This window comes from Plodia interpunctella, chromosome 1 (assembly GCF_027563975.2).
Source record: "Plodia interpunctella isolate USDA-ARS_2022_Savannah chromosome 1, ilPloInte3.2, whole genome shotgun sequence".
Taxonomy (NCBI): domain Eukaryota; kingdom Metazoa; phylum Arthropoda; class Insecta; order Lepidoptera; family Pyralidae; genus Plodia; species Plodia interpunctella.
In genome coordinates this window covers 6,899,639-7,442,166 of record NC_071294.1, presented here as the reverse complement: position 1 = coordinate 7,442,166, position 542,528 = coordinate 6,899,639, and the positions used below count along the sequence as shown (strand labels likewise).

General features: G+C 34.6%; 26 protein-coding genes across 61 annotated transcripts; 11 read left to right on the top strand and 15 right to left on the bottom strand.

The window, feature by feature from the left end:
- The first annotated feature begins 62,266 nt into the window (after positions 1-62,266).
- Positions 62,267-68,330, top strand: CSN8 (COP9 signalosome subunit 8). Of its 2 annotated transcripts, none has more exons than XM_053750269.2 (5): positions 62,267-62,445; positions 62,548-62,618; positions 62,702-62,883; positions 63,266-63,516; positions 68,123-68,330. In XM_053750269.2, the coding sequence occupies exons 1-4, from the start codon at positions 62,392-62,394 to the stop codon at positions 63,514-63,516; spliced, it is 558 nt and encodes a 185-aa protein (XP_053606244.1). In that variant the 5' UTR covers positions 62,267-62,391; the 3' UTR covers positions 68,123-68,330. The 2 variants fall into 2 exon arrangements, with proteins under 2 accessions (XP_053606244.1, XP_053606254.1); XM_053750279.1 differs by having other exon boundaries at positions 68,109-68,330.
- Positions 63,768-89,582, bottom strand: kkv (krotzkopf verkehrt). 4 transcript variants are annotated; one of them, XM_053750232.1, is made up of 23 exons: positions 89,410-89,582; positions 82,659-82,761; positions 74,963-75,207; positions 74,611-74,777; positions 74,059-74,386; positions 73,352-73,551; positions 72,029-72,347; positions 71,710-71,930; positions 71,228-71,495; positions 70,583-70,845; positions 70,029-70,239; positions 69,628-69,828; positions 69,123-69,349; positions 68,571-68,738; positions 68,001-68,306; positions 67,586-67,827; positions 67,337-67,493; positions 66,815-66,967; positions 66,337-66,513; positions 65,038-65,205; positions 64,715-64,958; positions 64,454-64,599; positions 63,768-64,222 (listed from the first exon to the last, which is right to left on the bottom strand). In XM_053750232.1, exons 2-23 carry the CDS (start codon positions 82,748-82,750, stop codon positions 64,028-64,030), a joined length of 4,698 nt encoding a protein of 1,565 aa, XP_053606207.1. In that variant the 5' UTR covers positions 82,751-82,761; positions 89,410-89,582; the 3' UTR covers positions 63,768-64,027. The 4 variants fall into 4 exon arrangements, with proteins under 4 accessions (XP_053606207.1, XP_053606198.1, XP_053606189.1 ...); XM_053750223.1 differs by lacking the exon at positions 66,337-66,513 and adding an exon at positions 66,000-66,176; XM_053750214.2 differs by lacking the exons at positions 82,659-82,761; positions 89,410-89,582 and adding an exon at positions 76,669-76,902.
- Positions 89,583-89,905: 323 nt separating this feature from the next.
- On the bottom strand, positions 89,906-104,048 carry LOC128672818 (chitin synthase chs-2-like). The gene is made up of 24 exons (XM_053750243.1): positions 103,898-104,048; positions 102,888-103,005; positions 102,192-102,436; positions 101,726-101,892; positions 101,278-101,611; positions 100,727-100,926; positions 99,894-100,209; positions 99,475-99,695; positions 99,121-99,203; positions 98,827-98,978; positions 98,270-98,532; positions 97,610-97,820; positions 97,077-97,277; positions 96,586-96,812; positions 96,077-96,244; positions 95,563-95,868; positions 95,061-95,290; positions 94,604-94,763; positions 94,196-94,348; positions 93,400-93,576; positions 92,218-92,385; positions 91,459-91,690; positions 90,864-91,000; positions 89,906-90,305 (listed from the first exon to the last, which is right to left on the bottom strand). The coding sequence occupies exons 2-24, from the start codon at positions 102,992-102,994 to the stop codon at positions 90,177-90,179; spliced, it is 4,587 nt and encodes a 1,528-aa protein (XP_053606218.1). The 5' UTR covers positions 102,995-103,005; positions 103,898-104,048; the 3' UTR covers positions 89,906-90,176.
- A 953-nt stretch (positions 104,049-105,001) lies between these two features.
- Positions 105,002-110,794, bottom strand: LOC128672824 (uncharacterized protein). Its single transcript, XM_053750256.2, has 7 exons — positions 110,318-110,794; positions 109,476-109,592; positions 108,833-109,067; positions 108,423-108,516; positions 108,011-108,180; positions 107,392-107,640; positions 105,002-107,215 (listed from the first exon to the last, which is right to left on the bottom strand). The coding sequence occupies exons 1-7, from the start codon at positions 110,504-110,506 to the stop codon at positions 105,603-105,605; spliced, it is 2,667 nt and encodes an 888-aa protein (XP_053606231.1). The 5' UTR covers positions 110,507-110,794; the 3' UTR covers positions 105,002-105,602.
- A 532-nt stretch (positions 110,795-111,326) lies between these two features.
- On the top strand, positions 111,327-113,253 carry RabX6. The gene is made up of 3 exons (XM_053745657.2): positions 111,327-111,655; positions 111,731-111,975; positions 112,061-113,253. Exons 1-3 carry the CDS (start codon positions 111,476-111,478, stop codon positions 112,254-112,256), a joined length of 621 nt encoding a protein of 206 aa, XP_053601632.1. The 5' UTR covers positions 111,327-111,475; the 3' UTR covers positions 112,257-113,253.
- On the bottom strand, positions 112,843-118,495 carry Nfs1 (Nfs1 cysteine desulfurase). Its single transcript, XM_053745631.2, has 8 exons — positions 118,241-118,495; positions 117,918-117,994; positions 117,033-117,287; positions 116,674-116,839; positions 115,794-116,078; positions 114,820-114,993; positions 114,147-114,279; positions 112,843-113,392 (listed from the first exon to the last, which is right to left on the bottom strand). The coding sequence occupies exons 1-8, from the start codon at positions 118,353-118,355 to the stop codon at positions 113,239-113,241; spliced, it is 1,359 nt and encodes a 452-aa protein (XP_053601606.1). The 5' UTR covers positions 118,356-118,495; the 3' UTR covers positions 112,843-113,238.
- An 854-nt stretch (positions 118,496-119,349) lies between these two features.
- LOC128670178 (THAP domain-containing protein 3-like) lies at positions 119,350-122,274 on the top strand. The gene is made up of 5 exons (XM_053745644.2): positions 119,350-119,534; positions 119,791-119,971; positions 120,211-120,336; positions 120,624-120,746; positions 121,073-122,274. Exons 1-5 carry the CDS (start codon positions 119,464-119,466, stop codon positions 121,307-121,309), a joined length of 738 nt encoding a protein of 245 aa, XP_053601619.1. The 5' UTR covers positions 119,350-119,463; the 3' UTR covers positions 121,310-122,274.
- A 1,443-nt stretch (positions 122,275-123,717) lies between these two features.
- LOC128672276 (putative zinc finger protein 56) lies at positions 123,718-126,018 on the top strand. The gene has a single exon (XM_053749318.2). The coding sequence runs from the start codon at positions 123,886-123,888 to the stop codon at positions 124,549-124,551; it is 666 nt and encodes a 221-aa protein (XP_053605293.1). The 5' UTR covers positions 123,718-123,885; the 3' UTR covers positions 124,552-126,018.
- On the bottom strand, positions 124,539-127,625 carry Nelf-E (Negative elongation factor E). The gene is made up of 4 exons (XM_053749286.1): positions 127,256-127,625; positions 127,030-127,183; positions 126,277-126,444; positions 124,539-125,693 (listed from the first exon to the last, which is right to left on the bottom strand). Exons 1-4 carry the CDS (start codon positions 127,521-127,523, stop codon positions 125,492-125,494), a joined length of 792 nt encoding a protein of 263 aa, XP_053605261.1. The 5' UTR covers positions 127,524-127,625; the 3' UTR covers positions 124,539-125,491.
- A 1,912-nt stretch (positions 127,626-129,537) lies between these two features.
- Positions 129,538-131,314, top strand: LOC135309759 (uncharacterized). The gene is made up of 2 exons (XM_064436096.1): positions 129,538-129,812; positions 131,089-131,314. Exons 1-2 carry the CDS (start codon positions 129,638-129,640, stop codon positions 131,229-131,231), a joined length of 318 nt encoding a protein of 105 aa, XP_064292166.1. The 5' UTR covers positions 129,538-129,637; the 3' UTR covers positions 131,232-131,314.
- Positions 130,834-138,424, bottom strand: LOC128672223 (aromatic-L-amino-acid decarboxylase-like). 2 transcript variants are annotated; one of them, XM_053749226.2, is made up of 5 exons: positions 138,146-138,424; positions 133,677-133,797; positions 133,381-133,494; positions 133,027-133,146; positions 130,834-132,871 (listed from the first exon to the last, which is right to left on the bottom strand). In XM_053749226.2, exons 1-5 carry the CDS (start codon positions 138,244-138,246, stop codon positions 131,804-131,806), a joined length of 1,524 nt encoding a protein of 507 aa, XP_053605201.1. In that variant the 5' UTR covers positions 138,247-138,424; the 3' UTR covers positions 130,834-131,803. The 2 variants fall into 2 exon arrangements, with proteins under 2 accessions (XP_053605201.1, XP_053605209.1); XM_053749234.2 differs by lacking the exon at positions 138,146-138,424 and adding an exon at positions 136,286-136,959.
- A 101-nt stretch (positions 138,425-138,525) lies between these two features.
- Positions 138,526-174,662, bottom strand: LOC128672171 (cilia and flagella-associated protein 47-like). 5 transcript variants are annotated; one of them, XM_053749120.2, is made up of 5 exons: positions 144,577-144,887; positions 142,347-144,490; positions 141,214-142,269; positions 139,437-141,007; positions 138,526-139,130 (listed from the first exon to the last, which is right to left on the bottom strand). In XM_053749120.2, exons 1-5 carry the CDS (start codon positions 144,778-144,780, stop codon positions 138,826-138,828), a joined length of 5,280 nt encoding a protein of 1,759 aa, XP_053605095.1. In that variant the 5' UTR covers positions 144,781-144,887; the 3' UTR covers positions 138,526-138,825. The 5 variants fall into 5 exon arrangements, 4 of the variants coding, with proteins under 4 accessions (XP_053605095.1, XP_053605101.1, XP_053605106.1 ...); XM_053749126.1 differs by lacking the exons at positions 141,214-142,269; positions 142,347-144,490; positions 144,577-144,887 and adding an exon at positions 173,856-173,997 and having other exon boundaries at positions 138,558-139,130; positions 139,437-139,657; positions 140,908-141,007; XM_053749131.1 differs by lacking the exons at positions 141,214-142,269; positions 142,347-144,490; positions 144,577-144,887 and adding an exon at positions 144,951-144,969 and having other exon boundaries at positions 138,558-139,130; positions 139,437-139,657; positions 140,908-141,007.
- Positions 145,321-180,049, top strand: Lim3. 3 transcript variants are annotated; one of them, XM_053749247.1, is made up of 8 exons: positions 145,321-145,567; positions 156,559-156,576; positions 173,889-174,063; positions 175,256-175,458; positions 175,771-175,957; positions 178,279-178,433; positions 178,835-179,017; positions 179,127-180,049. In XM_053749247.1, the coding sequence occupies exons 1-8, from the start codon at positions 145,420-145,422 to the stop codon at positions 179,285-179,287; spliced, it is 1,230 nt and encodes a 409-aa protein (XP_053605222.1). In that variant the 5' UTR covers positions 145,321-145,419; the 3' UTR covers positions 179,288-180,049. The 3 variants fall into 3 exon arrangements, with proteins under 3 accessions (XP_053605222.1, XP_053605239.1, XP_053605247.1); XM_053749264.1 differs by lacking the exon at positions 156,559-156,576; XM_053749272.2 differs by lacking the exons at positions 145,321-145,567; positions 156,559-156,576 and adding an exon at positions 170,110-170,343.
- Phlpp (PH domain leucine-rich repeat protein phosphatase) lies at positions 180,045-193,498 on the bottom strand. 8 transcript variants are annotated; one of them, XM_053749188.2, is made up of 8 exons: positions 192,031-193,498; positions 191,760-191,953; positions 189,625-189,863; positions 183,613-183,733; positions 183,130-183,252; positions 182,706-182,877; positions 180,432-182,467; positions 180,045-180,277 (listed from the first exon to the last, which is right to left on the bottom strand). In XM_053749188.2, exons 1-8 carry the CDS (start codon positions 192,554-192,556, stop codon positions 180,221-180,223), a joined length of 3,468 nt encoding a protein of 1,155 aa, XP_053605163.1. In that variant the 5' UTR covers positions 192,557-193,498; the 3' UTR covers positions 180,045-180,220. The 8 variants fall into 8 exon arrangements, with proteins under 8 accessions (XP_053605163.1, XP_053605154.1, XP_053605179.1 ...); XM_053749179.2 differs by having other exon boundaries at positions 180,045-180,273; XM_053749204.2 differs by having other exon boundaries at positions 180,693-182,467.
- A 142-nt stretch (positions 193,499-193,640) lies between these two features.
- LOC128672261 (cysteine-rich venom protein LIO1-like) lies at positions 193,641-200,713 on the bottom strand. Of its 2 annotated transcripts, none has more exons than XM_053749298.1 (6): positions 200,391-200,713; positions 198,114-198,203; positions 197,619-197,752; positions 196,987-197,132; positions 194,841-195,035; positions 193,641-194,442 (listed from the first exon to the last, which is right to left on the bottom strand). In XM_053749298.1, exons 2-6 carry the CDS (start codon positions 198,199-198,201, stop codon positions 194,217-194,219), a joined length of 789 nt encoding a protein of 262 aa, XP_053605273.1. In that variant the 5' UTR covers positions 198,202-198,203; positions 200,391-200,713; the 3' UTR covers positions 193,641-194,216. The 2 variants fall into 2 exon arrangements, with proteins under 2 accessions (XP_053605273.1, XP_053605281.1); XM_053749306.2 differs by lacking the exon at positions 200,391-200,713 and adding an exon at positions 198,934-199,090.
- Positions 200,714-203,725: 3,012 nt separating this feature from the next.
- Positions 203,726-205,384, bottom strand: Dnaaf6 (Dynein axonemal assembly factor 6). The gene is made up of 3 exons (XM_053748129.2): positions 205,111-205,384; positions 204,352-204,554; positions 203,726-204,002 (listed from the first exon to the last, which is right to left on the bottom strand). Exons 1-3 carry the CDS (start codon positions 205,205-205,207, stop codon positions 203,745-203,747), a joined length of 558 nt encoding a protein of 185 aa, XP_053604104.1. The 5' UTR covers positions 205,208-205,384; the 3' UTR covers positions 203,726-203,744.
- A 331-nt stretch (positions 205,385-205,715) lies between these two features.
- Positions 205,716-207,398, bottom strand: Rpn3 (Regulatory particle non-ATPase 3). Its single transcript, XM_053748113.2, has one exon. It carries the CDS (start codon positions 207,294-207,296, stop codon positions 205,809-205,811), a length of 1,488 nt encoding a protein of 495 aa, XP_053604088.1. The 5' UTR covers positions 207,297-207,398; the 3' UTR covers positions 205,716-205,808.
- A 1,251-nt stretch (positions 207,399-208,649) lies between these two features.
- LOC128670464 (uncharacterized protein) lies at positions 208,650-216,656 on the top strand. 2 transcript variants are annotated; one of them, XM_053746130.2, is made up of 4 exons: positions 208,650-209,401; positions 210,626-210,814; positions 211,349-211,561; positions 212,528-216,656. In XM_053746130.2, the coding sequence occupies exons 1-4, from the start codon at positions 208,883-208,885 to the stop codon at positions 213,014-213,016; spliced, it is 1,410 nt and encodes a 469-aa protein (XP_053602105.1). In that variant the 5' UTR covers positions 208,650-208,882; the 3' UTR covers positions 213,017-216,656. The 2 variants fall into 2 exon arrangements, with proteins under 2 accessions (XP_053602105.1, XP_053602095.1); XM_053746120.2 differs by having other exon boundaries at positions 208,651-209,518.
- A 1,389-nt stretch (positions 216,657-218,045) lies between these two features.
- LOC128669761 (lebocin-4-like) lies at positions 218,046-218,998 on the top strand. Its single transcript, XM_053744885.2, has one exon. The coding sequence runs from the start codon at positions 218,146-218,148 to the stop codon at positions 218,725-218,727; it is 582 nt and encodes a 193-aa protein (XP_053600860.1). The 5' UTR covers positions 218,046-218,145; the 3' UTR covers positions 218,728-218,998.
- Positions 218,999-223,419: 4,421 nt separating this feature from the next.
- Positions 223,420-499,256, bottom strand: CadN (Cadherin-N). 12 transcript variants are annotated; one of them, XM_053744061.2, is made up of 22 exons: positions 499,157-499,256; positions 496,104-497,435; positions 450,158-450,169; positions 449,551-449,852; positions 448,452-448,588; positions 447,241-447,457; positions 446,496-446,664; positions 445,123-445,973; positions 444,805-444,996; positions 443,054-443,244; positions 438,671-438,860; positions 438,297-438,479; positions 434,349-434,538; positions 281,215-281,358; positions 242,619-242,734; positions 239,150-239,314; positions 235,542-235,679; positions 231,408-235,204; positions 230,333-230,571; positions 228,805-229,008; positions 227,812-228,033; positions 223,420-227,235 (listed from the first exon to the last, which is right to left on the bottom strand). In XM_053744061.2, exons 2-22 carry the CDS (start codon positions 497,392-497,394, stop codon positions 227,132-227,134), a joined length of 9,054 nt encoding a protein of 3,017 aa, XP_053600036.1. In that variant the 5' UTR covers positions 497,395-497,435; positions 499,157-499,256; the 3' UTR covers positions 223,420-227,131. The 12 variants fall into 12 exon arrangements, with proteins under 12 accessions (XP_053600036.1, XP_053600198.1, XP_053600109.1 ...); XM_053744223.2 differs by lacking the exon at positions 239,150-239,314 and adding an exon at positions 237,630-237,791; XM_053744134.2 differs by lacking the exons at positions 230,333-230,571; positions 443,054-443,244 and adding exons at positions 230,773-231,008; positions 442,762-442,952.
- On the top strand, positions 410,306-411,797 carry LOC135310063 (uncharacterized). Its single transcript, XM_064437055.1, has 4 exons — positions 410,306-410,518; positions 410,781-410,927; positions 411,122-411,268; positions 411,633-411,797. The coding sequence occupies exons 1-4, from the start codon at positions 410,441-410,443 to the stop codon at positions 411,795-411,797; spliced, it is 537 nt and encodes a 178-aa protein (XP_064293125.1). The 5' UTR covers positions 410,306-410,440.
- A 2,126-nt stretch (positions 499,257-501,382) lies between the features above and the next one.
- LOC128672589 (modifier of mdg4-like) lies at positions 501,383-503,004 on the bottom strand. Its single transcript, XM_053749841.2, has 2 exons — positions 502,171-503,004; positions 501,383-501,905 (listed from the first exon to the last, which is right to left on the bottom strand). The coding sequence occupies exons 1-2, from the start codon at positions 502,877-502,879 to the stop codon at positions 501,655-501,657; spliced, it is 960 nt and encodes a 319-aa protein (XP_053605816.1). The 5' UTR covers positions 502,880-503,004; the 3' UTR covers positions 501,383-501,654.
- Positions 503,005-503,733: 729 nt separating this feature from the next.
- On the top strand, positions 503,734-509,275 carry RabGGTa (Rab geranylgeranyltransferase subunit alpha). Its single transcript, XM_053752128.1, has 10 exons — positions 503,734-503,974; positions 504,065-504,175; positions 504,338-504,453; positions 504,720-504,919; positions 505,322-505,483; positions 505,878-505,991; positions 506,441-506,667; positions 507,388-507,571; positions 507,769-508,094; positions 508,758-509,275. Exons 1-10 carry the CDS (start codon positions 503,972-503,974, stop codon positions 508,902-508,904), a joined length of 1,590 nt encoding a protein of 529 aa, XP_053608103.1. The 5' UTR covers positions 503,734-503,971; the 3' UTR covers positions 508,905-509,275.
- Positions 509,276-509,328: 53 nt separating this feature from the next.
- Positions 509,329-512,257, bottom strand: Nbr (Nibbler). The gene has a single exon (XM_053752119.1). The coding sequence runs from the start codon at positions 512,008-512,010 to the stop codon at positions 509,485-509,487; it is 2,526 nt and encodes an 841-aa protein (XP_053608094.1). The 5' UTR covers positions 512,011-512,257; the 3' UTR covers positions 509,329-509,484.
- An 869-nt stretch (positions 512,258-513,126) lies between these two features.
- Rpn7 (Regulatory particle non-ATPase 7) lies at positions 513,127-518,078 on the top strand. The gene is made up of 6 exons (XM_053752143.2): positions 513,127-513,542; positions 514,355-514,529; positions 515,294-515,453; positions 515,871-516,055; positions 516,552-516,727; positions 517,392-518,078. The coding sequence occupies exons 1-6, from the start codon at positions 513,265-513,267 to the stop codon at positions 517,564-517,566; spliced, it is 1,149 nt and encodes a 382-aa protein (XP_053608118.1). The 5' UTR covers positions 513,127-513,264; the 3' UTR covers positions 517,567-518,078.
- Positions 518,079-518,559: 481 nt separating this feature from the next.
- Positions 518,560-540,804, bottom strand: LOC128673914 (homeotic protein spalt-major-like). Of its 5 annotated transcripts, none has more exons than XM_064436235.1 (9): positions 540,593-540,803; positions 532,677-534,440; positions 531,606-531,785; positions 531,228-531,361; positions 522,634-522,729; positions 521,678-521,900; positions 521,102-521,280; positions 520,567-520,734; positions 518,560-520,392 (listed from the first exon to the last, which is right to left on the bottom strand). In XM_064436235.1, the coding sequence occupies exons 1-9, from the start codon at positions 540,633-540,635 to the stop codon at positions 520,024-520,026; spliced, it is 3,156 nt and encodes a 1,051-aa protein (XP_064292305.1). In that variant the 5' UTR covers positions 540,636-540,803; the 3' UTR covers positions 518,560-520,023. The 5 variants fall into 5 exon arrangements, with proteins under 5 accessions (XP_064292305.1, XP_053608076.1, XP_053608068.1 ...); XM_053752101.1 differs by lacking the exon at positions 540,593-540,803 and adding an exon at positions 540,406-540,586; XM_053752093.1 differs by having other exon boundaries at positions 531,606-534,440; positions 540,593-540,804.
- Between the last annotated feature and the right edge of the window lie 1,724 nt (positions 540,805-542,528).

Below are 542,528 nucleotides of genomic sequence, written 5' to 3'. Positions count from 1 at the left end.
CCAATTTATAATTATTTTTTAATTTAAATTTTAAATATCCTAAACTTTAAAAGGTTCCTGCTTTCTTTTCAATGCAAAAGAAGCTTGTACGTAAACAGCTCATGTACATTTTCTGGTAAAATAATTATGCTTAAAAATATTTTTGACATTATTTGGTTTTTACAGAATACAGTTTTTTTCTATCCTATATTTGTGTCCCACTGTTGGGCAAAGGTCGTTCCTTCTTAGGGGTAGGGAAAGACTAACTTGGAAGACTGAAGATGACTTGGATGATTTCCTGGGGGTAGCAGGATACTGCAGTGTGAAGAAGTAAATTAATACAATATGTGCACGACAAACTAAATGGGAGGAATCGAAATTAGAATTTAAAATTTCCTATGAAATAACCAAATGTTTTTGTGGCTGTAATGATAAAAAAGGAATAGGAATAAATGGATTGTCGACATCCAGTTCAGTGGTCAACAATCTCTGTACAGATTGGTGTGATTGCTGACGATAAAGAATCGAAGCGGGCAGCGGAGGTGGCGCGGAGTCGAGGTGAGAAACGTGGCAACAGGGCGTGAGATAGACCGCCCGATAGCCGCGTGGCTCGAGAGACCATCCGCAACAAACACCTTGATGAACTCTGAACCTTTACCAATACACTTTTTTTCTGAAACATTATGAAAGTTAATTTTAACATAATTGAATTCAACTACTGTTAATAACAAGAATATCTCTAAAAGGGAAAAGTAAATTTAAAAAAGTATTTTAAGTCTTACCCGAAATGTGAAAATGAGTTTACAGATTCGTACACTAATTGATTTAATGACTATTATTTGTAACATGTTTCGTTTTTCTGTGGACGATTTTCGAATCGACACTTCATAATTAAAGCACGTCACGCGATCGTGAGACCAGAAATGCTTAATCGATTTACTGTAAGTATACAGGTAGAACGAAACGGCCACTCATTTCTCCCTCAGCGACAGAGCATCAGCCTTCGCGTTGACGTCGCATTTCGCTCAAGTTGTTCTTTCTGGCGGTATTTTTATCACATTACATTTTGAGTTTATCGTATCCTTGCTTTAAATTTTCGGCGACGTGGAATAATTACTGACGGCATCTCGTAACTGTTCACGCGGTAAGCCAGGTACGACAGCTGCGATGGATCACAAATTATAGAGTCTCACATCTTATATCACCTACCACTACTTTACAAATCTTCATTCTATATTAATAAACATTAAAATAATAATACGAAAAATTTGTGTGTATGGAATCTTTGGAACTCAGAAGTTTTCCAGATTTTAGAACCAAAAGAAGCTACGATATTTCTGAGTGACGGGTGTTCTTTTAATATCTAATCCAAAATCTGGATATAAAATTATTATCATACTTATATCTATCCTACGTTTATTCCTACAAATACACATATTTGTAATGAGCTCACCGGATGCGAAAAAAAATAATGAAGGAATCACGAAAGGCATTTTGACAGGCTATTTCACATTTTTATTTTGGTCTTACACTCCGGATATTTTTAAATTAGCCCAATATTCCATACAATACACATTTACTATACAATACACTAATATAAAAACACATTGAATAGATATCGACATAGAAAGTCTTCTGTACTCTAATTATTTTGTGCTTGCATCGCATTGCTTGCGCCTGCGCTTGTGCCGTTGCCACCGCCTATCTGATTCTTCAGCATCAGGATACGGGTCCATGTTTTCGCACATAAGTTTATTTTATTATCAAACTCATCTATCTTAAGATATTTATACGTTGAAAGAATTAATTAAGAAAAAATAATAATGCATTTACAACTGGTTAACAGGCGGCTTCTCTTTTGTTTATAATACCACTGTTCGCCGGCTCTCAAGTAATTGCCAAATGCGATGTTGATTCCTTGCAATTTTACAAATTTTGCATCCAAAATGGTGCCAAGAATTCATTTAATGACGCATATTTTACAGTGACATTGTTAAGGTTATGAAATTATGAGAACTATACAGTTAAAATTCTCCTCAAATTGGCCAATTTGAAGCTCGTACTTTAAAGTTGAAACAATCAATCAGTATTTAATTTTATTTAGTATACAAAAACGATATGTGTGAATTTTACGCCACATCGGGTAAGTAATTGCGGAGTGCAGTGCCGATAATGATATGGCCTCTTAGCAGCGGCGGCTCAGTGAGACGTGTGAGGACTTTGGTACGCTCCAAAAATCAAATTCGTAAAATGATTTTGAAGTGTGATGTGGAATGAAATCATGCTACGTGATTACAGGAGGCGTACCCCTGTCATTACGCTGTCGGTCACTAACGAGCTCTGCCACCTCAGATCATGATCTGTTTCGATTTATGCCACATTCGCCCTCCTGGTTTCGACGCACATTTTGTCGCACTGTACTTTTTACAAATAGAAATTGATAATATAAGTACAAACACTCTACCTTTGTATTTTAAATGTAGGGAACAAATGTATATAATATTGTTATTATCAAGAATCTAATAAATTTCATACTGTCAATATATAATGTTAAATAGTGGAACACGTGACTATCCTCTTCTTACGTGGGCGTCTTGCTAATGTTTTTAATTACCTACGGGAGCAGTATTTTTCAGGATGAATGGTACCTTCCTATGCTTTTCCATACTTCTAACTATGAATAGATAGAGCCTGAAGAAGTAACAAAAAAACTTTCACATTTATAATATTGGATAGCATAGGATGGTTAATGTTTATGTATCAATTTACATATAAAAGAAGCTGACTGATGACTTATTTTATCTATCAATCAAAACATCTAGGCCCAGAACAGAAACTAGAAATTTTGCACAAAATTCTCACATGTGATGTAGAGAGGACAAAATGATGATTGGAAGTTGGATTCCTAAAAGGGTGGAAATTTGAAATAAATTTGCACTGTATAGAACGTTCTGACATTTCTTTTTCTGAATTTGAATTTGTTGGTAGATAGAAGATTATATAGTACCGCATTATTATTGGTCAATCGTTAATCGGTTCAGTTGAAATTAAGCCTGATTTAAATTATTCGGATTTTGTATTTATTTCTGCCACTGCCATCTCAGTAAATGTCAGTTATGTTGTTTACGCAAAATTACGTGTCAACGTGTAAAGCAATTACGAATAACACCTTGGAGCGAGAGGTCAGAAAGAAATTCACTTAAAACTGTAACACGCCCTTCTCGGCCGCAACTCAGGAAATTTATAAAGTGGGGTCATTTTCGAAAACCAGTGTCCGAAAGTGAAACTACCCGCACATTTATTACCAAGTAAAATATGTAGATTGCCGGCGAGATAATAATGATATGTGCTCGTGGTAATGAAATTTCCCGCCGTCAAACGGTGCCAAAGTAATTTGCGTTGCTTGTCTCTGGCAACGAGTGCCCCAAGGGCCGCTTTCGAGGTTGCGCAAGGCGTTAATGAGACTCTGTTAACTTTTGATTGGAGTAACAAAGTAACGCACATCACTGGGGTGGCCCGAGGTTATAGTTTCCGCATTATCACTACATGCTCCTGCGTTATTCTGCCACCAATCATTTCTTGGGTAGATAAGAGTGGGATGGCAATCTTATATGTAAGACAATGCACAATGCACAAATAGTGCATTGTCTTACATATTTACATACATAAATTAATTGAAATTAATTTATTTATTTTTTTCTATAAGTACGTACATTACATAAGTGGTTAAAAATTATTAAAAATACCTAAATTAATATTATCACGACCACAGTTTGAAAATTATATAGAAATAGAATCTTTAGTTTTTTAATATCGAGAAGTACCTACGTCGCCAGTTAGAATTTAGCACATAGCGAAAAAGTAAAAAAATAATGACTGAAAATCGAAATATATATCTCAAACTTTTCAGTGACATTAGACTAATTTGCAGCGACAAAGTAGTTAGAGAGCATTAGGGCCCCATAATGCTCTCTAACTACAAAAAAACCGTTTTCTGGGATTACTACAATTTTCGTGAGGATAGTTACCTACGGTATCTGATACTGAATTATGTGATACATCAGATAAACCTTTTCTTTTTTCAGATATCCGCTTGTAGATTAGTTTTTGCCGCTACATTAGCTACGTACTTATTTACTCTGTATTACTTCTTTGATGATTCTATAAATGTGTTGTTGATGGGGAAAACACTGTCGATGAATATTATTCAAATAATCTTCTTTTCATTTATATTGGATACGGATAATGTTTACACGAATTATCAATTTTCAGGACCTGTTCATTAATTGCTTCGCAGCTATCGCGGACTTTAAGCCTGATTGTATTTACAGACTTTTAAATAATTACACCTTGCAAACCAAATAACATCATAAAACGAGTGGGCAAAAAGATTCTTGTCGTTAATTGAGTCCAACAGCTCAATTCAGAGTCGATAATTAAAGAAATTGGTGCAGCTTTCATTGGGCAGCTAAATTGTTGTTAAGGACCATAACATTACAATTTCACGGAAGAGCCACGCGGCCACCCTGCCAGCTCCGAGCGGGCGATCCGCTCATATTTGTTAAATCATCGGAACCCTGTAATTTTGATCGATATCTTTATTGACGGCACAAATTTATTGATCATTTCTTTGCAAACGTCGTTGCTTGTGAATACAATATGGCGGTCGTCGGCTGTCGCAACGCGAGGCCTTTTTGCGATGCCGTGATTATTGCTATGGTTTCATTTTTCAATAGCCTTCATATATCAGATTGACCCACATCGCTTTGTTTGAGGAAATTGAGTTTCATTCCATATGAATTGCATGGTCATTTATCGCTACCAATAATTTGATAGCTACTTATGTGTGTTGTTATACATAGGAATAATGTATTTACTAGTTGTAGCCCATGGCTCCGCCTGTGCTAAAAAGCTACAACAACATCTACCCCCATACCAATCAGCTGAAACTATATCACCTTGCGTATGCAATGGAGAAGGCAATGGCAAACCACTCCATTAATAGTCCCAGCGAAGTCGTTGTGTGTGTTTCATTCTACGTAATGACTACGACTCTCAGTCATGAGGAATATGACTATTAAGAAGTTCCACACCAAAAATCACTTCAATCCAATGACTTTGCAATCACCATTATCTACCCCTCAGAACCTCCATTTCGAGATTAAAACACTAATAATTAGACAAACTACCTAATAAATAGAAATAAAATATTGCTAATAAAATTTACTTAAATAGTTCTAATGTTCCTCTTGTCAGAATGATAAAGTTACAAGTAAGGTTTGTGAACTCGACCCGTCCTATCTAGGTGTGTGTTGTGTGGTGTGTACCAGCCAAGGAACCCATGTAACTTCAGCGACGCTTATCTCAACTTGTCCCTTTAACAACTGCGATGATTTATTTCCATTTTATCGACTTTCTCCATTCGTGGAAGCCTTGTCGTTAGTGTTTGCGATGGCTATAATCGTTATCATAACATTGCGTGCCTGTTTGCAAAACTTTCAGGTGATTATCTATAATCAATATTTTATCTTTCAATATTTTGTTAATCAATTAGCACAATGTGTTTATGCAACTCATGCCCTCCTATTCATGTATGCCACCAGAGGATGACAGAGAGTATAGAGGTCAACGAATTTTTTTAATACTGCTAGCTTTATTATTAATAACTGAACACATGCGTCTTCAGGTATTTATATTAGTAGTTGTATTATATTGGAGAGCTTATGATAAGTTGCTGGTTTGTTTTGGTTTCTAGTAATGTTAATGTCTTTGATCCTTTACAGAAAAGGGGATGTTGTGTGTCTATTAGAAACTATATTGATTGAATTGAATGATTAATTCAATACAAGGTTTGGATATCACTCTTGTTGCTTGTTTATGTGGGAGAGTTACTTACACAAACAAAATATTGTCTGATGGACGGATATCCATACCAGCTGTTCTGCATTTGAAACTACAAGACATCTACAAAACAAAATATTAGATAAAAGTAAGTTTCACAAACATGTCTCTCTATAAAATACCGCCTACTATTTGCTTAAAAGCTGATAGAAGGCTGAATACCTGTTCTAAAATAGCTTCCCCCACGACGTAGGTGGAATCTACATTAATATGCTTTTTTTATTTCATTTTTTATTCTCAGAATTTTAAGTACATATTATAACGAATTCAATCTGGATTGGTTATATTTAAGGAATTTGATTGACTCGCCTTTTTACCAAAAAATATTTCAATATAACATGAAATCTGAAACTAAGCATTATATTTTAAAAAAATTAGAGAAAAGTACGTAGATTATTGCATTATTTTAATAAATTTACCCACCACCAATCAGCTTTTGCAATCTTAGCGGAAGACAATCATCAAGCCTACAAAAAGTGTATATTATGCAGTCTCAATAAGTACCTGTGGTAACTGTATCGTTGTAAGCGACTTTTTTCTTTTTTGAAGCGGCGTGTAGGTGCAGTCAGATAAAAACAAAGCGATTTCGTGCGAGGTCGCCTTTGTGCGGCCGTCAGCGCCTGCCCATATCGAACAGGAAGGCTGTCAGTCCATTCCACTCCCACTACATCTTCGAATGAGTCCGACGATCTTGTGTTGAGAGTATATCAAAATACAGAGACTTTTATCAAACTCATTGTCAGCTAAATGAGAATTAGGGTCATGGCTGATACTAATCCCTTTTTATTCCCCCGAACAACTTTACATTTGATTCTAGCTAATTGTTGTAGGTACTGAAAATTTGCAACAAATTGTATTTAAGTGAAGCATTTTTTAATTTTTTTCCAGAAAATTATGTATCAAATAAATTATAGTATCAAATATTCGATCTCAGGCCGAAGTGTTTACACTTCGGAGCAGTGCTTTATCATAATGCTATAAAAGCTTCTTGAAAATGCTCTGAGATATGTAAATAATATGGTTCATTATGAAGGAAAATATTACGATATTACTCAATATATACATGGAATAGTTTAGTATAACAAAAATAATAAACACTTTATATAACAAAAATAATGAAATATGAAAATGTACTTAACACATAGTTCATTATAATGAAACAATAGCTATTTATGAAATTAATAGATTAATTTGAAATCTGATTCAGAGTTTTAAATTACAAAATAAATGGTATCATAAATAACTCTACTTCGTACATATTTATAAGCTAAATCGCTTATTGATGTCACTACTACTATACTTAATGCAAATCAGCTCGAAAATAAGAATTTTGCAAAGCTGTACAAATATTGGGATTCGAAGAATGATTACTCTATCAAATTGACTTTTATTATTTAAATAAATGCATACCTGCATTTATCTGGGTGCTTGTATCAGTTGTTCAATAATGAGGCATTTATTTCAGAGTTCAATGCGGTGTAAAGTTCGAAGGAGACAAAAAATGCAAGAGTTCATTATTAATGATTAAAAATCCCTCGATACGTCCATTACATTTTTTCTTGTACGCAATTGAGTGAAACAAAAATGTCAGTTGAATTATGAAAGCGATCGATAATGAAAATGTTGGTGCGCATGCGGCCAGTAGAAAGTGTCTCGGCGACCTGCGCTTTCGTTAAATTGGCAATCGGTCGGGTCAGCCGAATCTTGGGACACATAAATATGTCAGCTCCCTGCCCCCGGCACCACTTTGTTTGTTAATATACTGCCAATTATAATAAAACTACTCGCGACTGCCGTAACGTTAATACTTTTTCATATTTACTTCAACCTTATTTGCCTAATTTTCAATTGAACAAGCACTAGATACTTACTTAAATATTATTACGTGGTCTTCTTCTATTATACTATTTATCTTTAATTAGATTTTAAACTCGTACAGTTTATAGTACAGGTATGTAGTTAAGCTATAATTATTCGAGTCTACACTGTTTCACTCTACATAAATGGAATTCATTGCAATTTTGTTTCGATAGCGTTTTCCGTTGCTTTATTACGGAATCTAGTTTCGTGGTCATTATTATAATAGCGATAGATGCTGATATCTGAAATCGTAAGCGATTGCAAAACTACGATCAAGCCCAAATATTGTTCCCACGGTGCGAGCGGCGCGGGCGGCGCGCTGTCGTCCATCAACATCATTATCTATTAAAAATATCACGTCATATTGTTCACTATTTTGTATAAAGTTACTTTCCGCGTCGAGCCTTGTTGCTATCGCAGCACTATCTTGAAGTGCATATAAATCACCACAATAATAATTATGAAACACCCAGCTCTCACTTGTTCCTTAAACTTGCGAAATACTTAGTCGACGCACACTTTGAACAAATATGGTATTGTTTCGATTTCTAATAGTGTCAGTGTAGATCTTTTAAAATTCAATATATTAGAAATATATACACAGACAAGTTAAACTTGTAACTCCTTATGATGTCGGGGGTAAAAACAAGAATTTTAATTTCGGCACAGCATAACCAACAAATTGCATATCGTCCATTCAAAATTTTAAATATGGAAAATGCAAGTCATAATTGATGTTTATAAAATAACAATACCACATTATTCCTTTTTTATCGATGTATTTAAAATTTACTTTCTACCCCTTTAATCGGGAAGTACCCGACCGCGGGTGGGATTTTCTCATCTCCTGCTCGATATTGTCATCTAATCGAGTATGAGAAATGAAAAATATAAATAATAGACCTACATAACATCAAAATTCTCCAAAGGGCATCTACGTGTTGGATCCATATCCCGACGCAAGCCTCTCAAAGGATATAGTCCGGACTATGTGCCGTGAATCCCAGAGATACAAATAATATAAATAATAATAAATCTTTATTGTCTCACCATAACCACTAAAAAGTTTACAAAACAACTTAAGAATTATTTAAATTATCTTAATATATTACTTATGTAATTACATCTAGTCGCAAGGGAAGCAGCAGACCCTCGGCCCCCGGCAGCAAAGCCCGCTGGTGCAGCAGAGGCACTTGTAATTGCAGGGCTTTTGCCTCGTCCTAGAAAGCTCACCGCACAGCTTCGTTACGGCCCTTACAGTTGATTTATGTCCGCAATAAATATTTTTTGAAAGTTCCAGTGCGATAATAACTCCATTAATTTTGATTAATGACAATTTCTTAAAAGTGAATTCTTAACCTGGTATCACTGGCCGCACGACCTGTCCTTCCTTGGAACGCAGTGATCCGTCTACATTTTAATTAATTAAATTTACTGTTGCAGAATTTGTTCTCGTTTTATTGAAATTTATTAATTTTGAATCGATATTATTACGATATAAATTATAAAAAAAATAATTAATTTAATGAGTTGAAACAAAGATAAGAAAATGGTTTACTTCAGATTTTTGTGGTGTGGCGTGAGACATATCGGACGACAAATTCATATTTTTTTCGTGTTCTCTTTACTTTATATTTTTCATATAATTCTTAATTTTGAAACGGAGTTGTATGATGGTGCAATGTATTTAACATTGTACCAGTGTTTATCTGTGAGCTCCCTCGGGTGGCGAGACATTCAGCGCATTTGCAATGCGAGATATCCCGCATTACCATAAACTGTACAGGCGGAGGGCACGCCGTCTATCGCGGTACGACATATAAATTATTCAAAATAAAGTATCGCTTAACCCGTGACCCGGGCCGCGAGCCACTCTGCGCGGCAGCGCCAGACCTCCAGGTATCACTCACGACGATTCAGATTCAGACAGAGATTTTATACAAAAGTATTATTGACTCTACTATGTGTTGCTTTGTGTCATACACTGCGGTGTTTGCGTACAATAAAATCTTAGATATCCTACAGGATCCTTGGAGACACAGACGAGGCTGACGTGTTACCTACTGAGAGTGAAAACGATCAGTGGCATCATCCCAACTCTTATGAAAATGTGATTACGATGCTATAGAAACATAGATAAATTATATGTCGTCGCATTCATAAGTCAGAGCCTTAAAGTAAAGCAGAAAATAGTGCTCACAATATATGTAACTGTCAAGAAAATAGGAATACACGCTAGTTTTTTTGACAGCTACATATATTTTGACAGTTACATGTACGCACACACATTAACAGTAATAATTTAATTTTAGTAGTACTGTAGTAAGTTAATTCTCATAAAGTTGAAATTCCATTTCAATAAAGATTGTATCATGATACAATTTTAAGTCTTACGCAATATTTAATGTAATACAATAAAACACTGTAAAAGAGATTTAGCATAGTTTTTTGTTGTAATAATACACTCGATTTGTCTATTTTGTCTTACAAATATGTGTTATTCTTGGTAAGACTTTTGACCTAATATATTAAATGCATGACTAAATTAGCAATTATTAAGGATGATAATTAACCTAGTATTATGTGCACTTTTGAGCCGGGTACCATAAGGGGCGGACTTTTAGAATGAAATTTTTGACGAAACTGTTGCGTATGTTGGCGGATTTATTTGTACGTTAATTGACAAAGCGTGTTAAGGATTATTTTTTGTATTATTATTATGTTTTTGTAATAAAATGAATAATTTTGAAATAGTTAATTATTATAACTGGAGATGATTACCTATTACTGAACATTACTATATTTTTATCAAAATATAGCCTCATATATTTAGCTTTGATAATCATTTTTTGTTCCTTTATATATTAAATTACATAACTTGTTTATTAATATAAAAACGAATCTTTTTTACAATTAAGCATTAAGTCAAATACTAAAATCATTACGATAAGTAATTTACATATTTTTTGTTTTATACATAATTTGCACAATTACCAAATAATGCAATAGCTAGTAGTAGTACAAATAACATACTCAAGTGCTTAATTAAAGAAACATGTATTTAAATGGAATTGGTAAATACTCGGGATATGTTCATATTTTCATGTACATATTTGATGTCTCATAAATCCTATTCAGTAAAGTTAACGACTAACTATAATGATGAGTATGATGTATATTGTGAGTAAAGGTTGGAACATCTTACGGACCATCTAACTATACGAAATGGCCGTAAGTTGAGATACAGGATAAACCATAAACTAATCAATTGTATTACTTACTTCCACACACAAGAGGTTATTACTTAAATAAGTTCCGGTCTTATTGTATTCAGTGCGTGAATAAAAATCATGTCCGTTCAGTAAACCGTAAAGGTGTTCCCTCATTTGGAGCCGATCTAGGGTGCACCATCTGGTCATATTTACCACAGTAATACATTTGCATGCAAACTAAATCGACCTGGGAAATGTCAACTCTGTAGGACAAGCGGAAGTAGGTGAAATTTAAGTTGCAAAATTTGATTACGGACAAACATTGGTTTTCTAAATAAAAGGTTTTACCTTGTTGACAACACACATTGCAAGGAATTGCAATGTGTTTAAATACCTAATTTATTATTTACTTCATGTTTTCATAATAGGTTCTCGTCATGGGGATTATTTTATTTCATCAGAGTCAGAATACACATAAGTATGAAAACTAGTACAATTTTAAGATGAGTCAAAAATACTAACGACTTAATTATCTTAGATACCTATTACTTCAGAATAACTTGACGATTGCAATTAAATATTAAACAGAACTGTCATTATCTTTATGAACGCTGTAGTAACGTGTAATTAAAGCAAAAAAAAGCCTGGGATGTTAGGTATAAAGCGAATATACGAAGAATTCCTGTTAGGTATTCTGAAGCGTTAGCGAACACACAATAACGATATCATAGAAACTAGTCAGTTATACAGTTGCGTACTGCGTGTTACCTTGTTAAATTCTACAAAAAATATGTAAAAACTATACTTATCTGTAACATATAATGTAGAAATGTTATTATGAGTGATAAAAGTATGAAATTAGGAAAGACATAATTTTCGTTTGGGAGCGCTTTTCTGTCAATCTGTAGTTGATATTATTAATCATAATCTTTTGTGAAGAGGAAAATAATTATTTATTTTTATTATTCTTTATTGACCTACTTTCATGTAAACTTGTACATATAAACTGATTGTATCTATCCTTGCTATCCATCTATTATGCTTTCGCAGACCGCTGGGCCAACTTTAACTAAACTTTTTTTTTAACAAAATATATTTTAACAAATCTGAGAGGCGCTTGAATGTGATGTGATTTAAAAAAATAAAAAACAAAGCAACAATCCTTTTTATCGCGGGCATGAGCGTACAACTGTCAATGTTATGTAAGATACATCTGAACTCTTGTTATTTGCTGTTGGCGGCGAGGGGCGGGCGGGCGTGCGACACGCGCGTGCACCCGGCGGCGGCCGCGCAGGACTATGCTTATTTACTTAACAGCTTTCGCAAAATGGCCCATTAGGGATAACTGTACTGAATAATTACTGCAATGTGCCTTTCTATTTCTATGCGCGCGCGTGCGCTTCCACCTGCCGCTGATCACAGTAATTATTTTACTATGCATGAGTGTGGCGGGTGTCTAGGACGACGCGGACAAAGAACGGTCACTACAACGGACAGGTTCTGTGTCCACATGGGAGTGCTGCATAGTTATATTAAAACGCGTTCATTAATTCACATTCGCACGAAACGAATTCCTAGACAAAGGCAATATAAAATTTAGTCTACTGTTAATTTATTACATATTTATGGTATGCTAATTGGTTGATGTCTGGTCATTGAATATATTTTATATATACCTACCTAAGCAATTGCAAAGGAATCGATAGATTGAGCATAAACATCATGTTTATCACCACTAGTCATAGACACAATTAAACTTATGCTACGATATCCGCTACGTGTCTCGTACGTGTCTTTCCGAAACTTATCCAGTCCCGTTTCCTACAAATTGTCCCATGTATTTTCCCGCAACGTGCCCAATCCCATTTCCCACTACGTGTTCCAATCCCGCTTCTTTATTCCTTCGTTCGCCAATATAAATAGACCTGAATGTCATCCTGGGGACTGCATAATCAGTTCTAGATCTACGTGATTTATATATCAACAGAAAATGCTCATCAGACTGACCAATTTTTGTTAAGTCGTCGTTTCTATATTTCCTATAGTTTAGCTGGACCATCATGGTACTGCATCAGGTGTTCTAGATCTTCGATCTTTGTATCTCAACAGAAAATGCTCATCAGACTGAACATTTTTTATTAAGGCGTCATTTCTATATTTCCTATAGTTTAGCTGGGCCATCGTAGTTCTCCATCAGGTGTTCCAGTTATCAAAATCATTTACCCTATATGTTGCCCAGGCTTAAAAGCTATATAACAAAAAGTTTCATTCGAATCCGTTCAGTAGTTCCGGAGATTAGCGTGTACAAATAAACAGATTTTTTTTTCAGATTCTTACTTTATTACTATCACTCTATCGCGTCATTTTGTTTTTATGTAAATATATTTAATGTACAGTTTTTTTTCTACTGTTTTTTTATATGTATTGATTAAATTTATCAAGTTTTCTTTAAAATCTTTAAAATTACTGAACCTGTCTTCATCATCATTGACAGCCTTCTTGTTCCCACTGCTGTAACTAAAAGAAAACTTGTTTATGGTATAAAAACTTTACAAATATTTTAATCATAAAATAGAATTAATAATAAAAACACAAAATTATATTAATTTAAACTAAAAACTGTCTGACCTAAAAATAACTTATAAATACTTATAAATTATAAATATCTTATGAAAGCCCCCTAGGCAAGGTGCCCATCACACAGGCAGCATTCCCGCACTGAATTTGATATTTTTTTCATTCATAAATACAACGTTGGCCTGAAAATAAGGCTTGTTAAAATGTTTTTCTCATTAGAGACGTTTTACTCCATCATAGCGCTGAACGATCGGCGAAACATCGATCTTATGCAGTTGACCCACTTGCCCCAAGTTCTTTGAAATGCTATTATGTTTGTACACAATATTATTGTAAATAGGTTTGATTCTTCACTAATCTCTAAATTATTCTAAATTAACTCATTATACACTCACCACATTATAGAAACAGAATGCGTGCAGTGCATTGTGTTAAATTCTCAAGGGGCCCCAGACGTCAGGTAGGTGGCAGGTTTAATTATTAAATCAAAGGGCTTTAACATTTTAAAACTTTAAACTTTTACCTTCATTGGTTTAGTGTTAGCACTTATTATATTTTATGACATATTATTAAATGTATTTTGTCCGATGTTTTTGTTTATACGTTATTATTTAATGAAAATTTAATGTTTTAATTAGCACCTTTATATACCTATATACTATGAATAAATTCACTAAAACAATACAAGACTATCAAAAAGTTAATTGTAGGTAGTTTGCAAAATAAAGTGATAAAATATAGGCTCTAAAGACTAGACTATTTTATGAGTCAATAATAAACAGAAAACTTTTTTATACCTTATTACAAAAGCTATGCACATATAACGTGTTGAAGTACACGCTCGTGTAAGTATGATGTACATGATAGATTTTAAACTAGTCAAATATTTCGTTGATATTCGTTAATAATGGGGGATTGGTGATAAATCACTGCCCCATTATAAATAAGTTGTGATATTAAAGAATATAGAACAATAGCGTTGGCACATCCTGATAGCATCGTGGATCAAGGCCAGCTGCCGTCACGTCTCATTTGACAAGGCTGGGAGATAGGCACGAGGCCGCACCGCAAATAATATGAAAACCAAATTATTGTCTACCAATACAGAGAAGTTTCGACACAATAAACTTTTCGAACTGTGCTGGTTCGATCGCATCGCAAACGCAACCTTTACGGTTTATCTGATGGCTGATCTAACTTCACTTCAGATAAAGGAAATCTTTGGCGTTCTTTCATGACTAACTTTGTATTTGTTAATGACATACACATCACAAATATATTATGTAATTTATATGATTGATAGCTTAGTCTTACTCATTATATATACTAAGCTGTCCTGTAGGTTTTCACAATCTTTGATGGATGAATGGAATTTATAGTAACTATAATAAATCCCATATTACGCTTAAATGATTACTTTATTTGCAATTTTATAAGACTTAATCACATCTAAACCTAGAAAATGTTTATGCTTCGTACACGAGTACGAATTTCTCAAACGAATAAAATATAGATAAAATAAAATATAAATAAAATAAAATATAGCTACACAAAATTGCTCCCACTAAGCACCTTCGAGTTCAAGCGTTGATGTCTTTTACATTAGTATTGTATGATCAACGAAACTTATTGGGATATAAAGAAAACTTAAAAAACGAAATGTACTTATGTGTTTTATTGGAAAATTAAGTTAATCGGAAAGAATACAAATTAAAAAATATATTTATACTCCTTTTTAATGATGAAAAAAATAACTGAGCGAAAAAAAGATGACGATTTTGTTCAGCAAACTTTAAAGTTAAACGCAGCAAATTTTGGTTGACAGTCTCTATAAGCTATTAAAAAATATCATAACATCAACGTAATCAGCAGACTAGACTAGACTGGACCGAAAGCAGTTAACTAACTTCAATGTTGAGTATAGTTTTCTTCCACACAAAAAACTGTTAACAATTAAACAGGTTTAAATTTTCGGCAGTAATATTGGTGTAGTCGTTGACATGCATTCCTGCCGTAACAATCGGAGAGGCAGGCGGCGACGGGCGACGGGCCCGGCAGGCGTGGCAGACAATTGAATTGATAACCGGCTTTCTAGCGGAACATTTGGCTAAATAGATGCGTATTTTAACAGCTAATAGAATATGACTTGTCATTATTCGACAATATGCGCAATATTTAGTTCACTTTTTTACTCGTTATAAATGTATGTATCAAACATAATTATACACTAGGAAGTAGAACACACTATTATTATTGTCAAGTTTACCGTAAATTAGTAGTATCTGGGGGCACGGCAGTGCCCCCACAAGTCAAACAAAAAAAAAGCGGCACGGTCGTACCATCCTTTTCTCGAAACAATTCAGGCCAATATTAAAAATCTTTTAGGTTTTAAATAAATAGATCGAATTGGCCAATGCATGAAAACAATGTATCTTACAAGTAAGTATATTAGATTATTTACCCATTTTTATTTATTAAAAATTTTAATATTGATATGATAATGACTTACATAATAATTTAAGACAGAAGGTCCCTTAAGTAGGGACTAAATAAATTAATCGACTTGGTATTACATGGATCTCACAAGTTTTTACGGTAGAAAAATTGAGCTGCGAGACTTGGGTTATTTACAGCATGTTTTTGATGCCATTACTTTTTAGACCCAAATTATAACTAATACAGATACTAAACACTGGTATTGACATCGGGAACTAAGGCTATACGTAATAAAATGATGCGTTGTTTGCAACGATTATACATTTTTTTGGACTACAACACAATCAAAAAAATAACCTTAACCAACCTCAACCCGAAACCTAGAGGCTAAACGACAATCACAGAAATCAGCGCTTTGTTGGCTGTCATAAAAATAAAAAAAGAAAGTTGATTGTTTAATGACGGATGATTAACTCCATGCACAATTAGTAGTATTAAAGGCGACCTCGGGCGTTAATTCTCGCAAGATTGTTGGAGATTATTGTTTTCCAACTCGAAATGCGCTTTGTGCTGACCAGTTTATGCAATTATAAAATTATGTCCCGAAAATAAGTCTCTCATTACAAGAAGTTATATTGAGTGTTTTGTTTACGAGAAACTTTAAATAAATTAAATTATACAAAAAAAAATTGCAATATTATATTATTACTGCTGTGATGTGATCTAAATAGCAGGCTATTTTTTTATATAATAATTAATAAATTGTATTTTGAAATAGCATATAAATCGATGAAAAACATAATTGTTGATCGTACTAATGTACTAATGTACGCTTTAAACATCAAAAATGAAATGTCGATGCCATGATTGAAATATACATCTAGTTCAAATTAAAATTAACAACTGAACTCGAGTGAACAAGGCAAACACGTCCTCCGAGTCAGAAACAAGTAATCGCAACATGCCGAATCAGACTGACAGCTGATGATTAAAATAATAATGTCGAAACATCCAATATCAAACGAATGATGTTATTAACAACGGCCCGCTCATAAATATTCAATAGGTAGTTTAGTTATTGAAAAAAGTAAAAGTGAATCTCTGTAACGTGCATTAGAGGACTTTTGATTTATGGCCCGGCTACCAGTTCTCCCGTCAAGGAAGTATGAGATTTTTAAAGAATTAATTACAGTTGTTTCTCTCGGCTCCGTTCCTTTAAAGATCGTTGTTTTTTAATGGCTCCGATTTATCACATTCTTCATTTTTTAGTAACGGGTGTATCACAAGTAAGCCACTCGGCTGCAAGGTCACCTGGTATAAAAAACAACGTCGTGTTTTTTTGCTCTATTTTTATTGCAAAGAAAAAGAATATGAGAACACCTATTTGGAAGTGCGGCGCTGAGCTCTCGAGACTGGTCCATGCAGGAAGTCGAACCAATTGGACAACAATAAGATTTATGTGTTTTTCCAAAGCTTTTTAAATAGTCGGACCCGTATCTACCTCCTTATAAATTGTTTTATTTAAATTATTATTTAGATATGAACGGTTAATAACCGACTGCAGCTATGAAAATGTTGTTAACACTTTTATTTCGCGTAATACTAAAAGCGTAGTTTTATTACTCATATGATCATAATATGATTTTATCATAATATGATAATACGGTTTTTCTTGAGTTACAATTTACTCTAGCACATGTTTTAAATAAGAATAACAAATACATTTCATTCTCATTATTATTTTACAAGTTGTTGTTGCCTGTACAATTTATACTTTCCATATTTTTAATTCAGTTTATTTTTAATTTTTTATTTATTTTTAATTATTTTCATTTCATGTTTCTTTATTATTTTCTTTATTTCCAAAATATTAAATTATATTTTACAAGTTTTAGATGAGATGGCCATATAAATTGGCTCGGCGATCTGCCGCCGTCGAAGTTAGTTCGTGCCTCTCTCAATTTATTGTGGGCCATGGGGCATTGTGCTACACAACTTACAAGCGTTATGCAAAATACGAAGCCTTTCGATTTCGAGATATATCTATAAATCTAGAAGACCGATCGTGGGATAGCGCAGGTGAGCGGCGAATTTGATGTGTTATTTTAACGGTATCTATTATAATAAACATATAATAAAACAATCAATATTTATTCTCTTAAATCTGAGTTTTGTTCGTAAAAATAAACTAGCTCCTAGCTTCTCATAATATAGTTTTGTATAATTCATAATGTATATAATTTTTATGTATTAATTATACTTGAACCAATAGATCTATAATTTGGAAAATACGCTTTCGTTTTAGATTTAAACTTATTAACGGATTATAAACGTTTAAATGCATAGGTAAAAATGTAAAATTATTAATAATATTCAATGATTACAATGAAACAACAATAAAATTATTGTACGATGCGCCCATTTGATTATACGTTTAACTTTCTATTGTGTTGAAAATGATTTATCATACGGACTACAATAAAGATATTACTTTCAGAAATCCATTTGCAAAGTCGTAAAAATCCACGATAAGGATCATAGCACGCATTAACCGTTTATGAGCTGCTTTATATTGTGATGAGTTCATATCTTTATATTCTATCTTCAATCGCCAGAACATCCTAATCCGCCCTACCGAGCGAAGATATCATTGCATTATTTATAATAAGATCTTATTCAAGATAATATATTTAGCTATATCAAAACAGAATAGGTAACTACATTCTTCATAACGCCTGAACATGTTTTTGATTGATGGCTACATTTACATTACTTGAGTGTAACAAGAGCCAAACAATAAATGTACCTGTTATCTTGAATCACGTACCTACTAAGCGTTTATATTATATTTACGACGAAATATTTTTTTGTAATTGTTTATATCGAAAACGAAAATGAAGATTTCATCTAATTTAATTTTTAGATCAAGTGTCATTTAAAAGAAAAGATAGGAATAAAAATAAAGTTCTTCGAAACTTTTAAACAATCGGCTATTCTTCTTTCATTTAAGAATTAGCATTTAACAAAGTTTTTCATAGGGTCGACGTGTATTATGTTATGTGGGTGAATAATTTCTTTTAGTTTTTTAATTACAACATATTATCGTTTCTACCGACTATGGGAAAATCACGACACTAGTTGGTATTTATTGATTTCCATAGGTATTCACGTTTAATCTTGCGATCGTAAAAATCGTAAATTAACTAGTTACAGAACCTGTTTGGACTTACTTTCAAGGGTGAACTAAAGTCATTTTATTTACATAATAATGTTTTTATTAATCTATATTATGCAGTTTTATATCTAAATATACTTGAGTTGGCATCATTAAATGTATAAAATGTATGTAAGTCTGAATGCATTGTGTAGATATCTAAACTTACTAACGCGTTGTCAACCTTACTCTGTAGCAGCAATTTATTTAGTAATGTAGTATTATTTTTATAAATTTATTTTATTATAGCTCAGGAGGAGCTCAATGGCGCAGTGGTTAGAGCGCTCAGTAATGGCCCAGACTCCTTATCCATCAGTAAAGAAGGCCAGTGCCCCAGCAGTGGGGACATTTTGGGCTCGGACGGATGTTTAATGGCTGTTGATGAGTTAGTAATAACAGTTATATAATAGCGATATTTCATAAAACTATTGCAATATACAGTCTCTCTCTCTCTCTATCCCTATCATCCTTCCCCGGCTACATTTGGGGCTATAGCGCCATGAGGCCCGTGCGATTTAACTATGAATAAATATGCAACAAACAAGTAAATATAGATTTCATTTATTAGTTTATATTGCCAATCTTTCATAAATAATTAATATATGAATTGAAATGGAAACAAAATAGTCTATCAGTGAGACAAGATAACTAAAACCAGTATTTTATATAAAAAAAACATGATGGCTAAGCTTGTAGTATGATGATACATATTTGGACACGATACGCCAAGTATAAAGTACTTTTAATAGTTGCTAATCTCAAAATTATTCAAATTAAATTCTGTTTTGTCGTCGAATGTAACAATTCGTTGAAGTGAATATGAATTGATTTTAACATTCACAATGCTTTTATACGAGAGACAATATTGTTGGCGGCCCACAGCGGGGTCCCAGATGACATCTCGCAGCGTGCAGTCTTGTCTCTATACTCACGGCGGCCATCTAACAAGGAACATTAAACTTAGATAGCCAGCAAATAAAGCTCAAAATTTTGATTGTTAAAAAAATGATCTTATGACTTCTCGCCGACGTCCTTTAAGTACCTAGTTATAAAGTATATTTCTAAACGGGCTGTAAGTGCTGTAACAGTTATTGAAAATAAAAATGTAGATAAAAAAGAGATAGATAGTTTGTTACGAAATTGAGAAACGAAATGGATTTCGATATCATGATTCACTGTTTCATTCGGGATTTGCTTTACAAGTATTTGAAACTGAAGTTTAAATATTTCATATCTGATCGTCCACGCCGTAGTTTTTAAATTTGTATTAATATCGTATTCTTCTTCGTCGAGTCGACCGTTCTAATTGCAACTTGCCACATGACATACATGTTGCTAGTTTAAATTTATATTGTCTTATATTATTAAAATTTATCATATATATTAAGTAAATGATTTTAATTTAACTTTCATATATTTTTTAGTTTATGATGTTAGTGGTATTGTAAGGTCTACTAATATAATGTGAAGTTATAAAAATAACTTTTACTGAGTGAGATATCCAAGTGGCTATATAAGTTGGGATAACATTTACATCCTTTATGCCATGTTATGTTTTTAAATATCTTGGCATTCCAATTATATAATTTATTTTCTATACGTATATTTACTGTATAAACGATACTCTACTAATATTATTCGTGAACATGTAACAAGACAATAGATACAGAAATGTTATTTTTTGTATGTAAACTTGAACTTAGAATGCTCTACAGATCTTCAATTAACCATATTACAAACTGGTCTTTATATCATGTAGAGTCTTAACTTTTGTAACCTCGTATGAGGTACATGTTCAAAAGGACACCATACAACTTTACTGGAATAATTTTGTATAAAAAAAATATGTTCGAGTAGAGATCTTGAAGACTATTAGGTGGCATGATGTTTGAACTTTTATGATTCGATACTCTCTTGCTTACACATTGCATGATAACTTGGGATGAATTCCATTATAAAGAGACCATTCTGCACAGAAGTATTCCTCTTGGGCCATCAATTTAAAAACAAAAAGGCCCCTGAGATAGTTTACACAAATTGCTCCTGTCAAATATTTCGTTGGAAAATATACTTCAAAAACTATAAAACATTGCTTTTATAGAATGCAGTTTAAATGGTGGTGGAGTGGATGTCTCTGTTTAGACTATATTCCGTGTCGGCGAGCGGCGCCCGCGCAGGGTTATCGCAGTTGGGGCGCCCGTCACGGTTCCCACGCGAAGCGGTATTTTAAATACCTATTTATCTATGTATGGCGACAGGACCGATGCATTCTACTTGAGTAGCCTCTTCTGGATGGGTCAAGGATGCGGTGACTGCAGATCCGCGGACCGAGCGCCCTGGCCTTGTTATGTTGAATCGACATGTTACATTATTCAATTGTAAGCAGAATAACCACAGAGAATAACGAACAAATAAATTAAAATGACCTTTGTGGTTTATATACGTAAGTCAATAACAAATTGAAGTGTGATTGGGAACGGTTTTGTCTATTTTTCTAGTCATAGCGAGGTCGCAATGTTAGAAACAAGTAGTTCTAAATAATTATTGGTAGGCCCATTGCTTGAAGACCACCGCTATGATAAGAGAGAGTAAAAAGTTTATTATTATTGTCAAATATTAAACTTACTTTTGTATTATTGTTAAATATTTTATTATTGTCATATGAAATTAATTCAATTAAATACTTTGCTCAGTGTTACCGTGCTACGGGCATGTATTAGCTTTTGTTAGCCAAAAGACCTCCCATAAAAATCTGCGGGTTTTGACCTAAATATAGTGACCAAAATAACTAGTGACATTATATTTTATGTCTTGCATTAAATCTGTATATTTATACCTAGGTCGTCGTTCAAAAAAAACTTACACGAAAAAATTTAACCTCCAGGATATCTATGCATTTTATGTGAACTAAATGTTGACCTCGAGATTTAAATGAAAACCAATTAATTCATATGCCCATATAGAATCAATACGTAGCAAGTAATTTAAAATAGGTAACGTATTCAACTGCAATAAATAAAATTCAGTTTCTTAATCATTAGGAGATGCATTTTAATTTTTAAATTTTATCTGTTGGACTTGATATGGTCGGTAAATTAGAGGCTAATTAAAGCATGTCCATTCATAATTCTTCTTCTTCTTGACCTTATCCCACTCATGTGGGGTCGGCACAATACGTAAGTTTCTTCCATTTTGTTCTGTCTTTTGCCATATCCATTGATACTCCTTTCCTATTCATACTATCCTTGACACACTCCATCCATTTCTTTTTAGGTCTTCCTCTATTCCTGGAACCCTTTACTTCCATCTTTAATGCCCTTTGAGTAACGTGATTTTCATCTCTTCTTAAAATATGCCCGTACCAGCCTAACCTATAACCATGTCCATTCATAATTCATGTAATTAAATTCAATCTATGCGTATATGTTTAAAATTATTTATATGTACTAATAAAGCGACGTTTTGATTAAATCTTTTTATTTGTCATTATACGAAGAATAGAAATTCGATTATATGAACAGAAGCCTAGCCGACTTATCGACTGATAGCGGTACAGTTAATTTCCTATTGAATCCTTATCTGTAAGTGGATGGCACAGTCATACCGTACTGCAACGTGGGAATACTCAGTGAGCCAGCACGGATTACGGAGATGGTTATCATCATGAAAAATGAATTAATAATAAGACAGTGCCTAACTGATGTAATCACTGTACGTAAGCTACCTACGGAGAGAATACATTGTATTATTTTTATAGTTCTGTACAAAAATAAAAACATGAACCCTCATAGGATCACTCGTGCGCCTGTCTGTCATCCGTTTGTAACCGCCAATTTGTTCCGAATCTACTGGATCAATCAGGTATAATTTGGTAAGATGTAATCCTAGAACCCAAACTCTGAGTAAATAAATATTTTTTTCAAATAAGGGTAATTTTTGAGGGTAAATCAAGATATGTAAAACGTTGCAAATTGTACTATATCATAAATCAAAAGGGCTCGTTATGATGATAAATTAGATAATAGAAATAATAGTAAGAATTAGAAATAGATTGTAAAATAAACAATTCATGAAAAAAGAAGAAAATTGACCATAGACGGCCCGGCCCCCTGATCTCCGAAACTTAAAATTTTTGAAAAATACTAAATATGTAGTTCTAAGTATAGTTGCTTGTAGATATAATTACTTGTACAGAAAAACCTGTAAGAATATTATAAATTAAAAATAAAGTGGTAAAATTGATATATCCGGAAAATATTTCAGTAAAACATCACAAGATAGCTCTAGTAGTAATTAACTCACGTCTTACTGTGAGGATTTTAAATGTTTTATTTTCACCCACATTTCAATAAGAATATTAGACTATGGCCTTGTACGGAACCCTCTTCACGCGAGTTCAACTCGCTCTTGACCGGTTTTGTATAATTTATATTTACGGTGCCGCTATAGCTGCTGCCCAAATGCCGCTATCTTATCTTTTTTTGTTATATAGCTATTAAGCCTGGGCAACACATAGGGTACATAGGGATGGAGAACAATGGAAATGAGCTAAACTATAGGAAATATTGAAATGACGCCTTAACAAAAGTTATTCAGCCTGATGAGAATTTTCTGTTGAGATATAGAAATCGAAGATCTGGTACACCTGAAGTAGACCCATGATGGTGCAGCTAAACTATAGGGAATATAGAAATGACGACTTAACAAAAATTGTTCAGTCTGATGAGCAGTTTCTGCGGAGGTATAGAAATCGAAGATCTGGAACATCTGATGTAGATATATGATGGTACAGCTAAACTATAGAAAAATAGAAATGACGCTCTAATAAAAGTTGTTCAGTCTGATGAGCATTTTCTGTTGAGGTATAAAAATCGAAGACCTGGAACACCTGAAGAAGAGTCATAATAGTTCAGCTAAACTATAGAAAGTATACTTTTTCAGTCTGATTAGCATCTTCTCTATGTATAGGTATACGTTACATTTGCCTGTATAATTAAATTTCTCTAATAGTTTTGACTCCTTACCAAAAATTGTTCGGCCACGCGAACGAAATCGCAGGCATCAGCTAGTGTGTTAATATGTAAATAAGTGATATTTGTAATAAAGATTGCCTATTATGTCCGGATAAGTGTTTCCCTGTTTACTCGCAATGCAGAAATATCAATAAAACTTTAATTTTTTAAACGACACCAATTTAAATACAAAAAATCAATTCATATGACAATTATTTACTTAAGTTGCGGTTGTGTCGGCCGCCCGGACATTGTCCTATATTAAACCTTGATTTTACACGACATCTTGTCTAATAAAACAATTGAATAATTCGGATGTTGTATTTAATATCTCGAACACATTGTCTCGTCGAGCTTATTAAATTTTCTTTATGTAGCAATTATCAACTGTTGACTTCAATTTAAGATATTCATTTATCTACACAAATTGGAACACAAACTAAGGAAGAAATTACTACATGTACATGATTATATTGAGAGTGCTTTAAAATTCTTTAAATAATTACATATAAGGCAAATATTGTAGGTCAGGTCACAGAATAAGGAAATGGCGGAAGAAATTTCACTTAAGTTCATTGTCGCGGATATAAACAGCATACGAGTGATACAGGCGCAAGATATAGTGCATCCGCACGGCCTCGCGCAGAATAAATGCTGTAATTATGTGAAATTATTATAATTTTGTTTGCGAATTAAGTAAATGAACATCATAGTGTCTTGTCATTAAATAAAGAACTGTAAATTAATTTATTATATGAAGCACACGCTTATTATATATAATAATTTATTATATAAGTAAGTATAAAAATATATTCTTGTCTTTTGTGATTTCTTTTTCTCAGAAGAGTCAATTCAATTCTGTTATTTTGACGAATTTTAATTCACGTGAAAACAATTATATTTTATGAATAACAATATAAGTCACGGCTAAAGACATACACGTACATATTTCTCATGTACTCTATAATGTTATCTCTTATTTGGGAAAAGGGGGAAATGCTGATACAACGATCGTGGCCATTAACCACTAACAACCACTGTGCTACATCTACTTGTTGTTGTAGTAGTAGTTGTCTACAGTTTAATGTTAAATGACCCCGAATATCGCCCCGGTCGTTCATTTGCATGTCTAGAATAGGACAAGCGAAATTAAGAGCAAAAGCACCAATTGTATTTGTTATCAGTCCATTATGGCAAACAAATGACACAGCTTAAAGCCTTTTAAGCGGGCGAGAGTCGTGAGTCGTCGCTCGAGTAATTAACCGGCTGGTTGATTGTGTGCACTGACCGGGGCCGGCGCGGGCGCAGACATGCACTTAGTGAGATTATCCGTGGCACTGCCACTACTACTGCAGACTCCACAACTTCATATAAAATTATGCTGAACTATAAAATAGACGAAAATTTATAAGAGACGCTCCAGCACGTGTGGTGCATATACCCGTGCTGGAGCTGCTTTCATTGGTCTATGTAGAAGCCTTTGGGAGAGGCCTATGTCAAGAAGTGGACTTCTTGTAGCGATTCGATGATAATAAATATTCTGAATATTATTGCCCTTGCTATAGATTCTTAACTGACTTTTAGTTGTGTATTTATTTAACAATGTACGTACATGCAGCAACAAGGAAATAACAGAGAATATAAATACGCTGCTTATTCAAATAAATTTCTTCCAGTAGCTCCATTAGAGGACAGTTGAAAAGAAAGGATATCTGCTTTGAATTTTTATGAACACGTAATATATTTTAACGACTATTTTAAAATAGTTACAATAAGGTGACACAGAAAAACATAAAGTAAGCTGGAAGATGTTCATTATCTATATACGTTCACGTTTATCCATTTATATGGGTTAAAATTTTAATTTGCGGCATTTATTCTTGAACAACTGAATACTTAGCCGAAAACGCTGTCGGCTCCGTGACAAATTGCACGATAAGTGCATGAAGACATATTGGTGCACGAGTAGCCCGACAAGGCTCGCCGAATGCACTTTCTTTTCAGATTACTCACGTATTATGCAATGGCTTTTAAATCTTTAAGTGATTCATAATGTTATATCTTTGCACGCTGTTCTAATTAGTTAAATACTACCACGAAGTTTTTAAGTAGTAACTGGTTGTCCTCATTGGCGCGATGCGATGCGACGCAAATAGTTTCGTACGTAAATCCAATTTGTTTGTTTGTAACATCTTTATATATACATATACCTAAAAATAATAAATAGCTTAAATATTAGTAACAAGGGAAGAGTATAAAAGTCATACTTATTAATAAAGCTTCTCTATAAGTATCATGAATTTATTCTCTTTATCTCGCAATCAGGTGTTAATAAGCATATATTCTACAACCTCTTTTTTATATGAAATGAATCCAGCGTTGTTTGTAAGTTACTTCGCCTAGTGATTTCAATTAATTTCGACTTTTGGATGTATTGCAATGGGTTTTTGATACCATATTATATCACGATATGATTGAACTATTAGCTTTATAATTTAGTTTTTACTAAAAGTGTGTCCAAGCTTTCATCATCATGCCAGTGAAAACAACGTTATTATATAGTATTTGAGAATGTAAATAACTTTTTAATGCATTTTAAAAAATAACTAATATGATTGTTAATGACATCAGTCGTAAATATTGTGTGCATTATGTTTAAAAGCTAGAATGAAAAAAATAAAAAGAATAAAAAGAATGAAAAGCAAAGCATAACATAAAAATATCTTTGGGAAGTAATAATTCTGGTGCAACGCAACCTGTATAAAAACATTAAATGTTACGAGACGGGCAAAGAAGGCTAGCTAGCTGTAGCACCTTTCAAATTGTACAGAGTTAATCTTCGTTTTAACACCTGCGAAATTACTAAATATGAATAATTTAAGAATATGTGCTAAATGTAGCTTTAAGTATAAAATGTTATAATTGATCGTAGTAATATATAAAATCCATATATTTGAATGAAAATAGCGTATAATTTAATGAAGTAGATATAATCAAGGCTTAAGTTAATACATTGAAAAGTCTAAAGTCATGTTCATTTAAAATGGCATTTTAAGTGTGTGTACTTTTGCATTGAATATCGTCGTTAATCGGAAGTTGGTATTATCAGCGCACGTCTAGATTCTCCTAATGCCCGGCACGAGGAGGACGTGATGCGATGAACGTGTGCGATACCATTCATTAGGAGCTGCGCTGCGCCCGCGCGTCAAATTAACAGGACCTACGGTTAATTAGACGCGGCCCAGTCTCTTTGACTCTAATATCGATCGAAAGATCTCTTTACAAATAAATCTGACAAGTTAAGAACTTAGTCGTCTAAAAGAAATTTTGATTAAACGAATTAGCAGAAAAGTTTCAGTTTGATTGAGGTATTTCCACGGTGTTTCTAAAATTATAAATCATATGCTTTATTAAAAAATATATAAAATTGTCATAACTACAAGATAAATTTGTAAGTGTCGGATAAGAAAAATATTTCTTTATTATTCCTTACAGTTCAGTTACTACATAAATAACTAGGAGGGCTTAAAAAATACGTAATTGTGTTTAATTAAGGACAATGGTGAGGATCAGCTGCTTGGACCGTTAGGTGCAGCACGCGAGTGGCACGTGAGACGGGTGCGAGCGGCAGGACACTCATCTCTGTGACCCACCTCTGCTCCGTACCTGTCCAACTGCCTTGCATTAACAACACCTCGTACACCGCCATCACTCACACCTACAAGCCATGACAGCATCTTGTATACTTTTAAAACTAGTTGTCTGAAATTGCAACGAACATAATGTTTACTTACATAATGTTGTTCGTGATGTAATTAGTAAATGAGTATTTCTTTTAAAAGATGTTTATACTTCCACATAAAACATTTCCCATCAGGTTTTCACAATTAGGTAATAGGTACTATCTGTGATAATACTTTTTGTGATAAAGCACTAGGTACTACTCAATACGTATATACTATGGGAAAGCGAAATTAGCATAAAGTATATTGTAATTATTTAAATCAAAAAGCCCATGATATAAAGAATTAAAAATAGTACTTACCTAGCTAGTAAGTACTATTCTTTTCCCGTAAATGTCGAATGTAGCAGAAAATTAAAATATTTTTTAAACAAATTAAAAACTACAGACGAATGTTATGTTAATAGTAAAGGGTAAAAAACATTATAATTGCAAAATAAGGAGTTAAAAAATACCGTAAGCTGGGCAGTCGTTTCAGACAAGGCTTTGGCTTATAACTTCATACGTTAGTTCGTTGTTTCACGTGTCTAATTAATTGGAGTCATGGCAAAAACATTGATAATAATACTAGAAATATGTACATGATGGAACAATTAGCGTAATTACAAGAACGGTTTTCAAGAGCAGGTGTAACAAGGACCACTCATAATTCCTAGTAACGGAATTGGCTTAAGGCGATACTAGGGAAACGTGCTAGTAGGCTGCAAAATTACTGGTTCACTGTAATCGATTCTTGTATTCTAAGCACCTTTACGTTACGTTTTATCAGCAAAAATTATACCTTAAACCTATTACAGATAGCACGTAAAGATGATATAATTGGTAGTGCAGTAATTGAAAATTAAGCTATGTAATCAACTAAGAATCTTAAAAGGTAATGAATAGTTTCAAATCATGACTTACCTAAATGATCAAACATTATTACTCACATAAAACATTTAATTAAATTTTCTTTATATGTAGTATAAATTTACAGGTACCAAAAGCTTGATGGTTGATGGCTCGAAAGATTGCGTAGGATCATCGTAGGCAACGTAACAGCGTAATGGCAAGCTTTTTTGACATAAAATAAAAATGTATATGTATCAACAAACTAATAAATAAACAAAGTTAACAAAACATAACAACAAAGGGTTACTTTTTGCCTTAGAGGACCGTATTTTTCTGTTCCTATACAAATTTCGGGAAATTTTCTCTTAGTTAGTGTATGTACTAAGAGATAATTTCCCGAGGAGTGCTCCAAGGTACCAAGATATCGTTACTAAGAATATATATAGCAGAATATATAGATCGATCCCGGTCATGGCTGACAAAGGTTTGCTGAGATTCGGCCGCGAGTCCGAACTCGTGATTCTGAGAGTACACTATTGGCAAAATCTCGCGGCACATAAATTTACCAGGTTCCGTTGTGAAAGCCAATATTCTTTGTGGCGCTGAGCGAGGTTTGTTTCTAACATTAAATAAATTACACCGATATTACAAGAACGAATCGGTAGAACTTGTTTTAGCCGGACGTGTCTGGTCTAGACGTTGCATCGCAAACATCAATTCCGAGTTGCCTTATTTATAGTTATAAAGTCTATTTAGATTTTTATTAGGTTTTAATCGCGATCTCCACTGAAGGCTTGACGTAGGTAGGTGGTTATTTTTCTTTGGTTTACAATTCGCGGACAATCGCCTACATTATTATTAAATCCAATAGAAAAGTTTTTATTCAGTTGGGAAACATAAAATACCTAAATTACTAAAAATAAAACTTTTAATGATATGACTGTGACTTAAATTTAATGAATATAATATATATATATATATGAATATAATATATATATAATATATTAATTATAATGTATGTACTTATATATATATATATATATATATATATATATATATATATATATATATATATATTATATTCATTAAATTTAAGTCACAGTCATATCATTAAAATATATATATATATATATATATATATATATATATATAATGAGACATACTTAGTTATTTTTTAATAATAATGTAGGCGATTGTCCGCGAATTGTAAACCAAAGATATATATATTATATATATATATATATATATATATATATATATATAAGTACATACATTATAATTAAAAAAATCATTTCAAAATAACATCCTCGTCTCGTAGTCTGCAAGACGGAGATGGGTGTTGCTTACTTACAATTAAAAAAAACCTAACTACAAATAAGTAGGTACTATTGCTTGGAAAAACATTTTGATTGTGCAAAGAGTCTACTATTCATGCAAAGAGTTGTTCTACTAGTGATGTGGTTTGGCACGCTTCTGTGCATTACTTACATTACAACTCTATTTGGAATCTGTTTATTACAAACCGAATCGAATTACTGTGTTCCGCAACATCTCGGCTCACAAACATCGTAGATTTCTCTCAGCGATTAGTTAAGTATTCCTCTCAGCCCACGTAGATACTAGGTCTCGGAATGTTCCCAAAGGCTTCGTTCCCAACGGATTTATAACTCAATTGATGAATTATATACGCGTTTATTTCGCGCATTAGCGCCAACTGTGCGCTTCCAATTATTTACGACAAGCCGCGAGCTAGCCCTTTCACAACACTTATGAACGGTCGTCATTATAAAGGCATTGCTCAGTTTTACGTCTTTGCTTACTTATTTGGAATTAATTGGAAATAAAACGGTTTGTAAACGATTCTTACGTTATTTCCAGCGACTTTAGGCGATGAATACACCATTTACTACACAGCTTTAGAACACTGTCGGCTCTTTCAAGTGTTATTTTTAATTACACGTTGTCTGATTGCATACTCTGCTTCTGTAAGTCATAGGAACATGACCAATATACCTAGCACACATGTATCATAACGAACTAGGTATTTTGTTATATTAGTGCATGTAACTATTTTTAGAAGTAACTTTTGTAACTGTGCGGCGTTAAGTGAAGTCATTAATTTTAATGATGAAGTGTGTTACGTTATGTAAGATTTACACAACATTGAAAATTGTGAGTATCATCGTAAAATATATTTGTCAGCTTAAAAAACAATCGATTGATTATAACAGATAAAAATTGGTTTATCAATCATCCTTTCCGCCCATAACACTAGCCATTATCGAGAAGAAACAATACCTTCTTCTAAACTGGCTCGAGGCGATTAGAGCGTACCCACCTACATTAGATTCACAATTTGCTATCAACACACCATTAGTTATAGTTTTGAGTTATCTAACCTATTTACCTACATATAATCATGCTAGTTTTAGACATTTACTTTTAATACCTGATGAAATGTGGTGATACCTAATACCTGGTGAAATTTCACATTTTCTTTTTTTGTGTGATAATTAATTAATTTCAATAGTTTTGTGTAATTTTTATGAACCAAATTTCTTGACATGCATGAATTCGCAATAAATACTTGAAAAATGTAAATTAACTAATATTAAATATTAGTATAGTTGGATAAAAATATACAAAAGCATATAACTTTAATTAGTAGAATTTTGTAACTGCTAGCTAACAATACACTTATGAATACTGTGACAATTTGAGCGATGTTTAATTATCACAGTCTGCGAACAATGCCCATCCATCCAGTCGTCCGATAGCAGGCGCAATTCGTGCCGATGCTAATGAGCCGTCTTGCGTCTCGTAAACCTATCAATTTGAAACCGCAGCGTAAATCTCTAAGCGACATCATTACCTTATTATCGTGCAAGCACTCCCAAACGTCTAATACATATTCTGTAGAACGGTCATAGCGAAAGTATCTATTGATATCTTAAATTGTGTATAATATTAAAATATTTTTGGTACCTGGCTAATAAATATGTAAAGATAATAAAATTAAAGAGAAACAAGAGTAAAAGTATATTGTCTTGCATTGCTTTGTTTTTCATGCTTAATGCATTAGTTTTTGTATAAAAGTAAATAGGTAATTTTATTTGAAAATTAGGTCTATCTAATTTCTCACAGGCAATTTTCCGTGCGAAATTTTATATTATACAGTAAGTAATTACTCAAAAGGTAATAACTACTGGCTTTTCGGAACATTACTGCTGAGGAGAAATACCGAAAGAAAACAGTGTTGGTCAATTTTATTTGAAACAAAAGACTTATTGTCGTTATAATATACTCTGTTTACTCTCATTAATTTTTGCCTATGTAATAAAAGAGAAGATAGCAATTTCTTATTCTGAAAACGATCGCAGCTCCTAATAGAAATTTCATGCCAATGGGAACGTATGTGTATTTTCGTCCTTTTGTGTGTCCCTTTCTTCACATAGAACAATCACTGAAAAAAAAAAATGGTTGCTAGTAGCTAAAAGTTTAGCTGCATATCACCAAAATCGAGTGACTACTAAACTGAGGGCTACAAGTAACTAAAACATGTTTTGTAAACAGAGTTTAGTAATATTATATTAAATTCTTTTAGGTAACTGGTGATAACTTAGTTTTGTTATTTGAACTAAACTGTTTGGCTGTCAATAGTGCTCCGGTAAAGTTGCTTTAGCAAAGTTACTTTGGCTAATTAAAGCTAAAGTGTTAAATAACTAGTAAATCTAACAGTTCAGTAAGAAATATTAAATTATTTGTTTAATAATTAATGTTAAGGTGTGGTTATCTCTTGCTAATCTGTTTCATTACTAGTAGACAAACACTTTATGTGGAGGTAACAGCATTGTTTGTTTACCTGCTCCTGTTGGTTTATTTACCAGTAGCTGGTCCTAGATCTGCTATTGGACCTGGATCTACAGGCCACCTTCAATATTATTGGGATGTACTGGATTGATATGATTAATCATATCAATCCAGTAAATCCCAATAATATTATCAAATGGTGTCCTGCCTTGTGGATGTATATACAGGTCTAACAGCCACCTTAACATAGGGATAACGGGCTAAGTGCAATAATGAACAAAAAAATGTATATTATATAAGTAATTTTTATTTAAAATGTTCAAAAAAATAAAATAACACAATTTAATGTCTTGTCATTCACTCAAGAAAATCCAGATTATTAAATTTAAGTTACATACGCTGTAGTATCTCCATTGTATAATAACTGGTAATCAAACACCAATATATTATAAAACATAAATAGGGCTAATAAAAATAAAGAATAGTTAACCAAATATTAATAAGACATTGCTTAGCCCAAATTAATGTCAAACACATTACTTGAGTTTAAAATTTAACATAACAATCATAGTCTGTTTTCTTCATTTTATATAATTCAGTGCACACCGGGAGAGGCGCGGCGAAGATACTTAGAAGAATTAACTTTCAGGAATTCATTCCGTTTTCTTTGTAGCGCAGAAGTAGTCCTTTTCCTTCATTACATGAACTCAAAGTGTTGTATACTCCCTGAAATTTAAGAAACTATAGAGTGAACTAATAACAGTCCTCTTGTTTTCTTATTATATTGTTGATGCTCTGCCATACCAGGGTAATAAATAATAATAAAAATGGCTAAGTGCTAGTTGGACTCGCCACGAAGGGTTCCATGTCATTATTATTACATATTATCGAGCAAAAAATGGCAAAAAAAGAACATTTATTTTATAGGAGGTGCTCCTTGTTAACCTATATTATTTATTTTTAGTACTTAAATTTATATATTCATTGAAGTAGGTATATATCACACTAATATTATAAATGTGAAAGTGGGTTTGTTTGGATGTTTGTCCGTTAATCACGCTGAAGCTACTGAACGGATTTTGATGAAATTTGGTATACAGACAGGGTATGAGCTAACTTAGGTGATAGGATACTTTTTGTCGAACGGGAACAGGATAAACGGGATGTAGAGCGAAACGAAGTTCGCGGGAAAAGCTAGTACTTAGTAATTAAATTGCAACTGTCTAGCCATTATGGTTCATGAGACACAGCCTAGTAATAGACAGACAGACAGATGGACGAAGCAAGTGAAATCTCAGTAATAAGATCCCGTTTTAATCCGTTTTACCTTAAAAAGTAAAAATGCTTACATTTGTATTTAAGTTTGGTACTTCCTCATTCTGTATATTTGTCCAAGTTCTGTAAGTTTTCAAGTCCTGATTCAGCAATATACTAGTAGGTAATGTATGGTGCTATCAGTAAGGATTGGCAAGTTATTGATACACACAGCATTTGATGATGCGATGATGCAGGGATGCTATCATCATGGATGCTGTAAAAAAATATGAAATTATTATCCACACTATTAATAAAACATACACATCTTCGGGATATTTTATTAGTTAAGATTGGTAAAAACATATTGCTTACATCAGAGGTTAATCATAACAATTATTATCATCTTAACTGCAAACCAAAACTAGACTGATAACAATTGTGAAAAATATCTTAAAAATTCTAAGTCCTCTGGACTGACCCTTTCAGGGCACCCTTGTCTCCAGTAGCAAGCGGCGCGAATGGAACTTTGAATGAAGCGACCCGCCTCGCCCACTGGCGACAAGACACACTACGGGGCTTCCCTGCCGCTTTCGTGCTACCCGCCGATCCGGCAGCCCTCTGCGATACCTACTCTGACCGCGCCAATTAAACTAACACGAACTAAATAAAAATTAAACATTCACATACCTTTGAACAAATTTATGTACATTTCAAGACCCCATAAGCGCAAATAGTCACTCATAGGATCAGCGGAGGTCTCGTCCTGACCGTCTGCCATTGCACTATTTATTACGAAAACACGTTTACTAAGTTTTTTTTATATACATAATGTCGCTACAAATCTCCCGAAAACAATAGGAATGTGAAAATCAATTCGATTTGCCGCCTTCACCAGCCAAGCCACACAATAATGACCGAACGCAGAGAACGAGTTCTAACGTGAATCGCATATAACTTTAATGTACTGACTCGGACGCAGTGCTGCCAACAGTGCCAACTAGTTTTAACAATATTTTAATTAAATATTGTTAAACAGTTTTGTGATAATACTTACATTTTTATTTTAACTTCATACATTCGACATAGGCAAATATTAATCAAATGATGATTTAATGGCTGCTAGAAAAGTTTACTACAAATAAATAAATTGATGAATGTCCAAATAATGACTTTGATTGTGTTATCTATAAATAAATTCATGACAATGTTTTAATCAACATTGTATTAAATTTAAGTACATATGTTCGGTTACCAGCTATGAAACAGTTTGTTCTTGCAGCTAAAGTAGTTTGACTGGTTTATTTTAATAAATAATAGCTAACATTTTGATTACTGATTATCAAGAACTGATTAGCTTATCTGGTTTGGGACATGCAGTTACATTGGTTTAGATAATTACAACCAAAGTTTGGTATCTATTAAAGAAATTTGCAAATAGCAAAACTGGTTCAGCTATTTCTTTTTTTCAGTGATGGCAGTAATTTTTATTCGACTTACGGTAAAGGCAAGGAAGTGAAAATAAAATGCTGGCACTAGAAAATATCATAAGGATCTTCTGAATCACTGTAATTATAGCTCGAAAATAGGTATTAGATGTAGGTAGCCGATTTTATTATATATTAAAAGCTTAGTTACCTACGTCGGTAGTGGTTAAAAGACAGATCGTGGTAACTACCATAAATACGTAAAACGAACGTTCATCAATTACCGCTGAATTAATTTAATAATCCTCACAACAAATTTATACGCAATTTTGCTGTAATAAATCGCTCCCAGTGATCAACATAAATCTTTTTGTGAACGGAACACGAGTACAGCGTATCGGCTCTACCATTTGCACGTTACTGTTAGTAAGGACATTAGATATTTTTTGTTCAAAAAAGGACGACAGATTATGCCGTACGTGAAAAAGCTTATCATTATAATAAACGAAATATAATACATACATACATTATACATACATTACACATAAAAGAAATATCGCCCAAAGTAATAGCAGGAAACTTAATCATAGCTATACTAATAAAAAAAACTTGATTAAAGTGTTCGTCTAATTATAATTGTCTGTTAGCTATGAATAGATTTTTACAGAGAGTTAAATTCAGAAAAACTATCGATCATTTTGTAATTATGGGAAAGTATTATTCGAGCATGTGCACCTGCTTAGTTTTCATGTAATAAACCACAGAATCAATGGCGATAATTGTTAGCGGAACCGACGTTGGTAAACCGAGCTCACGCTCCACTCAGCCCACGCTCAAAACACTCAGGGGGCAGAAGTAAAGTTGTTTACGGCACAAAAAAACGTAGGTAAAAAGTTATGTCAAACTTTATTGCACAAAATTAAAATATGTAAGGATTAAATTATTATGAAAGATCTCGTAGCCTCTTACTGGGAAAAAACAGAGAAACGGCTTCGATGAGGAGTATATGAAAGGGCTTTGCGAGCCAGCTCAAAAAACTTTCTCTATCTCTGTCTCAATTTTCATGAAGTTAAATGAAATAAAAATATATGAACTACAATTGTGGTCTATTACGCTTTGTTCTAACACAGCACACTGTTTTTTTAAATTTTTTGTGGTTTAAGGCACTGAATTACTATCATGAATATTATCATAAAATACCTTTGCAAATATAATTCTATCAAACACATAACCAAGATATATCAAACTCACAATTTATATTTCAAAATCACTATTTACCTTAATTTAAACTATATAAAATTCAAATAAAATCAGTATGTTTACTAAACTCATCTCTAAAGAGTACATTTTACTTTATCTCTTTATTATCTCTATTTTATGGTACACGTGTTTAATAAGCATTAAAATAATCATCCAGTGGTTTTATTTGGAGTTAATTACGATAATAAGAAGGAACGAGGGCTGTCTGCGGCCGGTGACGCTTCAATGCTTCCGGCTAATTTGTGATGTCCTGTACAAAGTGACTACGAGATGTATGACCACTGCGCTTTTTGTTTTTGGTATTTATTTATTTAGGCATATCAACAACATAAAATCTTAAATTACTGTTGATTTTTAAAAAATTGCTCTCGTTTAGATAAATTTATTATGGTGGTAATTAAAAAATAATAATAACGCAATTTGTGTTCATTTAATTTAATAGAAATATGTTATGATTTGCGTGAATGGATAAAACTCAAAAATACTTTATTACTTATTTTTTTTGTCTCATTCAAAACATGAGTAGGATATAAAATCCATCATGAAATCAACAAAGCAAAAATAATTATTTTCTTCTACGATTTAAAATAATTTACATTTAAGATTACGTATAAGCACGTCACTACTTATACGATTAAATATGTTTAAGTGGTTATATAGCTTTCGCAGATACTTAGAAATTAATTTATTTATGGTACTTAATTGAACAGTTTCGAATGCGAAGGTGGGATAGAACTGTAATTGGCATATATTAGTAGGTAAATAGGAGTTGTTCAAGAAAAAAATTATGTGAGTATGAGTATATACTCTACTGAGAGTGATCTTTATTCTTTAGCTATAGAGATATTTTTGAGAATGTACCAATGTCTTTTTATGTATGTTTGTAGACAAATCACGAAAAAATAACCGAACGGATCTGGAAAAAAATTGAAACAAAGATGGAATAGAATAACTTAATAGGTATCTCTTTGTGTTTGTGTTGTTGTGTAAACTGTGCGGTGCCCGGGCGTAGCTTTTCTTTACCACCTAGACAAAATACGTCATCTAGTAACAAATACTAGATAAAATCCGAGCATACGAAGGTGCGGGCAAAAGCTAGATAAATATAAGTGTTTCAGAAATTCGAATCAGAGCACGAGCAGAAATGTATTTGCGCCTGGGCATTATCCTCAGTGCGATATCAAAATGGTGAGTAGCTTAACAATTTTATATTAATCGACAATATATTTCTTTTATCTATGTTAATCGAAAATGTAAGATTAATGCTTAATTTATTTTGCTTAACAATGTACTTCCCTATTAATGGTAAAAAGATCCATCAAGATAAATTCAAATGCTGTTTATTCGTCGCTATAAATTAATAGCCCACCTTTACGTTAAAGACAGCCATATTATGAACAAACTTGTTATGTTTGCATTATCGCCTTTTCTAATCTATAACTTTCTGTGGTTACGTATGGTGTGTACTATTTACCTTGTCGTGTGGTTATTAATAAAGTAATAACTAAACATCTCTTTGCCTTGCAACTGATCATGAACAAAATGAAATGGAAAACATAGTTACCTAAAAGCATTGCTTTGGTCTGCGGCGCGGCGCGACATACCGCCGCGTTTGTTTGAATTCGACGTCCTGTGTCATTTTCTGTGTAACATCCATTCCACATTTTTTTTCTAACCGAAAAAATAAAATATTTCAATGACGAAGTCTTATTTAAATTCTTGCACCACCTTGTGGTAAAGAAAAGTCTGTGTACTACTCTAGACCATAATCTATTTCTGTGTATAATTTCTCCCAGATCTATAATATAATTTTAGATGATACAAAAATATTTTTGAAAATTTTTATGTGTCTGCATGTTATACATAGGTACTTATTTTGTTATAAGTGTATCTATTTAGGTCACAGAGTACAATATCTAATAGGCCTTCGAATTGGAATCTAAATTTATTTTGTAATCTGAAACTGAAATAAATAAATCTGAAAACTTAAGTACTAATAACTTGAATCACTTGTTACTTCTCGTAGATTTTGTGATTACCATGAAAGTGCTTTGAGAAATAAACTACATTGGATATTTGCAAGAAATAATGAAATCCATTATAAACAGAAAGCCGTCGATTTTATCTTCTTTAATAATGCTGGTTCTACTTGTAAAATTATTTCTAGTACGCCTTTAATTACACACATTACTTTCGATCAATATAAGTTATATGAAATAACAAGAAGATTTGTGAATACAATTTCTAAATCTAGTAAGTGAACGGTCAAATTAATACCGCTCTATTTGACTTATTTCTCCCACGCTGACACGAAGGTTAGATTCCATAGTAGAGGTAATCTTTTTACGATCATACACAATTCAGAAGAAATAAGCCTTGTCTGAAAGTAGCCAATTTGCAAATTGTGCAAGGTAATTTTATATCAATTAAGTAAGCAATATGCATAATATCATAATGTCAGATTATGATACAACAAGGTCTTCGATGCAGTGTCTCGTGTGCGCAACAGTCGTTTAATCATCATTTCGGTAATATATCATCAGGCGACCGACGTGTTTTATCCGATGCCGCATAGGAATTTAATTTGGTTTTAACGGCGTCAGTATTCATATTTATGTAATCAATCAGCAGATTGTTATGAAAGTGTGCAATAAGAGACGATTTCTCGGCCGAATTTGCATCATCATCGCAGCGAAGCTACACACAGCTTCACTAAGTGCGACTACTTTTATATTATATCTAGGATTATTGTGCCAAGTTAAACACCAAAAACTTTCAGATACGTTGACAGCTGCAAATTCCTTAGAATGACACACGAGGCGTGCGTTTTCAGTAGCCAAAGTGCGCTTAATAAATACACTCTACCAATTAAGCTCTAGTAATCAAGTACATAATTAAGTACGTCATTACATAACAACGATAGGATACTAAAGCTAGATTGCTTTATAATTTCACTTTTATAACAGTCATCTTCGGTTTCATACTTCCCACCGAGTGATTTATGTGTTCGCTTACAAAGAAACATTGTATAATTCTTTAATAGTCATGTCTCACTACAATTTTAAATTCAAAGTGGTTGAAACGTCTTTATTTAAATTCGTTATGGTACGTACTTATTAATTTCATGCTACTTGATTCGAAGTTATAGCAAGTTAAGTTTATTACTGTGTATTGAATTAAATATATTAACAATTTATGTTAATATTAAATGTTGACTGATCATATTCGGAACATGCTTTAATTTGTGGGGTAAATTTAATATAAGACCGTCCGCTCCGTATCCGCAAGTTACATGGCTTGAAGCACTGTTGTTTTCTTGAGTCGGTGCATGCCCACGTGAATAACCGCAGTTATGATTTGATAAAATATTGTTACTTTGTACTCTTAGCTAGGTATAGATTGTGTTTTACATACAAAGTGTAATAAAAAATAATTATAAATGTGTAGTGCCAGTTTACATTTCTGTTACGTTTACGGTCTGAAATGTTTATCACATCTCGAATTTACATTGAGGTGATAACTTCAAAATTTCGTCATCATTTTCCCATGGCCAAGTCTCATTTCTCCGAACAATCTGAGTTAATATAGACAGTTATCTCAATAAATGAGCCATTATTCGGCGTGTCTAGTTCGTTTAGTCGCAGCTGATCTATTACATATTGTCCTACGCATCAGTCATTCATTCGCAATCTTATCTGACCATCGTGAGAGCAGCCCTCGATATTAATACAAAGAACAACTACCAGCTAATGCAGTGTGCACCTTATTACATATTCATATCACTGTATCCTATGTTGAATGTGATTATAGGTAAGGATGTTGTATTTTGATAGTTAAATGAGAGAACATAAAATTATAAACACTTATATTTGTACTTTTTAGAAACATTTTATAATGGTATTATAACTACGAACGTATAATTAGTTTTATACATTTAAAATGATTAGACATACACTTTATTGACAAGTCACTTGAAAAATGCCTTCCACATAAATTATTTACATATAACTGAGAAAAGATAATAACGTGGCGTTTCGCCATTGATCTTCTTTTCACTTCAATTACTATTACTATTAAATCTATATAAGTTATTATTACCAACAGCGGTGTACGGCATGCAAGCACACATTTCGTGCGTATAAATCATACGGAATGATCTGTGAAGTTGGCTGTTGTGGCAGCGACAGCGGCGCGGGCGCAGCCGGTAGCCGTGAGAACTGAGTAATTGATCTGACTAATCTCATCTGCGTCACTCCTCGATAATACTCGTCTAGACCGACCACTTAAATGTGATCTAGATATCTATAAATAAGTAGACGTGCGGTATTAATGTATTAACTGTATTTAAAAACTGCAAGAAAAGCATTAAAGAAAAGCTGCTTAATAAAAACAAATCTTTAAGTAATTATACTTAGCTTTGAAACATCCGAGAATGTAGCATCGATATGTCGTTTGTAATAATCTGTGTCTAAAAAGATATGCGATTGCAAACTGCGATTGGTGATTCAAGTAAAGATTTTATTAGCACTAAGCTGCTAATAAAATCTTTCAAGTCTTTAGTAGATAATTGTCAAATAAATTAATGTTGTAATGCACAATACATATGCAGTGTGCAGTCTTGAACACATATTATATACCCATCAGGCATTGTAATGTGTCCAGCGTGATCCAGCATAATTTTGAACCCTGCAACTTATGGGACACGTTGTGGCATCCAGTTTCGGATGCTGAATTGCAATCTCAAATATGCATATGCACGCAGTGTGTATCCCACCGAAGAGGAGGCGAGGTTTAGATGACTAATTTAAGTTGAGTTGCACCCTCAAATTTGAGGTTGATTTTATCCGGCGGCGTGCCGCTGATATTTAGACAAAATTGTGTAGGTAATTTATGTTTTTCTGTGCACGTTAACGTCAAAGTTAACGGTGCAACCCACCCTTTAAATATAAGACATAGTCAATGACAAAAATACAATCTTTTAAAATTAAAAGTAAACATACCGTTATCCGCAACAAACTTCGTCATTTATATTTATTGTAATAAAATGAACGTAAACAGGGTAGGTTCATCCTGTTTACGTTCCAATATAATTACACTATAACATACCTATTTAGAGGACACGAATTGCTCATTACGCAACATCATAATTTTATAACCATAGTTTTGCATAAATTTAAATTTCAATACATTATTGTGAAATAAGAACATCAATTTGATACCGGTCATTTATAAACGAGATCGTACTCAAGATATGAAACAGTTTTGTAATATTGCATTTTAAATTTCACCGCGGTATTGTACCTGCTTATATTTAAATTAAACTACTAACATGATAGATTACTATTTTGGTAATAAATATGGCATTATATTGAAATTACGACAATGTAAAAAGCATAATGTACCTACAAATTAGATTATTATTCAAGCTTCTACCAGTATCTAAATACTCTTGTGTTTATCTAAAATATAGAGGTACATTACCCATCATTGCCTGCAGTGCTATTAGCAAGGCTTTTCATGTAATTTTGTGCAATATTACAATGTGCATTTATTATTACTTTAAGTGATGATCTTTTAAAAACTTTTCAACAAATAGGTAACTAAGGTGAAAACGTAACAAAAAATTGTATAAAAATTAAACAAAAAGTGGTTTATTTTGCTTAATGAATATAGGGCGTGTTGGTGTAAAAATTACCTACACACGGAAGTCGTCGACCACAAACCCGGCGATTCTAAAAGCCAAAATGACCACACAGACAGGATACCGACCGAGTGCTGGCTGACCTTGTTGCTTTAATGCAGGCTAATTTCACCTCCATGAATGCGCACCAAAAAACTGGCACTTCATCTCACATTATATAGAGTACAGATCTTGGCCTGTATCCGACACTTGCGCGAAAACACTTACGCGAAATGGTATCCTTAAAATCAGAGAATCCGTAGGATATGAAAGTTATAAAAAAATCTTGCTTATCTGAGTTTTTCTGTACTTTTTGTACTTTTTTTTCTGTACTTTCGGGGTTTTATCATGTCTGTTTGCACGACTTGACGATAAATTAATACGCAGCGAGTGCTCCCGTGGCAGCGGCTGCGAGTGAGACACGCACGATCCAGGCGCGGGCGCAGACGTCGGAGATAAAAGTCTTCCTGTCCAAATTGGTGTCTCCGTCGGACAATCACTACACGACATCAAAAAGCACCATCACTGTAACATCCTTCATTCTTTCTCTATGTTCATCAAAAGTGAAAATTTACCAAATTTCATAACTTTAATAAACATATCATTTTTCGTAAAAGAAGTAACAAACATATCCTCACAAGCTTTTGCATTTATATGATTAGTAGGATAATTACATAAGAATGTGAATTTATCTCAAATACAAACATTGTATAAATAGAATGGTGACGTCGTCAAATAAAATGTGATAAAGGTGATAAGGCTAAAAGAGAGACAGAAAATGTGAATTAATCCTACTTAGGTAGTTAAAGTTAAATCGAAAATTAACCGTTTCTTATCAGAATGATATTCTTCTGATTGTCCACGTAGAGCAGTCTGAAGACTGATTAGTAAAAGAGATTGAATCTTGGGCCGAAGGGCAGATCCACGATAAACCGGCAACGTTGGCAGTGCATGCGTAATTAGAGATAACAGAAAATAATTGGCCGCAATCTCGCGCCATAAGCGCAAAATAATGAAAATACAGATTTATTTATCAAATAAGTAGTACTATCTGGCTAGGACTAACTAGCATAATAAAACTAGTAACACGGTAATTTTCTGTTACCTATGTCTGCTTGAAAATTTTCGCTTATTTTATATTGTTTGAAATACTATTTCTGGAAAGACAAAAAATATTTATTTGCGAAAACATGAGTTTACATTATTTACAATATGGTGTTAAAAGACAAAAAATAACCTACATGTTTCACCTACTATGGGTAAGCAAATTTAAATGGAGAGCAACCAACCCACAAAACAAAATTTTATCAATGTTGGTAACTCATAAATCGGACCTTGGTAATATTATTAATCAACAAAGTGACAAACTTTAGCTAAGTTTCATGTCAACAACTTGGGTAATTTATATTTATACCCTAATGGCTAAGTAATAACATATCCACATAATTAATAAAATAATCAGAGTAACATAATTTGGAGCAAGTAAATAATGACAGCTGATATAAATCTAAAGAAGCATCTGACACAGGTAACTCGAATTATGTTATGAAATTCGTAGTTGTAAAAGCAATTTGTACTTACATTAAATTAAAGTAGAGATAGCGGTCCGCTAATCGAATTCCCAGCCCTAGTTCCAACCTTTGCACTTGTCAGGCTATAAACATCCGCGCCGACGGACTAATTGGACTGAGATACGGAAAAACAAATCTGCAGGCAACTGTCTATGTATCAACTGAGATACCGCAACTAAGATACACCCTGTCATCCCAAGCGATCCGTTTAAATGTGGGAAGAAAATCATTTTCCGTGACATTGATAACTTCGTTACGTAACACTTGAATATAGTTCAGTGTAATTTGTAAATATTATCAGGGGCTTCTTCGACAAGATCCTAATGTTAAGAAACTTGTCATCTATTGAAGATATATTAACAACATAAAAAATTACACAGTAATATAACAAATTATACAAAACAGAAACCTGTTCCTAAATATAAGTAGGCAGCAAAAACATGATAAAGATTTAAAATAAAGATTGCATAGAAAAAAAAATATTTTTTTATATAATTTGTATGTACATACAGTGCAGACTAAACCATTTAAACTGTAATATATACATCAATGAATTCCAATTAGGATACATCTGACAATTTGACACCGATATGAATAATTACTTTTTACAAGCTGTGCCTATTAACACAAACACCGCCGTGTTTGCTACAACTTTTTGATTCATTTTGACTATAGTATATTTGTTTTATCTTCTTCTTGTTGTTCCATCCCATTTCAGATGAAGTTAGCCCGTAAAGTTTTCTCTTTCCTCTACTGTTTATCCTACATTTAAAGCTGTTATATGATTCATAACACACTTTTACAACCCCGAATTTCGTTTCTTCGTTTTTTACTATGTTTGTTTCTACCGTTCTACGAAAATAAGAGAGCATCTTTTATACTTCTACTGTTAAGACAGAGTGACGAACGAATATATGTTAGAGGAATGAGACTTGTCTCGTCATACCACACATCCACTATCTGCAATATGCCCGCAGCTATTGTTGGCCAAAATCCAAAGTCGTAGAGTTCAATATAAATATTATGTTTCTCAATTAATCTATGTATAACTATAACATAAAGACGCCATATTTGAATAACATTTGAAATGTACTAATAGCCGGCATAATATGCATCTGCATCTTGTTTGAGAGTTAGTAGTTATTTTGTCCGTAATTAGGCTTAGGATAAATATAGCTAAATCGTAGAATGTTGGGTGATTTTACAATGTATCATTATGATTAGACGTCGTTATCTTTATGGCAATACGTGAGGTGAAGCTCGGTGCCGATTCTCACCTCGCGTCGGAGACGGACGGATTAACGACGCGAAATCGATGTTTGTACACGTCCGACCTCCGCGGTAATAGGACCCGGCGTTCGAGTGCCGGTAAATTCCCAACTAAAGCCATACGATAAAGAAGCAGCTGGATTTCCATACCTATCATTGCGTTCCACTTCTCCTCACAAACACTATCATAATCACACAAAGATATTAATTTCTTGCTCGTTAGAGGCCTGTAGATATGCAATTCAGTACATATGTATGAAACAAATATAACGGACATAATGAAGATAATGCATTCGTTGCATTTAGAAATAAATTCTTCGCATAAGCAACAGGTGAAAACTGCCAGTTCAAGTTGGTCGGATACAAGATGTTTACTTACGTATAAAACTAGTCAAGTTTCACATGCCTGTTAAAAAAACAAATTCCGGACTGCAGTGGTCTGTATGTTCATAATTTTAATAACAGCTTTGGAATAAATTGTGGTGTGCATTTCCAGCAAATGAAGTAATGAATCAATCTCCCCGATGGTTTTCCACAAACATGTCCAAGCACTCAATCCGCGCCCGGCGGCTGCGAGCCCCTTAATTGACATGTGTCAGAATGTGTACGGCTGACCCACAGGTCATGCGTGAACACAGTTTGTGCCATTCCACCATAACTTTCGCCAATACTCCACACCAACAGACCGCACCGCTTAGAAGACGAACTTGTTTTAACGTATTGTAGTGCTGGCCTAGTAACCTCTGAACCGGGTGTTAGCCTATTTTATTGTCAATCACGTCGAGACAGAATCGATACGTTCTCTCCTAATAAAGACCCGTTGTTTCTCTATTCCAAGTATCCTTATTGTGTGTATATTGCTTTATAGCGTCGATGGTTAAAAGGGAGTGCTAGACATGTCGATATAAATAGTGGCTAATCGTGATTTTGCGCAAAGTTTGTACTGTAGCACCTTCACAGGCTGTAACCCACGCCGCGTCCCCGCATTCCTCCCGAGTCCTGAACCGCGCTGAACTTTGCTCTTATTGTCAATTCGTGCTCACCGGTGCGTCGCGTTTATATAAGATACCTATACCTTTTTGACATCCTCCTGCCAGATGACACTTCATGTAATGACACAGACTATTATTGAATGTATTACTATTAACCGTAGCTAGTAAACAGTTACATTTGTAACGACACTTCAACTATTTAAATTAAGTATGTTTTATTAATCATTTTCATTCATGTGCAATTAACTAGGTATGTTGTTAACTTTGGTGTTCATTGTGCTTAAAAATAATTTATTGACTATTTGAACAGCTTTAGTAAGTTTTATGATAGAATAAATGCATAAGTAATGACACAGATATTATATTCTATTGAACTTATACTGATAGGTTACGTTATAAATGATGGGTATAACAGAATTATGGGTCTGCATAATCGTTTCAGTATGCACCTCACGTCTGCTATACTATTATGCCTCAGCATCATATGCTTCAATATTTTGCGCAAGATAAATTATACTATCGTACGTAGGTATACTAATTGGCTATATTATATCAGCAGCGGCGCAATAAATTGTTGTAACAATAGTACAAATTCAATTCATTGAATCTCGAGGCAGACGATTCGTTGACGCAACAGAAAACAATGGGGTTTCGGTTCAGCGACCTTTCGGGATCTGTGACATCGCCGCGAAAATATGGGCACAGCGAGCAGCAAAATAAGGACAGCTGTGGAGTAGTATACAGGATATAAAGATTAACTCATATGAACTCTATCTAGTTAGTTGATCTCGTAACTTGGCTCCGACTACATAGTGTCCACGCCACGTGTACTAGATACTTCAAATAGTTTTCAGCCAAAACAATCGGTAACAAAAATACTACTGATATAATAATTTATATTTTTACAATAATAGTTACTACTTGTATTTGTAAGTAAAATAACATATATAACATATATTTTCCATGCACTGCTTAATTTGTGAAAGCGCAGCATAGCATGAGCATTGCGTAGTTTGCACAGAGTGCCGGTGCGGCTGTGCAGGCCCATGACGCGATGCATGGCGCATAGCTCGTGCCGCGGTCCGCCCCCTAACATTACTGAGCGAAGCTATTGAATATTAAATGAGACTAGATCTACTTGTGTAATTGAAATAGCGTTTAGCATTAGTCACAACATAAATAATAATGCATATAGATTAGGATGTAAAGAATTGCAAAACTCGATGAACGATGCTTGTGTCTCCAAGGTTATAACACTCGCATGTACCCTATCTCTATTACTTTTTATTTTTTATGAAACAAGTGTCAACAAACATGTATGTCCTTTGACTTGAAAACAGTTGATGGTACCAAATATCTGAAATAACGTTAGATTTTATGTAGACATTACAATCTACAGTATATATCTAATCACCTTCACCTCAGGAGAGCTGTCGCTGGCCTACTCGTACAAGATCAAAATATCGAAAACTATTTACGACTCGTTTACAAAATATTTTTAAAACAATTTAATTTAATTTGAATAATTTTATCTCATTATTTCGTAGTCCGAGAGCCCGCAGCAATCCCACCCGATGTTGTTTGTCAAGAGTTCTTTACTTGTTAGAGATTGCTTTAGGCCATTTTAAATTTTCTAACTTATCAGCTAATACAGATTCGATGTAATACTGATCAATTACTGAAGTGAAAAGTTAAAATGAAAATAAGCGTAGGAAGACTATTTTACAGAAGTTATATCTTGTTATTATGTTGATACTGAAATAGCTATCTGTAACTTTGTAAAAATCAAATCAAAGCTAAAACAAATCTCAATTTATCTTGGGTATTTTCTTAGCACGATTTTGAAATAGCGGTTGTGATTTCAAATTCCGTTTAAGACTTTTTCTCGGCTAGTTATGTTAGCTAATTGAATTGGGACTCCCGTATCTTAATTTACAACAAACCTATATATTTTGTTCATAATATTGTACAATTTTTAAGCGACTTTGTATATGTGGTGGAGTTCCATAGATCATAGTTTAGCTAGGTACGGTACATGACGTGCGGCGAAGGCGTACGCCGCGGGCGAGCAGGTAATGCGGGCTCGAGGCATCAATAAGAATAATGCGGCTCTTTACCGCTCGGTGCAACGACGTCTTATTTAACCCCAAACGCGGCTCAAACGCGCCTCAAATTGAGGCCTTTCAGCGCAATTACCTTCGCGAGCCACGGCGCGTTTAGCAGCCAGCTATCAAATCAAGTATGGACTCCTAGTACAAACCTGCAAGTTACGAGCATTATCATGGAATAGCAAGATTCGAAGGCGTACAAATAAGCCGCTTACATAGATCGCAAGTGTATTATTATACTCTCGCTTTGCATTCTATGATTCCAATTCTTCCTGTTTTGCAATTTGTAGCGGTGATTTCAATATTGTGTTCGTTAAATAGAAAGCTGATGTTTGCTGACCATTTTTGTTTATTTTTATATAACTGAACCATTTAACTGATAACAACGATAATAAAAAGAAGGATATTCAATCAATGCATACACTATGTATAATTTTTTTTCTTGATATTTTTACAGCATTGCACAAGTCCCGCAATAAAAGACTTCAACGAGCCTAAACGATTTCTAGAATTTGCCATTGAATTTAAAACCGATAAAAATCAAAACAAAACTGTGTCTAAATAATAAAACGTGGGGATGTTATCAGTGATTTCACAATGGTATTGCCCGAGAGGTCGTCAGACAATGGAACACCAAGCGAGCCAGTTGAGAGAAGTAGGGCGCGCGACGCGGTGCGGTGGTGAAATGCTTTGTGGGCGGCGCCGCGCACGATGCGCCCCGCCCAGCCCTTTCACCGCCCGCCCGCGGCGCCCCGCCCCTCCGCCCTCCTACCCTCACCAACCACCCAACATTGCGTAACCCCAAGCTGCTCCCCAGAATAGCAAAGCCTCAGGGCTTGCCCCATTGAGCTCGTAATGAAATCGTCTTGCAAAATAGGCACTGTGGACTGCACATGCACAGGGCCTGAGCAAAGGGCACTGCGGTTCGAACTAAATCATTTTAGAAGCAAATTAATAGGGCATAAAGGCAGTTGATACCGAATAAGGCATTATTTTCTCAAAGGGTAATCTATTTCAATTAGGCCAACAACAGTCGATTACTGCACAAAACAATGAAGTATGTTGTATGAATGTAACTTTATGCTGTGTGTATAAATGTTTTAATATTAATAACAAAACAAAAGATAAAATCGATGCAACTAAACTCAAAATGCTGACATTCGTTAAATAAATATTTACCTAATACCTAGCCGTAAAAACGAGTGTTCCAAATGCTGTAAATAGGCTACAACTTACTTAGTTATATATATAATAGTTTGAATTAAATAAATAATTTGAAAATTTCATAGCATTTCTCGATTTTCTTGATATGAGTTTTTCACCTATTAATTTTAATGTCAAACACACATGCCTGGTGATAATTTGCAAATAGTGGTTAATAGTTGCAAATTAAGTATATTATTGTGTAGGTACTAACTAATTACAAATAACTATTAGTACCTTTATACTTCATTGCACTTCGAATTTAAACGCTTATTAGGTCATACTCGTTAAATAGTTAAATGTTTATTTGATACCAACTCAAATGGTTATAAACAGATTTCCCTCGTAAAATCATACATTGTACATAGGTATATAAGTAATATAAAAACACTTTGATAATAAACAAGCTCCTTATATGCAACTACATAGTTGCATGAAGATAGGTCCACTGATTGCCCAATCGAGTAGTTGATTACGGATCCGACACGGATATGTTAATCACAACATTCACAACTCATGATATCCGATTAGGAGAGTACATTTACGTTCAACCAGAGAACAATAACAGTATTAAGTATCCACATTATGTTTATTGTTCCTCAATGCTCGAGCCCTACGGAGGAAAGGTTAAAAAGCTCAAATAAGCGTGCATTAGGAAAGAGGTGGCCCGCAGGTCGCGGATAGAATGCAAACTGCCGCCCATACATTAAATCTGCTGCATTGGAATTGCAAAGTCGTGATTTGTCAAAGCATAATCTAAGGAACCTCAATATTCGCACATCGTAATTATTATCTGTGGTAAAATGGCACCCAAATCTTTGTCGGCATCTCACGGCTCGAGCCCGCGCTGATCTCGTGAGCAACGGCATTTTATTGAATGACGACAACTCTAGTGTACATACATCATAACTAACTATACTACCTAAACTATCACAAAAAAATAAAACAAAATAGCTAGCACCAAATAACAAAATAATCATGATAATCGATTTAAAATTAGAGCCTGTCTCTCTACAAGACTAATTTTAATTATTTGATCCAGCTTCTCGTTTATCATCTTTGATGATTAAGAATACTTTGAAAACCAGTGCTTATACCTTTCATCGAAATCCGAGCCGCTGCTTTGGCACAACTGACAAAGATCTATAATTTCGTTATAACAACAAAATCAAATACCAAAATAACCCAATTTCCCGAACATATCGTTAATCTATGGCGATGTTTCGAAGCGGCTCAACTGTGTTTCCGACGCTCTATCGATATCTTCTGAATTATTTCTCTCGTTTCCGATGTAACCGTTACGACGACTAAGTCTGATAACGGTTTGATTTATCACATAGAATATATAATGACAACACACAAACACAATTGGAATATATTTATTTATAAGGCATACAACTTTACGCACTATGCGACACATAAATTCTAATCCCTTTTCCATATAACTGCCTCTAAATGGTATTGTGCGATGTTATGTTGAAGATCCTTTGTATGCAACGAGCGAAATATATAGTACTGGTATTAACATAATATTGTATCGGTTCTAATGATAAATTAGTAGTTTAACTTTAAAAAGGAAAAAGGTGACTCTTATAGGATAACCGCTAGACTGTTGGTTTTTTCTTTATTCATGTACCTATTATAACCCCTATTATTTACCTTATTTAGTAATTCTTTATACCACCGCGTACCAAAGTTAACTTACAGCTTACCTAATTGCAGTTCGAAGTACCTACAGAAATTCATCAAAATAGAGAGTCGTACACATATTTTAGAAAAACGTGGAAGTCAAGTTGGTTTATGGCAAAGTCGTGTAATTACAAAATTAAACAAAAAATAAATATCAAATTACGACCTTGTTATTGTTATCCAATTTGTACAGTTAACAATTACAAATAGCCAGTACAAACAAACAAGTTTACCAACAGGTCGCATAAAACGATTACAATAGTCATTTGAAGCGTGAGAGCGAACTACCCTCGTCGAGCCGTTCGATCGAAATTACAACAGGCACGAAGCACGACCCGAGCATATCGCACGTCGGGCTCTGTGGTCGCTGTTAACAATTTATTGGTCGGACAGACCAACGCGCTCCTTCAATTATTAAGCATTTAATTATAGTCAGAGTAGAGATAAATCGCAGACAATTATTTCTAACTCGTAACGACGGCGCGGCGAGTTGCCTAATGTCGACTTCGCGCTCGCGGCCACAAAGAGCTAATAATTGAATTTCCACAAGAGAACAATTGCCTCGATTACACCGCGCCCGACACCAATCGCAGCCTAATGAATCTTCCCCTGTCTAGTTATTTACAGAGATAAACCCCATGTTTGCTCACTACACGCACGTGATTGCACGACCTAACAATATTTTAGATTTATCAATGTATACGCTTACAATACAATTTTGGTTAATACTTATTATAAAACTTGAAATTAGTAATTATGTTTAAAATCCAGACGTATTACCTAACTACAAGCCAACGTCATCTACTAAAATATTTAAAATAAATCATTTGAGAAAAAAATCGATTAAAATTGCAATAAATAAATCTAATATTATACTTTTTACCGTTATATTTATTTAAATCAAATAGAAACCTTTTTTCAAAGATATTGCATCACTTATTTCCTTTAAAAATTTGCTTAAAAGAAAGTTCACTAAACATATTATTTTAAAATAAAATCGATTTTAATAAAATTGATTGTATTAGCAAAGATTAAATAAGCAAGACTCTAAAATCAATCAAACTTGCGGTGTCTTCATTGCGCTACCATGGCACTACCGTGGATATTGTACCATTAAACATAATAATCTGTTTCGTAACACGAAACAAATCAATATCGGGTATTGACCGACGCACGCGCACGCGGCCGCAGAAATCAATGGGATGCAAGCCCCATTTCACGATTCCAATATATTTTAATGAAATGTCAGCACTTAGTGAAACCTACATTGTGTAAGGTGAACTGCGTTAGTGATTTATCACAATTATTGTGTCTGTTTAAAATACATAAAAAACCATAAATGGTAATATTAAATGTTATCGTCATTTGTCGCATAACGCTAATATTGCAATTATGTATTTCATGTAAAAACATTTTAATGTAGGTAATTAAACAGTTTGGATTGGTGTAAATACATCATGCATAATATTGGGTAATAAACATTGATAACATTGTAACCATTTGATATTTAATTTCTATTGGAGGTTATACATGCCGAGATGTTCCAATCTGGCCCAGTTCTGAGGCTGGTCCGACCAGTTCTCGGGCACCCTTGCGCAACACTGCGCTTGCAAAAATGCATTAAACTGCTACCAAATAATGTACGCCCCTTAAAAGCTTTTCAAGATTCGCGAATAACAGATTACCGTGACGATGCCTCCACTGAGACTCAGATTAAATTCGAACGCATTGCGCAATTTGCACCGATTTTCAACACAGGGAACCCAATATGAAATGTTATTATAAATCATCGAATATAATTACGCATGTCTCCACCACGCCCTAAACGACATGTAATTTTGTTTCGAAAATTACACGGCAATGTCTTATTTATGTAGCTTCTTTTAATGTTTATTTGGAGCAACATCGGGATCCTACTACGGACTGACCTCCTAGCGGTTAGCAGTTACCTTACCTGCTAATAAGTTAGTGAATACAATATCCTCCCAGAAAGTAGCCTTTTCGGGCACAGCCTTGGCATCTGATAGACAACAGAGATTTCCCAAAAAATAACAGAATACCTATTATTATATGGCTGGAAAGCCAAATTGGTGACATAACTCATCTATCATTGCTAATTTGTTTACACTATGCAACTGCTATTAATAATCCAATTTTAAGGTTTTTTTACGCTGTAGGGTTAACTCAATATGAGTGATTTGTCCCTATATTTGTTACACGTCTCCCCGAAAAATTATTCATTTTCGGAGTTCATGTACATACATACATACATGTATCGTACATACATGTATCGTAGATTATTATATTAATGATAGTTTTTTTTTAGTTCGTTATGGCGAAAACCTCAATTATTAATGGGTTGGTATTTCGGACAAATATTTATAAATGTTTTGGTAGATGCCGCAGCAGAAAGAATATCGATCTAGTCTTCGGCATTATCTGCTGATTTCTTTAATTCATAAACCTGATTCAAGGAAATAAAATCTATACCTTTCACAACTTTTTACATACTCATAATCACTCATAACAAATATTGTGTGCAACATATCTTTTTCTGCTCACTTGTCTAGGTAACTATGTATAAGTATTTGTTTTCTACGTATCATCATTCTGCTTTATTGACTTCAATTTTTTAAAACGTCAATCGAGATTTCTAACGAGCTAGCCTTACAATAATTACTTAGATAATGGTTTGCGAGGTAACGATTTTAAAAGTCTCCACTATTCAAATTACTTAAGCAATTAAAATAAGACATTTCGTGATTCTGCCCGACTATAAATTAGTTGAAGATCTCAGCCAGGCGAATATAATTTAACTTTATGGCGATTTCTAAAGCAAAAGCTCGGGGTTTTATAACTTTAACCTAGCTTTACGTAACTGTACTATAGAGATAGATAGATACCGCACAATCAGGCTTTCCCATGCTACTTAGATACTGTAAGACTACACCATGGGTACATGATCTTCGTGATAATTTATTGGTAAGAGCGAGGAAAGCGTGCGCGCAGGCTGTCCTTATTAAATGATGCATGCCACAACGACGACGCCACCGTCTCGCCTCATGCTGCTCTCGTTCAGATTAACGGTAGGTAATGGATGCTTGCAATGATGATATATGTCGCATACTTTGCAGCTTATCTGGGAGAGTATCCATCTGTTTCAGATTATAATTTTATTTTTCATATAGGTACTTAAGGAAGCTCTTTCAGATATTCTTCGTAAGAATTTCTATCAACCAAAAATTTAATTTCCCATACGATACGACTAATATCTTCTGCTTAAGGCCCATTCTTCTAATTAAGGCACACTTTATATGAAATTATAACGCATGCGTTTATACGTGCGCATTTTCTTTTATCCTTCTACGTGCGTAACTATACTCGTGAGTTAAAATTGCAATACAATTTTCCTATAGGTACATGTGTTGGATACGCATTCAATATGCACGGACCTGTGCCACAACTGTGTATTGAAAATGTAAATTAAATTTCAAGACAGGCATGTCTTGGAGCATGGGTCAGATAACTTAATATGTAAAATACGGCAGGACTTTATTTTACATATTACAGCTTACAGATAGCTGATTGTACCACGTGCAGAAGCTGGGACAGTCCATACAATACTCACGATAACTTAACAAAAGTAAAGTAAAAAGTAAAAATATTTGCGACACTAAAATCGTCAGGCGACGCAACGATGTCGCCTTCGTTTTAGTAAGGTACGGTCAATCATCTACGGTAAACGGACTCAAAAGTTGTTATCACATCTATAAACATTAACTGTCCACCAAAGGGTTTAGAATATACTTAATATAATATAATTTGGTGTATCTATAGGTGTTGTGGTTATGAAGGAAATCCCAGTCGAGAGGGTCAGCAGAGCGACTCGTGACCGCGGCGGCGGACACGCGGCTCCATTGCGGCACGACCGCTCTCGTCGTCGCCTCAAATAACACGATATTACTCACTAACTGGCCATTTCACGCCGCTTTCAGCGAAACAAACGCAAAACCGCTAAAGACATTTTCCTTTGAGTCCTTTTATAGGGTAGGTACTAAGTAAAATGAAATGTTAATGTTATGTTTAGAATGTTTCCATAACTGTTATCTCCTGACTTCCGTAACTACATGCATTTATGGCTAAGCATTAAACGTTTACTCAAAACTAAAGTGTTGTACACGCCATGATAATAGTGAAAACCCTACACCCTAAATATTATATATATATATAGATATATATATATATATATATATATATATATATATACATTAGATTATAACTCATCTATCATTGCTAATTTGTTTACACTATGCGACTGCTATTCATATTCCAAAGATTATGTATGATTTTGCAGTACTTACTACAAAATAGAAGTATATGTAAATAAATACAGCTCTCGGAATTGTGTAGATTTTGAATAAATATTCATATATGATTACTGCATTTCGAAGTAACTTTATGAGAAATCATTCACAACTTGCGTTAGATATCATTCAGAAATAACTTTTTACTCTGATACAGTATCTAAGACCAAATAGGTTTCTGATTTTACTCTTTTGTATTATATTAATATTACTGATGGTATTTATAACATTACTGGTGGTCACTGACACCTGATAACTAAATTAGTGGCCAATAGTTTTCGAACACGACAGTCAATTTATAACTTTCTTCTTTTTGCACACCAGGGTCCAATCAAACTATTCTTCATCTTTAACCCATTATGTAGTCAGGGAGGGAAAGTCTCCCGTATAGTTTATCGTGCAGCACGACATTTCGAATTGCTCCCACCTTGAGAATTGTTTATCATTAAGCTGACGCCGAATTACAGGTGCAGTCAATTTTAATCAATGCGAAATTCTTATTTCACATTGCCTGGGACATTTATCGATGGATTGACCTGAATGCACGTAAATAAAGTAAATTTTAATGAGGTAAAAATCATGGAGGAGGAACTACATTTTTACATTTCAACCCAAATGTATAAGTATGTAATTATGTATACATTATATTGATTTTAATTAAATAAATCTTCCAAAATATTCGCTGTGAATTCGAGCGTTAAAAATCTCACCTCGCATGCTAATTATTCTGATATCTAGAATTGAAGCAATAAATCACCAAACTCAAGGTCTTTCCTTGAAATACTTAACCGTGCATACCTGTAGTGAAGACCAAACTGCTTTTAAGCAAGCATAAATATATCAGTTGTTATAATTAGAAGTATGAATATGTCGAATTGATAAAAAGACATTCTGCGGACCCAATTAAAATATATTTTATAGAGATTGAAGATAGCATAGTATAAGACCATTGTTTTATAGTTGTGGCAGCGTAGGAGCCATGGTCGCCGATCGCTCACAAATTGTCAGGTGGTAATGGACAGACAGTACATTTGGTGGAGCCACTCCATCATCCAACCACGATTTTATTAAATGTTTTGTGATAACAAGTCGTCCGAGCGATCTGTGCATGGCCCACGGTTACGACACTTTGTTAGCTGTCGTAAACATGGGCCTCTATTTGGGTTTTTGTCATTATTGTTGATTACCGTTTTATAAAATTACTTTGTAACATCCATCGTTACATCACTTTTTTCTATCGCACTTAGTTGGCAAACAAGTGACAGGCCCTCGATGGTAATTGGCAATTGATATAAGATGGGTCTACAGTGTCACAAGAAAAGCTTACTGTTGATTCAAGGATCTTCTCGAGAATGCATATAGTGTGTGTGCACATGAGTGATATTCGTGTTCTCATTGATAGCTTGGATACTGGATTAAAACATAGGAAAGTTACGGAAGTTTGAAACATTTCTATATTATCGTGTGAGAATTGTAATGCAAGCGTCTCCCAATGTCGAGATACAACCGTATATCATACGGTTGTATCTCGACATTGGGAGACACATGCAGAACATATTTGAATAGATGGACAAACAGATAGAGAATGGATTTCATGGACAGAAATATAAAAAGTAGCTTTAAGATTTTAATGAAAACCACCCAATAAAAATTAAGTGAAATATAATTACAGCGAAAACAGGCATGCCATTTGCATGATTAAGTGGAAATGTTCTGATTAATGGTTTCTTCTTGTTTCTTGCTGAAAAACACGGCGAGTCGTGATTAAGTTTTTATAAATATTCATTATCAATTTTATGTACTGTCCGTAATACCCAGACTGGTCTGTTTTCTCTTTCGACGAAATCGTGCAGTGCAGGACAATAAATCAGAAGTGCAAAGTTGCCTCAATTTACGCTCATTATTTCAGTCTTTACGTGCAATTTGCCGTGGGCTAATTGTATTAATTAAAGACCATTATGTTTCAGACGCGATGATACGCATTTTGTTATACATCCATTTTAATATAATACGCTATAGCTGTAAAATAATTGTATAAAATTATAATCAATATTTTGGCCAAATTGCGCAGAAAAGGTTTATAGGTGCATTTTATAGAATGATCCGATTTGCTTATGCATTTGATTCGAAACGCTACACAAAAACTAAACGAGATATTTTTTCAATTAAATAAGTAAGTACACTTAACGGCACATCAACCTACCCAAATTCATTGCAAACTCGTCGCCATAGAGGTTTATGCGGGGTAATTGGATGTGTGGATTGGATTGGATGTTGACTGTACTAGAGTAGTAATCTTACAAAATGTAAAAAAGTAAGTGTTTATTTTAGTAGTAAGAAGGCAGATATAAAGTGTAGAAATGTAGGTACCCTATGAATGTAGAGATTTCTCTACATTCATAGGGTACCTAAATTTTTACAATTTCCTTAGCAAATTCTATTTTAACTTAGAATGAGATTGAAGTCCAAGAAATTACTTAATTCGTTAATTTACGCGAAACATTATGATCAAGATGCGTAAAGCAAGATCGGGATCGCAATTAGCGATTTTGCACAGCGCTGTCGGCGGCCGAGAGCGGTGGCGTTGGTGATAGAACTCTAAAACAAAATAACGATATTATAAACGAATACCAATCACCGAGCGAAGCTCTATGGCGGAAAAATAACCGGAAAAGCTCTCAAATGCGAGAGAGAGAGAGAGAGCAAGCACACCGGGGTCAACTAATGAGAGCTGTGGCCTTAATATTTAGTAATAGCACTCTTGAACTGATATGGGATATTACAAAAGGACAGCCAGACAACGTAATGCCATGGCATTTTAACTCAATACACTTTCTATGCACACCAGCGCTGTCCGCAGTCTAACGCCTAGCAGAGGTATTGTTGGTTTGTCCCTATCATGCTTATACTAGGGCTTTCCATTATTGTCTTTATGATGGATAAACAAATATAGATAGGTAATTTAATCAGGTGAATGGATTTTTCGTTCTCTAAATTTTTTTTATATTTTTGGACTACTATGAGTACCTTCATACCTACAACTATTTCATTTTGAAAATAATAATAAGTTAAAAATATCTAAATTATTTTAAAATAATGTGTTATATAGATATATAATCTGACCATTTAAACAATTTCATTTTCCATAAAACAATTCTGTAATCTTGTTGTTTTATGCCGTGACCCTTCGCCGCGGGTCACGCTGCCCGTTGAACCGGCTGACCGCATTACACCATATGCAATCTCACTGGAGTATATCGCGCCAATACGACGCTGCATGCTGGCGAATATGAATTAACTATCTCGCAGATAATCTGTAATGTTTACTTTGCTGCCAGGTACTCATACTACCCACGCGTATCGTGCCAGAATAAGCGCTAATACTTTGCTCTGTTAATATAAAATTCTATCTAGATTAGGTACCAACTGTATAAATAATAATCAACCTAAAGTAGATAAGTGCCTAAAATATTTTTTAAATGCAGTCAAATGAATAAATGAAATGAATAGTCAAATGAGTAGTCGGAGAAAATAGGGCATATTACGCAAAGCTCAGCGCAGATGGCGCTACTGGTACAACTAAGGTACACAAAAAATGCTAATGGAGGCAAAAAGCGCCAACTTTCAATATTGTTGTAGACCAAAAATAACTTCTACACAATCGTGGTGTTAGTTTAAAGGAAAAAGGAAGGATTTAGTGAATTATCCTGAAAATAATAACACTATTTTAGGTTATGTTCTGGATTATTTGGTCAACTGTGGTCATAAACTGATATAAAGATCTTACCTGTATGAAGCCCATATTTTAATAAGTCTTCACGTGTAAGTGAAGTGTTCCGAGCTTTTTTCGACCGTTTACGGCTCGAAAATTTTACAGTGTGAGGCGTATACCATAGTTTTCGAAGTTTTTTTCAATATTTCGGCACCCAAATATGCTATATTGTTGTATATTTTCATAAACGAATGCTTACATAATGAAAGGGTTAATAAAGTACTCTAAAATAAACGTTGTAATCGACATAGCAAAAGGCGGCTAAGCTTTTGTGTACCTAACATACACATACAATAACATGCTGTACTCTGGCGGGATGAATGTGCAGTAATACTCCCTATTCTCTAATCCAAGGAGAATATGCTTGCCCATGATTTGACAAAAGGATGACTATATAAGAACACACCATCGAGCTGCTAAATGTAATTCCACCTGTCAGCACTTTTTTCCTAGCTGTATAACTAATTTATTTGTGTAACAAATCAGCTTACGTATTGTAATAAAAGGTATTGTTTAGCTAGCTGGCCAAACAAACTCACGCGCATAATCGAGGCGTGTCGGTAGTAGAGCCTATTGGTTGCCGGCAGACCGTGACAACAGTACCATTGGACAAAGCGCAAGTGAACGTAACTAAATACTTATGTACCTACTACTTTAGAAATTTGAGCATAGTAATTAAATAACGAGTTAAGATCTTTTTCATTGACGCCTAGCTATGTAACTTCATAGCCCTAAAAAAACAAAATGAAGTACCAACTTATCAAAAGAATACTCGTGTGCATAGTTATATAAGGGAAAAGCTTCCAGATATCTCGCACTTGGATCATCAAAAATTTTCCACGACCAGTAGAACTCGGCGATAGAACCACGGGCAACTAAGGATTAAAACCATGCTAACTGTAGCATTTGCAGTTACTGGAATGCCAAGCCATGTTGATAGAAGGACGATAGCTATTTATTTCTATTGTTCAGTTTTCTGCTTTGTTTACCTTACTTTCTGTGTTATTCTTTGCAAGAGAACAAAACTAAAGTCAATAAAGCCATGTTTTTCTAAAAACAAATATGACAAATTTTTTTACAACAAAAAGCATTAATATGCAAATTGGTACACGCATAACGAGAAAATTAGCATTATATTGAAGGGTGACTCAGCGTGTCAGCCCATCAGCTCCGGTTGTATTGTGGTTGACCATAAAACAACGAAGATGTAGAAGAATATGACAAAAGTAGGACAGTGGTACAACCAAGTTCCAATTCTCCTATATATAAGCAACGAAGCTGGAAGAGCATACTACTTCTCGATGAGTCAAACTACAAATTTAGGCATTTTTTGAGCTTGCGTGTAATACCCTAGATATTATCTTTACTTTCCATAAGGCTTGATTGAGATCAAACGCAAAATTTTTAATTAAAACAATATATGTATTTAAAGAATAGTGTAGTGGGATTACCCGCGTTAAAATAATTTTATAATTTTATTATGTTTGTTTTTCCGCGATTTCTTTAATTTAGGAGTATGACGCAATCTAATCAATGGAGTCGACAAGTAGACCAGCCAGCCCGCCCAAACCCTCGATCAATAGCCGTGAAATTCAATTTTAAAATCGGGGTCACCCAACCCAATAGTGTGTTGCAATATTTCTATTTTTAATGCATCGCTAATCACTATTTGAAAAAAAAAAGTTTATAGCAATAATGTTTTTTCATCAATTCAAATAGTTCCCTTGCCACGCAGGTAAAGATATCATGGTTATGAGCAAAATATAAGTTAGTTCGACTGGTTTATTCGATAGGCTGGGTAAACAGAAACCAAAGCCGATATAATTTAGGAGGCGACAAAGATTCAAAGTACCTATATATACCTATAATGGCTCTAATTACGGTATTCTAGTTCACAATTAAACTATAAAATGTTAAAGAAATAAAAAGCTGATTTTGTAAAAACGATACGAGGTCAAATCTTAAAGTTACAATTTCATTTATTGAAGTAGGTACGCGTAAAAACAAACATTCGATATTCGATATCAGTTTTGATCAGAGATATCCGTTGTTAGATTTCAGGCCACGATAAGAGTTCCTACCCACCTCATACAGTCGCTGAAAACCAGAGAACCGAGAAATCCGAGTCAGGATTAAAACCCAGTTTTCATTCACTTTAATTCTACAGAGATTTAAAACAATAACAACGTGGCCGATCTCCTATTTATTATTCCAACGCCCACGATCAATGCTGTGCCGTGAAAGGCGTCTTCGTGGCGCGGTCAAAGGTAAAGTCGATATTGAAAAACCATCGAAATAAAATTCTGACAAATTATATTATATAAATGTATGGGTTTTTACCTAAAATAAATAACTATTATTTGTATCTCCTTTTGGGATTCACGGCACATAGTCCGGTCCTTTGAGAGGCTTGCGTGGGGATATGGATCCAACACGTAGAGGCCCTTTGGAGAATTTTGATGTTATATAGGTCTCCCGCCAAGACCCGCTCCCGGATATACCAATGAAATGATATGCCCATGAGCAGGTCTCGGCGGGAGTGTGAACTATTGCAAAATAATGGATAGAAGTACTGGTCTATAGAATGAAATTTGGATGGACTGAGAATGGGCTATTGCAAAGAGTTCGATCACCTGCCATAATCATGATAACTGACTATTCAGTGGCAGGTGGTGACTCGCCGCTCACTGGATGAGCCCCTCAAATCAGTCGCCGTGATTGGCGACAAAGGGGCAACATTGACGTGGGCGGCTAAGGGTGTAGAGAAGTGAGTCTGCGGGGCGCGAAATCGTGGTGATCCAGTCAGACACCCCCGGCGTTATGACATTTTACACTTCCACCGACCTTGGGGAAGGAAGGCGGAGGTGAGGAACAGGGGTCTCCCTTGGGAGACTCAGGTCCGTGGGATCGCTACTCCCCAACAGCTCGCCACAAGCTGCCCTACGGGCTTATTATTATTGTATTATTATATTGTTAGCAATTTCGTATTGTCTGTAACAACGTAACATACAACATAATGTGCCTTTGTGTGTCGATTGGCAAAAAAAACAACTCTTGTCAACGTCATGTTGTCAGTAGTGACAGTAATTCTCATTACATTGTACCTACCTAGGTACCTTTGTTGTTTGTACTACGACTACTATCTACGTTTTCATTCGTCTGTTTTTTTGTTTATGAATTCGCGAAACGGATTAATAAATAACTAAACATATTTCTTTGCAGTTCATTATGTTATCTAATTTTGACAAACTTTGCGGCGAATTAGAAAAACAGGAATTGGAGGTAAGAATTAATCATTTATAAAGATTAAGGTTATGTATTTTGATGAGATTCTTCTGCCCTATGATAATATTGTAATACTAAAATGCACCACTGTTTTTACAGGCTCCCAATGGTATTGCTTCACCGTCAACTTATGCCCAGCTTTTAGCTATTTATCTGTATCAAAATGACCTGTAAGTATTTCAGATACTTACAATGCAAGTACAGCAATGTAACATTGTGAATACTTCTAAAATTCACTAATTTTTTATTCCAGATGTAATGCAAAGTTTTTGTGGAAAAGGATACCACCAAACATCACCGGTAGCAACCCTGAAATAGCTGCTATCTGGGCAGTTGGTCAGAAATTATGGAAAAAAGACTTAGCAGGAACATACCAAGCTCTTACTGCATACACCTGGACAGAACCTGTGGCAAACATTATAAGGGCACTAGAAGGTAAATCATTTAAAATTATATTGTTAACTATCATGTAATATCTACAGTATAGTTACCGGTCGATAATAATAACTCAATTGAGGGTTTAAACACAGTCCAGATTGTTTTTTGTCTTTACTTTATATACTATACTTTTGAATAGAATATAAATATATATTATTTTAGAATAATTAAAGAGACCAATTACTGGTATAAGGTGTTTATGACTTTAAAAATTATAGTTAGGTATGCAATCATAAAAAAATCTGAGTTCAAATATCTGCCCCAGAGACCAGAAATGAGGGCAAACAGTTTGTAAGACAAATGCACCTTGTTCATTTTGCAACAAACAAAGCTATGTGAAACAGCTAGTAGTTAATAGTCAACCATTTTACAATTTCAGAGAAAATCAGAGATCGTGCCTTCAATCTAATCGGTCAATCATACAGCTCCATATCAATAGACACAGTCATATTGATGACTGGTTTGACTAAGGAAGCAGTATTGCATGCGTGCCGAGATCGCAAATGGGTGGTAGGCGACGATGGCTTCACTGTAAATCCAACACCACCAATGCAGCCTGCTCCTCTACACACATCAAGTGAAGACCAACTCTTCAAACTGACTGAATTTGTTTCCTTCTTAGAGAATTAAGTAAGTCGATTTGTTACCTATTTTCCAACTATTGAGTAGTGTAAAAAAATTTTTATACTTTGAAGGGACATTCATAAAAAAGATTAATTTATTATTCTTTAGCAAAGTACAAATTGATATTATATTATAGAGTAATTGTTTATTTCATATATACATTACATAGTAGTTTTTGTTGCAGTTAATAAATTATACTCAAGTTTTAGAAAAACAATTGTTGTTGCTATCAAATGGTATAAAATAAAATAACAATGTTTCATAATCTTATTTAATAAATTGGCAGTGTACAAAATATACCTATTATATAATAAAGCCGTTTATTCAACTAAAGGTTGCTAGTACATTCTGTACTAAATATGTACAGGTTGTAACAAAACATTGAAATATCACAAACAATATGATGTTTAAAATTTATTTTTAATATTATCTAAAAAAATACAAAATGAGTATCTAAATTCGTTAATGGTAAGCTCTCTATGTTTAACCGTTGTGGCAAACCTGTGAGTGGCACAACTTATTGATATCTGCCCTGAAAGGACACTTGGTTCTGTCTTGGCTGCAGTCTCATGGAATTCGCCTCCTCCTCATCTCCTATTGCAGTTTCGTAGCCGCGGTTTATTTGTCCCCCGTTAGGTTCGGCAAATACATCCTTGACTGAAATATTTGCGTTCGATGTGCGATGACGCGGTACAGCTATATTATTATTTAGCTGAAATAATAAAATGTGGGCCATTTACATATTAGTAGTTAGTAACTACTTTAATAAAATATTTACCAAATATTTGTTATTGAGTAATCATTACAAAGTATAAAAGACTGACAATTTACAAAACATATTTTATCCTAGTGACTATGTACTTGAACAGCACTTTACGAGATCAATGTGACCGTATACCGCCGCATAGAGTTCCATGCGGTTCACTGTACATAAAATAAATACCTTTCCTGTAACACCATATTCATTATTTGCTCCCAGAGTCTGCATTTGCGATTTTCTTCGTTCAGCCATCACAGAGTTCCTCCTTGTCTCTAAAGCTTTCAATGTTTCTCTACGGAGCGTCATTTTCCGATTGAGTACTGGAGTACCTACAAAAATTAAAATCAAATTTAAAGTCCGCACCCGCAGCTGACTCTGTTATCTATATCCTCCTCTCATCCAACTTGAAATATTTTCTCATAATGATATTATAAATTCGCTTACCAGGTCCATCATTAGCATTCATATTAAAGAATCGTTTCTTGAATGCAACGTCCAGCGTGCCAATGTTCCGCTTCTTCTGCCTGGCTTTCTCTAAATTGTGGATGGTTTTTCTTCTACCAACATTATGGGGCCCCGAACTTGAGTCATTGTCATAATCGTCGTCCAGCCCATTTAGTTTTTGCAAGTCTTTGACTATGGCTATAGCATTTTTATCTAGTAATGCATCTTGCGACAAATCTTCAGACTGAAAGTACCATAGTATTTATCGAAATGTTTATATAGAAAGAAATGTTTATTTTTAATAACCAGTTTTAATAACTTACCTTTTTAGTACAGAACCAGTTGAGTTCTGTCGATGCTAATATGTGTGAAAGGGTTCCGAATCGATGGAACAACATAGCCGAAAATTGTATGACCAAGATCAAAGCAAAGAAGAATACAAATACGAGACCGATTGGTTCTAATTGCAAGTATTCTTTTGAAATAATCACCTGTAAATATAAAATGGTTTTAGTTTCATTGCCAGGTTAAAATTTACCAAAAAATATTATTATGTCATGTTACTCCACGACGGTGAATACAAATAGTGCCATCAAACAGGATGTGTATTATTAACTATGAAAATAAAAATTTGGAAACATTTAACAACAAATGTGATCGTGAATTGTGTTGAACTGAACACCTAATGGATGTGCGAACAATGCTATTACAAAAACCTTTACAATCATTTGTAAGTAATAATTTAATAATTTCGATCAAATGGTTTTATGTTTGACATAGCTCACACATACATATTGAAAAGAATGTACGACCATACATAAAAAATATTTTGTTATGTTAAACAAATCACCGCTCCTTTGAAGGTATACAATTTTTATATAATGTATGTACAAGGGAGACCAGTAACCCTGTTACCGTGATAAAATTAATAGAAAAGATTCCGCCACCTTAATAGACAGAACAGAATATTAATTCTTGGTGTTTTGGTTGATCGGAAAATGTGCGATGGATTCTTCAAGGGAGAGTTGTCCTCAGACACAAGCGCACTTTAATCGGTTGAAGGTAAAGGAATGCTATTTGGTAGGTCTGAATTTTATAATTTAAGGTTGGAGGACATCAGAAGGTTCAGGTTTTATTAAAATTGCGTGGAACCATTACAGTGACGCCCAAGTAGTTGAATTCTCCGTGTCTTTAGGAGTCCATGCTGGTGTGCCATCCCAAGACAGACCGGTTAGAAGAAGGTCGTTATTGTGAAGTGACACACATTGGTAACATTTGGCTATACCTCGCCTGTCTCCTCGATGTACGTAATGTTTGTCTTTATTCCCAAAGGCCAATCCACGTGGAGTTGATCTTTGTTCAGTTGTAATAGAAATACTATTAGAATGAATAAAGCATTGAACATGAAAAATGCGAAAACTGACTTATTACGAAGTTCTATCAAATCGCCTGCAATTCGAGCCTGGAAAATTTAACAAAACAAGGAAATTTATTAAAATTGAATCGGCTTTCAAGGGTGACTGGGGTCGTGACTGATGGTGAGGAATCATGAATTGTGGCAGATGTCATAGTCCCTAGTCATCGTTGAACGCCGATCACTGAGTAGTGGATTCTCACGTTACCTCTTGGGAAACCTCATCATAAGTTATGTTAGTTTTAACTCCGAAGGGCCATTTAAAGTGGAGGTTGTCCTTGTTCAATTGCAGCAAGAACACAATGAGCACAAAGAGGGCATTGCACATAAAGAAGGAGAAAACAGATGAATCTCTCAATTCTTTCAGATCTCTGGATATACGTGCCTAAAATTTGGGTAAATTGAAAGAAAAGTTTACAAAAGAACAATAGTGAAATAATGTCCTGAAATGAAAATTGATTAGTATGATTCACACACAATATTCATTTTACAAAATACAGTATCAAGGAGTATATTTCACATTGCGGTTTATCCAATCCATCATTAGCATTGTCATATAACACATGAATTTTCTTTAAGGTGTATTAGGTACATTTGCTACATGTATTACTTTTAGTTTTCTCTCTATTCATGCTGAGAACGACTGAATTATCTATCTTGTAATATGTGGAATGTTTTTATCATACCTGTTCCTCTTTATTGGCATCAATAGGATACAAATATTTGTCAATGAGATCTTTCCAAAATTGTATCTCTGTGGGGCTCAAAAAATCTACTTCTCCTTTTTTCAGATCAGGGTCCTCAATCCAGTATGGGTTAATGAGATCGTCTCTTCTTTCCTATAAAACATAAAATGATCATATAAATCATATCAATATAATGAGTTAATGAGGTCTAATTCGCCCAGGGGCTCGATCTCGGTTTCATTTCAGTTTGAACCATTTTGTTATGCACATATTCGCGCACATGTCACCCATAACACATTATAATAAAAGAGTAATGTACAATATGGTCACTCCGCCCCCACTCGAAACGATTCCTTCCCATTCATATCATACAGTTTCGTTTCACGTACACGAGCATAGCGACTTTCGGTCCTGCCTCTCGGCATAGTAAAAACCTCACGCGACCAGTGGCGCCAACTAGTGAGAAAAATTACGGAAGTCCCTAGTTAGCCTTGTATCATTTCTAGCCATCACAGCACATACCCTGGGAGATGTAGAAAGAGTGTCAGTTTCGGAGTCGGAGCCGTGTTCTTCCTCTGGACCTTCGGCCAGCGCGTCCAGCCCGTGGTCGCCGTTCGTGCTGCCGCGGTGACCCACCGACAGCTTCCTGCCTCTATTTAGCCCGTGCGGATCTATTGACCTGGATAAACGATTTTATATTTTAAGTGGTTAATCACTTTCTAACCAATGTGGCGCTAGTTAGCCGACAGCGCCCTCTTAAAGCTTACGTACCTCTCGACAACATCCAATTTCTTTTCCAATTTATCTAAAGTAGAAGCAATATGCAGTAGCTGGACTTTCTCTTCGTTTCCCTTGGGATGTGTGCACAGCAAGCATTTGAACAGTCCCGCGAACGAGAACTCGATGGAGCCTTCCTCTTCGTTGCTGTTCACTCCTTGCAGGAAACCCAACAAGGACTTCTGTTTGGCTGTCTTCTTTGCTTCCTCTGCCTCTTTCTTTTCTTGTTCTATTTCCTGAATAATAAACAAACCAATCAATCAATCTTCTCCGCTTAAACAATTTCGCTTTATATTAGTATTTCACTTGAACAAAATAATATGGAAATAAATTATCATATACATATATTTTTTAATTTGAATGTCAACAATAAACAATCTTGTGTAAAACACAAAGTACGATCAATTACCTTCTTAGTTTTCTTCGTTTGCACTTCACGCGTACCCCACGTGACAACATTCAAATTGATAATAGAATACAAAATCAGGAGCAAGTACATAGACGGTATAGATAACAGGTAAATAATTCCAGGTACGATGCACCAGAACTCCTGCGGATGCAAGCACGCCGCTATGAAGAAAGAACTGGAGAGGGCTATTAGGAAAATGGCGGACGGAGAGCCGATGCCGTCCTCGCCCAGCTGCAGCGCCGTGCCCACGATCACGGCCATCATTATCATCGCGTATGCTGTCGATAATATTTGTGCCACCAGTAACTGGAATATAATAATTAATTTTTACTTTTTGTTTTATTGGTTTAACCAAAAATATATATAAGATTAGCGTCCATATTTTAATCATATTAAGTCATTTATTTATAGACTATCAATACATTGTTTATAGACGCAAAAGAAAAAAGTATTTAATAAAACTAAGGTACTTCGTTTGTTCACTGGCATAATTAAGAAATGGTTTACTAAAAAACTTTGTGAGCGTGAGTTACTGACCAGCGTCGAAAGAAAAATTGAACTATCCGTTACCTGTATTTCCGATTTCATAGTGAAGCAAACAAACATGAAAAGCATGATCGGATATAAATTGTACTCAAACGAGGTCCAGTTGTCTATTCTGAAGGCTGCCACGAAAGCTCCCACCAACATAAGGAATATAGTGCCAGGACCCAAAATCGTGCCGCCCATCAACATCATCTGAAATGAAACATGGAGTAGGTAAGTATACATCTGTATATCAATGTGGTGGAGGGGATGAGTCGTCCGCCTAAAATTTAAAGATCCCAGGTTCAAATCATCATTACTTGGTATATTAATCTACTCGTAACTAGACTATTAATCTGGTTAGAGAAAACACACTACTAATAAGTGACGGAGAAGACAGAGGAAAACCTCTGCATTACATACCTGTGTAAAAAAATTACGATAAGTACCATTTTACATAAAGACCATTCAGGCTTTATACGTAATACACTATAGGAGGGCATAATTATACAACAACGCCTAATTTTCATAAAGATACTAATGGCAAGAAAATTGTTTCGTCAAAAATTTAATGAAAATTAAGCTTGAGGCATTCACCTGGTAAGCGATGTATGGCGTAGAAATATTGTCGTTGATCTTGATCGTATGCTTGTAGTCCATGAGCAGGTCCATGATGTTGGCGATAGTGGAGGGCACCCATCGACGCCGCTGGTTGTAAAACTCGCTGAACCCTTCGGGACAGTGGGTATAGGCGTCCGAAGCGGCTGAGTATTCAACCCGGTAACCTCGCTGCAGGAGGAGAGTACACAGCCAACGATCTTCTCCTGTTCAAATGTTATATAACGTTCATAAGAAAACAATAGTAGAGTAAATTAATAATATTCATGTTGTTCTCGAATGAAAAGATTTTGAATTTCCACTGCTGGAGTAAAGGCCTCTTCCGATTGGAAATAATTGGCATAGTGGTTTTCTTTCAATCAAATTTTATGGTTATCGTAGTAAAATAAGTTAATTATACTTACTACTTATTACAAATACTTATAGCCAAATTTCCGTAATATTTAAAGTTCCGTAAGTTATTTAAAGTTCCGTAATATTTTACCTTGATCGTATTGCACGTAATGGCGGGCCTCGTCTGAGCGGAGAGTGTATTTCTTCATCACGTTGTCGTCCATGAGCGCCTTCCCCCTGAAGAGGGAGAAGCACCCGGGACTACAGAGCACGCAGCCGATCATGTGTTCGGTCGCCTTTTGCAGCCAATGGCCGATGGCGTATTCGAACATTTGATACCACACCATAGGACCTGAAGTTATGAGATATACTTAAAAATATTGTATATTTACTAATATACAATATTAAGTCAAAATCAATATTTGGTTGACTTCCCGAAAAGTAATGTTTTAGCCAAATCAGCAAGTTTTAATTTAGTAGTAATACAACATGTTACAATTTCATCTAGCAAACTTTGGGTGTAATTAACTTTAAAACCAATTCCACAGTTACCAGAACCAACAGGATGAATACGTCCGCAGGCCGCGCCAAGGTTCTTGTTCTTCTTCATCAAGTCGATGAGCAGCCGGACGGCGTGCGGCTGGAAGTCGATGTCGCCGTCCAGCGTCAGCAGGTACGTGTTCTCCGCCATCACCTCCTTGCGGTCCACGGAGATGGGCAGCTCCATCAGCCGGTGGCCCAGCAGGTAGTACATGTACATCACCTGCAACACCACACTAGGATCTCTAGTCTAGACCATGAACCTATACATAATACTGGAGCTCACTCTGTTTTAGAACTTATTGTGTAAAAAATACATATATTGCTATCTCTTACACTTGTGAGCTAACCTTTCCTTTCTTCTTACATGGTGAAATGTACGTTGTACCTATGTATATTACTGGCAATATATTTACATTGCATCAAGTAATCGAGAGTGCGGTTCCAGTATTATCTATAGCTTCATGGTCTAGACGTCTCATAATCTTTATACTAGTGGGAGCGAGGGAATATAAGATATTCATCTAGCAATGCAATTTATACCTGAACAATTTAAAAAAAATCACCTGAGACCAACGCTTCCTGTGACGAATCTTAGCCTTGTCCTTCAAGTGGCAGATCATTTTGGTCTTTCCCGGTAGAACCCAAGTCAAGCGGCCTCCATAAGGTGCTGGCAGTTTCTTCGGTGGACGAATCCTGATGATCGTTTGGTGCACTTCTGACGCAGCCTCGTCTATCGTGTCGACTAATAGTTTTACAAAACGATTGACTTGAGAATCGTCGTCACTATGATCTGAGATTTCGAATGCGTCGTCCAAAAAGATGTGAGCTGAAAACAAAATATTATCGATCGACTTTAACAAAGGACTGTGCTTTAAGATATTGTGTCCGTAGTGCGACTTTTGCTATTTACATCTCACCATCGAGTCGATTGGCAGTGAGACGCAGTTAACCAATCACAGCGCGCCTTTGTAATGCAACGACAACCACGCCGCAATGTGATTAGTACGTTGCGTCTCACTTCGAATCGAATGGTGAGAATGGTGAGAAGTGAAATGCAAACCCGCACTTCGCCCTCTGATATCTTTGTCCGAATCCAAAATCATATTTCTATTTCGTGTTGTATTCCGCAAATTATGCCAAATCCAATAAATTTGGGGTGGACGTTAACTTTATATTCTCAACAAAATTAAGCATATCTGTATGCTCACTTTCAAATTCGTAATAGTCAGGATCCACCACTCGCAGATATTTCTGAGCCACTCTCCTCGCACACTGGTCTTCATCCAACCTTAGAATAGATTTCAAGAACTCCATCATCTCATCCTTGGTCTCGTGCCACATAGTAGCGCAGGCGTAGATCCTTGTGATTGAGTCTGAAGACTTCACCGTTTTGGGAGAAGAACCAGTGTTGTCCGTGTGTACTGATATAGTTTCGTAATATTCGTCCCCTTTCTCCTTTTCTATTTCGGCAAGGTCCTGGAAATCAACATTGGCTGTTTGTTATATCTTCAATTTCTTCGCTCGCTTTTTATTGAAACGGGCTCGGGTTATCTATTCGCTGTTTTATCGACAATTATAAACCAAAAAATGAATTCCGTTGATTAAATTGGTAAATAATGCAAAAAAGATTGTTTTTATCATAAAATATTAAATCTTAATGGCGAATTTGCCAAAGTTTTTCTACCCTTACCTCAGTCTTGACATCTTTGTGGTCATCTCTCTTCCTGTTCAGCGCCATGCTCTGATCAATCAAAAGCCCGTTATACATGGGTATCACGAACAACTTCTCAGTTGAGGCTAGACGCTCCGTTTTGGGTGTCCATATGTGTATCGTAATCCAGGTCTGTGATAATAGCCACAGTAACCACACCCAGGCCATTTGGCGGGAAATGAAATCGCTGAGAGTGAATACTGAAAGTAAACAAATAAATATTGAAAAGAATAAAATTTTGCACTAAAAGTACATAAGCATCAAAAGTAAAATATGTAGTATACATAAATTCAGTTACCTGGCGGGCTCTCAAAAAAGAGGTAATCAGGAATAGTTCCGTGGAAGAAACACGTGTCTCCGTTTCTCAATCCGCACGCCGCTATCAACATATTGACCACCAACGGTATGACCAAGTTAATCGGGAACGCGTAGCTGAAGCCTTGTATCAGTATCTTGCAGGCAAACTTCCCGAAGATGTAGCAGAAGTAGGCCGCGAACACTTGGATGAGAAGGACGTAGAATGCCGATTTGTGCGCCGCTGCCTGTTCCACTGAATCTCCTGTTAGAGTCGCATTGGCTAAGTCCGGTATGATTGTACCTCCCAATTGGATTTGAACCTGAGACAGAATTTTAATTCTTAGATACATAATTGACTTCTGACTTTAATTTTTAATCGGTACCTACCTATTTTACACAATAAAGATTCTAAGTGTTGACTATAGAATTAAGAATCGGTTATGTGTTATTTTTGACACATTGTTTTGTCATATGTGGAAATGTGAGAAAACTAAGTTTATAAGAAAAGTTATTAGAAAGATCACACGTTTTGTAAATAATTTGAATGTACATGGATACACACTGTCTAGCTGGGCTAAACATTACGCAAGCATCTTCATACATACTTGTAACATTAGCAAGGTGCTAAAGTTTGATGAAACATTCACTAATGGTCCCCACGCTGTCATCAACGACTCGTGACAAGAATATCAATTTATTATGTATTGCGCATCGCCGGCTCTCTCTCATTAATACCGATTACAGCGCAAGTGCATATCTATATATAAGATACATAGTTCTATCATGATTTGCATAGGAAAGGACTTTTGCCTCCATTAATGATATAAGAAATTGAAATCTGAAATTAGCATTACTGCTGCAAGAAAGCAGTTTTAAGTTTTTTATCTAAGTTAAGTTATTTACTCTATCTTATCTAGAACACTTGATACTGGTGTATCGGGCCTTTGTTCAGCCATGCGAACGAATTCGCGGGCATCGGCTAGTAATAAATATGTGATTAAAACAGGTCGAGGAACACATGTTTTCAATAAGAAAAGATTTTAAAATATCATAATAATAATTTAAATTCCTTACTTAGAAAATGTGAGACGTTCAGCGGGTAAAGGTACCCTATGATAAAACTTTATTTCATTAATCTGAAACTTAAAAACTATTAAAATAAAAAACAAAATCACATACAATAATAGCATCTACAAGACACCTTTACCCGTGGAACGTAATATGTGCAAATATAACATAAACTTAATAAAAACAAAATTAAAATAACACTAGTATCTTGGTCACATTTTGTTCAAACAATCTACCTATTGAAAAAATATAATACCTCTTCAACGACTATGTTATGCGGTCCGAAGCCAGCGTTGAACAGCTGGAAGAACATGGCGGGCTCGTCGCCCTCCATCCACAGCGCGAACAGGATACAGATGATGAAGAACATGATCTTCCACACGGAGATGAATCGGTACGTGTAGTACCGCGTCAGTGCCAGCTCTTCCTTCAGTCTTCCTAGACTTTTTATAATGCCTGGAAATATACAGTAATCATTTAACCAATGTCGTACCGATCAATATTGCTTAAAAATAGTCTGAAAAGTAAGGGTGCTGAAGAAAAAGTGTAGAACAAAAATTAGGAAACCGAAGCAAAAGTAACCGGGAAAGCGCTTAGATGAGACAAAGAGATTCAATATAAATAATAGTTAAATATTTCATATTTCCAAGTCCTAATTAATTTAAATTGCAAGGCATATGTTGAGCTATTTCGCTCACTATAACTATGCTTTCTAAATATGTTCAGTTATAAAGAATATATTTTTTGTATCAACATTTATTATATTTTAATTGAGTGTTCAATGTTGAAGACATTGATAATCTCATTAGATTTCAACTTACGTAAACCAGCAGTTGATAATCATAGATACCTTGGCTCTAAACCCCGTAAGGGATTAAGACTACGTGATACGGCATGTGATGTGCAAATACACTTGCGACATATTCAAACACTAATCGAAAGTTAAATGATAAAGTATATTACCTATGGGACTTTGCCTCGTGACGTAGTTCTCCCACCAGCCCAAAGATATGCACAACGCAGCGATGGGCATCAACCACAGCACTGGTTTGTTTTCCAACAGCGGCCATACAATGAACCCGGTCACTTGAGCCACGATGGCGGCCATGTCCACGATGACTTTTACAAATCGTTTGGAGTCCCGGGAACTGCGCGACAGCAGGCCCAGGATAGCGGGGACGATGCAGAGGCAGTTCGTTATCATGGCCCCTTTTACTACGTCCAATTCGGGAAGAATTTTGAAGAAAAGTAGGGCCATTCCGATCGTGTGAAGTGATTCCGCAATAAACACCTAAAAAAATAATTATCATAAATATTGAAATAATGTATCGAAGTATCGATCCACAACGCATAGACTTTCTAAATGTAATATACTTGATTGGATTCTTGAAGTTTAATTAACAGACAGACCTATAAAGACCTTGCTATTTAAACAAAAACTAAGTTATCCAGTTACTAATCCATCATTTCATGGTTGGATAAACCGAATGCATGGAAAATCTATTGTTTACTCACCACAATGAACTGGGCGCTCGTGGGTCGCTTGGACGACTTGAAGAAACATATCCTGACCGAGCGTATGAGCGTGCCTATCTCGGGAATAGCAAAGGCTGCGAGCAAAGCCCACATCCACGCTACTCGCTCTTCGTCTGGCAATGTGACTAAAAATTGTTTATCTCTACCTGGAATAGAATAAATTTTTTATATGTAGTTGTCGCTGAAGAGATATTTAGTTCGTTCGTTAAGAAGAAAAAATATTTAAAACAAAACAACTTAAAACGTGGATTTGGTGCAAAAAAATTATAAGAATCAATATACAAAGCGATATACGTCACGATATACGTCAGGTGATAGAAAAGGAACTTACCTAAATTTCTATTACAAAAGGATAGCCGCTTATCTTTCTTAAGCTGCGAGGTCATGAAGAGGACGGTGCCCTTGGCAATCACGCCGGAGCCAAGTACCACCACGAAAACTACGATGTAGGCCAGCACTTTGAGCATCCGCACTGTGAACTCCAGACATTTCTGACTCTCCATCGACCCACTGTCCTGCTTCGGCGGGAACTCCCGGAACACGTCCCATCCTTTTGTCTCGTGCACGGTTCTTTGGCTGGAAAAATATATTAACAAGGTTTCAGTTTCACTGTGCTAAATGTGACGGTAATCGAGGCTAGTAGGAGTAATAGTTGTAGTACTGTACAGTAAAAATAGCCGTGTTTAGTAGGTAAATAATTAAGATGTTTTCTCGGTTATAAATATAGTATTAAGTTCATAACATCACATTTGTTTTGGCCTCCCAATGCTATTAAAAGCAAGAAAAACAATTTTCACACGGTGCGAATGTGCGACGGAAATCTCAAGCATTGTCACGTCATGTGAACGATATTCTTCCTTCCGATTGCGACTGATATTTGCACATTTCCGACAATGTTCCATAAGTAGCAATAAATGTATATTATTATAATGTGAAGACTTTTTTATCTACAAACTTTGTTTAATGTTTCAATGTACCTAATTAACCTGAAGATGTAAAAAGGCTCTTACCACTAGAACTATACCTGTCGGGCTATCTAGATATACTGAAATTCATACGAACTACTGAATTTCGCACAGTTAAAGTACGTAAATGTTTGGCTCAAAAACCCTACATCCTTCATGTGAGACAGTTGAACTATAATCTACTTACAACTATAATCTACATATATATATATATTGTTCGTAGGTGGAACCACTTATAAATCGAAATTTTGTACACTCGAATTAAGTAATTTCACTGCAGGCATTCTGCGGGCATTCGTTCTCCAATTACTTAACTAGGCGCTAATTCCGCTCATAAATCATTCACACTGTAAAGGTATTGAATTGTTTCGCCACGACCTGCGCCTGCGCTTGGTTTTGCGTACTACAGTTGTGACAGGGGGTTTACGTAAGTTACGGTGGTACAACAGTAACCCAATTAGCCACAACGGCCGTCGAACTTCATAATTTCTAGCCAATAATTTACTACCAGTTATATTTTTCTATTACTTATTCCTTCACATCGATAAAATATAGAAAGCATGTCCTTTATGAAAACCGTGAAAAATGTTTACTCGTATAGCGATACTTTAAGAAATTTCACTGAGCAGCCGAATTATTATATGACTGATATGATGATGGCATAGTCAACTTTCATTTAAATGTTTAAATGCACATAATTATGAAACTTGAAACTTATGTAGTTAACAGCATTTTATTACAATGTAGATAATTTACTATTAAATTAATTCATGTTATTATTGAACAAGGTTTATTTCAGTTTTTTGTTCTTATAAATTGCGCGGTTCTGCTTACTATAAACACAACAACAAATAAGTTATTTGAATTATATTCTAAATGAAATAGGTAGGTTAGAATTTTTAATAAATTTCATGTAATACTTTCATTTGATATGCACGCACGCACAATTTTCACAGTATCGTGATTCAGTAACGCATAAGAACGCGAAGAACATATTGCATTAGGTGATTGATAGATGTGATTTATAGCGAGCGCGTGCAACAATATTTACTTCAGTAGGTAGTCTTATTACCTGTAAATGCTGCAATAGTGTAACGTGCCATTGCTATACAAGGAATTATTGTTTGCTCCATATAAAGCTTCTTCAGCCGGATCTCTTTCATAATGACTTCTGCGATCGTGTTCACTCATTCTTTATTTCAAACTGCACTTAAGATATCGCACTCATCACTGTAAGTAAACAAGGAAGCAAGGGAAAGTTAGGCAGGACACAGACGATGGTAGCCGTATGTCCTGCTTGGGCGAGTATTGTTCAATAACTCGTGTTGTTATGAGGACAGGCAACGGTGCGATCGCAATAGCCCGCGCCGGGGCGGCACGCGTGTCCAATGGACGCCGATTCGTCATTGTCTTCCACAGGACTACATGTGAATATTAATTATTTGAGATATTTTCTTTCACTTTATTGTAATACCGTTGCTTTGATGATAGCTAGATTCATAATAGTAAAATTCTTATCCTTAAATTTCTAATGGAACGTGAGTCTCAGGGTGCAGACAGCGAACTATTTATTTACATGGTTTACACTAAAACTTAGGCACAAAAATATGTACCATTTGCAGGGTGAACTTTTCGGGTTGTCAGATTGTAATTGACTCTTTTGTGAATAAATTGTTATTTTTATATAAATTAATTGATATTATTTTTTGGTGATAACGGCATCGTATGAGAACGTGTCCCGCGGCGACTTGTCCGTTCTGCAGCAGTAAGCATGTGAAATTACATAGCTTGGAATTCTAATTGCTATGTGATCGCGATCGCACTTCTCTAATGAAAGTTACTTTCCTGGTTCAATTTCATTCACAATTACATTTATTTAATGCAATTCTAAGCAGAAACAGCGGTCCTAAAAATATAGCTTTTTATATGGCACTAATAAAATAAAGCTTTTTCTATTCTTTGTCTCTAGATGTCAGCTACCTTGACCTTAAGGCATGATATTGCTGGTTTGACGACAAATATATGTAGAAGTTAATTTATTTAATATTTTACACGTATTATTGAAGATATAGTCGTCCCCGTCCACCCCTTGTCCCAGTTTCTCGGTGTCGGATCTAGTACATTTTTGCTTAGATCCTATCTTATACCTAAAAAAGATATTTCGAAAGCTAATTTAATACGAACAATTAGATACAAAAAATATCCCACCTAATTTAAAAAATACCTAACAACTAATTAACATTTCTCCAAAGCATTTATCATTGAACGTTGAAACCATGGAAACGTATATCTAATCGTCTGACAAGTTATTTCGATTTCGTGGTTGTGATTGTAAGCAATGTAGATATATTGAATCGATAAACTTCACCACATCGTAACATAACAGGCGTTAGCGAGTGTCACGCTCGGCGCCCGCGCCTAACAATAGATCAGTCAATGTCGTTCGGGCGCACGAAACCTTACGAAAGCCTTCGTCTTGTCTTCGTCTTGTCTCACGTCGCTGTTAACTCGTGTCGTGAAGCAAAACTAACTCCTTTACACTTCTACTGACATTCTAATAACTGAGTCTGAAGGCAACTTGATCAAGGTTCACAAGGCTCTTGATAGTTTAAATTTTATCATTAAATACTAGTATATAAAAGTCTGCACCGGATAAATGGATTTGGCCACATTACATTTGGATAAGTACGTTTAAAAAAATAAATATATATTTCTTAATACGCCCAATATACATCCTAGGCTCTGTGTAAAATTAAATGTTAGCTGCTAGCGCACCGAGGATATACCTAACTAATGCTAATAAATAAATGGAAAAGTCAACTTCCCATGCTCACTTAGCTTGTTGCGTGGGCCGCGGTTTGTGGTATACCCAGAGCTGCACGGCCATATCAGTGTATAAGTGTTAGAAATAAAATGTATACCGATGGACAGTTAAGTGCACTACACTACAAAGGTTGTCATTTCAATAAAACCATGCATGCACTGGAAGATGATATTCGGAAATATTTAGGAACCTATTCATTGTCATTGTAATTTATAACAATCGAGGAAATGTCCTCGAACATATCCTATAACATTCGATTTCGAACTGGAGCTGCGCCTACTAATTAAAGAAAGAGCGACTTGTAAATCTAATTTCTCTTATACAGTGAACTGCAGATCAAGTTATCTTGGAGCTTAGTACGAGGGCAGTACAAGTACAGGAGAAGTATGCAATGAATGCTTAAGGTTATATTCCATTATTTCTATGGCAACAGTCCAGTCTGCGCGCTAGAAGACCTTTAAAATCTATGGTCGTATAGATTTTTTACAAGTGATGTCACCAAAAGAAGTTCATTGCTGGAAAATCTACGCCTCTCACCAGTGATGTACACAAAATTTATAGAGACTTAAAACTTGAGAAGAAAGATTCCCTATGTGATTGCACCATAAAGGTGACGTTTGTTATTATAAACCTCGCCTTCAGATTCAAGACCGTTTACCGAATGCCCAGCGCTCGGGGTCGACGACCCTCCCGCGAAGGTAAAGGCTTAAAGCTATCTGCAAAGTTTTGATTCATACATAGAATGTTTATTCCTATAATACCTTAGTTACCGTGCCGACAAGTTAGACTCATATGTATCATAGTAGTATCATATGATACTTGAAATAGGATATAATGTCGAAGATCTATGGGTAACTTATCTTAGATCGGATCGGATATATTTACTCAACGGTTTTCATGAAAAATATTATATTTTTATAAAGACAAGAAAGGACGACGTATTCCTAAGCAGTCAAATATAATTCTGATTTTACGAAAAAAAATATTATATTAATAATGGCTGATAATAAAACGTCTAAAAAATAGATGCCAAAGTAAAATTTACAATAGCAGAATTGACAGATAAATAATACGTGCTCGCTCTAGTAGAAGATATCAACGCGTCAGACATTTTGCGTTTATTTATAAAATTCGAATTAACATCCAAATCACAACTTGCGGACACTAAAAATCACTGATATTAAAGTTACAACCTTTTTTACAAGAAAAGACATCAACGAGCCGGATTTATATTTAGGATTTATTTAAAATTTCAATTTAAGCATGAACAATTTATATGTACGAGTATTGTATGATGACTCATAACTTCGACTCGAGTTTCTTCCTCTCATCTGACCGTTTTCTCGGTTTATTCCTCGGCTATGTCTGAGCCTAGGGCCCGCTTTCCTACTTTTTTTTACTCCATTTCGCAGACTTCGGCACCCTATTTGTCAGACCATTGGCACATATATATCCTTGAACACTCACTCGACTGATACTACAAGACTCAAACTTGTAGTATCAAAATAAATCAAGTTTAAAGTCCGATATAGTGCCGTCCTCATGCAGTGGCGGTCCAACCTCATCCCGTATTCCGAGCACGACTGACCCCGCTCGTCCCGCGGTCACGGCAACCACAGTTTTGCTTTTTATTACCCAAGTATTCTTTACATGCCATTTCACATGTTGATTTGTAAACAATATAATAATAATATTGTTATGCTTATGCCCATATAGTACTAGTTTTAGGTAAGTAGATATTTTATATAAAAAACTATACTAATTAATAAATTTCTCATGAGAACAGAACGGTTTTAATGTGAAATATTTAAAAATGTACCTACGGATCACATTTGATCTCGTCAGAAAAATAAATCTATATTTCTTGACAGCAGAATGGCATTCAAATTGCTTTTAAATGTCAAGTCAATGCTGCTTTGTCAGACAGTATACGATTTATAACATCATCTCTTTTATGGATTAGCAAAAACGTGACATTTATTTTACATTTATGTTGTTATTGACACTGACATGTAAGGAGTACTCCTTCATGGGCCAAAATTGAACTACCTTATGTAAGAGCGTAAATAGGTAACAAATAAACAAACATACTTTCGCATTTATAATATTAGTTAGGATGATAGATTTATATTGTCTATATGACTGTGAGTGTGAGGTCACAGCATGAAGTGGGGCGCAAAAATGTGGCGCAGTCGATTTATCGAAAGTTGTGTCGTCAGAGTTGACAACCTTGGCATTTGAGCGGGTTCCGGACATGCCGTCCACATTGACGATAGAACAGAATTGTCACATTTTATGCCGGCTCCACAATGTCGTGGTCCAGTTCGCCGCACGTTAGGGGATTCGGCATACATTGCTGGTTTTTTCGTTGCGATAAATAAAAGCTCTCATACAAACTACGCAATGTTCATGTATTCATGTCGGCATCTGTGCGATAGTAGTAGCCGGTATTACTGTAAAGAACAGTCAAACTAATGGTGAAACTTTTCATCAGAATCTTTACTTCTATGGTTTCCATATTTTTTCTCAGCATAACCGATCGGCAAATGTGAACCGACCTCAAACAAAGCAAAGCACGAATCCATTCCTTTTTACTTATTTTATGAAGTCTAGGCCTCGGCTAGGACTGGTTGCAGACGCTCTTTGTGGATAGAAATGCAAGTGAAGTGGGTAAATTCCACGAGAAATTCTACATGAAATCGTGAAGCATTCAATGAATTTGCAGATCCTATTGTGGTATTTTAGCTAATTTATTCCATGCAAAGATTACTCACATTTTACTATAATATTGTTATGTGCTTTACTTCAATAACAATAACTATTCTACAGCAAGAAGAACGCTTCATAACTTCTAAGAACTCCTTAACCGTCTGTGGTTTATACCTTATACCTATCCAATGAGCGTGATGCTAAAACATGGCAAAGAGAAAATATAAACTCTAAAAACTCGTAGAAACTCCATCTTATTAACAAGTAAATAACAATATTTGAAATAACAAGGCAAGTAATTAACAATATTTGAAGTCTTATCGGATGTAAGAGTCATCGCAATGATTTTCATATTTGAGTCGTGAGTGAGTCTCCGTAGAAGCGGAACCGACGCGTTGTTATGTGGCCGATTGCTCAAGACCAGAGTAACGCACTATTGCGTGCTCTGATGGGAAAATAATGCACCACATGCCCTGGCCACATTACTAACAACATTGTTATGCGTATAGCTGATGACACAATTAAACAATTTCATAATTATTCCATTAGTAGCAAATATGGCTGAGAATGTATTTTGTATTTCTTTAACAATATTCTTGGTCATGTTTGCTCGGAAAACCTAAAAAACTGTCTTCTTCATTATTACAAAACGTATTAATATTATAATATTAATTTAATATTAATAAATTATACTTTATGCTCACAAATGTTTATTCAGTTTCGGACGAGATGACGTGCAAGTAGCGTTCATTTCTACCATTTCATTTATCTGCCAAAAACCGGTCTTTATTTGCAAATTTCCTCATAGCAAATTTATGATTCATCATTGCATCTCTATAACTCATGTTAAGATCTTATTCACAGTCATTGCAAAATTTTAACGTTATTGTCTGAAGAATGGTTTACAAAAAGTAAAGTGTAGGTATATTTGTAGGTTTGACTATATATTTATGACGTGTACAGCCAAAAACCTGATGACACGTTATGATGTCATGCGCTACAGTCCGCTCGTGAGTTCGTTCCGTCCCCTGACATCTCCACGTAATCAAAACTGTACTCTGCCGCTATTCACACACAAACTCTTAACCCGATGACTAAGAACATCTTTGGTTTTTGAAAGCGATTAGTAAACATTGCCTGACCTTTCAACGTTTCGCTAGCAAGCTCGAATACAAATTGAGTATCGTCTGAACTCCGATATCACTAATTAAACAGATGTAGAAAGTTCGTGTTAATTTGTTTACGGCAGCGCTTCCGTATTGTAATTTTGGGTAATGCATTCTTATCTGATCTTTGCAGAGACATATAAGTTCAGCTTTCTAATAATTGAACGTGAAAAATATCTATATACCAACCCCATTCTATATAAAGTCTTTTTATAGTTGAATATTGATCACGGATCATCAATTTAATGGTTTTTAAGAAAATTACTGTTCCATTAATCAGCTGCATTGAACGAGAAGGTTCAAAAGCTTTTTCTTCAACAATAAGATAGTTTAGTTAGTTTAAGATTGTGTCTTGAGGCTGACCTGCCACCGTAGATCTCGTTCGCCAGCGGGGTGAGCTCGTCATCAGAGTTGTCGCTGCCGTCGTCGCGGCGCTTCCCTCCCGACGCCGCCATCTTTAATTAACCTGAAATATACCAATGTAAATGCTATATTCAAAGGTAAAAAAATATTTACAAATTGTAAGTTACTCAATTATCATGTGAAGTACAATCAACATGTTGTCGAACCTATACACCTACTCTGGTGATCGATCGGAAATGCAAAGATTTTGACTTGATACGTAAGTATTTATAATTTGTCAAAATTTATTTTTCCGTATCACTTTGTTTTTCAGTAGTAGTACATAAGTAATATACTCTATGTAAAATACTGTTAACTGTTTTACTTTACTTTCACGATTTTGTCAAGTCGTGATATAGAAGAAGAATAGCGACAACTTTTGCAATTCATTAATTGGAGAGTCCAACATTCAAAAACAACGTTCCGTTTCACTTCAACTCATAAGGCCAGCCGGCTTATTCCGGTAGGAAATGGAAGCGGTTATAATGTATTGGTTAATATCCTTCACGATTTTCGAAGGAGTTTATTTAATTTAATATGTGGAAATACCAGAGTTTTGGACTACGCTCGTGAATCACCCGCACAAAGCGAATACCTCGGCAAGCTCCGACCTTGCAGGTCATTCATCCCTAAAGGATTTATGGAGGAATTTGAGAGACGTTTTTTATACGAATATTTACTTTTAACATCGTCTAATACATTTATTTTGGCATTAAGCCAACTAAGTATGAATCTAACAAAGAATATGAAATTTGGAGGTTAGAAGATATTGCCGCGACATGACAAGCCGTATTTAAATAAATTATTAGCTTTCGAGTTACCCTAAAATAGAAACGGTTGTCTTTGACTTGCCCCTCCCATAGACTGTTTACTAAGAAGTTCAATAATTTGTTTTCAGTGTTTTTTTTTTTTTATAAACAGGAAACTCTAGTATAATGAAACTTATTGTATAGATACTTAATAAATTAAATATTTTCCGTTCTACAAAAGTTGATACAGTACCGAATTTGTTAGTTTTGTTGAGGCGAGTAGGGCTGGCGGCCGAAGGTCAGCGACTTGCGCCTGCGTCGGCTTACTCGGACCTCGCCTCGCCTTTATACTTTTTGTTTATAGGCTACAGTTCTAGGCAATAACCATTTTAACCTGTTTTCTTGTAAAGTTTCCATGTTCAGATCATGATTGCCCTTATTTTTTACCCTTTTTCAATGAACAAAATATGAAAGACCGCAGATAAACTTGGATATTATTTGAAAATGTTGAGAATACTGACGTAATGACTTACGGTATTTTGAGTAAGTGCTTTTTAAGCTAATCGTTCAAATTCGTTAGCAGTAAATGACGTAATGTTCGTTTTAAAGCCAGTTTTAAATTCGTGTGCGTAATGTTAATGACCATTGTCCAATCAGAACTAAAAATAAGTCACCAACTGGTTTGATTGATTTCTTAATATGTATAAACGCAATAGGTACTTGCGTATTAAGATTTTTAAATCAATATTTTTTTAAATCAAAATCAAAAGTTTCTAAATCAATAATTTTCTAGATTCCATTGTGTTAGAGAGTATTTTTACAGCATTTTATAAACAATGCAATTACCCCACGAAAATTATACTCGTAAAGCAAACAAACTCTTCAAGTGTGTTGCACTAATCTTTGAAAGTCATCGATTTTCCAGTATTAATAGAAGGTCCTGATAGAAAATTCTATTCATACTGGAAAATCGATGATTCCCAAAAAAGTATAATGAAAGACAGAATAAAGAAGACGTATTGATCATGTCCCCAGTTATAGGGCACAGCACTTGGAAACTATATATACATTGATTGTTATAATTGATTATACTTAGTCACACAAGTTGTATTAGAGCATGTTGTTCTCTACAAATTATCTTATTATTATACCTTATAAAGTGTGTGCGATTACGCGATTATTTACGTATGTATGGCCTAGCAATGCTTTTGATACAATTCGTCATGCATTCGCTCTTATTGAGCGCCTTACGACGGCTAAACTAGTTGCTGCCAATGGCCAGTGCAGGCTTACTTTCACTGTTGGGGGCCGCCAGCTCTCCCCTCCCCCCACTAGTTCCGTACTCCCCCCCAAACACCAAGTACGCAACACTGACTTAAATCGCACTATTCATACAGCTGTTCGATGTTAAGAAACTGAACTTAAGTAATAATCTACCAACGGTAGTCTCACGACTTTGATACACTTTGTTTTCTTATTGCCTATTCTGTATATCCATCTGCTCTTTATTTATGTGCCTAAATTAAGGCAGTTCAGGAAAGTTGTCAAAGGACAAGGAATATCTAAGATTCCGAAGGCTTTTTGATTTAGGAAAATATATATAAAAACAGAAATCACTTCAAGTAAAATTTATATGAGTACCTGTGCCATTTATCTTAGTTTAATAATATATTTATAAAACCGTTCCAAATCATTGAACAGCTGAATTAATTTAACGTTAATAATCCTTACTGCGATAACAACGATCATCGCGCCGAAAAATATGGTATAGTAAATGCTTAAAACTAATATTCACACGTTATAATCAGATGCCTGCTATTTCATAGGAATGTCGTAAAAGTATATTAATAATTTTACCATAAACGACACAGAAATGACGAACCTGAGGCACAGGCATCCTAAAAAATCTGAAACGTTTTATCTTATAGTAGAATTAATCCTGATATTGTAAAGATGTAAATTTCAAATTAAATGATGTAAAGATATAAACTGTAGCAAAGTGGCGCCGCGTGCCAGAAAACTCCTGAAGCGTGGTGGCTGCTGGTCAATAAGTCGCGGGCGGCCTCGAAACAAAGAAATCACAGTGTCAAGATAAAATCTATCTTACACACAAGTTATACAGGTCATTTTAAATCACACCCATTGTCGCAAGACTCTTTGGAATCCAACTTACATAATATATTATGCATTTGGCTTGATCGACAAGATACGACAAGATACAAGCTTTACGTGGTAAAGTAAATCTCTCCGGGTTTTCAATAGCCAGTGTCTCAGAAGAAATATCATAATGATCTTGGTTTTCACCAAGATATGTAATCATTATGATGATTGGCTTTCGCCAATCATTATTAACTTATCACTGATTGCATTTTTATCAATGAACTATAATATCCTTATGAAAATGTATTTTCTTGAAGGTAGGTATTGTAATTCTTTGAGAAAACCTTGTCGACGGTCAGATAATGAATGCTGTTGTCTAGCTCCGAGGCCCACTTTCTCTTTTTTGTACAGATTGTCGCGCAGCTTCACTCGACTCTTGCATAGAGTTGATAGCCACTTTGCAAACAATAGCTATAACTATATGTAATAAAAACATTCAATAGGTAAAGAAAATTCTTACGAATTCCCAATCCTACTGCTAGTCTCTGAACATAGTTCTTGTTATGATCATCGGATTGCGATGTGGATCTAAAGTTAAACAAAAAATATTGATACAATTTAAATGGATTTGTAATACATGTCACACAGACGAAAAAAATCTGGAATCGAGCGAGAATTGAACCCGTTCTTCTCATTATTATTTTCAAAAAATGTATTGATACAAGTTATCATTTCAATTCAAGCAGCGGCGTAGAAAAGAGTGCTTCTTGGTTGATATAAACCACCGACCGATGGATAAAATAAGGATTCTTAGACCAACAGGCAGGACGTAGGGTATGTTATCGACTAGCTTTTGTTCGAGAATTTAGGATATTTTTTCTCCTAGCGCCTATGTTTCCCAAGGAACTTACATACCTACCAAATGTTTGCGTCCTATGACTGGAACTTTCGCATGTGTAGTATTGTCTATTAATCAACTGCGGTGATTGGCAATAATGCATTGTGACAACAATTTATAATATGTACAGAAATACTTTTTTCTTAAAATTAAAATGACAATTCTATGACATTCACGCAGTTATTTATTTGGTTAATGAACATAAACGTCACACACAATAATACTCAACATTTTCAGTAATAGATCGTAATATTTTAGCAAAATTAATTTAATCAAAACTCATTTCTATAAATATTAAGTGATAGTAAAGACCGTTATGTTTTTAAGTCCAATGCATATGTGTGTTGAATTTTAAACATAACTGCTACCTTCATATGTTACAAGGTCATATTAATGATATGGAATAAAGCTATAATTATTGTAGTATCAAGTCGATGTATTGTAAAGGAGTATTTGATGTAGCCTTCGCTAGAGATGTGAGGCGACGGCGCCGAGTGAGCGGTGGGCGTGCGTTGAAGTCTTTTATAGAGCACTATAGCTGTTCCGATTGCAAACCAAAATGGTTTGGGTTTAGCCGAGTTACTGACTTGGTATTACTTTATTTTGGATGACCCATAGTATCAAAATGTGATATGATAATAAAGTCATGTTCTTATCATAGACAATAGTCTATGAAATCTTATGTCAATAAAATATCAATAGTGTCACGAATAATATTCGCTTCGGGTCGCCTAGTAATTAGTTCAAGCTCAAATTCATCTGACTGAGATCAGCAATGTCTATTCTAATTAGATAAGAGTACCTTCTACCTACTACTCTCTAATGAAAATAATGTACGTCGGCGTAAGACGTAAAGAGATGAACTAATTCGGCCAATCTGGCGAGGTCTCGATAGCTCAGTGGTTAAGAAAACAGCTCCGTATAGACAAAGGCTTGGGTTCCAATCCCGCTCGATTCCAGGATTTTTTCATCACATTGTTATTTTCAAAATGAATTCTATTCTATAAAGGATAAAGGCATGATTAATCATCACACTCCTTAATTTATTTACAATCATTTGCACTGCCAAATAGTAATACAAAACTGAATAGGAATCGCTCAAGGCGAGTGAGATGTAAGTTGCACTTTTATAACGACAATATTAGACCTCGATTTATTAAATTATATAACCTTTAAATATCGACATACGATAGTTACCAGACTCATGTTGTAATATTCCGTTTTGTTAAACGCTTAGCATGTTTACTAGGTGTGAAGTAAGATAACACCGTATTGATTACAGATTTATGTAAGTAACGGAATGCACGCGGACTCCTCAGAGATAAATAAAAAAACAACAATAAATAAGCGTTAATGAAGTTAAACTGTTTAAAAAAACATTCATATAATTTCTGTCAATGGTTTCGCTCTAGTGTAGATCTTTAGGGCATGGTATCTTTATTGGAAGGGGATAAGACTGCTAGGTATTGATCATATTCATATTCAACTACTATATTATACTTGTATATTATACTTCCGAAAAATATGATAGTCTTATAATAATAACTTCGTTGCACTAAAGTTACTTAACTATATATATCCATAAGGTAAACAATAACATGATATTTTAATAAAAATCTCATGCTCGGTTTCATATCTAGGCCGTTAATGTCATAAGCCTCGTAAACACGAAACATTCCTTAAATGTAATTAAGCTTTGTGTAGCATTGCGCGGATTTGCGCGTGAAACGGGTCGGCGCATGCGCAACACAATCAACTAATTTGCTAATCCAGCTAATTGTGGCTGTCGCGGAAATACGGGTGAGAACGACCCCCGACGGAACCGGATGTGCGCGAGGCCTTAGGGCGGCCACGCTGCGTTAACTTCGAACCTCAATGGTTGGCCAATTAGCTATAATGATGTACGAGTACTACGTAGTGCCACATGGCTGCGCAAAAAAATATCTGTTCACTTTCTTCGAAGACAGGGGAAAATCGATAATGGAAAACTTACGATGATTCGCTTTTATGTGTTACATGAAACACATACTTTTTAAATACATTTAAAATGAAATGAAAATAGGATTTCAGGGGAAAATAACCAGGCTGATAACTCGGTAATGTTTTCGTCTCATTAAATTCTACAGATCATTCACTTTCCTGATGTTTGCTTGTGCTTATCTTAACGACATCAAAAAAATTATTCGTGTTTCATTTGAGTAATATGTTGCAGTTGCAATACTTTTTAAGACATCATGTTAATCGTACCCAGAGCTGTCTCTTGTTTAGAAACATAATAACGTCATATTAACAAAGTAGTGATTGTCCTTAATTATACAATACATACACAATATTCCCCGATACAGATATAATATTTCTTCAAATAACGGTACAGTTACTATGCTTATTTTGTTTATATGACGTCCATTAAATGCATGTTAAATATTCAATGAAGGCGTTATCAAACCTTTATCTATCTACTGTTATTACTGTGTGGTTTGTGATGTTGTTAGAGGTCAAGATATGAGTAGGAATTGACGGCTCTTTGTTTCCCATTCTCACTTCTCCCATACCAATGCCGCCCACATTCACTTTTGTTTACGATTGCTAAAAATAATAGACATAACGCGGAACGAAATTGTATTCATTTTGGCCTTAGAAATTTATCAAAAGCGGCAATAGATGAATACTTTTCTTAGCCATTGCCGTATTATTACGGATTTCACGTTAACATACGATTTCGAAACTTTCGAAAGAGAAATCATGTCACCGTTCTTTACTAACTTACCTTAAGAATTTCAACTTATACTAAGAATTTCATTTAGTACCTAAGTAGAGTGTTCGTATAAAAGAAATAAAGTTAGATATATACATATTATATACATTCTGATACGTACCTGTTACACCCTCACGCACTTTCGCAGCTGATCGCGTACGATTCGACAATCGCGAAAGGTCATCAAGAAAGAAACAAATGTTTACTTACTTAAGAGCAGCTCCAGTAGTGTAGTAGAGGGAAATCCTTAGAATATCAGAATATCACTTCACAATATTGTTGTATGTTGGTGGAATGCACTCGCGGTTTGCGCGTGCGCATGATGCGCGTTCGTGTGGACGGTAAGCTCGCCGCGCGCTCACTGCCGAAAGTGTACTCTGAGTCGCGCGCTTGCGCCTGGCGACTGTCGACATCAGGCTTGGCGACTTGCGACCCCTCACCGCTCTCGATTTCATGCCAACTTGTGATGAGTCGTGTCGTGAGTTCTGGATTTCCCCATGCAGATATCGAATCGATTAACAAACTTTATTATTTCATAAATACGAAACAATTGAGGCTATCGATCCTTGTGTTTTATGGATCGATTCAATGTGACTTTTATATACTTTTGCAATTATATTTAAATAATAATAAAAAATTCTGATAAACGTTAATGTGCGTTTTTCGCATCACATCAAGTTAACAATAAAAAATAAAACACGTAACAGATAATCACGTCATATATTTATTTCATAAAATCGATTTTACTAATATAAGTAATACTAACTTACTTGCTTTAGCGGACCCTAAGCACCAACGCTCTACGACTTCCTGAGCCGTTGAGCGTCGGAGCCCAGATTACCAGGCAAACCCTCAAATGAGAGAGAGAGAGAGAGAGAGAGAGTGATAATACTAACTTATTACTGTCTGATAAAATGAATAAGTTCAAATAGGTTTAACATTCACAGTTTTAATTCAATTTAAATTCAATTCATTTATTACGCGTAATTTTCTCTAAAACGCACGATGCTGTGCCTCGGCGCGTCGTCGTCGTCGCTGTCGACTGCGGGCTCGTACGCATTGTTTACGTACACGCTCGCGCTCGTGTCCCGCCGCGGACGGATGCCCTGAAACCGTACCAATTAGAGTACTTACAGGTACAATTTGGCAAGAAAACTAGCTGATATTGGGCATGCTATTTGGCTATGATAAAAATGCAATCTTCTACTATATTTGCGAGATAATAATAATACAGCAATTAGTAGTTAAACCCTTAAAATAATTTTGTCAAAGATTTATTTTTAAAAGTCAAAATTTATGGATAGAAAAAAGTTTACATACCTATTATAAAGCTTGACTTTTGAATGTTTTTTTTTAATTCAGAAAAATATTTAAGTATGTAACTTTATTTTTAATCCTTCTGTCAGCTTTTTCTTTTGCTCACTAGCACTAATTCCATTTTTAAAATTCTGAATTGAATATAATAAAATTGAGATTATATTTATACTGAAAAAAGCTAGATAAAACAGTTTAATTTGCAGTTTATGATCATTTTATTTACTGCCAAATATCATATTATGTCGTTTTAGCGACATCTTCATAGTTCTATTGAAGGCTTCCCGTAGAGGAACTCCTCCATGCCTGATAGTGGCGACGTGCAATCTGTAAAGCTGTACAACACTCACGGAGGCCCCAGGCGGCTGCCGCAGCGTGGAGCGGCGCCGCTCGGCCAGCACAGAGTCGCGCCGCGTCTGCAGCGCGCGCAGCGTCGCGCGCCGCGCCGACGCGTCGCCGCCCAGCCACGGCATGTGCGCCAACACTTCTGGTGCGGGAGGTAGGTACATCAATATATATTTCTTTATTTATTTTACACTTTTACATCTACCATTGGGTGTTTCTCAGAGCGTTTTTCCCGCTGTGATCGCGCTGTAATGGCAATTTTTCAAATTTTAACTAAGACAAGAATTTAGTTTTGCTATCTTTAAAATAATTAATCTGCTCTGTGGTAATATACATTTTATGATTGATTATGGAAAATATTCCTTCCTTACAAAATTGACAAATCATAGTGACAGCGCGGCCGCAGCGGTCGAAACGCTCTGAGATCCACCCCATTACAGGTTATTAAATGTAACAAATTACAAATACTCCAACCCTTGTAAACACCCGTCTTTAATAATCATATTTACCGAGCTTATGACGAGAGACAAAATAATAAGTTTTTTTTTAATCCCATATTGAAACGATAAATAACACTTATAGAAGCTTATATAGCCTTACTAGGATCAGCGTTTTCCAAAATAGTCATTCGCCTCTTGAAGTTTTCGTCCAAGTTGAAGATATTGGTCTTGGTCACCCGCGCCTTGTCCAGAGCGTGAAGAGTCTTCCTTCGGGAGACGTCCCTGTCGTCGTCTATCCGACCGTCCAGATCACTCATGTCCGCCCTCTGCATGTTTTTCGCCATGTTAACCGCTTCTCTCTCTATCTTTGCATGGTCAGTGGTATCTTCAGGCTAGAAAACATGTACAGTACAATTTAGTTTTATAAAAACACTACAAGCGGAGACAAAAACCACAGCACGGTAGATCAACTACTGTGGCTTATTTACATCTCATCATCGAGTCGATTCGCAGTGAGATGTAAATACCAAAATCGCATTACGTACACTGATGTTAGTGAAATCCAACCACGCACTTCGTACTTTTCGGCAAAGACGTTAGTGTAGTTGAGTTAGTAACCCCCAAGATCATTCTCCAATGCTTTAGGGCAATCTCTGTGATAAAGTGATTTGGTTCCTAACATGCCAGAAGGACGTTTAATACATAAACCTATACATAAACCTGACATGATAGAGACTGTTACAAGAGTAACACTGTTTAAATGAGTATCTTTCGGCATTTCTTCTCAGCAGTGGTGGTTCCGAAATGCTCATAGTTTGTAACTTTGATAAATATCATATAACTTAAAATATAATTGTCTGTGAATTCTAATTTCTGAATAAATGTATATATGATTATATATGATTTTGAAAAGAAATACCTTCTTGGTGAAGAACCAGTTGAGCTGCACGGTAGCCAGCAAATGTGTGAGCGTGCCGAGGCGGTGGAACAACATGGCGGTGAACTGGATCACCATGACGGACCCAAAGAAGATGAGGAACAACGACCCGATTGGCTCCAGCATTAGGTACTCCCGGTTCAGGGTCACCTGACAATCAAAATACATTATCATTTGGCTATCTTTGTTTGTCGACTATTTATTACTTATGCAGATAAAAATACAGAGTAAGCAATAAAAAAGAGAACTGTACTTATCCCAGAAAAAGAATGCAATTATATAAAAGGAAAAAAAAAGGAAAAAAGTAGCATAATGCAATGTGAAAAAGAAGTAATAAACATAAATAGTAATAAATTGGTAATCTAGAATTTATAGTCTATCTTTAAAAAGTAGATAAATAAGTTAGGGCGCTGTGTCGTCTTGGCTGCAACACTGGATGTTCCAATAAATGTTGGTAGTAGTGTAACGCCACGCATTGTGACCTCTTTAATCATATCGCGTGCGCGCTGGCATGATTTTTATTTCTTTAGTGTCTTTAGTCTAAATTCAAAATTTTAAATTATGGTTCCTCTTTATATTTTGAAATCACATTTTGACTCATTCATTACCATAACGATATCGGCACGTACCACAGTACGGTGTAATAATAATAAAATATATATAATAAAATTATTTATAGACCCTTGAAGGGTTTTAATATGTTTCGGAAAAGTGTTCTAAATTTTACAGTGATTTAGTGTTTATGTATTTTTTTATTGTTCACAGGTACACTATTATACACAATATATTATATACAATTATACTATTATACAACTGTCTGCTTTTGCCTATTTCTACTCCAACCTACCCTGAGATTACCCTACCACCTAACAGTAGTATGTAGTTAAACATTCCTTTTCTAGTCTTTATAGAGAGATTGTACTCAAAACGTCAAAATAAAAAAATACATTTATTTCTATACTTGTAAAAAAACTCATCAACACATAGATCGGCCTATACTTAGAAAATTTTCCCTCATACAAAAGCCGAGCAAATGTGATCTATAACTATAACGACTATACCGCTATCTGTAACTATAACGATTTTTTAGAATGGCGCCGATCGAACAGACACATGTTAAATATATTTACAAAATATTATAGATATCAAAGAAATGTAACTCACAATATTCATATCGTCATCGTACGTGATGACGATGGATTCCCCGAGCGGCCAGCGGATGTGCAGCTGGTCCTGGTTGAGCTGCAGCAGGAAGATCGTGAGGATGAAGAGAGAATTCAGCATCAGGAACGCGAACACCATAGTGTTGCGAAGGTTTCTCAGGTCCGTTTTGATGCGTTCCTGTAATATAGCAAAATTTGATGATGTAAAGAAATCACGGATTTATAGTGGTATAATAGGCTAGATGTAAATTTTTACTTTGGTTGTCACCAAAGTAAATTTAAATTCGAAGGATATTATTAGAAACACCAGTGAAAAAAAAACTTTTAACAGTGACGATGCTGTCAAAGTTATGACAAAAATAACATCACACATTTTTGGACTCGTCCAAACGCTCCATACTAAATTATACTCTAATGTGACGTCACGATAGAGTTCTTAACGAAAAAAAGGTATGTTTGTTCGACGATACCCTAATTATTGCGTTTATGGTGATGACTTAAAAGTTGTTTCAAAAGTTGAGTTTATTATTATGGTTGAGTTTAATGCAGATAGAGCATACATTTTTTTTAATTGTCATCTATCTTATTGGATGGTATGTGGTTCCTGCCCTAGAAGACGACCACATAATTTCCGAAAATATCGTACGAGGCGAAGAAGGGAAAAGAACATGTCTACTATATAAATAAAACACGTGATTCTGTATGAACGTAAAATACCTATAGGATTGTCAGATTGAATTGTTCATCAATATAGCAATAAGACTCTCACTGTTTGGTAAATAAAAACTAAAACTTACCTTGTCCTCTTTGTTTTCATCTAAAGGCCTCAAGTAGGTATCAATCAAATCCTTCCAGAATTCAATTTCATGTGTCAACAGAAAATCAACTTCTCCCTTTTGGAGTCCAGGATCTTCAATCCAATATGGGTTGACGAGATCGTCTCTTTCTTCCTATAAAAAATAAAAGTAATACATTAGATTATAATTAATTATATTTCGTTTATAATTTATACGTAATTAAAAGAGGAATAAAAGTAGAGGAAGTGCAAAGAAGAGAAATGGAGCGCGTAGGTAGGTGACAAAAAGTAACAGAACATCAAACAGAAAAAAGTGGAGGAGACTGTCGGTGTTTCAACGTGTTTGTCGGTGTTTTGACACATATCTGTAATTTACTAAAGAAGCAACCGAATGAGACAAATCTATTACCTTCGGGATATCAGTAGAGTCGTCGCTATCAGCATACTCTTGTAGGGCGTTGAGGGAGTCTCGCCGCATGCCGATAGATTCTCTGCGAGCCGTGGACTCGCGGCGGAAGCCTATCGACGAGCGCCGACGAGGGGCTTCCGTATGCTCAACTGTTGCTCCACTGTCAAAAAATTATTAAGAAAAATTATTAAAAATTCACTAAGAAGAAAAAATATAGTTGAACAATTTTTCACATCAGGGCTATAATATATTTCGGCATATCATAACGCGCCACACCTACGATTTTACGATTGCTACGTATAAAAGCATTTAAGAGAGATAACACCAGAAACATTGGTTAGAGCAAACGTCGGATGACTTTGCAGAGACTACTTAAAACATGGTAGTAAAAACGTTACTGTGTACTATCCTATCGTAATATATTATAATCTAAACCTTGAAAACACAGACTACTCACAGAGTATCTAACTTCTTCTCAATCTTGTCAATGGCATGGGATATTTGCAGCAAATGCAAATCGTCCTTATGGTCCTTGGGGTTCGTGCAGCACATGCAGCGGAACAGCCCCGCCACTCCGCACTCCATCGACCCGCTTTCTTCTTCAGATCTCCCCAGCCATTTCATAACTGCGTTACTGTCCATCTTCTTCTTCGCCTCTTCCGCTTCTTTATTCTCTAATTCTAAATCCTAAAACAATGCAAACATTTACAATTTGCGCGAAGGGCAAGAGGATCTTATAACACGAATTTTCTATAACTAGGATAAATTTTCAAACGATTTGATAATATATATTCTTATTATTCTGCTCGCAGTTCGTTCCGTTCGCCGAGCAATTGAAATAAATTAAACAAAATCAAAATAATTCCAAACATTTCTTATATCGTAAATCGTAATTTAATTGTAATATACAGGTTCATAAGAACATAAACGGCCAAACTTGAACGAAAAAGACTACTAACCTTAGCAGACTTTTTCTGGGCGATCTCCCTCGTCCCCCAAGTAACATTGTTCAAATTACACAGCGAGTATATAATCAGCAACATGTACATGCTCGGGATGGTTATGTAGTAGACTCCCAAGTATAGGAGGCACACAATCTCTTGCGGATGCATGGCCGCAGTGAGGAAGAACGAGCTAAAAGTTACCACCGTGAATATACTAGATGGCGCTAGCCAACCGTCCTCTGTTATCTGAAGAGCTATGCCCACGATGACTATCATCATTACCATGGCGTATGCGCAGGTTATAAAGTTAGCCAGCATAATCTGTTGACAAATAATAAATAATTCACTATCCAGTAAATATTTCACACATGTTGTGCTGCAAAATTGGACTTAAAAAAATAATAAAAGACATTTTCATAGGTTTTATTATTAACACTATTTTAATTTCAGTACAAGGCAAAGTAAATGACAAACACAAAAAAAAATGTTTTAACTTTGAACCTAAAATATACAAGAAGTTAGCACATACCTGTATTTCGGATTTGCAAGTCATACACACAGTGACGTAAATGGCGATGGGCACAAGATTCAGAATGAGAGCGTTTATATTACTCATGCCGGTGATGGCGTTCATAGCGCCCACCATCATCAGGAAGATTGTCCCGGGACCGAGCACTGTGCCTATCATCAGAAATACCTGAAATATGAAAATTATTTATACTCATAGATTTACACGGGAATACTTTTATTGTTTAATTTATAGTTTAAGACTGAAGATATGTGAATATTCGTAATATTCACATATCTTCTAGTCTTAATCCCTTTCATTTGGCATCAATTTCGAAACTTTTTCTAATTTAATCCCCAAAAGTAAACCCCAAAATAAAAATTCTATTATTTAAGTTACTTGTCCGTCTTTGGCTCTTAAATTCACATATGCATATAAAATTCAAGTCAATTGGTTTTCACCGAAACTACTGAACCGATAAATCAGACCAACCATTCCTATAACAATGGAAATAAACATGTTATATATACCTGATACATTATATACAGGGTAGATATGTTGTCATTGACTTTGACAGTGTGTTTGTAATCCACGAGCAAGTCCAGGATATTGGCCATAGTCGACGGTACCCAGCGACGACGCTGGTTGTAGAACTCGTCGAATCTCTCAGGGCAATGGGTGTAAGCGTCGGATGCCGCAGAATACTCCACTTTATACCCACGTTGTAGAAGTAGAGTGCAAAGCCAACGGTCTTCGCCTGTTTGGAATATAAATACTCTGTCACTATCGCACTTTGCAAAATTTTACATTGAGAGAACGAGACAAAACATACATACATTAGCATATCATCATTTTTATTTGCAAGATAATCTTAAGAAACAATGCGATATCGTATGTAATGCCTTGCTTCAATACGAAGCGAATTAATAGAAATTACAATTATCCACCATTATTACGGCACTATTAATATTTATTTTATTGTTTATTCATAAGCAGCAACATTTACTTATCAAAAAATTACCTTGATCGTATTGTACATAGTGCCGAGCCTCGTGCGAAGTCAGTGTATATTTCCGCATCACGTTGTCGTCCATGAGCGCCTTCCCCCTGAAGAGGGAGAAGCACCCGGGACTACAGAGCACGCAGCCGATCATGTGTTCGGTCGCCTTTTGCAGCCAATGGCCGATGGCGTACTCGAACATTTGATACCAAGCCATGAAGCCTGCAAGAAAGAAATACATTATTTGTTGTGGGCTGTGCGTACTTAAAGATTTATCTGAAAACCTTATTTGTTTTATCCTTAATAGTTTTATTGGTTCAATTCATTTTTACACAGAACACACAGTAATTTTAATATATCACTTGCTAAGCTCACGTCGAAATCTATCTAGTTCGTGATTTATCAGGTAGTATATGAAATGAAAAAGGCAATGGCATTTACCTATAATATTGCCAAGAAAGTATTTCTCTTTCAAAAAATAAAGACTACGACCTTAACAGCCGTCTCCTTCATGGAGTCTGCTGTAGATAATTTGATTTCAACAAAACCCTTACCCGAGCCTACCGGGTGTATGCGTCCGCAAGCTGCACCCAAATTTCTGTCCTTTTTCATCAAATCAACGAGCAGAGTTACAGCACAGGGCTGGAAGTCGATGTCGCCGTCCAAAGCGAGGAGGTACGTGTTCTCCGCAATCACCTCCTTGCGGTCGATCGAAATCGGCAAGTCCATCAGTCTGTGGCCGAGCAGGTAGTACATGTACATCACCTGGAGTACATTGCACATTGAAAGGTAACTGACTTTTGTTATAACTAAAATTACTACTAGATGGCGGTAAGTAGTCGTAAACGTCTCGTCAGATGCCTTTAGTTTAGGGGACTTGAAAAAATTTGACACAAGTGTTTTGCACACACTCGATAAGAGAAAAATCACTTAAAATTATAATTTTTCTGAAATGACATATTTCTACACGGTCCCGGCAAATTCTAATCGCCCTTAGATTTGTCAATATAACGGAAATAATCTAAAAAATATAATTATAGACGCTTTATTAGGAAGCCTGTGAAAAAATACTACTACTAATAGGGTGTATTATAGTTTGCGTGCTGTAGTACAATTGTTGATGTGTATACACACATACTACAACTGTTTGTTGTTTAAAGATTTACATTCGTTCTTGGAATCCAATTGTGATCTTGATAGATAAAATGTCTCACCTGTGACCATCGCTTCCTATGTCTTATTTTAGCTTTGTCTTTCAGATGGCAAATCAGTTTGTTCTTTCCAGGCAGCGTCCAAATTAGTTGCCCTCCGTAAGGCGTAGGGTACTTCTTAGGAGGCCTCAATCTCACATTTGTAACGTGGACTTCGGACGCCGCCTCGTCTATCGTATTCACGAGGCATTTCACGAACGAATTCACTTGGGACTCCTCAGAACTATGATCGGATATTTCAAATGCGTCATCCATGAAAATATGTGCTAAAATACAGCATTATATGTATTAATAGGAATTTATCTACGTTTAATTAAAATGTACGTCATTGTATTTATCGTTAAATCTTATCTCATAAGAAGCCATTAATAACGGAAACGACGACAGTTCGAAGTAATCAGTTTTTGATTAACTGATATGGCGTAGCTAATCAACACGTCAAACTATTTGTGATTTAAATCGGAAATGCATTTTGTTTTCGATCACTCAATTTGGCAATTAGATTGCAACAGTTATGATAAGTTTATGATTTTGTCAAACGGAAAAAACAATTATCTCACCTTCTAATTCATAATAATCGCTGTTGACGATGCCCCAGTACTTTCGCGCGACTCTTTGTGAACATTGGTCTTCGTCTAATCGGCAGATGGACTTTAAAAACTCAATCATTTCATCTTTCGTTTCATGCCACATCGTCGCGCATATGTATATCCTGAAAGGTATATTTATCAGCATAGGAAAAAATATTGGAAACATACAATTCCACTGAATAATTCATACGATTTTATATATAGATCAATCTATCATAAGACAGTCTAAAAATGTTTTATTAGGCAATATAAATGGTAAAATACCTTGATATGCTGTCAGTAGGTCGAACATCCTTATCCCCATCTTCACTCGTTTCAGAAGGATTTTCCTTTTTTTCCTTTAGTTCCTAAAAATTATTTGTTAAGTTTCATTCAACGCGTACAAACTCAGTAATACACACACAAACACACACAAAGAAAAGTCTTCCCGTAGGCCGAAAGTAAGATGTTTCCAGGTCTACAGTTTTCTATACATTATCATAATACCTATAAATAAATGGCTAACTTATTACTAAAATAATTATCTCTCAGCTAACCATGTACTCTTATGAACACACACTTGAAAATTCAAAAAAATATACGTTGAAATTAATACGTACGCTTTTAACTACTACTTACAGAATAAGATATATCGGTTTCCACATCATGCATCCTGTTCATGAGCAGAGACTGGTCTATGAGAGGCCCGTTGTACCACGGCTTACAAAACAGTCTGTCAGTAGCCGCTAGCCGCTCGCACCTGGGCTGCCACGCGTGGAAGCAAATCCAGGCTTGAGACATTAGCCATAGAATCCACACCCACGCCATGTCGGGACCGACGAAATCTCGAAGTGTGTATACTAAACAATAATTACTTAATAGTATTTTAGTTTTGTACGACAATAAAATAAATAACGTACACTTGTGTGATAGAGAATATACCCGGGTATAAACCCATCTCTTGTAGGATCCCTTTAAGTAATTACTGTGATATTATGTTTATAAAACGCAACGTTTTATACAAATGACTTATCAAAATTATAAAAATCCATACAAACCTGGAGGAATTTCGAAGAATAAATAATCTGGTATAGTTCCATAGAAAGCGCAAGGATCCTTATTTTTTATGCCACAGAATATTATAAGCAAGTTTACAGTCAGGGGGGCGACCAGACTGAGAGAGAAGGCAAAACTGAAACTCTGTATAAGGATCTTGCACGCGAATTTGGCACTTATATAGCAAACATAAGCAGCCAAAATTTGAATCAGAGACACCCAAAGCGATGAATCCCATGAGGATGGAAGAACAAATATTGTGTCTGTTGATTGGAAATTTACGTCTTCAATATTGTGCAAATCTTGAAACACGTGGAACTGAAAAAATATATCAAAATTAAAATTGTATACTTCTATATTCCCTCTATATAAAAATGTATTATAAACAGCCGACATAGATATAAAAGTAGATGTGTTTACCGTAAATAGGCTTAACACCCCATTTTTTTCGAATTTTTCGACTTGCTTATGTTACTTGGTTAATTCTAATTATACCATTTTTTTGCAAATCTACAAAATTCGATGGCGGTGAATCCCAGGGAATCCTTCAGATTAGATAGCATAAATCTAATATACATTATTGATTTATTATCATTATTAAATACTTATCAGCCATAATTTATTTTATTTATTCATTAAATTACATCTATCATTACAGGCTTGGGTTAGCCTAGTCGTGAATTCGATCTACTTAGATCCATGTTTACATATAAAATCATGGTTCAATAATAAACTACCAGGATAAACTTAAGAATATTCAACATAACTTCATCTTTATTTCATCTTCTACCAATCAAAAATAAAATAAAGAAAATAAATATAAATCGCAAATTACCTCATGGGCAGTGTAATTACGTTCACTAAACGCAGTCGTAACAGATGTAAAGAAGGAAAAGGGGTTGTCTTCCTGAAGATGCAGCGATAACATTATACATCCCGCGAAAACAATTATCTTCCACAGTGTGAGGAACCTCTCATTATAGTAGCGACATTTCTTCAGCCCTTCGCGGAGGTCACACAAGTAAATGTAGATCCCTGGAAAGAAACAATATAATAAGTTTACGAAAGAAATTCAGGAATCATTACGAATTTTGTAGGGTGTTTTTTTGTAACAACTTCGATTAATTTTTCGATTTTTCTTTACTCGGCACTAAATGATTTTACTACCCTTAAACTAGGGGATTTAGTTCCTATATCAAAATAAAACCTATCCTATGTCACTCAGGAATAATGGGTTTACATAAGAGAATAAATTGGATATAAAATTGGTGAAGAATTTAGGAAAGCGGTCGAGTGAATCCGATTATCACACCCTACATATTTACCAACATACCTACTACGATAAATACATACTACTTTTAACTACAATTAAAATTTCCAACCAACCTGGTGAATGTTTGTCCGGCACTCCAATAAAGTTCTCCCACCAACCGAGAGATATAAATATACATGCGATGGGCAGACACCACATTATCGGTTTCCCGCTTTGCATGGGCCACAAGACGAACGCTGTCGCTTGAGCAGAAATGGACAGCACGTCCAAGACCAGCTTCATGGAGTACCGAGCATCTGTTCTGTCTCTTGTTACAGCATTCAGGAATCCGGGAATTATGCACAGAGCATTCATTATCATAGCACCTTTCACGACATCCAGTTCTGGCAAAACTATGAGAATCAACACTGCAACTCCTATTGTGTGTAACGTGTCCACGATGAAAGGCTGAAATTAAATTTGATTGTCAATGAATGACGTCATCTTTTCTGAGCGCGAATATCTAAGTCATACCACGATAAGATCAGGTCACAATATCATAAAAATTTCAAAGATACATACGATAAAAAATTGAGTGATTGTAGGTTTTTTAGCAGTCTTGAAAAAACATATTCTAACAGATCTAAGAAATACTCCGATTTCTGGCGCGGCGAACACTATGATTGCTGCCCAGAGCCATGTTAGTCGCTCTTCTAAAGTAAGCGTTGTCATAAATTGTTGATCTAAAGCTGTAAAAAGAAAATATTCAATAGATTTTATACGACAATAATAATTAAATCTTCGTATTTTTTAATTATAAACGGAGTTGAATCATGTGAATTTAGGTACTATTCGGAGATATCACTATCACTCGAGCGTGGAACACGGCCTCAAGAAAAACTATAGCAACCCACTCTTTTTATGCTTACCAGGCAAGCCTAGTTATATTAGCTATATATTATTGTTATTACAATAGTTCCCAATGGTTGTATGGCTTAAATGGAGCTATACAAAATAGTTGAACTCGAAAAATATTATTAAAACTTACCTAAAGCTCGGTTACAGTGTAAAACAGCGCGGCCCTTCTTCAATTGCGACGTAATAAAAAGCAAAGTGCCTTTAGCGATAACTGCACAGCCAAGTACTACAGCAAATATCACTAAGTACGCAAGCAGTTTGAGGACTTTCACACTGAAGTCGACCCATTCCGAAGACGCCATAGAACCACTCTCTTTCTTGACGGGAAGCTCTCGGAACAAGTTCCATCCTTTCGTCTCCTGTACCGTTCTTTGACTGTGAGGGGGACAAAATATGATTACTTAGTTTTGTGTATAAAATTATAATTACTTTGCGTGAGAGTATTTCCATTTTCGTTAGGGAGTCTTATAGGAGAGAATTATATTCCAAATATGATTCACAAAACTAAAACTTTATTGCGCACTTCGACTAATAATAGGTACCTATAGATATCACTTATTAAAGGATTGTTTTAATTGAAACTGATTATGAAATAAGGAAAATAGCAGAAGAATGTAAAAATAGTAGATAAATGGTGTGGGCCAATGAGTGTTGATCGGCCCACACTACACAGAAACAGGTACTTACAACACACCCAGAAATGCAGACAAATATTTGTGATTACAGCTACAAATATTTGCCCGCACTTTAAATCGAACCCAGGACCTCTAGATAGCGGTAACCACCACCATCACGAAGGTCATCAAATAAAATAGTGACGACTCACTCTGGTTCGTCGCCATCATCGTAGAGTGGCACATAATCTTCATCGGACTGATTGCCATCGTCAACAAAACCTGGTGCCCGCGAAAATCCCGATGTCACTGCAGTCATCTCATATGATTCTATAACATTATTTTTAATAATGATTTCGGCGAAACGTTTTTGAACATGAATCAATGATAATAGTTGTTTCTTTGTTATGTATGTATTTTTGTTTGTTATTTACATATGGTACTAGAATGAACAACTAACTTTCGCTCGGGTAAAAGTATAATAAATTATACAACTAAACCTTACTCAGGAACCGCACTATCTATTATAAAAACCGCATCAAAATCCGTTGCGTAGTTTTGAAGATCTAACCATACACAGGGACAGACCGAGGGAAGCGATTTTGTTACTATTAATTTATACTATTATTATAAAGAGGTACTTAAGCGTTTTTTAAGTTTATCTTTGTATGTTTGAGGCGGGTAATCTTCGAAACTACCGAACCGATTTCAAAAATTATCTCACCATTAGTAAGGTGCATTGTCCGAGATTGCTATAGGCTGTATTTTATCTCAAAATTCCCATGGGAGCGAAGCCCCGGGAAACACTTAGTGATATTATAAAAAGCATTATGTAGTAGTCCTTTCTAGAACATGAAAGAATTTGGTCAACGTTTCAGTTGTGTTCTATTTTGTCTATAATGTACAATTGTAATTGACCATATTTCTGTTTGTTATCATCCAAACTTTCGCCATATAAGTAGGTAGGTAAACAATCTCATTTATTCAAATCCAATAATATTTTACAACAAATCATAAAAAATAAAGTAAAATAAGGTAGGTAATATTAGTTGCTTGAAATAGGTAGATCCAAAAGAATGTGAAGATTAGGCGTAGGTTAAAATATACCAGAAAGAGTAGGTACGTTACGTTCGATGAATAATATATATATTTTAAAGTCGATCCATTATTATCATCGATATAACAAACTAAACCACTGTTATTAATCAAGAACAAAACTCACCTGTATTTTATACTGAAATAATGTCATAAAAACCACATCCTGCAGCACTAAAACGGTGAAATAAAGAATAGTACCGCGCGAATCAGATACAAATGCCTTATCCTCTAATTACGAACACAAAATAAAGCAAATTACATTAATAATATTCAAGTACATATATACTAATCTCCATATCAATTGTCGGTGTCGCTTTATCAGCCTGATTACCTACTTATCAGGGATTAGTGCATAGTTCTTGACCGTGATTTAAGCCTTATAGAAAACAGCGACATAGTTATAAGTAGGCAAGATCTATCAAAACTATTTCTTTTTCATTCAATCACATTATTACTGAATACATTACAGTTTAACGCACGCGAAGCTTTTAAATCATTTCAATAAAGGTCTATTATAGGTACCTACTGAGAACTGATAAATAGAAAATTAAAATGATAACCCCAGGGAATACCGCAGTGATAATAAATAAATGCATTTTTATACAAATAATGTGTCCGCGGATCCGAATGTGGGATATCCTTATTATACTGAAATTAGGAACTACCTAGTCTTTTGAATTCGTATTCTTAGACGTGAATATCATAAAACGCATTTGAAATAACACCGAAAAGTAGCATTTTTCACAAATATTGCCAAAATTAAACTTCTTCCATCATAATATACTTCTACATAGAGGTACATTCTAGTTGTTTAGGTACCAGGTACTGTAATGCACAGGAGTCGTTAGAACAATATACATAGGCATTTGTATATGTATATAAAAAGAATCTTTGAAACGATAATTAAAGCTTCGAACACACTCAATAATATTAATATATTTATTAACTCAATAATATTAATACTTGCAATATATAAAGTTTATATCCGGCTCGAAGGACCAAAAGTATGGATACAATAGGCATATATTTATTAGATTGATATTGATGTTACACATCAACAGCGTCCCCTGTGGTGGTGCGTACTTCCCTTTCCTCTACTAACTAAACCCAGAAGTACCACTGGACAACCGGGCTTACAATGTTTCATTTTGTTTAGAAAACACCTCTAAGGATTTTTTTTTTTAATTGCAGAATCTCCATAAAACAGGTCATAATAAAACCTCAAGTAATAAGTAAAAAATATTTAATTGGAATACAATGTCTTATCTTTATAAACGTTAAAAATAAAATAAATTAAATATAAATGCTTCGTCATGCGACTATTAAATTATTAATTAACTACGTAATTATATAAAACGCCGCTAGTTTAGGTTATTCAAGATATTTTATGAGTAAGTTATACCATATTTACACTACGATGATTCAATTGGGAGAAAAAGTACCTTTAAAATGTAATTGAAAAACTATTATGGACAAAACAGTCGAAAATTGTAATACACAAGTGCTCACGTTTTATTTTGTGCAGACTTGCTATCTCGTCTGATCCAGTAGAAACAGCCATTCTAATAATAATATTATTGTATATCACAATACAAATTATAAACTACGTTCTATCTTAGACAATGATGTTAATGAATTGTAATTTTATAAACTCATCAAATACTGACAAATTCGATTAAGAGAACATACTAAATCAGTCTGGAAATAAAACCTGCAATCATTGTTTACATACAACGTACTTAAGATCACATATTCTCTATATTATATGAGGATACTTAACTGTAATTTTACTAAACTGTAAAGCTAATTTTCAAATGTGATTAATTAAACTAATTTTCACTTTCACTCATGTTGCTCTTATTAGTGGTGTAGTCTTGTTCCTTGCTGTAGTCCAAAGATTCGTCGTGCTTTGAGAAATTGCCCATGGCGACCTGGGCTATGGTATCCACAATACTGGATGTATTTAAATACGAATGACTAGACGGCGGCACAGATGCCGCTAGATCTTCAGGCTTGGGCATTTTCAAAGGCTGTCCATAGTCTGACATGTAATCCGGCATTGTAGTCTTCTTTGTTAATTCTAGCATTTGATTCAAAAAAGATTCACCACCTACTCGTGATGGCAGACTGAAGTCTGTCGACATATCCATTGGGTCTGATTTTGTACTTTCACTTTTCGAGCTCATTCCAACATCTGTATGTTTCATCTGATCTAAAGAAGAACTATCTGGTTTACCTTTTCCGACACTTCCGAAATCAGGTGGCAAATAATCTTTGTTACCCTTTAACAAATCATGGGGCGATTTCATCAAAGCGCTTTGATCTAGTCCGACTTTGGCAGAAATAGGACTACTGTTGGTTAAAGGCTTCATTAGAGATTCTTGCATTTTCATCAAAGATGGCGACAAAAACATATTGTTTGCCGCTAAAGTCGATTTAGACATGGGGTCTGGAATGCCCAGTATCCCGGCACTGGAATATTTGCTAGCCGAAAAGAGAGCGTTGGCAATATCCGCTGAACTCATCATAAGGTTTGAAGCTATGCTAGCTGGGATTGGAGTCGCTGAAGAACTACTTGTGGACGTGCTGGTAGATGCTTTATCATAGCTTCCGATACTGCTGGTCAAATTTTGCAATGAAGCAGCATAAGATGGTGGATCAGGTAATTTTGAACCCGATAAACTTGCTGATAAGCTTGAAGGTAATCCCGTCAACATACTGTTTGCGGCGGCTAAATTATCTAAACCACTACCGGTCAAAGGCAAGGGGAGATTCGAAGTCCCCAAACCTAGAGCCATGCTTGTGAGCATATCCAACCCACTCGGGTAACCAGATGGAAGAGATGGAGTAGATGACTTAGAAGATTTAGAAGAAGTAGGCAACACTGGAATGTTGAGTTGAGATGATTCGAATTTATGAGGAGAACCGATCCCAGACGAAACATTAATAGGTGGCACCCCTGCCGGCCGGCTCACCATCTGTTGCAAAGTACTGACAGAAGGGAAATTAGGTACTGATGTACTTTGATTCGGTTTAGAAACAGGTATAGGTTGAGGTACTGCCAATAGCGCATCTAAATCCATTTTATCGTCGTTTTCTGAAGAGCATCCAAGCTCATCGCGGATGAAATGCCATAGCAGCCCGTCACTTTGTTCCCGAGGGAATTTCGCACTTAAAGTACACTTTAACTTATCTAGATATGTGATATCTGGTTTAAAATTGTCTTTAAAGTTAATGAATGTTTCGTCGGCAAATGTGAAATAGTATTTAATACAATTCCGTATTTGCTCCATGGCATGTTTAGACAAGTGACTATCGTGTATCAAGTTATATTGAAGTAGCAAAGGTCTTGGATATTCAGTAGGCCTTTGTTCTGGTGGTGGCATGACCCAAAAGTAAGTGAGAGATGATTCCAACACAGGGCTCTCTGGGTTGTATGGTGCTGAAAAAGGAAACAAAATTATATGACCTGTAAAACTACATCACAACTACCGAGTTTATAGGGCAATAAAAATCAGATATTTAAAAAACGATGAGAGGAAATAAGTCAGCAGTGTGTATGAGGACTCTAAAAGCTACTACAATTTCGACATTTCCCAAAAAACAGACAACACTTACAGCATATAACTCCAATACATGGAATGTAAGATATTTCAGATGGGCCTCGCATTTTTATCTGGTATTCCAGCTGGTTGTCGCAATCTCTCAAACTTGGCATAGCGGGATTGGTGGGATGGGAGTGATACCACCCGAGCAGTGTTAAACCAAGTTTTTCAATCTCCATTTGTATGTCAAGCTCCACCATGACCCTTGGACGGGTGTCGTTCTTACTCACAAGGCAAGGGAATGTATGAGTAATCATTAAGTCTAAAAATAAATAACAGTATTTTAAAGGTAAACAAGATGTGACTTCAATGTAAAAAAAAACACAAGAAGCAAATTTATGTGCTTTGAATATGATTAAATAATATGACACAAACTTTAACTACTTACCACACTCTACTTAACAAAGTCTCTGGCAGATTATACACATTGAATTCTTGCAACATATCTAATTGAGATGATTTTTTCCTGAATTAAATCAATCTAATCTATTGATAACATAGAGTGAAGAGGCTGTTTTCTTAGCAGTGGGACATGTTATATTTTAAAAAATATGGATAATATTCATTTTATTACAACATTACATATTTATAAAGCATCCAATAAATAATCACATAAATATAAAATCACTTACTGTGACTATTGAGATCCCAGGTTCCAGCTAAATATCCATAAACTTCTTCCTTCTTCAAATGGCAGTGTATGTCAAGAATTAAACAAGCATTGGAACTTACAGAGACAAGGAATGGCTGCACTTTACCCACTGAGGAAAATGACACAGCTTCTATCAGCATGTTGGTATCACTGGAAAAAATATATACCCACTATATATCACTGAAAAACTGAATAGAACTAAATAAAATAGATGCAAACAGTTGCATCTATTCAGTAATACATGTTACATATACTCAGTAATACATGAAAAACTGTTGAGCTGGCAAGTAAATTTTGTTTTTCATTATAAAGAAGAAAAAGAAACAAAACCATGGAGAATACTACTATCAGTACTTTTCTTGAAAGATAAGTTTAAGTAAATTCTAACTTACTGTTGCATCATTCTGTTAGGTACAGTGTTGTGTTTCATCACTATCCTTTGTGGTGGTGGTTCAGGAGGATTCTCTACCTCCATTTCTGTCTCCTCTGAAATAAACCAATTAACATTTTTTTTTGCTGTATTTAATATTTACAATGAAATAAGATAAAGGTGAATTTAAATGTTTGCCTGTCTGAAAATAAAAGTTTTGTTGTTTTGCAGGTAAAATACTTAAATAAATAAGTATATTATTATTAATAAATCTAAATAAGTAGTACAATGCCAAGATATAAATACTTGTAATACTAAACTGATTCCTTTATTTGAAGCAAATATTGATATGTAAAAATAAATGTTATATAAATAATATAATTTAAAAAAGTACTTTAATAAAAAAGATACATATAAAAACCAAATACTGACCATCACTATGCATATTTTCACGTTGAAGCTGCTTCTTCCTAAGATAAGTTGCTTTGATAGTGTCCAGTTTCTTTCCTCTGTACTTGACAGAAGCCCAGCCACATCCAGACCGTTTGTCGGGGTTGATTATACGCTTACAATGAATGGCCCAAGCGGATGGAGAGCAGAAAATAGTCTCTGTCTCATGGGATTTTATTTTTCCATCAGATTGTAAATCTCCAACAAATTTTTGTCCCTGAAATATTTAGCTACCTATTGTACCTAATAGATATTTTCTTACATACTAAACCTTATAAACTAATCTTATAAAAATACACAAGTAACAACCTCTCACTGACTTTCCATGGATAAGTCATTAGGAATAAATTTTTGTGTAATTTTTACTGCCCAAAATACAAATGGTGGACTTAATCCTAAAAGCAATATATAACAATTAACTTTTACGTAATACAGAGAATGCTGTATGGGTAATAATTAAGAGATAGAAAATAAGATAAGACAAAGATTTTTCACAAAATATAGTTACAATTTTTAGTTAACTTTGATGTATTATTTTCACTTATTTAAAACAGGAAATAATTTAATATTACATTCTAAGTACTAAAATGAAAATTTGCTTAATACAAATAACAAAATAATATACCAAGTATTCTATAGTCATTGCAGCTGTGCCAGGTTCTAGCATTTTTTCTTCTAACAACATTTGTAATGTAACACCTCGACCTGGCATAGACTTGCTGCCAGCCTGAGCTTCAGCTTCCTGAAATGTTTGATTGATGTTGAATAGTCACATGTTACTGACAAGCTATGTTCTGATACATTGAACATCTCCAGAATTATTGCTTGATATAGACAGATCAACAAAATTCTCCATTTTATTGTTGCGTCTCTTTCCTGTTTCCATGTAATGTTCTATGTAAGTAACTTTATTGATTTACTGATTGATTACTCTTCTTGTTTGCTCTCCACTTACTGTGGCTATGGCTGAAAATCAACGCGTTGCTCCCCGAGGAGCAACATCATCGTTGAGCCATGACCTTTTTGTATTGCTGCAGCACACATACACATTTCTTATGTGTGATTGTTATTTACCCGTTTATTGTGTCAGTTATTTTTTTGTATTAACATTGATGTATGTGTGTGTACTGTGGCTACAAATAAAGTTTTTATCTATCTATCTATCTATGATACCAGTAATCCTCTATTCTAAATGCAACACATTAACACAGCAATTTATAAAATACATAAAGATGCAGGTCAGTGTTTCTATCAAGGGACTGTAACAAGTGAATTAGGTACCAAAGCAAATAAAGTTTTATCAATCAGCAAAGTTGTTTGTGATAAGGTTTAAAAATCCTGGAGTACTGTTGTTATTGTGTATTGAAAGTATGAAATATTATTATATTCAGCCTTGCTGATACAAAAAATGAAAGAAATATTATGAGATACATAACACCAAATCTAGAGACATTTTATACTAAATACCTCATCAGTATATTCCTCTCCACTGGCAATCTCTTCTTTGTCCTCGTCGGATGGTTCTTTAGGGGTTTCATTAGATTGTTCCGACTTATTTCCTTCAGTCACTGCAAGAGCAGGTGCAGCCTCTGGTATCGAATTATACGTAGATCCAGACATTAATGCCGCAGCTAAATGAGAAGTTTGTAAATCCATATTGAATTTGATTTGTTAAAAATATCTCTATGACATACACAAATATTTCCACTTCGAATTTTGCCTAAAAATCCGGTAAGGCGGCAGCTAACTTAGCTGTAATGAACTAACTTTATTGATGAAAGCCAGAATCAGCCACAAACTAAATATGAACCAACATAATACAAGTAATACTTTAATTATAATTGTACAGACACAGCCAGAAAGAACAATAGAACAAGCGTAGGTAGCGTCTTCTTATTTTTCTAAAATAATAAATAATTATGTACTAAATTGACAACAATGTTTGACAATGACAACAGACTTTGACAGATTTAGATTTTTATAGATTTAGAACGGCCACGCGCGCGGCCCCGTAGGTTGGCATTTCTGTTAATAGGTATATTATTGCCATGGTACTAATCAAAGGTCATCCACCACCGAACACAATAATGTTAATATATCAGACTAGCATAGCGAGCCAAACAATTTACAGATAAAATATATTTTATAATAGGTACAATATACAAAAACAATAAACAAAATACAATGTACACAAAAAGCCACGAAACAGGCTTGCCCGCCGTTCGTTGGTTCGACTAAACCGCGGCTTTGTTCGCTCGTGGAGTGGACGCCCATAAGTTTTTTTTTATGTTAACTTCCTTTTCCGTCTTATTTTGCAAAGTTGGTTATATGACCTATATGTCACTGTACTATGTCAATGTCAGTAATGTCAGTTATTTTGTACAAAAACTTTGTGAAACAAATCGAAGTAGGAAAAGTGGAAAACCGCAGCCGCAGTCGGTCGAGCAAGCGGTCTGTCTGATCGAAGTGATCGACTAATCTCACTGTTTTTCTAATAGTATGATACACTTTGTTTTATTTATTCAACGCAATAAATAAAACCAATAACAAACGAATATATGGATCACATAATATAATAATTAGATCGATCAATCACGAGACGCTCACCAAGATACCTACTAAATAATGGCTGTTATGAAAACCCCAGTGCTAAAAGTAATATTATGTGGTGAATATGGAGTTGGGAAAACTTCTTTATTTAGACGTTTTATCAATAACACTTTCCTTCCAAATTCGGACCGGAGATCGACATTGGCATTAGACCATTTTGAAAAAGTATATCATGTTGGAGATAAGGATATCAAGGTTGTTGATTAATTGGATTACTGATGTAGTGAAACTTGATCTTCTTCCTCATTAACTGAATCATTGTTGTTTTAGTTGCAACTATGGGACACTGGAGACATGGAAAGAATTGCTTCAGTTACATCAAGCTACTACAAATTTGCTGAAGCAGCAATTTTGGTTTTTTCTCTAGACAATGCTTCTTCATTCCATGTCTTAAGTCAGCATCTATTGGATATTGTAACATATGCTGAGAATGCTAAAATATTTCTATGTGGGAATAAGTCAGATTTAAAAGGATCAACTGCACAAGTCTCTGATGCAGACATTGAAACATTCTGGTATGATCCCTGTCATAGCATATCATTTTTTAATTCAAAGTGTGTTGACATGTGTAATTTATATAAATTTTAATTATGATTCTAGTGAGCAGTGCCACAACTTAATCAGTACTGCATATAATACATCATGCAAGACTGGAAAAGGAGTTGAGGAGATGTTCTCTGATATTGCAATGCAATTGGTGGAGATCAATTGGTCAAGAATAGAACTGCAGACTCTTGAACAAAACAGTTTCAGGATAACAAACCCTGAGCCAGAAGATCCATCATGTAGCTGTTGACTCTACATTTGCAAATCTCAGATTGGGTTACTTGTAATAGCTTTACTAATTTTAATTTTAAATGTGTTTGTAGTGAAAGATGTGTGTTGTAATTCTGTAGAACTTTGAAGTCTTATAATGTGGCAGCCATGTAGGTAGGACTGCCCAATTTGATGTCATAACAGCTAGATTAGCTTGAAAGTTAGCTAGAAAAGCTCAGGAATTAATGTACTATCCAAATTTTATTTCTATTAAGACTTTCTACAGATATATGAAATATAAAGGTTAAATCAATATATGCATAATCAATACAATATTATAACATACATAATATAGTTTTTAAGACTGGATAGTATAGACAACAAAGTTGTACAGGCAACTTCAGATATACATGTTAAGTTTATAGTGTTTGTATTTAATATAGTGTTAGGCACAAGCTTATAAGTACATTAAGTACAATAACAGAATTCATATTTTTTGTAGATTTATCATTTACTAATATTTTGTTTATTTGTGCTAGGATAGCACTTACACCCAATGTTCATTTTAGTTTATATTGTATATACTGATAGATAAGTGGGATTGTTTGAATAAATTGAATCTCAGATTTACATAAAAGCAGCCTTTATTTATTAACAAAAAATAATATATACGCTCAATAATACATAATCTAATAATATGTATTCATAAATAAATTGAACAGTTTAAAATATTTTGACATAGTTTCATCATTTCACAATTCTACCATGATAATATTATAAACAAAAGACTGCTACACATGTTATCACTTATTTTGTTCAACAATTATCTTTCCTTGCTCAATTTTTTATCACATTGTCATCTTGATTAATATAAATTTTTATTGTCCTATAAAGGGACATGAACAAAATCTCATTATAAGTTATCAATAGTTATATACGTATTCTCACCAGATCCTCTTTAAAATAAGTCATAATTTTTGTTCCTTATTGGATATCTTTTTTTAAAATATTATATTACATTATTAATGCTGTGACCATTGTATTGTTTTAATATCTACACCTTCTTGTACCATCTCCCACAAGGGACTCATTTCCCGAAGCCTCTCCACATGTCTTATTGTTTTTTCAGCTGTGTAGTCTACTTCGTCTTCTGTCGTAAATCTTCCCAAACCAAATCTGTAAAGAACATGCCACAATGTATAAAATACTATAATAATAAATAAAAAACCTGGGTAAATAATAAATAAAAATCTGGGTAACAATTAGAAATAATACAATGTTAAATAGCGGAGTCCTCCTGTTAAGCAAAAAAGGTGCTTGTGCCAGGAGGATTGTTATCCTTAATAATATAAAAATACTAATCCCTAGGATATTAGGTAACTCTCTACAAATTTAATATTATCCAATTATAATTATCTGGAAAGTAGCAAATACTTGTATGGGCAGTTTTATTAGGCAAGATAGAGCTTCCCTCTATTGTGCTTGACCTTGGAGATGGCTGATCCATGTGTCACAATTCGTGAATGGCTGCTGCCAGAGTATTTTGTTTGGTTAATTATATTTATATTTGGTAAGATTATTTTTTTCATCAACACAGAGCCCAGTTTTTGATAGTTTCTTCATCTATACACTATTTGGACTATAACAAATATCTAAATATGTGATGTGAAACATTGATTTGTTTGTGGCAGTTCAATAGATCTAATACAAATAGCAATAAACCTAGAGATCTGTATGTTGATTTTTAAAATAAAATCAATATTTAGATTTTTTTATTACTAAGTATGCTGGGAAATCAACATGTTATATAGTTGGGAATAGCGGAAATAGTTCAGTTTATCCTTCATTCAGGTACCATGAGAATATCCTACATTAAATAATAACTGAATACTTGATATCCCAAATCAGTCTGCTGAATAATTGTACTTACCTGATTGAGCTATGAGCTAAGTCTTCATCAGTTCCTATTGCTCGCAATACGTATGAAGGTTCAAGTGATGCTGATGTACACGCAGATCCACTAGATAATGCCACATCTTTCAATGCCATTAACAATGATTCTCCTAAAACAAAAATTACATTGGTACAGTTCTTGGACTTTAGTTACACCGAAGTACCTGCGTAAAAGTAAAATTTTAGCGAAAATATTTCAGCCAATGATAGCGCGCCGCGTGATTGCGCGTCCCATATTGGCTGATACGTACACGCCATGTTTGGGATTCACTTGAATGTCGTGTTATCACGGGGCGTTACGTAAGTCTGTATTTGTCTGGCTTACGGATACCTGCGTCCATTACTCTACCTACTCTTAGAGTATAAGTCTTTTGAGAGTTATGTTACTTTCGCATTTTAAATATATCTTGACCGATTGCAATTTGCTTTTTATTTCACGGATGATTTTATTCGGCTCAGATCGTGAATAGATTGAGCTAATACACGCCATCGAAAATTGCGGATGCTACTTATAAGTGATAATACTGTACTTATCCTTTATATTGTTCCCACTTTTTTTCACTGAGCAGTAGCTTATCATAGGAAAGTAGAACTAGAAGGAACAACTCATAATATCTAGATATACCTACACTACATATGTTTCCACTCACCTTCAACAAAAGCAAAGGACAGATTTATACAGCCTAAATATGTTTCTTTTGGATCTCCATTTCGTATGACATGTGAAAGTCTAGAGTTTATTTTATCCAAGAATCTCTGGGCTAATTTCTCGATCCAAGCATGATCGTACGCCATTTCACGCTCCGCCAGTTCGCAAGCTGCACCTGTAGACGAGTTTTTATGCGGATAAGAAAATGTTCTACAAAATTTTTGCATAATCCCATACGTTATGTTTTTTAAGCAGGCAAAAAAGCAGGTGACCCACTATGGTATCGATTAACCATTGGTTGCAGACAAGACGAAATATAGAGTTAGGCGATTGAAAATAAAAATAACTATCCCACCAAAAACATTTTCATGTAAAAATGTTGCCAAGACGAGTCTAGTTTGCTTCACAAACTCTACACTTTAGTCAAAATGTATGAAAAAGTGGTCATCTGATTCTCATTTCGTTACTCTAGAAATAAGATAATTTAGGTCTGGTAAAGTTAGGGCACATATATCAATAATCTTGGCTCTACATGAGATCTGACCATTTTTTCATACATATTGACCTCCTTTTTAAGGAGTTAGGGGAAGATTTTTGAAAAAATACCACACACATATTTTTTATTTATTACAAGAAGTATTTATACTAATTTTAAGATATATAGTGCTAGTCTCATACAAACTTCCACCCCCTATACCAAGGGGATGGGTTAGGTTGGGATTTTAATTTTTCTGTTGTCTCTGTACTAATATTAGCTTACATACCAAATTTCAGCTTTCTAAGACTTCAGGAAGCACCCTAACAAATTTGATGATCAGTGACGAAATTATGGATTTTTGGACATCACGAGAGTTCAAAAATACGACGAAACGTTTCGAGAAAAGGTAGGTAGTGCCCTTGCGCTTTGCTTGGCCTATCTTGGCGGGGACACTCCCGTGCCCTAGATTATTATTATGTGAAAATATAATATTTTACCTAATCCAACAACTAGAGGAGTAGGGACTGTACCACTCCTCATGCCTCTTTCTTGCCCTCCTCCACTTTGTATGGGTTCAACTCGCACTCGAGGTCTTCGCCTGATAAACAGCGCGCCGACGCCCTTAGGACCATACAATTTGTGACCAGATATTGACATCAAATCAATATTCATTTTATTTACATCCAGGTGAATTTTTCCAACTGCCTGTGCTGCATCAGTGTGAAAAAATATCTTTTTACTTTTACAGATAGCTCCGATTTCAGCGATTGGTTGTTGTACACCTGTAAGAATAAGGAGAAGTCTCCATTAAAATAACAGTTTTTGTTACTACAAATTTGATTTGATATAAATAAACATGGAAATACTAGTCTCACAGAAATATGACGGGATGAAAAATTACCTATATTGATGAAATTAGGTACACATATAATTAAAGAGCCCTGTTCAAATATAGACTACATTTTTCTTCACAAATCAACCACCAAATGACTATAATGGGGATGATTTGTATAATAAAAGCTTTTAAAAATAATTATTTAATTGGCTACAAAAACTACAAATTTTATTTTTAATTGGGCATAGGACACAAAAAAAAATTATGCTGTCCAAATTAACTATTCTATGCTGATGAAGTAGGATGATTGATGAAGTATGCGGGTTAACAGCTTCAGCTTACATATGACAAGTTATATGAATACTCCAAGTGCTGCAGTTTTATGACTTTGTAATAAATTTTAGGCATGATATGCACTTGGCACATAAATTAGTATCCACTTAGACATTTTACATATGAACAATTGGGGATGAAACGGTTAAAAAGTTAGTTTAAACTGCCTTAAAAACATATCCTATTAGAATTATATGATTTTAACACACCTATTTCATTGTTCACTGTCATAATGGAGACCAGACTTGTTTCAGGTGTCAGTGCATTTTCTAATTCCTTTAGGTCAATTATGCCATTGCTGTGTACAGGTAAGTAAGTTACTTTGAAGCCTTCTCCTTCTAAAGCTCGACATGAGTCCAAAACACATTTATGTTCCTGGAATATAAAACACATTTATAACAAGACAGTCTGCTAATTAGGAATCATGAACTGAGTTTAGGTGAGCATATATTTTCACTAATTATTTTAACATATTGGTTTTCTGGTTCCTATCCTTATCATTTGTAGAACCACATTAAGTTATGTTTTAAATAATATTTAATTAAGAAGAGCATTCAGCTCTACTTACAATTTGTGTGGTGACAACATGCTTCTTCCTTGGTGCATAAAACCGTGCAACACCTTTTACAGATATGTTGTTAGACTCTGTTGCTCCTGAAGTAAATATTATCTCTTTTGGGTCAGCTCCAATCAACTGAGCCACTTGTTCTCTGGCTTTTTCTACTGCTGCCTCACTTTCCCACCCATAAGCATGGGTTCGGGAATGAGGATTTCCATGGTAACTGACTAGGTAGGGAAGCATAGCATCAAGTACTCTAGGATCCTAAAATGTGAAACAAATATTGCATTGGCACTCTGGTATTTATATTTTTATTAAGAAGAAAATAAACACAAAATAGATGATTTTAGTACAGAAGACAGGAGTATAGAACTTCAAAATAAAATTAATTGTAAATTCACAGCCAAATCTTCAAAATTACTAGGCTTTGCAGTATTACAGCCAGCAACATGTAGAAATGAGAGTGAGAGAGAGTACAGAAGCTCAACCAGTGTGGATTCTGCTAACATTAAATTTCTCAATAGTTATCAATTAAAGTCAATGGAGAATAATTTCAATTTCAGGTATTGAAATATCCTGTTCATGTATAGTTTCTATCATCATCTGCAGGCCTATGCGACTCACTGCTGTTTACACCATTTCTGTTTATCAACTGAATATAATTTCAATCAATATGATTATCAATTAATGGTTGAAACCATTTAAGCAAATATTACACTGCAGTGGCATTGTTAGTCAGGGACATAACATTGTAATGTTTATTCTTAAATTAGCTGTTTTCCAACTTATTAAGACACACACACTTGATAATGGAGGTATTTAAATTGTCAATATTATAACCAATCAGACACTGTCCTCTAGAGAAATCTTGACATGTAATATTGAAAGATTTACCATAGGTGTTGTTGCTTGAGCATCAAAATAGAGAGGCCGCCCAATATCTTCATGCTTAAGGGCAAATTTTTCATCAACTGGAAATAAGAACCTATTTTGGTGCATAGAGGTTTTTATTTTTTATAACAATCTAACATCTAACAAAGTAAAAATAGTTGATAATTACGGACTACCAAACTTATCAGAAAGTATTACTCGTTCAGTATAGTTATCTAAATTAAACCATATCAGAGAATCGACACTTGACTATTACAAAATTGTTTCTTTATATTGAAAGCTGTACTATTGTAAATCAAGTTGCGAATGGTAATTTTTTTACTTACTTGTATTAGAAAACAACCTCTGTCCATGTATTACTATGAGCATTTTATTCTGGTGAGAATTGTCTTTCAAAGCACGCGAAAGCGCAGGTGTAACATATTTGGTTAAGCGAAACATTTTTGACTATAAAATTTTTAATTTTATTATGTCTATACAACAAAATTTGTGTAATCACATCAGGTAGGTAAGTAGAACTCCCAAATAAATATTGCGCGTGCAACGAAGACGACACTTCCACTTTAACGATTTGCTAGATCAATGACAACCTTGACATTGACAGATCTTCAGCTCTTCTATGATCGCTCATTCTCGGCTACCTACTAAAATAGAAACAAATGGAGAGGCCGTTATCAACATATACGAATTTTATTTTATCAAGCATAGAATTATATATTGGAGAAATTCGGTAAATAGTGAATCCAATCTTATACTTCAGAAAAGATGTATTAATAAATAAGAAATTGTAATAAAAAAGTATTAGTAAACAATATGTTATCCTATAACAAAACAATAGAATTTAGAAGAGATTTTTATAAATATGATTTATATTTGCTTAGTGAAAATAATTAAACATACAAGTGCATTTATTAATGGTATCAAAGTTTTTTTTTAACCATCTACCAATAGATATTATTAAATCTATTTCTAATTGCCAACAATTTAAATAGAAACTAAAAAAATCCTTTTAGACCTATTCTATGATATAAATGATTATGTTATGATACCAAAAAACAATGAAAAACTCTTAGATTTAAAAAACCATTTATAAAGTCATGTTAATGTAATTTTATTAAGATACTGTATTGATAATTTTGTTATTGAAAAATATTGCATGCCTGAAAGGGAAATCTGCTGAAACTCTCACATAATACCCTTCTTGTATACACGTATATGTACATCTTAGAAATCTATGGAGAGGCCCTTGTTAACATAATACGAATTTAACATTATACATTTATCAAGCATTTATGGAACAGAGCGTATATATATCTTTTTCTCTTTTTCTCCACAGTGTTTTTGCATTTGACGAAAAGGACAAACATATTTTGCTTATTGCTTATTTATGGTAACCTCTGTCAAAAGTTTAGGTACGTGCCATAATCCGCCATATTGTGTTACGTAGCTGTACGTAGTTTTGCTGTCAACAGATTGTCTTTCGAGAAAATTGAGATTTGTCAAAATCTAGGTACTTGAAATTACGTAGGTGAGAAAAACCTACAGTAATATGCCCAAGTGTTCTATAGTGATGTGTGGTGCAAGTAAAAACAAAAAGCGACCTCGACTGACGCTTCATAGGTTAGTAAATTGTTTTCTTTGAAAAAAAAAAACAATTGAAATAATTCCTATTCAATAGTAAAACTGAACAAAACAAAAACGTAAATTTATATATACATAAGTGTTAATGTTTGGTCATATCTTTGTGGTACAGACAATATTTTCATAGATTTCATGTCGTCATTAATTTGTTTACTTACCTACATTCTTAAATTAGGGATTGCTCAATCAAAATAAAGTATAAAATTTTACCCATCTGTTATTATTTTATTTATAGATTTCCGAGAAATGAAACGTTGAAGATAAAATGGTTAGAGGTGATTGGCGAGGAAAATATAAATCCTCGACATAAAGAGTGGGTTGTCTGTTCACTGCATTTTGAAGAAAGCTGTTTTAATAGGACTCTTGATGTTATTAGACTATGTGACGACTCATTACCCACAATATTTCCGTTTCCCGTAAGTATTGGTATAAAAATATGATCAGTGAATTGACCATAATTTATATTTATATAATATTATAAAATGATGACGAATAATTTTAATGAAAATGTGAGATGTCATATGTAGCTGTCTAGCTACCCACTTCATGCAAATTCTGAGTACCAGTAGGTAACACTTCCCTAAATTGAATTCCCACAATCTTGAGAATACAAATTAATGAGTTTGTGTTAATAATTTACATGTTTCTTTTTCAGCTACGGACTAGACATGATATGTCTGTACTGGATGAAAACTGTAATATTAACATTGATGTTGCTAGTACGTCCACTACAAATGTTTCCTTGCCATTACCAGAAGTAGATAATGATGTACTCAAATGGGTTTGTAATATCACATATATTTTATAAATCTAAGTTAACAACATAGCGCATAGCCTTGAATTTCTTTCTATAATAGTATTGACATGAATAGGTAACATAAAAGAACACTAAAATAAGTTGAGAGTGACCATACCCAATAGTCGAACATATTAATTTCCAAGTATTAAGTTACTTCCGGCACACAAATACTAGCCTATGAAAATAATATATACCTTCAATCCCTATAATATGTTATATTTGTACTCATTTTATGACTTGTGTTAATTACTTGCATGTTTCTTTTTCAGCTACCAGCTAGACAGGAATTATCTGTGCTGGGTAAAAAGTGCAATATTAACAATGATGTTGCTAGTATGTCCACTGCTAATGTTTCGTTACCAGTACCATTACTAGATGAAGTACACAAAAGGGTATGTAATAAAATAACACATATCCAAACTAATATTATAATTGCAAAAGTAAGCGTGTTTGTTACCTTTTCATGCGTTATCTACTCAACAAATTTTGCATATTAAGAGTATGGAGAAGGACATACCTTTCAACCCGGTAAAAACTATTGCTCCCGTGGGATTTGCGAAAAACCTATACTCTATTATAAGTAGCGCCAAATATAAAAACACTAGATGGCGCTGTGTATATTTTAAGGTGGTGTTGAATGCACCCCTTTGGATGCATACCCCTTTTGATTTGGTGTACTTTTCAAAATTCAACTATAAAAATTTTCTTCTTATTTCAGGTCATCAAAAGTGAAAAAATTAAAGCTCTCAAACAGAAATGTTTGAACCAGCAAAAAAAAATAAAACGTCTCAATGAAAAACTTAGACGCCAAGCCAAAAAAATTGCCAATATGAAAGATATTATTGAACATCTTCGACAAGCTAACAAAATAAATATGGAACAGGCCATTATCATTGAAGATTTGGCAGGGTCGCATGACTTTATTTTTATAAAGTCATGCGACCCTGCCAAATGAGACAATGCATGAAGTCGAAAGGATTACCTTTATCAAGCAAATGTTCAGAAGATATTAGAAAATTTGCCTTTGTAAGAGCATATTATATGTAAGGCAGAAATATAACACCTGCTTACTACATGCTCATAAATATGAAAAGTGCATTAACACTGTACCAATACTTGGTGGATAAGTCAAAAATGTTACAGTATGTCCCGTTTTACAAAGTCGGCCAGGACCATATTGAACTATTTTTCTTGATCCGTTTTGAAGGGGGGTTCAATAATAACCCCAATGCGATACAGTTCCGCGCTGCATACAAAAAGTTGCTGGTGAGAGCAGAGATACGCAATGACGGAATAGGTAATTGTACTCCGCTAGAACAAATTTATATTCTAACTTGTTCAAGAAAAACCCCATTAGAACTTTAAATGATTTAACAGAAAAAGAAAAATTTGCGGTAATCATAGAAGATCACAGCGACTTATACGATATGGAGATATGTGACTTATGGAGACAATTTTATCCTAATACAGATAGGATATTTATTTAGGTTACGTTACCTAAAAATTGTTAAGCAGTATTAAATGTGACATTTGTACTTCATTATTGTTAGGAGAAGATCAGGACAGCCTCATTTACAAAAAATCTAGAGGAGGCCTGAAATACGCTTTATACAGCGTAATTGAAATAAAAAAGCATAAAAAATTATAAAAATACATTTTACTGAATAACCCCAAGAACTGTATTACTTATACATTTTGAGTTTATGTGCGAATTATGTGATTTTAATAATTATTTTTCTGTTGACATAGATCCTGATCATAGCAGTAATCATAAATTACTACTAATAAAATGTTTTATAAAAATTATCCTCAATATACGATTCAGATATCATGGTAAAGTAAGTAAGTAAAGTACCTCAAAGTCATTTTTAGGTAAATTAATATTGTTCAGAAATGAATAAAAATATAGTATAAAATAAACTTTTATTTTATTTTCATCCTTCATACTAATCATTGAAATCATCGGTGCGTAATGTCCTAGTTGCATCTTGAGATACTAGGCTTCAGTGCCCGGGGTAATCTTTATTTTATACAGAGTAGTAGAGTACATAAAAGAAGTAATAAATCGAACAAACAGGACAGGCTTTTAATTTTATATATTGGTAAATACTAGTTATTGTCTGCGGATCGTCCACGTTAATGTAGTTTTAGGACAAATCCAAATATTATGCTATTTAAAATCGGATCTGCTATAAAATTACCATCAGCAGACAAAAGCAGCAAAGTAAGATTATTACTATGACTATCTACAAATATTTATTAATTTTTTTTCACTGTTTTATTATATATATAGATTTCAATTAAATCCTTAGCGCCGTTTTCGAAAACGCGATCATAAATGTATAAATTGTATAAGATAAGGGTAAAATAATTTAAAAACTAGATGGGTAAATTTTACCTATACTTCTAAATATTACCTATACCCGACGAACTTTGTAGTCGCATCCCTAGCAGTAGCCATTTTTGTCGACGATTGCTGTTTAGTTTAGGTACGTACGCACGGGTTTTTTGTAGGTATTTTCAGTCCTTATATTCATTGCTACTACTAGAGTAATAAGTTTAAGTAGGTAATCTTAGACAATAGCCTTTCTACTCAGCGATCTAGTCGTAGCAGTAGTTAGCACTACTGCTACGACTATATAAATTTATCTCTTTAAAATGTTGCCTGGGGTTTCGCTCCCGTTGGAATTTTGTGAAAAAATATATAGTTATATGAGATAAATTTATAGTTTGGGGTTTCGCTCCCGTTGGAATTTTGTGATAAAATATATAAAAAATATATATTTATTCATTTATTTATTTATAAAACATTATTGTTAAAAGTGAAAATATACTTATAAACAAATGGCGAACTTAATGCTATAAGCATTTTCTCCTAGCTACCATTAGGAGAAACAGAGAAAATTTGTGCGGCGCAAAAAAGGAATATAACATTTATTCTATGGTGAAAGAATTTTTGAAATCCGTTCGGTAATTTCTGAGCTTACTCGCCTCAAATATACAAACTCACAAACGCTTACCTCTTTATAATAATAGTATATAATGTAAGCTAGAAGATAAATAACATATTTGAACAGGTTTTATTTTTCTTTAAAATGTTCTTTCATGTAGCTTAATAAGGAAATTTTGTAAGTTATATTATGATTTCTGAAAAATGCTGGAATGCATACTTGAAAAGTTGTAGGGGCCTAAAAATTTAACGTTTATACTAAATATATATGTAATATTATTATCATTATATAATATATAATAACTTTCAATATCGCCGGAATGAATCAAATGAATTACAAAAGACTTGGCTGCATGGGCTAGTACATTTTGCCTCGTCAATGAAACGAGGGAATAAATAAAAAAAATGACTTGACAGTCTATCACTGTCAACTCAAGTCAATTTGTGTATGAAAGTGAATTAAGTGGAAGAGGAAAGAAATCTAAACAATACTATTCTCTATTTTTATGATAAAACAAAACACTCTACCTACCTACTGATATAAGGCAAAAAAGAAATAGTTTGATAGGTTAACAGCCAAAATGAGCTCAACCATAACAGTGATTCCAGTTGCTGAAGCACCCGTAACTGAAGTTCCCACAACCAAGGATTTAGTTGATGCTCCTGAAAAAGATCCACCTTTCGGAGAGGTTCCCGTGGTAGATACTCCAGTTGAAGAGATCGTAGTTAAATGTGAAGTAATAGAGATATCAGATGAGGAAGATCCACCTGCAAAAAAGAAAAGAAAACGTTATGTGCCCAAAGAGCGACGCCCATGCGACCACTGTGGCAAAACGTTCCAAACTGGTTACGAATTAAAGAAGCATTTACGAACACACACTGGGGAGAGGCCCTATATGTGTACTACCTGTGGGAAGACATACACACAGCTCGGGCATTTGAGTATACACCAATTGTCACATAAAGGGATAAAAAACTTTGTATGCACTACATGTTGTTCTTCATTTTATAGAAAAGCAGATTTAGATCGCCATGAGAAAGTCCACAATGGTATCAAGCCATATGCATGTGAAATATGTGCTAAGACTTTTACACAAAAGACCAATCTAGTAATGCATGTGAAAATGCATATCGGAGATAAGAGATATGAATGTCCTGTGTGTATGAAGAGATTCATGACCAGAAGCAAGATGGTGCTACATTCCAAGAGACATGACAAGGATAAAAAGAAGAATGAGACAGAATGATTTTATATTTTGGTTTTAGTTAAAGAGGTTTTTGTTTTATACTATTCTAGTTGTACAATGGATACCAACTAGTGTGATATAATGTTACTTAAGGGTGTAGCCAGGTTTTAGTATCAGGGAGGGTTCAAGTAAATAAAATAACATATTCATTAGAATATTGAGAAATGGGGGAGTTCTTATTAGAGCAGTGGACAATATAGGCTAAATAAAAAAGCAATGTCATGATAACAGAAGTTGCTTTTTCATTTAACCTATATTTATAACACTTGTGTTATGATTTTAAAAGAAATTGTTAATACAAATCTTAATACAATGGTAAAGATATTGTAATGAAAACTAAGCCAGGTAAAATTTTGAACTACCCATACAAATAATTTGCATGGGGACCTATATTTGTATGAAAAGTAAAAATTCAGAGTTCTTTTCCAGACACATGTTCTATAGTGACAGTTGTCTTGTTGAGAATTCAAACCACATATTTTAGTGTAGGAGTACTATGAATGAGATAAGCAGTCTTTAATTTTATGAATGTCTTAAAATTATATCTTTTCTGGGTTTTGAACCCCCAAAACCCTCCCCCTGGATACGCCTGTCATGTCACTTAAACATCACAATGAATTGAATTTGTATTTATTTTAGTTGAATTTATACATTGTTAGCTAAACATAGCTAGCATGCTGTCAACGAGCATCAATGAGCTGGCAAACTTTGCCAAAAGATGTAGGGTATATAGCTACATCTATGCAAGCTAAGTTTAGCTTATGATGGATGTTCAACACCAAAATACATGTTGAAGGTTCAGCTATAAAGAGTTAAGAGCTTAATAAAGCTTACACCAGTTGTCCAAGCCTTATGTTATCTTGGCCTCTCTGAGGTATATTATTATTTTCAATAGACAAAAACTTACATACAAAACAAAAATTACAGCACATATAATTTTTTATTCAAATATATCATCATATGATACTAAAGTACGCTTAGGGTCTTTAGGTGGCGGAGCGTTACGAGGTGATGCAGATGGGGTCCAAGCGCCGGTGGGCGGCGGTCGGCGTGCTGTGGTCACTCTCCAACCTTCTTCATTTCCATCCAAAGCAGTCTGAGCATGACTGGCAATTTCACCGGAATCAAATGTTAAGAATACCCTGCAAAAACAAATTGAAAACATAAATGGCAGGCAAGCATAACAAGTAAGCAGATTGAAAGTGTATTGCAATAATCAGTAGTGATGGATATTTTGGCATGTGTAGTGTATTCTATTCCAGAACCTTTGTCCAATTGCCATGTGTTCTCCTTTATGTACACATGTGCAGCCAATCATACATGGTCACATTCATATGTACAATAGTATATAGTATTACTATTGCTTTTTGTATTAAAGTCAAGGGATTAAGGATTGGGATACCAGTGCAGTGTATCAAACAGGTGATAGGACAATTAATGTAAGTAATAAAGTCTGTGAGACATAAATAATTGTTCTAATTTTTTAATGACAGAACAACAAGCACATTATTATCATTATCTATTGTCATATATCCTACATCTATTATCATATAAGCCATGAGGCTGGTAGGATAAAATTAAAAAATCAGCCACAAGAAGTCCTGGCTGGCTGGAACTCTTTGGCTTCCGCAAAAGATTACCAATATTCTATGGTTTGAATATACTGTCTAATTACTCTTGAGAAAGCTGCATGAAGTATTTTTTGAAACCCATAAAATTACATACTTGTCATCATCAGGCTCCTGTGTATAAGTAAATGGTTCAAAGGTCTTGAGTCTGCGTCTGATGACTTCCTCGGTTATTTGGCTGCCTGTGACTAACAATGTTGAGCTTCGGGGTCCACTTGTGGCAGCTGCATCACCACCAGCATTAGGCCTTGGGGTCTTCTCCTCTCTAGAAATGTAAATATTTTTTATTATTACATTTTTTACTGTTATATCTTTAGGACAAAAACAAAAAATAAACTTCTAGATATATTCTGAAAATGTATTTCTATTTTGTGTTTGATATACAGAACAGCAACATCTTGAAGAACTGAAAATTGGGGAGCTATGCATTGGTGACATAAATGTCTCAATACCTTCTACTTCATTCCTCCTATCAGTTGTCCATGGCTACCTATTGCATTAATTCATATTGTACAATAGCAATACCAGGTTCTTCTGGTCAAGTACCCCACCACCATCTTGTGACTTATGTTTACATAGACAAATTCACAAATTTATATATAAATAGCGAGAATTTCATCAAATATTGTCAAAACACTTCTCAACTTCATGAATAGAATATAATCTGGGCTTACCATTAGATCATAACTAACTCAGTATGAGTTAATGACTAACACAATATGAGTAAGTGATTAGGTCCTGATCAAGCACTCTTTTCTTATTTTATCCACAAGTATCTAGTGCATATGAAATTTAAAAAATATGAATTTCTCATTTGAAATAATATACATAACTAAACAAGAATACTTACTTATCACGTGCAGTGACAAAGGAGTCATAAAGGTATTTCACACGGGGAGCAGTCTTTTCTTCAGGAGGAGGAGGTTCCTGTGAAGCACTAAATGGCTGATATGATGCCACCCCTCCTGCGGCACCTGCCGATCCACTGAGTTTTCTTTCTCTGCCTGTAGATAATGAGCATAATACTTAATATGATTGTTTAAGAATATTACTTAGGTATAAACAAATGTATGTACCTGCTCGAGGTCTTTTAAAAGTTGCATTTTGTGGTGGTGGCGGTGGACTTTTTATAGCCTGTATAGCGCCACTTTTAATCAATTTGCGAGCTATTTCCCGTGCATCTCTAGCTTCTGTTGGTCTTTTAGGTAGTATTGGCTTTTCAGGCTCTTGTTTTGGAGCTTTCAAGGCCTGTAATGCTTTTTTTTTCTTTTTAAGTTTTTGATACTTCGCTTGTAGCATCAATTCTTCTTCAGTTAGATTCGAAGGAAAATGTAAATAAACCATACTTTCGATTATTTATATGGGATTAGGAAAATTTATTCAGCAGGTAACAAAACAAGGACAACAACCAACTCGTCTAAATAAACGGTACGGTAGGTAGGGTAGGTACCTACCTACTAGAATTGTCATTGTCAGCTTGCTTGACAGTGATAGATTAGGACATTGATGGCAGCTTGATGGCAGTAACAGTTTAGTCATTGCAGTTTAATCTTGATGACAGTGACAGATTCGAACATTGATGGCAGTGTTGCCAGATAGCGTTGACATCGATAGCCTCAATTTGAAAGTCTGAAATCATATCGCTGTATTTATCGCAATAAGAATCTATTTTATCTACTATATATACTATAGATCTTACTATTTCGATATACCGAGATGTAAAAAAAAAAATGGTTGCCTGTAAAGTCGGTTTTACGGGCGAAGATTTTACGTGACAACGTCTTTTTACGCGCGCGGCAGACCGATCATAGTTGAGTGGGAGAGAGACGCAAGGCATTCGGCGGGCCTCTCTCGTTCGGTGACTCATCGTAACGTTACCGGGCGTTACACTTTTTCATAAGTGACTCCCAGCCGCAACCTAATTTAAGACGTTGTCACGTCAAAAACAAGTTTTTATTTAACTTGCAATGTTATTATGTCATCCACTATGACCCTAACCAACCCTATGTCTCGGGCGGAATCTTGCAACTCAATTTGAAACAGATATCTTCAACCGATGGAGCTGAAATTTTACACGTTTAGTTTGGGTTCAAACGCATTCATCGCATTGTAATGCGATGTTGTTCCCGAGAACGGCTCCAAACGTGGGAATACTTCAACGGTTTACTGATGGACGGATGATTTATTTGTCTTATATTGAATACAAAATCTTTGACAATAAAAGCTGCGTCTAAAATTTAATTTTTGTAAAAACCTTATTAACTATTAGTCACGGGCATCAGGCCCGTGACTTCGTTCGCGTGGCCGAATAATTTTTGGTATTAGAGAGAAAATAACATAGGTAAGCCCGAACGCCTATTCTATGCATAAATGGGAGCCAGTTTAGGCAAGTTTTCAGTGATTAAAAAAAATGTAGAGATAAAAATATTTTGTCTAATGGAGAAACCGGGAAAACACTGATGTGAGAAGAAAACTCATGAATTAATCGAATAGGTACCTATAGCCGCACTTTGCCATAACATGCGAGGAGGTATGTACCTTGATTACCATTTATGTTGAATATTCAACAGCGCGAACGTATCAATAGGTCATATGTTTAAATAAGTATGTTCGATTTTATTAACAATAAACCTAAAAAAGCAGGATATAGGTGCATATCTTATATACAGTTGTCTAAAAAAAATCTTTAAAAATCCAGTTGCCTAAAAATGCACCTATACAGTGCCTGCACCAAAAACTTGCATGGCCTTCCTCGTAGAAAACAATCCTCCTCCTAGTAATAAAAGTCCTGGGTAAGATTTATCACGTTAAGTATTCATAAAAAAACATACACTTTAAGCTATTTAATATTTTACATTGATATAGGTAGGTAGAACGAAATTAACCTACTTTACCTTAAAGTAGTTACCTATACTTACTCATAACTTTTTATGAACGTCAGGGTTAGGCCTGTGGAGTTAAAAATATGTTGGTAGGTAACTATGATACAGGTATAAAAAAGACACAAAAATGGTCATCGAACTTACTTAGGTACGCGAGCAGAAACGGTGATACGAAAACGGCTTGAAACGAGTCTTGGGATCTACTTTAGCGTTAATTAATAAATAAGTAGTTCAGCCGTTAGTCAGAATTTAGTCAATTAAATTTGGTTTATCAGGAAAAATATTACTCACATTCACATTAAGTATATGACTTTTCATAGTATACAGAACAATGGTGCAGTCAATAGCACATCAACTTAACAAAGGTGACTCCAAATTCGCTGCTATCACCTTGGCATAAGGTCCATACCGGGTATCATTATATATGTAGGAACTTAGTTATACCTATGTACCTACGTGTTTGTGTTCATTCAGTGAATCATTGCAAAAGCAGTTATACTTTTGACTTCGTTTGTAGCAGTAGACCCCTGGATCTCTTTGAATTAGAAAGATAATAAACAAAGGATTGCTTTTAAAATGGCTGTTAAAGGAACTCTGATAATAATGTTAGTTGTAATCATGTTTATATCACAAAATGTATCTGGTTTTCCTAGAGATGATACTTTTGTGGCCATTGAAGATGTGCAAGGAAATGAAAACTCGTCGCCAAAAATAAAATTGGATGTATCTGCACATGACACTTCCAGTACTGGTAAGTCTTCTTCAAAAATATTTTTCATCTTTAAGCAGATGTGTAGACGTATGGCCTCATGAACACTATGTATTTAAATATTATAAAGAGCATAGATAAAAGAAATATATAATAAAGAGGTACCTATTTGTCACATCGGAGTGTAAGTAGGTAATATTATTTATAAATTGTAAAGTTTATTACACAAAATAGGTACAATGTAAAGTGTGGTAAAGTATCTGGACAGAATTATCTCAAACGATTTCCTTACCTGTAGAAAGCTATAATTTTGGTGAGTAACGTAGGTAAGATAGTTTTGTCCCGTTATTCCTAGCAGGAACGAATGCCTCGGGACATGCTTATACCTACTACGTATTTAAATACCTACGTATTTAAGTATTACGCATAGATATTACGTATATATAAATCAATGCAACGACACATCGATCAATGGGCATTAGGTACTTACTCATCGGATTTTTTGTTCGACATTGCGTGTGAGTAGCTTGTTAATGTGTATGCAGGTAATTTCCCAGGTCATTAATTTAGGATAATTAGATACCTAGTAAATTAGGGACGTTTTTACGCAATATACCTAGGTACTTATTTCCATTAGTAAACACTGAGGTCTGAAATGGTATATTTTATATTATTATATTAGCGCAGCGTAAATTACTCCCAACAACGATAATAGTTTCTGATTTTGTTGAAATTTTGATATGGATGAAGCTCGTTGGTGGAACTTAGACTGTAGAATATGGGTCTAATCACAGAATGTTCTTATATCTATGGTATCATCCGTGCTCCTAGATGAGCAAGTCAGGAATGGCTTATTTGAATACATTTATTATTCATTCATGAATATTGATTTATTAGGTAGGTACCTACATTACAATTGGATTGATAATTACGTTACTTATACAACTACCACTTTAAAATGATAAACGTATTGAATTAAAATATAAATTCGGAACAAGTAGGATGCAAGTAGGTAAGTGATTAAGTGAAAATTTTATCATGATTAAGTAAAACATCATTCGAATTTAGGTACCTAGTTTATTACTAAGTAGGAATAATAAATTTCGGACATACCTACCTACGCCAAGTCTTCTCACAGACACTTCTTTTGTGAGTCGTCGTTGACTAACGGCAAAAGTGTGAAGTACCCAACCTACCTAAATCACATTATACGCATCGTTATTTTTTTATATATTGACCTTAATGTCAACCTATAGAACAGGCAGGGTGATAGCATCACATTAAGTAAAAATTAAAGTATACTTGTATCGAATTCCAGAAATTCCATCACAGGGAATCCATCGTGTGGCGTGTGACAACCAGGATGAAGAACCCATTGAGGATTTTATGTGCCAAGAACACTGTTTGCCCAAAGGATACTCTTATGGACTTTGTGTTAGCAAAACGTGCACTTGCGTATAAAATTGTTAGTCTAGTAATAAAGGTAAAATGATTTTTTAAGTATAATTTAAGGAGACTGGTTGAAAATAAATAAGTTGGTATAATGTTTGTATTTATTTTTTCGTTTAGCTGTTAGGTATCCATATAACAAAAAAGTAGGTAGGTACAGTTTGTAAACAGCTCTCGGCTAAACTTGTATGGACCATAGATTAGATGGGCCCCGCGCACTTTGGTATGGATCATTACGACATAGCTTGAGCCCTGTGATAGCGACAAATAGTATGAAAATAATATATTTGTCGTATGAGTACCTAAGTACTAGTTCCATGGATTGAACCTAAACTTGAAAAATAATTTTCAAGTTTAGTATGTAGTATTAAATTTAAAATGTAGTGTTGTCTCGAACTTACTATGGGGTAATTTAATAAACCTTGAAATTCATTTCTGAACTACATAGGATATTCCGCCTTTCCAAAGGTACTGCTATTTAATGGTGTACCCATAATTTAAATTAAATTATGATATTAATAATTAATAAGTAAGTACCTACATTGCAAACATTTTTTTACTATCTAATAAAATAATACTACAAATTACTTTGATTTCTCGCACACACTTACTGTCTCTTCAAGATTAATTGCAGATATTTGAGTTTTTGTGTGCACATTATGTTTACAAATCTGATCAGCTTCTTCTTTTATCTTACTAAAACTAAACTCGACGTCCTCTGTTGTTGTTAGGCGTGAACAGATTACAAACCGAATGATATATCTGCCTCGATATGTGGCGGCTACCATATAGATCTGCTTTTTCTCTGTAAGATTTTCCAGTAATCTCTTAGTGATGACATCACCATCCTTTAATCTGAAACAAACGAGACCCATCGATGGCTCAGGCTCAACGATAAATCGATCGTCGTTTTGGACCAATTTAGCAAAGTACTGGGCGAGGTTGATTTGGTTACGAATGTGACTCCGTATTCCCTCAGCACCATTTATCCTTAAAACAGTCCATAACTTTAAAGCCCTGAATCTACGGCCCAATGGCATTTGCCAGTGTCTGTAATCTGGTATTTTGATATCTGTTTTGACATCGTCCAAGTAGATGCGCTGGACGTCGAAGGTATTGATAAGATCGTAACCATTTTTCACCCACATAGCCGAACAGTCAAAATGTACTTGCATCCATTTGTGAGCGTTAACATCAAAGGAATCAGCGTACTCTACCCCTCTCATGAGATGTCGGTACTCTGGGCAGATGAAGGCAGTGCCGGCGTAGGCGGCGTCGACGTGAAGCCATACATCAGCTTCATTACATATTGGACCTAATTCATATAATGGATCGAAGGCGCAAGTGCCCGTGGTGCCGAGGTTTGCGACCACATAGCAAGGTATTAAACCCCGGGCTCTGTCGTCTTCTAATGCAGCTTTCAATGTTTCGCCGCGAAGTCGTCCGTCTGCGTCAGCTTTCAATAATCTCATTTTCATAGACCCAAGTAATCCTGCCTTTTCTACTGATGAATTACATTGGTCTGAAGTGTACGCAATCAGCTTAGATTTAATGACACCTTCGTCAAGGCTTGGATTATTTTTCAATAATTTACGGACAGTTTTTTCTTTAGCGACAAGCAATCCAACTAAGGTTGCTTCACTTGCGGATCCCTGTAATGTATAATTAAATATTAATTAGGTCGCCCATAATTCCAGTGTAACATCACATTAAGAAATTTATTGTATGAGAATTGTGATCATATTCAGAATCTCTGATCGGATTTCCTTTATCTGTACCTACAAATGTAATTAGTATAAAGTAATACCTGAATAACTCCGCCGCCCGGGCCCTTGGAGCAGTTGAGGAATTCTTCAGGTAGTCCGAGCAGCTTGCCCAACCAGTTCAGCGTCACCACTTCCAATTCCGTACACGCTGGACTGGACATCTAAGGAAATATATTTGAATTAAAATTATAATATGTAAAATTTCGGACAATAGATAAAGTTAGATAAATTTGGTAAATATTAATTAATTTAGAATATGACGTGACAAAGTTCCTGTGAAGGTTTAGTTTCTGAATAAAAAATTTGATCTAGTTTGCTATAGGTAAGGGCAGTGTGGACAATAGGTACGATGGATTAATTAAAATAGTTTCATTTAACGTCTACGATCTACTTACCCAACTGAAACCAATAACTCCCAGGCCATCGCTGAGGATATTACCCACCAGACTTGGGTATGATGATCCAGTGGGATAAAACGCATGGAATCTTGGAGAATGCCAGTGTGTTACCTGGAAATAATAAAAAAAAAACATGAAAATTATAACTGCAAAGTACTTCTTATAAACTATTGTTAGGCTATATTTGGCAAGTTGTTTAGGGTACCGTAGTCCAAACACGGAATCCCTATAGTAATCTTATAATTTAGTGGCGAATAAACTACCTATTCTATTCTATAACAATACATACTTACGCCAGGTACGATATTTGTGCTAAAATCTTTCAATACGTCTTGCCAATCCTCAGGCTCTTCTGGTGCATCTTCTGGGAGGGCTTTCAGCAGATATCCAGGCTCCACTGAAGGCAAAACATCTCTGAAATAAGAAACTAGTTTTATTTCAAGACTTGATAAAAACAGGCGTAGGTATATTTTTATCCTTCTGCAAGGAACGGGTTAGGTATGTTTTGCGCGTGTCTTGTATGTCAGTATGTAAAATTATATTACCTGGACGAATTTCTATACTAGTATATGTAAATAATATCGTTAGAAACCTGTTAACCGCCAAGTGTTCTTATTATAGGTATGTAAACAAAACACCATGGCGAGAGTGAGATTATATTTTTTCTTTTCGGTGAATGTTTAATTTTATCATACACATTTGGAAAAATACATCATGCTTTTAAAATCACTTTACCTTGAAAAACTACGGAAATATATTTTCAGGCTGTTACTTTTTTATTATACTCGTCTATGTGGCCTTATATATAGGTTATTGATTTTATCATCACGCTTTATTATAACGACATAACTACGCGTACACACACATGTGTCGTATACCTAGTCACAATATTATAAATTTAATTTTAAAAACTCCCTATACCTAATCTAATCACTATCCCTATAATTGAAATAAGAATATCCATAATTTTGATTTTTATAGATCGATTGAGCTGTGCTACTATTCCAATAAAGTATATGAAAACTGTAATTGGTTTATTTCTATACTAGCTGTTGCCCTTAGCAGCTCCGCCCGCGGCAATAAGTAGCCTATGATACTCGCCAGCTCTCTATGTCCATACCAAAATCACCTCAATACGTTGTTCCGTTTGGACGTGAAAGACGGACAAACACACTTTCACATTATTTAGGATGGATTTCAGCAATTGAGAAATTTGAGAAATGTATTGTCGAAAACATTTACCTATTTAGGTACTTAGGTAGGTAAATAACAAATAAGTATGTAGTTAGTCAATGATTTTGAGGTACCATATGGTTAGCAATATGGATTGGACACTTGTTTTGTAATTTGACAAACTTGAAAATTTTCTAAGTACTTTCGAATCGATGACAATTAGTTTTTTCTTTGTTGAAATGATGAGGTATTTGTATATTTGTATTGCTGGCTGCATTAAGGAAACCTAGCGCATTTTGAGATATTGACAAAGGTAAATTTAGCGCAAATGATGTTGTGGGTAAAAGATAATGAGTATCTACAAGATTTTATCGTGTGTGATGTTATGCCGCGACTTGATCGGAAGAAAGTGAGATTGGTCTGCCGATGACGATAAAGTAGATGAAGTTTAATATCTCAACTAAGTATGTAGGTATCGAATGAGCATTGAGTAAATTGACTAGGTACCTAGCGTGTTCGGTACATCGTTGACCCATAGAATGTTAATTTTATTATACCTATGTTAATTAATCAATCACAGAAGTACAATTAAAATCATTCTTTAATAACTACGTTGATGATCGTTACATGACTATTAGGATTTTTTTTTTGATTTTCAATTAGTAAGTACTTATTAGTTTTTTACTTTCAATCCAGCGTATACTAGTCATGAATAAGATTCGTGGCCTTTATATGAAATGTAACACACAACGATTTCCTGGGCAATATTAATGGATTGGATTGCCATTGCTACCATCATTTCACACAATAGTTAATCATCAACTAGAATACAGATTTCTTCAACATGTTCAAACCGATACGAAACGAAAATGAAACCAATCTTATGTAACTAACGAGTAAATTTTTTTGTTAAATAAGCGAATGATGCACCAGACAGAAGAGTCCGGGTTACGAAAATGTCTTGCAGAGAGCTGATAACAACAAACAATAACCATATTTTCATTGTAGGCGCGTGTTTTGCCACTATCGATCCTTCCGCCTTTTCCACTATCCGATACCTTCTGCCACTATCGATCATTTCAAAGTAGATAACTTAAAAAAAATAGTATGAACTAACTATTGCTTCGATAAAAGGCGAGAATACAAAGAAATATCTGAAGTCTTCATTTTAGTACCTACTTATCTGAATACTGTCGTAAAGACAGCTCTTTGTTATAATTATGAGAAAAAATTAACAAAGAAACAATTGCGGTGTTCATTTCATTATAATATTAAATCGGATATTATAAAATAACAAGTAATTTTACATATTTAATTAAAAATGTTTTTGTTGCAAACAATTAACGCAACTGAATTAATAAATGATTGAACAGAACCCGGAATCCCCGGAAGTTTTCTTTAGTCACCAAAAAAATACTTTGTATGGATGCATCAAATCTCTGTTAATAAATTCATTCTTTTTACGTTCCTTTTGTAATATAAATGAGCCCAATAAGTATTCTGTAAATAAATGCACAAGAAATCTACTTAAGATAATCAATAAAAAAATTAAGACAATAACTAATCATACATAAATATTTTCCAACGGCATGAAATTATGGTTAAAATATGTGTGTTATAGCAATGTGATGTGCTATAAAGGGCAATAAAATAATAAACATTTTAATTAGGTAATTATGACTACTTAAATATGTGCACATCTATATACTGGTAGTATGTAAGTACTTACAGTTTTCTAATATTATCCAAATAGTCGGCCACCAGGTCAATAGCTGCCTTTCCGAATTCACGAAACTGCTGAGAATCCATTGTACACACAACACCACTATGTCAACTAAAGTTTAATGTATGATAAATCAAACAGACAGACACAAAGACACTGCAGTGATGCCGTTCAGTGGAGCAATGAAGGCATGATCACACGAGTGGTGGATTTATAGTTGGTCGCTCAGATCGGCTTTCTACCGACTTGGATTCACACGGCCGCTGTTGACTTATCATAAATAGTTAAATTATCCCACGGTTATACGTAGATTATTTATATCTTTATAGTTATAATTGTCAACTATTCCTCCCCTTTTTAATATAAACGTATAAAGAGAGGGAATGCGCTTCAGTTTGGGTCACGTGGAAACAGCGAGCTGAAGTAGCATACTGAAATAATATTTCCGTAGATATTTTGATAAAGAAAATCGAAATAATTTTATTAGGAAAGGATGAGATAAGTACTATATATTCCCAACAAAAAATATATACAGTTAATATTGCTTCTCTCTCTCATCTGAGCACATTTCCGGTTTCTTCCTCAGCCATTAAGTGTCGGAGCCCACTAATAATGCTTCTAAAAATGTAACACTAAAATCATCATATCAATTTATAAAACGGTAAGAAAGCGAAGGAAATGAGATGGAAAACAGTTTAAGTTGCAGCCGTGGAATGTAATAAAATTAAACAAAAGACAAAAGGAAAGTTCCGGAAATGTAATTTTTTTGTTGCACTATTACAAAAAAAAATTGATTTCAATAAAAGAAAAAGTACTACTTATGTATGTGTTACAGACCAAATTATTTATCCAAAAACTTATTTATTTTATTCTTAGTACTGAAATAAATATATAAAAATAAACCTAAAGGTTTCTTTCTATCATCCTCACGCATAGTTGAATAAATAAATACCAAGTCCACACGTGTTCCTGGTTGCATTCGAAGCTGTGACATCGTCAACGTAAAAAATCAATCTCAAACTTTTGAAGATTCAGTTCTACTTTTCAAACAGATGCCTGGCTGACAACAACCCTTTTTGGGTTTAGGTACTATTTTCATCCTGCAATTCTATAGGATAAGTAAAAAAAGTAAAATAGGAAATTTAATTTACTACACTGATAGGTTCTTCAAATAAGAATATTTTTAGTAGGTACTATTTAATCTAATTGAATAATTAAGTATTTAGTATAATCAGTTACAAGGAAATATAACGTGATCATCAAACAAAAACCCTGTAATTAGTTTTAAATTTAACTATGTATGGAGATGGAAAATCCTCTTCCTAAAAGTATGGAATTGGATATATTTATAACAATATGACGACGCTAATTGGTTATAGACGAAGCAAAAATTAATGCATATATAATGGTGTCACTCATCAGCAGACGGCGATTTATTGTTAAGTCTGAGGTACAGGTGTATCTAGTTGGTGTGGATAATATGATATCTTTTAATAATACTATTGTAGTTGTAGGTATATTCTCATAATTATCTAATTATCCTACACTTATCCCACTTCATAGGGAATCGGTAAAGCAGGTCAAACTGGTCAAATCAAATCATTTTATTTGCTTAAATAGTCAGTCTGTAATTCTAGTTTACTCTATATATATGATAATATTTTTTTATGTACAATAGCAGGTAAACAGACATAAGGCTGATGGGGAAGTGGGTACCACAGCCTATGGACGTCCATAGCCACAGGACGTCTGCAACACCAGGGGTGTCACACGCGCGTTGCCGAATTTTTTCCTAACCTGTAGGGTGTGTTGTGGTACAGATCCTACTGTGTATCCACTACATTCTACAAAGTCCAGAGGACGTACTTTTTGCTAATCAAAGCCTGGTCGCGCTCGGCCACGCGCACTCCATGGTCGGTCAAGGCGGAGAGTGGTACGGCTCTCTTCCTAATTCTGATTGATATCATGCTCCGCCGGGTGCGCTGATCGATTGACCTTGCAAGTAGACTTCCATTCCTTCTAAACAGAAAACCCTTTTATTATTACTTGTCTTCGTCCTGCTCCTGGGCAAACCTGGATTCCATCTAACGGATGCCTACTTACCAAAATAGAGACGATAGGATGAAAGAGAGTTATTTTTGTTCTCTCATCTTCATGTTTCCGCTTGCATTAGGGACTGTGATACCTTTTGTGATTTTTTTAATAGGAAGCCTAATAATATACAATTAGAAATGTATATGTATGTATAATATATTAGCATGGGACTAAAATAATAACAAAGACATATTACAACACGTTAAGAATAAGTAAAATTAAAAGATAGTAGTATAATAATATGAATAACAAAGTAATGGAAAAAAAATCATTAAGGAAACTAAAGTAAACAAAATTGATTAGGTATAGAATAAGAAAGTGATTAAATATAAAAAGTAAATTTTGATAGATGATGTTGTAATCCTATGTATTGCGATTATTTAGGACAATCGAATAACAGATTGCTTACAATTTCATTTCAATCGAATAGACATAATACTATGAAAATTCTATTATCCAGACCCTTGATCTGCACTTTCAGAAATGAAGAGAACCTTGTATGTTCTGATATCCATTCCACATTCAGAAGTAAATGTTACCGAGTACTTCTCAGCTTTATCATGTGCAGGTAGGGTGACCAGTAAGGGTAGCATAGCGTCTGTGTGCTGCTGCATGATGACTTGGTCCATCCTGGGCTCCAGCGACCGCGAGGTGATCCGGTACGAGGCCTCGCAGCGCAGGATGTGTCGCACGTCCGACATGTTGGTGCCACCTTCGGCAAACAGCATCCCCAGAATTATCTTTCCCGTTGTGGTTTCTAAAATTGATCACGAATTATTAACATTTTTCACCTGTTGTTCATTTGACATTACATATAATTTTTTTGCTTTGATAATAACACTTTTACAAGTACCTACTTATATAAAATATACATAATTTTAAACAGTTTTATTATATTCGTATAAATAATAAAAACCTCATATATATTAATCAAAATGTGTTAGATTTTTGCCCTACACAGTTCCTACAATAAAAATATTAAATAGAGATTGACTTTCGAGTTTCATAGAGTGATATTAATCACACTGTATACTTTAAAAAACAAATTTACACAAAACCTTACCTATTAATTGGTCGAATACTTGTATCATATTTGACGATGCATGTTCCAGCAGGGCATGTCGTAAAGATTTCACCATTAGCTCATTTCGGTGTGGTATCATAAGAACAGTTGTTCTATAGCATTCGCATGATTCTCCACAAGTGCAAGGATCCATTGGCCAAGAATTTACTTTCGCTTGCAGTGTTTCTATAGCTAAATCCCAACGAGGCTGAGATGACACTCTAATAAAAAATTCACCTATTTCACCTCGGAACCAAATCCAAGAATTTGAAACTTGAGTACTGAGGCATATTATTTGTAAATACAGTTTGTGTTGTGTGACCTCTTGTCCACTTTCTTTTGGTAAACCAGTCAAACTAATCTCTTTATCAATCAGATTGAGTCTCTTAACATAGAATCTACTGCGTTTAAGTTTGGCTTGATTTTCTTCAAATATTACTGGTATTACAGGTTCTTCGTCAGTTAGAGATAGAGAGAACGATGAAGACAACACAAACGGAGAAGAAACTAAAACATCAACTTTAATCGGCCGATAAAGCGGCCCGGTGACTTTAGCTTTTTTCACCGGGTTCAACGCTCCTACGTTGCCTTTAAGTAAAAATATTATATATGTGTCAAATATTCTAGTTTTATTATAACCATGCACGAGAAGTACACATGTCTCTTCACTCACAAAATTTGCTGTGTATTTTACACTTAAAAACATCCTCTTTCCATTTTCAACAGATGGAACTTTTTCAACTAAAAAGTTATGTGGATTGGTGTTTAGTATCATGTAATTAAACATTAAAGTTTCCTGACTGGTCGGCGCTATAGCTACTTGGCGCGTTGAAGTCCTTAGTAATGGAGGATTGAATATGATGGAATCTTTCGGATTAAACATTGGCAATGTAACATATAAATGAATTGACAAAAATAGCATTTGTAAAAATGAAGGTTGTAAAAATTCTTTACTGGTTATCGGGAAATAAAGTCTTAATAAATTCAAAGCTTCTATTACTAAACAAGCATTATTGATAAAGTCAGCTTCTGTAGAATCGTCGTCCATAGCAGAAAAAAAAGTAAAATGATCCGACATAAAAGGACAATAATTTAAAATCGCTGCTGCCATAGCCCTTCCATCTGATAGATCTGTTGTTATGTTTGTAATAATTTTGATTGGTTTGCCTTTAATAGTAAATTTATTACGTTGTAAAGCAATTTGTTCATTGAACCAATCTATTAAAATTTGTATTATATCTCTTGGCATAGAAGTCATACAAACACATTCGAAAAAGCAGCTATCCATGACAAAAACTTTATAACTTTGCAAAATAAAGTCGATCCAGCATTGTTTATTAAGTCTATTGAATAAATCGACATTTTCAATAAGTTCTTTGGTTAATATTATATCGGCATTACGTTTTGGAGTTACATTTTCGGAATATATGACAAACTGCTCATAACTCAAAAGAAATTTAGCTTGCAATACCCATAAATTGGCTCCTCGGTTCCGGATCAGATTTATAACTTCTCTATATGTATCATGAATTTCTTGTACACTTTTCAATGGCTCTTCAACACCGTGCAGTCTGGAGAAAAAAAAACATTATTAAATATTAATTTATATTATCCCATCTAAACAAATAAAAATTTACTTCTTCTAACAAACAAAAATCATTATTATTATTAACATTTTTCTTATAACAAACAAAAAGTCATTATTATTATTATTAAAAAAACAACAAACAAAAATCAAGCCATTCTAGATTTTTCCATATACATGGTACCTACGTACGTTATCTTTCTCACGTGTTTCATCAGAGGCCCAGCAATACGTCGAATAAAATTTAAATATGATACATTGATTCCTTTACTTTTGCCACTACTTTGTTGGGAACACAATGAAGATGAAATAGCATGAAATGAGTCAGGTATAACAGGATATAAATCCCTTCGGAAACCTTGCTGAAACATCCACTTTTCTAAAAAAGTGGAACAGGTTTCCAAGTACTCATAGAGATCTTCTTGTTCTTTTAGAGGGAAATATGGATACGGATTATCTAGCGGCTCAACTAATTCTGTGTGCAATGTCAACTGACAATATGTGAAGACAAAGCTGGTTTCCACTTCACAACCTGAACCACACTCATGAGTAAACATCAATGTTAAATGTCTTGCATACATTGTTTGACAACATACAGTTATCTCCACTTTAACTCGAGTATGGAACATTTCATTAACTGGTATTAGTTCAACATCTAAAAATTTTACTATCATATTTGGCTCTTCTCTGGACACACACGAAAATGAACGTTTATCTGATTCAATCTCAATAGTTAAATATATATTACGGGTTAGCGTTTTTCCTACACGACAAGGTGGAAATATTACACGATGAGTGCTTTGTTTCATTACTGGCGTTTGCCTAGTTCCATAAAATGTTAAGTTGCTGTACGGAATTGTCATATGCTTGTCAAGAAATAAGATAGCGGTTGCGATAAACTTGCCACGTCCCTTTGGGTGAAATATTAAACGAAAACCTGCTTCTTTAGCTCTGTCAAACTCAAATTTTATACATGATTCATTCACTATACACTGACTCTCCTCTGTAATTAACTTGAGAGTAAAATTTGGAACTAGCTTTGCTGTTATTATTGTTACATACAAGAAGTATTTTGATATATTCTTCATTGTGAATTCAAGTATATTATCGTCTGTCGTAGAATAATCAATTTCAAAGTTTTGCTCTGAAAATTCTATCCAAGGGCCAGTTATAACACCAAGTATTCGACAAAAACTTATATCTTTGTTAATAGTTTTTAGTTTCACTTTTGGATTATTTTCATATTGCCTGAAAATAACAAACATATGTATAACTGAAACATAAATTACAAAGCATTGAAAATTAAGTTTGTATTAAGTATTTACTGTTCATAGTCTCCAATATAGTACTGCAGTTCCGTAGAACCAGCATTTTCATCTGGTGGTCCTAATAACCCATTTATTTTAAATGGCATATACATATCGTATTCTCTTCTAAATATGTCATGAACTTTAATAAACATTGTCTTGGATTGCCCTCCTTCAACAGTAAATTCAAAAATTCTCTGTTTGTCGTTTCCATTTGCAGAATATAGATTAAAAATATTTTCATCATCAGTATCTAATACTTCCACAGTCGTTGTTAGTGTGCTAATATTTTGAAAAGTTACTGGAACATAAGTGGTCAGGTGGCAGGGAACACGTGACATGTATATAAGTTTTGGATGAATAATCAATTTTGGCTCTACTACGTTCCCACTAACAGGTAAAATTACATTCTCTTTGTTATTAACCTTTAAATATATATCAAATGCAAATTCCAAAACGCACGCAATTTTTACTATGATATCGAATATCAAAATGGTTTTCGGTCTTATAGTCCCAGTCATGGGTTCTATAGTAAGACCGGGTATAAGTGGTTCTACTATATGAAATATGGCTATTTCGCGTGATGAATTTTCTAATTTTACTCTCTCGATCGTTTCTATGTTCAAAGCAATATCTTTAAATAGAACAGCTTGTTGTAAAAATTTTATCGATATTTTTCTTGTTATGATACTTAATTCAATGGGAATGACTTTTCTCACTTTACTTAATGATATGAAGTCCACTTCGTGTATTTTTGATTTAGAAGGTTTGCAGGTATAAAGAATATCACATATTTTGCAGTCATGACTCGGTATACTTCCAGTACGTGGTATTATTTCAAATGGAACTTCTGACGTCAATTCATCCCATTCAAAATCTACAGAAACATTGAAATAATTGTGAATTCTGACAGGAACAGACGTAACAAATGTTTCTGTTGTTACCATTCCAAATTTTAAGCTTTTTTCCAATATTAATAATGTTGGGTTTCCTACTTGAAGAAAATAAGGATGTTTTCTGTGATACTTATTTTCTATCATATATTCAAATGATCTTTTATGATTTCCTTCGACAAATCCTAAACAAAATATTTTAATTTTCGTTTCAGAGAAAGATTTAATTTTAAGTATTATATCACTATGTTGATCTTCTGTATAAATGATACATTCGTCTTTAAGTAAATTGATACTTATATCATATTTGCTGTTATTTTTTATTGTTAATTCATGTTCTGCATATGTGTTCAAAGCAACTCGACCAAAGTCAATATTAAAAGGAACAAATGTAATATCAGTTAAATCATACGTTGTTACTCTTTTACGTATAGTTTTACAGAACAATTTTGGATTCTTTCTAGGTGGTCCTAAGACTTCAAGGTAACATCTGTCTTTACCACTACAATTTTTTTCCACTATAGGTTTCCGGTAACGTGTCGATTTACTTATCTCCAGGTACTTATCTGCTATTGCTTTTCTTTTAATATGAAGATCTAACTGATCTCCTAGATAGGTATATTCTGGACTTTTTTCATTCAATTTATGTAGTGACTGTATATCAAGTATTTTTGGATTCACAGTGAACTTAGCATTGAGAGAACATTTTATTGTATAGGTTAGAAAATTATCTGCTGTATTATTAGGCAATTCTACTGTTTCATGTGTATGCGAAATAAAGAAAGATAGCTTATTACACACTTTTAAGCACGTAGGTTTAATTGTTATAAGTAGTTTCTTTGACGAATTAGGAGGAATCACAAAATTTTCAGGTGTGACGACAACACTTGTTACTTTGTCGTACCTTACTTTTGCAGTTACCATTTTTGATCTATTTTGAAAACGAACTTTTCTTGAAGCTTTAGTATTAACTTCTACTTCGCCAAAATTTAAAATATTAGGACAATGATTTAGGTTACAATATTCAAACTCTCCACAAATATAGTATCGTCCAATTTCTGCATGGACCTCATCCTCACAGCAGATAATACCATCTATTTTTATCAATCTCAAGTCAAATACAAATCGGTTCCCGGATTGTTTCGTGGTTCTTAATTTGGAAATACTTTCGTTATTAGGTTCAAATGTTATGGCTATAATATGATCATCTATTTGTGTTATTTGAAATGCACGATGTGGTGCAGATATTTCTCGGGCGTTTTCAAATTTCTATAATGAAAAGGATCATAATGTAAATGACTAAAATCAAATTAATTAATTACATAGATAAACGTTTGTATGAATATGAATCTCACCAATAATTGTCCATTGCACGTCGTTTTAAGATATGCAGAATTATTAAGATTTACCTCCACATCAAGGTATTGAGTGGTGGATAAGCCAACAAAAGATATTGGAAACTCCACAACTTTGAATCTTTTGAAAACATTATCTGGTTTATAGAGCTCACATTCAGCTGTATTTATATTTTGAAAAGGAAATGTTGAACAACTAAGCATGGTAGACAAAGAACTAAAATATAAATTACTCTTTATATGACATTGCCGCAATATAGTGACACTTCATTTTTTCTAATTTCGACCGTCGATCAAATCTGTCATAGAAATGTATATAGTTTTTTTAAATAAAACAGGTCTTATTATACAAATACTTATAATTTAATACGAACTATTCATTAGCGAAGTCCTTGAAGGATTCATTGATGCGTCTATAATTTCAGTTCTCCCTTTCTTCACAGCGATACCAGATGAGTAGAAACGAAGTGCCCCCGCGAACGGGATAACGTGCTGGAGTAATATTGTAGATGGATGTAAGCACCGGGGGTGTGTCGTACGACTCTGGCAAATTAGTTCGGGGCGGGGGAGCCCCGCGCAGGGCCAGGGGGTTTATCAGATTCAGGGGGTGAAAAATGACTTCTCAATGGGAGGTGGGAGGGCGGCTGCGGCGGCGAGGGGCGGGCGTGGGCGGCGCCGCCACGTGGGACCGGGCCGGACGTCGCGGCGTCCGGGCTCGGTGCAAGCGACGCGGCGCAACATTCCGGAACTATGACCAGGTGCTCCGGAGACTCTGTTGTTCACGTCGATGCGCTATGTTAGTTCTTGGAGTTGGATATTTGCAGTGTTTTTCATTAGTGGTCGATGTATACAGTGTACGGAGGAGTGATGACCGATTGCGAGGTGCGGCGAGAGAGACCCTTGGATGCGAGTCTTGACGTTTCGCATACGCTGGACCCGCCGCCGCCCGACGTGCTATTGGCGCTTCTGGCTAGGAATAAAGCCTTAGAAGGTAAGTTTATCTAAAGTCAACATTTCCTTATGCTGGCCGATAATATGTAAATTTCCTCGGCGCAGTTACACTTCTCAACTTATTTTAAATATTGGATCAAATAGTATTTAAAAAAAACATTATATTTATTAGAAAATAAACAATCCATAAAACTAAAATAAACATAAATGGTAGAAACAAAACGTAAACAATATGTATGTAATCATTGAGTACTATTTTATACTCCGATATTTTATACTTACTGTATAGATTTTTATTTAGATACTAATAAAATCACGCAAAGGTATAGTGTGAATTAGTGTTATACATATTTCCTCAAAGAATTCCCTATCCAACTTTTAATGTTCGCAAAACGAACAAAGTTAGGGCGTTCCACACTCACGCTACTGTAAAATGTGTGACTTATGTTCATGCAGGTTATAATTATCACGCGGTGTACACGTGCCAGGGTTTTGGTGGAGCACATCGCCACGCGGCCAGTCCGTCCTAGCCTTTATTTTCATAGGGACACCTAGTAGGGCTTCGAGTAATCAAGTTAAGTGCTCTTTCCAAGTGCTCAGTATAGTGATCGGCTCTTTTATTTTTTTAACACGAGACAAGAGCCGACGCCTATTACATCGATAACACTGCACTTAGTAAATTGTCGTACTTATTTTTACACGTCCACCTGTTATACCGATAGTCATCACAAAAGCATGTTTGTTGCGAGAGTATTGTTTTTACATTAAATAATTAATAAGCAACTGGGTAGTTCTTATATACTGGGAATGCTATTGTTGCCTGTCAATTCAAAGCTTTACCTATATCCCTTAATCGCCTCGTACGACACGTGGAAGTCGGATAATTTGTAGTGATATTATTCAAGGGGACAACTACATGCCAAAATTCTATTTACAATTTTATTGTGGTTCGTGTTTATTTGTTGTGTCCTCAACTCATCATGATTTCAGGATATAAATAGACAGTGAAAGTACACTATAAAGCCTTTATGTAATAAAAAAACAAACCATTTGCTATTATAGTTAGCAAGGTCAGTCGGCCAATAAGATACTCATTTTATAAACGTTAAGTATAATGTGATCCATCATCATTTAAAATTAAGCCTTAACTTTTACCGACTTACACCACGTACAGGACCTTGTGTATCATAAATCATAATCATAAACTATGAAATAAGTAAAATTAGTTATTACGCTAAACAACTTTAACCGTTATAGTGTAGCTGGTATCTTTGTGTTTCACATCAGATGTTCCAGATCTTCAATTTTTATACCTCAATAGAAAATGATTTTCAGTCTGAACCACTTTTGGTGTCTTTAGAGTAAGACATAAGCTGTTCCAATTTTATAAAAATATATATACTTACCTTATGTGTTGTACTGTCTTCATAGCTTTACAACAACATAAAAAAATATCCAAATCTGTCTAGTAATTCCGGAGATTAGACATGCGTGTATAAACAGAAAGATATTTTTTTAAATTCTTACTCTATCTTAATCGCCTAAATATTTTTTTTGTAAATATAGTAAATGCACAAAAAATTTTTACTGTATTATTATATGTATCAATTTATTTATTGATTGATAACAATAAATCAATACATATAATAAAACAGTAAACAGTAAATATTACGAAATATTTCTACGGATATCATGTTATCATTAATCGCTAAATAATCACGACTACATGATCAAGTAATACCATTTTCATAAAAGTGGAACCCCTATTATTTCAAAGGTATGATTACGCTTTTAGGGAGTGCTTTGCCGGCGGCGGCGGCGCCGGCCACATGTCTGGTTATTATTCAACTAAACTGTATTACATCGAACAATATTGCTTTGTTATTTTATAACAATCAGAAATATGCGTATCGGCAAACAATCGCAATGGGAATTTGCCACCTACTTGAAGCGTGAGACTGCGGCATGACTTAGGGCAGAATGGACTGCTAAAATACTATGTTCGTTGGTAAATGCACTACTTATTATTGTTGTTTTGTTAAATATACAAAATTGTTACTTATAAATTGATACCATGAAATAAAAATGAGTAATTTTTCCTGGTCTTGCAATTATTTAAATCTAAAATTAAATGAAAATATAAGATGTCGCCTACGGCTTCTTCTGTAAATTGCTTTTACGATAACCTACTACTACACTAGTTCAACCGTTAAACTACTCGGTATACTAGTGGGGATATTATATATGAATATGATAGAGAAAACTATTAGGTATATTCATAAAGTCGGCTAAAATGGTGTGAGAGAACTTAAATTATCAACACGATCGATAACATCATAGTTTCGAGTGCAGTAGTAGGAAGAAGATTGGAGATGTCTCCTATTATGTTACGGTTGGTACCGGAAGTAGGCCGTGTGGCGGCGCGTGCGTGCCGAATCGACTCCTTCCGGTCTCCATTACGTGGCGTGTGAAAAGGCAGGTAAAGCTTTTAATTTACTAATATGAGGACAAATCATATATTTATCACTTTCGAGTGCTACTGTGTAAAACGGTAGTAGATCGTTTCTGTTATCTTGGTAGCTATTGACTGGGTAAGATCCGGGACTAAAACTTTTAACCAAATAAATGACAGCTAGTCAAGGAACTGACCAACTACTGCCATACAGTTTAAGTCGAGTGTAACTGGCAGGAATAAATGGCAATCATAGTAGTTCTTTTATAAATAAATAAAATACCTAAAATATGCTGGTGAAGAGAGAATAGCGATAATTAAGTATTCTACGTATATCAATCGTAAAAACGGCCCGTAGAGGCTCTACAGAAAGTGCTACGACCAAACATATGCTATGCGAGAATAGCATACATACACTTTTCTACTTTTTTGATTTCGGGCATTGCACGTCAATACGTGATACAAATTCGATTATATAAGTTATATATAGTGTTTGCATCAGGCGCAACAATACAAACTTACTCTCAAGGTACGTATTAAATTTCATCATCTTATATATAATTGTTAAAATATTAAAATTAACAGTGTTATTATAAAAAATTAAAGTTTCTTCCTAAACACATTATAAAACACACATTATAAAAAACTGTAGACGTATATTTGTAGATATGACGTTTTTAAGTTACTAGTATTTTTCATTCAGGGTGGATGATGTAATCAAGTTTAACTCATATGCTAATCAGCCCTGAATGGTCTGTATTTTAGACTTAAATAAGGCGGTATAGGTCTACCTATATAGTTTTCTAATTATGAAACAATGTACAGTTAAATAAATGTATTTTATGTTACTTATTAATGATATCAATAACGAAATATCTAACTAGCAGTATAAAACAAATGGCTCAGCGTAGCGGCTACAAGTCGTTACAGTCCGGGAGCTTACGGCTCATCATCCGCTCACCAGGGGGCGCCATCTGTCGACTCTAACCCCTCACAAGTTCTACATTCTACTACTTGTCAAGCTACATCACATTCAATTCTTTACAGATGTAATAAAGGCGATTTTGCTACGAATTTGGTAAGCTTGAAGTGCTTTTGACTGTACATAGCCCACCTGACATTGAGCTACCATATTATTCAGTGCGATTTACTATTTAAATAGAATTCTAATCTCATGGTCATCGAGTTTATAGCTTTATTGATTTAATTACATAAATTTTTTTATAAGATTTTATTGTGTTATTAAAGTACGTATATAAAACGCAGGTTTAAAAATGTGTGATTAAACGTTTATTAATAACTATGATTTGCCGGTATTTTTTCCATTCTGTGGAAGTTGGTAAGTATTTCAAACACATTAGTAGACAGTAGACAAACATATTTTTATGGTATATAAGTACTTTATAAAATAATTTAATTATATGCAACAACCATTATAAAAAAATGCATAGGTACTCTATAAAAACGATTCAAAACGTTTCGACCGCTGCAGCGGCCACCAAACCACCTTGTTAAATTTATTTTAAAGATTAAAATGTACCTAATTTTACCTAATTGAAAGAAAAAAAATATTTTCACTTTCAGCAAAAAATGTGAAACTTCATAACCAGAACTATTGACCATGGAATTAGTAGGTACTCCGTAGTATTTACTAAATCCAAGCCATTGTCATAAATAAAATGACTATTAAAGAAAATAGATACTTTTGTAAAACAAAAAAATACATTTTCTATATAAATAGGACTAATCTACCAACATTTGTCATTACATCACACAAAAAATATTTCATATTAAGTCTTTATATTCTGTTCATGCGCTGAACAATGAAAGTCATAATTTTGTGGGCAATTTTAATAGAGGGTTTCTTTGATTACACGAGAATAAAGGGCTTCTCTCAAAGCTCGGTGATCAGCTTTATCCATTGTTAGTGCTTTAATCAATCAGAGATGCTCGCCGACATTTTACGTTCGCTTGGGGTTGTTATTCGTATTGACAATGCATGAATTTAATAGAAAATAACTATAATAAATATATGAATATAAAAATGAATCTAAAAATCGGATCCAACCTATCTGAATCCGAAACGACTTATATGATGATGACATGAACATGACCAACAAATAATTTCTATAACATGCTTTAATTAAAATATTTACGAGTTTTGTATATTATAACTATACTCACAGCGATTTTAAGTCATTGTACCCCAACAGTGGGGATATTGAAATGGATGATGGTGGTAGTACATATATCATCATTATCATCATAAGGTAAGTCCAGGCGCATAGAAGATATTATATATAGCCCATAGCTACTTAGTGACCGGTAAACTACCCGGCTCAAGCGCACCCTTGTCAAAAGGGCTTAATTTTTTATCTTAATCAGTATTCCCCAATAAATTCATATCAAAACAGTGGGTGCGTCGCGTGGTGCGTGTTTATTGTGGCGCACGGATGCGGAGGTAATTACCTCTACTCGTCCCTTAACTTTTGCTGGCTAATATTTTGATTGCAGTAATTAGGAATTACAGCTGAATGGTATTTGTATGAATTTAAATAAAATACGGAACAAATACCAGAGCATTTAATTATTTCTACTTCTAAGTTGACAAAATTATTTGGCCAAGGGCTGACGATGTCGCTGATATTAAATATATTTGTGAATAAATCACATGGCTTTCGATAGTTTCCAAATTCGGTCTCCGCTCTATTTTAGTATCCTTATTCAGTTATTGAAACCTCTAGCGACTTCGAACTCTAAAGAGCTTAGCTGTTCCTTTCACAATTAATAAAGACAGTTACCTGAATGGGCCGTTAAAGAGCAAATTAAGAAGACCCCGACCCCCGGCTGCTCATTACCCAGGGCTGGTATTAAAAGCGGGCGCCCTTCCGCTAGAATATGTATTTTTACGAGCTCCAGGGCGCAGAATCGTGCATCTTTGATGCGTAAGTACAATCTCGGCCCGGCCGCCGCTGTGCTTGGCCACCTGAGACCAAGTCTCAGTTCAAAACAACTTATTACCTGCTCCATATATTTTTGTATTAGCGTTTCATAACTAAAATTTACTTTATCTTTAATCAATATAACTTTTAAAATTTACAGGAAAACTTATATACAATATTAAAACTGAAAATCACTAATAACTTAAATAACTAAGTACTTAGGTCCAAAAAAATACTGTAATGAAATTAAATGTAATGCGAATTAAAGTGATTTTTTAGCTACAGCTTTAATTTATTACTTAAACAATACTAGCATCAATTACCAACAGATATAAATTTGGGAATATAGATTCGTGCCAAAATACCGAATTTCAGAAGTGGGATACAACTAAATAGTAAATACATTCAAAAGGTGGGTAGTTTTTATCTTTTCTTTTGTTTAACCTATTTATTTCCTTTCCTAAAATTAATAGTGCAAAATATATATTTATTTCATTGTACGAAATGTTTTATCTTCTTTTATAAATTACTTTTTTATTACATACTTTTAATTAATAGATATAAACAAAACGTGTCGACTATTGTCAACTTCCATAAAAGTACATAACAAAAAGTTATATTTCATTGGGGTTCGTTACTGTATGTGCAAGGTAGGTAAGTACAGGGGGTGTGGGGTGGTTCTGTAATCAAGAAGAGTACCCCCCCGTCCCTGACGCGGCCCCTCGCTGAAACCAGCGCAGCCACCTCGAGGGCACTGTCTCAACTCTATTGACTTACAGCTCACTAAAGAAATATTTTTACATTCCCTTTGTTGATGTGAAAAGTCAATACTGCCAGACGAATTCACGTAAAAATATAAAATGGAAAACGAAAATGTACGATGTTTTGTTGATTTATGAAATAAAAAGAGTATACATATATATATATAGTTTTTTTGCTGTATAATATACATTTTTTAAATTGTAGTGTAGATTCTGTATATAAACACAGAATCTATAATTTAAAAAATATGTAAGTAAGTAATAGTCTTTTTCTGTAAATAAGCAGTCATTAGGTATGATATATTTTTCAGTTGGCACTCTGGGTATGAGTGTTATAGGTTCGACTACAAGTGAATGCCTATGATAAACGGATAAATCGATGTTTTTGACAAAGTCCTATTATTCTGCTATTATAGGTGTTTTAAAGGTGACTTAATTGAGATTGTAATCGTGTTTGAAAGAATATAAAAAAATTAATATTGCATTTTGAAACTTAAACGTATTTTTAGCAGCCTCGGAACGTTGTAAACATTGTAAAAACAAAATATTATATTTTTTAATTTACTACTATTGGAGAACATAGTACATATACTTAAAATAATTGCCGGCAAACACAAAATGCTTTGTAATATCGAACATTTGTGCCAACAATTGGCGTGTAATGCTGCTTTTGTAGAACAACAAAAGTTAACCTGTCCGCTCGCCCGGCAGACAAGTTGGAATGATTTTAGGGTTGCCAGAGAAGCAATGACAACCCTACAACGCATTTTCTATACAATCAATCCGATTATTCCGCTCCTATCCATCATTATCAACTTTATTACCAGTTAGTAAAGTCCACGGCTTCAAATTGATGCAAAAATGTTTGTTTGTATTTTAACTTTCCGAAGCACCATGTGCGTAGTGATTCGCTTGCTGTCAGCACCGACGTCATAAAGATATTCACGCGAATTGATTTCTGATTTAAACAATGATTTTTTTTTCTTTTTTTTTTATTGTACTGATATCAACCCAACCCTGTTAAGAGAAACTATTTCGTATTTTCTTCTACTCAATTTTCTTATTCCTTATTGTATATCTCCAGGTATACAGATATTTATTAGTAATTTCTACAAAATAATATTAGTCACTATCAGAATGAAGTGTATGTGTTATTTTTATTACATGTACCTAATCCTTAAAAGAATCGGTAGCCTCGAGGGGTGTGGTCTTTAATCAAAATAGGTAGAAATTATAACAACGTTCGTATTCGTAGAATCATAAAAAACTGTTCCAATTTCATCATATTTGTTCGTCTGTAGTTCTAGCACATGTAAATGAACAAAATTGTTACTTTTCTTTATTGGTAACTTGAAATACGTGTCATAAGAGCTTGCATTAGCTATAAAGTTATGTAGAATTAAATCCGGACTATAAAGTCGCAAATCGAGCGATTAAACGGTCTAATAGCTAATACCATTAAGTGATAAATGCAACGGGCTGTGTATGAATAATTCCACACGACGGATACAATGTACGGCTTTCGCTAAACGACTCCATATTTTCAAAATCCCCATAGAGCAATAATATTCAATGAATCGCATGAAACAGATGCATTGTTGGATGTGAAGAGAGAAAGAGATGGCTATAGGAGGGACATTGGATGGCAAATCCTGGAGATTAGCGCGACGAGAGCGACATGTGGCCTCCCGGCACTTAGCACGCCACCCTCAGAGCACCGACTTGCATGTTTATACATTCTGCATGTTTACCCATTGATATTTATACGGCTATAAAATGAATAAGCACTATCGAGCCAGCAATTTGGCATTAGGTAAACTCTACAGACGTGTGTCTATATTTTAATTCGATGCAGTCATCTGTCTCATTATAAGAAAAATAATGTTAAATAAAAATAAAATATTAAAAATTAGAGTTAAACATTCATTAATTTGCATTCTGCACAAAAAATATGCAGATTGCAGAAGATGCGGGTAAATAAGTATGCAATTTGTAAATGGAATAAATATTAAATTCATTCGGCATCACAAGTGCTCTACCGCTAGCCATGATCGGCACTCAACTTGTCGCATTGAATAAATTGTAACGAATACAAAGAGAGGCGAACAAAGACATTTTCAAAGCTGGTGTCCACTTGAAGTTTGATCGGACCTCTATTTAGGAGCAATGTGACCGTGTGTAAGGCCGTGCGGGTCACTTGGACCCATTCGGTGTCAGCCAGGCGTAACGTCATAGGGTACCGTAGGGTATCCGAGCCATAGTGGAATTGTTGACGACGCCATATGTTGGACGCATTATCGTTCCGTGCTCGCTCTACACTACCCCCTCCAAGATTGATGATAATTCCCTGAATGCTGCATTCAAATGTATTAGGGCATGTAAATGTTATGCGATCACTTAGTCAAATAGCTTGAAAAATCATAGTAAATCTTATTAATATCTATCCAATCGCATTTAATAATATTATACAGCATACCAAGAATTCAGAAATTATGTAATCGCATGAAAGGTATCGCATGATGTTTACTTACATTTGCACTCTTAATTTGGAGAAAAAGTTACATATTAAAAGAATAATGCGCGATTAAGCTGATTCTCACAGACTCATTAAATTACTCCCATCCAGTTAATCGAGATGGTGGCATCGTTGGCGGGTCGTCGAACCTCCATTTGCTTTTCACTTCATTTCATTACATAAAATATTCACTTGCGTGGTGTTTACCTTTATCACTTGTGATTTTGAATAATAACTTGTGATTTAATTAAGAATAAAATGCATCACCTCTTCAGCAGGCAAATTTGAAGAAAAAAAAAGAAGTTATAAGTAACCGATACACAACCTAGGCCTTGTGATATTTTAGGATCGGGTTTAGACGAGCCCTACAAAATATCAATAGGTACACCTGCACCATGTACTTACGTTTATATAATACTAGCTTTTGCCCGCGGCTTCGCCCGCGTTAACATGGAGTTAAGGAAATTTTTCAAGAAGATTGGTTGAGTAGATAGAGCGTGAAGTGGTAACAAACCAAGAAATAAAGAAGCAAACAAACTTACTTTCGTATTTATAATATTAGTTAGGATTAGGATTTTAGTTATTCCCCAGCAAATAACTATAGGTAAATAACTGGACAACAAATGAAGGCATCCTGTATAAAAAATATCCCAGCACGAAACCGAGCCATCTTTATGGCGATAAAAAACGGAGGATGTTGAGAGCTATGGTAGAGAGTGTCATTCGTTTGGCGGGTCGTTTGCACCCTTGTTACGCAGCCAAAACACTCGGCACAAAAAGTGTAATGGAGTTTGGTAATGACCCCCTCCGGCTGAATGTAAATACCAACTGCGCTAAACAGACTTTGTTTTAATACTCTGTGTGTTAAAAATAATTTATTTTGACCTTTTGTAAAATGATATCAAATAAATAATGTACCTATATTTTTATTTGAAAAGATTTATTTATATTTAGACAATTATTATATATATTTAGTTGTTATATGTATATAAAAAATTCCCAAATAAGTCAGCTGATCTGATTATTACAAATCAGCTGACTTATTTGTAATAATCAGATCAGCTGACTTTGGGAAAAGGATCCATGTGTAATGTAAGTAAAACAGAGGCCATGATAAAATTTTATTTCTGTAATACCGTCTGTTCGAGTGTATACGAGTTTTTTTTGTTATTTGCGAAAAAACGGTATTGCCTTACTTATCTGCCTAATTTCACTTTCATTCAGATCAGTCATTTGTTTTCGATGATCGGACTCATGGGTTTTTATTTTTAACTAGATTCTTAATAAATAAGCAGATCAAAAACATGATTTATGTAATCAATACATTGCATTGATTACATAAATCATGTTTTTGATTTACTTTTCACTATCAAAACGTATACACAAATAACAAATATATAAAATGTTTAAACTGGCCTCATTCGAATCAAATGTTACACTAATATGGGCCCGAGGCGAAATGGATCCCCGATTCAATTCACCCTGGGTCCGGCCGGGTTCGGGTGAAAAGTGGGTGAAGTGAAACTGATACTGGTGAGAGATTGTTCTATTGTTTTTTCTCGCGGCTAAAAAGTTATGCACACGCGCCTACGTTTTGACAGGGATGATTGCGATATCAGATTAACAGTTTACACTTTTACTTACCTCGTGTAAATGGTAGCTTATGAAAATGGTGAGAGAAAATGGAAATTCCGCTAACCGCTATATTTTTTTCCGATTATCTTTTTTGCTAATGAATGATAAAGCTGTATTTTGTTGAACACTGATTTAATCAAACAATTTTAATTCAAATCACAGTTGAATAAGTTCTCATTATTCTCAGGCATTCGAGGGTAGTGGCAATGTAATATGTTTCTCCATAAATAAATTCGAGCAGGTGCACACCATACGTGTGTTGGAAGCTCCGTACCTACGTACGGAAAACGAATTGTTTACCAAATTCAATTACCGTCCACCGCAGAGTTCTCGACTGAGATTCCACGATAGACTACTGAATCAACCTCTGGCTTCGCGAAACTTCATTGTTTTCACGTAGCCCCCATAACACATTTTTCTTCTGCGGTATAAGGAAAACCAGGTTTTTGCAGCACATTTGTTGAATACAATTTTCATGGTGTTCAATAACAAAGCGACTGTAGGTTTAGTAATATGATCTCATAAAGAATACGTATTAAAGTTAAACATATCTATGTACTTTTAGATTTTATTCTAAAGTATTCAAAATAGTTTCATCACGAAACAAAAATAGATGTTTTAAATTGGTACTTTCTAATGATAAATGGATTTTTAATGTATAATGAAATTTCTTGATTCCTAAAATTTATTCATTTAATATTGCTTAATCATATTTTTGTCCCAAAGGTCTTATTGATGATAAAGGTATGTCAGTATTTATTTCTTATAGCAAATGAACAATATTGTAGACACTGATGTAGTTTTCATTTGGTTAATGGTGTTTTCAAAGTGTTGATCGATCTTGTGAGTCCATTTTCGTTATGTTCTTTACGATAAAGAACAAAACATATGTGCTTGCTTACTCTAACATTACGTGTAACTCTTACACAACGAAAAAAAACTAGCAAGCCTCTGTAGAAACTGGTCACACATTAGTCTATACTAATAATAAATATATAAATCCTGCCAAAAGATCGATCAATTTTTTTCAGCTGTTTTCATATCCATAACTCATGCGAAATAAGTGTTAGAGTACGGCACCATGGCCGTGTTCCGTTGTTTTGATATCCGTTGACGGACAACGCAGAAATTGTATGGAGAGTTGTATGGAGTTCGATATACGTAGACGCACGTCAATGTCAAAACCTATGGATAACAAAGGAGCACAAAGGAGCAGCACGATGCGAAGCAGCAATGGGGCCTGGCTCTTACAGAAAAAGTCAGTTCGAAATACTTAATAATTTTCTCGAAAAAAACTGCACGTGCTCAAAAAATATAAACATAAAACTAATGCTTCTTATTTGCTTTTATTACGCCAAGTGTCAATCACCCTCGTATTTTGTATTGTTTGTTCCTGTTAAACCCTGTGACGTCAACGCAAAATTTTGACAGTATTCGGTTGTTCATCATTATTTGCTAACAAGCTGTGCTAGAAATATATCTACGTCAAAGATAATTTTGATATAATACCGTTTCAAATGTTATTTTGTACGATTTACTGTGGGTGTTTTTGAAAGCGAAAAACAAATATAATTATGTAAGTGAACTCTCAACAGCTATAATACAAAAAACAATATACCAAAATGTAAAACCAGTATAACCATTAGACAAATAATAGAAAGGTTAAAGGACCACGAATAAGTACTTATTAATATCTATTATGGATTCAACGCAAATGCATATTTTTTTGAAAAATACATATTGTTGTATATAAATAGATACCATATACATTATTGGGCACCTCCTACTTTCGATAACAACATTATTTATTCAGGATGTTTAGATAGAAGATAGGAGTGTGTTTTTACATGTTAAGAAATTATTAGATGTTGAAAGAACAGATTACTGTCACGAATGAACGTGGAAAAATATCATATTTATATAATAGGTACATTGTTCTCTTATTCGTGGAAAATAAGAGAACAATGTACCTATTATAGCTTCAGGTCAGGCTTTATGACGAGATTTTTTAAATTAAAAACACGTAAAATTAAGGATATTTATATCAACAGTAGTCTCTGAATACATTTAATTTTTTAATTGGGAAATGTACGATATATCAACGAGTACATTTTTCATAGCTTTGGATTTCTCAGTTGAAATTCTAGAAAATATTTATTTATTTATAAATCCACAATATTGATTATTTATTACTCACAACATAAAAAATTGTACAACGTAAATATTTAAGTTACTATAGTACTTGAACAGTTTGTCTATTACACATTTTCATTTATGTTTTCTCAGCGTATTTAAAAAGGCGATCCTAAAAAATCTTTTCTTAACAAGGATCTCTGTTATAGAAAGTGACATTAATCTATTATTATCTACCTACTACAATACAAAGTTGCTGTCGATCTAATTACCGGTTTACGTTAATTATAATAGTGACGGCATATGGCTGGTTTAGTTAGCTAACATCAAATCATTTACCGTGTGATGATGCTCCGTGATTACCATTGTTCCTCGTAAAACAATAGGGGGATTGTAGTACACTCAACACTACGTCAATGTATAAAACTTCTCCCTTATTCTAGGTGCATAGAGCTAAATACAAGTTAATATGACGTGCAGTTGACTGTATTCTCTTCTACTTGTTAGGTTGCGCGCTCAACAAGTCAAATGTATAGTATTTAAATTATCTTAACTAAAATTGACCTATCGATTGTAGGTAATTCTAATTGCTTCTTTTTATTGATCTGAAGAATTATTATTTTTTTAAACAATTCATAAACGTTTCGTGATAGGAAACATTTTTTGTTTCTATAATTTATTTAGGTAAGACGCAATATTATATATCATAACATTCAATATACTCATACGTATTTGTTTTTTACCTGAGTCCATAATAAACAGACAACTGTATTTATGAATTAGTAACAAATTGTTCAATCAATCAAATATATTCACAACTAGCTGCATCATGGAGCCTCGCTCTCGTGGGAATTTCGGGATAAAACATACGCTATGTTAACACATAGGTAGGGTTTGTGAGGATGTATGTGTGTATTCGTTTAAAGTATATATACGAATTCATTTTATATACACGAATACACACACGCATCCTCACAAACTTTCGCATTTATAATATTAGTAGGATATACAATACATACCCGATGGAAGTTTTCAATCATTTTCAAATTTTTCAAAGGCGCTTAAGCGCTAAATCAATGATTTAATTTAAAAGTCAATATTAAAAGTTAATTGAAGTGAATCACTTCGCAACGTTGATTATCACCAGAACATTAAACTTACACGATTTTGAATTCCCCAAAAGTGTTGGCGTGTGTGCGATATTATCTAGATGGTCGGGGGCGCCGCCATCTGTCAGACAGATGCGATGACGTCACGCGAAGCCCCGGGCCCTGGCAGGGCTTCAGACACGCGCCCATTCGAATGACCAGCTGACCCATCCTGATTTACAATGGGTTTGAGGTTTGATCCCAAATCGACTATTTTATCACGGAAGCCTGATTCCATGTTAAGGTCCGTTAGGTCTAATGGACGTGGGTGAAGTCGTGGTTCAAATCATAATATACTTAACAGTAATTACATTAATATTTACATACAGGAAACATAGCATACAGGTAAAAGTAAAGCTTTAAATTTATCTTTAAATTTTTTCTGGTTCAAATAAAATAATATTCCGATAAATGATCAATGGCACACAGCATCGCCCGCGTATATAAAGAAGCATAGATATGCAAAAAATAAACAAACACACTTTCGTTGGGATTTTATGGAACAAAAAATGTCTAGTCAGGTAGATCTACAATATACTCCTGTTTTGCTGTATTGTTTACAGCTAATTTTAGGCCTTGAATTACTGACAGTGACACGTAATTCAAGGCCCGGAAATTAAAACCTAGCTCTAGTGGTAATTAAAAAGTCAAGAAATTTACCTTGATGAAAATACAGAAAGCCGTTAAGATTCAAGATCACTGAAGTACGGCAAAAACGTCACTAAAGACGGTAAAAAGAAAAAATAAATACGTAACGAAATATCAAATTAGGGTTGAGTTTCTATTTACTGAACCTAATGCGTAATGCGAGGTGTTAGTATTGTGTAAGTAAGTGCAATGGTGCGCGTGTATGTGCTACGCACTAGTATGCTACGCACTACGCATCAAAATACTACTAGTATGCTACGCACTACACATCAAAATACTACTAGTATGCTACGCACTACGCATCAAAATACCGCCTCTATATCTATCCCATTTTCTTTGTCCGCAATTTTTTTTCTTACCGAGTGTGTTATTTCTAGTGTCCGATTTTTAATCAAGATACTTTAAGCCATCCGCAATGACTAGTAAAATACCAACTACCTTAACCAATTAATCAGGTTTCCTCACGATGTTTGCTACTACATAAATTTAGTAGGATTCGAACTTATGACCTTTCAATCAAAGGCCGGCAGTTTTCTCTGCACCGCCACAGCGTCGTTTTTTTTCGAAGCCTTAAAGCAAAGTGGCATGCTGTGGTGTTTTTTCAATAACAACAATACCCATATATTATCATATCTATCTAATTACTTAGTACTCAAAGCAACCTAATAAAAAATAAATAAATTTTCCATGTAATTTGCAAAAGAACATGGAATCAGCAAATGTGTATGATTATAATGCAATAGAGTTGATTAATGCTACCGTTGATTAGGCTCCTACATTGTTATGTATGAACGTCCGTGACAGTAACTTTGACATGGAAATCTGCGTCCGTCCTAGGCACGTCTTCAATGTTCTAGCTCATGATTTAGCTCAGCTGCTATATGAATATAATAACACACTACTAGCCATTGCGAGTCAGGTTTACAGAAGTGTTCCGTACACTTTCAGCAGAACATTAAACAAATTGATGGTTTTGAAAAAAAATTACAAATACAAGCGTACTATGAAATTTTTTCCTGGAAGTGTCTCAATCGATTTCCTCAGTCAATTTTCTCATGAGCTGTGAACAGAAAAGAAACCACTTCCACTTCTTTCCTACACAATTGCTATCTCGGTAGTAGGTATATAGAAGAACAATTTCAAGATCTTTGTAATACTTGGTTAGCGAATAAATTATATGAATGCTATACTGGCCTAGGACTGAGGAGAGAGGACTGGAGGAGGGAAAAATATATACAAGTTACAGCAAATAGCTGTGTTAACTGTTCACTATTTCAGAATCCCAGTTCCACCAATAAGACCTACACTGGACGACATTTGGATTAAAACCAGTTGTCTGTAAAAAATGAGAATGTTGTAAACATTATTTTTAGTGTTGGACAATAATGTAGAAGGGTTTCGCGAAAAACGTACGAGTATGATTTTTATCTAATGCACAATATTAAATTTGTTACATGTTACATTCTTTGTAATATGAAATCGAAGCTTTAAATCGTGTTAAAACAATGGTATATATAATATTTAAAATATGTATTCGTCAGAGTATACACAGATGATAACTGACATTGTTATAAAAATATCACTTTTAAGAAATAAGACCGTCGCCCAGATAAAAGTGGCTTTCGAGTTGAATACATGGTTTTGTCTACTCCGTAAGGGATAGTCGTCCTGCTCATTTGTGAACTTGCTTATCATGGAAGATAAAACTTGATAGCCTTAGCATAATGAACCACGGCGGGGATGCACGGCGGCGCACGCGACCAAGTGCTGTCATAAGCAGCACAAGGGCATTTTGATTGTTGTCTATTATTATATAATTACCTACTACATAGTGACCACTGCTGCTGACCTTAATAACATCTTCAGTTCTGTTCTATAATATGTTTTTTACAAATTAGTTTTAAAAAATCAACTGGTTCGTTGGATGTCTTACCAAATGTCAATGATGAGGCAAGGCATATTGAAATTTTAATGAATGCAATATACAACATATTTGTATTTGACATTCCCTATTTCATTTCAATACAGATGGACATACTCAGTTACTAAATTAACTGTTTCATCATTCCATCCAGATTTCCTTGAACCTGATCCATTTCCCTGAGTTTAGCCAATCGATAGGGTGGTTCGTAATGAAACTACAACTAAAAATAAAATCAATCAGTATAAAGACATCTGTCTCATTGATGTCACAATTCTTCTTCTATGGGTGCCTCTCCAACTAGTGAAGGTCAGCGATTAGCATGGTGGAGTCCTTCTTGTCCTTAGCTCGGCAGAACAGCTCAGCTGCGCTCGCTATCCCGGTCCATCCTCGGATGTTCCGCAACCTTTCTCTTCGCAGCGACTTTACCCATCATTATTAGTTGTAGAAGGTTGTATTGTTGATACCTAAGAACATGACCCAAATACGAGACTTTACGACGTTTTACAGTGGACATGAGTATGCGTTCTTGGCCAATTTGCTGTAAGACTCTGTCATTGATCACTTTCTCGGTCCAGCTAATAGAGAGCATACGCCTATAAGTCCACATCTCAAACGCTTCAATGCGCCTTCTGAGATCTTCTTTAACGGTCCAAGTCTCACATCTATATAGTACAAGGGGCCAGACATAGCAGTGAAGCAAACGAGTGCGCAAAGTGATGTTAATATTACGACTGCAAAGGACAAAGGATGTCACAATATAGATGTGTCAATCTCTAGACTTCTAAACAAGTGTAGATTGACACATCTTCATTATATTCTCAGCAGAAATTGCTGCTCAGAATCCGGAAGCAACACCAGGTCATGCTACACCGCATTACTTTATTATCGTGAAGTGTATATTTGTGATTTGAATAGACTCATATTTTCATTCTCCATTGTATCTAGCACAAATATTCCACTAATTTATTAACCTTAATTGAGATTGCTGAACAACTTTTTTACTGGTTGCATTCGACATGCTAAATTGAGCAAAAACTACTACTCGATAAACACTTCCTTCATGCATCGCCTTGACTTTGATCGTGAACAACTTGCTTTCTGTTTCTGAGGTATTTATATACCTACATAAATAATATATCGTATTGTTAGATATCTAACTCAGATATGTATGTTGAATAAAGTTTTAGTTTTTGTTTCCTCATGGAAATCCACGAATAAACAAAAACAAAAGACAAATCGTAGGTTCAGTATCAAAATTTAATGCGATAAATGCAAAAATGCGAGCAGTTATTTTGCCAGGGAGCAGAACTAAATGTTAAGCGGAGCGGACGGCATGCACCTGATCTTCAATTACAGCCATACATCGAACACTTTATTCCGATTTTTTGCTTAAAAAATGGCTAACCCAAATTCTACTTTAATGAAATGAGCGAAGAGTTAACATTATGCGTGGCTTATGTTATCGTTTAATGTAAAAGTAATTTAATATAAATTTTGCTCTATTGGATTTAAAGTTGATTTTAGTTTAACCAATATTGCAGAGTCAAAGGTCTCTCACTCTGACCCACAGCCACTGAGGGAATCGCGTCGAGAGCTGCGCTTGCGCCGGGGGCGACGTCACGCTTGCAGCACTTTCTTTTTAAATCACCTCATTAAACCGCAAAAACGTGTTCACAGAAAAATAATAATGGAACTTGAATTCCAAATGAAACCTGATTCTCGGTCCTTACGTCCTTAGTACCAACGACGTCTCGTATCGGGCTTGCTCGCTTTGTTTTGTATTTACCAGAAATTAACTTTTTAATCGCCTTTCACAGTCTTTTTGAATCAAATCTCGAATGAAATCGGACTCCGACTAAACCTGAAACTCGAATCTCAAACCAACCATATAATTATTTATTAATATATTACAAAGATACATAACACTGTTAAATAATTATTATTTCTTATCTAAAAATAATTTCTTGTTAACATTACACAATATGTTTGTCACTGTTATAATTCATAAATATATCATTATAAATTAAAAGGCAAAATACATTTGAGAACGCTCATTGAAAATATTTATTCGGCAAACACTGGACCCTTACACTCGTAAAACCACCCTCGGATAGGGCTGGTAGAGGTAGGTAAATACTAGATCAAAGTCGATAAAACAAATCTCTAAAAAGATTTTCTTCAAGTGGTCACATATTAATTGTAGTATTTTAATCAACAAAGCGTCAGGGTTTGTAGGTAATTATTAGAAGGACCGTGAGATTAAACATATAATTCTTTTGTTTGTTTAATTAATAAACTTTATTTATAACTATCTAATAAAAGCCCTTGTTGTGGTTGATCAAGTATGAGTATTTTCACTCTTGTAGGTACATTTTTTTAAACAATGAGTACCCAATAAAACAGTATCCATCCAAAAACTATTAAAATATATTAATTTGCCTGTATAGGTGTACTTTTATAGTTTAATAACTTATTTATATTCCTAATGATTCGCCAAACTATGGAAAAAAAATCTATCAATTGAATTGTCAGACAGGTAGCTAATTTTCTAGGTAAGTTCATAATTCCGATTTGAATGAAATAAAAAAATAAGTACAATAGAATATTTATATATTTTTGAGAGTAAGTATTGGTGGTAACTTAATTAGGTAGTATTTTAGTTTGGTAGGCGAAACCCGCAAACTTTCCTCCAGCCGGTTTCTGGTTAACTTGTTTGCCAAATATATCATATTGACATAGCGCGATCATTATGGCCGGAGGGCCCACTTATTAATTTTAATAAGTGGGGTGACTTCGGCTTTCAAGGGGACCATGGCGGATACACTGGTTCTGATTTTTATGGTTAAATAAATATAATTTTGTAAATAAATTGACTTGCATATTTTATGCGTTTGCATTTTGGACAGGTGTTCCAAATTTGAACTTACAATTTCCAATATAGTGATTAATTTAGTGAAACGTTATAAGTTGCAGTATCTATCTAAACTACTTCAATCGACTTGAATCGAAAGCTAATTGCTCCATGTTTGATTTGTTATAAATGTCTTTAATTGTTCTCATAGAAACACATAGGTTCATCTAAATAATATATTTAAAAGCTTCATGGACTGAGTCAGACGAACAAACGCCTTCACTGCCAGATTAGCCAAGTCGCCTGGTCACAGCATTAAACAAAACTTTGCTAGGCAAACACATTTAATTCAGTCACGATAGCTGGTCCAATTTTCGGTTCAGTATTCTAAAGTTATTTTTATGTTACGTTCTTAAACAAAATAAGTAGAAGAGCAAGGTCGTTTTGTGACAGTCGTAATATCTCCGGTCTCCGGGGCTACAGCCCCCATCGATGACACCCCATTGTCAGGGCTCCATAAAAGAGTTTCGGCGGAGCCGCGTGCCGCCCGCGGCGCATCTCCAAATTGCGTTTTAACCTAATTACAGAATGATATAATTTTTGGGTTCCGTTATAATCAGATAAGGCTGACATTATCGAATTAAAGCGCCGTTTTCCAGCAGGCGGGATAGCCAACGAGCCAGCATGTAGCGCATCAATGATTCATAATCATTCTGTTAGGTTTAAATTGGGTTTAAACTATAAACTTTGTGATATTGCTGTATTATTTTGTTTCATTGAATATATACAAACTAAAAAAATGTTAATAAAGTTATAGTGTAAAGTAGTAATGGTAGGTACATATACTTGTACACAGTCAATGAACTAAATTAACTTAAAAAAATATTGACACTGTGTTAAAGGGGATTTTTCTATTAAACTCTATTGCATTGGGTAAATCACCATTTCTTTAATGTAGTTATCCGAGCTGTTTTACTAAATATCACAAAATTGGGTTTAATGAGATTGTGATTTTTTTTGCGTTCTTGGGTGCTAATATTATTATAATTTTAAATAATTTTGTACTTTATATTCACAGCAGTAGGATCTATTCACTGGTTTCAATAAGCGTAGACTACATTCAAGTGAATTGTACCAAATCATCCATATAAGAGATTACTTCATGATTACAATTTACAATAGCAAAACGTTTATCAAAGGGCATAGGCCTGGTACTAGGACATCAGTTTCCCATAGTAACCCGACACTGGGGCCCAGCGGCACGCGTCGGGCCTTAGGGAGACCAAATAGTATTGTGGGACAATTTGTATCGCTCAAATGTGAGAACACTGACTTATCATGGAATACTGATAAGGTAAATATTATCTGATTCATAAAATTTTCTTTGATCTACCTGGCCTATCCATTTTCAAATTTGAGTGTTAATGTCAAAAGTACTTGTGAAATTATTTAGCAAAACTCTTATTTGATATTTACAAAATGTTCTTAGATTATAGATGAAAGCTAGTGTACGTTTTGCCTATATTTTTAACTAACTGTTTATCCGCGACGTCGTTAGCGTAGACAGACTTCTACAATCCAAAAATTTTCATACAAATTCAATCATAAAAAGTTATTCTAGTTTGGATCCGTCCGGCATCCGGTCATATACATAATTAAACACAGATAACAAAACTTTACTTCCTTCGAAATGTCATATTATCAGGGTAATTACCTAACAAAAACGAAATCTGATAACTACCTATTTATCACGTGCGGGATTTTTTAACGTGTTACAACGAGTTTCTACTTATTATCATTTGTGTCCAAGTTAACAATAAAATTTCATCGATTTCTTTGAAAACTCCTTTATTATGATAACTCATTGATATTAAGAATTCAAGTGAAATTATGACGTGAAAATCGTAGAGTATAAATAAACCCGAATGTTATTCCTATTGTTGAGTCTGAAATAATATTTCCATACCATGACTATTACAAATAATACTTACTTTTCAAAATTAAAAACTATCGCGTTCGAGCTGTTAAACAATTTCGGTAAGGGATAGTTAGTTAATTTTTTTTTTGTATTGATTCTGATATTTTGTGCATACAAGATAGTTCCAGTAAAAGATCTCATTCTTTATTTTAGACACACAAACAGTATGACTTGATGGACTATCTCAGTTTGTTGTTATATTTTTTTTTTTACTTTATTATCTCGTTCATTCATTCAAGTAGTTACGCCATTATTATTTCTAATTGTGATAAATATCGAATTTAAACTAGTATTTATTTTGGAGTAGGCTTATCCGCGTAAAGTGTGCTTAAGATAAGCTTCTAGTTAGTTTTAAAGACGTCATTTCATTTTTTAAAGTTCACCATTGGTTATAACGATAAGGGTTATCGTGATTGAGAATTCAACTGACGTAAGTTACTTGGAAGTATCTGTCAATATTAACTGAAGATTTTTACATACCTATTATCAAAACTTCAAATGTTGTTCGATAAACTATAGAAAACGGCACTTTGAACCTATTTTGCAAACATCATTATCAATACTGGATAGATGGAGTACTGACGTATTTTCAAAGACGCTTGACATAGAGTCGGGACAAAGTTCGATATAAAAAAAATATATTTTTTTATCACAACTTGGGCTATTGACAGATTTTCTTGAAAATAAATTTCTAAATTTTCAACCGTTATCGTAACCGTATCGACCGTTAATCATCGAAAAGCTAAGGCCTCACGACGGAGAAAAATTTAACGACTTTAATTTTCTAACAAAAATTCTCACGTTCACATGTAATCCTCTTTTTACGCAAGCTGTCTTATCTATAATTATAGATTTATGTGTTCATAGATCAATAAGTATACACCTATAGAACGTAGTGTAATAGGTGCCTATTTAAGTTTTTCTACCTATAGTACCTATATAATTTGAGATGATGCCAGAGTATGAATAAATGGCACAACTATCAAATCGATTATTTTCCAATAAGTCAAATCGAAAACTTATTTCTAATTTCAAAAAAATAAATGAAACTTATATTCAACAGTGATGTAGAAGGAAACATATTGTTTTCGATCGGATTTCTATTTCCTTTCACATAATTTCCAAATGGGTGCTCTCCAATCGCATCCGATCAAGATTTGCGTATGGAAGGAAGCCCCTGAAATGCAGTGTGCTCACTACAACCCTCAATTATGACGGACTCGGCGCACGCGCTTGTGCCCTTGGGAACACGCACGCGACCACCCTTCACTTAGAAAATATAACTTGGCTCAGCGTTTGATCATAATTTTGAGGTTTCATTGATTTTTGGCTAAGGCGTAGGTAGGCGTAATCATGATGGAATTTTAAATTAAAATAAAATTGTTTTATCTCTTCTCATAAAGGTAATATTTTATTTCAAAATTAAATTGAATACGTTAATCACATGACCAATAGGTATATCAAAAAGTGATTAATTTTGGAAGACCTCCACAGTTTAGGTACTTACTCCGCAGCAGTCTTACCATATTGTGGAACTAGCAGTATTGCTGTACCCACATATGTATCAGGGGTCGGTACTTAGAACCGAACTGAAGAATGAAGAAAGACGAATAAGAAATAGAATATGATAGAAAAGGGCTTAGGCTATTATGCATCTAATAGTTACCTATATCAGGTACAAAGTACCTCTCTACCCTCAAATTTGTATTTTATGCAGAATATTTACCTATATCATGAATAAGAAGTGAAGGGAACATTGCCATCTCCTTTCAATTATGAACCATCGTCTCATAAAAATAGCTGACCCAGTGGCCTCTGCCCAGATTGAATCAGACCTAGCACCATAATACGTGGAAACCCGGGGCCCTTGCTTATCCGACGTCCTTATTGAGCGATGGAGTGTTGTACGACGCGATGTGACGCTATGCGTGTGAAAAAGATTACGGCGATATCCTTAACTTGACAACCCGGCCGGAAAATTTTTTAACGTATTTACAGTATCTCAAATTAATACTTAATGGTACTTCTCAGATATCTTATACTAATTCATATACTTATTACTAATAAAAAATTCACAATCAATTGCAAGTCGTTTGTCGAATAATTAATAAGTGGTTAGCAATTATTTTTCTAGGAATTTTAAAGTTACTAAAATATTATAGGTTATACTGTTATACTTATTGTTTCTTTCTAAAATCCATTATGTGTTTTAACTATCCATTATTATTTGTCGTCTATTTTGCATAAGCCCTTCAGAAATTTTGAGCAATAAGGTGGTATACCTATTACTCAAAATGCTATTGCTCTGGCTATTTTTGCGAGTTACAACCGAAACCGTGGTTAGGTCCCATAGCCCTTTTGCGCTTCTTTTTGTGTTCTTTTGGCTGTGCAGTCCTTGAGACTGTCGCCATATTACCTCTAGTTAAGGAGTAAAAATCGAAGTAGCGATCAAATGCCAATAGGCTAAGATAAAAAAATCTCCGTTTGAAAAACAAATGAGTATTTGAGGAACGTAACAGTGGTAATTTACATTATAATTCTGAAGTATTTGTTTACAAATTAGTCTAAATGATTTATTAATTTGAAGCCAATAATACAATGGATTAAAATTTTATTTGTACCTACTAGACTTTCATTATCATCATTCTACAGACCGCGTCACGAAGTATGACAAATAAAATATCTAGTTTTCTTTGTAGGTATGTCCTGTTTTTATCAAAATATACAAGTTTTGTGAAAATTAACCGTTGTCGACAGAGAAATTAAAACGAAAGAGACAGTGCGCAGGGTAGTGCCATCGCAGTCATATTGACATTGGATGCTTTCCAATCTTAGTGGTTTACCGCGTCGCACTATCTTGTCGCACTAATCAGCTTAGCTAGGACGCCGAGTTAGGGTGCTGGTGTCTATCGTGATTTATGGCTCGTAAACTTGCACACACCGGTGCTTGAGCGTTCGCTTGGATAATTTATAGTCGACGGTTATGCTTGGCCACGGCCTAGACCGGCCCTTTGTGTGATATTTATAGAGCTTTAATCTATGTGTGCTTTACCCGAGTATGCAAAACTAGCTGCATGTGCGTATGAAACTGAAAAAAATTGTGAAGAGATAAAATTTTTAAGAGCACCCTTCACTCCTGATAGGAGATCAGATAGAGTCAAATGGGAATTGAGAATGTATAAATATTTACATCCTACATAATTCTTAGGTATATGAAAGTGATTGTTTCATGACTAGGTACTATGCAAACGTACTTACTCCTACCTATTTCATTGCCTGATTTCTTTTTGTTATTTGAGCGTTTTCCCGGTTCCATTCGCAGCCGTAAAGCGTCGAAGCCCAGGGTCCGCTAATTTCATTGATCCTCATATTCCAGAATTCATAAAAAGATGATCTGAGAATTTTAATAAATTAAGCGAAGTTTTCCCCACGTCCTCGGTTATCCTTCTTACATAGTTCGCCTCTCCATTCAGATATGAAAAAAATGCTGAAAGACACAATACTTCGTGTGCGAGCGGTTCGTTCAATATCTCTAGCATTGAAATGTTGCGAAAATTCAGTCGATCGATGGGTGGACCGTGTTTGTGTGGATTGGTCGATGGGCGTGCTGGCTGTTATCATCGAATTGTCGTCGGCCAATAGCTGCGAGGCGACGATAAGAGGGTTGGGGTTGTGCGGCGGGGTGCCGGCAGTGCGCCGGTAGCTGCGGGCCGGGGCGGCCGCACAGGGACCATGCTGGGCACCATGATGTACCCGAGCGAGGACGCAGCCCTGGAGGACATGCGCGTCCCGCCGATACAACTCGAGCACTTACCCGAGGTGTTTCTATGTACGTACGTACGTTTGGTGTCGTGTGCCATGTTGATGTTTGCTGGTGTGTTTGTGAATAGTGCTATGGTTGTGAGTTGGGTTATTTTTGGTTTATGATACACATGAAACTGTTTGGTTCCTACATTAATGTATGCTGTTTATGCGGCCAACCTAGTTAATTTTTTTATGATACGACTTAATCTTATCGGTGTAAGCTAGCGTAGGCTAGCCTAGAATTTAAAAACAAACGGTCAAAAAATATTCTATTTCATCTCGTTGCGTTGCTCCAACTATATAAAAAGTCTAGGCGAGCAGTTATTGAACTAAAAGCTTTTACTAACCCTTAATAGAAGTACCTATCGGTATTTCTTCTTGTTATTTACATAACAAAATAATAAGGGTGGGTAGGATGATAATATCGCGATTCGATCTTTATTTATACTATTTACATTACTGTGATACTTGCAGAACAAATATCCCTTACTTAATCTAAACTCATCACTCTATTATAAATACAATCCATCATTATTTTAAAAATGATTTTAAAGGTAACTACGAATATTAACTGTAAGTACCTATTTATTGGTTTGCCTACAAATGTTACAATACTAGGAACATTCTAGAGGTAAAACTACACATCAAACCTACCTAATTATAAAGACAAATACAGCACGGACAATAAAATATTTGGAATTATTTAGTAGGACAAGAAAGCAAATGAAAATATTACTGCGACCACTGCGAACAATAGATTATTTCTCCTACGCGACGCGGATAAACTATCTCTTCTGTGCCATAGGTACATTTCTTAGCTTTCCTCCACCTCTCTTCTCGACTCGTCAACTCGGTAACGTATATTTGTCGTGTCTTAGGTATCGTCTTTTTATCTTTTTCTGTGGTGGGCGAATGAACATTCAAACTTTCTTAAATTCTTAAAACCCAGAATTTGGATTTCTTAGTAAATGTGCAATATAAATTTACTTCGATCTTCGATCAGAACAATGAGATCCATGTAAATCGCTAAATAGGTCAGGTTTTTATCACGAACGTTCCTATATGTACCTGTCGTATAGGTATGTAAAGGTTTACTTGAAGTTACTTTAGCATAAAATGGATGTTGAATATTTACTTGTTTACTTTATATAGTACCTAAGCTCTTTGTAACTCTATGTATTACTTAATTCCGAATATTGAAGAAAATTTTAATTATAAAAGGATTTCGAATGAGTATATGACTCTAGATTGATGTTCTAGTACCAATTTTTATAAGTTTCTTAGAACATCGTATATTTTTCTTCATCTTTATGATACCTATCTCATAAAGTAGGTAGAGCTGCTTATAGAAAAGCTTAGCAACAAGGCACACTGTTTATAATTAAATATGAATGTCTGGTTCAGCAATATTATGTTTTCATAAGATACATAAGAACCATAATAAAAAATAGATTAATCAATTAATTCAATTTTATTATATGTATTGATAATCGTAAATTATCAATACATATAATAAAATTAAAGAAAGGTCAAATTTGTACATTGGATATTTTTTTTTAATTCTTCATGGAATATAATTAGTTACTGATATAGATGACGAAAATATAGTTTTGGAAATTTTTGTCTGTCTATTTGTCTGTCTGTCTGTCTGAACGCTCATCACTCGAAATCTACTGGACCGATTTGCTTAAAATTTGGTATGTAGGTACCTTATATACCGGGTTAACATCTTAGATACATTTCATCCCGGTAAATGAGGGGGATCCTGTAGGAAAATTAAAATAACAAAACACGGAGCCGATTTACTTTAAATTTTGGTAGAAAGGTGTAAACAAAATATAAACAAGTTGTTCTTATCGATTAAAGTCTGATATAATGGGCGATGAGATATAATGGGCGCAGTATGTATCAATATATCAGTATAAAACTCTTGACTGACTGAATGACTGACTGACTGACAGACAACATACACCCGAAACTGCTGGACGGGAAGCTGAAATTTGGCATGTAGGTGAGCTCTAAGAGAGGATTTTCGGAAATTCTACTCCGAAGGGGGTGAAATGGGTGAAATCTGTAAATATGAAAGTTCTACACCGTTGAAGTTAGTGACTTGAAAATTTGGATTTTGGTTGTTTACAACAATTTGGTTGAACATGTGTTTCAGATTTTTCTGAAATTTAACCCTCAATCCCTTCATAAAGGGGTGAACGATTGTATGGGACTTAATACAATTTTCAAGATAAAAAGCTGAAAATTGGTACACTTACTTTTTATAGCAAATAACAGTAATAGTAAATACAAAAAATGATTAATTTACGTTTGTGGTTAATAAAAAACCGGGACGTAAAACGTCATGGAAAATGGGACGACACGCGTTGCAGAAAGCGGGAGTGGGAGTAGGAGCAGGAAATTGCAAGGAGATATGTAGTGGGAAACAGGACAGGACACATTACAAAAAACATGATGGCACAATATGTAGGAAACGGTACGGGATATCTACTTTAAAATACGTAGCAGTAAGCGGGATTGGACAAGTTTGCGGGACGAGACGCGCAGCGGGAAACAGAAAATTGAAGTAAAGATGAGAAAAAATGCGAATTTGAATCATATATGTTTACCAGTCTTACAGAGTACGGGATAAAAAAAAATACTGAGATTTTGCTATGAAATTCACGCGGGCGAAGCCGCGGGTATAAGCTAGTACCCGCGGCTTCGCCCGCTACTAAATAATTATGATTATTAATGTGTCTTGTTTATTAATACATCATATCGAGTTTTATGGTATAAATTAGATAGGAGCGCTCTGTATAAACTCTATGGCTTCATCACATAATGTTATATGAGGAATTTAAAGCATTTCTCAAGTCCAGGAGGCAAAGAAGGCCACATCATCTATTCTCATCTTTGTGGCTGTTAGAGCAATGGGAACAACTATTCCATCTGAATTACTCAACAACACTACAAAAACACGTTGCGTATGTTACATTCATGATAGATCATCATGACCCTGATATACAGTATAATCCCTAAAGAGATCCAGTAAACTACGATCTCGGGGAAGTCCACACATATATTTTTTTACCTTGGATTTTGCTTATCTAGTTGAGGGAAACAGCTCAGGCTAATACATATCTGACGATAACGTGTGATTTGATATGAAGGTACGGTAAGATTGATAAATACTTCCGACGGTTCTTCACATAAGGATGAAATATTATTCTAATTCCTACTAATATTCTAAATGCGAAAGTTTGTGAGGATGTATTTGTGTATGTATGAGTTTATGTTTGTTACTCTTTCATGCAAAATCTACTGGACCTCAATATTTTTAAGAGCACACACCAATCCTCATCGTTGATATATATGAGGATCCTCAACGTTTTGTCACACATTGAATAAGTCACACATACAATAAGATATTTCTGACAATAATTAAGCTTGTGTCAAAAATGACATTTTTGTAAAAAACTTATGTGATCTAATAAAATAAATACATTTCTATAACACGACTTTTTAATAACGTTTACACCATGTCACCTGGTATCCTATTAATGATGTGGTATGTTGCAGCCAGTATCCCGAAATGCGGCGGCTGTCACGAGATGATCGTGGACCGCTACGTGCTGAAGGTGTCGGACAGGACGTGGCACGCCGGGTGTCTGCGCTGTGTGGAGTGCAGGGCCATGCTGTCGGGGAAATGTTTCGCGAGGAACAACCAGCTGTACTGTACTGACGACTTCTTCAAGTAAGCCTCTAGTGACTATGTTGATAACATTTTTGAGTGTCGTGCCATTTTGTCGGACAGGACGTGCCATGTCAGGTATTTGCGGAATGTGGAGTGCAAGGCCATGGTATCGGGGTAGTCTACGCAAGGAACAACTAGACTGCGCTGATTACTTTTAAGAAAGCCTCTATGGCATCTAGTTTGGGATCGTTTTTTCTTTATAAATGTGCCTATTCGTGGATTGTCATTTCAAAGCTTTGTCAGTCATTATAAGGCGTCATATAAGTCCTATAAAGGCGTACGTAGGTCATATAAAACCAAGAACGTAATGTACCCTAACGATAATATTTTCGCCATGACGGGCGTCGCTTCGGCATCATTCGACACCAGGTATGGGAGTTCTGCCAGTTCTCTCAAAATTTAATCAAAGTTTCATTGAAATACTTCACTAAGTACCATTTTTAAATAAAATATATATTTACTTACCACCTTTATAATCTTCATCAATACAATGTTCATTGTATTCATGTTTGATTTATTTTTTCGTATCTTCTTTGTGTAAATAGTAGATCGTGTTTCATTCATGCACAACACTCACTATAAATGTTGCAGGCATTTTGATTTAATAACTAAATTATACTAACTTTATAGGTAGGTAGTGTGCTAATGATAAAATTGATTAGATACAAACATAGGTATTTACATCGATTTGCAATTTGAAATGAAATTTAATAACATAATACGTAGTACATAGTCTACTATTTTTTATCATCAAAAAAGTTCCCTACTGATTAGGTAAACTGATTAAATAACTTATAAATCCTGAAAAACAATGTACTCATGTCTCATTGTGTTGCTACCTTGGTTTGCATAAGCATCCTATATAGTAGTTTCTTTAAATTTCTTAGATTAATTTCTTCATTATGACTCTTCTTACTACGTAAGTTTTTTTGTGTATCATTATTTATACCTGCAACCAGAGATAAAAAAAATCCATCAACAAAATTACTACAATATAGACATTGCATAACAACATAAGTAAGTACCTATTTGTTATACCGTATTACATTATAATATGATATCATGCCGTATATCACTAATTAGTATTTGATACGAAAGAATAAAAAATATAAATGTGAAATTAACTTTAAAGTGGCTATTTAGGAGCGTTAACACGTTGATAATGTTATTGTTTTTGCGGCTGTTGTCCCAGGCGCTACGGCACAAAGTGTGCGGGCTGCGGGCAGGGCATCCCTCCCACTCAAGTGGTCCGCCGGGCGCAGTCCCATGTCTACCACCTCCGCTGCTTCGCCTGTGCAGCCTGTGCCAGGACCCTGAACACTGGCGACGAGTTCTATCTCATGGAGGATGGGAAGCTTGTGTGTAAACCAGATTACGAAGCTGCCAGAGTCAAAGGTAAGATCTTGCCATTTTTGGAAATAGGATAAGAAGTTCATCGTCATCATTTTCACCCAATACTAAGCAGAGCATGTGAAGTTATGTGCTCGTATACATAATTTTTGTTATCTGTAAAATAAACATCAAGATATTTAACAGTTTCTTTTTGACTAACTTAACTTATAGGTAAATTAGTTTTTAGCCTTAACCTATTAGTTTATATTATAAGTACACCGATGCATTAGAAAAAAAAAATATAATCCACATAATAGTTTCTCTGCAGCATTACTGTAAATGTTCCGATTGTAAATTTAAGTGCAAACGACACAGGCGGCGAAGGTTCATTGGACGGGGACGCGGCGAGCAAGAGGCCGCGGACGACAATCACAGCCAAGCAGCTGGAGACGCTAAAGAGTGCCTACAGTAGCAGCCCCAAGCCAGCAAGGCATGTGAGGGAGCAGCTGGCGCACGACACCGGCCTCGACATGCGCGTCGTACAAGTCTGGTTTCAGAACAGGTCAGTCTAATATTGCGTGAAGGCTCATTTAACGACAGCCATGACCAAGCAGCTGAAGACGCTGAAGAGTGCCTACAGCAGCAGCCTAAAGCGACCAAGACACGTGAGGGAGCAGTTGGTGAAAATCTGGTTCAAAAAAAGGTTAGCAAAACTTGTATTTAGTGAAGGCCAACAATAGAGTGTGTCCATAGGGACATACATCGATCTAAATAGGTAGATAACCTGATCAAGGATTCATCAAAGAAAATGTTTGTATGCATTTTCCCATGTTGCGTTTTAGAGATGTAAAAGAAAACACGATAAACTTAATGAAGTACATATATTTTTTCCCGAGTCTATTTTCATTATTCAAAAGATTTAATAGTTTTAGTGAAATTGAACATTTTAAAGTTTAGGTAAGCTTTTTGTGAGCTTTGGTTTAGGTACGAGTAGGTAAGGATAGGTATATTACAATGTTAACAAATGGGTTATTATGTAAAAGTTCAGAACTTTATCAATATTATAGCATTTGTTTAATAAATTTATGAGGATATTTTGTATACCGTAGAGTCACGGATTTTCTTTAGTCAAGAGTTTTTACAGAAATTGGTCATGCAGCATATAAAAATCAATTCGTACGTTCGTAATCGATTTTGGAGGCGGAAAGAGAGTTAACGTAAATGATTTTGAAACGGTTTGTGCCTTAACAAGACGTTAACTGTGATTAGAATTTTTATGACTATGTTGCGCTACGCTTGAAGATTCTGAGGAAAATATACTACCGAACGCTCCGTGCACATGAGAAAAACAAGGAAAAGCGTAATCTTACGTTTTGTATAAATAATAGGTAAAAATATCAAGGAACGGTTTCATAGAGAAAAATTGCGCATAAAATCAAAATGGATTGTTTTTCTTTATAGACTTTTTCGGTACCAGGGGAAATATACGGGATTTTTAGTAAGTCACAACTTACTAGCATCCCAGATAAAAGTCCTTCTTCTAATTCTGGCCACTACAACCTTAATGCAGTCCATTTTCAGAATGCCAGGAAATTCAGTTGTATGACAATAGAAGCAGTTGTAAGGCTGACCTCAGACTTTGTCGCATTATGTTATCTGGTGTGTGTAGTGGGAACAAGTGAACAATGTTTGTCGCGCGCGAGCAACCGCAGTCACGGCAGCCGTCACGCCCTGCCGTCGGCCGCGCCTCGTAAACCTGCCGATACCGATGCTCGACTTCTCTAGTTTATGTGAAACCAACCTCTATTGTAGTACCTACTTTAATTACATTAGGTAATCGTGTAGATATAGCGTCAGTGCTAATATATTCATTCAACCATCCCCGGTAGATAAACTCTTATTTTCTAATATGAGGTATTTGAAAATAGAGTTTATTACCCGGGTTCTGAGAACTTTCGGTTGAGTTATGTTTACTTTGTAATTTTTAGTACGTCTGTGTGATTATAAAAATGATAGCCCATTTTCATAATCACCGTGTGAAATTAAATTTTCGAATACTTGGGACAATCGATTTTACTTTCGGATTACAAAATGCACCTTGCGATATAAAATTCAATAACATATTCTAAAATGTCGCAGAAAATAAGCGTACCTACTTAGGTACACAAATGTTGGATAATTGAAATTATTGCTCCAAAAATTTTGAAGTTGGAAATGTACATTTAGGTACATTGTAATAATAATCTAAATGCAATACGAATTTTATGTAAAATGAGTTATTCAGGCAATTAAAGAATTCAGATATATTGTTGGTGACTTCATAATGAAGTGCTTCAAAACCAAACATTTGTACGATGTTTAAGTGAGTGCCCACCCTTTTACTGCTCCGATTGATTCCGATTAAAGCAAATAATCATATAATATGAAGTACAAACAGTCAAACAGGACACCCTAGCATGTTTTGCGTGTACTATTAGCGGAGCTGCGGGGTGCCGCTTTCAACGGAGGTTGATTAATTAAAGTGCCTCCACCCGTCCGCCGGGACCGGCGTGCTGCGTTATGGCTCCGGCGGATTATTAAAACAACGCCCTAAATTGCGTCCTTTGGACGAACAAAGGAAAATCGATTGATTACTGAACAATATATAGTTATTTTAAAAAGTTTGAGAGGGAAAACTTATCACTTACAAAACACACGCACCTTTGGCCGCATATTTTACTGATAATTCTCATTGAGTATATAGCTTTGTACGAAGACATCTATATGACGTATAGACATACTTAATTGTGCCTAGGTTATGTTGTGACTATTCACCAAGGTTCATGTACTGGATATAAGTATGACAAAAAATTCTTTATTAATAAAGTCAATACATTTGAGCAGGCGAGCAAAGGAAAAGCGACTGAAAAAGGACGCCGGCCGTACTAGATGGTCCCAATACTTCAGATCGATGAAAAGTGGGAGTGGATCTCCGAGACACGACCGACTACTGGATAAAGATGAATTGAAGATCGACCTGGACTCCTTTAGCCATCACGGTATTTTATTCTTCTCATGGCCATTTCATTCATCAGTATTTGCATTATTCATAGTATAAAATATAAGTCTAACTATGGCAATGTTATTGATGTCAATGGGTTATTGGTGAGGTTTGCATTCACCATTTAACTTTTAACACACTAATTCTTGTTCTTAACTGAAAAACTTGTTCTAACTTGAATTAACTGAGTGAGTTGAATGATTATCAAGCCCGAGTAGGGCTTGATAAAATTTATCAAGCCCTACTCGGGCTTGATAAAATTAATATCGCTCAACTAGTAACTAGAAAATCCAGTCCGGGGAGGTTTTAACCATGGATGGACGTTGTATAACCATTGAAACAACATACACCTTACAAATTTTTAGGCTATATTGTCACGATTATATTTTGGTTTCATAGAGCTGAGTAACGACAGCTACAGCACGGTAGCCCTGGGGGGAGAAGAAGGTTCGCCAGCCGGAGGTGGCGGAGGGGGTGCGGGTGCCCGTTACGCAGCGACACCCCCTTACCTCCGGGCACACTCCCCGCCAGCACCGCATCACTACCACTACCCACCTGATCACCTCGTTTATACCAATATTGGTAAGTATTGATTATTTAAATCTGCTCTAAGTTCGACACCTGTATGAGAACAAATATACCTAGTTCAGGTGTAAGAGTGAGATCTATCGGTTCCTTATTTTGTTTGCAGGGCAAGCGATGAGCGGCGCCGGCATGGGAGGCACCGGTGCCGGCGGCGCGTCAGATCTGAGCAGCTCGTCCTCCCCGGCGGCGGGCGGGTACCCCGACTTCCCGCCGTCCCCCGACTCGTGGCTGGGAGAGCACCACTACTCGCCGCGGGGCTTCCCCTAGCGGCGGCCGCCGCCGGCGCACGCGCAGCCCGCGCCCGTGCCGCCCGCCGCACCCTATGTCCTCCCCGCCCAGCCCCTGGAGCTCGTCGTCAAACGTGAGCTGTGATTCATCACATCAGTATGGAAATATCATCAAACTATGATAATTGATGACACTGTTTAGTATGGAGTTGCCTGACAAACAGATGAACAATTAAAAAATATCTCAACTATTACAAATGCGACCAATTGGAAAATAAAATTAATGTTATAAAGTTACTTATCGATGTTCTCTCTGGTAAACTTTGTTGTGGTGTGGAGTGGTTGAAATGATTTTCGAGTCGATTATAGATTTTTATTCGAGATGTAAATACCTATTGTAAGTTGTTATCATTTAAGTTAAGATTACTTAAGTATGAATGAAGACAATTGTAAATATTTAACTAAAATTAAATGAGTGTGTTTATATATATGTAATATTAAAGCCTTAACAAATCCAGGTACTTTGTGTATAAATATAGAAGTCGAGTACTCATCGTAAAATTGTTTTTATTCAGATAATGAGATGTTACAGAATCCGAAAAGTGAAGTTATATGTTAATTTACTAAATTATAAAAGAAATAGGATTAACAACCAACAAACACTAATTAATTCTGTACATATAATTTATTAATGTGTTTTTAGGTAATTTAGATCATTCTAAGTCTATAGTGACCATTATACTTTGTGCAAAAGAAATCTAGTCGACAGATAAATGGTATATAAATAATACATACGCTAATCTATCTGTAGTTTTATTTACAAAAATATTTTTAATTACATTATATTTTATTTACAGTTCAGTTGTTGCCACTCCCCAGTACTGTTGCATGCGGCCTTCGAGGTCTAGTGAGTCTTGCGACTGCGCAGATTTTTCCTGAATTACAGCGAAATCATATTCTAAATGGTACGGCATCAAGCGTTGAAGTGAACCAAAGTACGCTGCATTCGGGCCTCCGTTCGGCAGTCTTCCTGAACCAAAACGAAGGTCAGGCTTTAAATTGGCTCCAAATGATCGTGCACTCCCAAAATGTTTGGATAAAAATGGTACTTTGTTTTGTTTACCTGATAAATGTAACTGAGGACTACTACCTGAAAGACCTTTAAAATTTCTTAAACTACTTACGTTTGATTTAATTCCTTTGGAAAGGTTGTCCAACTCTTTGTCAAAAAGCATCTGAGTATTTTGTTCTAGCATGTACTCCCAACATTTAAACTGTTCGTCGGAAGTTGAAAGATCATCGTTTTTTTGGTCTTCTTCTTTATCTTCTTCAACGCGAACGCGAATTGCTCGAGCCACGCCACCGCGACAGCTTCTCCTTTCCGAAGCTTTGGCTTGTGAGCGAACGCTGGCATAGTGTTGGTTAACTGAATGTTGATGACTCACAGTTTCGCTTGGAGGACGGTCACTCTGGCCGCTGGGAGACGACCGGTCGCTACACGGTTTAGGCGGAGTGGCAGAATGGCAACAGGCATCGAGGCGGGAACAGCAACAATCAGATCTACAAACAGACTTATTACTGTTTATAGTTTGCCGCAGTTCCCTCATTAGTAAATCTACGCCAGCTCGGGCTAAATCAAATCTAATTATTACAACGGATATACACTCTTCAATTCCATAGCTTTGAGCTAAATCTTGTAATCGTTTTGCTGCTAGAACTGGATTACGTTCCGCTCTTACTTCTGAAACGGCAGTTTCAATGCTGACTGCGTTCCAGAACTTGCCGTTAGCCATAATTAAAAACTCGTCATCTTCCTTAATGATCGTTTGAATAACATCTGGATCGGGAATAGTATTTGGATATTTTGAAGAATAACCTAAACGCTTGTTATTTTCTATTCCTAAACTTAATGGGCCATTTCTTCTACTAAGAACAGCTTTTGTGTCACCTACGTTAGCAAGCCTTAAATTATATCGTTTAGAACTTTGGCCAAATCCATTATCTAGTGGAGTTACTGGTGATAAGTGGCACATAATTAAACAAGCTCCTTTTTTCTGTCCTTGTTCTTTTAGTTCTCTATGAGCTGATAAAACCACATACTTCATGTATTCATTGATGGTCTCTTTTATGGACTTTTCTTCAAGTAACAAACCCGGAAGACATGATTGTAGTATTTTTGGCACTTCTGGATCAGATTCTCCGTCAATTACAGCGAAAAGCCCCTCTTTGTTGCAAAACGCTGGTAATCGAATTTGAGCACAACATAATTGCAAAGATTTGTTAGGACATTCAGTGAACCCTGTCGTCCAAGGAGTTGAACCAGTGAGTTCTTCATGAAACCCACTCTTTTGTGAACACGGCAATGAATTTCTCCCAGATACATCCACTAAACTCAATGGTCTTTGGCACCTGTAAGCGTTAAATTGTGATGGGTCAACTTGTAGTTTGTTATTACAAGATATATCAAGAAACTTTAATTGTTTAGGTGCAAGAAGTCGTAAATCTATACTATCCAGTTCATTATGTGCAAAATCTAAAATTTTAATAGAAGCACTACATGCAAACATAGGTACTGAACGTAATTTATTGGAATGAGCTCGTACAATCTTAATTTTGTTTAACTGTGGTAAATTGTCCGGCAATTTGATTAAAGTGTTTCCTGATATTACAAGTTCTTCTATTTCAGGCCAAAAATTTACACAACTTTCTGGTAAGCTTGATATACAGTTATAGGCTATGTGTAATATCTTCAGCCCACGGAATGCTATGATGACATCTGCAACGCTATCAGTTAAACAGTTGGCTGTCAAGTATAGCCGCTCTAGGCAATGTGATGAGGGGCCTCGGGCTTGTGGAAGACGACTTAATCTGTTATTGGAAAGGTTTAAAACGCAGAGCCTATCACAGACGGAGAAGAAGTTTTCTGGTAGTGATTGTATGCAATTGTCGTGGAGCAGTATTTCCTTCAGAGGAGCTCTTAGTCTTGGCATTGATGGGATAGTGGCAATTTTATTATGTGCTAATCTTAATTTACTAAGGCTGGATAATTCGCTGCAGAACAGATGGTCAGGCAGTGACGTCAGCTGGTTGTTGCTCGCGTACAGAGTGGTGAGGTCGGAACAACCACTGAGCCACTGCGGCAGGGATGACAGCTTGTTGTTCGACACGTCCATCTCTACTAGATTTATCGGCGGTACTGTTGTAGTTAAAGTCTCCAATTCTGAAAATTAATTTATCAAACGTTGAAACGTACTTATTCCATGAATATCATGTTACAAAGCTATATGTTTTAGGCTAATGATATAGATAGATAGGTCCGTGCTACGTAAACGTAAAGTATTACATATAAGGCTTTGAATTTGGCTATTTTTCCTAAACTACTTCCTATACATGTATTGTATGAATTAATATTAACAACTTAACAATTTAGTGACAAACAGATCTGATAAGAAACTTACGGTTATATGGAGCCTTTAGTATCCTAAGCGATGCGCCGTGGATGGCCAGATGCTGCAAGGCGTTGTGAGCGGCGTATAGCTCGCGCAGCCCGCGCAGTGCCGACACCACCAGCACCTCCACGGCATTGTGGGACACATCTAGGGATACCAGGTGCTGGAATACCACAATAACCTACTTCACTTTTTAATTTTATACCTCAATTCTTGCCAATGTCGAGATAACCCTGTTATTTGAGTTAATATAAGATGTATTATCACAAGATTTAGATCTAAGAGATTAAGATCTATTAATATACAAGGTAGAGTATTAACAGATAAGTAACTGCATAGTTTATAACCTCAGTCTAAAAAATATTCTTAGTTGGAACATTCAATTTCCTTTTGAACGCCACTCTAATTAAAAACAAAGTAAGCAGGAACTTACCTCATAGTTGCCAAGAATGATGCTTCCTTTCAGCCGATTGTGTCGAAGGTCTACGCAGGTGAGTGGCGCGCGGTGCTCGCCTTTGTTCTGGTCTTCTAGACCCATTGCACCTGGGTGCTCAGACTGTAAATTTTGTAAATTAAAATATTGAATTAGATAAGATGCAAAAAAAAATATTTTTATGTAATAGGTAAGTACATGACATTTTGCATAAAAATTAATGAGCGCAATCTTCATTTTGTTATTTCTCCTGAATATGATATCGAAATGAATTTAAAACTTAAAAGCAAACTGTTAATGATTTTCTGAACATTAAAGTTTAAAACCATTTTCCTTGAGTATGTAAGATGTAAGTGTACCTATTGAATTTATTGTCGGAACCTAATCCTGTGTCCTTTTCATGATTCAGTCTGAAATCTTATCTATCATATACTTTACAGCAACTATTATATTTTTCATGGTTTAATAGAAAAAAGTACTTACTGAAGTAACACCGAAACTAGTGACAAAATTATGGCTGGCAATGAGACTCCGTAGCCGGGGAAGACTCAGCGCGCAATCTATTGACTTCAATTCGTTTTCGCTTACATTCAGTTCTTCTAGTCTGAAATATTGTATTTAAAAAAATTATAAATAAATAAATATATTAGGACAAATCACATAAATTGAGCTAGCCCCAATGTAAGTTTGAGACTTGTGTTATGAGATACTAACTCAACGATACTGTATTTTATAACAAATCAGACCCGGACCAATCAGAAAGATCATTCTCCATCATGACCCGACCGGGGATCGAACCCGGGACCTCTCGGTTCCGAGGCAAGCACTTTACTGCGCCACCGCCAGGTCGTCAAAATATCATTTTATTATCAAAATTAGGTAGGTACATAGGTTTCGTTATATAAGATCCGTTGGTAGACTTCTCTAGATATAAATTTTATACCTAACGTACAATATTCAATGTCTCATCATGAACGTCATCAAGGAATCTTCGTACCTATATACATAATGCATAAGTATTATGTAGCTTTGCGTATATGAATAAATTCCTTTATCGATTCTTAAAACGCATTTCGACCGAATAACATGGTATTTGTTATATTGTATAAAATTATTACATTAGAAATTATTCCCTTGATTCTAATCATATTTACGAAAGCATCGCTGGGTACTTAAATAACATAGACATTGCGTGATTGCTAAGAATTAGCCACATGAAAATGAATGAGTTCAATCACCTTTACTCGTTCCGACAAAACTATTATCACAGCCAAATCTATTGTATCTAGGAACATAAGACAGTTTACACATACGGTGCAGTTTAAACCAACAGTCACATAGATATCTACTTTAAAAAGGTCACCACGATAGGAGCACCTATCACTGAAATCAGCTTATTTTTTATTCTGTGGCACATATTGAAGATACGCCTACTTCATACATTTCTAATAAGTAATCGATTTTAACGTCAAAACATTATGTACGAAAAATATATATCAAAGACTATCTTTAAATATCCCGCCACACTCAAGCTTAATGTTTCATTGTTGCATAACTCTTTCACACAATAGTGTTTCGTAGAGTTCCTCGCGGTGACTGGCCGTATGTTAATGTGTGATCTACTAACTCATAAACCGTGACAGACGAAATTAAAAGTTTTTTTTCAACAAGAATATTGCCAGTAATTGGTACGGTATGTTACTCCTAAATTTTATCAAACTTGGTCCAGTGGTTTTTGAGTTTATTCATACAAGCAAAAAAAAAAAAAAACAAAAATACAAATCTTTATAATAAAACTATGGATGTGGATTTTAAATGATCTTTCAAGAAAAAACAATCCTCTTTTAAAGTGTCTTATAAAAGAGAATTGGTTTTTCTCAAAATACTTATTATTCTGTGATTTGATTTCCTTTTTAAATCTAGTTGTCTTCAAACCAAAGATTGACGACATCATACATTTTGATATCATCGAAACCCAAGTGATTAAACATACCTTATCTAAATAATCTGTTTTAAAACAGACAGCCTTGCATTTTTTCAAACTAAAAAGCGAAAAGATTACCCAGGTATATTTTAGTGTTTTGGATTGTCACTTTAGTTATCAGTTTTAGTAAATACGACTAGTTATTCGAATTGAATCAAGCACGTAGGTGCTTTTTGATTGCGCTTAAATAGTATTCAGGAAAGGAATAACTTGTTTTACTAGGTTGTAACAAGAATGCACCCTAGGTAACAGGTGATCAACTATTTCACATTAATGATTTCTATTATATTTTGGTTGTTACTTCAAGTTCATGTGACAAGTATCAAAAAAATGCTAATTTAAAGATAAATATTTCTAAAATTTATCAATAACTTACCAGCATCAAAAAAACAGTCAACAGAATATTTGAATTTCCTCATGTTAACTGACGAAAATTGACACTTATTCGATTGGTATGATTATTCAATGTTGTTAGGAATAAAATATACGTTATTTAAAAAAATATAAATAGTTATGTTATAATATACCGGCACTAGTAAAGACGCGTGCGCACACACTGACCACCTTGTTGCCGCGCATGTGTTGTGTTTGTTGGCATGGTCGAGTGACCGCGGGTCGCCAACGCAATCCCGATAAAGTATCGATGTTACATACGCATTGTTGTCCGTATATCTACTAAGAATCTATGCAATTTATAAGGCCAATTGTTTTCTTACCACCAGTTTCCCTTTCGAACTTCTTTCAACATAAATCTGTACACATAAGTCCATATAGGTACAGTATCTATTTGCCTTGTAGCTAGGTATATTCTGTCTAGGTATTTCTAAGTCCTTAAGTGTCACATCATGAAGGGCAGATATATTTTCCCTCGAAAAATTATGAGTAAACTTTTATTATTTTATACTTAATTTTTTTATACAAACACTGTGTAAAGATTATTAGTTATAAAGTATAAGAATCCTATAGGCAACTTGAAGGAGTCATAAGAGTTCGCCAAACAAGACTTAGTTATAAATACTTACAATTCGAGAAGTAACTCCGTGAATTCAACTTGGAAAGATATTTGGTGAGAATTAACAATTCATTTCAAAGAAGTTTCTATTCAATTATTTAAAATTTTTATTCATCAAATTCGTACGCAATCATCACAGAAACACTTCCAACTTGATTTTTATTAGTTTGACTCAAAATACACGACATATAAAATATGAAATCCACATAATTAGATAAATTTGATAGCATTAAATAGCTAACGAATTAAGTGCCTAGTGCAGTAAGCTAGGACTGATTAGTTAATGATTTCCGCACATTATAATGTTTCAAAGAGCAATAAATAACAGTATGTAAATTATCTTTTTTTTATTCCTTCTTTTTTATTCGCAACATCTAAAAACAATGTACTTAATTGTCTAATTATAAAAGAATAAACCCGTCAAGAGCGAGTTGACTCATGCAGCGATTTCCGTACGTGCATGAATTTGTACGTTATAAAATGTGTAAAGTGATGTTTCATTACAAATAAAAAGAAAACAAATTTTCACTTTATCTACATTGTTATTGCTAAATATGTGGTTGAGAAAGAATACAAGAATTATTTAAATTATTAATTTACTTTAATTTAATAAACTCGCTTAATGCGTACTGAAAGGTAGATGATGTGAGTAATTTTTCAAATAAGTTGAGTTGAGCACTATGTTTATTAGATCGTAAACATGTATAAAACGTTCGAATTGATTTTTTTGAATTATTACACGCTCATATTACGTAATTAATTGCAGAATGCAAACACATTACATCAGAGCTACATAATAGCACACATTGATATCAAAAATAATTACTTCCAAATTTCCTATTTATTTTTGGATATTGAACCAAACACCAAGACACAACAAGCGTTATCGAGGCAACATTTTTTCGCCAGTTATACCAACATCAACAAATCGAACGATATCGATAAACCAATTAGAGGAAGAGGTTAGCTAATAGGGGTTGCGGAGCGCGGCACGCTCTGCTGCCCAGATAAAGATATATAAGCCAACTACGCAAGCACTTAGGTACTTCAAAATTAGCACACAACGGAAACCACCCGCTGTCGATCACGGTACCTCTAGTTTTTGTCATGGTGTGCTGCAGACGTTACATTTATGTATAATATTTAATAATTAAGCGTATAATATGAAGTGGTGATGGTGTAATGGTTAAGATTTCCGTTTGTGAACCGAAAGGTTCGAATCCTACTCGTGCCATGTGAGTTTGTATACCTATTTGACTCGTGTATAGTAGTTTTCATCGTCCACCACTTGCTTTCGGAGGAAAACAATGTGAGGTAACCTGCACTCTGGTTGATTACTTATTAACTTGTGTGTGAAATGAAGAAGGCAATGGTAAATCATTCCATTGATATTGCCAAGAAAATCATTGTATGTGTTTCATTCCACTTAACAATCACGACCCCCAGCCCTTAGGAATAGGTACGAATATGAAGATTTAATAACCTATAAAAAAGCAGAAATTTTTTTAAGAGCAGAGATGTTTCACGGTCTTGAAAATAATATGCCCAGTTATGTATCCACCGAACAGCTAAAGCAATATTAGCTGCTTTGCTATATAAGTATGTAACGAATGTACAATACTTGAATTATTTAGAAACCAATTAAATTTTCATTATTTCGGTAGGTACCCAAAGGGAATGTAGAGTTTAAAATTACACAAAATCGGTTTAACTAAGGCCAGGAAAAGGGACTGACTTTAATGGAATTACTAGACAATATATTATATTATATATATATAATCTGAGATAAGGTCATTGTACTAGAGCTCTAAAGTAATATCGTAAGAAAAGTAAAAAGATAGCAAAACGAGGTATATTAAATTGTTTTGAAGTTACATATGAGCTGTAACGGAGCGAAGGCTGCGTCGGAGATGAGAGCGCCACGCTCCGCCAACCGTGCGTTACGCGACTCAGACTATACTAGAAATTAAGGATATCACAGAATTTTACGTTTAAAAAAGAATTGAAAAAAAAAATACAAAATTTCCACTTCTCCAATGCACACTGGATCTGCGTGGTAAGTCTCGTTACCCTTATTCCTTATCCACAAGTGTGTGTCATCGTCATAGATCAACACAAAGCACATATGTTATTCAATACTTCCAGTAACAAAAAACAACAGGTTTACTGTGAGTTGGTTGATTGGCTTGAGTTTATAGGAATTAAATATTATTTATACCTTAGGATACAGAATATATACTCTTTCTAGGTATTAAAAAAACGAAACGTAGATATATGTTTATCCATTTTGTATGTTACGATAATTTGATTAAAAACTCATTAGAAAGAAAAGGTGCTAGAAAACAATACCCAAGAAGGGATACACCAAAGACATGAATTATTTTGCTAAGTGTAGGTACAAGGAGGACTAACAGACGCGGAAAGCGATTTTTTTTAAATATGAGTACTTAACTCTCTAGTTACTTATATTTTAATAATATCGCTTTCCGAGTGAAGCTGGGATTTTTCTCTCGGTTAAAACGATAATAAATTATACACCTAAAAACCTTTTGTGATTTTCACCATACCACCGTACGAAAATCTGCCCGATAGTTCTTGAGTTTATTGAAGAAAAAAGCGTTCAGAGGGACTTCTTTTATATTATGTGTAAGGAAATGTTAATTCTATACCTTTATTATTTATGTGAATGACGTTATACTCGTACGAGATTGTTCCATGATGCAGTCTTTGTTATAATTAATTTCGTCGTAAAACGTCTATAATACCGCCTGAAACTTTCGTGACTCGGGTTTGTTTATCTTATTTGGCAGCCAATGGATAGATCAGAAAAACAATAAGAATTTATTTTGTATTTATTTATTTTTACTTTTGCGCCAGTTGCTTCTCCTTCCGTCCAAATGATTATTCAATAAAAAGCTAACAGAAGATTTTCCTCATAGGCAATGGGCTAAGCAACCTATCAATAAATCTGCTACATTAATGCAAAATCACGGAACCTCTACAATATTTAGATATTGAAGAGGTTCAGAAACTATGTTTTATTATTCTCGAATTATCAAGAGATAAACAAAGCTAGTGTTTTTTATCTCGTAGTATGTAAAATAGAGAATTCGTTTGAAATAAGTAGCACCCTTGTTCCCATTATAATGTAACTAGTTTTTGTCCACAACTTCGTATTTGAGTAAAAAACCGTTTCCCGTGGGCATTTCAGGAAATCCCTTGTAATACTCCCCTACACTGTCCTAGAAATATACACACCAAATTTCAGCTTTCTACGCCCAGGAGTATCCGCTGTGCGTTGTCAGTCAGTCAGACACTCAGTAACGGAAGAGTTTTAAATATATAGATAATTACCTAATATCTATAATATAAGTTTTATATATAATTAAAGAATAAATAGACATAACGAGAAACAAATTCGTTGAAGGAACCCCTCTATTAGTCATCTAACCAATCCGCAATATCTATTCAAAAGATATGGTACCTATAGAATACTTACTGCGTCAACTGACATATTTCTTCAGGCAGCTCAGCTATTCTATTGTCGTTCAAATCCAGGTGTGTCAAGGCGTGTAAGGTCCACAATTGCGGCGGAAGGGTCGGCAAGGAGTTTCCGCGCAGGCGCAGGACGCGGACAGCGAAAGCACTGGAGGCATGTTGAGACAGCGCCGCGCCGAGGGACGACCGTCCACCCCCGCTCAGGTCGAGGATGTTAGGTGGTTGCGTACTATCAATACCCTGAAAAAAATCCTCTTGTTATATTCTGTATTTTTATGAGCGCTTCATTGTCCTGTTATTCTAGTTAATCAAATAAAACATCAGATTGTTCTGAAGGACATAATAATCGCCACTCAGGAAGAACATAATATTCATAAGGGTATCGCCACTCGGGATGGGGTCGCCATTGTGTGTTATGGCCTAGGTATATAAGGAAGGTCTGTGGATATAAATGCCGGGTGATGACGACAGGTAAGAAAAAATATTTTTTAGTTACAAAAAAAAATCTTAAAATATCTCTTTATAAGTACATTGGATAACAACTAGGAAATTACTTATTTTCAATTTGACTTTACCATTACATTTACATATACAGGTAATTGCAAATTTTATCCGAATTTTTATCATGTTATCATAAATTCACTAAAAATTAATTACTAATGCGCGATATTTTGTAAAAGTACAACCAACAACAAGTTCAGTAAAAAATCTTAATTAATACTTATTATTTTGGTTATTTAAAGTTGATAACAAACTATGTACACGCACCGATGTTTCATATTTTTCCTTCAGGACAGTGGGCTCCAAACTGTCAAGGAAATCCTCGTCCTGCTGGCTAAACACATCCAAACTGTCTAACTCCTCATCATCCATAGCCATTGTGTTCCTCTCCACCATCACTCCACAATTCACGATCACACATAACACGAACACATTACACCAAGTGACAAATCAAACTTGACGGCGTCGTGTCGACGAACTTTTTAGCATTGTTATTCCCAAAGACTACGAAACTGCTATTTCATTATTCTGATCACGGATATTGTCGCTTGCATAAGGTTTTTTCGCGTCCTTGATAGCTTATTGTTTTGAGTGGACTATCAAGACGTTTACCGCGGAAAGACTATTTCGAAATCGAGTGAATACACAGAATTTTTGTTTTACTACTGCGGAGAAAATTCTGAATGCAATTGTCTTTTCTCTACCGGCGGTGTCGACTGAATGTCGCGCGCACTGTCGCTGCCTCTACTCACTTTGGGACATCTCGACCGTAACATTTCCTTCAGGGTAGTCTGCACAATTTCTAATTAACATATTTTTTAAGATGAATCATACAAAAATTTAAAATTCCGTCATTTCAATTAAGTATCAACACTTTCATCTCATTAATTAACGTTACGTGAAAGTTAAATTGTTTGTGAATGGTTTTAGATGCTCTATACCAAATTACAAAATAAATAGGTCCTTTCATGTTCACTAGACTCATTCAATTACAACCCTTGATGGTGGTAGGTCGCAAATTCCTAACAATCCTATTTGAACCCAATGTTTATTTTTAAATTTATTGGTTCGTACAATTGGACGATGTCCATAATTTATCCTTGTATGAAGAAATCGCTTTAAAGTCCCATAAAATATTTCAACAAGTTAATTTTTGTACTAAAAACTACATTGGCAGCCCTGTTATTTACGTAATTTATAAACCTAGACGAGTACGAAATTGCACATTGAAATGTCATAAGCTTATAAGCCTCGGGGATTTCTAATGATTTTCTGCCGCCATGATGCGGTTCGTTAGTTTGGGAAGTGTACCGGAATGGATCCTCGATCATCGCTAAGAGTTTGCACATTGCCCCGCAATTTGCGAGATGTAGAGTAAGACTAAATGCATCTATCGTGCAGTTTACTGATGCAGTTTCGCCTATTTACGCATTGTATAGAATATCGTCAAAGAATTTAAAATTCATGACATTTTAGCAGTCAATCAAAAATAAATCTTAAAGTAGAGACCAATAAAATTTTTATCTATCGCGTTTTATTTTTTAAAATGAACAGAAAACTTGATCTAGTGTCATGATCATCATTTCTATATGCTTCCAGTTACTTAGCTATGTTGCTATATGGATTTGCACTAACCTCTTTTATCCAGCTGAACCACATATTGCGTTCCCAAACTGTATTGAATCCAAGAAATAGATGATTCATACCAGCGTCCCCTGGCACCGAGTTTCCTTGACAACGCGGTTTTAAGCAAATCACTAAACGTTGCGCTTTTGGTTGACACATTTCAACAGCTCCACCACTCAACTCTATTTCCTCCCACGATGACCCTGGAAATTTATAAAAATAATATTGAATATGAATTGGACACTTTTAGCAAGTGCATTAGAATTTGAAAATTGCTTACCAAAAATATGTAAACTTGATCCAATTATGTGAGCAGGGCGAGGTTTCCACTGTGGGAACACATGTCCCTTAAGCACGTACAAGGTACCGGATCGCAAGACACCACCAGAGCGAGCCGCTGGTCCTGTGCACCACCGCAGCGAATGTCGCAACTCAGGATCAACAGCAACTCGCAGACGCCTCTCTTCAGACTTCCATCCGTGGACTGCCAAAAACTGCTCCTGAATCCGTAATGGGTATTCATCCTGTTCCAAACGTCTGGTCTTTTCTCCTCCGATTTGAACCCACAGAGTTAATTCCTCCCCGAACCCGAGCTGTTTATTGAGGTCTTCAACAGTGGTGTGAATGGAGACTCTAAGCAGTTTGCTGGGTGCATCAATTACGAAAGGTTCGAGGCCTTCAAAGACACGTATCCAACCGGATTGATTGGCGGGGCGGGGTTTAAAGCCGCGTGTGGAGGCGAGCCGGCGCAGCGATTTCCGTCGATGGTGAGGCGGTGATGCGTGCAGGCCGTCGTCGCAGACCATGGCGCAGCGCAGCAGATGGTCGCAGGCGCGGTGGCCGGCGTCGCAATGCCCGCGCGCCGACCAGCGCCCGCCGCATGCATTACAATTAGGTCGGAATCGTAGTGGGGGTGGGAAGCATGTTGTTCGGTCAATCGGGAACAGCGTGGAATACTGATCGTCCCCATTCCATGAGCGTAATGTTATTGTGTGACAAAGGTCACGGTTGAATACTAATGATAGCACAGTCCCAGCCTGATCTGCATCATTGAATACTTATAGTATAAATTATTTATATAATTACTTTTTGTCCTATGAAAATCTCAAGATTTGTACTTCGACTAACTAAACCGGATGACTACTATGAGGAAAAAAATGCTTCGTATTAGTTGACCGGTCGGTGTTTATTTATCTTGAAACAGTTTTTATTTGGTTTGTATCTAAATAAACTGTTATTATTAATAGAGAGAATAATATAATTACATAACCATTGTGTAAATACAACAACAAAAAGCAAGGAAGTTGTTTTGGTATCGAAATAGGGCAAGGAGCAGTTCGGTTCCGCGCCGTCACACACCCCACCTGCTGACTCACCTGCGTCTGCGCAGGGGCGAGTGCTGTGACCCGAACCAAACGCACACCGTCCAGTTACAGACGCTATAGGTACTTACAGTACAGTTTGTTACCATATGGGGGTAATGAAAATTTATAAATAGTAAAATTACAACCTTCTCTAATTTTCGTTGCTTCAACAATGTTTTTTTCCACTGATCACAATGTAAGTATAACAAAAATATTTTAATCATAATAGGTAAAGCAACTTTTAGCTTAGTTAGTTGTACTTCAAATAGTTATGCGTAAATCGTTATGTCATAATAAAGTATGCTATGTTATGTCATATCAGTCTAGAGCTGTTTCTGGGTTCACCATCAGGTCATACTACTACATACATAATACTTATCAATATCACATAAGTCATTCAAACTAAAAGTGGGTACAAAATTTCAGCTCAATCGCTTGAAGAATCTGCTTGAGTTGCAAGATTCCAACCGAATAGCCACAAGGACATATGATAGTGACATAGTACATTAAATAAAAGCTTGTAAAATATAGCAAACTTGTGTATTTTGCTTTTAAGAATATTAAACTTTTTTTACTAATATTTATAAGAAATTATCTCAACAATAAATCATGGGTATTCGTCCTGAGAATCACTCCGAATTATTTCCTACACCACTTACTATGATAAAAAGTTGTCACATTAAGTGCGAGCAAAGCAGCCACTTCGCCATTAAAATAGCTTTGTTTTGTACCCATTGACAAACCAGACCCCATGCAAGGCAAGATTCCATAAGGATACATTTATTTCCTGCCTTTTCTTTTTGCAATCTTTTAAACCAATCATTACGAGTTTCAAAGACATGCTTGTAAAATCTGATATAGGTTTCAATCTGCGATACGTTGCTCAAAACCCGAGATATTTATAAAAATAAGTTATGAGCCGACGTACGTGATGAACGCGGGTGAAGTCGGGGGCAAAAGCTAGTCCAGTATAAAGAAGGTAGTAATTTAATAAGTAAATGTATAATGTAATTAATAGGTATAGGTAAATGTAATGTTAAGTCTTAAAATAAACTGACAGAATACACCGTACTATGTACACATTTTACACAGAAAGTAAAGTCTACCAAGGATAGTTCTTGTGTATTTTGCCAGTACACATACAAGTGGCGTTACATACGCCTTGCCGACAGGTGTCGGGATATTTCACTAGATCATCGCAGTTGGAAAAGAAGTCTTTCTCGGGACACCAGTTAGTGCAAAGCTTCCCCCCGACGCAGTGGCCGGGACAGTCTGCACAGGGCGAGCCCACTTTGTAAGGATACTGCGTTATAGTATCGAAATTTCCACTGAAAAAGAACATACCTCATCTAAGTTTAACTGACGTAGCCCAATTAGATCAGACTACCGCAAATTATGTACCAAATTACATTTATTATTATTATTAGCTCATTGATGTGTCCCACTGCTGGGCAAAGACCAACCCTTCCTTTTTCAACAAATGTCTGTCGAAGGCAAAACATACGTTTACGTTTTTTATATTCAAATGTCGTTCATACATATGACGAATATGACATTAATAGCAAGTTATATATTTATACGCACTATTTATTTCAGTTTTATCCTATTGTAATTGATTTTATACCATTAAATCAAACTAAATAGATGCGTAAAAAGGATTGAAAAGTTGCGAAAGTTGCGAATTAACTCCGTAACAGGGGCTTTTAATAAATAAAGAAATACTTACGTAGGGCAGTAATGACAAACGTAGTTATAGAAGGAGCCCCAAGGCCCGCCTGCGCAGTGTGCTATACCGCAGCCTACTTTGTGGCTTGTAGACCACACCATCTGGGTGTAGTGGCCTACAGAGTGAATGTCTCGAATCGGCACTCCATACGTGAAGTTTTTGTACTCCAGGAACCAACTCTTTATAGCAAAAAACCTGAAAATATCAACTCACTAGTTTATCCTCATAAAAATATATTAGGTACTTACCGACTAAACTTCTTCCCTTTTTCCTTATTTCTTTAGGTCAAAAATTCGTTAAATTGTCGTACATATTTTTTAATACAGCCGTTATCATTTCACATAAAGCATTGGGAAGGAAGAGTAACATTAATTCGTCTTTATGGATACAAATGCACTCAAATAAGTATGCACTATTAAAAGCGTCTTCTTCTCCTAGTGTGTCGACTCAGCTAAATTCGTGAGGACCAATACAACGCCAACGAAATTAATTTGTTCATACAACGTAACACTTTTCAGCTTTTCAACACCTACCTAAAGAATAAAAATCATTACGACTCTCTTAATTAAGTACCTATATCTTTAAAAAAAATCTTTATTTGAAAACAAGCTGATGACTTCGTTAGCGTGGCCTAATTTAGCTGGAGCATTATGACTCTTCTTCAGGTGTTCCATAGATCTTCGATTTTTATACCTCATCAGGCTGAACAACTTTTGTTAAGGTGTCGTTTCTATATTTCCTATAGTTTAGCTGGACCATCAGAGTTCTCCATCTGGTGTTCCAGTTTTCAAAATAATTTATACCCCATATGTTGCCCAGACTTAATATCTATATAACAAAAATAGTTTCATTCGAATTTGTCCAGTAGTTCCGGAGATTAGCGTGTACAAACAGACAAACTTACATATACTCGTAGACAAAAATATTTTTTTCCAAATTCTTACTTCAAACACTTAATTTGCGTCAGATTTACCTTGAAAATATAGTTTTGAATTCGCGATCGTGAGTAAAACCGTCGTTATTAAGTATTTATTAAGTAACTATTGTTGTTTATTCCGCTTGCGCAGTTAAATTAATTTTCACTTCAAATCTGACACTTTAATACCGCCAATTAACCGCGGAAGAATAGAACACGTAGTTAATTTTGAAAGGGCAAGTTCTACTCACCTTTATTCGCCGTGTAATCAGTGATTATGTATTCACGAATTTACTATTATCCACACGATTTAATCGTGACATGATAGTACCGTCTCAATATAGTCGCGGAAATAAATTGTAACGGCTAACATAGCAGCAAAAAGTTCACAAAACAAGTTCGATAACAAACACGCGCAATATATAAATGGTGATTTGCAAACAGCACGTTTATGAAATAAATCAAAGAAATGAGTAAATGTCCCTTTACAATGTAACGATTCAATTTAACTGATCAACCTATTTTTTATAATAATAATAATCCATCCATATCCACAATTCCATATATGTACCTACATACAAAGTCTTGTCTATCACGCTTTCATGGCAAAGCCGCTGGGCCGATTTTGATGGAACTTTCAATATACATAGTTAATGACCCGAGGTCAAACATAGGATACTGCTGAGGGCAAAAGCTAGTAAGTATATTAAAATAGAATAGGTACGTTAAAATAATGATTCGATAACTCTGCCCACACGACTGATCAAAAAGTAGTTAAGAGTACCTATATTTTCAGGGCATAGATCCTGCATCACTGCTATAAAGTCTGTATACTTACAAGTTTATTTATTCTACCACTATAGTTACCAATTTTAATATTTTATAAATAAAAACATACTTGAATAAATTGGAAACTTATTGCTTATAGCATATCTCCGGGCCATATAATATAGATAATTGTGATAAGGTATCTTTAGAATTCTTAAGTAGGTACACCTACCGGTACATCACCCGCGGTAACAGCCTTTGTGAGGTCATTGTACATTCAATAGTGCGAATTATGTACGTCTCCATAAATTGAAAGTCCAAAAAGTATTTAGACATAGGTATATATGACACCGTGTTGTAGGTAGTTTTCTATATCATAAGTCATTATTTTATGTAGACAGTATCTGACAAAATGTTTGCATCCGTTAGAAATATAAGTTACACAGAATGATATTTACCTACCATGGGGATTTATGCAAGGAAACAAAGAGATTCTGTCCACAGTTACCCAGATGAGGGACTGCATTTTCTTTTGCATCATTGTGTTGAAGAAAAATACACTTCTCTGCGTATCTTTGAGCTAGGCGTGCTGCCTCCGGATGCCACGACTGAAAATTGATTATTTTTTACATTACATAACGTCATTATTGACACAAATTTTATTGTTGACAGGGGTATATTATTGCATTCAATGATATCATGTCCATAGCGTAAACCGTTGAGGAGTTCCCACGTCTGGAGCCGTTCCGTTCATGCTTATCATAATTAATGCATTGCCATCCAAACTAAACGTGTGTACAAAATTTCAGCTCAATCGGTTGAAGATATCTGCTTCATACTTGAGTTGCAAGATTCCACCAGAAATATTGGGACATAACGACACAATATGTACAATGTACATATAGTTACATTGCAAGTTAAATAACAGCTTGTACGAGTATTAACTAGCGTAAATAAATTATTTATCGATATTTTTACAACATTGATTGCATTTCAATGATTAAATATCAATAGTTATTGATCAATGATGATATTACACATATAGCTAAGTCAGTAAGTATGTGAATACTTATTTTAACGAATTTTTAACTCACCATCAGCAACATATTAGACGACTGCGGTCTTACTTTAGTACGGAAAAAATTGTGATAAAGAACTATCTTCCGCCTTACTATTGCTCTTCGCGTGCTTAAAGCATCATTAGGTATTCTGGTATGAGGAAACAATTCTGGAAATAATAAATGACATGTAAAAATTATTACTTATTACTTAAGTAAAGTTCCTACTGCCTATTTATGTATTGTAAACATCTGAAAAAAATACAACTTTTTATTAATACTTTTATTAGTACTTACAATACTACATTCGCAAAAAAGATTGTCGTAAAACCAAAGCTGAATCTTCAAAGTTTAAAGGTTCGAATCTTGGACTTCGGGGCATCATAGCCGTAATGAAACTGGGAAAATTATGAGAGAGACCGCACTTTTTGGCTTAGAGAGATTTGTAGAGAAGCTTATTGGATATTTAAAAAAAAAAAACAAGTTAGCCATGTGGTGAGCCACGAAATTATTTTGGTTAATAATACTCACGTCTTTCTCCTAAAGTTACACTATCCAGCACCACAACGGCGTTTAACACAAGGAGGCAATGAAACCACACATCTCGTCGAAGCCGCATTTCTAAAAAATATAACTTATCATATTGTTACCTATATCTGCATTCTTTGTCATACACTTAAATACGTAAGTACTAACACAATTAGTTTTTAAGATTACTAACACAATGGATTTTTTTTATACACCAAACATTATTAGTTGGTGTTTGTAATTTATATTCAACTTTAATAATTGCCAGTATCGCCACTGATGGTAAGTAAATAAGTATTCTTTATAAAAGATAGACATAATATTCGGAGAAGGTCAAAAATATAAACGACGCAGTACCAATCAATTTTTATTACAATCTCAAGACTGGTCCAAGCTGATTTTAAATTATTGTTATTGGCAATATATGTGCTTTTGACATTATAGAGTTACATATTCGTAAGTTGATGCCCAACTCACTCACCCGCGGACATCTCATCTAGACTCATATTTTTTTAAATCAAGAATTAAATACTGATTAGACTAGCGGATCATCCCGGATTCTATGGGATAAAACCATAATAAATTATTGGTGAAACCCGTACAAAAATCCATTCGGTATTTTTATCGCGTCCATACAGACAGACGCGATATGACTTTTGTTTATAATATGTAAAGATGACGTTAACATGGTTAAGACCTCAACATCTACAACGTCGCGTAAAACGTTAACTAGAAAAACAACCTACATAAGGTTCGTTCTAAGTCACGTTTTCTATATTTATTGATTATAAAAAAAAGTATATTTAAACAAATAAGTACTTACTAATACTTAGTTTTATTAGTTAACATTAAAATATATTTAAAACAAATGGAGATAGTGCCGATAGTGCCGATACTAATTTATCTTGTCTTAACTAACAAAATACGTATATAAGATCGTGTTGACACGTGTAAAAGCAACAACAAGTAACCGATTTATAATAAGTTAGGATTGGCAATGGCACTGTATTCAACCGTGCATAGATTAGTTACGTGCAAATTGTCTAGAACCGTAACCTTAGTTAGAGTATTGGTTACGGTTGTTGAAGTTATATTTATACAAACTGATATTTTTAACACAACATAAAGTTAATAGAAAATCGATAGACGTCAAAACACGCGGCATCACAGCTCCATAGTCGGAATGCACATTCATAAGATAAAATATAAAAATCTACCTATACTGCAGCAATAATACAAATCAATTTCTAAATACTAACGGATCAATTTGTACGCACTAAATATAAATGTGCTTATCTAGGTGGCTACGAGTTAACGATTATTTTTTAAGATTACCGTTCGAGACTAAATATATTATGACTAGCTGCTCCGGGACTTCGCTCCCGTGGAATATTCGGGATTATAAATATTAGCAAATTTAAATTTCAGCTACCATAACGTGCTACACAAACCTGTTAAAATACAGGTTAAAATCATATATTAATGTGTTTTACTTATTTGTTATTTTTCTACTTTTGTACAGACTTATACGTTAACACATAATTTCATACTATTGTAATAAATATATAACAATAAATTTTATTATATATTTGTTGTAATCTCCGTGATGAATTGACAATGCCTGTTTTACCTAATCGTATAGGTTCACAAGTAACAGGCCAGCAAAATTGGCCTGAACATTGTTGACATAAAAAGAGTTTAATTTTGATTACAATAACGAATGTTGTTGACAGAAAATTAATAACTTGCGTCAATTTAATAGGTACTAAAAAATCTGTAATAAGAATTGTTATAACGTTAAAAATAAATGTTTAGTTTTAATCAACGTATTTAAGTCCTTGTTTTGTTTTTTTTTTTAATTAAAAGTTAATACATTTAGGAAGGTATATTTTAAAATACATTCTCCCATTTCCGCTCTACAATTTTTACATTTAAAATATTTATACATGAGTAGAGAGGCCTACTTGTAAAAAAAACTGCACACAGAGCCGAAAACGTAAACTAACATCTTAACTTTCATTTACAAGTTTTGACATAAAACGATACATACTTCGTTAGATAAAAACTTTAGCAATGTTAGCGTAAGTATCTACAATAACGCATGATATCATTTAAGATAGGTGTAACTAAAGACTATGACTGAGAATACCATACCTATTATCAAATGATATTAGTTCCTATGAATATACTCGAATTTTCTTATTTATATCGATTTTGTAAGAATATACTTTTTACTCGTTAACATGCATCACAAACTAAGTTAATTTGACAATCACTCACCTTTTTATTAAGTAGTTTTTCTCAAACTATAAAACACAAATCTATTTGGTTGAAGTCATCTTTAGTCGATGTAACTATATTTTTTTAGAATTAGTTTTGGTCACGACCACATCATACGAGTGTTGAGTTCGCAATAATCATTGGCAACTGACCGTGCAGCACCATACATGCGGTAAATTGATCCTTGATAAATAGGAGCTATTAACATGAATTAAAAAGTGACAATATATTTTCAGAGTGCCGTAGACGTTTTTTCTAAGACTCAGAGCTTTCCAGGGTACTTAGCGTATAAGGCTATTAAAATTACGACTCCGTTTGTAAATTTGGCATCGAAATCTAATCAAACTCAAAACAGTAATTAAACCCCATGACCATTTCTTAAACTTCTTATCATAAACGTGTCAAAAACGGACTTGAAATGAGCAACACTGGAACCAAATGATTAGTAACACGGAAACAAACAGCATAATAATGGCGGTCGTTAAATGTTTTGGGATTAAAAAATAAAAGCTTGTTCAAAAATCAATACCAGTTTTCATTATGCACATTTACCATTATTACTTCGAAGTTGGTTCAGCAGATAGTGGTTGCAACCAATGCTTTTAGGATTTGAAAACTGAAATGTACAAGACATTTCAGTTACAGTGAGTTCAGTCACCTGCGACATATGGAGAAAGAGATTCGGAAACCCAAGCCCCAGCCACCTACCTCTCTAACGCAAATGTTACAGTCGATTCTAAGAGAAGAGGCGAGGACGAAAAAGACACTACCTACCTTATAAGTGTCAACCGTGATGATATCATTACAATTATAGGGTAGATGACAAGGTCAGAAAAATGTAAAAAATCTCTATACCTAAACTCTCTATACCTAAAATACCTAAATTCAACTATTGTAAAAGACGAAGTTTTGTAAAAACTTTTATTAAGAAATGGTGGTCACCAAAAACGCAATATTTAAGGTAGCTGCAGAATAAATATAGCGTTTTTCCCTATAAGGTATATTTCGTACGTGACGTCACGTTAGTGTAATACCTATTACACTAACGTGGCATCACGTTTTAGTGTCATTTAGTATGGATCGTTGGGACGTGTCTAAAAATATATGATTTTGTTTTTGACATAATCTTTGAAAGTATTGTCATTACCACAATATTTTTTCACTGGTGTTTCTGTATAGTATCCAGCGCTTTTGGTAGGTATAGGTACTCTCTAAAATCAGACGATAGCAAATAACCACTTACGTGGCTTAGATCTGCTTTTTAGTGACCTGAGTATCGTGTGAGTGCCCCATTTTTGGCCCACATATTATATCCTGTAGCTAATTCGAAATTAATTATTATCTATTCTAAAAAACTTAAAAGATTCTACCGCTACTAACAAAAAAGCGAGCAAGATCATAATTTGACACTGTAATGGCTGACTACCTACTGGTTTTTGTAAGCCATCTTTGTTTAAGACACAGGTTTAAGATATCCAAATGATGATGGTAATAAAATGCAGCCACTAATTTAAAAAAACTAGGTACCTACTCTAATCGTACTTTATTACCTGATGCGACCTATATATGTATAGACCAAAATGATATAAGTGTATTTTAAAAATAAGTACAGTAGGTATGTGCTATATGTAAACAACCTAGATACCTCAGTTCCACAGATCTAAAAGTGCACACATTACTTTCGTACAACAATCAGCTGACTGACCTTCCTATTCCTTCCTAGGTCGAAAAGTTTTTGTGATTAAAAATGCGATATAACTAGGTATGAAGTAGGTAGGTACTCTGTTACAAATTTACTTAGGAAGAAAATTCAAAAATAATATTGCATACGAATATTTAGTTACCTACCTATTTTACTTGCTTAAAATTACGACATAATTCTGATCTTTAATTTGTTTAAAGATCAGAATTTAAATTCATTTAAAAAACACCTCAGGTCCTTGTTAATTGATAAATGTTATTGTAATTTGAACGATTTTTCTAATGATAGATTTAGATAAAAAAATAGTTAATTTAATTACTTTTATTTATTTGATGTTGTTTTGTGGGATGATAGCATGCTCTCCATTTAAATTTGCATACCTGTGGACGGTGAAACATGTTGGATTAAGTTATCGTTTTAACACCACGTTGTAAAAAAATTTAAACTCATGTTTTTGCAAATAAATAATCTTTGTCTTTGTCTTTATAAATAATCTTTGTCTTTGTCTTTACGACTACTTAAAATTTAGTTTCCTTGTTCTCAGTGTATTTTCGTTTCACTTATCTGCATTAGGTATTATCTACATTGACAATCAAGTTGAATTTTGAATTGCACAAACAAAATATATATACCTAGAAAATTTAAGAAACCGCCTTTTTGTATTTTTTTATATATCAAAAAGAATCGATTTTGGAATTAGTACGATGTACTTACTAAATCCATGGAATCGATACAGATTAAGAGGTAAGTTTGACTTTTATCGTTCATATTTTTTTTAAGAAACGAAGAACAAGTTCCACCTACCTAAGAACATAAGTTCAGGTTAAATCTCAATAGAACTTATTGCGTTTTATTTAATCAAGTACTTACTCCAAATCAATTAGGTATATATAATATAAACCGATTCTTCAATTAAAATCGGCATTGATAGGTATCATGTCTCGTATTAAATTGATGACTTGGTCCCAATTGCCAGTTATTGAAGTTGACAATATTATATTACAGAACACTATCTACTAATTAGAAGTGATGGAGTTCCGTTCTGGGCGTCGATTCTCATGAATCGAAGATCATTACACCAATTTTCTCAAATTTTTTTAGAAGTTTTAACACGGTTTCTTGTTCGGTTGACTTACGAAAAATCTCAATTGGAAGAGTTTAATTCATTGCATTAGTCGATCGATTTTCCCATTGTCAATTTGCTTGAAACTTTCGAAAAAAAAATGAGAAAATAGATGATATGAACTTCGATTGCATGAGAATCGGGCCTCTGCATTGGAATAGGATATTTGATAAGGTCAGAGAATTGTAAAAAATATGTAAAGTCTAGATAAAATAGGTACCCACCTAGATATTATTTAGGATCATTATGTAGGTATTATAAATCATAGGCTGTAACAATGCAGCTGGATCATTAAAGTTGATTGGAAAGTCCATTTTCAAAAAGTATTAAATTATAAAAACAAACTAACCCTAAATAATAACCCTCATAAAAGACTAAAATTTTGTAACAACTTTTAAGAAGTCATTACCATAAAGCCTTCCAATTAAATGGCTGATTTAATCAGATGACTGCGACATGGACATTTTTGGTACCTAAATTGCCGTGGGTAGGTTTCAATAAATTAGGCAATAGTGTGGACACTTCTATTTTAGAAATTAACAAAATCAAATTCTCTGTCTAACTTCAAAGTTAAGACTAACATTTCTTCGGCCGTGTCCCAGTTGGCTTTCGACTGATCAGGGTTTATGGCGTGAGGTAGTGGCAGCTTCAAAGAGTATCGGGAGGAGTCCACAGAGACGCTAGTGGTATCCACAGAAAGATCCACATTTTCTTTCTTGTCTCCGGGCATCTTGATTCTCACTATCAAGTTCTCACAACTTGCCGACATAGGTGTTTTTGGGCCGATCTGCAATTGCAAAAAACGGAAATATAGCAAGTAGAGTAATCTGAATTTTTTTCTGATATACAACTGTGAAAACCTCATCAAATTAAATACAGCTGTTATTGCGTGATACGCGAAAATGTCTAAAAAAATAGTTTTGGCTTCTATTAATCCCATATCTTTAATATCTCCTATGTACAGACATAGCCCACGTATAGTTTAAATAACGTATAGATGACGCTCAGCCGCCAGCGCCATCACAGTGACAAATACGTACGTATATAGGTAGGTAAATAAATTTCATTCTACTTCAGACCAAAAATATTAAGTAACTTTTACTAAAATAGCTAAGACAAAACAAATTAAAGGTAACCTGAAGAAAGACATCTTCTGCCGTCACCGCCTGTTGATAGTTCATGGTGTACTCTGGCAATTTTCGTCCACTTATTCCTGTGCCGACTTGGCCAAGAGACTCGGCTTCCGCAGCCTCCTGCTCTTCAAACTCCTCGATATTCTTGGGAACCTTCTTTTCTTCAGACGGCGGAACTTTATTCCTGGTTGATGATATCTCGTAAGCTAATTTTATGAAGAAAAAATTTAAATTATTAAGTATATATTTTAAAAATTGAATTAAAATTTTAATAATGATTATAATTTATGTATCTAGTAACTTATATTACAATAATTATTAAAAACGTAAGTAACCTTAACTACATACTAAGACAACTGTCGTTTGGTAGGTAGTATACTTTCCTTTTTATTGATCTATGATTTACCTATACCTATATACTTAACAACATTTAAGAATAATAAAAACGCAAGTGTCATTGCAATAGCACAGTAGGTTTATATAGAGTACTAGGTACGTATAGCAAATATAATTCATGCATGACTCACTCATCAAATTTAAAACGCCTTTGAATATAAACAGAGCAATTTTATACTAATTTCTACGCTTGACTTTGCCCAAGAGTGTTCTCTTGGGCAAATGAAACTTGTAAACTTGATGTGTTGCCTTGATTCTTCCTTGCCTCTAATAGCCATTTAATGCCTTAACATCACAAGACTTCAATGAATTTTCCTGGAAGATTATAAACCTTAAACAACCGTGTAGACTAAGTACTTTGCTCACCTGATGGCGCTAAGTCTTCCCCTTGCAATACTTCCGGTTCAGGAGGACGCAGTAGTTCTACTAACTTCTCAATCGTACCAGGTGTAAATTCAACCATATTGTAGTTTATATATTTACGAGATTATTAACAACGAATGACATTTCCTCACAAACAACAATATTTGTTACTATGGAAACTTACAAGTATTGGTATTACGGCAATTTGTACCACATTTTAAGCGAATAAATGTTTGTGTTCCTTGTATACAAGTATACTCATAAATCAAACTTGCTTGGCTTGGTGAGGGCGTCGCTACTGTTAAGAAAAAAAAAATAAAAATCATTTTGGTCGCCAGATCAAGCATCCTTCACAACTCTTATGAAGAATATGAACCTTTTTGGACTCAAGTTTTTTGATAATCAATAAATGTTTATTGTATCTACTTTCCGTACTTTCTACATCGATGAGAAAAATGTATAGTACAGAGTTGTTCATTCAAAAATGACGATGAGGTTATATTGAGAAGATCTGACTAGAATATTTAATATATTAAGTATCAAGTTTCCATCGCTGTTATTTTATGCCATTGTAATACAAGTACTATAATAGTATAGAAATAAAATTATTACATGTTATATAGTAATTTATTTTAAGTATAATGTAAGTATTTTCAAACACTAATACACAAACATTGAATAATAATAAAGCATACAAATATTTATGGGAAACCATCATCATCCTCCTCTGCCATTTCCTTAGCAAGTTCCAAGTCCTGTTGTTCTCTTTCACGGCGTTCCTCTGCACTCTCCAACTCTTTACCGTAAGACTTAGGTGGGTATCTCATAGCCTTCACACTCTGATTATGGAGATCCAAACAGAAAGATATACGCTGATGGAATGCCAACTGAGGCTCTCGGGTGCAGTAAATATCAGAGCTTTCCTTGTTACTCATGTATCCCTTTTCTGGGTCTAGGGTAGCCTCAATAACACCATCTCTAATTGCTTTAGCTACAATGAATTCAGCATCTTCTGCAGAGTCTAAACCAAGCTTTCTAGCAATGTCCTTGGGTGAGATACGGGAATAAGATAGGCCAATAGAACGAATAGCTGTCTTGATGACATTTTGTCTGAGTCGGAGAATCAGAGTGAAGGTATGATCATTGCGAAACTGAGGACCATAGTTCTCAAGTACTTCACCAAACCTTTGTAAATTTCCCAGCCTAACAGCTTGAGTAAGTTGGAAATATGGAGCTAAAGCTTTCCTCAATGGTGCTTGACGGAATATAACTCTTTCAGGTATATCTCCCAAAAGTAACTCCACAACAATAGCCAATTTTTGCACAGTCTGGCGGAATCCAACTGCAGCAGTCTGGGGTGCCTTCCTTAGTGCCTGCACTAAATGCTTGTGTGCATCACTGTATTCTAAACGAGCTGCTTTTATCCTACCCAAGTAATACAAAAATCTTGCCCATTCATTATTACTTGCATTTTCAGGGAAAACAGACTTGCTCACCAATTTATCAGCCTGATCATATAGAGAGTAATGCAAGTAGTTCCGTAAGAGGCAGTTTATGAGCACTGCTTGCCCTTCATAATCATTTCGTAGTGTGGATGTGCGCAGACGAGCATGTAGTAAACCTCTGATAAGATCTAGCTTGTTAGTGAGCTCAAATACTCTTGAATGATAAAAATAACACTTGGCTGCAATTAAATCAAGTGTTCGCCGATTCTGGGATGTTATTTTATTCATTAGCTGCTGAGAACATTCAGTTGCATCTTCAAGTCTATTTGTGTCGAGAAGTCGTAGCAGCACCAACAAATGAATGTAAACATCAACTTCTGGAGCAGGTGTCTTCGGAGCACTTCTAGATCGAGGGGGTTCAATCTCTACAGCTCCAGGCAATGGACTTTCAACAAACGAGAGCAATCCTTCTTTGTCAGGGCTAGATGGATACAATTGATTTATAATAGCACGTAAAACGTTGCCATTCAATTTCCTTCGAGTACTGGGAAGAGATCTCAGTACTCTCATTGCAAACCTCGGTTCCTTTGAAGTCACCGCTTTGTCAATTTGTCTTACATGTTCCCTCAAATCCTGGACGCTTAGCACATCAGCGTCTTTCTTCACCTCGCCTGTTTCCACATCGCTAGCGGCAGCTGGGCTTTCCACATTTTTCATTTCAACATCTTGTTCAACTGGTGCCATTTTTGTAATTTTTTCTGGCCACTTTATTAATGAAAACCCAATTTTGTTGTAACGAAATCAACCACGATCATGAACTGAAATTGAAATGTCATGTCTGTCATTATAATGTCAAAAAATTGCATTGTAACTGAGCGCGTTCCAAACTTTAGCATAATTTTTTTTTTTTTTTAGTATATATATATATATATATATATATATATATATATATATATTAGGACAAATCACACAGATTGAGCTAGCCCCAAAGTAAGTTCGAGACTTGTGTTATGGGATACTAACTCAACCGATACTATATTTTATAACAAATACATATATAGATAAACATCCAAGACCCGGGCCAATCAGAAAAAGATCATTTTCCATCATGACCCGACCGGGGATCGAACCCGGGACCTCTCGGTTCAGTGGCAAGAACCTTACCACTGCGCCACCGAGGTCGCCAAATATTTCCAAATAATAAATTTTTAGATTTTCATTGAATTGAAGCTAATTAAAACTGTGTTCAAAATGAATGTTGTATAATTTAAAGCAGAAAGATGCTTGTTAAAAGTTATAAAGTTAATTATGCATTTATTGTTTGTTGTGGTTTTAGAAATTGTTTTTACAGAAACGTCATTTAATTGTATACAATTTTGTAAAATTGTTCAGAACGTTTATTCCGAATCGTTTCAGAATATTACCCAAAACTCAGCGCAGATGGCGCTACTGGTACAACTAAGGTACACAAACATTGCCAATGATGGCAATAAGCGCCAATTTTCAATATTGTTGTAGATTTACGACCAAAAATACCTTCTACGCAATCGTGGTGCGAGTTTAAAGGAAAAAATAAGGATTTAGTGGATTATCCTGAAAATAATAACACTATTTTAGGTTATTAGGTTATGTTCTGCATTATTTGATCAACTGTGATCATAAACTGATATAAACTTGATTTTGACTGGAGACCTGACCTTACCTGTATGAAGTCCATATTTTAATAAGTCTTTACGTGTGAAGTGTTCCGAGCTTCTTTTCGACCGTTTAATGGCTCGAAAATTTTACAACGTGAGGCGTATCCTATCGTTTTTTTATCTTATGGAAAACGATTTTTTTTCCAATATTGCGGCATCCGAATATGCTACATTATTGTATATTTTCACAAACGAATACTTACATAATGAAAGGATTAATAAAGTACTCTAAAATAAACGTTTTAATCGACATAGCAAAAGGCTGCAAAGCTTTTGTGTACCTAAGAATCAGCGTTGTACTCTAGCGGCATAAATGTGCAGTAATACTCCCTATTATCTATGTCGTCGAACAGATTATTCTTTCGCCACAACAATACCATAGACAAAAAACAAGACAAAAATACTAGCATTGCCATTGCCTGTGCCCGTGTCTATAGTTGCTTAACCAATACACTTGTACTTGGGAAATCAGATAAAAAGCATAAAATCACTAATGTTACAGTCGAATATTTTTGGATTACGACCAATAAAATATCACAAAAAACGTTTGTGCCAAACATCATAAGCTACGGGAGCGCTACGGCTGCAGGGGACCGGTTGATTCTTTACATAAAATTTCAATGTGTTCTGGAAATGGTTTGCAAAGAGGACGTGGTATCATGGTTTAAAGAATTGGAAAGCTATAAACGCATAGACGCAATGTGTACATTGTTAAATATGTGCTTACCATTCGAATTGCGCTTTATTGGCACATACCTAGAAGAGCTCGGTAAGCGGGATTTTCAGGAGTTGCGTGGTGCCGAACTCAGAGCCAATAACCCTACAGACCTGGCTGCAGATATCGGTGGCGCCAACACAGACCCAAGAACGCGACGAAAAATGGCTTTGTATGTGTCGTTGTTACGCTCGTGCAACTTTGCGTGCGCCACAACGCTGTACAATGCCATGGTTAGCTTAGAGCAAAGTGGCCTTTTAAAGGGTCTTTACGGTGATCTTTTGGAGGAAATTCTACTCCTATACACAATGGCTTTACATCATCCAGCATTTACCTTTGATCAAAAGTCACATTTTGGTGAGATATTAGAGAAATTGAAATTGGAAGACCAGAGAATACAATTTCAAGAACAACCAGAACATATAAACGTAGCACCAGTGAGTGTATGCCATACCCAACCTAGTGTCACCCCTAATATGTCTGTCCCACCACCCAGCTTGTCGGGCTTGGGGCCTCCGCCAGGTATCATGTTTGTCAAAACACCCGGGGTGCAGGTCAGTCTCATTGTCATAATTATTCAATGTAATACATACATCCATCAACATTTCCTTTTAATAATTGAACAGATTCACACAGATTCAAGTGGACTCACAAATTCATAGGGTTTCATTTTATTTTTAAATAACATTATCCATTTTCACTTTGTCTTGGTGATTATTAACTAAATGTAGCTCTGTATGTTTTTGTACAACTATATCCACAATTATCTTTCTATTAAAAATAAAATAAGTTAAAATTATTTTTAATCTAATTTGCATAGAATCTCAACTAATATTATAAATGCAAGAGTGAATTTGTTTGTTTTAACTCTTGATGTTTTATCTACTTAACCAGTCATCTTGAAATTTTACATACATATAAATATATATTGTTAGTGGGAGTATGAAGAAGGACTTATACTACCTTTTATTCCATAAAAATGGTCTCACTGGAAAAACTGCACAGGCAACCTTGCAGGCTAATGCTAGTAAAACATAATTCTTAAAGTCAACATTGTTGCAAATTACACAATAAAAAAGTAGCCTTATATTATAACAGGAAAGATTTAAAATAACTAGTAACTCTAAAAATAGCTAAGCGAGCATAAAGAATAGAGCAACAAAAAATGAAGGAACATGTGGCAATGGTGCTTTATTTAACAAATAAATTCAACTTAAAATGAAATTTTAAGACTACTTGTTATTTTTGTCAAGATTATAATACTTGAACAAAAAAAAATGGGTGTAAACTTTTCATCTCAAAATGACTTTAGAAATAAAACTGACAAAGTGATCATGCTTTCTCTAAAATATATTATATCAATAATGCTGGCATGCTGCAAAATTTCTTCTATTGTTTTGGTGAAAAGTTATCAATTGAAATTTGAAAATGAAGATATAATTTAGTTGTCATGCAGGGTTGCATTCCACCAGATCTATAATAATTGTTTTTATTTTAGTTACAATAAGAGAACCTACATCTTTAAAAATGTATTTGGGTAAGAAAAAAATATTTTGGGCGACATTACATTTTTAATGTGTGCTTTTATCATTAAAGCTTAATTATCATTTTTGTTATAATTTTATAAAACAAGCGATATATATTTTTAATGAATGTTTCAGCCTCCGAGTACAGATTCAGTGCCTGAACTAAGTTCCCCACCAGTTTTAACTGGTGCAGGAGGTGTTGTGCCCCTGCTTGGGGAAGTGACACATCCACCACCGGGTTTGCCCATGCCTCAATACAATTTGGGAGAATATATGGGACAACATGCTTGGCCAGGAAACATTATAGTACCACAACCTTTAGAGGTATGTGTATTTTTATATGTTGCTCATGACAACCATTCATATCAATGAATTCTTTTCTAAAACATGATCCAATTGAAGCAATAATTTTGATTACTGCTGTCTTTAAGCTTTTTGCCATTATTTACATAGCTTAGGATGAATAGGTATGACCGATACCACAGACATGTCAATAATATTATAATAATATAATCTTTTATATGTCAATAATATTATAATGCTTTAAAACAACAATTTTTGTGCCAACAATGTAACACAAACAATGTGTTAATGGGACATAACTTACTCTCATACAGCCACACTGGTCAATTTTGCTATTATATATTTAATAGGTATGGTGTTTCCAATTTACAAATGGTATTTTACATGCCCGTGTGATCAATCTGACTGATCAAAAGCATATGGTACTAGGTTTTGATAAAGTATTTAGCCAAGTGTGAAGATATTCATAGCTTTAGCACCAATGTGTTATAATTTTTAAAGTGTGTGTTTCTTTGTTTTATATTAAATTAAATAAGTGAATTGTCAATTTTTCAGGTGTTAAATTACCCAGTGGGCGCGGGAGCAGCTGCAGGCGGCAACCCGCCAGTGGTTGGGGCGCCGTCGTCGCCACTGGTGTCGCCGGGCGACAGTCGCGCAGCGTCGCCTCGCAGTCGCCGGCGACTGTCGCGCGACCGCTCGCCGCCACCACCCATCCCTCCGCACGACCAGGGACTAGCGCTACACTTCGAAACATTAGCTCTTGCCGAGGTACTTGACTTATAATGACAGAAAAATACGAACAAACCAACATAACCATGTACAGTACACCGTCACTTGTAATCACAAAAGAGCACGACCACTCCGCACTGCACCAGACCTAATGTTGAATCATTACAGCGTTCGCACGTTCGTTTATAGCCAGGTAGCCAACACAGGTGGGGTGACAACAGGTGACATTTATGACTCACTTTGCCGACGTGTACTATTTGGTAATACGAGCTGTTTGACCAACAAAACGGTAGCTAAACTGATAATAAAGTTAACACTCTGTCAAATATGTATTTTGAATAAAGCTTAATTGGAATTATTTTTATTTTTCGAGGGACAGCCGGGCAGACTGATTAAAGTAGGTGTGACAAACAGCACATGTTCTATTAGTCGCAAAGAGTAAAAAAATTCCAATCTAGCTCAATGTTATTCATAATTTCCCTTCCTCCAATTTATTTTGATAATTTTTGTGATACTAGTTAGTCATAATGAAGTAACTTATTTTTTCACATACAGTATGAGAGCTAGATTGCGAAATTCACATAGTATTAGAATCGGGGCATATATCCTTCTGCTAGGTGTGACAGCAGGTCTAAAGCAAATTTTACACAAAACGCGATATATGGTTCTTTACTTGTATGAAATCTAAACTGAACTTATATAAACTCTGTTACAAGAAAGTACATCCATTCTTGTAACAGAGTTTATATAAGTGTACTTTCTTGTAACAGAGTTTATCAATGGTATTAGGTTCGAAATTATCATAATGTTGTACTTTTATTTTGTCTGGTAAATATTATACATATATAATATTATCTCAACTATTTCACTACTTCCTAATAGGTAGGTAGAGACTAGGGATTTCAACTTACCCCGATCCTGACAAATTTCACTTGCTTCCTTCATACTAATTACTCTCTTCATGCATGCATTTTGTGTGCCTCTAATATCACTCTTAATCGTCAGATGGAAGGCGTGGAGCGGCTGCAGCGGAGACACCTGGGCGACGAGCGGCTGGGCGCGCACGCGTACCGCTCGCTGGAGAAGCTCAACGGCGTGCGCAAGCGCTCCGGCGCCTTCTGTCCCGCGCGCTCCTCCTCCGACAGCGGCTCCAGCGCCGCCTCCTCCCCGCCCGGCACGCCGGCGCCGCCCCGCCGCGCGCCTCCGCCGCTGCCCTTCGTGCCCTATCCGCGGCCCTACGCCTACCCCGGCCCGCCGCCCGCCTACCGCCCGCCGCCGCCGCCCTTCGCCAACGGCGAGCCGCCGCCGTACCCGGCGCCGCAGTTCACGGGCTTCGTGCCGGTGCTGTACGCGCCGCCCAAGCTGTCGTGCTGGAACTGCGGCGCGGCGGGGCACGCGGGCCACGAGTGCAAGGAGCCCAGCATGGAGGAGATGACGCGCGCGGGCGGCTACCAGCTGGACTTCGGCGGCGCGCCGCCCGACGTCGACAAGTAGCTCCGTCCGCCGGCGCCGAGCGCCGGCCCTGACGTCGTCCATCACGGCCCAGTACCGGCGAGGCGGTCCCGTGCCCGGAAGGAATACGATAAACCTATGAAGTTAATATTATGTGCGCTTTGGGACTAACTTTTTACAGTGATGATTTTTCATTTATTATGTTTAAGAGTAATTGCACTTTCAATTTAAATTCTCCTAAGTTTCACACATTCCAATATATTCCATATGATTCAAATTTGAGCCTGATCATATAGCCATCCCCTAGCTAAGTTGACAGGAAATGAAAGCAGATTGTATTAATAAATATAATAATAATTTTGTAGACAGCAGTTCAAAATTGATATTGGTATATTTCATAGTCAAATTGTGTTTTTATTTTAAAAATATCAATAGACGTAATTTTTGTTCGAAGGTCCTGATTAATTTGTTTTTCCTCATCATGTTTGTAAAAAAAATACTAAAATGTCCGCCTGTGCATTTCCGTAAATAGCCTCTTGCTTTCCTCTTAAATTTCAAATAAAATAAGCAATTATTATTTTGGCCAACATTTTATTTTATACAACAGACGTAAATTCTAGTCAGTGACTATTATTTGATAATTCTTATTTATGCTATAAAACTTCTAACCTGATTTGAAAGTGCAGTTAATTTTAAACATTTGATGGCTGCTAGCTGTTATGTATTAAGAATTTGGAGGGAATTCCATTTTAATTTGACTATGACAGCAGCAGAATTAGCTATAGGCGAAAAGTATACTATCGAAATTATGTAAAGCATGTGCAATTCATAGATTTTAATATTATGAAACCCCTGCATGAAAAAAATAGAATGTGATTAGTTAAGATATTTTTTTGTCAATCACATACAATAGTCATGTAACATATTTTGCAAAAAACTAAAGGAAGTTATTTCCAAGAAAATGATAAAAAAAAAGTTTAATTCATAGGATATAGTTTCACAAACTCATACAATTATATCTCTATTCTAAACTGAAAATGATGAAATCTGTAAAGAAATCCTACATTTGTTATGTTTTAGATATGCTCAGAGAGAAATACATTCATATTTTAAAATTATTGAATCAACCTTTTTGAAATATTTTATTTGGAATTACGAAACGTAACTACCAAAGTATGTGTTTATATGTTTATGTTAATATTAAATATATTCACATTGATATGTATCATCTTTGATCAGTTAGTTACTAAATCGAAAAACGTCAATAATGCATTGAGTTTGTGGATTAGCCAGACTACTGTTATTATTTGTATTGATTTCTAATGTATTTTAAATTAGTTTTTTTAAATGACTCAATTGCCATTATAAGGTTTGAATTTATGATTACTGGGTTTACATTTTAACGAATGTGCCATATTGGAATTAATTAATTGGTAGAAAATTATATCAATCATTTGATACCAAAACCAAATGATTGATGAATATTAAAATATATGTAAAATGTCTCGTAAAAAAACTAAAACCAGTGTTAAGGCCTCACTTAGGGCAGCTTTTTGAGATAAACGTGTAGTACACCCCTTAGTACAAGTTTCAATCTCTATATGTTAAAGAGAACGTTAAGTTAAGCGACATTTGACTTAAATATCATAGGGGAATATTGATTACGATTGAGATTTAGGTAATGTTATGAATGGATTACGAATGTTTGTTTTCTCATGTTGTATTAGTTGTAAAATCAAATATCGTAATATTTCACTCTGCTGCTGTTTGATATATAATATTTATTATCTTCGACTAGTTATATGTGGTGTATTGTGAGTTAACCTATAGCCAGAGCACCAATTGCCATGGGAATGCTCATTGGAATTCCCTAAAATTCTATGTTTCTTTCTTTCTTTCACAACCGACCTTTATACAATTATACCACATACCGTCGAAATCGGACTATTACGAATTTTAGACTAAAAGAGTACTGAATTGTTTCCTTTGATCCAAGACTGATTGCTATGCTAGCTAATGGTTGGGCTTCAGAGATTTGTATCTATATATTTTATTGACCGAATGTCGATGAAGCCTAAACGATTTTAAAACAGGAATGTTTCTCCAGTGGTAAATAAGGGATATTAGGTATTTATTTGACAAAATGTAAAAATATTTAAGAAATTGACAACACATACAGTTTGTATGTTCACACATTAAAACCATTCTATGAATTGAACAAGGGATTATTTTGATCAAGCTCACGAAAACGCAATGCTCTTAAATTAATGTTTATATAGTCATTGTAAATAACGGATATGTAAGAGAGGTTGGTCACGTCTCATGACGTGCCTTATTGTAAATATTCAGTTTATATTAGTTAATATTTAGAGATTGAGTATATTTGTAAATTACTTTGTAATATTTTGAGTGTCCCTATAGAATAATATTCAATTGTTTCTCACGGTCACAAATCACAATTTTTGCATTTTAAACGTCCCAGTTTCGAAAAAGTTCAAATTAGAAAGGTTGTAATAATTGTTTTTGCATAATTATTAAAATGTATGTTTTTATAATCGTGTCAGATGCGTCACACGCGTGGGTGGGTGCTGGGTTGTCGCTGAGGCCGATTGTTCCTAACTTGCCGTCGCCATTGTATCCATTGGTACATGTAATCCCTTCCTAGTAGGTCATGTATTCTCTTTTGAACGCATTTATAATAAGTGACATATATTTGTTTATTCTTGTACTTATATTACAAATATAACACTTGGTTAATTTGAATCTTTAGGAACATTAGTTATCAACATATCACGTGATTAATCTTGCTGAATGTTTGCAATAAACTTCACGAAGAGAATTCATCTCCTGTCTTAAGAGTTAAAAAAATGTTTTTCTTTAAATTTATATAAAGATAGGACTATTGTAAATTACATAAATTTCATCACTCCTTAAGAAGGTTGTAAGTCCTTGTAACGTAATTATTGTGTTATTTATAACTTAACAAGTTATTATGATATTTAAAACAAGTTGAATTTAGATTAAACATAGAAAGAATAACTTATATTGTATGTTTAAGTATGCCTATCCATAGACCGCTGTAGGTACCACTCGTCAAAGTAAGAATAGCATGGTAACTGCATATCATTTTTTAGTATTTATGATTGTGATATGAAGCGGATTTGACACCCTGACATGTGAGTGCGTTGTGGCTTTTACAAAAATTAATAAAGTACATTTTCAGCGAACGAGTAACTATACCAGTGCCTAATTATACCAGTTCCGAGTGAAAACAATACAGCAGAATAGTAAATTAAAATTATCGTTGCCATCTTCATGCATTTTATTTTGAATAGTGGAAGTATGAAGGTATTTTTTTACTTTGTACAGAATGTTATAAATGTGATAAATAATTTTGACATAATTAGAAATGTGATTTAGTAAGGTGTGTAGTTTATGATAAAATAAAAGTTCTTTACTAAATAAATTGTACTATCTTACAGCTATCTATAAAGTTGTTTCTCCACATTTTTATATTTGGGTACTTATGTATTCTAAGCTGTTGTACTACTAATTAAAAAAAGAATTGAAATCGTCAAACGCTTCAGGAAAGATAATGTTTCGGCCCAGTATTGTAAGACCTCTGTATCCCACCAATGCTGTGAATCATTTGCTTCCTGAGAAATAAACAACCAAAACTGCACTGAGTCGTTTGATTTCATCTCGTTCCATCTTATATAGAGCATCTTACCCCGATAAAGAAGGTTACGTTATAAGCGCGGAAAACGAGGAATAATTTGTCTCTTTATGTACCTTTATTTCCCAAAGATCAATTTCTGTGCATGTAGCGCACAGAAATGGATCTAGATCAATTTCATTTAATTATGCTACACAAAAATGGATTTTAAAGTATTTATAGTTTTCCAATACGTATACAATGTAGTTATAATTTACTACACGGACCACCGTTGTGGCAACTATGGCCAATAAAACTATTATCTAGTGTAGCATAATTTGTAAAACTAGTAAGAAAAGGAAATTGATAAAAATGCGCTATAGTGCGGGTTGGTCTGTCATATAAGTCAAGTGTGGGTCATACTTATAAGAGTAAATATCTATCTATACGTATAAGTGTCTAGTTAAGTAGTTAGGTACATTATTATTATATTGGTAGTAGGTACTTACATTTTTGTTAGTTGCAGCTGCTGAGTTTACTTGTAAAAGTTTTCTTCAGCATGGTCCGACAGATACAAACTTTATGTTTAAATCAAACTATCCGCCAAGTACGAGGGCACGTACCGAAAGATCTGGGAAAGAATAACAGCGATATTTTTGTTGAAAATATCGCAGACGCCTTTTAGATTTCCAACTTGCTAGTTTGTTACAGTTAAATGCCTATCCTTATTTTACTGAAAACTTACGGAAGCTAGTCGCATAGGTACGTGTAAAAAACTTATGTACAGTCAACAGCACATCGACTTGCCCAAATTCATTGCAAATTTACCGCCGCATAGAGGTCCATGCTGAGTAACTAGATGTAAGGTTGACTATACGTACAAGAATGATTTTGATAGGCCTCTAAATTGGACTAGTCACTCAGTTTTAACATTATAACCATGACGGTGTGCCGTTGACTGATCTACACTAGTAATTACATTACTTACCTATCTATCTACTGTGTCCCACTGCAGGGCAGAGGCCTCCCTAGCTCCATTCTTTCTTAGGTAGGAAATATTATTATAAAATATGAAGTGTAGTGTACTTGTGTAGAAAGAAAGACTTTATTCGTTAGAAATACACAAATAGAAGTGGCAAATACATAGTTATTAAGTATCTACTTACAAATGACATACGCATGTACAGATGCAGTATTATTCATTTTTTATCCCTTACCAAGTTTTGCTTTGCTTACTATATTATATCTTTGTTTACTATACATATTATCAAGTAGTAGGTACCTATAACTTATCTATCAGGCATACTTATTGTAAACAAAGACATTGCGAAGCGCGGCAGGTTCTTCCCGTGTTCCCGCCAGATTTTAGATAGATACTGTTCTGCGGTAAAGTACCTTATTTTCCTTAAACTGTGGTATATAATACTGAAAACGAGTATTCGCTGTACAGTTTAACAACAGTGGTGAAGTGATACAATTTAAAAAAAGTAACAAGTGGAATACTAAGCAGGATAAAATGTTCAAACTTTTAATTTTCGTATTGGGAGTATTCCTCATGGCAGAATCTTCTTGCCAACGAATTATTTTACCAACATATCGACCTCCTCCAAGGAAACCAGTTATAATACGCGCAATAAGAGCAGCAGATGACGAACCCCTTTGGCTGTATAAGGACGACAACATAAATAGGGCACCGAGCACTGCGGACCATCCTATTTTGCCCAACATCATGGATGACGTAAAGCTGGACCCAAATAGAAGGTACGCACGCAGTTTGGATTCACCCAGTGCCAAGCGTGGTGGTGGAACCCATTCTACGTCAAGTGGAAGTCGAGACACGGGATTTACTCACCCTGGACACAACCGTAGAAACGCAAGAAATATTAGGCTCCCTGAACTCCCTACTGTGAGGCCATTTTTTCCAAAACCAACATACCCATTGCTGGATTCACGCCCGTTTCCGATTTACGCCCGAGTATCTCGCGATATTCAGCTGGGTAAGAAACCCCCACATCGTGACGTCATAATACCAAACTGGAATCCCAACGTGCGCACTAACCCCTGGGACCGCTTTGGTGGCAAGAATCGTCGTAACTAGTGGTGGAGTTAGCCGAATCTCCAAATCAGAGATCTGTAAGAAAATTTTACATATTGTGGGTATGAGTAATAGTCGATGTTTTAACATTTTATTCAGGTACCTACCACCTACTATATATTATTCGGTACGATAATTATTTGTATGTATTATTCTCATGTGAAGTGAATTTGTAATTCATAATGCGTATAAATATCATAATCCTAAGTATATTCAAAATTCTTACGATTAACTCAATTTTATTACTTATTAAAAGGTCTAATATTACCAACAACGCGTTGTCTTTTTGACTAAACGTAAACACTTTACTTATTCACGTTACGCAAATTGCTCAGACGATAATAAAGTAGAATTAAGTATAAATAAGCAATTATACTTACGTAATATGAAGAAAGTAAACAACAGATAGCAGCAAATTGCGGAGCTGTGTGCTCGGCACCACATGCGGCCGTCTTCACAATAAATTAAAAATTTAATTAAACTACGAACCGAGTGGTCGCAACGGCTTGATAAACGCTTTTTACTTGCGTTAGCTATATTCATTAATGGAGAGACTTGTTCCATTTTTTTTTAATTTGTTTAGGGTGTTTTGTAAAACAGTGGGTAACTAGTTTTATTCCTTTATTGTTTACAATAGAGTTAATGAAATTCTCGTAAGTATTTGATTCTTTGAGAAGTACCTAAGTAACATTTACATATACGAGTACTACCTAGGTAATTAATTTTGATTATGATGCTGTATGAATGCTTCTTGAAATTTTGCATACCTACTTATATATACCTATAAGTAGTTTAAAGTACGTAGAAGGACATACTTAAGTAGCTTTCGTCCTGGAAAAATAATGTATTAGAATAATTGTTAGGAAATTCAGGCGGGCGAAACGTTAGTTTGAATATTAAGTGATGAATCACTCGATTTGCCGCCCCTTTTGAAGTGCCGCCCGCGTGCAATGCACGCCTTGCACGCCCGCTTGAGAACGTAACTACCTAATTGAAGTCATGACAAGTGATGTGCCGTTTCCAAATTCCCGTTCTCGGGAACATTCTCTCAAAACTGGGAATGTTTCCAGGACACATTCGTGGGTAAGTACATAATTGACAATTGTCTGTAACTATAATTGGCTAGAAGGTAGTCTTACAAAGAACTAAATTCACTTATCAAGTTTTTTTAATACCTAATACATAATTACATTCCTCACATTCATTTCTTTATTTATTTCCGAATGTATTAATTGCTAACACTAGTGTCAGATTTTATTTAAGTCGCCCAAAGGCATCTGATGAGACTGTAAAATAATGACATCAATATAAACTTAATCTGAGGACTGCAACTATCACTGGCTGATGTCATTTGCGAACGCCGCGTCGCATGTTCAGACTCAGATGCTTGTCTCGAAACTTGAGTATGATTTAGATGTAAACTTCGCGGTTCCTTCCTGAAATAACATAAAGTTAGGTATGCAACGAACTCTCTCATACACTCATACAGTTTTGATATTATTATTGTGAAATAAATAAATATATATAAAATGTATGTTATATAATATTTACTTGCATTTTAAATATATTTCATTTGTATTGGATTTCGAGACTAGATAATATTATTGTATCGCTCATCAATTTAATAACTAAATAAACTTTAGGTACCTATATCAAATAATATTACAAGCTACCTATAATTGTCCAAAGAGGAAAGTTCATGCACAATGATTTAATGAAACCTTTTTAGATATCATCAAGAAACACATGCAGGTTTACGTTTAGCCGTTTTGCCGTGCGACTACGACGTTGACGTATTAAAACAGTTGGTTCTAATAAAAGGAAACAGAGAGGAAATCTTAAGCAGCACCTCTGTAATAGTATTTTCGCTTTAGGCGTAGGTATTAATTTGAGTGGCCTCATTGGAGAACCATCGACCAATTATGATAACAAATTAGGTAGTGAATATTAATCAATTAATTTTAATTAGTCTGAAAATGTAAGTTCAAACATAAAATAATTCACGAAACCTACGTATGGCCATTTACAAAATCACAACTGTGTAATGAAAGTGAATAAAATTGATCAGTGAGAAATGAAAGTTCAGCTTTAGAATGCAGTTAACGTTTTGCTGATAAACTAGTTAGTACATAAAGTAAGTTGTGAAACTTGATATGCATTTGTGCATCTGAGTCGTTCTCGCTTGACTGCTTGCATTTGTGAACAAACACGCAAAGCTAAAAATACGAAAACCGAACATAGCTTTTCATGGGCTAATCTATTGACTATTCGAAAGTATTCCAGCGTAAATTAATGCTTCTATTGTTAGAAACTTATATTTCCGACATCTAACTGTATTTGTTTGTCTAACTGTTCTGTTAAGTGTATTTATACAAACACTATTACTTGGTGTCGTTAGAGTAGATATATGAACTTTAACTGAATTATGGATGTCGAAGACCGTCCAAATAGGAAAAAAAAATCGAGAAGTCACGCCCGTTTAATAAAGAACCTTGGGTCACAGATTTACTCCTACAAAATTTTAACAATTGTGCCTTAGTAGTTTCGAAAATAACTAATAATGATGGTCGAACAAGACAGACAGATGCTTAAAAAAGAAAACATCCTAATGTGGCGTATAGAACTTGACTGATTTATTTACAATCATATGTAGGTATAGAAAATGTATGGGTAAGTAAGTATAGTCACGTGTTATAGAATCCAAATTTTTATTAATCCGAACTGCGTAATAAGACCTCCAGAAGAACTACAACATATAGTCATCGATGAGTTCAGTACAGAATCAGAGAGAAATAAATGCCACTTCCGAATAAAAGCAGGGAAGCTCTACCCCATGTAGCGCGCGTGTGCAATAAATACCCTAGTGCCCTTTTGTAGGAGCGCCTCTTGCTCACGTAGCACCCGTATGAGGTCAAAACCATGGCGCCATCTTCAGTTGATGTGAAAAAATTGAGAGTGGCTTTTCGACGCCCTCAAACGCGCCCGGGTCACCGCACCCGCACATGGAGAAAGATGCTCTAGACTAATACACCGCTTCTTTGGGGCTTTGTAGAGCCAAAACAGTGTTTAAACGTTCTATGACAAATAAATATAACTAGTTTCTGTTCACTTTGGTCATCTCTTATCAGCCCACAAGACGTTAATATGGCTTTTGGATTTAACGAAGATATATTAAATAACATGTGATTTACTCAAATTAATTTTACATCAGCTCTGTCAAATTACATTAACGCCAAATGGACGGAATAAAGTTAACAAAATCTTGCTCTTGATGCGTTAAAAATGAGATATAATGGGCCATTAAGTTTACGGACGCCTTTGTTCGTACATTTAGATTACTGGACAACTTCTAAAAATTTATTTTCCAACTTTTTCTTGCTCAGTGAATCTAGACAACGATGTTTTCATACATTATTGAAATGAAGTAGAAGTGTACCTATGGTCTACGTAATCTCTATAATTTTGTTTGTGAGTTACAAAGTTATTAAGTAATAGGTAATTTGAAAATAATAGCTACTAATTTTATATGGACTCTAGTCTTTACTACAATTTAAATAATTGTTTGTGCTTCAAACAAAGTTTGAACCCCTATACCTACTTACATGAAGCAGTAACATGTCATTACGCTGGCATAAATAAGTAATTCGTCGTAAATTCACAAAATTAATTTGGTACCAACGGGCTTAACCTTAACCTGGAAATCGTCCACCTCGTACATAATCTTATTAAGATACCTATTTACGAAACAAATGGCGTTGGAAATGTTTGTAAATAGTTTTAACCATGGGTTTTACTACGAGGAAGATCGGTCACCACAACCTTTTATATCCCTTGTGATTAAATTGAGCTCAGTCAGACATTTCAACTTTAATGATACTAAAGCTAATTTGCAACTTTACATTCAAAGGCACCTTTTAATGTAAGTTATTTTTAATTCCCGATCACGGAGGGGGTTCGTGATTGTGGGATAATAAGTTACCTATACGAGTCGGTGTGTTAACTTAATGTCACATTTCAATAGTAGTTTGTAGCTTTGGAAAATATCATTTAATTTAGAATGACGTGAAAAAGTGCCTGTGAAGGCCTAATTTCTGAATGAATGATTTGATTTTTTGATTTAGGAATTTATAAGTTTACTAGCTCTTGTCTGCGGCTTCGCCCGCATATGAAATCCTCTCAGGAACAGAGCCTATTTCCTTCTCCACATCTCAATCTATATGTAGGCAAAATTTCAAGAAGACTGGTTGAGTAAATAGGGCGTGAAAAGGTAACAACCAAAAAATTTTTCGCATTTATATTATATTAGTTACGATTTAACGTATCAATTTATTTTTACTAATATTTAGTAGTTTAATTTATTATTATGAGAGTTTAAACCGTCATCTTTGACGTTGACTAAAACGTGCGCAGAAAAATGCAAGGTAGGTATGCCGTTTTATCTAAACTTCATGCAGCCATAACACAAGAAAAAAAAGACTCGTCAAAAACCTAGTTAGTTTAGGTAGAATTACTGTACTGACAGTCCGTATTAGTTACCTAAGATATTAAATTTCTCGAAATACTTAGGTACTTTCCGATTTACATCTACTGTTTCAATAACCTCAACCCTTACCTGGTCCCTATCCACACTCCATTTAACAATATGCAACAGCTGTAGGTGATTTATGTATTTAGGCTTCGAAATAAAACAGAAGAATTTTTCCATATTTTATTCGTTCTTTTACGTAATCGTCAGAGTTGTACAACTAAATAATCACAGTTGAAACAAAACATAACTATAATGTAGGTAATTATAATGTCTAAAAAATACGTGCACCGGCGGTAATGCAGTGCTCTCGCACCATCTTACATTTGTACTGGGTTCTGTGCTCTGCTGTCTAGTTTAGGAAATTATTTTCTTGTGACCAATGAAATTTAACATCATTTTTCTTTAGGTTAATATTTTTGAGGTCGGCGCACATCATGCAGAACAGTAACAGTATATAATACCCGCCCAACAGAAGAATTGCTCATATACCATCGCGATTTTGCCTTATTTAACACATAAAGTAGACAAGTAAGTAGGTACTTACCTACGTAAAAATGTCGCATTTACCACAGCTAAGCATGCAAATATTTTAACGGATTCAGAGGTTTCGCATTCTGGCTTTACGTCTGAAAAGATGAACAATTTCTTCATTTATGAAAATTTCTATTGCAACTCCTGAAATTGAATAAATTATTCTTGACTATTCAAACTGACATTAGGTAAAACAGAGGCTGTGCGGGATTTAGATCTCTCGTAAATCTATTAAGATTTACGAGTATCTGCCATGATGATGTGCGACGACAAAGTTAATTATACTTATTTGTACTTATTATACACAGACATACATCTAGCGAGAGCCCGTAAATGCAATTAAGTCTTACGTAGGTAGTTACTTGGTTTAAAAATTGCTCGAAAAAATTTGCGATTGTGATTGTCATTGATATTGCAAAATGTCTAAATCAATTAATTAAAATGTATTTTGATCACAAACATAAATCATGCTTATCTTGTTTTCTCAGAAGCTATTATTAGAATCTAGCTAGACGTTTGCCTGGTTTCTTGATAACTATTTCATGGCCTAATACAGGAGTCACGGGATGGAACGACTTTAGTGCGCAGTGGTAGAATTTTAGTGCGCAGTTCGTTTTTAAGTGCCTCAGACGTAAATGTTAGTAAAACGACAAAATTCTATGTTTGGATAGTTTCTAGATTTTACAATTTAACAATTAAAACTCGACGTGTTTCGTTGTTCGCAATATAGACAATAGTTGTGTGTTAGTCCGTTTACGAAATACTCGAAACGGCTTCGTTCGCCCAACTAAAGTTAACGAGAGTACAGAAAGATCACTTGCGCATACTGAAATGTGTACCTATATATTTCTCAATGCTCACATACGTGGAACTGATATTCCAGTAGATAAATTAACATCAGCTGGAAGCAACACATAACGTATGCTTCAATTTGAGACGTTCTGGAATGATGTCTACGTGCGCGTTTTCATAAGAACTTACATTACACATTGTCAATTCTGTTTTCTCATTATTTTGTAACCTAGTTCTAATATCCGAACATAAAAGTGCCTCGAGTAAAAGCGCTTGCAGCTGTTGCCCTGGTGGTGCGACCGTTTTTTGTGAAACATACAAGCATAAACAAGTCATATTGGCCACGATATGCAACTAGAAATGGTAGGACAATAAACCAGTTTTGGAAAATAATAGTGTAGAACTTGAAATATAGTCTGCCTGACGTCCTTTGAATTATCGCAGTCATTTTGCAATAGTATTTTAAGGAAAACATAACTAGATTCGATTCCCGCTACTTATTTGAATAAAAAGACTTGAAACGTATAAGAATTGATTCAAGAAATTACGTTCATGTTATTTGTTATAGTTCAGATTGCTCGTTCGTTAGTATGTAAGTAGGTATGTTGCGAAATTTTAGCCTGGATAAAAAACACATCTGGCGTGGGAGGTTTATTTGTCATAAAAGTGTCAACCTTACATGCAGGATCCACATGATAAAAGTGAACATGTGTGTGTGACAAATTACAAATTTATATTTACGACAATTTAGAACGCCCGAGGCATTGAGTTTACAACGGCAAGACGTGGCAGAGCTGACAGTGGAAGATTGGAATCTATTGAGCGGAGTAGTTGTGGATAAATCACGTTATAAAACAGTCCAAAAACTTACTATAAAAAACCTTGTAAAGACTGAAATATAAAATCGGACTGAACCAACTATCGTAATTCTTCTATATGTAGGTATGATACTGGCAGTGTAATGATATTAAAACTTAAATGATAATGAAAACCGTGACTAACTAGATTATGTCTACTTACACGAATAGTAATTAACGAGAATTGCTTTAATATTAATGTATTGAATTGTATTTGTCTTTAGTGCAAACTAGTGGGTGACCTTACGATAAGGTATTCGAAGTCTATAATTAAATAACCGAATCTACAAAATCTTAGGCTTTTAAACGCATAATAAAATCAGTCATTTTAACGCAATTCAGTATATTCTAAAATGTACACTGATCGTAATACGATATCGATGTGAGACAGTTTCCAGAAACTGTATATTATTAAATTATTTTACTATAAATTCTTAAAAGTTAATTTTATAAATTAGTGACTTCTAAAGGTTTCATCAACTATCTCACGTCAATGTCGGTAGGATAATATCTAGCACAACACTCTTAATAAGTTATTGATATTTTCCTAGGTGCGACTAAGTTTATTTTAAACATACGAATAAATAAAGTGCAAACAGTTAAGTCTACCTTCATTAGCTGCGTCATACAATGCTAATAAATTGGCACAGTCCCTCCGTTAATGTTGACGCAATGTCACGAGAGACTTGCGACGCACTCGTCCCAACGAACCACATATATTACGTCCTCCCATCAGCTCACGCACATAAAAATACACATTCAACAAACTCATAATTTTTAAAACGTCCACTCAGTCTTATACATTCAAATTCAACCGTTCGTACCACTCACGATCACAATCAACAGAGAACTGAAATGATTACATTACCTACAGTAAGATGAGTAGACTGTAGCCGTTTTCAGATTATTCTACTTAATTTGCTAGAACTACACTGAGACATTAGGAGAGGAACACCAAGTACTGTACAGTTCGCTTACAATTTAGACTTGAATTATGTCAATAGTTTCATATTTCGGCTAAGGATAATAGGGGTAGCCTTTCATTACCATTGTATTTACATACCCCTTTTACATTTCACATTTCAAATGAGCATTATATTCTCCCTTGTCCAATTGGACAGCTTTATCTAACGTTATTGTTATTTATAAAATATAACATATTCTTTTATACTAGGTAAGTAATAGTGATTTTATGCGGAAGGGCCAACAATTATGTGATATCACGTAAAGCTGTGGACTTACAAAATACTCGTATAAATTATTCACATTTATAGCACACTATCTACAAACACCCACGATTTTAATTCACCTCTGGCCCTCCGGCAGAAATCCGCTTAATTCAGTAACTTCCAATAAAATACTGACTCGTAATACCTATGGCTAAATCGAATAAAAACTTATATCAAGTATTTGGTGAAGATATACGTTCAAACTTTATAAAAACGACGCAATTAAATAGGTATCTTAAACAAGTACTTAAGCTAAACATTTCTACTACAAATAAAGACGTATAAAATTGATAAGAATTACAAGTCGTGTTAGGCGTCCACGTGACACGCCTGGCTAGTTATTTACAAAATTAAACTCCGAGGGTAACGAGGAGTGTCGCTCCCGTGAAAGCAGTTTTACAGGGCATATTGCATAAGAGTGGGAGACAATTGACTAAATTAGCGCTGGATGCGCTAGGTTTGCGGGCAGCCTACAGCTGTTCGTCCATGTCGGGCCCGTACAGGTCGGCTAGCTTGTCGAAGCGCGGGCCCCAAGCGCCCAGGTAGTCGTACTCGTGTGTCTCGTCGTCGGTACCTGCCACAACATTTCATATTAATAATTCATTTTCAACAAAACTGGAGGGACTTCAATTTTTCGCTTCATACATTGTGAATGAATCGTTCCAGAGCGTCGTCGTCGCCGTCATAAATTTTAAAACGAAGTCACGTCTCCAGGATATATCTCGCCAATGCCGGAAGTCAAGGACTTCTCATAAAATACCTGGACGTTAACATATGTTGTAATCGCTTCAGGTGTAGTCATGTAGATCATTCACATACATTGAACAATGTATTATACGAATAAAAAGGAGTAAGGACTTGTTTGGTGTTAGAAGTTGATTTATTGGTAATATATATAAATATTTTCGAAAATCTTGTACACGTGTAAAATTATACAAAACAGAATACAAATTGTAAAACATTAGAACACATACTTATTGTAATTTTTAGAGATAAATAACCACCCCGTAAATACAGAAAACTATAGACATCGTCATATAGCTCATACAAGTCATACCAGAATGATAAAACTTATTAGGACTGCACGAAAAAAAAACGGGACATATTCAGAATGACATTACTTATTGCAATAATCTTTTGGTTTACTCACCAGAAGCAAGCGACGAAAGTGAGCCCGCGGTGCTGCCGCCGCCCTCATAAGCGTAGTTGCGCAGGTCGTCAAAAGGCGGGGCATTGGGATCACTGTCAGCGCGTCTCTTGTGCTCCTCTATGAACATGCCCACGTTGGTCTCCCCTGGCAGAGGCACGCCCACCCCTGGGGCCACACCCACTCCCATTGGACCCACGCCGAGACCCACACCAATCAGAGGGTCTGTTGGCAAAATAGATTGTCTTTAGATACTTTTATTCACTTGCTTGAATGAATACATCTACGTGAAAACCGCACAACAATCGAACATTGTTGATGAAAATACATAAACCAAATGATTATGCTGAAAGTATATCATATAAAATATATTGCAGCACGGTATTGATAATAACATATTGTTTGCACAAAAGATATTTTAACAGTAGGCAATGAAAACAAACGGCAAAGTTGCTCGGTCATCAACGTTTCATTTTCATGTCTTCAGAAGCGCAAGATAAACGTATAGCTTGTTTATTTGTTGTCTTCAAATCCGCACCCACTGACGAGTGATGAGATGAATCTACTCATTTTATACGGCAAATATTTTGATAGCTTCAAGCAACTGTCGTTGCTATGATATCTTTGTTTGTCCTATTAAAATTCATACGTGCGTGGTGAAAAATGTTACTTACATGACATTTTTGTGGGAACACAAAGGATGTTCGATTAGAATATATACAGTACATCTTAACATCTTAATTTTATTAAGAAAAATCTATGATCAGAAAATGAGACATCAGATTCACGAATTTATGACAAACTAACCACGTCCACACTAACACTCAGAGATTGTTTTTCTTCAACTTATTATAACACCACTTAATAGTAGGCATTCACAATATAAGATTTTACTTATACAGCATTTTCACCTATTTTACAAGTACTTCCTATTAGCTCATTAGACAAACATTTACTGATACTAAAAACGTTCTAAAAAGGTAACTAGGTACTTACATGGTAGTTTAGCGGGCGCGTGATCAGGCAAAGGTCCTCCTATCGGTATCTGCAGAGGCGTAATATCGAAGGCTGTCATGTCGTCTTCACCGCCGCCTTCATCATCATAGTTGATGATATTTTCCCGTACGTCATCATCAGGCCCAGGGTATTTGATATGCGCCTCCCGACGTCGGTTGTACACCACGAATACCAGCACCAAGACTATACGCGCAAAGAATGTATGTTACAAACATATAAATTATTCCTTGGAATATGTATTTCAAAAATATATTAAGTAGGTAAGTCTTGACTTTGAACGTTTTCTTAGCTATCTCATGATTTGTTTAATGGTTCCTAGAAAATCGTTTCGACAATAGACAAGTTATGATATATTCGTTTATTCATAGTCCAACATGTTCACGTCAAACTATGCCAGTAATATTTACAGAAAGGGCTAAAAGGCCTTTATAAAAATGCAAAACAGATTTCAGTTCATCAGTTCATGAATTACATTAGAAATTTCTATACCGTTGACATATAGGTTACTTTGTAACTTAATTTTAGAAAGTTAATAGCAGAATCTTCAGTTTAACAACATAGTAGAAAAGCAGCCTTGAACATTTCATAAAGAAAACTACTCTGGTGGAACAATAACATGGATTTTCCATTTGAAAGTAAGTGAAAATCTGAAATGAGATGAATGTCGGAGCTGGCTAATCCAGTTCGACATTCGTTTCCAACTTGTTCAGTTTGAAGTTTTAATCCATCTCTTGGGGTCACATTTTTATCATAATAATTGCAAAACATCATACTTGCCCCCTTTTAAGTTAATTGCGCTACATCTGAATATTTTCCCGCTATAGTAGATTATACGAATATAAACAAGGCATTGTATAAAATTTATTTGAATGAACATGGGCAGGGCTTTGTGTAAAATTTATTTGAATTTATGTTGTAAATATTAAAGAATCCAAAGAAAATTATTGTAAAACGTAAGTACCTACTTTTGACTTTTAAATTGGGAATGTTACATAAATTTATGTTCCGTTATTTATCTAGTGGACGATATTATTGAGAAATATAGGAATAATAGAACTAAAGCTGGGGGTGGCTTTCCGTCATTTCAATTTCCGATAGATATTTAATAAAGGAAGGGACCGGAGGGCCGTTGATTTTGGAATATAGACGCAGAACACTGCTGAATCAATTATTTTCAATTCGTTGACTCGTATTATTAGATTCTAGATAATAAACAAGCTGATTTATTTGTGAATATCCAGCCGGAGTTATTTACGGATAAAATTACGCAGTGAAATGTAAACAGATGTTTATAACTACGTAATTCAAAACTCTTCAAAACTATAATATTTACATTTCACGTCAAAAGTTTAAAGAAATAGATACTAAGAAAATTATATTATATGTAAAAGAACACAAATCTAGAACTAAAAATGAGTTTATGAAAAATTTATGAGTATTTGTAAAATCGTGGTCGGATATTGGTTTAGTGGTAATGGCATGCAAACAAATGGATGGTAGTGCTCACCTAAAAGCAAAAATAAACAGACAATGATAGCTATAATGAAATCTCTTGATGGTGTGATGACTCCTGAGGCCAGGAGTTCGAGCTCGCAGTCATGGCCGGTGTATCCGAAGGCGCAAATGCAGTCGTATCTTCTCGCAGGCTCTCGGTCGAGGCAGGTGCCGCCATTTAAGCACGGGTTCTCTAAACACTCGTTCACGTTGACGCATGTGCCCGCCGCTCGCCTGGAGCCTCCAGGACACCTGCACATTGTGCGCTTTACCTCACTGTCGAGGATACATCCGCGCGCACTGAGCCCCGAAAGCATGCACTACATATACAACTAATACAGCTAGATACACATATACTATAGATGGTGATGAGTGCGAATGTGACAGTGCGATGGGATATAATAACGCTCTAGCGTTATGACACGCGGGAAGCGTGGTTAGGCAAGTGCTCACTCATGATTATAAGAAGGCAGACGAGGATGGCGGCGAGCGCGCCCATGCTGAGCTTGAGCGTGCGGCCTTCTTGCACGAGTTCGCAGTTCTCTCCCCAGAACCCCTCGGGGCAGTGGCAGCGGTAGCCGGGCTCACGGTTCACGCACGAGCCCCCGTTGCGGCACGGGAAGTAGAGACACTCGTTCTTGTCTACGCAACCTTTGCCGTCCGCTGATAATACCAAACCCTCACCGCAACTAGACACCATTCCAAATGCTTTAGTAAGTTATAAGCGTTATATAATAATACTTATTCGTTAATACTTAAATTTATACTATATATCAATAAATAAACGATAAGAAAGCATATATTATAAATAATTATGTATAATATATCAAGTTAACATTCACCTGCATATAAATAAACTTGAAAATAATATAAATAAATAAAACTTCGAAACTCAGTGCGCGTCAAAATAAGAGAATTATGTCAATTTTGAAACATCATTAAATAGAAACATTCTTATTACTTTTGAACAAGACTATAAAATTATCAAGATCTATTGTATGTATTACAGTCTTTAAATTCGGATGAATTCTGAGGCACTAAAAATATAGAAAATTATAGATCATGATTTAATAAATTTTGATACTCACGTGCATTCATATTCATTCCAGAGGTCAACACAAACAAATGGCTCCGTGCAGTGGACGTTGATGCAAGGACTGTTTGACGGGCAGTTGCGATCGAGATTCCTAGCCATAGTGGCTTGACCCCACTGCGTCCCGTTCATCGCTGGTGGCAGCGGCAGATGCTTTCCTTCTAGTCTGATGTCATCGAGACAACCTTTTTGGAAGTCTGCATAAACTTCAAATGTTCTTACACCGGTGTATTCAGCCTTGCCTCCTGCGTATACGCCTTCTTGTTTGTCTACCAATAACCATTGGTGTCCTTCGAAGGTAAAGGTCTCATTGTAACGTCTTCCCTCTCCGCCATCAATTTCAAGAGTGGCTGCACTACCATAACGACTTACGCGCGCTATATGCCATTGACCATCATCGACTGGAACTGAGTAGAGCCACACATCTCGCTCTTCGGTTCGAAGCGAATTAAGGTTGTATCTAAAGTGTAATCGTGAGTCTTTTACCTCCAGAATACCATACTCTCGATTATGTTGATCACTCACTCTAAATAATTCTCCGTGCGGTTCACGAGTTCTAAAGCGTAGCTGAATTTGTGTGCTGAATCTATCGGGCTCGAAGCTCAGCGCAAATTTTACATAACTTTGAGGTCTAAAGCTAGTAGGTGTAGTTGGTAAGTTACAAGAGGGTCCTGTCCAACCTGGTTGGCATTGACACCTAGCTTCTGAAAAGCTTCCCACGCAAGTACCATGTTCCCAACATCTTGAAGTAGTATCAGCTTGATTACAAATCTCTTCTGTTTGCGGGCACCCTGCTACAGAATTTCTTGACAAACCAGGGTGTGCCAAATCATACAGTTTGCTGTTATGGATTAAATTCCGTATGCAACCATCAAAACCTTTACCGATTGGCATGTATTGCCAGTGATAATGAGTTGGGTCAAAATGTTCTATGTATAAACCACCAATTTGTAATGGAGCGTTAACATTCAAATATTCGTTAAAAGGAGGTATTGTTCCAGTAGCTTGGCATGTTGAATCGTCGAATTCTGGAGGTGTTCCATCTTCCATTTCTTGAATATCCGCAGATTTACAGTAGTCAACGACCATTCTGACATTCTCCGTATCCCAAAATATATCTATTCTGTGCCATTCTCCATCATCTAGTGACTTCTTAGTTTTAACTCTCAGTTCTAATGTTCCTGATCCAAAATCAATTAGTAATCTAGGATTTCCTCTTTCTAATTCCACAGATATAAAATCTGATACCATTATTTCTTCAGGTTCAGGTGGTACTATAGGTCCATTATAAAGCAATACACCTTCCGATTTGCGCGTTATGAATTCAAAACTTAAATGTGAATTATCACACATTTCTAAAGCGGGATACCAAGCCCAACCAGTTCCTTTAAAACTTCTTGATGTCTGTTGACACCTTGGCCCAGTATAACCTGGAGGACATGAACAAGTTAATCCATATTTTCCTTCGATACACCTGCCACCATTGTAACACGGAGAATTCCGACAGGTTTCTGCTTGGGTGAAATTTCTAGCTCCACATGTGCATTCTGCAATAACATCTACTCTCACGCCAACTAGAGCTGTTTTGTTCGCATTAACCATATAGGGCAAATTACTGATATCGAGAACATTTGTACAAGAACCTTCACACATTTGATTTTCATAAATACATTCATCGATGCCAACCATAGTTATATTAATTCCGACAGATCTTTCAATTTCTTCTCTATGCATTAATACTATGCCGTTTAATCGGATGGGCTTGTAATAGTGTGCACCATGGGCAGAAAATCTTATATCGGTAACTGGGGGGTGTTTCTTTCTAAGCTGAACGCTGAAAATATCAATATTTTCTCGTTCAGTATTAAGTAAATCTGCTAATTTGTCTTTGAATATATCCAACTTGCTTCTAGACACGCTTAGTGTTTTATAATTCCATACTCTCACAAAGTCTTCATCTGATATACCTGATATTCGTAACGATCCTGAATTTATTATGGCTTCATGTGAAATGTCTTTAACATACACTGTAACATTGGCAGGGACATCTGTTTGCGTATGCTTGCGATCGTATACTTTGAACTTTAGATGATATCGACCTTCTCTAGTTTTGTGTTTCATTTGTATCATACCAGTTTCTTCATTTAATGTGAAGTTAGGGTGTTCTGTACTTTCCCAAAAGAATTTCTTGTCTGGTAGATCCCAATCGTCGAGATCATACACGTAAACTCGTCCAATTTCAGTGTCAGGAGCTTGACCCTGATAGTTATAAACAAGAATTTCCTTAGAACCTGGTTGCATTTTGTTATCATTTACATCACCAATTACAACAGTTAAGGTGCTTGTCCCAGTCATAGCAGGATTTCCATGATCCTTAATAATAATTGGAATAAGATACTCCTTTTGTTGTTCTCTATCAAAAGATCGCAAAGAGGATACAATGGCCATTCCATCTCCATTAGCACCTTTTTGATCTTGCTCGACTTTAAAGGAAGCACGAATAATATCATCTGCGCCAGGGTCCAATCGGAATTGGAATGGGGGTCCATTGCTTTTTGATCTATCATCATCATCTGTGGCTAATATTTCAGCTACTTTTTTGGGAGTAATGTGCTCAGTAAGGACCGGCCTGTAATCTTTTAAGAATGTTGGAGCATTATCATTTATATCTTGTACAATTACTGTTAATGTTGCAGTTGCTGTTCTTGGTGGGACGCCATCATCAATTGCTAAAATTTTAACTTGATGTCTCGGGGTATCTTCTCTGTCTAATGACCTTTGAATGCTCACAGTACCCTCTTGATTAATAGAAAATTGACGTTTTCTATCAGATGATCTGTCAATTGCGTAAGATACTTTACTTTTACCACCCTGGTCTGGATCTGTTGCTTTGAATGTTTCTAAACTTTTACCAACCTCTGCGTTTTCATAAACTGACACCTCTATATTCGCTCTTTCAAATTGTGGTTTATTGTCATTTATATCTCTTAATTTAACTACTACCCACGAATAAGCTACGTGATATTTATCATTGTCGTTATCTTCTCCTTTATCATTAACCTGTATCCTAAATCTGAAGCCATTACTTTGTAATTGGTCTTCATAGTCTAAAGGCTGCACTATTTTTAACGAGCCTGTTCCATCATTATTTCTAACCATAGTAAATTTATCAGCACCATAACCGCTATTTTCAATAACCTTGTATTGAAATTTATTTGTTTCATCCTCATCGTGAACCGTTACAGTAAGAATAGGCATCTCAGGTAAATTAGTGCCATCTGTTTCATCGACTTCGGTGAACCATTCATCTTTTGTGAACTGTGGCGGCATGTCATTAATGTCTTTGACTCGTATGGATGCCGTCCCCGTACCTTTTAATCCTCCCCCATCAGAAGCTACTATCTGAATAGAATAATCTGGTGTTCTTTCGCGATCTAAACAACATACAGCAGTTTTGATCACCCCTGTTTCGGGTTCAATTTCAAAAATGGGTGACCCAGTTTCTTCTTCAATCACATTTTTCTCAATAGAATACCACAACTTCGCGTTATTACTTTCGGCGGGGTCATCATAGTCAATGGCGGTCATTGTCATAACAACCATACCAGCTGTGCCGTTTTCTGTGACATTTCCAAAGTAAACTCCTTGAGGGAAAATGGGCGCATTATCGTTGATGTCTTTAAGATTGACTTGAACATCTGCGTAACCGACGAGACCTTCACCTCCTTCGTCCTGCGCAAATACTGTGAATCTCCACTGAGGCCGACCGTTTGGCTGATCGCGATCTAAGGGCTGCAAAAATATATTTCTTGAAAATACAATATAAAGAAAAAATTAGTTAGTTAACCAGTAGGTACTTAATTTATAAGTAATTAGTATTCTAGGGACATACGAATTTTCTCGTAACAGAGATATCTGTGTTCAGGTTATGACACAAATGGAACGCAATAATGTGTGATTGCATTGTGAATGCAAAGCACGCGCCATCTTGTTGGTTGGCTATCTCTGCTCGGGCTCCATATTTAAAATTACTATAGTTGAGTTTTTATTTTATTGTAAAATATTTACAAAAACTAAAAAATATTTTACAAAGTTTGGACAGAAAGATTAAAGTTGGTTAATTACTTACTTTGAGGACAAATATCTCTCCCGTGGTTCGATTAATGTCGAACTTGCTGTTAGCTGGATTATCAGGATCAATGCCCTGACCGGTGAGGAAATAAACGATATTCTGCTGTCTATCTTTGTCACCGTCCGTTGCCGTCACCTGGTTTATTACATGAATTTATTTTAATATCGAACGGATACTTTGAATTCCAAAACACCTTTATGGACAAGTGAAACTTTGGCTTTGTAAATACGTGTTATTAAAATATAAAGTAAAAGTAACGAAGTTATATCTCTGGTGTTGTATTTACGTAAATTATAAATACCAGAACAGTAATGTAAACGCTAGCTAGTCTCAAAGACCAAGTCTTCGGTTTTTCAAGAAGTATATAAACTTGATAAGTATGCATTTATCTCGCATTTACCATATCTTTATTTTACTTGAATAAACTTCTGAATGGCAGAGCAGGAACCGCAAAACTGACTTAGCCAACAATCACTATTTTATAGTGGCTTAGAGGGTGCGGAAGTTTCCAGAAGTTATGAACCCAGCAACACCGCAGATTGTTTGCACCGGGCGACGGCTCGGCCGGAAGCCCCGGAACTTTGCTCTTTTTAAGGATTCCCACAAAGAAAGCTCTAAAAGTTTTCAAGACAGTATTCGGCGAGTTTAGGATATAAAAACGAACTGAAAAGGGTGTGAAGCTTTAATTTATTTAAGAGATGAAAAGTTTTTTAAAAGGGTATTTTTGAGTTCATTCTTATACAAAATGTTATTGGATCCATTAAGCGATTTAAATTTGAAGTATATATTTTTTAAATTGCATAACTATTTAATTTTATAGACAAAATGTGAACTAGAGTTAGATTTCTGTTACGTGAATATGAGAATGGGATTTTCTAATTACGAGAGGCCACGCAGCCGGGAGGGGCTCACGAAGAGGGTCGACGTTTGCGTAATTACTCGGATCATTTGCAAATCTCACTCCAATTATAAAAAGCTTGTCACTACAAGCGACTAGGGACAAGGGCTATCCTCTCACGGCGAATGGACATTTTTCATAATTGAAAATAAGCCTAGTTACTTTAATTTTGACCGGCCCTTTTTCAAAATTGCTTGCGAAATGAAAAAGTCTTTTACAAATTGTGACGATTTACGTACATAAAATACCGTTATAAATGTTATAATGGAGCATACAAAATAAGTACTTATCAAATTTCTTTATACAATGTAAATTGAACACTCTCTTTTATTAAACGTAAACCATTTTTTTTTAAACATATTAAACTTTTTGTAACGAAAAGAAGCCAAAAAGTTAAATTAGAGCTGTGGATAGTCTCTGATACTTCTGGTTGAATTAATGCGTAGGTATTGATTTTATTATTCGTTCCTATTTGAATCCAGAATCGTTTCTAACGTACTTATTGGTGAATAAAACATTTACATTTACAAAGCCAAATTTTCGATTTATCTTGAAACTGTATTTAGTAAAATACTGGTTGCTTCAAACGTAAAAATAGTAATTTACACACAAACATACAGACCGCCTTATTGAAATATATCAAAGCGTACAAACGAAGCGATGCAAGTTCTACGCGAAATGACATAAAAGCTACATATTCACCAACCTGTTGAATTTAAATAGACTCTGCTGCGCTATTACGCAGTAACGTGATTGTCAACTGGGAGTATTATTCTAAAAACAGTGTGCATTTTGGATCGGGATTTTTATGACAAAAGTAGTACAGAAATAAATAAAAATATACATAACATTTAACAATAACAAAAAATGAATATTAGACAATCATTAGCTTGGATTGCAATTTTTTTATGTAAAAAAATAAAAATAATATCATTTACAGCACCGCGGCTTTACAGAGAGCAATCTAGTTCTGTTGTCAAAGTTTTGCTTTCAGCTTTCATCATAATGCACACAAAACGTGACTTGACCACCGTGCGTAATGAACAAGGTAGACAAGATAGCATAAGATAGCGTCACCAATTTTATTCCCAGACGCTGCAATAATGTGACCGCGTATAGAATTCTATGCCATCGACCTCTACATCGCTCTCATTGAGAAAAAAAGAAATCAAAATAAAAGAAAAAACCTGTATCAAGGAATGGGGATAGGGGCCAGTTTCTTCCAGGGCTTGTGTGACGTACGCGCTGCGAGTGAAGCGAGGGGGTAGGTCGTTGACGTCCAGCACTCTGATCACCACTCGAGTGGAGTTCTCATTCCGGCCGTCAGATGCAACCAGCGTCATCTCGTACTGCGACACCCACACTTTAGCACACTACATGCTCATGCGTAACACACACAAATACATTCTACAAATTACAACATAAAATAGGCGTAAACAAAATATTGTGCATAGAAAATATATGACGAAACTATGCTAAAGTTTTTAAACTAAATTTTAGTGATAGATCACATTATTATTATTCGTCGTCAACATTGTGGTAATTTTATTATCGCTAAAATGGTTATTTACTATTCAGCTTACACATTGAAATGTAACAATTGATGTGGTGCTTTAAAAATATCACCATTGTTCAAATATTACCCGGCTTAAAAACTATATTTGATATATTTTTGCAATAATTTCCCGTGAAATTCTCGTACATTGTCTCTTAATATTTATATGTCCATTTGTTCAACCATACGAACATCGAGCAAGCGAATAACGTCATTGATATAGTAGGTAAACAAAAACGTGATTCCACACAGATAAGTTTCAGCGATTTCATAGCAACGGTTTTAATGGATGTTGCTACTGCGAAATATAAATCACTGATATATTTTATTGGTTAAATTTTATTACATTTTGTTTTAAAATATATCTGGCGTGAATACCTTTGTCAAAGAGGCAAATCAGATAAAACGTAATGAAAAAGTTAATATTAACACAAGGAACTTTTTGAGGTTCAAGCAATAATTGAAAAGTACAAATCTGACCCATCTGCTGAAATTCTCGTCATTATCTTCATGAAAATGGGGAAATCAGAGTCTCGCTTCAACTGTATTCAAAAATACTTCGATCTAGATGGTGGGTAAATAAATATTAAAATCGGTGGGACCTTGTTTAAAGAACATTATCATAGCGGACGTGATATTACGCGATCCAGTGAACTTCGGCCGATTTCTCAAACCACTTCAGGAGCTTTTCGATTGGCAGTTTTATTAAAAAGTTTTCCACGTAGGTATACATTCGGGTCTAAATTAATTTACTTGAGTCTGCTTTTAGTTTAATATTTTATTATAGTTCTATACAATAATACAGCTTCGACATGATCTGAAATCAATGATTTCAAATTAAATCAGTAACTAAAAATCGTTTCCTAACAATCACTAGTCAGAAAATCAATGTTCATTAAAAGCTGTAGAGTTCGGTAGAAACAATTGCAAAATTGTAGTGATAAGCAACAAAAAATTTAATCTAATCTGAAATCTAATTCTGGAACCGCAGAGCGCACCTAATAAATAAACTGGCTGTTGGAAACAACAAGACGAACGCTAGCAACCAAACAAACTACAACGAAACAAAACAATGCTACAATAAAACGAACATGCCATGCAAGTGAAACAAAACTAATATCGACACGATTGGATGTATGGTGGTCTCCGGACCTGTAGCACACGTTTGGGAAGGTTGCGGTCGTCTTCCTCTGTGATCTGTGTGCGGTACGTGGGTCTCTCAAAAACGGGCGGGTTGTCGTTCACGTCTTTCACGTGAATCACCACTGTCGTGTAATTCTCCTTCAGGTTATCCGATGCGGCTAACTTCAACTCGTACTGTCACCGACCAAAATTATACAAACATTAACTAGTTATCTTAATAAATAACATAATATTTCCCCCCAAAAAGATTGCCAGTAGAAAGCGTTCGTAAAGGCGTATAATAAATCTTCCTCAAATGAAAAATATATACGGGGTAAAAGAACTCATCTTACTTTCTTAACTATATCACAGAGTCATTTTAAAAGTGAAAGTTTAATAAAAAGAGTCGAGTGTAATTAACTTTAAGAACATTAAGTATAAAGGATAACAAGAAGTAAAAAGTAAGGAAATTCCATGGTTTGGACACAAATCCTTGAAACAAAAATAATGATGGAGATTGTATTATTTGATGGTTTGAGTTGGACGACTGGAGTTACAAAGTTTTTTTTATTTGTAAACAGATTTTTTTTTTAATTTAACGTGGAAAAGTTTAATTCTCCGGTACATTTTAAATTTGTAAATCTAATTTACGCGTTTAGAAACTTTGTTTTTTATTATGGATACCCTTTCTTTATAAACATATATGTAGTGTATAAATGATGACTAAGTTCCCGAGTTGATTTTCTTTATAAAGTAGAGGCCGCGATGCGAAGGAGATATTGGCATCATCTGTCAGTGTCGCTAAGTAATTTCCTCAGTCAGGCGGGAAATGTCAGTTTCCAAAGTCGTCTCACGCACATGTATGTCGGTGCCTCCGCGACTACGGAGCTAATGTCCCTAATGGCTCATTTACATAACCTAACTTTTTAACACTTGTGAATCCTTTTGATGATACCACAGCAAATTTAATAATTATTATACTAAGATTTATATTGCTTGCGCCATGATGGAACCCTAACTTTAACTTTTTTAACAACCTTTTATGTAACTTTCAATGAATGTATGTACCTATAAGGTAACTATGTTTGTACAGGTGGAATCTTGCGACTCAGTTTTGAAATAGATATCTTCAGCCGATTAAACTGAAATTTTGTACACACGTTTAATTTTAACGACAATACATAAATACGATAAGCATGACCTGATGGTGCACCCAGGAACGGCTCCAAACGTGGCAACTCCTCAACGGTATACGGCGCGGACATATTCTTTTGTCATACGTCAAACAAAACCTCTTTGACGAAAATTAAAGCTTGTGAAAAAATGATTTTTTTTTAATTTACCTCCATCACGTGCATACCTGTAGTACTTATTTTTAATTCTACTTTTAAATTTATATAGTGTATATTTAAAGTATTGTCAGTGAATAGTAGATTAGTAAGCTATTCAGTCCGAGAGAGCTGGCCACAGGTGGGCTGTGTGGTGTGGTATAATGCGCGCCACATAAAATCCGCAGTTGGAAGCTGGCTAGTATCATCACAATACACAGCTTACGTTCGGTAGCTACAATTTATGTGGATTTCCTCTACCTATTCCATTATTATGGTATTTTCTTCCTAAGCTTAATGGAATTACTCTTGCGTGGTACAAGCCCTTGTGTTATTATGTTCTTATTAATATTCGTACATTATACTTATACATTTGATAATATGACTAAGCTAATATATGTAGTTTCTTTAAATATTAATAATATTCATTGATTAATTAATTTAGACTAACTATGGTTGTATTTTTGTGTATGTCATTTGAATTTCAATCTATCGTTCCAATTAGAAATTGTAAAAGAGGAATTACATTAACAACAAAAGCTTTGTAAGAATCTGTAGTTAACATGAATATAATCTGCGGTATCATCCACGCCTGCTTGCTTAAATGGGTATTAAAGATTAAATTTATTTATCTTGCAGAAAGTTGAAGTTTTCCAAGGCGGTAACAAAGAGCTATCGCCTGAACAGTCCGCCGCGGCACCGACACAATGTTTTTTAATTGAAACCCGCAAAGAGGCAAAGAAATAATAGTGTTTTAACGCCATTTATTTTAAATGGAAATTATTTTGTAAAGGTGATTATTCCTCCTTTAACCCAGCTCACGTATAATTACAACTCTTAACAATGAAATAGAGCCCAGTGAGTTGTTATTTTATCGTTAATAAAGAATTTTATTCTGCAAGTGTAGCTTAAGGGAAAGAGTGTTGGGATTATTTAACGTAATGCAATAACTTTCGATGACTTGACATTTCAAAATGTTGCGCTCCACATGCTTCACCAGAAATCTGTTCGTTTTCGTTTATCTAAAATAATACCTTATTGTAAGTAATAGTTAAAATGTACTGATCGAGTCGTCTGATGTCAGGTTGAGTTGCTTAGTTTGAATTTAGTCGACGCGACGTAATTATCGATGACTGCCACTCACGCCCAACTTGGCTTTTTGTTTCATAACTGCTTGTTACCACAGATAACGATGAAAGCGGGAGTAATCTCTAGAGAGCCAGCATCAGTATCAATAATAAATTATTATTTTAAAAAGGTGGATAAAATTTTACACGATACATAGGTATGTATCGAATAAGATGTCGTTTTAGAGACTTCATTTTCACACATCTTTTTACGTTTCATTTAAACAAATATGTAAGGAAAAACCACGCACATTGTAATTTCAAGTATTAATTGAAATTATTGATAAAAAGTTTTATTATTATTTATTTTAAAGACATGATACGAATAAAAATAGTATCCATTTACGAAATATAACATATAATCGAAAATAGTGTGATGTTTGACATAAATTGACATTTACCATGATTAGAACCATCACAGAAGGAAACATTACTTCCAATATAAAGCCTTCGAATAAAATATCAGCAACTTATCCCTTCTTCCAAGTGCCATTAGTGTTTACAAACTCGCATCACAGTAAGGCCACATGAAAAAATACAACAAAACTTTGCTACTTACTTCACATTTCAGTCGAATACTCTCGGATATCGATTAAATATTCGCTTCGATTCGACTGACTTAAATCTTAGTAGCAGACCTTTATTATAGATGGACTGATTTTAATTCAATGGTTTTAAACGGACGCGCTTTGAACACATAATTACATATATTAACGGGACTTATCACGAACTACAATTTTATTTAAAACGTCAATGACAACTTTTGAAATGTCATAAAAAAGTTCGTATTAAGTTCCGTTTATATAATCTTTCATGAAAATTAACAACCACTAACAGTTGTAAAGTAATATCATGATCTATTATTTACGGCTAATTAACACGGTTACGGAAATGGCAAAACAATAAATTATAATTGGTTGTAAATAATATAGGGGAAAGCTTTCACGTTCACTTCTCCTAGTATTTTCCTTCATAATATCGATGTTTATTGATATGAAATGGATAAAGTTCGTAACTGACAAGAGAATAGTATAGAATACATACCCGTTTTCTAGTTTCGTAGTCGAGTGCACCCGCCACGTAGATCGCCCCCGTCATGTTCTTGACGGCGAAGGCGCCGCCTATGTTCCCGCTCGTGATCTCGTATCGAATACGCGACGCTGTCAACAAAACATATTTTTTTAAATATACTAATCAACAGGTTATTATTATATATATTAGTATAAATGTGTTAATAAGGTGTATAGTAGAAGTTCCGATTATAGCTGATAGGTAGGTAGGTAAAGGGAACAAATAAATTTCGTGAGAGAAAAAAAAGTAAAAATATCATTATGAAGGGGATTGCAAAGGAGATTTTAAATAAAAATAATGGAAGACAGAGAAAAAAAAAACAAAACAAAAACGCAAATGTCATTTTAAAAAATAAATAAACAAATGAGGTCGGAATCCGGGGCGCGCGACCTCTCCTTCTTGGACGGCACCTCAACATGCCGGAGTATGCGAACATTTGTAAAATTAGATTTGCTTTGGAAATACCCATTTGATTTGATCTTTAATAAATATCTGTAAAAATCTTATATAAAAATTACACAGATCAGTAGGTAAGTAGAATAAACACCAAATAAATCTCTTTTATCACATTGTACGTTTTACATAATCAGTATTGAATTTTAATGTTTTTGGCTGCAAACATCTATACTTTCTATTTTCAGAACCAGCAGGAAATTCAAAAAGCAGTCTCAAATTACAGCCACATGTGTATAAATATATTTATCTTGTGTCGTAAAAATATTTTTGCATTGATGTAGTACCATCGAATAGGCGATATAAAGGAAATGTGTGACGTTGCGTGAACACTGTGAACAGCTCAATAAAAAAGAATATAGGTGTGTAAAAGTTTCAATAAAGCCAAAAACTTCGCGCCTCGTTTCACAGCGACAGCGTGAAATATCATACCCTCACTTTTTCAGCCGCAATCTCTTTCATAAAGATATAGTACAATTGTGTAAAATGATTTTAAAAATTAATTAAATTCGCTACTAATTCCAAACATGTTATTTTCATGTTGCCATCAAGTCAAATCTTATCCAGGCAATTTCCCAATTGATAAGTTTAACTTATGAAGTAAATAAGTAAAATTGATTTTTAATTATTCTGATTTCAGTAAAATGATTACGAGAAAACAATACGTCTTGGTATGCTTAAATAGTAATTGGATTTCCGTTAGCAGTAACGGTCAGGGTTTGTAGATAAGAGAAGTAGCGAGTTAGGGACCGACCGACCGTGATTGTTCGAAGATTGCTCTCATTTTGAGCTTTAGCGTGTTTTTGTACAAGTGCATGCTCATCAACCAACCCAAAGTTATTGCAAATTCGACCCTATTTGCGTGGAATAAAGATCCATGTAGAGTGATTTGATATGCGGTCGAATGTACCTACGTAAAAATCGGCCACTTGGTTCAGGAGCACCAAGAATTTTTCATTGATACTTTATGAGATATTTGTTGCGCTCCGCGGTTTCACTCTCTTAGGAGTTACATTATAAAATAATCTATGTGAAATTCAAGATTATAATGCTACTGATCAAAACTTATAAATTTTAAAAGGCTTTGTTCTTTGAAGAATGTAAAAAACCATACATACTCGTACATTCATTTACATTATGCATCTAAACGAATGTACGATTTTCATTCATTTTGCAGTAAAATAAAAGCTCAGATAATCAATTTAGTTTTCCATAGTACGCAATTATAATACGTAAAGTTACAAACGATACCAAACAAAATATTAATTTTGCACATTTTGAACGATCGGTGCTTTCGAAAAAGGTGATCATTAAGGGAGCTCAGAATAGAAAATAAAGTTTTGTCTAGCGGACGATGGATGTCATTACTAAGGAAGGCCAACGTAAGTATTCCTTAAAAGTAATGTCAGCTATCGGGTGGACCTCCACTGCTATATGGGAGGATCTTGGGATCAATCCTTCTCGGCAAACTAAATTTTAATTCAGTTTTTGCGCAGAAAATATTATATAATATATTATATAAATATATTATATAAATATATTATATAATATATTATATAAATATATAATAATTAGGCTGATCTCTCTTTTCTGACTGATTTGATGTACTTATTGTAAATTTTGTTCATTATATTTATATATATATTCATAAAACTGTTTTTTGATAACAGTATGTGTATACTGTTTTTAAAATATATGGCAAAATTCAACCAACGAATTATGATTATTTTAACAAACGTACAGTGTTTCTATGTAATTTTGCAGATAGCGAAATAATTTCGGTTAGATTCGACAACTTGCCAACTTCATTATATTCGGTTAAAAATATTAAATATTTTGACATATTTATAATATTAATAAAAGTAAGATAAAACACACGTTAACATAACCTTTGCGTTTGACTCTGAAATCATTTCGCCGCCAATTTAAATAATGGTGTAATGAAATCGTATATACAGTAGATTTCTACAATAAATTAACAAATATTTGTGTTGTATTCAAATAATTTACTTATATAATATATATATATATACATATATAAGTATTTTAAATTAATCAACATTTAAATTATACCGTAGGTACATTTGTGATTTCCGCAGAAATTAGATGAATTGCGTAGGACTCATGATAGGTATACACATTATATTATCAAACAACAAAAGCGAACACCGTGAAATAGAGCGTCGAGATAAAACAGCGTAGTTTTGCTACTAATCTTGTCTTCCATAAGCTTAATTCGAGTTACACCATAATGAGAAACTCATATCAGAACACAACACAAGCCTTAATGAGTGTAATAAAGTTAATATAATTAAGTGTGCTGTGTACAGTACATAGCTTTATGGTTTTAAGTGTGCGATTAGAGCGCGCCGTGATTTGTAACATTTGTTCAGAGCTAATATTTGAGTACAAACTAAACGGTACCTACGGTCGTTTATTGGATATGAAGTAATCCATCATAATTTCAGTCTGCCCACTCCTGAACACAGGCCAATATAAATCTTAGAGATGTTACAATTGTGGAAAAATAAATAAAAACGTTGTCCAGACAAGGTAAAATTTGAATTTTAAATTCATATCATATTTACATACATACATATTTAGAAATAGACCTAAGATTAGACCTGTCTAAAGTGAACTCAAATATTAAATAAAAATGTTTATTTTCTATAAACTAGTAAAACCAATTCGAAGTGATTAGTATGAAAACAATACCCTGATATGCAAAATAGATTAAATAGAATCAATGGCTTTTGAAATATTCATATCGTATTTGTATAGGAAATTTCAAATAGTTTGAATCCTCCCCTCTTGTCTTCAAGCTTTGGAGCACCCATATCTCTGCGTTTTGCCACTAGACGTTATCGGTACATACTTCATTATGAATTAATTCATGAAAAACTTATTTATTCATGATAGCTACCTATTGCTTTTAAATGTGTGTGTGTGATGTGGTTCCGCCCTAGTATAGGACCGCCCCGTACCCTACTGGGGTACGAGATGGTTAGGAGACACAGTCTAAAGAAAAGCTATTACTTTAAATAAAAAGTATTAATTTGTAAACCTAGGGTAAATACTGAAATATGTATACATCACACATTAAAGTTAAGTTTTGAGAAAGTTCTTGTTTATTTCGAATTAGAAAAGCAACACTAGACAAATATGTAACACATTTCACCCACAGCCGCGCGGCATCCAAACAAATGAGAGCCGTTTGTCTTTATGGTGAAAAATGTCTTCGTAACATTCAATTGTCAATGCGCTGTTTGGTTACACCGTAAGCAAATTGCAACAAGATAAAGGATTTTATTTGATATTAGTTAGTTCTTTTATGAGTCTAGTAACAATTTGAGATAAGGAATAATTATCCAGTGTAGCATAATATGGTATTATTTTAGTTTTGCTATTAATTAAAATAAACTGCGAAAAATATGATGGTGGCGCCAGTGCAGTGTGCGGTCTTAATTATAAAGTAACCTAAAGGTTCCCCGTTTGCGCAAGCCGAGTAATAAAATTAATTATTATTTTAATGTAATTTCAAAACATGCGGTTGTTCGCAATTAGTAAATTTGCATTCAAATAAATGTTGTCTCATTAAAATAGCGAATATATATCAAAACTAATTAATTACCAAGCAATATTTAAATTTAATAAGTTTTTGAGCTTGAATTATGTGTTCGATTAAATGTTGTACAAGAGTATTTTTATATATTATAGTTAGCTTAAATTTTAGTTCTATAAAATATTGGTATAATTCTTACCCATAGATAAAAGAAATATAATGTTCTTACCACACCAACCTACCAACTTACCACATACAAAATTATACCTACATAAACAATAAATTAAAGATAAAGCTTTTTTATACTACCGTTAACATTCTATTCTATATCATAGAAAAAAAATAAACATTTTCGTTACGTTTTTCTGATAAAGTAAAATTGAAAAAATAGTAATTCGTAATCCGTTAATTCGTAAAAGTAAAATGTTAATTCGTAATCAGCTTTTAAGAAGATAGGCTCATGGGGTTACGGTACCTACGTATTACGCAGCACCTAATCGACGGTACACGACGCTAATGAACGCATACCGTATTCTCAGACTAATTGACCTATAAAGAAGAACAACCCTTCCCTTCCCCTTGCGTCAGAATTTCATTTCAGGGAACACGACTGCGGTGCCTATAAATGAAAGGCTTCTGTTGTGAATAATTTTTGTTTATTATATACACTAAAAGCCCTGCAGTCGAAAGCGTATCAGAAATGATTAATTCCCTGAGGCACACTTTTAGTGCTGCACAGGGTGTGATAAAATACGGATTAGTTGTTACTTTGTAAAATACAACTGGTTTTTTAGATTTACTACTTTATAATAATAAATTGGTCCCTGACCAATGTATGATAAAAATAATTCTATAATGAATTAGTATATCATTGTTGCTAATTAGTATTTTAATAGTGACAAAAGATGGAGATATCTCATTGTGGTTTCTTTATCGTTACATTACATTGTGTAATGGATGGACCCAACAAACATTTGAAAATCAAATTACACACACATATATATAAAACTAATTATAGTTAAAATTTCGCCATCAAAAAGTGCAGGTCATAAATCGAGACAAGTAATGAGCAGGCTAATGGGCGTGGGCTGGGCTCTCTTTTGTCATGCCCTCCGCTCTTGATCGCTTCGGCTGCGATTAAATGGCTCTATGCGAACCATTCACATAGAAGGAACCTACTTTGGCTATAACAATATGTCTGAATTGGTCGTTATTATACAAAAAATAGATAAATTCGACGTGGCGGTAAATGAGCAATATCAATTTGCACGTTACACGACAATCTAACGTAGCTTCGAGGATTCCATGGATTAAATTGATAAAGCTTATGTTGAGAATTACAGAGAACTGTGAGACCTACGGGTCTGAATTGAATATATAATTCCAAAAACGGTAAGACAAATTTCTATTGTGATCAAAGGCCCGTAAATTATTAAAATATCTATTAATCTTTAATCATTTGATCAATATAATTCACTGCCACGAATAATATCTCAGGTTTCGACAAAATGAAGTCGCAAGTCCCTCCACGAATATTGATTTGTGAAAAGTTTTATAATTTAATGGTTGGGAACAAAAATGTAGGAGTTCGATATAAAAACGTCAGTGCCCATTCTCGATAGAACCACCGGTGACTTTTAATTGCCATTTGTCAAAGGAATAAATGGAAGTCATAAATTTGACCGCAGGCATGTCAAAATATACGATTTTTCTTTCAACGAGCCGAGTATTCAATAAAGGAGCGCACGGTAAATCACGGGCTAGCATCGTCTACTCCACGTATTTAGGAGACCACTCCTGAAAATTGTGATTAAGCATTGCATTTAGTATTTCGATTGTTAAAAACAGTGTTAAAATAAAATTTACCAGTCTAGAATTATCTAAATGACGTTTATAATTTTTAGTAATGTTGGATGTAATTTCTTTAAAATAGTGATGTAAAATATGTGACATGTATGAATCGTAAATTTGTTTAGTTCGTTATTATAACATTATTGTAATATCTATTTCACATCTTGTTAACGAGCGAACCATCAGCGGCTGCAACGTATTTAAATAGAATTGTTGTTAGGTAAGTACAGAAAATTAATACTTTTTGTAAAATTAATTAAAACTAAAATAATGTACATTGTTAATTAACATCTTTAAATAATGGAATACATCATCAAATACATAAAAATTAATAATCTAAGTAAAACCGACATGCATTATTGCATTCGGAACAAATATTATTTGCGATTCAAGAGTGTAAATCCTCGCAAACATGGGTAATTTATTGCAATTTCATGCTAATATGAAGATTAGTCAAATCTCTATTCAAAAGTTTATCAGCTATGCGATAATAACATTCGAATAATGAATCGGAACCTATGCTTGTAAAATATTAATAATTTTATCACTGGATTTTAGCATCGAGTGTACCGCTCTCGGCTGAGTCTATTATGTGGCAGATAAGCAGGGTTATAAAAAGTAAAACGTCGGGATTTGCTGGCATGTTTTCACGGGCAGGCTCTGAAACAAGGGGGTCGTTTGGAGGGCGGAAATTGCAGGGAGTCGCCGCGAGGTGAATTTAGGCGCTGGAAGTAAGCTTTCGGTCAAATGTCACCGACAATGAGGACGTGCCTGCTGCCTCTCCAGACGCTCATTTGTCTATAGGAAGCGGTGGCGGCTCCTCGTCATCAACTCCTCCATACGCATATGTCACCGTTTCAGTGTCCACGTCCGTTGACGCTTCTTCATTTCGACTAAGATAAAGTATTTCTTGTCAGTCATTCATTATGCTCGGTATTCTTTTTTATACGTTTATACGTTGAACCGAAATGTTGAAGTAACTCTTTCGATAATTTCTCAAAACTGTTTTTGTGTTAAATATATAAGTAGTATATATAGAAGTACGTAAAGCCACGTCTTGTAAGTAATGGCCGTGGATAGCAAATATCGTTGCTTGCCAAAGACTGTTCACTGTAAATGACATGTCTTACATTGTCAGCGCAGGCGCGCATCACTAGCGGCTTTATAAAACGGTCTCCGTAATGCGTCGCTATTTTTCATAAGCGCTACGTGTCTTAAAAAAAGAATCCGTCGACTGGGATCTAAAATAAAAAGTTTCAGCGCACGATGCTCGCATTTCATTAAACGAGGAATGAATGCGGAAAACGAGACTTTTCTCGCATGAAGCAGGGTGTGATTCTGTATATGTCGGACATAAGCGAGGGATGAGATGCGAGCGAACTCTGCCGATATAAATTGGAAGACGGATAGAGGTGGTACCAAATCTGGAAGACTTGGAGGATCATCTATCACAATTTATCCCAGTCCAAACAGACAATAAAAGATTGTCTTGGGCTCATTACGGGAGCATCGGAGCGGCGAGGGCGGAGGTTTCTCATCTACCACGGTTAGTTAACTCCCGATTACCAGGCCCGCCCTACACTTTCAAGTTTTGTTTGAACTTTATTGTAATCATTTATTTTGTAATGTCAAAAGGGATGATGAAGCAAATAAGATACATAATACCTATCTTTATTTACATCACTGAAGTCCATAGTATCTGCCACTAGCGTGATAACATGTATGTATGTGTGTTTATAATTAGTTAGCGGTGGCGACAAAACAAGCAAATGTAGCAAGCTTTTTTTGGACAATTGAATTAAATCTCAGCATGATACATAATTATTATTTCGTTTTAAAATTAATTTTAAAAGTCACGTTTATATCATATATTTAATATTTCATATATTTTATGAAACTAATAACAAAATGTTTTATTTCGCAATCGATAAGGAACGAGGGTGACAATGATCCGAGTATTACTCAAATCTTGTTCAAATTCTGAGACAGGATTAGCAGCCGCCTGTAAACAAGGGCTGTGCCATCGGCCGATCAATGGCTTGCTGATGGAACAGATTCATACATTATGCATGAGTATCGTGTTGTTGTCACGTTACATACACTTAGATAACACCCCTCATTGCTGAAATCGGTAAAAAGCAAATAGAATTCCATTCTAGATATTATCTATTATGTCACAAAATTGATAGTTGGTCTTTATTGTAAGATTATCTGTAAATTAATTTATAGAATAATTGGGATTAACAATTTAACTGTATTACGATCCATTTTTACCTAATTACATAAAAACGTTCAAATATTTTGAATTCAGAAAAACAATACTCTCCGACTAAAAGATATGGATAGTTTATGATATAATTTGCATCATGGTCATTTCAGTTTCAGTCACTGTACATTTCAATTGTTTCAGTAAAATTGTAGTCCAGTTCCAGGAAATAATAATGGCGAGGTTGCCGATAGCCGGCGTTGAAAAGTGTGAGAAATTTTTTTATTAGAACTATAACAATTTTGCAAGGCTGGATTTGAATTGAAGTGAAGAAAAAATATTTTAGAGCGTAGGAAAATCGTAGGCAAAATTTTGATGACAATTTTTAAATACCTGATATAAAATCAGTATCATCAATTTAAGTTTGGAAAGGAAATAAGTAATCTAGTATTTGAATGGACAAGATAATTTAAACTGAAATAGCATGTTCTAGAAACAAGAAAGGAACAAAAATATCAATGTAAGCTGAGGGTTTCAATGTAAATCTCGGCAGGCCCGGGCAGAGTTATAATAGTCCTCTAAATACCTCCGAGCTGTATAGGGGGCGAAACCGTCTTGTAATTCACTCACACAGTCTCCGTTTTACTAAATTCGCATATTCACATATTCAGAATACGTTGAATCGTATGTCTTTTCACATTTTATTTAAAACTTAAAGTTTATCTCAATATAAATAGATCAAATTTAATATAATGTCATCTTTTATATGGATCATCATCTTCTATATGAAAGTTTTAAACTCTGTTAATTAGTGTACATGACCTCCGCTGCCTCACTATTATCCTTTGATATAAAATCGACGTACTGTAGAGTCAGTAGGTATTCGGCTAATATTAGGATGATATACGAAATAATAAAAGCACTTATATTTAATCATAAATCAAATACAAAATGTAAAAACCATAGTCGCCATATTAAGTAGGCACTAAATCACGAGATCGTGCATAGGGGCCTATTTAAATTCAGGCGAGATGTGTGAAGGAAGGCTCCGAGATTTATGTAGGCGTCGGGGGTGTGCCATTGTAAAAGTTTAAATATGAGCGGGCCCGCCGTCTGCCGGCCAGGCTGCCGTGATTCCCTGAAGTACGGATATCTCCGTCCTAATGCTGCGCTGTCCAAACGTAACCCGATCCCACTTCTGAAACGACAAAGTTGAATACGCTCGTATGCATTGTTAGTAATGAGTTTGCATTTTAGATCTACCTGTAGAAATGTTTTCTGTAACAGCAGGAGACTGTTTCAATTCATCGTTTTAGCGTGTGTTGATACCAGTTTACATATTGATTTCCATCGTAAGAACAATAAATATTAACACTAATGTGGCTTTCTATATGTTTGGAGTATACGTTCTGTTATATAAATAATCGCAAAAAATAATATTTAACTTCACCCACTTGGCGTATTATCAATTATCGTGATTCCATCTAAGCTTAAAATACAATGTCTAACTAGAATCGAATGCTCAATATCTACCATTCGTATTATTGTGATGAGATCTGAAATCCAATTATTTTCGTCAGAAAGCTAGCTGAAGCAATATACTCGCAAAGGCTGTTACGCAGTAAAACTATTTGGCATTCAATCGGCGGATACATCTCTCTCTATAGTGAGGTGAGGTAAACAATTGGTTTAGTATAAATTTCAGGGATGGGCGCAAGGCGCAAGTGGCTCGATGGCCCTGAATAATTCACGAGTGTAGAACTGTGAATGCGTGTGTGAAAACACGGTAATATTCGTTTAATATTTATATTATTACCTGCCCGCACGAGCAATCTCCGTAAATACAAACATTCCCTTGCAAATGCCGGTAAACACGCCTGTCTTACTAAGTGCCGCACTCTTTTGATTAAGTATTATACCTATAATACCCTGGAATTATAAACAATGTGAGTGGGGTAAGATGTAAGCACATATGTACTTACATCTTTATAATTCAGTATGAAAATGAGACAGTATCTGCTTACGACAGTTCAAATGGCCAAATTTCAAAGAGATGTTTACCTTATTGTGCTCAATTGACGTACTTCGGAAAAACAATTTTCATTTAACATTTTACTATTTGTTGGTTGTTGTGCTACTGTTTTGATTTTTTTCCTTAAAATATTCGCAAATCTGTACAAATCCCCACGTTAACGTAGAAATGAAAGACATTAATCAGAGCGGAAGTTTGGTATTTTGAAGAATAGCTGTTCTTTTTTTGTTTTTTAAATGACAGGTATTCGAATGAACAGAAAGATCTTCGTCATTTTATGCCAAATATTGTGCGATAGTAAATTTCTGTGTATCGACTGTCTGTCTTTCTTTCATGGATATATTTAAGATACCGGATAGGACTGTAAACAATATTTCAGAATCTGTGATGGTTCCCAAAGTGATAGTGAATCACTTACTCCACGAAGAAGCTGTAAATTTTAAGTTTGGTGAATTATTATTTATCCATCTATATATTTATTATTCGTATTAAGAGCCTTTATTCCAGATTCACTGTTCTATCTTTCTGCCAAGAATCGCGCTGCGGTATTGCAACTATATCTAGTACAAAAAAAATTATAATTACACCGTTTTTTAAATAAATCAAATCAGATCATTAAATTAAATAAAATCAAATCATTTATTCAGAAATTAGACCTTCACAGGCATCATATTCTAAATTAAATGATATTTACGAAAGCTATAAACTTCTAGCATTTCGGAACGTTTTAATGTGGTAATTAAAATCTTCATTAATGTGTTTTTAGTTCAGTAGAAGTAATACTTTGAAGCATAATGTTGCCTCAAATTCATAGTTTATTAATTATATTTACTCAAAAATATTGTGTAGCACATTATATTACAGGTAATATCAAGCGATAAAGTCACATCGATATGTACAAATTTTGATCACTTCTATGATCACAACGTATACAGATGGTGAACTTATTTTTTTCTTAGTTTCGAAGTTAACCTTAGAAGTTCAACATTTTTTTATTAACTTTAAATTAGCGTAGTAATTATCTCGCATCCAAAATCTATAGAAACGGCTATTTAAGAATAAGGCTTCTTAAATACTGTCTGAAAGTGAAGAAAGTATAAAAATTCATAATGTTAAATATATAGTATGTACCTACTTATTTCAGAGTTCAACCAACAAAATTTGTACTAAGTCTGCAAAAATAACTCGTAGAGTTTTGCGCATAGTAAGAATGTTGCATAATCCTGTCGCCAAAAATGGAGGACATGTTTCCTCGAAGGCACGTTCCTAGTCCGCCGGCTCGTGAGGTTCAACTTGCTAAATATCTCACTTCGGCGGGCTCTGGGGGAAGCGTCATAAATTGTTGTATGAAACAATGCAGAATGCAGCGGGTCATGACGCCCGCTAGCCGAGCTCCCGATTATCTGCCTACAAACTGTATTTGGGGCAGTCATTCCTTTCCATCTGCATATTTTTTATTGAATATCCAAAATTTACACGCAGTCCGTTTTTAAAATAGATGTACTTGACTTGTATGAAATAACAAAAGTGTTTTCAACTGATATTTTTGTCTCAGAAATATCAGATTATTTTGCTCATCAGTGTACGACTCGATATTGATCAGCTCCAAAAGGCTCTTTGTATTCTTATCCTTAATATAAATATATTATACTTGAATGGATAATAATGGATATAATTAGGCTCTGATTCAAAATAATATGGATTCCGTTTAAAAATTATATTTAAGCAGAACGAAATATAATGAATACTTATTTGATACAATATAAAAGCAACTTTTGTTTTAGTTTTTAGTTGTTGGTTTATTCATGAAATATAATGATATAAAATGGAATGCTGAGGCATCCAGTGGGCTGAGATTTATATTACACATAAACCTCAGCTCAAGAGTGACGTAATTCCGATTCTGTCAATAATTTCATTGTTCCAACCTTGCCATTATTCTCATAGCCGACTGTTGCGAAACAAATAATTTTACAGCTGCGGTAGTTACAGAATATAAAGTCAGAGCGCGTCCAACATCAAAGATAAAAAAGTTGGAAAAAAAATCAAAAGGGAAAACGAGTGACGAAAGTTCCAAAACAAAGCTAATAAAACGATAAAAACAACGGTGAATTTGTAAGAGGCCGGGGCAAACGTCTTGAGAAACAATGTGACTCGCTAAGCAAGCCTCTTGCGGCGCCCTGATTGTTCCGCACCCTACACACAGAAATATCTATAACAACTTTCATCTGCTCCTTATTTAAGGCCCTACCTAGCCGCACACTAGCACCACCACACATTTTTATCAATTACTTTTATGTAGGTATTATCGAAAAATAAAAATTAAAAGAACAGTGGCGCTACTGTGCTCGTAGTAAAATAACTCAGAGTAAGTATGTCCGCTACAGCAGATTGACGTGTCTTCGTGTTAATGGGATTTTTAATTGCCTATTATATTCATTTCCATAGTTTTACTTTGAAACACAAAATAAATTTTCCCAAAATTTTACACAAATGAGTTCCAGATTGATTAATTAATTAATTAATTAATTAATTTCTAATTTAGGTAATCGAGTAATTAGTAATTACTCGATTAACTAAAATAGAAACTGATGATAGTAAGAAATTACCAAAACAAAACAGAAATAAGTCAAGTAAATAAAATGCATATTAAATCAAACCAAACTGTGTTTGTACCGTTACGTAATATCTCAAATGAAATAATACTCAGGAGTAAGAAATACATACCTATCTTGTCATAGCCTTGCAAAACATTCCAGCTAGCTGACTTAGGCGGTTATGTTCCAAGTCTAAACAATGTGTATCTAAAACTCAACACCGACCAACAACTTAAGTTTGGATAGTTTCACCTAAACGCGAGTTAGCGCGAATTAACTTCCACGCTACCTGTGGTCACTCCGCTAAGTGCCCCCACCGGCCTCCGCGGGAGTTTCGTCGTTCTACCACACTTCTAAAGACACACATGGCTTCCAATGTAGGTAGTTTTCTGTACTAACCTCTGAACAAGGTATATCTTCTCTATCAACGCCGACATGTACTCGGTGTCGGTCGTTTAACTAAGTAATAAGACGCGACAAATTTCATTTGAAAATTCGGAATCTTAAATACTTATTTATTCCGAAACACAAAATAATTAGTATTTATTTTACTACGATAATTTGCAATCGATGACGGCGGTGATAGAAAATTTATTCATATATACATAGAATTAGGATTCACAAGAAATCTGTAATAATTCAAAAGAAGTTATAATAATAAATTAGTAAACTCTATTTTGTTATATATACTCATACATAGACTTTTTAGTCCCGCGTGCTCGCCATTATAATTTTTTCAATCGTGTTCAAAACCATTTGATTTGAACCCGGATCGCAATAAATACCACAAGATTATTTACGACAGCAATGAAGTTTTCTAGAAGAATACTAGGAAATGTTCATTAGGATTTTTTGAGAAGTACACGGCGTTCAAGTTTAATGCTGGAAACTATTAATTTTTTTACTTGACACATGACTCTACTAGGTGTAACTGTAAGACGAATTGAAGCTAACCAATAATTTATTCATTCATTTTTTTATTCATTAATTTTACTTAGTATAGTTACATATTAAGTATAGAGTACTGCAGTTCCTATTCAACCGACGTGGAATAAATAAAAATAAAATATACATATAGGGAAAAATGCGTGGAATTGCCTAGGTTCGATCGACTGTGTGACGCGCGGCGCAAACAACATGTCCGTCATATTTGTTCGCTGCAATTTTTGTGGCAAGAATCAAAATTCCACATTTGTATTGTTTTTACGGGACAAATAAAGATATGAACAATTGTTGGTTATATACCCTAACCTTTGAACGCCATATACTTTTACGAAAATAATCACAGCCATATTTTCACATAGACAACATTTCAAACATTGTTACATTATTAAACAATTAACAAACTCAACGAAAAAATCTCAAGTTAATTTGATAATAATAAGCACGAGCTAATTCGCCATTTGTTAACATATCTCTAAATTGGCAATTTCATCCACTAATTATTCCAATTTTTTATCAAAGAGTAAAATCAAATTACTTTATTCGTGATATTTATTAATGCAAATTCGAAATGATAAAAAAGATACGAAAGGATCTGATCTGTTGATTGAAAGTTTCGAATTTTAGTCACCGGGTCAAGTTTCGTTATCATTCTGCCTTGTTCCGACATCGTACCCATCCTCTCCCGAGTCTATATGATGTAAACATAAACATGTTTATAACGTATAAAATTAATTGTAACAAAGTCATTTTTGAGCCGGTCACTCAAAGGCGAGGTCAATTTTGGATATTTTAAAATTAATTTGAAAATTGCAATTATTCCGATGGAATTGCGACTTCGTTTGTTCCCGGTTAATAATGCAAGTTTATTACGTCCCGGCTTTAATACTAATGTTCAGAACAACATATTTGTTCAATATAATTGTAACTATTTGCTCACTATTATATATTCTGCTCCATATTAAAAAGTATTAATGACTTTTATATTTATTTATATTATTTTTATAAGGCAAACGGACACTTGGTTTAACAGATTGTAAGCAATCACCGCAGTCCATGAATATGATTTTACTAATTGTTACAAATTATATTTTATAATAATAACATTGTAGGTATTACCTTAGAAAGGTAGAGATTTGTGGGTCTTGTATCAAATTACCCTGTCGTTTGACTAAAACACAACAATATCACTCAGATCCAGAATGAAACATATTCGATATTAAAAACTTAGTTGTCAAAATTAATAAACATTATCTTCAAAGTTACAATTTTTTTCTCGATGTATGTTTACGTAGTAATACCGTCGTCAATGTTTGAAGCAGACGGCCCGATTGGACGATGTTCCCTTTTAATTAGTTTCTGTCGAAGTCTGTCCGAGCGAGCGCAGCATCTCTCAAAGAATTATCGAGCGGCGCCGCCCACCCAACCTGCCAACTAAATAGAAAAACTGCATACTTTCTCCCTGTAATAACTCATTAAAATGTGTCCGTGATCATTTTCAGTCTACACGAAAGTTTTGAAAATGATTGAGTATCACATCCGAGCAATTCCAACTAATAATATAATTGTGAAAGTGAGTTCGTGTTTTTTTTGCTACCATTTTACGTTTTATTAACTGCTACTACTACTGTTATCCAATATTCTCTAAATTTTGCATACTTATAATTAAGAGAACGAAAAAGGCCTGAGCAAAGGAGGAAAAAAAGTATGTAACTAATTCCTTTGGCTAAACGGACCTGTCTTTGAATATTTTGTACAATTCTCTCCTACCGAGTTATATTGAGTACGAATCACAAGCACAACTATTATAATAATCAGGAAATAGTAAATTTGGAGATATAAACGATATTATTTTACAGGCAATTACACCTTCAAACATCAACATAAACAACGTGTCGTGTCACTGCACCAGTAAAACAAGAATATCCTATCCTTTGTAAGGTATTACTATAAGGGCAAACGTGATGCTCTAAACCCAAGACTGATCCTGATTATTCTGTGGTTCTCGACTTGATTGAATCGCTGTTAACCTCTATTTCAATAGTCGACTCAGGTCACATACTCGTATATCGCACACTACAATAGCTTTGATGAATCTTCAATACTAAATTGAGTATTGCTATTAAATTTGACATTGCACCGTAGATAGCATTTAAGTAGATTTTCTCATATGTTTCGAGCAAATTATATAATTAGACAAAGTTTTATAAAATCCTTTGCCGAAATATGTAAGTTTTACTTCTATACGAACACAATTCATCATTCCATAGCACGATTTACTATACGTATTATAAACCACATCATAATTGTGTACTCCACATTTAGTAGAATCGGATTGAGCTCGATGAACCACATAATTCCGCAAAATGTTTGTTCAATTCCAATTGATTTCAAAGAATGTAGGCTGCGATGTGTTTTGACGTTAGACTGAACAGAATAGCGCGATAAATTTCTTGCTAAGTGAACCCGAATTCGGCAAACAGTTGCTGCCAGTTATAACAGCTCGGATATTTAAGCGTGAAATAAACGAAGATTGACTAAATTCGGACTTCGTAACTACTGAACTGTTCCTGGACGAGGTTGTCAAGGAGGAGCATCAACTAGATGCAGGGTTATGATAAGGATCGTATTGCCTTGAAGGCTCTAGTCAAGAGAGCCACAATTACTGGTTTTACTACTAAACACAAACAATACCGGAATAAAACTCATTTTTCTTCCTTTGAACTTGTTGTACCGGGTATAATATAATATTACTAAAAAATAATAAAACTTAAAATTTATAAATGAATCTTATTTATATAAGCTGTCAATATTTTGTTCGATTGTTCAACCTGATAAACTAAGGTTTATTTTTAAATTTTAAATCTAAAAATAACTTCACTTAGAGACATTATATTTCATTCAAGCACAAAAAGCTTAGAAATACGACTAGAAAAAGATTAATTTTGATCAGAAAACCTCCTCGAAGCAAGTTCGAGTTTTTACCGCACTTCTAGATGACAAATAGCCTGGGTCAACAAGTGATAAAAACACAACATTTTTCTGTTATCTATGAACACAACCATCAATCAAGACAGTTGTGTCTACGCTAATCAAACTGTGTATATTTCGTTATAAAATAAGATGGGATTTAAATAACTTTGAGTCTAATAAAACAGATACTGAGTCATATATACCTAAGTGTCTTTGAAATCCGTTCTGCAGATGTTATGTAAACTCATCCAAATCTTTCCAAAATCCTCTTTGCGCGTTTACAATGATAAAGATATATTTAAAAGAAATCTTTGTTTTCTTTGGTATGCAGGAAATGCAAATTGCATAAGTATGTTGGTATATAAACTGTAAAGTCAATTAAAGTAAAAGTTGAACTAGTTCGTGTGATTTATTTTGTTTCAGTGCAACAGCGAATGTAAAATCGTTTTCGGTGTTATGTGGCGAGTTCGGGAGTGCAGCGCCCCCAGTAACTTCACATAAAGCACCACGTCCACTGATTTATATCCCACTTAGACCCATGTCCCGTGTAGCTACTTAGTCCACTTTCTGAAATGACTTGAACGAACTATTCCTATGATTCACTGATCGGTTGAGATTATTGATGGTGTTACAAAACTTAAAACGAGAATTCACCTTCGTTCTTTATAAATTGCCTGTAATTCCATGAAATAGGTTTTTATATTTTCTTGTACAACCACGTGAGTTTTCCAAGTTCCGTTACATCCATCTGAGAGATAAAGTGTCGATAGATCAGAAAGTTTAACGCTACTCCCTGTTAACAAACAATGACGTGGTTGACAAACTCAAAAGTTTTTATCGCTTTGTGAGAGATGACAAATCGTTTATACAAAATTGCAAAGTTGTATAAATCACTGCGGCGAAACGCGTAGCAACGTGAACGAGTTATTTCTCGTTTGCATTGAAACGTTCGGAGAGGAGGAATGGTTGTTTTATGAAGGTAAAGAAACGAAAATGGACAACGTAGCGGATCCCGTGTCGGATCGGGATGCAAATTAATACGCGCCTCTGGATCGGTCGCATGAATATGCATGGGCCCGCTCGGCCCCGAATAATATGCGAGCGGCGAGCGAGGACACGACGCGTCGCGGCGACACGCGACCTGGCTCGCGTGGCTATAGCCAGATAGTTTTCATATTCTTTTGAAGTAGAAACACTCCTGGAAAGCGTATGAATCCCTAAATTAAAATTTGTTATAAATGTAAAATAACATGTGATAAGATTTGTTAAAGTTCACATAGTTTTAAATAATAACGTGGCTTTAATTAAATTATTTGAAAATCATTTCCCCTATACGTTACACATATCAAAAGAAAGTACTTTCTTTTTTTTTTCAACATGAACATTACTTTCGCGGAGCCCCAACATATATTGCGCGGATCCCATACTTATAGAACCGCAGCTATAGACTAATAGTCGCCCTTACGTCTTCATCGTGATGCCTCGCGTTGGTATAAACGGTCATCAGTCCTACTCTACGCCTTTATCGCTACAGATTTTTTCAATGTATCAGCTGATAAGTCAAACTGCCATATCGGAAGACTATTTGGATGCCGGTTATTGAATGAATTAAACAATTATATAGCTGAATATCGGATTATGTACATCTCATGGACACAAACAGGCCATCTGCAAGTTTCCTTATTTTCGAATAAACGAAGCCTATAAGTACTACTATGTATAACTTCTCCGTAATTCAGGCCCGTTAATGTAGGGGGACTGTGCGCCCAAGGTAGGAATCGATTAATGTTGGTCCCTACTCGAAAGGGCCTCTTGGGTCGAGTTCGCGAAAATTGTGAACACAGACAGAAAAGTTAACTGAAGAATGCCTGTTTGATGAGTAAAAAACTCGAGAAAATTTAAGGTGCCTTAGAATATTTCGAATATAAAATAATTTCAGAAGGATTCATAAACTGTTTCGAAGTTCTCAATGATTTCAAATCTAGAAAAGTATTTTACATTGGAAAAAAACATATGTTAAATTAATTTTCGCAATACATCATTGAATATTTTCAACACAGAGTTTCGAAAACATACCTTGTTTTAGGACCATGGCAGAACAAAGTTCTGTAAGTAACTAAAGAAAGATAAATAAGATAGTGGGCACAATCTTACTTTAAAGAGCCACCGTCAATAGTAAAAGAAAACCACTAGGGTACTTTTGGATACTTGCCAGATTTTAATTACAGGTAAGTAGGTTAAAATACACCTTACTTATATTTAAATAAGCATATTACAAAAAACATACTCGTATAATATGTCTGAATAAGTACTGCGTGATAATTTCTTGTTAAAGTTGTATAATAAGACAACATTTTCTCGATATGCCAAAAAATTTTGACAAGAAAGTAGATTCCTTTTTCATGCAACTAACTACGCAGCTACGGTTCATGTATGCAGTCGGACAAATCGTAAAATTGCTACTACTATTAGGATTGGCAATATTCCATGCCACCTAAATATTACTGTTTTCAGTTGTACGCGCAATAAAAATTTAAGTGTGTGCCAGGAAAGTTTGATATTATTCAAAAAAAGTTCGTGTTACGAATTAATAATAAAGAGTTAGCAGAACTGTCTGATAAACTGTTGTGAGTCAATTAAGGTTAGAAGATAGATTTTAGCATATTCCCGATAGTGCTATCTCAGTACGGCTCGGAAGAGGGCAGACACGTCGCCAGCGAATATGCCATTTGGCCTGCTATCACGGCGCCTCATAGCGTCACTAGAATTCCTACGCCTCACGAGCGGCTTTCCTCCGAATACTGCGGGTGTCATAGTGAAGTTTATCGGCGGCTATAACCTACAACGCTTGGTACTAAACGTTCCAGACGACGTTCGTATATATCCACCCAACAAATTGCTGGCTAGGAAAATGTTAGCTCGTTGCAATCTGAACTCTTAGCTATTATGAGCTTCACTCTAGCTTGTTAAAATAACCCAGTTTGTTTTTACTGCACCGGTGTGGTGTACTGGCTAGCTAACAAAATGTCTTCATTCGCGTACTGACCAAACGCTCCGGAATATAGTAATTTATATGGCTAACTAAAACGCCTGGCGAATAAATTGGGGCACTTTATTTCATTTCACTTGTCAGAATACTTAACGAAGTGGCTATAAAATGACTAAATTAAATAAAAGAGCCATCGACAGAAGAATATTTATTTATCAAGTTGTGCGCTGTGCAATGTCTGTCATCCCACATGAATCTTTTAGAGAAATGTTGTATCTTTCTGGAGATCATAAACGATAAAACGATACTTAGCAATTTAAAGGTAGATTTAATATCAGTTTTACCGCCAATTAATTAGGTAGTATCCATATATAAGAAAATCAAAATATTCTGGAATATCCGATGAGTCCGTGGAGAGAGGTACCCGTCGTCATTGTCGGAGAATCTGATAGCTGCCATTCAATGACCAGCCAGCGGGAAATTCATTACGTTGATCGCATTCCGAATTGTTTAATCAGCAACTTCTTAGTATTCAGAATTTAGAATAAGTTCCACTAGTCTCCAAGGAAAAAGTAATAAGTTTGAAAAGTATGACAATATTGACAATATTATAATTTGCAGTATTTTATGGAAAAATAATTCTTTCATACGATAAAACAATTTAGAACTAGAAAATCAGATTAAGTACACACATTGTACAGGCGTCTTTGGGTTGTCTTTAACATGTTAATACATAATACACAACTATATAGCCAGTTAGTTTAGTTAGTATACTATATAGCCAGTAGTAGTACTGAGTTTAAAAAGATGCCATGACAGTCAATGAATATTGGTTGATGTGAGAATTTACGGAGGCGACGTAGTATGATACATATAACATAAGGGCAAATATTTGATACGGGGCGCCAAAGTTTGCAAGGCATGGGTGTAAATCCAAGTTCGTCAACCAGTAAACCGATAATCCAAAATCTTTACTTATGTTTACTGGCAGTACCTACTAAAACAAATCAAAAGTGGAGGATTTTAGGTGTACGTTTGTAACACAAGGATATGTCTACTTGTTTTTTTTAAACAAGTAAACTAACGAGGAGGACAATTTTGTCGTATGTTTCTGGAAATGTCTATGTTAAAATGCTGCATACTCATTAGTGATTATTTCTTGTATCAAAATATTACATACATTTATGGGTTATATTTATGCTTGAAACGATACATGTCAGTATATTCGTGGCTACATGGCTTCGGGCAGACGCAGGTCTTTTCATGCGTTAAAAAAGGTAGAAGCAGCTAGGTAGGTACATTAAGTACTTAACGTAAAAAATATATAAATTAGTATTTTTAAAAGTAAAATACTACAACAAACGTAGGCGTAATGCGTAGTCACTTACCACTTAGTGTTGGAATAAATTGGATACGATTACGTTGCGGATGAAGCGTTGAAAAGGGCGGGAAACTGATTGGAGTCATTAGAAAAATGTGCTACTTTCATGGATGCGTCCATACGGTTACTGGGCGCTCACATGAAGCCAATACATTAATAAAAACAAAACATTGTGTTTTTTCACGCTCTGTAAAATAAATAGCACAATAAGGATTTTTGGTGAAGAACAGTTGATTTTGATAGACACAATTTGTATGATCATGATAGTCTCCTTTATGAAGAACGAAAGAGTTTGTTTTCTGAATAAATTAGCAACTGTAATTAAACTTAGCCTTTAATAATAATTTAAAGGCGATGAATTCCATCAAAATTTAAAATAAAAAGTCTGAATAGTCGATTGTGTTTGTTTCACTACACTCATATCTTCAATGGAAAATGTGAGATAATTATACATTTTCTATCCTAAGAATAGTTTCAAATCGCGGGCCTCAAAAAGAATTATTTGAGTTGATGCCTGGTCTCGGCTTTTGGCGAAGAGCTCAGCAATTTATCACGGGCAACGCGGAGATGTTTATTCAAACGAGGAGATTTTATTGCTACGACATAAATCTTAGCGCACAAACGAGATGGAAGTGACGTGGACTCGTAATCGCGAGACAATGTCACGTTTGCCGCCTCTCTGTTCTTTCTCTTTTTGAGCACATTACATGGTGGTAACAATAATTTAGACCACTTTGACACAATAAAATATGTAATATACTAGAAAATCATCAATACTGTGGTAGCAGTCAAGAAAATAACTAAAATTTAATAATATCAATATTTTAGGAGTTTAAAACCTATTTCTAAATTTCAAAAAACAAAATTTCTGTATTTTTTCAGTATTCTAAATAAAACTTAACCAATCACAAAGTCGTATCCGAAATACAAGTGGTTTCATTAACATAAATTTACAAACATGTTACCACTCAGTCATAAAATGCGATGGTGAGCCACAATGTTGTAACTTATAACCCGGATCACGCATAAACTGTAACAGAATTAAAACACGAATCGCAATAGGCTACAATTTCATCCGTTCGCAACAGTGAGCGAGTTATTAATTCAGCTGACCGTCATTAATCGTGTCGTGTGCGACACCACGTGATGCGACAAGCTACCAACCATACCAAGTGACATGTCGCCATCATTACGACAATAGCAAAACTCTATCTGACCGCTTCTAACGAGTAGGCAAACTTGATCCAAGGGGAAATATTGTAACTGCGAATAGAATATACGCGGCGCATACAGACAACACTAATTAAGGTGAACGCACATTCGAAACACGCACGCGCTGTATGCTCCGCAATTTGGACTGTAAAATATTTTAGCAGACTTCACTGTAATCGTTAGAGAATCAGTTAGTACGGATTGAAAAGATGATAACCGTAAATATGACGATTCCAATAAACAGTTTCAATCTTGAACGGTGATGTTGAAAGGACATTTTACAGATATAACATTGCTGAGAGTGCATTGCGCTGCACGGAAAAGTGTGATGGTTGCACGGGTTTAAAGTTTTTGTGCAACTCCGCGATTACGATATGTCTGATTCTAAGCAAGTATGAAATTTACTAACATCCGTAATAAACTAAGTCGTTTTATTTATTAATATACAAAATGATAGAAACCAGTAATAAAATATCAAGTTGTACATCAACCGCACTTCAAGCTAAGCCTTCAAATAAGTACCTATAGAGTTATTAAAAGCAATAGCGGTGAATTTGCAATGACATTGGATAGCTTAATAAGCTGTTAACTGTACTTGCCCTATTTTATTTTTGGTTTCAAATCTGAGGCACAGAAATATTAAAGTATTTTTTTTCTTTGGCATTGTCAACATTTTTACTTTGTGATTTAAAATTAAAGGCTCTCACAAATAAATTGGATACACGTATCTCAAATACAACAGAACCTACGCTAAAAGCTTTATTAAGCTTTGTAAAGGCACATGTAATTTATTTCAGCAATACTGTCAGAACGAAAATTGTCAGTTACTCAGATAGCCGGATAATAAGAGGGAATTTGACAGCAATAGCTGATTCCACAACATACCCTGTAAACTAGGATTCAATCAGAGTTATGTCACAGCTCACATATATGTAATTGCCATTTAATGTAAATTGAATATGAGCATAATATTACAGTATATATATTTTTAATTTGTATGATCAAATTACTATATAGTATAAATCAAAGTTGTGCTTAGATCTTCAAAACAACGGATTTTGATGCGGGTATTTTTATAGAGAGTGTGATTTTTGAAGATGGTTTCTATTTATGGTTATAAAGCCGGGACGGGCCGATAGTTGAATGTATTAACTTCAAGCCTCAGGCTTTAAGTCCGTATTTTACATGTTTTAGTAATAAAATTACATACTACATAAATATCTAGTCAGAGATTATTCTGGAAGTTGGGGACACCGTCGTTGGATCAATAACTAATCTCTTTATACCCTCAAAAGCCACATTGTACATAAAATGGGCCATACACAAAATTATATTAATGCGGAACTTTATGCAAGCAGAAATTTTATAATAGGCTTAATGCCTTTAGTACAGATCATCCTGATGTATCTGACCTACTGTATCTTTGAAAAACAAAACAAAGATAAAGGAAGTCAAATGTTGGCATTAAAAGAAATGAGCTCAAGACGAAGTTTCGATTGGAAGAAGAAACACAGTAGATTCATTTGGATTAGCTAGCAGGAGGAATTCAGAGTTATTTTAAGAATAAAATTTATCTTAATCGAAAGGGGCCTAAGTTAAGAAAGGTTGAAAAATGTTTACTATAATGTAACTTTTATAGGTACCATACTGTTTTCGTAGCTTCTAAAGAGAATGACATTTGCACTGAGGTATAAGTATTATTGACAAACAATTTTATAAAACTTTAGATTCATTGAAAACAATGATAGATATCATAAAACATGGATCTGAACAAAAACTTATAACAACGCAACATTGTATCAAAGACCTACGTCGCGGTGCGGCGCAGTGGTTTACCTTTTCTTAAGCTATGATAAATCGTAGCTTCGTGGTCGTAGCTTTTCGTAGCGAGTAATAAGCTCGTAGCACAGTCGTAGAACCACTTCTTTTGCGACTTTCGCAATGAACATCTTTGAAACAGCTTTTCAATTACAAACTTTAAATTGCAATTTTGTGAGAATCTTAATTATTAGTTAAATTAGTTTGGGTTCGGATTTATATCACTTCTTGTTTGACAAACATTGTTGTATAATCCAAAATGAATGATCTTAAAGCAAATAAAAGTAAAAGTAACGGAAATTGCAAACAAAATCAAATTGAATGTTGATTAGTGAAATAAAACTTGAAATCAAAATTTACTGAAGGCTTAGCTGAAATTTGCAAGTGAACAACTTGACCTAATCATTTGAATAAGTTTAGATCTTGTTTGAGAGCTGATACGAGGACATGTGGGTACACGTCCTCACAATACGCAAGATGCCTTTGAGCCTTTGATCTTATTGTTTTGAGTGTACTTAGCTTTGTAATGTTTTATTGAATAATTGAATAAGGGTTTGTTCTTTATCTGGATAAAATATGTTCTACTTTCAAAAATATTGATAATGAGATAATACAAGTTTAATCCAACTGTATATATTTTTCCTTCTGACTATCGGTCCGCAGTGATGTTACACTTATCAGTAATATTAAATAGTGTTAAGTCTCATTATTTCTCATGTGTGCTTTTCCGATAGCTTCTCACAGCTCAGAATAATATGTATTAATCCATACTATAATATTATAAATGCTAAACCGCTGGACCGATTTTGATGAAATTTGGTATGCATATAGTTAAAGGCAAAATTCAAAAATCAACCCCCAATTGACTATAATGGGGAAAGTTTGTGTTCCGCTTTCGCAGAATAACACATGCGGGCGAAGCCGCGGGCAAAAGCTTGAACTCCATATATTACTAAATCTCAAAACACTACAATTTCTGAACAAATCACACCCACCAAGAAAAGTACAGAATCCGCCATAACGGGCGCAAGTTGAAAATTAAGTTATGTCATTGTTTGTCGAGAGCGCAACAACAAAATCATAACGTAATTTATCAAGTGACGCCTGCCACTGAGTTCGGGGCTGGGTTTTGAAAACTAAAAATAACAGCTACTGTTAGTCGAATATTTCATACAAATTTCATTATAAATAGATTGGGTCGTATCTTGAGATATTACGTTTTCATGTTTTTAGGTAGGTACTATTTAGATAACGGATCCTGGGCTCCGAAGCTTAACATTTGGAAAAGTAACCAGGAAAACACTTAGGTGGAAGAGAATTAATTAATTCAAGATTCTGAATAGAGGACCCCGTTTTCCAGATAAGAACAAAATCTTCGATTCACAAATGATTTAACTAAACTTGGAAATCAGTGAATCGCGTTCAAGATATGAATTCAATCTTAAACTAATTTAGTTTAGTTATTATCTCTCCATCAAGCTGTACATAAACTGGGATGAAATTGGGGCTATTTGCTAATCGAAAGGCATCAAATGATTTACTGAATTTGGCAGTATTGCTGAAGCGGATATTTCGCAGCGATGTTACCTATTAGAGACATCAAACATGTAAAGTAGATAGCCTCGTGTGGCTACACTATAGCCAAAGGCGACATCGTTTATAGTGAATGAACTGAATCCACTGAACTATAATGTCTTTTGACGAAGGTTCAAGCAATACTGACACTACATCAACGTTTTTTGTACTCACATTATGAGTACATTTTAGTTTTAATTTCAAAGTATACAGTATTGAGAGTGGGTTGCGTTAGTCAACTTTGACGTTAACTTTAACACGGGCGCCGCCGCCGTTTAGATAAAATGCCATACTTAAAATAAAAGAAAAATGAAGAATAAAAATAGAATAATACTAATATTATCTATTTCATGGAGCAGAATCGTTCATTCTGAGCATCGTCAGTTCCGTGAAACATCGTATGGAAATTTGGCATATAACTTTTAAAAATGCACGGTTTTATTGGACGCGGAAATTGTATTATTTCCAGTTATCAAGCGTTTGCAGCTACCGTGGAAAATTGCTGGAGTTTCGTATTACATTGTTGTTATTTGTATTCCTTGGAGCACAGCTGGATCTTAATGCCGATATAACAAGGGATATTGCGCGTAGCAAGTGTACGTAAACATTTGAGTGGTCATCGTGCTGTTCAGTCTCCAGAGCGTAATGTCAATTACTTGCTGGACTGGTTTACCTAAGTGCGAAGGTCAGTGTTGCGCACAGGACAGGCAATGTAGAACTCATCGATAAATAGGCAAAACGAATATGTTCATTGGTATCACTGATTTTATGGTATGGATAAACTTTTTAACTGGTATTTCAAAGAATGATAAAAACCAATTGACTTCACCGCTAAGATATGATTCAATCGCGATAATAATGATATCTAATACAAATCAGTCATAAATAGCATTATAACTAACGGTAACCTTAGCAAATTTGTTTCATATCTACAATATAACCTTTACCGTAGCACTTTCAGCTTTATGAGCTATATGGTGGGGAAATTGGAGCATCGAGGACAGCAATGATCGGCTGCGTCACAACGAGTTAACGGGACAATCACTCAGCGTGACGCTGAGCCACTGTGGACGCAATTAGTGGAGAACTACACGAGCACTCCACACAAGAGATCTCGAGCCGTGTGCACCCGTACACGGCACGGACAGGAAAATTAATGGTCCGTGTACATTGAATGCGTCTCCAGTACGAGCCCAGAAAATTGTATATAAATTTAACACACGTGTACATGCTCGTATATACGCAACGTTCCAACCCCACATCTGTGCAGAAAAAGTGCAGCACAAGAATTCGGTGGGTACGGGTCTTAAAGGTGCTCTGTTTGACATATTAGATCCCACAGCAATCCATTTACCTTGCTAAATAAATTCAATTATTAAAAATTGCGATCATTTGTAAAAAATATAATCGCACATACACTGATGATTTACTTGATACCAAAACAAAATAAGGCTTATGGTACTTATGGTACAGAGGAATATAACTTGGTCAAGTTCTCGGAACTCAGTAATACTCGAATAATATTTTTATTATTCAAGCATTACCTTATTCTTCCAAGATTGGATAGAAAAATAAAAAAGAGAAACGGGCATATTAATTTTTTTTGATAAAGCTCTTAGTAAACTCCGTTTTTTCCTACAGGTACCTATGTAAAAGATATTACCATTTCTTTTTACAATTTTACAGTAATATAAATTAAAATAAACTTACAAGGAAATTTCATCTATCCTAATTAATATGCGAAATGTAATGTAAAATGCGAAAGTAAGTTTGTTTATTTATCTCTTCTAGCTCAATCTACTCGACTAATCTTCTTGAAATTTTGCATACATAGCTTTAATTCCGGAAAAATAACTGCTTCTGAAAAACTAATTATTAATAAATGTTTTTAGAATAAGTTTGAATAAATATTTGATTTATTTTCAATAGATTTCAACAGTAAGTACTGTGAAGATTGTTCACATGTTAGTACTCGTAGGAAAAACGGAGGTACGCACTTGCGATTTGATCTCGGTTGAGGACTATATGCAGCGTTGTCAGGGTTTCTCTAATTCATTCCTTTCAAGGAGTATTTCAGTTAAATGGAATACACGAAACTTGTAACTGTTACTCTCGGAACTTGTATTATTATACATGTTTTAGTAACTTAGACAAAGATAACGACAACGTACCCTTAACTTCGTCGAATTAAATCAAGTATGAGTAATTAAAAGTAGTAAATATATGTCACATTTCATACCATACATATATATATGTATGAAATGTGATTTATATATTTACAACTTTTAGTGTTACCAGTGTGATAATTGTAATGTCACAGCTCAAACGTACGACACTATTTTTAATCTCCAACTTAAACTGAGGAATGTTATAAATTGACGGGTCTGTGTAAATGTATGTTTATCTGTGAGATCGCATCTCCTGGATCGATTGCTTAAGTTTTTATTCGATTAATCGAGTGGTTTTAGTCAGGAGTCTTTCTCATACGTGTTCCTGATTGCATACACGGCTGTGACTCGCCGAAGACCAAAGCCCGCGTAAAAATAATTTTAATTAATATTTTAAAGATTCAGCTGTCATTTTAGGACCGGCCACCTACCAGAAGTAAACCAGCAGTGTTTTGTCATTATTGACGTGGGTTTGTTAAATTACTTCTTTTTATCATTCTAAGCTAGAAGGTCTTCTATATTTTAGAAAGCAGTCAGATTTAAATCCACAGAGTAGATAAGTATTTAATCAAATTATTTATTTCCTAATTCATCAAACCACGTACGTAATTCTTTTGAGACCATATGAAAATGACTATTGGCTAATTAATTGCCAACAATATGTTCCATCCGATAATCCTAACTAGTTATATATAATTTTAAAAACTAAAAAATAACTTTAAAATAATACAAAAGTATTTTACTTGAAGCTATAGCGATCAAAATACATTATATACACAACATTATTAAATACGTATCATCATCATCACTATTATTATACATTTATATTAATTAGCCGCGATACTCGGTTAAAAGCCAACATTGGGAGGGAGGCTTCTCGCCGAAATTAATGCTGGCAATAACGGCACTTACCAGAGCTATGTGTGGTCATCAATAACCGCAATCTCTTGGTACTTATTATTATATGACGCGGTATCATTCCCAGAGGTACAGCCATTTACGTCACAAGGGAAACTACATTTTCGAACCCGATTACTTGTTATTAATTGCGTTCAGTATTTCTGTTGTTTGGTTTAAAATTGCGTTTCATAAAATAGTACTATTATGACTGATTTTAGTTAAAACTGGTTTCGTTTAATTTACACATTTTTATTGTATAAACTTGTGATTGGCCGCGATATTGTCCGCGTTTTTGCACATAAAACGTTTGTTGCTTTTGAACTTCTAATCCATCAAAATCGTTTTTAAGCTTATTATATACATCCAAATATTTCCTCTTTACCTATATAATACTATAAACAACATTCTTCTTCCGATTTCTGTATTTTCCTATTACATAAAAAACTATCGCACTTATTGGCAATTTAGTCAGACATTTAATCTATTAGCATCGGTTTTTCATCATCAACCGCGAGTCAATCGTCATCCAATGGACCTCGCCCGATTGACTGACAATCTCTTTAATTGGGCGGGTGTATTCTTAGCTTCACTGGTTTGTTAATGAGTTTCAATCAATTGAGCAGTGGAAGTAATCTCCATTCGTTAGGTTAACGACCGTGGTGTTACTACGGATCTGTGTTTGATCTAGACGTAGCCCCTTATACCCAGAACTCCTGTTAAATTGAGCGTCTTGTTGTATTATCCAATTATCTGAAGGCATCAGTTACAGAGCTGTCTTTGATTCGCATTGAAACAACGTGCAACATACCAACAAATAAATATGGAACAAAGTATCAGTGATGACTTAAAAGAAACGAAATAATACCGATAGCTACGATACAAACGAGGAAAATAATTTATTATCATATCAAAACGTTGTAATGATAACAATAGACACAATTGGTACTTCTACGAAAATATAATTTCTTTTTCTAAGTATTTATTCAGGGTAACATAAACACACATAGGCATGTTGCATTAAGATCATTTTCCCGAGTAACTGTCTATTGATATTAATTGTTCCTATTTTTGTTCAAATTTGTTTCCACCGAAATACATACAATATATACTGAAACTAATGATATGAAACTAAATCCATACATAAAGTACACAGAAAGGTAATCAAGTATGTAAACAATGAATGTAAGTTGAAATTGCGTTAAGTTAAAACAATGCGGTGAATGGCAGCCATATTCGCGAACTAACTTAGAACAAGTTACCAGTTTAACAAGTTCACGGAGATAAAGCTTGAATTGTTTCAGTGATTAATTACTCTCCGACGATTAAAAGCGAGACAAATACCGAGCGTACGACTGTTTACGATCGTCCGAGCTGTAATCGTAATAAATGAAATGTATTCAAGTAATTTAATTAATAAAACCTGCTATGTGTATCGTGATAGTCGCTTACTCCTAGAGTTCTACTTAAATCACCGCTGTTAATGGGATATGCAAAAACACATTAAATGTTTTCTATCTGTAACTAGCCATTAGTTAATTTTAAAAGCGTAATCTGACAGAAAGTAAAAGAAACATTTAGCTTTGGCGACTGGTATACTACAACAGTCGTTAAAAATATTTATAGTCCCCAGCGCAAGCTAGGGAAATGAAATAGTGGTAATATTTTCAAGTCGAAACGCAAACATCACTGATTACAAAAGTATAATCGTGAGATAAAATTCTAATTTGTCAGTGCGGTGCGCTTGAATTTATTTCAATTCTTTCGCTTAATTTTGCTGGGGACAGAAAAGGGGGCTGTTTAAGAGCGGGATTGGATCGGGACGTCCCGGCGACATCTGTCTCAGACGGCGGAAGATTTTAATACTAGGAATAAGAAAATCGCATCTCGAGCCTGTGACAGAGCCCGGGGCTCTCTGCGCCAAACGGACGCTCGGCGACTGCAGTTTAATAAAGTACAGATAATTCGCTGAATGCACAAGTGACAAGGGATGCCTTTCCAGAACATAACATCGATACCGAAGAGGAATATCGCGAAAGCATTCCATTTATTTAATATAATAGTTTATGTTTATGTACATAACAGTGTAAATATATAATTTAAAATAGGATACTAAATACAAAGGTACTATTTTTGATGTAGAAATATTTTCCAGTAAACCTGGGCGTGTACTAAAAATATTATAATTTGAATAAACTTTGAATATACGTACGTATAAGATAATTGAAATTTTACATGTAAAAAGGTGCAGTAAAAAAATAAAAATGGAATCTGTAAATAACAATATAAAGTAAATAAATATATTTCATTTGGCTTGGATTACTTAAAGTGTAAACTAACAAATATTAATCTTTTTAAAAGGCTTCATACACAAAGACGGCTTCTGGGTAAGGCTTAAAGGAATCTCTGAAATCCAAATGGGTTCAAACTCGTCGGTGGCCGGGCTTGAGAAACCTCGCTAAATAAAATTTAAAGCGTTCCCATCTGATGAACTAAATAGGCTAAATTATTTCAAAGAAAGGAAAGGATCCATGCTGCATAACGGCTCAAAAGCGGTGCATTAAATACACTAATTTGGCGAAGTGAAAAAATGTATGTGTTATTTGAAAATGGATAGCAAGCGGCTTGATCGCGGTTTTATTAATCTAAACTACATCATACAGAAGATGGTATTACGGTGACTTCCAAAAATGTGAGATCTGAAAATATCATGCATATGTTATACAAACTATACCTGAATATGTCCAAAATAGTATATTAACAAATAACAAAATATTAAAATAAATAAATAAAACTTGTTTAGGTAGACATTTCAAACGGTTTCACAGTAAACAGGGTTTACTGAAATATAATATTGAGAAATCGTTCCAGTCGGAACGCCAAGTGCTCTTTAGACGTACTAGACTTGCTTCCCATAAGTTCTCCGTCGAATAGAATTTATAACTTGTACAAAATGAAATCCCGCTTGCTTTCTTATCAATTAAAGTAATGGCGAATTGAAAAATTCTTTCAGGTTGGTCACAGTCACAACCCTTCCCAGGGTTTTAAAGATAGCTGGAAATGTATAAAACATTAAACATACAATTAAAATTTTTTACTTTACCAAAATGGGTCACTCGAATTTTTTTTGCTAATTAAACAATGAACGTATAATTTATTATTAATTTACAAACTTTAATTGTAAGCCGGAGGTTGAAATAGTGTTCAAATTGGCTCTGGCAAGCCTTGGGCAAGCTATATATTGTGGTAAAAAAATTGTACAGAAGTAAAAAAAATAAACCCGGTCCATTTCATTATTGAGTGGCATGCGGCGAAAACAAACTGCTAGATATCCACGACCCTAAAAGATTTACGATGGTGTAAGAGAAAATTTTATTATACTTTCAATTTGGTAGCTGTCGCGGAAAACAGTCGTCGCGGTGGAATAAAATAGTTCAGTCGTTACGAAGTCAACCCGGGCTACCTGAGAATTTCTCTAAGATTGCCAAAGGAAGAGCGTAATTCAAAGTAGGTACCTATTACCCACCTTAAGTTAATTATATTAGCAACTCTGGCAGAATTTGCGACTGTAATATCATTATGAAAAGGAAACGTTGGCTTAATAAGGTGCCCTTTAAAGAGAGAATTACGGGGCTTGGAGGTAAAACTCGCGAATATAACACGTCGTGGTAACTGCAAAGTCATCGATCAAATGGTAAGACCCGATAAGGTATCTGCTGTAAACGTATACCGTTGTTCACGTATAGGGTTATATAGTAGCTGTAAGTGTGAGTGTAATGCAAACTGCTTTGAGAGGAGCTGGAAAACAATCTATCGAGTTTCGTGCATTTACTTTGAACTATCTGAAGTCATGAAGATACTTCAGAGCTGATATTGCTTGGAACAGTATAATGAGGGGCTGGTTTTCATTTACTCCCTCTAAACGCGGTACAGATATGGGTAGAAATTGTATCTAGAGCAAAATATTAGAAAATATTTATTTTTAAAAAGGGTTCGAGACTTTAATTAAAATAACTAGTACGAAAGAAATATTGAAGACTAGTATCTTTTTAAAACTCATTTAGTGTGACGTTATCTATCTTGATAAGTTGTAAAGCGCATTAGTAAAGTTTCTGGTTCATCGGTTCAATTGTTCGGTTTTGATTATCCTTCTCACATGATTATGCCCATCGTTTCTAAATGCAAAAACGAGATTTCAATAATTACACTAAAACGATTTATCTCACAGTTTTAACTGCCATTTAAAATACGTCCTACCCTAGACCTAGTTCGCAAAAAAACTGTAGATGTTGCTTATATAAAATTCTATAGCACACTTACCATTCTCGAATATGAAATCCGCCCATAGAAATATAGCTTTTTTGTTTAGTTTGCGGCAAATAGAAAACTATTTGCCGCAAACTTGCAAACAACATGGTGCCAAACTGGCTTCGCCAATGACAGCCAGCGGTATTCGCTAGGAATCCACTTGGCACCCTCAAATACGATTTGCAAGTTCTACCATAAAAGTTGATGTCCGGTAAGTCGAGTCAATAAAATTTCTAGAGAACAAGATTATTCAATTCTAAGCTTCGGATCTTCGACGCGATGTTTATTGCTCTTAATTTTTTAACCCGGCAAAAATTACGTATTAGAGTAATATATTTTTGTAAATTTGACGTATTTTATATGCGCGTGTGTTTGTAGATTCGTAGCTCCCAAGTCGATCCGATAAAGATTTGCTTTAAACAAAGTTAATCGGGAGCCACTCTCTGTTTGTTCTGTTGGTTGACTGACTGGTAGAGAATGCCCTATGGCCTTAAGTCCACCATTTGTACATATATCAAACATATATTTAAATAAATAAACAATTAAAATGTAAAAGTTTGTGACTGTGTGAGATTATTCGTAACTCAGTCAGACAAAATTCATTGGGCGGATTTCGATGGAATTTGGTGAATGGGTAGGATAATATATACCTATTTATTTACTTCTAATACATGCAATGTATTATTATAAATTTCCGGATTTCCTATGGGAATGAAACCCCGGGGCACAGATTTATTTTATATAATGATGTGTTTATTTTAGTATTTTACACAACAATCAACGTAACTCTAGCCTTTGTAAAGCCGACATTGTAATCATAATGAGTAATAATAATACAATTTTCAGGAAACATGTAAAAGTAGTAAATTTATGTCAGACAGTACTTATATGTTACTTTTCAACCATTATATATTTATAGTACATTATGATATAAGTAAGTGCGGTAAGTTGAAAATTACAACCGATGCGATATTGCTATAGGAAAACAGAGGCTGTAATTTTCAAAGCGCACGTATATCATACGACGTTTTATAACATATTTGCGAGGAAAAACGAATAAATTTTTAATTATTGTTAAAGTAGTTATAAACATTGACATTGATTTTAACATTGATTGAGGCTTAGAGACTTGCTTTTGAGACTTGTGGCGGTGTCAAGTTAATAAACTCATCACTACTTGGCGAAATTTTCAAATAAAAATAATACAGCGAGAAGAAAAAGTGCGGGGAATAATTTGTTCACAAATATGTGAGCCGCGCACATCAGCGCTTTATTTTTAGAAAAAGCCACAAAAAACAGCCAGTATTACTAATAAAGTAAATTAATATATTTGTGTTTTATTACAGATAAATGATTGTAATTTATTGTCAAAGTTAATTTAAAGAATTAAAAGTTTATTCATTGTATCTCCTAAAGTTAATTTTATTCATAAAATGTTGACCACCTATCTGAAACATACCATAAACACTCTTTGCTAAGATTTAAAAAGTATAGTTCGTTTTTAGACGGAGCATCTTGATAAACTGTGCGTTTTACTTTATTAAAAAATGTTAATAATATACTTCAAATGTTAATAATACTTTATTAATAAATGTTAATAAAGTAAGCGTTAATGTAATGTTAAACTTGTACGTTTTACATTACATTAACGCTCAAGTGCGTAATGAGATACAATACGATATTGAAATTAGTGAAATAAATGACCCTTTACGAGCAAATATGTTATAAATATATTATTATATTTTTCTATGTCTATATTTTTTTTTATCGACGGTCGATGTCCATAAAGTTATCTTTACAATATCTGTATGAACTTATGTTTAATTGTGCAAACAAAATCTTACCAAGACAAAGAAATAAAACATCTTCCCAAAGATTTCTCAGAAATCCTTTCATGACACATTAAGAGCGAAAAAGCCGCTTACGTGAACCTAAATATATGGATCTAAAATGAATGGTAGCCATTTGTTAATATTTATTTTATATTACGGTGTAATTAAAAGAAATGTGTGTAAAAATGTATGTAGCTTTATAGTACACGATACATTTTAAGTATTACAAATACAATACATATTACATATTAAGTATCTTAGTCATGAGGTCTCGCCCTAGGATAGGTATATCCTCCTACGAGGCGACTAAGAAACACAATCCTTGGCATTTGAAGGTTTGACAGCCGGGAGCCACCTCCCGGGTGTCATGCCAATCATAAAATCACAGCCTACTAATATTCGACTACAGTATTTATAGTAACGCCAGAAGACTTAGGGTTCCATTAGCGTTTTTCTGGGCACGTTAAAGTTAACGTCAATGTCAAGGGTGCAACCTAGCCTAAGAATTGTATTTTACCGTCATCTTACTATAATAAAATGTCATACCTGCATTGTAGAAATGTAAAATAGGTAGTTTTATCTGAAAATATGTTTCTTAGAAACATCTTTATTTGACACAACAAAACACAACAATGGCAACAGCGACTTTTATGTAAGTGTGTCTCAAATATGTGTATGTTTGTAGGTTTATATACTGGAACAAGATTTCACTGTTGTATTTTTTGCTCAGGCATATTTATTTAGTGCCTACCATCAACAGCTCGGTGAGCCTATGAATATTAAGCAACAGCAGTTTTTTTCTGACGAACTTACCTGAATTTCCCGCGAGGTATGTAATCGCCGAGACGAGGTAAGTTACATATATATTTACACGTAAATTTAAATGTTTTGGCTGTATATCTACAGACATTAGACATAAGTATAAAAATATATGTGAAGATTATATCTCATGAAAAACATAGAAAAGTATTTATTAAGGTACTTTGTCTACGAATTATGCTTCAATTTGTACAATCCATAAAAGTATTTTCAAGACGTTGTCGGATCAAGTCAAGATTGTATTATATTGTGCATATGTACATCAGAAGTTAGTTCGTAGTACAAAGCAGGATGAAATGTACGATAAATCAAGACATTTGAGTGTTTCATCATGTAAATTAATATATCGATAACTAACTTTGAAACTATGTACCGCTCTCAACTCAGCCCACAGCGTTATAACCGGAGTTTGGTCTTGAATAACGTCAAATATTGCGAGATTAATCAAATAGCTAGACAAGTAATTAAAATAGGACCACTCCGTTTATATATTCCAGTGGTTGTTGTATCAGGCGAGCACACTTGCTCGCCTGATATAAAGATATAAAGCATTTACAACTGATAGACAACAATAGCATCGCCAAAGAAGGCTGACGTCAGGTAGGTCCTAAAATTAGAGCCAAATCTTCAAACTTTCAAGGTTTATTCGGCTTAGGCGCGTCAAAGGTACATATAATATTTTACCTCTGTATAAATTCAGAAGATTTAAAAAAAAATCAATTTTAAGTAAAATCCCTCTATAATATACATATAATATTTTAGCTGTATATATAAATTCAGCAGATTAAAAAAAAAACATTTTATTATTAAAAGTAAAATACTTATTAAGTAAAATTGTTATAGTTAGGCGTAAGCCTAATTGTTTATAGCCAAATTCCTATAATGTCTACTTACCCTTTTCCAGTTTACGACGGGTCTGTGGGTCGTATCTGTATAACCATTATGTACTACTCATATACATATTACTTATACTAAAATGTATCAATATATTTGTGTTCGCCAATATTTGTGTCAACTAAACATATTTGATTAACTTGAAAATTGCAAAGTGAGAGTTACACATCAACGACGCCGACTACGTATTTACTCTGTGATGTTAGTAGTGTGACGTTATAGTCTATGGTCGGATTTCCCTAGTCGTTTAGCTTGAGCATCCTTCGTAAATTAATCACACGGAAATCCCACTGTCCGTGGATTACTCTATGATCCTGATTCTCGCTTTGTTTTTCTTTGTGTGCTCAGTGCCTAAGACATTAAATGACAATTTGTTTATAGCACTATATCTACTGCTAATTTAAACCACACGTAGTACTGATAATTCAGAAAATTATCATTTTCTTTATCAAGTCTACCCATTAATTGCAAGTAAATATCGAAAAAAAAGTAAGACTAATTTCCATTAGGGCGCTATGCTCTTTAATTATGTACTTAAACATAATATCATAATATTTAAAAAACAATTAATAACCCTAATTAATTGCTAATGTTACAGATGTACTCCACAAATGACTTGTAACATAAAATGAATTTGGATATCGACCATACAAATACATCATTACTTGATCACATCAGTTTGTAAGAATAGTCATACATACATACATAGTCTTTATCTACATATTATGCAGATGAAATTCTAGATTGTGGGAGTATAAAGTTATGACGAAACGATGACGAAACCCCAAGATGCCTGAACAAAATTGCCACTCAGTATGCCTGCGAACTGCTGATAAACTAAGCGGATTAGTGAACAACATATTTGTATGTAAAGTATTTGGTTTAATTAATGTGTCTACCCACGATGCAACAGATTTAACAGATATACGCGTAATTCTGAACAAGGTGATACAATATGATTAATGACTTATCTTTTCGACGATACAGGTAATTGCGGTAACATGTAACAAATGTCATATGGATTCAAGATATCACTGGTGATGGTGTATAGTGCCTAATATAATCAAAGTTGTGTACTATTAAAATTATCATGAATAATCTGGACATATGTTTTAATGTTTCTATACATTTGTTAGGAGTTTACCTATACCATTCAAAAACTCGTGAAGTTACAATTTTTGAAGTTCATCAGAATCATTGCATTAATATTATTAAAAAAGGAAAACATTTTAATTATTAAAAAGCACATACTGGATTCGTTGGAACGTGAATAATTAATTAGATTTTAATTTGTTTTAGATGTAGGATAGACTTGCTCAACTCTTTGAAACACATTAGCGCAGATAAACGTTGTTAATGTTTATTTTATAACCTAATTCGTATCATGTTAAAATCAAATTATATCCTATGCGCATATCGAATTATATGTTAATAGCATATAATTTGATATCTTAGAATACTAGAATTATATGTTAATAGCACATAATTTGATATCTTAGAATACTAAGAATATTTCCTTATCATCACTTTTTATATCACGGCTACTGCGATTTAAACACACATTCATTAACTATTTTTTCATTCATACTCATTGACTTAAACTGTTTGTTCTTTGATAATGGTTTTATAGTGCACTAGGTGCGAGGTTTGCGCCCGTGGGTATATTTTAAGTGATTGGAAAACAAACATCCTCGTACAAATCTACACAGTCAGATCCAATAATTTCTAATTTATAATTGATTTCCAGGCAAAATAAAAACTGGCTGCACTTGGTTGGGGCTGTGGAGCGAGAATATAATATAAGGTTGGTTGGAAGAGATTGCTGAGCAATAAGTCCGCCTTTGCTTCATATGTACCTAATCTGTATTCTTTGTGTACCTAATGTGTTTATTGGGCAATAAAGTTCATTTATTATTAATATAAGGTAGTCTCTATATAAATCTCATGTGACTTTTGGAGGGTTCAAAGCCCACATTATTGTCAAATAAGCGCAGACGAGCTTCTTTTCCACACGTTAAAAACTGATTTATTTACAATGCAATTTTAAAGCAGGTACTTACATTCATCGTGATCTTTGGCGGTGACCGTAAGCACAGTGTGCTGGATGTCCTCATTCTCGTCGACTTCGGCCTCATACAGCTCCTTGTCGAAGTACGGCGGGTTGTCATTCTTGTCCGCGATGCCTATACGGATGAACTTGGTCACTGCAACAAAACACGTTTCTTTTATTTCACGATTTGAATAATGTTTTGTGATTTTTTTTATAGAATAAAGAACATAACCGTTAAAGTAGATGTTTCTACTGATATTTTTACTAATTTATTAGTATGTATTTTCTTTGACAGACAAAAAGTTTAAAAAATGTTGGTATTTAGTCTCATAGGGACCCGCCATAATTATTTTATTTTATTATCTCCATTGTACAGATATAGTCCACTTACAATTTTACTATATGTATATATGTTTAAATAATTGAAGCCTATCTCAAAGTAAACAATTAGAAATAAGTTTACTTGCAGTTGCTGCCATAACAGTAACATTTGCAATAATAACAGAAGGAAAATACACGCTCTATTTGGTTTCGGACTGATTCACAGAAAATGATATTATAAATATATCGTTAATGAACATAATAACCCTTTTGTGTTTACACATATATACGTACATAATTTCAAAAATTCAAATATTCAAACAGTCAAAGTGAAGGTACAACCGGAAATTTTAATATCAAAATTTATTGTAAACCTTTCCATGATATTTTTCCCAATTTAAATAAACGAATTTAACATCCTGCTGTAGAGTTTTAACAGGTACCTATTTTATCAAACTATAACTAAACGAAACGCACTCAAATTGAAATTTAGACACATTTGGAACTACTCAACTTACAATCTACAAATAGTAGTGTTGGTAGTGTAAAGGAGTAAGGCAATTTATGACGAAACAAAACTAGTAAAGAACTACATATCAAAATTTAATTTAAAACTTTATATTACATTTCTCGTTCATAAGATTCAGAGTAGAATGGAAAATACTTCTTGAATAAGAACCTCGTTCTTAAATTTATTGATTAATTAAATTTCTCATAATAATCAAGATAGAGTAATTTTACAATAATCTACAGGTTAAATGTTGTCCAACAGCAAAAGTTAAAAGAATAATCTCAACTGACATTTGGAAAACGACAGTATAATTGATTTCGAAAGAATACAGCACATAATTTATAGAGAGTGCATAGTTCCAGGAAAGCGAAGCACACCAAATGAGTAGATGTATGATAGTGTCGCTGAATGACAAATGTAGCAGGAGCTTCACGTGGTAGCATATCTAAATCCATCGCTAACTCGACCGCATTCATTTTCTAATGGCTACACGTTATTATGCTAACCGTACATTATCATATTCATCATCGCAAAGCTGAATTGTTTACTCCGGTCTCAACTGTGTGTTTTGCGTGAAAATAAGCCAGTATATTTTTAATAAAGGTTTATTAAAAACACACTGGCTTATTTTATATTAATTATATGCTGTGTACTATTTATATTTGATCATTTGGTAGCTTTTTTGTTAACCCTTATTGTCCCACTGCTGGGCAAAGGTCTCCCCCATTCCTCTGTTTCTGTAGCCACCATGTGGATGCCATTTGGTAGCTACCAAATGGCATTGGCTAATTATCAATTAAAAATAGTATACACCCTTGCCATTGTTGTTATTGATGTCAAAACAACATAAACATATGCCCTGTTTCTGATAATCATTTATTTTTATCTGTTAGTATTACATAACCGGTTACGAGTGTTTTAGTCCGCATTTCGGTGGTACGATAACCAAAATAGGTTAGTAGAGTAGAATAACAAATTATCTGAAGTAAACTAAAACTTATACAAGGCTTTGCTGAGAGGAAGGATTTGCCTATTAACACAATAATGTGCTAAAAAATAATTTGCATAGTTTATGTATCATATTTTATAATAAAATATTTAAAAGTTATCTCTCACGTCACTAGCTTTGTTAATTTATTTATTTCTTTCACCAAACTTAGCTACCATTACAGAAAACATATTCTAATTTGTTTGAGTCTCAAACTCATATAAACTAAATAATTAAAAATTTATATAAATATTAAAAAGTATGTATAGATTACTTAAAAAAACGTAAGAATAAATTATGAATAAACATGTTTAAAATAATTTACTAATATCGTCAAGGAGTATATGAGTGCCAATGGTCTGACAACAAGGGATACCGACGACTGTGCGTGGAGACGAAAAAGTAGGAAAGCGGACCCTGGACTCCGACGCTCAATTGCTAAAAAAGAAACCAGGAAAATGCTCAGATGAGAGAGACACACATCAAAAACAATATACCAGATTTCCCAATCAGAATTCTAATGGAACAATAACAAATGAACATGAATCTGAACGAAAAGCATCGTAACGAAAAAAAGAAAATCTAATCGGAAATTGCTTTCGATTGGGGCACACTCTAACAATGATAAATTAGGCTTTTGAAATGTCCGGCAGCTTTATTAGCAAACATATGGATAGATCTATCACAGCTTCGGCAAAATAAACCCTCTTTCACTGACACAAAGGACAAAACTTGAAAATTGAAAATAGGACAATAGCAATTCACTTCACGTCTCCTTCGTGGGTCCAAACTAGAGTTCTGTAACAAGTTGGTGACGCAGGTCAGAACGGGAAACTAATACAAAATTACAAAGCGAGATTATTTAGCTGAATGTCAAACAATAGTCAATTTTGCAGCTAATCTATCAATCAATACATATAATAAAACAGTAAAAAATGTTTCTGTACATTGAATTTGAATAAATTGATATTTAAATAAAAAAAAAATTGAGATCGATAGAATCATTAATAGAATAAGAATTTTTAAAAAAGTCTGCACACGCTAATCTCTGGATCTACTGGACAGGTTTGAATAAAACTTTTTCGTTGTATAAAGCCTGGTCAACATATAGGGTATAAATGATTTTGAAAACTGGAACACCTGATGGAGTACTATGATGGTACAGCTAAACTATGGGAAATATTGAAATGACGCCATAACAAAAGTTATTCAGCCTGATGAGCATTTTGTGTTGAGATATAAAAATCGAAGATCTGGAACACTTGATGTAGACCTATGATGGTACAGCTAAACTATAGGGAATATAGAAATGACGACTTAACAAAAATTGTTCACTCTGATGAGCATTTCTGTTGAGATATAAAAATCGAAGATCTGGAACACGTGATGAAGATCGATGAAGGTACAGCTAAACTATAGGGAATATAGAAATGACGCTCTATTAAAAGCTGTTCAGTTTGATGAGCATTTTCTGTTGAGGTATACAAATCGAAGATCTGGAACTCCTGAAGAAAAGTCATAATAGTTCAGCTAAACTATAGAAAATATAATTTTTCAGTCTGATTAGCATCTTCTGTATGTATAGGTATCGTTACATTTGTCTGTACAATTAAATTTCTCTAATAAATTTAACTTCTTACCAAAAATTGATCGGCCACGCGAACGAAGTCGCAGGCATCAGCTAGTATAATATATTAAGTTTAATGAAAAAAGTTCTAAACGTAGTTGCGGCGTTTGTCTTTACATGATTAAAATTTTACTAATACCATAAATGTCAAAGGCTTTGGCATCGGCATTATGGGTCATTATTGATCTTTCATGCAATACTTTGGTTTAGATTCTAACTGTCCTTGTTGGTCACCCAGGGATGAAAGTTTACTAACACAGTAATTTTCCATCAATATTTAAGTCTATTTTAAATGAAATGACAAGGTACCATTCATGGACATCAATGTAAAATATTTAGCAATGAAACTGCACTTAGTATTGTAATAAAATGTATAACGACGGCTATTTCCTTTACAAATTAACCCTTAACTGACACCAAAGGTTTTTGTAGAGGAGTAATTTTTAATCGCACTCTTGACTGTTTTGATCGTAAAGTTTGAAAGTTGGGCTGATTACGTACATAAAAACTAATCAGTGCCGTTAAGAGGAGTCTAACGACGCCGCGGCCAAGTTTGTGACAAACACGCAAGGGGCGGAAACTTCCGCGAACAATTACGTTACTGTGACGATGCGCATTCATCGGAAAAATGGTGAAGCGACAGGGAACTAATTTGTCTGTTATTATTTTAATATAGACATAATAATTATTTTAATATAGACATTATAATTTAGACATAGCCTAGAAAGCCTTTATATAATACTAGCTGCGCCCCGGGACTTCGCTCCATTGGGTCAAGTAGATAATGGGTGAAGAGGTAACAAACAAACAAATATCGTATTTATAATATTAGTTGGGATGGGATTACACCGAAATACAAATTTAAATTTTAACTATGAAAAGACAAGAACAATAAGAAATTACATTTTTACTTTCGCATTTATGTAATATATTTATTACTAGCTTTTGCCCGCTTCTCCCGCGTGAATTTCATAGTCAAATCTCAGTAATTTTTTATCGCATACTCTGTAAGATTATATTACATGATTCAAATTAGCATTTTTTCTCATCGTTAGTTCAATTTCCTGTTTCCCGCTGCGTGTCTCGTCCCGCAAACTTGTCAATTCCTGTTATATAATGTAGATATCCCGTCCCGTTTCCTACATATTGTGCCATCATGTTTATCGCAATGTGTCTCGTTCCGTTTCGCACTCCGAAATCCAAATTTTCAAGTCACTAACTTCGATAGTTTAGAACTTTCATATTTACAGTTTTTCACCCCTTTCACCCCCTTCGGAGTAGAATTTCCAAAAATCATCTCTTAGTGCTCACCTACCCTCACCTACATGCTAAATTTAAGCTTCCCGCCCACCAGTATCGGGTGTAAGTTGTTTGTCAGTCAGTCAGTCAGTCAGTCAGTCAGTCAGTCAGTCAGTCAGTCAGTCAGTCAGTCAGTCAGTCAGTCAGTCAGTCAGTCAGTCAGTCAGTCAGTCAGTCAGTCAGTCAGTCAGTCAGTCAGTCAGTCAGTCAGTCAGTCGCTCAGCAACGGAAGAGTTTTATATACTTATAATATTGATACATACTGCGCCCACAATGCGCCCACCCTTTTCTGTTATCCTTTTTCACTACCCAAAGGCTGGCTGGAAGAGATTGCTTAGCTGCTGCAGCAATAGGCCTACCATTAGTCCATATGTATGGACAATTGTATTATTTTGTACTAATATTGTTTTTATGGGCAATATATATTTTGTATTGTTTTGTAAATTTAGCTTTAATAAAGAATTAAAGAAAGTAGACAGAGGAAGTCGTTCTGTCAACTGATAACAATTTTCGTATGAATACAACGAAAATAAATAAAATTACCTTGTGCACATAAGTATCAAGTAAAAATCTTACGATTTCGTTGCGGGCTATGACCGCGCTCTGTGTTACACTGCGAGCCGCCGTCGTGCCGTGTTCAACAATATGAAAGTATCTACTTAAAATAATTCGGCATGCGTATTTTTTAATTTCACGATATTTTAGAATCTATTAATCCAATTTATGTGTTGTAAAAATGCACCTTTTAATTTACAATATTTTTTTACATACAAACTCACAAACGCTTACCTCTTTATAATATTAGTATGGATTTGTGAGAGAGAAACCATAGCGTGATCTAGAAATTTAAAAGTTTTAGTGGCGCCATCTAGTGATTTATTTCGGTAGTACAATATATATATATATATATATATAATTTTGTCTGAGCGAAACCTTAGCGCGTTTTAAAAGTCCTCACAAAAGCTCTCACCGTAACAGTACTTTTTTCAAGGTACTATATGTCTATACTGTACCTAAATGTTTGCGAAATGTCAAGTTTTTGGGGAAGATAGGAACATTTTTAATTTTTTTAAACTTTATTGCACAAAAATACAATATGTAATCAAGAGGCGGGCCTACAACCGTCAACTTTTGTTTAAATAGTTGGTCTATAATAAATTAAAACTAGCGTGTAGTGGTAATGAAAATAATTATATTGAACTTCCAAAATGACAAATCTTAATTTTACATATTAAAAAGACCATCGGCGGCAATCTTATCTGTCAATATGAGAAAATATTTAAACCTAGAATACATTTTGATTTATTGTTTTATTAGTGGCCACTGTACTGAATTTAAAACCTGGACAACCTTTTTCACATTTATATATTACTTGGGATGTAGGCATGTATACAATCATGGATGTTTATACACCCCGGACATTTGAGATTACATGGGTTGATAAATTTGAGAGTCCCTTTGGAGAAGTTGATATTAGTAAGTTGTGATGTAAGTGTTGTTTATGTAATGAAGATTTTACTATTATTTATCCTTCAAAATATTAAATGGATTTTTTGCCATTCCTTAGGCGAAGAGCTATTAATTTATTATTGCATACCCATGCCGATAAAACGTGTAACATTTTCTTTTAACCAATCTGTATAAAGTAGACTGAATTGGGTACCTTAATGTGCTGTTGACTGTACACATGTTTTTTGCAACTATTTTTTCTTTAATTAATTCAACATGTCATTGTTAAAGCTTTATTTAAATATGTCAGGTAAATGGGAAGATATATTGGGCCTACAACTTAATTAGGGAGATACACGAGTACATACATGTGATTGATTCAATCGCTCAGCCATCTGTTAGTATTCCCTAAACACATCACATCGCTCCCTATGTCGTCGACGAATTATTATTAGTACAAGAGTAAATATACTTAGTCACGTACAAATTACATTACTAGGTAAGTATTAGAAGTTATCAATATATAAGAGTAATTGGATTTATAAAGTACCAAGTTTTTCAATGATGATTTAACGACCTTTTTTCGCTTCACACATTGAAATAATTTAAATTTTGATCGATTAACGAATATTAAGAAAAGGAGGATATAAAAGAACTCAAAAGATAAAAAGAATCATTGGACTGCATTATAAAAACTGTTTCAATTAAAAAATTAGATAGCATTTTAAATGATCTTTCAAACTTATATTTCAATGGACGCGGCGATGATACGTAGTTGTAGTATATAAATACGTCTATGAAGTGTCCATGATCGAATCCTGCATGACATTCATAGTGCGGGTGGTGTGCTGATAATGAAATTCTTTTCAAGAGGAGCAGAGTGGCGAGACGTGCCCTCCCGCAAAAGCCGGTGCACGCTCTCGTGGCAAAAACAAAGGCGTTGATTAATCTTTTTGAAACTATTTTGGGTAATTACATTTTCTAATTGGGATCCTAAAAATACAATTAAAAATTTGTTAACTAAATTTATTTTTATCAGTATTTTTTTTATTCAGACTAAAAGCATTATCTACCAAACAAACTTCAGGAAAAACTAAAACATAGTTTATAGCGATAGGTGTATGAAATATGAATAATAATACAAAGTAAGTTATATATACTCATGATAATATGAAGTATTACTTATTAACAATGTATGTAAAACTAAAAGTTACAGTAAAATAACTACCTGTATTCAAACAACAATTTCAGTCAAATATATCAGATAAAGCGTTGTCGTCAGGCAAGCCGTCTCCCGGGAAATCTAGTCATGATTTAATACACACTGCTTCTCTACCACTTACCTACAAATAACATTGAAATAGGCAGAGAATAAACTTAATAAAATTAGTATTTATAAATTACAAATGGTCCTACCTTTTGATACTCAAAAGCCAGTGAGGCGTTTTCTTAAAATAACACACCGCAAAATGTTTTTACTTTACCGTTACGCAAAATTAACAAAATATTATTTGAAGGTACGAAATAAAGTTTTCATCCCGCTTTATATCGATGTGTCTGTCCAGTTTGGACGTAGCTAACTTACAAATTTATATTTATCAAAGAGATACAGCGCGCACGGATACATCCCGTCGCTCCGGCGAGGCTCTGCGATAAATCGACTCGCTCCGAAGCTCCCAGAATTCGCGCCTTGTGACCGAATTCGAAAAATCCGACGCCTCTACTGATCGCCTTATCAGATCTACCCGAACTACTTCACAAGATAAATGGGATTGTTCTCTTTCAGCAAAAGCGATTGAAAACCAAATGTTACATTTTAAAATTCTATTTTATCCTGATGCCGAGTTGTTTACATATAAATATTATCTCAACACCTGTAAATGACAAAATATTCTTGCAAAATGGTGAGTCAGGAATACGGAAATACATATCTCCAGTGACTTGTGCAGAGTAAATGAAGGATGAAAGATCGGCACAATGTAGAAACAAATAAAAGGCGACAAAGATATGAGGAAAGGGCAGGAAAGGGGTGCAGGCGGTGATCAATGTTGTTATATTTATAGTTTTGTTTATGTAAATGTTCGGTGTAATTATTTCTTATCTTTATTCAATTTGCTTAGCGGAATTTAATAACTTAGACATCCAATTTATCATTTGCTTTTCGTAAACAAGTGTCATAAGCTTTAAGTCTAATAAGCTTTATCATAAAATAGCTTTGACTAGTAAATTACAATTCAGATAAATATTACCTAATTTAACTAATGCAAAAAGAAAATAGTAAAAAAAAGATATCAGCGGAAGAGAAAACGTGAAAAGATACCAATCCGTCTGTTTGTGCGATATTGCTCGGCGAAACTATTCATTAAACCTCGATTTCAGATTCAATTTATTTGTTCGTATGAAGTCCAGGGTTTTTGTTGCTTTTGAACGTTTTGCCTTTTGCGTTAAACGATGTGTATCGTAATGGTCTCTCGGATAATAAAATGCGAATGCTAGCAATTTGCGCCACTGGCAAGTAAAACTGTTCTGCGAAACACAAAACCACTAGATATCGATTCACTTACGTAACAGTTTTTTATGTATTTACCAGCTGAACGTAAGCAAACTTAATGATATAAATTTAAACAACCGTTGGAACTGCATTTTTATTTTTGTAAGTTAAGTGGCACTTTTTCGAACTAGATCGAACTTGACTCTTTTACAAACTTCTTCGAAAGATTTTCAATTATTTTCTAGAGAGCAGTTTCTTCTTTATTTTGTTTATGTTTTGTTTCTGTCTGTATTTTCACTTGAAATAAAATTCTTATAAAAACGTTACGGTAATGTTTTGTTTGGTTACTATGTCAAGCAAAGTTTGCAGATTTTAGTAACTTTCTTGTATTTGTACATATTATATAATTCGCATAGGAGTCTCAGACGCAGCTGGTTTCTTAATATTTAAAGAGAAATGACTATGCTGTCGTCAAGTGAACGCTACGTAAAAATACAAAATGCCTGCTGAAAAAATTCCGAGCCTGCTCGAGGTACATCGTTTTAGTGTCTGCCTTATCACGATGACAACATATCTTAATTGTATAAACTAGTACTTTCAAACTATTATACTTTTGGTACTTACAGCCTAATACTGACGAAATATATTTCTTGAAATATAATATAGATGAACAAAATTTACCTATTTTTATTGAAAGTTCCATGCATCCTTTCTTTACTCATTTTTTATTAGCTGTAGGAGTGTAGGGCAAAGGCCTCCCTCCCATTTAGGTAATAAGTATTTTAATTTTTATATAGTAGATATAAAAATTAAAATACTTATTACCTTATTAAATAATAATAAGTAATTTGTATATAGTAGATTATAAAAGTTAAAAGAGCACAAATATTGTAATTATAGCTGAAGTTCTGAATTGTGAATTTCAGTTCTCGGCCTCTTTGCACGGATTGTACGTTATTCGATGCTTTTAAACTTCTGTAATGGGTCAACAAAGTTTTAATGGTCTAGTGTAAAATTCCTTAATTGGATTGATTGACAAAGTGAACCGGACAGTTTGTCACTTGATGTTTATAAGGGTAGAAATTGTCAAACAAATCTTATATAAACTTTGATATTTAATAAATTAGTATAATATGTATATTGTACTCTGAGGTCTACTAGTAAATAACAAACAATACTAATCACATTTTCACTTGACTTTCATTTTGTAAACTGCTTCTAATATATTCGCTTTAACAGACGGGTGTGCTGATAACGCCAACTTATCACAAATCATTGGATTTCTCTTGGCATATGGTAAGGACTTTCAAATAATCGCATTAAGTAATAAGTTATGTGTACAAGAAACAAAATACACAAAAACTAAATAGACCATGATTGAAGATAACAAAAACCGAATATCGCATCTCACGTATTGATTTCCCAGAGGATTGGAGCGTATGTGTATGATTCCGGTCATTTCCGATACGCCGCAGGACTACTTTAGTCCCGATAGAAACCATGACACGTGGGGCTCCATCTAGATTGTCCGACACAAAGGTAAACGGAACAAGACAAATTTACGAGGGTTCGTATTTTCACATTCAACGACGATGTACGATCAAAGTTGAACAATTTACCGAAAACACAACTCAAGATGCGGTTTTTCTAGGTAAAACATGTTTGTCTTTTTCTGCCCCTTGATTAGCATCACTTTGCGTATGCAATCGTCCTCTGTCCTGTGCGTCTCTGATCTATTGATATACTGTGAACACGAATTCAATGGGTTTTTGGGAAAATAACAAACAATTTCCTTCAGGTACTCCATTAATATTCAGATGAGCGGAAAAGTGAAAAATGGTACCAACAAAACTTCTCGTAGCGAACTATGCGTGAAACGCTGAAGGGAGATTTGTAATGACGATATGGATATATCACAGCTGATTTTGTCGATACCCCTTGATGGCGAATAATACGATTATTTCCTTCGCACAAAAGGCGGGCAGTATTATATGTATAATCCTCTTTCGCCCGAGACTCCTTACAGTGTAGACGTGTTACTCGTTGATATTAAAATCAATTAAAGACTTTCGCGCTGATTACGCTCTTATTAGTGTCAACATACGCGTGTTTGTCCTATCCAAACAATCCGTGCACTTACGTCGCATTAATATTAGTTCCTTTAACGTGTCACTGCCACCAAGGTCACGGCAAGTTGTAGCGAGTGCGGTTACCGCAACCTCACCTCCGCAGGAAAAAGACAATTACTACGAGTATTTTTGTCTCGCTTCTCAAATCATATCGCGGTGGTGGTGGTAGGGACCGGCGCCTGCGCTACGAGAGTGCTACGATTTGTGCTGTGTGCTACGAGATTGCCTACCGTGACGTGCGTCATCTACACTACAACTAAAGTGTGTGCTACGAGCAGCTACGAGGGCCCACAAACAGCAATATTTAGCTTGATTTACTACGCCGAATCGAAATAATGTGAGTGGAATTATACAAACAAGAAATTGAATGTGCTACGCTTCGTACGACTGCTACGTATATGTGAGAACGGGTTATTAGGACGAATCACCTTGTCATTTGATACACGGGTAAAATTTGAATGACACTTGCAGTGCTGCATTGTTACACAATACGAGTTATTTGTTTACGGAACTTTTGTCTGCGTAGTCTATCAAAATATAAATTATAGAATGAGCTTACAAACTATGGATTCTCTTAACAAATCTCTCTCTGACTCAAATCTAAATTTGTTGTCACAAGACACTACTCCACCAAATTATGTTGGCACTCGTATAAAGAGAAAGAGAAGTAACGATCTCTGTTCAAGCGACCTTGAAAGGTTCCAGGAAGAGATGAGAAATATGATGCTGAATTTGAGTGACAAGTTGGAGAAGAACACTGTCTCCCTGACGCATACTATAAATGAAATGAAACGCTCTATTGTAAATATAGAAAGTAGTGTTTCTTTTGTTACTACTCAAAATGAAAATCTTCAGAAAAAACTGGAGTCTATGGAGATCCAAAGAAAAAAGGACTTAGAATATATATCTCTCCTGGAGAATCAACTTGAAGATGTGCAAAGAATAAACCGTAAAACTTGCATAGAAATCCGCAATGTCCCAACCAAACAAAATGAGACCAAAGAAGATCTTGTCTCTATGGCTTCTACATTGTCGGAAAGTGTTGGCTGCCAGAAGATTACTAAGACCGACATTAAAGACATTTATCGTGTTAAGAAAAATAAAAATAACGATAATAAAACTATAGTTCTGGAACTTACGTCTGTGCTAACTAAAACTGATGTTCTAAAATCCTGTAAATCTTTTAATTATAGGAATAAATCTTCTAAGTTAAGTTTGAAACACTTGGGATTTAAGACTGACGGTGATTCGCCTATATTTGTCTCAGAACTACTCACTGCAAAAGCTGCGCGGCTTTACTTCTTGGCCAGGGACTTGCATAGAAGACAACTCTTTAAATACTGTTGGACGGCCTTCGGTAAAGTATATCTAAGGAAGAACGATACATCGCCGATCGTCACGGTTGTTAATGAAGCCCAGCTTCAGGTGCTTTCCAAATCAGAGGCATGACTAGTTCTGCCTTGTAAACTTTGGTTAAATTATCAGCAAATAGTATTTTGGTTTCTAAAACGTATTACTTGTAATTATTATAAGTGCTTAATGGTTTCTGAAGCTACCTACTATATATATAGATCTATAAGTGTCCTAACAGTGTCTTGCTATTACATGTTTTTAGTATTAAACAACCTCACACAGTCAGTATCAGTACTCATAGTTTACAATGTAACAAACCCATATTTCTCGTATTTCGTCATTTTTTGTTATACATGCACATACATAATGTCCCGTAGAATGAAAATTTATGAATATGGATAATACATATTTTATTACAAAAGAAATATACAACACTGAAGTAGCTTTTTCTATGGCTTGTACAATAGAGGAACTAAATAACCATAATAAAGATAGGCGCGTTGACTGCTCTATTATTACTCAGAACATCTGTAGTGTTTACTCCAATATTGATGACCTGTTAGCTGTACTCTCTTCAATTAGGAACTCCATAGATGTTTTGATCTTAACAGAATGTAGACTGAATATTGACAAGCCGATACCTCAGCTTGACGGTTATAATGCTTATCACTCCACTAAATATATAAACCAAAATGACGGTGTAGTGATATATATCAGAAAGGAATTTAAATCAACTGTAAAAGAAATAAATATAACTGATGCTTCATGTCTTCAGGTTAATATTGGTAACTGTATAATTTTTGGTATCTATCGATCGCCATCTTTTAAAAATGCTGAACCTTTTGTAAATTCCCTTGGCTGTTATCTTAATCAACTAAGTGACTTTAAAAATATAATCATTACAGGAGACATAAATATTAATTTGATCAGTTATCCGACAGATCTAGCAAATACTATTGCAAACAGGTCCAAATATTTAAATATGCTTTCTGTGTACGGGCTTTTACCTGGGCATTACTTTCCAACACGATATGATAATTGTTTAGACCATGCAATATTAAAAACTGAAAATAATAACGTCAATGCTTGTATAGCTGTGTTGGATTCTACTATTACGGATCACAATATGGTCTATATCGATCTCCAAACTCCTACAAACTGTTTTAAAAAATCAACATTTAATACCAAAATAGACCTCCTTAACGCTGTATCATCGCTAGAAAATAAAAATGTAGATTCCCTTCTGTTGCTTTCCGATCCAAACGATATAACAGACCTTCTCATTCAAAAAAATTACTCAAACTGTAACTGAAAATACCAAAACAGTAATCGTTTCCAAAAGTAAAAGAAACATCAAGCCATGGATCACTCCTGGCTTGATTAAATGTATTAAAAATAGAAATAGGTTACAACAAAAAGCTAGAAATGACCAGCATAACTTAATATTAAATGTAACTTATCGCAGATACCGCAACTTTCTTAATAATTTGTTGAAAAAACTCAAACGCACCTATGAAAGAAACCAACTTAATATTGCTTCAAAAAATCCTAAATCCTTATGGAATACAATAAAAACAATCGCTAATTTAAAAAAAGCTACTTCTAATAATTCCGAACTTTTAAATATTTTACAAACTCCATCTGAATCTGTTGAATACGTAAATAATCATTTTGCTAATGTTGGGTGTAAACTTGCAGAGAAATTCAAAAGTGGTTCAGACGGGAGCACTGGTGACCCCGGTGCAGAATCTCAAACACATTCGTTTGTGCTTTTTGACACGGATTGTCAGGAAGTCTACCAGGTGCTGATGGGACTGAGAGCAACTAGTGCTCCTGGCTGGGACTGCATAAGTACCAAGTTTCTCCAATTAAGTAGTCATATTTTGACTCCTATACTCGCCCATTTGTTCAACCGGTGTTTTGAACTCGGTATTTTTCCAAGAGCCTTGAAACGTGCAATCATTCATCCAGTGCACAAGAGTGGGAACAGAGACGACATTAACAACTTTAGACCAATCTCGGTACTCTCTGCTATTTCCAAAATAATCGAAAAATTAATTAACTCGAGGTTAATAAATTATCTTAATAAATTCAAATTACTATCCTCACGTCAATATGGGTTTAGGTCAGGCAGGAGTACCGAAGATGCTGTGGCTGATTTGACTAACTTGGTAGTATCTCAACTCGATTCTGGCAAAAAATGTTTAACGCTATTCCTTGATTTAAAAAATGCTTTTGATACGGTCTCTGTTCCAGCTCTTGTGCAAAAACTCGAGAGGATTGGTGTACGAGGCGTTCCGCTGAGGCTCTTGTCTGACTACCTAAATGAGCGAAAGCAAAGAGTTAAAGTGGGTGACTTCACTAGTCGCGACACATCTATAAGCTACGGTGTTCCCCAGGGCAGCGTGCTTGGCCCGACTCTTTTCTTAATTTATATTAATAGTTTATGCGAGCTGAATCTTGAGGGAGGTCAGGTATTTTGCTATGCGGACGACACTGCCATCGTCTTTTCGGGTAACTCCTGGAGGAATGTATATGATCTAGCGGAGCGTGGACTTATAGCTGCTCAAGATTGGCTGAAATGTAATTTACTTACACTCAACCTTACTAAGACAAACTATATTGCCTTTTCTATTAGAAATAATACGCAACCACCCCTAAATCTATCATTAAAAATCCACACTTGCGGGGGCTCCCTCGAGGACTGTGATTGCCTTGCTGTTGCTAAAGTGACATCTACGAAATACTTGGGAGTTATCATTGACCAAAACTTAAATTGGTTCTCTCATGTTGATATGGTTGCAGCTAGGATAAGAAAACTTTCATGGATTTTTAAATATTTAAGGCATATAGCCAACCCTAAACTCCTTCATAATATCTATGTATCTCTTATTCAATCAGTGCTTATTTATTGTATTTCAGTTTGGGGCTGCGTGGCTAAAACGAAACTTATTGAACTTGAACGTGCCCAACGCTCCTTGTTAAAACTTATGCATTTTAAACCATATCGATACCCTACCCATATGCTGTACGCGGAAACTAATGTTCTCACTATTAGGCAACTTTACATTTTACACTCTGTTCTTAGACTACATAAAACCTTAAAATATGACAAAACCATTTTAACTCAGAGAAGAATGAACGTAATCAACATACAACCTTCTAAAACTATTTTTGAATCTAAACAAAGCCGTAAATTAACTGAATATCTGTATAAGACACTTAATAACAAAATGAAAATCTATTCTAAAACCTATTATGACTGTAAACGAGAAGTATCATCCTGGTTACAGAAGCTTACGTATGATGATACTGAAGCGCTACTTGTTAAAGTTATTTAAAATAAGCTAAATGCATACACATCTGTGAGGAAATATCTATTATATACCTACATAATTCACAAATGTACTTAATTAAGATAAATTAATATAAGATTAACTTAAATATTATGATCATACTTTAGTTTTGTTCTCTTATGTCATTGTACCGAAAGAGCGGGACTCGCCAGATACAGGTTTTACAAACTTAATTGGTGAGCCCCTGCAACCTCTGTATTGTAAATCTTTGTTATAGAATAAATGATTTTGATTTTTTTTTTTGATTTTTGAATAAATATTTACGTAATCTTTTTTTTCTCTTTTGTTTCCTACTTTCTGTTATATGTTTTCATTACTATTTACATTGCTATTTATATTAGAATTATGTAATTGTTCACTTATTATTTGCGTCGTTAAATAGATTTTTATAGTTTTGCTAAAACATTGAAACAATATATTTAGCTGGAAGACCGATTTTAAAATATATCGTTGTTTTTGACAAGATACTAGATGCTGCCATTTTCATGTTGTCAAAGAAATCTATGGGGAACGTAGAAAGTAGACACGGATTTATTAAGGCTACTTATTGTACATAATATATTTCGGTCACCTTTCAAAGGCAGTACGAAACGGCGACGATAGTGGTAAATTTAGGACTACATACAGGACGTATTACATAAAGAGGATGGTAGGATTTCTCCTTGTGTGTAAAAGTGACACGATTGCCTGACTTCAAACAATAGTAAAATGCGTCACGTGGCCCCATTAGAAGTTAGGTAAAGTTTGTGTCAAAAGGTAGGCAAGGCATTCAATTACTGTCGGGGCTTATTGCGGAGTGTGACGGTAAACAGTTTTGTGAGCTCGTGGTAAATTAAATAAACAAGACCGAGAAGCGGCTCGAACCTCTAGAGCACAACGTTTTAGAAAATACGAGTATAGAACCTTTACATAAACGAGTAAAAACTGTTATGACAAATATATCTCACAATTATTTTTTATGAGTTTATTGATATTGCTCTTCGCTGTATCTACAAATACATAACAATCTATTCGATTATAAAGAAGGTCACAAAACAAAGCTTCTAAAAGAGATTTATTTTAGTTTTAAGTTTAGTAATTCTAAAAACCACGATATGAGACCGCATGCTACTGACGGGTACACTTGACACACTTCCATAATGATGATTCACTATGCGGTTATTAGTGCATTTATATGAATTAATGACTCACACACACATTTCAGAAAATAATACATTGAAATAACTTTTGTTAGTAGGTATAAGATGAATATATAATCTAGAAAAGGTAGTGAAATTAAAATGAAACCTCATTTTCCTCAAATAGTAACGGTTTTAAGCTGATATCATTGCATTACATTTTATTCAAACGACCATTGAAAAGGGTCTTTGAAATGAAATAAAACAGAAACAGTGAGGTTATGAAAGTGATTCAAATAACAAGCTAAATCGAACTGTACAAAGTCATTCACATGAAATATATAAAAGTATCAATGATACCTACGTATTAGAGTCTTTATTTGAAGTGATATTAAACGCAAGTTCAGGTGATAAACCGCCCCCAGTGGCATATCCTCGTATCGGTGAAGGAAAACTAATTTCACGTGTTTGTCTGGCAGGTGGCGTGGTGCTGGCAACACTGTTCTCTCAAATGTGGGCATTGCGTGAATACCGCACTTACGCTTTTGTGAATAATACATGCTTAGATACGCATTTGCAGTCATGCTCAAACTTTATTCAGAGTTATATTTTATTAGTTATTCAAGGGGTCATGCTTTCCTGCTCTAATAACGAATTCATGGAAGCCTACGAATTTGTTCTACCAAACATGCAAGAAAATATTTAGCTATTACTAAGTAACTCATACAACCTAAAGACTTCTTCGTTTATGTACGTAATATTGGTGAGATTTGTGAATTAAGATTCTGTTCTATAACTAAACCGAAAAACTCAAGTAACTAGCTTTCAAACTTTTAAATTTACCAAATTCATAAAATTTTGTAAAAGCATTTTTCGGTAAACTGCGAATTTTAAACTTCTAAAGTTATTGGAGTGTATCACTTTCACAAGCATTTTGGGGAGCGTACTCTATATGCAATTACTTTTAAACTGAAAAAGTTATCTGGGTATGGTATTTTAACAAGTTTTCTACAGTTTACGTAAGATTCCAAATTTTCACAATTAATGAGTTTGACGGAGAACTCGCGCACGCATAGCCCAAATAAACCTAGCTCGTTAGTGCCACCCGAGGCGCGATTGCGTTCAATAGGATGTATTAGTATAAGTGGATTCGCTCGCCACTGGATTGCTCGATTGTGATAGAAGCGTGTCGATTACATTTGCGAATACACGCCTCTCCCCGATTGAGTTATAGCCGCATCTGAGGCTGCCAATCGCCAATTCACCACCATATCTCTGCTCAGGTGACTATATATATTTTTTATGCTGACAGATAAGCTCGCTGGATTTGCATAGCGCTACGTTATTGTATGTTTGTGACTTTTCCTCTGCTCGCATTGCTCCATTCGTGCTCACAAAACTTTTCACACATGGTCTGGCGCACGCACAGTGCCGCTTATTCATATATTTTATAGTATTGTTCACATATGAAATTTATTCAAACGTCAAATACCTATCACATATATAAAGTTCTGGCGGTAACGAGTTTCATTGCTAAGATGTCGAAAGTTTGTTTCAAGTTTTCACATGTAGAAGTCTGTTAAATGAAATTCCGAACAAATTGTTGCTCACACTATAACTACTTAACAGTTAAAACTTAATGTTCCTCTAAGACAGCCCCAAGTTTAACATGGAACTTCTAAGTCAAAGTACGAAATTTCCGACAGTATTTTTTAATCAAATTCAAGATTAAAAATTTATGAAACGACGGCAAACAGTGAACTTTCAAATTAAACACTTAATTAAGCTTTTAGTCCCTAAATTTCTTGTCATGGCACACTCCAGTTACTTGCAAATTTAAATATTTTTACGTATATTTTTTCGTAAATATACATGTACGGTCGAAAGTGAAGATACTGATAATTTGCGTAATAAATCTCAAGTGTTTTTTCCTTATTAGGTGGTGAGTGAGACCGGAAGGTCGGAGGTTCGCCGTTAATAAATTTGCCAGTAATGAGGGCAGAGCGTGGATTGATGGAAAATGTAGCGGCAACAATCGGCTTCATGATGAAATACCTTTAAAACATGACGAAGCCTGGCTGAAACAATAATGACATTATACAAGGTAATTAGCGTTCTCTCAGGGACGATGTATCTCCGCAAGTAAGACTATTATGTTCCCTAAAGCTTTGTATTCATTAACTTGTAACCTTTGTTTCGAAGTCGATATTTTTTACTTCCAGCCAATATACAACATCACGATACGTTTTGAAAAATTCTACAACATTGATCAAATCAAGTAAATGAATTTTAAAGAGCTTTTTATGAACATCTTCCTATATGATAATTAATTTTTTGTTTCTATATAATTCTAGTTTTTATTTTTTAGGTATGTAGCTTATATTATGTTCAAATTGTTCAACTTATGTAAAGGCACATAAGGTCCAAGTTACAGAAGCGGACGAAGGAATTTTTATTGACCCAGGCATTATTGTGTCGCGACTAGATTTAAAGGGGTCGATTACTCGATCTTTATGTAATGATATTCAATAAAATGAGAGTTATAGTGTACGTATTTGCCATTAGGGAGCTTCGCAAAGCCGCCTGTAAATCGAAGGCGGGATGGACCATAAAAGCAGTCGTAAATGGTCTGCCAGCCCGAAGCCGTGCTATGTGCAAAACAAACAAACCTACAGTAGAGTGCTGACGCCGCCGACCATTATATTTGACAGATATGCATGATGAATACGTATTTCCTTTTGTATACTAATAGACACTAACATTTTGCAAAACTATTTCTGACTAAAATAAATCTATTCGGTAAATCTCTGCACAAAATTATCATCGGTGATTTTTTATATTGAGTTAGTTTCAATGACAATTGTGCTGTATTCACACAGTTCGGAATCATAAATTATAGCTATTTTTTCCTATTTTAATATAAGATGAGAGGTCCTATATAATTGTAAAAGTATCTAAATTGCAACAACAAGCTTTGTAATCCAATTGAAAACAAACATTAATTCAAAAGATATCTATTAAAAAATCCATACCTAAGTAAGTGCTATTAGTCAAAACCCAGAATATTTTCAGCGGGTCCACCATATCCTCACTTGCAGGCACCGACGGCGCTCACCGCATGGCGCACTCAAACTGTCAACGGTAATTATCACCAACACAAACACAACAAACCACACTCATGTATATTGTATTCTAATGCTCTTTATATCACCAAATCACATCCCATTTTTGGATCCGAGTGTAGGGACCTATGGGGAAATTATCATCGGTAGTTTAATGAAGGGGTTTGGAGAGAGCGCAGGACGGGCGGTCGGCACGCGGCTCGGTCCGGACTGCCGCGCCGGAGCCCGCCCCGGCCCGCTCGCTGTTCAACACCGACCGTCATTACCAAACATAAAAACCCCGCTATTTTTTTCCCCAATGTTTAAAAACTTTATTGAGTGAGAAAAATCTAATTCTGTCAAATTAATTACAGCCCAGCAGATCTTTGATGTCTAAAACGAAACTGTCTTAATATATTTAAAAGTAATTTACAAATAAATATTTCTCGAAGGATTATTACGGACTTTGACGGCCTCGGTGGCGCAGTGGTGAAGTTCTTGCCACTGAACCGAGAGGTCCCGGGTTCGATCCCCGGTCGGGTCATGATGGAAAACGATCTTTTTCTGATTGGCCCGCGTCTTGGATGTTTATCTATATATGTATTTGTTATAGAATATAGTATCGTTGAGTTAGTATCCCATAACACAAGTCTCGAACTTACTTTGGGGCTAGCCCAATATGTGTGGTTTGTCCTCATTTATTTATTATTTATTTATTTATTTACCTAATTTTTATAATATTCTTATTTCCACACAATTTTGTGTTAATTAGAAATGTAGTCTGAAGAAATTTCCAGCTGTTAATCGAGCAATTTGTAGTAGGTATGATTACTTCAGCGCGAGAAAATTTAATTTACAGCGAAGTAAATTTTAGCTTTTATTACGTTTTATAAGGAATTTAATCAAAGAAATGCCTACAAATAATCAATTGGGCTCAAATTAATGTACCGGAGAGTTACAGCTATCAGTGTAATTAATTTGCACCTTTCCGGCGGAGGTCCGACGATTAAAGTCCGGGACCGTTTAATGTATAGTGCTGGAATCTGATAAGATTGCTATTAATCACGAATGAGTTTCGCCGGCTACGACGTTCCATTAACACCGGCGCGTGGTGCGGTGTTGGGACTCCGCGCTTTGCGTACTAATAAAGGGCTCATAACTACAAGAGCATAATCTGAATAGATCAGCCATAGTAAGAAATAAAGCTGTTGCATTCAGATGACGTTAGTTTGTGGCGGGGGTCTACGCAAACCCTCCACTGTTATATCTTATCTGTGCCAGTCACCTATCTCGTAACACTAAACTTGGAAAAACAAAAGAAAAACTGTACGCACATCCGCACTTTCGCTTTATTTTTTATGCCACTGCCTGAGTTGTTATTAAAGTGTGAGCGAGCACTGCTGTGTGTAAGGGAAAGCGATGAACCTCGTTACAAAAAATGATCCTCTTGTGATGGATAAATGACGGTAGAGCCATGAAACTTTTGGTTAAGCCATATTAATTTAGGGCACGAGCCTGGGTAGAGCTTTTCGTACAATGAGCTTATTAACGCGGACATTCATGGCTTCCGTTTGACATGGTCGAAACCATTATAATAAAGATGTTAAAAGTAGAAATTATGTATCATTTAAAGTAAAAAGATGACGAAGCTCGTTGAGAAGCATGAATTTCTTAATATTAGTTGATAAATTGCAATGTAACTTATCATTAAAGCTTTTACTAACCATGATAGAGTTTGGACGTAGTCGTTAGTGATTACTATTCAATTAAGCGAATATGATAAACGATGTTCGGCTCAGGCCCGTCTCACAATGGATTTTGTTAATTTAAAAAATAAAAGCTTAGTTAAGAATATCCCAGTGTCTGTCTGCATACAAAACGATTAATTAACAAGATCAACAAAATTTCGTAAACGCAGAGACGACAAACAGGGCACGGAGCAAACACAAAGAAAACGCGCCATCGTCAGGTTAGAAACGAAATATTTGTGTTAATTAATTGTGGTTATAATATAGTTTAATTTGTCAGACTTAAATGTTTAAGTTTATTTTACTTGTTTATAATATATGACTGAAATAACCACATGCCACATAAAAGGTCTCAACTTTTCATCAGCAACATTCGTAAATAGTATTTATATTGTTCTTGTTAATTTGGGTGATCACGTCATAAAGGGAATCTAAGTACCTACATCTCATCAACACAACATAATAATTGGAATAATGTAAAGATTCAAAATATAGCTTTCCTTGTTCCATTACGTTTGAATTTGTGTCGGATTGGTTCGAATTTATTATTTAGTTTTATTTTTTAATGCCTGCATGTACTCTACATGCGAGCACTGCATTTGGAAGAATAAAACAATGAAAAGAAACATTAATATTCATTAAAGACAATAAAATTAGAAACTTGAAACAATAAGGCGAGAATATTATCGAATCAACATCGCAATTAAGTATCTTAGGGCAGATTGAAAAGTTTCTAACTTCGGTGTTAAGATAATATGGAAAGTTAGCGTCGGTCGGAACACGTATTGGACAACAAATAAATCTAACGAAAGTTTTCAGCTGCAACAAGCTTACTTGACCCCTCTTTCAGACATTTTTCAAATTGTTTATTTTCCTGTTAATACTTAAATAATGCCCTCATAACTGTAATTTATATATACATATACAATTATTGCTTTTAAAATTATATAAAATAATTTGAAAAATGTCTGAAAGAAGGGTTATATATATATATAATATGTTTAAGATATAAAAATTCTTTACTTCTATTTTTGCACTAACAACAATGATATAATATGAACTTGAGTTTCTAACAAGATATTTCGAATGGATTTAAAATATATAAGAAAGCACACTTTTACAAATCTTTAGTTCACAAAATACAACCCACCCTACTTAACGCGTTATTATGAAATATTTTAACCGATTTTCTTTTGAACTGAAAGCTCATTTGAGCTCAGTTGCTCAGGGTAGGTTGTATTTTGTGAACTAAAGATTTGTAAAAAGATTTCTTATAGTTGTTACAGTAAACATATTTACTTGAAATTTTCTCATATTTGTACAAACCTTTTTCTTTGTGTGTAGTGTAAACAAAGCCGCTGATATTGACGCAGGCGGGCACTATTGTGTGGAGTCGCTACGTTGCTTCTTTCTCATAAAATTGAAGTACAGAATGTCTCCTTCGTTTATTATGTCGTCTCTGCGCTGACATTTACCTTGATGATAAATAAGGCAAAATATTTTCTGATTATATTTACTCCTCATATACTACTTCTATATCTTATTACAGTTTTAAATGTTAATACAGACAGACAAACGCGATAGACTTCGTTTTGTAATATGTAAAGATTTTTAACAACCTGCGAAGTAATGAGAAAGAACAGTTTTTAATCAATTCAAATTAAATATAACTGTTATAGTATACACCATATAAGTTCAGCAGTACTTCAAATAGTAAACCCTTTCAAAAGATATTATAGTGAACACAATCCAGGAAGGCAATGCATCTCCGCCCACTTGTTTCCATCGGGTTGCCCACTAATTCTTGTCCCGAAAATAAAATGTACTAACACAAAACACGTAGGGAATAGGGTAAAAAGGTCGTCTTGGCCCTTCATCAATCTGAATGTATTCGAAAAATGCAAACTCGAAAACCAACGTAGCATTGAGTCTGAATGCCCTTATTTGACTATTGTAATCAATAAGGTTATGAATAAAGAGTAGGCTTCGTTCGTGTTTTTGGAATCTATTGTTTGATATAAACGAGGTTAAGGTTTTTTATATAATTGTATTTTATATAAATGCATTTTGTTGTGACTGGCCAATGCGTATCATAGTGTACGTATACTTAGTAATATTGATAAACATAGGACACTTTAAACATAGGATTTCTATTTACTCTAAGCCACCACTATTGTTGATGGTATTATATTGACATCAGGGCAATATGTGGAGAATTGATTTGGGACATGTTACGCAATAATTTATCCAGTCTATGCATTTTTAATTATTTAAAAACATCTGGAAAGACTTCATTTTAATCGATTGTGAAAGCATGCTGTGTTTGTGCTGCAGAATAAAAAAATACGCGTATCTCGTGGTTTATTACCTCATTCTGTCAGTATCTCGCCGCGAGCCGAATAAAATGTCTGTCGAAGACTGAATTTTACGCAGTTTATTTCAGATCAACATACATGTTTATTACTGTTATTTATGCAGTGCGGCGACATAAAGTTGGGCAGTACTAGAATATTTAAATGGTGAATCAAGGAGTAGGTAAGCAACATCAATTAAAATGTTTTGAGAGTCTCATATTTTTTTCTCTCGCTCTCGTTCAACCTAATGTGATGTCGATTCGTTACTGTCTTTACCAAGAAGAAACAGTAGTCTTTCTACTAGGTAAAGGAAGAAAAGATCGTTCTAATTTACGTATTTAAGTACGTATTTTTATATTCGCTGCGGTAACTGCTTTCCATTGTAATAACTTTATACGATTTTTAGAATACTTATTTAGTTGATCAAACGTTTGTAGATGTTGATGTACATTTGCCATAAAGTTAATTAGTCACTGAAAAAAGTATGTGTAAAATAGTAGCGACACCTCTATTTTTTAAAAGTAAATTCATCACGTTTTATAAATATATTTAAAAATATATTCGTAATATATTTTTGCCTTCTTTATGACTTTACTAGCAAACTCCGAACATCAGACAAAACAATAAATTGATGTAGACTGTACTGTACAATAGTGTAGGTACTCTGATATAAACGTTATAACAAGCTACATAACAATGACAACGATGTACAATGTGACAGTGTCGACACATAATAAAATCATCGGATAATATGCCATCTCTGAATTATTGATAAATGACGGTGACAGCACAAGATAATTGCGCAGACGTGCTATGAATAATAATTTCATTACGTAATAATAAGCTTGGATTTGCTTGGCAGAGGTGCCTCTATTCCGCCCTACGCCACATAGCTACAACATATCGAGAGAACAAATCATTATTAACTTAATTAAATCATTGTAATAATGTCTGCGTTGGTAATTTATTAGTGCCCTGTCTAAAAGGTATTTTTTTAAGAACTGTCGGACGTCATTCGATGTTTATTCGGAACATGAAAAATTAGTAAAAACTAAATTAAAAAATTTTGAAACTCCCTCCGAAGCTGCTGACATCCTCTCATTTGCTAGATAAGAGCTGACGGTTTCCAAACCACTGAACGCACATTTCCCAAACATGGCTAAGAACGTTTTCGATTAAATTTTCTTTCAAATAAAAAATCTAGATCCAATACGGTTAGGCCGTTTGGTTGCTACGATCCACGAACAGACATACATATACACATACATATACACAGGTAGAAACGTTAAACTTATAACTCTCGTGAAACTATAACCTTCTGTCGTCGGGGGTTAATAATATATCTTGCTATTCTTCTGTATCAGTTTTATATTTCAATAGTGAAGTACGAGCGGCGGCCACAAGCTCAGCAAATATGTTACTAATGGAATTTACCAACATTGTACACCCCGGTTAAATTTTAATGTAATAAATTTAATAAAAATAAGAGAGGTACTTACACTGAAACTAAGTCCTAAATTTAATCGAAATTCTACTACTTGGTATACAGTATTCATGAACTCTGTTTCAAAGAATAATTTCTTAGCCGAAAACTTTACGGGTCCCGCTATAAAACTTCGCAGGATGAAAGACGCCGATGCATAATTAATTATAAAATTAAATTTTTAACGGTAGCGTAGAATCGTTGAACTTTTATTATTTCCCACAATTGTTTAAATTAACAATTTGTTCTACCATAATAATATAATATAGGAAGACCCGCACGAAAAATAAATACAATCAAGTGGAAAAAATAACGTGTATTTGCGGTATGTAGTGACATATTGGAAACCTTATTGAAACTTTGAATTTCAACGCGATGGATATTATCGAGTATTTCACGCGATAACAAAAATATACATGATTTAAATTTATTAAATTTACATAAGCGAAAATGGATGAGGACGATACTAGAACCTAGGATATCATCACGCGAAGTTGAATTCAATTCAACTCTATGAAATCTCCAATAACTATAATTATGGTTTATTAATTTGTGTACAATATATCATATTCATTAGGGAGGACGAATCCACGAGAGCGAAGCTCCATTGAACAGCCGATATTGATCGAATCAAATATATCTCTAGATATCGTAGAAAACCAAGGCTCTCGAAAATTCCGGTAATTCCGGATTCCGAATATAAACATATATAGTTGAAACGATTAATGCGTATGAGTTTGCTAAATATGAATATACGCGATTGCGTAACCACATCACACTACCCGACACTGGGATGCAAGATAATTCCAATATATGATTAATGGTAACCGGCTCGGGGGAGCTGAAACGAATACGGGAAGAAGGGCACTTTTGCGAACGGAAATGTAGGCCCACTACATACAAATTGCCCTTAGTGAAGATGCGGGCGGATCCTTTTCCCGACCAACATTCTTAGATACCGTCTCGAACGACAATCTAAGATCAAATCGTAATGCGGGCCCAAATTTAAGTCACGTGTTTACGCGAAATACGAAGAAATAAATCCGAATTCGAGGTCCTTGTCGCAATTCCAACAGGCGACATTGAAATGAGCGTTGCTTACTTAATTCTAAAGTAGCAGAAAATCGATAGCTTAATAGGAGTTTGCACTGAGTTGAAGGAGTAAGCACACGGCTCATTAAACTTCAGCCGACTACATTTGCTTACGTCTTGAATCAGGAGGTTCTCGCTAACGCAATGACACTTGTTCGTTTTATGGTCGGCCTTCCGGTTCGTTCTCCACTCACTTCCTTAACAAAACGCCAAAGTTTTTATTTACTATGGCGCAGTTTTAGAACGAATTGCACTCAGACGACAAACTGGAGTAATAGTGATTCTTTGTTACGTAATCAAATCAGGCTTTGAACCAAACCAGGACAGAAAATCAGGCTTTGGCCAAACCAGGACAAATTATGACAAAGGGACACAGAATGCAATTAACTCAGCAGATTGTATCCTCTAGTTTCGTTTATTAACTTGGTGAAATTGAGCAGATAATAGAACAGTATGGAATTGTAAATAATTTAAAAACTACTTTTTCGTGACCAGATTAATCACGTAAAATGCGCGGTTGATGCGCCCTTTAATAACTCTAGGGAGCAAAGGCTTTTTTTATTTTCCCTCGATTTAAATGTAAATTACCCCTAGAAGGCTGCATTGCTCGCCATCTGCGTCTATGAGGCTATTACCAGATGCCAGATTTTGTGTTTATGAAATACTAGACCGTTACTACCGAAATTGTACTACAAAATTGATACTGACTTTTAACAAGGTATGAAAAACTCATACGTACGTTGCACTACACTGCACACGAAACAACAAACCAAAACGGTAATCTTAAAAAAGAAATAAATTTTGTATTATTACACTTTCCCAAACCTATTTAGATGATCCCGGTATACGAATGAGGCAATAAATATTGATCAACAAAAACAATTGACCGGAATATACTTATTATTCAGTGGAAGATAAATAAACAAACAGGACCTTATGCGATAGGACTCAAACACGAAATAACCACACACACACACAACTGTTATTTAATAGACATATTAAATAACAGTTGTGTGTCTGATAAATAATGGATTGGACTTCGATACTTGAGCTAGTCCAGACAATGCGAAAACCTAAAATTTCTTATTTCAATATAAAAGACATTTTTATTACAACATGATACAATGAGTTAAATACGCTGGTCGGTAGATCCATCAAATCCTATTGAAAGCAATACAATGAGCGTTGACTTCATTTAAGTGTTATTTCTTGCGGCGTTCGGGGGCCAAGGCACTTGAATAAAAGATTCGTATATTATCCCGGGCTCGCTGAGAGCACAATGGTGGCAACGCACCAGTGTAATTCAGTGAGCGGCCTAGCAGTCGCATTGTATTATTCTATAGCAGGTCGCTGTCAGCGATGTAATTTAAAGGTAGATTGTATACCATTTTCTATGATTACTTTTATAAAACTACTAGCTGTAGCCGCAGTGTTACCCGCGTAATTTTTAAAAAAAATGACTTTATGCTCTGTAGCGTCATCTACTTTATAAAGCGCCATTGCCCGTCATATTTTTTTACCAATTCCTACAGGAATCGCTTACTTTAGGGATGAAAAGTACCCTATATTTAACCCAAGGTATTAGCTACCTCAATACCAACTTCATTAACATACAAACTTTCGGCTTTATAATATTAGTGAGATGGAATATCTTCATTAATTACGTACATGTTCTGATGGAGTTTCAAACTGGTAGGTAAAGACTGTCGGATTTGTGCTTATAGCTAGAAAATTAGATTATGTTATCAAATCTCATAAAATCTCCAACACATCTGTAGTCTGAGGCATAGTGGTAATTGCTTTTGCTTCATATTCATTTTATTTGCTTCATATTGCTACATATTCATCATTTTAATAATTCTTGTTTGCAATTTTTCTTATGTGTATCAAAACATAGCATGTTCTTATTTCAGATCAATATAAAATATACAATAACAATTTTATTTTAAGCACAAATAAATCTGTGCTTGAAATAAAATTATCGTTGTGTACATTTAATAAATAGGCAGTAATTTTAATTTATAAATTCTATTTGGGATCTATTTCAAAGCTGATAATTTATATTTCATCAGGGTGAAGTATTTTAATTAAATTGGCAGTCTTATTCCATTTGAGAGGAACCTATAATTTATTGTTATAATAAAATATATTTCTTATTATATATTATTATAATGAAATTATCCTTTATAATTACGTTAAAATGTAGGTAAAATTCTATTACATTTATTCGTTAACCGGTTCAATAAATTAATTATATTTTTAAGATTACATACTAAGATTTTGTAAAATAAGTGGCTATTACATTTATCTATAATTGTTTATTATTTATCTTTTTCAAATAAATCGAACTGTCAGCTTCAGCTTTGTAGGTTTATCAACATCTTAGTCCCATATGCAAGAAATGGTTACAGGAACAAACTTAACTGATATAGATTGCACGTCGCTACTGTTACATAAACATTTTGATGAGTTCAATAGTCCTCCAAGTTCACACAACCCATCCATACCGCATGCGCCATACAAAATGAAATAGGTACTACGATCATTTTATCCATCATATTGAAATGGAAGATAAAGCACAAAAGTTTTAGTTTTATTTGATTATTGTAAAGGTGTAAACTGAAAGAAGTAAATTTATACCCATAATGTTAACATTTTGTCCGATATGAAATTTTGTTACCTCACCCGAAAACAAGCTTTAGAAATAGTAGGTACTAAGGAAATTTTAAAAGTACCTACTAGTTGTTGGAACACCAACATTAAAAAGTTTGTTTTTTTATATTTAAATTTTTGGTTACGGCAACATTGTCCGTATCGAATATTTCTTTCTTGTTCGTTCTCCCTCTAATAAACGGTTACGTTTCTCCGTAGCTCCTGGATTTTTATTTTTTCCAGCCTAAATCTACAGTCCGCTGTAATTCATATTTTACATTTTTATTCACTAGTTCTTCGCCGTGAATTTTTCCAAAACTGTATATATTTAAAAAACGGCATAACCGATTTTATTGCCTCACGAACTTAAAAATTCTATTGGCAGATCCTACATACCTTTCAAATTTCATCAAAATTTGTCGATCGGATCGGTTCGAAAGTTATCGCGTTACAAACAAACAAACAAACAAACAAACAAACAAACAAACAAACAAACAAACAAACAAACAAACAAACAAACAAACAAACAAACAAACAAACAAACAAACAAACAAACAAACAAACAAACAAACAAACAAACAAACATACATACATACATACGAAAAATGTATTTTTGCCCTAAGTCGAATTGTAGAGCTCATTCGCTTCACTCGCTCGGTCAATGAATAAGGTAGGTATAGGTAACTTGATTTTATCACGGTACCAAGGGTGTTTTTTTGAAACAAAGTTACTTGTTAACAGCAGTTTAAATCAGACATTTACAAACCAACTCCTAAGTAGTGAAAGGGCAGTCCAAATAAAAGACAAATACAAACGCCTCACTATACCCGAAATAAGATTGAATCCCAAATCCGGATAGGAGCTGCTATAGGCAAATTGTGATCGTCGCGAAAACGACTAAGGTCGCGCGTCACTGGCCTAACATTATTTGTCAGAGTGGATCGGAAAGCAATTTCGCCTAACTCGAGACTATTTGTCACACATAAAACGTGATCTACTGGTGGTCCCGCCGATACATCCGTGGGTCCACAACTGTATCCATTGAACGCGAACTCCCATGTTTTCAAATAGGGGATTACTATTGAAAACTTGATCTGTTTTGTTTAAAATATGGTCTAAAAGTGAGATCCGACTACTGGAATTTTTCACCTCTAGGAATTATGATTAAGTATTCAATGTTATTATATGCTTTGTTGCAGAAAAATTGTGTGTCGAATTTACGAGTATAATTTGTTAACTCTTTTTAAAAAGGAATACTCTTAAAGCAAATTTGGCATAAATATATTTCGCTCTCTACATACTCATCAATCGTCGTATATTAGTGAAGGGTTTATGAGCACTCCTCACGCTACGTCAGTGAGCGATCGACCAATTTAGTGCCAACCCCTAATCTACGAGTAGGTAAATTCAAACATGACTGATTTATGAAAATCGTGGCTACACAAATCATGGGCAAAATTACGTTAGCCGGTTATTCACGTTGCAAAATGTCTATTGACCTTACAAGAGCCAAAGTTATTTCATACAGATTTCTTTCCTTTTAAGTAACTATATAAATCAAAATTTCATATATAACGATTAATCCACGTCCTATGCTTAAATATATGTTTAATCCTTTTTTATGCGAATAGATACTTGAGAAATAATTTACGAAACATTAACTATGACTAATATGTTTATGTATATAACCAATCATTCTCGAAATTTAAAATAATGCGTTACCTATTTTACAATATTGCTAATTGAAAATGGGTACTACGGAAGAGGAGTTTCAGTCAATACTTGTGACAATTAAACACAGCTATTTCATTTAAGTTCGGCGGTGTTCGCGAGCAACTCCATTAGAGAGTTAGTGCAAAGTGATGAGGACCGCAAAAGGATTTCGTCCAAACAAACATTCTGCTGTCTATTCCTTGTACTTTCAACTTTTCTTTGTATAGCAAAAACAAACAAACATCCACCCATGGATTACATACGTACCTAACGTCTCTGTTATGATAAGTTTTCCTTACGTGAAGATTGGATGAAGACAAAGCATGGTTGCATGTAGCTCATGTGCCATCTCACTGTCATCAGTTCAGTCTCCGTTGTTTTACCTCTACGAAGCAATCCAATTTTCTATCGAAAACCCCAAGGCTCCGCTGAACAAGGTCCATTTACCCGCACCTCTGAATGACAGACGACATGGGCGACGTGCATTGTATCCCGGCCATTCCCACTCTGACATGTCGTGACAACACTGCTACTGCATATGGACTTGTTGCTCTATTTAGCTTGTCGATCCCAAATAGTAGTTTTAACTATGATGCATTGGTACCACAACGCGTATGAAAAAGATTGCGCATTTTGTGCCGTTTATGCCATATTTTAAAATATGGCATCAATATTTGCCAACTGTCAAACAAAATTATTTATAGAAACATACGCCCCGCTAAATATGCATTAGTTAAAGATATAGGTACCCTTAAAAGAAAAACTAAATAATAAAAATTCTAAAGTATAGAAAATTTTATATTTTGCAGCAACAAAACTAAATGTATAAAATATACAAATATTAATTCATTTTAGATAAAAAATAACAATATCTTAGGACTTTTCAGCGTGCAGTGTGGTAAGTATAAATTTATTGTCTGTTATGTGGACTGAGTAGATTTCTCATAGCATAAGAACAGTCTAACGGTCAGTCCTGCGATTAAGACCCATATCTATGATCGAAAGTCACTCAAGTTCGACTCGTAAGGCATGAGCCTTATGTAAATGATTACATTATCAGCAAGTTTCTTGCCTGTTGCATACAATTAAATTGAAGCAATTGATGACTTGCATAGTCTAAACAATATATAACATTCTTGGTCTATTAAGTAAATTGTATTTCAATACTTGTATTGGTATAAACTTCAGGCACACTCTTCTCCAAACGTACAACAAATGACTGAAAATTTTGCAGACACAAATACTTGAAAAACTTGAAGCAACTCGTCAAAAAATGGTACATACTCATACAAGCTTGCGTTTAGACAAATCAAAACTTGAAAGCAATAGTATCCTAAATATAATCGTATTGGTGTAAACAAAAGTCGCTTGCAATTGTTTTTTGTCAAAACTTGCATGCGATAATTGCGTTCCTTTTTTTGCATATAAACAGTTGTTTACAAATCAATTATAGAACAAACTGATTTAATTCAATTATTGCTCTTGAATATACAAGAAATTTGCATAATGTAAATGAGCCTATACTCGCACCACGTAAGTTTGTATACCAATTTGATTCGTGTATATAAGTTTTCATTCATATACCACCAATTGCATCCAGTGAAAGAAAATATCGTGAGGAAACCTGCATACTGATGGACTATTGAAATCACACAAAAGTTAAGTTAAATGTGACAGTAGCGTTAACAACAATAAATCGACAAGAATGAAGTCATACGATACAAAACTTAGGCAAGTCTTGGCTTTGTAAGATATGATAAAATTTTAACGGATAGCATGTCTAATTGAATTTTAATATTCTCAAGTCCCAACGTGACGGCACATGAGTGATGGTCTTAGTATAAGTAAAGCTTGAAGGAAAGATTAGATAAACGAAGTTGTGTGGCTTTCTGGAGTGTCTTAAGTGAAACACATACTTAGACACTCATAACATAACATCAAACGATGCTCCTGAACCTTCATTAATTTTATGGGTAAAAGCCTTGCACAATGGTGTTGAAAGCGTAGCAAAAAGGGAGATAAAGAAAACTATTTTCTTTTTCTGACTCACTATAAAAATTACTATACAATTGTACAGGGTAGGGCTCTGTTAATATTAATATACCTAAGAAGTCATTCAACATTTTGTATAAGTCGAAATCTAAAGTTACTTCATAAAAACTGTGTCAGTCTAAATATTTTATGATTATAGGTAATAGCAGTATTAGCTAGTTTAAACTAATTCAATATCAACCACAAGAGATCGGTTTTTTATATAAATTAACCTCGACTTTTCCGTATATTTAGGATTTAGCATCTTAGGGTGAGTAATATGGTGCAATCATATTTGACGTTGATTTTAACTAACGCGCCCCTGATGTTTAGACAAAATAGCGTACTTTAAATTTTTCTATGCACGTTAAAGTTAACGTCACAGTTGACGGTGCAACCCACCCTTGTGAAACCCATCCTTATTTGTACATACATAATTGTTACAGTGACGTTTACGAGTAAAAAATAGCTTACGTATTTGTTGGAGGTTCGCCAACTATGGTAACAGGACCATGTCCTACTTGCGGACAGACCCCGCCACTGAACTCGTTATAAACTATGTTACTGGCTATGTTCCTCTTTTATAGTTATAGTTAACCAAAATAATACTCAATGTTGTCTGCCCCAAACTTCTGTTGGGCAGTGTCGGTTACCGAAACAGCCCTAGGGGTGCTTTAACTAGTTTAGCGGAAAAGCTAATACGAGAGCCTATTATGTCTTCAGTTATATCTTGCCAGAACTTAATTTCAATTTGAAAATTAGTTAAAGTGAATTAGTTAAACTTTATTTTAAAACAAAAATCTCTATTTATATAAATACAATGCTTTTTTTTAATAAGAAATTATTTTCTTATTCAAAAGCAAGGTAAATGAGAAAAATCGAAAAGTATTTTTAGTAAATTCAGTGCTTTTTATCAGGGCTATTTAACGTTTAGCAACGTGAACCAAATTATATTTGAATTGTAGAAGCGGAGCCGTGTGGGAATAAATCAAGAACGCAACATTTGGCGATAATTTAATATGTCGGAAGAAAGGGCGTGACAGCCGACGAGCGAGTGCGGATATTGAGCCACGCATCGACGGCTTGACTAACGAGACGCTTTCACGACTCACACCATTCCTCATTTCCAAGTCGCGGCCTTTAAATGTTTTAACATTTCGCGTCTGAAACACAGTTCATTAATTATAATAACAACAGCCGATTGCCCCGTCCGTTGTAATGACTACGATTTCTCTCCATAAACAATTTTAATTCGGCAGTGATTCACCATTTACCACGTACTACAAAACGTAAATCGTAACCGCAAAATAATACCACAACAGTAGCAGGTCACACTGAAAATGTTACTTACGATATTTTTAAAAGTGGTTTGATAGATATAGGTTTCAGAAGATCTTACAAATTGGAGGTGAAAAAGTATGAAAGCGAACCCTGGTCGAACGCTGAAAGAACTAGAAAAACACTTAGATAACAGAGAGCACGAAGCACTCTTAAACCTCCGTTGAGATTTTAAGACAGATAAAAAAAAGATTTCCATTAGAAAAATAAATAAAACAAAACAGCACTCATTTATTTACAGAACATTTTGAAAACAAGCACTTTCTTGATAATGTTATAATAATAAGGCTGTATTTCATATACAAAAAAAAATCCCTCATGTATTTTTAACGATTTATTAGAGAGAATAGAAAAATTACACAACAAGCTTTTTTACAAGCTACTAAAATAAATTGCTAAACTGTTTTAATTACAACAAGACTAAATAGTCTTGTTGTAAGTATTGTAACAAAAATTTGTTACAATACTTCAAATCACTACTACCATTTAGAACTCTGTGGGTTAACAAGGTAAATAAGTAGACAAAATGAGAATTTTCGTAGGCGGCACTCGACACCCCTCGTCACCACGACTACCCGCACTTCGGCGGTAATATTAATAAAGTTTTGTCGCTCCGTATACCACCACAGACTCGTTTATTGACAAGCAATCGGATTCTACAAACTTTTGTGGCGCTAGTTAAACATCAAGAAAATAAAAATGATTTGGTTTGTTCAATCGACTGGACAATTTAAATACAAAATCATTGTGCACAAAAGATCTTTATTGGCGTTGAATATTAATTTACATATTAGCCAGTAGCTATATATAAGGTTATTCTAGTAAGGCTGGTAACGGAATCTAGTATATTTAAACCCACGTATTTTCGCCCCTACAACTTGAGACTTATTTTCATACGGTCCATATATACATAGATCGTATACAAATAATAAGAAAATCTTTTTTTAGCATATAAAAAAGTTAAAACATACTACTATCACACAATCAGTCAGGTAAATACTGCAAAACAGATTGACTAGCTTTAAAGTCCAGTATAGTTTAGGAACAAATAAACACAGTACCGTGAGCGTGTAATTGTGAGTAAACGTACATATACCTATATATTGTATATCCCGATTGAAACTGAGGCAGCCGCAAGGCAAATGTGCGCAGCCTGTGCCTCATTAACGCTAATAGAGCCACATTAATCTATGTAGATGAAAGTAATAATGAGCTTCATGTTCCTAAAATCAATAGATCTCTTCCCGGTTGCTTACGTGAATTAAATATTGCCTTGGGAAGTGCTTTCAGCCTCTTGTCTGTTCGTCGTTTTATTAGATGTATTTCTAGCTATCTATCAGAATGATTGGAAAAGTTAAAATAAATATTTATAGCAACGAGCTTTTGTTCATATTTCCACTTTTACACGCAATCCATTTCGATAAGTTATTTTTACCCATACATCATAAAAAGTGTGAAACTGTGAAATAAGTGAAAACAATTCAACTGGACGTTTCATATTTAACCACATTTTAACCTTTTATTTCGTTACATTTTGGGTTAAATAAAAAGGTTTAAGGTCTATGTGCTATTTTATGGGGGTTATCTCGTATTCTCGATTTTATGCGCCGCCTTGGGAACATTATTTGATATAAATTAGATTTGAAGGCATTTAAAGCCAATCCTTTGTATGGTATAGAGCAAGATACAGGACCAGATGTGGCCTGTCACTTGCACGCTGTACTTGTTACGTTTGCTGTTACTTCATGACTTTTTTATGTTCTTTCTCAACAGCTTTATTAAAAATGTTTTGCTATTTAATTTGTAAGTACTTCCAGGAAAAGTTAATGTCAATATTAAACGTGCTGTGTTGATTAAAATATGAAAATAATACGTCATAGTATTGTTAAAAACATAGTGAATGTATGAACAAAATCTATTTGTAATGTACACCAGAGTATAATGCGTGAGAATTTTGATTAATATTAAAATTCTGATCTTGGTACGAGAAGTATTCTGAGAGTGCTCTTTAAATACTTATTAGACAATTAGCATTCAAAGACTAGCATTTCCGGTCTCTTGGGACAGTTGCTTCCCTGTTCGAGACTTGTCGGTAGTTAGTAACTTAAAGCTCTGAATAATGCATGTTTCACACCGTTTAACTGCAAGTAGTACCAACGTTGGCAGATATTTCTTTTGCTGTTGCAAATGGATATAATTTTTGTAAAATTTAAATTATGTCCTTCATCGTCACTTTTTATATTAATGCATCAAGTAAGTAATGTACACGGAGACTATCATAAACCAAAAATCACACTTTTCAAATTGTTCACCAATTTTCTTAAACATTTAAGTTTATCTCACTCCTGCTGACAGGATATAAGAACTGCGATTCAATTTCCAGACTTCAATATCGAAGGCAGTAAGCAATGCCCTAATATAATTTTATTATAACTTGGGAACATGCATAAAACTTGGTATCGTAGTAAAGTAATTTAAAAATAGAAAAGTTGAGAGCAAGGCTTCAAACATAAATTAAAGTTAGCGCAGAATTGGCAGTTCACTATATATACACAGTATCACGTCTTTATCCCTCACAAGATAGAAGCACGTTACGGGAAATCCAAAGGCCACGTGCAGCTAATCGTGAGATAAGAGGCATATCGCTGGATGAGAGTCTAAAACAGTGAGAGGTTGCTAGCCCATATCCATAACAACCAACATAAATGATCCATAACACAAACAACGCTGCCCAATTTTTGTCCAGAGTTATAAGCTCTCAATACAGGTGGCACTGTACGAGTAGGTAAGTTACGTTTGTGGAATCTATTTGCATAATTTCTTCATATTCTTTTGAGCGCGTGCGCGTGCGTTCGAGTCAAGTACATAAACACATTAGTTAAACAATTATAATTTATGCAGAAAAAGGGCCCAATTTAAATTATACTTAATATCTATCTCAAAACAACAAACTACTTGGCCGCTGCAGACTATCATGAATGCTGAAATATAATAGCATACATGAGAATCATTCAATTTTTTAAAAATGCTAAAATCTTCTATGTTCTCACTATTTCATAAACTTCGATCTAAGACGTTTTGCGATGGTCTGAAGCGACCACCGACGGAACACCGTCGGCGACGCGGGCGCCGGCATACGAAAGGAAATTGGTCTGCGTCGGGAAATTGAGACGCTCTCTCGTAAATTCAACTCCCGCAACGAAAGAAAACTGACGTTATCAGGAACGGATTTTGCGTAATTTATGGAGATGTCTTTTGACTCATTCCGCCGCTATAATATATCATCGATTTATTTGTATTTTGTATTTGCTTTACTTGTACTTCTTCAATGATTGTTCATTTACTGATAAGTGTAAGTCTTCTTATGCACACGTCATTATTTACTACATTATATGTCAATCAATCAATCAATCAATCAATCAAAATTCATTTATTTGTGAAAACAGGTACAATGGCTCGATAAAAATGTTAATATAACAGAACTCTGTTTTCTGCCTGGCAGGCGTACATAATCTTGTCAATATTAGTACCTATTAAATCTAGAAAACATTATTTAAAATAAAATTAAATCAAAATTAAATCATAGAAATGTCAGTCAGAATAATTAAATATATAATAGCTAATTAAATTAATAAAGATTACAATTTGTCACTCATAAAATGATTAAGATTATAATAACATTTCTGAACTAACAAATCGTGGAGGCTTCTTTTGAAACTACCCACATCTATGGTCAATTGTAGCGATTTCGGCAATTTATTATATATTAAAGGGGCTTTGCCAAATACACTATTGCTCATTAGTTTTGTTTTACATGCATATTGAATAACTTTGGTACAATGACGCGCGCTGGTGTGATGTGAAAACAAATGTTTGTTTGTGTGTACAAAAAGAGCACATTCGAAAATATATATGCAGGGCAGGGTAAGCAACTTATGCTTTTTAAAATATGGTACACATGAGTCAGTTGGTTTTAAATAGAAAATAGATCTAATGCAACGTTTCTGGGCTTTTAATATCATTTCTTTGTCAGTTGAGTTCCCCCAAAATATGACTCCATATTTTAATGATGACACTACATACGCATGATATGCTGTTAGAACAGTATTTATATTTACAATTTTTTGTAGTCTTGAGAGTGCATATGAGTATTGATTTAACCGTTTGCGTAAGTAATCTAGATGCGTCTTCCATTTTAGTTTATTGTCAATATATAAACCTAAAAATTTATTGACCTCTGTTTCGGTAATAGTTTGGTCCAAGAATGTAATGTCAAGTTTGGAATTTTCATTATGTCTTTGTTTAAAATTTATTAGTTTCGTCTTTTCAATGTTAATTTTCAATTTATTATTATTTAGCCATTCTGTTATTAATGTCAATGTTTTTATAATTTCAGTCTCCATGTTATGGGATTCAGTCCCTGTTAATAAAATGGTACTATCGTCAGCAAAAAGTGTAACATGATGTTCTGTTACTGAAGGTAAATCATTAATATATACTAAAAATAATAGTGGACCTAATACACTCCCCTGCGGTATGCCACATGTAACTTTTCTAGCTTGTGAGTAGTAACTAAGTTCTGTTTTGGATTTGTCACAAATCTTATCAATTTGAGTTATCTGTTGTCTAATATGTTGTGTAATATGTATTGTTTAATTAATAGTTTCTATTATTTCTTAATGATTTATAAAACTAATATCAATTCAATTGACATATACCAACGTAACTATGATAATGGATGTAAGATAAATGAAATAGTACGAGTTTTTGGCATTCGTACAGAAGTTGATGGTGTGGGGCGGTGTAACTTTTAAACTCGCGGGTTGGTGCAATTTAATGAGAGTAAAGCAGGTGGTGTGTACGAAAATACTTTTGTTCAACACAACGTATCCAAATTTATTCAAAATCAAGCCATCAGTACTTACTCACAACTTGATTTTCAACTTTACAAAACCATTAGTTCCTAACGTCGGTTGTTAACTGAAAAGTTTGCTATTAGTAGTTTTGTGAACTGAGCATGTGAAGTAAGACGCGGGTGAATTTATGGTCAGAGCATAGTTTAATTGATTATTAAGGGTATAAAAGTACGCAATTTTATCTAATCAGTGACGGCACGCAGATTAAACTTAGAGTCAAAGGTAGACTAGGCTATATTACCCATATAAATGCGAAACTTGAGTGTGTGTATACATCACAAATTCGTAGAACCATCAATCTGGAATTATTAATAACTCGTAAATATTAATCCCATAAATATTTTAAAGGCAAAAGTTTGTGAGTGTGTTTGTTACTTCTTCACGCTCAAAAGGCTGGGTATTATATTACGCCAAATATTATTAAATTTGATACTGAGGGGCTGATACCTTGGATTAACACCTAGGGTATTTTATCCCGCAAGTATTAGAAGGATTTGATTAAAAAGTCTGATCTACTGTGCTCAATAGCGTAGATAACTATTTTTTAATAATTACGTGGGTAATACCGCAGAGTGCAGATAAACAAATAATCCGGCATTGATTCGGTATAAACCTTTTTATATGAATAAACCGGTGCAATGCTTGATTTTGTTATTTTGCTTGATTAGAAATATCTCAACAATGAAAAGCTTTTCTAACGAAATGCTACATAGATATGCATGCTAGTATAAGATATATTTAACGAGTTGAAAGATAATAGTGGGAAAATAAAAATAAATAAATGCAATTCCTACTTTAGTTCTCGCAATAAGAAAATCGGGATTGAAATATAATTTACTTACAAACAAGAGGCAAACGGAAATGCTCTGTTAATAGCATAAGTATGAAATTTATAAATGGGGTTTTAAATTGTAGTTGAAATAGTGTTGCCATTGTAACGCGATTAACTTAAGAAGACAACGATGCTGAATGTTGGAATGGGAAATTGCCACGTCTCGAGACGGTAGAATTACACTGGTGAGTGGCAAGCCAGCGGCGCCGGCAAACAATATTGCTGTCCGGACAGTCGGCAACACCAATTTGTTTACACTTTCTGTTTAATGAAATAGGTACATAAAATTTGCTTTCTTGGGCACCTGCCAAAATTTAAAGACAATTTTTGTCCTTCTCTGTTCAAAATTAATAAACTCTAGTTGCTGTGCGGAAATATTCTGTTCCGTTACCCTCGTTTCAGAAAAATAATATTTTATTTAGACAATATTGGCTGTTAACTTTTCGATTACCTTGTTTAAAATTAACAAATACTAATTCCTTTGTTATTAATCAGCAAACACGTAAAATACATTTAAATTTAAAATGACAGTGAGACCAATAATGGTCTATTATAAGCGCAGAAGTGAATAACTGCAGAGTTGAATTCTGAGCGGACGAAAATATAAAACATAGGCAATTACATTCTTATCTCGCTGACTGTACTCTAATTACATTAGTCCAGAACCACAACCTCGCTAGTAGTATTATTTGTATTACCACAGATTAGTATTACTAATGGAATTTATTATATAACACTGATTATTATTTATATGTTTATGAAACAAAATCGCAATAAGATCCATCGAAGATTTTCGATATTTGCACGAATATTCACTAGTTTTACTATTTGTCTGAAGTCTATTTTACAATAAACAAAGGAAACTACTACAATGACTATGCCCTTATAAAAAGTATTGTTTGTTTTTCCGATCCTCAGAAAATAAACCGTGGTACATAAATAAACTTTTAGTAGCCAGATATGCTTTGTTAGGAGTATGTAAAACTATCGTTTAGAAGTAAAGCAAACTTTTCCTCGTTATGTTCTTTAGTGTGAAATATATTTTACTGTTCCATAATAATAATAATTATAAAAAAATACAGTCATAATCTAAGAAGTATTTGTACATTACAAATACATTTGTTGGCAAACAATTTAATCTAACTTAGATCTGTAATTTATTCGTTTCATAAATAGTTTAATGAAAAAGTAATTTAAATTGTAATTGTTAAGTAAAGTGAAACACAATACGAAAACATTATCGTTTTACATCTTAATCAAAAGTCGTCTCAGCCGAGCGACTCGAAATCAGACAAATTCAAATACTGTATGTTTTAAGTACATTTACGAAATATGCAGAACATTCAATTATATTATGGAGCAACCCGGCACGACTTCGCAGGTTCTTAATACGCAATTTTGTATGTAATAAACCTGATAACAAATTGTATAAACTATAGTGAGTTCATCAATATCCGGAGCGTGGTTTAAAAGAAGAAAGCTTAGAAATTGTTTTATACTATGTATGTAGTGTTAAAACCTGATACAATGGTAATACAAAAGTAGGAAAGCGGCGAAATAATTGCCCAACAGCCAAACAACAATATTCATAATGCCCAGGCGTGTCATAAATTAGGTGGTTAAATTTTTTTTCGCCCGAAATGGCTTGTCCATAATCAAAGTGCCCGGGCATTATTGATAATGTTATAATTAATCACCTAGTCCATAACATATCTACTAATTTAGCACTTTTATGTATGCTGAAGTGAAATTCAATGACGTGGAAATTTCGAGAAATATTCCATTTTTATTCGTCGATCAACTAATAAATGAGACTTTTATGTATGAGCTATATATATTAACGAAAATTGAAGGTTCACTTTACTAGTATAAGTAGATGCCCTTATAATATTTAAGAGTTCAGACGTTCAATTAAGAGAAGGGGTTTCGTAAAAAAACAGAGTAACCACTGATTCGAAAACAGGAATGTTAGTTCAAAGTTATGATTTCCGACTAGTTATAAACCCGTTCAAAAATGCTTCAATGTAAAAGTTCAAAATTTAACTTGAAACTAAAAATACTACTTTCTAATATATTAAACATATATATTTTCTGATTTTCTGAGATAATTTTCCACCTTTATGCGCAGCTCTTTTCTATTGTATATGAGTTTTTATTAAAGATTTTTCAAATTACATAGCCCTTATCTAACAAATCAATATTCAAAAATCATTGTAATTAACTCACCTTTATTACATTGGGATAGAAGACCAGTTGGGATTTTAACTGTACATACGGTATTTTTTAAAGCCAAAGTTCAAACACTGAATAAGCTTCATGGATTCATAGTAATATTTATAATTATATATCTAGAGTTTCTAGAATTATTCTGCGTAAAAAACACACACAACAATCTAAATCAAAAAAGTTTAAGTTTAACATCGATCAAATGTAGTATCGTAAAAACTGCGCAACATGATGAGATACCGCGCTAACTGAACCAGTCCAATAACTCATACAAATTTTATGAAACCTAACAATTGCACTTCAAACATTCCATCACAACAATCTACGATATTTTCTTGTGAATTTTTAGAGTTCCCGTCGATTTTACAATGCACTGAAACGCTTTATGTGAAAGGAGTTTTGCGCAAAATCTGTGGAAAAATATTAGTTACAACATTGACATCAGAATAACGTTGGCTTTGAGATAAAAGTAGAAGTTTGTCACAGCAAACCGGCGGCACTATTGTATAATGGAATCTATTAGATTTTACAATAAAATCGTAAGTTTAGTAGCATAATTTGTACATATTATTTTTTAAACTTCCCTAAGAGAAACGAGATGGAGGTTCTAGTGTGCATTTATACTTATAATACATTTATCTCGGGTTAAAAGAATGTCTTGTGTATATTTGTGTCACAGAGCCTTCAGAGGTTCCCTTGAATATGCATTCGTAACACACTGGGACTTGGCTCGTCACACACTATTCTAGGTTCTCTTTCCTGACATTAATTCGAGCAGTAAGAAATTTAACAACACGTGAAAGATATTTAGACCTTAACGTTGGGTAACATAAAGGTACAGTTAAACTTTTTTATCTCCTATTTGTATAGTCGTAACCGGATTGTAGGTAACAGAATGGCAGTAGGTAACTGCCACGGTGGACCACTGTTAATTTTAAAACCATTTTAATCTAAATATTTAATATACAAACAAATATTTGAAGCCTGAATTTTACGATAGCCTAAATGAGAATTACTTTGAGTAGAACGCTGTTTATTTACATAAGTACTTATTTACATTTTGAAACAAATTAATTTAGGTTATACAAAGCTGAACAAACGAAATATGAAAACAATGATTATCCCTCAGGATACAAACGTTCTTTTTAACAATTGAAAAATTCAGAGTTGGCTTCAAATGTGTTTTATGTCTCTCTCGATTCGTATCGATTGATCTTTGTTAGGCCGGGTATTTTATTTTCTTTATGTTGTTAGGTGAAAAGCAATTTCGGTGATTGTTTTTTTTCTTTGATAGGTTTTGAGCACGCACAGTGGTTTTATAAACAACATGAAAATTTTAAAATTTCTGTTTATATAAAAATTATATATTTTTATTATTATATTACTTTAATTATACATTTTTGAACACATAACGGTTCTTGATATTTAAACATATGTGGTAAGTAAGTATGGGTAGCAAGACAATGTGTCATGTATGTGGACAGTAAATGAAAGTTTGTTTTATGAGAGTTGTACAAATGAAACTGGGTTACAGCAACGAATTCAGCCAGTTGTGAGTGACAATAAACTCAAAGAAAAATAAACGTTATGCACTAAAGTCATATTTAATTATTATTATGATGATGTTTTTCTTGTTCCGATTTTTATCTATAAGTTGTTTACTTAAAGTATGTTATTGCAATCGTCTAATTTCAGTGTCTTCTATAAACTACCTGATTAAATCAATTCAAATCATTTATTGCTTCCTTAATGTATCATACAGGTCTTTGTTTACAATAAATAGTAACAATTAAGGACCCTGGCGGGCGCTGCAATGGGAGAAGGGCTAATAAAAAAATATGTTTAAGTTACGATATACGAATATTTAAGTTAGATATTTATTAAACATCTGATATGAATTAGGCTTCTCGCTTACAGGCGTCTTGTGGGACGTGAATTCGTCTGAGAAACTGAACAATAGCTGAATTTATATACAATTGATTGATATCAGCCGTGATTAAAGTTCGTGAACTAGGAATAAAGGAGAGGTTACCTGAATCACAGTTGAGCAACATATCTTTTACAGTAGGGAAAATATCCTGAAAGACACTACACTCGCACATAACAGCATTTATAGTCATACCTACTTATTTGAAGAAAACAATATTAACTGAAAAAAATAACCCACACGCGCGCTCGAAACCATTTCAATGTTTCCATTCTATCCCATGCTATATCTTTCAAGCAATTTATTTACCAATCTGCAAAGCCGCCCTTCTAATAAAAATATCGTCTTGCGTGCCTTGAACTGAAAATAAATAAAAGGACAAATCAAATCTTATTCTTTTACCTAATCGGATGCTGACTAAAAGTTACCCGACGAACTGAAAATACAATATTTTTATATAAGAAAGTAAACTTCATCTAACCATATTGCGAAATGAAACATCAAACAACATTGTATCGAAATGTCAGACTTTTGTTTTCCACTTCAATCGACATTAATAATAATTTCCATTTCTGAGTGGCAGCAGTCGGGCCTTCAGTTTGTTATGTGCGGATATTGTGTTTTGATGCAGAAGGCGTTGGTGTTATCTAGGTCGGGACAGCTGCTCTCGTTACTCGCAGTGACCCAACGTCCTAACTGAGCTACAAATGCGACAAGGCAGAGCTGCAAATGCGATAGGGCAAAGGTAAGTAGCGCGGTGCAACAATATCAATGTCGCGTGTTATGGCCTAGCACGCATCGACATAGTATTGGCGCAGCGCAACTAGAACGCTGGGTGAGGCCCGATGGCTTCGGTCGATATTCTTACCGCGACAACAACTAAATGGTACGATAACTCATAACCCAAAAATTTTGATTACTTATTTCTCATGTGGCTATCGTAAATAAGATATGTACAAGTTAGAAAGTAAATAAGTAAATATTACGGTTTCCGTCGTTATAAACATTATATATTAATCTCATCATTTGCGTCTTTTTTCATTAATTCTGTTTATTATTATATAGAATGTGTAGTCAGTTTAAAATTATTTCCCTTCGAATAAAATATTATATATTGTTCCAAATATTCTTTGTGTTGTTAAATTCTTTGTGTTTTCAGTTGATTAGACTAATTTTCTGCGAAATTATTATTACCCACGCACCATCTTCGGAATAATTTCGAAATCCTGAAAACGTGAAGATATCCTATCAAAGTTCTTAAGATACAGTAATGGATATTCTAATTAGGTCATAACCATTTCTTGATACCGGTATAATTAACCATTACCAACATAAAGATATGTAACAAATAATATTAAACACAAAACTTACGGCCACAGTAAGGGTTGCTTCATCAAAAATACTTTATATGGATCAGTTAATATAATGATCTTGAGAGGTGTCCCATATATCCTGTTTTATGAATGAAGGAGGAAGTAGTAGATTGAGGTCGTAACCGTGGCTAACAATATATATAGTTCTAACTCATATTAGTCCCAAGTCTCAAAAATGTAAAGTCATTAAAATAATATTATAGAAAGCATATTATATTATACGCTATACGCCGCAGTAACGTCTGTTTGGTTTTGCTTTATTTGCGGACACAGAGTCTGTGACGTGCGATCGTGTTACTCGATTTAGATAAATGTATCTATCCACTCTCCGTCGACTGCTTGCGGGAAATACGTTCTGTATTCTCTGACTTAGCGTAACATTAACTCTAGAAATATCGATATAATTCGTATTCATATAGGAACGAATCACGCATAATATATGATTATTATGTATGATGAATTATTGAGATTACAATAAACAAAGCCTACAAATTTAGATTAGTTTCAGAAAATAATTTTGCCTTTAGTATTTTTGAAGATATTACGATGATACAGTGTGCATGTACTGTTTACATGCACACTGCATAACGTTGCACTCACAATGCATTCCTGCAATTATGCGAAAAAGCCTGGGGTGCCGAAACAAAGTGAGCTGAAAATTTTGTGTTGATAGCACCACATCTATGGTGGCATAATTTTGATGTAACTAGATTTATAAGTATCGCATGATAAGTTTTTGTTACATAAATGTAGCAAGAGACCGAATAAGGAGATTTTGTTGTAATGTTTGAAATTTTACACTTTCATATTTAGATTCATTGAAATTATAATAAAGTCTTGGTAATACTCTTGGCTACACGGTAACTTGGCAACTTGAAGCTAAACGATACAACCATCTATAATAATGACTTTTTCTTATTCTTCGTAATAGATTCTTCGTATAGATGATATATATATATATATATATATATATATATATATATATATATATATATATATATATATATATATATATATATATACATTTTAACATTTTGTATACCTCGACACCTTTATTATGTTTTTACCAAGACATTTCTAAACAAATGGAGATTATTATACCTAGACTAGGTATAATAATCTCCATTTGTTATAAATAATATAAATTATATTTTAAAATATAATATAAATTATATTTTAATTGTGTGTCTCTTAATCCGGGCTAAGCGGAGCATTCGATTGAGAATCCTAGTTTATTCCAAGCTCCATTCCCTTGCAGTGCGATGGCCCACGACCAATTGCAGACCGAAACGGACGCTTGAATGGAAGCATTTAGCTCCAGATAAATGGGGACACGGTGACTGCAGAGGCACGCTCACAAAAAATAATTATTCCACCCACAATTCGCACACAAAGCCAAAATGATTTTTAACTAGCACTGTCGCATAAGCAGAGGGTTTATTAAAAAAATTTGCTTGGAACCTTTACTTGGAACGAAACACGTTTACTTCTTTTTTGTAATTGAAATTCTTGAACATAACTTTAGATATGTTCAGTCAATAAATAATAATGAACATAGGTGAAATGCGTTATTGGCACTATAAAAGCAATAAGTCAAAGTCATTATTTCAATATTGTGCAACTGACAAAAAAAAATTATTCAATACTGTAACCATTACTAAGGCTAGTTTAAAAATAATATAACATCGAATTAAACTTTTTAACTTCAAAGAAGTGCTTGTTCACTGTTCTTTGTTCGCAAACATCAAATAGAAACAATATTTTGAGGTTGTTTTAAGCCTGTTTTTGTAAGTACACTTCTATTTATTCAGCGGATATTTCAGCCAGCTATCGTGAACAAGGTAACAGACATGAATGCGAGCGTGCGAGAGACTGCTTGGTATCTGTCGACTTTTTGCCGCTTTCCATGTTCTTTGTGAGACGAGAAAAACCGCGCTCAGATGGTTTTACTGCGCGGATAAACATCCTAAAAAGTAAGGGTTTGATGTTTGAATTTTAAAGGTTACGAAATTAGCACATTAACCGAATACATATTTGTGTAATAATTTAAATTCAATCAAGTATTGTGTAATAATTTAATATATTTATAAAGCAAACTATTAATATTGTTGGAAAAAATCTATTCTGTGGTATGAATACCTAAATATTAATAGGTACAAAATATTTCGGGCCTATTCGTTTCGCAGCGTCTCGCGAAGAATTTCCATAAATGAGTACTATCGCACGATAATTACAGTAGTTGGCTGATAACGAGTTGCGTTCGTCGTCGTTGGGTAGAATGGATTATAAACTAGCAAAACTATAGAAGAGTCCCTTCATACGAAACACATACTCTCGTTTGATTTTTTTCGGGATTTATTGCACAAAAGTACTACTGTTCTTTTAGTAATGTAATTAATGTGTGCTCCAAAAATACACACTTAACAAGTGACCATTTTGAGGTTCTACAAAAATACATTTGACTTAAAAAAGTACCTGATGAGTAAGATAAAAAGTTAACGAATGCTTAAACCGCATTTTAATTCTTCTTACAATTTTAAGATGTGGCCTACATTAGTCAGTCCCGAGTGCAGTTAAAATAGTTTGTCTCTTTTGTTCTTTGTTCTCTTTCAAAGTATGATATTTTATTACAAATATGACTTACGTCACCCTACGTCTTACATTTAAATAAATAATATGGTAGAACTCCATTTATAACTAGTAAGTTCATGTTCGTTAATTTTCTGTATACTTATTAATTTGCGAATGTGCTGAACGCGGAAATGGTAGGTGCTTCCGGCCGCAACAATCGCAGGCCTGCTCGCGTCCGCTTGTCATCCATTTGGCACGTTCGACCACAGGTAGACACCCACAAAGCTTCGGTTCGAGCCTTTTTACTCAATTTTCACCTCTATTACAACACAATACGGAGCTATTATTGTACGTCGTTTGTGGACCTGTCGATAGAGGGAGTATTCTCTTTGACTCGCATTGACATTTCACTACTAATGGCGATTTTTATTTGCTGCACTTGTTAGAAGTTTTACTACAAGAGTTAGATGAGGGAAATGAGAATGTTCATTTTAATTCGGGATAAACATTGCGTGGAAATCTCCATGTTTAGTTCAGTGTATATACGCGACTACTTATTACTAGATGACGGTAGTCGTAAAGTCTTTTTTTTTTTTTTTTTCTCTTTATTTTTTTTTTACAGGGCTTTTTCCTTAATGGCATGTCAGCCCTATCGTACCCTAATTAAGAGATCTACTTCTGAGAAAATATAAACACAAACTCGTAAAATTTTCTTGCAACTATCGAGTTAGGTTTTGACAATATTGACTGGGCAAGTCCCACATCATTGTAGTTTAACATTAATTCTCTCACTAGTTGATCCCTTTCACACTTATATTTAATACAATCAATGAGTATATGTTGTACATCTTCTAAAACACCACATCTTTCACAGTTAGGAGTATCTGATTTTTTCATCATAAATTTAAACTTATTACATAAATAATGACCAGAACGAAGTCTAAATGCTACTTTAATTAAATTTCTACTAAGTTTTACATTACTAAACCAAGGCACTTGAGGAGGTTGACTCTGTAGCGTTTTATACCAAATTCCTTTCTCCAATGATCTACGGTTAAAATATTCTTTCCATAAATTGTAGGTAATATTTTTGAATTTAGAAAACTTTTCTACATAATCCGGTGAAATAGTAGTGCTAGAACCACTGGTCCTTGCTTCTTTTGCTAATGAGTCAACCTTCTCATTGCCCACCAAACCTATATGAGATGGAACCCATTGCAATCTTAACTCAACATCGGTTTGAACTACTTCATACAAAAGTGCCAAAATATCGTAGGCTATCGATATACCTCTGCTATTTCCAGAGGCGCATCGAGCCAGGTGTTGAAGCGCACTTTTGCTATCAGTGAAGATGACACATCTTTGTATACCCAGCCCTCTTATGTACGATACTGCCTTTAAAATTGCAATGAGTTCAACGGACATTATAGACAGACAGGGATCGACCTTAAAACCTTCAGAGAAATCACTACTACTACTTTAACAAACTAATAAGCTGATAAGGAGGAGAAATCTGATTATTTAGTGTTATTTTATATGTTAGTTCAACCTAGTCTTATTGAACTAGTTGTGTTGCAAAGTAAAAGTTTTATGGGTGGGATACATTGAAGACATAAATATGGTAAAAGTAATCAATTTATATAAAACAAACATACACAATACCTACACTTATGCAAATAAAGAAAACCGAATTTGAATAATAATTCAGTTGGTAAGAAGAGAATGACATTAGTCAACCCATAGACCCACATTTAGTTACATGGTCTGTGTCACCATAGTAAAATAAAATTGTATATTGCCTAAAACGTTTAGAGAAAAACACGACTTGCATCGATATAGTTAATCTTAGTGAGATGGTGTCGTAAACTAGTCGTCAATCCATACATTGGTGAAATTCGTGAACGAGCAAACTGTTTACGTGACCTACATAGTAACTACTGCGATAGGTAAAGAATAAAACATACTGAGTACCTCACAGAAAAAAATGTTTTATTATAAATACCTCGCATCCAACAAAATGATATCTAATCAGAATATGTTTACGTTTCTTTTGAAACATGTAAAAAATTAAATTTTAATAAAAAATTTTTTACTTTCAAACGGGTACAAATCTGAAAGGCAGGACCCAAATAAAATTTGACTATCGACACAAAAGGAGGTCGAGTGTACAAATATATATAAAACAACAAAGGGTAAAGTAAATTGGGACATTGCAAAGAACAATGCGTGACATTGCAATGAACAAAGAACATGCGTTAGAAACGGACAATGAAAATTTGGAAATTTTTTAGATGATCTATTCTAAATATTCATAAAAAAAAATTCACAAAATGTTTTCGTGAAAACGTATTACTAGATTCAGCTATCAAATATTTTTTCAAAATATATTAAAGTTTAATTAACACAATCGTAATCACCAACATTTTGTATCGAGGTAAAACTTATCGTGATTTGTTACAGCGGCAATTAGTGCTAATTTATCTGTTATACGAACGAATACTAATTGCATTTTATTTTGTAGCATATCTAAATATTTATTACTTCTTATGACGTAAATATACTGAGAAGAAGACGATAAATTAATGATAATCTGAGTCATGTAGATTAGAAATAATATGTCCTGCACCAATCACGGTCTCGCACAAGAACTACGCTACTTATAATGCTACACAGTTTGAATTATATATTAAGTTTTTTTTAAACACATAATTTGACACAAATTACCGGCTAATTCTCTGCGGATTGTGAACTAACAGCAGAATCGTCTTAATTGGTGCGGTGTGGAAAGTTAATTCGTTCCATTAATTTAATAGCAAACTTTATCGAGTATTTACTGCAAATTAACTCGCCGCTGCACAATAGGGATTTGCATAACAGTAACCTGTGACAGTTTACCGATGTACAGTGTAATTAACAATACAAATTAATACCGGTTGTATTTGGGACATCTACGGATTGCACTGGCGAGAGAGGATACGAGAGCGTATGATCGAGTTTTAATCATAATTGGTGCTCATTTGACAGTTTTCAATAACCTACCATGATTTAAATTTATATTCTGCTATCTTGAAATTAATGTGCAAAAATACTGTAATTTGATCTGTATTTTTGAAATTGCGAAACGATAAAACATAATTGGAAGCTTTTGTCTTTAGAATTTTGACTGTAATTATTTACCATTTTGATTTAAACTCTTCACTATATAAATAAAAGATGTGAATTATGATGGAAACGATACAGATAAATATTTTGATACTTGTTTTGCAAGAGCTCAAATTCTTTAGGTTAGTTGAGTCAGTTGCATATAAATCTAAATTTGTTGCAGATTCGGCTGCTACTAGCGCCGCATAGAGATCCATGTGAGATAACTTAAAATGCATAAGATTGTACGTTGCGTCAGTATATAATATGCTATAAGGTTCTTTCAATAAACTTACCTTCGCGTATTACCATTTCTATTTCAGTACATCTCTGATGAAACCCTAGATTGGTGTAGTTTGCCCTTGCTTATCTGATAGGGTCGAAAGGTCCGCTTACCTGAAACAATGAAAGGCAATTGATCAGTTATCTGCAGATAAGCTAACGAAACTTTCTATACTACTGACGGGATAACTTTCAGAGGTATATAGTTAGCTTATCAGAGGTATATGTTTCAGATTGTTTACTTCATTTTGTAGCTAGTTTTCCGATAAATAATATACTACTCATAATATAAAACTTATAAAGCCAGTGAGTGTGCGTGAAAGCGTAATAAACGAACCCACATATATCAAACTTTCGCATTTATAATATTAGTAGGATAGGTTCTTATAAATCAATAAGTATATATTTAAGAAATGAGAAACAACTAATATTAAATCAAATAGGTTTATGTTACTCGCAGTACTTAAACTGGACATTTTAAATATTAGCCAGCATTGGATATACTTATCTAAAGTTGGCCAGACTCCAAGTGTTAATTAACAGAAATTGCAGAAGTAAAATTGAAATAAAGTACACGCTACTTCAAAAATTTTGATGCAAATAATATAAGAGATAATATTTAGTTACCGTTTTATATTCTGAATTAACAATAATATCATTCTGTTACAAATTTAATTTTCATTTCACGGTAAGCGACTAACCGAAAATAAATTTTGATTAGAGTTGTTTGTGCGCGTTGTATCGATGACGAGATGTTTCAGGATAATCGTAGGTACATTGTTTACCGAGAAATGAAAGTCAATAACTTTCGAACCATTGATCTGATTTTGATGAAATTTAAAAGGTATGTAGAATCTGTCAATAGAAATTTTAAGTTCGTGGGGCAATAAAATAGGTTTAGTCATTTTTGAAATATTGACAATGTTGTAAAAAAATATTGTGTTCGCGAGGTCTAAGTTCGCGGCGAACAACTAGTATTATTCTTATTGTTCACCGCGAATTCAAGTACGCGGAAATAATAATGACCTCGCGAACACAATAAATTTGAGGGCATGGCAATGGGGCATGGCTCTGAATGCATATGCAAGATAGGAATCTAATACTAACGCCATCTGGAGACTTTCCCTTACAACTGAAACTTTCTGAAGTCGGAATACAAGCTCTTGATTCCTGAGCCAAGCGCCATCTAGTGGAGGGTAGATAAAACTATGTCGTTCTGTTTAAGTTCGAAATGCTGTAATAGCAGAAGAACCTTGTTTGTTGTATAGATGGCGCTAGGCAGAAAGTGAAATGAAATGATTTGAAGCCCTACAAAAAATATAGATGGCGCTATATCAGTTTCACTGAGGTCAAACATTTCAAGCGTTTTCCACGTTTCAAGTAGAACCGAGAAAAAATGAGTGGTAGAAAAATGATACGGTGCAATATAGGTACGTGTCTAGAAATTTCGTAGGCTTGTGACTACGACCGACGAATTAGCTACGATGGTCGTAGACATTTGTAGCAAGTACTACTACGCTACGAGCCTACGAATATTATTTCCACGTAGCATCGAATATATTGTGTTCTTTATTGCACGTTAACCCCTGACGCAAAAAGAGGGGTGTTATAAGTTTAACGTGTGTATCTGTGGCATCGTAATCCCAAACGGATCCGATTTTCGTTTATTTTTTTGATGTCATAGATAATTTTATCCCGAGTGCTCATGTTTCATGAAAATCGGTTAAGCTGTTCAAAAGTTGTAGTGAAATGAATATTGAAAGTCGGGGATTTTTTTTTATTTGTCTAACAAATGAACTTGTTTGGATCTGAATGCATTGTCAAAAGAATACGTCTCCATTGCTCAGTCGCGCTCCATCACGTAGACATACGTAAACGCATATGAGTGTCAAACCATATAGAAAACAACGGAGTACGACGGAGTTAAAACGTACTACGTCGTCGCAACGGAGCGATCGGAACACGCTCTAATTACTACAACGTGAATTATGAATGCTTGCTATGCTGCAATGCTTTTTAAACAAATAGGTTAATTTAGTATCAAGTCAGTGAGTTGATGTTTCTCTATGATACGCTCATACAACAGAATCGCTCATACAGCGAAAGATGGTTTCAATCTGCCAATAAAACTATATATATAGTTCAATCAGTGGCTTTGTGCCCTCAAAGTCCAGTTATACCAGGTTTCAGAAACATATAAATGATAATCGGATTACGGCAAGCATGGACGGGACAGGTGGATGCACACAGTGCCGACCGCAATCCAGCGATAGTTTAGAAATCAAGCTTCATATCTCACGAATGAAATATTTCAATTCGTTAGAAATACATAAACTCCGGTTTTGCTTACGAGTCCTAACATGTTAACAATATTTTTGAAAATAAATCATATAACAAAATACATTCTAAAGCAAAACCTTTATTAACCACGAAAGTAAATTCCTATAAGTCTATTATAATTTATATTGCTTTAAAATCATAAGTAACATTGTATATATAAATAATAAGACTTGTGAGAAAAGAGTTAAGAACGTAAGTAAATTGTGGGCCACGAAATGTGGCATACATTGCAACAGATGGCATCTATTATTTAATCAATTGAATGATGATGTGGATAAGCGTTACGCATAGTAAACAAATTGTACAAAAGATTGTATGTCTGTATCTCCGTAGTTTTGCGCCGCAACCACAAAACGCCGGCTCCCGCCGCGGTCGGAGCCCGCCCAAATTTGCTAATTAATTCTGAACACATATCCCCACTTTCATTATACCTATTTAAGTATAAGCAGCTCACATTAAAAGAATATTCTGTAACGGTTCACTTAGCTAGTTACGTATATTTTAACCTTAATTAACGTTAGGAGTGGAGTGTATAATATTTAATCCTACCCACAATGTAATTAGCTATTGAAGTTACGAAATATTTTCCAGTAGCTAAATGGTTAGTTGCTGCAGGGTTGAAAATCATGCACTCATTTGGAGTTTATCACATTGAAAAAACCATACTTAAAACAAATCTTTGATGTATTGTTTGAGGCTTAATATAAACACGTAGTTACGTTGCTCCTGACTATTTTATGTATCCAGTCCCGTACAAAAGAAAAACACACAAACAACAATTCATGAATTACGTATGCTCAAAAAATTCTATACCAATATTGGGTTCAAGTGATGACATCTGCGCGTACAATACAATTCGAAAATCACGAGAAACTCTATTTCATACTGGTTGCGCCCGGGGCTTCGCTACCATTGGAACTTCGCGATAAAAAAATATTAAACCCGTGTACGAATTCTCATCGAAATATGTAAAGTATGTAGATTTTGCGTTACTATCAACCTTACATCTACATCATTGTTATCCATATCCCTATGTTCTTATGATGGGTAGGTATCTAATACAACAAACCAAATAAAAACATCAATCAAATTATATAATCTAACCGAGATAGTCTAAATTCAAGGTTCAAGTAAATTCTCAAACTAAGGGGGTGGAACTTACCCCACAATATCGTGTATGTTGGGAATAGTTTAAATTAATTTCACAATTCTTTATTCTGCAATTATGTTTAAAATATTATGTAAAGGAATAATAAAAAATTACAGGTTAGATGTTCTTTAACTCTACATTTCTATATAAGTATGCATATACAATGGTTATTGTATGATAGTAAATTGTTTGTTTTACATTAGTTAATTATCAATACCTAATTTTGCTTTGCATTAAACTTGAATTGTTTTAATTACAGTGCCGCATGCAAAGAACCAATTATTATGAAAGGGCGAACCCTATACACGTCCTATTTTTTCTCTTTTGTCCTGAAGTCTGTACGTGGACACAGATTAATATTACAGACATATTATATTCGATAAATTTATTGATTTGATTTCATAAAGACAAGACGAAGATACTCCATGTGCTATGACGTTATCTGTTGGTACCAATTTGATAACAATAAACCCAACGGATTTAACTTGAACTAAATGCTCAATAGTTTGGAGTGAGAAAGTTATGGTGTGCGCTCATACAAGAACACTATATTATAATTCTATAAACATACTAAGTATATATACATATTTATATGCTACACAATATGGCAGCTTTTACACCGCTATTTGTTTGAGGTTTACGTGACTAGATCGTTGTTATAAATATCAGGATGTGAGGAAATCCTTGTTTGTTCATTTGCCTAACCTCGCTTTGAAGACACGTTTAGTGGAGCGAAGCTAGATAGCAAATTGTATAGGTACACATTGTGTATTAAAACAGAAAGCTCATAGTAACGAATAGCGATACAATAGCGTACAAACTGATAGGGCATAGTAAGTTATTTTACTATATAGTATAAACATAAATATTTTATTATTTTTACTATTGATAAATTGAAGAGTTTTACATACATAAAAATATTAGCATTACCCGAGGCTTTCGTGATCGAGATAAATAAAACAATCTTCTAGTTACTTTGGAATAATATAAATACATATTGTTAGGTGATCTTGATTCATTATAAAGGGTAAAAGGCAAGGCAAATCTCGTCAAGAGCCGAGATTGACTTCGTTATTGTGTATACAAGCAGAATTATTACGTTATGGAAAGTGAAGGTTGCCTAACATTTTATATTTAACCAAAGGAAAGGTGGAATTTATTTCACGCTAAACAGAAATTATTTGCTATGTTGGGCCTGCTGAAAAAATAATATATGTTCACATTGTTATTCTACAATATTCCGAAATTGGAGGTTAAAGACGTTTTCAAGAAAGTGTACCTAAAGCCACGTTACACGTTCTTGAAATAACGTCTTCATTAATTACAAATTTTACAAAATTGAAATACAAATCCGAAATATTTTGTTAGTAACTATTGATGTTAGCTACTTTACTAAACAAATAAATATGACGAAAATAGCGATTTAGAAAGACATACGGTGAAGAGTACGCCATCCGAATTCGGTCGTAAAAATCAAAAGTTGGTTCTGCATAAACACATTTGTTGGGATAAGTTATGCCGACGATACTGTATGGGGATGCCATTACAGCGAATGAAGTTTTTCGAGTAATACGAAAGTGCGCATCAACATTCCAAACGCGGTATGGGCAGCGGCTGTCGCAGAGCGCGAGCGGCTCTTATTAAATATTATATTATGTAGTCGAATGCGAAATCGCCAGTGCCAGGCCGATTGCCACGTACATAGAGCTCTCGGCCCACGAGCTCACAAAGGCCCAAATTAAGCCCACTTCACTACACCGCAGTACCTCTTTGTGTTAATACCAACCACTGATCTACCTTTGTAGCTTCAACTGCCGCATTTATGACCACCCCAATACAGAATTACTTACTATTTATTTGTTATATAAATTTCTCTAATTTGCAATAATTGCTTTAAAGAGAATTTAAAAAAATAAAATTAAATATTCAAGGTCTTTCATATTTTATTTGGCTTAGATTTTTTTCAGAAAAGGGAAAGCGCGATAAAATAGCCTAAAAGTACAACAGGTGTACAACAGAGAACGGATTAAAGGGTGGAAACAAAATGGCTTACAAAGAATGGGTGTCCAACTTTCTCCTCTTTAATATTAATACCTTAAGCGAACCTTTACAGAGTTATTTAGTCTCATCTATTTCAATTGACCGGTTTTTACGTAGGTACCTATTCAGGAGCTTCTTATTGTATATTTACATTGCAAATAGCTTTTCTCATCGATACAAGCCATGGAAGCCATGTCAATTTAAGTATTGAGGATAAACACGCTCCGCCTCGTCGCCGACAATTAATACTTATTAACACGAGAATATAAATTAGTTTTATACACAGAGAAAAAATAAATGCAACATACGTGAATAGACGTAACGCCGGGAATATGAAGAAAATGGGGGTCTGAAGACTTTCCTAGTGTTCGCAGCTTAATGAAAGCCACTGTGGATTTGGAAAAAGTTTAAAAGCCGGCGTCAGGTGCGGGTCGAGTGCGTCTCAGACCCTTGACCTGCGGCGCTGTGTCGTCGACACGACTTTACTTTTCGCTTCCTAACATTTTATATAGATACCGTATCACATTTTTATATTACACTTTGATCATATTATATATCTTTAATTACTTGTTCTTCTTTACGGAGTACGATTGACGTGATTTGTGGTGTTGAGATAATTGGAAAGCTGGAGAGTGCAGCTAGTTATTTTATAAATATTAGAAAATGAATACAAGTTAGATAATCATTATTATCTTAGTGTCTATAGACAAGACACTAACTAAAACTAGGTACACTATAATAGCTAACGTCGTGGGGTCATTGAATTGAACAGAATATAAGCTTATAGATGTGGGTAACACAGTAACTACATGAACATTCCTGCATCATACATCAAATATATATATATATATATATATATATATATATATATATATATATATATATATATACATATATATATATATATAGCATGATGGATGTTTGTAATAAAATAAATGAATAAAATAAATTACACTTACATATTTATGATCCAGTACAGGACTTAGCAGTAAAAGTTCTAAAATGAAAAATTTGTTCTAAAACCACAAAACTGACATAGACATTCGTATTCCAAAATCAAACGTTCATTACCAATTAATACCAAACGTATATGTAAGAGCACATTTATTTTTATGAAAACGATTTCTTTCGCAGGACTACGGGACCGAGAGTACAAAAGATACGCATTAAGCCAATGGTTCTATATTGGTTAGTTGCCAAATACGCCGTTAGTTTCTTTTACAATTATTTTCGCCATAATATCAGAGATCAGTGCGTTGGTTTATGGCCAAAGTAAAACAACTTCGTTCTTTTAATCTCAATATCTAGACAATGAGTTTTATTAGAATTACATTATAATAAACCACCATGGTGATTTATTCTCATAACTAGTACAAAACTGACCATATTTATATAGGAACAGTAACTTACCAAACAACATATAAATGAATGGGTATTGCGTCAGCCGTGCCCTTTAAGTGATGGAAAGGAAAAGACCATTCTGGGGTAGTTGGGACACACTTCAAGTTAGCTACTTGTGTTTATACAGGCCGTCGAACGGGTCACCAAACTTAAAGGCCTTTTTCGTTAAGTAAAATTGATCGAGTCACTTTTCAATATATTTTCTGTGTGCTGTAATATATCTTTCAAGTCGTCCAATGCTTGGAGCCAATATATTTAAGTTGAGTGTAGCTAGCGCGGCTGTCAGGGCCAAGAGTACAGATATTAATTATCTTCTGAAGTTAATAATTAACTTTTAAGTTACCGTGTGCTGAGTTTGGCACTTCACTCCTATATGGAACAAATGAGGTAAATTCCTGTTGCAATTAGGTTTCTGAAATGTAGAGGTGGTGGAGTCAAGTAACGTGTAATAGCGTACCTCAGATACTTTACTAATTTAATTGCTGTTTCACACACACACGAGGAAATGTCTTAAGAACAGATAATTAAATTGCGATCTGTTTGCACAAACAGCCAGCGCGTTCTCAAATGTTTCAAATATACATTTAAGAGGAAAGTTAACAGCGAATTAGCTAGTACTAGAACATGGAGAAAACGCTTACGTTGCAGCTTACAATAACGGCCAGAGACAAAGGTACAAGCGCACTCGACATGAAATTGTAACCGCAATATGAGGCGAAACAGTTGTTGTTGTCACCTAGGTAGTGGCTTCTGAATAGAAAATTAACATAAACACATTGATAGTATATACCTACATTTGTTTATTTTTTAACATGTTTAAGAAAACATGAAAAAAGCATATTTAAAGCAATTGGTTAAATTAAAATAAATTAAATTTCAATATCGCACAAAAATGGCACTCTTTAATATACGCGTAACTATTATGTACACATGGCATGTAATAGGCATTGCTTAGATGTGTCATATCTATTACAATTCTATTTGAATTGTAATAGAAATTGCTTTCGTATAATTCGGACCAGAATTACAGCGCTAACATATTTCATGAATAAAATATTTTTTACTTCATTCAAAAAATAAATTTCATATAACAGAGTAACAGCTTGTGCGTTCTGATTTGAGTTTCAACGAAATATTCGGAGCAAACTCGATAAAAATTGTTTAAAACGGCAGTTCAGAAACAATGGCGCTACAGACAATATGCACCGACTGTACACGGAGTACTATTTAATTGTCTGAATCATAAGCTTTGATTTAGATGTATTAAGAAATTTATGTATCAATTTAATTTATTATTATTAAACTAGGTATACAAGAAACATTCGAGGACTTTTCTATTCTCAGTTTCTTCACTTTGTTTTTGACGTTGTAAATATTAACATTGAAAATAATTTATTTTACTCTGTAGGCGGTCTTTAAACATGTCAAAATAAGAAAGTCGGACACAATAAAATTCATCTTAATTACATTGTTCAAATGATAATAGTCTTGGGGACTGTAGACAAATTAAACGCAAACATAGTTCCGGTTAACATAAGCGAGCGCAAACATTTGTAGAGCGAACCAGGCGTCACATTAGGAAGATTAAAACGTGTAAGGCAAAGAAGCGAACAACTGTTCAGACCGGCTACGCTAGATGCATATAGACACTCAAACAATATAAGAACCTTTGAAGGCTCGGAGAAGCTGCACGTTGTGATAATATTCTTGAAAGGCAGAAGTTTGTTGCCGTTTTAAAATGTTGTTACCAGTTTTTGGCATTATTTTCAAAGCTAAAGGAAATATAGAATATGCAACGTTAAATAAGCATTTTATATAGTAGTTAGAAACCAGTATTCGGAGTATTCTAAGCTCAAGTATACCCACCGGTGGGTATACTTAGGCTTAGCGGGTCTTTGAAGATGAAGTGGAAATTATTGGTCATTGTTAATCTCATTCTTGTTGACTTTATTTGTCAAATAAAAAAAATCATAACCCATATAAGTACTTACCCTAACATAAACAAAATCTTCTTATAAAAGCGTGACGATTCTGACGCTTCAAAACAAATATCAACTTAGGTTTTATCATTAAAAAAACCAATACCGTGTGAATTCTCACACGATAAAACAAAAATAACCAATTCTTAGAATATAGGAACACGCAAGGGAGATATAAAGGGTATTTTCATGATAAATAAGAAAGGCAATTTATTTAACAAAGTAAGCGTTTGCTACATAAACAGTAATCTAATATAGACAACATGTTGTATAAGATACCTCGTAAAAAGGAATTCCTCTTATCTTCGTAATTTGGAGTAATGTCAGTCACCACAGAACAAGTCGACGACAGTCTTGTGGGTGAACCAGATTAGCAATAATACGGATTAATATTTTTGAATTTTTCACAGATTTAATTCACATTAAATCCATATGATTTGCAGACAGCAATCTGAAAAATGTTCTTTTAAGTTTCACAAAGGATTCTAAGTATAGAATTATTATATTTTAATAGAATTATAGAAAGATTATAACTCTAGTTTAATGAACGAAGCAAAATGCGTTCTAAATTGATTTATAATAAGGATCGATATTAGCTGTTGATATAATATGATTATTTCAATAAAAATAAAACAAAAGGCATTATTTTAGGCAGTACCATTGAGACTGGCCGTGATGGATTACATTTCATCGCGGTGACGACAAGCGTTGGCGCGACGATATACGTTCAATCTTACGCTTGGCCGTGTGTATACCACATAATTTATTTTTTCCTAGACTATTTACTGTTAGCAGGTGTTGTATTGAGTATTTTTGCCAAATATAATAGGTAATCAAAATAGGACTAATATCAAAATATTTCAAGATAAGATTAGTCTGTAATGATTTATTAAATATATAAATTTAATATTCTAAACAACATCAATCAAACAAAAGTACATATATATTTAACAGTAAATAGATATAAACGCATTGTATGGGGTTCAAATAGGGTGACGCGCAATCTAAATTCATGTCATATTAAATTACATGCATATAAGATATGGCAAGCCGTAGGACATCATTTCAAATGGAACGTAGGAAACATGTCCTGCAGCAATGTCTGCCATGGTCACTCCACGATCACTATACTCGGGTCACTACTTCCTTAATTATTGTTTTCCCCAGTTTTGGGGTAAATGGTAATTGCTGAATACGAATATTGCGTCCTCTTTGTCTTTCATGATGCGTCAAGTTTTATGCTGTTAGGCTAAAACACGAACAAAGAAATTGTTAACATTACCGATAAGAAAGTAGTATTATTCTCAAAAGGGTTTTGTCAGAAATAAGTTTGAATTTGTACGTGATCGATATAATCTAAATCAGTATGCTGACCGCACAGCAAGTTGCAACATTACTGTTTTGTAAACCCTCGGTAAACCCTTGCATGAATTTATTGCCTCATTTTTACGACAGCATAAATTTTCAATATGCTCTAGTATCGGGGTTTTAGAATAGCAAAGAATGAATTTGTATTAAAGTACTCGCACACTTTACCTATTTTCCAATATGGATACGTTACTCGAATATACTTTATATTATTAATATGGTGATAAAAAATTTATAGTGTTGTGATATAGTGGGTGAAAACAAGATTGAATTGGCGATTATTTTATTTTAATCTTGTGTTTGTCTTGTGACATACAAAAATGAAATAATTGCATTTAATTATCTTTCATTAATTATTTAGATACACATATTTTAGGTGTCACTATCAATTTTGAAATATGAAATATGACAAAACATACGCACGATTGCTCTTTATCATATAACGTAAACTGTGAAATTATCATGTTCATTGAAATCACTCACAAACTCACAATGTATAACGTATGAAATCACAAGACCATAAAGGTTAGCTGAATTCATATTTGACAGGGGTTTAATATCAAGGCTAAAATATTTAACAAGAAATTTTCCCCCAGATGTAAGCCGTTACATAATTTCCTTTAATATGATCACTTGTGAATTTTCTTTAGACTTGCAACTACAGTTTATGCTCATAATTTGCTTTCGATTTGTTAAAATTGATAGAATATTTTTATGGAATTGAAAATTCGGATAAAATAAACATAATAAATCAATATGATGTCGTACGTTCCAATTAGTTCATTATATCTTCATCAGGTTATGTAAATGGAGATGGATTTCGATTAATTTTTAAATTAGATCACGCTTCGTGCGCTCCCATGGGCCGAGCGTGCGCGAATCTGAAAATATCCACTCCAATTGCGATGCGATATTTTATTCCCATCAATCTACTTGATAACAATGCAATATGTTACTTTATTAAATATTTGCGAATATGAAAAAGCTTAACAATCATTCAAATTTTTTTATTACTATACTAGATGTTGCCCGAGGCTTTGCTCCCATATGAATTTTGAAATAAAATATAGCCTATAGCAATCTTGGATAGTGTACCTTTCTAATGGTGAAAGAATTTTCGAAATCGGTTTGGTAGTTTCGGAGATTACCCGCCACAAACTTTCGAACTCACAAAGTCACAAACGCTCACTTTTTTATAATAAAGTATAGACTGTATAGTCTCAAAGAATCTATAAGAGATATTTTTGGAGGAGAAAATACGTGATAATATTAATGCAACCTTTGTAGATTTAGGAATCTATATATCAGGAACCGAAATATTCATTTCATTCATTCAATAAAATTAAATTCATATCTAGTAATTTTAAATTAACAGGACTAGTTAAATATGTAATTGTGCTTTAATACAATGATTTCAGTTAAATTATAATTTTCAGATATACCTATCTAAATCTCACACACATAATTTATATACGAATAGAATTACAAATGGACGTAATGTGAACTAGGGTGATCTATTAGTGTCAGTTTAATGATGAATGTGGAAAAAGCTCCCTGCCATGATTTTCTATGGACATGGACATGGAGTTTTCAAAAAGATTAATCCAGCGCCTGCTCGCCTCTGGTATAACAGTTTCCATAGGCTTTCATATCTTCCCATCAGGTGGGCCGCATGCCTGTTTGCTTGCATAATACTTACTATAAAAAGAACTTACCAATAATGAGCCGAAGCAGGCTGGCAGCAAGCAGGCCGAAGTCCGCCGAATTAGCCATGGATCACAGTCTCGTGCACATTGTCAACTCGAGCCATCACTGCTTAAACCGACCATCCCACCAACTACACACAACGCCAAACTAACTTCTTTAATATCACATGTTTCACACGTCAAATGTTAACAAACTTCTGCAATCATCATGTTTAATGAACGGAATACGCGTAAAATGTTTGGCTCCTAGAACCTATATGCAGACCGACATATTGCATAATAACTCATTCAAAATTGGTAGAACTTTTTTAATTTACGCTGCGAAATAAATGCAAGCTTTCTCGTGATTTATTTCGGGAATTGTAGTACGTACGCCACGACATATATTAACTTAATCAGACTATTCCAAAGCGTACTTAAGACTGCGCTTTAAATGAAATTAGAAAAGTAAATTAAGTATATAAATTCGATAAGAATGTTTAGAGATGTTAGCGAAAAAGTGGCACGACCATGTTGAAATTATTATACCTTTTTGAAAATAAAAATTTCATCGATTATAATTTAGGTATTCAAACAATATAGTAACTATATATAGTGTATAATTTCATAGTTTATCACAATTTTTTGAAGCATTACATAAATTTGCAAGTTTCTAGAAATTATCTTTTTACGAGAGAGTAACAAAGACAAATTGCGAGGGTACGTTAAGTGGAATCCTAGTAAGTATGGCCGAAAAAAAAGAAAGTTTTATCTCCTTGGCGTGGCAAAAGATAATAGTATTTCTTTATCTGCAACCCTGAGCTAAAAAAGAAAATTACGCCGTCTCCGACCCGGTCCAAAAGGAAATTTGAGGGCGCGATGTCGAGCTTGTCCAGTTATCAGTTAGTTAAAATGCAAATTATTGTCCTTTGTTTGGGCACCCGATCGGCAGAGGGTGTCAGTGTCAGAGCTGAGAGAGAGCACAGCAAAAATGCTAAACATTCATTTATAGTCGACGACGCTGTCGTTGGCGTCGGACTCTGGCCACCATATGAAGTTCCATTGTTCAATTTATTGAGTAATATAGAAGATACAAAAAGTTTACCAATTTATTTCATCATCATCAGTTAAAAATAGTTTATATATATAATAAAAAAATAATACGACTTAATCTTTACTTTTAGAAATAGACGACGATACATTTGAATAACATATGTAAATCCAACTCGTCTTGCTTCACTCCACCTTCCTAATCCTAGTGCTAGGTAATATTATAAATGCGCATTTTATTGTTTGTTAACAGATCTCGCTTTATTTTCTTGAAATTTTGAATAACTACGAGCATATAATTAGAAGTATGGAGAAGGACAAATTCGACTTTTATCCCGGAAAAACATAATGTTTCCATATGAAATTGATGCGTACTAGAGAGCAAAAGCTAGTTTATAACAATAGTTCTATCTAATTCATGTAAATTAATATAACTTTATTATTGTGTCCAAACTAATCGACTTTGATCAGAAGTCAATTTTTCCTTAATATTTGTATGCCCATACAGATATTTACATTTGGACATATTATGTTCCTTTTGAGCATTTCCACTTCTTTATCCACGATCCTGTAAATATCCGAGTGACTGCACTTGAACGAGCAGGAAATCAACTCACCCACTTAAAATAACTGTCGAGAGATACCTCAGTTTATGCAACATTTATTCGGATTAACGTACAATCTTTATTGAACCTTGGAGTAATCTGACAATAGGAAATGTTGTACCCTCGCAAGAATACGGCTGTAGTGGCAGGGAATTTTATCCTTTTTTGAGCCTATTGAATAGGTGCTCTTAAATCAGTTTCGTCTGAGCGTACATAATAATATATTCGGAAAGTTCGTGAACAAAATACAAACAGCTCTGGCCGGGTGAGTAGTGCTCCTGGCAGAATGAAAGGCCCTCGAACAAAGCGGGCACGGTTGACGCCGGCTTATATTATGAGCACTTCTCATTTATTTCAACCGTTTCACTGACCTACAAGTATTTTGTGGAGTAGTTTGACAAATCGGAGTCTACGTTTTTAATATTTAAATGCTTTTTGTTTCTACTTTAATTCTCATTAATGGACGTAACTAAATTTTACATATAATAGAGTAAACAAATAGCCATAACATAAGAGTTTAAAAATGTTTTGTAAACATGAGTATGCGGCTAGAAATATACAGACGGATTATTAAAAATAGTCCTATCGCATTTGTGTGGATTCAGTACGTTCGCATATGTAGTTAAATTATGTATGTAGCTCTTGAGGATCACAAAGTACCAGAAACATAAACAACATCTACCTACTGGAGTAACGCCCGACTACGGGATAAATCACTCTGCGAAGTCGCATGTGTGCAAGCATCATTACTTCGCCGTCTTAAGTGTAGCTTTGTGCTTGAGGATTAATAAAATTTTCTCTCATGGAAGTATTTCATTTATCTGATTGGATTCAGTGTTTTACATCAAACTACGTTACGTTAGACATCCAATTTTATTTTAATCTATTAAATCACAAACAGGATGGTTTTAAACGTCAGCCAAAAAGATATAACACAATATGATCAAACCGGAAAATAAACGAAAATTTTCGACGTTTTGTAATTTTTGCTATAGGTTTATCATTACCATACCTGCTGTAAAAGTTTGGCCAAAGTTTGGTTTTGGGTTTAAAAAACCAACCTGTATATAAATAAAATTTCCCACATTCCTTTTTTGCTAGTGAGATCAAAAATTACTGACGTGGATTTTCTTCTTTTTTTAACCGCGAATCATTGAAATTTTGAATTAAAATGTGGATTTATATTTTTAAAGGCGTTAACACCGTTATGTTCATCGTCTCTTGGTATCTCTGTGGTCCACAATCAAAAGTTATTTGAGCTAGGTAAATTCCCGAGTGCCTAAAGTTATTTAAAACATTCCCCTTAAACTTTACTAATTACTTTCTACAGCGTTTGTTTTTCATTTAAGTTTTATTTTATATTCTTAATTTTCAGACGCATATTAAAATATAATGATGTAGAATAAAAAAAATATTTTGGAACATAATTTTTAGATTTCATCCATCATTTTCACAGTCTTAAACATTGGAACACCACCGCTTCACCTCATCTCGATACTTTTTAAAATAAAATATTTGTTTTTACTGAACGTGTTCTGGCTGAAGAAGACTGATTAGTGCTGTCGTTATGCTGAAGTGTAAAGTATCTAGTTGGTAAAATATCTAGAACAAATAAATTTAAATTCTTTTGAACACTGATTACAAAAATCTAATCTCCCATCGCGCGGCGGGGTATCTGGAATTGTAGGGATGGGTTGTCGTAAAAAACTTAAAGAATAATTCACCGTTGGATTAGAAGTACGGATAATGTCGTCATGGAATAAATCACCGCTTAAAGAGTGTTTAAAGGGTGCTCTCCCCCCGTGGCGTAGCTAGATAGGCCATGGAGCAAAATCAATCTGGGACCTAACTCCAACTAAGCTCCTTTTGTTTACTATGTTTTAAATTATAAGTAGGTAACTATGGTTTTTGGAATGTACAATAAAGATCTGGCCGAGTCCGAAGAAACTGAGTGGTAGTGGCGGTGGACTCCTGGACTTGGGGGTCACGGTGCACGGCACTTTGGTAGCTATGCCACTTAATTATCTAGCAATGTAAGTATGATCAGCACAAATCTATTTCAGTTCACTACAAAATACAAATAACTGAAATTACATTGTTCAAGTTGCGTATACATTTTTGTAGTCAACGGTACTTCCGCATACAAGGACACGCCTGCCGCGGAAAGATAAAAATATGTACGTGTAATAGGGCTGTCCACATTGTTTACGGGCAACGGATTGCACTCCATCAGTGCCGGCAGAAGTGAAAACTTGAACTTTTAACGTCTTACGAATTTTTGACTGGTCACATGTCCTGACGCGAGTTTAACATTTTTTAACTATCACAAAAAGTGCACAATGCCGCTAAAGAAGTTTTCACTTCAAAAAACCTGTTTTAATTTCTTTATTTCACAAAATTGTAACAAGCTGAGCCAATGACGCGATAAAGTTTATTTTTATCAAGAAATTAGTAGGGTCATATACGATAACACTTTTGACATAATAATACCCGCACGACCCGATCTGATGCGATTCTATTGTTGTTTTATTACCTCTAGGATCGAAGAGATAATATATATTTGTCCATCTTACCAATTATTAAGTGTTTTCAGAGAATATGTATGAACTCATTCAAAATTCGTCATTCGCACAATATAAATAAAGCTCACGCTTTACAACAAAGGCTAGGGTTTTCACGACGCCGACATCGCTGAATTATTACGTCACGTCTTATGTTGGATTAGTAGAGTTTCGCCTAATGAATCTTTATTAGACTTAAAAATGAAGAAACCACAGTCTTCAAACGTTACGTGACTTGTGTTTTAGATTTATAAGATCGACGTAAGAATGTTAAACCTATTGTAAAGCCTACGCGTAAACTTCAGACTGGCTGAATGTAGAACGCTACAGATAAAACGACAATGTTTAAAAAAACCAAATGGAACATAATCGAAATCGAAATTTCATTTGGGCTATAGTTTATAGTTTCACGCATAGTTGATAATGACATTTTGTAACAATCTATCAGTACTGTGCCTATAACCAAAATTTATTAATTCCATCGTGACCTTCTGAAACGGAATTGTTTGATAGTATAACTAGAGTAAACAGTAAGATCATTATTATTTATGTTATAAGTTGTAGTAATACCCTCAATAACAAAGTTCGTATACCCATAATGCACGTTACATTACATTTGTATTAACTATTTGAACTAAATTTTAACAATATTAAGTACGAAAGTGACTTACATTCGAATCCCTAAGGTAATTTATTCGGGATTTACGAAGTGAAGGTACTCGTAATGCTAAGAAGTTAGAAATATAGTGTCGATTAAAGATTTGGCGACAACACATAGTACACACCTCAGCCTCACATTTTACTCCAAAGTACCTACCTATATAATTTCAATAGGATACCGGCCTAAATTATAAAGGAATCTTCAAAATGGTTTTGGTGCCACGTTTATAGAGAATCTCCATCTCATTAAGATCGATTTTCTATGACAAGCAGAGTGTAGAAAAAAGCTATGTAGTAGGCAACTGTTACAGCAGTGTAAACAGTATTCGAAACAACCAGTTTACTCAAAAGCTCCTGAATCTACGGAGCCTAACTAATTTTATTGTCGTTTGACAACAAAAGGTCTCTTCGAACATGTCACACTGGGACCGGTTGAGGTTTGCGAATTCGCTCGCCATAATTCAAGGGTCATTGCGAGTCCCTCGGGAGCTACCGTGAGGTCATTTTCCTGTTAATGTTATTCTGAATTCCTGGGAACAGGATAAACTTTGCTCCGTTAGCCAGAATAAGCTAATTTAAACCTCAAGTCTGGTAAATCGTTACTAAAAAATGATGATTAGGTGAAACATTTTTCAGACAATGAAATTAGATTTAAAACAATGTCCGTAGTACAATGTTTATACAAATAGTTCTGTGTAGTTTGACTACCGAACGTTGACTTAAAGCGCTGCCGCAGTAATTTAGTATTTAGTAGTAGTAATTTCGAAATTTAATAAGTGCATCGTAAAGTAAAACGCATTTGCATTTTCCAATTTGAACGAATGCCAATGCTAAAACGTAAATTATTATAGAAAATAATAATAAGGATCCATATCCCCCCACACAAGCCTCTCAAAGGACCGGACTTCACGGCACTAAGCCGTGAATTCCAAAAGAGGAGAAGCATAATAATAATGTGTAGAAAACTGACTTTCGTCTTTTTATTTTAGATAATTTTGCTTTATTAGAAATTATTATTTTTTTAAGTAAAGAGTTACGGTAGTAGCATGGGCTTTTTAATTTTTCCCTTCTAACAACTTGATATTCGTAGTAGTAAGAAGGATAATAAAAAATGACAGTATTACCACTATTAATAAAATTGAATACATATAATAAAATTGAAGAAAGGCCAAATTTGTACATTGGATATTTTTTTTAAATTCTTCATGGTATATACTTAGTTACTGATATAGATGACGAAAATATAGTTTTGGAAATTTTTGTCTGTCTGAACGCACATCACTCGAAATCTACTGGACCGATTTGCTTGAAATTTGGTATGTACGAGTAAGTACCTTATATACCGGGTTAACATCTTAGATACATTTCATCCCGGTAAATGGTCAGGTTCCCGTAGGAGAATTGAAATACTAATTATGAATCAAAAATGCCTCAGAATCCCGGGTTAACATCTTATAGACATTTAATCCCGGAAAATGAGAAAAATCCTGTAGGAAAATTAGATACATTTCATCCCGGTAAATACGCGATAAAAAAATTACTGAGACTTTGCTATGAAATTCACGCGGGCGAAGCCGCGGGTAAAAGCTAGTATATTAATAAAATTGGTAGTAACAATACAACAAAAAAAACTAAAAGTTGTTATGTAATACTTTACATTAGTTGTTAAGTTGTTATGTAATAATTTACAATAATTAAATGAAAATAATTGAATGATCAATTAGCTAACGGTACCACATGAATAAACGACCAATATTCACTCCCATCTGCCAAAGCACAACATAATAGATGTTGATTTATCGATAACTAATTAAATTAGCCAGATTTCGTGATAATTAATCGGGAAGTGTGGTATTTCCCTTTCATATGCAGAGGATTCGCTGTATTTGTTTCATCAACTCATCTCATCGATCATAAAGTACCTGCGAAATCAGTGCCTGAGACCTGTAATTAATTTCCTTCCTTGGAGTAAATCAATGTGGATTTACCTGTCAATGATAGACATATCATTATTGTTACCCGTTATCTATTAATTACAGATACATTTGTTATACATTCACTGGATTCTCTAATATTAATGATAATAAATACCTAGATAAATTAAGTTTATCATAAGAATATATATCATTTTTGGATACATAACGGCAAAATAAAGGAGCTATAAAATCAACCGACAAACAACGTTCGCTTATCTATAAGTATTCATTCGTTCACTCTGTTAGTAATGAACATAGAATTGGTTTATTCTAATAAATATATTAAAATAAATATATTAGGACAAAACCACACAGATTGAGCTAGCCCCAAAGTAAGTTCGAAACTTGTGTTATGGGATGCTAACTCAACGGTACTATATTTTATAACAAATACATATATAGATAAACATCCAAGACCCGGGCCAATCAGAAAAAGATCGTTTTCCATCATGACCCGACCGGGTATCGAACCCGGGACCTCTCGGTTCAGTGGCAAGAACTTTACCACTGCGCCACCGAGGTCGTCAAAATTCTAAATACTACTAATACCAGATAGCAAGGTTGCATACATATAGTACATTCGAATAACAAAAAGTGCTTACAATAAGGTTTTGCCGTTGCTCTGCAGTGAACGGAATACCGCAAAGCAACCGACAATGCATAGACCAACTTTCTGTTCTGTTTTTTTTTTGTTTGCGAAAACCAAACAGAATACCGAGGCCTTTCTAACTGAAGGGTCAGTGAGCAATTTGATTACACGTCAAATACAAGGCAGCATTTCGTCGACTTTTTTATCCATTTTATAAGAATGTTGTAACATTATATTCATTTATCTGCTGCAAATTGCAAGATCTTTGCGTTTGCTTTACTAATTTGATCGTGGATTTAGTTGTATTAAAGACGTTTCTTACTAAGTATATAATTTGGTAATTTTACGTAAATATTATAGCTATAATGTTAAAGACGATTTTCACATACGATAAACTATAAATCATTATTATTCTAGACAATAAAACTTGTAAGCCTCAAAGAAAAAATAAATAGATGGTCTCCTCAGTACAAGTAGGTGGACAAAACGTTAAATATGTAATACGTATGTCAGCCACGTCTCGATAATTCTATATTTATGATGAACATGGAAAGTATATAAGACATAATATAGGAAGCAGTTTGACCTTTAATTTCGAAACATTCCTTACCGATACTACAGTTGTCTCTCTTTCTGATAACATGGCCATAAAATAAAGACAAGTCAACCGTGTAAATGCACTACAAACTTTGAGAAAATTATGAGATCAGTTAAAGCGCCTAGCGAAAATCTAAAAAAATAATGATTAAGAGTGGGTTGCACCGATAAATTTGGACGATAACTATAACTTGCGCAAAGTCCGCCATTTTATACAAGCGACGGTGGCGCGCAGGTTAAAGTTAACGTCAAAATTTACTGGTGCAACCCAATAAATAAAATATTCGAGACACAGTCACTGAGATAACGCAGGAAATGTATGGAAATGTGATGAAAAACGCGATGAAAAGGGTGGTTTTAGAGGTGGACATTTGTCTGACATTATTTTACATATTTAATTGCCGGCCCTAAATACATTTAACAAGGAATACTTGATATATTTTATATTTCATGGAATAACATTACAAAACTAAAGTGTATACCTGTTATTTAGCTGTATTAGATCACCTGTGTGTTTTTCTATTTGGTCTTCATCGGCTGGGAGATTTTTGCACAACGTTCGCTAAAGCATCAATTATTACAAATTAATAACATATGTGTTTATACAACAAGTCACAACATTAAATGTAATCATCATGAAACTAGAAAATAAGACCCTCGAATAAACCAGCCTGGGTAAATGTAAGAAGCGTAATTATGTTTGTATAGGATCAGCAATCGGCTCGTTAGTTGAGGGTGACGATGTAAACAACACCCAAAGCGACTACTTGACCCACCCTCTCCGTCACTTATCCTTATCTAAATTAAAAGGTATTTTATACTTACTACTTTATACGTACTCTTGTCAAATATGGAAGTCAATCATAGTTATAATTTTTAATTCTTTTTAATTATTTTTAGATGAAAACACCGTCGATGTCGGAAATAGATACTAAAGTGAATATTTTTTTAAACCCAATAGAAGAAGGGTTAGTTTAACGTGTCTGTGTATCTGTATGTCTCGCCAGTCTAAATCATCAGCCATTTTTTATAGCAGATGAGATGATGCCAGCGACTAAGGAAGGTGATCTCTTAAATTTTTAATTTAGTTTTTATTATATTTATTTTACGAATAACCTTAGGAATTCATCGTGACAAATCCGTTAGCGAAATTCATATAAATTTATAAGGAAATTTTATTTCTTAAGAAAAATCGACATAGTGGTGAAATAAAAAATCCCTATCGACAAAAGTTGAGTTTGAGTAAATTTCTTCAGGAACAAAGGAAACAACTAAATAGTTTTGCGCTTAGCAACACATTTAGGTATAATTTTATATAAATATATCAGAAGATATATCAGCATTTAATATCTCTACTGTTTTTAAATATCTCTACTGTTATTTATGTATGTCAAAGCTGCCTAAAAATGCTTACAATGTCTATGTAATTATCTGCACACATTTCAGCAAATATAAGTTACTATGCGCGATATTTATAGTGTGTGTTAACTAAATGACGTTAACTAAATCTCAAACTTTCTAAAAGCGGTAAAGTTGGTGACACTTCCGTAAACGTAACTTAATTCATTTTGATTTGGAGAACTGTTGCTAGTCCCGTTCACTAAAATAAGGTCATTGCGTGGATTGGAAATGCAAACAATTAAGTAAAGTAGGTTGCCAATAAATCTTTAATAAAATCGTGTCATAGTTAATAATTTTACGTCATACACTGACAGGTAAGTATACTGTTAGATTGTAGCATTAAGCCCGCCTTTCACCATTTCGGTAAATAAAGGTTGAAGAAATAAATTATATATATATATATATATATATATATATATATATATATATATATATATATATATATATATATATATATATATAAGTCAAAGAAATTAGAAAATAAAATATTGGATTAAATTGGAGGGTTGAAGTATACATTCAAATGGGAGTCGGGAAAAATAGGCGAAACATTACGAAGTATTCATCTGAATGTACATAAATCCATGATTAACGAGCAGCATCAGAGCCGCCAGCCGCAGCGAAGGCAGATAATCAAGTGGCCATGGAAATGACAAATTAGACTCTTGTGGACGCTGTCCATTGATATGTCACGCCTATGTACTAGGGATAATGACCTCGCTGTCTATGATATGTCTATAGTAGCCGTTCTCAAACTCATTTGAAGATTGAACCCTTTTGAAAAGAAAAGTATTCGACGGAGCCTGAAATGACTTATTTTAAGTGTGGCTGTTATTACATTTCCAATAATTTTCATACTTTATAATTATAAATAACGACTTTGCCAAAATAATTGATCTTTACAATGCATGTCAACCAAGCCTTAGAAGAAATTTTAAAATATGGCAATAGTGCATTGGTTAACAACTTTATTTACTTAATATTTAATATTTACCTTTTATAGGCATATAAATAAGGATATCCTTAACGGAAATCTTCTTTCTGATCTGAAAGGTCATCGGTCCGGAGAGAAATGATAGATGAATCCCGGTGTTCACAAAAGTGGCGAGCGAGCGCAAATCGGAGGAATGTGTGAGGTCAACCGACTGACATCGGTCACATGTTGTTAGGATCGAGGACTGAACAGATTACGGTACCCGCTTACTACTTTATTCAACTTGGCATGGGTCCATTCAACCGATCAATAAAAAAACACTTCGGTTTCAAAATGTTACGTTTGCCTTTTTAAGCTTTCATACAGAGGAATTGCTTTGTACAAAGTTCTCTTTGATCTTTACTTGAAGTACATACTGTTCATGGGTTGATGTTTCAATTAAAACTTCACACAAATTTTTGGTGTCAAACTGCTAAGTATGGAAATGTGGAGGACAAGTTGTTGCCGCAAGTTGGAAACTTTGAAGATAATAGATAACGTGTCATATTACATAACCGTACACGGAAGGCCGCACCTAAACACGAGGGACTCAACCTAAAGGTATGGCTAGATGGAGTCAAATTGTATCATTGTTCGAAAATTTTAATCAATATTACAACGCATAATTGAATACGTACTCTATAAGACACCTTGGAAGTCAAATACTCTGTAAACGGATCAAAAGTAAGAAATGGAACAAGAAAATTACCATCTTCACTTGAGTGCGCACAGCATTTAAGTTCGCTGATATAATCGGCCATATTTAAATTCGGGGGAGGCGGCAATAAATTTCCCATTGACGACGAGACGAAGAATTGAACAAAAACGGTCCGTGTTGGATTCGCATCCAACAATGGACATAATTTATCGTGGTCGGTTCAGGCATGCCGCTTTGCGCTAAATGAGGTATCTATTTCGACCAATAAGTAATATTGTTCCAAGAAATGGCCTCGAGATTAGGTACCAAGAGGTTACCTCATTGTCACGTAATAGTGTTTTCATAATTCTCACAACTCTTGAAACGATTTTATTGTATTATTTGTGACATTGAACTGGATATTAACGGAGAAAAAAAAGGAAACTTCCACAAAATGTTAAACGTCTAATAATCCATACTAAAATCATACACATGAAAGTCTTGTCTGTCCGTCACGCTATCACGGCTAAAACGCTTGGCCGATTTAAATAAAATTTGTAACAGATATAGTTAATGACCTGGGATCAAACATGGGCTACCACGGGCGGAGCTGCGGACAACAGTTAGTATCTAGGTACCTGTTTAAACGTCTAATAATCCATACTAAAATCATACACATGAAAGTCTTGTCTGTCCGTCACGCTATCACGGCTAAAACGCTTGGCCGATTTAAATAAAATTTGTAACAGATATAGTTAATGACCTGGGATCAAACATGGGCTACCACGGGCGGAGCTGCGGACAACAGTTAGTATCTAGGTACCTGTTTAAAAGGCTATTAACAAAATATACCTTCGGATCAATAAAAAGTAAATATGTACTAAAATATAGACAATAATCTCTCAATGACACATTTGTAAAGGCGGATAATTTAATGTTGTTAACCATTCTGAGGAGATAGATTAAATTCTGCTGCGGATTTCATCTTTCTGTTCCACAATTCGTTCAGCTAAATTAGCATTTTGCTTCAGAAAGCCTAACCACATATATTTACCTCTCGACGTCGAAGTTAATACTTTATATCTTGTACAAGTACTTTTACAAGAAGTAATACCTAACAAAATATTAAAATGTTTCTTATGTCTATAAAAAACGTGGCTAGAATATGAAGAGCCGATATTAATTTTATAAATAAAACATCGAACTTGGTAAATCGCTAATTAAGTTTGTTTTCCAGACGACTGCTTATATTAGTGTTTCATTTACGAGAAATCCAGCGATAGTGAATAATTACGTCGCGTTGGTTCCAGCGTAATATTTTAAGCCTAAGAAAGTCGGAAGTAACATAAGAAAATTGCTATTTTCTATGAGCTTATTAAGACATTGGCTCATAGAAAATAGCACAAAATTTGGGCCTGCATAGTCTAAGTTTTATTATACTTAAAAAATAATAAATTACTCGACAAAAATTAAACTTACTAAGATTTAATTTCAGAGAGACCGGGGACAGTTCGCGCGAAATTAAAGGAAACTTTGCGCTGATTTACTGATTCGTCTTTATCACTCCCAATTGTTGTATGAACTGCCCCATTCAGCTTCGTCCGCCGCTCGAATCCCAGATAACCTTTAGCCCCGACCGAGTTTAGTTTTTCTATGGTCAAGAGTAAACTGAATTTAAGTCACGTACAGACGACATAACAAAGATTATAAAAAAGTATTTAGTCCGTAAAACGAAAAGTTAATCACCACGGCATTCAAACGTCGTCGTGCCGGTCGATAAAGAAGTTGGAATTTATTTGAGTTCGATTGTTCAGATTGATGGCGTAAAATATTGGTTGTGGGATGCAATAATAGAAAGGAAGCGCTGAAATATGTAGGTGAATGATTCGATTATATTATAGAATCAATAAGGCAATATGTCACGTTTGCGTCGGAAAATAAACCTTCTATGCGGATTTTATAACATTCCTAAAGAAGATCATTTATAAATATAGGCATAACTGATATTGATATAACTGTATAACTGATGACTATATGAAGTAGTCTGTTCCAATAATGTGAATAGATAAGTTCAAAAACATTATTCGTAGCGCAACTTCGCTTTAAAATAATATATAGTCTGGGTTTCAATTATTAACATTCTCGGCAGTTGCCATCCTTGACACTGGATTCCTACACTTTGTTGGAACTAGTTCGGAATCGAACGCCGTCGGAAAGTGTCGGGAACCATCGGGTCGATCCTGTTACTGCTGATATGAGACCAAATGGAACACTGAGGATTTTCGGATCGGGAAAAGCGGAAACATTCGGTTAAAGTGAACTGTGCGGATAAGGATAAATTTCTTAGTGAAACTGTCCAATAAAAATAGGAATTGTCTTATATATCACCAGCTACGTTTACTTGAGGTTCTAATAATGTGAGGCTGGCTTATGGGCAACCTATTTTATTTAGTAATAGGAAAAAGTGCTGATGTTATTATAATATTTTCAGATCAACTCAACGCAGCAATAATTATGACATTGAGTTAAATAATAAATTTATATACGTAATTTAAATTATAGGTAATTTAAATTATATAGGTAATAATCAATGAAGGCCAATATACCTGTCGAAAAAGTAAATTTATGATAGGCATAAACAAAGGGATCTGGACAAAACAAATACATTATCTGTGTTGTTGTCAGTCGCGGGTCCGATGCCGTGGAGAGATATTTTCCGGCTCTCATTTTCACCGGTAGACGGTTTTTCAATTTATTCCCCGTTTTAGCCGAGTGACGCCGTAATCACGGTGCAGAGCGGCTCGCCGCATAATCGGACCTATTTGTTTTTCTCTTTTCAGAAATTCGCTTGCACCACGTGTATGATGAGCGCAAACATATTACCCGCAAAATTTGTTAGTCGAGCAACACTACGTGAGCGAGAATTTTTAACACAAAATACAGTCGTGCCGTTTTAAAAAACAGTGTATTAATGACAAAAAATCAATTTACAAACAAATTATGAATTCCCTAGTGTTGTAAAGGGAGCTAAACACCGAGACTTTCTAAAGAGAGACTCCAGAGATGTTTGTTATGGTACATATATTTGCACCGGTAATAAACTAGACTTTTATAGGAAGACTGATAACGACATAAAAACGTAGAGAAAGTTTAACATAATTTTCCGGGAGAGCGGACGCGCACCAGCATTGTAGGGATGCGGGGCCTGCCCTCTGTAATGCCGCGATAAAATAGATTGAACTTACTTCGTCCGTAATAAGCACGCGCCCCACTGCCGAATTCAAGCGAACGCCTATTCGTTCGAAAACAAGAGTATTTTCAACTTTTTCACAACAAATACTTGATACTGTAGAAAGTTATTAAGCTAAGCAAGATTCAAGCCAGAGGAATGTCGTCGCAAAATATTTTCCCTATTGATTTTTTTCATAATGAGGAAGTGCGTCAAGGAAATGTGAAGTCCCAAGGGTAGGGACAGTTGAAATATCGAAATAAAAAGGGAATTCAGCCCTATTGGCGGTCCCTGGACGACGTGCCCTCTAGAGAATTCAGACGTCAGCACAACGATGTGAAATATCCACGATAGGTTGGACGTTTTGCGTTTCGAATAGACTAGACACGTTAGAATAAATGAACTTATAATCACTAGTTATAACAATAGTTCGAGAAGGAAAGATGATCTCGTCAAGGATGATATGTGTGCTGTGGTCTGACCATGTGAAGTGAAGACCAAAAAGGCTGGAAACAAACCGGGAAAACGCTCAGATAAGAGAAAGAGAAGGATAGAAATTCCAATTAATATCTACTTGCAATTATTAACTTAAACAAACAACAATAAGAATAGAAAATAAAATAAGTAATTTGACATGCACGTTTTCTATATATATAACATAAAGTACACTTAAGGAGTAAGTAAATGACCTGTAGTTGATTGTTAGACAATAACAATAGTCTAAAGAGGTTTTTGTTAGTCCATTAGGGGAAATGTGTCTATGACAAGAGTGAATACGGGGTAGATGGACCCTCGGCCTGAAGAGGATCGGAGGGACGATACTACATGAAGGCCGTTATTAATCGAGTTGAGTCATGATCACAACTAAATGCCCTGAAATAGGGTAAGCCGGCCACGTACTGCAAAGCTATGAACTTATACAAATGCCGTTCGCAAATATATGATATTTACTAAGGTTCCCCTATTTTTATGCATACAATTTATGTCGTAATTTAACATGACATACTTTTACTTATCATAATAATAGTTACCCGCAATATTAATTTGGCATAATGTTTTAGGCACAATTTTTTTACGTATACCTACCATAAGCATAATATTAAGTATTCTAAAGCATATTGGATACAATAACAAGCATATACAACTTCTACACTATAGCTTTATGCAAATCAAAATTATGGTAAAATACATTAGCCTAAACTTATAATAAGCATGATTATATGCTTATTGAAAAGGTATGCCTAAAAACAAATATGTCAAAAAAATATATGCCTAACTCGTTATGCTAAATTAATTTAGTATCAAAAATTATGCGAATAAAAAAAATAAGGATCCCATTTACTTACTATATAAATTATACTTACGAACATTATTTCCAAGAATCATATTTCAAACAAATTAACTCATTATACGCATATTGTTACGACAAAGAATGACATAATGGTATTAGATTATGTTCTATATTCTCATAAAGCGATTATAGAATTTAATGTCTCGGCAAATATTTGAATGAGTACTGCGTATTAATAAAGAATATGAGTGAATTCACGGTTTCCTCTCAGATTGACTCCCAGTAAACATTGCCACGAGCAAACGGGACAAGTGTCTCAAAGCCATCAAAGAAAAACCAATTTCATAAAAGTAACTGGCTCCATTAGTCGCAAGTCTCAATTTTTGTATGCTCAGCTCTACACTCTTCTAATACACAACTAAAACAAACCTGAAGTTGGAACAATTGCACAAATTTCTCGCATTTTCGTTTCGTCAAATTCGATGTACATTTCTGCAATAAAATTTTTCGTTTTTCATTGTCTCGTAGCTGGACAGAGCAGCACCGTCACTATCGATGTTCGATAAAGATTCAATAAAAGAACATTAGATTCAATCGAATTCTTCCCTACTTTGACTGCTATTCCCTATCTGAAACATTGCATTCACGGGAAGTGTGCAGCTGTCCTAAATCTAATTTTAAACGACGCGGAAGGCTGGCACCGCATTGGATTCAAAAACCCATTTCGTAAAATCTACTGGAAAATAAGAGCTTGTGAAGGCATTTAATTTCGCCAGTATATGTAACAAATAGGACTAATGTCGATGAAAAGCTGTTATCAATACATGAGTATACATTTATAGCTATAACACGTCATTCGGGAAACCATACTAATTAGCGGAACTAGTATCTTCATGAAAGCGAAGGTTAGCTTGGATAGAAACTCGACTATATTTAAATATGCAATAACAGGCCAATTTATTATACAAGTTCAAAATTATATTTAAGCACGAAACCACATTTTATTTTTATTACCCACTGCTTAATTAACTCTTCCAAAAATCCCAGGATGATAAAAAAGTACCTACCGGCTCTTAATTAAGTTAAAAATATCGCACTTTTTAAAGCTCAGTTTACATAACAGTGATAAACAACATTCAACTTTTTATGTAACTAAAGAGAGTCGTGTTGTGATAATATTTGAGTATACGTAAATTTGCCTATATAAGAAACAAAATATTGTGAATAAATATGCGCTGGCCGTGGCCAGATAATAGTCAACATAATTATAGTGTTGACTATAATTATTTTGACGTGAAAAGAAGAAATGGAAAACGTATTCACGCGAAATGCAAGATACTTCTTCGTAAAGTGTTTTCTACATATCTTATTAAGTGACTACGAGTTTCATTATGTAGATGTATGTGTCTTATTTAAAGTTAACATTCGTAGATTTTCGTGAGTTTGAGCTATTCACTATGGAACCACATGGAGATGATCACGCTTGTGATCAAAAACTTTTGACCATTTGATTACATATTATGTCATATGGTTATATAGTGAATATAATATTTATTTATTTATTTATTTGTTGTTCCAATAAATAAATAAATAAATAAATAAATATCCCGTATGTTTCTACGATTGGGATATAATGAGAAATTCGGTCCTTCCGCCCTAGCATAGAACCACTCCAAATCTTCCCGTAAATGTCGCACGTGCATGCAGCATGTACGATCATGCCTCGTAATCTAAGCTCTTAGTCACCGACTAAGAGCGTACGAGGCATGCTATATGTCTTGGCAAAAACTTTTTTTGGGCAGTCGTATAAAAAGGAGAGGTGTAGAAGTATGTTTTGTATGTTTTTAAGTTTGTTTATCTGTCTGACTTTAGTTATTCCGTAAAAAATATGGTTTAATAGTAACATTGTTCAGTCTTGTCAAGGTAATGGATTTGCCACAACTTAACAAACAAGTTGAGAGTAGGGCGCGATGTTTTCCTTCATAACATCAGAAACTAGCGGTGTGGAGGTAAACTTCTCATCGTAATTCAGTCATATTATCTCACTTACACAGGCTTCCAGCTTACAAAATATATTTTAAGCACGTAGACATAGTAAAGTATAAGCACATATTTAATTGAATCAGAGAAAAAATAAATTAACCTATATCCAAATACTAAGAAACTTCAAATTTCTGTGACTATGCAAGGAAAATTCTAAGTCTGTATTTTCTCGAACAGTTTTACCGTTCTAAATAAATGCTATGCAAGTGAGAAGATGCAAACACCAATTAAAACTGCAATGTGTCTTTGCACTATATTTCACTGGAAAAATATATTACCAGACTGAATTTTTAACGCGTTTATGTAGTTGTTTCGCACAGAGAATAAAAATAACATTCTCGTTATAGAGGTACTCGTAAAATAGAAAAACTATTTTCTGTTTCCACTGGAAAACAACTGAGACGAACGTCTTTCATAAATGTTTTTGTTTATGCTACGAAATTATGGACTGGCGTTTAAAGTGTTACTAAATAATATAAACAACGTCGAGATCGTGAAGAGTCCCGGGTTCGAATCCTACTCTTCCGGTGAAGGAAACATCGTAAGGAAACCTGCACACTTGTGTGTAGTAGTAGTGAGTATGGGACTATTTGCCACCAAACGGCAGTAGGTAGTCGTAAAAGACATGGCAGGTACCTTTAGGCGACTTGATAAAAAAAATGACTGCAGTTAGCAACAACACGCTCGATAAGAAAAAAAAAAGACCTAAAATTTTAAGGCCAAATATCATTTTTATTGTTTTAGTTTACCGCCCTTAATATACCACAATTAGATTTAAGGTTCCACGCAGGTGGCGCTGAGTACGATTTTATGACATCTTGGACAGGTTTGGTAACAAAGGGATATAATTTGGAAGGATAACATTTTATTTATTTGAAAGCCTTATCTTTTAGATTAATACCCCTTTTCTCTTAAATTTCTTAAAGTACATTGCATAAATAAATGGATAAATATTGTTGCCTATCAGTTGCCTAGCCCTTTTTTCGCCTCATATGACCACGGATATGAAATGGTCCTACGGCGGAAACCCAAGCCACGAACTTCAATACTAAACAAACTGTTCACTGCGTTATCACTATCCTTCACATTATAAAATGTCAAAGCCTCTGCCGCGTATATCTAGCACGGATTTTTGAGATGCATTGCCTTTTTGAACTCTGTTCACTATAAGTAATACTTTTTGAAAGGGTTAACTTTTTGAAGTGCTGCTGCTGTACTTAATAACAATATAGAAGCAATATTTTTCTTAAATCTTTACATATTATAAAACGAAGTCCGCCTGTCTTGTCAGTATATCTGTATGATCGCGATAAAGTCTAAAACTACCAGACGGATATTTGGTACGGTTTTCACCAATACATGGGTGATTCCTAAGGGAAGGTTTAGGTGTATTTTATATAGTATAATTTATTATGTTATTACCCGAACGAAGCCGACGTCGCTAGTTGTTAACAAAACAAAAAAATAACTATTAGTAGATGATTACTAAAGCAAGAAATCCGCCCAGGTATTGTGACGCGGGCCAAATATAAAGTTTTCGCTTCACGCTTCAACAAATCGGATCGGTGATGCAATCGCGGCGTTGGATAAACCAATTTCACACAGTATAAATCAATGAAAATGATATTTACAATCGCAAACGGATATCAATTTAATATTCATCACATATATATCTGTAAGTTTGTCTGTGAGTTATTATTACACTCAATCATATATAAAATTTATTGGTCCTTATTATTTACGTTACATTTAATTTAAAATGAATTCAATGTTAAAATTAAATTGAATATTAATTTATTATTATTTATGGAGCTATTGCGTTTATATAACATATTTTATGTTAGTATATATATTTCACTGAGCAAAATGTAGTTTTTATGAGGTGGCCCATTACAGCACGCACACCCCATATCCTTAGCAATGACTTTCAGGAGGCTGTTGGAACTACCACGAATTCTGCTTTGCAATGCTGAATTCTTTTTCCTAATAAGAGAAGTAAAGCTGTCCATTCCTGCCTCTGCGAACATTGATGGCGTACTGCAGTTAAAAAGCAACGTCAAACGATATCGTTTTATTCACATTGAAATTTTCTCAAAAATAATGTCAGTGGATTTTGTGGAATTCCGTTTAAAACAAAAATCTTTTTTTATTTTATAATCCAGTTTTGGACTTGTGAAAATTATCAAGTATAACAGTCAAAACTTTGAAAATTGGCACTAAGACTTATATATGCAGTCGTATTTCTTATAATAAACGACTGAATTCAAGCCATCGAATAGAATAGTCTTTCAGAAGTTTTCATAAGTTGGCATTATGCATGTATTATATGAACTGAGCTGGGAGCACGGGAATCTGAGCTTAGCAGGTTCATATCCAAATACTTGTGGAACGACATTCCTTTCTTTGACCCACTTTTCATATGAATTATGCATTGCTATCATTCAAAATTTTAGAGATTAATAATTATTAACAAAAGATGTATTTTTCATAATTTCTACACCATAACGAATGGATAACAGATGCCTTTAGATATAATTCCGTTTACACAAAGAATACCATCGAATAAATTCTTGGTTTTGAAGAAACAATCTACGTTTTCAATTCGAACACCAATAATCTTGTTTCAAAAAAAACATTCCACTATTCTCTCACGCTCACCGCGTTCGAAAATCGTTCGTAGCCCGTTTAAAGTTAAACACTAGCATTCGGTACCAGGAATGTGTGGAGATACAAATCGAAATAGACCATTGGAAAAACGGAAACGAAGTTACCTCCTACGAATAAATCTAAACAACATCGTTAAGGCCCGCATTTATTTGAAACACAATCAATGCCAGTTTAGGTAAGTACATGGCATTTTGCAAAAAAGGATTCAAGATAAACAATTTCACATTAGTTAGGAAAAGGTCCAAGGAAAAATGGGAAGAGCGTCAAGAACATGCCGTTGATAAAGCGACGGAAGCAAGGGCTGGGAAAACATCCGCCCGCACGCCTCGCGCGCGTGCCGTCGCGAAACGCAGCCCAGCGACCCTCCGCAAATATTATGAAATGAAAAATAAATATGAAATAATTTATAATCTCTGATAATCATTTTCATTGTTTGATTGTAATCATTGCGTTGGATGTTTAATCAGTTTATTGTAATCAGTTGAAAATAAAATAGGATATTTTTCTGGTACGGTGCATACTATATTATACCTTGAAAGTTTGTATTTCCTACCGAATACCTAAAAATCATTGATTGATAGAAATAAACAAGTTAGAGGATCTTAAGTTAAAGTACATATAGTATAGAAAGAATCCTTTAAGTTATCGTCCAATATTTGCGAAAACTGCCCTTTTTCTTAAATTTTGCTATCCAAGGTATAATTTATTTGAATTTCTAAGACATTAAAGTAAAATTTAAAGGTAGAAATGTTATTCTTGCTTTTATCAAGAAGACGAGGAGGAGGTCGGTGACGTATTTTACAATTTATATTCGACAGCGGAATAATTCTTTTTTTTTTCAAATAACTGTTCTAAATGTAATGCAAATATTCTCGATATTTTATCTCAAAGACTTAGCGTAACGTAGTAGACAAAGTTACACTCTTTAAAAAGTGAGATAAGTTGTGAACACTTGTACAGCACGGAAGCAATCCAAGACGACTTTAACAGCTGTCTTTGTTGTTATAGTTGAGAGCGGGTTTGGGACACTCAACTTCGGGATTGTAATCCCGCAGGGGAATCCCGCAATAAGGCAACGTATTTACCTGATAAAGGCACCAAGGCAAATAAGATTTCACAACGGATTATCTGCTTATTTGCCGCTGCTAATGTAGCCCAATTTTATCATTTATGTCAAAAACGATTAAGTAATATTATAGTCTCGCAATTTCCTTGCGTCTTCCTTCCGTCTTAGCGCAGATACCAAGATAAAAGAAATATTAATTTTATTTATGATAGATACCTATATTTGCAGAGTCTGCAATGAGCGGTAGTAAGTAAACTGCTCACGTCCAAAGTGTCCGCTTTACTGACAACTATATGCTAACACTATAACATAATAAAACCAACAATGGCGAAGCAAGACGACACATATAGTATAAGTGCCTACATCAACATCACCATTCTCCGACCGAGTTGAACAAATTCGCATCATTTGTTCCCAGAGAGAGCGAGGTATAATTGAATAGCTACAGGTATACTCGTAGGATGGCTGAGTAAAGTTTTAATAGTCTCGAATTCACCAAGGATACAGCGACATGTCAATGGAAGAATGGATTTTTTCTGTATAAGTCCGAAACAGCCAAGCAATATTTTAAAATTTAAAACTGTTACGTAATTTGAATATTAAAAAAACAACCTACCGGATTGGTTTTATTTTTTAACTGAACAATGTATGTTGTACCAGTTTTATAAATTGGACATGTTGTTCATAAAATTGAGCGTATATTATAAGTATATTTAATAATTTGGGTACTCGTATACTATATTGCAATTGTAGTTCAAATATTGAATTGCAATATTATATATATGGACATATCATAATAATTAACAAAGGTTTTAAAGAAATTATGGTGTCACAATAATGCGTACAAATCAATAAGACAATAGAGATCTTATCAAAATACTTATTACTCATCCTTACATTTTATAAAACAAATTCCTCTGCTGCGTCTGTCCGTCCGTAATAAACCATGAAAAACTACTACACGGATTTTCATTTACACCAATATATAGTGTGATTACTGAGGAAGGTGGTGTATAATTCATTTTGTTTTTACCCGAGCGAAGTCGAGCCAGTCTAAAATAAAGCACATTATTTTGTTATAAACAAATTTAACGTCACTCGAATTTTAACCCCGTTATCTTCTTCTTTGTACATGACTAAAAAGATCAGGAACGGACTACCATAAAGAGGGCTTTTGAAAGTGAAAAGGTAAAGAGCCACGAGCTTATTTGTAACAAGTGACGCGCAGGGATCCATGTCAAATACATAAATAATACGTAGTACGGCATTGTCCCTATAATGTATATCACGCCTTAAACTGACGCAGGAAAAATACAATGACTTTTGTTATAATGAAGCGCGACGGGTTGGAAATACACATTTTTAACACAGGATTTGATTTTTTTCCTTTTTGGCGTAACTCTTCTTTGTGTTCGAGTCGAGGCAATATTATTTTATATGTATTTAATATTTCGCTTTGAAAAACCGTAACGTTAATTCTCGAAACCAATCACAAAGTTATTCATTACTACGGCTTGTATGAATAACCCGTTATTCATTAAAAAGTTACTTTCCACCTGCTACTTTGATAATTTGAAAATACAAGCTAGTAAATTCAGAACGTTTCTTAGGCTATGTTCAAAATATAAACTATTTAGTCGTCAAAGCAGCGGTGTCACTAAGACAATTTTCACATTTATAATGACAATGCCTTTTTATCCCACATACATAATATTTAACGTTATTTGAATTATTATTATTATTTAAGATATTTATTTAATATGGGTCCGCTGTTACATACCTGAAATATATTTTTTAATTATTAATATTTATTTACATTAATTGTTATTAATTGTTATGAATTTAGGTTCGGTAGGCAGCAATATTACCATGTAATAATTCATGGACGTTTCAAACTTTGTGCCGACATGCTACGTCCTGGAATTCCTTCATCGCCGTACTTTCACGGGTTGAAAATATTCCGCATGTTTACTTGCAACGAATAAAGTTTCGCAACAGTAAATCAGCTCAACTAGTTCCGCGCTAGTGGTTTTGTTTTAGGTACGTACTAACTGAAGCATGTGTCGGCTCTCTCTTGTTGACTTTGTGTTTAACTCTATAATACTCGGGGAACTAGATAAGTTGTGCACATTGCAAAGCTGAACGCGAAAATGTTTGTATCTGTTGATAGAACTGTTAGGTTACAATCCTTATTGTATAAATGGTTTCACCATATTTTTTCTCTCTCTTCTCCGCATTTCCCAGCTTCATTCGAGGCCGCGAAGATCAGAATCAGCTTAAAAAATAACCTCAACATTGTAATATTTTCCTTGGATATGATATTAATGCCTATAACCTGCCTAGGTCATGTGTCCCTTAGTCATCCACGTTAGATATCCACGGGAGGATATGGAGTGGTCCTATTCTATTCCGAAAATTATTTGACAAGGATAATCGGAAACCGAATGAAGGTAGGTAAGTCGACTAGATTCAATCTAGCATTCTTAGAAAATTTCCCGTCATGTTATCAATGCTTGAAAACTAAAGATTATAAATCGTTCACCGCGAATTCATTTTGATGAGAACAGGATGATGAGAATACCTGCAAGCCAAAATTAATTCTCTCATCTCACTAAAACCGTAGCAGCATTAAACATTTGTCTGAGAAATTAGACTCGTGTTCTACCTGTATCTAAAGATGGCTAATTAATTAATATTCTGTATTTCAGTATTCGATCATGGCAATAACAATATCTAAAAAAAAAGAAAAAGCTATCTAAATAAAATAAAAGGAAAAGCTATCTAGATAAGTACCAATACTGATAAAATTCTTACGAGCCATTTTTAAAAATCAATATGTTACAAATTTACACAGAATTCCTTACACATTTGAGAAAGGTTAAGGAAAGATTGGTCAGAAGCCAAAATTCGCTGCACATGAATCCCTTTTCTGTTACTGTTGACAGATAATAGGCAATTATGGTGAGCAGACTGACAGTAATTGTAAAATGTTCAAGTCACGCTAACTATGAAAGTTTCATGGTATTATCCATTCAAAGCTGACAGTAAAAAACTATACATGTTAACTGAACTCCAGTGAAAGGCGGTCGATTAAAGTTAAACAAAAAGTTAAACACCAATTTCATTTCACCATCTAGGAGGTTTTTATCTGAACGCTCCAAGATCTACCGCAATTGTTAAGCAATTCCAGTCTTTTGTATAAACAACAAAAAGATTTCATCTTTACGATGCGCCCCGTGATTATTCCATAAGTCGCACGCCATATTAAATAAGCAATTTACAAAAATGTCTGACAAAACCTTGGCATTTAGAATAAAATCATGAATACAAAAGCTTAGGGTTGATGTTACTGGGCCTGAAAAGATTTGTGTGGGGAAAGTTTGTAATCTTGTCAGGATGTTAGTCGATCTCATAAGCTGCAAGTTTCGATCTCCTTGGCGTACCTACACGTCGGCTAATTAGATTCGAAGACAAGCTCCACTACCACATATGCACAATGCTCTTCTACTACAATGCACCTATATATTTCAGAGCAAGTTAGTACATTAATTTATTGTCGCTAATTTTATTTATTTATAATGTAAACCTTTAATAAAACATGTAAGTATGAAATAAATTAACATAGTAAATGAAGCATGGATTACAAAAATACAGATCGTCTAATAGTATTGATGGAATTGAGAATCAAATATGAATGCTCTTCTCCATAAGTATAAAAAGCAAAAATTATATTACAATTTTCCTGTAGTAAAATTACAATAAACATCGTTCATACACAGGTCTACCAAATGACAAGTTAAGCCTATTATAGGTGTACATTTGAAACAGCAGCAACTCAACAAAAGCGCAAAATGTAAAAAATGATTCGCAGTATTCATTAAACGCTTTACGTATGTATGAACAGTTTGCAGCCCCTAAAAATGTCAGAGTTCGGGTCAGGCTCGTCATAAAAGTATACGAATACATGCATGACGTTGTCAAATGCGATTTTCACAAATTTGCTCAGTGAATCGTTCCGTCTGCAAACAGAGGGACGGGCGACAAATCATTGAAGTTTCATCCAACCTTCTCTAGAATTAGTGCTAAGCAAACGATTTCAATACTAATTTAATCTGATATACGAAAGATATGCAATTTGTAAGGTTATATTTCAAACACAGCAAGAAACCAACAGTCAGTCAGTCACCAACATTATTAAAATCGTATGTATAAATAAGAATATATATATATATATATATATATATATATAATATATTAATGTGTCAATAGTAAGGCTTATTTTCGATAAATACAGCAGAATATTTTTTAAGAAATACGAAATCAACAATACAGCGACAAGGGTAAACATAATAAAACCCATGTGTGTTATAAAAGCGTTTTCTGTTTCTATCAAGTGGACGTATGAGAGGAAAGTTTATCTACCCAGAAGAGCAATAAAACAGTATGTGCAGAGTTCAAATCATGAGTTTTGCTCCACATCTGACATTATGCTGTCACGTAATTTATTATTTAAACCGATATGTGGCATAAGTAAGTAACTCCTTTTTTAATTATTGCTTTAACAAAATTAAAATTCATTGAAAAAGAATTCAGTTTACTATTTATACCATTATGTAACTTTATTTAGATTAGTACATGTTCTTTATAAAGAAAATTATTTTCTGGTTCAAGCTCTAACGTTAAAACAAATTTTACAAACGAATTAAGATATTCTAAGTAGAGATTCATTCGTTCTATTTTTATAATAATAATATACATATTTTATAAATAAAAAAAGGGATTGATCAGAGATTATTCAAAAGCTAGTTCAACATAAATTCTTCATCTAATAAAATATTTACACAGGACATATATTTTCTTAGAAGACATCAAGCGCACATTATATCCAGGAATTTAATTAAACTTACATCAATCCTCATGATTGTATTGTGGTGACAAGTTCAGGCCGGATATGCTCACTATAAGCATAGGATACTCCTAATAATCGTATATAATTGAAATTCAGACCACATCACAGTAACTAAACTAAACAAAATAACAGTATTATACATTCATAGCATGATTACAATTATACATCAGTTTTGTGATTTGCGAACAACTACTACATATTTTTCCCGCTACTTTCTTTCCATCAGTTTGTCGATAGATTGATAAAAAAACTTTCAGCTTAATGTCCGCCTTTTACATTTTTTAAATAAATAACTAGAAAACGCATAAATTGATTTTACGGGGACAAATATTAATAAAAACAAATGGTTATGGATATAAAATATGGTCCGGAAAAGCATTTCCATTACGCGGTTCAGTTTTTGTGAAGGGCAAGCGGTAAGAACAACTTTACGCACTGTTGCCCCCTTCCTGAGATACAGCCAGGCGTGCCAGAAACGATCCATTTTCATCATTCCCATGACACTGCTGTCATTGCATTAAAAACGTTTCATCGTAATACTAGTTCTTCACTTTCTAAACTGTATTTAGCATTTAAGAAGCACCACGTGCCATAATCATTCATTATCGAAACAATTAGCAAATATTATTATAATAGAAACAATAATTCTATTGCTGACAGCTTCTACTTGTTTTTTTGCGCCAAGACATATTATTGACCCAATAAAATATTAGATATTAATACAAATTTAAAATGTACTTAGCGGCGGTCATTACTGTAAAAAAAGGCACGCTTTGTTAACAAATAACAGAATTTATAAAATATACGCAACATTTTCGTTTGTTCGTTAGTTAAACAAAGCTTTATCTTTGTTTATTATTTGTCAGTATCTTTCAGTGTTTTCCTCATGTATACTCTTCAATATCGCATTTTGGTCTAGGTTGATATTATAATACACCATCCAGCTGTTACGTTTGATGGCGAAACTTGTATTATGATCGGAACATTATGGTAAATTCAACGACTTATCATCAATTTGCAATTTAAAAACTTCATGATTTGCATGATATCCTTTCTTACATTATCATCGTTTTATTATAAAGTAAGTAAATGTAAAAAAACATTTAATAGAAATTTTGGCTCAGAACGTAAAGACTAGACTTTATTTTACCAATTTGCATCGGATCAAACGTAAACCCTACTTTGTCTTCATCCCGTGTCCTATAACCGAGAATCCACGACACGACGTGGCCAAACAAATACTTCAATTACATATTCCAAACTTATCCCGAATTTTTGTATTGTTAGTAATATGAGTTGTCGATAATTTCGTACTGTGAATAAAGCTTTTATTATGCAGTAATTAAAACTAATTATATTGTCTTAATGATCTAAATGGACAAGTATCTACGAAAACGAACGTCTTGATGGAAAATCACCCTTTCGAAAGATCAATTGAATAAAATGAATCCGTGCTTGTAAAGGTAGATTACTCTATTAATTTGGATCTGATTTTGAACTTCCAACACAAAGATACAGTACAGGGGTGCACTATGTGGAAAGCCATGGCCATTCACTTTGTCATTAACCAGATTTATTATAAAACTGAAGAGACTCTTTCATGTCAAAAACCATTATTCTGGGACAGAATTCATATTTGTGTGGGTAACAATGCCCTTTGTTTCTTTACCCTGGAAATTTGGCTCCACTATTGCGTACCCTCTTTTCATACAGCCCACAAAGATTGGGGAACAGACACAAAGGATCACTTTAATACAGATATATACATCGTACTAGAAAATTCAGCCATTATATGGCATAATAACAAATCACTTAATAGTACCATAAAAAGCAAAATATTTTTAATTGTTTCAAAATAATTAAAAATATAGTAGACTAAAGCATAATTGCCTTAAAATTTTGCAAATGATAATGAGATTTAAAAAAATCCGGAATCCCGCTCGATTCCAGAAATGTTTCATCTCATTATTATTTTAAAAATGAGTTAAAAATCTTGTGCGACATTTATTTTAACTCCATTAAAGATCAAAATTTTCTTTGGATTTCGTAAATCTATTATCATGATATCAACACATGTTACGTAATGTGTTCATAGATAAATAATTTTAGTATTCATATCTTTTGTACTTAGCCTATACTACTTGCCAAATCGTATAGTATCGTAATGAGCTAGTAAAAAAATACATGCCTACAATATAAAACCAGTAGATTTGTCATAACCATTAATATGTATGAATATAAATACTTTATATGTTCCAAATTACACACAAAACATTTGCGGACATGAAAAAATTCCGACAAACATAACATTATGAAAATTATGAGTGTTTTGTTATTGAGAAGATTCATAGCGAATTTATTCGTAGAAGAAAACTTGAATGGTTCAATAGGAAAATGGCGAGATAGCTTTCCTGAATCGGGATCGAAAATCCCAGCGCTCACCAAATATTTGCATCAACGAATCAAGTTTTGGTCTGTATTTGTAGCAATTCTATAGATCGTCCTGGATCTAACAAGAATCCGTTAGTTTAATTCAGACATTTTTGTATAATATTCATGAAAATCTGATATTCAGAACATAACTGACACATTCCGAAACTGAATAAGTAATTATATTCGTTATACTTAAAATAAACGTTCTTATAGTACCAAAAAGTGATATAGTTACGACAATAACATAATATATTTTTTCGTAAATCAGAATGGAAACATTCAAATTACACAAAATAAAATCATATTGAAATAGGTCAAGCGACACTGAAACTAATTTGGTACGTTGTACAGGTTGTACCGTAGTAACGTCAACTTCAAAATTAAGTAATTACGTTGCAATGATATGACATCTGAGAAATAGCTATTAATATTCCACGAACTCGATTATCCGGCGTCAGTCACCAATTACAAAATATGGCAAGTACAAAAACTACTAAAAATAATTTAATAGAAAGATAAAAAAAGATGTGATGCTGGTTCTTCTAATGGAATATGTTGTTGTTACTGAAGTCAGGTATTATTAAAATCGCCTAAAGGCATCTGACACAAGCCATATACTCCATTGATCTAGTCAAGTGTGCAGGTATTTTCACGATGTTTTTCTTCAACGGAAGGAAGTATCGGAAGTATCTAAAAATTCATATGGCACGAGGTGGCCAAACCTAGGTTCTTTCGATCACAGCGGATGTCTTAACAACTGGACCACTACAGCTTCAAAACATAACTAATACTTTATATTATATTAATAAAATAGGATGCCAATTGTATGAAACATAAATTCTATGACATCAACATTTTGCACACCAGTACCTACCACGAAACACGAATTCATCCTCAATAGTTTATTAGCGAAGCAATCAATCAGTTTCCATGTCAAGCAAATACCAATCAACTGAACAGCGATCCTTATCAATACGTTTAATTAACCGTCTCAAAAGGCCCTTATCATTATGGTATATTTATTATCGTCGTATGAACCAATTATTATTTATGAATATACAGCAGCTAATGATATAAGTGTAAGTTAATATGTCTCAGACTGTCCGTCAAGTTTGTCTATTAACATTAGAATTATGTGACAGAGAGTTAATATCAGAGCCTTAAACTAGCAATCCCTCTACGAACAATTACTGTTCAAATTCAACTTAGGATGATATACATAGCTTAATGACTACAATATTTATATTTGGTTTATAAAATGTTCGCTTCTTGATGTATATCAGTTAACAAACTATGAAAACATATTACTCTCAGATTCTGATAATAATTATTTTACCCACGAGCGGCTTGGTCACGCATTATTGGTTATCCAAAATACAGATTGAAACCAGACAATAATTAATCATGTATCCAATACGTAGCTACCATTATATAATAATTCGGGCCCTACCATTATTTAAATGAACATTTGCTTCCGCTGCGACCTCGGAATTAATAATAATTAAAAGTTCTTACACGTGTAACTTCAAGTAGGGCAGTTTATGTACCTATCATTTTGTTAGTATACAAGTACAATTACTTGAATCTAATCCAAATTTAATCGTGCAAATTGTAATTTCCTGTGTTTTTGTTAAGATAATCTTGTAGTTTTTTATTTAGAAATTGGAAAGTCATTCAGCCACAGAGATACATACAGATAAACCTTAAAACAAAATGATGTAGTGTGGTTCATATTATAGTAGTTGCAATAAGTTTTTCAGTTCCCTATGTTTTAGCATTTGGTAAAATATGTTATTAGTTGTTATTATTTTAATTATAAAATATATTCTTTTTTATATTATGAAATATAAAATAGTAGTCTTGCTCATAAAATCTGAAAATGCTGTTCAATTATAAATTGTTAATTTTATATTAAGCACGACACTTCAATGTATATGTCGTGCTTAATATAAACTTAACAATTTATTCGTAGTCGTATTCTAAAAAGTTACTTCTAAAATGTCGATAGAATTCAAAAGACGAAGATAAATGTACAATCAGGGACAGAAAACATTTTCTAAGGTTACATTGAAAGCGAAAATTAATTGCCCTGTACTGCGATCGGAGTTTATAAACTAAAATTGACAAGCGCGCTCGCTCCTGTGGGATGGCGATTCATTCCAGAAATTTCCATCACCGTTCGACAAACATTCACTTAAGTTACTCTAATATTACGTATAATAATGAGTATCAGTGAACAACTAAGTAAAGAAATACCAGATTAAACTTAAATGTACAGTCATCAACAGCACGTCTCATAGCGAAATTCTAACTATATGAATATGGCCGCAGCTATTTTACCTCCACATAGTAAACAAGCTAGGTAATTTGACATGCAATGGACTATACTTTAATACTATTTCATAATCTTTGTTGTACTCCTATTTATCGGAACGAGTATGAATGATAGACAATTTTCCAAAGACAGCACACTTATCACGTAATCAAACGCGAAGTAACTCTCCATTAACATTTATTGCGAGCGCTGAATAAGATCTCGGGCCATCTTCTTTTTAAAACCTATTGATTGACAAGGAGCTCTTTGTTCGTCCACGTGCCGACATCATGGCTGTGATGCGAATGTAAACTCATTTAGTACCATTAAATAAATATATTTATCGTTTTCTTTTTTCAAAAACGTGCAATACCCGAGTATTACATTAAATGAGCAACGCTTCGCATTAGTCATTGAATCTGCGCCGACCTCAAAACTAACTTCTACTGCGAACATACTAGCTTCAGTTAATAATTGGTCAGTTTAAAAGGCTTTAAAAAGTTTTAGCTTTAAGTAATTTATAGAGGATTTGGATTTTGAATAAATAAATATAAATCTAAAAATTGTTAAATATTTATCGACAAATCTACAAAACATTCAAGCTATGTCAATATCAACAAAAAAAAATGAAATTATGAAATAAAATGGGAAACTATTTCTTGACAGGTTCACGTAAGTAATCCCATAAACTTTTAAATTTGTGAGGTTCATACATAATATGATATGATAGCAAAAATAATCCTACGCTGTGTTCTTCCATCCAAATTTTTATAAAAACATTTTCAGTTTAACAATATTCACCTTTCAGATTTCCTGGAGCCTTCAGCAAACAATTTTGTTAAACCCTTTAATATCTCACGTTTGACAGTTCAGATTCAGAGAACGGGCGGGCATGTAGGAGACGTATTTATTCACACATTGTTTTATTTAAACATCACAAAAACAACCAAGTTGTTTTTGCCACCTGTGGCTATAAATTATAACAAAACCAGGGAACGTCTTCAATCGTGTAAAAAAACAACCCAAAATAACGCCAACAAAGAATACGTCGAATTTTTTTTCCTAAACTACATTGTACTTTTCTGTCTAATATCTTTTACCAATCCATTGCCATTTTTCTATTATTTGTGGCTTTATAGTTCACTGCTTTTCATTACCATTTTCTAAACGATGATGATACCATTTTCTATATTACCTACTGAATTTTATATTTGTGTTTTTTTTATTATTTCAATATGCAAGTTGATGGCCGTTGAAAATCACAAAGAATTCAATGATAGATATGTTTACGCCAATACATATTTGAGCTGATGATAAATAAATGTTTTTGTCAGGGCTGGGATCGCTTTAACCAGCTCTATATGCCATTATTTTAATGAATATTTCTAACTGTCCAATGTGACACTGTATTGATGAGAACTATCCACTGGATGCATTTCTTGATTGTCCTAAATATGTGTACGAGTACTTATATGAACCACTTTAACGAAAGTTACAAAATGTCTAATCAAGTTATCAATTAGGGGTTTCATTAAGGAAGGACACGTGATGTAAAGAGGGCAGTTTGGCAGACATTAAACCGATGGGTCGCCCATTACAATGGAACTTTAACGTCGAGGTGACCATCAAGATTTCATTGCACCAAAAGAGCTAAACTTTCCTAATGATATTTCCTCGTGAAAGGCTTCGTAAATTTTGCCAGCAACGATATTACCATGATTTCACCAAGTATTCACAAGTTAGAATCCAAAATGCAAACTAAATGGCATTATATAACAAGAGAGCAGAAACTTGTATAACTTCGCACAGTCATTTGCAGTCATTTTGCGGCGTTTCCTTTAAGATTTTATCGCGGGAGTGGTAATTTCTCTTTCTTTAGAACTCAACACAGATTATTTACTTGTCTAAGCTAAAGACTTTGTGTTACCGCTTAGCGTCTTGAGCGGTAATATAATATGGCTTTCATGTATTTTTTATTTTATAGTAAAGTGCTCAGTCAACGACGACACTAACGGCGATATTTTGCAAATAATATTTATATCCTAAGCAGCCATGTTTTTTATTTGCCAATAAGAAATGAATAGCTGAATAAGAAAAGAATATTTCTAAATAATTTAAAATCAGGTACTTATGTTTGCGCGCAGTGTACACTTTATTTTTTATTCAGTACAAACTGAACATGTTTACCACGCGAAGATAAAGTGACAGTTTTGTGGTGGGTAGACAAGATCGGGAAACATTAAATCACTATATATCGATTTCTAATTAAATACAAATACTTTTCAAACTAAGTCTTGACAGCTGATAGATGTCTTCAAAATTTAACGATTATTTTTTACGGGGATCCTGGGCTTCGGTGCAATACAACCGCGAACGAACCAGTAATACGGCGAGGATGAGAAATGAGAGACTTTTCATAATTATGCATCTGTCACAGACATACAGAAATTCATGGAAGTGGTCCTTAATAATAAGTACACTTCAAATATAATCCAAAACCTAGTCTCTTACAGCGAGGGGAGACGCAAGTACTAAAGATTCCTGATGTCTCCCCAGAAGGTTGACCAGTGGAGACATGGGTCTGAAGAGTTACGTTTAGTCAACGAGAAGATTTGCTAAAAAAAAAGGCCTCTTGAGTTAATATTATATTTGTATGTCACACATACTTTGTTCGATTGTGAACAAAGTGACAAATTATAGTTCACCAGTCGAAAGTAAGGATGTAATGTATATACAAGTTTTGCAAATGTCTAAACACGTCTCTCCTCTGTAGTTTGCGGGTGAATGGATTCGAATGCCGCTTTTGGATTGGAAATAATTTGTATGAAAATTATTCTACTATGAAAATTGTATTGTTCATAGGAGGTGAATAACAAGTTTCTAGTTTCGAACATTAAAGTTATGCTTAGCTGAAGCAACTAGGTTTATTTGGTATGAATGAATAGGATATGATGAATGGAGTTGGGCCATGATCGGCCTAAAAGTTTGGTTCATAGAACCGGTACACAAGGTGAATAAAATGGGCAGAAAAAAATACATTTGAATCTTAATTTTTGCCAATAAATGTTCATTCATTCATTCATTCATTCATTCATTCATTCATCCATCTTGAGTTGAATTACGAAAAGAATAAAATTGCCCTTGATACACCTAGGATGACTAATGAAGTGGATTACAAGCTGAGAGGGAAGATAAAATAGCTGGGGCAGTTTTCTATATCTTTTAAATGTATGAAAAATTTGCTCAATTAATCGAGCTAAGTTAGCTGAATTAACAAAGGAGATTCGACAAAAATCTTGAGGGATTATAGATGACAGATAACTGTGACGGACAAGAACATAGGCCTAGAAGTCCTAATAATCGCCTATTAAATATACATCTAGATATTGACGCTAATTATATGATCTAAAAACGGGGGTATGATCCGGTCATTAACGCTATCATATTGATTCAAAAAAACTTTTTAATTAAGCCTACATTAAGACATACCTACGACGTACCCTGTATTATTTCTAATGCAATGTGAGAATGAATAGATTATTGTATTATACATCGCCCTCGCCATTCCATAAATCATGGACTACCTTTTAGCTCCGAAACATAATTAATTAAACCTCTAATCCTATACCTACCACATTATTGGTGTAATAATAATATTTATGCTGTTTCTTTTGATTGATATTGAATAAGTACATAGAAATAGTTACTTACAATAAAAACTTGAGAGATAAAAAATAAATAAAATCACAAAGTTTTGTTTGCTTAAAACTTTTCCACTTTTTCCTGGATGCACCACAGCACTTGCAACTTTTTTTAGGCGGTTATAGCACGTGGTGAGTGGTTGGCGGGCCGTGCCGGGGCGGATGGCGGGACGCGTGGCCGGGGTGCGGGCTAGCGAGCCACTGCCGGCGCTCCGCCCCCGCCCGCCGCCCGCCGCGTCCACGCACTGACACACTCAATATCCTCAAAAACTGTATTTCGTATATTCCATTATAATTTAATTTTCATATTCTGAACGGATTTCAATTGCAAGTAGCCATGATTTTTAAAAATAATTTTTTAAGCGGGATCGTCTTGCTACTTATTTTGTAAACTAATAGATTCCAATTTTCCTGGTAGTGATAATCAATATTTAAACGCGGGTAAAATGTTTATTTATTGAGTTTTATCGATGAACAACAACAAACGCGTACCCAGAAGATGGTCGATGTCCCAGCTCCCAGCGAGATTGGTCCATTTTCGCTTTGGAAGCAATTGGGGAAAACTTTTACCCAGCAGTGGGACAATATGGTTTAAATATAAAAATAAAACTCAAATTAAAGTTGTATTCATTCAAGTGCCTTTTCATTGAAATCAAAACTTCGTCGTGATAGATCTAAAATCTCAATTTATGGATTTTATGGATACAAACAAAAACTTACGCAAGTATGATTTACGCAACCTTGTCAACAATTCTGTAACAATATAAAACTAAATCAAAGGGAAACTTCTCAACCCCTATTAATTATTCCATAAGATGCTTACTGCTGAGGGTAATAACATAACTCATAATTTATTATATTCATAAGACCAAGTTACTTATGCTTTCGACTGAAGTATTTTAGTAAATACTAGCTTTAGCTACTACTACCCGCGGCTTCGCCCGCGTGAATTTGATAGTAACATCTCGGTCATTATTTTATCGCGTATTCTGTAAGACTGGTAAATATATATGATTCAATATTTATCTTATTTTTCTTTCAATGACGCCTATATCATTATTAAAGTAATTTAAAAAATATATTGAGTATATTAATATTGTTCGATGTCTCATTTATATATATATAGGTAGGCTACATAATGTTTGTTTCTATACAGGTACTTTCTCTGGACTTTTTGACTGAAAAGTTTTCAAGTCAAAAAGGCCTTAATTTCAGAATTGTTTCACGAAAACTACCAATGTTAAAAAATACATTCAATTTTGGGCACTCAATGTCGTGCGTTCTTATATAATTATAACATCAAATAAGAATAGCGACAATTGTTCATTTTATTGGTTCATTCAGTAATATATTTTACCAAATTTGTTTTACTACGTTCTTTTTACTTTGATACTATTCCAACCAACAATAGCGACCATCTTGATTTATCTTGTCTTTCAAAACTACTACACGAATTACATGGGGTGCTCTATGCGTTTATTGCTGATGATATGAAATAAAATATAATTTTGTGTGCATAGTATTGTTTACATTCAAAACTAAAACTAAAACTAACAATAAACTACTACTACCTAAATTTAACTAATTACTAACTAAAATTAAAAAATATTGTATTATTTTAGTCGCAAATGTAATATCGCAAGTCGTATACAATGATCTAACATATAAATGTAAGTGCTATAACAAATTCTTACTATATCACATACAAATTGCGACACAACGAAATTTAATAATCTTAGATTCCTTTAAACCTGAGTTTCAACCGTACAATGTTTTCTACATTATTTTTACGATCCTTGTGTCCGTTGTGGAAACCCTTAGTCAAAGTAAATAGCGGTCCATTAGACCCAGCATCGCTTGTCAGCTGGACATTTCCTGCACTAGTGTGAAAACAATGCGCTTTACGCTTTTTACAACAGACACTCTTACTGCGCATTCAAAGGTAGAAACGATACGGCGATATGGTCTGTCCAAAGACCGAGGCTTCGTTTGTACACTGCGTACAATGGTGTCCAATCCCGCTCGTGTTGCATTTGCCTGGCTCCAAATATTCATCTAACAAGTTTTTTATTCCATAAAAAAACCACCTGTTTCGTTTGAAAAATAAATGTATTGAACGAGTCCTAATTTTTTTCCGACCGCGCGATACGCGCGTTTATTGGGTTGAATAATGAAACATTATTAAAATGTGATTATTTCGTCGATGCTATTATTTTACATGTGGCGAAACTTTTCTGTATGAACTGAATAAAAAAATATTATATCCTGGAATATTTCTTGCCTTTCTTTCATATTCTTCAAATCTTCTCCGTGACCATTTTACTGTCCATTAGGAGCAAACGTGTCAATTACAGCTTTATCTCCTATCTTCAACTTTCACCCTGGCCCCACCCTTTTAGTTAGAGATATCGGTTAGTATTTTACTGATATCTCTAACTCTATCTCTAACTCTCTATATGACCAACATCTTACAAAATGGAAAATCAGTTAGAAAATTGTCTATTAACTATTAAAGTATTTTAACTTTAACACCAGCACGTTTCGGATATATCTGGGAAGTTTCATAAAGTCGGATATAATGTTACATCTGTAACAGTATTTATTGTTTAATAAATAAAGTTTGCGATGAATGACATTGCTGCGAGCAGTGCTAAATTACTTTTATCTTGTTTTATCGTCCTCGACAGCACTGTGGTGTATTTTATTGCATTTACAACTTCAGCTTCTTATATTTAACATTCAGCTGTTAACATTTCTGTGAAATATTGAACATTCAAGATAGTGTGTTTAATATATCATATTGTATATTATACCATTGTAATAATGGCACGGAGATTTCTCAGTTGAAAAAAAATGTTTTCGTCGGAAGACACCTATTTATACTATACATTTTCAATCAAAACAGAGGGAGTCCAGAGCTGATAATTTTTATTACGATATAAACACTTATTTTCCTATATTCTCCTATTAGAATAAAACATCATCTGAACCTACGCAAAACTGGCTTCACTAGTAATTTATACATTACTAAAATCCAATTTAAATATTTATGTTCTGTTACATTCATCAAATGGACAGCATTGTTTATTTTACTATAAATATTTAGTACTCAATATTTTGCATTCTTATTGAATATGACGAAATTGCATTGATAAAAAATTCATTGTTATAATAATTTTGTGGAATTCCAGGTCAAAGTTTTATATTTACATGGAACAAACTCCATGGCTTTTTTTAAGAAATAGAGCATAGTTTCCGTCTTTGCTGAATAAACACCGAGACATAAGTATTTTATGATAAATGTTTGAATGTTTACAAAAATCAGTTCATATTCAAAAGGAAATAAGCAATGAATATAGTAAGATATAGTTGTAAATATATTTTCATTTGTTGGATCACATACCCGAAAATTTGGAAAAGAAAAAGAACACCAGGTTTCGTCAAATATTAAATTGAATGAACGTCGCTGTGAAAAAGTGCTAGCGCTTCCTACATTATTTCAATGAATTCATGCGTAGATATATGAAATTAATACTAACTTATTTTGGGACATATAAAATTTTTTGGACATTGTAAAATTTTCTCTTTTTAAACATTCGCCTAACTTTTTTTTACTTGCATATGACATGTAGCACGAAATTGAATTGCCGGGAAGTTCGCATGCCAGGTAAGGCCCCTATGTAAATTGGAGATCATAATTTAGATTCATAGCATCTATAAAAATATGACATATTGTTGAAAATACAAAATGGTAACAACATCTCGACAACGATGCTTACACTTTCAACAACGCTTATTGAATTTTTATGGTTATTTTTATACATGAATCATTTTTATGACTAGCCGTTACTAAAACGTTAGAAAAATGTAGCGGAACAAAGACGAAATCCTTGCTGAACATATTTTACATTTAATTGATATTTTATACTCGTTCGCACGGTCACCTATTCTTTCGACTAAGTTTTGAGAAAAACCAGTATGGCTTTATATTATAGAGATCTAAAGTAGAATTTAATTTCGCATAAAATATTTCTACTTACCATTATTTAATAAGATAAGTAGATGAGTACCTGGTCATCACTCAGCTCAAAATTTCACTTACCAATTAGACGTGTAACAGCATTAAACGTCCACAGGACTTACCTGTAATAAAATATTTAGGTCATCAAACGGATTTGGAAATGTAATAATCCCCGGTGACGACGGCCGTCCATCGGTTTCCACATTACCTATGCTAACATAAATACAAATAAATAAAATGTATTAAATTTAAAGGGATATAGAATTATCACTACTTAAAAGAAAATGTGTAACTTTACTGAAATATTCAATGTGTTAATAATATATTTGTGGTGATATGATGTAAAGTAACATACATTATACAAGCTTAAGATGACTGTAAAATTATCTCGAGCTCCTTCTAGCTTCAAGGAGCACGTAAAGCCCCAAGCGGGTGTTGTCATTAGATAACAGTTGTTAAGCCAAGTCAGACCTATAACTCTCTTGTCCCCATGGCTCCACAAGCGGAATAGCTTGGTAGAGATCCAAAACAGTTACTTAAACTATACGAGCACGCAACTTCGGAGTGGAAAACACTATTGAACTTTTTCAATTGTCTTCAGATTTCGCAGATGATTGTTCAAAAAACAAGTTATTATATTATATACTATTATATAGGTACTCAAACTATTCTAGTGGAGAAAATATCGCATAGTTGTTTACTTATATTAGGTAGTTGGTTACATTTTATTATACAGTAATAAATAGGTTATTTAAAAAGAAATATTCTAAATTAGTTTAAAATAAAAAAAATGCCTATAAATTATTACAAACAAATAGTTATTTCTTGCTAAATAAAAATAAATATAAAATAAGGAAATAACGGAAAATATTAATTATGTACCAAAAAAAAATTAAAAAGTTTTAGTTTTTAAAAAGAGTTCTTGAACAAGACCACACAAGGATGTAAAGGGTGGACTGACGAAGCAAAGAAATCCACTTCGAATTAAATCTTCGGAAAACCTTGATATTGTGATAAATATTTTGGTATTTCTAAAACAATATCGCATTATAGAATGAAGAAAAGTCCGGATATGGCATCGACAGCACATCGGGGGCCATCCCCATCGCTCGCCGACGGGCCGACGGAAAATATGATGGGCGAACAAAGCGCGCAATGGTGGAGACGTCCAAATCATTATTTATTGTTTCGTTAACGAGCTCCAAGAAGGCGCCGGATCCGTGGCTCACTGCCCGAGGTCCGGAACAAAGGCTGACTCATGCACCTCCCATTTTCGGCTCGCACGGATATCTTGTGTTAACCCTTTTACGTGGGATTAATGAAATTACATTTGTACTTTTTATTTATTTTCCTGGTTTCCCAAGAAAATAAATTCATTCTGAAAAGTGACTTGTGTTGTTTCTTGTAGTCAGTTTCCTTTTGATTTTTTTCAATCAATGAATATAGAATAATCAGAATCGTTACGACTTTTTATTATTAGGATTGAAATATTACAACTGAGGGAATCAATTACAGTATAAATAACAACTCCTAAACAAACAAATTTACATGAAATGAAATAGCTTATGTAGAAAGTGGTACATTTATTGCAAGAAGGCGCTGCAGGAAGCAGATAACGCTATTAGTCTTTGATAGAATTGCAAGATATTAACCTTGTTACGTAGACGACGGCCGTTTCCTGTCGTCGCCGGCTGACGACGCTCTGTCTAATAGCACAAGTACTCTACATAGGCTGCTTCGTGTCGACCAAATACAGGCAGGTTATATAAAATGTCGTTTGACCACCGTTTTTCGAATATGACATTAGTGCCGTTATAGCACTGCGTGAAATTTGAAACATAAATATATCGAACGCAAAATTAAATTATCAGTAATTCGCTTGCAATATTATTGGTAATTTTAAAATTGAATAATGTCATATGTAAGTTATGCATGATAAAACTAAAAAGCAACATTAGGCAACGACATTTTTTTTTAAGTTAGTGGCGTTAGTGAAAGTCCCCATTAGGATTTTAATCAACAAAATAGAAAGAAGACAAACACTCGATTTAAAATCTGAGATTAAATTTTATTTTTCACTCGGTAGTTGAAGATAATGGACGATTGTTTTTGACTGCAAAGTAGGTCGAAACGTTTTTCCGTACCTGCGACGACAAAAGTTCGTCTTTGCTACGCTTAAAGTTTTTCAATTAGCAATTAGTTAATTAAAAAAAGTGGAGTAAGTCAGTTCTCGGGGGTGAAGCGCACATGGCGCGATTTACGGGATCGCAAAGACATTTTACACGCATCGACGACCGAGTGTAGAGTTCGTAATTCGCGGAAGCACCCACCGAGACAGGAATGAGCTAAGTTTTTGGGAACACTGCCGGAGAATGAGAAAACATTAGGGAAGTTGCTGCCATGTGATAGACAAAACGGCGAAATATATATGTGGGGGCTTAGAGAGATACACATCACTGCACAGTTTCAAGATACGCCATGAATAACAATATAAAGTCTTGCAACCTTGTTCAATGTTGACGCGTGATTTGTGTATGGTGAAACTTCCTAATTAGACGGAATGTCTTAGTTCAAAGAGTAATTACTCAACGACATAAAGAGCTGATATTTTAGAAGAATTACGAGGCATATTGTGCATAAGAACCCAACAAGGCCCTAATAATGTTGATGTATAACACTAATAAAATTGTTACTTGTGAATGTGACGAGTCATTTCGGCAAAATAGCTCAATAAGCGTCAAGAAAAGGCGCTACTCAAGCAGGGCTGGCATATGAAACGTGTCCCGCGCCCGCAGTCGTAATAAGCACCGCTCAACTCGATCATAAATAAAAGGAGAGCTGGCATAACAGGCGCTTAAGGCACGTCATCGGCAGCTGTCGCACGGCCAAATTCAGACGGGATTCGATAAAAATATCTCCACCTATTGGCTTACATGCAGTACGAAAATGTCTCACAAATATAGTCAAAGTTTTGCACGAGTGCATAACAACATTACTTTCAAGAAGGAACTCCATACTCGAACTGTTACAGCTGAAAACTGTATTTTTATTACGTGGTTGACTCGAAAAGAATTTAGATAGCGTATACGAAAGAACGTGGATAACGTTAATATTATATAATATTAAGAATGTTATCAACGTTAAAGAAATGGTCTTCTGGAGAAGAGGATTATTTTATTTAAGAATTTCACCTCTTTCGTAGATACTTTGCAATTTATCATAAAGATATGTCGGGGCGCAGGGAAACGGCGACGATGACGACGCACGCGCGCCGCGCTGCTACACGGACACGAGCACCGATAAATCATCGCGCTCGAAATGAATTTATATCTTATCGAACAGATGTATCCCATTGTTATAATCTCGAAGGAGATTTTACGTTTCACCACAGAAATCTCTCCACTTTCTATCTACTTTAAATTGAAAATATAAATGAGAACAGATTTATTTGTATCTAACAAAAGTTTGCTATTGTTACCAGCCCATTCATGTCGATTTTCTTCAAGAGAGAATATTTATCGGGAAGAGCTTACGACAAGGATATGATAATGTTTCTAGAGTATTAAAAGTCGCTGGACTCAGAGGCCTTCATAAATATTTAAAGAAAACCATAGGGATTTAACTTTGAGTGCCGGCACAAAATATGCCTCCTGAATTAAATATGTATATGCAATGTAAATTTTGAGGTTAATTCATTTTCCTGGAAATTTATAATTTATCAATATTATTAAAGGTGTAACAAGTTATTCAAAATGATTCAGCTAGTTAGTTTTATACAAATACAACTCAGAAATAACTAATGAATATAACTTCAATTGTTCAGCGAACAGATATAGTAAATTGAGTCAACGTCGCCATGCTCTACTTACATTAATTTAGTTTTATTTTCATATTTAATAAGGATGTGTCAGGTAGTCAAAAAACCACAACCGTGTATATATACTCGGTTACTATAAGTCCATTAAAAATAAAAATTAATTGTATTTATTCGGTTTTGGTTTTTTATATATATATAAATATATTTAAAAAAACAACTAATAGATTGAAAGTTCCATAGGTCACGTCTAAAACTTCCTATGTTAGGTAGGGCCGGCACGTCTACAGTTGACAGAAGGCAAAATGATCTTCTATTCAGCATCCCTTAGATTAGACCCTTGCTCCGGGTAAGTTGCCCAGCAGAAATACCTATTAAAGGAGTTAATTAAGCCGAGCGAGGACCCTTGTTAGTTACGAAGCCTTATGATAACAACCGATGTCCTTTCGGCAAACATTTTAAACTTTATTAATAGGTACTTATTAGCCGAGTAAACATTTATGACTTACAATATAGTAATTAAATAGGTGTCCTTAATTCAGTTGTCAATAAATATTCTTAATTCACAACTGGATTTGTTATCGGTTTCATATTATCAATGAAATATCTCAGTTTATTAAAATTGTATACATAATAATGTCATGTATATATGTACATTACTAATATTGTAGCAAACATGAGCCACATATTCAGCTTCACGTAAGCTGCTTCCAATCGGTAAGATGGAAATCTATAGGGTAGGCTGGACATAAACCTTAAGCTTACCAAGTTAACTCATATTTAGGTTAAGATCTGCAAAACAATACTTAGTGATAATGAATCAATTTGATCTGATTTATATCCAGTGGTAAAACCTGTATCAACACGCACAACTTCTAGTTTACGAAAGAAAATTCACCTATATATTGTTTTTGATAAGATTCCAGGAATCTGCAAAACAAATCCAAGATAAGAATGTTAAGGCAGAATATCCAATGTCATGGCAAGATTATAAAGTTGCCTAATTTTAATTAACAAACAACTAACTACTCCGTGCAGCAGCTTAGTCTGGGTAAGTGACTGTTTAGGCAATATCACGTTTTGTATTTTGGAGTTGGTAAGGGCGACAGGGCGTGTCGGGATTCGCTTAAGAATTATTTTTTAGGATTCACCCTTACCACAGAGTAAGTGATTCTTTGCGCTTTAGTAGAATACGAATAATTGAAACGAAAAGTGTACGTATAAAGATATATTATATAACAACATAAGTTTAAATGCGAAAGTTTGGGGATATACGGGTGTCTATGTTTGTTAAACGGATTATTATCAAGTTTGGTACGCGGGTAGAATATATAAGCTGGAAAAATACATAGAGTACTTTTTATCCCGATATTCCTACAAGAACGAAGCCCCGGGGCGCAGCTAGTATGACAAACATTTTTATATAAATTAAAATTCATATTTTTATCGCTTATCTTGTAATTAGAAAGTACAATTTCACAAATGAATCAAGTATTTTTGTATCAATATATTGAAATAAGTTATTATTAACTTATTTCAAAATATTGATACAAAAGACAGAACAAAGCGGTAATAAATATCAAAAATAAATTTAAATTTCTTTACATAAAAACGATAAGTCGTTTTTTGATTGATAAGTCAAATCCTGCATTTTAGGTGTTAAAAAGTGATAGGAAGACATTTTTAAAGAACTGAAGTTAAAAAGATTACAGGGCAACCATTTTGTGTTGGTTTTAATCATTTTACCAAAGAGACATTCCAGTACTATGATCAAAGGAGATTTAATTAAAATCTTGCAATAGAAGGTAGTCTAAATTCCTATAGAGGAAGCAGACTTTTCCTTATTTTGTAAAACAAGAAAATTAAATGCTTAGTTGTTCTTCCGATATTTCACAATTTGCTTACTTAATCTGAATCAGCGACTTGTTAATCTTAATAATATTTAATGGCAAAGAAAGAAATAAATAAATGGAATGAAATAACTCGACAGATTATAGTAAACAAAAAAGAAAAAAATAATTCTTCAAGCAATTAAATTAAATGTTCTAGAAAGAATACAAATAAATAATAATACACTTTATATCTATACTACTATGACAAAAAGGAAAGATTTATATAGAATAGAATAATTTTTTATTCGAAGTAAACTAAGACACACAGAAGTTATTTTCAATAAATACAAATTCAAATTTAAATTCAAATCAATGTGAAATAAATTCAGAAATTAGACCTTCACATGCAATTTTTCTCGTCAATTTTTATATTTATAGTTATTTCTCACAAGCTACAAACTACTGGGAAGTTCAAAAAGGACATAACTCAGCAATTGTATTTATATAACAACTCATAAACGACTGGACCGATTTTGAAGATATTTCGAACATTGATATTTTGTTGTTCTCGTGTGAACTGAATTTGTAATTCTTAACAAGAATAAATAAATATATTAAACCAAAAATATTTTACCCTTTATTAAGTCGCTGGCGGCTGCTAGTGAGATAGTCTAGATTTAATTGAACAATGAATAGTCTATAATAGTACATCAAAATAGCAAAATTTATTGCAACATGCAGCTATTATCACAGCATACTCATTGAGATCCTTGCAAATTGACGTATGCTAGACTATATGCCGATTCTGTGTGTGCCTCCAATGTTTGCAACAAGTAACACTTTGTGCATAAATTCGAGTTAGTACAAGACTCATACGAATGCAAATGTTTCATTTTTGAATAAAACTGCTCCAGTTTGTAAAATCCTTGGCTGCTTATTTACATTTTACTAAAGCTCAAATTAAGCATATTCATAGAAAGTTTCCTTGGAAAATGCTTTTAAGAAATGGACCAAATAGCAGAGGTAAGCTTAAGGTGTATTGCACCAGTAAACTTTGACGTTAACTTCGACCTGCGGAGAAAAATCAAAATACGCCATTTTATCTAAACGACAGCAGCACGCACGTTAAAATTAATGTCAAAGTTGACTGGTGCAACCCACTCTTAGACATAGCGTTCATATACATACAGTTTGCGCAATAGTGCGCAGCAATGACGTCAGTTCATTAAAATTTTAGAAACTCCAGCGTTAGAAAAGTGAAAAATATTATGCTTATGCACACTTATATAAAATTTTCTGTATTGGAGTGGGAAATTGCAATTGTATATAATACTTTATATAAATAATATTAACTAGTAATAACTTTAGCAAATTTAAATTAGATGTATGGTTGTATAATCAAACAAGTAAGAGAGAGAGAGTTAGTATATCAACATTATTATAGAACGAAGATTTGACAAATGCGAAAATACATTCTTGCAATTTCTTCCGCAAGGCCGCATATTAAATTAGATTGAAAGGAGTGAAATAAAATGTAAAGCGGATCCCAGCTCAGAGGAAGCGTAGACGTAAAAAATCTGTCAAGTGTGAGTGGAGCCTTTGCCTTTATTAAATGCTTTTAAAAATGTAGAAGCCTCAGTCTAACATGACATAAATGTATTTTTCTTACATGTGTATTTTAAAATTAACATTATTCGTTTTTGAATTACATTACCCATATGTATTGTAAACATGCATCGAGTGTTCGGTGACAAAAAGTTATATCAATATCTAGATGGGCAAATAATTTAGGCCTGAAATTCGAGAAGTCGTTATTTATATGCAATATTATCATTACATTATTTAGTGCCATACTATGAAGGAGAGACGATCTTTGGTTAACGTACTTAATAAATCTTTGGAACGTACGAAATATACTAACAAAAGTTAAAATGAAAACAGATCCAAAGATAAATCTGACAATCACAATATATATCCATTCACGAACAATCCCAATCTCCAATTCGTTTAATTAAATGCTTGCATTGTTAATTATTGGTTGGTATTACGACAAGAATATACATAGTTTCAGACCGACACAAAGGCAATTAGTGTAAGCAAAATCAAGCAATGTTTTGTGAAAGGGTTGTTCCAACATTTAAATAACTTTTGGTGCGTGCACAGAGTTGAGAAGCGGCTTCCCTCAGAAAATTTTGTAATCATCTCAGACCCATCTCAGCGGTAATACGAACTACGCAGCAAAATACTGATAATTAAAGATTTTTCATGTTTAGAAAAAGAAAACAAACACTACGGAAAACGTATCATTATGGTTTATATTCTTATGTTCCAATTTTATAGCTTAGGTTGTAAAACACGTCTAGTAAATATACAAAGTATAACTTACAATTTATGATCCTGAAGATCTCGGAAACGAAGAAATCGCAATCATTGTAACTTTACTTGCATCTGAACTAAAGAAATAACACTAACAATTATTATTCACAAATCTTTGTAACTTTAATTATTAATTTATTTTGGCCTGATAGAAGCATGATTTGATAATAATGATAGAAGCATGAATTGTTTATTCTGTTACTAACACAAGACGCAATACAACTCACACATGTATCTAGCTACCTCCGCACCTTATTTATGAGTTTGGTACTTGCCAACCACTGTCTTTACAAAATGGCGTTGTACAGGGGTGTATTGCCGTTCAAATTTATCGCTTACGGCCATAGACAATATGAGAGCGTCCGAGTAATAAAATGCCACTTCAATGCATAAAACAGTGCCGTGCCCAGTGCCAACCAATCTCTAAGGATGCGATGTGAGAACTCGTAAACTTTTAATCGAATGAGCTCTCAAGTAGTTGTTATGGCGTCTTTTACGTTTCGCACTACGAATAAATACCTATAAGTATCTGAACATGCTGCCGTATGCTCCAATGTGGTATGTTGTATTCACAGATCTGTGGTTGATTATATTTTTCGGCCACTTATACCTAATGCAAATTTAAGCTTTTGCAGACAAAAATATAACTTTTAGATTTGTACGTATCAATTATTTAGTCAGATCCTAAGCATAGAAAATAGTATTGTCAAAACCGATAAGATATTTCGAATTTTATGTATTGAGTAAACATACAAGTACATACGTATGTATGAAAGTTTTATACTATTATACATTTCTTCAATTTACACTTTCTTCAAATTGTTGAGTATAGGACACAATAGCAGTCCCGTGGAACAATAGCTAATTTTATTAGATCTAGAGATAAATTTTATAAATATATAGGTACTTACACAAATATTCCGAAGATTTTAGTTCAATGACCTAGTTTGAAATACCTTAGATTATTGGCCATTAGAATATGGCCCAAGATATAAATATATGGAAAAAAAAAGGGGAGGCGTTTGCCCAGTAGTGGAACACTTCCCTAGGCTATATAAATGTTAATCGTTAATTTGGGAGCCAAGAAGTAACGTCTACTGTTAGGCATTTATTTAGTTTAAAAAATAATAACATATTGAATTTTAACGTAGTGCGTCGTTTTAAAACAAATATGCATAGAAGACTTTCATTCTCTATGCAAATATGATACAAACATACAGCATTGTCGTTAGTATAACAACATGAGGTAGTTATTTTGCTGTTCTGGACATCTGTCACTCAAACAGTTACCAGATTGCATTTGAAAACCGACAAATGAATACCAATTCGCGATTTGAAATACCGATGTACGCTGAATATTATCATGCACAGTAACAGCCATGTGCCATTACTCCGTTACGCTCCGTCGTCCTCCGCCACGTCGACGTCCGTTGACGGATCAACGCAGAACTACATAAAAAATGTATGGAGTTTCGACGTACATCACGCATTTCAATGTCAAAAAGTATAGAAAACAATGGAGTTCGACGGAGCTACAACGTGCTGCGTCGTCGCAACGGAGCACGACTTAGCAATGGGGCATGACTCTAATATAATGTTAACTGTTGCTTCAATAAATAGCGTTTTTGACGCGTAGTTCAAAGCACGTAACACAACAAAATATTAGAGATTAAAGACTACAAAAAATTCGATCTAAAGTATTTCCAAGATTTAATTGGACCATCAACTAGAAAATTAATTAATGTTTTTCTAACTTTGAGATAATAACGATCAATGGCGCCAGCTGTTGACCGCTGTAATAACCGAGTTATGAATTTTAATGTCCGCTCGACGAAAATCGGAATGAATATTGAGCACAGTAAAAAAAGGAAATAATTAAGCTGGAAAAGGATGTTTCCGCCACGAAATGGCTCAGCAGCTCCCGTGGAGGAAATTTACGAGGAGCTCTGAAAAATAATTAAGATAGAATCTCATTAGGGTGGTACACGAACATTGTTAAACCAATGGCACTTGCGTTATAGTTTCCGAAGTAAACCCTATTTTTCAGAACACATGGGCATTATATTTTTTTCTTCAGGAATGATAATAAAGGAACTCAATACAAATTAGGTACCTGAGTAGGTCAAAACTTTGTAACGCGCAATGCTATTACGATTTTAGTTTAGTCAAATTTATTTGTATATTACAATGTTAAGAATATTTTGCGTAAAGAAAGCAGCAACAAAGAAATATTATCAAAGCTTCGTCGCACGTTTGTATTTGCCCAGATTGTGATCTGTTTGCAGAGGCCTATGACATGACCCCCTGAAAATATACTCTTTATTCATTATTTTATCTCGTTCCCGGTTTCATTTTTAGCATTCTTAGTGATTTTTCGCTTAGGCTGCGTAACTGACGACCCTCATTGGGAAGACAACAACAGTGTTGTCTAACAGTTGTTAAGGCGTGTTGTTCAATAGTCGGCTCCAACAACGTACAACAAGTTCCAAATGCATACTTGATAATCGCTACGAGTAAATAATAAACCAAAATTAAACATTATTAATTAGAATTTAAAATCAACAACAATATTAGCGATCAATGACAGGGTAAGAACACCAAACGGAACATGAATATAATCGAATTGAAACCACTAAGATTGTTATTTGGATGAAGTCCAAAAAAGTCGGAGCACAGGAAATGTTTTCATTCGCAGGAACAATTTAAGTAAATTACTGACAGGAATAATTGTTTCCATTTATCAAAGAAGTCAGATAAAGCTATTATGTGAAGATAATTTAAGACGGAAGATTTAAGCCAAACATAACATCCAGGATCATTTATTACTTAACCTTCATCACCTTAATTGCAATCTGTATTTAAGTCGACACGTTAGTTGTACCTTCATCGTATATGCCCAACATATTATATCAGAATAGAGTGAACAAAATAGTATATCAGATTCCGGAAACAATTTAAGTAAATACTTATAGTTATTTATAATGTAATGTGAGCATAGTGTTAGAGCATTAGGTATGTATATTTTAGCTATAATAAAATCACACGTTTAGCTAAAAGTTTTGTTTACTTTATTTGCATCTATCTATTAAGTTAGGCAATTCAGATAGGTAAATTTTTATATATCTTGTACCTAATTAAGAATATGTAGGATTTCTAATTCCAAATGCAACACAATCGGTGCCCCGGGTCCGGCTTTGTATTGAACTATTGATACCAATAATGTAAACTGATCAAAGCGTTCGAGGCAATCGTCAGGTAAAACTACACACATATATGTGGCCGCTTGTACATTTCAATACAAACCCTACACGGTCTGGAAGCATAGTTCCGGAAACAGAGATTAGCAAATAGGGACGTTGTGTAGTGTCTGCCTTGACCATGTGCAATTATTTCTAAACTAAAGATACATAACGGCCATAAAGTTGGGGACACACAAAAGATACCTTTGAAATGTCTGGAGAGACATTAAACCTATAACTGCCTCAGCTGAAAAACATAATTTATGGTGACAACGAATTTGAATGTCCTTCAGTTGTCAGTGGAAAAGAAACGTGAAATATACTATTTCATTGGCACAACAGACGTCAGTATGACGCAACGAACCAATGACATTGCAGTGTGGTTGTCGTTGCGTCACAATGGCGCAATGTGATTGGTGTTTCATTTCGAATGGATTCGATAGTGAGAAGTGAAAATGCAAACCCGCACTTCGCCCTCAGATACCAATACAAAACGTGTGACCATTTTAGTTTGATGACAAACGAAATGTATGGCATGCACAAAGCCCGTCCCGTGGGCCAGTGTAGCACCAATCATTTGGCTGGCTGCATTACCGATGTATATGCGCCTTTGTGTACTCATTCGAATGCTGCTCATATCGACGCCGCCACACGCCACTATGGCCCAGTAGCACTAACGTGTGCCATCCACAAGACAAAGCGGGGAGCGGAATGAATCATTGAATATTTGCATTTCATGTGGGTACAATATTGGTACGGTAGAAAGTAAATGTATGTCTTATACCTACCAAACTAGTCATTTCTACAATTAAGCTATTATTGTTATCATTCAATCATTGACAAACTGGATCAATGCACGCTAAAAATAAAGCTAATCCTAATACTTTCTGTAACAGTAACAAGGAAATTCCTTGAAACCCAAATTTTAAAATATGGAAATCAAAGGAATATACGACCGTAAATAATATCGACCGTAAAACTAAGTTAAATTTGAAAATGAATCATTTTAGACTAGAGCTTACCAAATAAAATTTCTTTTAAATCAATAATGTAATAACATGTTCAGTATCTCCAGGTTAGAAATTGTTATTGTAAGTTATTCAATAATACTATTTCTAATACTGAAGAAAACCGATACCTATCAAAATAAATCACGGAGAAAGATTTAAAATACATTGAGCCATGACTGCAAACTTGCTTGTGCCCATTGTTTGGGTTCCACTATGAATTATAACACATTGGATAACACAGTATTTTATTGAAACATTATTAATTTGGACAACAAATACTAACCGCTCCAGCCTCCGCTCATTACCACAATGTGGGTCAGATTCAAACACAGCGGCCAACACTCCATATTAAAGGCCCAAATTGCAGTTTAATTTATTCCGAACGTGTCACGGCACGGAATCGCAATAACTGCGAAAACAATACCCGCATTTATTAAGGCCAGTTAAACTGCACTTATAGCTAAAGCTTTAGCCCGCCGGTTCGCCCGGGTGAATTTCCCTCTAAATATGTCAGTCATTTTATCGCATATACTGCAGGACTGTTAAAATTATCAAAAATCTACTCCGGATCTCTCAGTAATGTCGCAAACTTTTCATCATGCTTTATAATAAAAATACAACACGAAAATTAATTTCGGTATGATATTTTTTCTTTCGCAGAGAGTCGGTGGAACACTAGACATACGCCACTCACTTTACTTGCACTACGATAGATATATACAAATAATACGAGATGTATTTATATAGTATACTTAGCTAGCGCTGATTGCTGGCCTATGCCTGTATTCAGGGCTGCTCTTCATTTTTCTTGGAGGCTTATCTTAGTTTTAACTAGGCAGTTTTGTCACCATTATTCAATAGCCTGGCTATTGGGAGTATTTCTTTCTTGATCCCTCCAGATGAAACCTTTGGGTTATATATATAATTCAAATATTTTATAGACTGAGTTACATGCAATGAGCTTTATTTTACTATTATTAGGAAAATTCCAAATTTCACGCAGGTATATATTCCACAAATTTCAAGTAACCTAAAAACAAATTTCCATCGTTATAATAGTAGTCAAGTTAGAATCCATTACAGGAAGGTTTGCAACCGAGTCGGGAGTTATTAAGCTGCTGTCGAGTCTCTCTAATTACAAAGCTTTTTGCCGTTTCCCCTTTTACAGATTGGGGACTTAAATACAAAACTAAAACAGAGCAAAAAGTGAATAGCTTACGACGGATAACATTTTTCTGTATTAAACCTCAACGATACCGCAATGCTGCATGGAGTAGAGGTGAACGACCTGTTCATTAGTTCAATGGAACGCAAGCAAAAATATTTATTTCAGTTCTGAATGCATTTACAAAAGTATTAAACCAAGTCTCATAGTGTACAAGGAAAAGGAAGTTTGACAAACGGTTTGGTTATATGGCAGTGGGAGAACACTATTGTCGTTCGGTTCGTATTTGTGCTATGAGAGTGGGTTGGGTAGTCAAAAGAGTTTTCACGTTTGAACGCAAAACCCGGCTCGTATCTGTTATTTCACGGGGCGACTGTATCTCCCCCAAACACGTTTTCATCACGTCGATAGATAACTGAAGGGACGTACGTTTCCATGTAACAGGAAATATGGTAGCTTGAACCGCCAAAACCGTTTCTCGTGCGTGTATTTTCTGAAAGAATAACATGAATCTACTGTCTTGTCGTGACAAGAAATGTGCCACGTAACGTAATTTCAACCTTTTCCCGGCCGTTATCAATATACGCCACACATCCGTCTACAAAACAAGACACGATAGAGGATATTGTTTCACAGGAATTCACTATAGCCATTATTGTGAAATTAATACGAGTTTGCATAGCAGTGAGCCAGGATCGCATTAATGAATAGAGCGGGGGAAGTATCCGGCCTCGTGCGCCGTCTCGCTATCACCAAAGTAAAACTTCTCGGTATTGTTCCCAAGTACCTATAAGTTCTTGGGTGCACTTGGCAAATGTCTCACACTTCATAAATTCTGCCTAGGGAAAACTTGTAGCGAAACTTCGGATTTTGTAAAATGATCTACCGCTATGCGCGAAACGCACGCGACTTCATAGAATCGGTTTTCAATTTACTCTCTCGCAGCCGTCTACACGGTCCTCGTAAAAAGATGGAGGGAACATGAATCTCATCGTAAAAAGGAACTAGAGCAAAAGAAGGTTTAATGCAAATATTTTAAAAGGATTAAGGGGTCTTCTTGTGTGGTCCGCGATTAATCTTCTTAACGACTTCCGCGTGTATATCGTTCGGTACGACCGGCGGCGGCGGCATGCGACGCCGACGGTGGCGACTGGCCTTCACGGATCTCCGCGGATATCGCAGATCCGCACACACCACTCGTGCGTTCGTCATTTTTCATCTCGACATGCATATTCAACATAACAATAAATCATTCGGAGGCATTCTCATATAGCCACGCGACACGCAATGACCTATCTATAGGACTGTCGCCAACCGGAAGAAATCACCCTCAAAGTGTAAGTAAACAAACGGAACCACCGAATATAACGTTAATTATTACCCACCCTTTCAAGCCGTTGATAAATAGCGTCATTATTATCACCACCGCGGTGAAAAATGGTTCTCTCTCTTGATATTTATTCAAATAGCTAGCCCACGAATATTTTTATGAAGGGCGTGATTTTTTGGTTTTCTGTTTCATTTTTTGCGCCGCGTATCGGATTATTCTTTAACGAAACACGGACGGAATAACGATGTTGAAACAACGTCCGAAGAATTGACTTTATAATCTATAGTCTAGACAGTCTATCTAGCGTATAGAAAAACACACATCGTCACTGTCGTGGAGGTCAATATGAGATAGAGAGTGAGAAAGGTCGTGCTTGAATATTAGGAATTTTTATCATTACTATTTTTTCATTAACTTAATTATGATAAGAGAAATATCTAATTTTGCAGATATGATCTGAAACAAAATATATAAATAATAATCACTTTGCACATGATTCCGTCAATGTAAATATTTTCATACGATGCAATAAGTATAATAATATACGATGTAATAATGAAATTTCATAAACTTTTACCGAAATGTTTCCTAGAAATTGTTATTCTCATTTCAACAAAGTTTAATATATATTTTATGTACGAGAATATTCGGCGTCTATAACAATAAATCTTAATATGATTCAAATTTGTAGCTCCGGCCGCAAAAAGTGACTTATTGCCTATATTTTCAGGCGTTAGCACGCAAAGATAATAACTCCAAATTGGTCCATGTTTCAGAGCGCAGAATGCACAGAACGTGACGCCATTTCACCCGCACATTACTGTAGGTGGCATATCCATCGACACAAGCTTGCCGCTCACAAATTTCCTATTTACATAATTGTGTCATACGCTACTACAGAAATAATTCCACTAATCAACGTTTTAGTAGCCTGAGCAAAACTGTTTGCGAATACAATTTAAATTGGAACATTACGCTTAATATATGCAATGGTTTAACCCAGGTATATTCTACGTAATGGCATTTATTTTTCTTCAAATACAAGTTTATTTTGTAATTATGAATAGAATATAGCATAAGCTTTATTCACGTTCTCATCTATATATGCTAAGTTGTATTACTTCGGCACATTGACCTTCTTCATCCATGCTCCAATTCTCAGCTGAAATACTGGCAGAGATCCAATCGAAATGTTTGTTAATAACCACGATATAGTTAAAAAAAAGTTTCGCACTTGATACCACAATGGATGGATAGATTCTACGTAAATTCAAATTTCATTCAGTTCATGTACTTATAACATGTGGTGGTCTCAAGGGTGGCATTTTTTAAATTGATGACGCAGATCAGCGCCTTATGGTTACATAATGAGTTAGCTCTCGAAAATTTGAGTGATCATAACATAGCAACACACTGTCGTTCTTCTGATACATAATATAACGAATTTTTTATTACTAATAATATAACATGTCATTTATTATTAATATAACATGTCTATTTTTAAAATCTAGGATTCAGGTTATTAATTGGACTTCCGAGAACTCGTCATCATTAAAGTTCTTTTTCAGCTGAACATTCTTCGTTGCTTTATTTTGGTAAAAAATCCTCAAAATAATGCCAATTATTGTATTGATTAATAGTAATTGTGTTTTTAATACATACGGACTTGTTATTTATAGATGATTATAGAGTCGATTCAAAAACTCTCTAATGTCACAGGAAAAATATTTTATGCCATCAAAAACATGCTGTAAAAAACCCAAGTCTCGCAGTCAGTTTTTCTACCGTAAAAAGTTGTGAGATCCATGTAATACCAAGTCGATTAATTTATTTAGTCCCTACTTAAGGGACCTTCTGTCTTAAGTTATTACACAAATTATTATCACATCTATATTAACAATCTTTTAGGTTTTAAATAAATAGATCACTTGGCCAACGTTTATAAAATATTAATTATTGAAAATGCAGGCTTCCTGTTTTTTCCACAACGAAGTTATTGGGGTTCGAAATTGGCCTGAATTGCTTCGAGAAAAGGATGGTGGCCGAGCCTTTTTTTTTGCCCGACTTGCGCCCAGATCCTAATATTCACTTTATTCACACTTAAATTCACACTTTAAATCGGAGGTCAAAATAGAGAAAGACAAGAAAGAAAAACGAATCGAAAGTCTATCGACAAAAATCAAACAGATTGCAATAGTTATTTTATTAGTTTAGATACCATTCAGATCCGAGAAACTCAAAACTTTTTCAACCCTGTTCGTGTCCGGGCACAATAAACACATAGTTTTTTCAATATGTCTTTACCTTTTACGAGTTTGTTGACAAACAAGTCAATCGTATCCCGTTCGCAGATTGTTCTCATATGATAAATATTCGAGTGTGTGTAGGGTCATAAGGGCATCTTGTTTATTCACAGTGTTAAAGTTATTTGAGGAACGTAAACTTAGGGTAACGAGCCATGTCAGTACCTGTGCGAGGCGCGGCGCACGGGCAAGTAATTTGTACTTATCTTTCCAACTACGCCAACTTTCAGGGCACCACGGCCCTTCAGCCCCGTCTCTCAAAAGCTCAAACATTAAGTACGCGATGGACGATTAAACAGCTTACTTGAGAATTACATAAATACGAAGACTTCCCTGCGACTCCCTAACCACGCCTCTTTGGATTATCACAAACACTCAAATAAGATTTTCCACGGTCGGTTGAATTTAGGGATTACGGAGACAGCTATTTTTGCTAAGAGTTCATTTACGGTAAATAGACAATAATTTAAATTAAATGCAAAGAAACCTTATGACGGCAAACAAGTCCCAAACAAACACGACGAAAGATTTTAATCTAGCAACTTCTGCAAAACGAATATGAATCGTTTTCGTCCAACTTATTTAGGTTATAAGCATGGTTACAGAAAAATGTCTATAGAAACTTTTTAATTTGAGGACTGGCCTGATTAATTAGTTTTGTTGATTTTGACTTGGACTAGAGACATATGTTGACAATTTGGACATTTCGCAGACGTTTATACCTAGCTTTATAATTTCTGAATTAACACTGCTTGACCTTCGTCGCGTCGATACTACAGAAAAACAAATTGACTCAGCCCTTAAATTTAAATTCCACTGCGAAGTGAGGTCAAATCTAAAGTTTCGAGTGGAAAAATGGAAGTGGATCCAATAAGAAAGGGAGTTTTAGACCTAATTAGGTAACAAGAGAGCGAGGGAGTTAGCGTACCATCAAGGGTTAATCCAAGTTGTGCTAAGTCGGACGACGGATCGAGGGAGCCGTAACTTTATTGAACTGAGGTAGAAATGTTCTAAGTCTCCTCCCGACAGTCGACAACGGCGGTGCTAATACCTTTAATGTATCGACAATCGCATTAGATTCGCAAAGATAGATCCTTTTACGGTAGCAAGTGTTATCCGCTCGGATATCTCGTCAACTCTCATATGCATTAGTTTAATAATACAGAACAGTGCTAAGTAATATGTTTCTCTGAATAAAGAAACATATTTCTTAGCTCCAAACATTTTTAAGAACGCGTCGTAAACTGAATTGGCTACATCAATGTGTAATTTATAATCCGTCGTACGGGCCGCGTCAAAAAAAGCAACACATTTTTTGTACAGCGAGTTTTTTACGTGTTCGGTCAAGCATGTTTCCGCTACGTAACGATGCTTTTTACTGAAACATTTTGCGAAATACAAGCTCATTTCACAGTGTTCTTTAAATGGGATGCCTTAGATTATTGCAGAATTCAAGAGCTAATGTCAAGTCATTTCCATAGATAGAAAAGGAATGGAGGTGACGATATTAGTTCAGATTTAATAAAATTACTTATTTGGTACATTCTTTTTCATCTTTCGTCATATTGGGTTGCTAACATTTAGCTTACATGCCTAGCGAATTTTGTAGCGAACTTGCCGTAAAATATGATAGCGTTCATTATTACCATATAAATCTTAAAATAAAACCGCGCCCATGGGTAATCACATCACAAAGAAGGCAAAAACCGCTAGGCTATTGATCCGTAGTAGTTCAATTATATATATTTTTTATCGTTTATCGAAAGGTTTCATAAACTATTTTCTATCACTATTGAACTATCTATTCTATCATCATGACTAGCCTATTGTCGTAAATTAGAACATGTAAGTAACAATATAGCATTTATCAAAAAAAAACAAGTATGAGACATTGAGGCGAAGGCGTCTAGACGTGACATTCTCAATGGATCAGAGTTGAGTTGAGTTCTGAAAATGTAGTATCTTGCACTATCTATTCCTGCCAAGTCAGTGGTAGTTTCTGAAAATTTGTTTTCTTGCACTATCTATTCTCGCCAAGTCTGTGGTCGCAACTCTCCTCTCTCGGCGATGGGCTGACACAAACATTTAAACAAACTTCAACTGTTTTAATTGAAGCGCCCTTGTCACGGGCTGCTTGGGGACGAGCACTACTGGTTATATGTACAACATTACACATATAAAGTAAACCACCATATAAGACGAAGTTACACTCCATTATCTAAATGAAATTTTGTGTTCACAAATTCATAAAGGTTTATCGTACAATTTCATCCGCGAGATGCTTTGCGCTCGGGTATAATAAAAATATTTAAAATTTAATTCGAAAAATGTAGTTTCCAACGCCCATTTCCTAATTTCCCTTATGTATTGCATACATGATACATTATTTTACTGTCAGATTATTTTTTTTTGTATAAATAACGTATAAATCACATAACTATATGTTACGTAAAGTAACATCGTAAAAAATCGGTCAAGTACGAATCAAAAAAGGAATTTTCGGTGCGTGACGAGGATTCGGCAAAATTCCCTTTTTTGGTAATGTACTAACATATTTATGGTTCGTTTTTTTCCTTGTCTGTTCTGTACACTATTACTTCTTGCCCAATTTCATGATTCTACATCAACGCAAAGTACCCTATGGCTTTTGATACAGATATTAAATATGTTTTATTTAAATATTGCAGAAACTGTACAATTTATTGTGTAATTAGTCTTGTATGCTATAAAATGGATATCCTTTGATCGTGTTGATTTACATGTTTAGTTTTTTACATCTACAACAGAGTGTAGTAGACCCGGCAATTTGATATAAATTTCAATTTGATACGTCTACGCGTTCCTGAGAAAAAGGTTGCTGACAAAAAGTTAGATAGATGGATGGAAAACGAATTGACTTGAACCTTGATTGAATGGAACCCTAAGTACACAAATTTTCAAATAACTATATATTACAGTAATTAATGAAAAAATGGAAAACAGTTTTTCTTTAAGACAACCTTAAAAGTTGTGACTAATTAATGGAAAAGCGTCAAGACACAGTGGGTGTAATTGTGAACGCAGGCGCAGATTAATTAAGTAAATTAAATTGGTCTGCAGCTGTCGATTCTTTAAGTTTCCAGTAGAGTTTTCAACAAATCTTGAAAGTGTTGCCATGAGCCCTAAATACCATTATTTATATGACCGTTTTAGAAGTGTTCTGATATGTATGATTTTACAGTCGTACAGCAGATGGTCTAACTTAAAATCTGATATAAGTTTCATCGCGATACGTTGCTTAGAAAAATCATAATAAGGTATTTTGAACACTATTTTTAATTTCCGTTTCTAAAGTGTTACAGAAATAAACTGTGACACTTTCAAATTTCACTTACGTACTATGTATGTGCGTAAATTTTTAAAACGCTTTTCTAAATAGGTTCAAACAGAAACGTGTTTCAGTTTCATAAGTGACAGGAACAAAATAGGGTTAACACACCCAAATAAGTGTACCAGAAATAATGCTATAACGGATATGATGTGCTTTACACTTATCATAGTGTTTATGAGTCCCTGCTCTCCAGTTTTATTTATATCTTCATGGTTTACGCTAGGTATTATATAAAGCGTTTATTCCGAATATAACGGGCGCCCCCGCAACACAGGACAGCAATCGGAGTGCTGTAAGCGAGTGATGACGAGCAGGGTTAGCACAAACCATTGATGATTATAAGCGGTAATACATTAAGGGCGAGTTATCCCACACCTAGGTATAAGATAGCTACAGTTGAACATTACAACATTTATGGAGAGACCTTTGGCCCCGCGGCTTTGCTCACGTTTTATGTTTTATTTTTCACGGAAATAGTTAATTTTCCGGGACGAAAGGTACTCTATGTCATTCCCCGTACTTCAACTACGTACATGCAATTTCAAGAAGATTGGTCAAATAGATAACAAACAAACAAAATTTCAGCAACATTTCGTTTATTGTAAGAATAGTAAGATACTTTAAATAATCTCTGGATATTTTTTTATGTTCCGCCAGGAAGACTGGTTAAAACTTCCATTCATGAAACTGATCAATTCAAGCTGTAAGACTATATATCTAAAACAAGAAAGTATTAGAAGTACATTAACGGGATTAGCGTGAACCTTTTTTTTTAAGTAGAAAGGATAGTATCATCGCCAAGACACAAGATAACATACAAAATGTATCCATGCGAGAATTTATTTACACGCGCCATTGATAAATTAATGGGTAACATAAATACAGCTACTCTCTTTTTTTCCACCTCATTAAATGCCGATCCGTAAGGCTATCGATTGAACACTAACGTATCATTTAGACCCTTATGCGTAAATATTATCTGAAATAAGGTCAATTTAATATACCTTATTTCATAAAGTCCAGTTTCAGTATAGATATAAATTACAGGGATACTAGGAAAAATGTTGGAGAAAAATAAATCTCACAATTACTATATCCAGGTACATAAATCAGCGAACGTGATGTCATCCCCATGCTGAAGCAGTCAAATTGCCAGGTACAGTTGATATTGTAACAATACTAGATATATTTGATATTGTGGCATAGTTGCAAGCCATCAGGAATGATAATCATTCTGAGATTCAGCTGATATAATTCTAGGAATTTGATCGTGGCCAATCAGTGTAGTTTGGTTATATTATATCTAATATATATTACTAGCGGCGCCGGTATCGCACAGGTGTATATATTTATATAAACCTTCCCCTGAAACACTATCTATTAAAAACCCGCATCAAAATCCGTTGCTTAGTTTTAAAGATCCAAGCATACATAGTGACAGAGGGAAGGAATTTTATTTTATACTATCTAGTGATTGGTATTGCTACGGATATCAAGAAAAGTATATGTGAGCAAAGTTAACACACCCGAAAATAAATACATTGAATATATATTTCTGAAATCTGTAAATTTAATAGACTTCATTGCATTCACTTCCAGGAAAATAATACTCTTTTTATTATTCTTACATTTTTGTTCTATTTTTATATTATTATTTTTTACTTTTTTATGAATAATAATAAAGTAAAAATATAAGAGAACAATGTTTGTGGTAGGATTGAAGATATTCTGCGATTCAAGCTTGTTTCGAGATATATACAGATACAGACAATATGAAACATCAATTCGTCGATCGATGATATCAAGGCCAGCACTAAGTGCAAGTCCGACCGAGATTGTGGCAACAAAAATAAAGTTAATTCGAAGGTTGACTCTCAAACACTTCGCACGTAGGCACGGCAAACACTGGCGGACTCGGAGCTCAGAAGAGGGTCTCCCACTTTTCCAATATGGGAATAAATAGTGTAATGAAAATAAGAGTAGTAATAAAATAAAATAAGACGTCATATTACGTCAAGATTTTGTCCAATAAGTTCTTCTTTATTTTATAAACGGAGTCGTCCTAGATATAAACGCATTCCAGATCTCAGATATTGAACACAAAAAAAGTGAAATTGAAATGTAAGAATGGATTGCACTAGTCAACTTTGACGTTAATAATAATAAAAAATAAAAACGTGATTGCGCGCTGCCGTTTAACTGGGCAGGTAACGTTAACGGTAAACGGTAATTGTAACGTCAAAGTTGAGTGGTGCTACGAACCCGAAAACCGGAAAAGACAAATAGCTGAGAACATTATGATGAAGAAATGTTCATAAGATGATAAATAAAATAAAGCAACTATCGAAATTAATTATAAAATAATTATAAAAGGCGTTTCAAGTTTTTCCAGGTATTTTCAGTTTTAAAATTAAGTCTTATATAAGTGTACTTTCATCGTAGCTTTTATTGCTCTAATTGACCAGCAATTCGCTTCATACTCTGATGTTTTAAAACAAAAAGAGTTAAGTAGCTCATTCATTTTATTAGATTTCGAAATACTAAAAATAAATACGAAACTAATTAATTAATTATTAATTCATGTGGTTTGGAAGGTGTTGCACAGCAGTGGGACAAATGATATTAATTCATTGTAAAGGATTTAACTTTCGGGCTCATAGTTCATCACCCTTACTGATTTGATACTTTATATTCCAAATTTTGAAAAAATAAGAAGTCCCTATTATCATTTTGAATAGCATCAGCTATTGAAAAAAAAGATAATCAAACGACCAATATAAGACTATATTGGTCGTTCGAGAGTCTTTTTACAGCAATTTACAGCTTACACAGAAAAACACTGGATGTATAAACGTTAAAAATAAATATAATAATATTAATATGACAGATATGTATGAAAATAAAACTTATCATTTAACCCAAAAGGCTATAAAAATTACAATTACACGGCTAGTAAAAGGAGTTGATGAAATGTTGTACTTTATTAAAATAAAGTTAAAAACTATCGCGCAATTTAAACCATGAGCGCAAATAAAATATTCGCACCTACTTTCATATGACTAATTACATCTAAAAATTAAAATAAAATGTTACCAAAAAGCTCTCAACGGCGGCGCAAAATTAAATATAATAAATAATAATAATTCGTAGTACTAATAAAAGCTTTCCTATTCTATACCTAATTGTAAATTGGTAATGTTAAAGCGCCATATGATTGGCGCTTAACACGATTATTATTTCAGTGCTACCGTACCGCTAATACCATTATAAATACAATTACCTACTTAGTTTAAACGGAATCTATTATTTAATTAGACAGTTTTTAACTTTCCATACCCGCCATTGTCTATAAGTAAATGCATAGTGGTTATATCACGCTGTATGACATTACGTACCCGTATGCAAGCTGTCTTGCATACGGGTACGTCCACCTATTGAACCTTGAAGTTCACCACAAACGCTTCACATGAAAATTACAAAGTTGTGCTTGTATAGGATGAAAGAAAAATAAACTTCTTTTGTTTGGTCATTTTGAAGTAAACGCACGAGCCGTAACAAACGGGCACTGATCGAGTTTCCAAGTTTGTACGGACAAGAAGTCGATGAGATCGTCATAAAAGTTAGCGAAGAGGAAAAGTCTCCAGTCGCATGCGATAGCGGCGGCCACACTTTCCGCACTCTTGACTTCGCTCGCCTTCAACCGGTGATTCTTGACCTAGGGCGCACCGTTTAGCTTATTTTATTACATGCCAAAGTTTGAGCTTCGGTGACTGCGTTCGAGTATGTTTAATGTTTTAATTTTGAAATTTAGATGGAAACTAAACAATATTCTAAATGAAATGAGGAAGCGAATTCCGTCAAAATATAGTCCATTCATAACTCCAATAGTACAGGGTAGTAGTAGTAGTAACATAAACTTTTTCTGGTTGAAGTCAAACCAGCCATATTGTCAAAAAAACGATTGAAAAATAGTTTTTTATAAACATTTTTAAGCTCGACTCTTTCAACGGCGACAAAGCCAGCCGATATGTTAATACCCGCATATAATCTAATTAAGAGTAAATGAAAAACTATTAACTTCGACATGTACTAAAACGTACGAGGGAGGATTATTAAAATTAATGGCTTTATTAAAGCAGCTGGCGCATCAAAATATGTAAACTACGCCGCACTATCCATATGAATGGGTGTGAGCTGCGGTAAGGTATATGACGGGAGTGAACCCTCATTCTGAGCCGACAGGGGCCGACGTCGGCGCGACGAGGGCGAGCATATTAGAACCTCACAATCATCCGACCCGCTCGCATACACGTCTTTATCAAAGACGGACGTTATTAAACTCACCAGCTGCAGAATACGCAAATGCTAAATCGATCTGACTAAAATAACCAATCATGTAAGTTCTTCATTTTGTAAAAAATATTACTTTGTGCGAGCAGCGAGCGGTAACCGCGACCAAAGAATGTTCCCCATTCTGTGGTCTTCTTTTTTGAGTATTGACGCTGTCCTACGATGTTATAATTAAATTATTCTGTGGTTATTTAACTCTGATTTCTGATTTAAATCTGTTGTTGAATAATTTTGCGTAAGTTAGTTGCAGTTCCCATTTCCTACTTCACGTCACAGATACAGAACGAGATTTATATGAAAGCAAAAACCATTAATAATCTTCAAAATTTATAACCTATCCAATAAAATATTCCTTTTTAAAATCGGTTTACCTTTGTCCTCTTTGACACATGTCGGTTACAATACGATGTAATTGAATACATCATATAGGTAGCCAAAATATTCGTATATCATCTTACTATTTGGGGAAATTGGATGCATTCGGCACTGCAATACATCATCCGCAGCTGACTCGACTTCAGACGAGCGTCCATAAACATTCCGTGTCAAATTGAAATTTCCGTAAGCCACTAATTTTAAAATTCTTCTTTTTTTATGAGCTAAGATCTTGTATTATGCTGTAACATTTTTTTGGCAATTATAAGTGGAGTGGTTTTGCCATTTGTCTTCTTAATTTCACATATTAGCTGATCTCCTAAGACGTCAACTAAAGTGCAGGTTTCTTCATGAGGTCTACGAAAACTACCAAACATGAGAGAGATTGGTATACAAACTCGCGGTACGAGTAGGATTCGCACCTTATTGTTCAAAGGCGAGTGTCGTAATCACAGCTTCAAAATCTCTTACAGATTACAGTATACTTGAATTTTTGGCCGTGATTAAAAGGAAAGTTCGTTAAATTGCAATTTAGACTAAGCCCAGTGATCGCCACATAAGCCGGTCGAGGGCATGTGGGTAGAATCGTTGCACTTTTGGTTGCGGCCACATGCACTCCGAATATCCTAGTTTCAACTTAACAATTTAGACTGCAACACTCAAGTTGGCAAAGCCACGGAGAATTAAATTCCGAGAGGTAAATGTATAAACACTAGATTGCGCCGGTCAAATTGTTGACTAAGATTACATGGCTTTCAAACCGAATTTATGAGGAAACTACGTCTTAAGGAGTGCGAGGATACCTGCACTATAGTTGATGATTAACAACATAGTAAGCAGCTCTTAAATAATAAAAAATCAACAAAGGTACTCCGCGGAAGTTTATGTTAGCGATAAATGGTTACTTTGGTTGTGAAATAATTTTTCCAGCATAAAAAATCTGAAAGAGACAATCCGCACATCAGTTTTCATAATATTAAAGAAGTTACAATACTAGAAATGGTATTACAATACTTACTCTACTTTTAGCACGTTCTAATTCGTACTGTAAACACATTTGTATTATTACGTAAAATATTACGTAGCACACAGCTAAACATGGCAATACATTTTCTATGGCCAATTTGTTGCATGATTGAATATCAAACAACGAAACGTTCACATTTGTCACAGATGACAAGATAAACGACCTAAAAATTACTGAATGCTGAAAGACAATAACGATAAAAGAATTGTTAATATCGGTGAGGTGACATGTAATGGGGAAAAGCATTAAGCTTTTCTGGATGTTGGCAGCGCCGAGGCACGCGGAATAAAATGCATTAATAATTGCTGAAGCAAGAGCGGCCCTCACGATAACGACCTAAAGCGGTTAATGCTAGTTTTATCCATTCACCTTTTCGTATACAAGATTTCCGTAGCCATTTTTCATAAAATATTCTTCGTATTTAACCTTCAAAATGTAAGCAATTTTTCGTTATATTAATAAGGGGCGTTATAGTTACTGTTGATACTATAATTGTAAGACTAACTTTTCGACTTCAGTCAGTCGAAATTCTTTTTGTTACTGAATGAATGGATTTGTTAATTTTCATACAATAAAAATATTATGTATTCTGTTGTTTAAAACAATCATAAAATAAAAATAGTTACATAAAATAATAATAGCTTAATCGGAACTATAAATTGAAAATATTATTGATAATGATTGCAATCAGTACGTAATTAAAATAATAACCGGAAATTTGTTTATTCAATAACCGTGTCGCTGATATGAACCAGTTATCATGTGGTGGTGGTGTGTTATGTGGTATTATTTACACAGAATACAACAACGTTTCATAAACATAAATAGAAAATACAGCATTAATCATTTCCTAAATTAAAATCAAATACCAGTAGAATAATCTAGATTTTTACACATTGTTAAATTGCCGTTCGCCGAAAATCCTAAACATTAAAAAATGGCCTGTTTAATTCTTGGAGCTATATTTTTTACTACGATTGGTAGTGGGCTGAGTCAAACAACAGGAAAGAATTTTGTAAGTATGTTCATAAGTACTAGGTCCTTCGGCTTCGGTCGGGTAAAAACAAAACAAAAAAGTAGCCTATGTTTCTCCTGAATGTAATGTGCCAAATTTCATCAAAATCGGTCCAGTAATTTTGAGTTTATTCATTACAAACAAAAACAAAAACACATTTTCTATTTATAAACGACACGCTTATGATTTTCTGCAGAAAAGTGTTATTAAGTAACTTAATATTTTTTATATTGTACTTTTGTAAAATATTCGAATTATTTAGGGTCCATATGATCTTCTTTGGACTACGTTCGAAACTTGTAAAGGGCCAAAGCAAAAAAGTTGTGGTCCCTTCGAAATACGAGATAAAAGGAATATGTCTGATATACTCTTCGTTATGGATTTCCCCAGGGATTGTGCAGTAAATATGGTAAAAAAATACCTTTATTAATACTTTGTATAATGTCTTTGTTGTTTTATAAGTTAATATGCTGATAAATCGAAAATTTACTTTACCCAACACATCGAATAATCGATTAAAATTATGTTTTTAAATTTATAACTTAACAATATCTAGATCTATAAATGTAATAAATGTGCCTTCAACTGACATTTTTTCCTTAGGTAAGAGTAACAATAGGTTCAAAGCAGAAAGAGAACACAAATAAACTCTGGAACTACTCTCTAGATGAACCTTGCCAACATTTCGTGATGGGACCTATTCTAATTGAGTCCTTCAACCTCACTGCCAAACGCTGCAAAATCAATAAGGTTAGTTTGCAAATTGAATTTACTAATCAAGATTAACTAGGTGGAATTTGTCTGTCGTAACTAAAATAGAAAATTTTTTTTCATAATATAATGCCATTGGTACAGAAAAGGATCTGTACCAGTATATTACCTACTAATACTTTTAAAAAGTAATATGAAAAACAAACATTTCACACAACAAACATAATTCAACATGTGGCAAATTAAATAATTTTCTAACATTTTACTTAGTAAAGAACGAGTAATGGCTGTAATTACTCATCCTGTTCAAATGTTAAAACGCTTGTTACCTAACCATGAAACAATTAAAATGCCCAAAAAGTCGTAAACGTAATTTAGTACAGCTTTAAAATTTTGTTAACAGGGCAATTATGAAGTACACCTCAATCTGGTGGAGAAAACGACCAACTTCCTCGGAAACAAGTTCTTTTACGGCACTTATGATTTCAAAGTAAATGCTTACAACAAATTCAGCAACTTCTTTTGTGCCCACTCGGTACTAGAAGTAAAACCGATTATTGAAAATTAAAAATATCTAAATATTAATTGGTTTGTTATTTCATAATTAGGGTTAAGAGTCACCACGTCAGTAACTTTGGGATGTCGGGTGAAACCCGCAAGTTTGAACTTGTAAAACAATCTTGACGTTCCAGACCCTGGCCATAATAAACTCGTAGTCGTGTGTGAAACTGTAGCCTGCTCGACCTGAGGGGCAACGACGTGAGCGAATCCGATCAATTCTCGAATCGGAAATCTCAGGCTAAAATCTCATCTCTCCTAAAAAGGATGTTTAACAGGCAAAGCGTACCGGCAATACGGTACCGGAAACACGATATTTGAATTCGAATTTGTGTTATAAACGTTATAGTTATATATTTTTTAAACTATAAAAATATATAACTATAAATAATAGGATCAACTGTCTGTTGGCTCATAAATGATTCGGCATTAGAAAGAATAGATTAGGGACAAATCCGTAATAATAATATAACATATAAGGTAACAAAAAAATTATCTCGTATTAAAAAAACAATGCAACGCAACAACAAGCATGTTAATATTTTTTGTAACGTGATTAATTTTCCGAAGCAACAATACACAAAAGCAACACAGTCGTTATGTGCTAAGATAATATTTGTCTGTGCAGGCGAGTTGTGGTGTCATTGTTCAGACGTGATTTATCTTGTGCTTTCCGAAATTAGCGACCGGCCGTAAGCTCAGGTGCCACCGCGCGCCATTACGTGCCAGATTTACTCGCCCTGTGCCACCGCAGGGTTACCAAATGTTAAATTGAAAAATTCTTCGTTAAGAAACAGGACGAGAAATGACTGGCACAGAAAATGATCTGTACCAGTCATTTCTCGTCTTATTCCTGAATCACAAACTTCGTTAATACATTCATACAGGTGGATTAACTTTTACTATCACATTCTTATACTTGAAGGTACCCCCAGTACTCAGTGCAAAAAACAATTAATATTATAACATATTAACTGTGTCTTACGTATATTTTATCAGATTAATTTCAATAATACTAACGTCATTTTTATGGTAACGATAGGTTACAAAAGTTCTCTGTACTGGGGTATTAAGTAATCTGTGTCTGTACAAAAAAAGATTCAACGTAAACCATCCTAAATAAATGTTACGTCTGGTAACCCTGAGCGACGTAGACCTACGAGCACGTCCATCCAACCCTTTCTGAGACGAGTAATCTGTTTTGTAATTATTACAGCTCATTAAAAATGTATTAAGCTCTCTGGCATAATGTTTGCTACACGTTTGGCGTCGTTTTTCAGCATGGAATTACTAGTTGACAGCTCGCTTTATAAATTAAATATCAAAGTGAAAATCAGGGATCACAATACAATATGATACAATTTTTAACTCAACAAAAAGACTGACTTATATCGTATTTATATGAAGTTAACTAACTTACAGATGTGTAATTTAAATAGGCGTGTTGATAGTATTTTTAAATATTTCACATAAACACTAGCCCAAAAACTTTTTTGTCAATTTTATATTTTATTTTATTGTGTCAATTTTTTGACACTACATATATAAAATAGAAATGCTATAGGTATATCCGTTAGCAACTAAGCGGATTTACCTGTGTGAAGTTCGGACATTTCGCCAGTAAAACTATAATAGTTGTAATCTTTCAATTTATGATTTTGGCAAACTATGAGTTTCCAAGTTTCGCCAGAGCCACACTTCTGAGCATTAAAAAGTTTGTAATGTCCGTCCGTCGTATATTTTTTAAATGTTTTTGCCCCATTTTCCGTTGCAGATTGAAAAGTTGATAGTTGGGTACATGGGAGAGTTTATAAAACAATACTGGACTGGAGGACTCGTCGTATTTGTTTGTATTTGCGCTATAGCATCGTCGTTCCGTGAAAATTTCAGTTAGTTTTAATGCAAACTCCTTTTCCTTTTTTGCGGTAATGGTGACAGGGCCGGAGCACTCCCGAGCGACCATTTATAACGAGTTTTAATCGCGACACGGAAATTAGTTATATTACGGGTCTATCCGCCCCGCCGACTACATTATATGGTTATTAGCTCTGACGGCACTCGCAAATACCGCCCCGGGAACATAATGGAAGCATGAAACATAGGTACCTACGGTAATGATTTTCACCTTTTATTCCGACATTTGTCTCAATTTGCACAAGAACAGAGGATTTTAGATCAGACTGAAATTTGCGTTACACGTCGTTTCTATAACGTCGGCGTCGCCAAATTTTCTGAAAGGAAATTGAGCGACGCCGACGTCGTCGATTCTAATGTTATATTTAGTATCTACATGATTTGTAACAATTTGTTATAATATTTAACACATTATAAAGCTAGGTAGGTAACTTCTTGTAGGCTCTCAGTTCCTCAAGCTATATGTATATTATTTACATAAACTTATTGTAAATGGTAAACGATTCGTATATTTATATAATAATGCGAACATCTCCATATTTAAAATCTAGTACTGACTGGATAACCCGCACTATACAACACAATATGTGTGGACACAGCGATACAAGCATCGCTCAGTGCAGAGTATACAGTCAAGCAAAAATTATGAATCCTATAAATTTTTCTGTTGTTTTTTTTTTGTCAAAAATATTAATAAAATGTATTATTGAAATATTACGTAAGCGGAATTCACAAAAACTTAGCTTCTTCTACCCATTACGAAAATAGCATACAAAAAACTTTATCTTTGAAGACTATGTGGATATACGTTGCTTTTTCTTTCCGCAGAGATAAGCACGTGCTTGATCTTATTCCCAGCATCTTTAAAGTTTGATACTTCGATTTATGCCGAGTCAGAAAGTTAATTATTTTCCCCGGACAATGAGTTGCCGAAGTCGCCTCATTATATTCAAGTGAATCGACATTTTTTTCACAATGCAGGTTTTAAAACTGCTCTCAAAGAGCCGTTTATTTAGCGAAATAAATAAATTTAAATCATTATTTATTCAATATTATGTTAAAAAATTGAATTGAATTGAATTGAATTGAAAAAATAAATTAAAATTGTAAGTTTGCCTACGAGATCAATTAAAATTCAGAACACTCATAACATGACTAAGAATCTTAACATTAAATTCAGTGGGCTGTGTCTACTCGTATATTTGAAATCTATATTTGAAAAGTCGGTGAAAAAGCCATGAATACTTGTTAAACATATCACGAACTGTGGGCAAAAAAGAAAATAAGAAGCAACACAATATATTGAGTAAATATTTATATAGCTGCATTACGCCCTGTAATAGTGTTATGCATGTTTGGAATAAATCAGAGCCGTACTTCTTGTGAATAAAAATGTAGACGCGGCTGCTAAAAGCAAAAAATAATGAAATAACAAAATGAACTCTTTGGAAATACACTCTATGTGTAGATATATAGTATGTAAGTTATGCCTCTGTTTTGTTATTACTTTGTGTAAAAAGGTAAAATGCAAGAATGAATTTCATGTGAATATGTAACCGATAACCGATTGGTCGAGAATCAGGCCATTTAAATGCGTGACCCGTCATTAGGCTCGCAGCGGGTCGGGTTTCGGCGCTCGAGTGCGCGCTCGATGGGCTCACATAATCGACCTGTTAACGTTTCATCGCTGCGAACCTCCCCTGTTTGCCGCAGTTTATTTTTATACTTCTCCGGGTTCAATTCGAGCCACCTCCCCAACTACGAAGCCACTCGATTCAAGGACGGCAGCGGGTGATGAATTCAATCTTGCAAATAGAAATCGATTTTTGGAAAATTAACCACCTTGAACCTCATTAACCTGTTGAGCTGATTTTTGACAACATAACTACTTTTGCAACATTTTCTGATATCAAGAGAATAAATACAATGTGACGTCCACGAAAAGAAAGTTTTACATCAACACTCGTTTTTATATTTATAAAGAAAAAAATATTTTCGATAGCTACTCACCCCGTACGAAATGGCGAGATACTGGGGTGAACTTACCTGAAAAAATAACAATACATTATAAGAAAAAACAGGAAAGAATAAAGCAAGTAGATGAAGCCTTGATACTTGTGAAAAAAGATGTTAGATGTATTTAAATGTAATACATCAATCAAAACCATATTAAGCAACTTGTAGAAATATTTAAGAAAATAAGTTTGTTTTTTAAGAAAATATGGCAAGTTATTTTTTTTTATATGTCTCTCTTTACTTTATTAAGATTACAATGACGTAACAATTAAGTAGGTACAACATATATTTCTTTTAAGAATATATAGAACGAAATTGTTAAATAAATACAAAACAAAATTGGAGCCAACAATACGCTAAGTATGCCTCTAGAGATAGGTTTTGATAAAATGATTACACATTTAAACAATGACAAAACAATTTTGAAACACCTAACAATATTATGGTAATAAATTTGACACGTATAATAGCTTCCACAAGTGAACCTTACAGGCCGAGAGTAGGTTAATTACTGCTTTCTCGAACGATGAATAAACATCAGACGGGGACCGTGTTTTCAGAAACATCTTCCATTAATTAGTCCATAGGAATTCCCATTTTTAAAGGAGAGAAAGACAAAAACGGACTGCACTCAGTGTCACTGATAAATAGCTTGCGACTGAAGACTCTTTCAATGGGGTCGTGCCATCCATTTCATTAAATTCTAAACTTTATCTCACTCTCTCATCCTCGCATATACTCCCAGTCGTATTTCCAACAAAACCTGGTTGTATTTGTAACACTCCAAAACGCAGAGTACGCGTAAAAAATAAAACTTTAAATGTTGAAGATTCGGCTGTTATTTTACTTCCAGCCGCGTGCCTTATCATTTCTATTTTGGAATGCAATTGTTACCTGTCCCTTAATCACCTCATACAATATCCACATAATTCAAAGGAATGCCTTTAAAGGAAAGCAAAACTAAAAGGGATTGCACTCAGTGTCAGTAATAAATAGCTTACGACTGAGGACTTTTCAATGGGGTCATGGCATCCATTTCATTAAATTCTAAACCTTTAATCTAATGCTAAAAACGAACTCAAGGTTACGAAAGCGAGCCTGTCTCATGAATATCCACAGGTTCTGTTGACTTGAACCCTCTCCGTGTGCTTATGGAAGTGTAATAATTACTCCCAGTCGCATATCCATATCGGCCGAGTTACACGTAGTGAGTAGGTGTCGACCTTTAAAGTAGTTTCAAGACAGAAGTAAATGATCCTTACATCAATTTCTTTTTAAATAATGTATTGTCAAAGATATTTTTGCAACAATCGTTATTAATTTTAATGTAATCGTCCGCATAGACCCTGAAAACATTTTCCTTGATAGAAAAAAATCTAATGTCTATGGTTATATCATCACATTTTGTTAATAAACTGATGTTACTGTATATCGTTACTGTTTCAGGCCTCTTTCATTATATAATATGAGATAGAGCTCTACTGCTAGATAGTGTGACCTAGGCTTTACTTTTCCATTCACTCGCACATTTCGGTCTATGTAGCTTTACGTCAAGTAAGTCGTTTACGTCAAGGGCACAAGGCAGAAAAACATTGATGACTACTTGCGTAAGTGCAGAATCTTGTTCCTGTCAAATTACAGGATACACTTACTTAGATAGGTATATTCTTCCCTCGGTTACCGTTCGATTGAGATCTTTGATTGATTCCATTAGCATATGAAAACTACCTTCCATTATCAACGTATTCATGTCATCCAACCTCTACTATCATGACTATACTTCATGTTGCTCTTCAACAGAATGCAAAAAGAAAAGGTTTGAATTTTTAACCATGTTCAACTGTACAAACGTCAAACAGTATTTTTTAAGGATTAAAATAATGCTTGGTAACATAAAGAGTCGGTTTTTATTAAATTCTGCGATAGTTATAAAGCACAATATAAATAGCATTAAAAGTAGGGCAGTGTGCAATTTCAAAATATTTTAATTCACCCAAGTCTCGAATCGAATAAGAATCAATATATATATATATATATATATATATATATATATATATATATATATATATATATATATATATATATATATATATATATATATATATATACAAAACTCTTCCTGAGTGACTGGCAGACTGACAGACAACGTAGGTTCCCTGGGGAGTGTAGGTGAGCACAGAAGATTTTTGGAAATTCAACCCCGAAGGGGGGAAAGGGGTGAGAATCTTTTATATGAAAGTTCTACACCGTTGAAGTTAGTGACTTGAAAATTTGGATTTTAGTTGTTTACAACAAATTAATGAATAAGTATTTCAGATTTTTCTGAAAATTAACCCTCAACCCTCTTCAAAAGGGGGGTGAAAGATTGTATGGAACTTAATTCAAATTCACAATTCACATTAACAAATTTCAAACTAAACAGCTGAAAATTGGTAAACATATTTTTTCTCAAATCAAACTCTTCATATTTTTTCTTAAAGAATGAACGAGATTTTACTACGAAAATCACGCCGGCCAAGCCGCGGGCAAAATCTAGTTATTAATAAGATATTTTGAACGCAAATATGCCAAAGAAGCCACTGAATAAGACTTAAATCAGAGGAATATTAAAGAGATAAATAACTACCTACTTACTTTGTTAACATTCAGTCCTGAATTATTATCAATGATTTCCCGCGTCTGTGCCACGATACACAGAATTATCAGACTAATAAATCATCTATTCACTAGATAGAGTCAACAGTACATCAACTCGTACTAATTTATTGCTAATTAATCGTCGCTGCAAAGTAACTTAGATGTGCGGTACACTGTACAACATTTTACAGTTAAAATTATTTCATTCCAAATTCGAATTTGATTTGAAACTGCGATTAACATTTAAAAAGGGGTGTGTATAAGATGTTATTTAAAATGATATAATAGTCTTACATAATGGATGTCGACATATGACAAGGCATATAACAATAATAATTACAATAATTAATCCAGTCATAAATTTGGTAATGTAGTATATATATTTGATAAATTAATTGACTAATTTTAAACGGACAAAGTAAATAAATTAATCATTTTCGATATAGAAAATTGGTTCGTTCAATCAGTAGACAGTGCAATAAAGTAATCCGGTACCTGGAGTCACAATATGAAAATTAAATCGTCGAAGCTGCCGACTGGCTTGTCTCTAGGGATCTACGGCCGACTGCCATTTCACTATTGCGATTAAATACTATATTTTTATGGATATGTAGCCGTGGAATGATTAAGACCGTCCGCCTGTGATCGAAAAATCTCAAGTTCGTATCATACTCGTACCACATGTGTTTGTTCACCGGTCTGACTTATTTACAGGTGAAAAACTTCGTGATGAAACTAGAATACTGGTTGACAGTTTAAATACACGAATTTAAACGACAGTTTAAATACACATTTAAATACACGTGCTTGTGCACGTGTGATTACTATTGCTACTAGAGCCTTTGGGCGGCTAGAATAAAATCGGACACCAAAATTAGCAATTAATACACTCGAAAATAAAGATGGATATGACATAACCAAGTAGTAATAGGTTCACATTGTACGCAATTTTAAATTTACTAGAGATCAAAAAATATATATACTATAAGCAAATAGAGGAAGAAGATTGTATCAGGTATTAGCTGGCAGATAAATAAAGATAGTTATACTCATTAAGAGTGTGGAATGGGCAGAAGCTGATAATTAAAACGTACATTCGTTTGACAATCTCATCAGTTCAAATATTTTTTTATATATTGGTTCCATATATGAGCAACTAAATGTTGTCGAACTAGCTCTGATTATAAAACTTTATTTATAACCTAAAAAAATACATATCGTACTCGTACTTAATAACACTTATAAAGAATACTGCTCTATAACAGGTGATAATAAACAAGAAAATTAATGCCCGAGTAAACAACGTAAAACGATAATATGCAACAATAAACACAATTATTGCTATTATCATTCATGAATAAAATTATAGTAAAGTTTCCGCGACAAAACCCCTTATAATAGGTGGGCCTACGGCACCTGAGCAACACTGGGGAAGGGAAATATGTAGGTACGCACAATTTATTAGGACCCTACAACACAAAACAACGTTTAAGGTAGCAACATTACCAATTTGTCCTCGAATTCAGACATGAGTTTTCTCTTACAGTTTGAAGGGGCCCGTCATACAATACGTATACTTCAATAAACCGCTTGTTGCATCAATGTAGTGTCTAACGCCACTATATATGGGCCAAATGCCAGCATATAAGCGAATTATTCTGGCCAACTTTCGAGCATGCAAATCTATTTGTATTACATTGTACCTACCAAGTGTAGTGCAATGATTTCACACTGAGCCAGACTTTGCCAAATTATCCTTGTTTGAAGTTTCATGAAGTTGTTGTAGTGTGTGCTAATTCACAATGACACTTCTGGATGAAAACTGCATGACTCATTTTGAACTTCACGAAGAAAATGGCTAGAGTCCTTTTAAAGTTGTCAACAGAGTGTTTGCAAGTAAATTAGCAATTTCGCTTTGTCTTGAGATATATTTCAGTTGACTTTGGCGCCAGATAATATTCCGCCGGGCGCACGCTTCAGTTACAGGAAACGAAATTGCACTTTTTTATTTGGACTTCTTCATCAACAATTTTATAATGTTCACCGTGTTCACGAATCAGAAAAATATAACATTGTCTAGTAGATTGTGAATATAAGGCAAAATAAAAGACAATATAAAGTTTTGTTGTTTCGCCGACGTTGTCATTGGCGCGTAGAGTGACGGGTCGTCAGCCGCTCCACCCTCATCTGGCTTCCTGTCTCAGCTACATATGCGACAATACAAAACATCGCTGCGCGTTGCTACGATATCAAATATGTTGTGTTTACTTGCAATCTGTACTGTCGCCTTAACATTTCATATACGCATAGCGTCTTACAGCACTCGGCCACTCAGCTAGGACGCCGGGACACCTGTCGGCGGCATTTGTCGCGGGGGACCCTCACAAACTATTCCTTTGTATTTCTACATAACAGCAATTTTATTTAATTTTACTACACTTTCGCCGCAGGTAAAGGAACAAAGAAATGACCGCTATTTGCGTCCACTCGGGGAAATTGCCCCTTACCGAAAGAAACACCGTATTTTTGTGATTTTATTTCATAAAAATATTAAACGCTGAGAAGTCATTAAATGTTGCTAGGTTATGGCAAATACATTTTTGAAAATTGCACGTTATTTTCATTTAAATTTAATTAAATTTACATATACTGTATCCGTGTAATTTTGCAATATTTATTTATTTTTGATACTATTATGTTGACCCTGCTTTATTGACATTTGTATGTAAGTGAGATAATATGTTATTGTTATTCTGACTAGCATACGGATGTTTGGATGTATTGTCTGTAAACGTATGTGTTTTAAATAAATTAATTATATATCTCGACAAATGTATATCATGTAGAATAATGTAGTAGTTTATTCTCTCAAAATATCTGCGTACGGAATGCACATAATTTTAAAAATAAAAACTTTAAACGAATCTAAGAGCATTATATCTTCAATATTTATAGCCAAGGTGGCCTGCTTTTTCCGACCGAACCTGCACTGAAGTTTTAACTCAATATAGAAGTCATTGCCAATTCGCCAGTCTTTCTATTTTAAAGATTGAAATAACTTTAGCCTCGATATAACCAATTAATTTATTTATTAATTGGTGTAACGTACTGTTTTGATTGCGGGACAAGGTCCACATATATCTTCCACGACAAAAACTGTACTTAATATAAAGTACACATACTTAATTTAAGTACAAGAGGGCAACTTGACATATAGGTAGTTGTCTGTATGACCTGGGGGTTTAAGTAGGTTTTATCCATTAACGCATACCAAAAATCTACATCCGATCCATTGAATGGATAATGAATAAATTGCAGCAAAAATAGATTCAAAGTAAGCAAATATACGGTTAACTATCCAAACTAAATTTAGAAAATAAATTGCCTATATATTCGTTATTATCCTAGTAAGTTAGAAGACATATTCTCTATGAAACATTAGTATTGTTTATTGAAAGTAAAAGAAGGACGCGCAGATATCGTAGCTATTAGTCGATCCGGACACGAACACTGTTGGGGAACTATTTCAACTTGCGCTATATCAGTTACGTACTACATTACAACAGCACGTGAGCGGAAAATTGTAGCGGGGAAGTGAGCAAATTGAAGACGCTCTACTCCTGTCCTATTTATTCCAACACCTGCTTGAGGAAAATAGCTAATTCCGACGAAATTAATATTCCAAAGCTGCCTTAAATACCATTTTACGATCAGGATAAATTAATGAACAATTCCGCTTAGGCTGAAGCAAACATTCCTTACAAATTTATCTCCAATGCTCAAAAGCAAATATTGCATTCTTTGAATTGTGGACCACACAGATTAAGATTTCAATTTGCTTAAGAAAATTTTGTTTTGATTTATTATACTGAGGTTTATTTGTATAACAAAAATAAGAGAGTTTTATTTGAATATATGAATGAATCCTTTAAAAAACATGAAAAGTCATTAGCTTCAGTTTAAATAAACAAAACAAACAGGTCATTTCAAAATATCATTCCCGAAATTCGAGAACGTACGAAGGTGTATGCATAGGATAGCATATTTATATAATTTTTAGCCTTTAGATGTAACAAAATGCCTCTCATCTCAGCAATAAATCACATAAAACGTTGGCGAGAAATTTAAAATCCGAGACCGGTAACGGACGAGCTGGCTATTTATAACCATCAAAAAATAATAAAGCAAAGTACATAAAAGTACTTTACAAAATGAAATTGTAAAGATGAACAAGGGACCGGTAAGAGTGACGGAACAATCCAACTAATTAGTATTCCCCACGGGGCGACACCACGGTGCGACTTCATAATTTCTGTCAAACTTAAAGCACTTCCTCTACACTTTCGCGCAAGAGTTTATACAATCCCCTAATTTTACTTTCAACAACGTTATAACTTCAGTAGCCACTACCTTACCACTCTCTAAATATCGCCAGATTTATTTTGGAAAAACGAAAAGCATGTGTCAGATGTCAAATTCTATTTTATCCGGTTGGACGATGAAGCGTGGGGAAGCGCTCTCTTAACGGTTTGATTCATAAGAAGTTTTTTCTTTTTATAATATACTTTTTATTTTCTTTTTATAGTATACAAAAACATGTTATGATTGTAAATTAATTGCTGAATAAAAATATAGATAAAACACGATTAATCAAACAAAATATATGAGAATCGAGCTGACCGGTCCCTCCCGGCAGAACCTGTTCAGGAATTGACGCATGGGTCAACATCTCCAAGTTTAAGCATGATAGAGGGAACCTCACGAGCGGTCAACGACGACGCTACCACTAATTTAACCATTTGTGCGTTTTCTATAATGTATACCAGGATTTATAAACAGGTAAACATACTCTCACATTGTTGCGTGGAAAATAAGAACATTTTTATTTCCTATCACCTACAATAACAGAAAATAGGTTGAGCAAACAGTGTACCTACTATAAACCAGGTGATACCAGCTTTAAATCTTGAAAAATATTTCGTGTTCAGAATATATATTTTACTGGCTTTTCGTGGCCGACTTTGCTGCTGCAATCTTGAAGATAAAACATGACACTTGAATTATAAATTACCATTATTATATTTTCCGATGAAAAAAAATAAATTAAAGTAGGTATTTACGAGTTTTATTTTATGTTAGTATAAGTATTATTTAGACTGCAAAACAAAAATATATATTATTGAAAGAAGTCACGATAAATCTCTTGTATTTCATTTTATTGTGCGAAAACAACTTCTAAAGAATAAGGGATGCGGTCTGCTTGAGAAACTCAATTTAAAACAATCGTAGTAGATTTTCCCGAAAGTATTACAAAGTTACTCATCGCATCGCGCAACAATAACTTGCTAGTAAGATTTGACAAAACCATGCATTACAATCACAAGTTTGTTACCATACTGGAACTAAAAAAGGTTAGTATTTTCTAGGATTCATGTTTGTATTCGTATCATCTCAGTAAACTCTGCAGAGTATTTATTGAAATATGTAAAGAATCGTATGCGCCTGATGGCCGAATCTTTATTTGTAAAAGTTTACAAAATAAGATTTGTATGTTGACATTTATTTTGTGCAATAAACAGTATTATTGTAATAAAATAATTTCTTATAAAACTGAAACTTTCAAAATGGCATCAAAACCACATTTCAGGAAATGGTTTAGTGGCCCTACTGATATGGTTCTTCCCCTTCTTCACAAGCCATTACCGTTGTACTCTCATCGACCCGACCCGTTTACAACCTCGGTAATTAAGTTAAACCTTGAAAACTTTAAACATTAGCTAATTTACCCACAGAGACCATTATCGAGTATGGTATATACAAGTACATTATAACTTGCTAGAATAATAATATTTCTGGGTTAGATTTGGAAAACAGAATTGGAAGGTTTTAGTACATAGATAGATATCTATTCTTGTTCATTTATTTTAATGCCAGGCCCAGTGTGAAGAAAAACCTATTAAATATTTTCTGTACAAATATGATATATTTTAATTCACTTAAAGTATACAACTCAAAAGAAGTTTTAGAATAAAGACCAAACTTAGTTTTTTTTTTAAATAGTTGTGTGTTTGAATTTTCAATAGTACAGTTCGTACTTAAGCTTTAAGAAAATTTCTTATGTCCATATCTTCCGCAACTTTATATTTTATTTATAATTTCATGAAGACATAGATAAATTATCAAGCAGTTTATGCTGATAAAAGAAATATCTTTTATCTATGGATGTTTGTGATGTTAGGTATCCAGCAGTATGTGTGTTCCTAATGCCCATTATCTGAATGTTAATGTATGTGATGTAAACTGTCTAATGCTATACTAACCTGCGGCGGCGTAGGTATAATTGCATCTTCATGTTCATGAGTTAGGTCGCTAACTCAAAAATCGGGAATTATGAATTCCAATCATGATTGCAAACGAATCTATTACTCGAAATTGTTATTTATTCACATTCTATCTACTTCTATTTTTAGTTCTTTACTACCATCAGTCATTTTGCCACTTTTTTCTCAATTTACAACAACAATATTTCACAGAAACGTGGTTTCACATAAACGACCTCGACCTAGGATGAAAGGAAATAGGAAAAATAAAATTACAATTCGAATGTTTTTTTTCTAAAACAACATGTCATAAATTGTAACTGTCATGAACATGCTATTATCTTGCCAAACCATAAACAGAAAGAAATCTACTAAATACTGTATTACGCTTTGAGCTTTTATATATTCATGCATTTTAAAATTTTTATCGTATATTTCGGAGGCTCTTTAGCAACCTTAGATCGCACGTCATCCCTGACGATATCAAGCTACCACATATGGGTTTGCGCTTGGTTTGGCCCTTCTGCCAGGACCAGGCGAAACCAAATTACCCGTATTATTATATATTACCCGCATTTATTGAGAACAGACATTGCACTTATTCTAAATCAAATATCAAGTACCTCTTGCTAATATCGCTATACTTTCATCGTGGTTTCATAAGGCAACACATCAATTACAATGAAATCATCCACTGTCACTTAGCTTCCAACTGTCTTAGGAACAACAAAGAAAAAATGTCAATAAAAAAACAGAAATACAGTGTAGCTAAATATTTTATTTATCAGATATATCAATAGCAGTCAAACGTTCTAATATCAAGGAACAAGTATAAAGGAGTGTTTTTCTTCGCGGAACACTATCAATCATAGCGTGACATGGTGGACCCTGCTCATGCGAGCTCCAACGACCATTACTCACGGAACCACGCCCCGTGCTGATACGCTCGCTTCGCCACCTCGACAACACTAGCCCATTTACTTTATTATACACAGATGTAAACACTATACTTACATAATTTAAAAAGGCCCCCGTCTCGATTGTGTGAACGCGATAAACTTAAAACACTACCAATTAACAATTTTTTGTGCGGTTTTTGCCCATATATATTGTAGTTCCTGAGGAAGGTTTAGGTGTATAAATTTATTGAGCTGTTTTACTTGGGACGGACCGGCAGATATTATATATATATATATATACGTAGCTACAATAATAAAAAAAAAGAACTGGACTTCTCAATACTACATTGCAATTACAAAGTTACTAGTGTAAGTTCAGAGAATGTCTTTCATAAACAATGTGAATAAAATCTATCCAAGTGCTATGATTGAAAGACAGAGAGAATCTACAATGTGAACAAAACACATCGTATTTGTTACACACTTTTACAGGCATTTCTAACGTCAATCTAAGTAGAATAACATTTACTTTATAAAATCGTATAACCCTATTTGCTTACACAGCGGTATAAAAAAACACTAAAACAAAGTAACGTCCACCCCGTCCCTAATCTCAGCAGTGTTTACGGATCGGTCGCGCATAAAGCGATTTACCCGGTGGCGTCCTATCTGCAATACTTAATACTACACGACGCGATATTATGCATTCTTGAAAGTTTAGACAACAAAACAGAACAAAACAGACTTATCGGTACCGTTGAACACAAGCGTGCGATTGATAATGCCGCTCAGCAGCGCCGCGTTGTGCTACTATGTTACATTTGTAGCTAAGCTAGGACGGTTGACGAAAGCGAATCCACCCTTGAAGAACCGCCATTATAGATACTTTCCAGAATGACCGGGATATGTTACACTTGGACATAACTATTATAATTACAATATTTCGGGTACGCAATTTCATGGTTCGTTTGCCACTAACTTTTGGGCGCTGTACGTCCAGTATGTAACGCAGTCATTACAACAAAATTTGATAGATACAACCAGAAATTATTTTTATTCGGGAACAATATTTTTTTCCCGGGCGTAAACCCTTGTATGGGTAGAATTTATTTCGTAGTCTATTTAGGTAGGACAGCTAAACAAACTAGATCTTTAGTAAAAATAATGAAATATTTTAAAAATGGTCTGCCATCAACATCTTAGAGCATCAATGTTATCGTCGCAGTAGAAAAAATATGAACACTCCGACATAAAATAGCGTAAGTATGTAGCTCTGCAAAACATTTTTGTACTTGCTAGAAATGCTCGAATAACCACAAATGAAAGTAATCATAAGAATTATGGAAATATTTGATAACGTGGTAGCAAAAAAAGGTTTAGATTTGATTTTCACAACTATTATAAGTTTTATTATTATTATAAGTTTAAAAATATTATGAGTAAAGTAATAAGGTCGTGTATAGTTTAATGGCATATATAGCACGATTCGTTTCACTTCTTCAATAGTTCATAAATTGCTAATATTAATTTTTCGTTTTTTTTGCTGTATCAAAAACCTACGTGAGAGACTGGAAAGTCAAAAATCAACGCCCATCTTAGTTCATTATAAATTAGTCATATTGATAACATTTTATTATATCAAAACAATAATTTCGCAAGATTTCTAGCTCAAAATGATACACAATTGCCAAGTAAGTATTGCCAATAACAATCCAACAATAGCGAAACGTCTACACAGATAACAACACAATCGTCGTGAACACAGACATTACAAATTAATTATTATTAGTGTTCTAATAAGGAGGGCGTTAATTGAATGGTCTAGCAATGACGACGCCCAGCTAATGTTGGTTTGCTTTAATTAAACTTTTACCTCCGAATGTTCTATCTTTTATTGACAGATAGAAAAATGGCAAGTATTCCGACCCAAAATTGGGGCCTTCCATTTTACTCACTCTGGTGTATAAATATATATTTAGATGATTTTATGCCGGTTAAGACGAGCGATTCCTGGATCTTATGGCGCCTATAAACCCCTGCGTCTCGAGTTGACGATTTAGCAAAATTCCGCGTCCCTCTCTCCGTCCCTAAAAAGCTTTCAAATTACCAAGATTCGTCTCGTGAATAGCCGTCGTAATGATGAAGAAAATTCTCTTACAAACGAGTAATATTATAAATAACATTATAAAATGTATGTCGGAGTGGCTGAGACTTGAGATCTACTCGAGAACTGAATTCTGGATTTGACAGTCATGTTATTTGATGATTGGAAGATTCTGTTTCCATTATATACATGTACAATGTACATACATAAATGAATGTGGTTAGTAAACGTGAGATAATGATATAGAAACAGTATATTGTCTCATATTGCTACAATCAGTATGGCTCAGTAACACAATAGTAAATTGCTACATATTATTAAGTACGTAATCATTATACGAGTACCTAAATAATAAAGTAGTTTTAATTTTGTTTGTTATTAGAATTGTCCGTTATATTAACGAATTATACGAAAAACCGACCTGGAATTCCGACGATATAACAATGATATAGGTAAGCTTGGATAGAAATGAAATCATAGCATTCTGAAATTAAAGTCTGTATTCCACCTCAAACAGTCTGAATAATCTCGCTAAAGTAGAAATGCCTAATTAAACATTCGAAATCCTTACGAAATTAAACGCGTAACCGAATTCTAGAATTGAGACATGGAAATAATGAAATATTTATGATTATTCCAATATTATAATTATAAACAGAGAAACGTCGTAATTTATGAGACTAAATATTTCCGGTTTACTTAAAAAAAAAAACAAAAGTACAGTAAAAAGTTCTAAGAGACAATTTCTCATCAATATGCGGCGTTTATGTCTTATGAATTTTATAATTCTCTTCAATACTGAAACATGTAAAAAACGAATTTGGTAGCAAAATTTGGGTGTTTTATTTGGTTTTATTGAAACGATAATGAGAAAATTGGTTGACGCTTGCAAAATAAGACATTCAATGTATTTTTATTACGCTCCATATCTGGATCCCTACGCTCACTGTAACTTCCTCGGTTCCCGCAGGTACACAAAGGAGCAATAAAAATAATTGACGAATTGTGTATATTCCGTAAATGTATTGACAATGAATATAACTGTAAGGGACGAATTTGATTCAGAGTCGTAGATATGGCTCTTTCAAAAATAAGTACATACCAACAAACAAAGAACTTAGTGAAAATTAAAAACACTGTATTTGAATATGAAATACCAATTACGATTGCATGTTCAAGTGCTTTCAAGTTGCAAGAATCATTGCTCGATTGGAATGGCTCTCGAATCAGGCTTACAGCCCAATTAGAAGCTTAAGCTGAGATAAGTAAACAGCAATATTTAGTAGCCGTCACAGTAATCCCGACAGGCAGTGCACTCGCCCGAGTCCTCATCACAAATTCTCGAGGGCGTAGCTACAAAATAGGAGGACTACAGAATCAAACCAAGATTACTAAAGGTCGGTTGGATCATTCAACTTTGACGTTAACTTTAACCTGCGCAGAAAAACGCTAATTACGCTATTTTGTCTAAACGACACGGCGCGCAGATCTAAGTCATCGTCAAAATTAACTGGTGCAACTTACCCTAAACGTGAGATGGACCAGTCAATTTTGACGTAATAATTTAACCTGCGCACAACAGATCAGAGTTAGTGTCAAAGTTGAATGATGCTAAAATAGAAATTAATGTTTCTCATTTGATTATGAAGTAGACTAAATAATAGTACAATTATTTTACTCTACTGCAGTTTTTAAGTAGGTACTCTACGTTAAAACTGAAGTACAGACGGCAGACATATTTCTGTATCGTCATTGTCTTGTGAAGCCACGTTAAATGTAGGCCACTAAGTTCCCGTCGCCGGAGCGGAATATTGCTTTGTCACTTGGCGACATTGCACAGCTTCCCTAAGCCCAAGTAATTGGAAATAGTTGAAATAGACGACATCGACTTACAACGAAACCTAGCACGATCATTGTGCAAACGACGTCTAAGATTCTCATTAGTCCTGATAACATAATTCTAAAATTGAAATTACTTTGTTATATGCAAAAATATTAATTCCGTTTAAACAAAATTTCATTCCATTTAAAAGCAATGTAGCTTAAAAATACAACAAAAAGATCTATCAGCAGCAGACAAATTAAAAAAGGTCGTAATAAACGGTAAGTGCCGGCAGGGGACGAGAGGTCGAATGAAAGAACCGCAAAACGTGAAGACAGAAAACTGGCAATAAAAATAAAAGCGGGAATTTCGTAGAACCGCATCGTGGTGGCGAGGTGCTACAGGCTACGATCGCGCACTACGAGGAAAGCTACGAGCTACGAACGGACGGGTGCTACCATCCTAGAATTTCTCCCGTCGTAGGGGGAAAATTGTGAAATAGGAGCCAATCACTGGAAATATGAAAAAAAGGTGAAAAACCTTATCTCATTATAATATTCAAGTTTACTCTTTGCAGCAGGCAAATACTGGCAAAACAACTGTTATGCAAAATTACTCAATCAATCAACAGTTATTCAGATATAGGACATTGTCAAAAACCGCAAATATAATTCTGTCATTTATACAAACAACATCAAAACCAAAATTTTTTTAACGTATATACCTAATGTTAGCTTGCTACTACGGTACCCTTAATGGGCGTAATAATTTCCTTTTTTTTGCATTGAATATTTCAAATTCAGCTGGTAACAGGGAAATATACTTTAATGATTTGGCAACCCTATGGGGTGGCGGGCGGCGACTCAGCGACGCGGCGCTTCTTCATTATGATTGGATTCATTGTTTTTCGCTTGACGCCGCCTTCCGTGTTATATAATTTCGTGAATAATTCACGAGGCATTCGTCGATAATAAATAAGTTAGTGCGCGGCGTAATTTCTAAAATGTCTAGAAATATTCTTTATTTCCTATTGACGTACAAGATTTCGGGGTCCGTATCAAGTATATATAAAAATAGCGGCCTATCCCGGCTTTGCTCGGATTAAACCATATTGAAAAAAGTAACCTATATTACTCCCGAATGTTTCGTCTATCTATGAGCTAAATTTTATCAAAATATGTACAGTCGTTTTTGAGTTTATTTATTACAAACAAAAGTAAAAATCTTTTATTTTTATAATATTAATATCGAAGTATAGAAGAATGTATGTATTAAGTATTTATAACATATGGTCAGTTATTTTACCAATTTTGAAAAAATATCGTATATTGTATCTCATTACGCACTTGTGCGTTATTGTAATGTAAAACGTACAAGTAAATAAAACGCACGGTTTATCATGATGCTCCTTCTAAAAACGAAGGATACTTTTTTAAATCTTAGCAAAGAGTTTTTATATCAGAAAAGTGGGAAAATTAACTTTAGGAGATAATAATAATAACAACTTGACAACATTAAAAATACCAACTGGCAACATAACAATCAATTTGTTCAAATTTTATAACTGCTTTAACAAGTATTTTTATTAAGCTTTAACTTTATTTAATTCCTCGCAAATTTGTTATAAATCGTCAACAACGTCAACGTCAACAACATACGTGCGCTTTGAAAATTACCGCACTTATATCATAATGTACTATGTATTTTCGAACTGATAATGGAAGTAATGTCATAAACTTTGTTAGGGATCCTGCATCAAAGGATAGTAAGCAATTCAATTACATCATACTCGTATGATAATGATTGCATCTAATAATGTTGCAGCAATGAGATTGAGGCTGCACGGCGTCTGTGCGGTTTGATAATGGGAAATGGTCATTTACATTCCCTTGACAATCGATTGTATCCAATTAATTACCAATATCTACAACTAATCTATAATAGTAATCTCACAAAACATAATAGGTACATTATATACTAGTATGTGATAGTAATCACAACTAGCAATTTCTCCTCTACTACTTGTGTATAATGGCTTTGATTCCGAAATAAAAGAATGAAATACATTAAATCCAATGAGCACCAACAGTTTCAAAATAATCCAATTTCGGTGAAAACTTGGCGGCGTATTCTATAGTAAGAGAATAGAAACAATAAAAACGTAATTAGGACATGCAACTGGCAATGCAATTGGGTCACATTTAGAACTTAAATCGAAAATTACTCCTATCGAGTAGAAGGGATATGAATCATTGTAGATAGCAAACCGTTGAAATCAACAACGCGTAACTTAAAGATGGATAATTCGTCCATATTTTATTAAGTTTGTATATTTACTTTATACTGTATTGTAACCCTGTCCGCATTTCGATACACAGTTATCAAATATTGTTTCATTTTGAATGACATTTTTTATGTTACTCATTAATTAAATTTATTTTACATAATTAAATATATTCTACAAAATGGCAGACAGCTGAATTGACAAACGCAATTGAACGTTCGTGGTGTCGTTTCTATATCCTATTTATTTTTCAGGAAAAACCCCGTGTACGGGCTTATTTCCAGTGATCAGTATGCAATCCGCGTGCGTACAGGCGCGCCCGTCTCGTCTCTCCCACAAGCAACTGCAATATGCTGAAATTGGTCGTGGTCCGTGCCCACAATATTCACACAGAATCACACATTCAATAATTCCAACTAATACTTCATCAGCGAACGATTCAATAAATAAGTTTGCGTACACTTCTTGATTTCTCCGTATTCAAATTTTATCGATAATCCCAGGCAAACATCGGAGAACTATTTGTATTATCAGCATGATATAATAAATTTTCCTCTGGGTACACAGTTCTCCGTTTTACTGAGTCATGTGTAGTGCGATAACACTCGAGATATAGGTTTGTATTGAGGTAAACAGAGGCTTTAATGCGCGCTATTGTGCACGTGAGACAGATATAGGGATGAGTGGCTTAACTGGATTAAGCCTGAGGCAAGCGTCTGATTATTCCGCAGCTTGATTTACGATGACGCGATACGGCAAGGCGCCGCCGACCTGCTTGCTTAATAGAGGGTCGAGCGGAAAACGGACAATTTATAGTGTCACACGTTCCGATACAATCAATTGCCTGACAATCGAGAAAACAGTGTGAAATATTAGACCACCGCCTAGTGTCAATATCAACAGCGAAGAGGGTTAGATAGACAGATAGCCGGCTGGCGGGACACGACAGTTTTCAGAGGAACGGCTGACCGGCCAGCGCGTGGGACGAAGGCAATCATTTAAATGCAGGGCACACCAGTGATTAGCAACACAACTGAAGGGCCGACCCGCCGTAACCTTTCGAGACGCTCACAATTTGAACACTCGTGGGCTACGAACTGCACTTACTTTTTATTGGAATATAAAAAAACATGGCAGTCGTTCACTTTTGTATAATTTTTTTTTTTCTGTCCTTCTATCATTTTAACATAGTTGCTTAATATTGAAGTTCAAAATTTGGCCAGTGGCGTCTGGTTCCGCCCTAGAAGAGAAAACCACTCCATATCCTCCCGTGTCTTGTTTTTGTCTTTACAGGCGACTCTCAGTCGCATCGGAAGCCAAAGCCTTGACAGCTGATAGGCAACAATAGCATTCCCAAGGAGGGTTGACGTCAAACGGTTGGTTGTTATATCAGGGCCGAATCTTCAAAATTTAAGGTTTATTATTACGTAACATCAGCGTAATATGTCGGTTAAAATCAACGTTAAATTTGACGCTGCATGAGTTGCAGCATCGTAAACTATTTACATTGAAGTACTCATTTGTTCCATCTTGAGAAAAAGAAAGTTGTACTTATTAAATAATATTTCCTTTAAAAGCTGTACACTGTCACCTCTTAATGACATACGATTTTATTTTATTTTGTCCACGTATACAGTAAATGAGGTCGAGTCACGAGAAAGTTTTAACGAAATGCTCAAAAGCATCTTCATTCACAATTTGTTAACTTTTAACGAACTGGCTTTTGTCTTTTAACGTCGAAATTTTCAAATAGAACATGAATAAGATCCCAATAACCCTTATATGTCAACAAAAAAAGATTACAAACAGTAAATCATGATTTCCCCATTTCGTAATAAGTTACACCTATATATATATATACACCTTATACATATACACCTTTAAGAAAAAATCTACTTAGTACATGGTTTGTATCAACTCACTTTTACTTTCTAAAGTAAACTTCGTTTCATCATCTCTTAAAACAAAAACTTAGTTAATAAAATTTTGTATCAATATATTCGCTGTCTAAATTTAAGGGCTTCTTTGTCTAAGTGAACTCTTTTCTAAAGATAAATTAGCAAGATGTACTAAGTTAAGACCGCAGATAGCCATTCCTGAGTCCTAAATCTGCGCAAGAATGTATTCTTTAACTATTAAAATCCTACATTCAACTTACGTTGGTATAATATATAGTCTATATTCATGTTACTTAAATAAAAGTTATACAATAGATCTAAATTAAGATTTAAAATAAAATAAAACAAAGGGTGCCTGAGGAAGAAAAATTACCTGTGTTTCAGGCATTAAAAGGTAGCGATTAAAATAATTATAAACAATTAACAAAATTTTTAACTTACTTATACAAAACTAATCATATATATAAAAATCATATAATAAGTTATATTACAAAAGAAACAAGTAAAATTATTTTAAAACTATAAGTAATTCTTCTGTTTCTTCATAGGTCATATTTAGGAGGGTTTCAAGGTATACATTACTTATTGACCGCCGACTTCCAAAATGCAGGTGAAGAAGAATATATTGTGTCTGGCGTTCCACCATAAGAGGCGTTAACGCACTTACCTGAGTTAGGTTGGTTGTCGGAGTTGGGCCGCGCCGACGGAGCTCCGTCCCTCGCTTCCACCTCCAGGGCATAGGCTCCCTGCTTCTCCCTGTCGAACACCACCTTCGTGAAGATCTCGCCCGTCTGCATGCTGATCTCGAAGAAATCCTTCCCCTCGTTCCGCGGTGAATCCACGATGTAATAATACACCTACAGTAAAAAAATAAATATGATTTATATTCATAAAATACTAGTTGATACCGTACATATTTTAATACTACCCTATGTGCCATTCCAGGATAAACCAAATCATCGAAATCCACCCCGAATATATTATGATTTCGACATAATAAAAAAGGACCTTATATATTTTTCCAAGTTTTATGCTATATGCGTTTAAAATCTAATCGATTTTGTATGTTTTAGTAAATAATTTCCTCGCATGCATATTTCCAGATCCACACATATAAACTTTCTAATTTGAAATTAACATTTGGGATAGGTATCGAAGTTTTAATACCACCAATATTTCACATATACCCGTCGATTTATTAAATAGAAATCATTTATATTTCAAATTTGCCACTATTTGGCTTATTTTCCTGTGGCTTTGCCCAACTGAATTTTGGGTAGTATCTGGTGCCAACTGCTCATGAATGCATGCTGTGAGAATTGAGTCCAATTTATTATATCAAAAATCAAAATCAATTTATTGTATATATGTATTAAATTTCCTGGCAAACCAACCTATAACCCGTTCAAGAATTCAAAGAAAAAATATATTTCAAATACATAGACAAAATTCAAAAATTTTGATATCAAGATTATAAGGATAAGCAGTTTATGACTATAACACAGAAACCGTAAAAAGTAAAGTTATTCCGTCTACCCGATCCTTTATTCAGGCAACCATGAATTGTTTACGTATGAACCATAAAAGACCGCGATAACCTTAACATTTTCACAGAATTTATCCTATAAATAACATTTTTATAGTGTCGAAAAAGTGCAACTTTAATACTGACAATAATAAAATTATGCAATGAGAACCTTAAAAGATTCTCAATGAGACCTTAGATGATACAGTTATTTGAGATTATTACTGTAAATAAGTGCAATCAAATGAAAAACTTTGACGAAGTGATTCTAATAACTCGACCACGTGATATTCTGACATTCTTGACGATAAATCTATTATATCACAGAGGTACAACATCAGTGCCCATTTATGCTAGCCCGTTGTTAACTTAAGTAAATCTTGCAATAGGACCAAGTCAGAACAGGTGCTTTACATTGTACTTGGCGCATGAAACGTTTTGCGAACTCCTCTACAAGTTTGAAACGGCTTCGAGCCAATTACCAAGTCTAGGAATTATCTTGAAATCGTGAACATACTACGTATCGTAATTAATTCATTACAATTTGGAGAAACTCAATTCCAATTCAATGTTTATCATTTAACGTGAATCGAGATTGGACAAAACAAAATGCAACATTCAATCTTTATTTCATCAAAAACATTATCATGTAATATGTTGCTCAGAATGGGTCTCATGTTCTCAGACATCTCATGTTAAGCTGAGCCGCCCTAAATATACAATTATATGTACCTATATGTAATTTAAGTATAATTAAATTTAACATATATATAAATACATAGTATTCCGTTGTTATAAAAGAACTCCATTATATACTAGATGTTGCCGGGGCTTCGCTCCTGTGGGAATTTTGAGATAAAATATAGCCTATAACAATCTCAGATAACGTACCTTTCTAATGGTTCTAATTTTTGAAATCGGTTCGGTAGTTTTGGAGATTACCCGCCTAAAGCATACAAACTCACAAACTCAAAAACGCTTACCTCTTTATAATAATAGTATAAATGAGGTAACTCATATGCTGTTTATAGAGCAAGAACATTTCTAATGTTAAGAACTTTTCTATTATACTAAAGAGTTCTTGTAACAACGGAACTATTATGCCACATATTTAATTACTCTTTTTTCGGGCTAATGTACCTACATTAGCCTGAAAAAAGGATAAATTGTGCTAACTACCAACTGCGAAAGCCAATTACATTTTTAAAATTGCTTTTAAAATGTATTAATGATAAAAAAATACAAAAAAAAATGTAACATTCAAAATATGAAAAACAGCCCTAGCCTGGCAGGACAGTAAAATTAAACAACCTACGCATGTTAAACGAAGGCAATCCATTTAATAATTCAAAATTTCGCACCAATCCGAAGCGCAATCACGACGACGGGTGAAAATTGCATTTTTGTCCCACGCGTCCGCGAAAATTATAGGCGGAGTAAATTGCAACGCTGCATATTTACACGAAAAATCTACGAATCATTTTTTCCGTGTCCGTGCATTTTGTTACGTCAGCCGCACACGCATTAAACTGCTGAAATATCGGTGGCTATGGCGATACACTTTGTTTTCCTATGATACACATTTTTTTGCAGGTATGACGTACGACAAATTAAAAAAAAAAACAGCTTTGTGTAAACAGTGTAAGTTTCAGTTACAATTATAAATGTTTATTTATTTACGTATATTTTTATCAATAAATAAATATATTATAAGGTAAATATCACCGCTTTTACAAGCGTACATGAAGTTAACAATAGGTTCGGTACGCTTTTGTTTGTTCAATAAATAAAATATACAAACATTGAATTCATCGAGCAAATGAAAATTTTATTAGGAAAAATACCTATATTTTTTTATTTTGCGTATGGAACATGTTGTTTTTCTGAAATACGGACAAAAATTAAAATCTTTACCGAATTTTGAAAACATTAAGCTAAGTACTTCTAAAACAAGCGTGATTTATTAATTGAATTATTATAATTTTTAGATAAAAATTAAAAGCAAGTACCCAATAAATGATTCGCTTCTTACCTGGAGTTCACAAAGGAATTTATTTAAACTAAATGTCCATTTAGTCTAAGTACAATTATATTTTCGACAGTACAAAGAGAATATTATAATCAAGTCCCGATTTCTCTGGCTAGCAAATTGTTATAATCTATGTAATTTATAAAAGAAACTGAAATGAATGGCGATTGTACGGAGATTACTTACTTCTTTTACCGTTTTTGCTCTGACCGATATCTTATTAATCTCAGCTTCCATTTTGAGTAATCCGACGAAAGAGGGGGTAAAGTAGTAAGTGTAATAAATCGCAAGGTTTGTAAAAACAGTTTTATTTTCTTACTTTTATGATTTCAACTTATCACAGAATTGACCTCGCTTCATGAATAAACAAATTGCGTTTAGTAGTTATGATTACAAAAAGACCGCAATGGCATAGCATAGTGGTCACCGTGCAGGGTAATACTATTATGTACCTCGTTTCTAAAAAGTCAAATAAAAAAACGATAACGCAATTTTTTATATGGCACATTCCCACTTCTTGGGAAATGAAAAAGTTTTTGTCTTACAAAATAAACAAAATCGATACAATTAATTTGTCCGTTATTCAATATATTGTGTTTAAACATCTAAATTTATATAGAAACATTATACTTGCCTATTTTTATGAAAAAACATTGTGCGCCTATAACGTATACTTAAAAGTCATGTACGTACATAAATCAACGAGTGCAAAATATGAGTAAAAAGCTACTGGCCTATTTGACACGAAACCCATTCAGGAAGAAAAACAGTCAACGCTTGAAACGTAAATGCTGAATTTCAATAATCATAATGTTGGTTTGCCAGAACATTAAACAACATTAAATTCTTTATTAAGGCATCGAAGACTATAGCATAATCTTCGATGCCTTAATAAAGAATTTAAACTTACCTGGACTACCTCACCTTATAACCTATACCAGAAATCATATTTAAGACATCGCCATTGGCATCCACTTGGTAAATTATATTGTATACAAAATGAAGAAAAAACATAGGGGAGGACAGGAAGCGAAGGATAAAAAACACAAAACAATTCTAACCTGGTTATTGGGGAACGTGCCATCCTTGTCTATGGCGTTGACCTGCGTCACCTTGGTCCCGATAGGCTCTCCCTCCAACACTGTCTCCTGCTCCCTCTCCGTAAACAGTGGGATCTCATCGTTGACATCCTCAAGCATGATGTAGACGGTCGTCTCCGACGCCAGTTGTTGTGCTCCGTTGTTCTAAACAAAATTCAATAATAATATTTGTTATTGGCGAGGGGAGTTTGTAACTCCCCTCGCCAATAAACTCCCCTCGCCAATAACAAATTTTTAAATTTTCCTACCTATTAAAAATACATAATGATTTAACAAATTTAACAAATAAATTGGAGAATATTTAATTTTATAGATACCGATAAAATCCGGCTTACCTCAACGCGAATGGTAAGATTGTATTCCTTGATACTTTCGTAATCTAATGGGTGATTAACTTTTATATCGGCCCAAGTGAAGCCATTGTCGGCTCTTTGTTGTAAATAGAAAGTGTGGAATTTGTTGGTCTGGGCGGTGGATCCGGGCATTAGTCTGTAGAACACGGTCGGGTTGTTCTCAATGCCGGAGCTGAAACACAATGATATGTTACAGATCTCTTCCACCAGACAAAGGATAAGGCGCAGGCTGACTTACTGCGATGCGGATTTCGCCCCTTCAAAGCAGTTTCAACATAAATCCACAAACGGCACAACGTAACTACATGGTAAATATTGTAAAGAATGCTGCTTTTGGAAATGAAGGCGAAACATTTTTCCATTAACTGACTGGTTTTTCTATGTGGGTGATGATTTATTTTGAAGAGAAACATAGAATTACTTTCTTTGTAGTAATAAACGTAAACATATTGACAGCTCTACCTTACACCCCCTTCTCGTCTATGGTGGAAATTGGTCATCTAACTATGTTATAATGCTCAATGTCCAGTAGTCAATATATTACGCCAATATAAGAGGACAGAACAAAATAATTACTGTGTAACATAATTTATCAGCATAACAATAAACCCAACTGAACCCAACCCAATGAACTAATGGCACTTGACGACATAAAGTATTTCCAACATTCACTATAACATACAAAAAACAAATCACAAATCCTACGTAGAAACTGAGATGAGGTAAAACGACAATTACCTTTGTCTGGTAAACAAATATAAATTAAAAAGACATTGAATATCTAAATCAGAAAAGCGTGACATGACAAGTAATCCATTCACGCAAAATCCGTGGGTCGAATGAAAGGAAAATATCGCATGAAAAATACTGATAATAATATTCAATGAGGGCTTGGTGTATTATACAAATGAACACACCTACTCGCTCTTTAAAGATTTTAAAGCTTATTTCGAATTCAAATCAGAATTTGATCTATCAATACATATTCAGCAGGGCTCTGTCTTGATACTTACGACCATTAACAATATCAAAAATAAAATCAATAATTATCGGGATTGGGTGTGTTATTTATCTTTTTTTTTTCTTAACGTGACGACTCGGCAAATCATGTCAGAGCCATCATTATCTATTGAAATTGCGTATATTTAAAGGCATATTTAATAAATTTACAAAAATATCACTAAGTTTTTTATAATTATATCACTAAGTTTAAAAAAAATCACTTTTGACACAAGCTTTTATTATTGTCAGAGGGATTTTATTGCATTAAATGTGTGTCAAATAAATCAGGTCCGTAAACCGCAGAAGAGTTCATACGTACGGTGGCGTTCCTGAGTGCACCATCAGGTCATGCTTATCATAATAATGCATTGAACGTGTGTACAAAATTTCTGCTCAATCGGTTGAAGATATCTGCTTTAAAATAGAAGTGCAAGATTCCACCCAAATAGATATAGGGACATTACATTGCAAGTTGAAATAAAAAAGGAAACTTTGTGTTAGGGACAACATGATATCCATGAGTCTAGACACTATTATGAGACTAGATACTGAATACTAAGAAATACATTTACCGATTAACGTACAACACCCCGCGAATAAGTGTGAATGAATTACTCGCCAATACTAATGATAATGTTAGGTTAGTATAGTGAATTAGTAATGGTTTCGTCTTATAACCATGTAAGTTTGAAATGTGTATTTAGGACGAACAGATAGACCATAGGGTGAACCAGACATTGTCATTTGCCAGCACTCGTGATGATGCACAGAATGATGTGATGATCTACTCTATAGACGCATGTAATAGCATGGTACTGATGCACATACATTAACAAGTTAATAAAGTTGACCTCAGAAATGAATACACTAGGAACTGTAGCATTACCAGTATAAATATAAGCCAAAGATATAATTTTTATTTCAAGTCACTTTTTATGTAAAGGCCGCCTTTATAATTACGTTACGTTAGCTCTATGTAAGAACTTACGATATATATATATATATATATATATATATATATATATATATATATATATATATATATATATATATATATATATATATATATATATATATATATCTCGACGGTGAAGTGTTATCACCTAAATGACGATTTTTTAGAAAATCACTTTCAAGGTGTTTGACTATTTTTTGTATCCATCGATATATCTAATTTTGAAGAGATTACGACAAGTTACTTCCACATTACCACGTGTTAACGATGGCAAAAGTTACTCATGAAAGAGCAAGCGATGAAAGACTTACTAGTGTAAAGATGGCCTAGTCTTAGGCACATAATAGCTACGCAATAAAATAAAATAGGTCATTTACATTAGCACCTTATAAATTTTTTAAAGTATGATCGATTTAAATTTTAAATGGGATAAAATGGTTATGCTACAGTATATATGGTAGGTAGTTCGTCTTCGACCTTGGTTTAGCGCCATAATACTTACTTTCCTATTACGAATATCCTGATATCCCTTATATTCAAGTAGATTAATAACTATAGAATCTAATAGCAACCCTATGATATCCATAAATTTAAAAAATAAGCTAATGCACCTCCAACATCTACGAACAATAATATTAAGGAAAGAAATGTAGTTTCAGTAAAATAAAATACCGGCCCGAGGTAAGACATACACAAAACATTTCATATCTCTAACAAAAAAATATATAAATCAAGGATTAATTAATGCACTGAAAACGGAACTATAGAAAGTTCTAGTGTTTACTTCTGTATATAAAAGATAAATTAAAAAAGTACCCTTAAATACATGATGGATCTATCTAAGTTATACATTGTTGAAGAACTGTGTAACATGCTAACATTCTTGAAAAATCTCACGATTTGATTTATTCTTTTGTTTTAACCTACATGCAGTTAAGTATATCTCATATTCTTATTGAATACAATGTCGTCACTAAAAACGTCTTTTTACAATCATAAATACTATGTATACATAATAATTATAAATGTGAAAATTTGTGTCCTGCTTTCGCATCGAAAGACTTAGTTTAAGTAATTTTTGACGTCAATAAGTGATGTATATCATCCTAAAATGAATAAAGAATTTTGAATTTGAAACACAGCAATTGATTGAGGAAATTTTGAGTGTGGATTAGCTGGACAGTGCCAAAAATAAGCTATTCCACAGGCGGGAGTCGCAGGCAACGACTAGTATATAAATGTAATAATTTTTTTCTTTATCTTTTGTTGTTTTAGAAACATGTTTAAGTATTCAATATCGATGACAGTAGAGAGACGTTTTTTTCTATTAGATGATGCATGTCTGTAGTAAATCCACTCTTATCCTTATGTATTCTACTTTTAAAAAATAATCTGAAATTCTTAGTCACCCCTTCATTGTGAAATAAGCTTATTTTAAATTCGTTTTCATAGGTATATCTCAATTTCAAATACATATAAAATGACTGATCTTAAAATTTATTATTTTGTTTGGTATTCAAAAAATAGCATAAGAAGATTATTTATTTACGAATTTTGTATCTACTGTGTATATTTTTAACAAAGTATATTATTCGACCAATGCTGTTAACTATACCTGCCCACATCAGACTGAATAGAGTTAGATTATACTACAAGACATCAGAATTAACGAGATTTGCTCAACACTGTTGTTAACCCATTCCTTAGAAGCAGTGAACCCTTCAAATGCTCGCTGGTGAGGCCCGGGACCGTGTGTGTTTGTGACGATGCAAATTTCCGACAGACAAGGACAGAACATTATACTCTGGTCACCAGGTGAGAGGCACATAACGGTATTTGGACACTCACTACGAATCAGCTCCTTCCACATGAATACTATTAATTTATAAAAAAAAATTAAAGTAATCGTGTAGGTATTTTTTGAAAACTAACTGTAGTAAAATAGAAAAGCAAAAACTAAGTCATTCTTTTTCTATTTATTACATTACATATGAATGGAGTAAATAGAAAAAAGGATTTCCGATGTGGAGGTCGCTGAGCGGCGCGAGGTCCACACTGCGTGCGGGTGCCTAGTGGCGGGCTGCGTGCGGTGCCCGAGCCGAACAGTTACACGCACCTTGCTTTCACTGACACCACTTTGGCGCCCACGGGCAAATTCTCTCGTATGTAGATCGGGCCGTACACTGTGTGATCCCACACGGGGGGATTGTTTGCGCGATCCACTACGTCTATCTGCACTTCCACGCTGCGCGACAAGGACGGATAACCCTTGTCTTCAGCTTTAGCTTCCAATCTGTACGTTTCTCGCTATTGGGAAGGGGTCGATGGAAAAAGACAAAACCACGTCGTTAGTAGTGTTAAGAGTGGAGGAGCGGCGGGCCCGAAGGCCCGCTGCGCCTTATACCAACCTGGCTTTCACACTGGTCACTACGGTACCCACTGTGACATTCTCTTTGATGTGAACGGGGCCATACGTGGTCATGTCCCAGATGGGGGGCTTATTGTTCCTGTCTACCACGTCTAATTCAACGTCCACGTCTGCGGAGGAGGGCGGGGCGCCTCTGTCGGAGGCCCGCACTCGCAGTCGGTACCTGTCCCGCTACAGATACACGGGTCAGAGGTCAGCGGGGGAAAATAAAACATAACACAAATAAAATATAACACATAACGTACTCGTGGCTAATAAACAATTAAAATAATCCAAAAATAAACTAAAATACCTTTCTCTTTCACATTGATGTTGTTAATTGGCTGTTCAAGAATGGATTTTTAATAAAATATAGTAAATATACTCACATACGTCTCGCATTCTTTCAGTAAGCCAAATTAAAACAAGATAAAATATAAAAGAGTTAACTATAAGTAACAGTACACCAGCCACGCCGTCCGCTCGCACGCACCATTCCTTAACTTACAGTAACATTCCATAAGTAGCCAATATCAGAGATGGTGCAAGAAAAGAAAATCGGAAATAAAACGTTTCTGTATTTTACAAGGTTCATCTGTACAATACGGAAAAGACAAACTGTACATTATTTAATTACTCTGTACAATAATAAACTAAACTAATTTAAAACCAAAATAACAGAACGAAAAGCAGGCAAATGCATGCGGCTCTGCATACAAGACATGGCGGAAAGGTCAGGTTGTCATAAGAAGGTTTAATGACCTCGTATTGACTACAACGAAACGACACTCATTTAAATGAATATATTACAAACGGTGGACGTTACGTTTAAACTGTACAAATTTTGAGAACGTTGCCCCTTTCACAGAAGGAATATGTCACAACTGGCCAGATGGCCAAACTGCCGCATAGGCAATCTGACCATCTCGATTAGGAACTATTATAAATACAATATATTAATATATACTGGAGCCCTGTAAAAAACTTCATAATTATCATGATAACATTGTTGTAAATGATGATATATGAGTAGTCGTCTACCAGAGCGAACATACATACAGAGGTTTGGCTGGAGTCGAACCGCCCGAGAACATCACGCTCCGCAAAACAAAATGGGTGATTAGTAACAAAACATGTACATACATGTAGTATTAATAGGTATGTTAAAGCGTAAGCTTCTGAAATCAATTAATCGATTACTTATAATAAAATAAACTTCAAAACTAGTTTGTGCGAAATATACAGAAGTGCAGTTACGGAAACTGTACATGTTTTAGAACTAAACGTAGGTCTGTACGGTGAAATATTTACAGCAGTATTATCTCTGTTATGAGTATTATACACAAGTCGTATTTCTGTAAGATAATAGTCAATGCAAGTAGGTGCTGCGGAAATAAATCTTAACGAAGATCGAGTGCGGAGCCGGCGCTGGCGGCAAATTAAACTAATAATTGTGCTGCAAGAAGAACAAGCCCGCCCGGCGACTCCGGCCCCCGCGCCGTTCAATGGACAACTACTCCTCACAGCCAGGATTACCCCTCTCCTTAGCAATTTACAGCAGCGGATAAATTTAGAACTATTTACAGTTAATTAAACTTAAAGTACGTGCCAATTGAATCCTAGGCCTTGTAGGTAGCACTCATCCACCAAACTTTTTATAAAAGTTGTACCCATTCACGCATCGCACTTGTCATAAAAACATACATACGTATTATTATTTCCTACTTTGTTATGTACGTAAATAATACTTACGTCGAGAGGCTTCTTCAGTATTATCCAACCTGATTCAGGTTGAATTTCAAAATATTCTATATCAGCAGGGTTAAAAGGCGCACTTAAAGTATATACAATGGCGCCGTTATTATCAGCATCTTCATCAGATGCTGATACCCTGAGAATATTTGTGCCAATACTGGCGTCTTGTTTAACGTTCTCCACATATTTCTGTAAGATATACCAATATGATGAACATCAAAGTCGGATCGCTATTTTCATGCAAAATTATAACACAATTTGTGATTTCATGCAATACTGTGCTTATTACTACTACGTACAAATACTATAGCTTACTTGTCTGTCGAATAGTGGTGGGTTATCATTAACGTCGGTTATTTCCACAGTAAATGAGCAAACTCCTTCTAATGAAGGCTCCCCTTGGTCAGTGGCTTTAACTGTTACTGACACAAACTTTCCATCGTCTCCCTCCCGATCGAAAACTTTGTTTGTAGAAACTTCACCGGTTTCTTCATCAACCGTGAACTTGGTACCTTTTTGATTTGGCTGCTGAACTATTGAATATTTCACTTGACCATTGACACCTTTGTCTTCATCCGTAGCATGTACTTTAATAACTGGACTACCATTTGGCGCGCCTTCTTCTACTTTAGGGAAATAAGTCGGACAGTCTTTAAATATGGGCTTGTTATCGTTCACATCAGTTATAAACACAACTACTACAGCAGTCGAAGTATGTATTGTAGCGTCTCCGTTAACACAACATGCGCCATCATCCATAGCAGTCACATTAAGTTCGTACTTATCTCTGTCTAATGATATAGCCTTATTGTGCAGTCGTATGACACCAGTTATTTCTTCTATAACAAACTGTCCTGAACTAGTGCCCCCACCAACGAATCCAAATCTCACATTATCACCGTCTTTGTCTGAAGCCACTACAGTTGTGACCAATGTATTAGGTCCAGCGTTTTCGTCCACATTGGGCGTGTACACTTGTTGCGAAAACTTGGGCTCTTCGTCATTTTTGTTTTTGGTGTAGACTCTGACAGTCGCAGTGCCTGTTTTCGCTGGTTCTCCCTTATCTTTAGCAGTGACTACAAATTCGTAGTAGGCGTTGTTGTTGTCGGCATCTAGTTGCTTGTTGTTTGTGATAATTCCGTTTGAATCTACACTGAAGTGGTCATCTGAAAGAAAACATTTGAATCAACATATTATTATATCCAGTACAATTTTCGTGATTGAGTTCCAAACAACCTCACTTTTTACTATATCACCTCATAGAAATAGTAAGATTGGTATATAACACAGACTTATATGAGGCATCGATTAACAAAGCGCCGCAGTGTTTTCGAAGTAAGAAACCTCAATGTAAGAGCTTTCGCAGTCAAGTAGGTATACCATTAACCGTATATAATATCCTTGCTGATTGCCTTGCTTATTTCAGTTTTTGATAGATGTCTAAAACTGAAATGAGCAAGGCACAGACACTATCATTTAGATAATTTATTCTGTTTGATAAATATAATTTAGCGGTGCATGGTGGAATTTCTAAACTCGTATTTTTACAAACAACGCCATCTATCGGTATAATACAAAACTACTGACATTGTACGTTTCTCAGTGCCAATAGTAGATGTCGCTATGGGGACAATATGAATTTAAACTTTTCAACATGGAACTTCACGGAAAATAAAAATAAGTTTTACCTGAGACCAAATATTCTATCTCAGCATTTTTCCCGGAATCAGCATCCATGGCCTTGACCCTGAGGATGCTGGTGCCAAGAGGGATGTCCTCGTCTACGTTGTGGGCCTGGTAGTCAGGCAGCTCAAACTTAGGGGCGTTGTCGTTCACGTCAGTCACACGTATCGTGAGCTGGAATTTTGGAATTAATAAATTAAGTTTTTTCTTTGCGAAATACTATTATATTATTACAACTTTCACAAAAATGTATACTTATTAGTTTTACACTTTAAACGTTTTGTGAAATTCTTGTAAAAATGCATGTACTAACATATCGCCTGTACTTAAGAAAAATACATAAAATTATAAAAGTTAATTATAATTATGTATTTGTCAAAAAAAAAACTATTATTATTTTCATATTTTTACTTAAACAAAGCTCGGAAGCGTCAACCTTGATTTTGGCAAATATTTACTTTATGTAATTAACAATATGGCTGTCACCCCCAGGTTTCACTATACTAGAGCCCTGTGTTTATTTTTCAGTGACTAGAGCCATATCATGGAATTAGTAGGTACTCCGTACGAAGTACTTACTAGATCAAATATATATTATTCCGTGAGCCATATGGTGACGTATACGACAGCGCAAGGAGATCAGAACAGTCAAATAGAACGGTGATTATTTATCTAAAAAGAAAGTTTTCGGTATAGGTATGTTCTGAATTAATTTCCAAATAACAGGTAGGTACATTTTTACGTAGGTACCTCAACAGATGTAGAAAATCCACCAGAGTCTTCCGTAGCAGTAACAACCAGGGAGTACACATGCGGCTGCCTCAGGTCTTCAAAGTCCAGTTCCTTGGCAAGCTTGACGATGCCAGAGGTGGGCCCAATGTTGAACGTGCCCGCGCCCTGACCTTGCGCTTTCAGGGTGTAGCGAATCTCGCGGTCAGCGAACGATTTGGCTTTTACTGATATTATACTGAAATGCAAGATGTATTTCATCAGACTCTTCGAGATGTATTTCATTCAGATTTATTGTGCCAACAATAGGTAATGTGATTCCTGAGGAAGAATTAGTTTTAACCATAATAATTAATTGGTTATTAATTATTATGGTTTTACCCAAGCGAAGCCGGGACGGGCCGCTAGTTCATCATAAATACAAAATACAATATTCGTATGAACGTAGTGCCTGTGAATATCTATATCTTGAATTTTGATGTTACGGTCTTGCAGGCCACTAAATAAAGTAATATCATGATTAAAATTTTTGAAAATTGGACATAGGACTAGAAATCGCCCTAGTAATTATACTACGAAGGATGTCCTAGTCACTAACGTAAGAGGCAATTATTTTCTTCAAACGAAATAGATAGATGTAGAAGACTGCAACAAAGCATGGAGGCATGGAAAAGATAGACATTATTAGGTTAAGGCCGATGCATCCATGCGTGAGCGTGATGGATTCAGGAACAAAATTACACCGCTCATGTCAGAATCCATTGTCTGTGAGAAACAAAGCCGTAACTACTTTTTGCCAACATGTGCTGACGAAATGAAAATACTGTTAAGTAGGTAGGTATTAAAATAGCAAAAGTTTGTATTGTACACTTGTGCCTACTTGAATATTGTGTAAAGTCCAGTAGTGGATACATGCTGAGAAGGTTTAAGTAAATAAAAATATTATTCAACATTTTTTTTTATCTATCAACTAGGATATAAATATATAGCATCACCATCCTACTAATACTATAAATGTGAAACTGTGTTTATTGGTCATTCTTTCACGTCAAAACGGTGCATTGGATTAAGTTATATTTAGTGTGGAGATACCTAGTTGGAGAGTGATACAGGCAACTTTTTGCAATTGGTGCCCATCTAGTACGAAATGTTAGATAATGAATATGATTTACTCAGCTAATTTGAAGCAAACACTAAAAAGCAGTATTGAAATAAATCATCACATAACTCACTCGGAGTCTTTCTTCTGGTTCTCAGCGATCTCGGCCTCGTAGCTGGGCAGGTAGAACTGCGGCGCGCGTTTGCCGCCGACGATACTCAGCCGCTCCTCGGGGGTCGACTGGAAACGTCTTTCGTCCACACGCCCACTCTGAAATTGTTAAGTAATCATCAATCTGAAGTAAAAGTGATAGGTTGAGAGGACTCTCAACCTATCGCCAGTTGGCTGTAAGAGATCCCTACATTGGATAAGTCCGCCGTTCTTACATGTACCTTTATTATCTTCATTTTAATTTCTGTACCTTTTTCGTACCTTAATGGTTTTCAAAATGTTATACACTAACCGTTTACTTAAGGATTTTTCAGTGCAAATGCGAATCACACACGGAGGATTGCGTACAAAGCCACGAGGACTATCGGTCTGATTGCTTACAAACCGCTTTTCTCTACAACGCGTAGAGATAACAAGTTGCAAATATCAGACGTATGCTATATGTGTATATATTTTCCATAGGTCAATAAGCTTTTTTTATTAGGTTCACGGTACCCACCGGGAACCTAATAAAAAGATATAACAGTTTTCTTATTTGTTGGATTTCAATGAACCTAGAATCAGACCAAGAATCGAATCAAGAATGAGAAAGTTCTAGTTTAATTCAAATATCAGAAAACTATTTTATTTTTGTCTCAGTCGAAACATTTGGTTGCAGCTATAAACCACGTTACAGTTTATCTCCAGCATCTTTAGGTTAGCACTCAAGTTATTATTAGCGGAATGGAAATAGAATGTCGCAAAGTACTGAGTCATAAACTTCCATGACATATGTGAAACATATTGAATTACACATTGGGTCAAACGAGGTTTCTTCGAAGAAAGGGCCAAATGAAAAGGGTTCCAACTTGAGTTTTGTAAAGAATTTAAAAAAGGAAAGGATGTGTTTTGAAATACTAATCAAGAGACAATTAACATCAGTCAATGTCCATTAGGACATTCAGCTCCATTCCTTGGTACTGACTGCGAGTAGGTATGTAATATATAAAATCTATACGAAGAAGTGTATCAACCAAATACGTGTGTCTTGTTCAACTATGAAGAACAATTTAGAAACTAACCTGATCTTCGGCCTTCACGTACAAAACATATTCCATATCCAACTGGAACGGATCAGTGCCCTTTGTGCGGACCACTCCAGATCTCTCGTCCACCTCAAACCGGCCGCCGGTCCGGTCCCGGACGATGAAGTAGTGGATATTGTGGTCGGTGTCTGGGTCCCTGGCCTGCAGCGTAAACACTGGGGTGTTCGGTGCTGCGTTGAGTTGCACCACCGTTTGCATCGGCAAAGGCCGGTTGATAAAGTAAGGCGGCTCATCGTTGACATCCTTGACGTGGATTATAACTCGCTGATTGTCCGTATCTGAAACATAATTTGAGATTTTTATTTTCGTTTTAATAAAAATATTTTTTATTTACCGACCGACCGTAATTACTTTAATATGCGAGTTATTTTCAGAGCCCGACCAAGCACGCTCTACCCCTAAATCAGGAAAGTCAGGATGCTTGAATAAATTAAGTAAGATGGGATAAACGATAAAAGAGATTGGGCTATTCATGCGTGTAGGCGTAATGCGTAAAGACCGTGATTAACTGAATCAATATGCAAAGAGTATCTACGATCGTTGATAGCATATAGAGTTCTAACAAAGCTGATAAAATACTTACATTTCAAAGCCACTGCAGTTGGTTAGCATGAAAATAAATAAACATATAGTCAGGTTATGGCTATTATATATACATAGTTAGTACCAAAATGAAATAGTAACTACTTAATTAAACTTGTGTTCTGTTCTTATGTTTGAAAACTCCAGCTCAATCGCAAATTCAGTGTGTTATTTATGAAACAGATACCAACCACACAACCACACAAACTAGGGGCATGATCAAACATTGCCCTAACACCCTGCTATCCTTTTTGTCCGGGATTTCCGTAAATCCGCAGTATAAATCCGCAGTTTGCTGTAATCCAATACGCGGCTTTAGTTTCTGTAGTTTCACACACAAATAAACGCAAGGAACGTTGACAAGAAAGAAGCAGCCCTATGATTACATTAACTTATACGTGTTAGTGCCTAAAGTATTCAGTATTTAAAACAATATATATAGTATAAGATTAAAATCTTACACGGACGCTTTTGTTCTTCCAATGATGTTTTCAATGGCTGACTGGATGACAAACTATTATCATATCTTTTCTAGTATTAATCTTACCAATAATTATATAAAATTTGACATGAAAAAGTGCACGTGAGGGTCTTATTTCATGTCACTTATTAAATGTTTTGTTGACTTTGAAAGATAAATCAAGGTTCCATGCCCGAACTCTACGTTAGATATAGTTACGTCTACTGATCGATCGATGTGCCACCGTGCTAAATAAAAAAAAACCTACTCTCAAGGAGGTAAAAAAATATATTAAATCAAGAAATTTCTTATACTTAACATACAAGATAACAGCAGACAAATATTTTCTCATAATTCAAGATATTTCATAAAACAACAGCGGGGCGAATGGCCTGCTGGGGAGTTTGATTTTGTAGGAACCTATACGTTAGGTTGGAGGGTTGCCAGAAATCAAAACATATGTAACTAAATAAGTATTATTGCATTCTATGTCATTGCTATATGTTTTTGGGCTTCCTTGCAAATACTTCTTAGTTTTTTTTATTTTTTCTGTATAAACGTACTGTACAGTCTACGGTGCATACCTGTTCTCCTACAATTTACTGCTGTTTCCATTTCTATATCAGGACCTAATTCAAATTTCACTCCACAAAGTTTATGATTCATCTATCAACTGTCATAAATAATTATTTTCTTTTGTTTAAATTTCTGAGCAATTCAATTACTTATCGATTCGAATAGTTAAATCAATTTCAACTCCAAATTATTCTGACTGATCTATCAATGTTCGGCAGTCAACTAGGGTGAATATAGAACCAATTCATAGCAAAATATAAAAAATTAGGCAAATATTTTACTATACAGAAACTAGTACTTGTTCAAAAAAAATTTTACAGTATCCATATAAAAGGAAATAACAAGCAGCTGCAGCGGAAATTGTAGCACAAATTGTTCTTAGCCTTAGAACGACAATGCAATTAAAATTTTCATTAACAGGCGCGCCTTGGAGCCGTTGCTAGCTGCAACTCTTAACAAGATTTTAATTCGCATCAAAGAAGACATTATAGCAAGACTTAGTTTTCTCAACGAAACTCTCAAAGTCCAGACCGATCCCTAATACTCCGCATTTGGCCCCAAGCCAGCCATTGATAACATCATTTGCCAAGATAAAAAGCAGTTTCCGCAAAAGCATTCAAGTAAATTGTCTCAAGTCCTTCGTGATTAATATGGAATTCACAATTCCAATAACAAGATTGATCGAATTTTAATCATGAAATTGCAGTTAGCTACTCTGATATCTATAACTGTTGAAATCTGAGACAACTGAATAGTTTCATTGATCTATTGAAAAAATCGTTTGTTTACCGAGAAGCACTCAGAACACAGACACAAATGATATTCGACGGAACCCGTGAACTATAGGCAGGTTTAATATCCTATTGAAGGTGTGAGTGGAGGGGGCAAGTGTCTCACCCACCCCTTCCCCTCCCACATGACCGTAGCCGTCGTGACCTCTCAAAGTGGTACTGCGCATGTGCACACTACAGCCGCGTGCTTTCCTCGTGGCTTTTCTCGGTTACATGCCACCCAAAAACTACCCTTGTACTACGAGCAGCCTGATAAGAGATAATGATGGAACTAGCTCTCATTTCATTGTAATAGCAATTACACTGATATAAATAATGAAAACGGAATATTAGTTACGACTAAGTAATTAGTTATTAAATAGTTATGAATGCATTGAAGGCATATGGAGCACACCGTCATTATATAGTCGTATTGAGTTAGCGCAGATGGAAACATACATGAGTTATGAACTGATGATTGTAGATCTCAGAATACCGAAAAGTATTTATTAATCTAAGTTGTAGATTTATTCCAGATGACATTACTTTTCTCAAATTCCCCAATGACCGGTTCGGTTCGGTTTAGCGTATTTCAGTTTCAACCATTTATCAAGTAACTACTATTATACATAATCTGTGTAATTATGAGACAATCAAAACCACGAGCAGCGGTCATTAAGCAAAGGACATCTGTTGATACATTTATTTCAACGGGCGGCGGCAACTGGACTTTATTTTTATCTTGGTGATGAATCAACAAGATAAAATAACCATTACAATTTTATTTTAATGGTATAATTGCCACGAATCCAATGATATAATAAATAAATCATCTAGTCAATATATAGAGTAGAAAAATATCTGAAAGGAAGTGTGATTGGTATAATAGTAAATGTGTGATTTAGCACAGTGGCGATTATACTAGACCTTGCTGATCCTATTTTCCTATACTTATTAAATACGTGAAACGCAGTATTTTTACCTGAAACAAACAAAAAATCTTTGTTAATAATAGGGCATAACTTCCTAACTTATACCCATATCCAGGTAAAATATTTGTGTCGTTTGCACCGAGGCGTAAAGTCAGTGACGGATTTGGCTAGATATTAGGTGCGACCAATCGTAAGGCAGAAAAAAGTACATTCATATGTAATACCTAAGAGCTGAGTAATAGGAGCTGCGAAAGGGGCGGCTGGTCTACATGGCCTAGGGCGGCCAACACTGCAAATCTGCGCTTACCTAAATTTACGCTTACTGATATAGCTACAGATGGAATTGTAATTCCATCTGTGGCTATATCGGTAAACCCATGTCTGGCAGTATTACGTTCTAATTACAAATAAACTCGTTATCCAATTGCACATTGCACGGTCAGTGGTCTAAAACATGCGTTTCAGTTCAACAAATACGTAGCATTATAGACCGCATGAAATGAATCCTCCGGTATGAAAACGTTGCTCCAACTAGAATTGGTGCCACCAGCAATGACATAATTAACGCCAGCCCTATTTGGGTAATTTTCATAACAACACTTGGCAGCAAATTGAGCAATTAATGACAAACAAATATTGTTGCGTTATGCATAAACTGAACTAATTTATTCATTTTTATTAGGCGTTTTGATGTTATAAAGAATACACAGTGACCAATGTCAATGTTCAGATTAGTTAATTGTACGTAGGTACACTTCATAATTTTTCAGTATAAATATGAAATTGTGTTTCATGGTTTCTTCAAAATCTCAATATTAATGCAACTTAATTGCTATAAAAAAGAGTCATTATTGAAAATACCTATCTAATAGAGTAAGTAAGGGATTGCGTGTGGCGGTCAATTTGTCGGGTCATTTGGGGCGCCGCACCGCCGGTCAGTGTGAATACGGGCTCGGCAATTAAAATCGCGGTGCAGGGCTTCATTAACACGATACGGGCTCTAAAAGCTTTAACGCCAGCCCATCTTAGCTAATCCTATGGACAACACGATAATATTGCTAACAACATTTACAACAACAACAACAAGGATACTTGTATACGATCCATGGAAAGATATTCTCCTGTATCTGTCACATTTATAACTGAAATATAAACAAGATTTTTAATACATGTCATTTTTACAAAAAAATAATTTAACACAAGCTTATATTGTTGTCAGAGATATCTTATTACACTTAATGTGTGATAAAAAATCATGTTTTGATTGTGCAGTAAATCGTTGATGAGTTACCACGTCTGGAGACGTTCCTGGGTATACCATCAGGTCATACTTATCGTAATAATGCATCGTCAAAAAGCTTAGCTAAATCGAATTATAATATCTGCTTTAAAATTGAGTAGCAAAATTCCACCCGAGACATAATCATAGCAACATACATTGAAAGTTATACTATAAATAAAAGCTTGTAAAAATAAAAGACACGCTTCTTATATTACCTATATACCATTGCAAAGTTCAATTCTTTATAACAACTTCTGCCTACGCTGAGAGCAATGCAATTCATATTGACGAAACTATAATTAAGAATATTGTCTACCAGGAACTGCTTACTTAGCCATTGTCACTTTAAGAAATTCTAGCCACAACTTGCTCACAAAATACAATTATTTAAGAAAAATTTCGAAGCAGTTTCAATGCAACCTTAGAACAAATAATTATATTTTTATTTACTTCGTTTAGAGCTTACGTGGTCAAATTTATGGACGTTACGGTCTTAATAGGAAGGGCGCAGGTTTACGAACCTATAAAACAATTATTGCTCCAAATACGTAAAACATAATATAACAATGCTGAACCAGGAAAAAAAAATAAATTAGTATTTTTATTAACTTGTTTTAAATCTTGACAAGTCTATGTATCTAAAAGATGATTGAATGATTTATCAAAATATGAAAATTATATTTGTTACACTTCGGTAACAATATGTTACAGAAAAAGACGACATACCTATCTTAACAATGTTTCGTAACAACTAAGAATAAAACATAACGATCAGATCCACAAAAAGTTTTAAGCTTTCAGTAGCTCTGAGGTAATTTATTAATAGCGGCCCTCCTCAATTATACACCTAAACGCCTACCTTAGAACAGGAAACACACTATCTATTGGTGAAAATCGCATGGAAATCTGTGCAGTAGGTTTTTAGTCTATCGCGAACAGATCCGGCAAAGGATGTTATATAAGAAGGAAAATGTTTTTTTTTTTTCATATAGAGAAGCTCAACCTAATATGGCTTTTAGGAGAGCGAGTGCGATTTGCTAAATTACTATATTTATCCCCTCCAAAATTTGGTAACGACGTGCAAATGACAGCTTTGGTAGCTTTGGTACAGTCAACAATTTAATTACATGTCAACCAGGTCGTCAACTGTAATTATTAGTTTACCCAAGTGCCGAATGCATGACACGCAGTTATCAACTTAATCTTAAACTTATGAAACTAAATGTTGCCAGAACAAAAAACCATTGAGCGAGGTGTATTACGAAATATCACCTGAGCTTTTCTCGGTTGCTTACGCGATCCCTATTTGTCAGACCATATTTATCCGCACGCATTTAACCTTGGCGACATCAACAATGTAATTAATGCGTAATAACTTAAAATATACCTAGTTGTAAGAATTCTCATGTTGACTGTACCTACGTTATTATCGTGTTTTGTGAATACATTTATCATACACATAAATGTTGCATAGGAATGGTTATTTAATAAACTGAAAACCTATCAGATGCCATTGTATCGCCCATCGAACTATATTCATAGCCTATCTCAATGCTATGTTTGGTTGCTTTTACAGAAATTCCCGCAGACTCGCATAAAATTATTCCTTTGTATTGGAAATGTACATGTATAATATTATGGTACATTATGGACATAATATAGTACAAATGTTAGTTTAGTACATTAAAGGAATATTCGCGCGACACGAAGCGGAAGCACGGGAATATGGTCATGTGGAAGTAAATTACTTTGTATAAAATTTTTTTCGAAATGAAGTACTTAGTTATTTTTTACCAATAAAATGTAAGAATTATTTAGTCGAAATTATGTTTGTAAGGCCGAGACTATTTCTTACTTCAAACTTTATGGAATTTATTTATTACTAGATGTTGCCCGGGGCTATTTTAAAATATAGCCTTTAGCGATCTTGGATAATGTACCTTTCTAATGGTGAAAGCATAATTGAAATCGGTTCGGTAGTTTCGGAGATTACCCGCCTTAAACATACAAACTCACAAACGCTTACCTCTTCATAACAATAGTATAGAATCAATAAGATAAGATTCCACTAAAGAACACTCAAAAACAACAACGTGGGTCGAGACTAAAGTAGTCTAAACATTTCAGCTACGAGTGTCAGTCGTTACGCCTTCATCGCACGCTATTATACCAAAGGGCACAGCGGAACAATTCGGGACAATGGTCTGGCCCACGCACCAAGCACCAAACAAAGAGGATCCTGTACGAAATATTTAGACAAGTGACCCACATTTTGTGAATTGTGCGAGTTGGACACGTAACAAAGAGTACATTATTACAAGCATACTCCAAAATATCAGTCACGGAAAGCCGCAGAAGGATTTTGGAGTAAATATGATGTAATATCTTTTGAAATAATGTATGTAATATCCATACTTCCATACTACCCATACTAATATTGTGATCCATCTTTACTCCATACTCATAATACAAATGCGATAATCTAGCACACTTTACGACTGTACCACTAGGCCAATTTTCATGCATTTTCGGATTGATCTAGTTAATGACTCGGGTACCGCGGAGCTGCAGGCAACAGCTAGTCTTACATATTTATGAAATCATCTCCAGTATGACCACTAAGCAGAGTAAGTAAATTCATAGAATCAAGAACGAAGCTGTCCTGCCTATATAGTCCTGTCTATAGAGGTATATTTATGGTTAGTTGGCTTGCATAAACTATGTACTAATTACCAAAGAGTAATGTGAATGCCCTTATGTGAATTCCATGCCGCAAATATAGGCCAGGCACTATGTTTACCGAGGAGCACCTGCTTCAAAATAAAGTTAACACAGGTGACAGCACATACATTTTCGACACACGAAAATCACTAGTTAGGTAGGAATCTAGTTGTGTAAGAGAGATAGATAATAAACTTATTCACCACCATTGATAGATAATTTATTTTTTGTTGATCTATAATCTATAAACATGGTCTAACAGGGATAGATCCCTGTAGTAGGACTTATTCATATGTTGGTATGACAAATGTAACATCATGACATTTCATCTTGCATAAATGTTTATTTCAGTTATTCTGATGTTTGTTATTTAATTTAACATTGACAACCATTAAAGAAAATTTAATAAACCATCAATCAATTTCATATAAAGATGTTTTATTATATTTCGGTATATAATATAACCATAACCCAAATATGAAGTTGTAATTCTGTGTCCACTTTGTCGCATACACCTGCGAAGTATAAGCACGTGCCGCTGCAACTAATCATACAGGAGCCTGTGTCGCCTATTAACTGCTCTGGCCATTCATTTCGAGGATAGCCATACACACTGTAATAACATATTTCTGCTACGTTGCATCGCAAACGGGTTCAGTAATGCGTACATTATTATTTCCTACAAAGCACTTACGGCTAATGCCAACTTGCCGCATTTACTGGCTGACCAAGTCTGCAATTTATTTCAAGTGGCTGAAACTTATTGTTTGATAGATAGTTTATAGTCTGTCCTCAGTAGTAGGTAGTCGCAAATTGGATAAATTTTGTACACATTGATTTATTTCGATATGTCTTCAGGGTCATGCCCATTTGCTCAATCGAGCTCCGTCATTTTGACGTCCGTAGATAGACAAAGCAGAACGACGCAGAAATTGTATGAAGTGTCGACGTACCTCAACGCACGTCAATGTCCTAAAACCTATAGAAAACGGAGTCGCAACGGAGTACGGTTGAGCAATGGGGCATGGCTCTCACACGGATAAGTTATACGTGCATAGCACAACGTATCAAGCTAAAAAATATAAACAGAAAACTTTATTTCTGTTTGAATTTTCAGCATAGCATAGATTATTTTGGGATGCGGTAAATAGTTTCAGTAGCGTACGCAAACTGGACGGAATGGGACACTTTCATTACAGTGATGTCCGGCGGCCCCGGTTCAATGTCCGGTCTATTTTTACCCCACACTAGCCGACAACGTACACCGTGCACTGTTTGACAGACTGCACATGTTGTGGATAGAACAATCGTTCGATTTCCAATACACCTCTGACCTTTCCACTGGAATTCGTTCCGAGCTAATGTAAGCTCGTCGAAAAGCATTAGATTCGCGCAGGAGGCACCTCTGTCACGGCCGTTTAAAGCCAGTTAATGTTTCCACTCACGTATCGGAGTAACTCTCTTAATGAAGCCATTCAAGTCATTAGTAGAAGCTCGTCATGAAACGCCGCTAGTGCCATGACTTTTCCCCCTTTGAACCTAGGTATAACAATGTAATCTGTAATGGAATGTATCTACGAAAATTGGAAGAGGAGAAATCTTCCCTTCCTTACCTGCCAAGTCGATGTCTCAAAAAGGAATTGGAAAAGTTTTAAGATTAATTCGATCGAATTCTAAAAACACGGTGGGGAGGAAATAGTCGAATATAAGCAATTTGTCGGGCAAAAGAGGTAAATGCAAAAGTTTGTGCCCTCGGTGCGCTGAAATCAATAATTCCGTCTCAGACGCCATCCATGAGCCACAACGAGCTCGCTGTTTCCTTATACAACATAAAAAAGATATTATGATGTTAATATTGTCACATATGGCCGACCTATCCCAGCATCGTTTATCGTTATTACGTTTGTTACGAGATCGACACCCAATCGAGCACATATGGAGTAATTATAGAAATTAAATATTACATTTATAACAAAACGCTAATGACTAGTAGATGGAATGTAAAATGCCTGCAATCTATACCGAAATAGTCATAGTTCAGTTCTTATGATTTGCACAATTGCATAGCTAGTTTCTGACCTTTCGAAATTAAACAATACCAACATTACGGAAGCACAATCACGTCCCAGCTTTTAAAAATATAGTATGACTAGGTAAATATATTATTACCCACTGTTACATAATGATATAGAGACAGAAGTTGAGGCGATATAAGGTACCTAAGAAGTTTCCTACAAGTAAGCCGGCACCTGAAGTGTTTAGCAAGTTGGCCGTGCTCTGAACACATTATCGCTAACTTGGTTGCTATATGGAGATTCTCGAACAGAATCAAGCAACACAAACACTATCGTTTACATATCAATAAGATCAAGATTCATTCAGTAAAATTAGTAGATACTCTAATTTCGAAAGCAAAAAACTAGACATCCGTGAACGATATTTACTACTATTTAATATATTAACGGAACTTAGCACGAACCGTTTATACTTTTGAATAAGTATTATATATATAGTTAAAAATTATGATTTTCACAATATCAATAATATCATACAACTTATGAGAAGAAGACTACTTTCTTGCAAAGTATGTGGTGTGCTCCAAATATGAGCAAACATATCGGACGAAGTTGCATTAAGTTTTGTCGCAAGTAAAGCTGGGAACGACTGATGAGTTTCGGAAGTTGGCCGTGCTGCGAACGCTAAACGGGACCCTGCAAACTTTATCAAGTTGCTTTTTGTTGTTACACATTGTCGTACCTACACATGACGTAATTTTGGATCGCTAATGATTGATTCATAATTTTATACTGCTCGACTTGAAGAGAACAATAATAACAACATATTATACTTGGTTTCATTACATCTTTTAAGCGCAGAAAGACTGTTATGAAAATAATTTCGTTGAAGCTGAAAGCGGTTAAATAAATAGAAAAATAACCGTGTATTTCGTAAGTACCATCTATCGCAGTCACAGGTGCTTACGTAAGTCACAGAGCGCCCCTCACAGACGTCTCAAAGGGGTATTTTCGAAGAGAATGCGTGCACTGACTCTGAGGGAGACGTCCTGACGACTATTTTACAGTTTGTTGTGAAATCACTTTCCATTTTAATGCTTTCTCATGTTTTTGTATGATTTTGAAAATTGCATTGATATATATCGCGAACTAAACCTGTACAAACCTGTAAAAAAAAAACAAGTTTACTAATATAAGATAGTCGAGTGAAATTGGTTTCCACTGGCTTCGTCCAGATAGGCAATTTACTGAGAAAAGATTTTACGGGGTGAAAAGCACGACAAAGCGGAGGCAATAAACCCTGTTTCAGCGGAGCGATAAGGTAAACACACGTAACGTGTGCTTGTGTATCTAACAGAGTCTGTAAAACCCTTTATGGAACTATATGCTGTATGTGTAACAGAATCTATCACTGTCGTGATAGATTCTGGTATATATACTATACTTACATGTGAAAAAAAAATGGACGGACTGCTCCACTTTTCAATGCATATAAAGCTTTTGAAATTATTATCATCGTCTCAATAAAAGACCTCATAATCTCACTTTCGAAAAGAAGTTAGATAAAAGCACCCTCAAAACTATTGTAAAAACTGAAAATCTTTCACCACCAGAAAAACACAGCTATAGTTTCAAATAGTAAAGTTAATAACCTCGTAAAGTCTTTAAGACGAGAAGCGAAACCACACACTAACACAGAGCTTCACAATGCAAAATACTAGAGCAAAAACTCTCTCTCTGTCCACTCATTCTCAAAACTATACACTTATTGATACGTGTATAGTTTTGAGAATTTTCGTACGTACATAATATTTTAACTCGTAGATACACTAGATTCATGAGATAAAAAGACGTCATCTTCTTTATCCATTTCGAATCCGAAGGAGCCAAGAGTTGCTTAACTGGGTGGGTGGCTTACTCACTGATTTTTTAGTTATACAGAAAAATTATGAAATCTATCTGTATAACTACAAAATGATAATACATTAACTAGACTATATCTCAGAAATTTTACAAAACTTTGAAAGCTTTAAGAAGACATATACTAGCAAATTAGATTTATGGAATGAGGGGATAATCAGTATAATAAAATTTATTCACGAGATTTTTGAGATATTTTTTTTCTCACCTTTAATAAATGGCCATCAATCATCCTATTACTCATTTCATTTGAAATTTCTTTGAATATCAAAGATTCGAGTTGACTTTTCTTTTCTTCCACGAAAATGTACCAAGGGAAGTAGAGATAAAAATTCATGAAATTGAAGTAAAGTTATAGCAAGGTCTCTTTTGTTCATAAAAAATAATAGTTAAGGAAGTTTGTTAAAAACTAATTCGCTACCCGATGATCGATATAAACAAGGTAAAATGTTTAGTATACATAGTAAAACTGAATTTTGAAACAATATTTTACATACATACTGCAAACTAGAGCCAAGTAACCAAGTACACACTTTAACAGCGGCGCAAAACGTAAATTTCAACAGTCTGTAGTTAACCATCCACGGCCGGACTCGTTTCAGAATAATGCACACATTTTATTATACGGTCGGGCTGCGGCTTTCGTTACTTGTTAAAAGTAAAACTATGGACTTCAATTCGCTTTGATAGGATTTTTGGACAGGCTTTCAGCAAACGGGAAATAAATAAAAACAGATTTTTTTTTCACTGCACGAGCAGTATTTAAGCGTTGGGCTCGGCAAAGTTTTTTTCAGCTTAGAAAATATATTATACATAGTTTCTCCCCTTATATTCATAGTTGTTTGTTTCCATGTTCATTTTATGCATGACGTGTGCAAGACAGATAGACAGATTTTATTTTTAGACTTAAAAGTCAATCATATAATGCAACAAAGTGTGCTCTCGAACGATCGAATGGCAGCGTATTCGTAAATAGGTTATTGCTATCAATTCCCACCTAGCAATACTCGTGAGCCCGGCTCTTCTATTCTAACACCTTCTCTAAACTCTCTGCACTTTGCAGCACTAACGCCAACTCACTTAAGTACAATTTCTACGCCAGCGGATATCGCTATTTCCATATGTAATGAGACTATCACCACTTTAGCTCCTTGGTATTCCCGTTCATATACATAATTTCTACTACATTTTAAGATAAAGATTTTGTGTTAGTATCTAATTAGTAAGAATATGAAAATTAGATTAGAATAAACGAAAAACAAACGAGTTGCTAGAACCATAAGTGGAAGCGCCCGACTAAATAGCCTTCCGGAGTCTGGAGATAATGTAATGTGTACAATTCGGACAGCACAAAGCTAATTTCAGCAAACGTTCAGCTAACTGAATAAACGATGTAGGTCGACACTAGAAATGAAGATCAGACAATAGAAGTTTGCTCGCCTCCCCAGTGGCCGATATCTGAATACATTGCCAACTCCCTACAGCGGTGACTTACTAAGTTTTGCTAACTGTGCGACTTCAAAACAGAGGTACTCTTTCACAAGGGACATAATTTCCTAATATTTGACTACATATTTCCCATAAGTTTTAGAAAGAACATCAAGGTTTTAGAACACCAAGATTTTCAAATTTACATAAAAAGTCAATTGCTTATTTATTGGATTAATTAAATTTTTAACAAGGTTTAAAAACTGCTCTGTGATAAGAAATAGATGACTTGGAAATAATTTTTTTTTTTTATCGAAGTAGTAAATAATTATTTAGGAAGTAGGATAATTTTTTCAGATATTATACATTATTTTGTATGGTTACAACAAATTGAATTTAAAAAATCGAAACAAATACAGCTGCATATATTATCGGCGCTCTTTACAATGGACTCGTGCCATTGGATCCAAAGGGCACAATGTAACCTGCCATAACCGACATCACAAAAAGAGGGTCCGGTTCCAATAATAAAATCGTTATTATTGATTTTAGTGGCGACAACAATCAATGGAGGGTCGTCGCCGTCACACAAATCGCCAGCTTCCGCTTGTCTCCCCTTATCTATGGACAGATTGGACAATTTTCTAAGATAAATACATTATCAAAATTATAAGTCGTGACATTATCTGAACATTTATCTTGAAAGAAAATTAAAGATGTTCTAACATGCAATACAAACATTTTGAAAATAAATAGAAATTAGAATGGCCAGAAATATAAGCATTCAATCTGTCTAATTATATCACAATTATATCAATAAAAACATCCTATATATATTCGTATATAAACGTGCAATATATATCTCTTAGTTCATTCGACACGCGACCACTATGTACCAAATAACTATTTTCGTACCTATTTCTCCAACGGGTTTATTTTTCACTTAATTTAATAGACATACGATACGACCACATTACTTTGCACCGCAAGACGATAAAGACGTGCCGTCATAAACTATTGATACAAAGATACTTTTGCCTGTATTCCCAGTATTCCAAACGAGCCCCAACTGCAACGGGCTGGGGTTCTGCTACCCCATGCACAAACTGCATTGCGGTACCCGGTTATAAATCATTTTTAGAACGCGAAATGGTTGCTTTAAATCCGCTTTTATCGTCAAATATCAATTTTACGACTCTCATTCTTTTCTGATCTCATTTTATTTTAATAATTATTTATTTTCGTATAATCCTATGTGTATAAAATAAATTATTCTTATTCATATCTAGAAAGAAGGAATGAATTATTAGAATACTCACAAAATTGATTTTTGCGTGGGAAAATTATTACTAAGCAAAAATAAACAAGTTACACTTAGAGATAAAGTTCTTGGCATTTTTCCAAAACAGACGATGAAAATAGCACAACTACAAAATAACTTACAACTTGAGTTTCCTCCTTGAAAATCAATGACAAAGATCGGCGAGAAGCAATTTTACGGGATTGTTATTTTTTTTTTTTCAATTGAAATGCCACAGATCGTCACTCAATGTTTTTGACCCTCTGTTCAAATTTAGAAAAAGGGCGCGGGTCGCATTTTTTGTTTCTTTTGAATGTGTTTTCATGAGGTTTCAAATTCGAATCAGGCGTTTAGTCATCTTAGCGAGACGCAATATTGACTTACGTTTTGCGTTTGCAGTATTGCCCCGTAACATCGCGTGCGCTCGACAATATTTCTCTGGAAGAATGTCTCGATATATCACTCCCCCTTCGATAACGTGTTTCCGTGTTCCCGCTTTCTGGACGCACATTTGGACATTACTGGTTGGAGGACTTCAAACATCCGCACTAAATAAACTACCGCCATTGCGACATTTCACTTTGTAATTGATGAATGATCTACATCGATTATGCGTCCTTTAAACAATTTTTTTTGGAATAAATATCTAACTAAATCTATACTATTTACGACGATACTTACGATAAATAGCGAAACACAAGGAAGACATTTGAGAAAAACCTGTGGGTGAGATGATGATAAGAACAAAATTGTAAATAGTATGAATTGTTGACATTATTACATTTTCGATCAAAACCCTACCTTACCTCTACATTTTCAAAGTATTTTTCCTCAACTAATTTTCCGCTCTAGTTATAATTATTACGTTTAGCTAGGAATTATTACGTTTTACAATGCTGGATGGATTTATTTTTTGAACATAATGCACAGTATGTATGCACATCCTGTGAAATGTGGATTGAAACTCGGGATTCCGTTCAAGAATGCCATGTGCGTGCCTATGGCGCCAGAACCGTGACATGACGTCACAATCAATGCGTATAATTGACCTTGTTCATGAGCGTATTTCAGTTTTACGAGAAGCAGGGCAAGGATAAATTTGCATCTAGTTGCTATACTTTCGTTTTAAAATAATATGGAAAATCATTATCTTTTGGTTTAAAAAAAACAAATTAATTTGCAGAGTTGGCAACATACGCAGACTCAATACATGAAGCATGCTCGTGATGAAAGATATGAAAGAGATGATGTGTCTTAAGGTCTTAATGCCTTTTCGACTAGCGGGGAAATATTGTATGGCCAATCCACCCTTGAAATCGCTCACCCGCTGCGCGGCAAGGGTGTGGAGAGGAGAGGGAGCAAAGCCGCGGCCGTTGACACGAATCTGCCCCGCTCTCCTCTGTTTACGTATCCTATCCCACCGCCACAAAATTATAAAAGTACCAGAACGCGAACTAAATTTAGCATAACAAAAGAGACAAAGGATTGAAGTTCATCCACATCGGATTCCACTTCCCTTTCCAGGATAGACGCATTGTGGAGTATAGACGATCGAATAAACTTATTTTGTCTCATTTAGTGTCGCCTAATTGATACTATACATTGCGTACTTAGTATAAGAACTTTTATTTACTGCAAACAAAAACCAGCAATGTATGCTAAATGCCCCAAAGTTTGGCAAACTATTTACACAACTGTTATCATATCGATAATGTTGAAGTACTCCACCACATGTCCGGCGACGGCAATACCTTTTCTGGCATGTGTGTCCAAGATCGTGCCTCGCAAAATTGCCGCTGCGGACAGTTTCAGTGTAATGTAGTATAGACTGAAACTAGCATCATAAAAATAAAAATAAATAAAATAATCATTTATTCCAGTAATCTTGGTTGGTTACAATATAAGGCTAGGACCTCTCAGTGAGTAATCTAATGATACTCGTGATGGGAAGGACCTGCTACTTCCTTAAAAGTTTTACATAAAGACTACAATTGTGAATGTTAAGCAAAAGAAATAAATAAAAAGGAACAAGGTTACGGTAGGAATGAATGTGAGATAAGTGTGCGTGTGTAAGTTGAGGTAAATATAACACATAGTGTGAGGAGCTGTTTGATGTGCAATAATAGTCGTATGTGTGAATCGTAGCAGAATGATAATTATTAAGACTTTATGTAGGTTTAGGTATCATAAGTGTCGTTAAAATTACTGTGGCTTTACTGAAGGCAACCTTGGCGTCCCAAGGAGTTATTCGTGCATGCGTGGCGTAAACTACTTTTAAGAAAACGGACAGGACGCTGATTTGGAATATATTGTATTATACACGAGTGACACTTCCGTAGTCTTTTTATTTGATAACATGAAATTCTTTCTCTAGGTACGCGTTTTCCAAGACTGTAGCCGGCTGTTAGCATCGTGTATAGTATGGTTTTGTTTTTAGATTTGGAAATAAACACACCAATTGGACGCTTATTGTTTATCTATTTACTAGCCATTTCAGTGTTTGTGTACCATGAAAAAAAAAGTTATTCCTAAGCTAATCTCAGAACCCAACTAACCAAGATAATTTTATTGAAATATACATAAAATAATTTATAATTTGAAACAGTTTTTCGTTCACAAACCTGTTGTGAGTTTACTTAACCCATTCCTATCAAAATTTAAAGCAATTAGCATTTTGTTTGTTAATCCGAAATACCGATGTCAGCTGTCAACCCCACTTGTTTTGCATTTTCAGCAAACGCCTCAGTATAAAGTAATCCTTTTTAATAATGCAGATACATATCCAATAGGTACCTATATCAGAACAACTAAACAATTTAATTTCCTTCTCTATTTAGGTCAGGTAACTAATATGAACATTTATTGCATAAAACTTTTTTAGCACGGACAAATTACGGGTTTAGAATAATAATATTGAAAACATTTACGTATAAATTACACCTAGATGTTGTTGGTCACAATATTTAAACTGTCTGCATCAAATAATTCAGTTCTATTTTATTTACATTACAAAAATAAACACAGACGTTATACTGCGAATCGGGATGGATGTGATGACGGCGCGGATTACTCCTCTATTTGTATAAATAAATAAAAAGTCTTAATGTAATCATTATTGTGATATACTCTTAAGTATTAATTATAATAATTAATACTTAAGAGTATATCGCAATACTCTTAATTATAATACAAAAATCTGTTTTAAATATAAAAGTTTAGAAAAAAATATAAGTTTTTCTTTTAGCTGTACAAAATGACTCTAGCTAGCAATTGCTACTGTCGTTTTATGCCATTTGAAAAGTGAATTAAATTACCGCATTATATGGGTAAATTAAGTAACAGCTCTTTGGATATATACACCTAATAAAGCTTTCTATATTTGCAAAATAGCTCAGTTTTGAAATTCACATGTAAGAATAAAGGTTATATACAAGTTTTCCCATACAACTTATTCTTATTTACTTAGTTCAGAATAAAGATACAGACACTAAGACACGGAGTATTCAATTCTCAAGCTTTGAAAAGTATTTTTAGAATACACTATTTGTCTAACCCATGTGTTTCTTCTGAAAGTGGATTCTCGTTCGAGTTCATTATCCCGGAGAGTAATTAGCAAGAATTCAATAATTATACATCCCCTAGACAACTAATGTCAGCGTCAGTCATTATCGATACATCGTTGTAGAATAGTTGACTCGTCAAAATTTGACGTTAACTTTAACCGGCGCGCTGACGTTTATACAAAATTTATTACTTACTGCTTTTTTGCGCACATTAAAGTTAACCTCAAAGTTGACGGTGCAAACCACCCTAAAATAACGGTAGATACAATGAAGACGTTAACATTTTTTGCGCACATTAAAGTTAAAAAAGTGCAAACCACCCTAAAATAACGGTAGATACAATGAAAACGTTAACAATGATACTCGTAAAATACATAAGTAACGTCGTCATAATATTTCACTGAAACTTCACCATAAAGCGTTGTCGTGTTGCACTCTGAGTATTGCACGTATCATTGAGAGGGAACATTGATGCTAGCTTAAATAGGATTTACGATTTTACTAGTATCGGATTTACGGTATAAACATTTTTGAGATAGAAAAAAAAATTATCATTGGATTATACATTGATAACGTAATCACATTTTGTTGCTCTTTATATGGATCCCTATCCGTTTGCATAAAATTTTAAGATGACAAACATATTTATTTACATATACGGCGTTTGGATATTATTCTGGAAAAGTTACTTGAATAGAATTATTCAGATCCTTGCCAAAACGATTAAATGAAAACTTTAAACATGCAGCCAAAACTGTGGCATAAAAGGCTCATATTCATATTTCGTGACATAAGAGTGACATCAAAAAGCCAGCAAATGGAAAGTTCCGCTCCGACTAAATGATTTACGAAAGTTAACAGTTTTAAATTCTTTCTGAATGTAAAAGGGAATTTTGATGTTGACAGAAATCAAGAGGACGAGTCATGGGTCGAGTTATCTTCTCAACGAAATCATAGCGTATTCTGATAGTTAGATTAGTTGCATAAATGAGAAAATTTTAGGGTGGTTTAGTGACCAAAACTATTGTCCGATTTTCTGATCACCAAAAAAAATATCCTATCATCAATTCAAATATCCTATCCTTATCATTGAGAATTTGGCAAGGAATAGGAACAGGAACATATTTTAAATTTTCCTTATGATTGATTGGGCTGAGTAAATATAAGATAAATTAAATAAATATGATATAAATAAAATGATGATGAAAATTATATTCCAGGAAAGATAAAATTTCAAACTTTGTTACAATAATAAAAAATACACACATAAGAGACACCTAGGTATACTCACTTGCTCAAGTTTAACGTATTGGTATAGAGAGGGCTTAGTACATAGTTTATTTAAGTTTTCCGGAGACAAGCAAACTTCAGACACAAAATATCTAGAGCATAAACATGTAGTCATGTACTTGCCTCATATTTTGCCCAATAACTAAAATATATGTAGAATAGATTTATAATTGGATTTGTTAGTGCACAAATAAATATAAATATTTATGTTTATTGTAATTTTCTTTTTTGTACACGCCAATGCCTCTTTTTTCCCATTCTTCTTTCGCGGGTCTACTGGAAGAAATTTCTATAGAAATAAGTAGTACCTTTGTACTTAGTTTCCTATTTGTTGTTTTATATATACACTGTTATGTTGTGTACATAAATAAATAAATAAAATATTTTTTTGCACTTTTCTGTACAATTCGCGATAAGTCATCAAGGACTCATTCAATCGTTTCTGGAAAATTTATGAATTTGTTAGTGTAAGTTTTATTTATACCTTTCTACACTTTCACTGCCACCTACGACGTCCACAGAAGTAAATCAATACATAGTATAAAACATAGTTGTCTCTTTCTCTGGGTCCAGCCGTTGTCTGCCCCTATGTATTCTAGATCTTTAAAACTACGATGTAAGCTCAGCCCATTCATATACACGTTAATTCATCATATATGTATTCATATATTTTCGACTTTGTTTGCTCCCTTTGAGATCTCACATCTGTTACTCTGTTTTATTTGTACTACTGAACAGTGCGAGTATTTTCTCTATTGTTTACACGTTGATATAGGAACGCCACCCTTCCCTTACTCGAAATTTCCTGAGTGTTATCTTTTCGTCATATGTATTTCACTGTACAGTTGCCTAGTTCCAAACATCAGCTATTCCGGGATTGTTATAACAAAATTATGGTTGTTTGTAAGTTTCATGTCGACGAATGTATTACTTATGTAGGTATGTAGATCTCGGCGGAATGACTTATATAGAAGTTGTAAGATTGAACACTGATGTTATATGTTGTTAACCTGAAATACAATCGCGTTTACATATGCACGGGACATTTGCAGATCTTTAATCAACTAATTTACATAGATATATAAATCCTCGGCGCGTATTCATTTTCTGGCTTGATCCTGGATTTCGCATGAAACTTCGGGGTGTGAGAGGTATAACCAAATTTGATATTTCACGCTTGACGTGTGTGCGTCATGTGATATAAAATAATTTCAGGCACGCGACACCCTTCAATAAACGAATGAGTTATATATGCTGTTCTCGCTCGACTGTAATCTCGTTATGAATACTGATTGCCGATGAAGCCCACATATTAATACCTGAGCTTTTATACTGACCGATCTATGTTCCACGAATTATTGTTATAGTGCTGATTTCAAAATTATCCTTCTATGAATGGTTTTTAGGCGATGAAATTAAAAACAACAATCACACATATTATGCCATATGATATAAAATGTAATGAATAAAGTTATGAGTACGACAGACGGTATTTCATACTAACACCTCTGCGGCGGTGATACTATCGCTCTAAATGCAGAGCAAACGTGCTTAACGATGTTATTACGAGTGGAGTAGGTACACCTACATACCTAGATCAACCGATATCGCAAACGAGTAAAAGCTTTGTAATTTTTAACAGAAACACTTTACACGGTAGATAAAATAGCGTACGTAGGTACTTTGTTATTTTTTGCTTAGGTTATAATTTTAACAGTCAAAATTGACTGATGTAACCTAACCTATTTTATTTTTCTGGTACCTCGTTGTTACTCTATAGAGACCATTACGCAGCAATGGGATCTAACCAGATTTCATAAAATAACGAAGATATAGGGTTGTCTTTGTCCATCAATGGATTTATTGAATTTAAGATGCCAAGAACATGAGATTGTCAAGAATCCAAACTCGCGGGTCTATAAAGATTCTATCGTTACAAACTACAAAGAATGCTGGCGGTATTGCCACCCTGTTGAGTACGGCCGTTCCAAAAAAGATGGTGAATGACAATCAATATTTCATTAATCAAATATTAGCGAATAAGACTTATCCAATTTCCCAGAAATTGAAAGTAATATCAGCTGGCCTTTCCTAAATTGTTTGCCATTGGTAACTCACGAAGTTATGAAAGAAAGTTGGCAATATATTTCGAAACACGCTAAATTCTTTTCGTGTTTTCGGATAATTTAGAACTGGAAACCTAATAGGGCAAGATTCAGGTAATAAATATAATGGAACACTTGTATAAGCTTAGATTTTTAGAAAGATCCAAATTGTTTATTATTTTATTTTACCAAGTTTTTATTATTAGACCAAGTGATTATTTGGACGCTATTAAAAATGTCCGCGCATCTTGAATAATGCACAAAATGAGAAGGCAACGTGCTCGTCATTAATTGGGCAGAGTATGGATCAGAACAATTAAAACAGGTTTTGACAATATTATTGACTAAAAATAATGTGACAGATACGAATTGTCGTAAAACCTACTCCACGTAGTCTTGTCGCAACTACCCCTAGAGTGTTATTACCCACGCGTAGGCCCGGAGGGACCCCGCAACACCGGAGCTGTGACAGAAGCTTTGTCTGTGAAATTAGTAGTTCTTATTAACCACAAACTAAAACGTATTTTAGCATTCAATACAAGCCTTGTTATAACAAATATCTCAAAAGATTGCTCAACAGCCACACGACAATATTCATAATGTCCAGTCAATATGATAAATAGAGGATATGAAATCGGTCCAATTTATTTCGCCTTAAATGGCTTATCCATATTTAAAGTGACAGGCATTATTAATAATACTACAATTAATCACCTGGTCCACGACATATTATATATACAGATACGTTAATCCAAGTATTATTTTTGATAGAAAGTTCAGTCGACGATGCTCAGGGCTTTTTGTTAAATTACATATTTAAATAAGTAAACAAAAATTAGATTTAAATCCTCGGAGATTATCTAAATCGTAGTACACAATTAAATTCCTCACGACGTTAGTCTGTAACTTTCGATGTTGAGGTATCGTCGCTCCCGATCGTAACAGCGGTCACGATCTAGCCATTGAGGGAACCGTCTGCGTCTAATGTAATGCAATGCAACATAAGAATAAATCTTTTTCCAGAGAAACACAGATGAAAAGAACCAAGCCGGCTTAGTCTAATAAGTAAATAAATGCAACACAGTACTCATTCATATTTTATCAAAATCAAAGTTTTATGAAAATCGTTTGTCTTTGATTTAAAATCTATTTTCACTAATATGCAGCACCATATGAATGTTAAATACTAACAGAGTGATATCTATCTAATTGTAATAATTCATAATCCAGTTCGCAGCGCAGCAGCGCAAATATCTCGGTTGTTAATTACCAATTTCGGTTCGTGATGGATAGATACTGTGATTACGATGTGTGGATTCCAGATTATACATGACGATATTTCCTGCTGTATGTGCTTCTACAGTATAATAAATTATGAACTATCTTCTTTTAAATATCTTAAACTTAAAATGAAACTACACTTCTAGATTACTGACGTCAGAAACAAGATATTAAATTTAGATTCCTATGATATTTAAAATGTAATTATATTTAAAATAGTATAGAAATAAAAAAAAACCGGAAGCAAAGAAACAAAAATCAAAGAAAACAAACCTTACATTAGGAACAAAAGAGAAAAACATACACAATAAAAAAGTTAATCGTTTGCTCAGAATAACAAACCAATAAAGATGTACATTTATATGCTTCCCTCCCAATATCTCAGAAGCGAGATCGAGTAATTTCTGCCGGCTTATCCTATAAAATATCACCACTATTTGACCAAGTTTTCATATACTTGTATACTGACCTTTATTACTTTTTTATTCTTTTATTTTACAAATAGATAGGTTTAAGTGTAAATGGGTGTCAGGTAAAGAAGAGAGATTTAAGTATAATGAAAATTAATGTCAACATTTATGTAGATCATAAAATCATACAAATTTCCTAATAAACTCTTTACTGCAACTAACACGGAAGTCCAACATTACTATGTCGAGGATAAAAGATGAGATTGTATGGCAATTTTACAAGCTATTTAAACTTATGTTATGCCTGACTAAAACCGCGCTTGGTGGCAGAATAGACAGGGTACCTAATGTTCCATTCCATGTGACCAAACCGCATTGCGTCACAGACTGCAAGTGCATAAATATTTGGATATTTAAGATTCTTGCTTAGTGCAACATTATATTTTCATATGGCCTGGTTGTTTTTAATTAAAACCAGTCTCAACCTAGTGTCTCTACGAAACTTGACATTAACATATGTTTTGATTATTTTTTTATTTTCAAAGTATTTAGCATCATTTGATGGGAGATTACGTATGTATGACGTATTTAGTGCCTGTCAGAGTGCAGTGTTGGCCGCGTTTCCATTTCCACGTGGTCGGTCGGCTGAGCCTGTGACCGCGGTAATTGAGCTTCTCGCTTCCTTCCGCCGCCGCCGCCGCCCGCTGTCCACCGGAGCGGATACAAACGGGATTTTCTGCGATTTACGTTTTTATCCAAACGTACCGGGTTTTCGTTGCAATCAACTTTGAAAATGAAAGCTTTTTCTACCATCTGTTATTCGTGAATTAACGACAGTTAACAGATAGGTATACAGATATACTTTTATCTGATTTAGTAAAATACAAAATGATTAATTTAAAATTGGCGCCATCACAGCGGTTGTGGTAAGAAGATTGATTTGATTCCTTGGTCAGTCATTAGTCCGCGGAGTCCAAATGTTGGAGGAAAGAAAAGACCGCAACAGTCACTGCTCAAACAACATTGATAATTATGTGGCTGTAACTAATATAATCTATGTTTCTACGTATTTGATTTCAATCATATCAATGTTCAACTAACTTGAATATTTATTCAGCTACCTTATCTACAGAAGTTGTAATACGAACTCAGATTCCAAAGTGCAAAATTCGCAGAAAATAGAAACTGAGAGAAAAGTAGTAGAACTTATGACAATCGATAGGGTGGGTTTGTCTGTCTGGGGAGACGGGAGTGCATTACACGCGGGTGTCACATAAATACTACGTGGAGCGACGTCGGATTGTGGCGATTGTTCTCGTACGGAGCGCCGCCGCGGCGCGGATCGATCGAAGGCGAAGTCTGACCGAGCAATATCGCCCTTGCCATTGCCACGCTTTCTCAAACTTTGGTCGTCGGACAGTTTATGTGGATGCTCAAAATTTCAGAACGTATAGTGTAAAAGTTTGTGTTAAAGTTGAATTTGTCACAGACTTTCAACTTTGACGTTGATTACGAATTTATGTAGAACTAGTCGTTTACTGAAAAAAGTTATTGGAAGTCTAAATAATTACGGAAACTGAAAGGTTAAATGCGCTAAATTTAACAAAAATTTACGTATCAATTTACTATAATAAGCACGAATCAGCTTGGGAAGCGTTGTCTAACGATATACCGCCTGTTTGACGCCAGTCACTGCCCTCCCAGCCTTCCCGTTAAATAATATTTCTCTATCTCCATAATGCAATGCATAATTCATGACTTACGGAGCAAATCTACGTATTCAATTCAAACGTAAGCTTGTATAAGATGACACACAATCAAATAAACTAACATCGAGTCTCAATTGGAACTGTTACTTATGCTCGCTCCTATCTAGAAGCAATCATAGTCACACAATTCAATTTATTCAAGTCCAATTCCGCCTTAACGCCCACTGACACTCCGTCTATACTGAAAAAAAATAATGAAAGCTCGTAACTCGATGAATATGTAATAGTTTAGCTCGCACGGTCTTAGGTACTATCGATATTCACGAAATTCAGACCATATTGGAACTCGCAAACGACAGCGGATTTTAGCAGTTCATAAACTCAGCTACGAATTTGTCAAAGGAACTATGAGTTCATTATGACATTGTCTAAGGGTGATATATTATAATTTAATATAAAAGTCATCCTTATAATCCTATAACATAATTACTTTTAAAATGTAGAACTATAAAATATTTTCTTTACATTAACACAAAAGACTGGTACGCACGCACCATTCTTTGGTCTACAAATTAGGGAACGATCATGCTAAAAAGCAAAAAAAAATGGACCGTAGCGAGCGAGCCCATTCTGTTTATTCATTGTCCAGCAACGTATGAAGGGCGCACGTGTGGCGGGCCATATGCACCGCCCGGGATCTCGCGTTTGTTTAGAATTTCACGTTCAATACACCACGTAAATATTTCGACAAAGCTCTAAAAGGGAGAGCCGTTCCCAACAAAATGTCCGTTTGATGATCTCTCACATTTTAAGACTTAAATAAATTACATAGCAATCGGCTTGACATAAGGACCATAAAATAGAGAACCCACAAGCTCCAATATATAAAAAAATGTTTTCTTTTTCGGATTCGACATACGGGTTCCTTGTCTTTTCTTAGAGAAACCTAGTATGCAAAATGGTTTACATTATATGTAAGTCGGCATTCTAAAGCTATTTGATCTCCAAGACCTTTGGAATAAACGAGATAATCATCGCTGTCTTAAAACAAGAGCCAAACTCTTTTTTGTTTAATATGAAATGAATGACGCATAAGCGCGGGAGCCAAGTCGCAAATAAAGGATGGTGCAGAAATGTCACAATGTACAGTCTAAGATAATGAAACTTCTATGAATTACATACACTCACATTCATTTATTCCACATAATTTGTAAATGTTTGGTCTTAAAATTGTTTACAAATTTACCTATCTAGGCATTGTGAATAGGATTAATTAGAAATATTCGTTATTAGGGTTATTATAGTATTATTTTTAATGCATATAATTATATGGAGAGTGGTGAGTATAGCTAAAATAACAAAGACAGCAGCCATAATGACAAATACAACACCAAATAAAAATGGTGAAAATTCCGGAAAGAGAATACGTGATTTACCCTTCTGCACTCTCATTAACTTGAGTAGTTCATCGCATGCAGTGTGCAGTTGGTGTCGCAAGCGCACAAAAAAGGGGGAGCAATGTCGCACACGTGCATCCGCTGCTTCTGTGCAAAGTTATTTATGGAATTATGCATACTGATGTGTCCTTTTGGCTTTTGGGATGAAACTAGAGCGGTTATTCAAAACTACGTCCAGTATGCCTTATTAAAATAGAGAAGCTATTTACAAAAGAACTATTATTATTAAATAAAACATTGCGAATCAATACTAAGTACAATCCAGTTACAAAGTAATAAAAATTAAGTAAGAATGATGAATGTTGGTGATGTGAATTCAAATGAATGAATCAGCTGCTACATTAATTTTATCTCTGTAGTGCTATCAAGTTCCACCACATCTTATTTTACAAAGCCCACATAGCAACGTTCAAAAGGAAAAGAAGACAAAGTACTGCCATAAATAAATCAGTACCAGCAAGTATCGTCGCTCACTGCCACAGAGTAAAAACAGCCCACAATCACATTACAAACTACCTTCGAAACGATATTGGGACATTGTTTAGGTAATTTACAGTCTTTTGTCTTGAATCTCTATAAAGTCTTTATGAAAGAGGGCTAATTACTTACCATTTTCTAGATTCAATCTTTAGAAACTTTTGATTCCTTAATTCAAGTCTCGTTGAATTCTTTCCCATGTAATTGATAGCATGAAGTATCTACCAGACTAGCATTCAAATCGTTTTCTAAAGCCACGTCACAATCTCAAGCCGTATTCAAATCATTAAAAGCTGATTTAATAACCAAATGTGTTGAGTTATTAAAAATAATCTTCATTTATACTCCGTAAGATAAACATTTTTTATTCTCCCGCCGCCGGTCGTTCCGGGCTTAATTATGATATCAAAAGCTGCTTAGTCAGCCCGCTCTCCCCCACGTGCGTATGGTATCTCCGTCTCGCTTCCAACCGGGATGAGCCAGCCCGGGTAGCATCGCAGGCTTTGGCTATTAAACACGTTTCTATGCGCGGTCTCGTATTTTTGTATAACAAACTATTTCTCTCAGCCCTTCGACCCTTAAAGAAAAACACTGAACCGGTACCACAGCCACTTGTACTCGAACTCGGCTCGTGAGATCTAACTGACAGCGATGACGCAGCAAAACTAGGACAACACAGAATGTAATTATAATAAGTATCTTCAATTACATACCGCAAACTGATTTCAAGATGATATGTGATGAGTGTGATAATCGAATGTGTTGAAGCTTTATTAGAGGACTCGATATCGATCGATCAACAGCGAGCGGTATGTTAGTAAGTACGTGATAGTGCACGCTGCGAGTACCGGTGTTGGCCTGTGGAGGGCGTGAGAATGTTGCATTGGGCTCGGAAGCGTCGTGCACGCAAATGAAGAGCAATTTCGCCACAGGCAGGTATTGTGGTGAAGATACCGCGGATTGCAAGTGGGCCGGGGGATGCGCAGGGGCGCGGGAGCGTCGGTCACGATCGCATTGTTGCGGGTAATTTCATTAGGACTGCGCTCGCAGCGAAACGCTATACTATATTGCCGCAGATAAAGTCTGAGGACTTAAGATTTGAGTAGTTTGTTAGAATTTAAAAACGTGGAAAGCGTTTTAAATCTCGCCGACCTAAGCGCTCGATAGAACTTACAGAGGTAACGTCGAGTAACAATAAAAACTGGAGATAGAAAGCGTTAATATTTTATATTATCACCATCTCGAAGATATGAAGAGGTAATAAAGCGGAACTGCTACGTGTAAGGTTAAAAGGCGCAGTAATGTTCAGAACGAGCCATCCCACTTTTAAAAACTGTCACACTATCGCTGAAGTGGTATTAACACATCAAAATATAGAGATATTTTACTACCTCCTGGTACTAAAACTGCTTTTGTAGCCAAAGTAAATTAAAGAAATAAAGTACATATTTATAAGGAACATGAAATAAATCCCCTAAATGATATTTCGAATAAATAGAACTGATTTTTATATTCTGTGATAGTTTCGGCGATTGACGAAAATGTCGTCAATGGATAAAGAAGATAAATGCCAGGGTCTACATAGTTGGGGACATTTGCGGTGTAAGTTGACCAGCAATGCCATTCCGAAGTCGTTAATGTTGGTCACCTCGGCATGGGTATCGACGGTTTCGCCTTTCTTTCCTTTGGAAGATTGATGACCAAAATCGACACACCTTTTTAACCAAAGTGATATGTTTTGTTAGAGTGTCAATCGCAAATATTATGTTCATTTTATATACCTATGTATACTTTAACTACTTTAATAATGTTTTAGGAAGACCTACAACTAAGTAAAATAAATATAGAAATGAAAGTATAAAACAAAAAGCCAAATTAACATGCAGTTGGCTATGAAAGTTTGAGGAGACCTTTGTCTCTAGGCACGAGCAAATTTAATCATAATTCAATAATGATCGATTAGAAGATTGATACTAAAGTCACACATGGGTTCATCAATATCAATTAATCCAAAATTGGAGGCACTTTCAGGCATCAAACCCGTAAATGAGATTGAAAGCACAAGTGTACAACTATTTGACATTATAAAAGATTATTTCTGCTACGTCCTTATGTTACCTAGGCCAATCATCGAGCTAAAAATGAAGCAATAAGCTAACGCATTAAATGCGTTTATATTACCGACGATGTTTCCCCAAACAGTGGGTGTCGTGACCCCTGCCGCTCCACACAGCAATATAATTTATAATCGAGTTTACATTCCTAATCATTTAATTTCGAACTACGAAACACTGACCGCAAAGATGATAAATCAAAATGGTTTGATGTAAAAGCCGTTAAGTTGTTTGCATCTGTCGAAAATCTTGGATTTGATGATCGACCATAGAACCACAAACCGTGTCGAAGACTAACGTCTTTTGCAAGGCGTCTGTAATCTAATCACTGTCTCTAAATGGTCAAGACACGACATCAAATTCATACACCGTTAGGCGATCATCAAACATAACATGCAGAACTACACATTTAGCATTAATGAATTTATAATCGCATCAATTTAATAGGTACTATTCTGAAATACCTAAATAACAGGGTTAGGCAGAGCAGCATGTTTCAAGCGATTAATCATGTACTCGTGGCGGACGAAATTAAACAATTGCCAGTTATTAGGGAAACGTGCTCTATAAAAATGCGAGGTGATGAATTGGCCATCATCCGCGCGGGCAATTATAGTGTGATTCACGAACGGAAATGGTAGGCATTTTAATAGCGTTTTGGTACTGTTAGAATTGGGTAAACAGGTAAATCTAGACTGACCAGAGAAATTACAAAGGAAATTGACGACCTCGGTGGCGCAGTGGTAAAGTTCTTGCCACTGGATCGAGAATTCCCGGGTTCGATCCCCGGTCGGGTCATGATGGAAAATGATCTTTTTCTGATTGGATGTTTATCTATATTTGTATTTGTTATAAAATATAGTATCATTGAGTTAGTATCCCATAACACAAGTCTCGAACTTACTTTGGGGCTAGCTCAATCTGTGTGATTTGTCCTAATATATTTTTTAAAAAATTCAAAGTTTTCTCATTAACGCCACAATATAACATAATTAAATAAATTGGTTATTTGTATAACTCCTCAGAACCTACATAGTATTACCTAATGAATAAAAACTGTGACAATACAACTTATTTCACAAATAGAGTACATTTTGTTAAGCCGACCCCTAGTTAAACACGTCATTTAGCTATGCAGAATTTAATATTTAGTGCCCCGGGGTAATTAGCCTGAGGACTTTGTAAGGATTCTAGGGTCAGGATGAAGATTATTGTTTTTACACTCTAGTTATGCCAGAAATGCTACGACCACCGAGGGTTCTCTCTCATAAAAGCCGGCTTTCTCACGATATGGGCTTAGATAAAAAAATATCACTTATGTGGACTCTTTCTCATTGCACGCAAGTTTTCAAATGTTGTTTTTTAAATTAAAAAACCTCAGGTAAGTTCCAATTAAACAAGTTATAACTTGAGAGTTTATAGTTCTAAATTGTGCAAAAATGATTTACAATACCATCTTCTTCATAAATGAAAAAGATCTTAACTGAAGAAGAGTAGGTATCTAGGTGAAAACTAATGAAGTAATTCAAGTACATTTTACTTTTGAAGGTGCAATAATTATACGGACGACGATGTTACATATTATACCTAGATCAAGATGCATGGTAATATGTGCATCAGTCTCCCGATGGCAATGTACACGTTACTTGCACCTGTCATGTCCGCTTCATTATCTATACTATGATAGGACTTCTACTAAAGACTAAATAGGTAACATCTTAATTCATAAATTCTCAAGGCATTGTGTATTCGAAGGGTCTGTTCAATGATCCAACACAAATTAACTTAGTGGCGGTCAAACTACATATTTCATTTCATTTGTCCGCAATTTTGATTACACAGAGACCAAGGGCTAGAACCACATTATAGCCCTCACCGTATTTCCCTGGGGCTTCAAGGAAACTGATAATTGCACCTTTATCCCTGAGGTACAGTAAATCTTGATAAAAACGTTCTCCCCTAATACGTATCCCGTTGGTAATAAATTAAACAAGATGGAATTAAGTTGTAGACTTGTAGCATAAACGTGCACAGCACAATAACTGTGAATGCAAATCACCTAGAATAATATTCACAAGAGGCCAATTTATATTTGGTTTCCATTCTGTGATTTTTGATCACTATGACTATTTTGCACTAACATGTATGGATGTATCAACATCAACAAGTGGTCATTTTTGTAATTTTTAAATATATTTTTATCTCAACATGTAATTGCCTATCACTTTATTGTAAAATAAATATAAGTAGATTTGAATTAACCAAGAACCCAACAAATAAAGCTAAAATTAAATAAATTAATCGAGTTGAGTTATTTAATTCAGGAGGCGCGGTTTGTGAATTATTGAGTATTCCTTTGCGCAATGCACCGAAGAGGCGTAGAAACACGTATGCCTAACACCAGCTATAATTAGAGAGGTCTATTCACCAAACATTCTATTCAGACGATGAACTCGCGACCTTACACCCCGCGGTGGAGCGTCCTACTTGAGATACTTGATACTTAACCGCACCTACTGAGAAGACCTTCGAAGCCAAACACTCAAACGGTAAGCTCATGTGAAGTTAAATGTCTTAATTGACTTTCGAATTCTTCATTTCACTTAACGTCGAGCATCTTTACTTTTAAAAATTCTTGTGGGAAAACAAAATTACATTTTAAGATCATCACCATCGTTTCTGCTTATTATTACTACACCGCGACATCATAATGTTGACATAACGAAACTAGGGCAGCTTTGTCACAAAACATTGACAGTGAGCAAATAGCTTGAAATAAACCGTCGCGTCGCCAATAAATAAAATAATATCAGTCGTGTTTATATTTCAGTAGTTCAGTTAGCTAGAACGAGGATAAGTGGCTGTACTTATTAATACAATTCAAGTCCACGATGGCATTCGAGACTTCTCTCCACTCTCTCATAAGTTTTGCATTTCGATAGGGTTGCCATTACGAAATTGTGAATAGAATCGAACAGGCATAGAGAACTAAGAAGAATAAACTTTTGCCCCGTAGTTGGACACAAATAGCTCGAATCGAAATGAATTTGAAAAAGTTACGACAAAAATCGAAATTGAATCAGACTTCTTTTGTCAAATACGTCTACTGATTGATTATATTTACAAAAATCTCTTTACACAAAAATTTATTTCTAGTGCGTATTTTATTTCAAGTAAAACATGAAAATTTGATTTATTGGACATGTCTTAAATACTTCTCACGAATCCCATAATATACCTCGCCTGTTTCCCACACCAGGAATTGCTTGCTTCTGGAAACAAGCATGGTTAGAAAACAGACAAACTAGGAAAACAACAATAACTTAGTACTAGGTAATTGATACCGATAATCCAGCTTCTAGCGAGAGTATGACTTGGAAGGGGGAAACCATCTGCTAACCCTAACCCTGCCAGGGCGGAGGGTAAAGTCTAAGCCGTCTGGTATAAACTGAACGTCAATCGTGGTTGTAAGGGCTCTCAAGCACGGCGATTGCGAATCCGAACAATGAAGAATGAAGTGCATGCTACCCGCTGAAGGCACGTCAGAGAGCGGTCGTAACGTGTATGTAATTCAAACACTTCAATCTAAAATCTCCCTCAGACACAAATTTTGTTATTGGCGAACGTAACGTTTTTCTACTGGATACGATTTTGAAGTTCAAATATCTACTTGGGTAGGTTTTAAGTTCATTTAACCATTTTAGGTTCATAGTTACTTAATAATTGATGGTAGATATCGCAAATCATTATTTGTATAAAGTTATACTTAATATCAACTTTTACATCAAAATATTTATACGTAATAATTAGGAGAGGAAAATAACCTTGACGAAGAGGAAGCACCTGTTTCAAACTATTACAACTATTCACCCCAACCTAACTATTTTAGCTCTGTTGCAAGTAATTTCATTGTTAACATACAAATTGCGTAAAGCTTTACATAAACCACTTTCTTTTTTTTACAAGCTTTATTTAACTTGCAATGTAACTATGTATGTTTGTGGCTATGTCACTATGTCCCTTTGTCTGGGTTGGGAGGTGGGATCTAGCAACTCAAGTTTAAAGCCGATTGAGCTGAAGTTTTGTACAAACGTTTATACACGATGATAATATATTATTATGAGTAGCATAACCTGTTGGTGTACGCAGTAACGGCTCCAGACGTGGGAACTCCTCAAAGGTTTACTGCACTGTCATGATTTTTTGTCACACATTGAATGCATTAAGATCTGTCTGACAATAATAAAAGTTAACAACTTGTATAAAAAATGACATTAAAAAAATTCTTTCTTTCTTCCGTTTTTAAATGACAATATTTTCCGCTATCTCCCAAATGTATATTTGATTTGAAACATCATATCCCTCGAGGCGCTACTGGATTAACACAAAAAGGACTTCATTTGCTCAGAAGACACATTTACAACGAGGTCATTTTTTATTTATTTATTTTTTTATTTTTAGAAAACTTACAAAAATACATATTTAAATATTGTTTATAAAATTTACATTACCTACTAAAATCATGACACTGTTTTGATTGCACTCCACAACCACTGTGATTTGTAAAATAGTTAAAAAATTAATACTAAGCATGTAATTTCATAAACATACAACATACGCCTTTCACCAAATTGGACGTGTAAAAGAGTGATCAGCTTTAGCATGATGCAAAAGGGCAACGAAAGGTGAAGAAAGGCTTTAGATCACGAAACACTAATATGGTCGAACAAATGTACATCGTGTTTCGTGATGTGCCAAGTGCCGAGATATTGATGGTCTAACCGGACTCGGGCGTGCATTGACGGTGATCTATAGACTCATTAATCGACGGCAAACGCCAATAGCTGAGAACTTTGTAAGAAAAGCGTGTGTGTGACTAACCGATAATTCACCGAACTCTACCGCATATGGATTACGATAGGTAGTTGATGTTCTTGAAATACTCTCACGACGATTTGAGAATTTTTATGTGTTAATTGAAAACTAGTTTTCAAAGAGAGACGGGGAGCAGTGTGCGGTCCGGGTTGAACTTCATGTTTTTAATATTTTGACTTGAAACACATAATTAAGCTATATCTCAATTGTCACCCTAAACTAAACAAACTATATGTATATCTTCTACAAATCAAAGAGGAATATAAAACATGTAGACTAAAAAAGAAATGGGTACAAGATAAATCTATTATTATTAATCTTCTCAATGAAACTAATCCACTACAAACATGCAACGACGTAACACAAACACTGAACAACAATATGAAGTGCCTGTCAGTTCATTTATTGCATTGGAAATGAATCATGAGCTCTCACGTTAGGTTGAGCGTGTAAACGCCGCTCGCCGTTTAGGAAGACGAGAGAATGACCGCAATCAAATCACAATCATAGTGAAAGCCCACAAATGAACAGTTAAAGACTATAGAGCTCCCTTGCCCGCATCAACGGCCAACACCGCCGATATTTACAATGCGTTAGGTCTAATTATAGACGAGATGTGTGCACATCACCATCACTCACGACTCGGAGATCCCGATCTTTGTTTCCCTTATTACGACCAACAACAGACACCAACGCATCAATACTCTCATATCGAACTTTTCAATCTATATTTTTAAGTGATAAAATCATAGTTGATTACTCTAAACATCCGGCATTTCAAGAAAAAGGTGCTAATGTATTTATCGTAGGTTTTAATTTAGATATAGATGAAAACAATGAATGAAGAATGTAAACTATCTAGAACAAACTGTAATTGAAAGGAAAACAGAAATGCTTTATAAGATTTTATAGTTAAAATCACAACGATTGGCAAAATTAATTCCATTACTTTAGACATACTTTTCAAGCGTCAAAGAAAGTATATATAAAAATAAGGCAAGCAATAAAAACAAATTGTAATATAATTGGCAGAGTCTGACCGAATAAATACATAATGTATGCTGTATACGAGACGTGTGAACTTCGAACACCGCAGGCTACATCTCGGCGTGATGTATTACTGTTTGTTTCTAGTACATAAACAATTTTCTCCAATCTCTCTTTAGTATTACAATGCAAAAGTTTAGGAGTAATTCGATGGTACTGCATTTTTTAACATTTCGATTTTACAACATGCGAATGACCAAGAAAATAAATAGTTTATTTAAATTTAATTAATTTAAATCAATATTAAAAATCAACTAGGGATAAAATATAAAATAGGTCCAGATTTAATTAAACTTCTAAAATTAATTCATCAATCAACTGACTAACCATACCCCAATCTACTGAATGACTCAGTTCTACTTGATCCTACAATAGCAAGCCACATTACGAACCCCAAAATGCGAATTATCAAGGTCAGCCGACTACACAGAAGAAATGTCTTTTATTAGAATAAATGGTATAGGGGAGACAGGGTAAATTTTATAAACGGCTTACTAGTTAACTCTAGACTAGAAAAATAGTAACCTCGACTAAATTTTGTTAGCATCTTAGATACCAAAATATTTTCATAATCAATTGTTTCCGATATTTACATTTTTTTTGATCAAATGACAATTTAACATTAAACATGAAGACAATTTTCGCAAACCCAAACTAAGTAGTACTGATCTGACTACTACTGACGCCATTGGTTTAATTATAACAAGACGCATCCTCATGAAGGGTGAGATAAAAAAATGAGGCAAATCCAGCCAGATGTGGCTACGAGCTGTCGGGTCATGCATAGGAAGTGAGTGCGCATACGTAATTGCTACGAGTGGACACAATGAGGGGAATTGGCCAGCGCGATTGTTGTGCGAGCGACGCCCGCACCCATTCCCATTGATTGAATGAATGTCAGAATTTAACAACAACGATGCTAACAGACCGTAACCAGACAAGTGCTCTGGACATTTTTGGTTGACACATTTTGAAATTCTTACTATTTTTTCTATTACAAATAGTCCTAACTAATATCTCTACAGCCAATATGTTTAAATATAGACATTATATCGTCGTAGTCCCTGCCCCGGATGTGCCAATTTCAAGCCGACGACGACGACGCGACGGGTCACTCACTAGACGGCCGTCACACCAAGTATAAATCGATTTAGGTGAACTACTGCAGCGAGCTAACATAACTGACGTTACGTCCACATCATTTCATTTCCCGTGCACTGGCTACTCCACAATCCATTTCATTAAATAGTTCTTCTTAACTTCAGTCCTGCTCGGCCATTGCGATAGTTTTAAGTTTTTCTTAATGGCTTTCCTCTTTTCTTTGTTATACTACCGCAACTGTATTTTAATAGTATTAAGTAGGATTAAAGCACTTTCAGTGAAGATACTTTACGGATTTTATTTAACAAACAATTCTGTTGCAAATTGAAATCAAATATACAGATATACAGACAGTAGAAAACAGTGCGTAAACAAACCAGCAAAATCCAAAAAGACCGAGCCATAAGCACGAACACTCTATCAAGATCAAGAAAGAAGAACTAAGAAGGAGGACGGTAAAATAGTCAAATCTACAATAGATATACAGAACAAGGCGGATACAACTATAATAAGTTTTTACAATAGGGAATTAATTAAGAATGAAATTATGTATATGTGTGTCGCTAGATGAGTGACACACATACATAATTTCATTCTAAGTTAAATAAAAGCTTGTAAAAATGTATGTGAGCCGTTGCTCACATACATTTTAGTAGCTAGTAGGTAGGCGTTCCTACCTACCTACTAGCTACTACAATATCAGTCCGATGGGAATCATAATAATAAAACGGTTAAGATGTCGTTAAACATAATACTCCAAAGCTTAGAGACGCTTGTCGGCACTTTAAATCTAATACATAGCCGTCAAAACGAAATTAAGTAATACTGAAGTGCTCATGATGTGACTGACCGCGGCAGACCGTTTGCCGATAAAACACGCTGCATAAGAAGGTATGAGGCAAGGCAAAAAAGAGTTTAAGATAAAATCAGAAAAAGTTTGTAAGTGTACCTCAGTGATTGATGTCATCACCTTTTTTCTGTAAATATACAGTTATTTTTAAATTTACGAGATCACATCATACAACTTTACGCACTAATTGTTAAGTTGGTATTAAGGTATGAAATTCTTCGACAAGTCCTAAATGTTAAAACTCTAGTTTAGCTGCAATAAAGTACAGCAGTAAGTAACTCTGAACGTTTCTGTTACGTTGCATACCATCTCTCTTGTAGGATTAATATGCCAACTCTACCAAGCGCCGCACCTGTTCCCGTTTATAACGAACCATACCTAGGCATCTCATACAACTTTAGTTTTTAACTTCCAAAAACTGTTTTATTATTTTGTGAAATTATCTTACTTTTATTGCCGTACTCAGCATTGACGTTTAATTTAGATGTTAACAATTTGTAGCATTTGAACTCTCCTAATATTCCTAGAGGATCGGAGCCAGGATCATCTGACTAGCACTGAATATTGCGGTTCAATATAAACATCGCATCAGTCAAATCACTATTCAAAGACGAATGTGGAGGGAAAGTTTGAAAACACTTCAAAGCTACTGTCAATTGGTGCTACAAAGAGCTATCGAACAGAAGAACAGAATTAATTTGCCAATAGACCGCGCTTTTCAATAGATAAAGTGCTTTGACGAGATTCCCTCGAGGAGTTCATTGTAAGCTCCTAATTGTTTCATCCTGTGTTTACTCAATGAATGAATAGTATAAACATGGGCTGTGATACAAAATAGTTCAGGTTTTATACAACATTATTTTAGGGTCCCGAATAAATCTAGATGAAGCACATGTTGCCTGTTCATGATTATCCTTTATTGGAACAACTATCCACAGAATAATGATAATGGTTAGATTCCTGGCGGCGGCGAGGGGTATGCCTCGGGCTCGCCCACCCACAACGGACGCTGTCTACTCCGAATGTTGTAATTAAACAACACCGATGTCGATTTATTTTGATAACGCGCGATAATGCCCAACTGGACCACGATTTATAAGTTTCTGATGTTCCACTTAGATTTATTGTACTAACGATTCTGTATTTTACAATAAATCAATTGTATTTGTTCTCGTAGTTATTTTAGAAAGTTTTTTACTAACTTTCATTATCTCCTGATGTGTTCTAAACGCATGCTATTACTTAGATCTAAATGCGACAGCTAAATTCGCTTATATTTTTTACAAATCTGTATTAACTATGACGCGTGCGCTGTGGCATCAAAAACAATCTAAATATTAGTGGAAGCATTCCGCTGATCCGCGTCCTCGTCACGGTCCGCAACGAGATGGCCGGGCCGTGCGACAGGTCTCCGATTTTCTACGCATTCTGTACGGTGGTCACTACGCAACAACTTGTCACAGTCGCTTCTGATGACAATTTATTATCCAACGTAAAGGAGTGCATCTTATGAAAATTAAATAGTACTTATTGAATATAATAAAAGTTATTCAAAAGAAATATAAAGGTTGGATAAGTGAAGCGTAGTAGAGAGAAGAGTCAAAAGAAAAGCTTACTGACATTTACTGTACATAATGACATTTGTTTTTGACTAAACTTCTTTCGTCCATTCTAGTAATAAAGCTTCTAGCTAGGGTTATAAAACTCATATACAATAAACGTATTTTTTTTTATTACCAGCACATTATAGTTAGCAGCATGATGTGTAATGGAAATTCCTCGCACGCCGCCTCTCATGCTACTGATTCGGATGCCATCGTTGTCGCGTGGGCTGATGCGGTTTAGATTGCACTGATTCCTGATTATGTCTAGACCATTTTCTTGATGCATTTCTAAAATAAATACGCTACTCTATTTCTTTATATCACCGTTACATAAAATAATTAGGAGAGGAAAATAACCTTGACGAAGAGGAAGCACCTGTTTCAAACTATTACAACTATTCACCCCAACCTAACTATTTTAGCTCTGTTGCAAGTAATTTCATTGTTAACATACAAATTGCGTAAAGCTTTACATAAACCACTTTCTTTTTTTTACAAGCTTTATTTAACTTGCAATGTAACTATGTATGTTTGTGGCTATGTCACTATGTCCCTTTGTCTGGGTTGGGAGGTGGGATCTAGCAACTCAAGTTTAAAGCCGATTGAGCTGAAGTTTTGTACAAACGTTTATACACGATGATAATATATTATTATGAGTAGCATAACCTGTTGGTGTACGCAGTAACGGCTCCAGACGTGGGAACTCCTCAAAGGTTTACTGCACTGTCATGATTTTTTGTCACACATTGAATGCATTAAGATCTGTCTGACAATAATAAAAGTTAACAACTTGTATAAAAAATGACATTAAAAAAATTCTTTCTTTCTTCCGTTTTTAAATGACAATATTTTCCGCTATCTCCCAAATGTATATTTGATTTGAAACATCATATCCCTCGAGGCGCTACTGGATTAACACAAAAAGGACTTCATTTGCTCAGAAGACACATTTACAACGAGGTCATTTTTTATTTATTTATTTTTTTATTTTTAGAAAACTTACAAAAATACATATTTAAATATTGTTTATAAAATTTACATTACCTACTAAAATCATGACACTGTTTTGATTGCACTCCACAACCACTGTGATTTGTAAAATAGTTAAAAAATTAATACTAAGCATGTAATTTCATAAACATACAACATACGCCTTTCACCAAATTGGACGTGTAAAAGAGTGATCAGCTTTAGCATGATGCAAAAGGGCAACGAAAGGTGAAGAAAGGCTTTAGATCACGAAACACTAATATGGTCGAACAAATGTACATCGTGTTTCGTGATGTGCCAAGTGCCGAGATATTGATGGTCTAACCGGACTCGGGCGTGCATTGACGGTGATCTATAGACTCATTAATCGACGGCAAACGCCAATAGCTGAGAACTTTGTAAGAAAAGCGTGTGTGTGACTAACCGATAATTCACCGAACTCTACCGCATATGGATTACGATAGGTAGTTGATGTTCTTGAAATACTCTCACGACGATTTGAGAATTTTTATGTGTTAATTGAAAACTAGTTTTCAAAGAGAGACGGGGAGCAGTGTGCGGTCCGGGTTGAACTTCATGTTTTTAATATTTTGACTTGAAACACATAATTAAGCTATATCTCAATTGTCACCCTAAACTAAACAAACTATATGTATATCTTCTACAAATCAAAGAGGAATATAAAACATGTAGACTAAAAAAGAAATGGGTACAAGATAAATCTATTATTATTAATCTTCTCAATGAAACTAATCCACTACAAACATGCAACGACGTAACACAAACACTGAACAACAATATGAAGTGCCTGTCAGTTCATTTATTGCATTGGAAATGAATCATGAGCTCTCACGTTAGGTTGAGCGTGTAAACGCCGCTCGCCGTTTAGGAAGACGAGAGAATGACCGCAATCAAATCACAATCATAGTGAAAGCCCACAAATGAACAGTTAAAGACTATAGAGCTCCCTTGCCCGCATCAACGGCCAACACCGCCGATATTTACAATGCGTTAGGTCTAATTATAGACGAGATGTGTGCACATCACCATCACTCACGACTCGGAGATCCCGATCTTTGTTTCCCTTATTACGACCAACAACAGACACCAACGCATCAATACTCTCATATCGAACTTTTCAATCTATATTTTTAAGTGATAAAATCATAGTTGATTACTCTAAACATCCGGCATTTCAAGAAAAAGGTGCTAATGTATTTATCGTAGGTTTTAATTTAGATATAGATGAAAACAATGAATGAAGAATGTAAACTATCTAGAACAAACTGTAATTGAAAGGAAAACAGAAATGCTTTATAAGATTTTATAGTTAAAATCACAACGATTGGCAAAATTAATTCCATTACTTTAGACATACTTTTCAAGCGTCAAAGAAAGTATATATAAAAATAAGGCAAGCAATAAAAACAAATTGTAATATAATTGGCAGAGTCTGACCGAATAAATACATAATGTATGCTGTATACGAGACGTGTGAACTTCGAACACCGCAGGCTACATCTCGGCGTGATGTATTACTGTTTGTTTCTAGTACATAAACAATTTTCTCCAATCTCTCTTTAGTATTACAATGCAAAAGTTTAGGAGTAATTCGATGGTACTGCATTTTTTAACATTTCGATTTTACAACATGCGAATGACCAAGAAAATAAATAGTTTATTTAAATTTAATTAATTTAAATCAATATTAAAAATCAACTAGGGATAAAATATAAAATAGGTCCAGATTTAATTAAACTTCTAAAATTAATTCATCAATCAACTGACTAACCATACCCCAATCTACTGAATGACTCAGTTCTACTTGATCCTACAATAGCAAGCCACATTACGAACCCCAAAATGCGAATTATCAAGGTCAGCCGACTACACAGAAGAAATGTCTTTTATTAGAATAAATGGTATAGGGGAGACAGGGTAAATTTTATAAACGGCTTACTAGTTAACTCTAGACTAGAAAAATAGTAACCTCGACTAAATTTTGTTAGCATCTTAGATACCAAAATATTTTCATAATCAATTGTTTCCGATATTTACATTTTTTTTGATCAAATGACAATTTAACATTAAACATGAAGACAATTTTCGCAAACCCAAACTAAGTAGTACTGATCTGACTACTACTGACGCCATTGGTTTAATTATAACAAGACGCATCCTCATGAAGGGTGAGATAAAAAAATGAGGCAAATCCAGCCAGATGTGGCTACGAGCTGTCGGGTCATGCATAGGAAGTGAGTGCGCATACGTAATTGCTACGAGTGGACACAATGAGGGGAATTGGCCAGCGCGATTGTTGTGCGAGCGACGCCCGCACCCATTCCCATTGATTGAATGAATGTCAGAATTTAACAACAACGATGCTAACAGACCGTAACCAGACAAGTGCTCTGGACATTTTTGGTTGACACATTTTGAAATTCTTACTATTTTTTCTATTACAAATAGTCCTAACTAATATCTCTACAGCCAATATGTTTAAATATAGACATTATATCGTCGTAGTCCCTGCCCCGGATGTGCCAATTTCAAGCCGACGACGACGACGCGACGGGTCACTCACTAGACGGCCGTCACACCAAGTATAAATCGATTTAGGTGAACTACTGCAGCGAGCTAACATAACTGACGTTACGTCCACATCATTTCATTTCCCGTGCACTGGCTACTCCACAATCCATTTCATTAAATAGTTCTTCTTAACTTCAGTCCTGCTCGGCCATTGCGATAGTTTTAAGTTTTTCTTAATGGCTTTCCTCTTTTCTTTGTTATACTACCGCAACTGTATTTTAATAGTATTAAGTAGGATTAAAGCACTTTCAGTGAAGATACTTTACGGATTTTATTTAACAAACAATTCTGTTGCAAATTGAAATCAAATATACAGATATACAGACAGTAGAAAACAGTGCGTAAACAAACCAGCAAAATCCAAAAAGACCGAGCCATAAGCACGAACACTCTATCAAGATCAAGAAAGAAGAACTAAGAAGGAGGACGGTAAAATAGTCAAATCTACAATAGATATACAGAACAAGGCGGATACAACTATAATAAGTTTTTACAATAGGGAATTAATTAAGAATGAAATTATGTATATGTGTGTCGCTAGATGAGTGACACACATACATAATTTCATTCTAAGTTAAATAAAAGCTTGTAAAAATGTATGTGAGCCGTTGCTCACATACATTTTAGTAGCTAGTAGGTAGGCGTTCCTACCTACCTACTAGCTACTACAATATCAGTCCGATGGGAATCATAATAATAAAACGGTTAAGATGTCGTTAAACATAATACTCCAAAGCTTAGAGACGCTTGTCGGCACTTTAAATCTAATACATAGCCGTCAAAACGAAATTAAGTAATACTGAAGTGCTCATGATGTGACTGACCGCGGCAGACCGTTTGCCGATAAAACACGCTGCATAAGAAGGTATGAGGCAAGGCAAAAAAGAGTTTAAGATAAAATCAGAAAAAGTTTGTAAGTGTACCTCAGTGATTGATGTCATCACCTTTTTTCTGTAAATATACAGTTATTTTTAAATTTACGAGATCACATCATACAACTTTACGCACTAATTGTTAAGTTGGTATTAAGGTATGAAATTCTTCGACAAGTCCTAAATGTTAAAACTCTAGTTTAGCTGCAATAAAGTACAGCAGTAAGTAACTCTGAACGTTTCTGTTACGTTGCATACCATCTCTCTTGTAGGATTAATATGCCAACTCTACCAAGCGCCGCACCTGTTCCCGTTTATAACGAACCATACCTAGGCATCTCATACAACTTTAGTTTTTAACTTCCAAAAACTGTTTTATTATTTTGTGAAATTATCTTACTTTTATTGCCGTACTCAGCATTGACGTTTAATTTAGATGTTAACAATTTGTAGCATTTGAACTCTCCTAATATTCCTAGAGGATCGGAGCCAGGATCATCTGACTAGCACTGAATATTGCGGTTCAATATAAACATCGCATCAGTCAAATCACTATTCAAAGACGAATGTGGAGGGAAAGTTTGAAAACACTTCAAAGCTACTGTCAATTGGTGCTACAAAGAGCTATCGAACAGAAGAACAGAATTAATTTGCCAATAGACCGCGCTTTTCAATAGATAAAGTGCTTTGACGAGATTCCCTCGAGGAGTTCATTGTAAGCTCCTAATTGTTTCATCCTGTGTTTACTCAATGAATGAATAGTATAAACATGGGCTGTGATACAAAATAGTTCAGGTTTTATACAACATTATTTTAGGGTCCCGAATAAATCTAGATGAAGCACATGTTGCCTGTTCATGATTATCCTTTATTGGAACAACTATCCACAGAATAATGATAATGGTTAGATTCCTGGCGGCGGCGAGGGGTATGCCTCGGGCTCGCCCACCCACAACGGACGCTGTCTACTCCGAATGTTGTAATTAAACAACACCGATGTCGATTTATTTTGATAACGCGCGATAATGCCCAACTGGACCACGATTTATAAGTTTCTGATGTTCCACTTAGATTTATTGTACTAACGATTCTGTATTTTACAATAAATCAATTGTATTTGTTCTCGTAGTTATTTTAGAAAGTTTTTTACTAACTTTCATTATCTCCTGATGTGTTCTAAACGCATGCTATTACTTAGATCTAAATGCGACAGCTAAATTCGCTTATATTTTTTACAAATCTGTATTAACTATGACGCGTGCGCTGTGGCATCAAAAACAATCTAAATATTAGTGGAAGCATTCCGCTGATCCGCGTCCTCGTCACGGTCCGCAACGAGATGGCCGGGCCGTGCGACAGGTCTCCGATTTTCTACGCATTCTGTACGGTGGTCACTACGCAACAACTTGTCACAGTCGCTTCTGATGACAATTTATTATCCAACGTAAAGGAGTGCATCTTATGAAAATTAAATAGTACTTATTGAATATAATAAAAGTTATTCAAAAGAAATATAAAGGTTGGATAAGTGAAGCGTAGTAGAGAGAAGAGTCAAAAGAAAAGCTTACTGACATTTACTGTACATAATGACATTTGTTTTTGACTAAACTTCTTTCGTCCATTCTAGTAATAAAGCTTCTAGCTAGGGTTATAAAACTCATATACAATAAACGTATTTTTTTTTATTACCAGCACATTATAGTTAGCAGCATGATGTGTAATGGAAATTCCTCGCACGCCGCCTCTCATGCTACTGATTCGGATGCCATCGTTGTCGCGTGGGCTGATGCGGTTTAGATTGCACTGATTCCTGATTATGTCTAGACCATTTTCTTGATGCATTTCTAAAATAAATACGCTACTCTATTTCTTTATATCTCTGAGTTCACGTCTCTGTAAGTTGTGACGTTGATAATTTCAGAAAAACGTCAGAATATGCAGTAAGGGTTACTTCTTATTTTATTGTGAAGGCGAAGTTTTTATAGTTGTGATATCTGAGTGTGTTACACCTAATTAGAAATTATGTAAAGCATAGATGAAGTGATACACGTGAGATAACCACTATTGCTTTGAAGATCCTTAAATCATATGATTCGGGAATCAGCATCTCCAGGAGGAAATTACAAAACTTAGCGAAACTTGATTACTGATGATAATGATAGTAGGAAGAGTTTGCATTTAAATCAAGGAAACACTACGATTTGAGTAGTAGCAGCCAGGGGGTTAAAATTATTCGGTCGTGATGGGAGCAGAGCACTCGTGACTGTCCGGGGGACCGACTACGTCATGTCACGGTCCAGCGCGCAATTCGATCCGACAGGTGCATGGAACACGTACCAATCACACTTGTAGCCCCAGTCAAGTGCATTTTGGATAGTCGACTTCGGAAGTGATTTTTATGATTAAAGTTTGTTCTGGCTGACAGTTTGATACAACTTGATAACTCGAAAAGATTTGCCTTTCATTTATGTAACACTAGTTGCACCCCAGGGCTTCGCTCCTGTAGGAAATTCGGGATAAAAGATGTTGTAACTCCAGGTTATATTCTACCAATCATAATAATCCGTCCAATAGATATTTCGTAAAAGAGTAACAAGAATACACACATCCTCACAAACTTTCGCATTTACTATATTAGCTGAAGTACGATTTTGAAATTAGTTAAGTTTATAATCAACTGTAAGTTGAATCCGCGTGTGGAGGGTTCCATATTATATATTCATAGGTGCCATATCCTTTATATATGCTATAGTACGTACGTAAGTCAGTTATGATTTATGGCGGATAAATTACAAAACTAAAAAAAGGATTTCACAAAACCACTATTTTTTTGTAATTTACCCGTTATTTAAGATACTATATTTTTTAAAGAATTTTTTTAAGACTATCAATATATTTACTGGAATCAGAAATGTTTAAAAACAACCCCCATTTTGTAAGAGATTAGGGGTAATATAAAAATGTGCGAGTTCCTTAGTATAGCCTCTTTTTTTCATAAAGGTGCACCATCTCAATTCGAACGTGACCTGCGGCTGGGGTAATGTAAGCCTCCGAAGGGTTGCACGCCCCTAACACGATCTACTCTAATTTTGATGAAGCAATCATTTCTCAGCATAAAACAATCCATAGAGTAGTTTATGCATTATGTAATTCATAACATATTAAATAGTATTAACATATAAAATCATTTTACATAAACTAATTATTATTAGTATTGGATATTTTGGTTTTGTTATTAATAGCAAACACTTGACAGAGGTTTGTTTTAAACTTCAGATAGTAAAAAATGTGTTTATATATTTCTATCGAATAGATTATCAATACCAAGAGATAATGATAATAACGACGAATTTCAATCACGTTTTAATATAAACGATGGGCCAAATAATGTTTGCACAGAAAAATATGAAAATTACTTTATTTCATACTTTGCCCCTCTAATACTTCTAGCGACATACTTAAATTCTCACAAAATGATCCAAAAGGAAACAATACACGCTCCCGCGCCTCCCTGTCCTTTCCATGTTCCCTGTCATTATCTCAATTCACCCTCGATAGAGACGTTAGGAGATTATGACTTGATACACATCGACAAAAACTATACAACTTAGCGTGAGACAAAAAAGTCAAAATAATAAATGTTGTAAGGCAACGATTTGCTTCACTTCTAGTCGCGGCATCTTTTGAGTTTTTGTTGTTTATAATGTGACAATGTATTGTCGCCGCACGCGTTCTTGTTACACAGAGAAGTAAGTAGTAGTAGTATGTTGTAAAAATCACAACTATTATTGAATGCTTACGGGTTCATTTGTATTTGGTATTAAATTTATGGTACCTTTAATTGATGGTAATTGATGTTTGTAAAACGTGCGATATTTACGTCTTATTTTATTATGTTATCAAAGGAGATGCAATGTAATTGAACTCTTGGGTGTATGTAATTTTGGACATCCACTGATAAACAGAAGAGTGGAAAAGAGAGCAACGCAAGAAATGCATAAAAGACCACAGCACTACGCATAGGCAAAGGTAACTGTCAATCGGATACGTCTACAATCTTGTACGGTGTGCAAACAAGCACAATAAATATAATCAGGAATCGCAAGGTTGCTTAACCGTGCCGATGCAACGCGAAGTAGTAAAATGGGAATCAGGTCACATTAAGTCTATTTTTTAAAGTATATAGGACTAAGTAATTAAACTTACCTCCGTTTCCTGCATTGGTAATGGTCACCCAGAAGTCAATGGTCTTTTCTGGTCCCAGCTCTTCGTAGTCCCACTTCTTTTTAACTTTCACTACACCACTAGGTTCAACGGTAACCCACGGATTTTCGTCTCTAATTTTAAATGTCTCACGATCCGTTTCTTTCTCGAGGGTGAAAACAGCTCGTCCTTCTACTTCACCATCCGCTTCAGTGAATTCTATTCGTTTCGTAGGTCTGACGGCGCGCGTTACACGTCGCTTCTCGCGATGAAGCGTAGGCAAATATTTTTGTTGGCGAATTACAAATTCAATGAAAACTCTTGCGGGCTGACTTTTGCGTGGAGGAGTGCCTGTGTCGTGTGCGACCACATGTAATTCAGCTTCGTGGCTGTCAGGTTCACCAGCGAGAATCAGTTCTCCTGTTTGTGGAACTATTACAGCTAAATTGCTGTGACTTGCAAGCGAATAATATACTCGATCACCGTCTTCATCATATGCACGTACTTTGCCTATGCTCGAGAAACGTTGCCAATGTCCAGTTCCGTTCGGCCCATTTTCTGCAGGTGTTCCATTTACTGCGAAGTAGTAAATGGTTTGGTCAAATATAGGAGAATGATCATTCTCGTTAGTGACATCCACTGTAATGGGGAGATTAGCTTTGTTGGCCCCACGAAGATCGGTAGCCTGGATCATTAAATTATAAAAACTCTTTTCTTCCGTATCCAGGGATTGTGTTGCGATAATTTCTATATCACCATCGGTAATTACAGATCTCACTGTTGGTATGGTTTCTCCTTTGCCCTTTTCCCGTAAAGAAAAAATGGAATCTTCGTTGCCTTTAACAATTTTGTAAGCGATCGGACCGATATCAGAAAATGCTGCTGCTCTTACAGGTGGCAAGTCGACGACGGTTCCAGGCGGTGCATTTTCAGGTATTTCTCCGCGAATATCATCAGTTGTTGGAAAGTGTATCATTTTTCTGCGGTCCATTACTATGAGGTTTATGGAATGGGCCGCACTGCTGTACGGAGTTTGTTCTAGGACGGCAAGATTGACCGGTTGGTTGAGAAGCGGTGCGAGATCGGCGGTGGTCATGAGGAGTCCGTTGTCGAGCAGCGTGAAGTAGGAGGAGTACTGCGGGTCAAGTAGGGTGTAGCGGGAGTGGTTGCCGACGAAGCGTCGGACGGCATGACCAGGCCGCACGTCGTGTGGCAGCAGGGTGAGCGCGTGCGTCTGCAACGCCACACTCAGCGCGCAGAGCAACGCTCCGCCCGCCAACACAGAGCGAGCCATGATGGTTAGCGAGACCTACTTATTATCCCGACATTTCACACCTATAAAACAAACAGTCCATTGGAACGCAAGTCAAACATTACGATACGGAACGATTATTTCTATTCAAATCAAAAGACGCGACAGTCTATACTCGTAACACATGTCCTAGGTTTAAGCTAGCTTTCTGTTTCCTATAAAATTCTTTTTTTTTTTTCAATTTGCTGTCGTAACATAATCTACAAACCTACATGACCGGTAAAATAATTTTTGAGTAGGTACCTACGTTAATAATGACCACATTCACAATAATATGCCATAACTGATATTATGTCAAAAAGAGTAGTCTTTTTTAGTTCCGAAGGCAAACAAGGAACTTACAGTTTTGCCATAGGTAGGTATCAGTTATGGATAAAAAACTATTGGTAGGTTATCTACCTCGTTACTTTCCTACTTCTTCTTCATAGTCGTACCTATTCCTCATGGCTGAGGGTCGCGCGCGAGTTACGTGGAATGAAACCCACACAACGATTTTATTAGCACTACCTAGGTAGGTAATTAGTTTGCAATTGACTACTATGGAGTAGTCAATTGCAAACTCACACACAACTTGATAATCAACTAGAGTGTGGGTTTCCTGACGATGTTTTTCCTTCACCGGAAGCTAGTGGTGGTCAATGAAAACTACCTCTATACATGAGTCAAATTGATGTAAGTCTACGTACAAACTCATGTGGCAGGAGTAGGATAGGTCTTAACCATTACACCACCATCGCAGTATACCTAGTTCCTAATACCTATAAAACCTACGTTATAGGTAGGTAGGTACAATGCACTGAGTAAGTTTGATTAATATAGGTACTTACTTACCAAGTTACATTTGGATTTTATAAATTGGTACCTACCTATCTGAAATACCTATGTCCAACACAAAGTACGCCTACATAGGTACAATAGGTAAACGCTAGTAGGTGTTAGAGCTTATTAAGTAGGCATATTCTGAGAAAGTGGCTGTTTTTGATTTTTCAACTGCTGTTCACTATTGTGTACTACTTTACATTCTGGCCTTTCATAAAACCATTCAGTCAGATGATTGGCGACTAACGCCAAAGCGAATTAAATAAGCGCTTCTCGAAGTAAAATGACATCCATGTGAGAGGTGAGACTTCGACTACGACGACGGGTGGCATGGGCATCGACGTAGGGCGGCAAGGCAAGCAGGCGCGAGGAGCACACATGCCGAGCTTTATTTAGGCGGCACTGGCGACGCCGGCGTCTCGCGAAGTCGCGACCCGCCGCCGCCGATCAATACCCCTCGCGCCGTCGCGCGACGCCCGCCAAGCTAATCTCGACTCTCAATACGCTCCCGTTCACGACACACCATCAAATATTCACACACCAATTCTACTGAATAAAAGCTCACGCTATTTCTGCACTACTGTCCACGATTCCGGATACAAATATACCAATTTTTGGTCGCACATTCCAACTGCAATGACACATACCGGCGAACAAATTCTGTGATGAACTAACAAACATCGATATAATCACACCATTCACCGTCTTCATTCACACTTTAATTACCACTAAACCCAATTAATATTTAAGGGATTCATATTAGAAAATTAAGTGCCATAAAACTTAGACAGTAAACATGTGATTTGAATGTAAACAAATTATTAATTACGGGTACGGCCAGAAAATACGAGATTTACACTTTTTGACCACAACACTCTATGCATACGAGTATAAACTGTGTCTTTTTATTTATCAAATTACGTACTCTTATAAAATGAAAGTGTTTTTATCGATATCGAAGCGTTTGACAGATACGCGTCGACGGGAATCGTACGGGCGACTCTGAACAACGTCGAAATGCGACTAACCGGACGGATTCGCGGCGCGCGCGCGTATCGAGCGCAACGCCCCACCCGCCCCCGCGCTATTCACCCCTGTCCCGGCACTCCCGCCCTCCGAGCGCGCGAGCTTTTCTACCCCTCAGCAAAGCTGCATGCACTAGTCTGGCTCCCCTAGCTTTTATACACTACCGTAACACTCACTAAACTTCACGATAACTGTGTTATATGGTTGATTTGGTGATATTAGATACTAAATTCATTATACTACAGGGTTCCTTCAAGATTATCTGTCAATTTACTTCCTTGCTAAAATAATGTTCCATCCAATTTTATAATTGTTCCTAGACTATTACACAAAAAATTCGCAATCTGCTCCATAAAATTTTCCTCTCCTTTTTGAAGCCCCGACGCAAAAAGAGAGGTGTTATAAGTTTAACGTGTCTGTCTGTTTCATGAAAATCGGTTCAGCTGATCAAAAGTTGTAGCGAAATGAATATTGAAAATCGGGGGTTTTTAATTTGTCTAACAAATGAACTTGTTATCAAAAGCAAAGGCTTTCAAGCTCCTAGGAGTACCTATATAATTATGCAAGTACACTTGCAGTCAAGGTTTAGAGTATAAACTTTAAAAAGTATTTGAAATAAAACACTCACGAGACTTTCTATCTAATATTGCTCAACCAGAGTCAAATAATGTTTATTTATAACTTTGTGCCTGCATGTATAAAAACCACCTGAAACCTATGTCAGCCTTAGTGGTCTTTAATGAAATATATAGAACAGTTTGAGAATAAAAAACTCGGAGCACTCCGCGAACAAAATGTTTGTAGGTACCTACCTAATTGCAGCGACAGATTGCCAGTCAGATTACAAACTGCATATGTACGATGCTTTTAGTTGTCTGTTTGATTAATATTCTGAATACAATTACGCATACCTATCTCTACGAAATTCCTAACAGCTTGCTAGTTTTTCACTCTCTCTTCTCTGAATGTCTTAGTTTCGTTCGGGATTGCGAAGCCACGAACCCCGGGGTCAGCGTAAAAAAAACCTTTAAATTTTAAAGATTCTGCTGTGATTTTACAACCTGTCTGTAGTCAACCCTCCTTGGGATTAGCTATTATTGCCTATCAGCTGTTTCGGTTGTGTCCCTTAGTCGCCTTATTCGAGGTCCACAGTGGAGTGGTCCTACTCTAGAACGGAACCAAACACCACCTCCGTAAGGATCCTCCTCATATTCTTAATTATTCTCCTAGCTCTGAGCTAAGCCGGTGATAAACGAACGGAAAGTTGTGAAGAAACTGTATCCCCTATCCGAATTCAAAGGTCGTTTGCCCGTACATGATATGTTCGAAGATCTTTCCTGCCACATAGGTGCCTATGGTTAAGACTTAACACGATGTCTAAAAATACAGTCAGTCTATTCGCTTAACTCCCGTGGGAATGTTGGGCAAAAAGTACCTCATGTTTGAGGACTATCCAAAATTTTATTGTGGCAACTATAACGAAGAATAGACTTCGAGCATATCATATAGGTTTTGTAACAGTAAACGTCATTCAATCTGGAATACGGGAAACAAAACCTGAGGACGAAACTATGAGAGTTCATTGTACCTACTCATAAGGCTATGGTGAGTTTGTACAAAATATATAATAATATACTTTCAAGAATCTTTGCCAAACTGCATTCTAATTGATTATGATAGAGCAGCGTTCTACAGCAACATGATAATCAAAAACAAATAATGGTTTTCATTGTTTTTAAATGATCCTCTTCTTATCGAATGTGTCTGAAGCTTGTCAGATTTTATTGAAGTGGCCTAAAGGCATATGACATGACTTTTACTACCCCACCAAGTAGTGGCAAGTTGTCGCATATACACACTAGTGAACTAAACTGTCCACCAATGTGCAGGTTTCTTTATCTTTTCCACAAACATCTTCAAATGCCTTAAGACTTTGCAAAATGTATGTATCACAGTATGTACCTACCTAGCAACTAATCTTGCGCGAATCATCCAGAAAGTAGTTTTTGTGGATGACAAATAGCTAACCAGTGTTAGCTATTTATTTATTAGGTAACAAGTGTTAGCTATTTATAATATTTTATTTACATTAGCATTCTATATGTAATTAAAATAAAAGAAAAAATATAATAGAAACAATTTATATAAAAACAATAATAATATTGTTACAGACTAGTACAAAAATAGCCAAAGCTAGAGCACTGAGCAAGTTTTGTGACATAAACATAGTAAATAAAATATATTCCATTAAGATTATCTTAAGCAACTTTTATATTCTTTATACACTTTAAATTACAACATTTCATTCCATCTTAATAGGCTTTTCACACTAAGTGCATATTTTATAAGTAAAATAGAGTTACCATAATAATATAATAATTAAAATTAATCACATAATTAAATATGATGAGTAAATTGCTTAGCGACATTATCATTGTTGCTCTTATATCTTATTTCTTTTATAGTTAATTGTTTTCCCTGATGTATTCTTTGAAGATGGCTCCTCATGTCATAGGATCTGGAAAATGACCTGTGACACACGGGACATTGTGTTTTTCCTGCATGAGAATCTTTGTGTAATGTCAAAGATGTTGGATGTTTAAAGCCTTTCGGACACAGTTGGCAGCGGAATTTTGCCAAATCAGATTCTGAAAAAATAAGATATTTATTAAAATAATGTTTGTGATTTAAATGTAAATAAGTACTTAGAGATGTTTATTAATAGGTACATATTTGTAACATGTTGACTGTTGCTAATTCACAATACATACATTTTCCTAAGAATTACAACATACACCATGCATTCTTAGCAGTCAATAATTATAAGTTTGGAAAAAGACATTGAATACTTGTTTTAGTGTAATTCATAAGTAAATAACTATCATGTATAAAATAAAAAATTAAGATCAATACCAGGGTTACTTTTCTCTGATAAATCTTCAGCTGATGTTGATTGATTGTCAACCTGCATATCCTCTGTCACAGCTCTTTCAGCTGCTTTGGATCGAGTAGTCACAGTTTCTTCAATCTTAGAAATCTGTGGTTGAACTATTTCTATAGCTTCAGTATCTTGGTCTGGAATATTTTGTGCTACATTAGTTTGTGGAATGTACTCATCACGAACACTTTGCATGGTTGCTAAATTTATAGGCTCATCCATTACAATAGGTACAGGCACAGTTTCTTCAGTAACTCTACTTGATTTGGAACTTAAATCTAATGAAGCATCACTCATTCTGATGTGAGCTTTGGACGGCTCTTCCTCCGCATTGTCAGTTAAACCCTTAACTTCCAGGAGTTCAGCTGTAATAAGAAACGATTCCAACTGTTCCTGAAATATATTGACTTCACCATGATACATAAAATTTATGATAGCATTTAAGTCTTCATACTTGAAGTTTCTGAAAATAACAACAGGATGCTGACAGGGATTCTCTTTGAAAATCTGCTTGAAATAACTGCTGCAAGCAGATAATAGCATTTTGTGGGCCTTAATTTTGCCACCATCGCAGTACAAAGTGACATCCACCAAATCATTCTCAAATCGCAGCGTGTTGAACGCTTCTGTTACGTGGGTAACATAATTGTTCCAGCGTAGAGAAAACTGCGGCGCATTATTCATATCGCAATTGATTATAGAAAGAAAACAAACTAAATTAATCACTAAAAATAATTCGCAATCCACAAATCCAGGATAACGCACTCACTCACACAAACCTGACAAATCTCAAACTATGACATGGACACTTACATAGGTAGGTACATGACATAAAAGTCACTTATATATTCTTACGAACTGACATTGACACGCTGTGAGACGTCATTTATGGTAGACTTACATTTATCCAGCCATCTACAGCATCCAGTGAGGACCATGAGGACCCAACCCAACACAGGAAACATGGAAATGTGAAATAGGCGTGTCACGCGTGTCAACTTTATGCGATTAATCGCCGGCAAATAATAGGGATTATTACTGCACATTTATCCCGCCAATGTATAGCACTGTATGTTAGGTACACAAAAGCTTTGCCGGCTTGTGCTATGTCGATTAAAAACGTTTATTTTAGAGTACTTTATTAATCCTTTCATGGCCTATTCATAATAATGATATTCAAACTAAATAGCGACATAGTGATGATAGGAAATACCTGATCGTAATAACTTCTTAGTACCACAATTGTTTTTGCATTCTAGAACAGTCACTAGTCAGTCAGTTTCTAGAACATCGAGTCATTTTGTGTGTTTTTTGTAATCGGACACGCCGGATACAGACGTCTTAAAGCGTTAGCAACCACTTACACGTCCCTTCCATGTTAAGTTTATTATTCCGTGGTCTGCACCATGGAATTAGTAGGTAGGAACTCCCTACAACATACGTAGGTATCCGACTGCTGCACAGAACAGTATCTCTGGAGGTTGTCTGTCTGTAACGTCGGCATTACAATAGTAAGTAACGAAAAGTAAACTGTCACTGTCAGTCCGGGAACGGAAAGAAGCCAGTTTCTTCCATTAAATCAAATCTCAGATTCATCGATTCGATTTAATTTTAATTATAATCATAAGTCTACTCTGTCTCCATGGTGTGGATTAATCATCCAATAAATTCATATTTATTTCATTAAATGTAATACCTACCGGAACTCGTGCCTACGATAAAATAATTTGCCTTCCAGTTTCCTGTGCTTTTTCTGTCTAAACAAGCAACATAAAAATGGTGTGTAAGATTATTAAACTTCTTGTTGTTTTGCACAACAAAATTAGGTACTTATATTTTTTTTACTTCCTTTATTAATTAAAATTTCAGCACGGTCGAGTGAAGGTCAGAACGTCTGAAGAAGAAAAAGCAAGGAAAGAAAAAGAAAGGCATGAGAAGCTTAAAATATTTAAACATGCTATGCATAGCATACAGACTAAGGCAAGTAATGTTATCACAACTATCTAAACAACTTATACAGTTGTAAATTCATACTTATACACCTAGACAGTTGTATATACTACCTATACTTACTATTTTATTTGTTGTATAATATAATTATACTGTCAATGTTTATACGAAGTTATATATTATTGTCAACAGAGGAATCAAGGCGAGTTGGACAAAGAGTTGTTGGAAATTACAGGGAAAGTCTTATCATCAAATCCAGACATCTATACATTATGGAACATAAGAAGAGAAATTTTAATTGTTTTCAGGTTGGTAATGTTATATCACTTTTAATTTTTTGTTTCCTAAGTTTATATTGTGGGCTTCAAGCAATATAAGCATGAGCATTCTGTATAAGCAATGTAAGTGTATTACTTATAAGCCTCTGTGATATGGTGCAATAGCTATATCATCATCAAGAAAAACATATTAACTAGATAAATATATCTAGTTAATATGTTTTTCTTTAATGTTTTTCTGGTACCTACGTGTTTTTGTGTTTCCTGACATTTTTTCCAAAAAATATTTTTTACAGGAAAAATGTGGAATCAGATGAAGATATCTCAAAACTTTATGACGATGAGTTGTATTTAACTGAACATTGTCTTAAAATTAACCCCAAATCATACTGTGCTTGGCACCAAAGGGAGTGGGTTTTGGCCATTCGTCCTGATCCTGATTGGAAAAAGGAAGTAACATTGTGTAACACTTATTTAAAATTGGATGAGAGGAATTGTGAGTAATTTCCTAATTTTTTATTTATAATATTATAACAACAATATTAATCCTGCTTTGAAAAGGCTGCGGTTAAGTTGGTTGCCCTGCTTCTTCTTCACCTGCTCTTTGGAAGTAAGCCATAGTCTTAGTTTTAGTTAGTATTTTTGATGTATATCATCCGAAATTTAATAGAGTGAATTTAATTTTTAATAATCTATGTCTCAGAAGGCATATAGACCCTTCATCACATCTTTAGGTGTATGTTGTAAACTGTCTTGAATTTACAGTAAAGACTACAGAAAGAGATAATTGATATCTCTTCTCTTCATAGTTCTATGGTTGATGGCAAAGACATGTATGTGTAGTTTCCATGATAAAAAAGCTTTATGGAAGGTGATCATGGTTAATATTTGTTTTCAGTTCACACATGGGACTATAGGAGATTTGTAATTAGCAAATGTAAACCATCATTGAATGAAGAGTTTGTTTTTACAACTGAAAAGTTGTTTGATAACTTCTCAAACTATTCAGCTTGGCATTACAGGAGCAAAATGTTGGTTGCCCTTTATCCTGATTTAGAAGGTAAATTTCCTATATGAATGCTTATGGCCTTATAGATTCACAAAATTTTGGAATTGTTATTGTATAATATATGGTATAGTTTCAGATTGATCTCTGAAACAATATGTATAATACCTGTTAATAGAAATTAGTTGGAATTTACTTTAGTTTAACCTATTTTAGCAGAAATAGATAATTCTCACTATCTTGGGAAAGGAATTTAATAATTCCTTTCCTAAGATACTGGGAATTATTATTAATATAAACGAGAATTGTTTCATTTATTATCCAACTTATTTACCAACACTTATACTACACATAGACTTATTTACTAACATATTATGTAATCTCTGAGTGAGTATTTAATTTTTATTACTACATATGTATTTTACTATTTTGTATTGGCATTTTACAGGAGGGAGACCTATAGATGATCAGCATCACAAACATGAACTGAAGATGGTGGAAAGTGCAGCATTTACAGATCCTGATGACACCAGTGCATGGTTTTATCAGAGATGGCTTTTAGGTATATTTATTACATTGTGCTTATCTAATTAATTTATAATTTACGTATATTATCGAACGATCTGTAGCCGCAGCTTCGCTTACCATAGTCTATGCTTTATTCCGAGTCATCATTACATATTATAAAACAAAAATAATATGTAATGATGACTCAGCGACTTCTGCCACGAACTCTAAAACTGCTGCACGAATTTTCATGCAGTTTTTACCCATAAATGTGATTTCTGAGGAAGTTTAGGTGTATAATTTATTATGTTTTACCCTAGCGAAGCCGGGACGGGCGGCTAGTTAGGTCGATTATGATGAAATTAAGAATAAATATGATTATATTTATTTAATCTAATTTCATCATAATCGGCCCAGCGGTTTAGCCATGAAAATGTAACAGAAAGACTTTTATAAATTATAAATTTTGTAGTGTGGATTTTAAATATAAATTATGTTTTTCAGGTGCAGTAAAAACGACTGTTGAACCTGTTGTGTGTACTGTAACACCTATAAAAACCACTGTTGCTTTCAACAAACATGTTTCAAAAAATTTTATTGCACAGAATATTAGCCTAGTAATAAATGATGTATTAGTACCAGGTGAATGGATTTCATGTTCAGGAAACGAATATGACTTGCTGTGGTTATTTAAACATAATGAAACTGTTGTAGATAATTTGGATGTTAAGGTAATATTTTTTTTTTTTTTGTAAGATATGCATTATTACATTACAGTACATGTGTAAAATATTATTTATGGAAAAGGGCTAGACTGGAAATTCTTCTTCCTCAATCCAGTTATATACTTGGGTCTGTCTGCAGGTTAGAGGTCTCGACATTATACCTCTGTATCTATGTATAGTGAATTTCAATCAGACATCACTCAAATAATACTTGAAGAAATATATGCTAGTAGTTTTCAAATTTTTAAGAAATACTATAAGTATAATTTAAAATTGCTTATTTTTATACTGGACCTACTGGACCGATTGTTATGAAATTTGGTACACGGGTAGAAAATAACCTGGAATTTGCTCCCGTGGAGCAAAGCCCCGGGACGCAGCTAGTTCTATATAATTTAGCAAGTAGAAGCGAAGATATAAGATTTCATGAATAAACTCCCAACGACGAAAGTTTGTCGTTGAGTCAGAGGAGTAAATAAGTGGGTGACTCAGGAATTGCTTCTGAAGGTAAGTCAAGAAATTTCGTCGGTGCGAGTTTAATCTTTTATTTATTTTCTTTATACCTAAATCTGTATGGTTCGCCAGTTGACAGCTCCATAAATTCACGCAGATCAGCCTTCACAGCATAGCTCTATCGGAATCTGGGGCGTCCGACGACCTTGAGCGTCGATCTTTTTCACCCATATTCATAATTACATATCATGTTATTTCGTCATATTTTTTCAGATTTTATACTTGACGGAGAGCAATGAAAAAGAGACTATATATTGTAATAAATACAAGCAGTGCTCATACATTGGGAAAAATAAGATTGATTTCCAGCTAAAATATTCTGAACCCGTTATTGAAGAACTGAATAAGCAATTGGACTCTTGTCGTCAGTTATTAGCGTTGGAGCCAGATAGTAAATGTAAGCATTTTTTAACGTGAAACAATTTTGATTTATTAATTAAAAACGTGGTCCAGACTACTCTAAGGAGTCCCACCGGCATACCGTATCATCACCATGAGTTACACGAAATATTAAAGTGACTTTTTAAGTTTCATGTCACATCAAAATAGACTGTTAATTTTAATGGATATAATAATATTATATTACTATTACAGGGACTATGCTGACTACGACTTTCCTTCTTCATTGTTTAGATGCAAAGCAACATTACAAAGAAGTTCTAGAGAAACTAGAAACACTTAAAAAAATTGATGTAATGCGTGCAGGCTATTATAGTGATTTGAAAACAAAATGGAGCATAGAGGAACAGATAGCGGATGATTATCAAAATGATAGAGATAGTCTTGTAATAAGGTTTAATGAAAAAATAACATACTTGCCGCATTTGCAGTATTACAATTTTTGCGAAACTGTTGACTTCTCCAACCAGAACTTAACAAGTAACATGCTACACTCCTTAGTTATGCTACAACATTGTAAGGTAAAATAACTTTATCATATAGGTACATTATGTATATAGGCAGTCTTTACACTAGTAACTTATTACGTGACCTTTGCTTCTGTGAGCAACCATTTAATAAGTCTTTACATAAAACTTACATAGTAACTTACTGGTGTATATTCCGCCTAAATTAATATATTTTATAATTTGATAACTGCTATCTTATTCAAACACAAGTAAAATCTAAGTGTTTGTATTTCTTAAAATGTCGTGCTTGTAATACATTCCTTTCAATTACAAATATATTTTATGGGACTTAGCATAAATCTATTTTATTCATTATAGCCAATATATCAACAGCTTTGCAGTCACTGTCATCGCAGCCAGTATTGTGGTGAAGTCCCAATTATATTTTTAGTTGAAAGTGGACTATTCCACTTCCAGGAAAAATGTTTTATGTAAATAAATCTATATTTATTTACATAAAACATTTTTCCTATTATTCACAAAATTTGCAATCTATTCATCTTTATCTTACTTTACAATATTTCATATTGACAGAGGAGACACAAGGTTGAACTTTTTAAGAACAATACATGGCTGGTTTTTCTTTTTTCGTTCATATTTTTGTGTATTTAGATATACTTTTATACCTACATCATTTAAAATTAAATAACATGTTCTATTTTTAATTTTTTATAGAATTTGAATCTGGAGAACAATAAACTGACAACTTTGCAAGACTTTCCATTATTGGATTTAGATGTATTAAACGTACAAGGAAACCATTTACAGGAAGAGGAAGTCAGGAAGTTAAAGGAAAAGTGTAACTATAAAATTAAATTTTAGGATATTATGCTTTCTATTATGAAATAATATAACATATTCATTCAGTGGCCGAGTTTAAGTTATTTTTGTATAACTATACTAATTTATGTAAAATAATATCGATATCTGCCAATTTTATATTATTCTCAATATAATTTATTTTTGTATTATGTTAATAAACATATAAATTATTTAAAACCATGATTACAACATGTAATTACAGGCAGATATTATCGTACCAAATATCGCTTTTTTAAATTTATATTGTTATTTGTCCCTAACTACACCAACCAGAGTTACTCAAACTTTCTATGGGACTATTTGTTCGCAGTAATCCACAGACCACCATGAGTAATCGTAACAGAGTAATTAAATAATTTGAAAAAAAAAAATCTTTTTAAACAAGAGTGGGAGTAAGAATGTTTTTATAATAATTTTACAAAAATTTGAACACATTTCTTCTATTTAAAATAAACAATTTTAAGTTCTATTTACAAGATATTGTTTTGACTTTAGGTATGAATTATGTTGCATTTGCTACCTCATGAATATATGAGTTTGTAAACAATCGCATTCTTATTTGTACCTCATACTGAAATATCTACCAGATGGTAAGATTTGTCAATTTTAATACCAAGTCTCTGATGGGTTGCAAAAATTCATCTCCTTCCCAATACAATTTACCACAAGTTTCACACAGGTAAACAGTTTTTTGTGATAGAGATAATCTGTACAAGTCATTGATTTCTATTGGTGCACCTTTATTTGTTTTGAAAGATCTGCCTTGGTACAAATTAGGTGTAGGCTGCATGTTGATTATTTCATCATCACCATCAGAGTCACTTAGAAAATTGTCATAATTATCGCCTTCATCCTCTTCATCAGGTACATATCTGGAGCTAATTTGATTATTTACAATCATTTGATCTTCACAGAATTCATAAATACCTTTGGCGGCCATTTCTTTCAAATCCTTGTTATTACATTTTAAACAGAAAGCTAATAGGTCATCTTGTTTTATGCTTATATTAAAATGTTTAAAAACTTTTTGTAATTGTTCCTTAATGCTACCAATACCTATATCTAATATTGAACTCTGGGGGAAATTAACAGTTGGAGTGCATTTCAGCTTAGCAAGTAATAAGAAACGGTCTTCAGATATAGCTAAATTGATCGTGTCACACCACAACAAATGTGGCAATATCATTGTTGTGTCTATGCCACAATATCTCAAATATGGAATTAAAGTTGACAAATGATTTTCTACCATTAATTTAATATCATAAGCTGATTTAGATTGAGGACTGAGTGTAGATAGAAGTCTTTCTGCTGTTTTTGTTTTCTTACTTGACTTCTTTTTATTTTCTACCATTACATCATTACAGATTTCTTCAAAGTTAATTCCTTGTTCTAAGCAGACTGTTTGAAAAAATTCATAAACCTTTATCAGGACATGAGCATCCAAAGCTGCATATTGAACCTGTGTGTCTCTTAGTGGCCTGATTTCCCAATTCGAGCATTGTTCAGATTTTTCAAGAGGCAAACCAAAACATGCTTGCACCAAGCAACTGAGGCTGTTGCCACCAACTTCACTGTATGGTAAAATTAGCCTATTATTCAATAAGCTTTTCCACAATGTGAATAAATCTAGCAGCCCTTCACCTTTTAGTTTTATATTTCCCAATCCAATTATTGTAGTCTTCATTTCTTTTAAATCTTGCTCTAAGCCAAAACCCAGTTTAATTATTTCACCATTATCCAAAATGGATTTGTAAAATGTGTGCCAAAAAGTGGTATACTGCTGTGTATTAAATAATAATGTGTCAATTAAATAAACACAATCACTAATAGCAACTTGAACCAAGGCAACTTGGGATTGCGTTGCTCCAAAGGATGGTTTCCATTCACAGTCAATACTCACTACATTGCATTTCTTCAGTGTTGATATCATATCATAGAATTTTTCACCTGTGTCTATCATAATTATTTGATCAGAAATCAAAGATGATTTGTAATATTCTTGTGTGTCATGAGTTATCGCATCCCAGTTTTCTTCTGTTTCTTCAGTAGTATTTTTTAGTGACATTTCTTGTAACGCTAAGGGTAAATCATTGTTTGCAAGATTTAGATATGTTGCCCACTTAAGTGCTTCATTTCTGTCATAGTCAACTAACATGTCAATAAATTCTGGCCCAGACCCTGCATTCTGTCTTAGCGAGTCCTTTACTAGGTCATCCCATACTACAGGGTTTACATTATTGCCATCATATCGCTGGTGAATTAGGTATCTCAGTCCACCAGTAATTCGATTCTTGCTAAGATTTTTACATCTCTCTATTGGAATATTGAATTTGTTACACAAGCGTGCCACTAGCTTACCAAGAGGTTTATGGTGTATCTTGTCATATTTGACATGACAAATCTTATGATCATCAATATACTTTTGTACATATTCACGAATACTTATCTTTTTGTTCAACAAGTTATCTAAATATAGTAATAAAGGTTCAACTTGGCTTGGACATTCACATAAATATTCATCAATCATATTTGCTTTATCCTGTAAAATTAATGGAAATAATAGGTCTTCCACTGGTACATCATCATACAGCTCCATCGCAATTACAATCTGAGATGCCTGCTTGCAGTTATCATTGCATATCATATCTTTCACAATGGGTAAGATCACATCTTTAATACTGACAATATTGTATGCTTTGACCATTAAATTTAAAAACTGTTGGTTTCTTTGTTGCACTGCTATGTGGAATGCTGGTAATTTTAATGAATTTTCAGGCAGTGCCCCTGTTTGTAGTGCCCATTTTTGCAGTGTTTCTATAATACAATAAGGCAATGATTTTGGCTTACAATCCTTTGAGTCCTCACACTTAATAACAAAAACAAGAGCAACTCGATAGGGGTCAGGAATTGACTGAAAAAACGTCTCAATTCGACTTTCCACTGTCGGGCTTTTCTTCCATGTTTTCCAAGTTACCCTCAATTGTTCATACCAAAGTCTTACATTCTTATCTAAGTCAACATCCAGGCCATTATTACGCAGAGATTCTTCCACTGAGGGTACTATTTTAATAGACTGATTCTTGCTGACAAGCTGATTTAAATCCATTATAATTTGTGATTTGAACGTTACACTGAACTGATAATATATATGTATCTATTTAAAGGTAATCTGATAAAAATATTTCCGCTAGCTTACAAAAATCTGTATAATACGAAAAGAATATCAAACAAAACAGTATTAATTTCATGAATATATGAATTCACGTCAACGTACAAACAAACGTCAAACGTACGTACAACATCATTATCGATATCGATATACCTAGGTAGGTACGTGTATACCTAGTACCTAGGTAGGTACCTACCTACGTATATGTATTCGAGCGAGCGATCAAGTCAAGAGAAGGGCCCCGCTACGCTACGGTCAGGGTCTACAATCTTAGTACATGACATTGGTATCAAGCAATTTTTGACATTTCATACGATTAAATTCAATAGCGAATAGGAAGCTAGGTGGATAATAGCAATTTAAATTAGTAGTATTTTAATCGTATCACTACGCCATCATTCATTGATGGCGTTTCAAGTTTATCATCACAGTTCTTTACGGATCAGGAGGTTGACCAAATAATGTAGAACATAACTTAACATGGTTTATTATTTTCAAGGCGCTAAACGTGAAGCTAAAAATCAAATATGTGTCAAGTTAACCGTATAGATGGTTTTTTGTGTTTCTATTTTTAATTTGAATAGTTTTTGGGTGGAAGGGGTAATATAGGGGGGGGGGCGGGGCGGTATTTTATTGAATACTCATATCCCAATCCCACATATTAGTGCAATGGGATATCAATAGTGTTCAATAATTATAATCAAGGTATTGTGTTTTACATTGGACTTGAATCATTTAGCAAATTCGTCTTGTATTTTAAAATTTTAACACTCTTAAAGCCTATTCCATAATCCACTAAATCCTTCTTTTTTCCTTTAAACTCGCACCACGATTGCGTTTCTACGCAATCGTGGTGCGAGTTTAAAGGTATTTTGGGTCGTAAATCTGCAACAATATTGAAAATTGGCGCTTTTTGCCTCCATTGGCAATATTTGTGTACCTTAGTTGTACCCGTAGCGCCATCTGCGCTGAGCTTTGCGTAGTATGCCCTATAGCAAAGTGTGTAGGTTTTTGTTTGTGGGCAATGACAACGGCATTTTGAAGATACTGTCAAAGTCAAAATTTTGTCTATATACCTACCTAGTTTGTGGTCAAAATAAGTTCTTCAGGTCATTCTATCCAGATTTTAATTTGATTTGCACATCAAGAGCTGATCATAAAATCTTTGAAACACATAACCAAACAAGCAAAATGGAGCTTTCGGCAGAAGGTAAAACTCCTGAATATATGGCGTTAGCTGGGATCAAATTCAAACTCTCCTTGCCTGAATTCAAAGATAATGTTCAATTAAAAGAACAGCTTCTTCAGGGTATAAAAGCAGGAAATATGGCTCCTTATTATAAAGAAGTCTGTACAGATCTTGGCTGGCATTTTGACAAAAAGTTGCATGATGAGATGGCAAAACAGAATGAAGAAAGGTTAGCTAAGTTTAAAGAAGACGATTCTGAAACTCCAGTCTGGCAGGATAGGTAAGTTCTGGGGTGGACTCTATAATTGTTTATTTAATTGCCTATTGTGTAAATCCTTTATTAGGTTGTAGCTACAGTGAACACATCAACCTACCTAAATTCATAGCCAATTCACTGCTATTACCATCACATAGAGGTCCATGCAGTGTAACTTGATATACTTTTGACTGCACATCTAATTCAACATCTGACATTGTACAGTTAAAAGTAATTATTGTTTTATAATAAAATCATACCCAATCATACTTCAGTTAGTAAATCCGGTTTGGTATTGTATGTAATAAATATATTTTTTGTACTTTTTACTAATAAATGTATTGAACTCAAATAAAAGAAGCTTTTCAAGATGAACTCTTAATACTACACAAAATTAGTAATTACCTCTTATTCCTAAAAAAGTTTATGCCTACTTTAACATTTGGAGGCACATCATCATAGAAAATAAAAGAAAATTGCAGCACATGTGTGCACTTTTTGATTGGGCAGGTGTCATGTAATGTATGTTTTTCATTAAGCACTTTATGTGGCATAAAAAGGGTTAGAAATAAAAGGGTTTCTAAAAAGGGGGTTCATAAAAAAGTTAAAGCAGTATATTTTATGGGTAATTTTAGTTAGTGTAATTATAGAGTACTGTGTCAAAAGATCCTAAGCCACAAAGTAGGCAATGGATGTGTGAAACCCTTGATGTTGCAGGCATTGATAGGCTGTGGTAACCACTGGCCATCAAGTGGGCCGCATGCATTTTTGCCTATATGGTAGATAAAAAATCAAGTTGTATCAAAATTTTAGTATTTTATAATTTTTGTTTACAGATTGGACTACCTATGCTCTATTGGTGACAAAGAAGGTGCCACAGCACTTGCTACCTCAAAGTATGAAGATTCAACTTTAACTACAAATAGAAGATTAGATGCTATCTTTGCTTTGTTTAGAATTGCTTACTTCCATGGTTGTAATGTTAAGGAAATGGGAACAACTATTAATAAGGTAAGACAAAATTGAGAATATAGTTTTTAATATGTTAATAAGAAACTAGCTGGACCCCAGAGCTTCGCACTCATGGCAATTTTGGGTACCAAATTTTCTAACAATCCGTTCAGTACATTTTGTGTGAAAGAGTAACAAGAGTATACATGCACACACATATCCTCACAAACTTTCGCATTTATAATAGTAGGATGAGCTATAATCGTAAGAAATGCTAATCATACATTGAAACTCTTGGTAGATATATGTTTGGTACTCAATCACACAAAATCTACTGAATGGATTTTGTTTACATTTGGTTGGTAAAATGCTCTCATTGATCTTTCGAGGAGAGCATTTTACCAGTTTTTGAGATCTCAATTATCTATGACTTGCCTGAACTGTAGTCTTTTTATATTCCAATTTTTTTATTGCGGCAATCATAGACACTGGTGTTTTATAACCTGAATAGAATTTCTCGCCCTCACATGTCCCCGTTACATTAAAGGCTCTGTGGCCACGAAGCCTACTGTAATCTTTTTCACTGTAAACCGGCCGCTCCCTACCATTGGCCATTTTATTGTTGCCTATCAGCAGCTAAAACTCTGTCCTTTAGTCGCCTTGTACGACATCTACAGCAGGATATGGAGTAGTCCTATTCTAGGGTGGAATCACACCCTGCTATAAACTGTATAATATAATGGTATGATGAAAATGATTATATTGGTGTTATTTAATACAAATGAGGTGTAAATAGAGATAAAAATGGACTTTGTAATTTTCAGGCTCATGAGTTGGTCGACAAAGGTGGTGACTGGCGCTCCAGGAACAAACTGAAGGCGTATGAAGCCATTTACTGCCTGGCCATTCGTGATTACAGCAAGGCTGCCGATCTATTCATTGATTGTGTTTCCACTTTTGAATCCTACGAGTTAGTTGATTTTGGTGAGTGAATATTTTAAATTTTATTAATGAAGTATAGTTTTATCAAGTATTTTAATGGAGTATAGTTTTTTATGAAAATAAAAATTTTCATAAAAAATCTAATTATTTGAGAAGAGATAGCTACATTAGATTTGCATTTGCTCGCGAATTGTATGCGCGTAAAAATTGTGTTTTTTCCCGACTCGGGAATTTCAGAAAATCTAAGTAATTAATTTATCATATTCGCAACAATTATCTATTCCTTGTAGTTTTGGCTATGCATTGTCTGTCAGTCAGCTGCAAAATAATGTTTGAATTTATTTAAACAATTTTCTAGCTCCAAATTTCATTATTTATTTGAACTTAACATCTAGATTAAACAGTGAATTCACTGTTTAATCTAATACTCATTACACTAGGAATTTTAAAATATTCCAGGTACAATCATCCAGTATTGCGTGCTGGCCTGTGCGTTGGCATTAGAACGTCACGCGTTGCAGGCAGCCCTACGGCGCCAGGGGGCCGCTGTGCAGGCTTTACGTTCGCGTTTCCCAGAGCTAAGAGAGTTGGTGGAGTCCCTTCATGAATGCAGATATGCTGACTTCATGAAGAGTCTTGCGTGGGTAAGGTGTTCTTTTACAACTTTATAAACTAGCATGAGAAATAAGCATAAAAAATTAAAATACCTGACACTTGCATGTGAAATTTAAAAGATTTGGCTGTGACTTTACAACTGGCCATCTACATGAGGTCAACCCTTATGGGGTACAACCCTATTATTGTCTGTCAGCAATTAAGACTATGTGTCCCTTAGTTGCCTCGTACGACATCCAAAGGAGGAAATGAAGTGGTCCCATTTTAGGGTCAACATGCGGACACGGACTCGTCTTGTGAATGGTCTTCTAAAATATCGAAACTATAGTCACGCTCTCGATACTACGATAATCACACGTGAGTTTTCTGTATTTTCATTTATTAAGTGTTTTTACTAGCTTTTACTTCGTCCGTGTGAAGCGGAACAGATTTGATTTTCATACAAACTCTAACATAACACATCCACTAAAAGTCCTCGGTTGGTCGTAGTTAAAATAAGTTTTTTTTTAAATTAACGTATTCCAGGTGGAGACCCAAATCTGCGTGGACCCGGTGTTCCGGCCGCACTACCAGCACTACGTGCGCGAGGCGCGCATCAAGGCGTACGTGCAGCTGCTGCGCGCCTACCGCTCGCTCAGCCTCGACAACATCGCCGACACGTTCGGCGTCACCCGCGAGTTCATTGAAGAGGAAATCTCCAAGTGAGTAGTCCTCATTCAAGGTCCGTGTACGCCGGATGCGTATCCAGCACGTGCGCGGCAAGATCGTGTGGTAATTTTATGCGCTTATATGTACAACATTACTATACATACAGACTGTCCAGAAAGTGAAGAAAGAAAATGAGGGCGCTGTCTCCTGTTGGCTGACAACACTGGGTGTTTATCAACGAACCTTGACGATTATATTTGGTATTGCAATGGCAAAAAATGTAGTTCGTCAAAATCCGTTTTCTTCACTTCACAACTTCATACCTCACACGTATCTTACCTTACCTAGATAGAAATAGAAAAAAAAAAACTTTTTACCCAAGCGAAGCCGAGCCGGTCTGCTCCTACTACTTATACTATCATAAATGCAAAAGTTTGTGAGGATGTATTTGTGTATGTTCACATAAAATCTACTGGACGGATTGTTATAAAATTTGGTACACGGGTAGAATATAACCTGGAATAATACATAGGGTACGTTTTATCTCGAAATTCCCACGGGAGCGAATCCCCGGGGCGCAGTTAGTAGTATCTATCTTTAAAACTATGCAACGGATTCTTATGCGAGTTTTGTTAATGGGAAAGTTTACGTGTATAAGTTTTTACCCGATCGATGCCGGGCCGGGCCGCTAGTAAGTAAGAAACGATGTTGTTGCAGCTTCACGGCGGCGGGCCGACTGCAGTGCCGCATCGACGCGGTGGCGGGCTGCGTGGTGACGGGCGCGGGCCGCGGCGCCGACGCCGACCGCTCGCAGCTGTACCAGGCCACCATACGCGAGGGCGACCTCCTTCTCAACCGCGTCAAGAAGCTCGCCAGCGTCATCAACTTCTAGCCTTTATGTTGTTCTGGTAACGCGATCTTGTATTTTCGTAGTTCGTTCCGTAATTTAGCTCATATTTGACGTTTCATGGGTGGGTTCTCAGAGTGTTTCAACCGCTGCGGCCCGCTGTCATTATATATATATTTCTATAATGATATAATTACTCAGACACTACCCAAATCAAAAATAAAACCGTCTATTAGGTACCTGTACCCGTGGAACGTCACAAATGCATTCTAAAATTGTCACTTAACAATTTAGTAATTAATCTGTATGATGCGTGTATTGCTGCTTTTAAGTACCTACCGTATTATTTCATTGTTGATATCAAATAGAAAATTGATTGCCGATTGGTAAGGATGTCCAAAACAGTCAGCGTCGCAAGTTTTTATATATTTACTAATCTATAAATAAGAAAATATTTTGTGAATGATAACTGCAAGTAGGCATTTCAGGTTGTAACTGCTTATATTGCAATACAAATATTTTATAAACTTATAGTAATAAAGTTAATGAAGTAATAACGTGTTATTATTTCTTACTTTAGATATAATTCGTTAATTTTTTTCATTAGTTTAGTAGTATCGTAAAGTACATACTTAGTAATAAGCTATCAATAAAATAAGGAATATACCTATTTAAAAAAATCTTCCTTGCCCTAGAAGTCATAATTTTCTATGCCATCTCTAAAACTCAATTGTTTTCGCCCAGATTTTATTTTGTATTTTTATAGGTGCTTTCTTAACGAAATTCCAGTGTTTAGTTCAGATATTAGACACTCTGAAGACGAACACTAGGAGAGATGCGAGTACTTTCATTTTTCTGTACTTAAAAAAAATTTAACATCAGGATAAAGTTTCAGCCAATCACAATGCCGAGTATTCGCCTGTTCCACAAATATTCCCCACGTGTTCTCCACAGTAATAAGTTGTCTTTTATTAGGCTAATTCATGTAAAAGACTGAAATAAACAAAAAAAGGAAGTCAGGATAAGGACAACAAAAAAGAAAATAATAATTAGTATAATTGATTTTTTAAATAATTTGAATACTTTTTGGACATTTACATAAACATTTAATAATTTACAGTGATTATTTATACTGACATGACATGACACATCATATTCATGACTAATTCTACATTCTAATATCTATTTGCAACTTGAAAATAACTTGTAGGTGCTATGAGAATTTATTCTAGTCAACTAAATTGTTGCACAGGGCCTAACGCCCCACAAGCGTTCTTTTAATACTAAGAGTGTATGCATGATTTAGTTATAAATAATTTATACGACATGTATACACAGAATAACTAGATTGAAAGTATAAAAAAGTATAGATAATGAACAAAATTTTTGTATAAACTTAGTATTAAATCCATTATTTCACTAATATAGGCATTTAGAAATGCATAAGTATTTGGAAATAATTATTTCTTGTGAAATTGGTAGATATATCAGTCAGAAGGTGCCGGTGATTTTCTACGTAATAGTATCTATTATTTTTAAAGAAGTTTATCATTATACCAGTCGCTCACATTTTTACAAAGATATGTTGAAGTATTCTAAAGCAATATAATAGCTATGACTCTAAATACTTATAACTATAGACCTCAAATGCAAATACTTTTTAATTTACATGATATGAATATGTCATTAACCTCTGTTACAATAATTAAATGTATTAGAATAAGTACTAGATACCTAGTCACGACAGATAGTCATTCTAATCGTATCATCATTAACAAGGTGTAGTGTGTACTAAATAATCTCCTAGAATTTAGTGCTGTAGATTGAATACATCTGGTTGGAATGTGGAGATAAAATCATGCATATCGCCCTCCTTTTTATATTATTTAAGTATATCATTATAATAATTAAGAATTTTTATTTTGAAATATACATATATCTATACGTTCATTATTATCATACATATTATGTACAGTTTATAGATAGAGATTTAAGATTTTAATTTTTGGGATAATTTATATTTATTTTTGATGTCATAGCACATTGGACTATGTGTACGTTACTGTAAATACATAGCTCATATTCGAGATTGACAGTTGAATCGTTTATTGTGTTTCGGTCCGTACAACACAGTCTTTGAGTGTGCTCTATCACAGAGTAATGACATAAACTTGGGGCTCAGTCGAGTCCCCGATTGCCCCAGGCCCGTACTCGTGCATATATAAGTTACTTAAGGTAATACTAGGCGTAATAACACGTGGAATAACGATTTGTTACATAGCACTACACTTTGCACATATTATGCTATAAACAGACGTCCAGTTGTCATTTAATCAGTCCTTATTTTCATATAATTATATCTATCACTAAGTCTTTGTACAATATAAACATGACACTAATCCTTTGAGAATTAAGATTCATTCGTCTGCTTCTTCATCATCATGTTTTCGCCACTATTTTCAGTTCGAGTTTTTGGAATGTCGGATTTCGAATCAATAGTTTTTAAACGGTTAGGCCCTCAGTGCGCGCCGGTGGCGGTAGGGATGCGAGGGGGTGAGGGTGCTGGTGATGCGGCGCGGGGGGCGAAGGTTGCGCGGGCGGCGGGGGATGCGGGGCGTGCGCGGGAGGCGACCTGTATTCTCCTTCTTCCCGCATTTGCCTACTACGTTCAGCCAATTCACGGCCACGTTCGGCCAATTCTCTCATGGCGGCTTGCCTCTCGTCGCCGCCCTCGAGTGACGGCGGCCTCTCCAGCGGGGATGCGGCACCGGGACGTCCGCCACCGAATGCACCGAATCCTAGAAGCCCTGGAAACTTTGCAGCTACTCCGTTTTGTCCCGCACTCTGTTGTATGACTGATATTTCGTTCAGCTGTGGAATCAGAAAATTTAACTAAGTGATCAATCTTATTCATAAGCAAGTGATAAAATAATAATGAGAATAAATGCAAAGTGCTAACGTAAGTATGAGTACGTAAGCCTTCACGAGCTATGACATAAATAGCGATAAATAGTTTGAAGGCAAAGCTATGAGTTTGAAGGTTACCTTTTGCTGCATGCCGTTGAGAAAAGGTGCGGGTAGATAGGGGTAGAAGAGGTCGGGGCGTCGCAGCAGGTCGTGCGGCTCATGCAGCGGCCGCGGCGGCAGCTCCAGCGACATGCGGCGTCCGCGCCGCGACGCGCCGCCGCTCCACATGTGCGTGCCCATGTGCACCTGATAGAATGTTTGTTACGTACTTTATTTTTTCTTTTGAGCCGATTCCAGAGAAGAAGTATATCTCAAATTTAACTTCTAATTGTTAACAGGAGTATTCATTTCAATATATTGGTGTAACAGAATTTAATCTTTAACCTAACCCCAACTTAAATGTCCAAGACTAATCAAAAATTATACTAGATTAATACAAATGATATACGTAATTGTAGTCATTAATTTGACAAAAAATGTAGGTAGCATTATTTAGTACTTAACTAAGTTTTCTGTAGTAGTACCAAGTATATGTGTAGTAGCACACAGATAATGCTGTATCAGTGGCTTGGTATTGGTTGACACACTAAAAAGACGAAACCTGTAGCAGTACCTTAAGGTTCCCTTTGGTAGTGAAAGCTTTTTGGCAGACAGCGCATCGGAAGGGCTTGTCGCCGGTGTGCGTGCGCATGTGGATCTGCAGCGCGGACGACGATGAGAAGTTCTTGCGACACACGCCGCACAGGTGCTTGGACGACGCCGGCGGTGGCGGGTGGGTCGGCACACTTGGCACTACGAAGTATACAGTTTATTGGAGCTTCTTCTTATTCTTAATAAATTGTACCTTAGTAGACATTCACATCCTTTCTTTACGTTGCATTTTACATTATGTAGTATTTCTCAAAAAGCTTTAAATAACTAGCATTTTAGGACGACACTGCTGAGAATAAATGCTGATGAAACTTATTTAAAAAGTGTTGGTTGTTGTCATGCTAGAACGGGCGTTTTGTAGTAGTATAACGAAGTACATAAAGTACATGGTCAAAAAGCGTTGTCTTTTTATCCATAAAAATTTAAAAAAGGCATTATTTTGCTTTTTACGCTTTGAAGCTTGCATATCCATGAACAGAAGTTACTTTTGCTAATTAGCAGCTCATAAGGTTTGTTGAACACTAGAAAAACAACTTACCGCTTGGTCGCTTTGGTAGCGGAGGCATATCAATAGGTGGTGGGTGCGACATAGGCGGCGGCGGGTGCGCAGGCGGCGACCTCTTCAGCTCCATTTTGTCCGGGGACGAGCGCCTGTCCGGACTGCTTTCCCGGGTGTCGTCAGTGGCGCCACTAGAGCTCTTGTCGAAACCCGGAGGCATGTCCCGGATCTTGTGCGTCAGCATGTGTTGCTTCATATTACCCTGTAGGTAAAAAGGAAGATAAAAAAAATGCGCTTTTCATTTGGTGCTTTACAAAGCTTTGCACACTAACTGTTACAACAGGGTCGTATTATATTTTTCAGGATAATGCAAAGACAATTTCCATAGATACTAAAATACATATTGAAATATCTTATATACTTCAGTAAATTGTCTGAATCACATGAATCAGAAATTCCTGTCGCCATTCTTTTAATATATACCTACTAAATATTAGATTGTTCAGAAAATTATACGAATAGCTATGTAGTACTGTATCATGTTTTAGTGTAACCATATTCATCTATTAATGGAAATAATAATAATATATTTCTTATATAATTAATGATTATAAATAATACTCTATGTATCGCTTATAATTTTATAAAACATATATTCGTGCTTAATGATGACGATAGCATTAGTTTGATGAGTATTTTATGGCGCTTTAGCTATTAGAATAATAAATTTAGCAGATGAAAGATCGTTAAAACTAGATAATTTGATAGATTCATTAATTAGTCAATCGGGTCATGGAAATATAACAGAAAAATGTGGACGAAACAGGCGTTTTGTGTATTACTTGATGTCGCCTGTACACTACAAGTGTGGCGATATACAGACTACGGTTACGGTATAGAGATCAGGATTATTTATGTGCAGCACCGGTTAGTGTACAAACATCATATATTCTAAGTTATAATAAGAGTTGCGCACAGGCGTCGCTCTTTCATACCGGGTAGACGAAGGCGTTCCAGAGATCCAAAGCAGTGGCGTGCGGGGGGCGGGGTGCGCGCGCGCGCCTACCGCACCGGCAACCGCCGCCACTGCTCTGGAACCACAAACACACAACATTACAGAGACGGATCCAGGATAAAAAATTGAAAATGTAACTAATTTATAATTTAAAAAGAAAAACTGCAATAACCCTGGATCAGACCCTGTAAGATTACGCTAATTAGCGTTGTCATGCTACAAACTGGAGAGATGCATATATTTTATGCTTAATATGCCTAGTATTTAGGTATACTGTAGCTTGTGACAACTCTAAAATGCGTAAGATACACAAAACACACTAAAGGAAAATAGGGGATATTATTTCAGTTAGGTGAATGTTTGGATAACAAATGAGAACTGTGTTTAATAGGAAATGAGTTCCATAAATTACTAATACTACCTACCTGCCTGCTAATAAATAAGAGTTGGAAAATAATTTGAAATGACTTCTACGCAATCAATACTTAGGAATAAAATAGGTACTCTGATGCAAGTTGTTTTGCGAATTGCTCGCTAATTAAATATTTGAGCTAATAAGTATAGGTGCCACGGCTGATCTTAGAACAAGCTATCTGTCTATAGTAGTAAGTATTACTATCATATGGCGAAGAACACTGTTAACTTATAAAATCAACTTATATTCGCTGCACTGCCTTAGAAATTCCGGACAAATCTATATATATCAAAGCGTTTTTTACTAATCAACGCTCAGCCTAAACCATAGAAGCTATAAACGCGAAATTTGGGCCGTAGCTTTAGGTTATTACGTAGTGCTCAGATAAAAATTTTTAAAATTCGACCCTTACAGGGGTAAAATTGGGGGTAAAGTTTGTATGAAAAATAACGAAAATTTATACTGATCTACTTGAAACTTGGCATAAATGCTATGCAACAAAAATAATGAAACCCGTGTTTCAGGATTTCTTAAAATTTGACCTTTAGGGTAGTTAAATGAGGGTGAAAAGAAATAACGAATAATGCCATTCAAAATTTCGTCAACTAAAGATATGAGTAGACAGCTCAGCGGATTCAATGGTGTTTACCATTGAATTCACGTTGTTACTGTTGATGGTTGGAATCTTGAACTTCGATTATTTTGAATTAAATCTGATTACCTATATAGGGTGAATGGTTTTACCCGAGCGAAGCCGGGTTGGGCTGCTAGTTATATTATAAATATATTTATCATAAATAGAGCTAGATACCTATGCTTTACTTATCACTAGCAGCCGACTAGTCCATCTCTGTACCAAATTTTAAAAGTGTAGTAAGTAGTTATTGAGTTTATTCATTAAAAAACAAATCTTTATCTTTAATATTGGTATATATATAAACTATTATATCGATATCGTTCCCTATTTTACTTACTTATTTTTTTAATTAATATAAATAATTTTGATAAAAAAATAAAATTAAAAACAAAAAAGGGGGATGGCCGGGCGAAGTGCCAAGCTACTGGTTGTCAAGGCTCCATAGGAATTTCGTCACAATGCGGGACATGTCCAAGAGTACCGCTTTCTGAATGACTCATTATTTGTTATCTTTGTAATGTAAATCCTTACATAAGTAATTCCCATGTTTATATGGTTCAAGTTTTAGCTCTTGAAATATTTGAACGAAGCTGAATATTTCAAAAATGCAACGTGATATGTATTTCCAATATTTTCTCTTACGATACCTACCAGTGGTTCGGTTTTTTAATGATTAGGATATACGGCAATAAATCGTGGTGGAAAAATTTCAAGTGATTTTACACTTTATGTCGAGTATCATAAAAGCGACCAACAAGAACGTGTTAAGGCAAAGCATTACTCGTTCGTAATATTTTTTGGGTCGCGATAAAAAAAGGTGATTTGTATTAAAATATGAAACCACTTGACACTGCAAACTAGTAGAGATATAAATTTAATTAGTCGATTCATATGCACCGATGATATTTTTATATTTATATCGAGGAAGCGGATTGTACCTATGTGTCGCATTAGTTAAAACGTTTTAATATTTGTTTTTCATTTATAATCGAGACCCACATAAATTATGTAGATTTATTGCTCGGATGAATAATTTTTTTTTATAAGGACGGGATTGTACTTTTTACTTAAAATTTATAACAAAATAATATTGAAAAAATCATACGATAAATTTCTTAGAAAAATCAATATAATGATTAATGACATCATCTCTAATCAATATAGTTAATCTTGCTTACAATAATTCTAATTAATAGCCCTCTTTTATTATTGCGAGTATTTTTATAATCGGGTTATACTACTATAATTATCCTCAGACTCAGTGACCCCAAAGTGGTTCTCGGTCTCCGAAACGAGCGAGCGCCATAGTCTTCTGTCCTTCGCTATAGTTCGCCAGTTGAAATCTTCCAGTTCACGTAGATCATAATATACAATTGGGTAATATAAAACATACTTTATTTTGTTTTTAAAGATTTTATAAGAGGCGTTTCTAATATGCTTATGGTATGGCTAGGTAATAGGCCTTATTTCGTGTGAAATATTGCACGACCCGAAGTCAACAAACTTACACCTATAACAAGATGGGAATACGCGATAAAATTGTTCGGCGCGTGAACTTTCGTACCGGAGTGCGGGTGTCGCCGACACTTATTGTAATTTTAAATGCGCCTGCGCTTGTAAGCTGGTCCCGCGGTTGTTGCTGCTGCGAAACTATGTTTTCTAACGCCAATGTGACTAGTAGTATAAGTAGAAAACACAAGTATTTACAGCGAACGTCGTCACCATCCATACATTTGTGACCAGTAGCTTGTATTTTATTTAAATTTTCTCGTATGTTTAACAGGCTACATTAGTACAACTTTACGGTTTGGTGTCAAAATAACTTGACCGGGCAAGTCCGACGGCGTAATTTCTATATACCCAAATAAGTAAATTACATTAGGCGATGGATATAATCTAGTTCTAGCACCATTGTTAGTCTTAGTATACTCAGTAGTAAAGTAGTTAGTTCTAGTATAATCGATAAGCAAATCTTACTATACTTTAACTGCATCATAAGTTATAAAATCCTATTGCAATTGTGAGTTACCTATAATATTTTATAATTATTTATAACCTCCTTTTCTTGTTACAATTAAGAACTGAATTCATGAAACAAACCAACAAATGAATTTGGAAATATAAATAAAAAGCCTAGTTATATTTCCTAAAATACATTCATTGCTTTTAATATAAGAGGCGCCATCGTAAATAACCTATATTTTATTGATAAGAACCGTGGTCATTTTAGGAAATATACGAAAATGTTACTTTGTCAAGCATAAATAATCTTTTTATGACGAGAAGCGTAGGTAAAGGCTCAAGGATTTATACGCAATAAATATTTTACGACATGAATTAATATTCCGATCGTTTTCTGTGACGTTGTTTTTATGACTTATCATTTTTGTGGCGCGATGGACCACGACCAAGCGCGCAGGCGCAGCTTACATACTTGAAATATTGGCCGAACTGAGTATAAAACTTCGATCGCTATAAAAAAGCTTTTAACAATAACTTTTTTTTTATTTTGATGTTTTGAATTAAAATTTATACTTATTCATACGAAATGCTATTTATAAATAACAAACCCTCGTTGTCTCCGATTCAAATGTTTTATTTAATAGCGAAATACTGGCATGATATTATAGAAATAGTAGGAACAAAAAATAGCCCTTGTTACGTATTTATTTATTTTAAAATGATGTGTTGTGTAGTTTATTTAGTGTTCATTTTTTAATTTACAATTTAGGTTATTTTACGCGTTACTTACGCAAGGAGGAAAAAGAAATTGAAAATATGACAGCAAAAGAACTGTTTCAGAATTATTTCGATTTGCCTCTCTTTTGTCTTATATGTTAGGGTGGGGTGATTTTTTTTTTTTTTTAATTTTGATGTTCCTGTATAATAAATCGATGACCTATAGTTAAAGAAGTATTAGTGTAAAATTTCAGCTGGATTAAGAAATGCTTTGAGGTGGCGCATTGACATTGAAGTTTTGAAAAAAAAAGCTAATTAGGATTTCAAAGAGGTATTTATTAAAGATAAGTTATAAACTAAATGTGCAAAATTTTTAACTGGAATTAATAAACTAACTAGGAACTCTAAAAAAAAACGTATTTTGAACCAATATTTCATAATCTTTAAGGAGCCACATCATCTTCTTTCTGGTTAAAAAACTGAGATTTGGTTTCAAAATAAGGCATGTCTTGTCTGGATTTTATTCTGGTACGTATGAAACCATCTCTTGCTTCCGGTCCACAGACAGCTAACGAAGCTTCTGTAACCAGCTTTACGCACCTTTCAACTGCTTGCGTGTGGCAAGGATATTTTTCAATTTGTAGCCAATTCTCGCCTGCAGAATCTTGAAGTATGCTTGAAATTTCTGTTTCGCTATATTTCATTAACAATGGAGGCTCTGTTACCTTCTCTGACGCCCAATCAATCAAATCATAATAATTACATGCTTCGACTCTAAGTTGTGGAAGGTGGAATTCGCGGACTTTCTTTCCTTTAAGTTCTTTTTTGGCCTTTAAAATTCTCCGAAGTGCCAATTCTCTAATATGCGCCGCTTCGTCTTGTAACATTGTTAACAATATATTTTCAGGGTGGGCGAAGAAGGCATTTCGTTGTATAGTTTTCAGAACTATGTTTTTCAGCTCATCTCTTAAATAAAGACATCTTTTGACCATATTATATAAATGAATCGGGCCATATTTGCAAGATGGTTTTGTCTTGATGTCAAACCAAGTTGGTGCATACACTTTCATAATAAAAGTAGCTAGCTCAGTCAGATTTTTCGTAGGTTTGTCTGTTCCAACATAAACACGGAGAATTCTATTCGCGCAAGTCAACCACCTGGAATGTGCTAGCTTCCCAGGATCTTTATTTGCTAAACTTGGTGAGACCGTACCAGCTGAAATTGCAGAACACATTTGGTATAGATATTTTTGGTCAGTACTTAGCAAATTAGTGTCTATTTCAGGCAATTCCGAGGAGATAGGTTCAAATGCCTCCACTTTGTAGTCAAGACACTTCTCGAGCATTTTTCCTATGCTGCCAGCAAAAGTGTTAGGGCCTTTTGTCCCGCCGTCGAGATTGGAAAACAAATGGCGAAGTGGCAGTTCGCTGCAATGTAACAAACATACAAACCATTGTAAAGGTCGATTCAGGTGTTTTTCTAATATAGCAATTATGCCATTTTTGTTTCCTGTATTAACAGCAGTGCCATCGCATCCTATCACTACCAAAGACGAACGAAATTCATACTTTTTTTCAAGAAATTCAAGAATATTCTTCTCGATTTTTGCTGCTGTCCCAGAATCAACAGAAATATGACCTAGATATTCAGAATTGGGCTCTGATATGATGGAAATATGCTCTTCTACGATAGTCTTTCTATGCGATACAGTGCTTATTTTATTCACGACTAATGTCTTGTCTTTACGACCATCAAAATAAACTGCTGTTATAGACTTTGAACTACCAAAACATTGCAAATCTCTTCGTGCTTTTTGTCGCTCCCGCCGGATTTTACTTCGGTCTATAACTTGTGCAGAGTTTTCAGTACTAATAACATTCAAATCTAACAGTGCTGAATTTACAATAAATGCTGCAGATCGATCAGACACTCCTGTCCTATCACAAGCGGTTGCAAGATGTTGCAATTTCCTTCTCATCTGTTGAGTTTCTTTACTGACTCGTTTTTGCGTTTCTAGCCTACAAGTCTCGTAATTTTCTTCATCTGTTGAATCAGTAGAGGAACTGCCAGATGTGTAAACTAACGCTGGGATTGATGATGATGTACTTGGGGTAGAAATGGATTTTTTCACAAATTCTTCATATTTCCTTTTCCTGCTTTCGCTTCGCCGCATAGTATTTGTCATCACTTTATCCACCGAACCAATATACATTTTGCGATCATTCCGTTGGTCGTTCAAAAAATCTTCTTCAGCAACAGGCACTTTCGTTGTACATTTGCATACAACTCTTGACAAACATTTACATATTGCAATATCAAACAGCTTTTTGAGGGAATCTTCATAGAATGCTTGCTTTTTTGGTTCACTTCGCAATTTTTTACAACTTTTATATTTATTGTAATAAGTAATCAATCTAGTAACTATTTGTTGATGGCTGATTATAGGAATTGATGCTTTATACCAAATGTTTTTGATGTCAGTAGCTATTTTTTCACATATTTCTTTGACAGAAGGATCTTTTCCATTATTTCGCTCAATCATATCGTTTCTTATCCACAAGTAATATTTAATAACATCACAATATGTTGGCAACATAATACCACTTAGGATACAAGGATCGCCAAACAAAGGACACCGCAAATCTTTTCGTGTTTTAGGCATTTAGGAATTTTGTGATCGCGTTTTCCTTGAAATTTTTCAGTAAAATCACTTGGTGTTCATCAAACTATTAACCAATACTAATGATATTTGAAAAATAAATAATATTGTATGTGCTATTGCAAGACTTTACTGTAGGTGAAAACAGATTTAGATTGTCAAATATAACTCAAATAATTTAAATTCGGGGGTATACGTAAGAAGTAAAAATTCAAAAATTTCAATATCTTTCTTCGCAGTGCGCCACCTGAAAACAATGTCGTAGACTACTAATTTTATGAATGAGTAAAGCTTTCCTATAGGATCAATGACTAATGACACAGGAGATTTAAAAAACAATTTTTTTTTTTTTTTCATTTGTTTCACTCCACCCTATTATATGTGTCTGCCTCTCTTCTCTGAAATCCAGGTCTATACAAATATGTCATTTGAAAACACAGTTCTACCCGATACATGAAACATACCCGATAGTGCAAAAAAATATTTCTCACTAGATGTTGCCTGGGGCTTTTTGAGATAAAAAATAGCCTATAGGAATCTTGGATAATGTACCTTTCGATAGAATGTTTGCAATCGATTTGGTAGTTTCGGTGATTACCCGCTTCAAATATACAAACTCACAACTCACAAACCTCTTTAAAATAACAAAATAGATATTCGCCTATATGCATAATAAACATCTACTTGTAATAGAATTAATATTACTTAAATCCATCAAGTCAGCTCAGATGTAACTAATGCTAACGATGGCAAATATAGTTATACTTTTCCAATTGATTTATGTGCGTTATTAAAGTCATGAATATTACAGCAAGGATAATATATAAAATCCACGATTAAATAAATAGTTACAGATCAGTTTTATTAATGTGTGATCAATATAAAAAGTGCGTATCTATGAATATTTATTGGTGATTTAACGACCATTTTATTAGAAAATACGACTATTTGGTTAGTAAACATTTGAGTGAAGTATAGTTAGAATTAATCAAAATATCGCAAGCTATAATTTTGCTATAATGTGCTATTCCGTGGTTGCTAATGATTTCATGTATGTTTGTTGCTATTACCTTTAAGCTAACAAATGCATCTCAACATTCTCATTTTTTACGTGCATTCGCTTTTGATTCATTGGATTGGTGTTTAAAATTATTGTTATAAACACATTAACTATATTACTATATTATGCTTTAATTTGTAAATATGGGCGACATAATGTAGTAATACAAAATAAAAGTGACACATAAATTACTGCATACCGTAGGGCGCTGGGAAATGGAAGCAGCGGGGCGCACCGCGGGCGGAAGCATACTTTCACATTGTTTATTCTTTCTATTATATGTAAACTGCTCCTCTCGTTTAGACAAAAATAATATTTAGTAGAGATTATTCATAAGAAAATTCATTTATTCAAAAAGAGTGATTTCCACTTTGTGTAACCTTCTGATCGAAATTGATAGGTAAAAATTCGCCTTCTTTAATTTTACCTAACGGTCACCAGTTGACTATAGTGAAACTATTATGAATGAGTTTAGGCATATATGGAAAATCCCACAGTTTCGTGTTTTAGATGAAATCGTAACGAGCCTACAAGTTTGCCAAGTTCGCAGACAATTACTGAACTGCTGTAAGGAGCTCAGGTGCCGAGGAAGACAACAGCTAATGCCTACTATGACTCGTAATTACTGCTTGCAAAATTAATGCATCGGGACTTGGATGAAATGAAACCAGCGCGTGAACTTCCTCGCAGCCGACGACGCTGTGTCTGACTAAAGTTAGTTATTTGACACCTCCCTATTATTTATTCACCGGACGCCTGTATCTATTTATTGTTGAGGAGATTGTCTTTACTAACGTAGTTTAGGACCGCGGAACATTTGCTTTAAAATATGCATATCTACATGTGTTTTTTTGAAAATCTTAAATGAATAATAAGCTTTGCTATTTGTGTAACAATAAAGTATGAACTGGCTGAAAGCCAAGTAACTCAATCGGAATGAGGTACGTGAGACGTGACTATTACATGATAATCATTTTAGCGTTATTGTCTTTTTTAAATATTCTTTAAATGCGATGTAAAATATATATGTTGAAAGATTTATTATTTAAATTTATATAACAACAAATCGAAGTAGATAATGTAGAGAAACTAAGGTTTTGATGCATAATAAAATTCAACTCACCTTTGTTGAGAAGCCGCGATCGCAGACTGTGCACTTAAAAGGTCGTTCCTTGGTGTGACTGCGGTAATGAATCTCCAACGCAGAGTTGCAGGCGAACGTCTTGTAGCAGATGTTACACGTGGTGTTGCCGCGCACTGCACACAAATAAATCCACTGTTCAATGCCAGCTTCATGTCACTAATGGTGTGGTCAGATCAGAACGCACGATTAAAACTAACTATATTTCTTCAACTAAATGTTACTTTTCTAAGACTTCAGCGTGTATTCAAGCGCCCAGTTAATTGACAGTTGTGTATTAGTTGGCAATCAAGGATCAATTATAGGGAGGATGTTGGGCGACCGGGGCGGACGAAATTATAAAATCCCGCTATCGCATACCTGCGGGAGGAAACGCGAGTCCGAGTGGGCTGAAGGGTGATCCTCCGAGAGCACCGAGCGCTGCGAGGGGCGCGGGTGGTGATGGCAGCGGTGAGTGATGTGGCAGCCGCGGCGGCGTCGACAGCGTCGACAGTGTGGGCGATGGTGGCGATGCTCGCGCACTCCGCCCGCTCTCCGAACCTGTCGCCGATGGGAGGGAAGCCGTTGTGGTGATGGTTTTTACTTCGCATTCGGACGCCGAGGCGTAGACGGAGAGCGGCGAAGTTCGACGATCTTTCATATCAGAGTCATCGTCGAACTCCCTATTAGCGGGATCACGGTCGTCCCGGCCGCTCTCATCGTCCGTCCCGCGGGAGTCCGCCCGTCGGTCGCCGGGAGTGGAAGGAGTAGGGAAAAGTGGTGGAGGTACAGGACGGTATGGCGTGTATTCGTTAACGTCGGATTCATTACTTAATAATGGAAAATCATTTAGCACCAAATGACGAGAATTGTCAAACGAAATACGGTCCCCCGTATGAAGGCGTATATGTTCATGCAGTATAGTAAGATCAGCAAATTTTTTGTGACAAACTGGACATTGATGTAATATTTGAGATGGAGGTTTTATACGATGAACACCCATATGAGTCTTTAAATTTCCTTTAGTCGTAAAAGCACGTCCACATAACTTACACCGGAAAGGTCTTTCGCCAGTATGTGTTCTATAATGCATTTGCAAAGCGCTTTTACATGACAAAACTCGATGACACACTATACATTCATTGGGATCTGATAATTTATTGTCAATATTATCTACCAACTCTTGTAATTTTGCCGTCTCTGAAGTTTTAGTAATTTCTATTAAGCTTTCCCAAGAGTTATCGTTACTACCGGGACGAGGCAAAAGAGAATTATAAAAAACAGGATCACGCGCAATATCGACGTCAACTATATTGTGATTCATGTTTTGGAATGGAGTAATACTACCAGAGGAGATACTGCTAGGTGGTGAATGAGGAAATAATGGAAATGAAGGATAGGTACGAAGCCCCGTTGCTATTGAAATTGGTCCGGATATCGATGAATTCTTACTTGAGAGATTTTCCGGTTGGTCTGGATCGGGCTTGACTTGCGGACTTTCTCTGCCAATATGATCTTCATTGCTGTATTTCGAGTCCATACTGCAGTCGTCGTACGGTGATGAAGATGGATATCTTTCTGGTTCTCCATCAGCAACTGTGTCATTTTCTTCCGGTTCTCGTTTAGGTGTTACGCGATCAGTATCTTCAAAACTAGAATCTCTCTGACTTTCTTCATCTTGTGGTTCAGACTTGAAAACATCAGACGTGGATCTGGAAGGGCTCGGCGCAGAAGGTTTACTGAGATCAGCCGGAGCGTCTTGTTCTTCTCGCATCGCAAACAATGGATGGGGTGGAAGAGGTTTGTCTCCGAGCGGACGAGGTGGTAATAGGTCGTGGTGTGGAGGCCTATAAAGTGGCAAGCTCGTCGGAAAAGGAGCTGGCCCACCCGGAGGGAACTGTAATGGGTGTGGTGGCATCCCAGGGATAGGGCCCGGCGACAACTGCGCTAATAGTGGCGGGTGATATTTATCCAAATGCTCTGGTATCGGGTTCGGGTTCATCTTAACATGAGGGAATTTTGCAGTGTGTCTTTGAAAATGAACTTTAAGATTTCCTTTGGTTGTAAATCGAGATCCACAAACATTACATTTAAAAGGCCGTTCACCTGTGTGTGAACGGATGTGAATTTGCAGTGCAGAATCACTTCCAAATACTTTTCCACAATATCGACATCGATGTTTGAAGAATGGTTCGTTTCTTCCTCCACTCTTTCCGTCATAAGGAGACATTTTCCCCGATTTTCGAAAAGCGAGTTCATCGGCAAGATTATTTGCTAATAGTCCTTGCGATGCATTATCCAAGACTTCTTGGGCTCGTTTTTGTAGCATTTCTAGCGTATTTGGTTCATTAAGGGACGGTGGAGGATCATTATTTGTGATAATTGAAGATGCTAATGATGACGAAATGGAACTATAAGGTGGGTGGGACATCATGGGTGGGGAAGAAGTTGGGAGTTTAGGAATGGAAATTGTGTCCGATTTAGGAGTCAGGTGCGAGTGAGTTGAGGGCAAGCTTTGGCTGGTAGGAGGAGCGGGAGTAGCGGGAGTTGGCTCCCGTGGCGGACGTGGCGGTGACGGCGATCGAGCGGTGGGTACAGGTACGTTCGACTCTGCTTCACTCGGGGGAGGGCTCTGCAGCGGTTCATCTTTTCGTCGAGTGAGGGACAGTTGATTTTGTAGTTGGCGTATTAATTGAAGTTGGAATACTTGTTGATGTTGTAGGGTAAATAGAGTACTTTGCAGAACAGCAAGTTCATGTAATGCTGCCTCATTATCGGCATTATTGGCCATTGCTGTAGCAGCGAACTGTGCTACGGCGACTTTTGTATTTTGTAAAGCTTCTAATGTGACATGGCCAGTAACCGGAAATGGTAGTCCGACTGGCGGCACATCAGCTTCTGGCACTTCTGCCTCTCCATCTTCAAGGCTATTATTATTTTCAGCATCTTGCCGATGTCGCCGTACTTGTTCTAATCTTTTGTTAGGTCCATCCATTTCTTCGTCCCCGGAAACAACCATTTCCTCGGGATCCGAGTGCATTCTTTCCTCGCCCATTTGAAGTGCCTTTTCGTCACAAACTCTTTTGTGGTAAAGGAACTCGTGCAGGCTCTCGAACTGCTCCTGGCAGCGCGGGCACATGTGCGCCTCAGTGCGATCTCTGACTTCGTCGGGCACATTGTTTATGTCTTCGTCCGAACACGATCCAGAACTTTCACCTAGAACAATAATAGTTGTTAAAAATACATACATCAGCCTTGACGTAAAGAGTTTAGTGTAAAGTATGTATATTTATCACTAATAAGTTTTTTAAAATATTTTTTTAATTATTAGAATTATTGATTTTTAGTACAAAAAGAATTATTTCTCCTATAATCGGCGTGATAATATGTATGTAATACATAGTCTATGCCCTTAATGTAAATATATACTTAATAGGTATGTAATAGATACTCGTGAGTTACAGTTGCAGCATAAGTTTTCAACTCATTCCCCCGGTTTCTTGCGATAGAGATTGCACAAGTATTATAGAATCAAATACATTACATACATTTATCGTCATAGGTAAATAAAATAACTCCAAATGTAGATTGTATCTACCGTTTCGTCTTAAAAATTTGCCTAGGTACCTACTCGTATCGACAATAAAACGTTATGTGGAATACAGGAAAATAGTTGTTATTTTTATTGTACTCAGGTTGAATATAAAAAGTATTTTTTTATATATCATATTTTTAAATTACAATTCAAACAGGCCAAGCTATGAGTGCCTATATCCTAAATCAACAAATTCAATGATTACACAAAACATTTTTCGGCAGCTTTATAGTTAAGCTACTCGATAATAGATGTCGCTAATAGTAGTACCTATCCGATATTTTAAAAGTAGAATGCATTGTTGTATGTATTATAGGATTATACTGATTTACAATACTATAACCTTGTATTTTATCGATTAATTAATAATTAATATTATATAATGGCTTTTAAAGAGACAAGACATATAGCAAGAAACCTTATTCATTTTAAAATTTAAATTCTGTTTCAAAGGCCTCAATATTTTAATTCAGAGTTTTCGTATTTTGTACTAGTCCGGGTTAGCGGAGTAGTAAATTAAAATGGATATTAATTAGTTGAAGCAGAAAAAATATATAAGTAAAAAAAAAACAGGCTGACAGATTTACCCTTTCATCTCTAAATGCCATATTTTCATACGCAAAGTAGGAATCTGATGGAGAAACAAAAAGCAAGTACCTACTTATTTCAATTTCGATCCGTCATACTAAAAATCTGTCATAGTCTTATTATTATAATTGTGTTTTACTACAGCTTTTTAATACCAAAATCGGCTTATAATATATAATGTCGCACCCAAATGGTTAAAACAGCCGTTCAATAAAACAGCTAGCTCTTTGACTGAACAACGCCATTCAACCACATGTCTAGCTTTTTAATTGAATATTTTAGGCGCTCAATACGTTCAACACTCGTTTGTTTTCAATATGGCGTCAACTAGACGGTGTTTTTGATTGTTTCATGATATTTTTCGAAAGAAAGTACTAAATATACGTTACTAGTGTTATTAAAGAGACAGAAATTATGGACGCTATACGAGTGATACGAGTGAATCAAAATTTAAACAAATATTCGAGGAGAAATTCGGGGATTATGAAATGCATCACTAAGGTATTTATTGAAATTCTGTAAATAATTTCATTTTTACTTATGTCATCAAACTTTTGGTCACCTCTTAAACTTAATCCAAGAATAATCTCCAAATAAATTACAAAAAGTATTCCTATTATTTCAAATTACATACTAAACTAATGGTCACCCTAGTTAATTTGCCATTTAACCAGTTAGCTAAGCGTCGTCTAGCTGTGATGTTGAACGTTGCAGTCAACAAGTCGACGAAACGACGTATAGCCGTGTGATTGAATGGCGTTGTTCATTCAAAGGGCTAGCTGTTTGATTGAACGGCTATTTTAACCACTGGGCTGCGACATATACATACACATATCACGAGGAAATAACAATTACCTATAGGCTATCTAGTTATCCCGAAATCCTAATAAGTAGGAATGAAATTAAGGCGCGAATCTAATTATTTAAATACATATTTGAAATATAAAGTGAAGTATGAGTTGTGTAGGTATCTACTTATTATGTGTAATATGAATATGTATTTAAGTTACATTGTCGCTGAATACAATAGAATAATTCAAATTTTTGTTTTAGTTTGAATATATACCTGTACCTAATACTATTTATTAATATAATCACTTCAAAACAAAACGCAAATCATTCCGTTTCTTAAATAATTGAAAGTAAATAAATTGAATATATCTGTTTATTGTTATTGCAAAATACGGGTCTCTCACATGTATGTAATATCAATGGAAAACGTAACTTTTTTATGTTTAATAATGTTGTATAGAAATGGACAACACTTAACGTATTATGTACTTGGATTAAATTATATTTTATCGTATTAAAATATACTTTTTACTAGCTGCGCCCTGGAGTTTCACTCCCGTGGGAATAAAAAGTACCTACCCTATATGTTATCCCAGGTTATATTCTACCCGTGTACTAAATTTCTTAACAATCGCTTCGGTAGATTTTGCGTGAAACACTATACCCACATACATGTAATATTAGTAGGATACATGAAAAGCAATACATTTACATACAAGCATACAATTATTTTTTTCAGAAACCTAAGTGTCCAAGTACTTCTTTGCTTTGAGCCTATTAAAGCTTTTTATTGCTTTACCTAATAACAAAACAATAAAGTTATGCGATATTGGGTGTTAATTTATCTTGTTTTTTAAATTTATTTCATAATGTATGTATGTAGTGTTATCGACAAAACAAACATACGAAATCTATCAAAATATTCAATTCTAAAAATATTCTACTAAATATTATATCAAATATCGGTCTAATAAGATATTAATCAACAGAATTACTGTATTTATAAAATTGCCTTTTGAAAATTGTTGAATTGGCTGTTTTCCAACTTAATCAAATCATAAGTTTTTTCTAATGTTAAAAACAAAAAAAATAATGGAGCTTGTATGACAGTGGTACCCTATGACGTTACAATTGGTGAATTAAAAAGCATTCCTAATTTTCCTTTGATTACAACAACAAACAGTGAATCGCGTAATGAATGAAAATTACCATTAAAGTGACATTAAATTATAGTGATTGATTTATTTGACAGGGTAAAATAATAAATATTTTTTCTAATAATAAATATTTCAGGGTAAAATAATAAATAATAATTCTGTCAAATACTTAGCCAATTAAGTATAAACTGTATCTAATATATATCTAATCAGTAAGTAGGTACTACATCCTGTTTAATAAAATACTGATTTGATTTTATACAAATTATAAAAAATAAATTTTATAAAAAATATATTTAATATTGGTCAAAAAGTTTTTAGTGAACTAAATAATGTGTAAAAGACATTTAATTTGCTTATCTCTTGTTGCTCTCATAAAAATTTCTCTGTTTTATAAATGTATACGCTTAATAACATATTTGTACTTTTATTGAATGCAAAATAGTAAGTTTTCAAATATTGGTTCCCTTTTGTCGGCACACACGTCTTCATAGAAAAATGAGTATGATACAAAACATGGATATAATCTGGGGTAATGTTGCGAAACGGATTAAATATCTCATTTGTAGCGAAATGCCGGTGTTTAGTTGTTAGTTGTTGGAGGAAGGATTAGTGGTTGTGTATTTGTTGGTGTTTGACAGTGTCGCTTTCGGCCGGGCCGCACGGCGGTCGCCTCAAAGCGGCTATGCGGTCTCCTCGGTGCCGCTGCCTTACGCAGAAATAAAAAAAACTTTTAAAGTGTCATTATAGCCAAGCGTGTCACCCGTATTTGAATAGTGAGCAGCGTTCGCTACACAAATAAACATTGAAAGTGGTCAACACAATGCGTTTGAAGACATTTTTATACAATGAGGAAGTTTTAGGCAACATTTGTTGTTAATTTGTTTGAGAAATTATTTTCCCCCATTTAAAACCGTATTATAAAATGAATGCTGGATTTTTTATAAAGAACTTATAGCTAGGAATTGTATTGTCATAATGTCATCTACATAAATCCGTTGCTGAATATATTTTGTTACTATTATATTCATTAGTTTGAAGTAATCTGCAGGAACTTATACCTTATGTACGATCCGTAGGTATGTAAATATACTTTGTAAATGTCTAAAAGCCTTAAAACCGACGTTAACAATGATCAGATATGGGAGTGATAGTAATAAAAATATATGTCATATTAAACCTACGCAAATCAAAAATGTATTCTAACAAGGTTTACAGCTATCTTTTTCCTACATGTTCTTGGGTATAGCCCCGGATCCAAGCGGTACAATCAGGTGGCAGTTATAGTTTGAAGAACTATATGTTCGCAGCTGAGGATAGGTGTAAGTGAATAAAATATACATTTTAGGAAGGTAGAGTTGCACTGGCGCCCAACTTTTTTAAAATATGTTAGTTATGTAGGCAAATAATATTAATACGTACGATAAATTATCTACACTTGTAAACTTATCTACCCTAATATTATAAACAGGGAGTTTTGTTTAAATTTGTGTGTACCGGTGGGAAATCTTCAAAACTACTCAAACGACTGCTAAAATACTTTCACCTAAGTACAAATCTATTTCTGAGTGAGATAGGGTACATTTTATCCCAATATTCTCACGGGAAGAAGTCACGGCTCGCAGCTAATATTTAATAATATAGTTAGGTTTAGTAATATGAATCCATTATTTATTTAGTCTCTCTATTAAAATTGGTACATGTAGTGCTTAAAGAAAGTTAAAAAAAACATGACCGCAATAATTTTTCATCATTCAAGGTAAATGGTCGCTGCATATCTCTCACTTCAGTCCAAATGGAACCGGTCGATAACTAGTTTCCACAATTTATTGATCGAACAAACAAACAGTGAATATATTTCATAAGAATATGAACGGGCAGGTTATTTCAATCGTTAGGAGATAAAACCGTCTCTAAATATTTTATAGAGCGGCCATAAAACTGGCAATGAGATAAGCTGATGTAGCACTCATAATAATAAAATTTGACAGCGTGTCATTCCAGCAGTGGTTGGGGACGACTAATGAAATCAATAATTTAACCTGGTCTATAAATATACCGACATAAGTGACGTGTGACAAAGGGCCATTAATGGTTCAAGGACTGGAGGATATTTTAGGGACATTTGTTATGATCATAAATACTGATATCATACATAAATCGTACTTTTTGCATTGTACAAACATAGGTTACACTTAAAAACTTTTGTTTAAAATGTAAATTCTACCTGATTTTTATGCCAACAACTTGTAAGTATACATATTTGAAAAGGCATTACCTATATATTTTATTGACACCTAACTAAAATCACTAATAAGTAGATACTTCATGCAAGTATTTAATAAAATAATTTTATTTGAAGTACACATGACACAAATAATATATATATATATAATAATATTTGTTAAATTTTAAATAAACATTCACGTTCCACTGAATAGGTCAAATTAATCCAGTCATCTAATTAGGAATAAAATATTAAAGTAAGTAGATAGGCATAAAAAATATCTATAGGTATAAATACTTTAAAGATAATATGAATTAACTTCGTAAAGTAAATGATTTTCCACAATAAAAAGAGTTTATAAGTAAGTAGGTACACATCATTGCATGTATCCCTTATAAAAATGTTTGCATTTTTGTTAATGTAATTAATTTCACTGTAATTCATACCACACGAAGGACTTTTTTTCTCAAAATCTCTCTAGAACACTAATGATTTGGTTTTTTATTAATAAATTCATGTTTTTTGTATAGCTTTAGAAATCCAGAAAGGCCTAGTCTTGCAAAACTTAAATAAATTTTTACTTAGTTAACTCAAAATAGTTGAGATTTTTTAATTGCTACTTAAAGAAAAAATAATTTGTACTTAGTACATACCGAAATTTCCAATTTAACTAAATATAAGTAAATCACAACTCGTCAGTAACGTTTTTGTTGTCACGAAAACTTTGGGGATTCACGTAATACTTTCGTCGGGACGTTTTCTGCCTATCAGTGGCCCGAAAATATTTGTCAAGTGTGGAAATTCACTGCACTGTTTACTCACCGCGCTGGAAGCGAGTTTTAGTGCTCACTCTCTGGTGGATGCCGAATTTAATCGTCGCTAACTGAATCATTTTCAGCGCTCGAAATCGGGGGACGAACGAAACTTAGCGGGTATGATCACCGTGTATCCTTAAATATCACTGTTCCATGTAAAGTCGCGGGTGTGTGATGGGTATGAAGTTAAGTACCGATGGATACGCGACGGACGCAGGCTGGCTTGACGCGCGGCATGGTGTGGCGCGGCTAGGGCCGGCGCATGGCAGGCGTCGCGGCGCTCTCTGTTCACCACGCGGACACTCGCGGCGAAGCCCGACACTCGGCTCGCTACTAGTTCGGACGCGGAGTGTGGGCGAGCGCACCACTCGCCATCTGAAGCGGGACTGAGCCTGCCGCGGGCGGCGGGCGGGAGCGCGCGCACCAGGTACACAGTTATGACAGGGAGGCGGGGCCGCGCCTTCTCATAAATCAAACTTCGCCCATTCGCACGCGCTGCAGGCCCCCCTCCTCCATATTCCATATTCGGGGCGGGGCATAATTCATAATCATAACGCCTCATATTCATAAGCGATGTGTGTTTGCGGCGGGCGGCGGTGGGCGGCGCGACGCCCGCTAGATGGCGGCCGCAGCGCCCGCGAAGCCTCCCACAATCGCTAATTGAAGCTTACACGTCATAAATTTTAGTTTCTAGTCCATTATATTTATCGGCTCTACGACTCTACTCTTGTGTTTGGAAGTTTGTTACTCTAGTTTTTTATCAGTTTCGCGAGTCGTGTGTATACTCACGTGCTAGTGTATAATTAATGAAGTTGAAAAAGTATGTACTGTAATTTACTATTGAAAATTATGCAAATATATACTTTTATTACTGAATTTATCATATACTTTTAAAGTATACTTAAGATAACATGTTTGTGGAAATAAATTAATTTATTAATTGGACTAGCCACAAAATGTATGACATTTTGTTTACATGTTTTTCTTAGTAGAAATTATAAAAATATGTTTTGTTGTAATTGGTAATAACTGGCTTAGGTATATTGTATTGTACCTAGATCTTCCTTATTTATAGTAATTTAAACTTAAGCTCACGACATTGTATTTTCATTATTTACAAGCACGTAATTACGTAGATCAAAGTGTTCGAAAAATGGTTAAGTATAGGTATTCATGGAATCAGGGATGACGTTTTTCTCTTAATTTACAGATAGGTACTTTAGGTAAGTGTAAGTAAGTAGAAAGTGTTTATTATTTAATACCACCTACCTATATACTTACTATATTGTACAAATATTAAGGTACCTAAGTAGTATATTTTAATTACAATATGCAGTATTTTGTTATTGTAGCTAGCAATACTTACACCGTAGGTAAGTAGTTACACAAACATACATTATATTAACACATTTTAATTAAAATCGACCACACCGACGCCGGTAGCTGCAATCCAAACTGTGACGAATCCCACAAACATCCGAAACTATCATTCACGCCCAACTATTTTAATTTTTCTAACAAGTTCACCGAAAAAAAAATATAGTCCGGGAGCCATGTCAATCGCTTTGTGTGTTTAAATTAAATATAGTATACGTGTGACTGCATACCCGGGATCCAATATTAATGTGATAGAAGCAATTTACTATTCTTCCATAACTGATTTGATACGAACCATTCGTCTACTTGGTTCGGTTGGAAAGACGGATTTTTAGTATAGATTAGTACTAGCTATCCAAAATAAATAGACCCGCGGCATGTGTCTAATTTTTGTGGCGGCGTAGTCCTCGATTCTGCCAGTCATCGAATCGGTATCGGTATCGACTGAGCACAATCGGCGGATACCATTTTCTTTACGTCACTACCTCTCTAAAGAGGATGATTAATTTTTTTTTTTTTTAAATTAGAAACGTCAGACGTATAAATTGATTTGCTGCTTGCAATTCTGTGATTAGTTGTCGATACATGCTCATTTGGTTTGAGAAAAAACAAATGACATTTGTTAGTTATCTGTTGTATCCGCTCAGTAACGTTATTTAGACAATTATTCTACTTACGTATATTATTTTTTTATATATAAAGGCATTCAAACTAAACAATACTTGGATAGATACTTACTAACTTGTGGTGTAT

Bases quoted from the DNA above. Each gene is read 5' to 3' on its own strand.
- CSN8 (XM_053750269.2), top strand. From the start codon at position 62,392: ATGTTATCTAATTTTGACAAACTTTGCGGCGAATTAGAAAAACAGGAA. The intron at 62,446-62,547 runs GTAAGAATTAAT...CTGTTTTTACAG, and splicing joins TAGAAAAACAGGAATTGGAG to GCTCCCAATGGTATTGCTTC. The intron at 62,619-62,701 runs GTAAGTATTTCA...TTTTTATTCCAG, and splicing joins TATCTGTATCAAAATGACCT to ATGTAATGCAAAGTTTTTGT.
- Phlpp (XM_053749157.2), bottom strand. From the start codon at position 192,556: ATGGTCTGCGACGACGGCCTGCACGCATCACCGCCTCACCATCGACGG. The intron at 182,878-183,129 runs GTAAGTTCCTGC...AAAGTGAAGTAG, and splicing joins TCATTCTTGGCAACTATGAG to GTTATTGTGGTATTCCAGCA. The intron at 182,468-182,705 runs GTAAGTTTCTTA...ATTAATTTTCAG, and splicing joins ACTAAAGGCTCCATATAACC to AATTGGAGACTTTAACTACA.
- Nfs1 (XM_053745631.2), bottom strand. From the start codon at position 118,355: ATGTTTCGCTTAACCAAATATGTTACACCTGCGCTTTCGCGTGCTTTG. The intron at 117,288-117,917 runs GTAAATCTTTCA...TTCACATTTTAG, and splicing joins CTCAAGCAACAACACCTATG to GATCCTAGAGTACTTGATGC. The intron at 114,994-115,793 runs GTAAAATATTAT...ACTCGTCTACAG, and splicing joins TCCTCTAGTTGTTGGATTAG to GTGCAGCTTGCGAACTGGCG.
- LOC128670178 (XM_053745644.2), top strand. From the start codon at position 119,464: ATGCCCAAGTGTTCTATAGTGATGTGTGGTGCAAGTAAAAACAAAAAG. The intron at 119,535-119,790 runs GTTAGTAAATTG...TTTTATTTATAG, and splicing joins CCTCGACTGACGCTTCATAG to ATTTCCGAGAAATGAAACGT. The intron at 119,972-120,210 runs GTAAGTATTGGT...TTTCTTTTTCAG, and splicing joins CCACAATATTTCCGTTTCCC to CTACGGACTAGACATGATAT.
- Lim3 (XM_053749247.1), top strand. From the start codon at position 145,420: ATGTATACAGTGTACGGAGGAGTGATGACCGATTGCGAGGTGCGGCGA. The intron at 175,459-175,770 runs GTAAGATCTTGC...CAAACGACACAG, and splicing joins CGAAGCTGCCAGAGTCAAAG to GCGGCGAAGGTTCATTGGAC. The intron at 175,958-178,278 runs GTCAGTCTAATA...ACATTTGAGCAG, and splicing joins CAAGTCTGGTTTCAGAACAG to GCGAGCAAAGGAAAAGCGAC.
- LOC128673914 (XM_053752084.1), bottom strand. From the start codon at position 540,475: ATGATTCAGTTAGCGACGATTAAATTCGGCATCCACCAGAGAGTGAGC. The intron at 521,901-522,633 runs GTATGAAAGAGC...TTTTACCTACAG, and splicing joins GGAACGCCTTCGTCTACCCG to GGTAATATGAAGCAACACAT. The intron at 521,281-521,677 runs GTAAGTTGTTTT...TATACTTCGTAG, and splicing joins GCTACCAAAGCGACCAAGCG to TGCCAAGTGTGCCGACCCAC.
- LOC128669761 (XM_053744885.2), top strand. From the start codon at position 218,146: ATGTTCAAACTTTTAATTTTCGTATTGGGAGTATTCCTCATGGCAGAA.
- LOC128672276 (XM_053749318.2), top strand. From the start codon at position 123,886: ATGAGCTCAACCATAACAGTGATTCCAGTTGCTGAAGCACCCGTAACT.
- LOC128672171 (XM_053749120.2), bottom strand. From the start codon at position 144,780: ATGCTTAGTTGTTCAACATTTCCTTTTCAAAATATAAATACAGCTGAA. The intron at 142,270-142,346 runs GTAAATACTTAA...TGTTATTTTCAG, and splicing joins TATATTGGAGACTATGAACA to GCAATATGAAAATAATCCAA. The intron at 141,008-141,213 runs GTACGTAGGTAC...TTTTTTCTCCAG, and splicing joins AAACACGTGAGAAAGATAAC to ACTGCACGGTGTTGAAGAGC.
- Dnaaf6 (XM_053748129.2), bottom strand. From the start codon at position 205,207: ATGGTTGAATTTACACCTGGTACGATTGAGAAGTTAGTAGAACTACTG. The intron at 204,555-205,110 runs GTGAGCAAAGTA...TCATAAAATTAG, and splicing joins GGAAGACTTAGCGCCATCAG to CTTACGAGATATCATCAACC. The intron at 204,003-204,351 runs GTTACCTTTAAT...TTGCAATTGCAG, and splicing joins CAGAAGATGTCTTTCTTCAG to ATCGGCCCAAAAACACCTAT.
- LOC135310063 (XM_064437055.1), top strand. From the start codon at position 410,441: ATGGCCTGTTTAATTCTTGGAGCTATATTTTTTACTACGATTGGTAGT. The intron at 410,928-411,121 runs GTAAAAAAATAC...TTTTTTCCTTAG, and splicing joins GGGATTGTGCAGTAAATATG to GTAAGAGTAACAATAGGTTC. The intron at 411,269-411,632 runs GTTAGTTTGCAA...TTTTGTTAACAG, and splicing joins AACGCTGCAAAATCAATAAG to GGCAATTATGAAGTACACCT.
- RabX6 (XM_053745657.2), top strand. From the start codon at position 111,476: ATGGCTGTTATGAAAACCCCAGTGCTAAAAGTAATATTATGTGGTGAA. The intron at 111,656-111,730 runs GTTGTTGATTAA...TTGTTGTTTTAG, and splicing joins TTGGAGATAAGGATATCAAG to TTGCAACTATGGGACACTGG. The intron at 111,976-112,060 runs GTATGATCCCTG...TTATGATTCTAG, and splicing joins GCAGACATTGAAACATTCTG to TGAGCAGTGCCACAACTTAA.
- LOC128672824 (XM_053750256.2), bottom strand. From the start codon at position 110,506: ATGGATTTACAAACTTCTCATTTAGCTGCGGCATTAATGTCTGGATCT. The intron at 109,593-110,317 runs GTATTTAGTATA...CAAACATTTCAG, and splicing joins GAGAGGAATATACTGATGAG to GAAGCTGAAGCTCAGGCTGG. The intron at 107,216-107,391 runs GTAAGTGTTGTC...TTCCTTTTTCAG, and splicing joins ATGTATTGGAGTTATATGCT to CACCATACAACCCAGAGAGC.
- LOC128672589 (XM_053749841.2), bottom strand. From the start codon at position 502,879: ATGAATAATGCGCCGCAGTTTTCTCTACGCTGGAACAATTATGTTACC. The intron at 501,906-502,170 runs GTATTGATCTTA...TTATTTTTTCAG, and splicing joins ATCAGAGAAAAGTAACCCTG to AATCTGATTTGGCAAAATTC.
- RabGGTa (XM_053752128.1), top strand. The intron at 504,176-504,337 runs GCAAGTAATGTT...TATTGTCAACAG, and splicing joins TGCATAGCATACAGACTAAG to AGGAATCAAGGCGAGTTGGA. The intron at 504,454-504,719 runs GTTGGTAATGTT...TATTTTTTACAG, and splicing joins GAAATTTTAATTGTTTTCAG to GAAAAATGTGGAATCAGATG.
- kkv (XM_053750214.2), bottom strand. From the start codon at position 76,787: ATGAGTGAACACGATCGCAGAAGTCATTATGAAAGAGATCCGGCTGAA. The intron at 67,828-68,000 runs GTAATTGATCGT...TTTATTATTCAG, and splicing joins AAACGAAGAAAACTAAGAAG to GAAATAGAACAAGAAAAGAA. The intron at 64,600-64,714 runs GTAAGCGAATTT...TAATTTTTGTAG, and splicing joins GAATGCTAATGATGGACCTG to GTACTCCAGTACTCAATCGG.
- LOC135309759 (XM_064436096.1), top strand. From the start codon at position 129,638: ATGGCTGTTAAAGGAACTCTGATAATAATGTTAGTTGTAATCATGTTT. The intron at 129,813-131,088 runs GTAAGTCTTCTT...ATCGAATTCCAG, and splicing joins ACATGACACTTCCAGTACTG to AAATTCCATCACAGGGAATC.
- LOC128672261 (XM_053749298.1), bottom strand. From the start codon at position 198,201: ATGCGGCTTCGACGAGATGTGTGGTTTCATTGCCTCCTTGTGTTAAAC. The intron at 197,753-198,113 runs GTGAGTATTATT...TATTATTTCCAG, and splicing joins TGTAACTTTAGGAGAAAGAC to AATTGTTTCCTCATACCAGA. The intron at 197,133-197,618 runs GTGAGTTAAAAA...ATCAATTTTCAG, and splicing joins CGTCTAATATGTTGCTGATG to TCGTGGCATCCGGAGGCAGC.
- LOC128672818 (XM_053750243.1), bottom strand. From the start codon at position 102,994: ATGACTGCAGTGACATCGGGATTTTCGCGGGCACCAGGTTTTGTTGAC. The intron at 98,533-98,826 runs GTGAGATAATTG...GCTGTATTTTAG, and splicing joins CGATTATTATGAATTAGAAG to CACATATTTTCATGGATGAC. The intron at 96,813-97,076 runs GTAATTTTTTGA...TATTCCAAACAG, and splicing joins CTATGTACAATACGATCAAG to GCGAAGACCGTTGGCTTTGC.
- Rpn7 (XM_053752143.2), top strand. From the start codon at position 513,265: ATGGAGCTTTCGGCAGAAGGTAAAACTCCTGAATATATGGCGTTAGCT. The intron at 514,530-515,293 runs GTAAGACAAAAT...TGTAATTTTCAG, and splicing joins TGGGAACAACTATTAATAAG to GCTCATGAGTTGGTCGACAA. The intron at 516,056-516,551 runs GTAAGGTGTTCT...AACGTATTCCAG, and splicing joins TCATGAAGAGTCTTGCGTGG to GTGGAGACCCAAATCTGCGT.
- LOC128672223 (XM_053749226.2), bottom strand. From the start codon at position 138,246: ATGATATCAATCAGAATTAGGAAGAGAGCCGTACCACTCTCCGCCTTG. The intron at 133,495-133,676 runs GTAAGTATGTAT...TATTATTTCCAG, and splicing joins GCACAAATATCGTACCTGGC to GTAACACACTGGCATTCTCC. The intron at 133,147-133,380 runs GTAAGTAGATCG...ATATTTCCTTAG, and splicing joins GAGTTATTGGTTTCAGTTGG to ATGTCCAGTCCAGCGTGTAC.
- CadN (XM_053744061.2), bottom strand. From the start codon at position 497,394: ATGGCTCGCTCTGTGTTGGCGGGCGGAGCGTTGCTCTGCGCGCTGAGT. The intron at 444,997-445,122 runs GTAAGCTATAGT...TATATCTTACAG, and splicing joins CACCACTATTCGACAGACAA to AAATATGTGGAGAACGTTAA. The intron at 438,861-443,053 runs GTTGGTATAAGG...ATTGTGTTTCAG, and splicing joins GTGACCAGTGTGAAAGCCAG to CTCCGGCATTGAGAACAACC.
- LOC128670464 (XM_053746120.2), top strand. From the start codon at position 208,883: ATGGTTTGCAAAGAGGACGTGGTATCATGGTTTAAAGAATTGGAAAGC. The intron at 209,519-210,625 runs GTCAGTCTCATT...TGAATGTTTCAG, and splicing joins TCAAAACACCCGGGGTGCAG to CCTCCGAGTACAGATTCAGT. The intron at 210,815-211,348 runs GTATGTGTATTT...TCAATTTTTCAG, and splicing joins TAGTACCACAACCTTTAGAG to GTGTTAAATTACCCAGTGGG.
- Rpn3 (XM_053748113.2), bottom strand. From the start codon at position 207,296: ATGGCACCAGTTGAACAAGATGTTGAAATGAAAAATGTGGAAAGCCCA.
- Nbr (XM_053752119.1), bottom strand. From the start codon at position 512,010: ATGGATTTAAATCAGCTTGTCAGCAAGAATCAGTCTATTAAAATAGTA.
- Nelf-E (XM_053749286.1), bottom strand. From the start codon at position 127,523: ATGGTTTATTTACATTTTCCTTCGAATCTAACTGAAGAAGAATTGATG. The intron at 127,184-127,255 runs GTACATACATTT...CATTATCTACAG, and splicing joins TTTTAAAAGACCTCGAGCAG to GCAGAGAAAGAAAACTCAGT. The intron at 126,445-127,029 runs GTAAGTATTCTT...TTACATTTCTAG, and splicing joins TTTGTCACTGCACGTGATAA to AGAGGAGAAGACCCCAAGGC.